Consider the following 538,133-nt stretch of genomic DNA (forward strand, 5'->3'; position numbering starts at 1 on the left):
GAGGGGGGAGATGTGGGATTAGAATGTGAGATACTGAGCTGATTATGCTGGGAGTTGTGTGTGAAGGACTGGCCTTGGGCTTGTTCTCATTGGCCAGCTAATTGTAAATAGGATACAGGTGTGTAGGATAATTACCCTATGGGTTACAGCTGCAGCTGTGTTGATTTGATTAATCAATTAGCCACCATCTTGTATATAAGAGCATGCTGGGAAATGAATAAAGAAGCATATGCATATACACACACGCTGTTTCTCTCTCTCTCTGCTTGGGCTCTGTTCCTGCTCGAGTGTGATGCAACAAATGGTGACCCCGATGTGATGCAACAAATGGTGACCCCGATGTGATGCAACAGGGCCGGGCCCAGGAGCGTCTTCGCTCCCGGTCTTCGCCGGTGGGGGGTCCTTCCGCTCCGGGGCTGAAGGACCCCCCCCCCCCCCCGCTGGCGAATTACCGCCGAAGACGGAGCGGGACCCGCCGCCGAAGTTCAGCTCGGTCTTCGGTGGTAATTTGGCGGTGGGGGGCCCTTCCCTTCCGGGACCCGCCGCCGAAGTGCCCTGAAGACCCGCGGCAGGGACCCCCCACCGCCGAATTACCGCCGAAGACCGGGCTGCACTTCGGCGGAGGGTCCCACTTCGGTGGTAATTTGGCGGCAGGGGATCCCCGCTGCGGGTCTTCGGGGCACTTCGGCAGCGGGTCCCGGAATGGAAGGGCCCCCCGCCACCGAAGACCCCGGGCCCCCGGAATCCTCTGGGCGGCCCTGCTTCTGTGGCCACCTTGTTGAAGCTCTTACCTGACTCTCTCAGCCCTGGGGAACATTCTGCACCATCCTGATAGATGGTACAAGGCAGGTGCATCTTTGCAATTGTTTGAATGCAGAACACAATTGAGGCCTACAGCCCTTTTGTCTATTTTTTTTAAAATGTCTATTCAAGGGAATTGAATCTTTTGAGCGATGGGTTTCCTCAGCTATTTGACAGGGTTGCTTCTTGCTGGGCCAGTGCCATTCTGCCTAGAATCATTTTATAACAAATAAGGGGTCTACTAACAGCTCTCCTATTATCAGCTCAGTGCCTGCCTTCCCAGGTCTGGTTCCTTTTCTATAGAAAAGTGACTCCTAATGGTGCCGCTGATTTCTCAAGTACTGCTACACTGCTCTGTAATAATGGCTTTTAGGCTCTTGGAAGAGTCCTTCCCATCTCATAGGCAGTAGGATTTATTTTCTATTAATGAGGTTTATACTAATTTGCTAGAGGATGATAATGATCTGGGGCAGTTAAATTGAAACATTGCAATTTTAACATTATCTATTTGCTACAGAACTGTTACATGTGGACAAAGGGATAAAAATAACTGGACAGCACAGGTGCCAAGTGTTGCAAGTTTAAGTGTAAGGTAAAAAGTGAAACGCAGGACTAGAAGCACAGGGGACCTGAGCTGGTATTAATAAGAATGCTACTGTGTGGCTACCAAATTATTTTTGTCTAGTAGCAGGTGTAAAGACAGAAGAGAGTTCTTCATTTGGACACTAAGGCTTGCATTCAAGTCCATGTCTTCTCAGCTATCCCTGCCCCATGTATATCCCATGCTTTTAAGAATAAGAAGACTGGATGCACAAGTGGTTTGAGACTTACAGATTGTCCACACATGTGAGTGTGTGTGAGACTGGATTGGTTTGATGTGCATTTATTAACTCACAGGACATAAGCTGCAGTATTCGTGTGCACATGGGATGCCATTCCTTCTTTCAATTTGCATCTTTGTGTACACATGAGTGGCAGCTTGCTGCATGCTACATGTGGGGCATTCTTGGAGGGTATCCCATGGTCCTTTGCTTTGCTGCTCTGCAGTGTGCATTCTGGGATTTTTCTCACTCTGCATTGTAGGATGCAGAGCAGAAGCCAGGCAGGTAAAAAAATTTAAAAGTCCCATTTTTCCACCGTCTCTGCCCCATGCTTCTTTTCTGGGTGAACTGGCGCCATTCTCAAACTGCTGTTGGCCAGCACGGACACAACAATGCTCTGTACCACTATGCTGCCAACCTCAAAAGCACAGAAGCTGCCTGGGCTACGTTTCAACACCGAGAGGCAGATTAATTCAACTTTGGACTCATCCACCACGTCCCTGGGCAGATTATGTGGTGGCAGCAGCAGCAGCTCCACCAGCAGATTCAGTGATGGTGGAAGTGGGAGGAGGACAAGGAAAAAGAGAAGCACACCTATCAACTAACACTAGAGGACCAGTTCCTGAAACAGCCTCACACCATGCAATACCATTTCTGGTCTCTGGGAACCAGTGTGGATTGGTGGGGAAGGATCATTCTGCTGCCCTGGGTTGACCAGTGGTGGCAAGGGAATGTCAGGATATGTGCTGAACTAGCCCCACAGCTGTAGTGGCAGCATAACAACATGTGGTGCCCCAGACATATGGAGAAATGGGTTGCCATTGGCATCTGGAAGCTGTCCGCCCCTGAATGCTACCAATCCATAGCCAATTGTTTTGGTGTGGGGAGATCAACTGTTGGGGCCATTGTCAGGTGGATGTGTAATGCCATGGAAAAGGTACAGTTATGCTGGGTTATAGAGCTTGCGTGTGCTCAGGAGATTACTGATGGCTTTGCAGGCTTGTGGTTCCCAAATTGTCTGGGAGCAACTAACGAGACCCGTGTGCTTATTATTTGCCCGTCCCCTCTCCCCACCAGGGCACATAATTTATAAACAGACAGGGGCATTTCTCCATGGTGCTACAAGAGCTGTGTGACCACTGTGGCAGGCTTACAGACATAAATGCTGGGTGGTCAGGGAGGATCCATGATGCTAGGGTATTTTGGAACTCAGCTCTGTTTACTTTAATGGCAGAAGGACTGTTCGCCCCTAGGATCACTATGGACATTGTTGGTATTGAGGTTGCTCCTGTTATCCTGGGAGATCCAGCTTATCCTCTGCTTCCCTGGTTAATGAAACCATTCACAGGCCACTCGAAAGAAGGAGGGAACTGTTTAACTACTGCCTCAGTAGTTGCAGAATGACTGTGGAATACGCATTTGGCCATTTGAAAGGTGGGTGGCGCTGTTTGTGGAATGGGTTGGAAGCACAGCACAAATGTGCCTAAAATTATAGCAATATGTTGTATTTTGCATAATATCTGTGAGCACAAGTAGGAAAGCCTTAGCCACGGGTGGGAGACTGAAGTACTCCCACTGCGGGAGCCTGAGAATAGCTCCTGGCTGGCTTATGGGACTAAGCAGGTAGTTAATGGCAGGGACTGGAGGAGCGAGGAAGGCGCTTCTGGCTGGCTGCCGGGACTCAATTAAGACAGGCTACGGAGAAGTGGCCCCGGGAAACATAGAGCAGCAATTAGTAAAGGGATGCAGCACAAGGCTGCTATACTTAAAGGGTCTCTGGGTTGGGACCCAAAGCAGTGGGTGGGACCAGATTCTCCACTAGCCACTGGGGAGAAAGTAGTTATGCCCTAAGGAAGGGAATTAGAACTGTGGTACCCCAGGGAAGGGGGCTGCAGTAGGGGATTGACTCAACAGGGAGACGTGGTCAGCGAACAAAAGGGGTGGCTCGGAAGGAAGGTTGGGAACATTGATGACTCAAGTAGTGGCTAGGAGTCCCCAGGGAAGAAGCCTTCGGGGCACTGCTCAATACCAGAGTAGGAACCTTGCAATTGAGCCGCACCAAGAGAGGGTACCACAACGGGCCCTGTTGGACTGGTTGAAGACTGAGCCCAGGGAGGGCTGCAGAGGAGGACACCCCAACCAAGGGTACTGCATTGGGCCCTCCTGGACTGTTTTAGAAGACTGAGCCTAGGGAGAACTGCAGGACATTGGGGACATTTTGGGTTGTGCACCCCGGAAGGGATTTGATTGTTTCTCACATGGACAGAGTGTGATTTGGCCGGAGGACTGAATAACCAAAGACTACCTGATGAGTGCAGCAGCCAATAGGGTGGAAGAGGAAATTGAGAAAAAACTGCAGGAACACACACACTGGCCTGGATGGAAAGGGTTAACTCCTCATTGTGGGCTGAGGAAGCCATGCCCCCACGTCCCTACTGGGAATGCACCAAGTGCTGTGCAAGTATAAAAAGGAGCAGTCCAGCTCAGTCTGGGCTGACTGCCAGAGAGGAAGAACATCCATTGCCGGCTCCCACCTTGGAGCAGCAGCAGCAGCCCCTGAAAGTGGAAGCCAGAGGCACCGAGACTCTGGCAGATGCCCCGATACCCGCAGACAATCCAGGGACTCCAGAGCCACTGGAACCAGCCCAGGCAAAGGACTTTCCCTTCCTGAGATGCTTCCCTATCTGGGGGAACCTCAGAAATTATAAGTGGCATGTGCGTGAGAAGGGCTGCACTGGGACTTTTGTCTGTGCAGTGTATGCTGTTCGGTTTTGCACACAACTTCTGCACATTTTATTTGTTAATAAATAAATGTGGAGGCTCCAGCATGGTAGTGGGGAGCACATGCCACTGGCTGCACGGAGATGGGAGATCAACCAGCAGCCCCCCCAGGAGGGAGGGGCTGGGGGGGTCCAGGTGCTGTGGGAGTGGGGCATGGTAGGGGGAGGGTCCAGGGGCAGCTGGTTGGGGCTCAGTGGGGTAGGGGTCTGAATGTGGGGCTGGGCTCATTAGGGTGGTCCAGGTGCAGGGGGGCTAGGTTAGACAGCCACTCAGCTGCATGCCCACCCCATGCTTTCTCTGGGGGGCAATGCCCCCCCAAAAAACTAAACCCAGGGGTATCCTTAGGCCCACTGTTCAGGTGCTGGAAACCACACAGGTGCATGAGCAGTCTTGCAGCTTCCGGTTGCTTCCCCAAAAGAAATCTGGGGAGGAACCTCAATTCTGCACCTACACACGTGAACAACAGACCAAACTAACTCAATTCACAGCAAACTTAATTCACTTTGAAAGAGTTCCCAATAAATACCAAGTTAATACGCTATAATGAATTGTTGTGTGTACGCAAGCATTTTCAAACTAGTTTAACTTGCCATAGTCTGGTTTAACAAGCCCTTAATTCCATTCAGAGCGGAGGACTCTTTTTTTTTTCTTTTTTGTTTTTTTTTCTTCTCTCTGTGTTTCTACTTCTCCTAGCAGAATAAGGTCCTGGTCCATTTGGGGCACCTGGGCACTATTGTTATATAAATAATAGTAGTGCTTTCTGCTGCTTACAGTTCAATGTGTCATAAAGGTGTCCATTTATCAGAACTGTGTTCTCAGCACCCTCCTTTATGACTGTGAAAGCTGGGTCATGTACTCCAAGCAGAAGCGGAGATTGAACAGCTTCCACCTTCATTGTCACTTGGGACCAATGGATCACCAGTAAAGAGATCCTTGAGAGAACTGGCCTACAGTCTATGCAAACTTCGCTGACTGGGATACGTGGAGCTCATGCCTGAAAATTGTCTGCCAAAGGCTGTGCTCTACCGACAAGTCAAGAACTGCCCGTGACACAGAAGAAGGCCAAAGCTTTGATACAGCAACAAGGTCAAGTAAGGGCTCAAGAAATTCAGCATTCCCACTGACAACTGGGAGAATCCTGCCCACAACCACTCAGTGTGGAGAAGCTGGGTCAAGGCTGATGCAGTCATCGCGGAGAGCCATCAGAGAGCCCAGACTGAGGCCTCAGGTGAGCCAGAAAGCAGTGTGTGCTCCAACCTCCATCTGGCAAGTGGACCTGTAGCCACTGTGGGAAGGTTTGCTGCTCACGCATTGAGCTCTTCTCCCACACTACTGACTGATTTTTTCATGTTTCCTTTCATCTCTCGAGATGTTGGATGGCCACATGTACTCTTCTCTCAGTCAGTCCTGATCATGGATCTCAGAATGGCATTAATGGATGCTGTGCTGCTGGAGATGCTGTCTTTTAGGAAAAAAGTATTTTTCCTTAGGTGTCTCTTGTTGTTCTATAGAATTATCTGAACACTCTAGACAAAATGTCAAATTGTGATCCTGACATCTGTGGTTATTAATCCCATACCACACCTTTATTCGCGTGAAGAGGAAAAAAAATAGAGTTTTAGGCTCCATGCTCTGAAATTGTTCCAGTTTGGATAATGACGTTCTGCTTACTGAAGCACCTCTGGCAGTTTCAGATAGACACAATGTTCTTCTTCACTTTGAGTCCTAAATTGGTCGTGACAATATCTATTATTAATCAGGGGCCAAATTTCACTGCAGGCCAGGGGAGGCATTTGCTATGGAGCAGAGGGAGTAGTTGCCCCCACCAGACCTTTTGTTTGCCCGCCCCAAAAAAACTTTTAGTAGGTCTGTATGTTTTCCACTTCTCCTCCCCCCTCCCCCGTCCTTTGCAGGATATAATATAATCACAGATAAAGTTTTAAGTGCTGACAACTTCCCCCACACCACCCCCTGAATTTTTCTGAAATGATGCCCCTGTGGCAGAGATTTTGCGTGTGTGTGTGTGTGTGTGTAGGGGGGGAGATGAAGGGATTTGTGTGTATGAGAGAGAGAGAGATTTACACTACATGGTGGTATTTTCTACCTATATGTTGTGATTACTTGAACTTTTTAAAATTTTTGTGAGAAGAAAGATTGTAAATGGCTAGAAATATTTTTGTAAAAAAAGTCAAATTATAGAATTTAGTGATTAAAGTTTCCAAACCTGTTTCAGGTCCCTTGCCCACAGATATATGGCAGCCTGCTCAAATGCAGGATATTTCAGATGTGCAGTTTTACTGCATACTGAAAAACTTGGGATACTTTTCCCCAAATGCTAGTGCATTACATATTGTTGGCTAGGGATGATCACAGGATTTGAAACATCATACGAACCACTGCTCTACCTGACTACTTTTCAGAATTCAAGATGAATTTTTAATGGGGAAAAATGAATGAGTGAATATGTATAATATCTCAGATTAGGTATCATAAAACAGCCGAGGGTCACTCAGGCCGTACCAAAACCAATTCAGTTACTCTTTATTCTGATTTTGAATGAGAACCAGTGTACAGATTATAAAACACCTCCGAATGCATATGCAGTTCTAGTGTAGAAAATTGGATCTGTTATACAGTGTCAATTTTTTTTATATGGCTCCCTTAGTATTCTGGTACTTACTAAACAAGAATAAAGAGCCACTCCCTACATTAAGAGGCTTACAGTCTAAGGCCTTAATCCAAAGCCAGCTGAAGTCAATGGAAGTCTTTCCATTGATTTCAGTGGGCTTTGGATCGGGCCATTAACAGCAGTTCCAAAACTGTGGTCTGTGGAGCACTTGCACGTGGTCCATGGAGAGCTGGCAGTTCACATGGCACTGGATCCTTCTCTTTGCTTCCAGAGGTTTCTGCAGGCATTAAGGATCTTCATTGCAAAAAAGGGCCTGCAGGAGTTTCTTTAAGCAGCTAGAAACAGGAAGAGGAGCCAACCTAGCTGTCTCTACTATATCTTGCTAGACAGAAGTAGAAGAAAAAGGAGCTGCCCTTAGAGCCTGGCTCCAGCAGTGAGAGAGGAATGTCTAGGAGAGACTGGAATAAGTCAGAAGAGCTGGGAAGGGGAAGGAGAGAGAGGTACAGACAGGGCCGCCCAGAGGGGGGGGCAAGAGGGGCAATTTACCCCAGGCCCCAAGCCCCACAGGGGCCCCCACGAGAATTTTTCGGGGCCCCTGGAGCAGGGTCCCTCACTCGCTCCGGGGGGGCCAGAAAACTCTTGCGGGGCCGGGCGCAGCAGCTTCTTTGCTCCCGGTCTTCGCCGGTGGGGGGTCCTTCCGCTCCGGGGCTGAAGGACCCCCCCCCCCCGCTGGCGAATTACCGCCGAAGACGGAGCAGGACCTGCTGCCGAAGTTCAGCTCGGTCTTCGGTGGTAATTTGGCGGCGGGGGGCCCTTCCGTTCCGGGACCCGCCGCCGAAGTGCCCCGAAGACCTGCGGCGGGGACCCCCCGCCGCTGAATTACCGCCGAAGACCGGGCTGCACTTCGGCGGAGGGTCCCGCTTCGGCGGTAATTCGGCGGCAGGGGGTCCCCGCCGCGGGTCTTCGGGGCACTTCGGCGGCGGGTCCTGGAACGGAAGGGCCCCCGCCACCGAAGACCCCGGGCCCCCGGAATCCTCTGGGCGGCCCTGGGTACAGAAGATATGGGAAGATTTGGGTAACGTCCTCTGCTCATATGCCATTACTATTATTTTTTTTATTATGTGTACTGCCATAGTGGAAATCATGGACCAGGACTCTGTTGTGCTAGGCACTGCACAAACACAGAACAAAGAGTCCCTTCCCCAAAGAGCTTACAGTCTAATTATAAGATTCAATGATAGATAGAGGGGGGAGTTCAAGGAAACAATGAAACAATATTGTACAGCATGATAGGTAGGGGCCTCAGTACATCAGCTTGCCATTGTAGATATCACCGCAGATGAGAGCTTTAAGGAGGGATTTGAAGAAGGATAATGAGGTGGCTCTGTGGATATTTACAAGGAGCTTCCCCCAAGCATGAGGGGCAGCATGGGAGAAAGCACAAAGATGCTTGTGTGCAAATGTAACAAGAGAGTGATGGAAGCTGGTGGTATGGACTGATCAGAGGCAGGAGTCAACATCTTGATAGTCAATGAGAGAGGATAGGGTGGGATAGACCTTCACTGGAAAGTGAAAACAAGTAGCTTATGCTTGGTGTGATAGAGAAGGAGGAGCTAATGGAGGGATGCAAAGAGGGAGATGAAGTGATCAAAGCAATGGGCTGGGAAAATGGTACTTGAAGCACCACTCTGAATGGATATGAGTGGGACAAGTTTGCATGTGTCAAAGCTAGAGAGAAGGACGTTTCAGTAATTGAGACATGAGACGATGAGAGCCTGGAGGAGAGTTTTAGCTATATGGATAGATGGGAAAGGTTGTATGTTAGAGATGTCTTAGAAACTGCAACATTTAGATACAGTCTGGATGTGAGGACCTAAAGAGAGGTCCAAGTTGAAAATGACATTCAGGTTCCAGGCCTGAGTGGCAGGCAGGATGGTGGTGTTGTCCATGGTGATAAAGAAAGGAGGTAATCTCTCTACTGATGACACAAATCTACCAGTCCACTCCTAACTTGCTTCCATCCATCTAATCAGATGTCTCATACTGTTCCCCAGACAGTTCCTCCTAGATAGCTCAACTTAAGCTCCACATGGCCAAAAGTGAAAAGATTTTCCTTACAATCTCTGTCAGTGGACAGCTTAATCACAGCCAAGTCACATCCAAATCCTGCTCCTTCTTGTACTGTGTGTCTAAGAGCTGGCCTTTACTTTGTATGCTTACAGTAAAATTCTTGCTCAGGTCCTCATCTTCTTTCAAATGGATGAGGGTAAATTCCTTCTCTCTGGCATCCCTAATGCCCACGTTGCACTTCTTCCTTCCACTTAGAAACAGCTGCTAAGAGCCTCTTTCTCAATGTAAGGAACACAGGAATTGCCAGACTGGATCAGACCCAAGGTCTATCTAGTCCAATCTCCTGTCTCTGACAGTGGCCAGCAATAGTTGCCTCACAGGAAGGTGTCAGAATCCCACAGTTGGCAGATGTGGGATAATCTGTCCCCAACAGTAGGTCTCTCCTGGTCTCTTAGGGTACATCTACACTGTAATTAAACACCTGCAGCTGGTCCAGGTCAGCTGACTCGGCTGGATAGAGCTTGGGCTCCAGCCTGATCCCAAATATCTACACAGCAATTTTACAGTCCCGCAGCCCAAACCCCTGAGCCTGAGTCAGCTGACTCAAGCCAATTTATTTCAGTGTAGACATACCCTTATAGTCAGAGACTGGATTTAACCCTGGTTTAAAATCACTTCCAAAATAGTACTCCTGTAACTCTGGATATTCTTGTTATCCATATATATTTCTAATCCCTTTTTGAATCTTGCTAACTTCCTGGCCTCAACAGTTTCCTGTGCAACGAGTTCCACAGTCTAATTATGTGTTGTGTGAAAAACTACTTCCTTGTATCAGTTTTGAATTTGCTGCCTCTTAATTGAATATCCCTGTTTCTCCCTCTTACAATTCATCTAGTTCAGGCCCCTTGCCCTTGCAATCAAGGCCATGGATCTTTCTCTCCAACCCTAATCACTGGTCCTTGTGTCTTTCTGTAGCTTCCCTGGCTACTGATCCCTTTGCTCAACCAATGATGCCATTCATCTGGTATTCCATTCATCTGACAATCATCTCTGTGCCTTCTTCCACACCAACTTCCATGCATGGATTGCCCGTCCTGAACTGGTCCTCTAGGCAACTGTCTTTGTCACATGCAAATCCCTCCTGAACACCAACATTTTACCCCCTGATGCCCATCAGAACCTACCTGACTAAGTGAGGCCAGGTTGAGGGTTAAACAGTCTGCATGTCTTTAAAAAAGGATTGTGTTATCAAACATTCTATTACTAACAGCATCCTGGCCACTTTATTTGTCTGCTGTGTCCCTTTCCCCCACCCATGATCTGTCTGTCTATTTGTTTTGTCCTCAGTGGTGTCAGTGATCTCATACAGACTGGGGGCAATGATAGTTGTTCACTGCCTTGACCCCTGTGTAGTCCTTTTCACCGGTGCTAAGTGGGTGGAGAGCACTACCATTCTGACTTGGTAGCATTCCACATCCGCCTTGTACTGTGTACAGTTCTGGTCACTCATGTTCAAGAAAGATTAATTCAAACTGGAACAGGTGCAATAAGGAGCTACTCGGGTGATCAGGGGAACGGAGAGCCTCTCTTTGGAGAGGAGACTGAAAGAGCTTGACTTGTTCAGCCTAGCCAAATGAAGGCTGAGAGGGAATATGATTTCTTTCTATAAATACATCGGGGTATTGGGGGCGGGGGGGCTAAACATCAGGGCGGGTGAAAAGCTATTTAAACTAAAGGACAATGTTGGCACAGAAACAAATGGGTATAAACCAAACACAAATAAATTTAGGCTGGAAATTAGGAGGTTTCTAACCATCAGAGGAATGAGGATTTGGAACAGTCTTCCACTAGGTATAGTGGGGGCAAACAGCCTAACTAGTTTTAAGATGCATCTTGATAAATGTATAACTAGAATGGGGTTGTCTGCATAGCAGGGACTGGACTCAATGACCCAGAAGTTCCCTTCCAGATCTATGTCCTATGTTCCTAGATCGAAATGACAGGACAAGGTGCAAGGCAGTGGAGAGGACAATCAGCCCCAAGTGGCTTCAAGAGGAGTTCTGTGTGGAGGACTTGCAGGATCAAGCCCATTGGGAATTTTGTCTGCGAGTGCAGGATCAGTCCAAGATACAGTGTTTCCAGAAGTCTGGATCCTACAAGCTCTCCATGCAGAACTCCCATCGATGTAATTGGGTTTGATTCTTCATGGCCTTGCAACTCCGGTAATGATTTTACCAGTGTTTAATCCCTCATGTTTCTCATGTTCATAAAAATTTGAATAGAAATCATTTAAAATAATTTCTTTTTCAACAAAGAGGGAAGTTTACAGGTTTAGCTTTGCTTAATGATTATTTATACAGATGGGAAAGATCTATCAGGAAGGCAAGAGTAAGATAAAAGCTTTCATGGTAAAACCCTTAATAGCATAGTAATACATGTTTTGTTTGAGGTTTGTTATTTCTGTCATGTGGAGTCTGTGAGATCTTTGAGATGCCCAAAGCATTGTGTGCTGCTTTACTCTGATATATTCCCTTTTGCAGTATCTATGTGTCTGAAAAATGAAGCAATTTTCCCAGAAAGAAGGCACCACTAATTCACATGCTTTGCCTTGTGCCATCCAGCATTACAAACTATGTAATTTAATGTTTTATTAAAACCAAACTGCATGGTTACATTTGGGATTATTTTAATGATTTATGGAACTACACTTTTAATAAAGGTGTGACACTCACAAATGCTTGTAGAAGTCTGATCTTTATAAGCCTGGGCCCAGGTAACTAATGAATACATTAGAGGGGATGTCTAAGATGGAGATCAGGAGAGATGGCCTGAACCTCCTGACAGATGAGAGGATTATTCTCCTTCTTCTTGGATGTCAGTGAATAACTGCTACCTCTCAACCTCAAAGGCTTTCTGACCACATGGCCCATCTAAATAAATGGCCTGATTTTCAGAAGTGCTGGCTTCTAACAACCCACACTGAAGTCAGTGGGAGCTAATGAGTACTTGGCACTTTTGAAAATCAGGCCACATATTTAAGTGCTTAAAACTGGATTTAGAGTCTAACTTTAGGTGTCTATTTTAAAAAATCTTGTCCCTTGTTCACAAAACACTTTCTTCTGCAATGGCCGGTTGGGCTGCTGTGGTAGATTGGCCACATCTAGCCTGTGTTTGCTGCTGTTGGTGTTTTTCATTGTCATTAACTGGATTGGGTGGGCATGCATTCCTTCTATTAGCACATTAGAGGTGCAGGGAACATACTGGATATCCTCAAGAAAGAGTTCCTCCTTCCTTGGTTTTGTTTACATGCAATCCGTGGGTCTGATTCTAAGATGTGACTATGGCATAGGGCGTTGGTGCAGATGGGATAGCTGCTAGCTTGGCTGATTGCCTACCCCTTTCTGTTTGCAGCCTAATGTTCTTTCTCATTTGCAATGTTTCAAAGTCTGGTCATAATATTTCTTCTGTTCTAGTTTCCTGGCATATTGCTCTTTTTATAACTACTTCAGGGTATATTGTCTTTGAGCCAGATTTCTAAATATATTTGATTTCAATGGGAGTTAGGTGCCTAAATACATTTAAAAATCTGGTCCTGTGACTCAAGAAGCTTGTTAGATTTTGTCCTTCTACCTATGAGTCTCTCTGGAGTGGTGGCTGTGCAAGGGATGCTGTCACCTCCTGAGCACGCTGTTGTGGCTGAGCGTGGCTCTGCTGTGGCCTGCCTAGGTTTCCCCTCCTTAATGAGGTAACAATGAGGGCACTTAGACCAATCAAGGAGAAGCCAAACACTGTACTTTACAGCAGTATGTCTCCGTTTAATAAAGCCTTCCAAAAGGAGCACTTGTACAAGGGTTTAAAGACTCTTACCTCAGAGCCCAGACAAAACATAAGTCCCAAAACAAAAGTCCCTAGGTTCCAGCTGCAGCTCCTTCTGCTGAAAGGCCTCAGACTTCTCCACTGCCTGGAGAGATCTGCACTCTTTCCTCTCTTTGCTCAACAGTTTGAAAGAGACATTCCTACCTGCTCAGACAGAGCAGCTAAGAGGCAAATCTGGGGAACTGAAACTCCTTGCCTGAGACCTGCTTGATGGTAGGGCTGGACCAGAGGAGAAGAGAGGAGGAGTTACTGGCCAGGAACTGGCAGGGCAACCATCTGCAGGCCCCAGGCAGCCTGCAAAGGGCTGGGACAACCCAGATATGTGAACTGAGCCTAGATCTACACCATGTTGAGGAGGAGGAATTACTGGGCCAGAACCTGATTAACATACCTGCACTGGCTGGACATATGAAAATTGAGCCCAAGTAGAGACAGTGTTTGTAGACAAAGGGAGTCAGGCTGCCACAGCAGGAGAGGTGTGAACTCCTGAGGTGGTCTTTGCAGCAGAGAACCAGAGACTGCATATTGTCTCTCTCGATCTGAGAGGTTACCTGCCAGCTGAGCCTACAAGTCCTCCCCTACATTGGGATCCAGGGGATGGTGAGGGGCTGAGACCAACCAAGAGTAACCAGGGGCTGAGGCCAAATGCTCCACAGAGGAGAGACTGAGCTCCAAGACTGGCCGAAAAGAACTGACAGTCACTAGCACTCAGGAGGCCTCCCAGTGGGGAGGGCCAGAGCTTCCCAGCAAAGAGCACCACAGTCTTTCTTCAGGCTCCAACTCCATCACCCAGCTAAGGGCTGTGGGGAGGATGTTTGGAGAGGGAGGGCATCCTCTTTGATTTTACACTGCTGAGGGCTTTTGAGGAAGGAATCGTTTTAATTATCACAGTGGGATTGGTCACTCCTTTATTTGTTATCTTTGATTCCCTTCCCTGTACTTTTTCCCTTCTTTTAATTTAGTTTTTCTCTGGAATAAAATGTTTATCATTTATAATCTGTTGGTCCTTGGTTCCCTGTCACTATAATTTGTAATGTCCTAGAGGTCAAAGATGCTGCTCTGTGAGTTTATGCAACCAGCCACCAGCTGACACTGAGGGCAGAGAATGTGTAGCCCATTGGCCTTAAAGTAGGTCACTGAGCCCCAGAGGAGGGCGAAATAAGGGCTTCACTACCATTAGGGAGTGATCCAGAGATAGGGCTACAAAGACTTTATCCTTGGAGATGCCTGGGCTTTTTTCATTGGCCATCCACCCAGAATTACTCACTCAAGTAGTTGTTTCTAGTGCCAGCATGCCAGATTTTGTTTTGGAAATGGGTGTTTCTTGAGTTATATTTACTTCAAACAACCCTTTCTCCAGCTCCTTGTTTTCACTATTTATGGCACTCTTGAAAGCATATTCCCTTATGAAAAACTTCTGACTTGGATCTGTAGTTCACATGTAATGAGTACTTTTGCAATATTGGGATCCTTTTCTCAAGTGCTAGCTGGTGCTCTGTACAATGGATTCTGTAAATGGCTTAATGGTTTTTGTTATCTGTTTCTACCTCAAACAGTTTATTCATATAGACATATTCATGAAACCACTCTCAACCCATAACTAACCCTAAAAGTCTTTCCTGTTGAATACTCTTCATTTGCTTATGACTTTTCATTTTTAATGTTCAAACCAAGCAAAGGTAGTAGTCCTCACTGAGGACTAGATCCATGCAAAGGTTTAATTTCCAGACATATTTGCTGCAGTTCTGTTCAAATGGAAATGTCATTACACTTAGCCTGGTTATGTTATTATATAACAAACCCATTTTCTTCCCTCCCCATAACTCAAAAACTGCTGATGATATTGCTCTTAAGCTTAACAAACATAATTATTGCTTATGGACCATGCATGGAAAATTTCTGCACACAGCATTACAGTGGAAACTGTTTTGCACCCTTAACAATAGTGGGCCCTGCTATACAATTGAATGCTAATAAGTGTGTGGGGACACACTTCCAAAGGATGTAACACTGTTTGTTCCCTTTTGACTTCTGACTGCGTAGAGATCTCTTTCTGTATATAAAAGATTTATTGGTGGTGGTGTGTAATAGCATTCACCAGGAATATTTTATCGTACGATGATTTCCCTGTGAATGTGTCAACCTGATAATATAGCTTTCAGCTTTCAAAGAAAGGTATGAAGCATTTAAGCATCAATGACCTAGTATTTCCATCTAGCCTTGCAACTTGGTCAAATATCTCCCAACATCTATGTTTCCATTGTCAGTCTGCTGCTTCAGATAACCCAGCACCCTGGACGGTTGACTGCTAGCCATTAAGAGATTAGGGGCTTTCTCTCAGACTACCACTGTGACAATTCCCTGCTACTGTTACCATTTTTAAATCAGTAGAGCAAGAAATGAAAAAGATTCCCCAGCAGCACTGGTTCTGGAATACCAATTGCAATAAAGGTACAGGATTCCATTTGAACACTCACATTGCTTTGCGTTGTAACTAAAATATGATTTCTGTAAATAAATCACTTGCTGTGAAGCAGCTCTAAACACAAGCAACATAAAATAGCTAAAGATTAAATCATTCTGTAAAACCTATTGATATTATATACTTTCATAAAGGAACATTCCTGAGCCCTTTAAATGACGGGTATAAAAATGATTGAAGTTTTTCCTTAATATTTTGTTGTTTTGATTTATGACATATAAACACAGTTGATCTCTCTCCTTATAACACAGATTGCAGCCTGGATATTTCCACTTCTCCTTTCCCAAGTTTTCTTAGAAGCTTGAATAACCTGCTGCAGTTTGCCAGTATAATACAGTGATTACATCTAAAAAAACAATAAGGAGAGAGATGGTGAGTGTTGATTGCCTTGATATTCATATTTATTATGGATTTTATAGCAGTAAAGTGTATAAAACATTAATAATGTGATTCAATTTTCTAGAGTTTTCCTCTAAATATTGAAGATAATTTTTATTCTGCAACTAAATGGGTTTGTTCACTCATCAATGCACGGGAGATTTATGTGCCCAATTCCCATTAGCATTAATGGCAGTTACATATGGAAGAATAAACCTCTAAATATGCATTATGGCCCAGACCATTCATCAGCAATGTCATACTCATGTGGGCCTGATCTTGTTCTGCATGCAGCGCTCCCATTGTCATCTGTGGGCCTGATCCAAAGCTTATAGAACTCAGTGGAAAATCTCCCATGGAGTCAGTGGGCTTTGCATCAGGTTCTATGAGAATTCTGTGCTCAAAGAATTGAAAGTATAGGTCCCTTGATGGGGCAGAGGAGTGATCTGAAATCAGCAGAAAGGTTTACATTTGTCTTGTGAATTGTTTGCCTAGATCAATTGATTCTGAGCCTTGAAATAAGATAGATGAAGAAAACAGTAAATGAAAATGTTCCATAATCACTTGAATGAAGCTACTGTTTTCTCTGGGAAAGATTTAATATAATATACAAAAACAGACACATTGTAAAGCTTATCAGTGTTTTACATGAATGGAGGAAGATGTCAGCTTTCTGTGTGTAGTTTTATTGCTGTTGGATGAGAACCTACTAAGGTAAAAATGTAGAGGGAAAATAAAATTGAAATGGTGTTATAATGGTAACACCCTAATTCACGCAGTTGGATTTAGGAATTACAGCATGTATGTTATGTGAGATGAAACAGTATTTTGAGACATCTGCAATACAGAGGCACAGGGGTTTCAGTTCCACACTGAACTCTGTGAAATGTTGCTAATGGACTCTGAAACAATCAGCCTAGTTGTGTTTCAAACACGAGATTCTGCCCAGGCTTCACAAAGGGTGAAGGAAGTTTGGAGAAGGTTCACAAAACCAGGGACAAATTTAGAGCAATCCTGGGCTGGGTTTCAGGCAAGCATGGTCGGAAACCATATGAACCAGAATGTCTGTAGCTACAGTATGATTCTAAATTGTGTACTGTGCCTTTAAATGTAAACAGCTGAACTCCTTGTTTTTGGAGGTGGGGAGAAGCTAGAGCATGAGACCTTTTAAGACTAAGAATTTCAAACAGACTGTGCTATACTTTGATTTCTGTCTCATGGAGATTTTCTATCTGTTGTGATCTCTTTAATACAAGTTAAATTACCCAAGACTGGAAGGATATGTTCTGTTCTTTGTGTAAGTAAAATGTGATCGTTTCAACCTGGCACTTTGACTAAGTTTTGCTTTGAGGTTTGGGGAATCACTCAGACCCCAATCTCAAAGTGAAACTCTCAGTCGCTAGTAACTTTGCAGACCAGTCACTAGAGAGTCAAGCTATGTTTACCCAAAAAATCTGGTAAAGACAGATAATAAACTTAAAGCGAGGAAGAGAGAAAAACTGCATCTACAGGAGAGAACTCTGGCCTCTTGTGCAAATACATAATTTGTCATTTTCTGAATATTCTTATCAGGAAGTTGTTGTAAAACCATAAAAATGGGTTTAAAAAATTCCTGGCTCACATGATCAACAAGTTTTGGAACATCATTTCAGTGAGGTGACTTCACTGAAAACATTGAGCAACAGGTCAGGGCACTCAGTGGAGTTTGTCTGTATCTCAGACAGGTTATTGAAAGCCCACTTCACTGTGTGTTTATCTGCTCTGCTCCCTCCTCTCCTTAGACCTGGCTACAATTTCATTCTGTTTGCCACCCAGAAAGATTGTTTCATTTGGCTTTGAAAAACACAACCAGATTTTCCATGCATCACCAGGTCCGTAGTTCCTCTATCTCTGAACTGAATATTGTGCTACAAAATGAAATTGATGCTCTGTTGATGTTGCTGGTGAAGTGTTGGACAGAACCTAGGTACATGTTTTTATGTAAGGAAGGGTCCTAAGCACTTGTGGGGAAAGAGCAAAAAACAACAACACAATAACAATGCCACAACATACAGAAATTGAAGATGAGATTTTTACCTGTATTGTCCTCTTCACTACATGTGTGGAGCAACCAGAAATTATTGTTGAGACACAGGAACTGAAAATCATCCATTTTGGTAAGAAGGGAGTTCTCATTAGAACCTTTTAGGGCTGATCTTGCTGTTTGTGAGATACCAAGAAAGTGTGCTGCCCTAAGAGGAGCAGGGAGGGGAAAGAGATCCCCTGAATGAGGGGATTTTGTCAGGGTTTTGGTTGTCACACTCAGGCTGTAGAATTTACTTGATCGTTCATAAAGAAATGAAAAGTCTGGTTTAGGAATCCTGCAGTAAACTCGATAGTGTTTGTATAAGTACAGCAATACAGAGCTTGGATGTGATATTCTGAGGCCAACAGGGATTAAAATAAGAACAGACCACAACATTCATAATTTCCCACTAATTACAAATAATTGTGTGAGTGGAACCTGGTGCAAGTGAGACTTATTTTGGCTGGGCTGGGTATGGCAAGTACATGTGGTGCAACCTATTGGACCAGATATGCCGTAATATTCCACTGTGTTCTCAACAGAACATCCAAAGAAAAGGTTAGTGGAGATGTTGGAGTAACGGACGAGAATCTTCTGTCTTCCACAACTGTTCTAGGTTCGGGAATTTAAATGCTTAGCTAGAAATCTAAAATTGCTAAAATGCTTGAATATAGTCATGGGAAGGGAGGAAAAATGTTTCATTTGCAAGTAGGAAAAGGAACTATTGTAGGTTTTTAGAAAAAAAAGAAAAATACTAATTATATTCCATGTTAAATTCTAAAATACTAAATACTAATAATATTTTCGGGGGGAATGGGTGGGGCAACATGATGAGCTCTGTTCTGCTCTTATACCATGCACATCACCATAGTGTGAGCCCCCATTTAATAAAGTTGCAGCCATGTTCATCTGAGGTTAGATATTGGCTCTATGACCTATCATCCCTAAACCCAATAAAGCAGAACTCGTGAAATGCAAATTCACCGGGCATTTACTCAGTCTCTTTTCATTTTGTAATACTCCTCTGTAAATACATATCATTGTTTTTAGATGGTACCAGTATATCAGTCAGGAAAACCCTGTGCAATAGCTTTCCTTCCAGGGGGGGAAAAGTATTTGCAAATATTCACAAGACCCTTGACTCCCAGCTAAATTGCTCCTGGTGTCACAACAAACATTGTAACGTGACACCGCTAACTTCATGAATAAGAAATGTTTGACTTATTTATTAGTCTGAAACTGAGACAATTCTAGGAGTTTGCTGTGCTGCACAAGGACTTTCAGGTGTGCTACCTGTTCCCCCATTATTATTAATGAAGCTGCAGAGATGCAGGAAATTCACAGCCAAGTTACAGGAAGTTCTTCGAAGCAATACAGTTCAGATATTTCCCATGCATTCTACAACTCACAAGCTGATGGAGTCCTCTGTATACCCTAAACGATGGCTTTGGGCCTAATTCACTCCAGGGTTTTGGCAGAAACTCAAGCTGCAGCTCTGCCTAAGAAGGGCCAGAGCAATGCAAGCCACCTGTCACCATGACTCCTCTGTGGGGCCTTGATCTTACCATCAGAGCTGTGAAAGGGGGTTAAATGTTTTTGATCGCTAACCTTGTTCTGCTTCCACATGCCTGTTCAGTGTGAAGAAACAGAGGAGCAGGAAGTGAAGCAAATTCATTCCCCTGTGCCCCCCTCCTGTAAAAAAGATGTTATGCAGTAATCATTTTGCCCATCAGGGATAATACCTCACAATAGACTGGAGCCGTTCATATGCCTAGTTTATCATGAATGCTCTGTAGACAAGACTTGCCCCAGGTCAGTACTTTGCTCGTTCCAAAATGCTGTATTTTTGTATAGTACCAGAAATGATAGACATGCTGATGGAGTTATTTCAGAGTCCCACGGGGACTGTTCAATAAATTAAAAGCGGGAAATCCAAGACATGTTAGTTCTTCTCTCTAACACCACCTGAATTAATTGGCAAATTGCTCTCTGTTGCATCGTAAGTGCAAAACACAACATATATTGCAGCCCTTAATTGTACTGAGGCAGATATATTAAGTGTTGTACAGTTTCCTTTGCAAGGATTTGCTGAATTAGACCTTAAAAACTAAGGTCCTGTGTGCTATGTGTGAGCATTAGAGATTCCCCACTACCTAAGGCAGCACAGATAGTGTGGTGTTGGGCACATTACAAATGCTTAAAGAGATGGATAGAGGGCAGCTTTGATTAAGATTGCCTTAGCTAAAATGGCCCGTTTGCAGTGTTATGTATCATTTGCCTGTCACCCTCCACCCCAGAGCTGGCTGCACATCAATTCTGTGTATATCAACTGTGGAGCATTTGGGGATCCTAAGAGAGAAAAGGCACTTTATATGTAAAATATTGTTACTGATTATTATCTTGTATATAAATGAGTGGTGAATTGCATTTGTCAAGCAAAATATCTTGGGTCTCCTGGTCTCTCAAACAGTGATTGTGAATCAGGGGCTGGATCATACTCCATTGAAGTTAATGAGAGTTTTGCCATTGCTTTCAGTGGGATCAGGATCAGGTCCTGGGAATGTAAACTAATAATATTGGAAGTAGCTAGTAATCCATGTCCACTACACAACCTGAAACAAGTGTCATATGGCCTCACTTAAACTAAATAATACAAATATGAGTATAATAATTAAAGCTCATTACTCTTGGCTGTAATGATTAGCAACAATGGGCCAGATTCTCCTCTTGCTTACAAAGGTTTTACACCCTTGATTTCAGAGGTGTTCACTCCCATATTGTACTGATCTTAGAATGAGGAGAATAAATCCATTATATTTTGTTCTGGAAATGCAGCAGACAGGGAGGGCTGCATTCCTCAAAAAGGGCAGGGACCAGTTTGAAGTGGGATCTGTCTTACGTGGAGGAGAGCAGATCAGACGCAGTCCTGCTGTTTTGAAAATATTTTCTTTGTATTTACTGCAGGCAGAAAATCGTAAACAATTTCTCTTACATGAAGCTTCCTCCTTTGAATTCAGGCTAAACTAAGCTGGAAATCAAAGATCAATTGTCTGATCTGCACAGCAGGGAGATGTGGGTGGCACTGCCTCTGTGTGTGTGTGTGTGTGTGTGTTTGCACTGCTAGCCTCCCCCTGCTGTTCTGATTTGTTTTTCTCTTCCTGTCCTGTGGTGTCTGCTAAGTCAGGCAGTTGCTGCAATCAGAGCTGGAACCTGAGGACACAAAACTGCCTACGGAAATAAAATGAACCTTTTTGTGGGAGAAATCCTGACTGGATGGTGGCAGTGCACATAGAACGGCAACACTGACTCCCTGGCTCACCTCAGGTGCTTTAATTGTATGTGATGACCAGGATTAACAGGTGTGTGATAGCAGGACGGGGGAAAATCTAAACTAAACTGTTTGTGGGGGGGAAGTTCTCCAAGTGGAAGACTGCAGATAGCAGGGGTCTCATAGACTCAAAGGTCAGAAGGGATCATCTAGTCTGACCTCCTGCACATCACAGGCCCCACAACCTCACCCATCCACTCCTGTAATAGACCCCTAATGTCTAGCTGAGTTACTGAAGTCCTCAAATTATGGTTTAAGGACTTCATGTTACAGAGAATTCACCATTTACACGAGTTTAAACCTGCAAGTGACCAGTGCCCCATGCTACAAACAAAGGCAAAAAACTCCCAGGGTCTCTGCCAATCTGATCCAGGGGAAAATTCCTTCCCAACCCCAAATACAGCGATCAGTTAGACCCTGAGCACAGGGGCAAGACCCACCCGATAGACACCTGGGAAAGAATTCTCTGTAGTAACTCAGAGCCCTCCCCATCCAGTGCCCCAATACTGGCTGTTGGAGATCTTTGCTGCTAGCAGGCACAGACTGGTTATGCTCTTGTAGGCAGTCTCATCATACCATCCCCTCCACAAAATTATCAGCTCGGTCTTGAAGCCAGTTAGGGTTTTGGCCCCCACTGCTTCCTTGGACGGCTGTTCTAGAACTTCATGCCTCTGATGAAAACCTTCACTTAATTTCAAACCTAAACTTAGGCCTGGTCTACACTAGGACTTTAATTCGAATTTAGCAGCGTTAATTCGAATTAACCGTGCACCCGTCCACACCAGGAAGCCATTTAATTCAACATAGAGGGCTCTTTAGTTCGAATTCTGTACTCCTCCCCGACGAGGGGAGTAGCGCTAAATTCAACATGGCTATGTCGAATTAGGCTAGGTGTGGATGCAAATCGAACTTAGTAGCTCCGGGAGCTATCCCACACTGCACCACTCTGTTGATGCTCTGGACAGCAGTCCGAGCTTCGATGTTCTGACCAGCCACACAGGAAAAGCCCCGGGAAAATTTGAATTCCTTTTCCTGTCTGGACAGTTTGAATCTCATTTCGTGGTTGGACATCAGGGCGAGCTCAGCAGCACCGGCAGCAATGCAGAGCTCTCCAGCAGAGGAGTTCATGTAATCTCTGAATAGAAAGAGGGACCCAGCATAGACTGACTGGGAAGTCTTGGATCTGATCGCTGTGTGGGGCGATGAGTCTGTGCTTTCGGAGCTGCGCTCCAAAAAACGGAATGCAAAGACCTACAAGAAGGTCTCCAAAGCCATGAGAGACAGAGGATACAGGCGGGATGCAACGCAGTGCCGCGTGAAAATCAAGGACCCCAGACAAGGCTACCAAAAAATCAAAGCGGCAAACGGACGCTATGGAGCCTGCCACCACTGCCCCACCAGTGACCATGGACTCTGACGATGGGACAGTGTCGACGGCCAGTTCCACATCTGAAGTATGTGAAAAGGAGGTCTCTATATATATGGGGATAAATCAGAAATCCTCCTGGGAGATCTCCACGAAGCTCTCCTGGAGGTAATCGAAAAGCCTCCACAGGAGGTTCCTGGGGAGAGCTGCCTTATTGGGTGCTCCGTGGTAGCACACTTTTCCGCGCCAGGCTTTCATGAGGTACTCAGGGAGCATTGCCTCCCCGAGCACGGCTGCATAGGCCCCTGGTTTGTGCTGGCTTTCACGCAGCATGCGCTCTCTATCTCCTTCAGTGACCCTCCTCAGGGCGATCTCGCTTGGCGACTCCTGCATCTAATTAGGAAAATTACCATAATGTTACGCCTGGTCCAAAGTATTTTAAGAAAATCTCCGGACAGACGGCGTAGCAGAGAGTCAGCACGCTGCTGTGTGACAAGCGTAACGGGAAGCCAAAGAATCAAATGGACGCTCATGGAGGGAAGGAGGGGGGGGGCTGAGGACGCAAGCTATCCCACAGTTCCCGCTGTGTCCGAAAATCATTTGCATTCTTGGCTGAGCTCCAAATGCTTCTAGGGTCAAACACAGGGTCCGCAGTGGTTCAGAGCATAGCTCGTCAATGTACAGCCACCCCCCACCCCCAGAAGGAAAAGAAAGAAATCGTCTCTTGACTCTTGTAAATGTCACCCTATGTGTACTGAATGCTGCTGGTAGATGCGATGCTGCGGCACGCTACGGTAGCATTCTCGCCCCCCTCCCCCGCCTCATGGCTGACTGATGGTGCAATACGACTGGTACCCGTCCTCATCATCAGCCTTGCGGTAGATGATGTAGTGCAATAGGACTGCTACCTGTCCTCATCATCAGCCCATAAGTAGATGGCCTGCTAACCGTCTTCATCATAGCAACAGGGGGCTGAGCTCCATCAGCCCCCGCCCTTCATGTGTAAAGAAAAGATTCTGTAATGCCTGGACTATCATAGCAGCTGGAGGCTGCCTTACCCTCATTTCATTTCCCTAACAAGTCACTGTTTCTTATTCCTGCATTCCTTATTACTTCAGCATACAAATGGGGGGACACTACAACGGTAGCCCAGGAAGGCTGGAGGAGGAGGGAAGCAACAGGTAGGGTTGTTGCAGGGGCACCCCCTGTGAATGGCACGCAGCTCGTCATTCCTGTGGGATCTGACACAGAGCGGCTGTGCTCTGTAGTTCTCTGATACACTAAAACCCTAGTACAGTTGCCCCATATTCTAGGCGGGACTGTTTCTATTTTTAGATACCATAAAGGAGGGATTGACTCGGGGAGTCATTCCCAGTTTTGTCTTTTGCGCCCCCGGCCGATCTCGGCCAGGGGCACCTATGACAGCAGCAGAAGGTGTAGTGCAATAGGACAGCTACCCGTCATCACCTTGCCAATTTACATTGGCGTGGTTGATGGTGCAATATGGCTGATAACCATCTCTGCTGTCATGCAAAAGCAAATGAATGCTGCTGTGTAGCGCTGCTGAATCGCCTCTGTCCGCGGCATCTAGTACACATACGGTGACAGTGACAAAAGGCAAAACAGGCTCCATGGTTGCCACGCTATGGCGTATGCCAGGGCAATCCAGGGAAAACGGGCTCAAAATGATTGTCTGGCATTGCTTTCCCGGAGGAAGGAATGACTGACTACATTTACCCAGAACCACCCGCGACAATGAAATTTGCACCATCACGCACTGGGATCTCAACCCAGAAGTGCAAGGGTCGGGGGACACTGCGATGGGGTAGAACAGGGGCAGAGTTTATGCTTTCCGGATTGCCTGCTGCAGGAGTGCGGACGAGATAGGTGCTGTGCATGGTCTTGTTCACAGACACAGACTAGACTGTGTTCATTGTTCACAGAAATGTATCTTTGCAAGGAATTCACTCCCTCTTTCCCATCACACAGCTTCGACTGTCTCCAGACCTGCCACAGCATCCCCCTCACAGAGGCTGGCAAAGATTAGGTGGCGAAAGAGAAAGACACGGGACGAGATGATCGCTGAAGTTATGAGGTGCTCCCGAGCTGAGGCGGACCAGCAGAGCCAGTGGAGGGAGACCCTCTCTCAGCAGCAGCGCTCACACAACAAACGGGAGGAGAGGTGGCGTGAGGAAGACAAGCAGGTGACTCAAACACTGCTTGGACTAATGAGGAAGCAAACGGACACACTCCGGCGCCTTGTGGATGTTCTGCAGGACCGCAGCCAGGAGGACAGAGGCCCCCCGCAGTGTATCTGCAACCGCCCTCCCCCGCCACAAAGTCCCATACCTCCCGTCACCCAAAGTAACCAGAAGGAGTGGCGCCAGGGACCGTGAAAACTGTCACTGCACCCCAGCAGAGTGCTCAAGTACCCAAAAGCTCTCATACCGTAATTTTTGAGAATTCCTTCCCTTCCTGACTCACCCTAGCCCCAATCCCAGTTTCATCCCCTGACTGTCTGGTTAATTATTAAAAATAATTTGCTGTTAATTACTGTTTCCGTCATGGTTTTTTACACAATGCTGCGTTTGAAGGGGTGGGTGGGGAAGGGGGTAGGGTATTGCATAGGACAGTCACCTTTAGCCGGGTACAGACATGGGGGCAGGATCAGCAGCAGGTCACACACACACTGCAGTCAGTAGGCACCCTGGTCAGTATGGGAGGTGGTTTGCAGGTTCTGTGTGGGTGGGCGGGTACGTGACTTTGTAGCGGGGGAGGGGGGTTACAGATCTCATGCAACGGTCCCTGTCCTGGACCACAGAGGAATCTGTATCCGTCCTCCCCCGCCACAAGGCCACATAGCCCCCGCACACAGAGTCCCAAAAAGGAGGGATGGCAGGCTCCGTTGAAACAACCAGTCCGGCACTGCAGACCGCTCTGGGAGCAGGAGCCTGTCATTCCTCAAGTTTAGAGGTGGTCTTTACATCACCGCACACCCTACCCAGCACAGTCTGCGTCCCAGTTTCAACCCTTTAATGCAAAGTCATCAATAAAGAAACCTTTGTAAAGTTACAGTGGAACATGTATTTTATTTTTAAACGTGTGTTGGAAGTGGGGGAAGCGGGGTGGACGGGGTATGTAACTGCAGATGCTGGTCAACAGTAACTTGGTAAAGAAACAGGGGCAGGTTCAGCTTCTCTGTAAAGAAACTGAACAGTCACAGGTCACGCAGCTCGCTGCTCGCTGGTACTTGAAGAGTTCCTTGTCGCTGTGCAAGGTGCCTGCATAGGGCTTCACGAGGCAGGGCATTAGCGGGTAGGCTGGGTCCCCGAGGATCACTATAGGCATCTGCACATCCCCAAGAGTTATTTTGTGGTCCGGGAAGAAACTACCTTCCTGCAGGCGTCTAAACAGAGCAGAGTTCCTGAAAACACGCGCGTTGTGAACTTTGCCTGGCCACCCGACGTTGATGTTGGTAAAACGTCCCCCATGGTCCACCAGTGCTCGCAGCACCATTGAAAAGTAGCCCGATTTCTCAGCAGCTGACTGTGGAAGAGGTGGACGATAAAGTGCGAGGAGTTGACAACGGCCATAACTGCCGCGGGCTCCGTGCTCGCAGTGCTGTGGTGCCCGTGCTGTCACTGAGCAGAAAAGTGCACGAACAGATTGCCCGCAGGCGCTTTCTGAGAGGGAGGGAGGGCGTGATTGACGGTTCAATGATGACAGTTACCCAAAACCACCCTCGACACATTTTTTACCCCAGCAGGCATTGGGGGGAAATCCCAGAATTCCAATGGGCAGCGGGGAGTGCGGGAACTGTGGGATAGCTTCCCACAATGCACCGCTTCCAAATTCGACGCTGGCCCCGTTACTGTGGACTCACACAGTCGAATTAGTATTTTTAGTGTGGATACACAAATTCGACTTCATAAGGTCGATTCCACAAATTCGACTTAAGTTGATTCGAAATAGTCTTGTAGTGTAGACATACCCTTACTGATAGCCAGTTTATATCCATTTGTTCTTGGGCTCACATTGGTGCTTAATTTAAATAATTCCTCTCCCTCCCTGGTATTTATCTCTCTGATGTATTTATAGAGAACAATCATATCTCCCCTCAACCTCTTTTGGTTAGGCTAAACAAGCCAAGCTCTTTGAATATCCTCTTATCAGGTAGGATTTCCATTCCTTCTATCATCCTACTAGCCTTTCTCTGCACCTGTTCCAGTCTGGTGTATGGAGATGTAGTAGAGAGATCTAAAATGAGTACCCTCTCCACACCATATGCTCACAGATTTGCTTCTTTGTGTTCTCTCTTCATAGAATTGAAGAGAGATACTTTGTGGCAGCTGGCTATTTATTTGATTATACTTTAAGAATGGACTTAATGGAAGGAAAAATCTAATTAATCAACCAGGTCCCATCCTGCAGTCACTATGCAGGCAAAGCTTCCAGACTTCCTTAGGAGTTTCACTTACATAGGACTGCAGGATTAGGCTGTGTGGCCCTGATCCTGTGACATGTTGCATATGGGTGAATGACAATAGGAGGCCACGTGGCTGCAATGGGAACATAGGAATTATCATATTGGATCAGGCCAAAAGTCCATCTTGCCCTGTATCCTGCAACCTATAGCGGCCAGTACCAGATGATTCATAGGAAGGTACAAGAAGCCCCCAGTAGATAGATGTGAGATAATCTGCCTCCCTTCGCTCCCAATTAAGGTCTCATCCTAATCTCTAATAGTTAGATTGGTTTAAACCCCTGAAGTAGGAGATTTTATATCCCCTGCAAAATATTTTTAGCAGTAACTATCACTGAAACGACATTCAAAGAACATTATTAAGGTTGCAAAGTCAAACACTCAAAAGTTAGGAAATACCAGAATTAGGGTTACCTTTGCAACCTTAATGTGGTCCCCTTGGGCATATGGACTATGATAGTCTTCAATTACATGATCACATACTGTCTTTCCACAGGCCACCTGCCTCATTTAATCCACAGGATGGACCTGCTCTTCAGATGGATCAGGGCTGTGTAATGAAATAGACTGTTGTCTAGAAAGTTCCTGCTTCATTTGTTTCAGAAGTTAGGTGTGTAGTGAATGAGACAGGGGCCTGCAGGAAGAGAAAGGATGGTCTCGGCAGTTGACAGCTGCCGTGAACCACTGGATTCTGTCCCTGCCTCTGCCACAGCATTGCTATGTGATTCTAGGTACATCACTTAAATCAGATTTTTCACAACTGGCCACTAATTGTGTGTTCTCAATCCCAGTCTCCCCCTTGGCTCCTCATCCGATCTCAGTATCCCTATTAATCTGTTGGCTCCTTGTTTCCTTCCCTGGTTCGCAGGCCCTCTCTTTGATCCAGCCAGCCCTGTCTCCACCCCTAATCCAACTCCTAATCCCAGTTTCCCTCTCCTCTTCTACCAGCCTCCAGTCCCAGTTTCCAACACCCACAGGTCCAGCTCTTGTCCCTCTGTATTCAAATCAGGCAGCTTCCCTCTCCACCCTGAGCCAAGCAGGAAGGCCCCTCAGAACACAGAAGAGACAGTCTTCTTCTCTCAGATCATGTGCCCAGGCCCAGACCTAGCATAGCCTGCAGCAGCCCAAAGCTGCAATTGCAGGAAAAGTCCTGCTCAGCGAGGACAGAATCTTTGAGGAACTTAGCTGATAAAATCTAAGTCTCTATTGAACGTATGGGAACTGTAATTTTTCAAAGGGTTACAACTTGGCCAAATGTGGGCAGGCTTTCACAAGCATGGCAAGAGTCCCATCCCTGCTGCAAATTTAAAGTCCCTGCTCCTAAGCATGCGGGCACTAGAGCTTTTCAAATAAAAGGCCACCACGATGGGCAAAACTATGTATTTTTCCCTTGTTCTTAGAAACAGCTAAAGCATTTGGCTGAAATTTTACACAGACACATTCTCTCTCTTTCTCTCTTCTCAGCCTGGGCCTGGTTAATGATTCATTTTGGACTAATTATAAGTAACTGAAAACAGAGGTTTATAGTGGGAAGTGTTGGGCATTACATATCATTATTATTACATTGTATTGTCAGCCCCACCTATACTATATTTGACATCTGCATTATCTTATTAAACCTTTTGAAGAGGTGGCCAGTCCTGCATCAGTGAAGGAAGGAAAGAAACAGTCGCAACAAGCTGTTGCTAGCCTCCCCGCTGCTGATGCTCATGTGTGTCCCAGGCTTCACCTTTCCACTTTAAAGCTAAGGCTCACCAAAGTCCGTACCCCCATGCATAGCCCAATTGCAGTGTACTCAGATGAGCAGCTTGATGTCCTTGTCCACAAGAAACCATTGACCGCAAGAAGAAGGATGATGGTTTCAGGGGGGCTGCTGCCACTGGCACTTAGACATCAAGGGCATCAGCTGGTTCCACTGCACATTTTGATGACTGAACCATCAAAGCAATCATAGGCCCCAAAAAACTCACCTCAGATCTCTGGGGATAAAGTAATGCCTATTTTTAAGGTCTCTGTATGATGCTGTGGCTCAGAATCCAGATTGAGAGGTGCTCGTTGGTCCTATCCAATCACTCCCATGCAAAAAGTTATAAAAACCAGTAAAACTCTGAGGCTGGGCATTACTAGTGCCACAGGGATTGGAGGTTTAAAAGAGGCAAGCTCTTTGCAGGAGAGAGGTCGGGTCAAGGTTATGTGGTGGGACAGATCCAGCAATCAGGACCCCATTGGTGATGGAAAAGCTAATCCTGGCAGGATGTAAGTATGATGACTGCAGAGCCGGTGCTAGACATAAGAAGACTGAGCAATTGCTTAGGGCCCTGAGCAGCTCCCGGGAGGCCCCTATGGTGGTGGTGTTGGTGGGGAATATTCCTGCTTAGGGCACTCAATGGGCTAGCACTGCCTCTGGATGAATGCCACCTACTAATGCCAGTACCTCAATGGGAACTGAGGCCAAACACTACTTTGCAGGATCTGGCCCTTGGAGGGGATTCAGTAGGCTAGTAGCGCCTACAAAGGAGTGTGGAGTAGTTGTGAATCATGGAGCTTCTTCCTCTCAGCCTCTGACCTAAAACAGCTTCAGAAAATCCATGTTCACACCTGGGATTGGAGACTCTCACCCATACAGCCTCTGGTATCATGGCTACAGTTAGCTCAGTCATGGCCATTTCAGTTTTGCTTTAGTAGCTTTTTCCTTCCTAAAGTTCTCCTGGCACTGAGCAGCAGCCTGACACAATACCTGCTGGGCCATTATGCTAATTGGCAGCTTAAATGTTTTAAGGAACTGCAGTATTAGTTTACCTCAGCCTTACAAAGGTACATTATTTAACAAACACACACATTGTAGCCTGCACTCCAAGCCACCTTCCATGCTTCTTAGACAAGGCAATGGGGAAATACTGATGATTTAAAACATGACTCTGTTTTTCAAATGCAGCTTCATGATTTAATTTTACATTTTGTTCATAACATTCTTGATTGTAGCATATTCAAATGATTATCTTTCCTCATGAAAATTCAAATTCCCAGAAGATCAGTCAGGTGGTGGTCTGCTTTACAGCATCTTGCATTGAACTACATTGTATGCTATCTGATACATAAGCATTTGTAAAATGAGCTACATCATATTCATTTTAAATGCCCAGGATTTGGGACCTCGTTCTCCAATCATAACCTAGACCTGGTGTAATGGAATTGAGATGTTGACCCACTGGTTTGAAAAGCAGGGTGATTTATCATGCGCTGTCTATTTGCTGTGTCTGTGCAAGACAGCACATAAGAGTAATTGTCAAACATGTTATTAAATGTGAGTCCCTGTTGGATGTTGGGCTCTAGGTGAGAGACAAGAACAAGGAACTCACAATTTGGCCCTATTCAGAGCTGAACCACTCTATTTGGAAGGGATCCCATGTGCATGGATTCTCCTCTTTCTGTGCAGAAGGCCAGGGAGTGTCAACTCTGCAGTGCTCTCCCCTCTCCCATGTAGTTGCCCACCCACTGGAACTGCACATGGACAGATCTGTGGGGAATTCAGGAGGTGGCGCAAAGGCAGAGGGGAATGGAGCAAGGGAGTTGCTTCTATTTTCAACACAATCCCTTACAGAACATGGACTTTCCTGTATGGAAATCTTGGCAGAAGGTAATACTGCTAGAAAGTATATTACCGCCCTCTGGTCTCCCTCCAGGGAAGCTACTGAGCAGTCACAGGGGACTGAGTCAATGGAAATGAATTTGGGGAGCATCAGCCATTCCTGTAAGACAGCTCCTGTTGCAGTGCAGAATCGTGTTACATTCTCAGATCTCCAAGATCTGAAGGGTTGGGAGTTCTAAAAACAAACACAATATACTAGCACAAACCAGATTTTTTGTAACAAATACTGGTTATTACTACAGACCTTCTTATGCATGAACAGAATTGTTTGCTAATTTCTAGTCAGTAACGCCTGTACAAATCCACTGAGGGCAACTGGGCTGTGCAGCACCTCTGGAAGAAACAGTCCTGATGATAATGTATAAAAAGGAAAGAATCCAGCTTGACTTTCAGATCCCAGGCTGAACTGGCAGGGCTGGTACTTAAAAAAAAAGTTAACTTTTAAATGGAGCATATTTGATTTGGGAATTACTGAGAGACAATAAACATGGACTCATGCAATGCAACTTTTGCAGAATTACTTTTCAGAGCAGAATCAGTTAGCTTCAGTCCAAAATTTTCAAAGGTGTCCAATGATTTTGGGTACCTCGATGTATGAGAGACCTTAAAGACACCCCAAAATTAAGGGACCCAAAATCACGCGGTCCATTTGAAAATGTTTTTGTGTCTCTGATGTTTGCTGTTATAGCAGATCATAGAGTTAAATACTGTAGTTTGATTTAAGAATGAGCCTAGATCATTTTTGACCAAGGATAATCATTTATGTTAATGTAAACTGATTGCCACACAGAGTAGGAAGCTTTAAATACAGGGAGCCAAACTGTGCCCCCTGCTGTGGTAATGCAGTCCAGAGGAAGTTTGAGGAGGACTTTGCCTTGCGGGAGCAGCCCACTGCGCAGACAGTTGTTCAGGCTACCCCATCTTTTAGGATTCTCCAGGGCTCAGCCCTGCAAAGTACTGAGTGCCCTTACCTCTCAGTGACTTCAGTGGGAGTTGAGGATGCTCAACACTTTTGAAGATAAATCACCCAGCTCAGTGACCAGCAAGGGCTGGATGGACAGGGTCATTACCCTGCCTGTTCCTCGTTCATTTAAACCAATGTGCATCCCAGAAGTGCATGGAGGAAGCAGTCCCAGCGTTCCTTCAAGCAAGGACCCTTGCAGTTACTACTGATTCATAGATTTTAAGGCCAGAAGGGACAATTAGATCATCTACGCTCACCTCCTGTATGACACAAGTCATAGAATTTCACCCAGTTACCCCTACATTGAGTCCAATAACTTGTCTGGCTAAAGCATATCTACGAGAAAGGTATTCAGTCTTGACTGGAAGACATCAAGAGATGGAGAATCTACCTATTTCCGTGGTAGTTTGTTCCAGTGTTTAATCACCCTTGCTCTCAAAACTTTGGGCCTTATTTCTATTGTGATTGCTACTCATAGTTTGGCCCATAGAAAACTGGGCTTGAAAGATCTGCCTCTGCAGGTAGGTCCTAGCAAGCATGTCTGAAGTGCTTTGGTGAACCAACAATGTGTTGATTGCTTCAAATAGATGCAGAACTTCCTGGTACTGAGGGGCCGAGCATCTCCTGTCATTCAGTGAGAGGAAATGCTACATCTAGTTAAACTGGTCCAACACATTGGGGAAAATAAGGTTTAAAAACTGCAGCAATAGCACTGCCTGGCCATTTTAAAATGCAATATATTTAAAATGTGTTGTCAATAGACTAGAAAGATGCAGAAGGAAGAGATCATGAAAAGCTTGCAGAGCAGGGAGCTGGAGCTGAAAAGATTTTCATTCCTTTCCCATAACTATCCTTTGAGGTCTGGGCCCCCCTGAAAGTGTAATCCTGTTTGTGCCACTGTTTGCTATGCTCCCTAATTGGATAAAAAAAGAAAGACAAATCCAAATCCTCTGATGGCTATCTTGGGAATATCCCCAGAGATTAATGAAAGACACAGGAAAAAAACTATTTATAAGAATTATTTTTGGATGTGGCTATGGATTTGGAGACTAAGGAATTCAGAAGTACCTGCAGGCTGGATGTTATGGACAGGAGAAGCCAATTACTTTAGAAAAATGGTTATACAGTTTGAGACAGACGGCCAGACCTCCCTTTGCCAAGTAAAGATATTGTCAGATTAAGGCACTGCTCATCATTTGGTATTAAAGAGATGGAAATAGCCTGCTTCTGTTTTATTTTGCCTTGAGGGAAAAATTCTTAGTCTTTGATATTTTATAGCAAATAATATGGGATTAATCTGATATTAGTAGATGCATTTGTGATGTGTGCAGTCAGGCAATGTGCCTGCTCCTACTGAAGGCAATGGCAAACCTATCTTTGACTTCAGAGGGAGCAGAATCCAGGCCAAGTGGTTCTCTGTGTTGGTAAGTATTTCAAAGGGAGGCCAGAATCAGAAGAACGGGAAGCATTTGAACAGGGAGATCTTCTGTGTACGTGAGCCAAAACATTTTGTGTATAATGTTAAAGGCCAAATTTGCAAGGGAACCATTTTGCCCACATGGTGATGTAGAGATTATAGTGCTGCCAACCCCAAGTGTGCAAAAATCATGAGTCAGGCCTCAAAGAATCACAAGATTGGCTTAGAAATCATGAGATTTTTAAAAAGCAATAGTTTGACTTCTGACTCCTTAGCCTTTAGGGCACACTCTGCTCATGCTTTCAAGATTTTCTCTGCAATCACGAGAACTAGAAACTTAATTTTTAAAGTAAAAACTGAGAATCTCTTCTGATCACATGAATCCAGGAGTGGGGGCTTTAATAAAAGCCCCCAGATTTCACATTGGCCTAACTAGGGCTGCAGGGTTCTCAGTGTCAGAAGATACACTTGAAGGAGAATTGCAATGGTGCAAGCAGCCATAACCCTCTTTTCCCTTGACCAGTGCAGGCCCTAGAATTTGTGTTTGGGCAGGGCAGGAGTAGCCAGGGTATCAACGTATGTAATGGATTTCATGTACAGCATTCTCCGGTGGAAGTATAGCATCCTGGCCACAGAGGCACAGGTTTGCCCTGATGAAACCCTCAGGCTGGTCACCAGTGAAAAACTGTCACCTGTTACCCTTGGACTGAATCCACCTTTGTGCCCAGTGGCCTATTCTGGAGCGGAGGGGGAGAGGAGGTAATTAACCAACGCTTGGGCCTTGCTTCATCATTCTAAATGGATTGGGCCTCTGTTTGCCCTCCTATTAAACATTCATATTGTGGTAGCACCCAGTAGGCAACCAGGCCATGACCCCATTGTGCTGGGTGCTACACAAATATCTAGTAAATAACAGTCCCTGCCCCAAAGAGCGCCTAGATTTTAGCTCTTGTTTTGTCTGCAGGAAGAGATCTATAAGTCTCTCAGAAAGGGCCCTTTTTAGCTCAGGATGTTTGCACTACTCCCTCAGAATAACTCAGATGAGAATTTGTTTTACATTTAAAACGTTTGTTCTGTAGCCAAACCAAACCATTAATATCAGGCTGTGCTTCATTAGTTAACAAAGTGATATTTAAGTAAGAGAGCCTATTTTACTTAATGAAGTTAATGGTTATTTTAAGAAGATATTTGTTTCCTGTGTTTTTTTTTTAATTTCAAACCACTCAGCTGCATAATTTTTTGACTAGCTGTGGAATAGTCTAGGTGCAGAAAAATGTGTATTTTTAATCATATTTTTTTCTTTTGTCTTTTAATTTAATCATTTTAAAATAATTTTAAATTAACATTTTCATGAAAAATACATATACTTGTAAAGGGATTTCAGCTGCCTTCACTCACTGAGGTACTAGAGGTGCTTGGGTGTGCAGGACACTGGGGCCCAGATCCACAAAGGTATTTCTATGCCTCCACTGCAATCCACAAAACTCCTGCTAATCCCTTTAGGCACCTAAACTTACTTGGTGTCTAAATTACCAAGGTAAAAATTCCTGCCTCTGGGCATGCACACTGCTGCCTTACCCTAGGCATATGGATGCCCATCTCCCACCTAACCCCCAGCGTGATCCATGAACTGAAGAAAGATAGGTTGGTGATCATGTATCTTGTGTGCGGGGCACAATCTGGTGGGCGTGCTCAGAGGCTGCCTATAGGATCAGGTCCCATTCAAAACTGAGGAGGAGAAAGGGGGTGGGGTGCCCACTCTATAACTTTTACCCACCTATACCTCCTTCTCTTCCATTTTGTGTGGAGTGAGACAGGTGTCTAACTCATTCTCACAAAAAATGACTTAGATACCTAAGCAACCTGACTCTAAGAAGGGGTTCCCAGCTGTTGATCACTAGCAGAGAGAGGTGCCTCCCAGAGCCTGGACTTTGGTATCTGTCTCCATGAGAGAGGCAGAGCTTAGGATATACCCCTCTCCTTGGCATATCCCACTGGCTATCTTAGGCAGCTCCCTGCCTAGCCTGCTAAGGATATGGAGCCCATTCTAACATGTCTGTCTTTCCCCATCCATTGTAAAGGATGCCTAGATGCTTAACTCAGGCTTTGTGGATCACAATGTTCCTGTGATTTTTCTAGGTGCCAAAAATCCAGGCTTGGTCTGTTTTTGGTGAAAATAGTCAGTGACTTCCAAAGTGGGGGTGGGTTACCAGCATCTCTTAAATAAACAATTGTTAGGCCCACACCCAAGATGTCCTAGTCTCTAAGGTGCCAAAAGGACTCCTCTTTGTTTTTGTTGATACAGACTAACACGGCTACCACTCTGTAACCTATCATGATATAGATAATCTCTTCAATGATCACCTTGTCTCTAACCTTTCCCTTGGTAGTTAGTGAGCAGATCTGGAAATTTTTGGAGTCCTCAGTTTTCCAAGACTCCTCTCCCTGACATTTATTATAGAATTTGTTATAAAAAAATGATCAAAATGGTCCTCAAAATTGGGATTTCAGTAAATGTAAAAAGGCAGTAATTGGCTTTGATTTTTAAAAAAGCACCAAAAAATTGAAAATAAAAAGGCTGTTTTGAACCCTGTAAATAGAAACAACTTTGAAATTGAAATAAAAATGTTGCACATTTTAAAAAATATTGTTTATCTGCTCTATTTGTGTTCAGTCCTTTTGAATCTCTCCAGAGCTATTTGTGCATTTGCCACTCCAGGTTGGATTATTACAATGCAGGGGCTAGACTTGATGACCATGCAGAAACATCAACTGGAGCAGAAAGTGACTGGGGTTTCTTTCAGGGAATCTGTACTCCATAATCTGCACAAGCTTCCAGTTCATTTCCCAGTGCAATTCAAGGTGTTGGGTTTGATATATAAATCCCATTATGGTTTGAATCCAAGATAATTTAGAGACCACCTCTGTCCTCTTAATCTCTCCTGACAGAGAGATCCTTTTAGGTGCTCAGTCTAATAGCCCCTTGATTTAATGCCATGGAGTTTATAAAAGGGGAATCTCAGTGAAGGGCTTTCAACTCTTTCACTCACTCCCCGGGCTTTCTGACAGAGCCCAAGTTTATTACTCTCTCAGGCACTCTTTAATGTTCACCTTATTTGCAATGGCTTGCATAGGTCAAGGAGATATTTTTTGGAGTGGAGATTTTTTTGATCCTTTTGATGATAGACCTGGTTGAATCTTTTAATGGTCATTGTGCACATTAATTATTTTGTTAATTACCAAATGTCTTTCAGTGTTGTCCAGGCAACTGGAGAAGTCTGATAAACACATTCTATACATTAAAATAATAAATGCAAATATTTCTCCACTAGGAACTGGACTGAGGCCACTAACTCAAATCACATATGATCCCAAATTGCTGTTAGATGGAAACAACTTTTCATCACTCCTGATCCAGGCTAGATGCAAAAGGCTCTGTATCCTATTAACAATTTCCTGACCCAACCAGCCCCTTAAATGTGATTACACAGATCAGACATCTAAGAGCTTCAAATGGGGTTAGGGAGCTCTTTTGAGTTACTAAAGAAAATATCTGGCAGAGCCTAAATGTTTCAAAAAATCTGTGCATTCAATGGGTAACTCTGGGACTGGGTTATGCTCCATTATTTATTATGGCAAATGTGATCAGAAGAACAATTGTCTATAGCATAGACAAGACAGCTGATAGTTTTCCTGAAGGATATTTGCTTAGGTATAGATAGATAAGTATTGTTTCCTGTAATAGACACCAAAGGGGGAAAGAATTTGTTGAGTTATGCTGAATGAGTGGATGGGAAAAAAAATTATCCAGAGAGATAAGCGTACCCTTTGTATTTAATTCTTAACACAATAGTCTATCTTCTGCTGCCTAGATGCAATTTCTTATTTGTTTATTTGCTTATTTATATATGGTACGCAGCAGTGTGGTATTTGAATGCCACACAAATAATTAATCATTCCTCACAAGCCCTCCCTTTAGGTAGGGCAGTATTCTCTCAATTTTACAGATGTGGAAAGTGCAGCACAGAGATAAAGGGTATGTCTACACTTGGAGCTGGGGGGTGTGATTCCCAGCTAGAGGAGACACACACTTGCTCTCATTGAGCTAGCTCCCTAAACCTGGAATGTAGCTGGGAAAGCAGGATGGGCTAGTTGCCCCAAGTACATGCCCATCAGTCATGTGGGCACAAACTCAGGGCAGCTGGCCCATCCGACAGCTCATGCTGCCATGGCTACATTCCATTTTTAGTGTGTTAGTTTTATCAGAGCTAGTGTAAAAATGTCTCCTTAGCTGGGAATCATACCCCCATCTTCTAGAGTAGGCTACCCTATATAACTTGTCCAAGGTCACACAAGACATCAGTGGCAGAGCTATGACTAGAGTTTGGGACAGGGACCCTTGTTCTCTCTGTGTGTGTAGTGCCCAGCACACTAGGATTCCAGTCCCTGACTGGGGCCTCAAGGTGCTTCCACAATATAAATAAATTGGTGATTTAATCACAAGAGCATCTGTTCCCTCTCTTCACCATTCTGGTGATGCTCATGTTAGAAGTGTCTAAGAAAGATTGGATAGTGTAAACCTAATACACCTCTACCCCGATATAACACTGTCCTCGGGAGCCAAAAAATCGTACTGTGTTATAGGTGAAACTACGTTATATCGAACTTGCTTTGATCCGCTGGAGTGTGCAGCCCCCTCCCTCCCCACAGGGAGCGCTGCTTTACTGCGTTACATCCAAATTCATGTTATATCAGGTCACGTTATACAGGGGTAGAGGTGTATTTCTTCTTCATTAAAAAGTCTGTTTTATGTATTTAACCTTGTTACTTTTGCTATGTCTGTATATAATAAATAATCCAGAAGCTATAAAATGGTGTCCTCTAATACAGAGCATGCTGTGTGCATGCTAACTGAGAGAATGTTACCCCGCTATCTGTCTTAGAAACTTCTAATGTACATAGATAATGATCAGAAGTTTTGAAGAAAGTACAGAGCATTTAAAATAAAGAAAAGCTGCCTAAACTATATTTCTATACTGATCCACAAACTGCACTGGGAGTCAGAGAAGGGTGATTTGGAAGAAAACCAACTGAGCATCCAAAGGAATGGTGCAGCACATATGATCTCACTGTGCCCCAAAGAGCTCAGGCAGGGCCTGAGGTACAGTTGTGCTGCCTGTACAATCTTAAATATGGCCTGACTTCTGAGTGCTTTATGTGGCCACCTAAATACATTTAACACAAATGTATGTTTTGCATGTTATATATTTATTTTCCTCTTCATCCTGGTTTTGTTGCTGTATTATTTATTGCAGGTTGTTGTCTCCCATTTTGTACATTGTATTTGCTATTCTTCTTTCTCTTGTAAAATATCAGTGTTATAAATGTATGCTATAAAATAATACAGCATGCATAATATTGCCAAATTAATATTGCTGTGGCAAGCTTCACTTTGGGAGCTTTCACAATTTTTTTGAATGCTTGATCTTACAACATTAACACTGCACTAGTGGTAGCATTTGTTTGCATTTATTACATTTTAATTTTAATGTATTTTAACTTTAGCTTATTTAGGATACAATCTGCCATGAAGCTCCTAAAAACACTGTTTTCATTGAACTGATCCCACATACAGCTTTAAGCAATACTGTACATTGTTGCAGAAATCATGTTTATTTAAACGTGTGTTACAGCAGCACCCAGAAGTCCCAACCAAATCAGGGCCCCATTGTGTTATGCACTGTGCAAACACATAGAAAGAGACAGTCCCTACCCTGAAGAGTTATAGTCTAAAGTTTAGACTATAACAGACAAGACAGCCAAAGGATGGGAGAGGAAACAGCAGCACAGAGAGACAAAGTGACACCCAAGGTCATGCAGCAGGTCAGTGATACATTTCCTTTCCCCTAAACTCATTTTAATTCCTTCCTGATGATTTTCTTCCTTCTGTTCTTCTTTCCCCATCCCAGCATGCTTTGCTATCTTTCCTCTTTGCTCCTCCAAAACACACACACACCTTCCTTCCTTCTCCATAAAACATTTAGGATAAGAGTTTCAAAGCTGCTCAGGGGATTTGGATGCTTGGGGTATCCGTGAAGCCAAAGTTTGGGAGGAGAGGGGAGTTGACTTTAGCCAATTTTCAGGAAGTGTCAATATGTCAAAGAAGTTAGTTTCACCTACTGCTGACTTAGGGTCAGAGTAGGGCTATTTAATGGACCCATTCTACCCCACAGTGGAAGTCAGAGAGAGATGACGTGGAAGAAAACCGATTGTGATCATCCAAAGGAATTGTGCAGCACATATGATCCCACTGTAGGCCCTGCCTGGTCTGTCTGGGACATATGTATTACATTTCACAATGGGTGCAGTGGTAATAGCCAAAAATTAGCCAGATCAGGTGCTAAGCCAGTTTTTGCAGCTTTTTCTGAGCAAGATGTGCTGCTTCCAGAATTTTTTTTTTTTTTTGGATGGCATAGCAAAAGTAATGCTTGTTCTGTGGGTTGGCGGTACAATTTTGGAGTATGTGCACAAAGTTTGTCTGGATCCGCATGTCAGCTCTGAGGTTCTGGGACACCTTTGCACTGGGGCGCATCAGGATCTGGATGTTTAAAGTGTAGTAGAGGCAATGAAGCTTGTTCTTTTTTTTATGGCAGTAAAATTTGGGAAGGTAATAATGACAAAAATGGCAGGATCCAGCAGAAATCAGGTGCCAGATCTGGGTATTTGTGGTGCTGCCGCACCAAGATGTGTCAGGGTGGGGTTTTTTGGCACAATGGAAGTATTTGCACTTCTCCTCTGTTTGGACATTAGAATTTGGGGGCCAGTGACTAAAACTGGCGGGAGCCCATTCCGGGTGCTGCAGCTGGGGCTTTGCTGTGTTGTTTCCAGGGGATGCAGCAAGCTGCGGGCGTTTGAGGTGCAATGGGAACACTTACCCTTGTTCTCTATTTTGACAGTACAGTCTGGGGGCTTGGATTGGGTACAGAGCTCAGCACGAGCCAGGTGGAGCCAGTTTGCACCCAGATCCATTTGCTGATAAAGCCAGCGCCTGCCGCTCACCCAGAGAGAAGAGCTGATCTGCTGCTGCTATTAGTGCAAAGCTCCTACCGTGGCAACCGGCCCTGCTGGCCTCACATGCACACAGCTCTGCGGCCAGCCAGAGCCCTCCTGTACCTAGGAGCTGCCCGGGGACTGCAGGGAGCAGCTATATAGGGCGCAAGCCCCTTGCCAAGCTGCTGAGCGACTCATTATCCCCAGGCGGCGGAGAGGGGGGAGCCGGGGAGCCCCCCGGCTTTGCTTGGGATTGCAGGAGATTAGTGGGGTAGTTTGCTCATCCCCCGGGCGGACCTGCTGCCGCGTGCTGGGGGCAGGGCGAGGGGGCCCACCCGGCGCAGGCTGGCGAAGCCCAGGAAGGGTCCCTGGGCTGGGGCAGCGCAGAGCCGCGCACAGCAAAGCTGCGCGCAGAGCAAAGCAACCTGGAAACCCGACACTAGTTTCACTCCTCTGGTAAGCCCAGGCCCCGGGCTCTTTGCATGGGGGCTGCTGCATGGGCAGGGGCTGCCAGAGCAAAAGAGCAGGTAGCAGGAGCCCGCCTGCTGCCCAAGTGCAGGTATCCAGTGGGTAGGTCAATGCATGCAGCTGCTGCCGAGTCTCCTGCCGCCTCCCTGCTCTCCCACAGGTGAGTGACCCTCGTTGTTTGCTTGCTAGGTAGCGAGTAGCAGCAAGGGGCTCAGTCGCTCCTTGCAAAACAAGCAAGCCCCAGCCTGCTGGGTATGGAGTGAGGCTGGTCATGGGGGGCTCCCTAGACGGGAAGGTGCTCGAGGAATGTAAACCGTCCCGAAGAATACAGGGAGCTCGGAGAGAGAGCAAAAGCTGCCTCCATACACCGAGTGGGCTGGAGCTCGCCCCCTGGTTTCATAAACGTCTGTTAAGAGGCTAAAGTAGTACAATGGCTCCTGCTGTTTTTGCATTTATAATCAACGTAAATGACGTTACATAAACTACCTAGCCAACAAACGCACCTTAGGTAATACCTCTGCTCACATTAAAAGGATAAATCTCCTTTGAAGTGAAGTTGCCTGTAAAATAGTTTTGGCTTCAATAAGCTGTATTGAAGCTTCAATAAGCTATGTTGCTGTATACACAGAATGCACCTTTGCACGATGCAGGGAGGAGTGAAAAAGCAGAGAGGAAAAAAGCCTTGTTAAATGACGTTTAAAAGCGTTTTACAACTGGTGCGAAAAGTTTTCCGGTCATCTGATAATAGCATTGGAATTGACCCTGCAAATAGTGCAGCAAGTGACTTGTTTACAGACCTTAATTTTGCCTTAAATCGTTAACTCGTCAGTCATTAGCTGCTGGTAATCAGCAATGTCAAAAGGATTGTTTCCTGAACTTTTTATCGTTCAGAACCCTGGATGATGTGTTCTGTTCCCTTTGTCACTGTGGTGTTATTGGAAATGAGCTTCTAAACGGGAAAAAAAGTAGAGAATATTTTGGGGGGAAAAATGTCCAAAGGGCTTGCAAATTATGTTAATCCAAAAGAGACTGAAACTCTTTTTTTCGCATGGCCACGTATGCAAATTCAGACAAGCAGTGCGTTAGGGGAACTATTAATTTAAAATGTAAATATAGAACTTTGAGGTGGTATTTTATTTTCCAGTTGCTTCCTCTACATATCATGTAGACGTTTACATCGTGATTTCTTTATATATTGATCGCTAGCACATTTTCTTGTAGCCTTTAATGTCTTCCCCATTTTGCTGTCTAATGATGTCAAGCTTTGCTAGAGGTGGCTGATAAAGCTAACCAACTCTTCCTGAGTCATTGGTGCTTGTCAAAAGTTTTGAGAAATAGACAAATGGGTGTGGTTATTCATACTATATTGATTTTTGACATTATAAACACTTATTGATTTAAAAATGTCAACCTGTGGAACTCTTTGCCAGAGGATGTTGTGAACGCCAAGACTACAATAGGGTTCAAAAATAACTAGATAAATTCATGAAGGGTAGGTCCATCAATGGCTACTAGCCAAGATGGGCAGGGATGGTGTCCCTAGTTCCTGTTTGCCAGAAACTGGGAATGGGCGACAAGGGATGGATCCCTTGATTACCTGTTCTGTTCATTCCTTCTGAAGCACCTGGCACTGGCATTTTCCACTGTTGGAAAACAGGATACTGGGCTAGATGGACCTTTGGTCTGACCCAGTGTGGCCATTTTAATGTAAAATTAAGCAATGCTTTAGCTCTGAAAGCCTTGAAAAATTATCACTTGCAATACTTTTCTGTTGGGAGCCACAAAATGAAAAGGATAGGATTCAGTTCATTGATTGTTTAATGCCACCTCGTTGCTTCTGGAGGCGCAAGATCCAAATAAAATTGGTAACATCACCATTCCAGCCTTCCATTATTATCTATAGTTTCATGTGTTTATGCCAGGGCATAAACATTCTCTGTAGCATGACCGTTGGCATGGAAGTCTTAAGATCCTTCTTTTTTTTTTTTTTTTTTTTTTTTTAACCCAAGTACAAAAAATGAATTAGGATTTTTTTGACTTTGGTTTTGTTTTTCCTGTACTCTTAATATGACTAAAAATGGGGATTATATATTAATTTAGGGCCTGCTGTAGCAGTAATTGACATCAGACTCTGCAGCCCCAGGCATGATGTTAGATTAGTGGATATGCATGCTTACAGACCTTACCACCTCCGACCCCCCATTACTTTGGAATCCCCCTCCATGACCCTATCATGGAGGAGCATGAATATGTGTAGGCTGCCTGCATGGCCTATATAGTCTGTCCCTCCGTGTGCAATACAACCATTCTAGTTGGAAAAAAAAATGGGGGACAAGATGGAACTCTTTATGACAGCGCCTTTAGGGACAAAGAGCAATTCCCCTCTGGGAATGCTCAGGAAATAAATGGAGCCACTCAAGAGCAGCCCTGACCACTTCTGCTACAGTCCACAGACAAGTCAACTTTTCATGAAGGTAGCAGAGACAATGTCAGGCAGGACACCCAGTCTGGATCCATCAGTAGGAGAAGATCAGTACCAATGTCACCAGTGTGGTTTCTGTACCATATGCAGGACCCTGACAAGGGTCATGGAGACCAGAAGCATCTAGTTTAGCATTTCTCAAATGCGGCCACATGCGGCCACTGGGAGCTTTTCTTGTGGCCACAGCCTCCTAGGTGGTGATGGGGGAGGGGGGACAAAGCAGCTGCCCTTCCCCAGAGCCGCCAGCAAGGCCTAGTCCTTGCTTCCTTCTGGAGCCACGAAGACTGTAGGAGCAGGCAACAAGTGGGAGTTTCCCTACCTTCCTGAGGGTGGTGTGGCTCGGGCTTCACCCCTGGGGTAGTGTGTGGCAGGCTCTGGCCTTGTGGCAGCGGGCTCTGTGACCCAGTCGCAGGGCTTCAGGCTCCAGCCCCAGACACCCCCCACCCCTAGCCCTCCCCCCGTCCCCATCTAGGGCTTAATTTGTCCCCTAGCTTGCCTGGGCTGAGTAAGTCTGCTGTGAAAAGTAGCAGATTTACTAGCCAGCACATCTTTAAAATAAATAAAGCAAAACATGCAAAGCACCCTGTGTTTCTATTTTGTTTAGGTCCAGTTAAAGAATAGAGACAACTGTACATTATTGAGTCTGGGGAAAAAAACCCTACATAAATAAATTACAATGATTTGAACATGTATATGTGCATATTTATTTGTTTTTTTCCTAAAATTAATTATTTTAGGAAAAATTGTCAGAGCTGCCACCAGCAAGAGTTTGTGGCCGCACTCTGAAGTCACCAAAAAATGTGTTGCGAGAACCCCCTCTAGTTACTCAGTGAATTGTCTTGCAACCACTTTCTCTATCGATTAACCAAAAATGGAAGGTTGCCCACTGGATGACAGCAAGATTGTCAGCATCAGACATTGGTTTCTTGAGTAAAGATCACACAACAGCTTCCATTAAAGAATCAAGCACTGTGCCTTCCATAAGAGAAGCCTGGGCAATCTCATCCAGCAATGGACCCAGTTCAGAACCCTAAAACAATTAATTTGGTTTGGTCTCTCAAACTTTTGAATTACTGCCATGGAATATGTTGCCTTTTAATGAGAGGAAATTAAATAGAAAAAATTACCTAACCACGTGCCACCTTCCTTTGGGTTTCATTGCCGTATTCCATTGGGTTGGGCTGCCCTTGTTGCTGGCCCCCGCAAGGTTGAACTGTTGGTATCATGGCAATCTCCGTGGAGGGTTCCTGGCTCTTCAAAGCATCATTGGTCAAAGCCCAAGCCTGGCAACTCATCTATCTAACTTGCTATCTTCTTGATTTTTGGAATGTTAATTGGGGTTATTTATTTTGGCTCATAGATAGTGGGTTTTTTTTCTGACATTAGTATTTTATTTTTATTCATGCAAGCAAATGGTAATCTAGTGGACTAAACACAGGACTGTGTTCTGGGAACTGTTAATTTTTGACTCCTGATTTGCTATGTGACTTTGGGCAAATCACTAATCTTCTCTGGACCTCAGTTTCCTCATCTGTACAGTGGAGATAAAGGGTGATGTTCTCACTACCAATCCCATGAGTTATTTCCTCCCCTGCAACCCAGTAGCTGATGTATTTAGATGTTGGTCTATTCAAAGGACATTAAATGATCTATATTCACTTTTTTTTTTAAAGGACCATTATGGCTAAATATTTTCTTCAAAGACAGAAAACTCTGGTAGGGCATCTGAAATTAAGTCTAATACTTTGGGCTCAGTTGTGCCCCCAGGGTACCTTGCTTGTGCCAGACAACAGCAGTAGCATCTCAGATAAGGAAACAAGAAATTCCTGTATCCTGTGAATGCCTTGAAGGTAGAATTTGGCCTTACATGTTTAATCATGGAAATAAATATCAGGATGAGGTCTTCTCAGTTCTCTGTAGACCTAGTACAATATATGGGCCACTTGCTTGGCCAAAATGATACAATGATGATGTCCTTTAAATGAACAGCAATCAAAGCTTTTATTTTTTCTATATCAACTTCTACATGATTTTTTAGAAAGTTGCTTGTCAACAACAAAGACATTGGGTTCAGCAAAACCCTGGGTAACAAAGTGGTTGGTACCTTTACTCTTTGCAAGGTGGTAGCAGGACATAAATCAATGGGGATATGGCCCATCCACTCAAGAGATAGTTGATGCAAACAGGCAAACAAAAGTGCTTTCACTCAAAGCTTCTACTCTATTTAGTTCCTAGTGCTTACATATGTCTGCAACAGGTTAGAAGAGCACCCCAAAGTAACTCAGGTTTCATGTTTATCCAAGGTCTTGAGGAGGTCTCGAGTGGATTTCTATAGATGTCCAGTGGCCAGCCTTCTGTTTGCTGGGGAGCTTGAGTGGTGGTCAAGTGTCCACCAGGCTCAGATGCCTTCCTCTTTTTATAACTGTTTTATTAGTATTACATAGCTTCTACTCAGCAGCTTGCACTTTTTTTTTTAATCAAGTTAAGTGAAGTGTGGCGTTTTCTAGCTTGTCCAGCAAGGAATTTTTCCATCAGTTAACCAACTATATTTCACAAAGCTCTAGTTAACTATTGCCATACTTTCCATCTTGTAAAACTGCATGCTTCGGCAAAAAGTTTAAATCAGGATGGCACAGGGTCATGTTTACTCCTCTCGCTCATTTCCCTCCTCCCCTCCTGGTCTATTAGTTGTGCTAAGGCTTCAGAAGCCGCCTTCCTTGCTGTTTTCAGCAATGGGCATAACAATTGTTATTTCACCTGTGGGCAGTGGTCTAGGCATGTTACTGGGCTTTGGCCTCTCAGAAACTTCCCCCCTCCTACATCATCTTAATTTCTATGGAAAAACTTGAAATCCAGATAGTGGAGGTCCTTTAAAACAATTTGCAGTCATGCTATAATGCTGATTCAGGGGTCAGTTCTACTCTTATTGATCTCAATGGAAATTCCTGTGAATTTGAAAGGGAGCAGGATTGGGAACACTCATTCAATAGGTGCTCGACCAGATGCTGTGCTGGTATAAATCAGTGTAGCTCCATCAAACCACACCTCTAGCCAGATAACACTGTCCTCGGGAGACAAAAAAATCTCACCGCGTTATAGGTGAGACCGTGTTATATCAAACTTGCTTTGCCCCCCGCCATTCCTTGTTCCCTGACCACCCCCTACCCAACCCCCCTGGCCCCTGACTGCTCCGACCCCTATCCACCCGGCCCCCTGACAGGCACTCACGTGCAGTGGGAAGTGGAGTGACGTGGCCCCAGCCCGCTCTACTCTGCCACCTCTCAGCTGCGGTGCTCCGCTTCCCGCTGCCGGTGAGTATGGGGAGGTTGGGGAAAGGATGCCCCCCCGCACTCACCAGTGGCGGGAAGCAGAGCGACATGGCCCCATCCTGCTCCACTCTGCCGCTTCCCAGTCACAGTGCTCCACTTCCCGCCGCAGGTGAGTGCGGGGAGGTTGGGGAAAGTTGCCCCCCGTACTCACCGGCAGCGGGAAGCAAAGCACCACGTCTGGGAGCTGACGGAGTGGAGCGGGCTGGGGCTGGGCTGTTGCGCTTCCGCCGCTGCTGGTGAGTGCAGGGGGGTATCCCTTCCCCCAAACCCCCTCCCCCGAGCGACACGGCTGGGGCCAGGGGGAGGGAAGCAGAGTGGGCTGCTCCCGGTCCCCCGCTAATCCCTGGGCCACTCTGGGACTGTGGGGCCCCCAAAAGTGCCCTCCCACAGCTCCTTCCCCCCAGACCCTGGGGGGGAGCCCCTGACTGCCCCTGAGGCCCTCTGCCCCTTATCGACCCCCTTGGCCCTGGCCTGGCCCAGAACCCTTAACACGCTGCTCAGAGCAGCATGTCAGAGCTTTACCGCGTTATATGCGAACCCGTCTTATATTGGGTTGCGTTATATCGGGGTAGAGGTGTATTGTCTTCTGATTTACACCAGCTATGGGTAGCAATCCATAATTATGGCTGAAACAATCCAATTTATATTTTATTGGAAAACTGAGTTATTTGGGCATTTGTCCCAGAGTGCTAGCTATTAGCTTGATGGATGTCTCACTGGAGCTCCGTATGCTCCTGACTTCTCTAAGCCCTGGTCTACACAACAGAGTTAAGTTGATGTCAGGCAGCTTACGTTGACCTAACTCTGTAAGCATATGTAGCTCTCACTGATGTAACTTGCCCACTGCACCAACTTAACCCCACCACTGGAAAGGGTGTAGCGATTAAGTTGATGTAGTTCAGTTGACACAGTGTCATTGTAGATGCTGCGTTGCTTGCATCGACTGTTGTTGCCTTTCAGAAGCTGTCCCACAATGCCTCACACTCACTATTAAATCAGAGCAAGCGCTCCTGACGAGGACACACATCATCAACACAAGGAACATAGTGTAAACATGCAAAAGCAATTTAAGTGCTGCAGTGATTGTATGTCGATGTAACTTAGGTCAACTTAATTTTGTAGGTAGACTTGTCCTAAGAAGCACTTACATTTACAGTAAATTTCCTTATAAATGCTTGCCAGAACAAGCATAAACCAGGGACAGTAAGAGGAGCTAAGGAGCTTATGCTGGTGGTTTTATTAGTTGTATTGTGGTAGTGCTTAGAGGCCCCAATCTGGCTTCCACTGCCCATTATGCTAGGCACGCTACACATATATCATCCCTTGCCCCCAAAGAGTTTACAAGCCAAACATTCAGCAAGAGGGAACAAGTAGAGAAAAGCTGCTGTGGAGAGGACAGTGACATGTTTGTTTGGTATGAGCAGCAGTCACAGCATAGCCACTGCCAAGTGTTTTGCAGGCATCACAACGGTGGTGTGTTTTAAGGAGGTATTCGCAGGGGTGACATGGGAGGAAAGGGCGAAGGTGCCTGAGGGAAAACTGGGTTAGTGGGTGTTGTAGGCTAGCACTGTTGTCAGAGTAGAAGTAGAGGGTCGGCAGCTGTTAGTGTATGAGAGTGGCAGCTAGGGTGATGCTAAGTTGTGGTGGTGCCTTAGTGGTAAAGACAAGTTACTTGTTTTTGCAGTGGGTGAAGAGCCAGGAAGATAATCTTAGTGGCAGCATTTTAAATTTAATTTGAAGGGAGCAACATTGCATTTGTCAAGGCCAGAAAGGAGAAGGTTATAGTAGTCAAGAGACAAGATGATGAGCCTGGATTGGAGTGTTTTATCTGCACGGACTGAATTTCCAGGGGTTATTTTGAGGGTGGGAAAGGAGCTGGTATCTGTTATGAACTCCCATGGTGTAAAGCGATTAAAAGTCACTGAATGCTTGAACAAGGGTTTTTATTTTTATATTAGATACTGGAAGTATCAGATGAAAATCTGTCCTTTATGTGCACTCAAGGGTGCTGGAACAATTTTTATAGTAGGGGTGCTGTGAACCATTGAACCAAACTGCAGACCCTCTATATATAATGGAAACCACTTCAAGTCAGGGGCTGAGGTAGCACCCAGCACCTATATGCGCAGTACACTGGAAAATCAGCAGAACAGTAAACGTGATCACAATTTAGAATCTCTGTCACACTTGCTAGCTAGGTAACTCACAGGCTGTCATTCATTCCAGCTTGACATACTTTATAGCTTTGCTGAGGGCTTTCTTGATTGTAACATTACTATCTCTGGACCTAAGTTTCTGTTAGAGATAAACGTATTTCATTGAGCTGTCATAATGTAACCCAGGGATCGGCAATCTTTGGCATGCAGCCCATCAGGGAAATCTGTTGGTGGGCCAGGACGGTTGTTTACCTGCAGCATCTGCAGGTTCGGCCAATCACAGCTCCCACGGGCTGCAATTCACCATTCCAGGCCAATGGGGGCTGCAGGAAGGGCGGCCAGCACATCCCTCAGCCTGCACCACTTTCCACAGCCCCCGTTGGCCTGGAATGGCAAACTGCCGCCCGTGGGAGCTGCGATTGGCCGAACCTGTGGACACTGCAGGTAAACAAACCATCACGGCTCGTCAGCGGATTTCCCTGATGGGCCACGTGCCAAAGGTTACCGGTCCCTGATGTAACCTGTGGCCTGTTCTCCATCCCTCACCACAGAGTATGATGGGTCTCTCTCACCTACCAGGTAATCCTATTTTATCACTTCTACCATAATGTGGTAGCCTTCTGCTAGTCTCAATCCCTAGAGGCAAATATGGATGAATCAGTTAATTCCAGCTGCATTTCATTAATGTTTAGGAAATTTTATTTAGCCATGTGGGATGGCACTTCCATACACATGCTCTTTTCTATAAGAATTCATTTGCCCCCTTGCCTTAGCAAAGAAGGATGGCCTTTTGGTTAACGTACTGGGCTGGGAGTCAGGAGATCTGGTGTGACAGGTTGGGTCACAGAAACCCCCTTGGGGCTTCCAACTGATGTGCCAAGACTACTTTTGCCCCTGCTTTCCCTGCCAGCTTGGGACTCCAGCGCCCTGTCTTGTTGAGCCAGACACGCCCATCTGCTCCAACACAGACCCAGGGTCTGAACCACATGCCCCACAGCTGCAGGCTTAACTGAAAGCAGCTTACAGAAGTGTTCCTGTTTATAACACTCAGATGCCCAACTCCCAATGGGGTCTAAACCCCAAATAAATCCATTTTACCCTGTATAAAGCTTATACAGGGTAAACTCAAACTGTTCGCCCTCTATAACACTGATAGAGAGAGATGCACAGCTGTTTGCCCCCCCCCAGGTATTAATACATACTCTGGGTTGATTAATAAGTAAAAAGTGATTTTATTAACTACAGAAAGTAGGATTTAAGTGGTTCCAAGTAGTAACAAACAGAACAAAGTGAATTACCAAGTAAAATAAAATAAAACACGCAAATTTAAGCCTAATACAGTAATAAGACTGATTACAGATAAAAGTCATCCTCAGAGATGTTTCAATAAGTTTCTTTCACAGACTGGATGCCTTCCTAGTCTGGGCACAATCCTTTCCCCTTGTACAGCCCTTGTTCCAGCTCAGGTGGTAGCTAGGGGGTTCCTCATGATGGCTGCTCCCTTTTCTCTGTTCCACCCACTTATATCTCTTTTGCATAAGGCGGGAATCCTTTGTCCCTCTGGGTTCCCACCCTCCTTCTCAATGGAAATGCACCAGGTTAAAGATGGATTCCAGTTCAGGTGACATGGTCACATATCACTGTAGGACTTCATTACCCACTTGCCAGCACACACGTATACAGGAAGACTTACAGGTGAAACAGAGCCATCTGCAGTCAATTGTCCTGGTTAATGGGATCCATCAAGATTCCAAACCACCATTAATGGCCCACACTTTGCATAATTACAATAGGCCCTCAGTTATATTTCATATTTCTAGTTTCAGATAGAAGTGATACATTTATACAAATAGGATGACCACACTCAGTAGATTATAAGCTTTGTAATGATACCTTACAAGAAACCTTCTTCATGAAGCATATTCCAATTACATTATATTCAAACTCATTAGCATATTTTCATAAAATCATATAGAGTGCACCGTCACATCTGGGTTCTAGGCTTGTCTCTGTCCCAGACTTCTAATGTGATGTTGGGCTTCACATCTCTGTGCCTCAGTTCTCCCTCTTTAAAGTGGAGATAATGACGCGCCCTTTCTCCCACCCTTTCTGTTCTGTCTAGTAAGCTCTGTGGGTCAGGGACTTTCTCTTGCTGTGTTTTGTACGGTGCTCAGAATGGGGCCCTGATCTGGGTTGGGGTCTCTATACACTACTATAATACTAACAATATTTTTGTGAGTGTAAGAGGGATACCTTCCCCTGTAAGGGTCAAAGGCCTTGTGCCTGTCAGCCCTGCCCTGCTACATCTGTGCAGGGTATGGGATTTAAGAGGAGGAAGGCCCAGCAGTTGAGTGCTGGCTAGGGAGGAGAGCAGACAGACTGTTCCGGTGAGAGGCAGGTAGCTGGGCTTGCACTAGGAACTGCCTGGGGCCCTTGGTAAGATGGTAGACCTGACATGGATGGCTGAGCTGACTGAAGTCCAGGAGCTGGTGAGACAAGCGGTTGCTGCTGGGATCCTGCCTGCGGGGAAGGGGACTGAAAGCTGAGCCCAGCAGGACAGAAAACTTTTCTTTTGATGTTGTATTGAACTTGCACTAAGGAGTTCTGTTACTCCAGAAGGGGTTGAACACTGTACAGTGGCTAGGTTGGAGAGCCAAGTCACCTCTATGGCAGGAGCAGGCCAAAGACCGTAGTGGGGAAACTGAGGCAGAAGTGCCACAGCACTGGGTCTTTTTGTGTGGGGCACTCTGGGATGGTGAGACTGGAATAGTGAGGTTCTGCATTAGTTGCACAATGCTGCACACATTTCATTATGTCTTGGGCATCTAAATTCTCATGTAGGCATCTAGATTACTTGCTCACCTGAAAGACATTTATTTTTACAGCAAGCCTGCAGTACATGTTCTAAATATCTAGCCAGATTTGGACAGCTGTATCCTTATACTGGTAACACTGTATAAAAATGATTAATATATTTAAGAAAGCAGTGCCAATATGTTGGAAATCTTAACATAAGATGGAAAATCATCAGTGAAACTGTTCTATTCACAATGGGGCCAGGATTTCACTCAAAAGTATGCAGTTCACCTTCTCCCCATTTCATACCATGTTGATCCTACCATCCATATTGAGCACAAATTCCTTTCTTTGTCCTTTTGAGTTCCATTGCTGTGATTATGTGCACACTGCATGCAAGAGCAGTTCCAGATTGCAGTTACATCTGAGATTACAACTGATATCTGAGTTTTATCACATTTATAAGCAATTAATAGCAACTGACTTCTTATATGAAATGAAAACTGAAATGAGGTTTTTTTTCTTTCCAGGAACTGATATCTGAGATGCTTCCATTAACTGGGAAAACAATAATATTTGATAGTTTTCCTGATCCTTCAGAAACATGGGAAATAATTGAGACTATTGGTAAAGGAACATATGGCAAAGTTTTTAAGGTGTTGAACAAAATAAATGGCAGCAAAGCAGCAGTCAAAATCTTGGACCCAGTTCACGTAAGCTACTTTAATATTAAATTGTTTTTTAGTAAGTTACAACTAAATATGTAACATCATATGTTGGTTTGTCAGTTGCATTAGAAAAATAAAGTGAAAAATAACCATTATTTGTAAACATTTAACCAAGATGTTTTCTAGCTACATATGTATTTTTAGGCCTGTCAAGAAATTAAAAATATTAATTGGGATTAAATGCACTGTTAAACAATAGAATACCAATTTAAATATTTTTGGATGTTTTCTACATTTTCAAATATATTGATTTCAATTACAACACAGAACTGTGTCCAGTGCTCACTTTATTTTTGATTACAAATATTTATGCTATAAAAAACAAAAGAAATTGTATTACTGTACTTATGAGGTGAATTGAAAAATACTATCTCTTTATCATGAAAGTTGAACTTAGAAATGTAGAATTATGTACAAAAAATAACTGCATTCAAAAATAAAACAATGTAAAACTTTAGAGCCTACAAGTCCACTCGGTCCTACTTCTTGTTCAGTCACTCACTCAGACAAACGCATTTTTTACATTTGCAGGAAATAATGCTACCCGCTTCTTGTTTACAATGTCACCTGAAAGTGAGAACAGGTGTTCACATGGCACTGTCATAGCCGGTGTTACAAGATATTTGTTTGCCAGATTCGTTAAAGATTCATATGTCCCTTCATGCTTCAACCACCATTCCAAAAGACATGTGTACATGCTAATGGGGGGGTTCTGCTAATTAACGATCCAAAGCAGTGCAGACCGATGCATGTTCACTTTCATCATCTGAATCAGATTTCACCAGGAGAAGGTTGATTTTCTTTTTTGGTGGTTTGGGATTTGTAGTTTCCACATTGGCGTGTTGCTCTTTTAAAACTTCTGAAAGCATGCTCCACACCTCATCCCTCTCAGATTTTGGAAGGCACTTCAGATTCTTAAACCTTGGGTTGAGTGCTATAGCTACCTCTAGAAATCTCACATTGGTATCTTCTTTGTGTTTTGTCAAATCTGCAGTGAAAGTGTTCTTAAAACGAACAACATGTGCTGGGTCATCATCCGAGATTGCTATAACATGAAATATATGGCAGAATGTGGGTAAAACAGAGTAGTGGACATACTATTCTCCCCTAAGGAGTTCAATCACAAATTTAATTAACACATTTTTTAACGAGCATCATCAGCATGGAAGCATGTCCTCTCTGGAATGATGGCCGAAGCACGTTAGGGGCATACGAATGTTTAGCATGTGTGGCACATAAAAACCTTGCAATGCCGGCTTCAGAAGTGCCATACAAATGCCTGTTCTCATTTTCCGGTGATATTGTAAATAAGAATTATCTCCTGTAAATATAAAAAAACTTTTTTGTCTTAGCAATTGGCTGAACAAGAAGTAGCACTGAATGGACTTGTAGGCTCTAAAGTTTTACATTTGTTTTCTTTTTGAGAGCAGTTATGTAACAAAAATCTACATTTGTAAGTTGCACTTTCATGATAAAGAGATTGCATTACGGTATTGCATGAGATTAATTGAAAAATATGATTTCTTTTGTTTATCGTTTCTTACAGTGCAAATATTTGTAATCAAAATAATATAAAGTGAGCACTGTAAACTTTGTATTCTGTGTTGTAATTGAAACCAATATAATTGAAAATGTAGAAAAACATCCAAAATATTTAATACATTTCAATTGATATTCTATTGTATACCAGTGTGATTAAAACTGCAATTAATCACAATTTTTTGAGTGAATTGTGTGAGTTAACTGCGATTAATCTTACGGTTTGTGTTCTTGGGAATGACACTCGCCTGTTTAATTGACCAGATGTAATCAATCAATCAATCAGATATGAACTTTGTTAATTCTAATTTAGAATTAGTTTCAGCATTGAATTCTTTTATTTTTCTTCTAGAAAAAGTTCTGGATTCTCTCATGAGTTGAACATACAGAATTCCATCTGTCTTATAATTATATAGTTTCACCATTAGTCCCTTTTACTTTTTTACATACTAGGTATGAGACAGTCTCTTAATGTCAAATAAATCAGCTATTCTCTTCCAAGACAATAGAATGCATGTTTGAGTGTGCTTATCTAGATTATATGCAATACATTACTCTTCTAAAATAGAATGATAAATATTTATTGGTTCAGCATTTTGAAATATGTTCTGTGCTTAACAAAACATAAGGACCAAGTCTTCCACTTTCTTGATGAATTTACCATCTAAAAAGACAAAGGCAACAATCCCCACACAGCACACAGCACCAGATGACCAGGAGGTAGATTCATTATACAGCATAACATATTTTTTATAAATAACTGAAATTCTTTGGATGACAGATTAGTAGTTAATAGGCCTTATGGAAGAGTGTTTTATGAAGAGGGATTTGAAAGAGGAGAAGAGAACTCAACAGGACCATTCTTGTTAGTAACCACAGGTCCTTCTGTTGCAAATAGATCCAAGCGGGCAGACCTTTGTGCTTTTATGGAACCCCATTGTCTACAGTTGAGCTACATAGGTGCCAAAGGCCTTTCTGTTTGGATATGCTTGTGGGCAGTAGACCACAAAATATAGACAATGAGACATTCCTACTCATCTCTTTCAAATGGCCTGTGCTATACAGAATGTCAGATTAGGTGATCATAATCATAGGCACCGATTTATTTTGGAAAAAAATTAGTGGGTGCTTAGCACCCACCCATAGTCAGCTCCCTCCCCCCTCACCTGCAGGGCTGCCCGGGGGGAGGGGGGGGCAAGTGAGGCAATTTGCCACAGGCCCCACAGGGGCCCCGGCAGTCCAGGTCTTTGGCGGCATTATGGCAGCGGGGGGCTCTTCAGTGCTGCCGAAGACCCGGACCGCTGCCAGGTGAGTACAAGCGCCGCAGCTCCCCTGCTTTGCCCCAGGCCCCCTGAATCCTCTGGGCGGCCCTGCTCACTTGTTAGCAGCTCTGCCAAACAACTCCTCCCCTTCCCTCCCAGTGCCTCTCGCCTGCCGTGATCAGCTGTTCCGCGGTGTGCAGGAGGCACTAGGAGAGAGGGGGAGGAGTGGGGACAAGGCATGCCCAGGGGAGGGGGTGGAATTGGGCAGGAAGAGGTGGGGCAGAGTGGAGGCAGGAAGAAACAGGGTGGGAGTGGGGCCTTAGGGAAGGGGTGGAGTGGGGGAGGCCTGGGGCAGAGTGGGGGTTTAGCATCCCCGGGCAAAGGAAAAAGCCGGCACCTGTGATCGTAATGGTTCTTTCTGGCCTTGAAACCTATGAAATGTATTAATGTTGTAAGCTTGCTATTAAATTTATCTTCACTCTGGTTCTTGTTAGTCTTTGTTTTTCATGTGTGTTTTCCACGCCAGAAATGGGGCCCATTCTTCATTCATCATCTTGTCGCATTTTAAAAGCAAAAATAATTCACAGCCAAGAGATTACAATCTTAATGAAATGAATTTAAATGCATCAAAATATCATACAGCATCTTACTGTTTTCTGTAAACAGAGTTCTTCAATTTTACTGCAGACTCTGAATAATCAGGGCTCTCTTGCGACCCATGGTCAGCTGAATGCCTAGATAGCAGAAAACATTTTTTTGCACCAATCTATTTCACAAGAATGCATGAATGTTTGGCATTAACTGGATTATTGAAGGAGGCAGGGAAGCAATATAGCAGTGATGTCAGAAAATCACACTCCACTTTGCAAAGGGGAAGGAAAGGAAGGAGGGTGGAGATGGAAGGGAGAGAAGAAATAAAGCTGATGGGGAGAGAAGAAAGGAGGAGGAATTGTAGCAGAGGAAGAGGGGAGAGTCTGAAGGAGCTGGAATGAGTGAGAGGCGACAAGGACAGAATTGGTCAGAAGATTACGCATTTTATTTTTTTACAGAACATTTAGGCAAAAATAATTACTTTACATTTTTTCTCTGAAAATAGATTTAAAAAAAGCAAACTTTTTATGGAAGAAAATTATTATTTTGTTTCTCTTTGTTTTCATCCTTAACTGCCTAAGACTAAAAAGTTTCAACTGGAACCTCAGAAATTTTCAGCCAAAAATGAAAATATTTGGTTTTCCAACAAACAATCGACAATTGTTAAGAAAAAGCAGATACTTTTTCCAAAAAAATCTTCATTTAATCAAAAACCAAATTTTCTGTCCAACCCCAGGAAACTTTCCACTGGCCCAGAAACAGACACTTCACTAAGTGGATAAACAAGTAATCCACTGGGTGATCAGCAGTAACTGGACAGCAAGAACAGTAGTAGAATAATAACTTTGAATCACCTAATTTCTGGATGGACTTGCACTACTTCTTGATCCTTACAGTGTTATGTCTACATTATGTTGGCATTATCCGCTATACCTGTGAGTCACTTCACCCTAATGTGACCATGAATATTGTAAGTAGGGTGTATGGAATGAACGAGACTTCTTTCTGCAGTTTAAACTGAAGGATTTATTAATGGCTGCAGAGGGAGCTGTTGCAATGAGGAAAAAAAAGCACCTTATGGGCTCCCTTCTTTTAATTTTCCCTTCTTTTAATTGTTCAATAATTTATAATAAATTACATTATCTTGGGAGATCTGAGACTAAGAACTTTAATCCTTAAGAGCTTTTGAATGCTCCTTGTTGAATAACAGTTAAAAATGTGTAAAAGTGGAACAGGAAGGAGAATATTTATATGTGCAATAATAATAATTTGAGAACCATTTTCATGTCCAAATGATACAAACTCCTCATTCTCTTGATTATCAAGTCCAGTAAACTTGATGGATAATTTGGCTAAAAATCTTAATGTCAATTATTATTAAAAGGTGCCTTTTTATTGCTTATGGGGAAATTTGACCTTTTATGAGCAGTTTGGGTTTTGTGCAATGTTTTATTAAGGTAAACATAACCAAATATATCCAGTTAATATATTTATCTTCCCCTATAAAATGAAGAGGAAGATTTCCTTTCTGTTATAGATGGAATGAATATTCTATTCATAGTCTCTGTCCCTCTCTCTCTCATATTTCTTGTTATAATGGAGCAAACCACATAATATCCGAGTGCCCCTCGGGAGACAATAACCACTATTAAATCACAGTAGGACAGTGGTCCAATTTTCCTCTCAGTTTCCCTGAGGCAGCCATGGCTATGGCGCATCTGTTGTGGCTTTTAACTTTTTTGTTTTTAATTTATTTATTTCTCCTAGCAGACACACTCAGTCTCTCTTCTCCTCCCTTTTTACCCTTATCTCTTCCTCCCTCCCCCCCCCCCCCGCTCCTTCTCTGCTGAGTTCCTGTTTGGAGGTGTCTGTGAGAACACTAATTTGAAGTGAGTTTCACTTTTTCATTTGGAAGGCAGGGAGATTTGTGGTGGTTCTTGCCTCTTCCAGTAATGGGATCCAAAGCCTGGGTCCTATGGCTAAGAGAACCTTTCTCCCATTCCATAAGCATCCTCCTTAAAATTAAAAACTTCATAGTTCCCTTGGAACATAAGATGTCATGGGAGGTTGTCATCACACAGAGAGAGCCTCTCTCTATGTTCAAGGCCCTACTGGGACTGGCCTAAGTTTAACAATGACTAAGGCTACGTTTTAGTCACGGGTATTTTTAGGAAAAGTCATGGACAAGTCATGGACAGTAAACAAAAATTCACGGCCCAGGACCTGTCCATGACTTTTACTAAAACTTGGGGGGGTGCCGTGGATGCAGGGGAAGGGCAGCGTGGGGGGGAGGGCAGGTGGCAGCCTGGGACCCCTGCTGGTACTGGAGAAGGCGTGGGCAGTGGCGCAGCCCAGGACCCCCACTGCTGCTTGGGGGGTGGCGGGGCTAGCAGGCACGCCTTCTCCCCCTGCCCCCAGCAGCTGCAGAGTTTGGGTGTAGGAGGAGGCAGGGGGTTAGGGCACGGGACGGGGTGAGGAGGGCTTTGGGCAGCGCTTACCTGGGGGGCTCCCCGGTAGCAGCGACATCCCCCTCACTCAGCTCCTAGGTGGAGGCTTGGCCAGGCAGCTGTGCACCCTGCCTCCACCCAGAGCACCAGCTTCACAGTTCCCATGGCCAGGAACTGCAGTAGTGAAGTAGTGCAGCTCCATTTCAAGTGTAGACAAGCCCGTAGTTAACCCTTTATACAGTTTGTCTTTGAAGTGTTTAAAGGTGATCAGCAGACAAAAGCTCGGGCTGAAGCTTCAAAGGCTGAATCCATAAGCCAGAGTTTGCAGTCCCATCCTCCTAAGTATTTCTTAGGAATTCTGCTTCACACGTATTGTCCCAAAAGATAACTGGTCTCTGCCCAATTGTTCAGCATAGTCTTTTGGCATTCACAATACTTCCCAGTGGTTGCATTCATCCTCCCTTCCTTTTAAAGAAGTTCCATACCTTCTCACAATCTAAAGATTTGCATTTTTAATGAACTCCTAAAATAGTTAAATATAATTCAGTGAGGTTTGTGCACGATCAGTCTGCATCAGCTGGAGATACTGGTCATCTGTCCAAGACGCAAGGGCATATCAATCAGCAGATGTCAGCAATGATCACAATCTTTGTATTGCCAAAATTAAATTAAAATGGGGAAAAATCAGCTTTAAATAAAAAGTGGCAAAGAAAGTCAACACTACAGAACTGAGAACAAAAGAGTACTGTGAGAAATTCCAGCTTGAGCTAAAACAGATCTAGTCACTGCCAGAGACAGAAGAAAGTGAGACTGGACCTAAAGAAAAATGGGCAATGCTCAGACACATGTTACAAGTTGCAGCAGTCACTGTTGGCTATCAACACAGATTTAGGCTTTGTTTACATTAGCACTTTTATTGGCAAAACTTTTTTGTTGGTCAGGGGTGTGAAAAAACCACACCCCTGACTGACATAAGTTTCACCAACAAAAGCATCAGTGCGGACAGCACTATGTCGGCAGGATTTGCTCTTCTGCTGACATAGCTGCTGCCGCTCATTCAGGGTGGTTTAATTATGCCAGTGGGAGAGCTCTCTCCCACCAGCATAGAGCAGCTAGATGGGAGACCTTACAGCTGCGCCACTATAAGGTCTGTGGTGTAGACGTAGCCTTAGACACAGCAAGAATTGGATAAGCCAAGAGATGTGGCATCAAATTGAGGAAGGAAAAGCACTGTCAAGAAAACTTCTGAATGCTAAGATCATTTGACTATTGGGTGAAAGAGCAAAGGAGGAGTACAAGAAAGCAGACAAAATTGTGAAAAGCATGAGAAGATAAAACAGATGTTGAAGACGCCGCAGCTGAAGCGGGTGTTATGATAGGAAGTTAGTCGTTTACCAAGTAATTGAAATTTCAGGAAATCAGCCAATGAAAAGTATAGATGGAAAATTGCTTACAGCTGAAGTAGAACAGAATAACAGATGGGCAGAACATTTCAAAAAAGTCCTCAACAGACCAGCCCTACCTCAGCACTAGTTTTCAATGAAACATGAACCAAATCAACTTGATACCAGCAGTGGCCTAATAGAGATGTCAGAAGTACACGCAGCAGTCAAGAAGCTGAAAAACACCCAAATGGTGGGAGATGATCAAATCACAGCAGAAATGCTAACAGCACTTGATGCTACCACCCTAATGAAACTGTCAGAACTGTTCAATGAAGTCTGGAAAAAAGAGTCCCCTGGACCATGGAAAATTGTCAGAATATCCAAAAAAGGGTGATCTTACTGACTTAACAATTGGACAGTAGTGTGACTTCTTGCCATTGTAGGGAAAGTCTTCTGTATTGTGATATTACAAAGAATGTTGAAAGAGCAGTGGATGCAAAGCTTGGAGAAAAACAGGCTGGATTCAGGCCCCGCCTAGATCAGATATTCACACTAAAGACCATCCTAGAAGAATGTATAGAACGCTTCAGCTTCCCCTTATCAACTTCATTTAATTGTTTTTCAAAAGGCATTTGACAGCATGCATCAACATACTATTCTTCAGTCTTATGGAATTCCAGCTAAAGTCATGGACATTATGTACAATGATGCAAACTGCGCTGTAAGGATGGACAGCCAGACAACAGAATAGTTCAACCTGGAAAATAGTGTGAAACCGGGCTATAGTCTAACTCTGTAGTTGTTGTTTGGCATGGGTAGCACGATACTAGCCACTAGAGACCTTGTGACATCAAGGATAGGAAAGGCATTCATTAAAACTCAACAAAGTATGGACATCAAAGATACACCGTAACATAGGCAAAATGGAGAATTTTCAATTCAAACATAATATCAGTGTTGTAGGGCTGTGAGAGCTATTAAAATGATAGAAAACCAGATGCCCAACCTGGGTTCCCTTTACACTGTGCTGCTGTGACAAGCTCTCAAGCTCCCTTCCAGCACACACACACAGGTGGGGACACACCCAGCTGCAATTTTACACAGATGGTGAGATCAGCTCTGTATGGGAAAGCTCAGCTAAGAAATTGCCCAGCACTCAAGTGCACAGCCCCGCTGGAGTGTAAATCCCAAATTGTATCATCTTGCGCTGCACAGAGAACTATACAGCATCAGCTCATTTGAAAGTCGCCCCCTCCCTCAACGTGGAGGAAGACACGCACAGCTTCTTACGTGCCCTTCCCCCTCAGTTATGAATTACACAAACAGTTTTTAGAGAAAACAAAACAAGTTTATTAACTACAAAAGAGAGATTTTAAGTGATCTTAGGGTTAGCAAACAGAACAACGTTGATTACTTAGCAAATAAAACAAACATGCCATCTAAGCTTAAGATACTAAAGAAACTGGTTACAAGTAGTAATTTCTCACTCTATTGTTGTTTTAGGCAGATTGCAGAGATTCTTAAAGGCCAGCTGCACTGACCTGCAGCTTAACATTTCTGATATTTCATTCACAGGCTCGACACCCCTCTAGCCTGGGCTCAGTCCTTCTCCCCCCACCCCTTGTCTTTGTTTCTTAGATGTTTACAGCAGTCTCCCTGGGCAGGGATTCAGTGAAGAATGTCACTCCACTGCCTTAAATAGGTTTTAAAGAATTCCTGCCATATTTGTCTTCCAGGGTGATTCCCACCCCGGTCAGGGGAAAAGTACTAAATTTAGTCATGGAGTCCAGTATCAGGTGCCCACAGCCAAACAGCCAGAACAGTCTTTTCACTGGTAGGCACTACGCCCTTTTCCCTCTTTGAATTGGGGTTGCCTCCAGCCAAAGAGTCCATATCATAACAATATCTCTATGAGGAATATGGGGCGTAGGGTCACATAATGCACCCCTTGTCTTTGACTTGCTGGGATCTTACCTGCTACCAGGGAGCTCATTCCTCTGGGAGGGCAGGAGCAGTACTCGGAGAGAACAGAGTGAGTGGAGAAGGACCCTTGGAGACTTTTTGATTGTTCCTGACTTCTTTAGTCAATGCCAACTTGATTTCCTTAGGCCGTGGGAGGATAGGGCTCTTAGGCAGGAAGAGGCAACCATGAACCATTTCCTGCAAATGGGGAGACAGCACAAGGTGTAGGAGCATGCCCAGAAGTAATGGGATCATGCAGGCCCTAGTACACCTGGTGGCAGAATGCTTCTGGGCTGTGCCTGCCACCATCGCTGCTGCACATCTCTGGGAACAAGCACCACCTTCTCCTCCTCCACCTCCTCCTCCTCCAGCTGCTGCCCAGGCTGTTGGTGAGGTGGTGGATCAAACACACATACACCTGTTATGGGAAGAAGCATGGTGGACAGCTAGCACATTATCTCCTACTGGTACTCAAAACTCCTTGCATTGGAACCCCCCAGCTCATGCTATGGGGGACAATAACTCCAAGCCAATCCCTATACCCCTCCCTGTGTTCAGCCTCCAAACCCCACACGGGAGATTCCCCTCACCTTACGAGTGTGGGGTTGGTACACCCCATCACAAATCCCTCCTAAAAAATGTTCCTAATTAAAAATACAAACAGGGATGACAACAGTGAACTAAGTTCTGAAGCAACTTATGTCTTTCAGAAGCATCATGGAAAACCCAATGAAGATTAGGTAAATGTCTGGCTTTGTAAATGATTTAATTAACAATACAAACAAAGGAAACCCAAACAAAGTTAAGAATAAAGATAGATAACACTGACCTCTCATCCCCACCCTCAACAAACAGTCACCACTTGCAAGCATAGGAGTATTCATGTATAACAGCTCTTACGTGCTGTTTGCACTGGTTTAGAGAACGTTGATAGGTTATGTGTGAAGCGCCTTCCAAAACCTCTCTTAGGGCAGGTCTACACTAAGGGCGGGGGTCGAACTAGGGTACGCAAGTTCAGCTACGTGAATAGCATAGCTGAACTCGAAGTACCCTAGTTCAAACTACTTACCCGTCCAGACGCCGCGGGATCGAAGTCCGCGACTCCAAGGTCGACTCCGCCACCGCCGTTTGCAGTGGTGGAGTACCAGAGTCGACCGGAGTGCGCAGGGAGTTCGAACTATTGCGTCCAGATTAGACGCGATAGTTCGAACTCCGAGAAGTCAAACTCACCGCGTCGACCCGGCAGGTAAGTGTAGACTAGCCCTTAGATGTTCCATGATGTGCAAGCAAATAGAATCACAAATTTCCCTTGCCTGCTGGGAACCAGGAGTAGTGTGAAAATAGGTGGCATCCAGCTGCCTGTCATGGCTTTGATAACCAGATCTTGGGCCCACTCTGAAGTATTCACATTTGGTTTCACATATACCAAGGACCATGTTTGCCATATTGGCATCCATGCAGGTCCACAAGCATCACCAACAGGCTTTTAGCTACCCAAACACATACTCAGCCACCACTCTACAGTCTATGGTTGAATTCCCCCTTTCTTGGGCCAGCAATGTCAGGATAAGGCTTCATGAGCCAAGTTGAATGGGTATGTGACGCCATGTAGATTGCCACGGACTCGCAGGAGCGAAAGAAAATGCAGGCCTGTTATTTACCAGGCTGCACGTGGCAACAGACTATATTGGTAAGGGATGCAAGGAGAGTGTGGGTCACGATGCAAACTGCAGACACACACACACACACTAAACTTAATCTATTTAAAAGTTTTATTGGGGATAATTACAAGGGGTAAGGGAGCAGCGTATGATTAGCTAATAGAGTTAATGAAACTTAAAACACACAATGACTAAAATATCTGCTAACAATATTTATAAACAAAGATGCAGCATTTAGTAATAACTGATACTTACAAATACAAACCAACGCATAACGACCGGCAAACGTAGAAGCTCTATTTGAAACACGTGAGCTGAGAGAGAGGCTTCGAGGTGATCAGGCTCGGTTACAGGTATACACAGGACACACGGGTATACACAGGATACACGGGTATACACAGAATACACGGGTATACACAGAATTCGTTTTCTTTCTCCTCTCCCTGCCTGCACATGGCAGGCAGGCCATAAAGTACCCACAATGACATCATAGAAGTGTCATAGGGGACGGGGCCCAAAACCTGTTTGTGTTCGTTTCTGATTGGCACAAGCAAAGTTTACACCATGTAGGGGAGCAGGTGCCTTAAAGTCTGGCTTCGCCCCCAAAAGGTGAGGAAATGCATATTGTCTTAGAATGCGTTCAACACTGAATGACAAAAGAAGAGGCCAGGGCAATACCGGTATGGGCAAGTTCTATAGGATGCAGACAGGAACTCATCTCAACAATACTCAGCCACCACTCTACAGTCTATGGTTGAATTCCCCCTTTCTTGGGCCAGCAATGTCAGGATAAGGCTTCATGAGCCAAGTTGAATGGGTATGTGGGGTCCCCCAAAATAACACTATACAGAACCACATTGTTTCTGAGGAATAAAGTCCTTCTTCCCCACCCTACAGTAAACGTCGATCTCCTGAGCACCCAGGTCTCATGGAGCTTTCCAATGTGTCCAGTGTTCATGTTCATTAACCAGCCCCTTTGGTCCCCTAAGCCTTGGAGAATGTGAAGCTTTTTCAGTTCACAAATTCACTCGCCCCTTTCAATGAGCAAAGTATTTGGCTGTGTATTCCATCGATGGCTCTCGCACAGTTGGAAAACCCCATCCTCTGAAATCTAGCTATAATTTCATGGACTTGGGTTATTGCAACCACCAGTGGATAGATGAGAGCAGGTATAGCTTGGCAAACCTGAACAGCCACCACCCCGACAGCAGACTTCTGACCCACAGCTGTCAGGTATTGCCAGCTCCAAAGGGAGATAGCCACCAGCTTCTGCACTGGTATTGGTTTCTGAAATTGAGTGCTCTGGAGCTGGAGGGTTGCTGCAAGCTGTTCAAACAACTCTGTGAAGATTTGCTTCCTCATTCTGAAGTTCTGCAGCCACTGGTCATCAGCCGAGGTTTCCATGCCATGCTGGTTCTCCAGGACCAGAAGCGGCAGTCCACCCATGGCCATACTATTGCAATCACAGTATTGAAGACACCTGTTCCATGGCACCCCAATGGATTTTCACTCATCTTCTTGGTCACCTGGCTTCAGAGACCCACGTATTTCTGGATGGATTCTGTCCAGTATCCAGTACTGCATCACTTGGACATTTGTCCTGTGAGTAGCAGAAGGAGTAGATCCACATCCTCATGGACTTTCTCCATGTCTTCCATGCAGTTGGGCAGGAAGGAGGCTGAGCAGGAGCTGCCATTGCCAAATGTGTGAAGGTAGCATATATTACCAGCATTATCCAGCAAGGTGGTTCCCAGAGTGTCTCCTGTGATACACAGGACTCTGGGATACTACCCCAGAAATGGTAGTGCTATTGTCACATACTGAAAAGGGATGGTGTGAACATGGGTACACACTTGTGCACAGTGTATACTCATGCCAAGCACAACATATGAGGACACAGTGCAGATATGGGGTACCCACAGTAGAAGTATATGCACAACTAACTGGAGAAGCGCACTAGTATCGATGTACCTTACATGTGACCAGAGTGGCTGTTGCTGAGATCCCCATGTCCCCAAGTGCAGATGAAATACCTTCACACCTTCACTGCAGCAGAGCCCAGTAGCACCCTTCTCTGGGTACTGGAAAACTCCCATGTGTCCTGGGGCGTCATCTGGTATGGAGATCGCTGGGTGCACTGTTGCAGAAACTCCAAACAATATGAAACTTTCTTCAAAAGTATAAAGAGGTTCAGTAAGACCCAAAAAAGAAGCGGTGGGGTCTTACCACATGCATTTGCAGAGATGGGGGACTCAACAGCAATGATATTTTTTTAGGGCTCCCTTCTCCCCATTTTTTACTCTGTCAAGGAAAGGGGTGTGAACTGAGTAACAGTAACAATTCTGACTCCACATTAAGGGAGCACTCAGGACCCACCATCAAGAGAGGTGAACTCTGCCGGTGCCTTTGGTGAATGCTAGCTAAATTATTTAGTACTCTTTGGAGTATAAGAGCTTGGGGAGAGCTGAATACTGAAACTGAAATTAAAACCAAGAAAGATCAACTTTAACCAGAAAGTGGCATATTTGTCATTTTCAGTCTCAGTGCCTGTCCCAATACCTGGATGTTGATATGGACAGTATTTGCAAAATTACCCCTAGCTGGGTGGTAAGGTTTCAAAAGGTATTAAATGTTTTTCAATGCATTTAATTAACTTATTGTTATTTATTATTATTTGTATTGCAGTAGCGCCCAGGAGCCCTGGTCATGGGCTAGAGTGGCATTTTGCTAGCCAGTGTAAAAGCAGAGAACAAAGACTCTGCTCCAAAGAGCAACAATCTAAAGATCTAAGTGTAAGGCAAGAGACAACAGGTAGACACCAACAGAGAGATGGAGGAGCACAAGGAAAGAATGAGACAATATTTGTCAGTGAGATTCAACAAATCTGTCCAGTAAATTATTTCATTCAACCTTGATGCTGTCATATTTTAGTAACTTTTCCTTCTAAGCAAATGCCTTGTTTAGCAAAGACTGCTAATATACTGGGGCTGGACTCACACCTGCTGGCACAGAGAGAGGGAGGTGAATCCAGATTGTACCTTCCAGAAGCTGGCTCTTAGCCCCAGAGAAGGGATTCACAACTGAAGGGAGGGCAGGTTGTAGGAATATTGTCTGTTCTCCCTCATGCTGGTATCAGACAAGAAAATCTGCAAGTTCTCCCAGGGACTCAATAGCAGTTTTTCTGGAAGTTACAATCAGTACTGCCCACCCTTGGATCTCTGCCAGCTTCATGCAGAATGTTGTGAGGATGTTGTGACCACCTGGAACTATGGCAGTTTCTTCCTCCCCCATACTCCTGTTAGAGTTAAATTGACAGAAGACCGTGTAAGCCAAAGATGACTTTAGTCTTAATCCTGTATAGTTAAATATATTGTATTTTGACGGAACAGAACTAAGTATATGTTTTATAGTGTTGTAAAGGATGCACTAATATTTCATTTGACTTTGTTTTATCTTTAGACAAAGTTTGAATAGACTGCCCACTATGTGTCAATTTTCATATGGCCTTGGGTTTGCTGACTGCTATTTATTTTTGTGATATGCGGCACTAGGATATTGATGAAGAAATTGAAGCCGAGTACAACATTTTGAAAGCTCTCTCTGATCATCCCAACGTAGTCAAGTTCTATGGAATGTACTACAAGAAAGATGTGAAGAATGGAGACCAACTTTGGCTGGTTCTTGAGGTAGATAATTTCTAATTATTTAATTTTATTATTTTTTAAAAGCAGTTTTCTTCCTGGCAGCATTCTTACTTCACTTGCAAACCCATCATATCAAACACAACACATTTGTTTGACATTTTTCTCCAGTATAGCTGCTCAGTCCATAAATGCTGTCACTAACCCCTCCTGTGTTCTCAAATCATTCTTTGATTTTTCTCTGGCTCCTGAATGCTCATCTAGTATATTTATCCTCTTAATGTTAATGTTATGTCTTTACAGTTAAGTTCTTATTAGCATTTGTACCCTATTAAATGCTCCTATCTTAATTAGTTTCTAATCTAAACACTTTTTTCCTTTGGTGAAGATTGGCATACAAATCTCTATCCAGAGTTATTTGTTTAAACAACAAGGAGTTAGGACTAAGCATGCCAGTAAACCATAGTTAATGTGATGTGCTTTTCACAATATAGTAGAAGTGAATTAAATTCACAGGGTTTGTGTATATAAAAAGCAAACAAAATAACAATAAAACAAAAAAACTATCCAATTTGCTGTTGATGTCAATAGGAGTTCTCTATGTTGAACAAAAGGAAAATAAGACTTGTAATTAGAATGGTTTCTTCTTTAATTATGATTAATAAAAACTCAGGCATAAAAAGTACATTTGAAAAAATGGCATTAAAATCCACTAGGGCCAGTCCTGCAAGTTCTTCACAGATGGAATTCGCATTAACTTTCCTGTGAAAGGATTTGCAGGATTGGACCTTAGATGCCAGGAATGCAAATGAACACTTATGGCTATGCAAAACATGCTCCATTTATCTTGTTAGGCTCTTGTTGTTCTATGGGTGTTCGGTAAGGACGGGTTGAAAAATATATTTCTTTTACCATTTGCTTGCAAAATTAGGGAATATAAAATTTCCTCAATGCAAAACCTAACAGGTATTATAGGCTTATCCTGTAAATGAAGATAAAGAAATTAGTTTGTGGTATTATAGTGTATTCATTGAGGGCCAGCGTTTCAAAAAAGCTCATAAGAACATAAGAACATAAGAAAGGCCGTACCGGGTCAGACCAAAGGTCCATCTAGCCCAGTATCTGTCTACCGACAGTGGCCAATGCCAGGTGCCCCTGAGGGAGTGAACCTAACAGGCAATGATCAAGTGATCTCTCTCCTGCCATCCATCTCCATCCTCTGACGAACAGAGGCTAGGGACACCATTCTTACCCATCCTGGCTAATAGCCATTTATGGACTTAGCCACCATGAATTTATCCAGTCCCCTTTTAAACATTGTTATAGTCCTAGCCTTCACAACCTCCTCAGGTAAGGAGTTCCACAAGTTGACTGCGCTGCGTGAAGAAGAACTTCCTTTTATTTGTTTTAAACCTGCTGCCTATTAATTTCATTTGATGACCCCTAGTTCTTGTATTATGGGAATAAGTAAATAACTTTTCCTTATCCACTTTCTCAACATCACTCATGATTTTATATACCTCTATCATGTCCCCCCTTAGTCTTCTCTTTTCCAAACTGAAGAGTCCTAGCCTCTTTAATCTTTCCTCATATGGGACCCTCTCTAAACCCCTAATCATTTTAGTTGCTCTTTTCTGAACCTTTTCTAGTGCTAGAATATCTTTTTTGAGGTGAGGAGACCACATCTGTACACAGTATTCGAGATGTGGGCGTACCATGGATTTATATAAGGGCAATAATATATTCTCAGTCTTATTCTCTATCCCCTTTTTAATGATTCCTAACATCCTGTTTGCTTTTTGACCGCCTCTGCACACTGCGTGGACATCTTCAGAGAACTATCCACGATAACTCCAAGATCTTTTTCCTGACTCGTTGTAGCTAAATTAGCCCCCATCATGTTGTATGTATAGTTGGGGTTATTTTTTCCAATGTGCATTACTTTACATTTATCCACATTAAATTTCATTTGCCATTTTGTTGCCCAATCACTTAGTTTTGTGAGATCTTTTTGAAGTTCTTCACAATCTGCTTTGGTCTTAACTATCTTGAGTAGTTTAGTATCATCTGCAAACTTTGCCACCTCACTGTTTACCCCTTTCTCCAGATCATTTATGAATAAATTGAATAGGATTGGTCCTAGGACTGACCCTTGGGGAACACCACTAGTTACCCCTCTCCATTCTGAGAATTTACCATTAATTCCTACCCTTTGTTCCCTGTCCATTAACCAGTTCTCAATCCATGAAAGGACCTTTCCTTTTATCCCATGACAGCTTAATTTACGTAAGAGCCTTTGGTGAGGGACCTTGTCAAAGGCTTTCTGGAAATCTAAGTACACTATGTCCACCGGATCCCCCTTGTCCACATGTTTGTTGACCCCTTCAAAGAACTCTAATAGATTAGTAAGACACGATTTCCCTTTACAGAAACCATGTTGACTATTGCTCAAGAGTTTATGTTTTTCTATGTGTCTGACAATTTTATTCTTTACTATTGTTTCAACTAATTTGCCCGGTACCGACGTTAGACTTACCGGTCTGTAATTGCCGGGATCACCCCTAGAGCCCTTTTTAAATATTGGCGTTACATTAGCTAACTTCCAGTCATTGGGTACCGAAGCCGATTTAAAGGACAGGTTACAAACCTTAGTTAATAGTTCCGCAACTTCACATTTGAGTTCTTTCAGAACTCTTGGGTGAATGCCATCTGGTCCCGGTGACTTGTTAATGTTGAGTTTATCAATTAATTCCAAAACCTCCTCTAGTGACACTTCAATCTGTGACAGTTCCTCAGATTTGTCACCTACAAAAGCCAGCTCAGGTTTGGGAATCTCCCTAACATCCTCAGCCGTGAAGACTGAAGCAAAGAATCCATTTAGTTTCTCCGCAATGACTTTATCATCTTTAAGCGCTCCTTTTGAATTTTGATCGTCAAGGGGCCCCACTGGTTGTTTAGCAGGCTTCCTGCTTCTGATGTACTTAAAAAACATTTTGTTATTACCTTTGGAGTTTTTGGCTAGCCGTTCTTCAAACTCCTCTTTGGCTTTTCTTATTACACTCTTGCACTTAAGTTGGCAGTGTTTGTGCTCCTTTCTATTTGCCTCACTAGGATTTGACTTCCACTTTTTAAAGGAAGTCTTTTTATCTCTCACTGCTTCTTTTACATGGTTGTTAAGCCACGGTGGCTCTTTTTTAGTTCTTTTACTGTTTTTCTTAATTTGGGGTATACATTGAAGTTGGGCCTCTATTATGGTGTCTTTAAAAAGGGCCCACGCAACTTGCAGGGATTTCACTTTAGTCACTGTACCTTTTAACTTTTGTCTAACTAACCCCCTCATTTTTGTATAGTTCCCCCTTTTGAAATTAAAGGCCACAGTGTTGGGCAGTTGAGATGTTCTTCCCATCACAGGGATGTTGAATGCTATTGTATTATGGTCACTATTTCCAAGCGGTCCTGCTATAGTTACCTCTTGGACCAGCTCCTGCGCTCCACTCAGGATTAAATCTAGAGTCGCCTCTCCCCTTGTGGGTTCCCGTACCAGCTGCTCCATGAAGCAGTCATTTAAAGTATCAAGAAATTTTATCTCTGCATTTCGTCCTGAAGTGAAATGTTGCCAGTCAATATGGGGATAATTGAAATCCCCCACTATTATTGGGTTCTTAATTTTGATAGCCTCTCTAATTTCCCTTAGCATTTCATCATCACTATTACTGTCCTGGTCAGGTGGTCGATAATAGATCCCTACTGTTATATTTTTACTAGAGCATGTCCATAACGAGAGCCAGATTTTCAGACATGCTCAGCTCCCATTTACTGGCCAAAAGGACTGGACAGTTGTTCAAAAGTAGTCAGCACATTGCATGTGGAGTATCACTGAAAATCTAGACCCAATTGTGGGTGCTGAGTCCTGAACTATTTTGAAAACTCTGGTCCCTATAGCATTGCTGTAGAACAGGGGTCGGCAGCCTTTCAGAAGCAATGTGCCGAGTCTTCCTTTAATCACTCAAATTTAAGGTTTTGCGTGCCGGTCATACATTTTAACATTTTAGATGGTCTCTTTCTATAAGTCTATAATATATAACTAAACTATTGTTGTATGTAAAGTAAATAAGGTTTTGAAAATGTTTAAGAAGCGTCATTTAAAATGAAATTAAAATGCAGAGCCCCCCGGACTGGTGGCCAGGACCCAGTTAGTGTGAGTGCCACTGAAAATCAGCTTGTGTGCCGCCTTTGGCACATGTGCCATAGGTTGCCTACCCCTGCTGTAGAACAATCAAAGTAGGACAGGGTCTATGTAAAGTATTTTAGGTCAAGTTAGTAATTTAGCTTTTTTTAATTTTCTGTGGAGTTGCTTCTAAATTTTGAAAACTAACTGATGCCTTGGCAGCATTTCATCTTTTTAAACACTTGACATGCATAGGTGTGCACTTTACTTTGCATATTATGGTATACTCTTCTTTTGGATGCATTACCCTCATTGTACATGTAAAAAGCAAGTCACTTGTCAATATACATAGACTAAAATAAATCAAGGAATCTAGTTAATTTGAATGTTTGTGTGTATATCTGTATGGATAGCTATGTATGTTTGGAAATGTAAACTTCAAAGAGCAGATAATTGTACCTGTTGGTTACTGAAACTTTCCTACTTTTAATACAAAATGTTTATGGTGAAAAAAATTGTAATATGAAAGAGATGCCTTTTGGTGAAATGTTATCTTACTTTTACTCTGTCCATAACTTTTTATGGCCATTTTACCTTGTTTTTGAGTTTGGCATAGTTACCTTACAAGTTATAAAAATGAAGATACCTTCTGTTTGTTTTAACTATTACTGAGAATATGTCCAGGAGGAAGAAATTTTATAGATTCTTATATGTGGTGTTTAGTCATTTTCCCTTGTCTCTCTAGCCTAATGAACTCTGTGTAGAGCACGGGTGGGCAAACTATGGCTCGCGGGCCACATCTGGCCTGTCAAACCATTTAATCTGGGCCTGAGCTTCCGCCAGGGAGTGAAGTCAGGGGTTTGCCCTGCTCCAGTGCTCCAGCCGGGGAGTGGGGTCGGGGGCTTGCCCCGCTCAGCGTGGCTCCCAGGAAGCAGCCGGCATGACCCCCCTCCGGCTCCTATGTAGTACACTGAGGCATGGCCAGGAGGTTCCGTGCACTGCCCCGTTCGCAGGCGCTGCCCCTGCAGCTCCCATTGGCTGTGGTTCCCGGCCAATGAGAGCTGCAGGGGTGGTTCCTGCGGATGGGACAGCATACAGAGCCGCCTGGCCGCGCCTCGGAGCCGGAGGTGGGACATGCTTCCGGGAGCTGCTTGCGGTAAGCACCGCCCGGAGCCTGCACCCCTGAGCTCCCCCCGCACTCCAACTCCCTGCCACAGCCCTGGTCCCCCTCCCACCCTCCAAACCCCTCAATCCAAGCCCAGCCCCTCAGCCCCACCCCCACCCCAGAGCCCGCACCCCAACAGCCTGCCACATCCCTGATCCCCCTCTCGCTCTCTAAAACCATTGGTCCCAGCCCGGAGCACTCTCCTGCACCCCAAACCCATCATCCCCAGCCCCACCCCAGAGCCCTCATCCCCCCGCACTCCAACCTGGAGCTCCCTCCCTCACCCTGAACGCCTCATTTCTGGCCCCACCCCAGAGCCTGCACCCCCAGACGGCGCCATCACCCCCTCCCCTCCCCTTAACTCTAATTTCGGAGCATTCATGGCCCACCATACAATTTCCATACCCCGATGTGGCCCTCAGGCCAAAAAGTTTGCCCACCCCTGATGTAGAGAACTCTGTTTATATTGGAATGTTCTTCAGGGAAAATTGAGTTGTTCTTTTAGGGTAGAATTTAGGCCTGCTGCTTCCCCCACCTAGTGCAAATTCTGTGTTTGTGCTTGCAGCATTTCCCTTTACCTCTGACTTCAGGGAGGGTGTGATGTTGCACTTGATATGTTTTATGGAAATATGCTAATGAGTGAATATAATGTAACTGGAATATGCTTTATGCAAAAGGTCTCTTGTAAGGTATCATTACAAACCTTATAATCTATTGAGTGTGTTCATCTTAATTGTATGAATGTATCATTCTTGTATCTAAACATATTTCTAAAACTAGAAATATGAAGTATTACTCTGAGGTCCTATTGTAATTATGCAAAGTGTGGGCCATTAATGGTGGTTTAGAATTTTGATGGCTCCCATTGACTAGGACAATTGGTTGTAAATGGCTCTGTTTACTTGTAAGCCTTCCTGTGTTCCTGTAAGTGAGGCCCGAAATAACGGAGGCTTGGGGTCTCACAGGACATGTGACCATGTCACCTGGTACTGGAATCCATTTTAAACCTGGTGCTTTTCCATTTAGAAGGGAGGGTGGGGACCCAGAGAGACAAAAGATTCCCGCCTTGTGCCAAAGCTATAAAAGGGGGTGTAACAGGACAAAGGGGCTGCCAGTCATGAGAAATCCCCTAGTTACTACCTGAGCTGGAACTAACAAGAACTGTACCAGGGGAAAGGTACAGACTAAGAAAATAACACGAGACTGAGAGGCTGTGAGAGAGCAAAGCCTTTCCCTGCAGGAGATGCTACTGCTATATTCCTCCGCACACCGAACTACAGTACAGTACTTTACGTTTCCGTACGCTATGCAATATTTTACTCAACTTTAACATTTTATTTATGCCTTATGGAACTTTTTCAGTAAGGGTAAATTTGCGTAAGTGGGATCTTGCATAACCCGGGGAGCATCTATACGTGAAATTAGAATTTTGTCTATATTGCACTACTGTCATTTTAGTTTTCCCTGGCACTAGGACAAGAAGGTGGTGTTCAGATCTGAATCAGTTTAATGTTGAGGAATGAAGTTAAGGTTCAAGGACAAAACCCAGCTAGTTTATAAATGTAGATTAGAAAGTGCTAGACTTGGCAGGTGTTTTCATGAGATTTCAGCCCCATAGAGTAGAAATATCACAAAATCATCTGATCTCACAATATTTCAACTATTTTGAATGGTGAAAATCTCATGATCTCAGCTGTCATCTTGGGCTGGAATATCAAAAAGAATGGCTGTTCTTGCATGACTTTGGCCATATCTGAACCTTAAGCAGAAAACAGGCCCCTAGTGAAACTGAGCTCCCTGACATTCAAAGGGATGAAGGTTGGAGGTTCCGTTTTGGGGCATCTCTAGTTTTAATGAGATCTGACACCTTCAGTTCATTATTTGTTTACTGTGAGCATTTAGCTGAAAGGGGATGCATGAAGTAACACCCAGGATGTTAACGATCTGTGCTGACGATATTGTTCTCTGAGTTGAAATCATTAAAGCAGATGAGCACTAAGAAATACTTGGCTACAACTATAATGGAGTTGGGGAGCCTGGTAACAACATATATATTCCCTGACTTGGCTACAGCACAGCTGGAAGTTGAGTTTAGATGACATCTATAATTAGGTTGACTCAGCCAGCACTGAGGCTGAGATTTTGATTTTTAAAACTGCCTAGAGATTTGGAGGCCCACGTCCCATTACAATTAATGGGATGTGGGCTTCCAGATCCTCTTGGTTGCTTTGAAAGTGTCAGCCTAAACTTTTAATTGTGTCATAACCAAATTTGCGCAACATAGGAACTGACCTACTGAATCCGACCAAAATTGCATCTCGTCCAGTTTTCTGTCTCAGCAGTGGCCAGAACCAGATGCTTCAGAGGAAGAGTCAAGAAACTGCAGAATGAACAACTTTGAAATAACCTGCCCAAAGGGGAAGTTTCTTCCTTTACCACCTTGGTTAGTGACTGGCGTATGCCCAGAAGCATGAGGGCATGTACCCTTCATCAATAACAGAAAAAAATAAAAGTGACATTTCTGATTTTCAGTCATGTTTGGTTTCCATTCATATTCATTGTACCTCCCTCCCTCCTTCCCAAGGATGGCATGCAGAATAGTTGGTTGATATTCATAAAGCACTTTGAAGATGTAGAGTGCTATATAAGTGTTTACATATCAGAAACAAGCCTCTGTGAGAATGGGGAATTGTGACATTATTGACATGAACTGTGACCGTATAGATCATTGTTGCAACCAGGGTCCTATGGTTGAACCAGGTCTTGTATAGAGGAGGTCAAGTGGGGTATCTATGGAAAAGTTGTAGTTTGCTGGTTATGATTATGCTGTCTGTATGTGTGTATCATTTTTGTATTTGAAGTTATGAATATTGGCTATGTACTTGTATCTCGATGTGTTTGATTCTAAGTAGCCTCAGTGAAGCATTTGGTCAGCTTCTTGAGAAAGGACTATTCTCAGTAAGTGCCCAATCAAGAAACACTTAACTGACAATGGACTTTGGGAGACGCTAATCCACATTTGAGCTTTCCTGGAAATGTTCAAACTAACATGTAAAGTAAACAATGGCATTGGCCTGCAAAAAGCTGAATCATTCATAGACATGTGACTTGCCTGGGTGGCTACAAACTCCATCTTGTTGCTGTGATTTTGCACAGAAGAACAAAGGGGTTTCCGCCCACAAGAGAGAGAACATAAAAGGCCCTGGAAGCCTCTCCATTTTGTCTTCAGCTGGCTCAAGAGATGGCCTTTCCACCCCCAAGAGATGGCCTCTACACCCCAAAGAGATGCTTGAAAAAAACTGGTGTAACCCTTGGGGTTTAGAGAGCATGGCCCCTTTAAATCTTTTTCCTAACGGGGGAGGGGGAGCAGTGAAAGAAAGGAGGGAAACTCCGGTGGGGCTCTGGAGTGGGAGAGAGAAGGGCTGCAGCAAGCAGGCCCTCCAAAAGTGAAGCAGCAGAGAACCTGCCTGAAGCCTGGGAAGGACAGGGTGGCTGAGCGGGGACACCCCAAGACAGGAGCCAGGAAGAGCACTGTGCCAGGGGAGAATTGCTCGAGAAGGACAGGCTGGAGCTGGACCCAGTATCGCTGCTGCACAGAGCTCCATGGGGCTGTGAGTACTGGGGCTTGTGACTCTGCATTGGGAATAAGGAGGGAGGCTGTTAGCTAGTTAAGTGGGGAGGTGGTTGCTCTGTGTGGCTTTGCAGAGAGCGGCAGAAGAGGGCACCGGAGGGGTTTGTTGGGAAAAGTTTACTGGCTCCGAAGACAACCAGGAGCACCCAAGACTCAGCCCTGGACTGGAACTTTGCTCTGGCCTCCTGAACTCTGTGTGCAGACACATTGCTCAGTGTCTGCCCTTCCAGACTGTGCTACCACTGGGCCTGTGGGGCCTTGACTTGGATGCAACCCTGTTCTACTGCTCCCCCTATATTTCTCCTTCTTGTTTTTCTCCTCTCATCCCTCTGTAAATAAATATTTCCCTTTCTTATATCCATTGAACTTTTCTGGTGTATGTGTATTCACTCTGGGGGGTTTGGAACAGGTGCCCCTGGGGTGGAAGGGACTTTCCCTGCTGCATTCTTGTGCGCACCTTCTCTTGGCCAGAGCTGCCTTCAGAGCAGGCTCCATCTTGGCCACGAGGGCGCTAAAGTTACACTGGAACAAAGGACAGTAACGACAGGGTGTGAGTGATTGCTGGACCCAGACTAGGAAGGAGTCCAGTCTGTGCAAGAAGCTTATTGGAATCTCTGGGGGTGAGATTTCGTCTGTAATCAGTTTCTTAATGTATTAGGCTTAGATTGCTTGTTTTTGTTTTCTTTTGCTTGGTAACTTACCTTGTTCTGTCTGTTATTACTTGGAACTACTTAAATCCTACTTTTTATACTTAATAAAATCACTTTTTGCTTATTAATTAACCCAGAGTTAATACCTGGGGGAGCAAACAGCTGGGCATAGCTTTCTATCAGTGTTATAGAAGGTGGACAGTTTATGAGTTTATCCTGTATAAACTTTATACAGAGTAAAACGGATTCATTTGGGGTTTGGATCCCATTGGGAGCTGGGTGTATGGGTGCTAGAGACAGGAGCACCTGCTAAGCCGTTTTCAGATAAGTCTGCAGCTTTGGGGGACGTGGTTCAGACCTGGGTCGGTGTTTGCAGCAGGCTTGCGTGTCTGGCTCAATGAGACAGGGTTCTGAAATCCAAAGCTGGCAGGGAAAATGGGTTCAGAGGTAGTCTCAGCACATCAGGTGGCAGTCCCAAGGCGGTTTCTGTGACCGAACCCGTCACAGGAATATTGTTCATTAAAATTAGTTTCCTCTTAAAAAACAAAACAGGGTCGTCTTGTTGATATAATGAAGCAGCAAAACACGTGCAATTAATCGTGCCCTCTTCAGTGCTGATGTAATTAATTAGAAGCTGTCTAGAAGGTATTGGTACAATATAAAAAAAATATTTGACCCAGAAAAATGTATCAAAGTGAACACATTTGTTGAAACAAAGTTCAGTGACCCTTTCTGTTTCCCTTTTCTTAGTGTGTTATGCTGTGTATATTTGTGGCATATCTGACAGTATTTGCAGGATACATATGAAATTATTGCCTAGCATTCCTCTCAAACTGCCAACACTCCAAATCTGAGCACACTGTAAGATAAAGATTAAAAAATATAAGAGCTAAAAGAAAACTAATAGGGCAGGAAGCTGTAAGCAATGTGTGATTCATTTATATAGTATAAATAATTTTTTTTTGTAACTTCAGTTTCCCAATTTGGCATTTCTGATGGAAATAGTCAATAACAGTGAACATGACATAACAGTAACTGGTCTGTGCAGAATAAAAGTAAACTAGAACCTAAACTCAGTAATATCCTTCTTTGGCCTAATCCTGAGAGGTGCTGAATACCTGCATTTGCACCAGTGGGAATTGTGCCTGCTCAGTATATCTAACAGTCAAACTCATGATGAGGGACAGTACTTGAGAGGATTCTGCCAAGCTTACTAAGCTTTGTCGTTTGTATTTGGAGATCACCGCAGAAGAAATCTGCCTGTTCATTTGTTAAAAATCTATTATAACTGTGATGAACAGGCTGAGCAGCCTCATGTCAGCAGAGGTCAGTGTGATGAATTTGCTAAGGGGAAATCTGCTGCAGCTCTTTCCCTCCTGTTTGAGAGGGTGATGGTTGCTAGGAGAGGAAGGTTATGAGGCAATTAGAAGGCAGTCAGTGAGGGATGGATCACAGAGGCAGGTTATCTGAGGAGCCAGAGGACGGGCATAGTGGTTGAAGACAGTCAGGGAGCACTGTTTGGGACACACCAGGTGCTAGAGCAGGAGTGGGCAAACTTTTTGGCCCGAGGGCCATATCTGGGTGGGGAAATTGTATGCAAGGCCATGTATGTAGGGCTGGGGTAGGGTATTGGGGTGTGAGAGGGGGTGCAGGATGCAGAAAGGGGCTCAGGGCGGGGGGTTAGGGTGCAGGGCCAATGGGAACTGCGAGGGGTGGTGCCTGCCTGGAGTCTTCTGAGCCCCCTCCCCCAGGGGCCGCAGGGATGTGATGCCGGCCACTTCTGGGAGCAGCGTGGGGCCAGAGCAGGCAGGGAGCCTGCCTTAGTCTCGCTGTGCCACGGGGCTGGCAATCCCGCGGGCCGGATTGAAAGCCCTGATGGGCTGGATCCGGCCCGTGGGCTGTAATTTGCCCTCCCCTGTGCTGGAGCCTTAGGGCCCAGCAGCTGAAGCATCCCCTGTGCTTGCCAACCTTGCCTGCCCCTAGAGACCCCTGGAGATTACAGAACTGTTTTAGCTACTGACCTGCTACAGCTACTTTATTAGATTAACAGATTGGATGGCACATATTTTAATAATTTGGGAATGTTGGTAAAAATTTTGAAAAACACCCACGTCCCATTTTCAAAACTGATGTGGGCACTTAGGAGCCTGAATCTCATTGGGAGTCAGTGTAATCTAGTGCCTACATCACTTTGGCAAATGATACTTAAGTTCCTAAATCATGTAAGGACTCCTGAAAATTTTACCCCATCATCAATATATTTTCAGTGTTTAGGAAATATGGGACTGACAGTTTTTAATGACAGATGTTTCGACTATGCAAATAAGTAGAGTTGGTTGAAAAGATCATAGCCAAACAGCTTTCCATCAGAAAATGCTGTTTTGTCAAAATCAAAATGTTTTGCAGAAACATGTCAATTTCGGCAACACGTTTGATGGAAAAGTGTTTACATGAATTGTTAAAATGACTTTATTATTTTGATAATGCTGAAATGTCACATTTGGACTTGATCAATTAATTTCATTTTGTTTTACTTTATTATAACAATAATTTTAACATTGTATGTATTCAACACTGTAAAATATTTAACATTGTTTCAATAATGTTGAAACATAATATATATTTTGCTGTTTCTGGATTAAAACAGGAATTTTAACTTTACTTTTCATTCTGATTCAGAATGAAAACAAATTTTGAAATGTTAGAATTTCCCATGGAACAGAAGTTCCATTTTCTGACCAACTCCAACTTGTGCAGACAGCATCTGAAATAGTAAAAGTAATGAATTGATAGCACTGACAAGCTAGCTAAGCATAGTCTGGATGAGTGGCAAAGTTACAATGAATAGCAATGCACCTTTGTTCTGATTTTCAAACCTTTTCTGTTCCAGTATTGTATTCTTGAGCAGAGACCATCAGTCATACAAGAGCATAGAGCAGTTTGTGATTTGAGCCTACCTCTCTGAAGAGTAACTTCATTGACTTTTGCACCACCTACCCCCTCTAATGTTGAAAAAATATATTTATATTTAAGACTTATCTTTATAGTTCTACAGTACTTCAGTCAAATTAGTGTGCTTTGAATTCTTCCTTCAGATTGTCTCTGGAAGTTAATTAAAAATGCTAACCTCACACTGATAATTCCAAAGAATTATGGAAGAATTATCATGAAGGATTATTGTGATCCACTTGGCAGCAAAGTTTGCTCATTTAAAACCTGCCTGGAGTGATGCTATGCTATATTATTTGACTTTGATCTTTAACAGTTAACATCAAGGGCATTCATTTAATTCATGCTGATCCCACAGAAGAAATTAAAATTGTACAAATATTTAAATTCATTTTACGTCCTTGGTGGGCCTGTCTTTATAATGCAAGCTTTTTTTTTAAGTGGGAAATAGAAGTTCCTAGGAGTTAAATATAGACTAAGGGCTTGTCTAAACACTAAACTTGTACTGCTTTAACTATACTGGTATAGTGTTTACTGGTATAGTACAAGCCCCCTATTCTGGATACAGTTATATCAGAGTGAAAATGCTTTGCACTGGTATAGCTGTTCTTGCATAAGAAGAGGAGTAAGCCATACCAATATAAGGCACCATTGTATCAGTATAATTGAATCCACACTAGGCATCACTAGAATGGTAAAAAAAAACCCATCAGACCCCTAATCAAAATACTTACAACAGTGCAAAAACTGTGTGCAGATCAGGTCTAACAAAGACTATTGAGTAATGGTTGATTAATGCAAAATGTAGCAAATTGCAAGAGCTTTTTGACTTCATATTCATTCATAGATTCCAAAGTTAGAAGCAACCATGATGATTATCCAGTCTGGTCTCTTGCATAGTACAGGCTAGATTTGAGTCCAATTTCTATTTAAAGTCTGCATTCTGGAGTAGAGCATATCTTTAAAAAAAATTCAATCTTGATTTTAAAAATTCCAGTGATGGAGAATTGCCCACAACTTTTGGTATTTGCCACCTTATTTCTAGTCTGAATTTGACTAGCTTCAACTTCCAGCCATTGGTTCTTGTTATACCTTTGTCTACTAGACTGAAGGGCCCTCTTTTACCAAATTTCTGTTCCCCATGTAGGTACTTATGGAGACTGTCTACACATGGACAAAAGCCCTGTGGCCCAGCTGTGGCTGACCCTGGTCAGCTGACTCAGGCTGTGGGGCTAAACATTGCTATGTAGGCTTTGGGGCTTGGGCTGAAGCCTGAGCTCTGGGACCCTCCACTCTTGCATGGTACCAGAGCTTGGGCTTCAGCCTGAGCCTGAATGTCTACACAGCAATTTTCCAGAGCCTGAGACCAAGTCAGCTGACCCAGGCCAGCCATGGTTTTTTTTATCCCTGTGTAGACACACCCATAGACTGTAATCAAGTTATCCCTTAACCTTCTCTTCGATAAGCTTAGTAAGTTGAGTTCCTTGAGCCTTTCATTATAAAGCATGTTTTCCCCTCTTTTTATCATTCTTGTGCCTCTCTTCATTATTTCAACATCTTTCTTAAATTGTAGAAACCAGAACCGGAAACAGTATTTCAGTAGTGGTCACACAAGTGCCCAATATAAAGATTATATAAGCTTCCTACTCCTGATAGTCCCCTTTTATATATCCAAGGATCTATATATTGCTAATATATTGGGAATTCATAAATGTTCCAGTATTCCATATGAACAGCTGGCTGCCTGTATACTTTAGAGCAGCGTTTCTCAAACTGGGGTCCACGAGGGTACTCCAGGGGGTCCGCAGGCCCTGCTGATCAACTGCTCCACCCCCCCGCCCCTCCCAATTCCTTACCCTCCCCTCCCAGCACCTCCTGCATGCCAGGGAACAGCTGCTCAGCAGTGTGCAGGAGGTGCTGGGGAGGAGCGGAGATGAGGCACGTTTGGGGGAGGGGGCAGAAAGAAGTGGGGAAGAGGAGGGGCAGGGGTGGAGCAGGGTCGGGAAGAGGTGGGGCCGGGGTGAGGCCTTAGGGGAAGGGGTAGAGTGTGGTCGGGTCTTAGGGCTGAGCAGGGGGTTTGGGGGTCTGTGAAAAATTTGAAATCAAAATGGGGGTCCTCGGGTTGCTAATGTTTGAGAACTGCTGATTTAGAGCATCAGTATTCTGAATCCTGACTTAGAAACTGCTCATCCATACCCTCCTTGTGGCTGCTGAGGGTGCCATACGCATAGAAGGCACAGCTACGCTCAAGATGGTCTTAGCTGTTTCTTAGAAATGGTAAATCTGCACCAATACAAGCAATGTTGTAAATACTAACGCTACATGATGGACGGCATTTTGCCCACCATATCATGAGAACCAACTTGGAGCTTAGAGGTTAAAAATCTCCTAAATTCTGTATACATCAAGGCATTCACTGTTGTTAGCAGCCACAAAGCTGCACCACTGCTAGAAAATGAGTACAATATTTTCTAGGCTAGACAAGGCCAGAGGGAATGACTGCTGAACAATGACACGCAGTAAAGTCACACTAAGGGCTTTCTAATTGTCTCACAGAATCGTTCACTCCCTGCCTATCCTCTGACTCCCACACTGCTGCGTGACAAAGGCACAGTATATATAGGACGAGGGACCTCAGTGCTGTTGGACAGAATGCACATATTCCATGATCAATATTCAGCAAATAATCCAGATCACTTCCAAATCTTTGGCAATCCTAATAAGCTTGAATATGATCAAAACAAAGTGGAGCCTTAGAATTCATCAAATATTTACAATCCCCCGCCCCCCAGTATTCAAACAACCCTTTAAATGAACCACAACATTATTTACATGTGCATCAGACAAAGAAAGGTACATGTCTGATTAAAATATGGCTTTTTGGTGGCTAATAGTTTAGAATCATTCACTGACCTACTTTACATAGAAAGGTTTTGGGTCACATTGCATTTTGAGTTTTCGTGCATAATTTCATTTAATGGTAAAAGTCACTGAACTGTATTTTTGTAAAACTCTACAGAACATTGTTTTATAATCTACTATTTAAGCATAATTACACATTTTAAAAGACCTCACTCTTGGGGATGGTGGAAATGCAGGTCTAATTGCTGGATTAGATTGGGTTTTTTGTTCACAGTTAGAGTCGAGACACTGATAGTACAATTCCAGCCTGGAATGTGGTTTGCTGTGAAGGGAGAGACTAACCATTTTCCACACTAAACACAGTGCAGTAATGACCCTTTTATAAGAGAGGTTGTAGAAGACACCAGTTTGACATGAAAATCTAGGAGCAGTATGGCTCTATGTTGCATCAAAGAGTGACCCCACAGCCTCCCCACAGGAAGGTGCGGCCATATCACCCATCCATTCCTGCTGGTGTTTCTCCAACTAAACAGCATAACTTTTTTCTTGTCAGGATTGAGCATCAGCCATTTTTCTGTCAGACAAAGTCCTATCTGTCAGACATTGAGAGAGGCAAGCATAGCATCTAAGTTTGACAAAAAGGAGACTTCAGCTTCTATGATCTCATCACACTCTGCCAGAAATGTGGGAGTGGTTTGGCTTCTAGCTCATTAACTTGGATTTTAAGACCTCTGCAGGAGGGGTGGTGGTTTCTCTGTGCCAGGTAAATAAATACATGTTTGTCTGGATAATGGCTTTTGACCACAGCAGTAAGATTCACAGTCCTTAGGACCTTGCTGCAGCCAATATGGGCAATGACTCCCAAAATGCTGATGCATGTGTGGACCTAGGGCATTATATGGCCCTTGCAATGAGACTGGGGGATCAGCCCCACGTGAGTCACACATGAAAGGACCCTTTGGCAACTCCGTCTCCCATTCTGCATTGAGGAGGTTGATGGCATGCTTCCCTCTCTCTAGCATTTGTGGGCAAGTTGGGTAGAGAGCAGAAGAGGTTGGAGCGAGGGATGTATGAGTCCCTGCAGCACTATCCCCTGCTATAGTTTTGATTTTCCATGCAGGAAAGTAGGTGGGTGGTAATATAGCTTAATGAGCTCTGTTAGCTTCATCTCTACCCCTGCCAAGGATGCCACTGAGCTGGCAGCCAGTGGCACTGCCACACCCACTGTGCTGCAGAGAGAGAGAGGAGCACCCGTCATCCTTGCAGATGGCTACAGGTTTTGCATGGCTTGGAAGGGAGTGCAATCCACAGCGCCTCCAGCCCCAACTCCTCTCAGAGGGATTAGTGTCAGCAAAGCTGTAAGAGTCTCCTTGTGGAGCTGTAAGAGTCTCCCTGCCTCCTGGCCCCTTCTTGTGGATCTTCCCCACACCTGTGAGGCGGGTGGGGTAATCTGGATCCATGTAACTAAAACTTTAGGATGAAACTCAGGCCCCATTGAAGTTGATAAGAGTTTTGCTATTGACTTCAACTAAGGATTTCACCCTTATCAGCATCAATTGAAAATACGGAAATTTGAAATAGGAGGAAGCATCGCCCAGTTGTTGTGGTGTGAAGGGATCACCCTTTAAAGCAGGTGATAAGACTATGGAGGCAAGATCTAATCCCTGCAACCCAAACCCCATCATTTAATATGATCAGCTGGAAAGCATGGCTGGAGGAAGGGCGAGCAGGATGAGTGCAGTGGTGCTGGAATTAGGGGTGCTGTCACAGTCCCTGGCTTGAAGTAGTAATAACAAACTCCAAATACATGGTTTCCATCAGCAGCATGCCTGCCAAAAAAATTGTTCCAGCACCCCTTTATGAGTGACATGGAGACTGCAATGAAGGACATTGCTGCTGGCATTGGAGTAGTGCACATGAAAAGAGGGAACCCTACAGGCTTTGAGGGCCATCTCAATTAGGTTTGCAAAAAAAATCAGGTGTGTGTCTCCTTGTTTAGTAAACCTGCTTAAGAACCACTCCCATCCTTGCTGTGTTTCTGCAGGGTAGGAGAGCATGGTGCAGGTATTCTTCCCCCCCTACACAAGCTGCCACAGCGCTTCTAAGTGCACCTTTCTCACCTGCCGCTAGGTTCTCTCCCATCTTCCACCTCTGTGCAGCCCATGTACCATGTTATTTTGCTTAAAAAATGTTGTCTTCCTTGTGTCCCTTTCAGCTTGTCTGCCATAGGGATAGCTAGCAAGCACAGGCAGGAGACTAGATGGGGGCAGGGCAGGAGGCTGTATCTATTGCTATGACAACCCAGGCTGGAAGGAAGTTGTGTCCTCAAAATACTGAACACTCTGAACTATACCTCCCTATCAGGCCAATCAATGTAAAGCTGGCAAAACAAAACCATACCCATTCCAAATCCCCAGCTCCCGGTATCTCTTTCACAGGCTCTCCTAGAGTCCTGAGAACAGCTAGAAACACTAGTTTATGGGCTCTTCTAGGCTTTGCAAAGGAAACTACTATAACTGCTTTGAAGAGACAAGCCTATTTCAGAGAAACTAAAGGGTTTAATGTTATATAAAGGGAAGTAATTTATGTAATAGATGTTCTATTTGTATGAGCTGCAATTTGTTATAATTTTTTGCATACATACAATATATTCTGTATACAGCATTTACTGTTCAAATTATTACGTTTCCATCTTTATGGAAATAAGACACAAATATGAGGAAGAAAACAAACCAAAAGATTTTAAGTGAAACCAGTCTATAAAATGTAATAAAGCACTGTAGAGTTTTTAAAGCAGATATGTGAATGGTCACAAGATTGGAGTCTGCTATAGAACAATTATTTTTCAGACGTTCAATGCTGAGGAAAATAAATAGTGACTCTCCTTTAGGTGTATGCTCTGATTAGGCTACATAGTATTCTGTCTTTCAAAATGCCATGTATGAAAGATAAATGGCCAAGTCCATAATTGACTTTATCCTACTCTTCAACACGGAGTATTTTTTCTTTAGCTATAATTGCTCCTTTCAAACCAACACTTCATACTTTGATCCATTACAGTTCTGAATCAGACTTGATTTATCCATTTTTAATAATGTGCCTTTTTTGCGTCCCAATTATAGTAATTTTCTCCTCTGAGTTGTTATACCTTATTTTTCTAAGATCAAAGATTTTTGTTTAGGCTAAAAGTAGCTTTCGGCATTTCAAAGTTTAGTAAATACTAGGGCTGTCAATTAATCACAGTTAACTTACGTGATTAACTCAAAAAAATTAATCACAAATAATCACACTGTTAAACAATAGAATATCAATTGAAATGTATTAAATATTTTGGATGCTTTTCTACATTTTCAAATGTATCAATTTCAGTTACAACACAGAATACAAAGTGTACATGTAATATACTTTATATTATGTTTGATTACAAATATTTGCACTATAAAAATGATAAAAGAAATAGTATTTTTCAATTCACCTCATACAAGTACTGTAGTGCAATCTCTTTATCATGAAAGTGCAAGTTACAAATAAAGGTTTTTTTGTTACATAACTGCACTCAAAAACAAAACAATATAAAACTTTAGAGCCTACAAGTCCACTCAGTCCTACTTCTTGTTCAGTCAATTGCTAAGAGAAACTAGTTTGTTTACATTGACAGGAAATACTGCTGCTCACTTCTTAATTACAATGTCACCTGAAAGTGAGAACAGGCGTTCATATGGCACTGTTGTAGCTGGCATTGCAAGATATTTAAAATGCCAGATGTGCTACGATGCATATGCCTCTTCATGCTTCAGCCATCATTCCAGAGGACATGCTTCCATGCTGATGATGCACATTAGAAAATAAGGCATTAATTAAATTTGTGATGAACTCCTTGGGGGAGAATTGTATGGCTCCTGCTCTATTTTACCCACATTCTGCCATATATTTCACGTTATAGCCGTCTCGGATGATGACCCAGCACATGTTGTTCGTTTTAAGAACATTTTCACTGCAAATTTGACAAAACGCAAAGAAGATACCCATGTGAAATTTCTAAAAATAGCTACAGCACTGAGCCCAAGATTTAAGAATCTGAAGTACCTTCCAAAATCTAAGAGGGATGAGGTGTGGAGCATGCTTTCAGAAGTCTTAAAAGAGCAGTACTCTGGTGCAGAAACTACAGAACCTAAACCACCAAAAACAAAAATCAACCTTCTGCTGGTGGCATCAGATTCAGATGATGAAAATGAACATGTGTCGGTCTGCACAGCTTTGGATCTTCATTGAGCAGAACCCATCATCAACATGGATGCACGTCCTCTGGAATGGTGGTTGAAGCATCAAGGGACATATGAATATTTAGTGCATCTGGCATGTAAATATTTTGCAAAGCCAGCTACAACAGTGCCATGCAAATGCCTGTCCTCTCTTTCAGGTGACATTGTACATAAGAAGCCGGCAACATTATCTTCTGCAAATATAAACAAATTTGTTTGTCTGAGCGATTGGCTGAACAAGAATTAGGACTGATTGGACTTGTAAGCTCTAAAGTTTTACATTGTTTTATTTTTGAATGCAGGTTTTTTGTACATAATTCTACATATGTAAGTTCAACTTTCATGATACAGAGATTGCAGTACAGTACTTGTATGAGGTGAATTGAAAAATACTATTTCTTTTGTTTATTACAGTGCAAATACTTGTAATAAAAATAAATATAAAGCGAGCACTGTACACTTTGTATTCTGTGTTGTAATTGAAATAAATATATTTGAAAATGTAGAAAACATCCAAAATATTGAAATAAATGATATTCTATCATTAACAGCGTGACTAATCACGATTAATTTTTTTTATCAGGACATTAATCACGAATAATGTTTTTAATCACTTGACAGCCCTAGTAAATACTCATCATTTTTTCTGCAACGTGATATTTGAAATTGCAGTGTGGCTTGCACAGTCCACATCTCTTAGGCAGCTATACAACATTATTGCCTACTTTACTTAGGCATTTCCTGTACATATAAGTTAGATTAAATAGACCTCTAACATTGTTCTTTTAATTAAGAAGTAAAGCAAACGGCAGGGGAATATTAAATATTAATGTTCAATATGTACAAGTTAAATCTGGGTAGTGTAGCCACAACATTCTCAGGGCTCGTATAGATGAACAGTTAGTGCACGGTAAATTGGGTTGTAAATCTACAGCACACTGCCTGTGGACCCTGCTACTGTGTTCCCTAGTCCTCACTGACCTACTCCCATTTCAAAGTGGAATAGAACAAAGTGCACTCGGGACCTTTTAGTGCATGGTAGCCCGGTCCACATGGATAGTTAGTGCACAGCACACTAGTGCACTGTAGATTTACACTCCAGCTTGCCAAGCACTAACTGTTCATCTAAAGAAGCCCTAAATTATAGCATCTTGATACTATTTTATATATTTTAACGTTGGGGTATCTGAATATGGTGAGATCCCCACTGTCTAAAAATCCATCCAACATTAGTGCAATCAGAGTCTTAGCACAACAAGAAAAGAAAGATAGTCGAGAAATTAGGGCACTAGCCTAGGACTTGGGAGACCTAGGTTTAGTTCCCTGCGCTGTTGCAGACTCCCCGTGTGACCTTGGGAAAGTCACCAAGCTGCTCTGTGCCTCAGTTCCCCATCTGTAAAATGGGGATAATAGCACTGCCCTAAGGATAAATACATTAAAGACAGTGAGGTGCTCAGATACTATAGCGATGGGGGCCATATAAATATCTACGATAGATAGCAGCACATTTCTCCCCTAGAGCTGGTGACACAAGGCACAACCCACCACAAGAACACTTTGTTTCAATTCCCATTTCCCCAGCCTCACTCTCAAACTGCACCCACATGCAAACCCAGCCTTTGGGGAAGAGAAGCCTATCGCAATACTTTAACTTACAATAAATTATAGTAAATTAGTCTTCATACTAGGGATGTGGACATATATTGCAACTGAGATATCCAAGACATTGACATATTAACTTTTTCCCTCCTAAGGATGTTGGAATGACACTGCCACAGAAAAAGAGCCCTTGAAAAGTTCTCAGTGGGTAGACAATAGATAGAGCTAATACTGTTATGGATAGGCAATAAAAACTAGAGGAGGGCGCAAAATTACTGTTGGCTGCCATGTTGGCTTACTAGAGAGACAAGGTGAGTGAAAGAGTATCTTTTATTGGTCCAACTTCAAATTGTGTCTCTCTAACATCCTGGGACTGACATGGTTACAACTGCACAAGTTTACTTACCGCATTTTGTGTGTATTCTAGCCAGCTGATCCAATGCCCAGGAAAGTCAAGTCACTGACTTCATTTAGCTTCAGATCATACTCTAACAAACAAATTTGTTAAATGTTGTAAAGGCAACCTTAATTCTGACATTGCCTAACTTTTCAGTACTTGACTTTGAAATGTTAAAGTTCCTTTGATGTTGCTTTTTGTATATAAAAAAGTGCAGAATTTCTCTAACTCTTGAATTTTTGTAAGTTTCGTTTCACATTTATGCATAAAGCTCTGGCCTAAATGCTGTTCCTGACCTTTTAATTATGCTAGCTCTGGTTCTATAAAATTACCCTTCAGTTTAGTTTGATTAAGGATAATTAAGGTAGTAGTATACTGCAGCTGTGTTGCAGAGCTATAGTTAAAGCTCTTTTAGACTTTCTACTATAAATACCTTTCCATGGGGGTGGGGGGTTAGATCTTGATGGTTTTTAATTGCACTAGTCCAAATCAGAGTATACAATTTGTTAATCTGGTAACCTGGACACACATTTATTTTCTTGTGGGGGAAGATGCAGTCACTTCTTAATTGTTGACTTTCCATGGTTTTAAATATTTTTATAAAAACAACGAGGAGTACTTGTGGCACCTTGGAGATGTCTGATTTGTGTCCGTTTATTCTTTTGCGTAGAGACTGTCCGGTTTGGCCAATGTACCTGGCAGAGGGATATTGCTGGCACATGATGGCATATATCACATTGGTAGATGTGCAGGTGAACGAGCACCATCATAGGACCTAACCACATCAGCCACACCATGAGGGGCTCGTTCACCTGCACATCTACCAATGTGATACATGCCATCATGTGCCAGCAATGCCCCTCTGCCATGTACATTGGGCAAACTGGACAGTCTCTACGCAAAAGAATAAATGGACACAAATCAGACGTCAAGAATTATAACATTCAAAAACCAGTCGGAGAACACTTCAAACTCCCTGAACACTCAATAACAGACTTAAAAGTGGCAATTCTTCAACAAAAAACCCTTCAAAAACAGACTCCAATGAGAAACTGCAGAAGTGGAATTAATTTGCAAACTAGACACCATCTAATTAGGCCTGAATAAAGACTGGGAGTGGATGGGTCACTACAAAAACTAAGTGTCAGAGGGGTAGCCGTGTTAGTCTGGATCTGTAAAAGCAGCAAAGAATCCTGTGGCACCTTATAGACTAACAGACGTTTTGCAGCATGAGCTTTTGTGGGTGAATACCCACTTCGTCGGATGCAAGTAGTTCACCAGTAACTGCACACCTCACCATAGTAACTCTAGCTCAGGAACCAATCCATGCAACAAACCTCGATGCCAACTCTGCCCACATATCTACACCAGCGACACCATCACAGGACCTAACCAGATCAGCCACACCATCACCGGTTCATTCACCTGCACGTCCACCAATGTAATATACGCCATCATATGCCAGCAATGCCCCTCTGCTATGTACATCGGCCAAACTGGACAGTCTCTACGGAAAAGGATAAATGGACACAAATCAGATATTAGGAATGGCAATATACAAAAACCTGTAGGAGAACACTTCAACTTCCCTGGCCACACAATAGCAGATCTTAAGGTGGCCATCCTGCAGCAAAAAAACTTCAGGACCAGACTTCAAAGAGAAACTGCTGAGCTTCAGTTCATCTGCAAATTTGACACCATCAGCTCAGGATTAAACAAAGACTGTGAATGGCTTGCCAACTACAGAACCAGTTTCTCCTCCCTTGGTTTTCACACCTCAACTGCTAGAACAGGGCCTCATCCTCCCTGATTGAACTAACCTCGTTATCTCTAGCTTGCTTCTTGCTTGCATATATATACCTGCCCCTGGAAATTTCCACTACTTGCATCCGACGAAGTGGGTATTCACCCACGATAGCTCATGCTGCAAAACGTCTGTTAGTCTATAAGGTGCCACAGGATTCTTTACAAAAACTAATTTCCTCATACTAATTTCCCCCTACTGTTACTTACACCTTCTTGTCAACTCTTTGAAATGGGCCACCCTGATTACATTGCCCTCATTACCACTACAAAAGTGATTTTTCCTCCCTTGGTATTCTACTGTTGAGAATAGCCCACTTCCACTTTAATTGAATTGTTTCGTTAGCACTGACCCCCCCACTTGGTAAGGCAACTCCCATCTTTTCATGTACTGTGTGTATATATACCTGTATACTGTAGTTTCCACTCTATGCATCTGATGAAGTGGGTTTTAGCGCACGAAAGCTTATGCCCAAATGCATTTGTTAGTCTCTAAGTGCCACAAGCATGCTTCATTGTTTTTGCTGATGAAGACTAACACAGCTACCACTCTGAGACATTTTTATGTAACTTTATCACCCTTGTGGTCAAGATGGAAACTGCAGGCAGTTCCAGCCAAGAGAAGGTGCGCGCAGGAACACAGCAGGGAAAGTCCCTTCCACCACAGGGGCACCTGTTCCAAACCCCCGGGAGTGAACACACACACACCGGAATAGTACAATGAATATAGGAAAGGGAAATACTTATTCACAGAGGGCTGAATGGAGAAAAACAAAAGGGGGGAAGATAGGTGGCGCGGTAAAACAGAGTTACATTTAACACAAAGGCCCCACCGACCCAGTGGTACCACAATGTGTTTGCACACAGAGTTCAGGAGTCCTGGGCAAAGTTCCAGTCCAGTGGTGAGTCTTGTGTGCTCCTGGTCGTCATCAATGCCAGTAATCTTTCCCCGACAAATCCTTCTGATGCCCTCTTCTTCTGCTCACTGCAAAGCCACACATAGTGACAACCTTCCTGCTTAACTAGCTAACGGCCTCCCTCTTTATTCCCAATGCAAAGTCACAAGCCTCAGTACTTATGGTCCCATATAGCTCTGGGCAGCAGTGATATTGGGTCCAGCTCTGGTTTGTCATAGAATCATAGAATCATAGAATCTCAGGGTTGGAAGGGACCTCAGGAGGTCATCTAGTCCAACCCCCTGCTCAAAGCAGGACCAAACCCAACTAAATCATCCCAGCCAGGGCTTTGTCAAGCCTGACCTTAAAAACCTCTAAGGAAGGAGATTCCACTACCTCCCTAGGTAACCCATTCCAGTTCTTCACCACCCTACTAGTGAAAAAGTTTTTCCTAATATCCAGCCTAAACCTCCCCCTCTGCAACTCTGCTGGCTTGTCCTTCTTGGGTGATTCCTCCCTGGCACAGTGCTCCTCCTGGCTCCTGTCCTGGTGTGTCCCCGGTTGGCCACTTGGTCTCTCCCAAGCTTTGGGCAGGTTCTCGGCTCCTGCACTTGCAGCCCTTCTGTCTGGACCCACACTCTGTCTCTCTCCCTCTCTCCACACTCTGCAACATTCCCATGTCCTAGAAAAAGCAGCACTTCCCTCAGGACAAATCTTCTATGAAAGATTTAAAGGAGCCATGCTCTGTAAACCGCAAAGGGGTTACATTTACTAACACATAAATAATACAGATTATGTGATAATGTTGTATAATTTTTTATCATAATGAGTTTTCCCTGGGCATATCCAAAATGAGTGTCAATACAGCTGTTATGCCACATCATCATTTGTTTTATTTACCCCACATACGTTAAAAGGAAAAATTTATTTATAAATGTAGAGAATTTTTAAAAATTGTATTGGGATTATTTTTCCTCCATGCCTGTAAAGGCAGGTGCCTTTGTTATTTTTAGTATAACTGTGCAAGATTCAGCAAGAAAGGAAAAAAAATAATACACTTCAAAACCCCCTAAACGTGACCTACAATAGCTTATTTCTACATCATAATGTCATGAGGCTAAGGTTGGATGTCTTGATCCCTTTCCATAGTGGAAATGAGTGCTGGGTCACATTGCAAAGCTGAGAAATTCCCCTTTCTGAGGATAAATATCCCATATTTAGTACTGCAGGGTCACAGGATCTCAGATTTTGAAGCTGTGACATCTTTATGCCTAGAAAAGCTGTTAATGGCCCAAAGCTGAACCTTGCCTGTGCTGGCCTTTTGATTTCTTGCCTGTGCTGGCCTCTTGATGTGCTTGCCTGTGCTGGGTTAATTTCAGAAAAAAATCCACATTTTGGACAGGTATGAGGGCCTTCAGCAGAATCAGTTTCCTAGCAACCCAACAAGCACAGCTGGCCTGCAAGAGGCTACCTGATTGACTAGGCCACTTGACTGGTCAGGGCAGCTGGCTGGCTTTTAAGCCCAGCAGCAGCAGTAGCTCTGTGGCTGTTCAGTATGTTCATACCTGTATCCTTCCTGTGTCTGCTATTCCTCACATTGTTCCAGTCCGGCTTCTAGTTCTGTTCCTGCCTTGTTCTCCTGGCTCTTGCTCCTCACCTTGCTCCTGGTTCTGGCTTCCTCATCCTGACCATGGTTCCTGATCCCAGCTATGACCCTTGGCTTTGCTATTAGTTCCTGGTTCTGGCTCTGACCCCTGACATCGGTTTGGATCTGCTTCCTGGCTCTTGCTCCATCCACTAGGCCTGACTGTCCATGGTCCAGTCTCTAACAGAGGAGAAGAAAGGCAGAAATAGCTCTATGGCAGGCTGATTTTTTTGAAAGGCAAATATTTGAAGTTACTTTCAAGGGGTGAATAAATTCCAGGGAATGGATTACTGGGCACAAAGCAGATAAGGCAGTCAAAAGTATGTTCTAAGAGTATTTATCTTATAGCTCTGCAATTTATTATATGGATATACTTCTGTGTATGTGGGAGATTATAGGTGTATCAATGCATCTAGTTTTTCTATTCTAAAGTCAGTTTTAGTTGCTTACAATTTCTTCAGTCACTTATCTTTCAGGGTGATAACTGGTTCTTTTGTTCTTAGTCTGGGAGATAATTTTTCCTGAGAATGTTTCAGCACATATAGCTCAGCTGTTTCTAAGAATGAAATGCATGGGGGGAAATCTTTTTTTTTCCAAAAAACAATTTTGCAACTTTTATTTTTGAACAGTACCAGCACTTTGGCAGTAGATTTTAGAAACTTCACTTTTGACAGGAACTTTGGTTCTTGGGAACAGATCCTCAGCTGTTGTAAATAGAAGCTTCTACATTGAAGATCTGATTGTTGATTGCTGATAAATATTGTGTTTGATATCTTTAAAGGTGAGAGCCCTGTTGGCAGAGGAGAAAAAATAAAGGTCCCTCACCTACTCAGTATTAGTACAGCACTTTGACTTTATGAATGATTTTATTTTAAAGGAAATTAAGATCCAAGCAGTGTTGGGAGAGTGTATGAATACCAGAAAGGTTCTACGTGTACATCTGTAGATTAGTTTTGGTTTGAAGCCAAATGTTGTATAGTTTATTAGCAAGTCTGTTGGATTGGAAATGTGCAATAAATTTAAAACATTTCTGCCATCTCTCTGAAATGGATTTATACATAGGCCTTGATGCTTTGAAAGAAAGCATCTATAAAAGGCTGTTTGTCTCCAAATTTATTTCTAGATATGGAATCTGCTAATGGTGAAGCTGTAGGTGGAGTAGGTGTCATTTGTAGACTTTTATGATCATCTGTCTGAACAATAATGTGATGTCATTTATGTTGTATCACTGTTTATAGAAAATGAATTATCTTTGTTTCTATCTAAATGTTTAAGTACCTTGAACTATCTGATGACCTCTGAAATAGGTTTTTGATGTACTTTGAAGGAAATCACTGTGGAGGGTTTAGATTTGTTGTGGTTCATTTTTAGACATTATAAAATCCCACTAATCTATCTGTCCAAGTTATGATGAAAGGTGTTCAAATTTCTAGGTGCATCAGTGTTAGTTTTCATTTATGCAAACTACATTATGGGATCAAGTATCAGAGGGGTAGCCGTGTTAGTCTGGTTCTGTAAAAGCAGCAAAGAATCCTGTGGCACCTTATAGACTAACAGACGTTTTGCAGCATGAGCTTTCGTGGGTGAATAAGTGGGTATTCACCCACGAAAGCTCATGCTGCAAAAAACGTCTGTTAGTCTATAAGGTGCCACAGGATTCTTTGCTGCTTTTACATTATGGGATATCATTCATATTTTATTATAATTTATCAGGGTGAATAAAAATCAATGATTTAAAAAAAACAAAAAAAAACCCGGATTTTTTTGATAGATTTTTTTTCCTCAAAAAGCATTTTATCTAAAGATACACCTTTACCCCAATATAACATGACCTGATATCACATGAATTCAGATATAAAATGGTAAAGCAGCGCTCCGGCAGGGCGGGGCTGTGCACTCGGGCTGATCAAAGCAAGTTCGATATAACGCAGTTTCACCTATAACACAGTAAGATTTTTTGGCGCCCGAGGACAACGTTATATCGGGGTAGAGGTGTAGTTTTAATTAAGACACATTATAGCTCAAAGATATCTCATCATGGAATAGGGATTAGAAATTCTAATTCTATAGTGTGAGACAATATATTCTTGTAATGTTTAAGAAAAGTTTTGTAAATGAGTCCCAATGGTTCATGGATTAGGGACCCAATTTTATGGGGTTCCAGGGCCTTCTGTATAGATTAGGTTAATCTTTCTATCTACCCAATTGGACTCAGTGCTCAGTCTAGAAGATACCATCAGAGATGCTTAGTTTTGCAGTTCTCAAACTGTGGATTTGTGTCTCCGGAAATAACATGCTTGTTAACAGCAAAAAATGTTTTTAAATAAATAATATATAGAGGTGAGAAATAACAGATCTCAACCCTATTGTCCCTCTGCAAATTTGTATACACAGAGTCAACCTCTCTCTAAAAGTGCAAAGTTTCAAAAAGTTCAGTGAATAGAAAATCGTTGGAAGCGAAATAGATCTGGACAAGGAGAAGAAGTCTGGAGATAAAAGTGAGAAGGGAGGGACAGGCAGTAGAATCAAGAGTGAAACTGTTTGAGCAGCATATTCCAGAAGTCTTGAGGTCTTTCTGAGTATAGCCTTCATTGATTTGAGATCTACCACACCATTCTCTCACTAGAAGGGAAAACCTAAAATGGCAGCAGGCCGTAAAAGAGACCCAGTGTGGGACTATTTTACTGAAGTTCCTCTACCTGTGGGTAAGACAGGCAGGCAGGCATGCAAAATGCAAACAGTGCAACAAAGAAATGCAAGGCCTGGTTGCCCGAATGAAACAACATCATGAGAAGTGTTCCTTCATGCAACATTGCCTCAGACCATCAGAACTAAATCAAATTTGAGGAAAGATGCTGTAATGTAGTGTTCACCCCACATGTACCCTAAGAAAGTGGCCAGTTAACCAGATGCAGCTGAGGGGAATCAGGTGGCTTAAGCAATCCCATGACTCAATAACGAGGGAGCCCAAGTGAGGACGAACGAGCTGGGCTGGGTTTATAGAAACAGGAAGCTGTAAACAGGAAGCTGTGAAGAGAAAGGGGGCTGCAGAGAAGTAGTCTGCAGTCACTCCCTGGGAGAAGGAAGGTGTTATTTGGGGGCTACAATTGGCACTATTGAATTCATCTGCACATTGAACTGCCATGGCAAATTGAAAGGGCTGACACAGCTCTGTCTGCAAAAGTTACTATCAGTCTTGGCAAGGTGTTAAACCATGGTGTAGCCTGATTTGGGGAGGGTTAGTAGGGACAGTGGAATTTATCCACTTAATTTAGTTTTATTTAATAATTAATTTTCTAATTAATAATATTAGTAATAATTAATAGATATTAATAATATGGATATGGCTCTCCAATATGTGTGATCAGAAGATAAAGTTCGTCTTGAATCAGGCTTCACAGAATTTACACAAGGAGATTGGGGTATCTGACAGGAAATTACACTGAGACAAAATTAGTCAATCAAGACCTTTTATTTAAAATCAATGAAACAATAAGTAAATCTAAAATGTTAAAAGCAGTTTGAGATTATAAAGTTACAAATATCACAGTTCTAAATGCACTCTGCAGCAGTAGCACTAGAGTGAATTTCACACCTCTGATAGAGGAAGTATAGTTATGAGTTTTAGCCCTCTATAAATTAAATGCTTAGAGGTGAAGCAGAAATAAGAATTTGTTCATACTTACAGCTATGAAAAGAATTAATACTATGACTTAGTATTGACAGCTTTCGTAGGAGAGAGAGACATCGAAGTAGGTTGAGACGATAAGAAAATAGATAGGTGTATCGCCTGTCTAATGGTGGATTGTCACCCTTTTTATAGGGAGAAATCCTTCCTCCTATGCCCAAATTTGTCTTTCCCCCATGGAAAGGTGAGGGTACCTGTTTTCATAGGCTGACCTTTTATGTGCGTATGGATGACAGATATGTACGCATCTGCGGTGTATATGTGTGAAATTTGTGGGCAGAAATTCCCCCCTTTTCACCCTATTTAGGAGAAAGGTTAGCAGACATTCAAAAGGTCCCTAGACAATTTGCGTAGGTTTGTATCCTATTATTACTTTTCTGAGTAAGGGTCTTAAAGGTTGCTTTCAGCGTCACAGAGGAAATTGGCCAGGATGTCTGGCCTAGAAGTTTCTAGGTATCTTGCATTACAGCTTATTGTAAATAATTCTATTAATCTATGCAGCCTACACACTTTTATCCAAAAAGACATTTTATACAGACCAACAGATTAATCCTCAGGGCTACAATGGTCAATATTTGCTACTATAACTGGGATTATATTAATCAATGAGACCATTAGAAGTAAGAAAATGGCACACTACCAATGGAACTAGAGTTCATTGTGAACCACAGTCAGTATATCCCAGGGACACAGCTTAAAACAAAGTAGCACCAACACAGGGTCCTTCATTTTTACCAAATTCAATGCTAGAAAGAAGGTAGGGCTAGTGAAGGGGCTGAAGATATTGATATGCTGCATATTGAGCACAATGAAAGAGAGAAACATAGCTTTGATTCTTGACCAACTATAAGGGCTAGGAAACCAGAGATTAGCAGCTGGGCTGGTTTCATCACCCCGGTGCATAATAATGTTGTGGTAAGTCAGGACAGTGTGTAGGCTACTTGCCCACAATCTGAGTCCTTGTAACACATATGTCTCCTGTAAATGAAGTGCCAAACCAATTTTTCAAGATCATATAAGCTGTATAGTTGATCAAGATAATAAATGTGTTTGCCCAAGTATTCAGCAACAAAGCCATTGAAATAGGATGATGGCATCTTGATGCGCTCAGGGATATTAGCTGATATTACCTGACAGTTCAGTTCCGGAGCACAAATCTCAAGCAGTTGGGCATATTAATGCAGGAATATTATCAGTTTAATCTATTAAACTTTCAGGTACTCTAAATTTTCAGAGACAAAGCTAATGTTAAATCCTTGGTTATCTGGCTTGAGAATAATATGTATGTCTTGCTAATAGTCAGGTGGATAGAAATGTCATCAGTGTCAGATGAATGATGAGTAAAGCATACAAGATAAGCTGGAAGACTTTGATGTGCTTGCAATTTAAATTGACATTTCACGTGTTGGAATCAAATGCTATTTTATAAATCTATTGCATAAGATTGCTCTGCACACCAGCAGCTCAGTTATGCTTCATTCTTCTGTATATTCCTTCCCTGTTCACCCAGTAGGTGATGGGGGGGGAGTGGAGAACTCCCCCAAGCCTCTTCCTTTCAGTCCAATTTGTACCTTATTCTGAGAGGCAGAAAACTCAGACAAATCAGCCATAGAGAGGACACCATCCACTGAGAACTGGACTGAAAACCATTTCTATCTACATTTTTCTCTTACATGAGTTGGGAAATTGAGACAGCAACAGCTACTGTTTCTTCCCTCTCACTTTCCCCCAGCTTGTTGAAACTAGTGTAGGAAAATCCATGCCCCCCTTGCCTTCCCCCCGGAACACAGGACTTTAATTGCTGTTTCCTTATTGGAGAGACCAGTTCCCACTTCACTTAGAGTTGCCGGGTGTCCGGTTTTCAACTGGAACACCCAGTCAAAAAGGGAACCTAGAGGCTCCTAGGAAGCAGCCAGCATATCCCTCCAGCTCCTAGGCTTAGGGGCAGCCACGGGGCTCCACGCACTGTCCCCGCCCTGAGCACTGGCTCCGTAGCTCCTATTGGCTGGGAACCACGGCCAATGAGAGCGGGGGTGGTGGTGGCACCTGTTGGCAGCGGCAGTGTGCAGAGTGGCCTGGCTGCACCTGCCCCTAGGAGCTGGAGGGACATGCCAGCCTCTCCTTGGGAGCCACCTGAGTTAAGCACTGCCTGGAGCCCACACCCCAAGCCCTCGCCCTGAGCCCCCTCCCACACCCAGACTCCCTCCCGGAATCCACACCCTGCAGCTCTTCTTACACACCAAACCTCTCATCACTGGCCCCACCCCAGAGTCTGCACCCCCACCAGAGCCCTCATCCCATCCCGCACCCCAACTCCTTGCCCCAGCCCAAAGCCCCCTCCCACACTCCGAACCTCTCGGCCCCAACCCACAGCCCCTTCCTGCACCCCAAACTCCTCATCCCCAGCCCCACTCCAGAGCCCACATCCTCAGCCAGAGCCCTCACCCCCTCCTGCACCCCAGCCCCCTGCCCCAGCCCAGAGCCTCCTTCTGCACCCTTCATTTCTACCCAGCCCAGAGCCTGTACCCTCTCCCACACCCCAACACCCGCCTCAATCTGGAGCCTCCTCCCACACTCCAAACCTCAGCCCCAGCACTGAGCTCCCTGCTGTACCCCAACCCCCTTCCCCAGCCTGGTGAAAATGAGCGAGTGAGTGAGGGTGGGGGAAATCAAGCAATGGAGGGAGGGGGTGGGGCCTCAGAAGGGGCTGGGCAGGGGCGGGTCCTTGGGGAAGGGGCAGGGCTTCAGGGAAGGGGGCGGGCCAAGGGTGTTTGGTTTTGTGCTATTAGAAAGTTGTCAACCCCAGCTCTAGCAGGCAAGTCTAATGCATAGGGGGCTAGATCCTATGAGATCAGTGGAGGGTGAGAGCACTCAGCACCATGAAGGATCATGCCTTTAGCTTCTACAGTATGTTTCTCTTCATATCTTCATATATTTCTTTTTTCCATTTAAACCATAATACCTTTCAACAAAAATTCCAATAAGCTTTTACAGAAGAACACTGTACAATAGTGACATGACCTAATTAACTGTCTGGCCATGAGACCTTACAATGCGCCACCTTGTAACAGACTGATCATTTGCATTGCCTCACTTCCATGGATACTTCACTATTATCAAAGATCTTCCCTTTTTTCATTTCGCTCTGTTGCCTTCATGATTTCTTTTCATGCAAACATTCCAATTAGCTCAACTGAAGCTAAAATTCCAAACAAATAATTCTGGTAAGAGGATGCCAAAACTGGGCTTTTGCCTGTGGAATAGCCCTAATCCGAAAGGGTGCAGTCCATATTTAGATTAGTGCAGGCTTCCTTTTCTACACACTTCCCTACTGGGAAGTTCTCCGTACTTGGAGTTATGCCCGGATCCCCCAGCTTTAAGAGGTGCCTCTCCTGTCATGAGGCCATCCCCATGAGCGACCGTCATTCACGGTGCATACTCTGTTTGGGTGAGTGGCACATATCACAAAAGTGCACCCACTGCCTCAAATTGAAGGCTTGGTTCATAAAGGACAGTGAATTGAGACTAAAACTTTTACTAATGGAGAGCTCACTGTGCTCAGCCTCAGAGCCTAATCCCTGATACCTCTCCTCCACGGTGTTCAACATCATCATGGTCATTGGCTGACTCCTACTTGCCATCCACTACTAAGAGAAAATCTACGCTCTCCTGCCCAGATTAGAAGAAACAGGCCCCGAGCTCATCCACCAAGGAGCTGCCTCAAAGAAAGGTATCTCCTGTGAGGTCGGTAGCTTCAACATCTTCAGGAGCAAGACCGAGCTCCTATAACCATCTGGGCACCTCCGGTACCAGTGCTATGGAGAGGTCCAAGGACCCTAAGTGGACAGGAGCACATAAGGGAACACTGTCACTCAGGACTGAGAAGGACACTTCAAGGATCTCGAAATCGGCACCGACTGCCTCAGTGGTATCAGTGGTTGTGCAGAGATTGTGGATATTGCCGGTGCCGAAGGTGGAGTGCATTCTGTTGAACAGCCAGTAGATGGCACCAAGGGCCATGTCAGTGCTGGAGGCTTGGTCGGTGCTGACACACTCAAAGTAGTTTGTTTAGTTTAGAACCCCAATCCTCCTATACCCACCTTGCCTCAGTAGCTACTGCCAGTCGTCATCTAGCCCCTTCTCTCAGGGGCAAACTGCAGGCTGAAATGGCCACTCATCACTGGCAAGGGGTTGGTCCTGCTACTTTTTCTTGGCCCCAGATGACTCCTTGTAGCCCTAGTACCTCCCCTGGCCTTTAGCAAGGCCTTAGCCTGGGGACTCACCAGGCCAGAGCTCCTCAGCTCTGCCTGTCCTTCCCTAGCCCTGCTCTGCCTCAGGTACCCTGCTTGTTCTCCCAGGCAGCCAGGTCCTTCTTGCTCCAATGCTGGAGCAAGACTCACTAACTTTTCCTCAGGTGCCCTTCTTATACTGGCCCTGATTGGCTGCCTCAAGCCTGCTAATGATTGGCTCCCTGGGGCAGCCCTTCCCAGGGCTGTTTTTAACACGTTCCTTGACCTCAAAGACACATACTTCTATATCACCATATACCCTTTCCACAGGCAATTTCTCAGATTTGTCCTGAGGTTCGAGGTACAAGGTACGACCCTTTGGCCTCTCTACAGCATCCAGAGTATTTTCCAAAGTCCATGCAGTGGTGGTGGCGTACCTCTGCAGACAAGATTATAATCCCATATCTAGACAACTGCCTCCTCAAGGCTCTGACCAGAGTCAACACGTTCAAAGCTGTAAGAACAACAATGGACCTTTTCTGGAAACTCAGCCTCCAGATAAACATGCAAAAATCGACACTGACAGCAGTCCAATGTCTGGAGTTTATTGGGGCCTGACGGAGCCTCCTCCCTGTCCACAGACTTTCTGCAATAATCAGTCTCATCTCCACCATGAGAACCAGCCCACAGATATCCACCAGAACGCGTCTATAGTTGCTTAGTCATATGGCAGCAGCCACATTCATCTGCCTCCAGGGATGGCTAGGAACATTGTATGTGCCCCACAGGCATGGCCTGAAAAAAACTTCTCTCATTACCACTCAAGGTCAAGGACTCATTAGACTGGTGTAAACAACCCCAAAATGTCTGCATGGGAGTTCCCTTCCTCCAACCACCGCTGTCCTTGATACTGACGACCAACGCCTCCCTACTTGGTTGAAGAGCTCATCTACAGAGCCACACGGTGCAGGGCAAGTGGTCCCCACTGGAGTCCGCATTGCACGCCAACCTCCTGGAATTACATGCAGTCTGCAATGCATACCTACACTTTCTACCAATAGTCAGACAAAAGTCCATAAGAGTAATGATGGACAATGTTGCCTGCATGTTTTATATAAGCAGACAAGGGGAAGCAAGGTCCCAATCCCTATGCACAGAAGCACTAAAATTCCATGTTAAAAAAAAACACCTGTTCAATAACTTCTCTCTTAGCCAAAGGGCACTTGCAGTTTTGTAGTTTGTGTTAGTGGACAAAGGTTGGCAGTGGCCTGCTTGGAACACTGGTCTAAAGGACAGCTGGAACACAATTACAGAAATCGGGATAATGGTGCCCAGCAGTCCAGTATTTGGCGGGTCACCTTAGGACTCCTGAGGGGACCTCTCCCCACTTTTTAGGAAGAGCCCTTTGAGAGCTGCTCACTATGTCAGGAGAGGTGGAAGCTAATTAAGCAAGAACAGTCTATAGATAGCAACAGCTCAAAGATAGGGGCCCTTATCTGATTCCTGCTTCTAGACTATGCTGCCTGAGTTGTATCATGATTGGATTACTCTTGTCTGCCAGATACTGACAGCATGCTTCCGACTGTGCAAGACAATTGACAACTCATTCTATGAAAATCTTAGTCTAGGAGGGGCATAGAAAGTAGATAGTGTGAGGCCCTGAGGAAGAGTTGCTTGGTTAACCTTCCTCAAACTTTCCATTCTGTTCATTTGTTTTGGGGGCTGATTCCTAACAAAAGTAGGTCTCTCGGAGGGATTTGAGGAAACGGTTGTTGCCCTGGTATCTGGGGAGTGGGAGGGAATTCAGTGCATAGAGGATATAGACATAGATAAAATGATGAGCAAGGAATAGAAGATCAGGGTGGAAAGAACATGGGGGTACGAGATCATAGTTGTGTTAAGCAGAAGGAAAAATATGCTTTAGAAAAGAACCTTTTGAAATATCATATTGCCTCTATATAAATCCATGGTATGCCCACATCTTGAATACTGTGTGCAGATGTGGTCACCCCACACCTCCAAAAAGATATATTAGAAAAGGTTCAGAAAAAATGAGGTGCTGCTAAGCCAGTAAAAGTAGGCAATAGAAATAGAAAATTAGATTGGAAGATGTTATTTTGCCCATGAGGTCTTCTGTGGGCTGTGTAAAAATAGAACAAGGTTAATACTAACCTCATTTCCCCCTCATGCTCCCTCCCCACCTCAGCTCAGAGAAGAGCATGTGGCTAAAATGTCTCCTCTAATCTCATTTTCTATTTCTAGCTTGTATTTTAATAATATTTTACCTTTTTAACAGCCTACATTGTAACACTTCTCCAGTTTTCTTTTTGCATTCCTGTCGTCCCAACTGTCAGAAGAAGAGGTCTAAATGTTATAGAGGAAAACAAAATGAATTTTGGCTTGCATGTCCGTATATTTAGTGGTTACGAAATTGAGGCATTTGGATCTTCAAGCCTTAAAATTAAACCTCCCTCAGTAGCTACTCTGCTTTAAGATTCATTATTGTGCTTCCACTGAACTTCAAGCGCACTCTGTATTTCAATTAAAAACTTGTTTAGAGGCCCCTTTTTACGTTCTCCCAGGCTGTGTCCTGATTCACCAAACAGTAAAATTATTGCAGTCTCACACTACTACATATTACCTGGTCCTCCTCTGAGTTTTTAACTTATAATGGGGATAGTGAAATGAAACAGAGTTAATGACAGGAGCAGCATAGCTGAGAAAGTATTTAAAAACCCCACTAATCTCCCAGCTAGTTGAATGTGAGTTTTATGTCACTACATAAAGACTGATCCAGCTGTATTGAGTATTCCTTTATTTTCCCCCCCTGTGGAACAGTGTATTTCTCACAAGATGACCAAATTAGAGAACATTTTCTTTGACCAGAAAGACTGGCAAATAACCAACTTTTTCAGTCAAGACCATGCTACAAAAAAAAAAAGACCTGTTTATCAGAAGCAGAAAATAAGATTTTTTTTTGCTTCCATGTCTAGTATTTGGTAAAGGAACAGCTTGTTTATTTAATTTATTTATCAAATGTTCTGCCACTCAGAGCCAAATACAGACGTAGTGTTAACAGTGCAACTCCATTGAATTAAACAAAGTTGCTCTCGTTTACATCAGGTCTGACTGTCCATCTATACAATTAGTGTTACAGAAGTGAAAGAAGAGGTTCCTGGAGCCCAGGAGAAATTAATGGTGCTTCCAAAAAAAGGAAAAGCTGGTGAAAAAGAGATGCCATAAAGGTTTAAGATTATGGGCTCAATCCTTCAAGGTGCTGGGGATTCTGAACCCAGTCCAGCAAAGCACTTAAGCACATGCTTAACTTTTAGTGTGTGACTAGTCTCATTCTATGGACTTCAGTGCAACAACACACACTCTTAAAGTTAAGGATGGAATTAAGTGTTTGCCATGACTGTTGCCATAGTGGTCAGCACCTGCAGGGTTGAGCCGTATATTAGATTAATATAGAAAGCTCTTACAGCAGGACTTTGATATTGGGTAGTGCCCATTTAGGTGTTTGGTTGCATTAACTATACACATAGGAATGATTACAGTAGGTAGAGAGGTTACTGTGTATATACAGCCATTTATACAAAAACCAAACAGTTTCTTCCTTAAAATGCAAATCTTTTATTAATGCATTTTTTGCCTAGAAAAAACACCGGGGTGTCACAGGGTTCTTAGGACAGATGAACATAGATAAAATAGATAGGTATCTGACATCTGCAATTCTGGAGTTGAAATATTTTATTGAAAACCAATGTATTTGATTTGAATAGGCTACAGGCTCTGTAGACAAATAGAATTACTACTGTATGTTATGCTCATGTAATCTTATAGTTTTACACTTTATTATGGGAAACTACTGAGTCTATACTACATAATGCCTACAACATAGTTCATTGTTTTATCAGAGTATTCTACTTTTTGGAAGAGATAATGTACATGCAAGTTTGACATCATTGTGAATGTTTTTAAAGTGCTTACAGTACTGTCTCAATCTTCCCATGTACATAATAGCTGCAGGCAGACTGGATTATGAAAATTACATCATGGATTTATCCTAATGAAGAGTTTTAAGTGACTAAAGTGAACATGTGAAATATTATAGCCTCAATCAATCAGCTCATATTGTGCATTACACTAAGTCACTAGAAGACCTACATTTTGAAAAGTAGTTCCAGGGTCTGAGAAATATAAAGACCGATTGTTGATGTCCAAATGGCACTTTAGATACAGTTTAGTAGAGAGGCTGTTGGGAGCTAGTTATGGTGCCCTAAACCAGAGCCACTTGGTCCTGGTGCAAGGTAACAGCTCCCCTGCATCTCTAAGGCATATGTTACTTGGTAATGTCCCTGAGGAATCTTATGTCAGTGGAAGAGCAGGCATTGAAGAGCTGCATTCCACCGTGCCCCAGTAATCCCCCCAGCATGCCCCGGACGTGCTGCTTCCCCTTCCTATATCGGTATCTGGGGAGACAGCTGATGAGGATGGCAGCTACAACAGCAGCAGATTTCTCTGTACAGGGGAAATTCTCCACTGGCTGTCTCCAGCTTTCTTAAGTCCATTTTGCACAGTGTATGTGGTGCCAAGTGTTCTGAAGGAGACGTGAGAATCCAAGCCATAATTATCTGTAGCATGGATACACTTGCATTTGATGAACATTAGGAGCTATCAAAATGTCTCCACAAAATATCTCTTTAAAAGCATGACAGTAATTTTAGCTTCAGAAGAAAGTTGACATCTAGATAAAAAATTAGAGAGATAAGATGTTGTACATGTATTTGTAGAAAGAGAGGAGACAGATGCAGAAAGAGGGAACAATGTTGGGTATAAAATGTAAAAACAATTGTTTGAGTAGATATTATGAGCACTAAATAAATTTCATTGCTAGGCTATCAGCTTAATAAGACCATGTGTAGGTATGAAAATGGAATCTACTGAAAACTAGAACCGATATGATTACTTCTCTCCTTTAATTTCCATTGTGTATCTTAATGCAATTTGATCTTTTATAGCTATGCAATGGAGGATCTGTGACTGATCTGGTGAAAGGATTTTTGAAGAGAGGTGAAAGGATGGACGAACTTGTAATTGCTTATATTTTACATGAAGCTCTTATGGTAAGATAAAAACAGTCAATGAATGGACAGTCCAATTGATAGTTTATTCAAAAAGTATCTCAGGCTACATAATTTGGATTCTGTAGGGGTGTAAATAGCAGTGTCCATCAAATTACAACTGTGCTGTAATTCCCCTATGTGGAAGCTGAGGGCACACACTTAAAGGTTCCTAGTTCACATTTCTGTAAATCCTGTTTGAAGAGTGCTATTTAACACAAACTAGAAACCTTTGAGTTTGTACCCTCAGCATGCACACGCAGGGTGTTACTGCACTGCACTGTAGTCCAAACTGTGGGGCAATGCAGACAAGCCCTAAATTTTTTTTCAACAAATGAATATATACTCCATTTTAAAAGCATGATGTTTCTTCCTATATTACACTAGTGTTTAATGAAATAAGGTTTAGTTGTAAACTTGTTTTTGAATACTACCAGGTAAAGTAGCAGTTCAGTTCATCAGTATCAAAAGGGCGAACATTTATTTCAGGAATTGATTACTTCTCCCTCGTTGCATTAAATAAATACAGCTTTGCATCTTAATTTTTTTTTTCTTTTGGAGACATAACTGCAATGTCCATCAGGTCAGGGATTATTTTAATGAAACATTTTTTTCACTGGAAAATGCTTATTTGTTGAAAATGAATTTCTTTATGGGAAAGGGTTGGCTTTCACAAATGTTTCAATTTAAAAAAAATCTTAGGAGAAAAATACTTTGAAATTGTCAAAATGTTTTGTTTCAACATTTTCTAAACAAAGAAGTTTGGATTTCCAGTTTGAAATGACTTATTTTGAAATTTAACTTAATTATAGTAAAAATATGTTTAAAAAAAAGCGGGGGTGGAGAAATGATTGAAATTGAAACAAAGCATTTCAAAATCATCAAAACTAAATGTTTCCTTTTTTCTTCAGGTCAGATTTTCAGATTGCCAAAATTTTCTAGATTGACTTTCCCCTCCAAATTGGGGGGAGAGAATTTTTTTTTTTTGGTATCTCAAAAATGTTCATGGGATGGGAAAATCATTTCTGACCTGATTCTAGTGCAACATACCAAAAATACTGTTCTGTGTCTCATGTTGTGGGACAGCATCTACCTTGTAATAAAATAATTTACAACAAATTGAAATCTCTCTCAAAAGAAAAATCACTGTAGCTAATCAAGACAAAGTATCTTTCTTTAACTTTGCTATTTAATTAGAATTTGAGTTTCTGCATTGGAACTATTACTACAGCTTAGAACTTTTCTTTGTCTTTCTGTTTTAATGGTTCAATATATAATCAAGTTTAATAATGCTTCTTTACTTCTGTCATCATGCAACTTGTCTACCTGAAAAAGAAGTCACTAAAAAGTCCATTTATCCCACATAGTTGATTGATAGTTGACTCAATGTTCTTTGAATAAGAATAGAATTTCTAGGGGGGGTTGTACCAAAAATGCTAAGAGAAGTAGAAATGAAAATCAAAATACACTGACTTTGTAAGTGCCCATCAATTGGCAGACAAATGGTAGTTCATTCTTGAACTTGGTGGCTATTCTCATTTTGAAACTAAGTTTAGAAAGATAGAAAAAGCATACCACAAAAATATCAGCAAAGTTAATACATAGAATAATTTCAATTTTCAACCTGCAAATAAAATACTCATAATGTTAATGGATTTATAACTTATTTTTCAGGGGCTTCAGCATTTGCATGAAAACAAAACCATCCACCGTGATGTAAAAGGAAATAATATCCTATTGACCACTGAAGGAGGAGTTAAACTTGTGGATTTTGGTATGTGATGTTTTTACAGACAAAGTTGTAATGTTAAAACATGAGGGGAGAGAGGTGTAAAAGTCAACAGTTAAGAACAGCTGACAATGTTTTGATTTAGATTTGGACTACTTTGTTTTAAAATAAAATCAACTTAACTGGTTTGAAATTAGAGGAAAACAAATTATTCACAAATAGAGAATATCCCTAACTATGGTCTTGGCAACTATTTTACTAACAGTGTTTAGATTATCTAAGCGTAGGAGTTAGTCTATTGCTCATGGACCCCAGATGCTTTCGTGGCAGGTGGGACAAAGCCAGTTAGTATGATTTAGAGTTTAGTTAGTATATGGGGTCTGGAATGACCTCATGCTAGTTCAAAGAAGTAAGGGATGCACAACTTTAATGCTGTAAGTCATAGGGACGTAAAACTAAAGGATATTGGAGAATAAGGGAGTTTCTCCCAGAGAATCCAGCCCAATGAGTTTAGCCATTGATTTCAGTCAGAGCTGGATCAAGCCCTGAATGATATTCTCCCATTCTTAATGAAAGCTTCATTTCATTTGAACAGAATGCAGAATTGGATTTATGGTTACGTAAACAGGCAGAGAAAACCAGTGATTGAGAGATGAGCCTGTGAAAGACATTATGGAACATAATTCCAGAGAAGAGCACATTATCATTCTGAATTACTTATATGATTATATAATAGCCTAAGTTACACTTTCTTTGAGTTAGAACATAGTTTTTTTCTTAAATAGCTCTCTGTGTTAGTAGGCGTCACAAACAATAACTGCTAAACATTAACAAGTTAATTGGTCTTTAATAGCAGCAGTGGCTTTTCTTTACTTTGTGCCTTTTGTACTCCTGAAATTGTAGTATATAATGCTGTACTGTCATCCAAAATTCATTCTTTTGAGCATTAGTGCTGCCTTTCGAGAAGCATCACTTATTCTGGTGTATACTGTACACAAATTGCATATGCATATTGTATTATGGCTACTTTTCTGGCACCCGTTACCCTAGCATGTGAGAACCTCACCGTCTATAATGTATGTACCCTAGCAATAACCCTGTCCAGTAGGGATGTACTATTAATCCAGTATTACAGATGGGAGACTCAAGCACAGACCATCAGATACGTGAAGTTCTGGAACAACCTTCCAAGGGGAGCAGTGGGGGGCAAAAAACCTAACTGGCTTCAAGACTGAGCTTGATAAGTTTATGGAGGGAATGGTATGATGGGACTGCTACAATGGCATGTGATCCATTGGCAACTGCCAGTAGCAAAAATCCCCAACTGCTGGAGATGGGACACTAGATGGGGAGGGCTCTGAGTTACTACAGAGAATTCTTTCCCAGGTATTTGCCTGGTGGGTCTTGCCCCCATGCTCAGTCTAACTGATGCCATCTTTGGGGTCGGGAAGGAGTTCCCCGCCCCGGTCAGAATGGCAGAGATGGCGGGGGGGGAGTTCGCCTTCCTCTGCAGCATGGGGCATGAGTCACTTGCAGGTTTAAACTAATGGTAAATGGTGGATTCTCTGTAACTTGAAGTCTTTAAATCAAGATTTGAGGTCTTCAGTAACTCAGCTAGAGTTAGGGGTCTATTACAGGAGTGGGTGGATGAGGTTCTGTCGCCTGCAATGTGCCAGAGGTTAGACTAGATGAACATGATAGTCCCTTCTGACCTTTGAGTCTGAGACAGACTAAATGAGTTGCATAGGAAGTAGGGCTGGCTCTACTGTTTTCGCCGCCCCAAGCAGCGCGCCGAATTGCTGCTGCGGACGGCGGGGGCAGTCCATGTGCCGTTAGGGCGGCACTCACGTTTCCGCAGCGGCAGCAATTTGGGGGCAGCTTCTGTCTGAACATAGAAGCTGAACATAGAAGCTGCCGCCGAATTGCCGCCGCCGCGGAAATGTGCATGCTGCCCTAACGGCACACAGACTGCCCCCGCCGTCCGCGGCAGCAATCGGCGTGCTGCTTGGGGGCAAAAACACACGGACTGCTGCCCCTTGCAGATTGCCGCCCCAAGCACCTGTTTGGAATGCTGGTGCAGGCCCTGATAGGAAGTCTGTGGAAGAGTAGAGGATTGAACCTGGCTCTCCTGAGATCCAGGATAGCACCCTATCCACTGGACCATCCTTCCTCTTTTTGCATAGCTATGAATAGATATATCATATGAGATGAGTATGTTTTCTAGTGAATATATTAGGGATATCCAACTAATCAGATTACTAGACTGTGAACTTTTCTAGAATCGGTTAAATATTTTGTTATTTTTTTCTTAACATATTGCTTATAACAAGGCAAGTTAATATGTACATAATCTTAGGGTACGTCCATACTACCCGCCTGGGTCGGCGGGTAGCAATCGACTTCTCGGAGTTTGATATATCGCGTCTCATCTAGACGCGATATATCGAACTCCGAACGCGCTCCCGTCGACTCCGGAACTCCACCACCACGAACGGCGGTGGCGGAGTTAACGGGGGAGCCGCGGACTTCGATCCCACGCCGTCAGGACTGGTAAGTAGTTCAAACTAAGGTAGTTCGAGTTCAGCTACGCTATTCGTGTAGCTGAACTTGCGTACCTTAGTTCGAACCCCCCCCAGTGTAGACCAGGCCTGAGAATATTATCACAGCGACATGCATAATGGGATTTTCTAAAGCGAGGAGATGCCAAACTCTCATTGAAATCTGTCAATTCCAGCAGGCACCTATCTTCATCTTTAGGTGCCTAAATACCTTTTAAAAAAACTGGCTCTTTGTCATCAAAATCTGTCTGGAACAACTGTCAATACATTGTTCCACCTCCATGTGCAATAAAAACCCACACATTCATCCATATAGTATAATTTTACTTACACCTGATTTTTGTTGAGCACTTACTGACATTGACAAGCACTTGTGAATAGTCCTACTGGATTCACTTTATTTTTTTGTGTGAAAATAAGGTTGTTTCACCAATATGCTAAAGATTGGACAATTGGGTTGTTAATCTGGATTTAACAGGGGCACAAGGGCCTACACTTCCCCAGGGTTGCCAAAACCTGCTGCTTATAGACTAGATATTTCGTAGTATGAGCTGCTGTTTCCAGAAAAACAAACTATGCACATCCATGAAAAAATATGTAGTATTCCATTGTCTAGGAAGGTGCATTAATCAACCTTGTTATAACACTGTTCCTTATTGAAGGTCATGCCCCCATGCCATGAGGTGGAGGCAAAATTTTACACAATGTGTAATTAACCATTAACTGTGAAGGTAAAACATCTGTCTTAATTTTGTACATGGCACTTTAAAAAAAATAGGTATTTTCCTGATAAATCTCCATTTGCCTTAGTGAGGATTTCAGGTTCAGGACTGAAGTCACTTTGGGAAAAGACAGTCTGATCATTGATATGTTGTTTCTGATTTACATGTCTCATTGACACTGAAAATCTAGCAAAAGTGACCTCCGGAAGTTTTCCAAACAGTAGTAGAAAACATATTATTCTGAAGCCATCTTAACCTATTGCATTCTCAAATTTTATTGTCCTACATTAGCTGTAAACTTTGTCTGAATCGTTTTACAAAATGCAATCATTAATTAAAATGATTTCATTTTAAAGTATTCAAAAATAAAAAGAATTATCCCTCTGCCCTCAGCTTATTCTCAGCAGTGAGTCATAGTAAGGCTTAGTATTTATGTTAGTCATTCTAGCATGCATTCATAATAAAGTTGTCTGCTTCATTGATTCAGATCAAGAACAGGGTATAATTGTGTTGTCATTTCTCCATTCCAGATAACATGACATTCATGTGTTACTTTTAAATGACATTTAATATAGAGGTTCTAATAGAAGCCAATAAAAGCAAAGAAGTTCAAAGTTAAAGCTTCCTCAGTAAAGAGCTTGTCAAGCTGCTTTGAATATACGCCCAATAAAAACATCTGAATTTTCCGAAGGGGAAAACCCTTTTTATAGACCGGGATCATAGTTACTGTCCTAGTCCAGTCACAATCATTGAACAACCTTTTCCTATTGATTCACATTTAGATGCCATGGGGTACCATGAATATTATATAATGCATAGTGCAGTAATCTAATGTCTTATACTGTAAAGTATGTTAGACAAAATAGGCTGGAAAGTAGCTGGATCTGGCCAGCAAAAGAATTCCCCAATATGGGGGAGCTCAGGTACCTGGCAAGGCACAGAGTGGGCATTGTTAGTTTCTGTGCCACTCATCCATTCAGCCCTGGAGCAGGGGACACGTGAGGGCAGAGACAGGGGCCGGCCGCCACATGCTGCACACTAGCTATGCTCACCGGCGTATGATAATGTAGGGATCATAGCCAGCTAGCATAAGTTAGAGCAGCCCCCATGGGTTAGATTGGTCCAGTTTAGATTCATGTCTGAATTTAGCCTAAAGGATTTTCAGTCTGAACTTTGAATAACTTTACTTCTCTGGGATTATGTAAAAACAATTTGTTGCCTATTCAAACAGAATTACAAAGAGTCATCTAAAATGTCTCTGTCACCTTCACTACTCTGAAGTAAATCAACACAAGAACTATGCAGCAAAAGCACCTGGGTGCCCCTTCATGAATGGTTTTAAAATGTGTAAGACTTGCTTAGCTTGTGGTTTTGGGTTTTAGGTGTTTTTTTTTTGAGGGGGGGAGTGGTCATTGTTTCTGCTCACCAGGGTTCTTCTTAAAGTTCTAGAATTATTTCTATGGTGGCAGATCTGCCTGTATCTTCATTCTGGCCTATACATTTTATGAAACATGCCTTGATCTTTTCCAGTGACATCTGTCCAAGCCCTGTAATTCCTATACTCATCCTTTTATATACTAACCTTTCATTTTTTGAGTGATATGGGTCATACAACCTGAGTAGGACCCTCCAGCTTTCTGTTTAGTATTTGTACCCTGGAAAGCATGTTCGTCCTGGAAGAGCTTTGTAACTCTGGTTTGCCTATGTCCCATCACTGTTTCTGCCTCTGACAGTCTGTTCCATACATTAATTAACTTTTGTGTAATGAGATTTTTTTTTAAACCCCTTTCAGGCCGGGTCCTTTCTTAGCTCTTGGTTTACAGCTGGTTACATTCATAATAGTTTTATGAAGCCCTCCTGTGTGTGTTCATTGTTCAGGACTAGCATTCTGGAACTCCTGGTTCTAATTCTGGCTCTTATGCTGGGTTTGGGAGGGGGCTTGCCTTCTGATGCACCATCAGACAGCTGAAACTTTGCAGCTCTATCATAGATTGTTTTAAAATAAGCATGTATGCCCTCCCTACATCTTTCTCCTCCTACTCCCACATTCCTCATGATCCATTTTCTCCAGCGTACCTAGATTTAGAATCCGAACCATAAAACTGTTTTAGTTTTTAAAAAATTAAAAAAAGAGTCAAAATGCTGCTGCAAAAATCATCTTCCTGGCTCACCATTTCAACTGCATTGTGCCTTCCCCCCTTCCCCTGGCTCCCCCTTCTCGACCACATCAAGCAGAAACTGCTTTTAAGACTCTTATGACTTAACCCCACCCTCTTGTCATCTTTTACATGGTATGGAGCCATCAACCCTGTCACAGTGATGATAGCCAGTTAGTAAAACTTCCCAAGAAGCACCTTCACTCTTTCATCCATGCCACCCCTTATGCATGGAGGAGCTCCATGCAAAGATCTGCAAAGCAACTATGTTGTTATTCTCCTTTAAATGTCTCCTTAATAGCCACCTATGCTGTGATGCTTACAAAACACTTGACAATGGTTATGCATCTGCTATGCTGACTGGTGCTTATTATGCTAATAGTAATCATCTCACTGTCACCTTGTGCTCCCTCCATCTGTTTGTTGTATTCCCTTGCTGTAGAGAGGTTAGCCAAGGCTCGTCTCTCTCCAGGGTGGCAGGGAACCACACCGCCTCACTAAACTTGGGAATAGTTCTTGCGCGGAATTAGTCCGGCTGCAGGAGTCTTCCTCTGAGGCCTTCGTGAAGGTAGAAATAAACACAGTAAGCCCAGGCCCTAGGTCAGGGCGGGGCAATGGTGAGTCAGGTGCTCAGGCCCTCAGGCAGAGGCTGAGCAGTAACAGTATACAAGAGTAGGCCCAGGCCCTAGGTTCCAAAGGGTCTGGGAGAGGGGGAGACGGCCACCTGCGAGTTGGTTGGCAGGGGGCACGCAGGCCCTCCCACTCCACTGCATCCCAGCCCGGGGCCCTAACAGCGGCAGAAGACCCGCTGCTATGTCAGTGGGGATCCTGGCCGCAATGCACTGACATAGGCTCTGGCAGTGCTGCAGCCAGACTAGGGTTGGATGTCCCCGGGCTACTTCCAGACTCCCCCTCTTGCGGTACCTGGGTCAGGGTGGTGTCCTCAGGGGGGTCCAGCACCATGGGTTCCTCGAGATAGCTGGCCAGGAGTAGGCTCGGCAACTCCTCCGGGTAGCTGGCCAGGGGTAGGCTCGGCAACTCCTCCGGGTAGCTGGCACAGGGGTAGGCCTGGCAACTCCTCCGGGTAGCTGGCACAGGGGTAGGCCTGGCAAATCCTCTGGGTAGCTGGCCGGGGTAGGCTCGGCAACTCCTCCGGGTAGCTGGCACAGGGGTAGGCCTGGCAACTCCTCCGGGTAGCTGGCACAGGGGTAGGCCTGGCAAATCCTCCGGGTAGCTGGCCGGGGTAGGCTCAGCAACTCCTCTGGGTAGCTGGCACAGGGCAGGTCGGGTCAGTCCTTGGGTTTTCTGCAGGCCGCTGGCGTTTCCCAATCGCTAGCTAGGCTGGAGGCATCTGGCCTCCCCGGCAGCTGCTCTCTTGGTGAGCTCTGAGGTCGGACCTTTATACTTCCAGGGCAATGCCTGACCCTCTGCGGGGTGGGCTCAGGCAGGGCTGGCGTTATCATGAGGTGAACTGAGGCAGCCACCTCAGGTACCAGACTGGGGGGGGGGGGGGCACCACTAGGACCCAGAGTGTAGAAAATTGTTTCTGCTGGTGGTGCATATGTATTCTCTCTGCTCTAGATGCACAGAGATGGTGGAGTGCTGTGCTGGAGGAAGGAGGGCACAAGAGATATAACAGACAGGCAGGAGAAAAGGTGAGAGGGAATAACAGAAAGCCTCTTATGTACCTCTCTAGCACCCCCCAGGAGCCTGGACTGATTAACACCAGCTTCTCAGGGAGCTTCCTGTTTCCTGCTGCTTCCCTGAACCCACTTGAGGAGAACAGTAGTGGGAGCCAGTTAGGCCCTTAAGACATTGATATCTTCCCTCACTCAGGCCCTGCTACCAGCCTGCTTATTTGTCCCCTTCAACTGAGTGTTGAGAGCCACTATATGTGGCACAGAACAGCAGTCATGAGTGAAAGAAGAAAACGCCCCTCTGGGGCAGCATTCAAAAAAAGAAAGAAAGCAAAGGAAGCTTTTCTATCTAAGCAGGAAGGGCTCTCCTGAGATACATAGACACAAATGTTCACGGTAAGCCTTCTGGCCCCAGTGAGGATGTGAGTGGTGAGGAGATGCCTGATTTTCCAGTTAGTCAGAGTGCAGGTGACCTGGCAGCTACTGCAGCATCCATATCTGCATCTCAGATGGATGTAATTATGCACATTCCTGAAGAAAAGTGTAGATCAGAGAAGAGTGTGGTGAAGGCGCAAGAAACAGCTGCTGCTGAATTTAGTTCCTTAAGTCTAGATGATCCAGGATTGTGGAACCACTTGAGCAGTAGCCTGAGGGACTTCCTTGTACTGCGTGGGCCACAGCAAGTGAAAAATGTCATTGTTCCCCAAAGACAATGAAAATAGAAGTTTCCATCCAACACATTTCTGGCATGAAATCCCCAGTGGTGACAAAGTGGAGAGGCCATGGCTTATGTACTCAAAAACCCAGAATGCTGCATACTGTTTTTGTTGCAGACTCTTCCAGTCTAATGTTCCAGCCACACTGGGTTCTACAGGAACAAAGGACTGGAAAAATCTGGCTAGAAATCTGGCATGCCATGAGAAGGCAGCAAATCACCAGAGAGCATTCCATAGGTGGAAAGAGCTTGAGATGAGACTAAGGTTAAAGACCACCATAGATGATCAGCATCAAGAGAAGGTTACATCAGAGTCTCTTTACTGGCAAAATGTTCTTAAAAAGCTCATTGCCATTGTGAGAATGCTTGCTACCCAAAACCTAGCACTGTGTGGCACTTCAGATCACCTGTATGTGCCAAACAATGGAAACTTCCTTAAAATTGTGGAGCTGATGGCTGAGTTTGATGCTGTACTCCTGGAGCATCTAAGAAGAGTCACCACCCAAGAAATATACACACACCACTACCTTGGAAAAACAATTCAAAATGAGATCATACAGTTACTAGCAACAAAAGTCAAACAGAAGATTGTGGCAGATCTGAAGTCAGCAAGATATTACTCTGTTTTTCTGGACTGCACACCTGACATCAGCCAGACTGAACAAATGACTCTAATGGTGCATTTTGTAACAACAACAGAACCTAGTGAAAATGTCCCGGCAATGGTGACTGTCAGAGAGCATTTTCTAGAATTTATTGACATTGATGATACTACAGGAGCTGGTATGACAAATGTGCTTCTTAAAAAGCTGGAAGATACGGGAATTGCGATAGCTGACATGAGAGGTCAGGGCTACGATAATGGTGCCAACATGAGAGGAAAGAACAGAGGAGTGCTTATTTTGTCCCATGCAGTTCTCATTCATTGAACTTGGTGGTCAGTGATGCAGCATCAGCTTCTAGTGAGGCTGCTGAATTTTTTAATGTAATTCAAAGCATCTATGTATTTTTCTCTGCATCAACTCATTGATGGCAAATTTTGAAGCAACATCTGGGAACATCCTCTCTGACACTGAAACCACTGAGTGCCACATGATGGGAAAGTTGAGTGGAGGCAATAAAGCCTATCAAACACTAAATTGGGAAGACAGATGATGCCATAGTTGCCATTATGGAGGATAATGCTATGACAGAAACTGTTTGTGGGAGAACAGTGGCAGAAGGAAATGGAATCACCAGAAACATACATAATTTCACATTTCTGTGTGGCTTAGTGTTGTGGCATGACATACTGTTTGACATAAATGTTGTAAGCAAGAGACTCCAAGGTGTTGACCTTGATATATCTGGAGCAATGGAACAACTGGACAAAGCAAAGTCATACCTACAGTCTTACCAGTCAGATGAGGGATTTCAGAACATTCTGAAGAGTGCATAGAAGCTGGCAGAGAAACATCACACTGAAGCTATTTTTGCATCCATTCAAGAATACAAGAGTCACCGAAGAAGAAGACGTTTTGATTACGAGGCACCGGATATCCCCATAAGAGACCCCAAACAACAATTCAAAGTTGAATTCTTTAACCAGGTGCTAGATTGTGCAATACAATCAGTTGAAGATTGTGCAATACAGTCAGCTCAAGGAGCACAGCAGTATATTTGGGATGTTGTATGATATTCCAAAACTCCTCAGTATACCTGAAGAAGATCTACACCAGCAATGCAGGGCACTAGAGACAGTGTTGACACATGATAACATGGGCAATATTGATGTGAGTGATTTAGGTGATGAACTGAAAGCCCTTTCAAGATACATTTCAGCAGGATCAAATCCAAAGGCTGTTCTGGAATATACGTGGACAAATAAGATGACCAGCCTCTTTCCAACTGCTTTTGTTGCTCTGCGCATACTTCTAACACTTCCTGTAACAGTTGCCAGTGGAGAACGCAGCTTCTCCAAGCTGAAGTTAATAAAAACACATCTATGCTCCACAGTGACACAGGAGAGGCTGGTCGGCTTTGCAACCATCTCAATAGAGCATGAGCTGGCCCAGACTGTGGACCTTCAGCAGGAAGCAGTTCAAGTCTTTCCAACCAAGAAGGCACAGAAAGCACCACTTTGATTATTCAAACTGATGATAATGTCAGTGTTTACTATGCAGACAAGAAAAGTTACATTTGCTGTTCAGGCGTTTGAAAGTTAAGTATTACTTAAAATTTTTGAACAAGGCATTTTAAGTTGTTAATTCTCCTTTATTGGGGTAGGTAGCAGAACAGTACCATGAGAGGAGTAGAACAGGAAGAAGGCATGGGGGCATCATTTGAGCTCCCCGCCTCACGTGCCAAAATGTTATGGGCCGGCCCTGGGCTCAGAGCTTCCTGGCTCCACCCACTCTGGTGTCCGGAGGGACTCGTCTCTCTCCGGGGCAGCGCGGAACCACACCACCTCACTATACTTGCCTATTGTCATATATTTAGATTGTAAGCTCTTTGGTGCAAGGACCACATTTTTGTTATGTGTATAGTGCCTATCATAATGTACCTCCAATCTCTGACTCAGGGCTGGGGAAGCTATCACAGTATATCAGTATTTAATAATGATAATTAATAAAGTACTCATTGTTGCACTACTATTTGCTTACTTAATTTAAGTCCAAGATCATAACTGAGTAGCTCTAGTTCTCAGGTACTTCTGCTCTGCTAATGCTTACAATGTGAAGCTTGTATGATACCTGCCATCTGAGGGTACTACGCAAAAATATCCACTTTTCATGAGTAAGCCAGTGCCTAGAGTTACCAGACATAATAGACAAGAAACATGCCTGATCTTTTTCTGAACACACCCATAATATCTATTTTTCTTATCACTAAGTGTAGTGCCTTCCTTTCTATATATGTGTATGAGAGAGAGTCCGTGTATTTGCATAACTCGTGCATTTATTTATCAAATTGTTCATCTTCATAAGATTTTTCACTTTTGCATTGTATGAAAAATGTGTTGGCAGTGGATTTTTAGATTTCCTTCGGAAGATGCTTGGTCCAGTTTTTTCATTACAGCAGTAGTAAAGAAAAAACCCTAAAATGTTATTGTTAGAAAATGTACAAGTTAAAAAGAGCTGGCTGGGTTTATGCTTGATTAGTTGCTGAAGTGCTGGAAGAAATGTTGCCAAGTGTGGCATGACATCATCTTTCCCCTACATGCAGAAAGAGCCCAAAGAAATATCATTTGTCGTAAGACTTACACTCTGTAATCTGAAATGCCAGGTTAGTGCCAAGAGCAAAAGGGTATAAAAAATCAGCCTAAAGAAAATAGTGATGAACAATTCAAATTAAATCAGCATTTTATGGAAGTTAAGAATAAATAACTAGGATTCACTTAATTATTACAGTTCAGTGAGAAGAAACTAGACTTAGACTGAGCAGGTTTTGCATATTTAACATTTCTTTTATGTTAGCTCCTTATCTATGCAGAAAGTTATGATTATTTATAAAATCTGACACTGGAATAATATCAAATCTCAGTTACTGCCTTTCTTTTGCCTTTAGGTCCAAATCCTGGTCCCTGTGTCAAGCCTGAGTAAAAGAACTTGGCATGGGGGGTTCCACGGTGGTTAGCAAAGGGACAGAAACCTCCTCCTCCTCCCTAACCGTAAGGCAGCACAGTCGCTGTATGGGCAATAAAACAACTTTAGGGCTGTAGTAGCATCTGTGGTTGCTGCACAACCTCTCTGCAGTGTGTTTTGCTGGAGGCTTCATTTAGCCATAGATCTATAGGCCAGAGCCTGGCCCCAAGACTCCCTTCGGTAGCAGCAGGGATGAAGCCACTGTGCAGCAGATCTCCATGGTGCACAAATGATGTGGAGGCCATGTTAAGGCTCCTCACATCCTGCTTACCACTAGGCAAATGAACCGTAATGGCTCTGCTGCTTATTGGGCCTCTACAGCTATGGAGAAAGGGCAGATTTCACTCGTTATCTCACATAGCAAAATGCAGAGAGAGGCAACTACAAATGTAATGATTTTGAATGTGTTTCTTTTTAAACAACAGGCTGATTTGCCAAACAGGAGCTTTAATGCAGCCTTATTTTTAGTAGCTATGCAGTGACTTTTAGATGATGGACAAGTATAGTTGTGCTGTGAATCAGAGCTGAGTACATGCATTTAAAGTAAAAACCAGATAATCTCCTCTCAAGTGTCTTTTCCTCCACCATAGCATCTTCAAAGTCTCAACCTGAGGATTTGCGCTGGGTAATGGACAGCCTCATTAATCCAGCCTATTTCCACTCAGTTGCTGATGTGAATTGCTCCCATTATGAGAAAACTGCATGTTTTCTTGTGGATAAAATGAAGTGGATTCAGAACAGGCAATATCTAGAAAGAACAAAAGCTACGTTATCTCTGCTTGCTTTGGCCAGTCTTATTCACTGAAGTTTTGGATGTTTCAGGAGAATTTAATATCATTACCTGGGCTTTGGATCCATTTTCCTTCATGGTCAGTTAAGGCCATTGGGAAATACTGAGTTCATTGCTGATGCAGATCGCTGATGCCTTCACTGGGCATGGTGGGTTGCTAATAGTTGAAAAGAAACATGTGCAGCCTCTGTTCAAAGAGCCATCCCCAGACACTGACAGTCTATCCATTATTGATTGACCAGTATCTGATATTCCAGTTTGGGTTAAGATTATGGAAACAATTGTGGTGAGAGAACTCTCACAATATCTTGATGCCTCCGACTTAATTTACCCTTGCCAGTTGGGGTTCTGTCCTTGGTACACACACAATGGCACTCTTGCTCCTGTGCCCCGAGAATGCTCTCAGGGGTTACTACCAAGGTTCTGTGCTGTCACCCTTTTTATTCAATGTATATCTGAGGCCTTTAGGAGAGTTGAGGATGCACTGAGGATACCTATCTTTATCGCTATGTCTTTTCCAGCCCAGAGCATGTGATTAAGTGTCTTTCTTGGTGTCTAGGCAAGATTGGGCCCTGGATGAAAATGAGTTTGGTTGCCATTCAATCTAGCTGAGCCTCAGGGGATTATGGCTGGTTGAAGGAAGTAACTAGAGGGTCTGTCCCCTTCCGACTGAGGATAAGCATTAATAATTTATTATTAAATTCACAATGTGGAAGTTCTGGTTAGGTTCCATAATACTATTAGACATTGATTATCAGTTACCTTGTCAGATTTTTCCAGCTCTGTCTGCCCAGGAATTTGCAGACTTTGCTCCTGAATGTGGACTTTACCATGCTTTGTCACCTGTAGTCTGGAGGATAGTGTCCTTTAAATATGTTCAGAAGCTGAAGCAAGTGTAAAATGTGGCAGCCCGCTTGTTAAGTGCACAATCACCAGACATGACCCCCAACACTTCAGGATCTGCACCTATTGGTTTCTGGGTGGAAATTAAGGTATTTGTTTTGACTTCTAAAGCCCTAAATGGCTTGGGATCTGCCTACCTTATAGACTACCTCTCCCTGCTAGGTGATATTGCTTCTGTTGTGATTAGTGGAGGCACTCAATCTAGAGTTCCTGTCTTTTGTAGGAGAGGAAGCTGCTCTTCCAACCCTAATCTTCTATGATTCTATGATCTATGACAGGACATTCTCCATGGTCCTGATGCAAAATCCATTGTAGTCCCAGGACGAGATGATGATGATGATGGCACAGTCCAGATGGAATTTAAACAAAAGTAACCACCACTCTGAATATAGCTTCCCTGTATTCCTTTAGGTGTGTCTGCTCAGCTGACCAGCACTCATCTCCGTCGGAACACGTCTGTGGGCACCCCTTTTTGGATGGCTCCAGAGGTTAGATTACATTTGAAAACATACATTTTTTTTTCCAGATTGCTTTTGCCTGTCTCTCTGCTTCTCTGTCTCTTCCCTTTTATTTTAGTAGCTTTAGCAAACTGAACGGAAATGTCAATTGTAAAAACTTTTTACCCTGTATAAAATGCTTGTATTTTCTTTTATCTGTTTTACTTTTATGCAATGTTAATTCAAATGTATTTAATTGAATAGTGTGTGATTAGAACAAGAGGAGCTGCATAGATCACTTGTTGAAATTCTTTGGAGGAGAAAGTATGTTTTGAAATCAGTTTCTTTCTAGGGGTAGAAAGAGCCCACAGTTATATTGTGACTTCAATCCTCTCTTTTAAATGACAGTCCAGCAAGACTATGTTTAAAGTCAGGACTGAGAACAGTGTGATCCTTTTTGAGTATTATAGATTTCACAGCAGAATGGAACTAAACAGGAGGTTACTTTCTTGATTTTATGTATTTTATTTGTGTATCTCACTGCTCAGGAGACTTTTAATACAGCACGTTCTTCATGAATAGACAACAACAAAACATTTGTGTGAATAAGTAAAAATGTATTATATATATTTGAAGCTTAGTCGTAACTTTGATTGCTTTTTATATCTAAAGTATAAAAATAGATATTATAAACTCCAATAGGACAAATTAAGTTTATTAAATAAGCATATGCAGCAATACATTGTTTGCAAGAAAATAAAAATGTTTTATAGTATATGCAATTGTACTATTTATAGGGGAAAAAAACTGTACTTTGTTTGTTCAGCCCAGTAGCTAATTAGCTGAAATTTCCCGACTCATCTGTCAATGTGAATTAACTGAAATGAATTTGAAAATAAAGTTTTTAATTAAAATTGGCATTTCTGAATGTGCTGCTAATGGCGGCCATCTTGTTGAGAAATTCTCTCTCTGTGAAACTGGCAGAATGGGTGCCCAGTGGGACAGACTGCAAACCAAATTTCTTTTTTGATGCTCGGTTCATAGCAGAGGAAGAACTGTACAGTGCCATTATCCCCCGCCACAGGAATAACCCACACAAGGGAGAGGAAACTTCACAAGTTTGACCTTACTGTGTTTCCTCCAAGTTCTTCTGTCTGGTGGAGGACATGGTTTACTTCCCCTCTAGAGAAGAAGACTGGGGTTCCACCCTCTTGTCCCTCAGATCACCTGACATCTGCATGGATTTTGGCATTTTCAGGAGGCAAGAGTCATCCACACAGACACCCCTTGCCACAGCTCTGCCATTTTAAGCATGCTTCCTGCAGCAAACATGGCTTCTAGGGATTCTCCTTATTGCAGCTGCCCATGATCCTCCCTAAAAAGAAGTTCCAGAGTGCAGAGGGAAAACGGTGTACTTTACTAAACCTTTGGCTTCCACTGCTTTCCCTCATGCGCTTCAGGCAGGAGAATCTGAAGGAACCCAACTGGCTTCTGCTCTGTTTCCTCCAACTCCACAGAGCAGGATTCTGTGGAGAGGCTTCCATGGGGTCGAGTGAAGGAGATGAACACTGCAAAAGGCAGAATTCTGCTCTTCTGCAGGTTCAGGCTCTTTGTGAAGATGTAGAGGGAAGCATGGAGCACTACATGTTTATTAATATTGAACAAGATGTTTATAGTGTTTATGCAGTGAAGTTCTTCTGTTGATAAACCAATATGCCCAAGACAGGAGTAGTGGGGGCTGTATTGTTACAAAATTCTGGGGTAGTCTTTAAGTTCTATTGAATGTGGGCAACATATTTTATATTCTTTTGTCAAATGTATTGTATATGCATCCATAGGTGTTATGAAAGTCACTTTTAAAAAAAATCCAATAAATAAATGCAAGAAAGAGGGAAGCTGCTTTAGACCCTCTCTCACTAGACTGCCATCTCACCAGAGACAGAAAGTATGTCTTTTTTCTGCAGTACTGAAATTGGAGGAAGTAAAGCCTGGACTAAGACATAGATGAGATATGCCCATTCTTAGCTCCTGGTGTCACTTCAGCTATCTTTTTTTTAAAGGAAATTTATGGCCCTCACAGTTATGAGTCTGCAGATAGTTTGAAACAAGAGTTGTGAGAGGTCTGACTTGCCACTGTCTTCTCAGTGGGATGTTAACTCCAAGATCCATTGCTTTGGGTGGCTCTGCCAACATCACCTGAGCAGAGGACTCTGTGCAGGACAAGGAGAGAATAGTACAGTGGACCCAGTCCACAAACCAACCCAGCCAAGCAGGTATCTCAGCAACCAGAGTATAGGTTCTGAGGGAATCCCACTGCCCTTGGCTCTGTGAGGGGAAGAGGGGACCCTGGCTGTCATCTCTGCTGCTCCAGAGGGGAATCCTGCAAAGAGGGCAGCAGAAAGGGCCGCATACTACTGCACCTATGTCTCTAGTGGGGAGAAGGTCCCTGTCACTGCCGTTCCATGTGGGGATGGTGGGGCCAGAAGGCAGAGCCACATTGGACTCTATGTTATGGTGTGCTGGTACACTCCTTTAATACTCAGGCACCAATGTGGTGTGGTGTATACGTAGGTAGGTATGAGCTCCCCGCCTCCCAACTCCTATAGCAGAATTGAGAAGCAGGGATAGGATGTAATCACCAGTTTGCTCTCTCTGATTTCAGCATTGCTTTTCTGCAATATGACTGGCACCAGCAGGAGACTTGAATATGCTCAATGTAATTTAAATGCTTACTTTTCAATAGATTTCTATTTTATCGCAGTGAGTTTCTCACCGTATGGCTGTTTAAATTGCTGTGCTTTTCAGTGTAGATACTCATGAACATTTTCATAAATGAACAATGTGAACCTAAAAACAGTATTCCTCTCACAGGTCATTGCATGTGAGCAGCAGCTGGACAGCTCCTATGATGCCAGATGCGATGCATGGTCACTGGGTATCACTGCCATAGAGCTAGGAGATGGAGATCCACCTCTTGCTGACTTGCATCCTATGAGAGCACTTTTCAAAATACCAAGGTAATGTCTTCATACCCTTATTTCTCACAGTATTAGTCTAATTCCCACCACTTTCTCGTACTCCCTCCTACCAAACTTGGGCACCTTTATATCTAACAACTGAATATTAAGGACTAATTCTGCTCAGGGAGCAGTGCAGAAGCACGCTGTCCCACAATCAGCCCTGCACTCTGCCTCAAGCATATACAAGTCTCCAGGAGTGCAGGGCTGATTGTGGGTACTGCATCCACGTTGGACAGACTTCAGCGTGCATTTTATCTGCAGGGATAGTTCTGCTGCCCTATGCTGAAGGGGTGCAGAATTCAGTCAAATCCTTTGTGTGCTGCTACAAACAGTGATCTGAGCTTGGAATGTCCAGTCTGATTCCTACAAACAGGTCAGGACAACATGTAGTTAACTTCTCTAATCAAATGTCTTGCAAGGTTCCATCATACACCCTGCAGTGGAATAATGTTCCCCTAGTCGCAAATGTACATTTTCCCACCCTCCCCCAAGCACAACTACTGCCTGTTTCAACACTTCTGTCCACACAAGCTGCATGCAGCCAGCACTCCTTCTGAAAGTGTTTTCTTTGAGCTTTAAAACTGAAGAACCCACAATGCTTTGTCCTCACACGGTATTCTGAGGAACTTCCATCTCAAAGAACAAAAGATACTGGGCAACCTCCCTCCTCCTCTTGAGTTATTGTAAAATCCAAGCCCACTTCAAACTCTATTTTTGTTATACTGACATGGAGAAACAGTGAGATGGGAGCCTGAGGAAAAGAGGGTGGTACATCCTCTTAGTGACATGCTAGCTGGCACTTGTTTCTTTGACATAGCCATTAAAGATGCACTGATTTAGAATTTTGCGACTGAGAGAAGAGAGCCATTGTTAGGGTTAGCAAAGTTTACCAGATTTGCCCTTTGATTTGTGAAGCCTACAAGCTCCTCCTACCAAAAGAGAGGCAGTATTGCCTAGTGGATATAGCACTGTTTTGAAAAACAGCCTCATTTTTAAGTGATTTCTTTTTGCATTACTGGGTATGTCAAGTGGAAAATGTCCACTTTACAGTATTTCAAAGGAAAAAGACGAATTCAAAATATTTTGAGCCAAATTCAAAGCTACAGTAAGCAGATGCAATTCCATGGAAGGCAAAGCAATCGTACCCATGTATACCAGGCCTGAATGTAATCCTTTTACTGTCATTTGGTGCCTTAGTGAATCACAAATAGATAATAAGAGTGTTCATTAATTTTGATACTTTGTTAATGGGCCAGTTAATGCAATGAGGCTATGACCCTTCTTTGAGATTTAAGATAGAATTCCTTAAAGAACTCCTGATTTTAAAAGAAAAAATCAATTGCCTCATGCTTTGAAAGAAAGAAGGGTCCTGTCACGATATACAAATAGTGAATTAGGTTCATTTGCTTTTATTGATATGCTTGAAAAATGACAGCAATTCTTGATTATATTTGGTAGATTTTCCTCATGCTTTGTTAGTTATGTAAAGTAGGAGGTTAATGAAGTATTATATTGGCTACACAATGCTCCTTTAACCAGTGGAAATCAATATTTTTTTCAATAGCCCTCCTAAAACTCATTACTCAGCCTGCCTTCTTACGTTGTTTTTGTCAAGCGTGTACATATTAACTTATCGTAATACTGACCTTCACAGAAATCCACCTCCAACATTACGCCAACCGGAGCTGTGGTCATCGCAGTTCAATGACTTTATTAACAAGTGAGTAAGAATTGAGACCATTTATTGAGACCCTTTCGACCAAATAGGATGTGTACATAAGATGTATGCATAAATGTAGTTGAAATATTACATCTTTGTATTCTGTCTGGAAATCTGTTACTACAAATATATTTCTCCCTTGTTCCTCCACATTATTTATTATAGTAAACTTGCTTTGTATAAATTCCTCTTTTTATTTGTAAATATATAAGCAATATGGTTTTATCTTAGGCTTCCTGCAAACTCAGGCTTCAGGTGACAATTCCAATATCAGTCTGACTACTGTTTCTAAAATACATTATTAACATGAATCAGGGTGAATTTGGTATCAATGTGACTTACATCCGTTCTATAGGATTTCCAGTGTATATTGTTTGCTGTTTCAGACCATATGCTGTTCCCATGACCTGTGGAAAGCTTACTGGCTATTGTTGGTTCCTCAGTTACACCCCTGAAAACATGTTCAGTGGAACTGTAGCAGTTTAACTGTACAAGTGTAACTGAGAACAGACAGAATTTGGCCCTGGTATTATGAAATGGCTTGGTTGAATGGTTTAATCTGATGGATGGAGAGTAGAGCTAATTGGGAATTTTTCAACAGTTTTTGGTTGGAAAATGCTGATTCCACAAACTTTTCAGAGAAGAAACTTTTAACTGGGGTCTCTCATGCCCCGGGTGTGTTCCCTAACCACCCAGCTATTGACTATTCTGGTGTTGTGTGTTCTCTCATGCTCTTCCTCTCTTTCCCTCCCCCCTACCTTGGTTTTTCATGAAACATTTTTAAAGGTCTTAGATTTGTCATGATGCAGAGTGGAAAAAATTTTAAATCTCAAAAATTTTCATAGGATGGGAAAACCATTTCCTGCCCAGCTCTGATGGAGCAGGAGCTGAACTTATGTAACTATCTAGCAGGGAATGCCTATCCTGGTCTTATATAGCTTCTTAATTAGCCAGATCGCTATGCCATATTAACACACTTTTTATTAAGCAAATTTCTGTAAAAAAAAAAACAACAACAAATAATTAAAAAATAAAAGGATTATGAAGAGCAGATTGGCACAGTTCAGATCAGGGCCGGCTCTAACTTTTTTGCCGCCCCAAGCAAAAAAGAAGAGCGCCGCCCCGCCGTACCCCCCCTGCGAGTGCCGTACCACCAACTCCCCCCCCCAGCACCACGCCACCGAAACACCCGCCCCCCTGAGCACCACGCCGCCCGAAGCCCCACTCCCCGAGTGCTGCGCAAGCCCGCGCCCCCCCCAGGGCCGAGCTGCCCGGAGCCCTGCCCCCCCCGAGCGCCGCGCAAGCCCCCACCTTCCCAGCGCCGTGCTGCCCAAAACCCCACCTTCCTGAGTGCCGCGCCACCAAAACAAAAAAAATAACCCTCCAGCACTGCCCCGACGAATAAAAAAAACAAAAAACAAAAAACACCCGAGCGCCGCCCTGCCCAAGGTGCCGCCCCAAGCACGTGCTTGGTAGGCTGGTGCCTGGAGCCGGCCCTGGTTCAGATGATGTCAACAGAGCTTCGCTAGTTTTCGCCATCTGAGGATCTACCCCATAAATGTAAATCTTTCTTATGACTTTGTAGTTGATGTATACCAACTAATTATTTGTAAATTTCTTTTAAGCTTCCTCTCCTCTCACCCTCTCCCCAATACAGGTGCAAATTGACATGGTGGTTTGGGGTATATCCTGAAGTAACTGGACTCAGACCACAAACTTATTTCACATAGGCCACCAAAGAGTGATGCAGTAATAAATTATCATCTACAAAACGCCTGGGGTGAAATCCTGGCCCCACTGAAATCAGTGGGAGACTTGAAGGCAATAGGGTCAGGATTTTGAACCAGTGATTTAGGTGTGAAAGGTCCTGTGACCCTTATCTATAATAATTGTTTTAAATATGGTTTCAAGATTTCAGGGTTTGTCCCATAAATGGACAAATATTTCTCAAAGTTCTAGTGACCCTGAAAAGGAATCCATTAAGGGCTAAACCCTTTGACCTATGACAGTCTCCTATTGGGGCATGGCCGTGTAGCTCTGTTGAGCTGGGAGTAGCCCCTCTAGCTCTGTGGCCCTTCTTTGCAGGGACAGTAGCTGGTGGCTCTGCATAGCAGCAGATCCAGTGACACCATTCCCATTTCTCTTCCGGCTGGCCCTACCTCCTAGCCTTGCTACATAAGGATGTGCAGGGAGCATATCTAGAACGGGACTGTGAAGCTTCACAGATGGTTCCCACCTCTCTCTAGGGGAACCACACTGGTTCTGTTGCATCTGAAGTCACTTTTGAAGGCTTTGTAAAGAGAGTGGTGAACAGTACAGTATATTCTTTCCCTTAGAATCTGCTATTTAGAACATAAATTCTATTTATAATGTATGGGGAATCCAGTTTTCAAGGATAGACCCCTAAACATTACAGCTTTAACCTGTATTTGGGCATTCAAGTCAGCACTAGGGATGGGCCCAAGCTCACAGTCGGGATCTAAACGTTCCTAAAAATCACATGCCTTTTTTTTTTAAACCCCGAGGTAACCAACATATACGTTCTCAGTTTACATACCTAGTGTCAATTTGACTGTCCTATTGAGAAGCCACAATGAAATTAGAACTAACGACTTTCTGTTTTTCCAGCGGTTTCTTTAAGCTGCCTGATATTTCTGATTTAAAATACAGAGATTTAACATCTTTTGATCCCAAATTCTATCAAAACTTCTGTCTGTTTATAGCTGGAGTGATTAAGATGTGCATACTTTAATGAGACAGTCCTGTAGGTATGTGACTTAGGCATGAATGAATCCAAAATTACACTTTACTGCTTAACAATGTACAGCTCTGTGTATGATCACCTGCTTTTTCTGCCAATGCAGGTGCTTGACTAAAGATTATGAGAAACGCCCGACAATATCTGATCTTTTGCAGCATAACTTCATTAAGCAAATCGAGGGCAAGGAGAAAGCATTACAGAAGCAGCTTATGGAATTTATTGATGTTCATCAACAAATGGGAGTCATTGAAAAGGCAAGGTACCTGAATTATTTTCTTTTCTGCATGGAATAAAAGAGTAATTTGGAGGCCGTAGAAACTTTTACCATTTAAAATCAGTTAACACTGAGGGTTCAATTCTGCAACATTCAGGGAATGTCTGCACTGCAGTTGGGGAGAGGGGGTCAGTTACAGCACAGATAGTCATATTTGAGGTAGCTTTAATCTAGCTACCTTGTGTACTGATAGCAGTGAAGCTTTAGCGTGGGCTAGCTGCCTGAGTAATTACGCAGAGTCCCAGGCAGGCTTGCGCAGTCTGCACTAAAGCCCATGCTGCCATCCAAGCTAGTTAGAGTAAAGCTAGCTTGGGTATGTCTACACGTGCTGCAAACACTCTCTCCCCTATTACAATGTAGACATATCCTCTTTCACACTGGCACTTACATGGTAATTAATATGGTTACTTGTGGAGTAAGGTACTACTCAACATGAGTAAGGATGGCAGAATCATGCCTTTAACTTGCAAATAAAGAAAATATTTTATTGCTAAAAAGACTCTTTTCTGTCTTACTGAGCAGGGAGGGTATTTTCTTTCTTCTAATGGCATTTAGTAATATAAATTCTGCACTATCAAACACCAAGCTCTTACTGCCTTGATATAAAATTCTGAAGATGGTTTGGCTCAGTGTTGCAATTTTTTTAAACAACAACTTCACCAAACTAATGTACTGGATGTAAAATGCACCATGTGATTAGTATTGATGTATTTCTCTTGCTTTTCTCCTGTGCTTCAAGGTAAGGGATAATAGATTTTTTTTAATGGAACATGAAATCTAAAAGACTTATTTTGACATTATCAATTCACAGTGTCACGTTTTCCCCATATGAGCTTCACAGAGAAATCTTATTAAAATCTGCCATGTTTCCTCCTATTTATATTTACACAAACTTAATATATATTGCAGTCTTCAGTTCAGATCTTGGGAAATTTTTTGCTTTGCCATTTACCTTTCGAAGATGATGATGATAAATATATTTCTAAAGCATTTGCAATCTTTTAAGTGTTCTTAGACTAATGCTGTCTAAAAATGATCTGAAAAATGTGTGTGGATGATTAGTTGTTTCTCTCTTCTGGCTTTTCAGTAAAAAAACAAAAAAAAAACAATTGCAGTTGGTCCACATTTCAATTATATGCCGTATTGATACAATCTGAATGCCACAGATCTGCCATCTATTCTGAGAACCAGGAGAGATTTGGAATTGAAATAAATTAACTTGTGTCAGTACTTACCATTAAAATTGAAGGAAAATGGCCCAGCTGAGAGAGCTAATTTTAAAGAATGTATTAATTTACAAAATCCAGTGTAAAATAAGTAATGATGGCACAGGCACACATACTGTTCATTGAATGAAACTCTATTACCTTGATCTTGCAATCTGATCCACGTGGTGAACCTCGCACTCATGTGGAATTCCATTGATACCATTTAGGATCCTCAGGTCAAAAGTCAGTAAACATGTATCTGATTACAGGATGGGGACCTATGTGCTAAGGCATTGAAGATGTTAACTAAGAGGCATAAATTATAGAATTAAAAAGAGGCCTGCACAATCTTGTTACAGGGCAATGAGAATATAATAAACGCTGACCTACATTAACTTTATTTACAGTCTTGGAATTCTAATTTATTCTAGTGACATACTTGAAATTATGAGTATCTTTTGTTACAGTTCAAATTATTGGAAAGTAATCACTACTTTTATTGCTTGTACAGCGATAATAGCAGATGTTAAAACAAGGGATTTTCAGTAAATTTAATAGAAGGCAAATCTTATGGTATGTGTACTCCTACAGGAAGGCAATCCTCCAGCAAATGTTAAATATGAAAGGACAAAATGGTAAACCAGAGCTGAAGTAATAATAAGTACAGTAAGTGCTGAATTAGACTCATGCTTGTAGACATATGTCTTGTTCATGCACTGGACTTGCACCAGTGCAATTGTGTTAATGGAGCAGGAAAGTATTTAGTTGGCTGAGATTGGAACAACTAATCTGTTTGATTGTATTGTGTTGGGCTTATATAGGTGTATTCTGAATGCAGACTTGGCAAGCTTCTATTTTTAGCAATATTAACTATATTGTGTAGCATCTACTATATGGTTTCAGAGTAGCAGCCGTGTTAGTCTGTATCCGCAAAAAGAACAGGAGTACTTGTGGCACTTTAGAGACTAACAAATTTATTTGAGCATAAGCTTTTGTGGGCTACAGCCTACTTGTATTTTGATGGGTGCAAGCATCATAGGATATGTTAGCGTTTGAGGGCTCAGTTCAAAGCCCACTGCAGTCTCTAGGAGTCTTTCCATTGATTTTGTTAAGCTTTGGATCAGGTCTGTAGCATATTGCAGTATACAGGTTTTATCAGGATAAAACTGGGTTGTCCCCATTACTTGCAAGTTGTGAAGCCATGAGTATGTTTTGCAGATTATCCCAACGAAGTGCCAGTTACACCTTTATAGCACACCTCCCCATCATGGAAAGCCCTGTGATGCTGCAAGATACCTTGCCTTAAAGCCATGACATTTTTATATTTAGAAAATCTGTCACTGATCTATGACTGAATCTGGCCCATCTTGGATCTCAGGCTTGGGGCCATTTGAGTGTAAAATTCTACATTTGACGACTGAGTGAGGAAACATTTCTCTAGCAGATTGATATTTTAAAATGGCCGCTTGTTTGAAGCTGCTTGACAGTCAAGGGTTTGGAGTGTTAGTGTGAGTTATAGGGACACTGATTAGAAGGCAGAGGGCAGGTTAGTCAGTCAAAGTTGCATGCTAACAGTCTTCATCATATGACTGTTATTTATCATTTGGCTCTACAATTTATGAATTTATCAAGGGGGTGCACAGGAATACCTGCATACACATACACACATTTTCATGTAAATTTCCTCATTGTAGTCACAAAAATGGGAACATCTTACTTTTGATGTTTGTCAGTCACCCCTTTAGTACAATGCCATCCTTTTCACTTGCAGCCCATATAAATCTCAAAAGAGGTGAAAAATGTCAAATTAGTAAATGAACTATGTAAGCTATAGTACTAAAAGCAAAAAGAGGTTTTCTTATTTTAGACCTTTTTCCCTTATTTTAAATGGACAATAATACACATTTGGGCCCCAATCCTGCAAAGGAGCTCCATGCAGGTGCACCCTGCACCCATACAGAGTCCAGTCAAAAGTCACTGGGGGGGTGCTCCATATGGGTGGACTAGCTTGCAGGATCAAGGCCTTGGTCTTCAGCAGGTTCAAAGGCATTGTCTTTATCGTGAGCATGACCTGTCAGGTACAGTAAACATTATTAAAATTCTTTGCTGGTGCTGCATGCTCCAATACAATACAAGGAAGCAAGACAGTGTGTTGTAATGTGGATTATTTTGATTTGCTGCAGCGGATTAAGATATAATCATAAGGAATTTTACAATGATTTTAATGAATAAACTCATATTTTAAATTGTATAGCTACATTCCTGCAGTCACGTTATAGGAGTAAAAAATGAAATCACTACCCAACTTAATATATTAGAAATCAACACTGTAAGGTGTACACAATGGCTATTCTGAAAGAATACTTCTGAAAGGCTAAATGAGAAAAAATTGTTTTTTACAGAAAATGTGTGTTTTAAGGGCTGTAGCTTTTATGTCGGACTGTCATGCTTGTAATGCTTTTATCTTTGGTTGTTCAGCTGTCTTAATCTTGACTGCTTTCACATTTACTGTTACTATCTCTGCAGAAATGTGCAACAACTAGTACAACAAGCAATTCTTGGAAATAGTGACTCACTTCAGAGTTAGTTATATACATGGTGTCCAATCAGTGGTTCCCTTCGCACCCAGAACTTGCAGTGAAGCTAATGTCATCATTTATTCTTTGACTAGATCCTTTCTTGATCTTCACAATGACTTCCCTGAGCATTTTGGATGTGCAAGGAAAGCAGGCTTGGGCCCATCATTGTTGCTCATATTTTTTCTGTCAAAATCAAAATTCACACTGAACACAAAAGGATTGCACTGAAATCTAATGATAAGCTGTTAAAGGGCAGCCCTTTGTGCCATTTAGAAGCTTCAGCTAGTACAGAATGTGGCTGCCCATTTATTCAGCAATGGCAGCTACAGAGAGTACATTATAGCTGTCATGGCAGTTGGGATCAGCTGTGGTACCACTGCTAACAATCCCTAGATTTGACCTTTGGCAGCCTAGAGTGTGGTTGCCTTCAGGGGAGGGTCCTCAACTCTGGCATTCACTCCCCTTGTTGGCTGAACAAATCCCATGTTTGTTGAGCTTCTGGGTATGGGAGGGGGGATGACCAAGCGGGTCAGGAACTAGCCTGGCATTTGAGAGACCCAGGCTCAGTTCCTTGCTATGCTACAGACTATCTGTGTGTCCTTCGGAAGTCACTTAGCCTCTCTGAGCCTCAGTTCCCCATGGGGAAAATGGTACTTCTCTACCCAGGGCCATCCCTAGGGTACAGCAAATTGGGGAGACCACCCCAGGCCCTGTGCTTTGGGGGGGCCCTGCAGTGAGATGGGCGAGCCGGGTGAGGAGGCGAATGGGGAGGTGAGCGGCAGGCGGGTGGAGGGGGCGAGGAGGAGTCCCCCCCCCAGCACCCTCCTCTCCCCTCCCCTCCAGCACCTCCTGCCTGCTGCAGAGCAGATCAGTTTCACAGTTTCAGGAGGTGCTGGGGGGGAGGGGAGAGGAGCAAGGGTGCAGTGTGCTCGGGAGCGCACACACCCACCCCCGGCATATAGGCGCTGAGTTTCTAATGTCCTGGGCACCACACCGCATCCCCCAGGGATGATCCTGTCTCTACCTCATGGAAATGTTTTCAGGATAAATGCACTAAAGATTGCGCTGAGATAATGTGGTAATGGGAGCCTTTGATAGAAAGTGTACCTGTATACTCGATCCTTTCCCAAAGGTGGAGTGAACAGGTGCTGAAGAGGCTGGATTTAGTTGACATTGGATAGTGTGTTTATTTCCTTGCTATATATTTGTTGATATCCCAAGAAACTTTCTGCAGGGCATGCTTTATGAAATAAATAAAAGGGACTGCTCTGGTAAGCGTTATTAACAACACAGTATTATGGCTCCCAGTAACTGCAGCAATATGGTATCTCCTCTGTCCCCTTTGAAGTTTAGGAAAATACCAAAGTTTATCACAGGTCACTTGGCTAGTGGGTATGGAGTTTTGTAATGGATAGGTGGGTTTTCAGCGCTCTCTTCCTGTATAATATCAGGGCTGCCCAGAGGATACAGGGGGCCTGGGGCAAAGCAATTTCGGGGGCCCCTTCCATAAAAAAAAAAGTTGCAATATTATAGAATACTGTATTCTCGTGGGGGCCCCTGCAGGGCCCGGGGCCTGGGGCAAATTCTCCCCTCCCACTTCCCCCCTCCCCCCGGGCGGCCCTGTATAATATTGCCTTTCAATATGAAGACAGTCATGCTGCTGTTGCAGGAATCTGTATGTCCAAACCGCACATGGCCAGATTCTCAACCCTTTGTGCTACTCAGGATGGCTTTACAGTCTCACTGTGCTACCAAACTGGCTACCTCAGGGTTCTTGCAGGTTGTGACTGACCTTTGTGTGGGTTTCAGGAAAGCTCCAAGAGTCTCTCAACCTCCCCACCCCCACTGCATGGCTTTCATTAGGTTCCTTCCATGCACTCCTAGGACACACATTTCTCCATAGGAGGCAGGACTGTGATCCCTGTCTCCTTCCACCCCTGCCTGTGGAACAGGCCCAGAGCACTGTGAGAGAGAATAGTGCATCCCTTGGAGGCAAGCAGAAGCAGGATGTTTCTCCTGCATGTCAAGGAGCTCTGGGAGGAATCTACTCCAACCACTCCTCACCAGTAGCATCACCCCTATGCCCACCACTCCTTCCACTTGGGTCCCACTCTCTCCTTTTACCACAAGCTCCTGGAGCTTTCCACCACCACTCCTAATGTGGGGCTGTGCATACAAAGCATGACCAAGTCCTGAGAACAATAAAGAGAAGAACCCACTGTGCCATTTGTAGTGCTGTGCTGCAGAGCAGGACTGGAAATTAAGAGGAATGTGCATTAATATTGCCCGTATGGTTGTCTTTTTTCCATTTGCATTATGTGGCCCCCTGTGTTAACAGTCAGAAAAATAGAAGCCCCAGTGGTTTCAATGTTTATGCTGCCGGTTAGTACATTTTGCTTTTAGTTATCATTTGTTAGTTGCTCAGAGGCCTACAAGTGTTAATACCTTTGGAAAAATGTATTTTTACTATTTTAATGTCTTCTTCATACCTTATGTTAATGCCAGGATTTTTTTAGTCTTTTAAAATTCTTTGCTTGGGTTTGAATTTTCCACACTAGCTAAGGTATTTTATTTTGTTTACGTTTCACTACCTCACAAATGGTGGAGAAGTTCAATAGGGCATAATGAATCACACTATTTTTACACTATTTTTGAAACCATCAGAAATCACTTAAATACATTCAGACAGGTTTTTTTAAAAAAAGCTTCCAGTGGCCTCATTTTATTTTCATTCAATCTTGTAGACAGGGTGGGGGAATGAAGAGCAGCAATGCTGCCTTGACTCCTTTTCTTCTCCATATTCGGTTGATGTTTCTGGCCTTTAGTTTCTTCAGTTGCTTGTTAAACATGGCTATGGGATTTATGCCTACAACAAAGAATTCGGAACTGAACATTGTGAACCAAAATAACTAGGTTCCTGTGTCCATGTGCATGATAACAAAAATTCAGTGCTGATGTGGCTGGGAGGCGGTTGGAGTTTGAGGAAGTGAAACTGTATAACTGCCCTCGAGGGATGTCTGTGCCCTTTGGCAGCAAAGCAGGAAAATATTTTGTGTTCTGCAAATCTGTCTCTCAGGTATATATGGGAAATGAATAGTATAATGTGGCTTAACAAGCTATACAATTCTCAGGATGTCAGCCAAACAGGATCACATGGGAATCTGTGGATTTCCCTCTTCCCTTTTTATATAAATTAACCACCATTACAGTGGCAATGATAAAGACCAATTTTCCAAAAGGAAAATCAGATAAAAATGTTGAGGGGGAGGGACATAAAATTCTCTGTGAGTGGGGGGATTTTTCTCTCTCCTACAGCAATTCACCTGCTAACCTCATAGGGTGAATGAAATACAGTGCTGGAAACAAATCCAGAGGCACATCACGCTTTCCAATATTCAGTACGATTTTTTTAAAACCCTAGCAACATGCAGTGAGTAATAGTTACACCAGAAATGGAAAACGTGAATTGACATAAGGTTTTGCCTTGGGTGCTCCTTGGGCAATGGAAAAAATAGAACTTTATGTAGTTTAATAAAACATTGTCAGTTGCCGCATATTTTCTTCATGTGTGCATTTGCAGTCTTCATCAAAACCGCAGTGATGTCAGATATGTATTCTAAAGAACAAAATGACCTTCATGTAGTTGCACAAAGTATGCGGCTTCAAGTGTACCAATTTAATAGGACAAATTATGTTTTGCTGAAAATAAAGCACTTTCTGTATGAATCTGTAAAGAATGTTGGAGGTATTTAAACACAAGTGTAGTGTATTACAGGGTACTTACATGAAACCTTTTTTATTTTATTTTTATTATTGTGGTTATTATTAATTACAGATTTTGCCCCTGGATGCAATAACATCGTGTAGATAGTCAAGAAAACGAAGTCAAGCATCAGCAGACATTGGAAGGACGAGCATTATAATTAAGTTTTAATATTTTCACATCATATTCAGTATAACATGACACACAAAACCAAAACTGTCTTCATAATATTATAATAGCAGAGCAGGTATGACTAGGGCAATTATTACTACACAAGAGTCTCCATGCAGAAGGGGAATGTATTGCAGAAAATATCCGTTCCATGAGAAGTGTAGTTACATCTTCAGATCGATCATCTGGGTGCTGCATGCCATTATTCTTACATGTTTTCAGCTTCAGAGTGTTTTAAATGCAGCTAAAAAATCATGGGCCATTTTGTGCCCTGCTGTGGTGAAACCTTCAAGACAGTTACAAAGGACTTGGGAAACTCATATCTTTCCCATGCAGCTGATTGACGGTTTGATGATGGCCTACAGGGTTCTGAATATCAGTAGGAAAAACAGATTGGACTTTTATTATATCCCAGCCTCCAAAGGAGTAGCATAAATCTTGTGCTCCCCAGGATGTTACCCTCTAGAGCACTGATTTCAATACAGGGCTGTGCTTTTACTGGTGCAGTCTGGCTTGAAGCATGGAGTACTCTGTATGTTTCAGTTAAGTATATGGTGATTTTCACTGATGGCACAGTTTGTGTCCATTATCTCAGAATTAATAGACTTAATTTCACAAGCCACTAAACTAGCTGGTGAAGAAACAGTCAGAATTTCTCAGCTGTGGAGGGCGTTCACCTCCTGCCCTTGTGCTGGAGAGCGTGCAAATGCTGTAGTTGTGGCTGGCTCCTGCACAAGGTGGAAAAGCTGCTTGCCTCTCCACTAGCCCTTGTGCCAGCACCAGGGCTGCTCGTGCGCTCGCCCTCAGAAAATAGTCATTATGCTCAATTGAACTTCAGTGTAATGCTAAATGAAATGTATACACGCATGCAGAGTGAGTTTGTGACTTGAATGCTGAATAGCCTGGAGAGACTGTATAAAGCGCCCTCTCCAGGGATTTACAAGCAGCTGTGTACAAGCACCAATGCACTCTTGCTAGACACTACGCTAGACCAGTTCCTGGATATAACCAGTTCCTTCTGCCTTAGGCATGTTAAGAGTTTGGGTTGAAGCCTGTGCATGTTAGGAGTTCAGGTTGCCCAAATGCTTCTAATTAAGCTGTGTGAAAAGTTTTGTCAGAACCTGAGCCCAGATCTATGAAGTTGCACAGACCCGGCATAGTACAATTTGCTTACCTCCATCCCAGAATCTCCTCCAAGCTTTCCCCAGGTATTGGGACTCCCCTTTAACATTATCATTGCTAAGTGGGTGCCTGACTTCCCACACCTCTGTCATGGGGCCAGGCAACCCCCTATACTTCATTGCACTGGCTGGCTACGCCCCACTCTTCCATCTTTGGGTGAGCTGCCCAGTAGATTCCTGTCTTCTGGCGTGCACCTCAGCATCAGAGTGAATGAAAGGGCCTCCTCTGGCTTCTCTGGAATGGAGATGATTACCAACGCGAGCTCACAGAGGACAGTCTCCGTTTTATCTCTGCTTTGCAGCCGACGCACCCAAGAATCAATTTTTGTTCTACCTTTATCCATGGTGTATGAAAAAGTGAGATGAGATCTGATCAGTTCATGGACCTTTGCTGCTGCTGCCCTCTTAGACATTTAAACTCAGTTCCATCCGTAATCCTCCGCTGTTACGCTCCTGAATTCCCATTCATTGATCTTCCCTGCTCTCTTTTGGCACGTATGCCCAATCTGAATCCTGCTCCTTGCATCCTCTGTTGACTCCCTCATTAATGTGTTGATGGGTCCCATTTCCTCAGTGTGCCATTTCTCCCATGTATGAGATCCATTCATTTGTGGCTTTTCTTCATTATTTCTGCAATGGTGTGTAGATTTCCATTTGTTTGTTCAATTTAAAAATAAAAAATAACCTCCTAGGATTACTAAATTAACAGTTTAGTCATGCTCATAAGAAAGGGAAGTTTTGAAATATTCTGTCCCTTGTACAATCTTTTCCCATATAGTCCAAAAAAATCTGTTTAGACTGTACACGTTTTGGGAAAAGGACCGTGTCTAGTACTTTCGTGTTTATACAGCACTTCACTCAATGTGGGCTCTCTCCCGATCAGTCCCTCTGGGCACTACCATAAACTGAACATTAAGTAATTACAAGTCACCAATTTTAAAAAAAATATATTTCCTTCTGGAGTCTGTCTGTGGTCATTCTTCCCATACTATTGAATCATATGATCCCAGATTTGTACCATCCATAATAATGATTTGAGTAATTTTTCTTTTTTTCCAGGCTGCTGCCAGGACACAGCTACTATAGGTATTATAAGTTTATTACCTTTTCTATACAGCATGGCTCCAGTCCTGCCACTGATGACTCACAAACGGACTATTATGCTTATGTTGAGCTCTATGAAGCGCTACACAGGTCCAGCAGTCTTTCCACATGCTATCAATTGCACGATCAAACTCTTTATTTTTAAGTAGTGAACCTCGGGGGTACTGAGGTAGAAAGTTATATTCTGTCCTGCTATTTTGGTTATTCATCTGTTTGAATTCAATTCATCAGAATGTTTGAATATCTTTAGGGAGTTGCTCTCAACGTGTCTACAGCTTGAAGATGCAAAGAACATTTTCTTACATCAGAAAAGTGTACATCTGTTCTTTTGTAGATTTGAGCGAGTTCATACTAAGAAAGGGGACTACAGTAAGTCTCTAGCCTCAGACCAGGAGAACGTAGATGATTTAGCAACCTTGGAGGTACTGGATGAGGTAAGATATTTAATTTATTTAAATCTTCTTGGAAACTGGTGTTCAGATAAGAGCCAAAAAATACTGCTGTATTTGTAGATTAACCTACCTTATTTTTTAGATGAGCTTACATTCTCACACTTTAATTACATAGTAGTCCATGGTACTTGACAGACTTCTGCTAGATTGTTGAATGAGAGATGAGATTAGTTGTGTCTGGAGTTGTGCCCTCTTAATGCCGAAACATCCTCACGGGCAAAATTGTGAGCTGGTGTAAATTGGCATAGCACCACTGACTTCAATGGAGCCATGCCAGTTTACTCTGGCCAAGGATCTGGTCCATGATGATGATTTAACTTTAAGATGGGGCAACTCTAGATACAACATATCCATTTCCACCTTCATCTGGAGTTGTCCCAGCTTAATATTAACACTTCATCATGGGCCAGATTCTCAGCTGGCATAAACCGCTGTAGCGTCATTGAAGTCAATGGTGCTATGCCAGTTTACACCAGCTCAGGATCTGGCCACATAAGACCAACTTTTGCAGCATTTTAGATACTTAAAATAGTGCTGTTTGCCCAAGTTTGAAAAGTGGATCCCTTTTGTGACAAGCAACATGGAAGGAAAAGAACACTGTGACCAAAAATTCTGCTTTTAAAGCTTTCCTTCCTGGGGTGCTACTTAGCAATATTCTTAGTGCAAACAGTTATTTCCCCATGTTCCATTTACCTCCTTTTTGCTAGGGAATGCAATCATAGGGCTTAAATCTCCTCTTTCTCTAGCTTGACAATAGTGCAACTCCATTTTCATCAGTGGAGTTACCTCAGATTTATACTAGTGTGTATGGGAAAGAGAATAATCAGGCCACAATGTTTTACCTGCAGTTCAGAGGCAGTGGGTGGATGTGGATGAAATGCCAGTGTTGCTCTGCTGAATGGTTCAGGGACTGCTACACAAGAGAATAAAATTCATAATCTCCATCTGAAAATTAAACTTCACTGACACATCAACCATTAGTGAGCCCTGAACTTGGCTCTTCGGTAGACATACTGTGAGCACTGCATAGTGATAACAGCCCTTATAGAGTGCTGTACATCGTCAAAGCACTGTACAAACATTAGCTGAGCAACTGTCCCATTAATTAGCTAATCAAGGCTATTCATCCAATGGGTAGAGCTCACATCCAAACATTTCTTTACATTCAGAATAGCCATATGCTGACAGTAAGATTTCTACTGTTTGCCAAGGAGTCCATTCAGCGAAAGCCATGCCATGCTCATAAAAGGAGATGATATTCAGTATATTGAAAGGTTTGGTTCAAAACAAGAAAAAGGATAGATTTCCAAGCCCGTGAAATGCTTTCATCCTGTTTTTCCTGTGGGAGTAAATGTTACCATCCCTGTTGCAGCTTCTTGAGTTTCCCCCTATTTTTCCTTCTTTCAAATACAGTTGAGAATTGAACTGTCTGTATCAAATTTACACTCAGCGCAGTTTAGGGGGATGGTGACTCTAAGAAACCTTTTCACTCCTGATGCTGGTCCAGCAGGTAATTGAAACATCATCCCGTGTAACTTAGAGTACTTCAAGGACTGCTCTAAGTTACCCCAAGCTACAGCCAACTGGTGCCTTAGCTAAGGATTTGACATAGCACCCTTTTCTGCCTCTTTTTGGCTTCCTCTCTGGAAAATAGGGGTGAGATAAGTGGCAAAGAGTTGGCTTACCAGCATTGTGCCACCCTAGGATTTTCCTGTGCCGGGGGAAATCAGCTTCCAACTTATGGCAGCTTTCTGTTTGCTTTTCACTGCTGAGGCAGTAAAAAAACTGACATCAGACCAGATCAAGAGCTGATCCCAGAGTGTGTTAATATATGAATATGTTCAAACTAGTATCTATTTATTTATATTGGTAGATGCTTAGCCTATTCCAAGGAGTGCACATTTAAACGTGCAGTGTAAAAAGTTTCAGAAAGATCCAAACAGATGGACTTCTATGTTTGTATGATCAGAACTGAAGAAACAATCTGAGAACTTGGAATGGCAGGTCTGAATTCAGTCTAGTGATCTTTGCATAGAACAATGATGTGAATCCTTGGGGTAGAGAGTTTAAAAAGAGAGATTAGGGAGTCATAAATGAATAAAATTGATTGAGTTACTGTGTTATTAATTAGTTAGTATTCATACAATGATCTGAAGATATGTATTTATGTGATTCAGTGGGGATGGGGATACAAAAATATTGTGGCCTCTAAATGCCACTATGTTTGAAGGTACCAATGTGTTTCTAAGCATTAACTTGAATGTGCCTTGACTTTCCTATTCTTTTTTACAACAGAATACAGTAACGGAGCAGTTGCAGAAGAGCTATGCGAGGGATCAGATCTACACATATGTAGGAGACATTCTCATCGCTGTCAATCCATTTAGGAACTTAGACCTTTATTCTGCACAGGTGTGAAGAAAGAGTTTCAGTTGTGTTTTCTTGTAGTGATTTCCAGTGAAATTTGAAAATTTATATTAAATACTGAGCAATACCACTCATGATGTTTAATACATCTAAGTATCAGTATTATCAATAAATCATCACCTAGCATGCACATGTGCATATATATTGATATAAATGGTTTCAATCCTATATGCTGAATTCCTGAGCATAAATGAGACAGTTTGTCTTTCATGCCCTCTCTCTCTCTCTTTTTTATACGCACACACACGTGCATGCACACACACGCAGAGTGAAGCCCTGTGTACAATAAGTTCCCCAAATTCCACTTATCTTGTTTTCTGATAGAGGCTTATACCACCCAATGTTACTCCTCATTGTGCTTCACACTAAGATCCTGGTTCTCCCATTTACTTCAGTTGTACACGAGTGTAATTGATGTTACTTGTGCAATGGGTGACTGATATGACAATCTGGATCAAATAAAAGTTTGTTATTGTTTGTTATCGGTTATGGCAAGTAAAGAAAAGAACATCTGCTAAGGGTTGCCACCTTAAAACATACCAAAATACTAAATGGGTATATGAAAAGAAAATGGTATGAAATAGTAATTCAGTGCTTTGTGCCTGAAAACATGAAATTTTGATCTAATTATTTTGATTTCATATTTTACATAATCAAGGTATGATGAGATTTCAAAGTATACCAGTTCCTTTTTAATAGTATTTAAAATATAATACAAAGGATCCATTGGTCCACAGTATAATAATAATAATTAATAATCTTTATGAAGAAATATAATGAAAACATGATAAAATAATACAAAAATAGATATTAAAGGAACTCAGAAAACATTTGCAGTGTTCTGACCCTCAGCATTCCAAACTGTATATTGGAGCAAAGCGGACTGCCAATCCTCCCCACATCTTTGCTGTGGCTGACATTGTATACCAATCCATGGTAACATACAACTCGCATCAGGTAAAGGTATTTATTTACACAATCAGATTTATGTGTCATACCCTTTGCTGAGAGGGATGCAATGAGAACAAATGGACTTCTGCTCTTGTCTTCTTCTTCAGTGTATTGTCATTTCTGGGGAAAGTGGAGCTGGCAAGACGCAGAGTGCCCACCTCCTGGTTCAGCAGCTCACAGTCTTGGGAAAGGTATGTTTTTAAAGTGGGTGCTCCCACAAGTCTCTCTAAAGCCTGAAACCTGAACAGATTGGAACATAATCTCAAACCTGCAGTATTTCTTACAGACTACAAATACCCTAAGTCTGCATTGGAATCTGCTAGCGGAGGGTTGAGGGTAAGATGTGGAAACAGTGATGTGGCCCAGGACAATATTACCTTCTCCGGACAACCTTTCCAGTGTCAGAGAGGGGATGATGTGCCTTCCCCAGCTCAAGCCTGCCTTAGTCCACTTGGAAACAATATTGGAATGCTGTAAAATATTACACAGCACAGTGAAAGTTTTACCCTTCTTGGGCAATTGTCTGCCTTAGGGACTAAATTTTCCCAAAATGTACCATGTAGGATTCTGTTTCACCTTTTGACATGCTCACCTCACTTAAGCAGTGGATTGTTGTCAGTGTCACTGTCTTTCCATATGATTCAGACCAGAAAGGGTGACTTGATGGTTTGGCTCCTTAAAGCAAATCACAAGTATGCCTGAATTTGGGTCACATCTTGAGAGTTTTGCATATTAAAGGATGGGTGCAGTGAGCAGTGGCACATTAAGCAAGTAAAGGTCACTGCAATAGGATGTCTTCTTAAGCCTGCAGGAGTATCCTCCTTAGAATAACAGTAGGAAGATGGGTATCTAATGGGGAAAATAATTGGCCCAATATTAAGAGAAGAGTGAAAACACGAAGACTGTGCTGAAAATGAGTGCATGGGTGAATTCTTGGCCCCACTGAAGTAATTGGGAATTATGCCATTGACTCCCACTGAGATCAGTGAATCCAGGATTTCACTCTACGTCTTAAGCCCTTGTTTCAAGCATACAGTAAAACAGTCTGAGGTGTTCCTTTACCATGGTGATTGGTGAGGTATAAAAACCCGGGATGGATAGTTGGATGGATAAAAGTTAAGGTAAGTACAGTACAGTAAGGTACTTAGGCAATCCCTAGCTTTAAGCACGTCGCAGTCCCATTACCTAAGTACTGTATTGATATGCTTAAAGCTGGGTATGTGTTTAAGAACCTTGCTGAATTGGGGCCTGTGTGGGCAAGGAAAAAGGCTTTGTCCATAGGTGCAGGAGAAAAAAAGAAGGAAGGGAATTCTTTCTCAATACAGAGATCTGATGTTTATTGTGATACCTAAATAAAGATTCCAGAAGTACACAGAATAAACAAACAATAACTCTCAATACCAGATGTAAATGGAAAGACCCATTTGAAAAGTTATTTTGGTATTATTCTTGAGAATGTTTTAAGCAATAACTTTTCTGTATGTTGGTATTTATATCTAGGCTAATAATAGGACTCTCCAGGAGAAGATACTCCAAGTGAACAATCTTGTAGAGGCATTTGGAAATGCAGGCACTATTATCAATGATAACTCCAGCAGATTTGGAAAGTACTTAGAAATGAAATTCACTTGTGGAGGAACTGTAGTAGGAGCTCAAATTTCAGAATACCTCCTTGAAAAATCCAGAGTTGTCCATCAGGCTGTGTAAGTAAAAAGGAACAATCGACCCATTTTAAAGTAAACAAAGCAGGTGTGAAATGTGGGAAATCTTTTATCATATTCAAGTATAAGATTATCAAGGTTTTTTTCTTTCAAATAAACAAGAGGTTGCTAGGTTCTAAGGTATAACTTAAATTAAAATAGCTTACAGTATATTTTATTACAGTCTGGTTTATTTAAACAGGTCTGTTTTTAAAAAGATTCTTGCATATATTGTATAGCAAAAAGGATAAACGTATGTGGGCAGGACTAAAGATATTCTAATACTTTTAACTCTGCATTTCCTTATTTGGGTTTAATTTAGGGTTGTTGATTAATCACAGTTAATTCATGCGATTAACTCAAAAAATTAATCATGATTAAAAAAAATTATCACGATTAATCCAGGTTTTAATCGCACTGTTAAACAATAGAATACCAATTTGAAATTCATTAAATACTTCAGATGTTTTTCTACATTTTCATATATACTGTATTCTGTGTTGTAATTGAAATCAGTGTATTTTTTTATTACAAATATTTGCACTGTAAAAATGATAAAAGAAATAGTAGTTTTCAATTCACCTCATACAAGTACTGTAGTGCACTCTCTTTGTCGTGAAAGTTCAACTTACTCAAAAACAAAACCATGTAAAACTTCAGAGCCTACAGGTCCACTCAGTCCTACTTCTTCTTCAGCCCATAGCTAAGACAAACAAGTTTGTTTACATTTACAGGAGATAATGCTGCCCACTTCTTATTTACAATGTCACCAGAAAGTGAGAACAAGTGTTTGCGTGGCACTTTTGTAGGCAGCATTGCAAGGTATTTACATGTCAGATATGCTAAACATTCATATTCCCCTTTATGCTTTGGCCACCATTCCAGAAGACATGCTTCCATGCTGATAACACTCGTTTAAAAAAAGTGTTAATTAAATTTGTGACTGAATTCCTTGGGGGAGAAATGTATGTCCCCTGCTCTGTTTAACTTGCAGTCTGCCATATATTTCATGTTATAGCCGTTTCAGTGATGACTCAGCACATGTTGTGCATTTTAAGAACACCTTCACAGCTGATTTGACAAAACGCAAAGAAGGTACCAATGTGAGATTTCTAAAGATAGCTACAGCACTCGACCCAAGGTTTAAGAATTTGAAGTGCCTTCCAAAATCTGAGCTGAACGAGGTGTGGAGCATGTTTTCAGAAGTCTTAAAAGAGCCACATTCCAATGTGGAAAGTACAAAACCCAAAGCACCAAAAAAGAAAATCAACCTTCTTCTGATGGCTTCTGACTCAGATAATTAATATGAATACACAGCAGTCCACACTGCTTTGGATTGTTATCGAGCAGAACCCGTTATCAGCATGGACACATGCCCCCTGGAATAGTGAGTGAAGCATGAAGAGACATATGAATCTTTAGCGCATCTGGCACGTAAATATCTTGCAACACTGTCCACAACAGTGCCATGAGAACATCTGTTCTCACTTTCAAATGACATTATAAACAAGAAGTGAGCAGCATCATCTCCTGCAAATGTAAACAAACTTGTTTGTCTGAGCGATTGGCTGCACAAGAAGTAGGACTGAGTGAACTTTCTAAAATTTTACATTTTTTATCTTTGAATGCAGGTTTTTTGTACATAATTTTACATTTGTAAGTTCAACTTTCATGATAAAGAGATTGCACTACAGTTCTTGTATTATGTGAATTGAAAAATAGTTTTATTTTTTACAATGCAGATATAATGTGAGCACTGTACACTTTGTATTCTGTGTTGTAATTGAACTCAATATATTTGAAAATGTAGAAAACATCAAAAAAAATTAAATAAATAGTATTGTATTATTAACAGTCAGATTAATTGCACGATTAATCACAATTAATTTTTTTAATCATTTGACAGCCCTAGTTTAAATTAAGCCCTTAATATGTTAAGTATATTGTTTGGATTACTTTTCCTTTAATTTCCCCTTAGTAACGTAACTTGTATGCATAATATTTGGTTAAATCCTGGAGAGTCTAATATAATTTTGCTTATACAGGAGTATGAACCAAGTACACATATATATTTGTTAAGTGTGTGTGTGTGTGTGTGTGTGTGTGTGTTTGTGTGTGTGTGTGTAATAAAATAACAAATGATAGAGAAATTAAACAACACTTCATAGAATAAATTCATATGAAAGTAAATTCCTGTACAATATCAGCTGTTTGTTTTCACATATAGTACATTAAAGTACAAAAAAATATTTTAGTAGATTTTTTTTGTCATTAATAATAATTAATGGCAAAAGGTTAGAACTTGGCACAGGGAAATCTTGCCCCCGACTCTAATTTTAATATTTCCCTCACTGACTAAAACTAAAAGTGTTTCGATTCTGTAGGAGCTTGTTACCTGAAGTACCTATGTAACACAAATGGCTACCTGTGTTTCTTCTGAGCTGATTTAGCAAATACACAGTTTAAAGTTTGGTCCAGTTTTAGGAAACAATTTTTCCCCAATCGAACTTCAGTTATAGAATCTTGGATTTTTCAGAATAAAATCAGCTTTTCCCCCTAAAATAATGGCTTGTTTTGAACTTTTTCCCTGGGCTTGCTGATTTGTGATGAGGTCAGTGGGATCACTTAAACAGGATATGTCAGTAGAATGTGCTTAAATTTACACATGTGCTTAAATCCTTTTCTGAATCGGTCAGATCTCAGAGAACCTTGCAGGATCAAACCCATAGTGAGAATGCCGCTCTGCCTGGGAGGGAAGATTTGAACAGAGTTCCTCTGGGCACAGTTAGTTTACTAAGGTTGTGGGCAATTTCCAAGATCTGACCCAGTATTTACTTATTGTATCAAACACCACAGTGCACAATGCCGCATTTAGCTGCTTCTACATCATCTGCATTGGTAGATATGACACAAGAAAAGCTTGCACAGAAAAAGATGGAGCTACTTAAAATCACTGCACCAAGTACTCAGCAGGTATAAACTGATGGAACTCCATTGACTTCAATAGAGCCATGTCAATTTACAGCAGCTGAAGATCTAGTATGTTTAACAATAGCAATAATGCCATCAATAAATCTAGCAGTACAACTTTGATACTCAAACAAATAATTGCTTTTGTTGTTTCAGGGGAGAGAGAAATTTCCATATTTTTTATTACATTTATGCTGGTTTAGCAGAAAAGAAAAAACTGGCACATTATAAACTGCCAGAGTATAAGCCACCCAGGTAACACAGTTTCTTTTTACATAAATTGATTTCTAAGGAATACGTTGTCGTTGGCTCAACCGCATTCGGATTATAACCCTTCGTTCCTCAACCCTTTCAGGTATCTGCAAAATGAACATCTCCGAACAGCTCAAGATTTTATGAACAACAATTTCTATAAGTCTCAGTTTGAATTAATTGAGCAGTGCTTCAAAGTCATAGGTTTTACAATGGAGGTGAGTGCTGATAACATTTCAATCTTTTTCATTTTTTTATAACATTTCTATGCTTCTTTCTGTGACAAGAGGTAATAAAGGGAAAATGCATAGAAAGAATATAACTAATTTCCTTCACTATTTTTCTCATTTTGGCTAAAAATACAACCAGTTTCCTTCATTATATTGCTCACTTTGGCTATGATTCTTAGACATTTTTGGATATTCCGTTGTCAGTTTGTCATTATATTGTTACATATTTTAATTATTTTAAAAGTTTTTAAGGCTCTATATACTAAGAAAGTATTATTAGTGAACAGTACTATAAAATCAGTGGCCATAACACAGCCACTGTTTGAAAAAACAATTTGAAAAAAGTTATTTACAAAATAAGTGCATAGAAAATAATGTTTGTAACTATTAATAAGCCTATAATTTTAGCCTGGTTAGTGTAAGCTTTATTCACTTTTTTAATTAGAGTTTGAAATAAGGAGCCTTTGGCAAGGATAGTTGAAATGCATTGAGCGGATCAAACCTGTCATGTCAGGGTGAGTCTTATAAATGACCGGGGGCAGCTCTATGTTTTTGCCGCCCCAAGCATGGCAGTCAGGGTGCCTTCGGCGGCATTTCTGTGGGAGGTCCGCTGGCCACGCAGATTCGGCAGCGGTTCTGCGGGTGATCTACTGATCCCGTGCGTTCGGCGTACCCGCCGCCAAATTTCCGCCGAAGCCGCAGATACGCTCCCGAAGGCTCCCTGACTGCTGCCCTCGTGACGACCGGCACGCCGCCCCCCCAGGCACATGTGTGCTGCACTGGTGCCTGGAGCCACCCCTGTCAATGACCACTAATTTAATCCATTCTTCTTTCTCATTGTCTCTTTTCACGGATGTGCAGGCCACTGGTTCTCTCTTGTAAGCCTGTACCAGGTATAATTACAATAAATATCAGCCTGTTTCTTTTTAAAGTCTCCCTTCATCAGCTGCTTTGAAACAAGGAATTTCATGTACCATGAGAGAAACTGCATTATAATGTTGCTATTCATGGTTATTAATATTTCTCAGCATACTGTGCATAACACTGTCGGTGCCTAGTCCTGGAAGCCAAGTCCAACAGGAAGGAGGTACTAAAAAGAGTCAAGTCTATAAAAATAGAATACTAGTTTACAAAAGAAAATCTGAGAGTTTTCTACAATTCCAAGTGTGAGATTTTTCACAGATCTAGTTTGGACAGGAAAGATATATATGGCTGATGACGTGTTAACATTCACTATGCCATCATTAAGGGTGATATTTTAGCTATGAAGAAATGTGTATAAACCTTTTCCCCTATGTTTTAATAATACGTTCCTTGCTGTTTTGCCATTAATGATGTATTTCTTTATTACTGCAGCTTTTTTTCCATGGAAATTTTTGAATTGTTTGCAAAAAATATTAAAATCAGAAACAGCATTGACTGCTGTTTTATGACACTGGAGTTGTCAATAAGTATCAAAAGTATCTCCCATCATGCACTGTAGTTTCCCCTCTTGAGGGAGGTGATACATTATGGCAGTTATATGGAATCATGGGAGATGAAGTCTGACTGAAGAGCCTGTCACGTAAAGGAGAATGGGAGCATGAGATACCTTAACTACAACTCCCATGAGGCACTGAAGTGGCATTTCAGAATCCAAATATTTCATTTTTAGACATCGATTTTTTGACAAAAAAAATCAATTTTTTCAATGGGAAGTGGACACTTTTGCCAAAAAAATCATTTACTCAAAAATGCATTTTCTGCTGGAAATTTTTTTTGACAGAAAACTTTCAATCAGGCCCATTACCTACCTTGCTGCAAACCTATATAGCCAAAGCAGATGAAACCTTTTAGCAGTGAACCTGAATTTTCATCTTTTTTTCTCAAGTCCGTTCTCTTCTTTTTCCTTTTGACACTTATTCACAACTCCAGCACTGTATAACAGATGGTAAGGCCCCAAAATTTCCTGTCAGCAGGACTTCCATATCTTCAGAACTGACCTACATGAATGTGAACGTTGCAGAACTGTCATCAGCAGAGCCACCCTCATGACAGGACCTTGTGGGGCATGAAGTGTACTATGCAGTTACACCAGCCTGTTCCTGTTCCCCGTGCTTAAACATTCATTTTGATTGATAAGAGCATCACCTGCATATAGCAATGACCCGATATGGCCCAAAAGAGGAGGTGTCACTTCTGATATTTTGGAAGTCTACTGAGAAATGTGATTGGCGACACTATGCACAGTGCCAGCATGCATCTTCTGGTCACTTTGCAGAAGGTTGTGGGACAGGGTGTGCTTAGTTTCTGAGTGGATGGGGAAGGAGAGGCATAAAGAGTCTTCCTTGCTTGTTGAGCCTCCTATGAAGGACTCCATGGGGCTATTCCTCGTGAAAGTGGTAGCCTCTCAAAAGAGGGTGGGGCTCTTGTCTGACCCACTTCCACCCCAGCTAGCAGAGAAGGCTGGGTACAGAGGGGAGTGGATACTGCACTCTCTTGAAGTGTGACACAGCAGTGGTGGTTCCCAGCGCTCCCATGAGCTCCTGGAATCATTGTACCTTTTCCAGGCATAATATCTCCCTGCACTGCCACTGGGGCTGTGTGTCTCCACGCCATACCCTTTGCAGAACTGTGGCTATATGCCAGGAATCAAGCTCTGTATGCACAGAGACTGCTACTTTTTGTCTAGAAAAAGATGCTGCATCAGAAAGAGGCTCCTCCATGGAAAGGTGCAATAATGTACCCCTAACCTTTGACATTTCATCATGGTGCACAGAGGAGTTTCTCTATATAGCCACAATTCTTGTTCTATTAACCGGAGTCCTGAACATAGTCTTGTGCATTCTGATTAAAATGGAGCCAACATGTTTTTATGAAATCTCTCTTTTAAACTGGCTAGCATGCTGTAATGGTAACTACATACTCTATACTTTGCTCTCTGTCCTAAACCCACACTCTTTTACTTAAGACTGCATGACAAAAATAAGAGGCAAGGACTGCCTGGGGTGCACAATAATCATTCTGTACTAGACAGATCAACCAGATTTAACACCTACTTGAAAAGGGCACAGAAATGTCCGTTGCTATACCCATTATACAACATAATGGCAAAAGTCAAGATATCCATTTCTTTGAATTTCCTCCACATTCTTAGGCTTGAAATGAGAATAATCACTTTACAAACATACATACTGTGTGCCAATCATCCTAAGAATAATTTTTAGAATGAGATTTTTAGTTGGCTTTGGAGTAACTGAAATAATTCATTTTCATTAAGTATTGGATTTGTGCTAGATTCAGTTCTGAAAGTGTTGAAAATAAGATCAAATATTTTTGAGCAATTAAAGATAATTAAGGATTTTATCTGAATAATTGATGCCAGCATGTTACAAAATATTATGATATAAAATGCTGTGGAGTGATGAGTAGCCCATCTGATAAAATGCTTGTCCAATACTCTGCATCCTTAAGAAAAATAATAGCCCCAAATTCTGCTTTAACCCTAGTCTACATTACAGAAACTAAAACTGGCTGACTCTGCTTAGAAAATGATAAGAAATCACCAAATATGGAGATGGGTATTCAAGTTTACAGCTAGATCAAAGCCAAAACCACAAGGAAAGCATTACTTTATCTATTACTATTACAGTTTTACTTATAATTCATTATTATTTAAGGTCACGTACTATGTATGTCACCTAAAATTTACATTGTGATTACAAACATTGGCCCCAGATCAGGAAAAAATCCCTATTCAGGACAGCACTTAAGCACATGCTTAACTTGAAAACAATGGGATTTAGGCACATGCTTAAAATGAAGTGTGTGTTTAAAGTGTTATCCTGAATATGGATGAGCTTAAGGACCTGCATAAGTGCTTCCCTGAATCAGGGCTATATAGTGTCTGATTCTTCTCCTAGTGAAGCACTGTTTCCATTGACTTCAGTGGGCACAGGATTCAACCTGTTGTAAAACTCATTCTTTGTTCCAAGAAGCTTCCAGCCTTAGGACTAGATCATGCCTTCAGGCACAGCAAGGGGTGGTATGGAGTTGCTCCTGAACTCTCTGGTGCACAGAGGGAGAAACACAACCACTATGACATCCCTTTATGGGATGCAGCCTGCTCCTCCCTGCATGCTAATCCAGTTCTAAGCTATTGCAGAAGTGGGGTTAGGCCACGTTCCCACCTCGTCCTTGCCCCCTATTTGGTGCCAGGCATCCCCTGGGGACTAGCACTAGAGTATGGTATGAGAAGAATGGGATAGATGTATTCTGGATGAGAGTGTATGGTGGACAAGAAGAATGAGACTGCTCCAAGCTTGGGAGGCAGAGTGCTAGAAGGCATGGAGTGAGAAAAGGGAATCGTAAAGCAAGAGGACTGAACACAGAGTGAGGAGAGTAAGAGGCAATGAGAGCAAAAATAGAGATGGAGATAAAGATTGTGAAGGACCTTGAAAGTGAGAACAAAGAGCTTGAATTAGATGTCAGAGAGGAAGCCTCTGAAGTGGTTCAAGGATAGGGGTGCTTTGGTCGTACTGATAGAGAGAGGAGAGTGTGATGAAAATACTATGGCTAATTTAACTGTACTTGTCCTGAGCAGGAGTTCTCAACCTTGTCAGGCAATTGCATCAATTTACTAAAATGAGATCTCATGTGTATCGGCTGACAATCATCAATCTGGTCACCCAGTGACTCCTGTTCAGCTGTGTGTGCTCCAGGGCAGTCCAGGCTCCACTATAAATGAGGAGGCAGTCAATAGCAACATGTTAAGGCCCAGTACAGATGCTTATCTTCAAGATATGGAAAAGAGGTATAGAATACCTGTTATTGCAGCCTAAGGTACCAAATGTAAGACTATAAATAGCTACATTTTTAATCTCCTTTTCAGGAACTTGGCAGTGTGTACAGTATTCTTGCTGCAATTTTAAATGTGGGTAACATTGAGTTTTCTTCAGTGGTATCCGAGCACACGATTGACAAGAGCAATATTTCCAATCCAGTCGCACTTGAGAATTGTGAGTTCTCTTTTCTTTGATTTAAGATTAAAATTCTGTAATGTTTTAGCAGGCAGGAGATTTTATCACATTAGATTTATCTATAAAAACTGTATTCAGATGGAAATTTTGCAAGACTAATTAAAATACAACAATTCAATTCATGCCAAATCCATATTAATAAAAATGTAAAAAGAAGGGTTTTTTTCATATTTATGTGTGTACAAATTATTTACTTTTTGTGTCCATCCACATAGTTTATTCAGATAGCGTGACTGTTACTGGGGATGTCTGCAAAGCAAAATGGAATTTTCATGATTTTTGTCAACATTTAAACTTTTTGTGAAAAATGTCATAAAAATTTTGAATTTTATTTTTTTACCAGCTCTACCTCCTACAGTAGAGCTGGGCTACCTGCCTTGTGGGTCACAATGGGTTTACAGTGGAAAAGCATCCACAGGGAAGCTGCTACTCCCCCTCCTGTATGAATGAGGGGGAGTAAGGGGTTGGACTAGATGACCTCCTGAGGTCTCTTCCAACCCAAATCATCTATGATTCTAATGGTTGGAGAGAGGGTGGAGCCTTGATGCTGTCCCCAGCACATTGGCCAGCATGGCTGAGCTGTCACTTAAGGGAAAGTAATCTGCACCTGGGAAAGGGGTGGTGCACATGACTTCCCCACCCTGGAGCAAGAGGGGAATTAGCTACAGATTATGACTGAGTCCTTCATCTGCTCTTAGGGCAGCACAATTCCACTCAGCCCCATATTCAGGACACATTGTACTTTACAATCTAACCCTTAGAAATTAAGAAATATCTCCTTCCTCCAAAAATATACCTGTGGATTATGTGTGTCTTAATAGTAAATCTGTTCACTTTCTAGGTGCTTCCTTGCTGTGCATTCAGTCAGATGAACTGCAAGAAGCTCTCACCTCCTACTGCGTGGTGACTCGAGGGGAAACCATTATCCTTCCCAACACCGTGGAAAAAGCTATTGATGTCAGAGATGCCATGGCCAAAGCATTATATGGGCGTCTCTTTAGTTGGATAGTCAATCGCATCAATACTTTACTCAAGCCAGACAAACTTTTAAGGTAAAGGGACATTTTTCCAGTAGAAAAATTCTGTCTTTGCAATGTATGATTTATGTAACTACATGTTCTATATACTTCATAGAACATCTGGACACAGAATAGTCATGATATATATTTCATTAGCTTGTTCAGATCTGTAACATTTAGCTCTTATAAATCCTTCCTTCATCTGATAACTTTTATACCTATGCTAATAATTTCTGATCGTATACATTTTTTTCATTAGTAGTATGCAATAGACATACAGTAAATAGCTGTAATACTGGCATCTTGGCATTTCTCTAAAGATTAACTGGGTGAAATTCTGATCTCAGTTATTCCCATGTAAATTAGGAGTAAACCTACTGGAGTTATGTAACAGATATTTTTGCTTTAGATGATTTACTCATAACACTTAGGGCCAACACTGCCATTCATCTGTAGATTAATTAGGCCACATTCTGATCTCATTTGCATCCATCCTTCTGGTGTTCTTCTTATTATTATTAAGTATTTATATATATTATGATAGTGTAAGGTCAAATTTTCATACTTAAGTGCCTAAAGCTAGGCTTCTAAATACCTGTTGCATGCACCTCATTTCAAATTTAAACTATTTTAATCTTAATATTTAAAACAGGTATATAGGTGCATAAAAATGAATGTAGGGGCCTCTCTGCAGACAATCTATTTTGAAAAGTCAGCCCTAAGCATTGTGAGCAAATAATCTGAGGGAAGAAATACCTAGTATCTAATTACAAGCCTATTTTATTACCATAGGAACAAAGAGCAACTGTGTGTCACTTGTGAACCATAGTCTGTTTTTTTTTTCGTGATAGGCTTAAATGTATTTAATATTAGTTTAAACCTAAAATTGGAAATCCTGCTTGTCTTTGCCAGCTGAGTTTATCCACACTTACAGTAAATAAATCATGTTTGACACATACAGTCATCCTTAGATTTACATGTACTATTGTATTGCATATTAGAATTGATCATTCTATTAAGATTTATCTGATTGGACAAAATTCATCCTTATGTAACTCCCAGGGTCAGTGATAAATTTGGCCCATTATTTATTTTCTTGAAACAATAATGAAGTTAGGTATTATGTAAAATAATGGAGATAATAATATGAAGAGCTTTTTAAATTCTTTTTTCAGCGAAAATGATGATGGATTGAACATTGGGATTCTTGATATCTTTGGCTTCGAAAATTTCAAAAAAAATTCTTTCGAACAACTGTGTATCAACATTGCCAATGAACAGATTCAGTTCTACTTCAATCAACATGTATTTGCCTGGGAACAGGTAGGTTTGGGGATATTTTATCAAGCTTAGTAGCGCTGAACATAAAATATTTGACCCAAAAAAGCTAAACTCTTCTTTCTTCTTAAGAAGCACAGAATAGTAGTCTGTAACAGACTGCTTTCTGTCTATACATTATGTGAAGAACTGTTGGATTGCTATTTGTAATTTAAATGTCCATCTAAAATGCATTAAACTTCAAATTTACAGTTTCTAGGCAACAGAGCACAGAAATAATTGGTTTGATTCAAATGCATTGTTGTTTTGTTGAGGAATAATATGCACTATGTAATTTATGGTTCAACAGCAAAAAGCAGAAATGCCAAATAGTACATATTTTTTGAAGAATGACTTTCCTAATAGCATGCTAATAAGCTTTCTAACATTGAATTCCAATAATAAAAATCAGAATAATTGCAATTATTTGGATCTCATTTAGGAATTTGTTCTCCTAAACCAACTGATGGAAGATTTACTTTGATTACACTATATAATTTGATTTAAAAGATGGAGGAAAAATTAGGTGTTGTAATTACGAAAGCTAATGAACTTGAAAGGTCAGTAGAAAAACTGTAAAAAGACCATAAGGAGTTTATACAAGGATTAAATGAAAATTAAGTTAAACAGTTTTAAATTGCTAGCCAATTAATTCTCTTATTTGAGCAAACATGTTTCAACAAAAAACAGAAGTACTGCCCAATACTGCATGTCCTGGGTAATCAACCCTCGCATTTTAGGTTTAGAGAGTGAAAAGATACTTTCTCTGCATTATTGGATGAAATTTCAGATGTATATTTTTGAAAAGCATTTTGTCACCCACCCTCATAATTTTTAATTACTAATACTAATGCAGGGTTTTGCCCAAACTGTTAATCATTGTTGGTTTTGTAGATAATAGAGATGTAAGTTTGGGAAAATCTCTCTCTCTCTCTCTCTCTCTCTCATATGTTTGTGTATAAATAAAAGGAAAATAGTACTTTATGGCAAACATATTTGATAGTTTCCAATTATTTCAAAGGCAACACAATCATGTGGAGTTAGATGTAGCCTTTTGGGAGTGATTGTATATCTTCATGAAAAAGATTTTCCAGTTACACCAGAAGGATCATCTTTTGTCTTGGACTCCTCTAAGCCAAAGATGGTTTGACTTTGTCTGTGGCAACCACTTCAACAGTTTTGGTGCCAAAGCCTCCAGATGCACCCAAGATGTAGATCACAGAAGTCTGAGTAGTTGGCTACTGCTGCCTCTGGGGTCTTAACGGGTTTAATGGCCACCGTGTGAAGAGAGAACAGCAGCAGATTGGAACAGTATACAAAGAACAGCTGCTTCTTTGTATATTGACTCAAAGGGTTTTTTTTAAGATCTTGGTTAATAAACTTCTAGAAGTATAACTAGAAAATGTATGCTAGAAAGCAATGTGAAAATTAACTATTAAAGAAGTCTTAAAGCCATTGTCTGCCCTGCAGATTAAAACATGCAGAATGTGCAACTACTAGTACATTCCACCATATGTAAGGGCTTGTCTACCATATGGAAGGGCTTGTCCTTGATTAACTGTTCCTAATTAATGCCATGTGTAGACACTCTTATTCTAAGCAGTTTAAAAATCATGTGAAAGGAGGCTCTATCACCCACCCTGGAATAACTCCATGCATCAGTCACAATAGTAATACTCTCAGGCAACAAAGCTCAGTCCACCAAAGAAGCCAACCATTATCTGCCACTTCCCTGTATTAAAAAGCCAACATCTGGGGAAATGATAACGAGGCTACACTTCTTTCTGGAATAAGAGTGTCCACACATGGAGTTATTCAGAAAAACCACTGCACTTTAAATTCATATCCTACCTTAATCTGTGTTAACTATCAAGTGTAGAAAAGCCATAAAAGAAGAGAAATTTTGTAGCCAAACACGGAATTTCCACAGCAGATGCTCCTCAGCTATTTAACACAGACGCTTCTGTAATTAGCATTGAACCATCATTCTGTTCACTGCAGGACAAAGGGCTTTGCAGTTGACAGACATCCATGTCCTAGGGTGTGCTCAGACACAAAGGTTCTCAGTCTCTCTCTCCATCTTCTTTACTACCCACCTTTAATGTGCTTACCTTGCCTTGGGCTCCACTGAATTTGGAGTAGCGCGGACACAAATCAATGGTATTGGCTTCTGGGAGCTATCCCAGAGTGCTCCATTGTGACCGCTCTGGACAGCACACTTGAGCTCCGATGCACTAGGCAGGTACACAGGAAAAGCCCCAGGAACTTTTGAATTTCATTTCCTGTTTGGTCAGCGTGGCAAACTCAGCAGCACAGGTGACCATACAGTCCCCCCCAGAATCGTAGAGTATCGAATGTTTCTACACTTCCCCTATCATCTCCATCCCTGAGGTTATCGCAGATTAGAAGGCGAAAAAAACGCACTCACGATGACATGTTTTCTGAGCTCATGCAGTCCTCCTGCACTGATAGGGCACAGCTTAATGCATGGAGGCATTCAGTGGCAGAGGCCCGGAAAGAATTAAGTGAGTGTGAAGAGCGGAGGCAGGACGTGATGGTGAGGCTAATGGGGGAGCAAACAGATGACGAAGTGTCTGTTGGGGGAGCAAACGGACATGATGAAGCATCTCTTGGAGCTGCAGGAAAGCCAACAAGAGCACAGACTCCCGCTGCATCCACTGTATAACCGCCTACCCTCCTCCCCATGTTTCATAGCCTCCTCACCCAGATGCCCAAGAACGCGGGGGGAAGGCTCCGGGCACCCAGCCACTCCACTCCAGAGGATTGCCAAGCAACAGAAGGCTGTCATTCAAGCAGTTTGATTTTTAGTGTGGCTACAATAAGCAATGTGGCCTTGTCCTTCCCTCCACCCCACTCCACCCAGGCTACCTTGTCTGTTATCTCTTTTTTTTTAATTAATAAAGAAAGAATGCATGGTTTCAAAACAATAGTTACTATATTTCAAAGGGGAGAGGGTGGTTTGCTTACAGGGAATTAAAATCAACAAAGAGGGAGGGTTTGCATCAAGGAGAAACACACACAATTGTCACACCGAAGCCTGGCCAATCATGAAACTGGTTTTCAAAGGCTCTCTGATGCGCAGCATGCCTTGCTGTGCTCTTCTAATCGCCCTGGTGTCTGGCTGCTCAAAATTGGACACCAGGCAATTTGCCTCAACCTCCCACCCCACCATAAACATCTCCCCCTTACTCTCACAGATATTATGGAGCACACAGCAAGCAGCAATAACAGTGGGAATGTTAGTTGCACTGAGGTCTGACCAATAGCACCAGCAAGCTTTTAAACATCTAAAGGCACATTCTACCACCATTCTGTACTTGCTTAGCCTATAGTTGAACTGCTCCTTACTACTGTCCAGGCTTCATGAGCCATGGGAGTAAGGGGTAGGCTGGGGTAGGTGCGACTGCGCAGTGCTACCAGCTGAGAGAGCAGCCTGAGGCAGAAGCCTCCAGCTCGCAACAGCAGCGGTGACGGTGAGCTGAGCGGGCTCCATGCTTGCCGTGCTACGGCGTCTGCATGGGTAACCCAGGAAAAAAGGCGTGAAACGATTATCCGCCATTGCTTTCATGGAGGGGAAGGCGATTGATGACATGTACCCGAAACCACCCACGACAATGTTTTGCCCCATCAGGCATTGGGCGCTTAATCCAGAATTCCAATGGGTAGCGGAGACTGCGGGAACTGTGGGATAGTCGATGCTAGCCACAGTAGTGAGGACGCACTCCACCGACTTAATGCACTTAGTGTGGACGTACGCAATCAATTGTATAAAATCAATTTCTAAAAATCGACTTCTATAAAATCAACCTAACTTCATAGTGTAGACTTACCCTTAGTTTAATAAGCTTGTGTGTGTGAGTTTCCTTCTGGTTTTGTGTGTGCCACATTTAAAAGGGGATCAGAACAGGCCTGATCCTATAGCAAGCTTCATTACATTATCTTGCAGGGTATTCAAAGTAGTCTCTGGGGCTACTGCTGAAGTGATGCATAACTAACTCTACAGCTAAAAATTAGTGCAAAGTTGGGTATCAAACCCTATCATTTTAAACCCAGGAAGTGACTAGTGTGATCTTAGTATAAGGTTGTCACTGATTGCAAGGCTGTTGCTCAAGGACAGTTCACAATATAATTAATGGCCATTATAACACATCCCCTTCTCCCCTGCTTGGGACATGCACATTGCTTCAGTTCCATGTCACAAGAACAATCATGTAGAAAGTAGGTGGTTCAGCATCTTAAATGTTAATTGTATGGGATCTGCTAAGTTTAGCACTGATATGATATGCTCTGATTGTTAACTGACGTTTACGATATCCCTTTCTTCAGGAGTCAGCATACTGTAAATCTTTATAAATGTCTGTGATTTCCTTTGTGTGTATAGTGTTGCTTTGTTTTGCACATTGAACTCCCATAATTTCTGTAACATTTCCTAAACACATTTAAGCTATGATAGGCACATCTGCTCTACAACTTTCATTTGTCATTTAAGATATTCAGAGGGGGAGAAATAAATAATGTAATCATGGACCATTTAGAATCCTCCAACTCTTTGAGTTCCGAACCTCCAGAATGCTTACAGCCAACTGAATTTTGGCATAAAGCAATGTGCCAGCATAGCTTTTGTAAAATGTGAATAGCATTGTTTTTTGACTGTGAATCCTTAGTGGTTTTGTGTGCATGTGTGTGGTTTCCTTTTAAATTATAATCCTAGATAATTAATGGAATACATTTATCAATTTGCAAATGAAAAATATGACGGGACTGAATGGTGGTTGGGTCTATAAACATCTGTGGGAGTATTTCCCTTCTATCTTAGGCTTTTATATCGCACTTATTACTATGTTGTACAAAATTAAACAATACAGTTTTTCTCTCTTCATTCTTCTAAAGAAAGGAGTGCAGCCTTGTCAATATGAGTCCTTCTCTCTTCCCCAGATTATTTGAACAACTTCATACCAGGTCAAAGTGGTTGAAATGGAACATATCTCTGTGTGGTTGGTGGCCTAGGTCAAGTGGGTTGGTCTTAGTCTAGTTCCCACTGAACAGGCGTCTTCATAACAAAAACCAACACCACGATTGACTTAAGTGGCTTGCTTTTTGGCAATCTGAGAAATGAAGCCAATAAATGAATGAACATGGAAGGCTAAATTATTCCTACGCTGATGGAGGTGGCACATTTCTGGGGTAGTCTGTGCTGCCTTTGCCTATGCTGTACCAGTTCCAGGGATAATAACTAGGGCTGATGATCATAATGATAACGTAGCTCTTATATAGTGCTTTTCATCATTAGACATCAAAGGAAGGAAGAAGTATCATTATCTCCATTTTTCAGCTAGGGAAACACATGCACAGAAAGATTAAATGACTTGGGCTTTGGTTTTTAGCATTTTTAGCAGTGTCCCGCTGGCATATTTAATGAGCTCTGAAATAAATTTCAAAACTGAAAAATGTTATTACATATGAACATACATCCATCTGAAAAACAGCTCCTCCTCCATGTGCATTGTAAGCTCTTCATAACAGGGAAGTATCCACCTATATTTTTGTACATATTATTGCACATCTGTGGCACTGTATGTAAATAAGGTACAAATCTAATTCTTCCTTTAAGTGGCTTGTTTCATTCCTGTTTATATGAGACCGCAATTCTCTTTCCATGAGCTGCCATGGAAATTGAGGTCAGTCAGGCACTTGGGCTAACAGTCCCTAGATGTAACCATGTGGGGCTGATAGCAAGGCATTCTGAGAGGAAGGTCTTCAATTCTGAGCTTCACTTTTCCCACCAGTCTAGCAGACTCCATTTGTTAACCTTACAGGCACAGTGTAAGGCTTGTCTCTTCCCCAGGCTTTCTGAGTGGAAGAAATGAAGACTGGGATAAGTGCTGCCTCTTTATTTTGAGGAACATTTTTTTTAATTCTCTGCAAATAGTGGGCCAAATTCACTCCTGGATTCTGCCGATGGATCACCAGATGCACATCATCTTATTGGCAGCAAGTCTAGCCAGGGGTGAGAGGATCACAGCAGTGCAAGATGTCCACAAAACTACTCTGCTGGGGAGCATGGACCCAATTAGTAAAGCCCCAAAAGCTGAAGTCACTGGCCAGAGAGGGGATGTGGCCAAGGATCCAGGGAATGTGTTAGTTCAGCACATCCACAGACTGAGGACGTACTCAGTCTTACAGTAGCTGTTCACGCCATCTCTACACATGACTAATTGTATGGCAACTGCGAGAGGGGAATTTTTCTAATCTAAAGGTAAGAAATAGGAAATCTGGATTGAAATCCATCCCTTTGACATAAATGGGGTAACAACGAAGAATGAATTTGTCCCACTATGTCAGGATATAGATTTGGGTCTGGGGTAAATAGAGGCTGGGGGGAAAAGTAGGGGAAAACCTTGTGCGGGTCTAATCATAGAATTGTCTTGAATCAAGGGGAACAAACTCTGCAAGATGTGCAATGAACTGCCCCTCAACTCTGCAGGCTCTGGGGATTGACAGGAGGCAGGGCCATCCACACAGAAACACCATGTCTCTGGCCCAACATCTTGGTCTCTAACTCCATGATTCTGAAGGCACCGTGCTGCCAGAGCTTCCCCCCAGCCTGTGTGTGGAGTAGCTTGTTTTGTTGTGTAAGGGTAGTAAGTGAGGCTGAAGGGTCACTCTTCATCTAGCAGCATTCGGCTCAGAATGCCTGTTAGAGCAGAAAGTTGCCTGCTGCAGCTAGTTTGTGTACTTCTGGGTAGACGTAAAGTTGAGAACAAAAGAACTTTCTGTTTAACACAAACCATTGTGCTTTACAAAGTGAAATACAGCCTCAGCAGCCTAGAGAAGTGCCCTAAAGAGGGCATTTCTCCTGCCTGGAGATGGGCCCAAGCTGCCAGCATTTCCATGGACCTTGGGACTGGCGGGGGACAAAGCATGTTTTCACTTGATCCTGCAGAAAGGGGTCTGTGTGGTCCAGGGAAGTAACACTACAGTGGAGGGAGCTGACTTTCCTTTCCATGCAGGACTGATAGGAATCTTCATAGAGGGGATCTAGGTGGTATTGGCCAGATGGACAGCTTTTCCGTTTCTCCATAAATTCTGGTTATTTCAGCACTGGTTTTATTATCTTAGCAAAGATATGAATTGTGATGTTTGGCACAGTATATTTCAGAAGATTGACCTTCTCGTTATGACCCATTATGTGAGCATGCTAGTGGAATTTGATGCATGCTAATACAGATGATAAATGCATTGGTCAGAAGGACCCTAACCTAATGTGCTTTTGGATAAGGCATGTGCAACATTCATTTTTGTTTGCGGTGGTGTTGTAGCTGTGTTAGTCCCAGGATATTGGAGAGACAAGGTGGATGAGGTAGTATTTTTTTTTATTGGACCAGCTTCTCTTGGCAAAAGAGCCAAGCTTTCAAGCTACATAAAGTTCTTCTTCAGGTCTGCAGAGCTCTGTGTAGCTTGAAAGCTTGACTCTTTCACCAACAGAAGTTGGTCCAGTAAAAGATACTGCCTCACCCACCTTGTCTCTCACATTTATTTTTAATTTTACAATTGCATCTTTTGCTTTAGTAAGATGGTAAAAGGCAGGTTATGAAGAAGTTCCTAAAGTTAATCTTTAAACCAAATGGGACTTCATATCATCACATCAACAAAGTGGCATTACTTCATGACTCAGTTGTTTTCTATTAGTACAAAACAAAATTACGAACTTCATTTAATAATATTGTCCCTATTGATTTAAGTGCAGCAAATCTGCACAGAGTAATATTACCTAGTTTGATCACAATAGACACAGCATAAAAGAAGAGCCAACATACTCCAGTGTAGTGCAGTCATTCCTTGTGACATCCTATCTATGTGAATACTGTCTCGTGGATTGTGTGATATCCTCTCAATGAGTAGAAACTATTTTAGGGAATTCAGATGCTGTGAAACATCACTAGGGCTTGCAGCCTCCTGCAGCTGACTCAGTGCCTGGTTTATGGCATGTTAGAAATTAATACAAATAAAATCTCTTTCGTTTTAGCTTTATAATATGTCATATTAGTTTTTCCCCCTGTCTCATATTTCATCACAATATGGTGAAGGGAGCAGTATTGCATGAGGGACTGATAATACAGAGTCTTTCACTGTTAGGTCACTGATTTAAATCTAACCCAGCTCCATAGTGACTGGAAGTTTTTTGCTTACTGACATCATTCACTGACCTATGTGAAATGATTTAATGGATTTGTTCCATATCCTGGTAGACATCACGAAAACCATTGGCACTTATTGACACTCCATTTGGCAGTCTTAATAGAGAAGCAGAAAACTGAATGATCATGAAGGCTTAAACTGTCCATGTGGTCCTTCCAGGTCAGGACTGAGGCATATGAAGGCAGTACAGGGAAGCTTGTGCTGCTGTTCTCATACTGTGTAACTATGGTGTGTAGCTATGGAAGTACCATTTACTCTTAAATCAGAGTTCAGTTTCCAGTGTTGTTAAACTGTCTCCTTTAATGAGCATTAGAGTTTTAGAAAAACTAATAATTGGAGATGTTGCCCAGGAATGCTTGTCTAAGGATACATCAGTGTCATGGAAATATTTACTCCTTTTTCTGACTGTCATAATCAACAGAAGCTGATTATCATAACTATTATTTATTTACATGTAGACTGTTGACAGTAAAAGCGTCTTTAGTGATAACACCTTGTGCTTGAACCTAACATCTCAGTCTTGGGACAACTACAGCCCTGATCAAGGATTACACAACCTTGGTGGAATGATGGTAATCAGCGGGATACAGTAATACCAAAATACAAAAGATACAGGAATGATGGACTAGGTCCTGCTGGTCAGGGAGTGGCACTATGTGTAAAAGAAAGCATGGAGTCAACTGTAATAGAAATTGTAAATTAATCAAACTATGCCATAGAATCCCTATGGATAGAAATTCCATGCTTGAACAACAACAGCATAACAGTAGGAATGTACTACAGACCACCTGGTGAGAGTGATTGTTAAATTCCATGGGAGAGTAGAGAGGCTGCAAAACCAGAAAACCCAATAACAATGAGGAATTTTAACTATCCCCTCAGGATGGGACACAGAGATAAAATTTCTAGACACCATTAATGACTGCTTCTTGGAGCAGCTACTTCTGCAAGCCACAAGGGGAGAGGTAATTCTTGATTTAGTCCTAAGTGGCGTAGTGGATCTGGTCCAAGAGGTGAGTATAGCTGAACCACTCATTAATGATGACCATAATGTAATTAAATTTAGCCACCTTTTGGGGGGCGGGAATACCAAAGAAACCCACCACACTAGAATTTAACATTAAAAAGGGGAACTACATAAAATGAGGAAGTTAGTTACATGGAAATTAAAAGGAACAGTCACAAGAGTGAAATGCCTGCAAGCTGCATGGAAACTATTTAAAAACACCATCATAGAGGCTCAACTAAATGTAAACCTCAAATTAAAACAAAACAGTAAGAGGGCCCAAAAATGCCATAAACAACAGAGCAAAAAAGGTGGTTAGAGACAAAAAGACGTCCTTTAAAAATCCTAGTGAGGAAAACAGAAAAGAGCATAAGCTCTGGCAAGTCAAGTGTAAAAGTATAATTAGGCAGGTCAAAAAAGAACGTGAAGAGCAACTAGCGTGACAAAGTCAGATGTGACAGCTGTAAGTGTGGTGGAAGGCAAGTGTATCAGCCCTAGAATGGTGAACTGAAAAGAGGTTACCTCACATTAATTAGAGATACCTGTGGCCAATTAAAGGCTGCCTGTGATCTTTAAAAACCTCTCTTCTGGAGAGAGAGAGAGAGAGTGAGAGGAAGGAGGGAAGGATGAGAAACAAGCTGCAGCAGGGAGAAAAGGCTTCTCCTAGGTGGAAGGCTGCTTTCCCTCCTTGAGAGGAAACAGTCAAGTTAACTTCTGTTTGGGGAAGGACTGGCAACCAGAAGCCAGCATAATGAGGCAACGCCCCAGAGAGGGGACAGGGAAATATATTTCTTTTGTGTTGTGAGTTTGGCTTTTTGCTTAATTGAAGTAGTTGGGCCTACTCTGAGGCCCACCTTGTAAATACTGAAAAAATAAACCAGAGCAAATCATTAAAAACCTTCAGAGTTGGACTGATTTACTCCAGGTCCCCACCGCCAAAGAGAGGAACGCTGATGCTGACAAAGTAAAGGGGGTGCCTTGCCACACTAGCAAAAGACACAAAACTAACAGCAAACATTTTCCTTAGTACATCAGAAGCAGGAAGCCTGACAAACAGTTGGTGGGGCCACTGGACAACTGAGGTGCTACAGGAGCAAACTTAAGGAAGATGGGACCATTGCAGAAAAGCTAAATTAATTCTTTGCATCAGTCTTCACTGCAGAGGATGGGAGGGCGATTCCCACACCTGAGCCATTCTTTTTAAGTGACAAATCTGGGGAACTGTCCCAGATTGAGGTTTCAGCAGAGGAGGTTTTGGAACAGATTGATATATTAAACAATCATAAGTCACCAAGACCAGATGGTATTTACTCAGCAGTTCTGAAGGAACTCAAATATGAAATTGCAGAACTACTAACTGTGGTATGTAACTATTGTTTAAATCATACTCTCTACCAGATGACTGGAGGATAGCTAATGTAATGCTGATTTTTAAAAGACTCCAGATGTGATCCTGGCCAGTATACCTAACTTCACTGTCAGGCAAATTTGTTGAAACTATAGCAAAGAATGGCATTATCAGACATATTCATGTACACAATATGGTGGGGAAGAGTCAGCATGACTTGTCTAAATGGAAATCACGCTTCACCAATCTACTAGAATTCTTGGAGTGTTTCAACAAATGTGTGGACAAGGGTGATCCAGTGGATATAGTGTACTTTCACTCTCAGAAAGCCCTTGACAAGGTCCCTCATCAAAGGTACTTCAGCAAAGTAAGGAGTCATGGGATAAGAGGGAAGGTCCTCTCATGGATCAGTAGTTGGTTAAAAGATAGGAAACAAAGGGTAGGAATAAATAGTTTTCACAGTTCAGAATGGTAAATAGCAAGGTCTCCCAAGGATTTGTACTGGGGCCAGTGCTGTTCAACATATTCATAAATGAGCTGGAAAAAGAGGTAAACAGTGAAGTGGCAAAGTTGGCCGACAATACAAAATTACTCAAAATAGATAAGTCCAAGGCTGACTGGGAAGAGTTGCAAAGGGATCTCACAAAACCGGGTGTGGCCAACAAAATGGCAAATGAAATTCAAATGTGATAAGTGCAAAGTAATGCACATTGGAAAATATAATCCCAACTATCCATGCAAAATGATGGCGTCTAAATTAGCTGTTGCCATTCAAGGAAGACATCTTGTAGTCGTAGATAGTTCTCTGAAAACATCTACTCAATATGCAGTGGCAGTCAGAAAAGCTAACAGAATGTTGGGTACCATTAGGAAAGGGATAGATAATAAGACAGAAAATAGCATAATGCCACTATTTAAATCCATGGTACACCCACACCTTGAACACAGCGTGCAGTTCTGGTCACAAAAGATACGTTAGATTTGGGGAAAGTACAGAGAAGGGCAACAAAAATTATTAGGAGTATGGAACAGCTTCTATATGAGGAGACATTAAAAAGACTGGAATTGTTCATCTTAGAAAAGAGACAACTGAGGGATGTAATAGACATCTATAAAATCATGAATGATGTAGAGAAAGTGAATAAGGAGGTGTTATTTACCCCTTCACATAATGCAAGATCCAGGGGTCACCCAATGAAATTAATAGGCAACAGGTTTAAACCAAACATAAGAAAGTAATTCTTCGCACAACACACAGTCAACCCATGGAACTCATTGCCAGGGGATGTTATGAAGGTCACAAGTATAACTGGGTCCAAAAAAGAATTAGATAAGTTCATGGAGGATAGATCCATCAATGGCTATTAGCCAAGATGGTCAGGGATGCAACCCCATGGTCTGGGTATCCCTAAACCTCTCACTGCCAGAAGCTGGGACTGGACATCATCACTCGATAACTGCCCTGTGCTGTTCATGCCCTCTGAAGCTTTTGATATTGGCCACTGGCAGAAGATAGGGTACTGGGTAGATGGACCATTGGTCTGACCCAGTATGACCTTTCTTATATTTTTATTGGTGTGTAAATTGCACCATGCCAGGATTATCCTTGGGAGACACTGTGACTCATAAACATACCTCTGAGTCACAATTCCTCCTCTGCAGCCTCCTTGCTCCTGAAGGTATACTAATTTACTGCTAGCCTGCACCACTGGTATCTGATTATGCTCCTCTCCTGTGCTGGCCTCATGACTCAGACCAATGAGTGATGAGATGAAGCCAAGACTCCATATATTCACACTGCTCCCCATCCACCTGTCCCTGGGCAGGAGTAAAAAGGGCTTAATCTTATATGGTGGGCACCAAGAGATGACTATCCCACATAGAGCTGTATTAGGGGATTCACATCTTATTTCCTTGTGCGGGCACAATCAAGCCCAAAAGTCTAGGAAGCCAGAAGAAAATAAGTAAATCTGGCCAAAAGTATGATTGTAGCAGTCATTCTGTAGTCTCTTTCAGATGGATTTGAAGATCATATTTGTCTGGGTCTTATTTGTCACATCAGCATTTCTGATTTTGTTGATTATACTTTTGGTTCCATCTGACTGAGAGGTGAAGTCATCAGAGGTCTCAGGACATGCTTTTCTTGATATAAAGCAATACGTGGAGATGAAATGGTTTCCAAAATATGCTCCGTGTTACCTTCTCCATTTCCCAACTCTTTCAGACTAAGGTGAATTATATACAGAGGGAGATCTTCATTGGTCTGGAAGACCTTCCTGCTTAGTTATAGGGGACTTCAATTGTTGAATGTTATCCATCTGTCAAGAATCAGTGTAGTCCCTAGGATAATGTATTTGCAATGAAAACAGGCAACACTGGATTGGTGACATCACTTAATAAGACAAAACTGTCATGGTAAAACTAAAGGTAACTGAAAAGGATTTTGTTCTTTAGATTAAAAAAATAATTTGTGAAGAGAATCAAAAGGCTTAATTAACTGTTTTGTGGATTTAGGGAACAGATTGCAAGAGAATTAAAGAAAAATCTGGCTACTTCTTCGAGTGCTTGCTCATATCGATTCCAATTAGGTGTGCGCGCGCCGCGTGCACGTTCGTCGGAAGATTTTTACCCTAGCAACACTCGGTGGGTCGGCTGGGCGCCCCCTGGAGTGGCACCGGATATATACCCCTGCCGACCCATCCGCCCCTCAGTTCCTTCTTACCGCCCGTGTCGGTCGGTGGAAAAGTGGAGCGCGGCTTAGCTGACCTCCACTTCCCTAGCTACTCGTAGTTCTCTCGTTAATTCTTGTGTATATAGTTCAGATTTATATAGTTGTAGTTAACTCTATTCGTTTGTAGTATAGTTAGTGTATATAGTTCAGAGGGGTTCGGGGATTATCCCCTTCCCCACACCCGGTGCCGGGGCCTATGCCCGGTTCACCGAGTTTCAAACCGTGCTCGGCCTGCCACAAGCCGATGCCAACAAGAGATCCCCACGACTCCTGTCTTAAGTGCCTCGGGGAATCTCACCTAACAGATGAGTGCCACATTTGTAAGGCCTTTAAGCCGAGAACAAAACGGGGAGCGGGACTTTCATCTCAAGCATCTCCTGAGAGAGGCAGCTCTTACTCCTCCGCCCTCAGCACCGAGCGCTGGACAGTCTTCAAGAAGCGCTCCCTTGGCACCAGATTGCCGGTACTGCCAAGGCCTCTCGGCACCGGCCGGCACCGGCACCGACGTCCGCTCAGCACCGATCCCTCTCCCCGAGGGTGAAGAGGCACAAGACTCCTGCTGCGTCAGAGCCACCTGCTCCACAGCCCGAGCGCTATACTAAGTCGGACCGCCCGGCACAGATACCTGCCGCGGCACTGATAATATCGGCACCGTTGATTCCAGCCATGCAAGAGCTGTCGAGTCCGGTGCCCGAAAGCTCCCCGATGCGAGCCGTGGTTGAGCTCACTATTAAGCTGCGTCAGAGCCGCCTGCTCGAGCGCTATACTAAGTCGGACCGCCCGGCTCCGATACCTGCCGTGGCACCGACAATATCGGCAGCGTCGATTCCGGCCACGCAAGAGCCGTCTAGTCCGGTGCCTGAAAGCTCCCCGGTGTGAGCCGTGGTTGAGCTCACTATTCCCTCCACGCCGGAGACATTTTCCACAGCGAGGGAATTGATTGCAATGACAGCGCCTGTGCTGCCTCAACCCCCAACACCGCCGGTGCGGGTTATATAGTCGATCGGCAAGCCTGCCTTGATCAGACCACCCTCCGTCGGCACCGCAGAGCGGTACCATTCACGTTCGCGGTACCGCAGACGTTCTCAGTCCCATCGCCAATCCAGGTCCCGACGCCGCTCGCAGTCCCGGCACCGTTCTCCACTTCGGTACCGGTCGTACTCGCGGCACCAGTCAGCGTCCCGTTTGCCGGCCCGGTACACTCGGCACCGATTCAGCTCCCGGCACCGCTCCAGGCACCGGGACTCCCGTAGCCACTCCCGACATCAAGCCTCGAGATCTCGGTCGACCTCCCAGCACCGCTCCGGTGGCAGGTCCCGTTCTCGCTCCTGCCTGGTACCGGTCCCCGGTGCCGCGTCGAGCGACGTCAGCTAGAGGGGGAAACTCTACCAAGGGCTTTTCATCTCCTCCATGGCCATCCCCACATGCATCAGTGTCGTCTCGCATGGACACTTCATATGCACAGTACTGTGTTTCGGATGTGCCCACCAGAGTCTTCCAGGAGCCCTATCAGTGGTCATTCTGGACACCTTGGGCGTACCACCAGGCCAAAGGCGTACCTGTGATACCATCTCGCTCTGTTCCGTCAGACCACTGGGTGCCACAGGCGACAGTTAGCACCAGAACAGGAGGTCGTCCAGGAGCACGAGCCCATACAGGACCCACTTGTCCCCGACCTTTCTTTTTCCTCCTCCCCAGATGAGGCGGTGCCAGGCGGGTCCTCCTCAGGCCCTCCTCCAATCGACTTGAGGGCCCATCAGGACCTCCTGAGACGGGTGGCACTCAATATGAACCTCCAAGTGGAGGAAAGCTCGGACATAGAGGATCCGGTCTTAGCCATTCTGTCGGCTGACGCCCCCACTAGAGTGGCCCTACCATTCATTCGGACGATCCAGGCCAATGCGGATACCACCTGGCAGTCTCCAGCCACTATCCCGCCCGCAGGCAGGGAAGTCGAACGCAAGTACATCGTACCCTCCAGGGGGCATGAGTACCTATATGTACATCCTCCCCCCTGCTCCCTTGTCGTCCAGTCCGTCAATGAGATGGAACGCCATGGCCAGCAGGCACCAGCCCCTAAATCGAAGGAGGCTAGGCGAATGGTCTTACTGGGCCGTAAGGTGTACTCGGCAGGGGCCCTCCAATTCCGCGTAGCAAACCGGCAAGCCCTGCTTAGCCGCTACAATTACAACACCTGGACGGCGGGGGGGGGAGGCAAATTTACAGAGTCGGTTCCTCAGCACTCCCGTCAAGAGTTTGCTGCCCTCCTCGAAGAAGGGAAGAAAGTGGCGAGCACTTCCCTCCAGGCCTCGTTGGATGCAGCTGACTCCGCTGCCAGGACTCTGGCCTCGTGTGTTGCCATGAGGTGCATTTCATGGCTCCAGATGTCAAGCCTTCCCCCGGAGCTGCTCCATGCTATACAGGACTTGCCCTTCGATAGCAAAGGCCTGTTCTCAAAAAAAAACAAAAAACAACTGACCCTAGGCTGCAAAGCCTAAAGGACAGCAGGGTCACTATGCGCTCTCTCGGCATGCACACGCCGGTGACTCAGCGCTGACCGTTCCGTCCCCAGCCTCACCGCCCTTACCCTGCGTCTACACAATGACAGGACTTTGCCAGCAGGCATGGCCGAGGCGGTCGTAGGCATCAATCAGGACCCCAAGGGGGCCAAAATCAGGGTCCCTCTAAACCACCAATGGGGCAAAACCATGACTTTTGAAGGCACGCCCGAGGATGGCGTACCAGTTATTACCCAGGATCCGTTCCCTCCCTTGTCCGACCGCCTCCAGTTTATTTCATCCCCCACCTCCCACGAGCAATTCCTCTTCCAAGAGGTGTGGACGCTCCTCACCATCAGAGCTATAGAGGAGGGACGAAAGGACGAAAGGGGCAAGGGGTTCTACTCCCACTATTTCCTAATCCCCAAGGCGAAGGGAGGTCTCAGACCTATCCTAGACCTGCGGGAACTCGACAACTTCATGATAAAGCTGAAGTTCCACATGGTATCCATGGGGACTGTCATCCCATCCTTGGATCCTGGAGACTGGTATGCCGCCCTTGATATGAAGGGCGCATATTTTCACGTCGCCATTTATCCTCCACACAGAAGGTACCTCCGGTTTCTGGCCAACCGTCATCATTTCCAGTTTACGGTCCTTCCGTTTGGCCTCTCTACAGCCCCAAGAGTATTCAAAGTGCATGGCTGTACTCGCCACCTCCCTCCGCCGCCGTCGGATACACGTTTTCCGTATCTAGACGATTGGCTCATTCGAGGAACCTCCGAGGCCCAAGTTACCAGTCATGTGGGCATCGTCAAAGACCTATTCCTGTGTCTAGGCCTGATGATCAATATAGAGAAATCCACTCTGATTCCCACACAGAGAATAGAATTCATTGGGGCCATCCTGGACTCCAATCTTGCCAGAGCCTCGGTTTCAGGCGATGGTAATAATTATACAAGGTCTACGGAACTTCCCGACAACTTCGGCTCGTACGTGCCTAGGTCTCCTGGGTCACATGGCTGCCTGCACGTTCATAACCAAACATGCCAGGCTTCGCCTCCGTCCACTCCAATCGTGGCTCACCTCGCTGTACCACCCGGGCAGAGACAGCATAGACATGATCGTCTCGATCCCCCCGAGCATCCTAGGCTCCCTCAACTGGTGGTCAACGCCCTCCCTGGTGTGTGCAGGGATGCCGTTACATCCACCTCACCCCTCGGTGTCCCTCACGACGGATGCCTCATCTCTCAGCTGGGGTGCCCTCCTTCGTCAGTTTCACACTCAGAGCCTTTGGTCACCTCAAGAGCTGCCCTTGCACAGCAATGTCCGAGAGCTGAGAGCAGTCCGCCTTGCGTGCCAGGCGTTTCAGCAGCACCTACAAGGCCGTTGTGTCTCAGTGTTCACAGACAACACAGCGGCCATGTATTACATAAACAAGCAGAGAGGAGCACGGTCCTCCCCTCTTTGCAGGAAGCTATCCAGCTCTCGGACTTCTGCATAGCCAAATCGATAGGCCTGGTAGAGTCCTTTCTCCCAGGGGTCCGGAACACTCTGGCGGATCGCCTCAGCAGATCCTTCTTGTCTCACAAGTGGTCGATTCATCCGGACGTTTTCCATTCTGTTTTCCAAAAGTGGGGCTTTCCCCGCATAGACCTCTCCGCTTCTCGTGAGAACAGGAAGTGCCAGACGTTCTGTTCATTCCAAGGCCTCTCCCCGGGCTCGATCTTGGATGCTTTTCTGATACCGTGGACGAGCCATCTGCTGTATGCTTTTCCACCGTTCCCGCTGGTTCACAGGGTCCTGCTAAAACTCCACAAAGACAGAGTGCACCTGATCATGATCGCTCCAGCGTGACCCAGGCAGCACTGGTACACCATGTTGCTAGACTTGTCGATAGCCAACCCGATTCCCCTGCCTCTTTGCCCAGACCTCATAACACAGGATCACGGTAGACTTCACCACCCAGACCTGCAGTCCCTGCACCTCACAGCATGACTGCTGCGTGGCTAAACCGATCCGAGTTACGGTTCAACAGGTTCTCCTGAGTGGTAGGAAACCTTCCACTTGGTTAACGTATCTGGCCAAGTGGAAGCGTTTCCCCTGCTGGTGCGAAACGCACAATGTTACTCCCACGGAGGTCCCGATCCATTCCATCTTGGACTACCTCTGGTCTCTCAAACGGCAGGGCCTGCCGGTGTCATCATTGAGGGTACACTTGGCAGCCATCTCTACCTTTCACCCATGGGAGAGTGGCCGCTCCGTATTCTCGCACCCTATGGTTTCTAGGTTCCTCAAAGGCTTGGAGCGCTTATACCCCCAAGTTTGCCGCCCCGCCCAAACCTGGGTCCTCAACCTGGTTCTAACCAGACTTATGATTGCCCCATTCGAGCCACTGGCAACCTGCTCACTGCTATACCTGTCCTGGAAGACAGTTTTCCTTGTAGCCATTGCATCAGCCAGACGAGTCTCCGAGCTTCAGGCTCTCACGGTGGACCCACCGTATATGGTGTTTCACAAGGACAAGGTGCAGTTGTCACCACATCTGGCCTCCCTAAGGTGGGTCGGCCTTTCATATCAACCAGGATATTTTCCTTCTGGTCTTCTTTCCGAAGCCATACTCATCGTGAAGGGAGCAACAATTGCACTCCCTACATGTCCATAGGCCGCTTGCATTTTATATCGAGCGGACAAAGCCCTTTCGTAAAAGGCCCCAACTCTTCGTCGTATGGCAGACCGAATAAGGGCCTACCTGTCTCCTCCCAGAGGATTTCATCTTGGGTGACATCATGCATCCACACTTGCTGTGACTTGGCCCATGTTCCATCGAGCCACCTCACTGCACATTCCACCAGGGCTCGGGCTTCTTCTGCTGCCTTCCCGGCTCACGTGCCCTTCCAGGAGATAGGTTGCGCAGCTACCTGGTCCTCGGTCCACACCTTTGCCTCACATTATGCACTGGTCCAACTGTCCAGAGATGATGCAGCCTTTGGCTCAGCAGTTTTGCATTCTGCAACATCTCACTCTGACCCCACCGCCTACTTAAGGCTTGGGAATCACCTAATTGGAATCGATATGAGCAAGCACTCAAAGAAGAAAAGACGGTTACTCACCTTTGTAACTGTTGTTCTTCGAGATGTGTTGCTCATATCCATTCCAAACCCGCCCTCCTTCCCCACTGTCGGAGTAGCCGGCAAGAAGGAACTGAGGGGCGGATGGGTCGGCAGAGGTATATATCCGGCGCCATAGCGGCGCCACTCCAGGGGGCGCCCAGCCGACCCACCGAGTGTTGCTAGGGTAAAAATCTTCCGACGAACGTGCACATGGCGTGCGCACACCTAATTGGAATGGATATGAGCAACACATCTTGAAGAACAACAGTTACAAAGGTGAGTAACCGTCTTTTTTCCCTGATTTATAAAAAAGACTTTAAAAACAAAAGAAAAGGCACTAAAAATGCTGAGGGCATGATACGTTTGCAGAGTTTGTGTAGTAGATTTTCTCATCCCCTTGAGAAGTCTGAGATCTCTGTATTCCAGAGCATAGAAACTAGATTTGTTTTCTACCATATTGAATACACTGACCTAGATTTTCAAAAGTGATTAGGGGGCCCAATTTGAGACATCTTATAAGGCTTTGATTTTCAGAAAGTGCTCAGCTCCAGCCTTCCCAAAATCTGGTCCTTTTAAGATGTCTCAAGATGACTAGTCATTTTTACAAATCTTGGCCATTGTACTGGCAATAGGTCTGAATAATGAAGCAATGTAGAAATATAAACGAAGCCCCCAAATGACTTCGAACAATTTTATTACAATACAGACTAGAGGAGTAAACAGTGGAAGGACATTAAAGTCTCTATCTTGCCCTCAAACATAGTAGCTTGAGCTCTTTGACTTTATTTATGTTTATTTGGTCTTGTGTGTACATGGTAAGCATATGATTTTACAAAACACACAGCATGAGGCAAGCAAGATTAAAACTTATAGCATTGCCGTGTGTTGCAACATTCAAAGTGACATTCTTTCTTACAAAACACTGATGCATTCGCCCCTTGGGTATTGTTTATTCTATGTAATTATGATTCCGCTCAGCTGTCAGTTTGTGAATCATATTCTGAAACTTCTCTGTGTTTGTGGGTGAAACATGCATATTATCACCTGTTACAGAATGAATACCTATATGAAGGTGTTGATGCAAGAGTTATAGAGTATGAGGACAACCGGCCTCTCTTAGATATGTTCCTCCAGAAACCAATGGGTTTATTGTCTCTCCTTGATGAGGAAAGTCGATTCCCACGAGCAACTGATCAGACGCTTGTAGGTAGGTATGTTATACTTCAGAGGGTCTTAGGAGGCATAAGTTTTAAAGTTCAGTTTAAAGTATATTTTTATGGCTGTTAGCTATGTTTTCTGTGTGAACATGGTCCAGCTTCCCACGTACATTTGAGGGAGAGGGTAACTGAATCCAGCTCTGAAATTAATATTTTTTCTTATGAAAAGCAGCAAGATGGGCCTGAGCCACAAGAGATGGGTCTAGATTTCAAACACTCCACCATTCAGGAATGTTTGGATCCAAAGTTTTGGAGATAATGACCAATATGGGTCCAGATCTAGGATCAGATTGCAAATACCCCGTTGTTATGGTTAAAGAGGTGTTTGGATCTGGGACTTTGGTCTGACCCATCTCTAGTCAAGAAGTTCTAGCTCTATAAGGTATGAATCTGGCACAAAGGCACAGAAACTGTCTCATGTTAAAACAAGCAAATACTGTGTCAGGGCTTGTCTACCTACAAACTGGAACCAAAATCCCTAAACTGTTGTAATTTACACCTTTAATGTTTCAGTGCAACTCAGTGTGTGGACACTATTATTTTGGAAGAAGAATGTCTACACACAAACTTGCACAGAATTAACTCAAGAAGTGAGTTACAACTTATTTAGTGAGTTTTGTTCTAGTTTCAGTGTAGGCAAAGCCTTACTTCAGTCATTACCCACAAATATAAAGAGCGGGATCAGGGTTATGGCTGATCTCAGATCATCACACAACAAAACAGCCAAAAATACTGCCATGTGTTTTTTATAGCCAAACGATAGCTGTAATATGAGCTCTTTGTCTATCCTGATACTTATATAATCCCCATCACTGAGTGCCTCCAAAACCAACAATGAATTTATCCTCGCAACATCCCTGTAAAATAGAAAGGATTATTATCCTCATTTTACAAATGGGGAAGTAAAGCAAAGAGGGATTAAGTGATTTGTCTAAGGTCACACAGAAAGTCTGTAGCAGAGCCAATAATTGAAGCAAGAACTGCTGAGTCCTTGTCCAGTGCCTTAGCCATACAGCCATCCTGATGGTTCTTTCTCCTTCTCTTTAAAAAATGTGAGTCTGTTTCTGCGTCTGCCTGAAAAGCTAGTTTAGTTTCCTTACTTGAGTCCTGATCCAAACTGCTCTGGACTCATCACTTTTTTTTGTACAATTACTCCAGTAAGACAAACTGTGTATCTGCTTACAGAAAAATTTGAAGATAACTTGAAGTCAAAATACTTTTGGAGACCCAAAAGAGTAGACCTAACCTTTGGGATTTACCATTATGCAGGAAAGGTAAGAGAATGTAAATGTATTTGTTGTTGTTTTATCAATGTTGGGGGAGATTTTCAGAGACAACTCTGAGTTAGATGTGTAGCTCTCATTGATTTTTTTAATGATAACTGGGCATTTAACTGACCCTGGTGCCTTTGAAAATCTCCCGTTAACAGATTTTTAGGAAGAGATGTTAAGTGCACTGCAAATACCTGTACACTGTGCAGAACAAATGTCTCATGACTCCTGCAGGGATTAGTCACCATCTTCACATTTTTCTTTCATGGTTATCATCTTAATGTCTCTACATATTAAACGTTAAAACTAGCAGTGGCCAAAAGAGAAGGCTGAATTACTGCCCCTTATGACTGAAAAACTATTATGTCTGTTGACATATTATAGGACACATTTTAGAGTACTTACAACTAGGCTTCCATTACGAAAGTCGTGAAGCTACAGTAGGAAGCAGCATCTGATGCATAAAGAAAAGCTGCATAACTATAAATGCACTTTTTAAACAGGTTCTTTATAATGCAAGTGGATTCTTAGCCAAAAACAGAAATACCTTGCCAGCTGACATTGTGCTGCTGTTGCGGTCATCAGAAAACAATCTGACTAGACAGCTGGTAACCCATCCTCTTACCAAAACAGGTAATGTACCAGTAATTGTGGCAGATCTTTCTAATCCAGATAACTAACCCCCTCAGTACTGACTACTCCTGGTTTTTGTCTGGCTCTCAAATGATATTACGCAGCTTTGGTGGGTTTCATCCAATGCTAGAAACTAAACAGAATACGTAAGTTTCTCCAAAATTACAGTTTAGAAACCCAATATCATCTCGTGTCATCTCTTTATACTGTGCCATGGAACTAATTATCAGAGTATGTTCTGTCATTTTTAAACAGGATATAGTTTTACATTGTGTTGTATATGCTCCAATGCACCTGTGCCAGAAAATATGCATGTTTTCTCCTGCAGTTACCCGTACAATCATGTGGGAGCTGTATTTATAATTGAACGGGAACGCTAGACTGAATAGTAGAGAAGATCTTACAGATAATGCTCTACATTTTATTGTATCTTACAGTAATCTGAAGTCTTTTCTTAGGCAAAACTCCTATTGATTACAGAAGGAATTTTGCCTGAATAAGAACAGCAAGTCAGTTCTATTTGAAGTCAATAGAAGCAGGACAGTTCAGAGTTCACTGTGACACGACATCCTTCACATGCAATTTTATCCTGGCATTAGAACCCACTGAGGTGCAAAGGTGCACCTCCTCTGAGTCAACTCCTGTTGCCTCTCTGTATCTGGGAGCAGAACTGGGCCCATTGACCTTAAGATTACACTCTGTTCAGATACTGACGGTGTCATAAGCACAACTTTGCAGTATCAGGATGTGGCAGATGTATCTCTGAATTTTTTTGTGACCTTGGCTTTTGTCAGGATATAAGAGTTATTAATATATGGATTGTGGGTCCATTTTTTAAAGTGAGAGAGCTTTTTAAAAAAGTTTTTTAAAAAGAATAAAAAGATCTATTGACATTCTGTTAGGTCAAGGTGTCTTTGGTACTTGATATGGTCACATAATCCATGAACCATTGACACACTAGCCCAGGGATGGGCAAACTATGGCCCGCAGGCCGGATCCGGCCCTTCAGGGCTTTGGATCCGGCCCGCGGGATTACCCCTGGTGGTGCTGCGGGCCCGGCGCTGCTCTCAGAAGCAGCCCCCGGGCCGGGAGGCAAAGGGCTCCATGTGCGCACTCAGAGCCCTCTGCCCCCCCCCCCCCAGGGGCCGCAGCACTTCCTGGAGTGGCGTGGGGACAGGGCAGGCATGCAGGGAGCCTGCCCTGGCCCTGGTGTGCGCCACTGCCACCCCGGAGCCACTTTAGGTAAGCGGCACCGGGCTGGAGCTCAAACCCCTCCTGCCCCCCACCCCCCAACTTCCTGCCCTAAGCCCTCTGCCTGTACCTCGCACCCCTCCTGCACCCAACTCCCTGCCCTGAGCCCCTTTCTGCACTCCTGTGCTTTCCAACCACCTGCCCTGAGCTCCCTGCTGCACCCTGCACCCCGTGCACCCCAACTCCCTGCCCTGAGCCCCATCCTGCACTCCGTACCCCTCCTGTACCCCAACCCCATTTGTGCCCCACTGACACCCTGCATCGCCCAGCCGCACCCCAGTGACACGCCGGGGCCCCGCGGAAGGATATGAGCAGGCGGGGCAGGACACAGGGCAGCTCCCGGCGGCAGAGCGCCCCGTCCCAGCCGCCCAGCTCCCGCAGCAGCAGCTCAGGGTCCGCCGGGGACATGGCCGGCCCGGCTCCGTCCCGCCAGCGGCAGCCTCGGCACGGCTCGCACTCTCCCAGCAGCCCCCGCGGCAGACGCCGCGCCGTGTGGGGAGGGGCCGAGCCGAGCGCGCAGCGCAGTGAGGCGGCCGGGCCCGGCACAGGGCGGGAAGGGCCGGTAGGGGCTGTATGTAGCCGTGCGCACTAGGGCCGCGGGGACCCCGGGGCAGCGTGAGTGACCCCCCCCCAGCCAGCCAGGGACAAAGGGGGGCCCCGGGGCAGGGTGAGTGACCCCCTCCCCCCAACCAGCCAGGGACAAAGGGGGCCCGGGTCAGGGTGAGTGACCCCCTCCCCCCAGCCAGCCAGGGACAAGGGAGGGGGACAGGGACAGATTTGTTCTGGGGAAGCAGCAGCTAGAGCAGGGGAGTGGGCACCAGGAGACATGGCATCTGTTCCCAGCTGTGCTATTGGTCTGTTGAGTGTCTGGGCAAGTCACACCCCTGCTCTCTCTGCCTCTTTTTCCCCTCTCATCCTGTGTCTGGTCTCTTTAGAGATTGCAAATTCTTCAGGACAAACGGTCTCTTGCTCTACATGTACAGTGCCCAGCACAATGGGGCCATGATCTTAGACCAGGGATGGGCAAACCACGGCCCACGGGCCGGATCCGGCCCCTCAGGGCTTTGGATCCGGCCCGTGGGATTGTCCCCCGTGGTGCTGCAGGCCCCACACCGGTCTCAGAAGCGGCCGGCACCACTTCTCTGCAGCCCCCCAGGAGCGGGGGGGGGCAGAGGGCTCCATGTGTTGCCCTTGTCGCCAGGCACTGCCTCCCGCAGCTCCCATTGGTTGGGAACGGGGAACCATGGCCAATGGGAGCTCTGGAGGAGGTACCTGGAGGCACGGCAAGGGCAGCGCATGCGGAGCCCTCCACCCCCCCTTCCCCCAGGGGCCACAGCGCTTTCCGGAACAGCGCAGCGTGGGGCCAGGGCAGGCGTGCAGGGAGCCTGCCCTGGCCCCGGTTCACACCGCTGCCACCCCAGAGCTGCTTTAGGTAAGTGGCACGGGCCGGAGCCCGAACCCCTCCTGCACCCTGCCCCCCAACTCCCTGTCCTAAGCCCTGTGCCTGCACCTCCCACCCCTCCTGCACCCCTACCCCCTGCCCTGAGCCCCCTCTCGCACTTGGCACCCCTCCTGCACGCCAACCCCCTTCCGAGCTCCCTCATATGCCCTGAACCCCTCCTCTGCCCCAATCCCTTGCCCTGAGCCCCTTCCTGCACACCACACCCCCTCCCACATCCCATATTCCCTCTTGCACCCCAACCCCCGCCCCGGCCCTGCATACAATTTCCCCACCCAGATGTGGCCCTCAGCCCAAAAAGTTTGCCCACCCCTGGGCTAGCCAGTAGTGAATTATGTTTGTATCTGCCTACCCAGGTTTTGTCCTCACATCACTGTAGTACCTGAGCACAATTTGTACATTGCAGACTCCAGAAAGAGCATTTTGGAAACTAAAACAATGTCAGGTTGCCAGAATGGTTGATTCTGTCAACCCAAAAGTGCAATTGCTAAGAGTTCATAAGGCATTTCCATATTCCTTTAGAAGATCCGTATCTGCTTAAACTGTTGTAATGCAGCCAGTTCTGGAAGTCATAATGGGAATTTTGCTTGATCCAGAGGGACTGGTTTCCATTCACAATAAGACCCCTTTGCATTATTCTGGCAGTGGAAAAGTGCCTTAAAAGGGATGTAAATTACATTTGCACCTACTCTAAGGCAACTTTATCTGCTACGGCAGTCTGAAGGGGGGTTGTAGTGCGTGGCTTCCTGGTTGGGGCGGATGTGTTTTGTTTTGTGTTTGCTTTAGCAGGTCATGTAAGTGCAGCGTAAGAAATGTAGAGCCCTTGTTTCATCTCCTCAGAATGGTTGTGGCTTTCTCAAAGTTCATTACCAAAAGCTAGAAGGGAAATAAAGAGACATGAATGCAAGGGTTTATATAGACGTATCACCAGGTACTTGGATAATGTGTTTTTTTAGTGTAACTGAAATATAAATTTTTTAGCAGGTTTTCTCCTCTCATCTTTCCTTAGGTAACCTAGCACATACCAAAAGCAAAAGTGCAATAAACTACCAGATGTGGACCCCCCAAAAATCAATCAGTCGTACTAAGGTAAGAAACCTAATTTCACGGCAGTGTTTTGAACCCTCATTTAAAGTAGACAAAGGCAATGTTCTTATTGCTACTGAAAGTAAGCAAGTAACCCCTTCCTTGGTTTTTCTCCCTCTCCTGTTTTCTTTTCTGTTTAGCTGGATATCTTTGTGTTGTGCAATTCGTATTCCTTCCGTGAGGTAAAAACCTACAATTTCCCTTCTTTCTGACTATAGTTTTATAACTACTTCAGAAAAAAATATTTCCTTAACTGTACTATCATAGTTAAAAGGAGAAATTAAAAATATTTTCTCTAATTTGTGTGGCGTATGGTCATGTTCTGTAGAGAATAACCAAAATAACAGTGATGCTGAAATTATGTTTAGGACATCAGCAATCCTTGATATAAAAAAAATTGTCTCCTCTTATCACATTATTTGTGACAGTTATCTGGATGTTCAGTTATCAAACTGTGTCCTCAGTGTGTGTGTGTGTGTCTGTGTGTGTGTGTGTGTGTACCATGTGACAAAGTAGTGTAATGTGCTTGTGCAACAATTCAGATTTTGCTAGTGATTATTCAATAGCCTTTGCAGTTTAGAATACATATTTCTTTTTATTAGTCGTGTTCTTTTAAAGGGCTCTTTGTTGGGATGTTGCCAAATAAACTCAGGCTCTGTAAAGATAAGTGTCATTTTCTTTCTTGATCTGTATAGAATGAAACTGAAGATACTACACCTCATCCAAGAGAGACGACCAGTATGAAAACACAGACAGTCGCTTCTTATTTTAGAGTAAGACACCAGCTCTTTTCTTATGTTATGCTGGAGTAGAATTAATATTTATTGTTCTTCTTCAAGTGCTTGCTCATGTAAATTCCAAGTAGGTGTGTGCGCTCCGCGTGCACAATCGTCGGAAGGTTTTTTCCTAGCGGTACCCTTTGGGCTGGCTGTGGGGCCTCCTGGAGTGGCATCTTCATGGCTGTGTATATAGGCCCCTGCCAACCCACTGCATCTTCAGTTTCTTCTTACCACCAGTGATGGTCGTTGGAGCAGCTCCTCTCTTGCTTTAGCAAGTGACTCCGTAGTGGACTCGCCTTTTCTCCCTGTAAATAGTTTGAAAGTTTTAGTTAGTGATAAGTGTAGTAGTTAGCTAAGTTTTAGTTGAGGGTTATCCCACAAACACACACGACTTTGTTCTCATCCCGGGGACTGGAGCATGCCTCGGTCTCAGGGCTTCAAGCTGTGCGGGTCCTGTCTGAAGCTCATGCCAAAGGGAGACCAACACGATTCCTGTCTAAAGTGTCTCGGGGAGGGACAACAGTCCGACAGGTGCAAAATCTGCAGGGGTTTTAAGGCCAGTACTAAGACAGAGCAGGACTTTCACTTAAAGCTCCTTCTAATGGAGTCAGCTCTTCAACCTCACCCGCCCCACGCGGTGTCCGACCGGGTGCTTCAGTCCACAACGTCCCGGTCTCGGTACGGGAAGCCTCAGCACCAAGGAAGGACTCATGCAAAGGGCCATGGCACTGCCATTCCCCAGCACTGAGGACCATCTCTAGTGTGAGGCAACGCTTGCAGTCGCCGGTGCCACACAAGAAAAAGAGAGCGGACAGGGGGCGCTACTCTGCTAGGAAAGCGGAGCAGGCAGGCACCAATGCCGTGTGTCCCATGTCGGAACACCCAGCGTCGGGTCTGCCTAGACTGGCGCCATTGACTCCGGCCTCTCGGGGAAGTCCGTTGTGTCTGGCCACAGTGAACTCCCCGGTACGGGAAGATTTGGAGGAGAACTTGGATGCTCCTTCCACACCGGACACATTTGAGATGGGCAGGGAGTTGATCGCCATGACGGCACAGTTTCCCATTCCCCCGGCAGGTGCACAGGTGCCGGCTCAGGCTCCGGCTCCAGAACTGACAACATCGTTGGCACTGACGCCAATCCGGCATAAGGGCAAGCCCACTATGATGTGGTGCCAATCGCCTTCACCACAGCACTGATCCCCGGCACCATCTCAATCTGCAGCACCCTGGTCAGGTTCAGACTTCTCCTCAGAGTCAGAGGCGGACTCTTATGCTTCCAGGCAGAGCCGGCCCCACTCCCGGCACCGGTTCCAGCACAGCCCTAGGCAAGACAAAGGGCAGCCGGGGCCTGTAATGTCCTGGCCTCTGCAGTGACAGGGACCGATGCAGTGGCCCTTCTGGACACCATGTGGGCCTACCGCCAAGTCCAGGGCCCAGATTTCAGGGCCCTGTTGGTGACATCGGAGTTGTGAATCCCACCATCGGCCACATCTGTAGCACAGGAGCCTCCCCGGGTTAGGGATGCACAAGCCCAGACTGATGAGGACGTCAGCACCAGAACAGGCACTGGCACCAAAGCAGCTGCTGCCATTTCCTGCACCTCTCAAGCAGCGCAAGGAGATCCCCACGAGCCAGAGGGGCAAGAGGACCCCGTGTCTCCAAGGGCATCGTCCTCATCCTCCCTGGATGAGGCAGTAGCAGGCACCTCCACCACTATGGACACTGGGGCCCATCAAGACCTGTTCAGGAGGGTGGCCCAGAACCTGAACTTGCAGGCAGAGGTGGTCTCTGAGGATATGGATCACATGGTGGATATTCTGGCCCTGACGAGCCCTCAAGGGTGGCTCTGCCCCTCATCAAAACCATACAGAATACCACCAAGGTGCTGTGGCATACACCCGCCTCTATCCCACCAATAGCCAAGAGCATAGAGCGCAAACACTTTGTGCCTTCCAAGGGGTACAAGCACCTCTTCACCCACCCGCAGCCCAGGACACTGGTGGTGGAGGTGGCGAACCACAAAGAGTGCCAGGGGCAACTGGGACCTACTCCCAAATCTAAGGATGCTAAGTAGCTGGACCTCTTTGAGTGGAAAGTCTACTCCACTAGGGGGCTCCAGCTTCGCATAGCGAATCAGCAAGTGGTCCTGAGCCGCTATGCTTATAATTCCTGGGGCTCTGCGGCCAAATTCCAGGAATTGCTGCTAGCTGACTTCCGATCAGAGTTTGGGGCGGTTCTGGAGGAGGTCACCAGGAGCTCTCTTCAGGCCACTTTGGACTCAGCTGACTCAGCCACCCGCACTCTGGGCACGGCCATAGCTATGAAACGCAGCTCTTGGCTACAGGTCTCAGGCTGCTGCATGAGGTCCAGAACACAATTCAGGACCTGTTCTTCAACTGCTCCAGCCTCTTTGTGGAGCAGACAAACTCAAGGCTGCATAGCCTTAAGGACTCATGGGTGACTCTCAAGTCTTTGGGGCTGCATACACCAGCCCCACAAAGAAAGGCATTTAAGCGCCAGGCTGCCCAACGATTCTACCCTGCCCGTCCTAGACAGGACTACAGTAGGAAGTGGGGCAGAAGTAATAGGAGGCGCTCATCTCAGGCCTCCTCCAGCCAAGGGCAGGGCTCAGCTAAGCAGCCCTTGGGCTCAAAGCCAAACTTTTGAAGATGCGCCCAAGATGGAGCACCAGTTCAATACCTGGATCCTTCCCCTTCCTTTGTGAACTGTCCAGCCCATTTCTACCGTGCCTGGGCTCAAATAACCTCAGACCGCTGGGTCCTGAGCATGGTAGAATTGGGATATTCTCTCCAATTCTGCTCCCTCCTGCCCTCCCACCCACTCTCTGCGTCCCTCTTCAGGGACCCTTCTCACAAGCAACTTCTAGTGCAGGAGATGCAAACGTTCCTACAGCTGGGGTGGGGAGGTAGAGTATGTTCCCCTGGAGTTTGGGGCAGGGGATTCTACTCCCATTACTTCTTAATCCCCAAGGCCAAAGGTGGGCTCAGGCCCATTTTAGACCTGCGAAACCTCAACAGATTCATGAAGAAATTGAAGTTCCACACTGTCTCCCTGGCCTCCATCATTCCCTCTCTGGATCTGGGGGACCGGTACGCCACCCTCAGCTTGAAGGATGGGTACTTCCACATCTCCATAATCCCTTTCCAGAGATGGTTTCTGCAATTTGTGGTCAGCGGCACATATTATCAGTTCATGGTCCTCCCCTTTGGCCTATCGGCGGCACCTTGGGTGTTCACCAAGTGTATGGCGGCCGTGGCAGCCTTCCTTCAAAAGCATCAGGTGCAAGTCTTCCTGCCGATTGGCTTATCAAGGGCCAGTCCCAAGCTGAGGTGGAGGAACACATGAACCTGGTACGTACAACGTTCCCCAATCTCAGTCTCATCCTCAACATGACAAAGTCAACTCTGGCTCCCACTCAAAGAATAGAATTTATTGGGGCCCTCCTGGACTTCACCCGGGCCAAGACGTTCCTGCCTGAGTCTTGTTTTCTAGCCATGAGTGCCATCATACAAAGTCTCTACCGGTTCCCAACCACAACAGCCAGAAACTGCCTAAATTACTCGGGCATATGGCAGCATGCACTTACGTGGTGCAGCACACAAGACTGCGCCTCCATCCCCTCCAGGTGTGACTGGCCCAAGTGTATAGACCAAACCAGGACCATCTGGACAGTCTGGTCATGCTTTCTCCCCGGGCTCTTGAGTCCCTCCAGTAGTGGCTTGATCCACTGACAGTCTGTGCAGGAGTATTTTTCCAAACCTCAGCTGTTGCTGTCACTAGTCATGGATGCATCAGCACTGGGGTGGGGAATGTACCTGGGCAACCTCAGAACTCAAGGCCTATGGGCCCAAGCGGAGGTATCACTACACATCAACGTCAGGGAGCACGGGTGGTACGTCTGGCTTGCCAGACATTTCAGGCCCATCTTCAGGGCAAATGTGTATCAGTGTTGACAGACAATAATGATGTTCTATATAAACAAACAGGATGGTGCTCGCTCCTCTCCCCTGTGCCAGGAAGCCCTCAGGTTGTGGGACTTTTGCATCGCCCACTCGATACAGTTGGAGGCGTCATATCTGCCAGGGGCACAAAATGAACTGGCTGATCTCCTCAGCAGATCTTTCCACGGCCATGAATGGTCCCTCTGTCCGGATGTCGTCAGCAATATCTTCCTGAAGTGGGGATCTCCCCAGGTAGACCTGTTCTTGACACAAGGCAACAGGAAGTGCCAGCAGTTCTGCTCCTTCCTGAATCACAGCACCGGCTCAATCGTGGACGCCTTTCTCCTCTCGCGGATGGGGCACCTGCTGTATGCATTCCCACCATTCCCTCTCATCCACAAGGTCCTCCGCAAGGCCCAACAGGACAAGGCTACATTGATTTTCATAGCACTGATGTGGCCCCGCCAACACTAGTTCTCCACACTGTTAAACCTCTTGGTGGACACGCCCATGACCTTGCCCATGAGTCCAGACCTCATCATGTAGTTCCATGGCCGCCTTCAGCACTCCCACCTGGAGTCTCTCCACCTCACTGCATGGAAAATCCATGGCTAAACCTGTTAGAGCTCCAGTGCTCCAATTTGGTTAGGGAAGTTTTCCTTGGCAGTAGAAAGCCCTCCACTCATGCCACTTATCTAGCCAAGTAGAAAAGTTTCTCTATTTGGTCTGCACAGAAAGGCACCCCTCCGCTGCAGTCCTCAATCCCCTTTATACTGGACTATTTACACTGCTTAAAGCAGCAAGGGCTGGCAGTCTCGTCAATCAAGGTGCACCTGGCAGATATTTCCGCTTTCCACCCGGGCGCAGCGGGGCAGTTGGTATTTGCTAACCCCATGGTTGGATGCTTCCTTAAAGGGCTAGACAGACTGTACCCCCGGGTGTGGCAACGGGTCCCCCCATGAGACCTTAACTAGGTCCTCTCAAGGCTCATGGGGGGCCCTCTTTCGAATCTCTAGCAACTTGTTCTCTGGTTTATCCTATCTTGGAAAGTGGTGTTTCTCATGGCTATAACGTTTGCCAGAAGAGTGTCTGAGCTCAAAGCTTTAACATCTGAGCCCCTTTATACAGTGTTTTATAAGGACAAGGTACAATTGCGGCTGCATCTGGCTTTTCTCCCTAAGGGTCTGAGCACAGAACGGCAGATTTCATTTCCATGCGGTGCTCCACAGGAACTTCAGTGATGAGGCTGCAGAGGAGACGCACTGAATCAACCTCCCTGGCTTCTCCTCTGTCCGTGCCATTCCCTTGCTGTATACGTGGCCATGCTCTCCAGCCCCTCCACAGAACATCGCTATGATGAGTCTTCCCTTCCTTTGCAGATTATAATGACACGGAGTCAAAAAATCACAATAATTTTTGCAAACAAATGAAATCCTGTGAATAATCACAAGTTCACTGCTCTGCCACAGACTTCCTGGAGGACCTCACTTAATCTCTGTGCCTGAGTTCCCCATGTGTAAAATGGAGATAATGGCACTTCCCTATTTCACAGGGGAGTTGGGAGGATAATGCATTAAAAAATGTGAGATGCTCAGATACTACAGTAATGGAGGCTATATAAATACCTAACATTGACTAACAAGCTGGGCATTCACAGCCGGTGATGCATATACCCTGCAGAGCATTGCTATTGTAAAGCATGTTCCAGAGCTGAAGACGAGTGTATGCAGAATCGAACATAAAAGAAAATAATCAATCACATAGTCCTTAAGCATCACTACAATGAAATGCTGTTAGTGCAGTCCAAGTTGTGTTGCTCTTAAATGCTATATTCCAAATGCTGATAAAGAACCTACCTTTGAAAACAGCTTCTGCCAAAGTCCACAGGTACATTTATATTTCCTTTATGCTAATTTCTCCAGCATGGCACTTGGAGCTGGCTAATTTGGGGCCTGTTCCTTCTTTCCCACCTCCCATTGATTCGCGTCTTCCAGCAAAAACATAAAGGTGCCTCAGATTATGCTACTGCCTCTTATGAAAATATTTTATTTACTTTCAGGGTAAAGAATAGCAAAGAATAACAGACACTTTGTTTAGGAGACAGAATAAAGCACCTTCCTTTACTAACAGGGAGATAAACTAGATAATGTGCTAGTGCCATATCAGGATCATTTTTTAGGGTGATATTTTTTAACATTCTGGACAGAGAGTAATAGAGAACCTAGTTTTTCCACTCTAATTTCTATGATTCTGTGAACTAACAGCAAATCTAGCAAGACAAGGTGGGTGAGATAATATCTTTCATTGCACCAACGTCTGTTGGTGAGAGACACAAGCTTTCAAGTTACATAGAGCTCTCTCTCAGGTCTGGGAAAAGTACTGAGGTCTGGGTCTACACTACAGACCTATATCGGTATAACTACTCACTCGGGATGTGAGAAACCCACACACCTGAGCCACATAAGTTACACTGACATAAGCACTTGTGTGGACAGCCCGATGTTAGTGGGAGAGCTTCTCCTGTCGACATAGCTACCGCCTCTCAAATAGGTGGATTAACTACACCACTGAGAGAGCTCTCTCCCATCAGCTTAGAGCATCTTCATTAAAGCGCTACAGCGATGCAGCTGCACTGATGCAGCATTTTAAGTGTAGATGTGCCCTCAGAGCATCACAACTAAATACAAGGTCAAAGAGATAGTTTAGTAAGAAGTTAGAACATATTCTAAGGGACCATTCAAGGTGAAATGGCCCATTGACACCCCTATAGTCATAGGACAAAAAAGAGGGGATTAGTGGGCTACAGATTGTTGTAATAAGCCATAATTCCAATATCTTTATTAAGTCCATGATTTTTAGTTTCTAGCAAAGTGATGCATTTAAGCTCCCAGGTTTGTCTTTTGAAAGTGTTGGGCAGATTTCCTTTGAGGATGATGACTGAGAGATCAGATACAGAGTGATTGCTTTGTGACGTGTTCGCCCACAGGTGATACGGTGGTTTTTGTCTTTTATCATTTTCCTGTGTGAGAGCAGTGACTGTTTGGTTTCACTCACATAGTTGTTATTGGGGCATATTGTGCACTGGATGAGGTACACCACATGGTGTGATAGGCACGTGTAAGACCATGGAACTTGAAAGGTGTATTGTGGGGGGTGTTGATCATTGTAGCAGTGGAGATGTGTCTGCAGGTTTGGCATCTGTTGTTCTGGCAGCATCTGGTGCCACTTTGAGTTGGGTGTCCTAGTCTGTGAAGAGCTTCCTTCTGGTGATGAGCTTTTAGAGGTTGGGAGGTTGTTTGAAGGCCAGACAAGGGAATTCAGGAAAGATTTCTTTCAGGATGGGGTCCCCATTGAGTATGGGTTATTGTTTGATGATACCCTACATACAGCAAATCTAGCAACAGATACAAGGATTGGAATTAACTACATCTTGACAGCAGTGGTGCAGTGGAAACTGCTATCCAAAGCGTGATTGCCATTGCAGGCAGAAGAGGATTCAGACTGAATCCTGCTATCTCACTCACATGCAGAAATCTACAAATGAATCAGAAATGCGTCTGCAAATCTCTTTAATTCATTATCTTGTCCTAGCTGATTGAGCTTTCTCACCAAGCTATTGATAGTTAATTTAGCACTGTGCAGCATGTCCACAATGGAAATACAGATTTTAATGCAAAATATATGCTGCTTGAAGTCCTACACTGGTGGTGTGTGTCTAGCCCAGTATCGCATAGTTGTCTTTCTACTCCTGGCTACTACTTTCCTTTGAGTCACTTTGAATTAGGAATTAGCCTCTTCATTTGTGTGTTAATAGGATCCTGCAATGGAGCAATTCTGTAGAAACCTTTCAGGATCACGAGGGCCAGATTCAGCCGTGCTGGCATGGAAAGCTACAAACCTCCCTGTGCCGGGCTGGGGTACAGACTGGGTGGTGGCAGTGCAAAGAATCAATGTGAATTGTGAACTGGTGTTTCCACTACTTCTCTCCCCACAGGTTCCTCTTGGGGAAAGCAGATATAGTTACTTACACCCAGTGGTTCCATGACAGAACCAGAAGAACATGCTGAATCAGATGGGCCTAGCCAGATGTGCTTTGGGGCTGTTTAATTATCTTCATTCCCTCCCCAGCAAAGGAAAGGTTACATTTATTATCTTGCCACACTTCAACCTCCCATCCTTAGCCTGACCTCTTACTCCCTGGTGTCCCCCATCAGCTCCTGTCTCAGAGATGAATGCGGACTTTATATGATATTAAATACAGGAGCATAGAAAAAATGTTTTTTAATTTCCTAATAATGAGATTCAGTTCCCCGATACATGGCCCAGTCCTGCAGTATTTGCTCATCCCAAAACAACCATTCGTTTCATATTGTAAAGGCATTTCTTATTTAATACCTTTCTGTTTTGACAACTGTGGTCAGAATTAATATTCCCTAAGTGAACTTGGCTTGCCCAGGTCTCAACGATATGGACCATGCCATGGCTCATGCAGTTCAGCAGCATCAATAGCAACGCAATGGGCCATCAAAGAAACTTGCAAAAAATATACACATTTTTTTTTAGTATTTTTAACTGTGATCAAAAACACTGCTGCTTCCAAAAACAAAACTGGTGCTTAATTAGCTGTTAGAACTGTAGATTACTACAATTTATGGGAACATACTGATTGGGAATTTGTTATTCGTGCTTGCCTGAAGGTAATGTTTGGCTCAAGTATAGTCGGTCAGAAAGGCTAGAATTTCAGCTTGATTTGTCTACAGTTAAGTCACTAGCAGAATTTAAATGGATTTGGAGTTATACCTACAGTACCACTCATGGGAAATGAAATTTCAAATGCACAGATGCTCTTGTACAATAGGAGGCTTTTATGTATCACAACAGAAAATGTTTCTCCGTTTTCTTGAAGTATTCTCTGATGGATTTATTATCCAAGATGGTGGTTGGCCAGCCTCATTTTGTCCGTTGCATCAAGCCAAACAATGATCGGCAGGCACACAAGTATGACAAAGAGAAGGTACTGGTACAGCTACGCTATACGGGAATTCTGGAGACGGCAAGAATTCGGAGACAGGGTTATTCCCATCGCATACTGTTTGCTAACTTCATAAAACGGTAACTACATGTACATATGAGCATATTTCGATGATTGTTGTCTGATGTTTGCTGAATGTCATCAGCATTCTTGGAGATGTATAAAACAAAGATAAAGACAAGGTCCTTGTCAAAGATCACAAGCTAGACTGGACAGACAGAATATTTCAGACATGAGGGTAACACATCATTTTGATTTGTAGGGAAAGATCACACATCTCTGACCATTGTTTCGTGCTCATTGCAGACTGAGGCCTGGTCTACACTAAGAAGGGGGGTCGAACTAGGGTACGCAAATTCAGGTACGTGAATAGCGTAGCTTTATTCGAAGTACCCTAGTTCAATCTACTCACCCGTCCAGACGCGGCGGGGTCGAACTCCGCGGCTCCCCCGTCGACTCCGCCACCGCCGTTTGCAGTGGTGGAGTACCGGAGTCGACCGGAGCGCGCGGGGAGTTCGAACTATCGCGTCTAGATCAGACGCGATAGTTCGAACTCCGAGAAGTCGAACTCACCGCGTCGACCGGGAAGGTAAGTGTAAACCTACCCTCAGGCAGACACCACTCTGCTCAGTCTGAAAGTTTTCTCCAGAACTATAAGGGCTAGAAACTTAATATTTTAAATTAAATCTTAGAATTTGGAACAAATAATGACATCCTCCAAAAACACATCACTGTATCTCTAGCCACTGAGAACCAGCTTAATTCAGCCTCTAGCTTTGCAGAGAGGCACATAATGATCACATTATTGCACATTAAAGATTAAGGTAGAAGTGCATAAATGCATGGTTTTGTTTTTTAAAGTGTAGTTGATAAGTAATATTCATTTGTTAAGAGACTAGTCTCACCCTTGTTATATCTGGGAGAACGTTAAATAAAAAAGTCTCCACGGTAAGAGATTAAGCAGTTATTTTGCATTTCTCTTTTACAAATGTAGAAGCCAGACATTTTCCTGGATAAGAACTTAGATTTACAGGGGGAAAATAGAAGAAATTGTGCAGATAACACCCACTCTGACAGAAGCTTTTAAAACTAATAGAAGTAGAAGTAGACAACCGATGACAGAGACACAGAAGAAGAACAAGCTGATGGTTTGATAAGTTTGTTTCAGGATCGCACACTGAGGGGGCCATGACTGTGTCAGAAAAGCACAGCTTGATGAAGGCTGTTGAAGTAGTTTCAAGTGAACAAGGTGTGTCTGGGGCTTTGGTTATTGCTTTTAAAGATTTTACTGCTAGTGTAAAGGAGGGAAGCAGAGAGCATAGTGAGCCAGATCCTCCACAGGTGTAAATCACTCTCACTCCACTGATTTCAACAAGGCTGGTCGATTTACACCCATGGAGGATCTGGCCCAAAGCACAAGGAGTTTTGTTAAATAGCTGGCAGTTTTTTATTGAGACTTACAGTCACAGACCTGGGAAAATGGGAAAGGAAGTCAAGTGGACTGAAAATTAGCCAAGCCAATAAGCAGTAAAAAGAAGCTGCAGAAACTAGTAGTGATAATATATTGTCTCTCCTTTTTTTATTATACTGTGGGCAAAATATTGCCTTTCTTTACAACTGAACAATCGAGGCTTTGTGTGTACAGAGGAGCTGAATGACAAGAAAAGAAGACATCCAAGCTTGAAGGAGGCACACATAGTGTCCACATAATTGTTCGCGAACTAAGAAAACTAGAAAAAGAGTTTATTGCATTTAAAGCTTTTGCGTGTAAAGGATAATAAATATATGGAGTAAGTTAATAAAAAGACTAGCAAAGCTAAATCTAAAGCAATATCTAGATGACTACTCAAACAAACAAAAGATGGGGTGCGATGAGGGGTAAAGAAAAGACAGTGCTAGTTACCCAGATTTCTTGAGGGACATGGAATTTATTCACTGATTTTAGAGAGAGCCTTCAATTCTGCACACTACTTTCTACCTCCTCAGAAAAAGCCTGGGTAAATAGTCTTTGCAATGTGCCACACTGAGACTCTGTCAAAGCAAAGGAGGAGCAAATTCTAAGGTTACACACACTCATAAGAATGCTCTGTCTTCAGCTGAATGCATCCAAGAACTGTCATCTTAGAGCATTTCTGCTGATCTCAAATGCTGATTAAAACAGGAGAGAGAGGCATTCTCTAAGGCACAGGTTCTCAAACTGGGGGTCGGGACTCCTCAGGGGGTCGTGAGATTATTATATGGGGGGGTCGCAAGCTGTCAGCCTCCACCCCAAACCCTACTTTGCATCCAGCATTTATAATGGTGTTAAATATATAAAACGTGTTTTTAATTGATAAGGGGGGTCACACTCAGAGGTTTGCTATTTGAAAGGGGTCACCAGTACAAAAGTTTGAGAACCACGGCTCTAAGTATGCAGGACCCAAACTGTGAAGGGCTTCATAGATCAGACTAACACCTTAAATTGCATTCAGCAAAGAACTGTGAGCCAGTACAGTCTCTGCAACACACATGCAATATGCTCCCAGCAAGGAGTTAGTAGGCAGCCACCTTCTGCACCAGCTGAAGTTTTGTGGCCCCAGGCTAGGGGTGGCAGAGGCATGGGTATGAGATATTAAAATTCAGTACTCGAAAGAATACATTTAAACAGAAAACAACTGTAAACAATGATTGACATGTTTTTTGTTACTGATGCAAGGGTGTGACGGGATCCCTGGGGTGTAGCCTGGGACTGTGGGGCTGCTGTGCCCCTTTAACTGTCTCCAGCCTGGGTTGTCTTGCACAGTGCCTTGCTGGTGACCAGCCGCAAACTCCTCCAGGCACTGTTATCACTCAGATCAACCGTATGTGGAGCCCCACACCAGCTAGATGGCATGAATGCTCCCAGAGCCACTCAAGAATCACAAAGAGATGCACCAGCCGAATCCCCCCAGCTCCCAGCCCTGTGCCTCAGGAAGATACCGTCTTGCACTGCTCAAGATGAGCCATGCAGATTTATTCACTGGTTCACCACTTCATCAATGGAAAGTGGATATACACTATCCTTTGAAAACCTGAGCAGATTTATCACACACTTCAGGCAAACTCACTGGTAAAGATAAACAGTAAAACGAATTTACTGACTACAGAAGATATATTTTAAGTGATTATAAGTTCTAGGCAAAAAGTCAGAGTTAGTTACCAAAATAAAATAAAATATAAGCACTCAGTCTAAACTCTCAACCCTATTAGACTTGGCAACATCTAGATTAAGCAGTTTTTCTCACCCCACTGTATATTGCAGTTCATAGTACACAGATTTCACCCTTGAAACCTGAGGCAGTCTCCTTTGTTGGAGTCTTAAGTCTTCTCAGTGTCCGTGTTGCTTGCAGCATAGGTGGGGGAGGAGAAAAGGCCAAGCATGTGGCCACTATGTTCTGTTTTATACCCTTAGTCCATGTGCCTGTAGAACACAAGTCCATACATGTTTGGTGAGCATTGCTGAGTCTCTAGGCAAGGTTGAGCAATTCCCCTGGTGTAGCCTCATGCAATTGAGTCATTGCATTGTAGCTCCCTTGCTGAAAAATAGCTGGTGATGTCTGTTCAACAGCAACCACCCAAGTGTTGGTTACCTCCCTTGTCATTGTCTCTGTAGAGCTAGTATCTGGGCACCTTCAAAACCCACAGCATATTTTAATGAAAACCATACAACACAATTCTTATAATTTAATGACTTCAGCAGATCATAACCTTTCCCCTGATACCTCACAAGGCCTGCTTTATATGCAAGATCACAATTATATATAAATGAGGAATATGGGGGTTACTGGGTGCTCCCCCAAGGTACAGAATGTCACAAAAGGGTTATCCACAACATGCAAAGAAGTAGTAAAGGCAACGATTTGGCAAAGACTCTCACTAGACAGCATGTTTTCTGAGAGTCCTGTAGTGATGTTAATAGAACTAAAAAACCCTCCAGGGTGTACAAGATTTCTCTTATGCACCTTTAACTGTGTTTCTAATTGCTGTATATAAATACACGGTGATTTTTGGCATGTTCTTTTTAGTACATTATGTATTGCTTCATACAAAAACATTTTAAACTAGGTTTCATTTAGATAAATGGTGTGAATCTGCATATTTCAGTCATTCCATATTACTGTAATAATCATATTGTTGTCTTTTAGGTATTACCTCATCTGCTACAAAACAAATGATGATCCTCCAGTCAGCCCTGAAACCTGTGCTGCTATCTTAGAAAAAGCCCGCCTTGACAACTGGGTTCTCGGAAAAACGAAAGTAATATTTCACATACTTTGCATACATTTCACTATGTGTTTGTAAAGATATTAAGCAAACTCTGCTCTCAGTTACTCCACTGGAATTACTTTTGATTCACATGGGTAAAAAAATTATTTCATTGGACACCCCTCGTTGACAATTAGGCTGAAATCCTGGTCCCTCAGTGCCGGGAGAGGAGTTGGCAGCAGATGATCTCAGATGTAGAGAGTGAGGGAAGATTTGGTTATGGACAGAGGCCACCCTAGCTATAATCAAACTAGGCCAGTGGCACTGGAACATATTTAGTAGTGGGGGTGCCGGCAGCCAGGACCCAAGCCCCAGGTGAGATGAGAGGTTGGGGAGCAGAGTGTGGGCAGAGGGCCGGGAGCAGGTCATAGGCACGGGAAACACCCCCAGGTTTTATGCATAGAGCCAGCGGCTGGGGAGCAGGGTGCAGAGCCAGCAGTCCTGCATAAAACGTGGGGGTGCTGCAGCATCCCCACGCATCTACTTGGCGCACCTATGAACTAGGCAGCTGCCTAGGGTGGCAGATTTGGCCAGTCACCTTTCCATCATGATGGAGGGGTGTCTGGAGCAAATTTGAGTGGTTTTGCAACTCTTTACACTGGATTACCTGCCACTCATTCAAATTTGGCTTGACTGCCCCTCTATCATGACAGAGAGGCAGCCAGGCCAAATCTGCTGCCCTAGGCCTATGAGGAGGAGGGCAGCACACTGAAGATTTGTGTAGGGTGGCAGATTGTCTTGAGTAGCCTCTGATTAGGGTGGAGATAAATATCTGCTCCCTCATTATTGCCTCGTGGCACCAGCAGAATTTATCAGACTCCCTCCCACCTCAGCCTTTCTAGCCTGATTTGTCAGAAAGGGCCTTCCTGCTGGCAAACTACAGGAGGTTTGCTAGACAGAGAAGGTGCCATAGGAGAAAAACTGGTGTCTCCACACCTCAAATAACTTCAGCCTCAAGTCTCCCCTTCTTTGAAGGTAACACGGGGTGGGGGGAGAAGTTTCAAAGAGAGGGGGAGACATAGAACTGAACTGTCTGAGGTGCAGATACCTGTCTGAGGCACCTTTCTCCATAGCCACACCTCTTCTTGTTCACGCCTGTCTAATGAACCAGATATGGATTCATAATGGGACTACCAGAGAGGAGAAGAAAGATCTTCTTCAAAGGCAGAGGGGTATTGCTGGGGCAGGTTTTTCTAAAGAAGGCTGGGACAAGGATCCATGGATGCACCTCCCCACCCAACCTCTCTCATGTTGTGAGGTGGGACAAAAGGAGAAAATGGGGATGGGAAAAAGAGAATAACTAGAGGTATGGAAATTTATATCCCACTATGTACTTAAATGGAGTTACTCCAGATGTACACAAACGTAACTGAAACAGGAGCTGACAGACAAAGACTATGACAAAAGGAGTAGAGAGGAGAGGACAGAAAAGTCCTGAAAAAATAGATACAATGGGACTGATTCTCCTCCTACCTACAGCAACTGGTTTCACATCAGTACAACTCCATTAACTTCAATGGAGTTACTCCTGATTTACTCCAATGTGAGACAGAATCAGGACTGATGTTTGTATCACTTGCGCCAGTCTTGCTTTTGGGGTTGTTTTTCTATGGCGTAGGCTTCCCTGAAAGCAAATTTAAAAATAAATAAATGGCATGGGTTTAAGGTACTAGACAAAAGTATTAACAGACTGGAGTTAGTTTTGTGAAATATGCATCAGAGGAAAACACTGAGGAGGTTAAAGTATTTTCCAATGAAAATACAAATAATAAAAGTGTTTTGGCCACTTGTGTTATGAACTCAAATTACAGAATTATTTCAGCTTTGTCACCTTCAAAAATGATCATTTAAACAATGGAACTAAAGGCTTTGTTCTTCCTCTGATGGTCACACAGAATTCCTGTTGATGCTAAATAAACTAATGTACATGTATGAATCACTGCGAGAGGACTGTCTAGGCCATATTAATTAATGCTGTGTATCATTGTTTGTTTACTCTCTTTAAGGTGTTCCTTAAATACTATCATGTGGAGCAGTTGAATTTAATGAGAAAGGAGACGGTTGACAGGATTGTTTTGATTCAGGCCTATGTCAGAGGGTGGCTAGGTTCAAAGAGATACAAAAAATTGAAGGAGAAAAGGGAAGAAAGTGCTATTAAAATACAGTCAGGTAATAGCTCAACAGCATTTTAGAATAAATGTGCATATGGATGAAATATGGCTTCTTACATTTTGTTCTTTTAAACCTGTTGCATTTGATAAAGCATTCTATGTTTCATCTTTTATGTATTTTTATGAAAAGAAATCGGTTAATCAGGTTACGACAATAATCTCTTCACTACAGTTGTCTATCAGTGTTACTTTTAAAAGGCAATTTTTAACAACAAAGGAATGTGAATACATAAGTAATATTTTTATTCCTAAAATTCCAGCATACTCTGACAATGTCATAATATACGAGTGAAAAAATAATGTATTAACCACCTTGGATAATAAAACTAATTAAGCTATTGATTGAGAAATCGCTAATTGAACAGTCTCCTTTAGCATAACTTTGAGCATCATCCTCTTGGAAGTTCTAACATCTACATTTTTTATATACTAATTGATTCCATAATTACAATATGACCTGGAGGACCCAGATTTTACATATTTTATACAGTTTGTGCTTCCTTGTCATAAATTTGGAAACCTGACTGACAATTCAAAAGTGTGTTTCTTTGTAGAAACATCCTGGAAAGATATGATGTTTGAATACTTTAATTCTGATGCCATAATTCCTTGAAGAATTCTTTATTTTCATATACCAGAGGGGTAGCTGTGTTAGTCTGGATGTATAAAAGCAGCAAAGAGTCCTGTGGCACCTTATAGACTAACAGATGTTTTGGAGCATGAGCTTTCGTGGGTGAATACCCACTTCGTCAGATGCAAGTGGGTATTCACCCATGAAAGCTCATGCTCCAAAACGTCTGTTAGTCTATAAGGTGCCACAGGACTCTTTGCTGCTTTATTTTCATAATCTTCTATATCACCTAATGGATGAGCTTAAATTTTCCCACCTCTTTTTAGTTTACAGGGGCTTTGTTGCTCGTAAAGAATATGAAAAAGGAAAAAATAAATACAAAATGGAAACATTTATTACCAGACTTCAAGCAGGTAAGGACTGTTAGCTTTCTAGACTTCTAATACACTGATTTTATGTATCTGCTTATACACAATGTAGTGGGCCAGATCCTCAGCTGCTATAAAGCTACATTGACTGCAGTGGAGCTACATCAGATTGCACCGACGATCTGATGCACATATCTCTGCTTGTAAATACTGTATATATGTGTGCACACTCAGAGGTGAAAGTAATAGAAAAGACTTACCAGGACGGGGTCCCAGCTCCAGGCCCCTAGAAGGGCCGGGGCCTCAGGCAGAAGGGGCCGGGCTGGAGGGTCAGCCTCCCCCAGCCAGCCCTTCCGCACTGCCCAGCCTGCACCTCCCAGGGTTCCGGCAGTGATGTAAAAGTCCTGGGACTCTGGTCTGCGGTAGCAACGGCCGGGAGCCCCGGGCCCTTTTAAATTGCCAGACCCTGGGGCGGCTGCGTACGGGCCCATACTGGCAGCCACTTCTTACCCGTATGCTATACCGGCCCACTTTCACCTCTGTGCACACTATATCTCTGCTTGCATTTAATGTATATATACAATATTTGTCTGTATGCTCTTGTATACCGTATATTGTTTACATTTTTCTATATGTTTGCTACATATTAGATAACATTTACTTTAGAGAAGAGTCTTTATCTATAGCTATGCATATGCCTCTGGTTGTCTTCTGTCATGGCTCTGTTCCTACCTATCAAAATGTTCCTTCTCTTCCTCTGTGCCAAGACATCTCTACTGTGACATCTCCCAAGATTCAGTTCTTGATCCTTTGCTTTTTTCCATCTACCCTGTCCCTCCTAGTCATTTTGATAACCATCACGTGTATGTATACAACCTGACACTGATCTCATGTGGTGTATATTCAGGAGTAACTCAATTGCAGTCAGTGGAATTTTACCAGTGTAAAACTGGTCTGAGAGTAGAATCAAATCCAAAGAGGTCACCATTGAAAGTCAATATTTACCAACATGATGATAACTGAGATGCCCCGATTAACTCCTCAGCAGAGGGAATCTCAAACGCCACAGTGTGGCAACAGCTTGTTCATGTTGATTAACCACTGCACTGTATCTTATGATATCTTTAATTCTCCTTTGCGTCCACTCTCTCTTCCTGACATGTGGCTTTAGCTCAACTTCCTTCAGCATAAAAGAAGCAAAATTATATGATGCCCATTGTCTCACACTTTTAGTGACTCTGCTCCCCATTTGTTTCAAAATCCAGTTCAAAATTGCCATCCTTGTTTTGAAAACCATCCTTGGACATGCTCCATCCTACCTCAACAATCTGGGCTAACTTCACAGGTGAAGCTAAGTAACTTGAAACAGATCAGATGCTGTCCACACTTACATTTACAATGGTATAACTCCTCTGACTACAGTGGAGTTACTCCTGATTTGCACCTATGTAAGCAAGAGGAGAATCAAGCCCAGAAAGTCTAAGGCTGTGTCTTCACTACAGACCTTACAGCAGCACAGTTGTATCCCTGCAGATGCACTGCTGTAAGGTCTCCTGTGTAGCCGCTCTGTGCCGACGGGAGAGAGCTCTCCCACTGGCATATTTAAACCACCCCCAACAAGCGGCGGTAGCTATGTCTGTGATAGAGTGTCTCCCGCTGATATAGCACTCTCCACACTGGCGCTTTTGTTGGTGAAACTTCTCTTGGTCGGGGGGAGGGGGGGGGTTTGCACCCAGACCAACAAAAGTTTTACCGACAAAAGTGCTAGTGTGGACAAAGCCTAAGAAATTCTAGAAAGAATCTAAGTTCATGTAATTTCCACTGTCTTTGGGGCCCCCTAAAAGTGCATGTTAAATCCCTTTATATTCCTTTCTAGACTACATTGTACCCCCTTAGACTCACATCCACTTTTCAACCTATAATTTGTCTCCGTTACACAGCACTTCTGAGTCTGGCCCCCAGTGCATCTACTGGAGTGCAACTTGATGTAGTTCACAGAGAGAGGAATGCAGCAAGAAAGTCAGCTAACGGGGGGTAGCAGACAGGCCACCCCTACCTGAAATTTGGTTCCTTGCTATGTAATTCACACCATCTTAGAACCCATTACACTCACTTATACATCAGTAAATGTGTGCTGGGGAGTCTAATTTACACCACTTTACATATCAATTCTGAATTTGGCTTCTTCCATTCCCTATCCCACTCCCTAGTTCTTCAACCATTGCCTCCTTCTATGATCCTTCACACAATGTCACCACTGCAGGTGTGAGACCATTCTCCTCTGTAGCTTCTGTCATCTCAATAAACTTCCTGTATCCCTCCACTTCACTGACTTGCCATCACATTTAAAATCTCACTTGAAAACACAGCTTTCCCCCACCTTGCCTCTACTACCAGGTTCCTGTCTTCTGCAGCTTTTTTAAATTTAACTCTGTATTGTTATTATTTAACTCTGTTAAAAGTTTGAAATACAGCTTGGGTGTTATCTGAAATGGTATTGTACTGTAATTTGTATCAGTTGCAAGAGGATACTTAATCAGAAAGAAAAGGAAAGAAATAACAGATGCATCGAACAAAGCAGCGACAACAATTCAATCTCACTACAGGGGATATAGGGAGAGGAAAAGCTTCAAAAAGAAAAGGTAGTGATCTTTTCCTTCTGTTGTATCACTTAAATGTCTCCTGCTTCAGTAAACACATTGTCAGAATCAGCAATATTCTCTGGAAATGAAGCAGAATTGGATGCTTCTGTGTAGCACAAATAGTTTTACTCCTGGAGGAATTCTGCACCAAAAAATTAAAAAATTCTGTACACAATATTTTAAAATTCTCCAAATTTTATTTGTCAAAATAACACTACGTAATCCATGCCAGCTTCAACTATTTTGGTAATTTATTTCAAAATACCTGTCAGCAAGTATGTCTGTAACAATACAGACACACACAAAAATTCCCCCAGGAGTAGAGAGTGAAAGAAACCTCTATTACAGCCCAGTTCCTGTTTCTCTGCCCTGACCCCAGAGCCCAGCTGGGAGACCAGACAACCCCTCCCCAACAGAGCCCAGCCATGCCCCCCAAGCCAATACACCCGAACCCCCTCCCCACCAGAGCCCAACTGCAGCCCCTCCCCCAGCCCAGATACCCGCACTCTCTCTCCCCCAGAGCCCAAGGATCCAGAGGGAGAAACAGCCTGATGCTCAGTACCAGGCTTGCATGGAGTTTCCTGAGTGCTGTTCTCTCTTTCCCTCAGGGCATGCTGGGAACTGCAGCTGCCAAGATCCCTCTAGCTCCCTCTCCCTCCCCCCAGCAGTGTCTTCTATGTGTGGCTCCTAGTGGCAGCTAGTAGTACTGCAGCCCATTTCTGTGGGGGAAAAGAAATTCTGCACACACGTTAATTTCTGCAAAATTCTGCACTGCACAGTGGCACAGAATTCCCCCAAGAGTATACATTATGCTCTGCTTGAGGAGATAGAGCCTGTCCCACTCCTACCTCCTCAGAAACACCCTGAAGCCTTGGCCCACCACGCAGAGTGTGCCATAACAGCGAGCAAGCAGGACAGAGTGTCTCTATCTCTCTTACACGCATGACTGCACATCCGGCTGCTCCAGGCACCCAAACCAACCTGCCTGAGATGCAAGGGAGGAGCACATCACTGCTTTTGCAGCTTCCCTTTGCTTCCCCATCAGAAATCATTTTTCTGTGGGGAAGCAAAGAAATCTGCAGGGGATATGAATTCTGTGCATGCACAGTGACACAGAATTCCCTCAGGAGTATAGTTTGTTTGTTTATTTTAAAAGATGGCAGTAAACATTTTTCTTAAGTTTTGTGACCTCAGGGAAGAAGAGGCAAATATGGGGTAAAAAAAAGAATTAATTGGCAATATTTTGCCCACCTGTGATTTTAATATAAACTGATACTACTGATAGGTCCTGGTCTGTGTTTGGAATAGCTCTTCTTGAGACATTTCTATACATTGCATACACCTCGTCTGAATCAAATAAAAGTAAAAATGGAAAGAAATTGACAATCTGAAACATTGAAACTTCCTCTTATCCATCTGTTGAGATGGGTACCCAACAATAAAACAGACTCTGTTCATGAAAGTAGTTTAGGACTCTTTCCAGGTGCGCTATGTTGAATGGCCAATATTTTCACAAGCTGTTCTGGGCCTGCTCAGTGTAACTCAGCCAACTAGGCATTCATCCTCTGAAATGCATTTTTAGTCTTTGCTTTCGAGGTGTGATTATGAGTGAGCCTAGTGGGAGGTAGCACTAGAAAGGTTTGGTAGTCTTACCCATACGAGAAGGAAACCATTTGGGAGACCACTCACAGCCAGTAAAGACAGTGCTGGGTAAAGAAGTAGAAGGATGTGGTTAGTGTGCTGTCTTGGGACTTAGAAGACCGGAGTTCAATTCCCTGCTCCATCACAGATTTTTTCTGTAACCTTTATCACCTGCTCTTTTATCATCTAGATTGCCACCCTCATTGCCCTTGGGCCATTTGACAGGGATATTCTTCCAGACTTAGAATATCATTCATATTCACAAATATGTATATTCATTCCCCATTCCTAATCTGTGCTAGATGCTCTTGTTGTTTTATTTTCATTTTTGATTGATCAAATTGTCGTTTAGTACACAAACATTGCTGCAGGAAATTGTAAGGTGGTAATCTGTCTGCTATAATATTTCCCAAATACAATACGTCTCATACAGGGAATCACTTCTGAAGAAGGAACAAACTAAAAATGCAGTCTCCATTATTGAAAAAGATGAGCAACCTCAAGACAACAAAGAAAACCCAGCTGTGATGACAAACTCTCCTTCTCCAGCTGAAGAGGAAGCAGCTGTTATTGTTCAGAGTAACTACAGAGGCTACAGAGAGCGTAAAAAAATAAAGGAGCAACACAGAAAACTAGCAGATCAAGTGTCTTCTCCAGTGGAAAACTTGAAACCAGAAGTAAAGTCAGGTCAAAATGTAGCACAGGAAGCTGAGGCTGAAACAGACAGAAAAGGTAAGGCAGCTATTTTCAGTCAGAGCAGCTACCCAGGACACCCAGACAGACAGAACCTAGAGGAAAAAAGGAAAATGTCTCCAAGAAGAGAGAGTGCTTCTATGAAACAAAACCCTCCAGGGCAGCATCCAAAGGAAGGCAAAAAACAGGCCTCTTTGAAGCAGTCATCTAAAAAAATGACAGAACGAGGCCTCCGAGATCTGACTCATCAGGAAACAATCAGCACAGATGAGCAAAACCAACTGTCTGTTGTTGTTCAGAAGAAGTATGACAGTCACTTGGAGAGAAAACATCTGACACAGGAAGGGATAATACCTGGTGAAAATAAAGGAAATATAAGGAAAGACTCAGTAAGAGGCTCACAGAAGCAAGCTGAGCCAGAAAAACAAGGTTCAGAAGACAAAGACAAGGCAGCAGTGGTAATTCAGAGTAATTATCGAGGTTACAGAAGAAGGGGGCAACTCAGAAAAGAAGGGAAATTACCTTCTAAAAGTCAAGAGAAAGCTAGTGGAGAGCCAACTGAAGTAGCACATATTCAAAATAATGATCCCAAGGCAACAAAAGATAGAGAAAGGTCTAATACTCGGGCCGAGAGCCATAAGAATCTAAAGGATGGCTCAGCAAAAGAGGCTTGTGATTTGGCAGCCTTTTCAAGACAGGTAAGAAGCTTATTAAGCTAAATATTTCTTGGTAACTGTAGGAAATGTGCTAAGAGCAATGCATTAGCTGATAGCTCATTGAAAATGGATGCTGTGACTCATACTACTTCATAACATACAAAACACCAAAATTAACTGTAATAAGGGGCATTCTGTTCAGGCCAGTCAGTAAGTAACATTTTAAATCACTTTATTCTGTGCATTTAAATCACTGGTCAGGAATTGAAGAGTTAGGTTTATACAGATTTTGATATTAATTTATTCTGAAGCGTGGCAGGGTTTTTAGGCAAATCAAATTCTCACTTAGTAGTTGAATTTGTGTGTGTGTATGGGGGGGAGTAAATCTGTTTAAAATTTGTTTTCCTTAAATTATATTAAAAATGTTCCCCTTTCCAAGCCTTGTTCTTGCATAGATGAGCTCCCACAGAATGCAAGGGATTCTTAGGGTTCACCAGTTCCTTCTACAAATACTTTCCAATGGTGTACATAGAGCTGGCCAGAGCATGACAATTCCGTTTCGTGACAACTTCCAAGATTTTGGAATTTGGTTTTGTTCTGCATTGGGGAAAAAACAAACCCTTTTGGACATTTTCATGAAACGAACTGTATCAAAACATCCAGTTTTGGATCAAAAGGGATAGGGGTTTTTTTTATTCAGGTCACTCTCTCTGGTCAAAAGTGACCAGAGCCCACCCTGAACCTCAGAAAGCTTCCTGTTGAAAACATCATTGAAATCACTAGATTGCCACAAAATGGTTCAGCTTCAGCAAAGCAGCATAATTTGATACGAATACATTTCACTGAAAATGTTGTGGATGAACTCCTGGCCCCGTGGAATTTAATGGCAAAGCTCCTGTTGATTTCAGTGAGACCAGGATTTCACTCAGTAAAATTCAGGTATTTTAATGGATATTTTATAAAAATCTACAATTCGTGCTACAAGTGGAGAGACTGTCAGGGTTGGGGGTGGGCATTGTCCATTTTAACCTAAAACCAGAAGCCCCAGTCAAGATAAGCGTTTTTTTGAAATGCTGACATTTGCTAACTAAGGCCCTGACTCAGCAGAGTACTGAAGTCCTTACTCGCCTGTTTAAAGTTATGCACATGCTTAACCACCTTGCTGAATAAGGTTATCATAACCCGTTCCTAGTGCATGCTCTGCCCTGCTCTCATTGAATTCAAAGGGGCTCTGCATGGACACAGACGTGAACCTCTACGGAGCAGTTTGCAGGATCAGTTATTATTACATGTGCAGTGTTTGTTACAGTGCTGTGATGGAATTATTTCATGCTTTCAAAAAAGCAGTGTATTGCATAAAAGCAGTTTGTCCAATCTCTGTTTATCTTATTGTCCCATCTGCAGTTTCTTACCCTTGATTTATCTGGAAACATAGAGATCTCTATCTTGTATTATTTTTTTTTAGATATCAAAATTGTCCGAAGACTATTTGGCACTGCAGCAAAAGTTGAATGAAATGATTTTGTCACATCAGCTGAGGACTGTGATGCTGTCCAAAGATAAACAAACAAATGGCCGACTTTCTCCTCATGTGTGTCAATCAGGTAATATTCAACCTTCATGTTTATCAATAACATTAATGTCCCTCAGGGGCAAGTCTTGCAGCCACAGGGGGTTCCATGACAAGGATTCATAGTCATAGATTTTAAGGTTAGAAGGGACCACTAGATCATCTATTTGGACCTCCTGTATAACACAGGCCATAAAACTTTGCCCCATTTCCCCAGCATTGAGCCCAGTAACCTGTATTTGACCAAAGCATCTTCCAAGAAGGTATCCAGTTTTGATGTGATGTCATCAAGAGATGGAGAATCCATCACTTCCCTTGGTAGTTTGTTCCAATGGTTGTTCACGTTCACTGTTAAAAATAAGTGTCTTGTTTCTAATGAGAATTTGAGAATTTGTCTGGCTTCTGACTTCAGCTTCAGCTTCCAGCCATTGGCTCTTGACATGCCTTTCTCTGTTAGATTACAAAGCCCTTTAGTACCCAGTATTTTCTCCCCATTTAAGGTACTTATACAGCATGATCAAGTCAACTCCTGACCTTCATCACTGTAGGGCATTTTCTCCAGCTCTCAACTCATTTTTGTGGCTCTTCTCTGTTCCCTCTCCAATTTTTCAACATCCTTTTAAAAATGTGGACACCAGAACTGGGTGCTTTATTCCAGTATCAGGCTCCCCAATACCATATCCAGAGGTAAAATCACTTCCTACTCCCCTATTTATACATCCAAGGATCACATTAGCCCAGTGGTTCTCAAACTTTTGTACTGGTGACCCCTTTCACATAGCAAGCCTCTGAGTGTGACCCCCCCCTTATAAATTAAAAACACTTGAAAATATATTTAACACCATTATAAATGCTGGAGGCAAAGAGGGGTTTGGGGTGGAGGCTGGCAGCTTGCGACCCCCCATGTAATAACCTCACAACCCCCGAGGAGTCCCGACCCCCAGTTTGAGAGCCCCTGCATTAGCCCTTTTTGCCACAGCTTCACACTGGGAGCTCATGTTGTCCACTATGACCTTTAGCTCCTTTACAAGAGTCACAGCTTTCCAGGAGACAGTCCCCCATTCTGTAAGTATGACCTCCCTTCCTTGTTCCTAGGTGTACAACCTACATTTGATTATGTTAACGTATATTGGTGGAATGAGCTCAGCTACGAGGTGATCTAGCTCACTCAGCGTGAATTCCCATGCCTCATCATTATGTACCACTCCACCGTCTTTGTTTTATCTGTAGATTTTATCAGCAGTTAGTTTATATTTACTTCCAGAATCATTGATAAAAATGTTGAATATCGTCAGGCCTAGAATCGATCCCTGTGGACTCTCCCATTCAATGATGATTCTTCATTGAGATTTGTGAGCAGTCAGCTAGCCAGTTCCTAATGCATTGATCAGGTGCTCTGTTGAGATTGTATAGTACTAATTTGTAATCATAATGTCATGTGGTACTAAGTCAAAAGCCTCAGCAAAGTCTATTACATCTACAAAGTTACCTCTACCAAACTTGTTGCCTCATCAAAGAATAAAATCAGATTTGTTTGACAAGCCCTATTTTCCATAAAACCATGTGGACTGGCATTAATTATATTCCTCCCCTTTAATTATTTATTAATTGAATCCTGTATCAGTTACAGTTGCATGATAACTGGTGCAGTTCTGCTGTGCAACAGGAGGCAGCCTTTGGGGGAGGCACAGTGGTCACATACTCTCAGCACACCATGAATCTCTGGTCCTCAGAGGGCTCCCTGAATACTAGCTCATGTGGGACAGATGGGGGTAGACAATGGAAGGGCCAGGGTGAAGGTCAAGGGTGTGATTGCTATGCAGATCTCCAAGACCTGCCCAACATGGAGAGGTGCCTATGAAGCTGTAGAGACTACTCTTGACTTTTGGGTTAGGGTTGGCTTTGCTCAGTAGTTCCCCAGCCTGGTGGGAAGGTTTCCTCTAACCCGGGTGTATCAAGTGGCCAGACCATAGCCCAGGCTTAGAATTTGCCCTTCAGTGGTCAAAACATACTACATTATTGTCACTATAATATTGTGAAGGTGAGTCTCATGTACACCTAGGCCCCTTTACATACCTCTGGCAATGTGAATGGGGCCTTAAAGTACATGTGCATGTACTTTACCCCCGTTTTAAGGGCCTTTCACACTGCCAGAGTGCAATAAAGGGACCTCAGTGTGTATTAGAATTGGGCCTTGTAAGTGTAAAGTGTAAGGGCTACTCCTTGTTAAATCCCCAGTTCTTCATGGCAGCATGCTTCTGCAGCTGACTTCTGCAAGAGAGAGCAAACATCAGATAGAAAACTCCATTCCAGGATTTTGGCAGGACTTTCATTTTAGACATGTTAATCATTAGCAGGTTTATGCTGAATTCTTTATTACATTTTACTGATTTTTTGACAGTATGAGGCTAATTCCTTAGATAATATAGTATTAAAGGCTCATTCTTTGGAAACTAGCAAATGCTTCTTAAACATTTCCCTACTGAACATAGATAAGAGAGACAGGGAGAGGGAAATACAAGACCTGTTTTGCCAATTAGAAAAAGATCTTCTTATTTAAAAGTGATAAAAACGCAAGTGAACCCAGGTGGAAATATATGCCAGTCTCTTTCTGCTAATTACAAAATGGGCCAAATTTTATCCAATTACACTGGTGTAAATCTGGAGTAGCTCCACTGAATCCAATAAAATTACAATACTTAACACCTGATACAGGTCCAGAAGGAGACTTTCAAGGGGGAGTTAGGCACCCAATTCCCATTGAAAGTCAATAGGAGTTTGGCACTTAACTCCCCTGTGTTCCTTTGAAAAACTTCCCGTGCCCGGCCTGTGTTTCTGTCCATACAACCTCATAATGCAGCCCTTATCTGTGCCTCTACTTTCCCTTTAAATGCCATGTTTTTTCTATGGCATAATGGGTAAAAAGTATTACATCACCTCCTTCTGAACATGGAGCAAAGAATGTCACACATTTTTTTGAGTCAGATCCTGGTGCTATTGAAGTCAAAGGCAAAAGTCCCATTTAATTTTATCAGGACCATGATTTTGCCCTTTACCAAATAAAATTAAATCTGTTTCTCACAAAAAAATTTACCATGGTTTTTAACAAAACGAGGATTTATTTCCTCTGTCTACTTTCCAGACAAATGTGGGCACCTCTAACATGCCAGCATTTTATGCTTTTTTGCACTAAATGTGGTAGTTTGAGGAATAATACATCTGAGAGCTCTGATCCATAAACAAAACATAATTTTATTTTATTTTTACTTAAAGTATAAAAGCTTTTTTTGTTTATTTGCTTGTGTGTTTGACTAAGGCACAATTAACTGCCTTTGGAAAGGTGCCAGACATACCTTTCAAACATTCAAGACACAGCAAAAATGGTATAAACGCCCTGTAAGCTCATGGTCATAAGCATACAGAAGCTCATACTTTATAGTCAAGCTGTGCCCTTTCCAAGAGGGCTCATGCAAATTCTCCAGAAGAACAGTCAGATTCTAAAAGAAGTTTGATTTCCAGTGCTTGGATTTTGATTAAATTGCTAAGGTCAGCAAATAGGCAAGGTGAGTGCAGTGTGTGGAGAGGAGTTACTATTTAAAGTGGATGCAGTTCAAGGGCAAAATTGGGAAAATGGGCACAAGCTTACTAAGAACAGAACAAGAATGTGTATAAGCGTATTAACCTGTAAAGCAAAGGGCAGCCACAGTTGCTCTCCTGACAGCCCCTTAAGCCTAATCAAACATGAAACCGTATTTTCTACCATGTCAGACCAAATGATCATTCTAGCCTATAAACTCCTAGTCAGATGACTAACATGTCAGTTAATGTTCTACTCCTTTAAAGAGAAACCCCAGGAAACCAATCTCCTGCCACTTTCTCCTAGAGGTTTTCTAAACAAACTATACCCCCCGCCCTTTCCCCAATCTCCCAGTCAACAGGATTGGAAGACAGTGATTACTTCCCAGTAAAAGAAGTTTGAAAATTGCTTTACAAGTTATCCACCTATAAGTGCTAACCACCCACAACCACACAACACTTTGATCAAAGCTATGAATTTAGGGCTCAGTTCTCTACGCCATTAAGGCAGCTTTGTTATGGGTCACAAAACTGTCTTAAAGCTGGTGACTCCAGCCAGTGTAGGATTCTCCCTACCTATGAGAATCCTGGTATGATATAGAGCTGCTCAACTGCTGCTACTCAACCCTCTCCCATTGTTGGTGCATTCCTGGTCCATTTCACACCAGGTCCCGCCCATCATTATGAACTTGTAGCCATGGGTGGCAGGTGAAACCCTCCTTCAGGGAGCCTAGCCCACTGACCCTGCTACTTCTCCCCGCCATGGCCAGAGGAGCCCCAAGGCTCCCACACACACTACCGGAGGAGCCCCAGCCCAGCCGGCCCGAGCACCAGGCCACCAGTCAGCCCCAGCCACTAGCCCAACCCCTGGGCCGAGCCACTGGTAGGCCTGAGTTCCAAGCCACCGGCTGGAACTGTGGCCCTGCCGGCTTCAGGGGAGAGGGGGAGGAAAGTGAGGCCTCAGGTGGAACCTGGGCAGGCCCTGGCCTGGGTTAGGGGAGGCTTAGCCTGCCCTGGCCTTTGATACCCGCCACCCATGCTTGTAGCCTTGGAATCCTTGCCACTTGGGTGTGGGGTTTTTTAACAAAAATTATTTTTTTTAATTTATTTTACAAAAGATTAACCTAATATGGTGTGGAGATCACTGAGTGGAGAGAGCAAACTCCTGGGAACTAAAAAGTATATCTGCGGATTGTAAAACAAGTACCTCCTTTGATTGAGGACAGTAATGCAGCATATTGGGAAGTGTTTCTCTGAGAGGAGGCTCTTTGTCTCAGAGATGCCATAAACACGTTGTGATGCATGTCAGCTGACTCCCCAGGATTTTATTGATTACCAGAACAATATATTGCACAAAACATGTTTTGCATTGTAGATACCTATGTTACTGCTTTCCCTAATGCTACAGTAATTGAAATTACCTTTATGTGCAATTTTGTTTATTTTATATAATGTCACTAAGCACACATCCTGGGTGAAATTAATACCTGGAGCAAGAGGGTAACTTGACTGGCATTGCAACCACTTGCACTAAGTCCGAGTTTGGCAGTATTTGTTTGTACTGTACAACCTCAGATTTACAAACACCTTAGGAATGGAGAAAAAGCAACAAGGCACCTTAGAGACTAACAAATTTATTTGGGCATAAGCTTTTGTGGGCTAAAACCCACTTCATCAGATGTATGGAGTGAAAAATACAGTGAGCAGTATAAGTATTACAGCACATGAAACGATGGGAGTTGCCTTACCAAGTGGGGGGGTCAGTGCTAATAAGGCCAATTCAGTTAAGGTGGAAGTGGCCTATTCTCAACAGTTGACAAGAAGGGGTGAATACCAAAGGAGGAAAAGTACTTTTGTAGTCATAACTCTGAACAAAACGCTATGATCGTTCTTTCAAAAGTTTACAACTAAAGATTGACTTAATACAGCTTTGAAATTTTACTATGCAGAAGAAAAATGCTGCTTTTAACCATCTCAATTTAAATGAAACAAGCACTGAAACAGTTTCCTTACCTTGTCAAATCTTTTTTTTAAACTTTCCCTTTATTTTTAGTAGTTTACATTTAACACAGTATTGCATTTGCTTTTTCTTTCTTTCTGCTGCTGTCTGACTGCATATTTCTGGTTTGAAATGCGGTGTGTGGTTGACTGGTCAGTTCGTAACTGTAGTGTTCGTAACTCAGAGGTTCAATTGTATATGCTAAACTTGCATGTTCTGTGTAGTTGACACTAGCAGTTTCTACTAACTGGCAGTTCCTACTTAAGTGATGCTACTTACCACAATAAAGCTAACAAAGATAGCTTCTGCCAGACAATGAACTGTCAAAGAGTGGTTTTATAAGCGTAAAGGAAGCTTGACTTGGCTAAAGCTGGGACCAGGGAGTCAGGAGTTCTATTCACCCATTATGTATGAAATTCTATTAATTCTCTTGACCCTGATGTGGTTTTGGTGTGAAGCCCATCTGGGCTCCACCCCGTGCAATACTGCTCCAATCATGAAGGAGAATTAACCCTCATCAGTTCTTAGAACGTTTGTTAAAGGATGATTAATGCTACATTTGAATAGTGATGAAGAGAAGAGCAGGGAGGGGGGAGGAGGAGGGGTTCAGATTTGCTTGGGGAATGTTTTTATGCAGACTGGGAATCCTGTCCTGTACACCAAGCAAAGCTCCTGTATCAGATGGGCATAAACAGGAGCGTGCAATATATTAAAAAAAGAGAAAATACTGGAGTAATTACAAAGCTTGAAAGTCAAATAGTTTGAATCTAGGCATAGCAGAACTAGCTTCAGTAAGATATGTATCTTAACAATAGCCCTGTACATCCCAATAAGTGTTCATTTTACTATAGCTGCATATTATCTGAAATGGGCATGCAGAATACATATGGGAAATATGGGCTTCCATTTAATACTTACTGTATACAAAACATTACCAATTGGTTTGCACTTTTTCTTTCTGAATGTACTGTATGTAAAAATGCACTGTAGATTAGTAAGAAATGTACTCCTATTTCACCTGCTGCTTTTGTTGAATTATTGTGTACCATTCTGGTGTGTAGTGACCTTCATGTCCACAGAACAAAGATACTACACACAAGCATCAGTTATCTAGAAACAATCCCTAAAACTGAATTCAGAATTTTTCTTCATAAAAATCATGGGCAGCTCTAGAAAAAAAAATCTGAGCCAATAAACTAAGCTATCCATAGTATGGCTAACTAGGCCAGACTTATATGGTCTATCACTAAGTGATATATTGTTTATAATACGGAAAGAAGCCTTGCCATCTTCTTTCCTACTCATTTTGAAGCAATGATTTTATTTAGTGCAGTTTTCACACTGAGTGGCTCCCTTGCTGTTCTGTCCCCAATAGAGGCATTAATCAGTGAATGGCAATGATTGCCGACCCTTTGCTTGTCTTTAAATCGGATGACATTTAGATTTATATAATTACTATGATGATTTAAATGATAATTGTACACATTTTCTTCAACATCACTTGTTTAATGTGTCATTTTACAGCTGTACGCATGAATCTAGAATTGCATTTTGTATGCCAAACAGGAACGCGTCTGCCTTTATCTACAAATAGACTGGCATTGTTCATTTTGACAGCTTAGCAGCTCCAAAGATAACATTTTTATACTTTGCAGAAAATTATTTCTACTAATCACAGAAGGTAAGGTGCTGCAGGAGAACTGGCTGATGTGGTTGTGCCAATGTAAAAGGTTTTAAAATATGTTCAATTTAATTTTTAAAATGCAAAATATGCAGTTTTTTAAAAAATACATCTGTGTCGAGAAGGCCAAAGTAATCTTATTTCAGCAGGTTTTTTAAATAGGCTGTAAAAGAACCTTGGTCCAGTTTTACAAAAAGGCATGAGGCAATCCGTGCAAAGTTCCTGGAATGAACCAGTCTCCATAGGCTGTTCACTAGCAGGATTTACAGAATATACCTCTTTCCAGGAAAATGATGATGCCCATCACTACAAGTACTAAAGCTCCACTAAAGAATTTTCTACTTTTAGGGTGAAATTCAAATGGGTGCAAAAGATCCACTCCAGATTACCCCCTCTTGGTCCTGGCAAAGCATGAGGAGCTCTGATACATCTGAGGACCTAGCCCAGTATGCAAGGGAGTGGAGATGCAGGTGTTTTAGCCCTGATTTGGGCTTATGTTCCTTCTGCTTTAAGCTGTCAGAATGCAGGTATAACTATCTTCTCGGGAGTGACCCAGATGTAGGGGGAATCTCTAGATGGCATAGGGCCAGCAGAACAGCCCTGCTTGGTCCCCTTCCAAACAACCTCCCAGCAGAGGGGCATGGCTAGGGAAAGTGACGCAACCAACTCCTTTTGCTGTCCAGTCATTTTTTGGCTGCTGTAATGGTCCTGTGATGGGCTGTGCCTGGCCTCTGCGGCTCCCTACCGGGGCCTGCAGTCCTACTACCCCGGACCCCAGAAAGCAGCAAGGTGGGAGGAAAAGAGCAATAAAGGTGGATCCTCCAACCTTGCCTAGAGAGGCTTCACTGAAGCAGCCATCTTGGAAGCTAGAGAGACCTGATCCTCCAAGGGTCAGAAGGGCTAGTGACAGCCAATCAGAGCCCAGCAGGCCTAGATAAAAGAAGTTGAGTGGCCTAGAAGGTCAGGTCCTAGTTGGGACTAGAGGTGTGAGGCAGCATCCTCTGCTCTGGACAGAAGCTCAAGGGACAGCCAGAGTTTGTATCTGGCTGTATTTTGCATAGCTGGGTTTGCAGAAAGAGGACCCAAGACCCTTAACCCTGAGATAAGGGTAAAGCCAAAAGGGGCAAGGTGGGAAGAGGCCCAGGGAAGAAGCAGCAACTAATTGAATCGAGCCATTCAGCCATTGAATCGGCTGCTGTTTAGAGGGTCCATGGGGTGGAACCTGGAGTTGGGTGGGCCTGAATTCCTCTACCAGCTGCAGGTAAATTGGCAGAAACCCTAAGATGGGATAGGACTTATTTGGGAGCTGGAAGAAAGGGCAGAATTCAGTGGGCCCAGAGCCAGGGCTGAAGGACTGTAGTGAGGGCAAAATAGACTATTCATTGGACTCCTTACCACCCCAGAAGGACTTTGTGATTCAGCCAGAGGGCCAACCAACTGAAGACCCAACCAAAACCTAGTAAGTAAAAGTTCTCTGGTAGTATTGACAACTAATGAAAAGCAGATTTCATTACTCTATGCATAATGAGTTGTCCCATATTACAGATACCAACTACAGTATTTGTATTTCATAAAAAAAGAACACACAAAACTAAGAGCAGAAAGAAATTTATTAACCATTAGTTGACTCTCTGGGTAAGTGAACTAAATTCTGGGTAGGGCTAAATTCGCCTCTGGTGTAACTCCATGTGAATAGTGGAGTTACATCTTGGATAATTCAAAAAATAAATCCAGATACATCTGTGGCCTTCTTTGGAACTTCACAAAGAAGGGAAATTCAGAGTTTTAGGGTTTATAATCTTGAAGGGCCTGCTGTTCTCCAGAATAATAATTCAGTCCCCCTAACTTCTTTTTCATAGTTTCTGGTGTCAGTACTGCAGCATGTAAAGCCCCTGAAACCAACTTCATCATTGCTATGGCCCCTAATCTCAATTACTACTACTCAAGTTTTCCTCTCAGTTACACTGGTGTTCCTCAAATCTGGAGTTACTCCATTGACTTGAGATTTACACCAATGTAACTGAAAGTAGAATTTGGCCTATCAGTTTGTATCACCAAGATATTGTAGTAATTTCACAGTTAGCCTCTGTGGTATGTAACAGGAAGTGATGTATTGAAAGAGAAAATGTCTATAGCAGCTGGTAGTGGAGCTAGTAGAGGCTGCTTGGAACTTGCAAGAATTGATCTTAATCCCATCGGGGCTGAACATATAGAAGGAGAGCTCCATTTGATGAAAAGGAGGGAAATAAAGATTTCCAGACACAGGAGATTTATAGGAGTTGGAAAAAATGGAGGAAGGCAGAAGTAACCTGAACCAACTGAACCCTCATCTCATCCATGAAGCAGGGGCATGCAAGTCAAATTTAGATATGTATATGGAAAGTGTAATATAGACACTTATGTTGGCAGATTTTTCCAAATGATTTAGGTCTAGGTAAAAAGATGCTCTTGTCAGCAATATAATTTTCAGTAATCAAAGCAAGTTGTCTTACTGAGACCTTATGATCGTTAAAATAATTTTTCTGAGTGTAGGAAGAGTAATTTTCAGAGCAGCTATGCAGAGGAGTGACTCTCTCAGGAATTTCAACTGGAATAGTTTTCATCTGAAAGAAAAGTGTACTTTAGGTCTTTGACAGTGATGATGTGTCAGATAAGATAGTGAATAATGTGATAGCATATAGGGTAATGATCTCTTGTGTGACTATAAAAACTACAGATCTACTTTCTTGGGATTTTCCTAGTGCTCCACATTTTTGTTCATTTTTTCCAGATTTTCATGTGATCATAGCAATCACTCAGATACAATTTTTGCAAACATATAACAGAGTTTTTATTATAGTTAATTAAACTACTTTTATCATTTTAGGTTATCATTTCTGATTTAGACTCTTGATGTCTTTGCAAATAAAATACAATGGGCTTGACTCTACTTATCTTCAGTGTAAGTCAACCATTGAATTAAAGCCAATTGAATTGCCCCAGTGTAAAACCAGCATCATAACGAGGGTAGAATCAGTAGAGTAGAATGTATCTGTGTTAGTCCCAGTATATCTGTTTAATTGAAACTATGATTCATATTTAATCTCAATTTAGTAAAATGAATTAGTTGTATGTAAATTTCATTGTCTAAAGTGAATTATCTATACCCCGACTTTGAAAAATACCATTGTTCTCTTAAAGGTAAAATGTTGAGATAATAGTCCATTCATTACATTAGGAGCAGTTTGCATTTCAGATAAGAAGCTGAAACAATAAATGGAATCATTACCCTATTACAGTTTAAATTAACATTATTCCTTCTGGCTCCTCAATATACCAGTGACCTTTACAAGCCTTATTTATCACACATAACAAAAACCGTATACAGCTAATTTTCCAGGCGCCAACACTGATGATCATTTCTCATTATAACTACTTGTGCCACATTCTTAATTAAAAAGGTGTTATGATGTAGGTAGAATAGATTTTACTTCCCCAGAGTAAAATAAACAAAAGTTTCTGGGAGATATTAGGATATATCTACACTGCAATTAGACACCCATACCTGGTCCATGCCAGCTGACTGGAGCTTTTGGGAGTCAGACTAAAGGGCTGTTTAATTACGGTGTAGATATTTGAGCTTCGGCTGGAGCCCAGGCTCTAGGACCCTGCAAGGAGGGTCCCAGAGTTAGGGCTGCAGCCCGAGAGCGGATGTCCCCGCAGCCCGAGCCCTGTGAGTCCAAGTCAGCTGGCATGAGCCATCCCCAGGTTTTTAATTTCAGTGCAGACATACCCTTAGAGAACAAAATGTATCCTTTCCTTCCTTACCCACTTGAGTGTTGTTAGCACTCTGGTTCATGGGCACAACTCACTTCAGGTAGAACAGCAGTATTTCAATGCGTTACCACTGCAGTGAAATATACTTTCAGTAGTTAGCAATGTGAATAAGCCATTGTGGGGCAGATTCTGTCCCCAAGTACAATATCCATGTATGGGCCAGGAAACTCAGAGGTTTCCCTCATGGAGTTTCCTCTGAATTATTGTGTTGTGGGGCAGGGAAGACCAGGGACCCAGCCTAAAACCCGGCCAGTCTTGAAGAGGTACTGGGACACAATGCCATCAGTGCAAAGATCCTGTGCTCTCACGTTATCCCTTGGCTTTGCCCAGCTCCCTGTGAACAGGGCACCAACACAGCTTCACTGCTACAGGCTCCTCAGCGGTGCCTACCCTGGGGCCATCCCAGTGTGAAGGAAGCTCCACAGCTGTCACTGTCTTTATTAACTTTCCTCTGGTGTTGATGCTGAGCACAGGGGGGACAATGCTCATCTCCTGCCTCAGCCACTCCCTGTATACTCCTGGTTCCCCACAACCACAGAGTCCTCCATGGATTTAAAGGAAAGGGAACACTGATGTAGAGGTGCCTGGCTCTTCCTTTCCACATGAAGAGACTATGATCCACAGAGGGTTCTTCTTTGCACAGAACCAAGGAAATGATCTGGCCTTGACATAGCTTTTGGACTAATCTTCCAGTGATGCACATTGTGCATGTGAGTGTTTAGCTTGAGTGTGCAGGACCTCGACGGGTATTAATACTTACTACCCTTCAGTGCAGAAGAGTCAATATAAAAGCTGTGTGCTTTTCATGAAGCAATTTCAGGATGTCCAGAGAGCTTTTATTTTCTATTTTATTTCATATTTACCAACCAGTGTTGCTCAGATGCCAATATCTAACTCTGAAATCAGAGCGGGCCGGGGGGATGACAATTCTGTTTTATGACAACTTTCAATGTTTACAAATTTGGTTTCATTCTGCATCAGAATGAAAACAAAATCTTTTGAATGTTTTTGTGAAAAATGTCCATTTTTGGAACAAAAAGGGCCAGTTTTTGATTTTAGGTGTCACTCCCATGCCCTGGAACTCAGAAATCTTCCCATCAAAATCTTTGTCAAAACCGATCCCTCTCGGCAAAGTTTTGGTTTTCACAAAACAGCATCTTTTGACGAAAATACATTTTGTTAAAAAATATTCTGACCAGCTCTATCTGTAATATTTTCCATTAAATATGGTGCATGTTGCTCTGGTCATATTCACATTGGTGGAAAGACTGGAGAATGAGATAAGATAAATAAATGATATTTCTTACGCTTTTACAGTTCTGGATTTAACATTTTTTTCATGCAGGGTTGCTCACTACTTACATTTAAAATCATTAACAAGTATAAATTCTGTTCTTTTCTTGTCTCCAAGAATCAACCTTTTAATAGATAAAAAATGGGACTCCTGGCATTAGCAATATCTCATTCAGTGGACATGTTTATATGTTACTGTAGCATACGTGAATAAGTCTTTAGAGGTGTTTGGTTTCATATAAAAGAGGAATGTGCATAACAAAAATAAAGACATCGGGCCAGATTCTCATTCTCATGATTTCTGCTTGCCAGCCAATGTTAAATTTCTTGTGAATGCCTGTAAGGTACAGACTACAACTACAGGGAGCTGTGACTTTAGTATGTGATAAAGGAATGGAAAGCCATTGTTCAGTGAGGTGAAATAAACCAGATCCCTGTTAGCTATATTTTCAATTATACTAGATTAAGTGACAGATAATTAAGCAAGATGAGATTGCAGTTGAATCTACAGATAAATGCGCCCAACTAGGGCACTAAAAACTCTGAGCACTTAAACAGTGGCTACAAGTGACGCTATGTTTTAGTCATGTGTATTTTTGGTAAATGTCATGGATGGGTCATAGGCAGTAAACAAAAATTCACAGCCTGTAACCTGTCCGTGACTTGTACTATATCCCTCACTAAATCTGGCGGGGAGGGGTGCCTGTGGGGCAGGGGGTGCTCGCAGGGAGATGGCCCGGGGGCTGCTGCAGTTGCTAGGAGGGTGGCAGCCTGGGCTGCAAGTGTGCTAGGGGGTGGCCCAGGGGATGCCGCAGGTGTGTGTGGCGGGGTGCAGGTGCTTGGGGGAGATGGTCCCAGGAGCGGCTCCAGGCACCAGCACACCAAGCGCGTGCTTGGGGTGGCAAGCCGCTGGGGGCGCTCTGTCGGTCTCCGGGAGGGCGGCAGGCAGGTTGCCTTCAGTGGCATGCCTGCGGAGGGGTCCGCTGGTCCTGCGGCTTTGGCGGACCTCCTGCAGGCGTGCCGCCGAATCTGCGGGACTGGGGACCTCCGGCAGGCAAGCCGCTGAAGGCAGCCTGCCTGCCGTGCTTGGGGTGGCAAAATACCTAGAGCCGTCCCTGGATGGTACAGGAGGGCACCAGTGCTCGGGCGGGGCGGTCCAGGGGGCACCACGGGTGCTTGGGTGGGAGAAGCCTGGGGCCCCCCGTTGGTGCTGGGGGGTGGGAGTTGGTGGGATTGGCAGGCTCCCTACCCAGCTTCTTGGGAGCAGCGACATGTCCCTCCCTAAGCTCCTAGCTCCACGCACTGCCAGCTCCGCAGCTCCCATTGACTGGGAACCGCGGCCAACGGGAGCTGCGGGGATGGTACCTGTGGGCAGAAGCAGCATGCGGAGCTAGGAGCTGAAAGGGAGGGACATGTTGCCGCTTCTGGGGAGTCCCCCCAAGGTAAGCACCACCCAGAGCCCTCACGCCCTCCTATACCCAACCCTCAACCCTGCGCTCCCCACCCAAACTCCTCCTGCTGCTGCTGCTGGGGGGTGGGGGAGGCGGTGGACTGAGACTGCCCCAGTGGCAGCCAGTACATTTGGCCCAGGGGCTGCCTAAGCTGCTCAAGCAGCCCTGGAGCCAGCCACACCGGCCGCTGCAGAAGTCAGTCACGGAATCCATGACCTCAGTGACAAACTCACAGCCTTAGCTATAAGGAATTAAATAGACAAGTTTCCATACATGACAGGGAAAAGGACAAAGGGCACAGAGAAATACCTCATCATTGGCTCCCAGCACCTTTCCTTGAAACATCCAGCATTAGCCTGTGTCAGAGAGAGCGTTCCACACTTGTTCCAACACGCCGATTTCTATGTGATCTGTGTTCACGGGCATTGTTGAAGGCGGGTTTAACAGATCTACATTTCTTCCAAGCATGGTCCTGGAAATGTCCAAAACACTTACTTTTTTTTAAGTGTTCAAAGTAGCTGAAAGTGTTTTTTCATTGTCAGATAAATGTCTCTCTTGTTATGTTTTTATGACGCACACTCATCCTGTGAACAAATGAACATGGGTGGCTCTTGCTCTTTTTTACAGTTGCCACCAAATCAGAGGACTTTCATCCCCTACAGCGACCCCCAAGGAGACAGCGGAAACCCAAAACTTTAAATAATCCTGAAGACTCCACATACTATACTCTAATACATGTAAGCTTGACTAACTTTTGTGGGCAAAACCTGCCAGACATATCTTGTCCAGCCAATCCTTTACAATGGGCAGAAGACACTCCCTTCCAGTAAAAACTGATGGGCCACAAAATTCAAATCCATAGCCACATTTCAGACAACCCAAGATTCACACTTACTCTTTTTGTCTATTGTTGTATGCAGTGTTGTAGCCATGTTGGTCCCAGGATGTTAGAGAGACAGGATGGGTGAGGTAATAAGATGTTACCTAGACAGACAGACAGACAAGGTGGATGAAGTATTTATGTGATCTGTCTATCTAGGTATTTATAATGACCGCCATCTCTGTAATATATTTAGAGTCTGATCTTTCCTAGAGAGCAAGTATTAAAATATGCAGTGTTGGTATACAGCTCCCTTTACCAAATGTCAGATCACTGTTTTGAAGGAACTGGAGAAGACAAGCTGCTCAGTAAACTAATGGATTTAACTGTCTCCATGTAAAGCCTTTGGTCCAAATTCAGATATCTGTTTCTGCTTTCCACTCTTGACTGTAATGCCATTCAACACAGAAAAAGGCAAGCAGGTGAGCAGAAAGAGGGACATTTAAAAAGCAGTTCAGAAGGTTCCTATAAAGAGAGCAATTAAATACATTTGCTAGCGGCATATGTATCTCACTGGCCTATTTTAACATCAGGTAAAAGTATAGTTGATTAAACTGGCTGTCACAATTGGCCTTCTCTCAGTGGAAATTATTACAAAGGAGCAGGATAAAAGAAGTTAACACTGAAACATGCATATTTTGAAATAGAGATGGGCATATGTTGAATAGGACCTATTTCCTGGAAAACAAGTCTTGTGAGGTTTAGGACTTTTAAATGTAAAGCGTAACACAGAATTCTGTATTTGGAATTTTATGTGAAGAAATTAACATCTTAAAGTAAATGTATTATTGGTGCAAAGTGTATCCACAAAGCAAAGATCAAACAGGTGAAGAATCTTGGTACTTTATGAAAACTCATTTGTTATTTGTCTGACTTGGTATCAGCAAAAACTGGGCATCTTTGAACCTAGTTTTCAGTAGTAGTTTTCAAAATATGAATTAACATTATTGTCAGTCAATTGTGTTTATTTTTCAAGAGTGAGTGAGCCTCTCTTGCCAACACAGGATACAGTGGCAAAGTTTAAGGCCCAGCAGTCTAGATCTTTGGGCCTGGAATGGAGCCCAGGCTCTAGGATCCTGCAAGGTGGGAAGGTCCCAGAGCTCAGGCTGCAGTTTGAGCCCGAACATCTACACCACAATTAAACAGCCCAAGTCAACTGGCATGGGCCAGCCACAGGTGTCTAACTGCAGTGTAGACCCACTCTAGGTGTCTCAAACTGGGCATCCAAAAATTAGAGCTGGTTGAAAAATTTCATCAAAAGAGGTTTATCAAGGAAAATGTCATTTTGATTAAACCAAATTTTTTCACATTATCATTTTGATGACATTTCATTTTAAATAATTGGGGGGGGAAACATTTAGAAAATGCCCCATTTAGACATGTTTGGAATAAAAGTTTTAATTGTTTTGAAACAACTTTTCATTTCAAAATATACTTACTTGTTTTCTATATAAAATAAAAAGGATTGAAATCTAAATGAAACATTTTGAATATATGAGAATGAAATCTTTCAATGCAAGCAAACATTTTTTCTTCCATAATTTTGTTCTGCAAAAATTTTGAAATTTTGGCTTTTCCTCTCAACTTGGGACAAAAATAATTGAAATACTGAAAATGATTTCCAACCAGCTCTACCTACAATATTGGTGGATGTCCTTGAAAATTTTGCTCTGACTCACTCTACCTCACAGTCCCCAGCTGTAAAAATGGGAACACCACCACGAACTGGTACATATCTCACCCAGTGTTCTCAATATTAATTAATTAACAAGCCACATTCTGCCTTCACTTATCTCCATGCAACCCCACTGAAGTGCAGGGTGTTGCACAGGTGTAAATGAGGGCAGAATATGGCCCATTGATTTTTACAATGCTAGTAAGGGGACAATAGCTATATTTCTTTATAGTCGCCCTATCACATTAAAAGGAAAGCTGTCTTTCTGCACTTGGTTATGAACTCAAGAATCTATGCCAGTGGTGGGCAACCTGAGGCATGTGGGCCACACACAGCCCGTCAAGGTAATCCGCTTCCCACAGCTCCCATTGGCCAGGAACGGCAAACCGCAGCCACTAGGAGCTGCGGGCAGCCGTGCCTGTGGACGGTCAAAGTAAACAAACTGTCTCACGGTCTGCCAGCGGATTACCCTGATGGGCCGCAGGTTGCCAACCACTGATCTGTGCTATATCAGTTGCAATACCCTAAATATGGTGGTTCTAAGAAAGGATCCTGATTTTCTTTTCACACAGGTTTTAAACCAGTGTAATTCGCTAGCTTTCATGGAATTACTATTGATTTATATCAGTATAAGAAAGATCAAAACTAGGTCCATTCTAAACTTTAAAATATATTACTTTTGAAGAGTCATGCTGTTCTAAATGCTGTGGCATAGCATTGCTTTCTCTGAAAAGAGAGAAATCTATTATAGATTAGAAATTATTCACATTCTCAAATAACTCTCACTCCTCTGCATCTTTGGAGGGTATGTATCCCAATGGTAACATATTTCAGCAGAGTATCCTGTTTATAATATATGGACCCAGTCCAGTTTTTTCTGTAAAGCCAGTGACAAAACTCCCATTGAATTTAAACTCGGACTTCAAGGCCTGACGGGACAACCGTGATCACCTAGTCTGACCTCCTGCACATTGCAGGCCACAGAACCTCACCTACCCACTCCTTTAGTAGACCCATAACCTCTGTGAGTTACTGAAGTTCTCAAATCATGATATAAAGACTTCAGGTTACAAAGAATCCACCATTTACTCTAGTTAAAACCTCGAAGTGACCCATCTCCAAGGTGCAGAGGAAGGCGAAAAAACCTGAGGGTCTCTGCCAATCTGAACTGGGGCAAAATTCCTTCCTGACCCCAAAAATGGTGGTCAGTTGGTCTCTGAGCATCTGGGCAAGACCCACCAGACACCTGGGAAAGAATTCTCTGTAGTAACTCAAAGCCCTCCCCATCTAGTGTCCCATCTCGGGCCGTTGGGGATATTTGCTAGTAGCAGTCACATGGGCCACATGCCATTATAAGCAGTTTCATCATACGATTCCCTCCATAAACTTATCAAGCTCTGTCTAGAAGTCATTTTGGACTTTTGTCCCCACTGCTTCCCTTGGAAAGCTGTTCCAGAACTTCACTCCTCAGATTGTTAGAAACCTTTATCTAATTTCAAACCCAAACTTCTTGATGGCCAGTTTATATCCCTTTGTTCTTGTGTCCACTTCAGCGCTTAGCTTAAATAACACCTCTCCCTCCCTGGTATTTATCCCTCTGATGTATTTATAGAGAGCAATCATATCTCCCCTCAGCCTTCGTTTGGTTAGGCTAAACAAGCCAAACTCCTTGACAAAGGTTTTCCTCCTAGTAGCCCTTCTCTGCATCTGTTCCACTTTAAATTCATGAGCTGCCTTTTGTAAAACCATTTGTTGAGAATGAGTTTGGGCCTCCTCACAGTGAATAGTTAATATCCAAATAACTGGCATAGCATATATAAAAGTCTGCCTAAATTGGACAGTGTTTGTCACTTTTATTAAAGCAGATATAGGATTTGGAAGTTTGATATTCCCCTCCTTCTTTTGATTAGTTTCTTTTATTTGTGTACAGTATAGTTACCAGTACTAGCTGCATTCTCTTATACAGATAAACAAGCACAAAGATTATTAAAAATTGCTACAGCACGTACTTTTTTTTTTTGCTCAACAAATTAGGTTCTACATATTTTTCTTAGTAAGAATAATAGGAAATTCTCATACTTAACATGCCTATGTATTGGACCTTTGCGTAAAAATGCTCCAGTGTTTAAAAAACTGATGCAATTTTTTAAAAATTGCTTGATGTTTTCTTAGAAATCAATCCAAGAAGAAAAACGGAAACCAAGAAAAAACAGGTAATTTTTTCTTCTCTATTTACTTATCCCACAGTAATTGTTATAATGCTCCAGAAACAGTGTTAAGCTGCACTGTCAACAAAGTAAAACCAAGAGTTAAGAAAAGGATATAGTTATTTGATGGTACACAGAGAGGTACCATTTTCAAGGTCAAATTATACCATTGTAAAGAACAAAATACATTATAGAATTTGGTCAAATGTTTTTCCTTGTACATGAGTCTTTTGCAATGACAATACAAGCATAATAATTAACCAAGACACAGTCCAGCACAAAGACCATTCTAAATCAAAGAAATAATTGAGGGCGCTTAAAATTCCAGTTCAAAACAGGTGAGCAACCAGTCACTTCATTAGCAAAAATCCAAGGAAGGATGGAGCTCCCCTTCTGAGAAACAACCACTTGGAAATATAAAAACCACAAACAGAAACAGTTTATATATTCAGAAGAAGTAAGAAAACCAAAATGCCCACTGCCAATTCAATAGTAAAGCTTTTCTCACTGTGTAATTGAAATGTTTTGGTGGATATCCACGTGCATATATTTTCTTGGAGCTATATATATGCAGATCTCTCGATGGGTCTGGCAAATATTCAGCACATAGCTTCTGGCAAAGATTAAACCCACAGTTTTGCCCCACATATGGACCTGTACTTATGCTTTTTGTGCTGCTTCCCTGTGACCATCCACTCCTGAATATGCTTCTTAGGCTACATCTATACTAGGAGCACTTCACCAGTATCAGAATACTGGTAGACTATACTGGCAAAGGAGTCCTACGGTGGACACAGCTATACCAGCAAAGCTGTGCTTTGTACTGGTAGAGTAAAACCACTCACCGTAAGGCAAACATGCTATACCAGAAAATTAGAATAAGGTTTTCTGCTGGTCAGACTCAGGGATCATATCTTTTCTCACCCTAGACCGAAGTACCTATGTCAGCAGAAGTCTACAGTGCAAACCTGGCCTTAGCTGTTCCTTTATTTGATATATAGTAGCATGGTAGCAGTGGCCTATTCATAAGGCCCAGTCCTGTGTGATGCTGAATGCCCTCAGCTCTCATTGAAGGCAGTGGGAAATGGGGACACAACACCTTGCATGAGACACTCAATACCCCACATGACTGGAAACATCAATCTGAAGCTGCAGGATGCAAACTTCATATAGAATACATCTAAACCAGCAAATATATATTTGAGAGAATGTCTGGTAAAAAAGGGTACTCCCCTTTAAGAGTTGGGCTGGAGGCTACAGCTTGCAGCCTGGAGATAATCAAGGAGGCCCTGTCCCCCTGGGGGCTGACCCATAAACAGGAATAGGAAGTGGAGCAGGGGAGAGAGAGGGAATAGAAGCCAGACAGGCTACAATGGGGTGGTAGTTACTCTCTGAGGCACTATGAGACAAGCCTAAACTGGCTCACAGACTTGGGCATGGACTGTCGTCTTGGGAGCCTCGATCTACGGTCCTGATGAACTGTTTGTTACAATGGTTCCTGTCCTGAAGTCTGATTAAAAAGGGGACATGGTATTGTGTTAATATATGTTGGTTTCTTCTTGGCTGGGCAGTTAAAGTGAATCTATTGCTGCTCCACTTGGGGAAACTAAGGCACTGCACAGCTGCAGTGCCACACTGAGCCACAAGGTAGCATGCAGGAACTGCATACACCTTTACAATCTATAAAATGCAACCACATGCTTAAGCTCAGTCTTGCATTCAGCTGTATTTCAGCCACTGGTTACGTTGCATATTGGATGAGCCATTTGGTGTAGCAGTAAGTTTAGTTTTTGTATTTTAAGGCTGAGCTCTTCACTCAATGACCCCATTATGCATTTCTGGTTTAATTTATGTCTGTGTCCCCACATGACACTGTCAACTCTAAATCACAGATCTGCTTGTGGTGCTAGTTGGATCTTGGGGAATTTCCAAATATAGGGTTTCTCCCAGTCAGCTCCTCTTCTGGTGAGTTATTTGACCAGTTCATGTCTGGACAAGAAATTCACTCATTGGACCTGAATTTCTTCTCACTTATACCAGTTTATACCACTATTGCTACTGGATTCAAGGGACTTACTTCTGATTTATACTAGGTGTGAGAGAAGAATACTGCCCAGTGTCTTTCAAGTCACCCTCAGGACTTTTTTTTCCTAGTCATTTTAAACATTGTGGTTTTCAAATAGTGTTTTTCCTTAGGCATCCTGAAGCAATGCGTGCGAAGAATGCTTGTGCTCTCTCTCATCTATACGATCTCCAACAATACACGGATATACTATTTGTTATTATTATTTATATTACAGTAGTATCTGAAGCCCCTTTCAGTAACAACATCCCATTCTGCTAGATGCTATAAGTTTCGGCCTGCTTCAAAATATTGTAGTCCCGCCTCATATTCTCTACACGAAATTTCCATTTCTTAAATATTAACTTATTTAAAGAGAATCCTTGGGCTTGCTAGAGGATGGCCTGACAGCTCTAGACACTAAAGGCCTCTGTACACAGCATAGGAATAGCCTGGGAAGAAGCCATGCATTTTTTTCCATATCATCCCAATAACATGACACACTTTTGACCTGCAGAAATTACTGTCTAGGTCAATTCAATCCTTTGTCTACCTGCTGAGACTGGCAAGAAGAGTGCTGAATAATACCATCCTGGCCACTAGGATGTGTACTGAGGTTGGCAACTTGTTTCATATGCTGTATGTTACGAAACCTTTCCAGTGGGTAACAACTCTCAGATAAATAAACAGCTTGAGCAAGATATATAAATAGGTGACGTTGAAAGAAAGTCTCTGTGTCACTTTGCAAATTGCCTGAAAAATCCAATTCCCTAGCAGTTTTCTGCTTTCTCACCCATGATCTGAAAATGTTAAATACACAGATGATTATCTTCTTGTTACTTATGGATCAATGTAATCCATTCATTTATAAGCCCAAAGTACTCCAGAGAGTGTCACAAATCTACTGATATCCCTAAATTCTAGAGCTTGAATTTGAATCTCTTGAACTAGCTGAACACAGTTTATTAAATCGTGTCCTAGAGTACATTTTTGTGGTCAAAGAATAAATCCCTGAAAACAGGTGATTATAATGGAAGGACTAACAGAGTCTTAATTATATCATTAAGATTGGCATTGCTGAAAACTGTCCAGTAACATTAGATCTCTAAATCTCAGAACTGCCCTGAGATATTCAGGTGCACATTGCTACATCTTAACAAAATCAGCCACAACTCAAGCATGCACATATATAAAAGCTGATTCTACAAAGTATTTGGCATGTGATTATATATTTGCTGGTAGATTCAACCCTAAATTATTAGTTCAAAATTATAAACACCTGCATTTTCATTAGTTACATTTCCAGGACCAGATTTTTGTGCTTATATAATTTTCTACCACAGTCAACATATCAAAAGTCCTCAGATAAGGAAAATGAAGGTTGTGATTCATTACTTTATTTTCGCTGGGAAAATGTTGCAAAACAGAATTGGTGATTTAGAACCTTTATGTATTTACAGTCTGGGCAAAGTGCTGGATTTAGAAGATTTCTATTACCAAGAAATTTCATCAAGTGATTCCATCTCAAATGATAGTAATTCTAGCACAAGAGAAAAGAAGCCACCAGTGGAGCTCAGCGATTCATCTTTAACTATTACTGAAGGGTAAGTAATACCAAATAATAGTAGGGACAAAAGAAATGCTGTGTAACCTACTTTAAAAAGTTATGGATGCAAACTTATTTTTGTACATTTCATACTGAAGACAAAAGTACAGTATATATGCATTCAAATTAGCTATAAATCAATTAACTATTTTTTACATAATCTTGTAAAATAATAATTCTAGGAATTAAAAAAATGTATCTATGCTTAGCTGAAAAATTCCTTTCTTCAAAATAAGGTCCAAAGACAGTACAAACAGCCTTCAGCTTGCTTGCAGAACTCTGGCGAGGCAATCTCAACCATACAGCCATTTTGCTGAAGAACCTGCCAGTTTTGTTCTGCCTCCACAGCTCCAGATAAGGTGGACAGACCTCCTTGCTGTACATCTTTGGATCTCAAACTTTTTGTCAAACTAAAGCAAAATCTAAAAGTTACATTTCTGTTTCAGTTAGGATTGTGTGGCTCTCTGCCAGACTTTTAGCCTGATTTTGTCAGCTGAGACACCTGGTTCTTGATGGCTTCTTTTTTTTCCCTATTGCACTGAACCACAACACATGTCCCTACAGCCTCTGCTTGATACAGACAAGCAAGGGAAAATCCTGAAGGGAAAACCTGGTTCATCAGCCTTCTTCCTACATAGATTTTTCAGGTCATTAATTGCATGTGACCTTTTGCCTCTTCACTCAAAATGCTTTTGAGATATGCACCAGTAGGCTAGGGGCCTGATTGTGCTCTCACTTAAATCAATGAGATTTTTGCCACTGAATGCAAGGCATAAAAATGCATGCTTTATTATTATGCTCTGATCTGATGTTAATCTGCAGTAACTGGAGTAACTCCCGATCTACTGTGTGTAACTGAGAGCAGGATTTACCCCCTGTTCATGGTTTATTACTTAAGTATCGACTACAGTTCAACATTCAGTGGCCACTTCAGTTGGGCTTCTTGTGTGAGTAAGGCGAGTACGATTTAGTCCTAAAGAAAGTGAACGCTTATACTAGTTTGTTGCCATTTGGGACTCTACACTGCACCCCTAAGTGTAGCTCACCAGACATTTCAGTTGTTATTTCAAAATAATATATACTTTCCAAACAATGGTTTTATGTTTAATCATAGGAATGACCTCAGTTCAGTTAGCCAGGTCTGCTGTCTAAATGGAAGACCAGCTTTCAAAAATGCAATTTGCCACCTGAAAACCATGAGCGGGGTTCTATACTGTGACTTTTGCAGTGTCCAGTCTGAAACAGTGGGACAGACCCTCAGCAGGTATAAAACAGGAGTAGCTCCATTTATGTCAATGGAGCTACCTGATTTACACCGGCTGACAATCTGATCCAACGTCTAATAGGCAAGAATTACCCCCAAAGCCTGGCCTGTTATCCTGACATTTTTACTATGTCCTTAATAATTCCTCCCTTTTTTGAAAAAACATGTTTTCTTTGAGCATTCCTCTGTTCTGCAAAAATGTATTTGCTCTGGGATGCCGGCTCTATTCTGCAGAGTGGGGAGAGGCCTGGAAAAGGCAGCTGTTTTTGCTGAGGGTGAAGGTTAAGCAGTCGTTTAGCAGTATTTGCTGAAGTAAATGTTTTGACTTTAATTTCTAAAGCACTTCTGCATTTAATCCCCAGGTCAAGGGTTGCAGAGAGCCCCCTGGACGAGAGGAAAACTGAAGATAATCCCTATGACTACAGAAAACTGCTACGGAAAACCTCTCAGCGCCGGCGCCTTATCCAGCAGTTTTAGCTGCTGCTGCCATTTGGCTTTTATTAGCATAATCTTTTTTTATGATTTTGTACCATATGCTTTTTTTTGGTATTGTTATCTCTAATATTTCAGGTTTACAGTGAATATGAATTATTGTAGTTTACAGCCCAACACTGTTTTAAAGGGACACTGTCAGGTTAAGAATTGTAAATTTAAAAAGAATCTTGCTGATGTTACTTATTAATATACTTTAGATTACTAAAATTGAAATCATTTTTAAAAACAAATGTACTTACTGTATATTGTTTTCCTTTTTACATTTCTCTCATTTTATACAAAATAGACTAGTCGGTTTCTCTTTTGTTTATAGTCATTTCCTAGTCAAGTGAGTTTTCAGGTTCCCATGCATTAGCACAATGCTAGCACACCAGCACAAAATGATTTTTTTAAAATAAATTACTTCACTGGATTTTTTTAAGAATTCCAAAGAAGAATTTCTTTTGGTTTTAAATCTACAATGCCTAAATTTTGGGCCAAATCTGCATGTGATAAGTGTCCCTTTAATACAAACGAATATAAATTTTTGTTTGGTAGTATATTATATATCAATTTATTTTCTTATTGACTTTAACTACAGTAAAGCTACTGAGGGAAGGTGTTTAAAGGACAGTATAGGATGTATATTCTTTACCTTGGAAATGTTTATATACAGGGAAATAAATCTTGTTTGCTTTGTTCTCCTTTTTAAATTTGCATTGGACTTTTAGGACTCTTAATCTCAGAGAAACTGAGAAGTGGCTAGGAAAATGTGGATTGGTCTATTGCTGCCTAAAATACAAAAACCATTCTTAATTCCACCAGAAGTGTATTGGGTACAAAGTAGCCGCCACTTTATTCAAAATTTCATCCAAATTCCTATTTTTAAAGAAATTATTTTAGAGAAAGGATGTAGATAACTGGAACATTCACATTTGTGATTGACAGTGATTAACAGCTGCATGTTCCGAGCTGCCAGGCAAGAATGGCAGATTTTACCAGGCCAATATTCTGAGCAGTGTAAGAGATGAATCCTGCTCCCTTACTCAGGCCAGGTGTCCTATTGCAGTGATTACTGGTGGGAGTAAAACCAGCGGGGTAGAGCTCTGCACAAACTATCTTTAGACACTTCTGGCACTCTAATTTTGCTCTCTTTCCATAGACATGTAATTGGTGCTTCGTATTTTTACAGTAGTTAAAAGATTAAAAGCCATGTTTAAATTGCTGCAGTGTACAATGTGCTAGAAAACATCGGGTTTGATTTTTAAAGTCCTCTTAAAATTGCTCTCCCCATTATTACAATGGCAAAATAAATAAACAACAATACAAAAGTCAGGGTCAGGCTTGGCTGCATTTGAATTACTCCTAGCAGAGGTGCACTGAGACAGGAGGAGAGGAGAGAAGAGCAGTCACTTTACATTGAAACTCAGTTTGGTATTTCCTCCACATTGCCTTACATGGGGGCATCAGCTGGAAATTGGGAGGGATCAAAGTAGATCTGTTATTTCACAGAAAGAAACCACAGGGCTGATAGTCTTTCTTTTCCCGTCAGGCTATTCTCTAAACTGATGAAGGCATTTCAGTGAGACCAATGCCTAGAATGTTATTAGTTAGCACCGCTGCATGGATTAATACCTGGGTCTACCAAAAGGGGAGTGGGTGCAAGTCAAGATGCAGTAAGACCCTCCATTGAACTGAGCATTAGGTGAGTGAGGCCTATCAACAAAGGGGTAGCCTTAGCTTCTAGCCCTGGCACCGTCTCCATCCTGCTCGCCCTCCAGTTCTCTCTAAGATTTGCTCTGTGGATGGAAAAATCATGATGTTGGGCAGAGCAGACTAAACACAATTTCACCCTACCTCTCCCCTGTCCAGAGTCTCCTACATACGGGGGGGTTGCTTAAACTAGCTACCATGCTGGCAGGATTAAAAGGCCGGGCCTGAGATGTATCTGCAGAACAGAGCGCGGGTCGGCCTCTTCCCAAGAAGATTCTAGAGAACACTTCAGGAAATAACTAGGGTGCATGTCTGTGTTGATTGCCCACACAGAGAACAGCTGGTGGCTGTCAATTTCACGCCTGCAATGCCATGCGAGGTGCTAGTGTGACAAGAGGGGCAGGGAAAAGAAGGCCTGTGACAGAGACTTTCCATAGGACGCTCCTAAAGATGGACTTTTACTGCCCAAGTGCCTGTACCTAGAAAGAGATGAGGAAAGAAGGAGATGCCCGAAAAGCTGCCATAGGGCGGATCATCTGTAGGCTGTGAGCTCTGCGCTGTCTCAGAGGTAGCTGTTTGCCACAGTCCTTATCCTGGGCAGTCAACACTAAGGCGCAAAGTTATGATAACCGCGTAGAGTTACAGAAGTGTTGGGTTGTGCGGGACAGAGGTTTTATTGTGCTGGGTCCTTGGCATGGTCTGTTAGAGCCCATCTCTAACCACTCAGTGCAGGCACAGGCTGGCTCCCTGCGTAAGGTTGCCAACTTTCTATGCACATAAAACCGAACACCCTTGCTCTGCCCCCCACTCTGCCCCTCCTCTGAGGCCCTGCCCCTTCTCTGAGGCCCCACCCCCACTCACTACATCTCCCCTCCCTGTCACTCGTTTTCACTGAGCTGGCTCAGGGGGTTGGTGTTGGGAGGGGGTGAGGGCTCCAGCTGGGGGTGCAGCCTTGGGGGGGGGCAGAAATTAGGAGTTCAGGGTGCGAGAGGGGGCTCTGGCCTGAGGCGGGGGTTGGGGTGTGGAAGGGAGAATGGGCTCTGGACTGAGTATGTGGGTTCTGGGGTGAGGCCAGAAAAGAGGAGATCAGGATGTGGGAGAGGGCTCCAGGCTGAGGCAGTGGGTTGGGATACGGGAGGGGGTAATGAGGGTTTGGAGGGCAGGAGGGGGATAAGGGCTGGGGCAGGGAGTTGGGGCATGGGGGGGTCAGGGGTGCAGGCTCCAGGTGATGCTTACCTCAGGCAGCTTCTGTAAGCAGTGTCATTTCCCCCCTCTGACTCTTAAGCAGAGGCACAGCCAGGCGACTCTGCGCACTGCCCCATCTGCAGGCACCATCCCCACAGTTCCTGGCCAATGGGTGCTGTGGAGCTGGCACTTGGAGCCCCCTGGCTGCCCTTAGGTGTAGGAGCCGGAGGGAGGACATGATGCTGCTTCCGTGAACCCCATGGGGCAGGGGCGAGGGAGGAGCTAAGTGGCCACCTCTGGAGATTGGGCCGCACGCTGCGCTGCACAGGGCCGAGAGCCGCTCGAGCCCTGTCTCCCAGCACAGCGAGATGACCAGGGCAGCCCTGCCCTGCCAGGATGGTTGCAGCGATTTCAGCAGCACCCGCAATTGCTCCTTCCGGGGCTGCTCCAGCACTTCCCCAGGGAGCCTGCCTTCAGCAGCAGCTCTAGCCATTTCGCCACCCCAAACATGGCGGCACGCCGCAGGGGGCGCTCTGCCAGTTGCTGATCCTGCGGCACCCGTGGACCTCCAGCAGACGTGCCTGTGGATGCTCCACCGAAGCCGCGGGACCAGCGGACCCTCCGCAGGCACGCCTGCAGGAGGCCCACCAGAGCCGCCTGCCGCCCTCCCGGCGACCAGCAGAGCACCCCCCACAGCATGTTGCCCCAAGCATGCGCTTGGCGTGCTGGGGCCGCCCCTGCCTGCCTTAGCACCCCCAACCGGACTTCGAACTGCCCAGTCAGCACCTTCACCAGGGCCCCTTTTCAACTGCCGTTCTGGTGGAAAACCAGACATCTGGCAAGCCCAGGTCACCAGTGGCGCACAGGAGACCACTCAGCGTCCGGGCTGGTTGGAGCGATTTCAGCAGCACCCGCGATTGCTCCTTGCGGGGCCGCTCCAGCACTTCCCCGGCGGGGCTGAGGGACGGTGATCCCCAGCACGGCCTGAGGGTTGCTCTGCTCCACCCCAGCCGAGGCGGGTGAAGGCAACGCGCCCTGGCTTGCGCTCCCTCTTACCCCGCGGGTGCGGGACGAGCCGCGGGACGCCGGGGCGGGCTGGTTCGCGTGTGGCTTTTAGCCAGGCGGAGCCTGAGCCAAAGGCCCTTGCAGCCAAGTCCCACAGTGAACGTCTGGCTTCACTCCCGCCGTGCTGAGCCGCAGGGCAGGGACGTGTGGGGCCCCCTCCTCCCGCCCCACGCCTCGCGGGGAGCTGCCAGGCCCCACTCCTGGGACTCGGGCGGCTCCAGTCTCGGCGTCCCCTGCAGGCCTGCGAGGGCCGGAGGGCGTGGGGGATGCAGGCCTGGAGCTCGGCTCCCGCTACGTGCTGCTGCCCTTTGCTCTGGCCGGCTCCGCCGGCGGGCCCAGAGAATGGGGTGTGCGCCGAGTCTGAACCGATTTACCCTGGCGGCGGCCTCTGCGTGGAGCCGAGCAGACAGACGGGGTGTGATGAACTGGAGCGAGACCGATCCACCTTCCAGATCATTGGCTTGGCTGGCGGCTACCCAGCTGATCTGGGGGTTGTCACCAAAGGGAGATAAATAGACACATCGGTCTGCAACCCGATGGCGTTTCTGGGCTAACAGAGCCGCTGATTAACAATCCCGCAGCCCGTGTCTCCGGCTATCGCCTCGCTGTGTGGCAGGCGCAGAAAAGGCTCACGTTGTAGCCGCTCTCCGGAGCCACACACAAAGGGCCGTGCATGTCCAGCTGCGTTTCCGTGACACTGGGGGCACGGGGCTGGGCCCCGCGTAAAGGAATGAACTGAATCAGGGAGGCCTAGAAATAGCCCGAGGTTGGGTCTCTGTGTTTTGGGGCACATCCCCTCGGTGGCGGTGGAGGCCAGGCTGCGAGATCAGACCCGTGCCACGGACGCCAAAACATCAGCTCGCTCAGTCCCCTGCCCTCCGGCCTGGAATGAAATGTGATCCCCGTCAGGCCAGGGCCCCCCGAGAGCCGGACATGCGTGGGATCGCCAGCCCGGGGACTCCCCCAATCCGTTCCTCTGTGCTGCTCAGCTTGCCCCTGTGCCAGTCTCTAGCCTTCAAGTGCCTCCCTCGAGCTGCCGGGTCTTCCTCCCCAGTCCCCCCTGAAGCTACCTGGGCACAGCTCGCGTGGGGCGCGCCCGGCTCCCGGAGCCAGCGGGGCTGTGCTAAGGACCTGGCAGGCGTCCCAGCAAGCCCAGCCTCCCCCGTCCCCGGGCCGGCCCCGCAGCTGAGCTCTGCACAGAGCCAGCGCGTGGCCAAGAGCAGCTCCCAGGCAGCAGCGGCAGCAGCAGCAGCCCACAGCTCCAGGGGAGTCGTGACTCCGCGCACCGCCCTTCCCCCGCCCCAGGGCACCCGGGCGGGCCGAGGGCTCCAGCCGGATAAAAGCGGAGCCACGGTGACCCCCGTTTGGCCGAGAGACGCGCGGGGCTGGAGAGGGAGCGGATCGGCACCATGGAGAGCGCCTAGCGTCCCCGCCCCACTCCCTGTCCCACTCCCCGCGGCCAGCCCCGTCTCCCCGGCCCGCAGCCCGGCTGCTTCCAGCCTCCCTCTCCCCGGAGCCCCCAGGGAGCGGCAGGGCGCCGCTGCCTCTCTTGGCGCCGGCGCACGCTGCCTGGCGCTTGCACACGGGGACACTCCGGCGCTGGGACTCTCCCTCCCACACAGCTTCTCGCAGCTCGCCGGCTCCTAGGCACTGCTGGCAGCTCCGCAGATGGCAACGCCAGGCTCCGGCTTTTGGTCCTTCGGCTCCGAGGAGGGCTCGGGGGACGCGGAGAACCCCGGCACAGGTAGGAGCGCGGAGCAGCGCTGGCTCCTCCACCAGCCGCAGGAAAGTTCCCAGCCCCGGTCCGGGATGGGCTCCCAGCGCTACCTGCGCCCCGCATCCCATTCCCTGCCTGCAGCCAAGCGGGCTGGAGACCGGCTGGCCGGTTCATCGCGGTCCGTTCTGACCAGCAACCGAGCGCACACTTGGATGCGGATGAGGCAACGAATAATCACCTAGAGATACTCCAGACACCACCCAGGGCAGCGCTGGCAAAGAGAAACGCAGCCGTCCCAGCTCGCCTCGGACTTCGCAAGGGACCTGGGACCCAGAGCTGGGTTGCAGGGCAGCTTCATTGTAAAGCCTTGGCTCCAGCTAGAGCTGGACCGAGGTGCCGCAGGATTCTCCAGGGCAGGAAGGAGCGACGCCAACATAAACCTGAGTCTACTCCAGGGGGCTTTTACCTGGCTGGGGGGGTCTCTTTGGGGCGGGAGAGGAAGGCGAGAGGGAGGGGAAGGGTTGTGCTGCCTTGGGGGATGTTAAGGAAGTTGTGTTCTGTGTTACCCGGAATGTGTTTGCTCTTCGAGTTCTGAAAGTTAGACAGGAGGGACAGTCCCCCCCAGGCATCCAGCCTGGAGCAAGACCAGGACACCTGAGCCACGCCGTTTCCGAGGTGACGCTACAGAAGGTATGGTACAGCCCGGATCATTTACACAGCCCTTTTTCTCTTCCAGCAAAAGCGTGGTGCCAGGCTGCCCAAAAGTTTACGGGAGGAATTGGAACCAAACTCTGCGGTAAGCGAGGGAAACCAGTGGTAGCAAATTGCATGAAAATGGGCAATAAACAAAAAGAATTCGCAGCCACCTGAGGGACCTTGGAGGGATTCAAAGTCCTTTTGTGCTGGCAGAGAGGGGTAGCGGATCGCGGCGGGGACTGCAGTCCAGTCCTTGTGTTTTTAAGAGCTGATGTATTTAGGTTGCGTCTTTTTTGCCATTGTTAGCTTTGCTGTATGGGGATGGAGAAAAGCCCATGGAAACTGGGGCGAAGGAGGACCTGGGCTCAGCGGAGAAGACAGCGGCCTGTACCTGCAACAACAAGCCCTGTAGCTGCCAGAAAGCGGATATTAATTATGCATTTTTACACTCAACAGGTAACGGTACCGCGTGTGTGCTTAAAAGTAGGCATGGAAAGCCATTCCTCCGACTTCTCAGCTGCTGGGCTTTCTCAGCCCACCCTAACCCTAGGGGCAGATCTCTCATACACACAAGGGGGGAGACCCACAGACGAGCTAAATGATAGAAATTGTCAGGACTATTCTAGCACAGCATGACTGCACGAAGGAAGGTTTGGGACGGGGCTATATGGACAGCACAGAAATTGGGATTATCTATATAGATATGTGTCCGTGTAAACGCAATATTGCTCAATATTGCTCCGCAATCGGGCCTGTCTGGGCTTGCTGTGCAATGGCTCTGCCGTTAAAGCCGAGGGGGTGTACACTCAGAAGAAGGGTTTCCCTGTGGGATAGGCTAGATGACAAACTTTTCTAAAACACCAGTAAAATATTCGGACTGGCTTGGCCTCTAAGCTGCGCTGCCCGAGGAAGACTGACGGCAGCTTTTGCTGAGAAACACGAAGCCAGCCGGGCTCACGATTTTTAATTCCAGACATTCCTGCCATATTAATGAACGAACAGCTCAGTCTTTCTGCTCCAGTAGATACCCCAGACCCCAAGGGGGATGTGCTGGTGAGAAATGGTCCCATTCGAACCACCAGCTCCGCAGGGTTCCCTTCTCCTGGCCCGTGGGGTCAATGGACAGCAAGCAGCCTTGATAATCTCCTACATATTTAACCGCTAAAGGGCTACAAAGATACAGTCACAAGAAATAGGGGTTTCCTGCACAATTCGGTTTAAATAAAGATACAAATATAAATAAATAAACATGAATAAATCAGAGCATAACGTATTGTTTCACGGAAAGGCATTCAAGCATCACTAAGGTATTGCAACCCTCCCATTTAACCAAACACAAAGAAGCTATTTTATTGTGATGCTCTTCTGGGTCTTCCACTTGTGTCATTTACAGTACAGGTATTTACCTATTTTTCCCTGAAACTCTTTTCGTTCTTTCTTTTTTCCAATGTTTTTAAAATCGGGCATAAAATGCATTTTCCCACACACATTTCTAGTTAACAATGAATTTAGAGCTTGACCTATCTCCTAGAAAAACATATTTTTGAAATAAGGTCTCCTCGGGTTGCTTAACATATTAAAAACCCGCTCCTCCGTTCATTGAAGCCAATAGAAAAGCCCCAAAGTCAGTGAGGGCGAGATTGTGTCAAAAATCTGTACATTAAACAATAAACTGGAGCTGACATTTCATGTAATTCCCTCCTCAGATCTTCTGCCGGCGTGCAATGGGGAAATAACAACTCTGTCTTTCCTTCAAGATGTTATGGATATTTTGCTTCAGTATGTGGTGAAAAGTTTTGATAGATCAACAAAGGTTATTGATTTCCATTACCCAAATGAGCTTCTTCAGGAATATAATTGGGAACTGGCAGATCAACCACAGACCTTGGAAGAAATTTTGTTGAACTGCAGAACAACTCTAAAATATGCAATCAAAACAGGTAACAGGCATGCTGAGATTCTAGTATGTGTGATTTTTTTTACTATGTTTTAACATGTCACTAGCTATGTTTTAACATGTCACTTGCTGAAAGTCCGGTGAAGCGGGGATAGAATATTACCCTGGGTGGCTTCAAGCAGTTATTGTAATTTGTAAATACATAACAGTAGATGAAAGAAAGAAAACTATTTCTTGGCGCTTTTAATATTTTCCTACGTGAAATGTATAGTGTTACAGTGTAAATACAACAATATACATTCTTCCTGATTGAAATGAATTGTCCCTGTCAATGGTGGAACCTGTATATATCAATCGCTACGAAAATAGCATTCTCCCACCCCTGTGGCTCTTTTCGCACTTAATTTTTACATCGAGCACATTTTGGGCCCCCATCTTCCATTCTTTACGCTCTTCCATCCTAACCCGCTAATGGGGACCAAATTCCGCGCTCGGTTACAGCGGTATGAATTCGGAGCTAAACAAATGTAAACCCGAATTTACACCGACGTAGCAGAATCCACTCCCTGCAGTCCCCCCAATGAGTGCTCAGTTCACAAGGAATGCAGGATAGGGCCCCTGAAGCAGAGCTCTTCTAAGAAGAAAGTGTTACCGTTGACTGGTGGGGTGGGGAGAAAAGAAGCAATTAATTAATTTGTCAACTAAAATTGCCATAAGAACCACACTAATGGAAGTTCTGAGCAGACAGCTGTGTGTTGAAGCGATGTTATTTATACAAAAGGCCACCAACTCTCCTGTGTGCCAAGCGGATCGAGAGCTGGTGCTTCGGCTTTGCGTCACATAGCCCTGGCTTTGACTTCCACATCTCCACACAGTCTAAAAAGGCTGGGTGTAGAGAATGAACAATCCCGTTTTCCCGGAGAACGCGATCTGGCTGCCCACTCCTGGGCTCCGTGTAAAAATAGGAGAATCTGGCGCAATGGAACGCAGAAAACATGTTTTTTCCCACTGGATTCTAAGCATGAAAAATAGGAGCTTGTTTAATGGCTATTTTTATTATTGTCATGACAAAAAAATATTCCAGTTAGTTCTGATCTGTCCAGAGACAGCACCATTTGTCCCTGCTCATGTCGTTATCTCCACGTAGGCAACCTGACACATGAAAATGATATTCTCAGTGATGCTAAACAGAATTCAGCAAATTCTAGTGTGGACCCAGCTAATTAAATTCCCACGGAATAAACAGAAAACAGAGGCTGCCTTTAGCCTTTCTTATACTGTTATTTAAAAGAACCATTTGTAGAGAAAACAAGGGTTCGAGAAGCTCCCACTAGCATTTGAATTGCTGGGGAAATATTTTTTAAATAATATAAATCCTTTCAAAATGTGGGTCCAAAAAGCTGAAGGAGACGATAATGTGATGTGCCTATCGGCTGTGCAGACTGCGGGAAACACGGCTGGTAGCCTTTTAACAAATCGGATGGAGTGGAATAGACCCGATCCTGATCCACTGGAGTCTTTGGCAAAACTCCCAGTGACTTCAAAGGGACAGGGTCGGTCCGGTGTTTTTACTGTTTGATTCTGATGTTACCAAAGCTTCCCAAAAATATCCGGGCAACATACATAGGAAATCATTGATGGAACTCCTGGTCTGGAGTCGCAATATGGCATATAGGAAACCACTATTTAACTGGTTTAGATCAAACACTTGAACACGATTCAGATAGGATTTGTTAGGCTCGCTCTACTAGTATACAGGTGCAATTTGCATTACGCTTCAGTGCATATCGACGCAATAAAATTACTGTGAAGTGTACATATACAATTCCTTCAAAATAATGTTACTCTTTCCGTTGTGCCATAGAAATGCGGGGAAATTTCCCCATTTGTAGTTAAAATATACAGAAGAATTATACTTAAAATTACATTTTTAAAAGTTCAAATGACTGCAATGACCATTTAAAAAATTTATATTATTTGTTTATTTATTTTAAATAAAGCTGTTTGCTAGGGCTTCTTTTAGTTTCACCCAGCAAGTGGTCAAGCTAGTGCCCTGGTTGTAGAAGAAAACGGGACCAAGAGAATGCAACTCCAGACACCCTTTGAGTGTGATTGTATTCCCCTGATATGATTCATTGGCTCAGGGCTATCCATGTCAGTATCGCTAATCGGGAGTGTAGTACTCTCTGGGTTCTTCCAAAATGTCAGGCATGGCAAAGCAGCGGCAAGAAACTGGCAGTCGGATTTCGTTTGCACGTTTCACGTATTATTACCTGGATTATTACCTGTCTCGTTTGAATAGTAATGCTATTTAGCCTCGTAAAACAATTGTCATTTCGCTGCTATTAGGCGGCTTCTTGTTACCTCAAGGAGCCATTTCATACGAATCTCAGGCTGGCACTCCGTTTACACCAAAGCCCTTTCCCCCGTGTGATGGACGGAAATCGTTGCAGTTGCAGGTGAAAGGGTCGCTGTGCCATAACTACAGGATGTAAGTAACGAGTCTGACCGCAATATGCGGTGTTAGGCAAATACACAAGGCACGGCAGGGTTGGAAACACTGTAACTTTCTGGAGCTTTTTGTCACGACTATTGTGGCAACGGTCCAGCACTACAGCTAAACATCGCCCGTATGCAGCGCCACACGCAATAGACAAAGGCACCGGGCATCCGCCCAGAATTGCGAGAAAACGCCTGTGTCAAACAGACGGGGGGAGTCCGACCAAAGAACGTGATTTGCTCCGTTCAGGTTTTCGGGGGAGTGTCTAGATGAGGGCAAGTCAGTTAGCCTGAGGCTCCGTTCACCCTCCGAACGGGATCCCGAGACGTCTGCCCAGCAGCCCCTTGCTGAGCCTCGGAGCTCATCTGCTCAGCTAGAGAGACCATTTTCTGCAGCAGGAACGCCTGCCTGCCTCCCTCCAGCCCCGCACTTCCCGTGTGCTAGCTCAATAGAGGGGTTAAGGCTGTTTCTCTAACCAGAGGAGCCGGGTATTTTAGCAGCAGCCGCCGCCGCTTAGTAGAGTGGGTTCTGAGCTGCTGGGTGAATTTAGAATCTGATCCTCGAGAAATCACCCTGAAGCAGCCTTGGGATCTTTAGCTAAGCAGAGTAGATGTGCTTGTGCATGTGCTTGCTAAGCGCTCAGAGGAAACAATTGGTAATAACAGCAGAGTCCTGTGGCACCTTATAGACTAACAGACCTATTGGAGCATGAGCTTTCCTGGGGGAAAGCTTGGTAATAAACAATTTAATTGATTAATTGAGCCTCCTATTCTGCAGCCAGATCCGGTTTCCCAGGCTTTATTCCTGAAGACTATCGTCTCAAGCTGTTTACTCTATCGGTTGATTATCAATATTAAAAATTCACTGTGTAGTGCTTAATTGCGATTGGTTAGACATGTCACATGGTATTTTCCCCTGCTTCTTGACTGGATAAGTGCGTCGGTACAGGTGCGTCTGATCCAAATTCTTATGTTTGTTCAATTAAAATTCAGCTTCTGGGAATACTGGTGTATGTAGCGTTGCAATTCAATTTCCAGAGTTTGCTGGAGTTTTAAAAGTAATGGAGATTCCAGACAGTGAGCAGACTAAGAACTAGTGTTTGTCCGGCATTGCTTTTGGTCGGTGCTATTTGCTAGTTAGCAGGTAGTAAATACAAAAGGTTCATGAAGGTAGCCAGAGCAGGTTGATTTACAAAGCGGAATGACTACCAATGGCTCTGTGTGTGTGTCTGTATTAGAGGGCAACAGAAGACTGTAAATAAATAACAGAGAATGCAAAGGGTGAAAGTGCTGCCAGCTGGGGCTATCAGTGCTCTGGGGTTATATTGCTTGCTCTGACTCTGGCTCATGTGTTACCATGGGCACATCACTTACATCAGTTTGTCCATCTGTAAGATGAGGATAGTACTGGGGCTTCCCGATTTCACAGGTCTGCTTTGCAGCTTGATTAGTGTCTTTATCGTGCATTGAGCTCCTTGGGTGACAGAGAAATATGTCCAAATTATCTATTTTTAAGTTAATAAATCCAGCAGACAGTGGTATTCCCCTGTTTCCCCTTGAACCCACCCCAGATTCGGATTACTTACAGTCCCCTCTTTCAGTTAGTTGCAAAACAATATTGATAGCCATGCATTGAGGTAGGAGAGCACTATTCTACTGCTTTTTACTAATGCCTCCAGCAAGATCTGCTTATATGGTCAAGGTTTAAATGACACTAGAATTTATTTCGGCCATCCAATAGGGTGAAAGAACTGTACAGTCTCTCTAGGATCTTAAGCAGTCCCAATAATGGAGAAATACAAGCATCTATGATTAGAGTCAGATTATCTCCTCTCCTGTTATAAGTGGAGAGCAGGGCCCAAATTTTGCTGAAGCGATGGCAAGTGAAAGCATCATTCTCCCTGCTTCCTTTGCTCCGAGGATATCCCTGTGAGAAGGCTGTATATATGTAGGACTCTGTGGTTTCGAAGGCAGTGTGGGTGAGCCAGCACCAGGTAGAGCTGGGGAAGAACCTGTCTCTGCAGTATCACCCCCCTGGAAACGTGTGGGAATTTCCCCAGGTCCCCCAATAAGGCTAGCCCTGTCAGTACAGCTTACAGAACATCCTGTTCCACACTATCCAACATTGACAAAGGCAGGGGTTGTTTGGCCCAGCTGTGGATGAGGAAAATGTTGAGCACATGGTTCCTCAGGGAGCTGTGCTGTTATGGTAGACTGGAGGTAGGGATTTGCAGGAGACACTGGGCTCTAAAGAAATGCACCAGAACTCTGTTTTCCCCCAGGATTTTGCCATAGACTCCCAGCGGGACCTCCAGGAGTTTTCCCAGACTTTCTGTCAGTTTTCCTGAGGGAGGAGATGATTTGACCCTTAATTGTTGAAAGCTACCAGAGAATATCACATCTTTGGTGAGGCTGGAATTCCCTTGCTGGCGGAGAGCTTGAGCAAGGTCCTCCCACATGGCTGAATATCTGTGGAATCTTTGTGTGGCTGGAGCAGTATAGCCATGCAAGCCATAGTGGGAAGTTCCGAAGCCCCCTAAGCATTAGTGGAATAAGCTCTGTGCCAGCTTCAAAGATAGAGGGAAGCATTGGTGATTGACCAGAGAAAGGGGTCAAGGATCTGTGCTTATGTTGTACCAGTGGTCAGCAATCCTTGCATAGAAGGTGTGGGCTGCTATGTCCCTGGATTATGGGACGGGGGGAATTGGATTTTGTTTCCAACTCTCAACCCAGGCTTACTTCCAGCCCCAAAGCCCAATTACTCAGCTTTTGTGTACTGCGAGCTGGGGGGCAGGTGAATAATTCTCGGCACAATTCTTTTAGCCATGTGTATGTGCCTGATAATAGACCACGAGAGACTAGGAGACGCGTTTTCTCTTGGTTTTTGTTTGCATTTCCTCAATCACCCTGCTGTATTTTATCTTTCCCATGCGGTCAGTACCAGTCTGCAGTCCTTGAGTTAGGACAGGTATTTTCTACGCAGGAACACTTTCCTTTGAATGAGATGATATTTACGTAATTGTTAATCTTTCAAAATTCTTGCTGGTAACAAAGCCATGTAACTCTAAACAGGGGGGCAAGACATGACTAGTCAAGTGAGCTCTAATGAGTTATTTGTATTCCCAGTTTTAATAGCTCTGGGCATATTTTTGAAATATAATATCTGACAGGAGGTTAGAAAAATCCAGAAGTCAGCAAGAGAAACCTTGTAAATGGACTACCCAGCCCACGGAATATATTTTCACACATCATTCTGACATAGCTGCAATGTTCCCTTTCGTCAGGTTTATTTAAAATCACAATTATTTATAATTGTATTCTGACAGTGGAGAAATGACAAATATTACCACAGTCCATGCCATATTTGCACAATCATCAGCCTCTGAGTCATGTTCAAAGCAGTCAGCAAAGTGTTCCATTTTCTCATTTTGCCCTGTCTTTTATAATCATTAGCCATTCATCACTGATGTTGTTATGAGCAGTGGCAAGCACCTCAGATGGTGTGTTGTGCCTTTCAAATGGAGCCCAAGCAAAAGCACAGTCAGTGACAACATGCGACACACATGCAGCGGCGAATAGCTATTTTAGTGCAGCAACATCATGCTAATTTTCAATACAAATGGCAAGAGCTTGTAATTCCAGTACAATATAATTTCAGTACAAATGATAGATCTTATAATTCCTACCTCTACTTCATTGTTCCTGTTTTACTTATTTTGAAATAAGGAAGGGGAAAATAATCTCCCCATTACAAAATATCTGTTGTTGTTTGTTTCACACATTGATGATGCTTTTCCATTGTGTAAAAATCCTGAGATAAATACACCAATCAGTACTAAGCAATTTCATTCTGCTTCATCAGACTTCTGATACATTTTTTCCATTTTATGCAGGGCATCCTAGATATTTCAATCAACTTTCAACTGGACTGGACATGGTTGGATTAGCTGCAGACTGGCTGACATCAACAGCAAATACTAATATGTAAGTAGCCAAATTTGCAACTATCATTATCTAGGTTAATTTTAAAATTAGATTCTGCAGTATTTGCTATAGCTGTAGGTAAAAGAAAGCCTTTTATGTGAAACTAGCAGGAAAAACATTTGTCTGCCTTTTAAATTTTAATACAGCCATCATGTTATTTTAAAACTGCTTTGTATGTTGTCTCCCATTAAAAAAAAAGGAACGCATAAATAAAATGACAGCTCTGATAAAATTCCTGCAAGTGAAGGGGAAAATATTTTTGTGTTTTGCATACATAGATACGTAAAATGTGAAATGGAGACACAAACAGATGCTGTTAGATAAATAGACTTGCTGACAAAAGAACCTGACCTTGCAATCCTTACTCATGTGGGTTAGTGCCATTGGTTTCAGTGGGACTATCCAGGTGGCGAAGGCTGCAGGATCAGACCCAAAGTTTATTTGTAAGGCTCCTGGCCTACGAAGTGTTGTATGCACATCTTGCTTTATGCACCGTGTCTCATTGACTTCCATGAGACTACATTTGCATGTGAAGTGAACGGCCTTGTTCTGGTCAATCGCTCTTGAATACATTGTAATAATGTGAGCCCCTGTCCTGCAGGAAGCTGAGCAAGCTCCACTCCTGCTAAAGTCAGTGGGAATGGAGTCCTCGGCACCTCACCGGAGTGGGGTTGAAAACATTTAAACTTCAAGGCAGAAAGAAAGTAATCAAATATACTGCAAAATATAGTTCTCTGCACTGTACACTATACCGTATCTATACATAATAGAGATTCAGGGTTTGACAATGGAAACAATTGTGTAGATATTTTAAGTTGTAAATTAATGTTTTAAATAAAAAGAATAAAATATGGCCATTACTACATTTCAGGTTCACCTATGAAATTGCTCCCGTGTTTGTACTTTTGGAATATGTCACGCTAAGGAAAATGAGAGAAATGATTGGCTGGCCAGGGGGCTGTGGCGATGGGATATTTTCACCTGGTATATGATATTTCAAGCTTTCTTTGTGTTTCAGACTATACTATGACAGACCTCATAACTAATCTAGCTAAAGAGTCAATACAATGAAATCCACAGTTTCAAGAGGTCATTCACTAATAACAACCGCTGTCCTCTGTTGGATAAAAGTACTGCATATTTATGAAATTCAGGGATGTGATTATTAGGGATTTTAATGTCTGTCACTGTTGAATACTCCCTTCAAGCGAATTGTGCTGCATTATGAACAGCAATAGTAGTGCATGGAAAACATAATCAGAAGAGACATTTGCCCTGCAGTTCTGCTATGGTCCTACTTTCTTATGGATTACATAAAATAAAAGACTATAGTGTTAATAATGAGACAGAGAAACACTCCAATGCCCTCCATCATTACAGTAGAAATTTAAGTGAGCAGGAAAATGTATCATCCCTATCAGTAAATACAAAGCCTGGCCAAGATCCTGCAAAGCCTTATGTATGTGAATAATTTTACACGGGTGAGTTGTCCTATTGAGTTCCATGGGACTTCTCATGTGAGTAGTTATTCAAGTGTGCAAGTGCTTGCAGGATCAGAGCCCTAGCTTCTTCAAGGCAAATCAATAAGTCAAGAAATGAGTATGATTAACTATAGAGGAATCATTGTCAGTGCCAAGCACTGTTTCCATGAGACATCTGATTTTTTAGCATGCCATTTAATCTTTTGCATTACACTCTTCTTCACTTCCCATTTTACTCTGAAACTTTATTAGTTAAAATTACTTATGTATTTATCTCCCAAAGCCACAGAAACTATCCAGAAAAGGGACAAAGACTTAGCACTGTATGGATTACCTTTGTCAATTTCACAGCAACAGAATGACCTCTGTGGGAGGAATCTGTTCTGGAAGGAAAGGTTCAGTGGTCTCACAGGGGGAAAAAAGGATGTTTTGACTATCACCTGATGAGTAGACTGCACAGCTAATCATCACAGGTACTTCTGAGCCCTCCACGTACACTGAGTGTGAAGTTCATTCCTGTGCAGAGGACCAGTGCGAAGTCCACATCACATGCCACTCAAGGGGGCTTAAGCAGGCTCATGGGCCTTGTTCTGGCCCTTTGCACAGGGTTGAATTTTAAACATAGTGAGAGCAGGAAATTTATATTACTTATTATTAATGAGCATTTAAATAGCACAATATGAACCTGACCTCATTCCTACTGAAGCAGGAGGAGTTTTGTTCCATAATGCACAGGAACCTGCTGCTGTTCATGGGCATTACTGTGCCTGCTCACAGCCAAAGCACTTCACATTCAGAATGTGAAAACCAGAAAGGGGTTAAGTAGGCAAACTGCAGTGCGATCAGCAATCGTGTACAGATCCTTCATTACACTAGCATCACTTTCCTTCTCCTGACATAAGGAGGGAGGACTGGATTGTGCCTTGCTGAAAGTCAATATTATACGCGGCTCGATAGCTGTTTGTAGACCATGGGTCAAATTCAGCCTGGACTATGTTGGTTCAATTCCCATGGAAATCTCTGGACCAAATCAACTGTAGTGTAAATTACATGTTGGATGTTAAGGTGGTCAGAGAATGAGTGTAAGTGTTAAAGTTGTGTAGCTTGCACTGATTTGACATTCAGTGGGTTAGCAAAGCAAGTGTAACATTCAGCAATGGCAACTGAGGTGGATTAGCAATCAACAAGAGGGCATTATTGTTCTTATTCATTGTTTGTATCATGGTAGTGCCTGGAGGCTCCAATCAAGCTCGTAGCCTTGTTGTATGAGGCACTGTGCAAACACACAGTGAGAGAAAAGTCCCTGCCCCAAAGATCTAACAATCTAAATAGCAAAGACAGACAAAGAATGAGAGGGGAAACAGAGGCACGGAGCAGTGAAGTGACTTGCCCAAAATCATATAGCAGGTCTTTAGCAAAGTTGAGAACAGAAGGCCATTAGACAATTCTGCTTCCTCTAAGACAAGCAAAGATAAGATGAAGGAAAGGGAATCTACAGCCAGGTACCACTTAAACCCCTCACATCTATTTTCTGACCAACTTTATACTCAATGTGCAACTTACACCATTGTTTATATCACATCTGAATGTGTCTCACTGGCTCTAAAAGCTTCCTCTAGATTAGAGGATTTCACCATATCATGGTGCCATACTAGTTAACAGTATGTCCTACTAACTAGTTGTATTCTGCTACTCTAGGTTTTGTTTGTGGGGTGCTCATTGTTTCTGTTTTGCATACAATCCCTTCTTATACACCTGAGACATACTGTATAGTTGTGTTTGTCTTTTAGCGAATTGCTCTCCGCACAGCACTACTAATCAGGAGGTGGCACTCAGAAAAATGCTGTCTCTTAGGCAGTTATTGAGGCTGCGTGTACAGTGTTTGCATTCACAATTAGAGCTGGCCAGGAATTTTTTGATGAAATATTTCTGCATTAGTCAACATTGAGTAGTCAAAACCAAAACTGTGGGAAAGGATCAGTATTGATGAATTTCCTGTTTTGAGAAATAATTGGAATAAAGTTTTGTAATTGTCAAAACAGGACATTTCAACATTTTCAAAACAAAAAGTTTCATTTTTCAATGCGAAACAATGTTTTGTTTTAAAATTTTAGTTAATTTACATTAAAAAAATTAAAATGTAAAAGGTCAAAACTGAAAAGAAAAATTTCAGTTGATCCGATCTAATTTTTTTTCAGATGATCTGATCTCAAAATGTTTTAAGATTTCACCTTTTTTTTTTCTTTTTTTCCTGATTCTGGATGGAAAAATTTTTGAAATCTCAGAAATTCTTGTGGGGTGGGAAAACCATTTCCCACCAAGCTTTTAATCACAACTAATAAAACAACTTTATAGAGTCTAAAGACTTTAATTGTTCAAACTACATGATGGAGCAGCCCTGTTGGAGTGCAAAGAAACCTAGTACAGAAAAGAGGATTAATAGCAACACTGCTTGGACAGTACAAGCCAGTGGACAGGGCAGTACTGATGTGGATGGTAATTAGGCATATCCTTATTGCTAGATTAAAAGAGTGGCACATTTAGGTAGAGGGCCTGTTTCAGTTATGAAGTCTGGTAGGTGGTTATATGAGGTGGAGTGACCCACAAAACATACACCCAATGGGAGAAAACCTGGCCCTATTGAAGTCAGTGGAAGTGTTGTCATTGATTTCAGTGGGGCCAGGATTTCACCAGATGGGTCAAATTTGGTAAATATGCCATTGAGCCACAGAAATGAGGCAGCATCCCTATGTATAGCTCTCCTATGTTCAGAATAGGAATCTTCCTTCCCTGTGCAGAAGAGAAGCTAGCTTCAGGGGAAACGGAGGAGTTGTGTGTAGGGGCTCCACAATCACTGGTTTTATGGAGTGCACATATACACACTGGTCATCTGGAATGTAGTCCTGTATCATTCATATATGATTTCTGATCAGAGCAGATTACTTGTTTATACTGTAATTCACACTTCTTAAGAAGCAGTAGCTACTGTGCCAGATCTGCTTGTTTCGGCAATAGTCAAAACCATCTTTGTCTTTTTCTCTATGTCAGGGTACTGTACCATTCCCTTTTAGTTCTAATCCCTGCATCTCCAAATGAAAGAATAGTCTTTATATAAAGCTCTCAGTGCTGTGAAGAAAAATCTCTAACTCTATCCATTCTCTGCAATTGACCGTATACAGACCTGATTTTGACCTATACTTTTGCAGGTGTCTTTGGCACCCACAATTAATTATGGGCATAAAAATGTGTCTGTAAAAATGAGAGCCTAGGTTGAGGCCCATTAATAAATGTAATTCTAAATGGCTAAACAATGAATGGAGTGATAGAAACAGTCCATTGATGTAGGAACTCCTACATTCTAAACTTGGTGTTGACACTAATTCCATTTGTTGCCTTACACAAGTCATTTAGACAAAATTTCAAAAACTCAGATGCCTTAATTTAGGCATCTAATTCTACAGTTAGGCAGCTGAATACTTTAGGGATGTAAATTTGGCCTTAACCTCACTGCTTCAATTTCTTCATTTGTAGCAATAAGCATTAAAATACCTACACACCTCACAAGGAGTTGTGAAGAATAAATCACTTACAAGACTGCTTCTGCTCTCACACCAGTTTTACACTGGTGCAACTCCATTGACTTCAGTGGAGCTAATCTTAATTTACATCAGTGCAAGAGAGATCAGAATGAAATTCACTGCTTATAAAGACTGAAGATTAGTCTTAATTTAAAGAAAAACCCTGAACCAGAGTACCAGTTAGAAAGGGAGATACAAGCACCATTCTTGGCATACAGTGGAATAGTATACATAACTCCATGTTCACTGTAACAAAAAGAAAAAGCCAAAACAATGCGAAATTTACCAGACCAGAGCCTCAGCTGGTGTAATGTGATGTAACTCCACTGACGTCAATGGAATAACACTGATTTATACTTGCTTACAATCTGGTCCACCATTTTTAAACCTAACACACAACAATTAAGCAGATACAGAACTATTGTAAAACCTGCACCCGGGGTGCTTTATATCCCATAGAAACAATGGGTTGCTAAGCTATATCCAGATCTTACTGATCTTATTGATTGCTGAACCTCAGGTCCATTTTACTGAGCTTTTAAAAAGGAAAGAAACTGCAGAGCACCCTTTTACTGTGTTTTTTGTGTCTAAATTGTTTAATTTAAGTATTAGCAGCTGAATTATATAGATCAAAACATAGTACAGCTCTAGACTAGGTGAATCAATCTGACACTTGAAACTGATATTTTTAATCAATGTATGAAAGTGATTTTGATACACTATTGTTAGAGAAATTTAATCCCTCCCCATCTCCCAACCCCACTGCGGGGAAAAAACTCCTTTCAGAGGGCAGGGTTGATAATAGATTTTAAAATAAAAGGAACAATTGTTGGACTGATGTCCTTTTTTTTTTTTTTCTGGTTGCCCTAATGCTTTGACCTGGTGGTATATCCAGGACACCAGATTTGGGACAGATGTTGGAGTCTTTGAGGGCAGAGAGTATGTCACTCATGTGCCACATGGCAATTTTCCCTGTGGTGGTTTACATGTTGAAAGAGGCCCTTTGCCTTCTCACACATGGGGTCAGAGCATCACATAAGAATACAAATTAGGAGCATGTGCGATTGTTCTTAGGAAAGAGAAGGATATGTTTGGGGAATGTGGGGAAGTGGCATCCAGGAATGGGGAGAGGGCAGAAACCCCATGAACCCCATTCTGGCCACCTTAACTTTTCACATGCGTCCTTGCCTTGGGGCATGGGAGGGGTGTTAATAGATCCATTTGGTCTATCCTCTCCTGCCCCCCCCAACCCCTGATTAGAGGAACAATGAGCAAGAACCATTCACGTACCCTTGCCTATGAACTTGAGTTGGAAAAACTGTAACAAGAGTGTAGTTTGTACTAAAATGATGTTAATAATGCATAGAAAAAATAACAGTGTATTACTGTGGACTCCAGGTGGTGCCATATCTAACATGTATGCTATGTTGATTGCACGTTTCAAGATGTTCCCAGAAGTCAAAGAGAAAGGAATGGCAGCTATTCCCAGGCTGGTTGCCTTCACCTCAGAGCATGTATGTGTTTCTATTTTATCCAGTTTATTAAACTTGCTTTTGTTAATTAAACCAGGACAGAAAGAATACCCGAGCAAGGGATTTGTAGCTACCTGGCTTCATTTCTGTTATACTCTCACTGGGAATAAAAAGGGGTGGTTTCTTGTTACATGAAGGGATATACTGGATGCTTGATGCTGAAATGCATGATATTCTAAAGCAAGGTCTATAAATCACTGTGTCTTTCTGGCTTTCACTTATATCTGTGTAAATCTTAATGTGAAATCCAGTGTGAGAGAGCTCTGAATCAGGCTCTGTAACACTCTGGCAGTGATTTCTCTGTTTATATAGCTCTAATGGAAATAGCAAATCTCTGTAAATCCAAACATCAGTAGCTGACACTGTTCCTACTGTAATTTAATAACAATGTGATAACATACATGAAGACAGTAATATTTAAATGCTATACAAGCAGTAGAATAAATATCAGATCTATGCTTGCTGCTGAATATGGGGGGTAGGTTGACTTTATCATTGATTTATCACCATGAACCAAACCCTGAGTCCAGCTTCTTTGGCAATAAGGGTTTCATATGCCCTAGACACTTGAATAAACTGGCTGTGCACTGAGCTGACCACTGCTAGGATGAGGGGAAGTGGCTTCACGCATAGGATAGTGTGTGTGTGGGGGCGGGGAACACAACTGCCCAATGTGTGGGAGATGTAGTGAGTCTCCCACTCCAGTCTCTTCCCATGGTGGAATTTGCTTGGCTTTAGGGCTTCATTAACCTCCCCATGTAGGGGAAGGGGGTGGAAAGAGAAAACAGGGCCAGGCTTCATGCTCCCCCTCTAAATTTCCCTCCAGCTGACTGCTTTCAGCCAAGGAGGAACCTTTGCCTGCTAGAGCATCAGCAGAGGCACTGCACATGCTCAGTGCCTCCCCAGGCAGCATCCTCAAAGACCTCACTGCCATATGTGGCAATGTGAACGGTCAAAGTTGGGGTGTCCACGGCTGGGAAGGACGAAGGTTAAGTGGCCTCAAAGCTACTATATGAGTGTCTGCAGGGAAGGTCCCTTTCAGGATCTGTGTTCACTCCCATGTCTGCAGAGACTAGACAGTCCTGCAGGTTCCACACTTCAAAGCAGCTGGGCTAAGAATTTGGCCCCACAGCAATCAGAGAGAAAAATAATCCATAAAATAATAATGACTATCCAAAAAGGTCATGCGGTAACGGATACATAATCAATAGAAGACCAGAAACCCTGCAAATTCTTACAAACAAGGTTGTTTAAAATAATATTTCCCTCTGGTCACTATGTAATCTAACAATAGTTCATAGAACTGAAACAGTGCACAACGAATCAAATCTTACTATCATTCTGAAAATAATGAAATGAGTCTTAACATCATTGAGAGTTCATGCTGAGGGGCAGGAATATTGCTACTTAAAGTGACTAAAATGTATTTCAAAGTCAAGTGTGTTGTCAAGGCCACAGTATGTAATATAATCCCTGAGACCTGATACTTATATTCATTAAATGGTATTAAATGACAGTTATTGCCCCTTCCACAAAACAGCTGCAAAAACCTGATAACAATGCAGAATCCCAGTTTCCAGGGATCAAACTACCCTGTGAACTATAGTTTCCCACAGAATATCCAATAGTATGTAGGCCCTTTAGGATATTGCTTGACGAAACTGAGTTATTTGTGTTCTCTTAGTTCGTTACACAAAGCTTGCAGGTTTGGGTGCTTTATTTATTTATTTTAAAGTATAATAGAAACTGTTCCAGAAATGTCATAGTCCCAGCAGCATAATCCTATTTAGAATAGAAGTGTTGTTCAGAATCAGAACTGACAGGGGGATTTGGGGATGTCAGTTAGCACACCCAACTGGCCTTCTTGTCCATGTAATACGATTCAACCTGACGTTAGCTTCTCTCTGATTCAGCAACATGCCATTACCAAGCAGTGTTACTACAAGGTGAGCATTCCATACACTTTGCATTATCAGCCTCTCTTTGTGTTTATGATGGAACAGTGAACCCAGGTGTAAAATTGCTGCATATCTTTAGGTGAATAAAGATGGTGCGTCAGGGGAAAAGTAAAAATCCAACAGGAGCAAATCCAAGACAATAATATCAGCACAATATCAGAATCCGTTCTCATTTTCAGCTATGTAAATTTGGAATCCCTCCATTGCTACATTCTTGGAGTTACTCCACGTTTACACTGAAATCACAGTCTGGCCCCTTGAGCCAATGAATGTTCAGCCATCTAGTGTATGCTTCAGTTACAAGAGCCTTTGTATTCTGTACAATATTATGACATGCCTCTGACTCTGCATCACTTCTATTCCAGCCCACCATTTAGGACACTGCTATAGCTAACCTACAACTCTATGGGTCAAATTCAGCCCTGGTATAGCTCCATTAAGATGCACTTGCTTACACTAGGGCTAAATGTAATGTTATATGTGTACTGGCCCAGCTTTCTAGAGCCAAATGCTGATCTCATTTGCGCTAGATGTGGAGTAACTCCCTTCAAGTCAATGATGCTGGTTTGAGTCTGGTGTCAGAGAGAGCAGACTTTGTAAACGGATCCTTCATAGGTAAAACTCATGGCTGTCACCCATTATATTCCATTTTTATATAACTTTGAAAACCCAATGAAAGTCCAAGACTTGGAGCCACTTCCTTGGTCCCATTATGTCTGCTTTGGGCTGTTCTGGCAATGAAGAGCAGACTGAACACTGCTTTAAGTGTTAGTTAAGGTGTTTCCTTATATAGTATAGGGAGCATTGCATAGGCTAAGGGAAGGGGGGATGCCCAGAACATCTTTGTACTGCATCAATTCCCATGTGCCAGAACAATCCTCTGGGGTCCTTGCCATTTGGCACAACGTAGAGTAGCTCTGTGGTTTCTAGAAATTGCTCCTTGGGACTGGACTGTCACCTCAGGATCAGGTTCTTCCCATCCCCCAACCTGCTCTAAGCTGAACTGGACATCAAATGCCTGGTCCTGTAGATCTGGTCCCAGGTGTATATTTGGTGCACACTCCAAAGCAAATTGTTACTGTTCTCATGTTGCACATGGGTCCATATTGCCTTGCAGTTGCACCTTATATTGTAACTTTGGGCCAAATTCATTTTTCAGTTACACACATTTAAATGCAAAACTTTTGATCTGAAATCACTGGGCTCTGAATACAAAAAATAAAAAGTTACAGCGAAAAAAAAACAAGTTAATAGTATTTCCCATTATTCAACCAAATAGTAGAAGGATAAAGAAATCAGATGCTAAAGATAAACACCTATGGCATGGGGGCAGAGCTCACCTCGTGCTCCAAATAGTCAAATTTGTAGGTTTGTAGGAGTCATGGAATTTTCTGTCACATACTTGGGAGCAACCCATGTGGTTATAGCCCTAATTACATCCATTAATTGTAATGAGGACCAAAGTTCGCACTGTAATGAAAACCCTAGGGATGGAGCTGTTCAAAACATTTTCTACTAAATGCTTTTTTTTTTGTGCTGAAAAATGATGCCTTATCAAAGCTGAAACACTTGGCAGCATTCTAGCAATTTTGACAAAGCTTTTGCCAGAGGTGCAAAATGGTCACTTCCACCTTTTTGATCCAAAAATGGACATTTTGATACAATTTTGTTTCACAAAAACATTCTAAAAGCTTTGGTTTCATTCCAGTGTAATGAAAACAAATTTCCAAATCTCAAATATTGTCATGAAATGGAATTGTTGTTCTTCACCCAGCTCTGCCTAGGAGATAGTTTTCCAGGCCCTGCCCCCCAGATGAGGCTCCCAGAGGTAACACATACATGATGGTGTTTTTAGGGAGAGATTTGAGGATACTGGAGACTAGGGTTTTCATTTGGTGCTCTACAGTATGAAGTTATTCCTAACAGGGATAGTTTCTCCACTAAATCCGTGGCAGAGTAGTGACTCCTCTAATCATGGAGAGGAAGCGGGCAGAGGTTCTATTTTCCACCAGCTAAAGAAAAGTAGCTTTGTTCCCAACATAGAATTTGAGATCAATTTTAACTCTCTGATTGGCATTTCTTTTTTGATTACCTCATACACAAGGATTCGAAAAGTTGGTGGGCTTGACTGAGGAATAACTCCATTTAAATCAATGGATTTACATCGTATACCAGCACAGAGTCCAACTGAAGTAAACAGGGCTCCATATGGACATAGGAATCCACTCATACTCAGATCAGACTGCAGGATTGGGGCCTTCCTGCCAACAGCTTCAGCTTTGATTGCTTGGTTTCATTTTAAGACCTGTACAATTTTTCTCTTGGGGCATTCCACAAGTAAACCAAAGCCTTGGACTTTGTTGCATGAGGAAGGCTGTGTGCAAATAAATTGTTTGAAATGTAAAGGGTAGAAACATTTGCATGTCAGGCAGAGACACAGAATTATGATAACTTATTCTCCCCTAACATTAACAAAATACCTGCTAACCTTCTAGCAGCAGCAAATATAACACCACACAAAGACACATATCTGACTTCAGCGTGTTTAGAACATTTACGTGACTATAGCCAGCATGCACATACACCGGGAGGATTCCATTTCGATAGATAATTGCAATAAATACTACGGGTTGCTATTAGACATTTACAGTGAGTCACCCTGGTGCAGAGGGCCCACGTAAGGCCCTCCACACCATTTAAACCCTGGGTGGAACTGCAGAGGGAAGCATCTTCATACCCTTTGTGCCATGTAGGGTGTCTCCAGCAAATAGGCTAAGGTGGAGAAATTGTAGGGGATGAGGCCCCACACTTACACAGGAGCCACGTCCCAGAGTCTCTACGTAGAGATCACAGAGGGACAATGACACTCTTCTATCTGATAGGCTGTCCAGCCTGTCCAGAGTCTGGCAGTTAATTATTCCCTTCACAAAGCTTATTTATGAATTTCCCCCTAACTAGAATAGACATGAGCACTGGGGATCACAACATTATAAGTTTTTTTTTCTTCTGTTTCAGACATCCCTAATTAGGAGATAATGATTTATTAAGCCATAAAATATGCCAGAAGATTTAATGTCATAATCATCTATATATTAAAGCAGAGATCATGTAAGATAAGAATAGGTCACCATATATTTAAGTGTCACCGAAATTGTTAACGAACCTTTAAATCTAATTAGCAGAATGATTTCAATTCTTCATTTTTTGGAAAGGCCTGATTCTCTCATTAACGGCCCTGTAATAAATTTGTATCGTGCTTCCCACACTACAAAGTTCAATATAAAAAAAAAAGGGGCACAAAAGATGATGGAGACAAACAAAGTTATTCCAAACAGCCTAAGAAATGTTAGAAAGAGAAAAGAATCTCCTAGCTGAACAAGCCCATTTTATGTTGGGTAATAATCTACCCTAATAATTTAGCATTAATAGTACTTTACCCTTCCTGCTTTTCACCATTACATTTAAAATGCTTCCCTTTCAAGAAACAAATCTAGGTTTCTCTTGAACCCTTCTTCGCTCAGCTTTAATCCCTTGCTGGCATAAAACATAAGTATCTCATACATCTGGAATCCCTGGTGAAGCTATCTCAAAGTCGGTCACCTGGGAGAAATAACTTCAGCTTCTTCAGTTTTTCCTTGTAACCTCAGTTCTTCAGGCCTGGGGTTATCTTTGTTTCCCTGCATAACACTTTCTGGAAGGCAGGGCTTTTCTTCCTGTTAATGGGGTGTCACGCCAAAGTGAGCAGTGTGCTCTGTCAGCCCATTCCCGGATACAGCACACTTCCTCACCTCATGTCCAGCCAACTCCACTGCCCAGGGGTATCGGGAGGGTGGAAGCACTCTCTCTTCACCACCTTCCTAACCCATATTTTCTCAGAGGGGCGAATCAGGCCTTCAGCCCCTGCTCTCCCCAGCCCATGACAGAACCCAAGATCTGGATAGCTTCTCCATTACCACATGGATAGGGGTGGGGCTCACTCCCTCTTCCCTTCATGGCCACACAGAACCCAGCAACACTCTAACTCAATGCTAACATAATGAGACTTAATTTCTCACCAACCGGGTTCTGCCCCTGCCAACTAAATATGTTTAACCTTTTGGTTATCTTGTTCACCCCTCTGTCAAAGCAGGACTGTTCCCCCAAACTGATCTGTCCACTATATTCTTGAGTGCTTTGAGCAGTTTAGTTTTAATTTACCCAAGTGACCAAGCTTCCACCCCTTCCCTGGGGAGATTAGTCTGTAGATCAGTAGTCTTCATTGTTAGGAAAGTTTTCCTAATACTCTGACTAGCTTTCTCTTTGCTCATTTTCATCCCATCACTTCTAATTAGAGCATCCAAAACAGTTCCTTCAAACACTAGTAGACCAACAAGAATAAAACAGCAATTGTGCACTTATATTTGTATATACAAATTGAGCAACTGCATATACAAATGAGGATTTGGAAGTTTAATTGCAGTTGCATTTTTGTGTATAAGCCTCTAGCCTGATTTCCCCCCCCCACACACACACACACTGTTTATCCCTAAAGCACTTTTGTTCCTTATCTCTGAAGTCCCTTCAATTCGTAAGCAACTTTCAGACAAGTGAGATGCCCAGAGCTGCATGCACTTTTCTAGGTTCAGTTTCACTTGCGCTGTCAGCCTTGAAAAAGGGACAGCTAGGCTTGGCTATATTCCAGCGGTTGCTTTTGAGCATATGGGCTTAATTTTCTTCCTAGTGGTAATCCACACAAGTCAATGTTCCCTCTTTTATGGCATTCCGAAAGATTTTATTTTCTACTAGATAGAAGAGTTACGGGAGCAATTCCATTTTACCCAGTGTAGAACAAGGAGCCAAATTCATCCTTTCTGTAATGCCATTGACTTTAAAGCCAATGAATTACATTTAATGCCACTTCTTCAGTTCTTTAGCCCTTTCCTATATAACCGATATATTATACTATATAACATATAGGCGTCTTTTCACATAACACACATGTAATGTATATGTAGGTATATAACTGGATGGATGAAATCAAAGATTTTCTTAAATTGGTAATGTAATTGCTGGCTTTAGGAACTGTTAAGAAACTACCAGTATTTTGACACCCTTACAGTTCCCTTCTAATCTGTGTAAAGATCAACAGAATCTTCCTGTGCTCAGGATTTTGTGCTAAGGTTCATTGTGTCAATAGCATCTTAGTGGATTCCCAGCTGCATTATCACAGGGCTCTATGGCTGGAGTGCACATGACCGCATTGCCTCAAGAGAGGTGCTGGGGAGACTGCTTCAGTGAAAACAACCCTTCCCGGTGCTGCTCCTGCCACATGGGCAGAAGGAGGAAACTGCTTCCTCTGGTCAGCCAGGGCACAACCTCCTCCCTGCTTCCAAGGGGCTGCTGCGAACCTGCAATGGGTGCACTTGTGCAATTGCACAAGGGATGAAAAGCAGCTTGTTGTTCCACTCTTCTGAGGCTGTGCCTGAAGCACCCACAATCCAGCCCTAAATCAAAAGTGGATCCATGAATCTGCAGGAATAAAGCTCACCCTTTACTGACCTAACGAAGAACATTCGGGTGTGTTTCTTAACATGCACATTAAGGATTGCATAAAAAAGAGTACAGAATTGTGACAGAGAGGGGTCCAATGCTGAGCAGAACCGTGGTATGTTTACTGGATCGAACACCATTTACCCTTTCACGAAAGAGACGACAGAACTGTGGGAAAGAACATGCATGACTTGCGTAACTCAGTTCAGCTGTGGTTGTGACAAGCCAGACCATGGCAGTGTATAGCGTTGCATTACATGCAAACATCTATTCTTAGAACATTTAAGGCCTGATCCTGGAAGATGCTGAGTGCCTTTGGGAGGTACTGAGCACCTTCAACTCCCACTGAAGTCAGCATTTACACACTTGGTTCCTGGGTCCTAATTCAGCCAAACTATTCATCAGACCACTTAAGCATGTGCTAAACTTCAAGCATGTACTTCAGTCCCATTAAAGTCAATAGGAGTTATACAGATGTTTAACTTTAAGAACATACTTAAGTGGTTTGCTGAATAGGGATGGTTTGCTGAACTGGGGACCTAGAGCACAGATTACAGGACTGGAAAATGTAATACATGATTTTGGCATAGCTGACCAGTGTGCAGTGATGGTATATTGTAGTCACATACCACAGGGGAAGTTTCATCAATTAGTTTAACCAAGAAATATTATTACATCATTAGGAATATAGGCCTGCCATGAGCTGTATAGACCCCAGGTGGACTGGCAACCCAGGAATTAATGCAGGAACTGCCAGCTAGTTATGTTTGGCAGCCTCAACGCAGCTCGGAGAATAAAAGAGCTGAGAAGCAGAGGAGTGGGGCAGCTGCCAGAGGAGCCAGGCAGCTGCCAGAGGAGCCAGCAGTCCAGAGAAAGGAGGTTCTGCCAGCAAGCTGGTGAGACGCTGCCCCAGAGTGACAACAACCCAAAGAAGGGATGACCCGAGCCACAGGCTGCAGAAGCCTACAGAACCGAGGGAGGTAGGAAGGAGCTCAGGGTACAGCAGGAGAATTGATAAGAACTGATCCTACCTACCTACCTCTGAACAGAGATGTAAGAGCCAAAGGGGGTTCCAGGTTCCTGGAGGACCAGCTAATCCCTGCCAAACATAGGGGGAGTCTGTACATTCCAGTGGGACAGAAATTAACATCCCTGCCCCCGGAATAGGACTATAGAGATTGAGGCAAGAAGGGCAGGATGACTGTCCTGCCCTTCTGAGCAGAATCTGTGCAATGCTAAGTCTGACCAAAGAGTGGCGCTGATGTGTTGAGGTGCCTGGCCACAAGGCATCCTAGAGAACTGCTTTCATACTCCATCTATAACTTCAGTACTTGTTGGTTCAAAAGTGATTTTGTTATGCCTAACTATGACAGTTTGCAGAATTGCATTTTGAGTGCAATTCATAGTATTATCAACATCTTTTTCATTAAATCCTTCACAAATATTTGCAATAAACACATCTCTGTTCTGCTTAGAATTGTCTTCAGAAAATGCAAGCCCACTTTCTACCCAGTTGTATAATCCAATGAGTCAATTCCTTACATTTGACAGAGGAGAGAGAACAAACGAATTAATAAAAGACTGTTGATTCCAGGAGTCTTATAAGTGAAGGAAAACAAATTATTTATCCTATAAGAGAAAATCCATGTTGTAATCCTGCCAGTTGTATGACTCTGATAAGACACTACTGATATAATTATTCATGTAACTTTGAGAAAAAAATTAAGGGTTTCAAAAAATCAATTATTTCATAAAATCAGCACTTTTTCATTAGTTTACTAGGTCACCTAATGTAACATACACATACATTATTCAAGAAATAGCTATGTTAAAAGAATGTTTAGGATGCACAGGTCAGCCCTAAGATTAAGAAAATAATTTATTTTTCCAAATGGAAAATGTTATGCCCTGAGCACACGTTTTCTTTATTTTTTTCTTTACCCACCTGTTAGTCCCACATACATGCAGAGGGTGAATCCCCAATTTCCACCTCACAAGCTTAGCAAGATAAAAGCCCTGCCACATATATTGCACATGCCCAACATGTAATCTTCAAAGATTCATAACTTGGACAAATCAAAACTTCTTTTCTCCAGAAAAGGCATTTCTCCTAAATGAGAGCAGATTTCAAGTCTCTATCCCCAGCTGTTTGTTACTGAAGATGTTAAAAGTCTCAAGATTTTTTTAACTTGCTCTCAGAAAGGGCACAACACTTGTGCTCAAACCTTCTTGTTGCTCAAAATCTTTTTTTTACAAAAAATTACCTTTGGTCAGAAACTAAGCACGAAAAACTTCAGCTGAAATGGTAAAGTTCTAAGTGGCTGAAAAACAAGACTTTAAAATGGAAACCCTTGTGCAACCTTATGTATAGTCACTTCTGCTCCTGCTGTAATTAGAGAAATGACATTAGATAATTTTACATAGTGGCAGAGTTATTTCTTCCCTCAATTATGTTCTAACACCCCACTTCTTGCTGCAGCCAGGCACTGCAGTCCTGCTTTCATGGCACTGCTCACTATTACCTCTGGGTTCCTTTCTGCCTCTGTCTCCTCTAAATTAAGTCAATTTAGACCTCAGTTTGTCAAAACACTTAAGCATGTATGTGTGCTTAAGTGCTTTGAATGGGGCATCATAGTAAACAATTTTCTCCTCACCTCCCTGTTTTCCCAATGTATTCAAATCCTCCTGTATGGCACACTACTGTACACATTACAACTGAGGTCAAACAATTGCTTTGTGCAGTGCTAGTGATTAATTCTCTTCTGTAGTCTGTCCCTGGACTCATGCAATCCTGTGAGGGCAGGAGGAATGGACTACATGCCCTAGTGTCTTTTCCTTCTCTAGCATCTATGACTTCATGATAAAGTCCAGTGTATCTTATTTACCTTGTTTCTATGCTTTGCCCTACACTAATGCTGCTGTTCACTATACAAATATGTTCCCTCTGCTTGATTAGGCAGGGTTAGGGACTTATGAGTACATGATGTTATATATGCACATCACTTCCATCAATATTCAAGTGTTAATGTAGACCAAGTGGCAAACAGATTCATAACTAATTCTTCTAATCATGAATTCAATGGAGGATTTCCACTAGGAAAGTTGTATTTACTCCTTTTTGAAAAGTTTACTGATCTGTAGTTAAAACTGTAAGGCTTCAGACAGACTCATTAATCAGTTTTAGGTTAATCAAAACCAGTTTCTCGGATGTACAGTTTGATATAATATCACACTATGATTATAGTAAATGTGATTGAATTCCTTAAATTGTAATCCCAAATTACAAACAAACATTTATTCAGGAGTCAAGTCCTGACTCCTGAGGAAAATTAGATTGAACTACTTTCCTAACTTCCACTTTTTTCCTATGCAGTGAGAATAACATTCCTGATTTTGATCTTATACTACTGTAACTCAATTTACTCCAGTGCAGTTACAACTAATTTACACTGGCATGAAATCAGAATCAGGCCCCATATCTTTGCCTATCCTCAGTTATAGGTCTTTCTTTGGGCTTATGATATTATCTGTCCAGTGGTCATGTAACAGAAGCACTTTATTTGGGATGCCACATATTAAATGAACTGACCTTCCATTTAGCCAAGGGACTAAATACAGTAAGTCAAATTCAGTGAGGAATGCACAGAGGCAACTGTCATTGATTTCAGTGCAAGTTGTGAGCTTGAACCCAGGGCAGAATTTGTCTCTGAAATTAGCTACAATATTGTTCTTAATATTTTGAGTAAAATCAGTTTAGAATTATTAATTTTGCTCCAAATAGTGAGGGAGTACTGATGTGAAATTTCAAGTTACAGAGATCCATTTCTTAAAAACTACATGAATAAAATGATTGCTCCTATGGGGTTAGTTTTTCAAGGACACTTCAAGAGTGCAGGGTTTTTTTTGCATTGAATTGGATAAAAAAAATAGAAATAATACAAAACAACAAATATGCTTTTTCAGAGTCACTTTTCTGTGAAGAAGGGAGCTGCAGCCTTGGGGATTGGCACAGATAGTGTGATTCTGATTAGATGTGACGAAAGGTAAGTATAGATTCCATATACACCTCCTTACAATGCCACACTAAGAGAGGGGACAAGCAATGGCTGAACACAGAGAAAGCATGTAGGGCCAGATCATCTGCTGGTGTAAATCAGCATAGCTCTAACTTCAGTAGATTTAAACCAATTATACCAACTGAGGAACTGGCAGTAGTATAAGGGGCCTACCATCAATCAAATCAATCATCAATCATGACTGGAGCTGGTCATGTGTCCATCTTGCTCTCGGAAGTAATACCCCAGGGGGGTGGGTCTTAGGGTGACAAGTGGGCAGCGCCTGGCAGGTCAGGGGCTGGGGCCAATGTTTGATTATAGTAGGCCCCTTATACTTCTACTGGCCCTTTGATCACAGCTTCTGCAACAACTGATAGCTAGAACTGGTTGAAAACTAGAATTTTCATTCCATGGGAAATATTTTAACATTTGTTTTTCATGGACTGGAAAGTCTCTTAAAATTCTGATTCAGAAATAGTGAAATACCTTGGTTTGTTCAAAATTAAATATTTCTATATCCTCAAATAGAAATATTTCATTTTGGTTTGTCCAACTGAGCTGAAATGTCTTATTTCAACTCAATTCAACATGGAACTATATCCATCAGTAACTCGTAGGAGTTGTAATTCGGTGGCTCTCATGCCCCCATTTTTATTTATGAGGTACGTTCCCTGGCTGGACCACATTTCTCATAAAGCACCATGGCAGAAAAGCCATAGGACACAACTGTGGTGTATCATGGGAGCTGTTGTCCTGCCAGGGCACCCAGACCAAGGAGGAGAATGAGGACATGAGGCTCTCAAACTGCATCTCCTATGAGACAATACACCACCTCAGGTGGACACAGATTAATATCAAGTGGGCCCAAACACAACATTTTGATTCAGTTCAACAAACCAAATTCCTGACAGACAATTGAAATTCTGACAAAAATCAAAATTTTATCATGGAAATTTCTGTTCTTGTGGAACTTGCATTTTCTAGTTGGAAAGAAAAAACTTCAATGGAAAATTTCTCACCAGTTCTACAGAGAGTCTTTCAATAAAAAATGCCTTTCATTAAGAGATATTGAATATCATTGTTATAATCTGCTGATTAGTTTACAGATCCAGATTAAATGGAAGGCCAGAGTAAATCAAAATGTTCTGCTCCTCTTATCAAAAGAAAACCATTTAAGCAATTTAGAATAGTAATCACCGGCTATTGATTCATAATCTCATCTCCCTAACCTTAAAATTGAGAACTCTTTGGAGAAGAATTAAAGACTGTGTGAACAATGAGCAAAAAACACCTGATGCACCAGCACTTCATAATGACACCTTTGCTTTTTCTAGACACTAAGGAGCAGATTCATGTAACTGGGTTCAGAATCTGGCCCTTCTTGTATGAATTCTGTGCAGATTCAATGTAATTGAATGTAATTGTAATTCAGTGAGAACAATGCTTTAAACTGTTCTTCCTAAAGAAAATGGCAGAGTTACTGCATGTTTCTCATCCATTCCCAGAAGATGCCAAAGGAACATAGCAGGCCACCAGGCCTTCTCCCAAAATACACTAGGCAGGAATTATGGGATGATCCTGTGGCTCTTATGAAGGAAGGGTTTGGATTGTATGGGCTGTGGGTCCCTCTGAGCTTTTGGATGCTTATTTAGCCTGAGCCCACCAGACCCCATCCTGAGCAACACCCAGTAGAATTTGCCTGTATTCTTGTTGTATTGGAACTGGTTTACACTGTTTTTAATCTATAAGATCACGCAGGCAATCAGCCCACCCAAACAAAGCAAAAATGCATTTTTGCTAATGCTGGGCCCTGGTCTTCCACATGCTCCTACTGCCCATTTATGTGGATTGGTAGTGATAGCATCTGGTTTCCTCCATGCTCTTATATGTAGGTTGGCAATGCTATAGGTTGTCTTGCTGGGCGCCTGCTGTATTTTGCCTCGCTGGGGACTTTTTTGCATGCTCCACCCTATATTTTGGCTATATTGGGGGCTGATTTACTGCCTGTTCCTATGTGAATTTTGACAATGCTTGCAGATGATTTTATTGGACAGTCCTGTGTGTGTTTGGGTCTCCTGGGGGCTAGCTAATCACTAGCTTATATGAATTTTGACAGTACTGAGGTCTCCTTAACTGTGCACCTCAACGTGTATTTGGCAGTGCTGAAGGCTGGTAAACAGCATGCTATTATACTGTATTTAGAGCAGGAATTCCAAGTCTGGGTTTTAGTTTCTTCTTATTTTATTCCCCTTATAGTCCTAATAGCAGTTTTAAGAGGAAGATGAAAATATTATTTTTGTCTGACACCATAACAAATAAGCAGGGGAATTTTGGCATGGGTAGAACAGCGGCCCTCAAACTGTGGGGCAGGACCCCAAAGTGGGTTGCGACCCCGTTTTAATGAGGTCACCAGGGATGGCTTAGACTTGCTGGGGTCAGGGGCCGAAGCCGAAGCCAAAGCTCAAGGGTTTCATCCTTGGGCAGTGGGGCTGAGATTACAGGCTTCAGCTTTGTCCTCCTCCCTTGAGGCAGTGGGGCTTTGGCTTTGCACCCCGTTTCCCCCCCCAGGGTGGCAGGGATCAGGCAGGCTCAGGCTTCGGTCCCGCCTCCTGCGGTCATGTCATAATTTTTGTTGTCAGAATGGGGGGGGGGTGCAATGAAGTTTGAGAACCCCGGGGGTAGAATATTCCATACTGGTATCGCAGAACAAAACCAGGGTTGAGTCCAGCATTTTTCATTTGGAAAGCAAAATATCATGATCTTTTGCCAAAGCAAAGCCCATCTTTACCAAAAGCCTCTTTCTGGGTCAAACTCTTGACTTTGTTCTGCGTAATTAAGCACTAGAAGTGATCAAAAATACCCAACTTAAATTTTTTTGCTGAAAATTAAGACATTTTCATTTTTTTATTCCTCTGAATTTTTCTGGTGTAAATGAAATGAAACCCCAGCAAATGTTTGGTTTTCTAAAATTATTTTTGGTAAAACATTCTGGTTTTTTGTTAGAAACCAAAAGTTAATTTTTATTTTTAGACAAAAAAAATAGAACAATTTCATTACATTTTTTCCATGAAAATATTTATTTTTGACAAACCATTTCTTTCAATGAAATTTTTTTACCACCTCTGTTAGAGACTGAAAAGGTTCTTGAAGTGGATCTGTTTTTGTAAGTTCCCAGTGATTAATCAAAGTTAATGAAGAACTTACCAAATTTTTAAAAAGGACTAGCATAATGCTGATGATTTTATGGATTCTTTCTCTCCATGGATAGTCCGAATCTCAGCTAAAACAACCAAACCCCCAGATTTTAATATGTAAACATGAATAGTGTTTTCATCATGAGCCTAATGAATTTACAAGACTTTCCAGATTGGCCTGAGGGGCTTATGCCACTGAGCCTGAATCTCAGGTGAATGGCTTCTACTAAATCTACTGCAAATACCATGTACACTAAATTTGAAGGATTTGAAGATGTATTTTCTTTTAGCCCAGACCAGCTGCTTCTTTTCAGGCCCCTCTTAAGGCTGGTAGGAAGGTAACCAGATCAAGCTATGGAGCAGTCACTCGGAGGCAAATTCATCCGTAGTGTCACTCCACTAGAGTTACACCAAGGATGAATTTGGCCTGCTTTGTTTTGTTCTCCATTGCAAATAAAAGTCCATGTTCTCCTGTGGGTGTGGAGAAGTAATGGGAAGGGACCCAGCTGCTCTTAGCAGGCAGAAGACTTTCTTCTCCCTTCCCAACAGTTTAATTTTGGAGCAGTCGGCTGATTTCATGGTTTGGGGTCATGCAGTTGATTCAAGGATTCTCTATGCAAGTGCAGAGCCCCCTGGAAATAGGGTGACCAGATGTCCTGATTTTATAGGGACAGTCCCGATTTTTGGGTCTTTTTCTTATATAGGCTCCTCTTACCCCCCAGCCCCTGTCCCGATTTTTCACATTTACTATCTGGTCACCCTACCTGGAAATGATCCTCAAAGCCCTGGGGAGATGGAGTCACAGACGCCATTGCTTGAACAGAGGGCCTGGTTGGGTTGCCACACAGCAACCAATAGCAGCCACAGAGTTGGGAATCCCCGCAGGACATCCAGGATCTTCTCAGTGGGGCTACAGATGCACATTGGAACCTGAAGAGCTATGGGACAGGATTTGCCTTTTAATATAGCACTAAGTGGGGCTTCAGCATGGTCCTGAACCACCACCGGCATGGAGGTGACTTTTCCCCACTATTATTACCACACTTGTGCCAGCTGACTAGCTAACAGTGAAATTCAGCGTTGTGCTGAAGGCCAGGTCAAGGACGAGGCACCATTTAAGTGCCTACTTTGAGAGTGTAAATGGTGCAGAGGGGTCGATTTCATCCCTATCTGAGATTATTTAAGTGGAAAAGTGAATAGAAAGGGGCTGATTTCAAAACTGGAACCTTAATATGACATTATCCTTTCTGCAGAGGGAAAATGATCCCATCCGACCTTGAAAGAAGAATTATGGAAGCCAAACAAAAAGTAAGTCTATTTCCAGAAGCCTTCGGAAATGGTAGAGGATTTTCCACTTCCATGCATAGGAGACAAGTGGCATTTTGGTCAATTTGATTGGTGTTTTTTAAGAGGAGATTTGAGCTATTCTGTATTATGTTCCCTTGCAGGACAACATGGAATGATACCATGATTTACTTATCTGAAACACAACAGTATAATGAGGAAGGTTAGAAGTGTTGAATAAAAGATGTGTTTAAAGATGTTTCATGGCCTTTCCAAGGCATTTGTCTTCCTTCTATGCTATATAGTATAATCTTCTCCTGATTGAGACCTCCTCAGTCTGTGATACAATCACTAGCTGAATGTTAGCTCTAAATGAAAAGACTTTGGGGATTGATTTTTTTTTAATAAAGTGAAAATAATCGTATCGAAGTCACAAAAGCAAGAAGAGTTAATTCAAAAAACTAAATATATTCTCCAAGGTACAGTTTATATGTGTGCCCTTTTAAAAGGCCCTTTTTAAAGCTTAAATATGATATTATAATATATAACTTATTTTAATATGGTGGCTATAGCAACAGTTGCTGTACAATAATAATTTAAAAACACAGAGTTCATAATTCACAAGAAAAACTGGTCTTTTTAAAAACTTGCTTTGCCTAAGATAAACCAAGGGGGAAGGGGAAACTAAACCAAAAAACAAAACATTCAACCAAAAACCTACTAAGCATATATCCTATTTTGAAGGGGGGAAGTTCAGGCCTTTTAAGAAATATCAGTTGCTCATTACATGTTAAGAAACCTGTATTTTTTATATAATTTTCATGTATAAATTTTAGACCCCAATCTTGCAAAGTCTTAGGCACCTGCTTAACTTTACACATTTTGAGTAGTTCCAATGGTTTTGGGGGAACTGCTCGTGTGCTAAAAGTGGAGAGTAAGCATAAACCTTTGCAGGATCAGGACCTTACAACATAGACTCTTGGGGTAGGGAATGTGCTTTCCTACATGATGCACAAAATCTAGCATGTGCTGAATGCAACAGTAATATAAAGCATAATATAGGCTACTTCAAATTTGCCAAAAAGATGTATTGTTCAATGATGCATAAAGATAGTTTGATTTGTCCTACATGTCATAACAGTGTATCCATGTTTTACTTCAAACAAACAGATAAGTGTGGAAATGTTCATTCTGAAGTTTTTACATCTAATGTATCTTTATTTACATAAATGGCACAGTGTTGGCCTTGGAAGTTTGCTGCCACCTAAAGGCAGAAACTGTAATATTATGAACATCTAAAATGAGAAAAGCAACCAAAAAAAAAAAAAGCAAAAGTATCATGAAGAAGCTCTTGATTTCCAAATGGCAGCTTCCTTTGCCTGGCAACATAAAGCAGGTTTGTCACCTGGAGACACTTGTGTATTCATTCCGGATTAGCACAGTGGCTATTGCAATTAAAGTTTTACTTACACTATGGCCTGACTATTTGGAAGAAAATAGAGCTACTGCAGATTCAGGTGGGTTCTCTGTTTGACAAATAATCACTGAGGAATATTTCTCTTCTTTGTGCAGGGATTTGTTCCTTTCCTAGTTAGTGCCACTGCAGGAACTACAGTGTATGGTGCATTTGATCCACTCCTAGCTATTGCGGACATCTGCAAGAAATACAAAATCTGGATGCATGTGGATGTAAGTACTGTATTGCTCTAGGGACTAGATTATAAAGTGTGCCAACTTGAATTCATCCATCCGTGTACAGTGTCATTTTCCACAGATGATAACTTACTAGGTCCTCTAATGAAAGCTAATGAGCTAGGGCCTAATTCTCCCCTCCTTTGATCTGAAAAAAAGGCTGGGCACCTGGAACGCCTGGTGAGGTTGCTGAGAGCTGTTGATGCTCTGCGCCTTTGGAAATCAGGCCATTTTTAGCTGTCTAAACATGCATTTCAATGACTCACTGTAGGAATCCTAGTTTTAAAATCTTGGCGTCAGCCTCTGTATCTCTAGACATCATCATTGTGAGAAAATAACATACCCCATATACTGCCATCTTCTGTGGCAGATGTAAAATAAATCAAACTGGTTGAAAAATCTTTGACATTTTTCTTCTGTCCAAAAATGTCATAGGATTGTAGCTGAAATGTTTCACAGAAACGTACTGGTTTCAATGAAAATATTGTTCGGAGGAATTTGGGAGAGGGGTCTGGAAAGAGACTGAGAAACCTCCCCCCAGGATAGCCCGCTGGTTAGTGTACTCACCCAGGATGGGAGAGACATGGCTCCAAGTCCCTACTCCATCTATTTCAGCTATTCCGGGGTAGGGGGCCTCCTGTGGGTTCTTTGCAAAAAATGTCTGAAAATCTCATTTTTGTTTTGCTTTGGAATGAATAAAAATCTTGAAATTTTTCATGAAACAGAATTGCTGTTTTCCAGCCAGCCCTAAAAATAAACAAGTGAGAAAAAGGCTGTTAGTTGTTTCTAAACTTGCAGTCAGTTAATGCTGTAACTCCTCCAGACTACTAAAACTCGGAGGTCCCTAAGGCATCTGCTAGATCAGGACTAGGCAAACTTTTTGGCCAGAGGGCCACATCTGGGTGGGGAAATTGCATGCAGGGCCATGAATGTAGGGCTGGGGCAGGGGATTGGGGTGTGGGAGGGAGTGCGGTATGTGGGAGGGGGTGCGGTGTGTAGGAATGGGATCAGGGCAAGGGGTTGGGGCAAAGGAGGGGTGCAGGGTGTACGAGAGGGCTCAGGGAAGGGGGTTGGGGTGCAGGAGGAGTGTGGCAGGGGGTTCAGGGAAGGGGGTTGGGATGCAGGAGGGGGGTGCGGAGTGCGGGAGGGGGCTCAGGACAGGGGTTCAGGGAGGAGTGTGGCAGGGGGCTCAGGACAGGGGTTTGGGGTGCAGGAGGGGTGTGGCAGGGGGCTTAGGGCAGGGAGTTGTGGTGTGGGGTGCAGGAAGGGTTCAGGATGCGGGTTCCAGCCTGGCACCACTTACCTTGAGTGGCTCCGGGGTGGCAGCGGCGCGCAGCGGAGCTAAGACAGGTTGCCTGCCTGCCCTGGCACCACGCTGCTCCACTCCCATAACCCACCAGCACCACGTCCCTGCGGCCCCTGGGGGAAGAGTGGCAGAGGGCTCTGCACGCTGCCCTGGCCTGTGGATACCTCCCCCAAAACTCCCATTGGCCGCAGTTCCCCCTTCCAGGCCAATGGGAGCTGCGGGGGGTGGTGCCTGCAGGGACGTGGTGCCGGCCGCTTCCAGGAGCAGTGCGGGGCCCACAGCGCCACGGGTCATGGCAATCCCATGGGCTGGCTCCAAAGCTCCAAGGGGCCGGATCCAGCCTGGGGGCTGTAGTATGCACATCCCTGTGCTAGACTATGTTGCCAAACTGATTCACTAACATTAACTTACTTTATTGAGATCCTCACTGTGCCTCATACTTCTGCACATGCTGGCAGATGATCTCTCCAATCCCAGAGCTCTGCAGGAAAAAAGAGGGCGAGAAGAAGGTTTGAGGAAACATTAGTGGTTTGAACTCAGATGCAAAACCCATCTCTCCAGCTTCGCTGCCATCCCACCCTATCAACACCACTGTCACAAAAAGGGAAAAGGCCAACTTATCCTTCTGTGTGTCTCTAGTCACCTATTGTCTCCCCAGCACAGATTGAGGCTGGCCTAGCATACTGCTGTTGTATATGGCCATGGTGAAGGAGGAATTAGGTGGGCTGGACAGTGATGCAGGTTGACACAACTCCAGTCACAGCCTCCTGAAAGAAACCACAGGAGAGAGAGATGAAACCATTAGTACAGTTTATTATCCAGGCCCTAAACTGTAGCTCCATCTGAGGTGTTTAGAGATCTATGGGTTCAGCAAGCAAAGGATCAGACATAACCTTGCTTGAACACATGGATGCAAGCACCAGAAAAATACAAAACTATCTGCTTTGTAAGATTATGTATCTTGTCTTTCAGGCAGCATGGGGTGGCGGGCTGCTGATGTCTAGGAAACATAAATGGAAATTAAATGGTGTTGAAAGGTATGATTTATTAACAAATTAAGTGCTCCAGTACACTTGTGATTACCACAGAAATGTCCATAAATAAAAATCAACCAGTCCTATTCATTATTATAATTTAATGTCCAATGTATAGCATGAAGCAATCTTTCAAGCTATCCTCCCTCTACTGAAATAACATTGCTAAGTTCCTTTATTCGATAAGCTTTGTGACTAAAAACTTGTGATGTCACTTTGTTTTCTTGTTCATATAATGCATAGCTCCGATTTGTGATTCACCCCTTTCAAATTATTCTGAGCTCCAGAATGGTCATTGAGTGATTCTCTGTATGAACCTGTCCAAAAAGAACTGGCAACTGCATTTCCAAAAGAACTGAACCTTGGAGACCTTGCAACGGGGTTCCCAGACTGCCTGAGATCGTTCCAATTTTATTGGGGAGATCATTTATAAATCCTCAAATCACTATGAAATATCAGCATGTCACAATGCCATGACAACATGACTCTAAGTTTTTATGCAATGTCCTAGTACACTGGATTGTATTGCAATGGGTTCTAGCTAGAATTTTATCATCAGAAGAGTTGTTATGCATACTCTTCCTAGGAATATTTAATTTACACATCCAAATTCATAGCTTCTTCTGTTCTCCACATCTCTGTAGTTGCAAAACTCCGCTCATATGTGCAGCAGCTCAGATTTCCGCACTGTTTGAATATGCCTCATGGAAGTAAATCCTTATGCTGGATCTTGAAAATGCTTAGGTTTAGGTGTACAAGGTTTTGAATTCCACCCACGGTGAATGCATCTATAATACACACAGAAATGATGAACCAGTTCAGTAGCAATAAAGAATAATCTGAATGAACTCCTGAGCAAGTACTTTGTCCAGAAACCCTTTTAAAGCTTCTATTGGTTAAGATTAGGATATTATTCCCATCCTACTTCTTTCTAACTTCTGGCAAAACCACAACTCCCTGCTAGTTAAATTGCACTAGTCCCAACTTCCTTCTTCCCTGTCTTCGTGCCTTTGGTTTCACTTAATTCCCATGATTCTCTTACTGGTTCCACAATATTTTCCTTCCATTCTTCTCCTGCAGACTCTGTATTCATGTCTCTCTATGAGGGCCCAATCCCCTTCTCTCAGATGCATGAGCATATAACACTTCTAAAAATTGTTTTTTATCTTGAATTCAGAAAGCAGCCAGTGATGTCCTCTCCAGCCTTTAGAACTCAAAAAGGACTTTAAAAAGCTAGACACATTTTTGTTAAAGAAAACTGACTTATCACTTAATACATGCACACTGTGCTTAAGCAGGATATACTTCAAAACATTCAAGATGTTGAAATCCCCTGCTGCTTATCAGGATATAGCATTAACGAGGAACCTGAATCACAAAATGTGGATCCAAGATAGGAGCCAAATCTGAACTTCTTCCAAATTCAGAGGTGTTTGGATTAGAAGTTCTGGTTTAATTTATGATAAAGAGATGCCTAAATCATGAATTCAGACCTACAACTCAATTGGAACTTCCCCGACATTCAAGGGGTTTAGATCTAGTGTTCTGATAAGGGTCATCTCCCGGTATGGGGCAGTGAATTACATGGGAATCTTGCCATTTCCGCTTCCTTCTTCACATGGTGAATGATGGGGGCGGGGGACGGGGTAACTACTCAGATTTCCACAGGGTATGTACACTTTGTGCACACGTGGATGCTAATATTGGTGCTTAGGTACAGTAAATGGGAAAAATTCCAGTCTGAGCACCCACGTGTGGGATTTAGATATCCTACTAAGGTGTTCCCATTTGGATGTTGCAAAGTGAGTTTCAACCTCCAATTTCTAATAATCACAACACACCAAATAAAGCCAATTCTTGATCCAGCAAAACTCCAGAATGATCCGTTAGGAAATTTCCTAAAGAAAATAATGTGTCTCATGTTTTGTCTATGTAACTTTCTTCTTTAAATGTGACTGTCAGACATCATTTTCTTTAAGCATATATCAATAGCTGACGTCAGTGCCCTTTGTGACAGAGCCAATTTAATTAGATAAAATACTTTGTGCACAACCGTGAATTTTCTGATGAATTTTAGAAAAATGGATGACCTGAAGGTCAATGCAATGATTTAGGCAGAAAATTGATATTTGGGCATTGTTGCTGGTAAACAACCCTTTAACTATAAAAAACCCAAACCACCTCCTGCATCTTAAAAAATGTATTTAGGGTTCTCTGTAAAGACAGAGAAAAGTTATTAGCTGTAATAGGAAAAGAGATTAATAGGCTTGAATGCAAGTTCAGAATCATTAACTCCAGGACACTAAACAAGTGAGTGGCGCTGAGTTGATTAAAAGCTGCCAAATGCTCAAAGAGCTGGGCCAAAGTAGCCAGATGCTGCCTGTGAAAGAGTATTCCCTACAGGCTTTGCTTCAGAGGCTGCATAAACCCGTTTAAATAGCAGGAAAGGCAACACAGAAGTATTCCACCAGCTACAGGATTTTGCAACTGCACATAGTTGCATTGATCATAATGGTCTCTTCTGGCCTTGGAATCTATGTTTTGGGGGAGTAGGGAACAATTTGAGAGAAAATGACAATGCTCATGTACTAATATGCAGGGCACCTTACTGCCAGCGGGATCCCAAAACACTTCTTCACACACCTTAATAGCGACTGGTTTCCAAACAGAAAAAGAAAACTACCTCCCAAGCCAGATTCTCAAAACACTCACCTCCATTCTTGCAGGTACAGTTTTGGTCCCCTAGATATTTGCACCCCCCAATTTACTGACTTGTTCAGATCTACTCAGTTAAACAGGCCCCTCCCACAGCAAGAAAGAGCACAATCCTGTGTCATAGGCATCTTCAACAGCCCTCCAAAGTATAAATCCTGCAATTAGGAAATAACAAGTCAAGCATAACACAAAAATAAAACAATGAACAATTGAACAGTTCACCGCTCCACCCTTCCCACATGTTCTTTAATGTTCACCCACCTGCTTTGTGCTTCCTCTACACCAGTGGTTCCCAAACTTGTTCCGCCGCTTGTGCAGGGAAAGCCCCTGGCAGGCCGGGCTGGTTTGTTTACCTGCCATGTCCACAGGTTCGGCCGATCGTGGCTCCCAGTGGCTGTGGTTCACTGCTCCAGGCCAATGGGAGCTGCTGGAAGTGGCTCCCAGTACGTCCCTCGGCCCACGCTGCTTCCAGCAGCTCCCATTGGCCTGGAGCAGTGAACCGCGGCCACTGGGAGCCACAATCGGCCAAACCTGCGGATGTGGCATGTAAACAAACCGGCCTGGGTTTTCCCTGCACAAGCGGCAGAACAAGTTTGGGAACGACTGCTCTACACCCATGCAAACAGCCTGCCCTTGAGTCAGCAGAGTCTGTCTCTTTTGTACCTGGCAGAGCAGGAGGACTTCCAGTCAAGGGCCACTTACAGAGAGAGCCCTGCCAGCAACTTCCTTTCCTTTAAACCCTGGGGGCTCCAGATTCAGCTTTGCAGATGCAATCCAGGATGTAAAGATCAAAGTGACCTGAATAGTGGTCACAACTAACTGGGGATGCAAAAATGTACTTGCAGTTATCTGTGTCTTCAAAAACTGACACCTGTTTAAGGCTGTGCTGAATAAGAGCCAAATTCTGGTCCAGACTGTGGCTTATATAATGCTCCTGCAGAGTGGAATAAGAGGAGCGCAAGGCATCCTCTTCCTGTCCTAGGCACCTCTCTCTCTCGCTCTCTCACACACACTCTCTTTCTCTCTCTCTGTGGGGAAACCAGGAAGCAGATTATAGCACAATACAAAGAACTATACAGCAAGGAATGAACATAGCTCTAAGCTCATTTAGCCCATTTGGCAGATTGTTATGCGTACCCTTAATAAATGTATGTACATTATAGTTCAGGCAATCATAGCCAGAGAGCAATCTTGGAACCCAGGCTAATCGTCAGGGCCGGTTCCAGGCACCAGCCGAGCAAGCTCATGCTTGGGGCGGCACATTCTAAGGGTCGGCATTCTGTCCAATCCTAGGGTGGCATGGCCACCTTTTTTTTTTTTTTTGGTTCGCCGCTCCGGCCGCCCTGCACCCTGGTTTTTTTTTGTTTGTTTGTTTTTCTTTTGTTTTGCTGATGACTTTCAGTGCGCCACTGTAGGGGGTGGTGGGGCGGAGGAGGGGAGCGCCCTACTGGGAGCGGGCTGCGCGCTCCGTCTACCCCAGCCGGTGCCAGATCTGCAGCAAGCCCGGCAGCCTGTGTTCTTCCCTCCCCGCCAACAGACAACTTTCAATTCACCTGCAGGCGGGAGCGGCGCAGAGCCCTCCCAGCAGGTGGCACGGCGGGAGGGGCCGAGTGGCGAGCGCCCCAGCTGGAGGAAGCCCCGGCTGCCCCACTTCTCTCCCTCCCCCTCACTTCCTCTCCTCCTTCCCCCTCCCCCCCGGCTAGCCAGAGTGCGCACTCTGCTGCCCGGGGCATGTCTGCAGCGCAGGGAGTCCTGCTAGCCAGAGTGCAGCTGCCGGCCGCCCAGAGGTGCCCCAGCGTGGCAGGGGGAGGCAGTCGCAAGCCTCCAAGTAAGTGGCACCAGAAGTTTGCACCCTGGTTTGTTTGTTTTTTTTGGTTCGCCGCTCCGGCCTCCCTGCACCCTGGTTGTTTTTTTATTTTTTTTTGCTTGGGGTGGCAAAAAAGCCAGAGCCGGCCCTGCTAGTCGTTCATTCTAGTTTTTACTAGGCTTGTATCCACTTTTGGAGCTGTGTTTCTAGTCTCCTGTTGACCCAATTCTCAAACTTGCCCAGTTCTGAAGATAGGAGGCACAAATCAACCCTTATGTATGTTAAACAGGTATTTGATTGGTTTTATTTAGCCATTTTTGAAACTTGGGATTTCTATACATTCTTCTTCATCTTCACTGTGGTCTAAAAAATACTTTTCCAAATGTTCTCACATATATAACAAGACATGATCTTTTGGATACAATCTCAACCTTCTGCAAGCCATGCCAGGCCACTATTTGCTTCTTTTTAAAAAATCTCTGATGATTTGTTAGCCTTTTAAAAAAAAGAAAATCTTACTTTTAAGTGATTTATTAAAAAAACCTGCAAAACCCTAAATAAAGGGAACTAAATTCCCCCAAACATTTTTGAATCCACACTACCAGCTCCTATTACCCTTTCCAAGCCATTTGCAGTGATGTGATTTTTTCCTGAGTGTCTGGCTGGAGAGTCTTGCCCGCATGCTTGGGGTTCAGCTGATCGCCATATTTGGGGTCGGGAAGGAATTTTCCTCCAGGGTAGATTGGCAGTGGCCCTGGAGGTTTTTTGCCTTCCTCCGCAGCATGGGCAGGGGTCGCTTGCTGGAGGATTATCTGCTACTTGAAGTCTTTAAATCAGGATTTGGGGACTTCAACAGCTGAGTCAAGGGAGAGAATTATTTCAGGAGTGGGTGGGTCAGCTTTTGTGGCCTGCATCTTGCGGGAGGTCAGACTAGATGATCATAATGGTCCCTTCTGATCTTAAGTTCTATGATTCTATGATTAGTTAGCAGCATAGCTTTTGCTGTGCCAATGAATCTCTCTTCCTATGTCACAGCATTTTAAGGAGCATATTATATCAATCCAACAGGCATAGGACCTGGTGTTGTTTTCCTGCTTGAGTCAATGCATGCCCATAAGTATTTCCGCATGCTCTCTGACTAACTTTCTAAGGCAGCTTCTGGCATCTTGGTAACCAAGCTAAATGGCCAAGAGCATGAAAGAGCATTGTGATAATGCCATATTCACTACCGTGATCATTTTGCATCAGCAAGTTGATGGGATCAATGGGAGTTAATAGGAATAAGTGGGAATTAGACACCAAACCTGTTTAGGCGCTTTTGAAAATCCCACTAGGCACTTATCTGCATCTCAGCTGCCTAAACACCTTTGCAGACTGGTTCTAAATCACATATGTGTTTTTGACACATTCACTCTTTGCCTTTAAAGTGTAGCTGGATCACAAGAAATTCTGGTGCTCACAAAATCTAATGTATAGCACTATGGCTCTGTGTTAACGCTCCAGAGCCGTAGTCCAGAACTCTACAAAAGTCCTGACTTTGATGAGTGATCTGCCTGTGTCAATTGATATCAGTGCCCCACTGTGTGATTAAAGGTTCTACAATTGGGTCCTGCAAAGCCAGTGCTAGGCATACGCAGATTAAACAACTGGCTAAGGCCCCGAGCAGTTCAAGAAGGCCCCTATTCACTTTTTATTATGTGCTGTATGTGGGGAGAGCACCAAACTATTCCTGCTCAGGGCCCCCCAATGGGCTAGCACTGCCTCTGGGGTCCTGTATGAACGTTAATAATCACTCTTCTGAAAACCGCTGTGTGTATTTTCAGCCTTGCATCTTTGAGGCCCATAGGAGCCTTATTATTTTTGTTTATTACTGAATTTTTACTGATTTCAGATCTGTGGTATAACATCTCAGTTTAATGTTGTTTGTTGTTGTAGGGCCAATTCTGTGACTTGGAACCCTCACAAGATGATGGGAGTCCCATTGCAGTGCTCTGCCCTTCTCGTTAGGGAAGAGGTATGTCTTCATCCATTTGCACCGCTAGTCATTTCCGGCATTTCCCCCCGGAAAGTTCTGGATGCCTTCTTTATAACTGTGTCATAGCTAATGTATGTTAATGGGATGAAGATTACAAATGAAACTGAGAAACAAACTTCTAGGCACTTGTTCAGTCTACAAACACAGAAAGGATTTAAAGCAGCTGTCCAGGGAAAATGAATGACTATATCTTTATAGAGTTTTGGCGACTTTGTATTTGAAATACACTGAAATAAGTTGTGCACTTAGCTGAAGCCATGCAACACCGCAGCTTTCAATGCCATGTATAGGTGTGACTGAAGGCAGAATCTGGCCCACTTACAAATATCACTTGGACTAGCAATACAGTGCACAGTGTCCATGAGTTATTGCCCTTTCAGATATTTGTGGTCAACCCAGGGATGAAAGTAAGTGAAAGGACTTACCGGTATGCCGGAGTCCTGAGCAGGGGCATGGCCTCAACGGGAAGAGGTGGGGCCTTTAAATCAAGATTTAAGGGCCCTGGGGCTCCGGCTGCAATGGAGCTCCAAGCCCTTTAAATCACCGACGGAGCCCGGCCACCGCTACCCCAGGGCTCCAGGAGCTGGGCTCGGCCGGCGATTTAAAGGGCCCGGGGCTCCAGCAGTGGGGAGCCCCAGGCCCTTTAAATCGACACCCAAGCCCCACTGCCTGAACCCCAGGGTAGCAGCGGCAGGGCTTGGGCAGTGCTTTAAAGGGCCAGGGCTCCCCGCAGTGGCAGGTGCTCCAAGCCCTTTAAATCGCTGTCCGAGCCCAGCTGCCAGAGCCCCAGGGGTAGCGGCGGCAGAGCTCAGGTGGTGCTTTAAAGGGCCAGGGGCTCCGGCTGCTGCTGGGAGCCCTGGGCCCTTTAAATCGCCAGCTGAGCCCAGCTCCCGGAGCCCTGGGGTAGCGGTGGCAGGGCTCTGTCGGTGGGAAAGTTGGTCTGGGGAAGCCAGTCTGGTCCAGCACGGCGTGCTGGCTCTTGCCGGTATGCCATACTGGACCGTACCAGCTTACTTTCACCTCTGGATCAACCAAATGGCTAAACATTACAACCCAACACTGATATATAAGCCCAATTTGTGCAGCGTGGAATGAGAAAAGAAAGCCCAAGTTCATGTGATAAAATCTACCCATTTTATTTAGTACTTGGACAGCTACAACAGGAAGAATTATCCTTCAAGCTTGAAATGTTCATCTAGCAGCCCGTTATTGGGACAGCTGCTATACAACCACCACCACTTAGACCAGCTATTGAAAAGCTGGTTACTGCTCTGCTAACAGCTGCACAGCAGATTGTACACAAAGTGCACTTAAACAGAAAGGGAGGAGCTAGGTTTTATTTGCCCTGTGGTTCAGTTCTGTGAAACAAGTCCTGGCCTCATTGAAGCCAGTGCCATCCCTCACCTAGAGTGAGAACAGGGGTCTCACCAAAAATGCACAGCCAACTGTTTTCTCTCATTTTTCCATCTCATTTTTATGAGTTTCATAGATAAGTAAATCTTGAAGACAAAGACCCCTCGTGGACTGCAAAATACAGTTTGGGGAAAGAGGCCTATGGCATGCACAAAACTGCACAAAGACTTCAACAGAGTGAGGATTTGGCTCTCTCTCTCTCTATAATGCACACAAATAAAAAGGAAAACTGAGAAAAATTATTAGCTCCATGCTTTTTGTGAAACGGCCACCCTCACCTTAGCTCAGAGATAGCCAGCTGGGGGCCCGCAGCCAAATTTTGTGCACATTGCAAGACTGCCTCCCTAAACTACATTTTGCAGGCTAGAAGGGGGGTCAAAATGTGACCATTTACCTTCAAAAACAGCACTTGCAGTGTGCTTAAAGGCATATTCACCCCCGTCTGCCCAAAGCCTTTCTTACTATTTAAGACCCCCATAAGCACCTGGTGTGTAGTGTAGGTGACATGGAGGGCCTTCCGTGTGCTTTCAGCATTGGAATGAACTGCACCCTGAAAGAATAAAAATGGGGAATAGTAGTTTAGAAACAAAACCAATTCAGCAAAGAGTGTCATGATTTAGAAGAGCCACAGGGCTGCTGGGTCAGCTTGCTTTATCCAGAGTAATGCTTTGAAAAGTCATTTGGAAAGGTTACATAATAGAAACAAAGGAAGCAAAGCAGTAAAACCATGCAAATGCCAGTTTTCCTTAACTGTGTCTCTGTTTCTTTAAGGGCTTGATGCAGAGCTGCAATCAGATGCATGCTTCCTACCTCTTTCAACAAGATAAACACTATGACTTGTCATATGACACTGGAGACAAGGCGTTACAATGCGGGCGTCATGTTGATGTCTTCAAGCTCTGGCTGATGTGGAGAGCAAAGGTAAGCAAGTACGTGATGTATTTGTTTGCATAAAACACTGAACAGCTCTGCTTTATATAATCAGAATTTTAGAAAATGTCTAACCTGACCTTTTCACATGAGATGGAAGAAAGAACAATGATGGAAATTAAATAATACATTTCCGCTTTCTTTACCTTTTAACTGATTTAGCTACAAAGCATCACATGACTTTGATATTCAGACTCCATGTCATTGTACACCAATTGCGGCATCTAACTCTAACAATCTGACAGCTTAAATATGTTTAGGTATAAGTGTAATCAGTCCAGAAAGTTTTTGGAATCACAATTTTTTTTTATTTTAATGAAATTCTACAACTAAATGTGACAAATTAGTGACTAACACTCCTGGTTCCATTTTATACTGTGATTACACCACAGTCACATTATTATTATGGGCAAACTAATTAAAATATGAAAGTACTGCCTCTTTTTGAGTCATTCATCCTGTTGTATAATATTGCTAAACAAATACTTTTATGTATAAATTCAAATGATTATGCCCAACTATTTCAGGCTTGTTCACTGCAGTTGACTGCATCATTTCTATAAAAAAAAAAGGCCTTAAAGACCCTTAGATGCTTTATTCAAATTCTGAAAACACATTCTGGGACAGTTCTTTGGGACTGTCACCAGGAGTCTTCAAAATGGGATGCAAGCCATCTTTGCGTCTCCCTAATCCTCAGGCCACTAGGCACTGGCCCAGTTGCAAGGAGCAACTTTAAGAAGCCTCAAGGCTGTTTTCAAGTTGTCCTAGTTGAAATAGCCTCCCAGGAGCTTCTGTAATAGTGGGAACCTTCCAAGTGCAAGGGAACTTTGGCCACATCCCTTTTTCTTTGGCCACACCCCCCATGCTTGGCACTATGCTGGCTCTGCACCACTGTAGGATGTCCCTACCCAAAGGTCCAGTTAAACTAGCTTTAGGTCTGCTTTGCAGTGCCAGAGCAGCACAAATCAGATTTAGCTGGGCTGAGTGGACTTTTGTTTATAAAGATTTTTTCTTAAAGGCCAGATCATTTCCATATTTCTTTGACTATTTTTCTCCCCATTTCCCACCTCTGTTTAACTTGGAATATTTACATTAACATAGGATCAGTGTTTCTTAAACAGCTTGTCTGTTCCTGCAGCTTGTTCTCCTGACTTGAAGCCATAATAATGCTTTATTAGTGGCATCACGGCTGGTGGTCACAGAAATGATTATGATATCACAAACGGACTTGAGCTGGAAAGGAAGCAGCAGGAGAAACTGAAGCTCTTAAAAACAAAGATTCCAATTTCATACTAATGTCCTTTATCAAGTAGCAATGAGGAGAGAGAAGAATGGCCATGCTGAAGAGTCATTGCTGTTTCTAATTAGAATGTTTGTTTTTCACCAGACATCAAGCTGCTCTTTAAAAGCTCCTTTTATCATTTAATTTTCTACGGGCTTTGGGCTAGGAATAGGTGCCAGATTGCCTCCCCTGCAGGCTAAAATCCTCTCTCCATAGATCAGTGCAAACTTCCCCGACTTGCTCACAATGTGACTCAATCCTGACCAAGAAGGAACAACTGTAGAGTTCATGCTCCACAGCTTTCCAATCCATGACCTCACTGCAGAGGCTGCCAACAAGTGTTCCCATCGGTGATTCATAAATTCACTGGCCCATTAGGAACTGGACTGATATCACCAACCTATTTCATACAAGTCAGATGGATACAGCCAGAGCTGGGTGAACTATTCATAGCAAACAAGAAGGTGTACAGCATCTCCAAGATAGACTTTAGAGAAGTAACCTGCATATTTGCTTTAGCAAGTGCCACATATCCTGACACGATAGCAATTCAGAATACCGAGAGATACAAAATATTGTGTTCTTTTTTTATGAAGGGAACTACAGGATTTGAAGCACAAATTGACAAGTGCTTGGAACTTGCAGAATATCTCTATAATAAAATAAAGAACAGAGAAGGCTATGAAATGGTGTTTGATGGAAAGGTATGTATTCTGACTTACTGTAGCTTTAAAATTTGGTGCATTTCGTCAGGAGTAGTGTTGCTACCGATAGGACAATCTGGTTTTGGAGGACCCAAAAACATGCTCCTTACAAAGGAAACTGCTATTGATTCCCATCATTGTGGGACAAGTGAAATGAGGCAACAGTGTGGAGTATTGTAGCTTGCATCACCCAGATGAGAGTCAATAGCCGACTTTTACCGGTGACTCAGATGAAAACAGGCTCTGCATGGCATGCTAGTGCACTGTAGATTCACACCCCAACTTGGCATGCACTAAGTCTCTGTGTAGACAAGACATGAAAACAGGCCACACCCTACTTTTCATCTGTCTTCTTCTGGCTCCTAAATGTGCAAATTAAACTAGTTTAGACTCCATTATTCTCTCACATTAGTAAGGGAGCTTAATGGAATGTAGGGAAGTGTAACTGAGCACCAGGGAACTTCAAGGAGTAGAAGAGAATCTAATTTATACCATCTCACACTCACCTCTGACTCTAGCCTATATGTCCAGAGTTATACATCCTACAGTCACACAACAAAATCAAAGTACCCAGGATGCTCTATTAAGTAGGTCATCTACTATAGATGCCTGCTTCTGAAGAGACATTAACTCTATACTCCATGCAGCCTCTTGAAAGGATGGCACATATAGAATCCAGATGTCTCTCTGTAGGGGACAAATGCATAGGCACAGTGGGGGATGTATATCTGGGTCTGTCTTCTTTGGGATAAATTGCCTAAAATTATCCCTAATAATGATCCTAATGACTCTCTGGTGTGCAGTAATGAAAGCCAATGATTGCTGTCATAACATGATGTATGAGAGGAGGGAAAGGCATGGAATTAATTGCAATTGAGATATTATGAACATTTTTTGCCTTGTAAGCTATTATTATTCTGTGTTTAGCCTCAGCACACAAATGTCTGCTTCTGGTACGTACCTCCCAGTTTGCGCAGCATGGAGGACAACGAAGAAAGAATGAACCGCCTTCTAAAGGTAAATAAGATATGTTGGTTCATTGTATGCAAGGCATGCCCATGTCATCAACATAAAGGCCATAGGTATCTTTAGCTGAAAATGTTTCAAAATATTAGAGATGGGCTTGCACAAGAATCTTGAATAACAACCCTTCAGTCCCCAACTTTGGGGAAGTTCAAACCAAATTTGGATTCTATCTTTGTGTATCAGGCTCATCTCTAACATAATGGTTTTCTCAAACTGTGGCCTGCAGAGCACTTGTTGGTGGTCTACAGAGGCCTGGAAGGTCACATGATGCTAGCTGCTCCTCCTTACTTCTAGCTTCCAAAGAGACTGGAGGCCTGTAAAAAGATCTGGAAGTAAGGAAGAGAAGCCAGCCCAGCTGCCTCCTTTAGGGACCACTGCTATATAAGTGGAGGAGGCGAGGAAACAGGAGCTGTATTTAGGGACTAGAAATGCCAGAAGGTGTTGCAGAGAGGGTGAGAGGTGAGAACCAGACTGCCTGTCCAAGGGAGTAGGAGGAGGAGAATCGGGCAGCCTGTGCCAGGGCCGCCCAGAGGATTCAGGGGGCCTGAGGTCTTCGGCGGCGGGGGGCCCCCACCGCCGAATTGCCGCCGAAGACCCGGCACTTTGGCAGCGGGTCCCAGGGCAGAAGGATCCCCTGCCACGGGTCTTTGGAGCACTTTGGCGGTGAGTCCCGGAGCAGAAGGACCCCCCCGCCGCCGAAGACCCGGAGCAGAAGAAGCTCCGGGGGCCCGGGCCCTGCAAGAGTTTTCCAGGGCCCCTGGAGCGAGTGAAGGACCCCGCTACAGAGGCCCCAGAAAATTCTCGTGGGGGCCTCTGCGGGGCCCGGGGCCTGGGGCAAATTGCCCCACTTGCCCCCCGCCACCCCCGAGCGGCCCTGGCCTGTGCAGGGGGATGAGAGGAACAGAACGGATGGAAGGGGAGTTGAAGTGAAGAGCAAGAGCAGACAATGTGATTAATAAAAAACCAAAATATTTGGTGCTTAAAAGAGGGCTGAAAATACACAAAGACTTTCCTAGTGTTATTTCTCCAAATGAGCTGCCACGGGGATGTTGTGTGATCAAGAATGGGGCTGTGATGAGGAGGTGGTCCACTAGAGAGTCGCTTTGTCAGGACACCCAGAGCACTGGAGCGGGGGCGGGAGGGGAGGTATCTAGTTATGTTTTTATAAATTGGAAAAACTAGTGACATAAAGGTGATCGTTTGAACACTTCCAGTGTTATTTTAATTGTTTCTTTCTGCAAGGTAAGTGGGTTTACAAAATGTACCTGTAATTCAGTTCACCCAAATGCTGGTCTGTGTGTTTTGTATTCCATGTGTTTGCCCTTTCTCAGTATTTTTCTCTATGGTGCTTATTTGAACCTTGGTCTTCCTTGATGTTAGCAATTTAAATTGCAATTGGTGATCCTAACAAATGTAACAATTTATAATTTGGTTGTGCGGTAGAGGTCTAGCATACGAAAACAAAGGGAAAGTGATTATAACAATATGCTTGAGGATTATGCAGAAAATGACGTGTTAATTGCATTTGTCAGCAATACTGAGTGTTAGTTAGCACACTGGTTAGAATAGCTCTGAGCCATTTATTGCCAATATAAAGAACGGCTTTGTCCCTTTGCAAGGTGTCATGACTGCCTTTGCAATGTCATGCAACGTCTGCTGATACATGTAAAGTTAAATCCTTGTAAATACTGCTGCTTTTATCTAAAATAGGAAGGTGACAAATCAGATGACGAAATAATCTTGGGAACCTACCTGCACTTCCCTCTGGCATGCCTACCTAAAGGCAGTGGGACTACTCACATGCTTGAAAGTAGGCACATGCATACCTATTAGAGATGGTCAGAAAATAAGTCTTTTTCCCATCAATTTTTTTTATAACAATGAAAAATTGAAGCTTTCCATAGAAAAATTTAGACTTTTCAATTGAAATATTTTGATTCAGAAGTGCTGCCACAGTGCCTCGTGGGAGTTGTAGTTCAGGTTCACCAAGCTCCTCTATAGGCTGGTCTCCCTGATTCAACTACATCTCCCATGATTAAAGCTATGAGTCTGTTTCCATGACTTCTGCAGTGGCTGGTGCTGGCTCAGGGGCTACCCAAGACAGGCAGCCCCTGGGCCAGTAGCAGCAGTTTGGCTGTGTGGGAGGGGACCCAAGCCTGGGGCATGGGGTTGGGGTGCAGGGCGGCGCTTACCTGGGGCGGGGGCTTCCCCGGCTCCTATCAGCACGTCCCTACAGCTTCTAGGTGGAGGGGTCAAGGGGCTCCGCGCACTGCCCGCGCCTGCAGGCACTGCCCCCACAGGCGCCACCCCTGCAGCTCCCATTGGCTGTGGTTCATGGCCAATGGGAGCTGCAGAGCTGGCACTTGTGGCAGGAGCAGCGCATGGAGCCCCCCTGGCCGCCCGTCCCCCTAGGAACTGCAGGTACACTCGGAGCCAGGTAGGTAGCCTGCCAGCAATGCCACCACCCCCCCAGCACCAGCAGGGATCCCAGGCCACACACTGCCACCACCGCTCCAGTACCAGCAGTGGACTCTGGCCGAGCGCCGCCACCAGCACTCCCCCTCCCCCCCAGTACCAGCAGTGGTCCCAGGGCGAGCACTGCCACCCGCCCCCCACAGCACCAGCGGTGGTCCTGAGCTGAGCGCTGCCAACCCCCTCCCCCAGCACCAGCGGGGGTTCCTGGTTGAGTGCCGTTGCCCGACCCCTCTCCCCCAGCACCAGAGGGGGTCCCGGGACACCTCAACCCCACCTGCAGCGCCCCCAGACCGGCCCCCCCCAGAGCACCCCTGCCCCCTTCTGCCCAAGTTTTAGTCATGGCAAGTATTTTTAGTAAAAGTAATGGACAGGTCACAGGCCCATGAATCAGCAAAGAATCCTGTGGCACCTTATAGACTAACAGACGTTTTGCAGCATGAGCTTTCGTGGGTGAATACCCACTTCTTCAGATGCAAGTCATGAATGTTGTTTACGGCTCGTGACCTGTCCATGACTTTTACTAAAAATACCTGTGACTAAAATGTAGCCTTACCCATGATGCATCTTGTCTCTTCTTTGATTATGGGAGGCAGCACATCATGGGATTTCCATGGTCGCTGTGCATCATGGGAGATAACATCCAGTGGGGGAGCATGGTTCACAGAGAAGAATGGAGACATGAGGTAACCAAACTGCAGCTCCCATGAGGCACTGCAGTGACATATCTAAATAAGAATATTCTGCGGCTTGGACAAAATATTTCAGTTTTCAGCTAAAAACCACAAACATTTCAGGTTTCAGACATTTGTTTTTTCAATGAAAAAAATCAATTTTTTCCTTGAAAAGCAGACATTTTCACGTTTGTTTAGTTGAAAATCCAATTTTCTGAAGGAAAAAAATACAAATAGTGTTGATGGAAAATTTTCAACCAGCCCTAATGAATACCTTGGTGAATTGGAGCCAAAGTCAGTAGAAATCTCCCACTGACTGTAATAAGAGCATGACAATGCCACCAATGCCTTTCTGATGCAGTACTTTCATAGAGTCATAGGGCTAGTCTACACTATCACACTACGTTGGCACAGCTTCACCAATGCAACTGCGCCTCTGTAGCGCGTCTGGTAAAGACATGCTATGCTGATAGGAGAGCACTCTCTCTTCAGCATAATATCTCCACGTCAACGAGAGGTGGAAGCTCTGTCAGCGGGAGAGTGTCTCCCGCCGACATAGAACAGTGTGGACACTGCTTTAAGGCGATATAACTTGCATCGCTTAAGTTACATTTACTTAAGCGGTAGTGTAGACTAGTCATAGATTTCAAGACCAGAAAGGACCATCCATTCTGACCTCCTGCATAACACAGGCCATAAAAATTCCCCAAAATAATTCCTAGAGCTTATAGTTTAGAAAAACATCCAAACTGGATTGAAAATTATCAGTGACAGAGAATCCACCATTAACCCTTGTAAATTGTTCCCATAGTTAGTTACTTTCATCATTAAAAATTTACCCCTTCTTTCCAGTCTGAATTTGTCTAGCTTCAGCATCCAGCCATTGGGTCATAGTAAACCTTTCTCTGCTAGACTGAAGAGCCCATTACTGAATATTTGTAGCCCATGTAGATAGGTATAGACCAGGGGTCGGCAACCGGTGGCTCCCGGCTCGCCAGGGTAAGCACTCCGGCGGGCCGGCCCAGTTTGTTTATCTGCCACGTCGGCAAGTTCGGCCGATCGCGGCTCCCACTGGCCGCGGTTCGCGGTCCCAGGCCAATGCGGGAGGCAGGAAGCCGCGGCCAGAACATCCCTCGGCTCGCGCCGCTTCCTGCCTCCCGCATTGGCCTGGGACCGCGAACCGCGGCCAGTGGGAGCCGCGATCGGCCGAACTTGCCGACGCGGCAGATAAACAAACCGGGCCGGCCCGCCAGGGTGCTTATCCTGGCGAGCCGGGAGCCACCAGTTGCCGACCCCTGGTATAGACTGTAATCAAATCACTCTCTTAACCTTCTCTTTGTTAAACTAAATAGATTGAGCTCTTTGAGCCTATCATTATCAGGCATGTTTTCTAATCCTTTAATCATTCACATGGATCTTCTCTGTACCCTCTCCAATTTATAAATTGATCAGTTTATTCTGTGCTGTATTTGGTTTTGGCAAAAAATTAACTTTTTTCTTATTTTGTTTTAGCTTCCTGCTCTTATTTAAAAAAGCAAACAAATTCTAGAATTAGAAATAATTATTTGATATTTGTATCATGCCTTTGCAGGTGGCCCCAGTGATAAAAGCCAGAATGATGGAATATGGAACTACTATGGTCAGCTATCAACCACTGGGAGACAAAGTGAACTTCTTCCGTATGGTCATCTCAAACCCAGCAGCTTCTCATCAAGATATTGATTTCCTGATTGAGGAAATAGAACGTCTGGGACAAGATTTATAATAATCTGGTCTGCGAGTATGGTCCAGAACCTCTAGGTAGACAATTAAGTTGTCACAAACTGTGCGAATGTATTTGTAGTTTGTTCCAAAGTAAATCTATTTCTATATTGTGGCGTCAAAGTAGAGTACAGTTTAAAATCAAGAAACATGCTCCTTTTAAAATCCTCTCTTGAGTTTTAGAATACCTCTTTAATAATTAGATACACAAAAGGCTGCATTCAAACAGATAAGAAATAACAGAAGATACTTGCAATTTCCCCCCAAATTTTAATACAGTTAGTAAATACATGTTTTAGGTTAAAAGTAGTCAGATTGAGTGGTGCCAAATTTGCCCCAAATGGTGACAAAATCAAATGGGGGGGAAGTAAGATACATAAAGTAAAGAAATTGTATGTTTAAAAGTGAAAATATTTTGCCTTTTTCTTAGATTTAGAACAGAATTTCTAATTTATCTATAGCAACATTTCAAATGTATTTAAATACATATAATTTTAAAAAAGGAATATATATATATTAAAATATCCTATTTTGTAAACTATAGATTTTTATTTTATATGGGTTATAAAAAATGCAGGGGCAGAAACTGAAAACTAAACAAGATTTTTTTTTCTTTTAATAGAGGTGCATCAAATATCTGCAAAGATTATTTTGAACCATAAGCCCACATAAATTCTTTAAAAGGTTCAATGCCTCATTTCTATATGTCACATGGATTGTACATCTCTAGAGTTAAATATTGCAAAACCTCACAAGTACTGCAGCTCTTAAAAACGCTTAATAAGAACTACTACAATACAACAATAGGATGCTATTATTCCTAAATATATTTCTTATGTGGCCTAACCTAAGCAAATGGACAATCAATATACAGTCCTAACCAAGACTGAACTAAGGTTATATTTGTATCATTTCTTTGTTCTAATTTTAAACAGCCTATCAAAAAGGGCCACACTTTACACTAAATACTTGTGTCATAAGCATCTTTGCAAACAGTAATTTATTCATTAGAGATAAAAATAAATTGAAAACTACGATTGACTAGAATTCACTAAGACCCAGATCCTACTAAATCTCACAGGAGCAATGCTACTTGGATGAATAAGGACTTTTGTATATGTAAAGGTCTCAGGAAAGGGTCCTAAGTCAGACGCTCATGTCATGGTGGAACCTGAGTTTTCCATATGACAACAGTTTTTCTAAACATCCCCATTCCCAGCACTGCAATAGAGCTGGTGGAAACTCAGAATTTCAGTTTCATGGGAACGTTCAAAAATGTTTGTTCTAATTCAGAATAACAACAACAATGTTTGCAATTTCCCACAAAATGGAAATTCTGAAAATTTTCATTTTGAACTTTTTTTTCATTTGCCTGAAATTTTGTAGAACTCAATACAACTTTGTGAAAAATTTCAGTTTAGTCAAAACACCTTTTTCAGACGAAAAAAAGTGTTTTGATTAAATCTACTAACCAGCTCTACATTGAGTTTATCTGATTGAAATTGCTATTAGAATGCTTTGAGATATGCCTAGATACTCATAGCACAGTCATTGTAGAGTCATCCAGACCCATTTAGAAATCATGGGTGCAAAATCCTGCATAACTGATATATTGAGTCATTCTTCAACACTAGGGGAGGCACGGAAGTGAAAACTGAGCTTCAACCTCCTCTTCCTCAAAATCTGGAAGAGCTTGGATCAGGACTTCATGGCTCAGACCTGTTTCTATTTATAACCCTAGTTAAGTTTCGGTTGTAACTTTGACTGGAATCTACATGGCCACTTTCATTTGTAAAGCAAGATTGTTTTACTCGCTCTAAAATACTTGAAGAAAACTAGTGCCGAGTGGTTTAATTTGACCTAAAATACATAAATGGGGTATTGATTAGGTGTAATGTCATGAGGATGTGACGTGAGAAGAGGAAATAAATTGTGTCTGTAACTGTGTTGCCTTTATTATATTGATAGTACTGTTTGTCACCTCAGATTGAGGCCGTGCATTTTAGATTTAAACTGTACAGTGTTGCAAATCAACATGTGTTACTGAATAAGCTTGTACAATATATTATTGATATGTCTTTCTTTGTGTGGTAGTACTACTGACTCTTGGTATTGTAAGAGCTGCATTCACACACAAGTCCCTATACTATATCTTTGCTCAGTACTATCCTCTCCTGATCACCTTGAGAGAAGAATATTCCCCTTACCCCAGCAGTGACAAACTGCGACTTACAATGCATAGTGTTTCAATTAAAGCTTTAGAGCAGATACCAGTTCTGCCAATGAGGACTAAAGCAACCTTATCCAAACAGGTCACAAAATTACCAACTGTGTCACTGAAACACTGAGCAGCCGAGCAAATTCTCTTCTTGTTTGTAGCAGAGAAAATGGGGACAAAGAACTAAGTGTAAAAAATAGTACAGGGACAATGGTGAAGGTGAGCAGTAGCCTGGTTACATCTTGCATGTGCAATTCTGTTTTCAAATGCTAAGTACAAACACTGTATTTATTAGTTCTATGTGCCAATCCAAGATATACATTCAGTGTTTCATGAGGACACCAGCATTTTTCCATGTTACTGTGTTTATTGCAGCCAGAAAGAACTACATGGCAACCTCTTCTTCTTGTGTTTGACCAAAGTATTTTCTCTGTGTTGTTGATCTAAACCCAAATAAAAGTGTAAAATGTGGCTATGCTGTATCTGTGTGGGGTTTTTTTATTATTATTATTGGCCTCAAAGTTCCATGTGAACAGAAAGAAGCACATCTGTCATGTCATCTCTGAGCCAGGCTCATGATGAGGATGGTGATATTTCCTGCTAGCTCTCTTCTGGTTGCTCTTTCTGAATTTTCATTGATAAGACACCTTCTTTTAAATGTAGAAGATGTATGCTACATAGCAAAATAATTGAAATCTAGTATCAGACCCACTTGACATAAGCAGAGTCATATATTAGCCAACGTTAGTATCTACATGGAAACATGCTTGCCGCCATTCCTTTATCTGATCGTTACCAAGGTGGATCCAGCTGTCACTAATCCTACACATGCATTTTTTTCTCTCCCCTATAAAAACATCAGAATTTGTTGCCCTTTTTTTTTTATATGTGCCCTTATCCCCCAAATAATGGAGATATTTAATTATATGTGCCCTTAATCCCCCAAATAATGGAGATATGGCATAATAAGTGCATGCAGTTGGACATAAATCTTTGCTTTTCAGTGGCTCATGCCTCTCCAAAAAAACCCACTAGTACACTGAGTGACTTGTTGGCTACTAAGCAGACATTCCAGGCATCCTGAATACTTTTCATTATGGAGAGGGAAAGGGAAGGGTGGAAGGAGGCTACTAAAGACAAACAATGCTTCTGAAGTAGTGCTGCCAAAGTGAGATTGTGACGTCTCCTCTATATGCGCCAGTAGCTATTTTCTATTTGCCAGATCATGGGCCAAATCCTGACCTCTTCCATGTATTTTTACTGTTTTTACTCAGACAACCTTATTATGTCAGTGAGCTAATTCAGGATGTCTTTGGGCCAGTGTAGAATTAATGCAAAATGGATGTAAAATGCAATCAAATTGGACTAGCAGCCTTTTACACCCAGTTTTCCGATACTTTCATCATGTGTAAATGACTATACAATGAGCATTGCAATGCAGAATCGGGATCATTAGCCTGTTCTTACTCAAGTAAATCTCATTTGAAATATTGGCAATTTTTGTTGGAGTAAGAGTTTCAGGATTTGGCCACAGATCAGAACTGAGCCAAAAACCTGAAGAGTGCAGCATGATATCTAAACACTCATTACACTCACCAGGAGTTAGATTTTTTTTCCACGCTCTGCTCAGGTTTATTGCGCCAACTTTGAAGAATTTGACATTTCTCAGCATTTAGCTACCAAAGTGATAGGCAATTTAGACACACCAGAGCGAGATTAGATACAGGCATTTCATTCAACTTGCTTTCATTGAAATCTTCCATATTTTGTTACCTGACTTGGAGATGAGTTGAAGGAATCATATAGGACGCTTCATAATGCATTTCAGTACTCTCAGGAGTTGAGACCTATGCAGAGAAGACAGTGGTTTTATAGTGCTCCACGCTACAAAACTGAGCACTGTGAACCTGATTCTCTTCCATGCAACAGCCCCTTTACAACTCACTGGCAATGTGAAGGTGTCTTAAGGCGAGTGAAGGTGTAGTTGATTGTCAGCGCAGTGTACAAGCAGAGCATAAGAATCAGACCATATCAGAGCAGTGAAGGAAAGGGTGTGATCATCTTTCGAGACAAATGTGGAAGGAATTGTGACACCACTTTAAAAAGGCCACAAAAAGAAAAATAATGAGATCATAAAATAAATATGTGAGATTACATATAGGTACTGGTGGTTTAATTTTGTAGCAGAAAGGCTGGTTATTAGGGAGGGTCTAGTCAAAACGCTGTAGTGAAGTAGAGCGAGACAAAGTAGTTTTAGGGCTAATAATGTATCCTGAAGCTATTAAAACTCTTCATTCAGAATTGGATCTGAGCAACTTGTTTTGTGACTTTTTAGCATTGTCACATGCAGGGGCGGCTCCAGGCCCCAGCATGCCAAGTGCGTGCTTGGGGTGGCATGCCACGGGGGGCTGGGGTAGGGGATGGCACTCTGCCGGTCGCCGGGAGGGCATCAGGCAGGCAGCCTTCGGCGGTGTGCCTGCGGCGGGTCCGCTGGTCCCGTGGCTTTGGGGGGTCCATCGAAGCTGTGGGACCAGCAGACCCTTTGCAGGCATGACTGTGGGAGGTCCACCGGAGCTGCGGGACCGGCGACTGGCAGAGCGCCCCCCGTGGCATGCCGCCGTGCTTGGGGCGGTGAAATGTCTAGAGCCGCCCCTGGTCACATGCCAGATGAAGGGTGATCTTCCTTCTCTGACATTTTATTATGTTTTCTGAAAAACTGTCCTAATTTCAGTTGCACTTAAAGCTGCTTGGACCAATTTCCTTCTCAGGAAATTGAGTGTTTGGAATACACTCACCTGGCAATAAGGATGGGTCCCACTCAGTGTTCCAGAGGAAGGCAAAACAAAATGGCTCCCATATCATCAGTTTTTTTCTGATCCCAGATTTACCAAACAGTTCATCCATGGGTTGGTGAGCAGGAACTGCCATGTGAGATCACCAACTGACAGCTTGTAATTTCTTCATCACCAAGATGAGGTCATTTTCATTTCTGTTACAAAAGTGAATTTCTGTATGCTCAAGTATTTTCTGCCCTTACTCTTTTCTTTATCACAAAACCGACAAGGGGACTATATACACACTGAGACTCAAATACTGACAAAAGTCAACTGTTTGCAGCATGAGATCATACCTCCCCCAGTAAGAGCAGCTATTTAACATGGCTATCGGCACTTATTTTTATGGAATTCTGTAAGGCTCTCCGAAAAAAAAATCAGTTTATTTAGAAGCTCTGGCCTGAATTGAATCCTGCCCTACACTCCCTTGTTTAGAGAGATTACAGAACAGCTTTATTAGCCTCTGGTTCTTCCTCAGGTTTCAGACTATTCTGCCTTTTCGTACTTTTTCCCCCTCTTATTTATATTGTTCTTGCCCCTTATGTTCCTTCGTCACTTTAATTAGGAATTTAGCTACTAAGTGCCTTAGAAATACAATGCTGTAGGTTAGATTAGCACTTCAGCACAATAAACTGGCACCTGTATCAGAGAGGCATGGTGCTCACTTCTCCAGGTTCTTCAGGGGAGAGGTTTTGTGTAAGCAAAGAATTATCACAAAGACCCTCCCCAAAAATCCCAAAGCCAAACTGTGGAAAGTGATCCCCTTAAACATGTCATAAAAGAGGAAGAGTTCCGTAAAGCTGAAAGTTGAGGCATTTGTTTTAAAGCTGAGCTGACCTGAACTATCTTGATTTGACTTTCCTCGGCCAATAAGTGCCTCACTGGATTAATCTAACACCTTTGATAAAGTGTTTAATAGTGCATTTCTTCAGCAACCCTTTACATTTCAGACTGATGATAAAATATGCCATAGTCATATATAATCTCACTATATTATAGCTATGTATGGGCTCTACATATGGTGAGCTGATTCATCTGACTGGAATGTTAAAATCAATGGTTATAACCTATTTAGGAAGGGTCAAGCGGGTAAAAGGGGTGGGGGGAGTGGCACTCTACATCAAAAATGGCATTATCTGTTTCCCAGTCACTGATAACTCAGAAGAAAATTATTTTGTATGCTTATAGCTCAATGGCCTAACAGATAAAGCACAATCTGGTGTCTGCTACCAAATCATACCAGGGAACCTCCTTACGCACCTATCTATAACGTGCAGGAATAAAAAAACTGTGTGAGTATGGATATCTTTAGTTTGACTGATATATGCTGCCAGAACTAAAACAGCCTTGTAATTTCTAACCACTATAGCTGACACTATCCCAGTTCAAAAAGTATTGCAGCCAACATGGGGGAATTCTATATTAGATCTTGCCCTAATAGATAAAGAGGAACTGATACAGAACTAAAAGTTAATGATAGCTTAAGTGCAAGTGATCATGACTTGGTCACATTTATAATGTGCAAACAGAATAAAGTCCAGACCCGTAATATATACACTTGGTGCTTTTATAGGGCCAATTTCACAAAGCTGAAAACAATTATGAGCCAAATCAGCTGGGAGGAAGAATTTAATCAGATAACTGTGAATGCTAATTGTAAATCTTTTAAGAACTCCTGGATGCCAAAAAAAAAGGCATAATCCCAGAAGTGCACAATTAAGGATGAAGGCTGTGATAGTTAAAAAAACAACAACAACTTGGTTTAGCGGGAAAGTAAAGGCAGCTGTAAAAAAAAGTATATACAAACACACACACACACACACACACACACACAGAGCAAGAGACAAAATGAAAGAAAGAGGAAGTTGATAGTAATCAATATAAATCAGAAGTTAGAAATTGTAGAAAATTGATAACGGAAGCCAAGAGACACAAGGAGAACTCTATGGCCAGCAGAGATTAGGAAAATAAGGCTGTGATGCTGTGGTCTATATGGTTTTTATTAAAATATGCTAATGAGTGAATATAATATAACTGGAATATGATGCATGTAAAAGGTCTCTTGTAAGGTATCATTACAAAGCTTATAATCTACTGAGCATGATCATCCTATTTGTATAAATGTACCACTCTTGTATCTGAAACTAGAAATATGAAATATAACTCTGAGGGCCTATTGTAATTATGCAAAATGTGGGCCATTAATGGTGATTTGGAATCTTGATGACTCCCATTAACCAGGACAACTGTCTGTAGATGGGTGTGTTTTACCTGTAAATCTTCCTGTATACATGTGTGCTGGCAAGTGGGCAATGAAGTCTTGCAATGACGTGATCATGTCACCTGAACTGGAATCCATCTTTAACCTGGTGTCTTTCCATTGAGAAGGAGGGGGTGAAAACCCAGAGAGGGACAAAGGATTCCCGCCTTATGCAAAAGATATATAAAGGGGTGGAAGAGAACAAAGGAGGAGAGGAGCCATCATGAAGAATCCCCTGGCTACCACCTGAGCTGGAACAAGAGCTGTACCAGGGGAAAGGATTGTGCCCAGGCCTAGAAGGTGTCCAGTCTGAGGAAAAAACTTACTGAAGCATCTCTAAGGGTGAGATTATCTATATTCAGTTTGATTAGACATAGATTTGCGCATTTTATTTTATTTTGCTTGGTGACTTACCTTGTTCTGTCTGTTACTTCTTGGAACCACTTAAATCCTACTTTCTGTATTTAATAAAATCACTTTTTACTTATTAACTCAGAGTCTGTATTAATACCTGGGGGAGCAAACAACTGTGCATCTCTCTCTATCAGTGTTACAGAGGGCGAACAATTTATGAGTTTACCCTGCATAAGTTTTATGCAGGGTAAAACAGATTTATTTGGGTTTAGACCCCATTGGGAGTTGGGCATCTGAGTGCTAAAGACAAGCACACTTCTGTTAGCTGCTTTCAGATAAACGTGCAGCTTTGGGGCAAGTAATTCAAACCCTGGGTCTGTGTTGGAGCAGACTGGCGTGTCTGGCTCAACGAGACAGGGTACTGGGGTCCCGAGCTGGCAGGGAAAGCAGAGGCAGAAGTAGTCTTGGCACATCAGGTGGCAGCTCCCAAGGGGGTTTCTGTGATTCAACTCATCACAAAGGCTATGCCTATACTGCAGTGCAAGCACAGGGTTAGTGGGACTTCAGTCAGCTGACTCATGTTAAAGAACCCGGGGCTTGAGCATAAACACTGATTCTTAACTTTATGTTAAGAATTTTCTAACCCAGGCTTGAACATGGGGCTCTGGTGGCCACATTGCAGCACTAAACCAACCATATCTCAGAATTTTTGCTATAAGCTGGGGCCTTATCAGTTGGATGAGAGAGAGGAGGGGAAAGATCTGGATATATTGATTGATCATAGGATGAATATGAGCTGTCAATGAGATATAGCTGTGAAAAAGGCTAATACAGTCAGTCATATGATGCACCAGGTGAGGTATTTCCAGTAGAGACAGGGAAATATCAGTACCATTATACAAGGCACTGGTGATCTGAGGAATGGAAAACCTACCTTATGAGAAGAAACTCAAAGAACTTGGCTTTTTTAGCCTAATCAAAGAAGGCTGAGGGGATCTATGATTGCTTTCTATAAATACATCAGAGGGATAAATACCAGGGAGGGAGAGGAGTTATTTAAGTTAAGCACTAATGTGGACACAAGACCAAATAGATATAAACTGGCCATCAACAAGTTTAGGCTCGAAATTAGGCAATGGTTTCTAACCATCAGAGGAGTGAAGTTCTGGAACAGCTTTCCAAGGGAGCAGTTAGAGGCAAAAAACCTAACGGACTTCAAGACTGAGCTTGATAAGTTTATGAAGGGGATGGTATGATGAGATTGCCTACAATGGTATGTGGCCCATCAGCGACTGTCAGTAGCAAAAGTCCCCAGTGACCGGAGACAGGACACTAGATGGGGAGGGCTCTGAGTTACTACAGAGAATTCTTTCCCAGGTATCTGCCTGGTGGGTCTTGCCTACATGCTCAGGGTACGGCTACACTACGATTTTATACAGTCAATTGCACATGTCCACACTAAGCGCATTAAGGCGGCAGAGTGCATCCTCACTACCATGGCTAGCATTGACGTACGGCGCGGTGCACTGTGGGTAGCTATCCCACAGTTCCCGCAGTCTCTGCCGCCCATTGGAATTCTGGATTAAGCTCCCAATGCCTGATGTCATCAGTCGCTCCTCCCTCTGTGAAAGCAATGGCAGATAATGGTTTCATGCCTTTTTTTCGTGCAGACATCATACCACGGCAAACGTGCAGCCTGCTCAGCTCAGCTCCCCAACACTGCTGCTGTTGTGTTTTGGGTGCTGCTGTCAGCAGACGGTGCAGTAGGACTGCTAACCATCATCATACACCACTTCCGCTGCAACTCTGCTCTGCTGCTATTGTCTCAATAGCGAATTTCTCCATGTTGTCTGTCATGTGCTCCAGGGTATGTGTGTTCTTCCTCGGGAAATGTGCGCAGTGCTAACCATCGTTCTCCACTGCTTCCGCTGCAACTCTGCTCTCCTGCTCTCTGGTGCCATGAATCCACGTTGCAGGTCCTCTCGTCGTTCTGTATAAATATCTATACTCGTGGCATCTGTCATCATCCACCGATTCCACTGCAACTCTGTTTTCCTGCTCTCCTGCAGACACCATACCACAGCAAGCATGGAGCCCACTCAGCTCATCACTGCTGTTGTGAGCATTGTAAACACCTCGCACATGATCCTGCAGTATGTGCAATACCTGCAAAAGCAGGTGAGGAGGGGATGACAGCACAATCACGATAGTGATGAGGAACATGGACACAGACTTCTCTCAAAGCACAGGCCCTGTCAATTTGGACATCATGGTGGTAATGGGGCAGGTTCATGCCATGGAACACAGATTCTGGGCCAAGGAAACAAACGCCGACTGGTGGGACCACATAGTGTTGCAGGTCTGGGATGATTCCCAGTGGCTGCGAAACTTTCGCATGCGTAAGGGCACTTTCATGGAATTTTGTGACTTGCTTTCCCCTGCCCTGAAGCGCCAGAATACAAAGATGAGAGCAGCCCTCACAGTTGAGAAGCGAGTGGCGATAGCCCTCTGGAAGCTTGTGACGCCAGACAGCTACCGGTCAGTAGTGAATCAATTTGGAGTGGGCAAATCTACTGTGGGGGCTGCTGTGATCCAAGTACCCAATGCAATCACTGAGCTGCTGCTATCAAGGGTAGTGACTCTGGGAAATATGCAGGTCATAGTGGATGGCTTTACTGCAATGGGGTTCCCTAACTGTGGTGGGGCGATAGACGGATCCCTATCTTGGGACTGGACCATCTTGGCAGCCAGTACGTAAACTGCAAGGGGTACTTTTCAATGGTGCTGCAATCACTGGTGGATCACAAGGGACGTTTCACCAACATCAACGTGGGATGGCTGGAAAGCTGCATGCTGCTCGCATCTTCAGGAACTCTGGTCTGTTTGAACAGCTGCAGGAAGGAACTTACTTCCCAGACCAGAAAATTAATGTTGGGGATGTTGAAATGCCTATAGCAGGGGTCGGCAACCTTTCAGAAGTGGTGTGCCAAGTCTTCATGCATTCGCTCTTGTTTAAGGTTTTGCGTGCCAGTAATACATTTTAATGTTTTTAGAAGGTTTCTTTCTATAAGTCGATAATATATAACTAAACTATTGTTGTATGTAAAGTAAATAAGGTTTTTTAAAATCTTTAAGAAGCTTCATTTAAAATTAAATAAAATGCAGAGGCCCCCCAGACCAGTGGCCAGGACCCAGGCAGTGTGAGTGCCACTGAAAATCAGCTCGTGTGCTGCCTTCGGCACCCATGCCATAGGTTGCCTACCTCTGGCCTACAGTTATCCTTGGGGACCCAGCCTACCCCTTAATGCCATGGCTCATGAAGCCATACACAGGCACCCTGGACGGTAGTAAGGAGAAGTTCACCTATAGGCTGAGCAAGTGCAGAATGGTGGTAGAATGTGTATTTGGACATTTAAAAGCTTGCTATTATCAGCAGGAGAAAAAAAACTTTTGTAGTGATAATCAGGGATGGCCCATTTCCAACAGTTGACAAGAAGGTGTGAGTAACAGTAGGGGGGAAAATAGCATGGGGAAACAGTTTTTACTTTGTATAATGACCCATCCACTCCCAGTCTTTATTCAAGCCTAATTTAATTAGCTCAGGAACCAATCCATGCAACAAACCTCAATGCCAACTCTGCCCACATATCTACACCAGCAACACCATCACAGGACCAAACCAGATCAGCCACAACATCACCGGTTCATTCACCTGCACTTCCACCAATGTAATATATGCCATCATATGCCAGCAATGCCCCTCTGCTATGTACATCGGCCAAACTGGACAGTCTCTAAGGAAAAGGATAAATGGACACAAATCAGACATTAGGAATGGCAATATACAAAAACCTGTAGGAGAACACTTCAACCTCCCTGGCCACACAATAGCAGATCTTAAGGTGGCCATCCTACAGCAAAAAAACTTTAGGACCAGACTTCAAAGAGAAACTGCTGAGCTCCAGTTCATCTGCAAATTTGACACCATCAGCTCAGGACTAAACAAAGACTGTGAATGGCTTGCCAATTACAGAACCAGTTTCTCCTCCCTTGGTTTTCACACCTCAACTGCTAGAACAGGGCCTCATCCACCCTGATTGATCTAACCTCGTTATCTCTAGCTTGCTTCTTGCTTGCTTATGTATACCTGCCCCAGGAAATTTCCACCACTTGCATCTGAAGAAGTGGGTTTTCACCCACGAAAGCTCATGCTGCAAAACGTCTGTTAGTCTATAAGGTGCCACAGGATTCTTTGCTGCTTCTACAGAACCAGACTAACACGGCTACCCCTCTGATACCTAATTTAATGGTGTCTAGTTTGCAAATTAATTCCAATTCTGCAGTTTCTCATTGGAGTCTGTTTTGATAATAACAAATAATGCTGTCATCATTATAGCTCACCTAATAGCCCACCTTAATTAATTACTCTCGTTACAGTTGGTGTGACAACATCCATTTTTTCATGTTCTCTGTGTATATATATCTTCCTACTGTATTTTCCACTACATGCATCCGATGAAGTGGGTTTTAGCCCATGAAAGCTTATGCTCAAATAAATTTGTTAGTCTCTAAGGTACCACAAGGACTCCTCATTCTTTTTTCTGATACAGACTAATACGGCTACCACTCGGAAACCAGTTTTCTTAAAGTGGCTCTGGAGGGAATCATTTTTTGCAGAGTAACTCTTCCCATTGCTGTTTGATACAGGACTTCTCTGAGTGACCATTGGGTGCCAATTTGATGACATTGCTTGTGCCTTGGCACAAAGCAGGGCAGACCACAAGGAAGTTGTCATCACCTGCCTCATTTACATGTTATAGACATTTAAACATGTTATTAGTGATGTCTAAAGTAATAGTGAGGTGATGAACATGGTGCATTAGGTCCAAACTCAATATTCACTGGGATTCATGAAACTTCAGACTAGATACTTATAGAAAACATTATTAGAGAGAAAGCCCAAGATTGATTTTTCCCCACAATCATTTTGAATGGAAATGCCATCATTTCCTGAGCCCAGCCTATAGGACAGATAAACAGCCTCAGAAATTAGTGTGTAATAGGCAGATGATAAATTATGTCACTATGAAACACGGCAAATGTCTCCATGTCTCACTTTGTCCTTGTACCTGAAGCACAAATGAATTATGAAGCTGTTCATAATGTGGGTACTTTCTGTGCACCACCAGGCAAAGGTCTTTCTATTTATACCTTACATTTCCTGAAGTTTTCTGTCAGAAATACACTGAAATTCTCACGTTAAAATGAAATACAAAATGCCAAGGATTAATGGTACTTCTCAATTTATGAAAAGGTTTTATTTAATATCTTGTTTATGCATAATATGGTCCAATTTATGTTGCTTCTTTTCTGCCTTTACTGCTTCTCTTAATTTATGATGGCATGCTTTTATGAGGCAGCACTGCAGGAAATCTGAAAACAAGCACTTCTTGTTGGTTTGACTACTGTAAGCCAAAAGGTATGAGCAGATTTTTCTGCCACTGCTTCTAAATGAATTGGTCTTGTATTACCATTGTGCGCAACTTTATCTTTTAAACTGACAACTAGCAGTCACTTTTTCTCTCCCTCTTCAGACACTTTCATAATGAAGAAGAATTAAAAAAAAAAATTCCAGTGATTGTATCTGATTGCAGCTGCTAGAGTTGAAAGTATTGATTATATTAACTATCAAGTTTTAAATCATTTCCTTGTAGTATCTTTAGGCCTAGTAGGATTAGGTTTTTATTGGTAAAGGTCAATTTTACCATACACACACAAACTGAAGAAAAAAACATTTTCATAAATAATAATAAAAATTTACAGCTAGATAAAATAAGAAAAAAGCTGCTTGAAAACTTATTAGAGATTGATTTAAGGTTGTTTTGTTTATTTTGACATGTGATGTTGACAATTTGTGTTTTAACAACTATATAGCTTTAACTTTTTGAATCTCAATGTCTACTGTTATTAAATAATTATTTTCTGACCCTCTATTGTCTGCCCGCTCATAATTTCCCATAGCTGTGAAAAATTAAATAGATAAAAATAGAAATAAAAAGCTTTAAACCTATAACTTTGCACAACTATGAAAATTTAAATTGATAAAAATAGAAAAAACACTTAAAAATAAACCTCAATATTATCTATAGAAATTATATTTTTTTTAAAAATTATATTCTGCTAAGTATCTTTAATGAAATCTTGACTCTTGAATGACCTATATTTAGTGAACAGCAGCATTAAGTTCTCAAGACAGAATCTCTAACTAAGCAAAAGAATTACATCATATTCATAAAATGATACTTTTATAATGATGTTTTTGCTGAACCCAAAATATACATTTATCCTAGCTACAAAATACCAGACAAAAACCCTTTATCTTCTGTACTGAAGCCAACTAAGAAAATTAATATCAGACAAAAAACCCTAGACAGCTATGCAGTCTTCCTGCCAGTTCCAATGAGTTGGCCAGGCATTAAACTTCAGGTTACATTGCAAGGGACACGAGGAACTCTGAGAACCCCAGACTTGGGCTGCCCTAAGCCCGGTCACTATAGCACACACATAGACACTACTGCGGCAGGCACATTCATAATCTAACCCACAGGAGGGGGCCAGAGGGTCAGGAAAACTCCAGGATGGTCCCATTCAGGAACATATGGTCAAACAGTGAGCAGGGTTAAGGGTCAAACAGTGACAAACAGGGTGAGGCCTGTCACCCTCAGCAACCCTCACCCTCTACTGACTCTTCCAGTTACCCTCAGCAACGTGGGGGAGGTCTTATCTGAGTAGATGGCTCCGGCCTCTGTGCTGCTCTACCTGTGACCCTCCCAAGAGGCAGCACAGCTCCTAAGGGATCACTGGCTGCTCAGAAGCTGCCCTAAGAGGCACTCATGGATAGTTTATACAACTCCATGTCTATACAGTTGTGCCATAACTGGTTCCCCTGACATGGCCCTAAATCAAGGTGCTTAATCCCCATGGAAACTCTGCAGCTTATATGGGGGTATCTGTGGGATGAGGTGGGTTTCAGAGGATGGTGCTTTAGCGCACCACCACCAGCAGTTCCCTTCTCTTCACCCTCCCACTCCCAGCCCTATCAGGGCGCTCCCCCAGTGTTCTGCTGCATGCAACACCTCTTCCTCAAGCTCTGTTGATAAGGAGGGAAGATCCAGCCGCACAGGGCCCCTCTGTACATGCACCCCAGCATGGAGGCTCTGGGCTGTGCCCTGGGCCTAGTGTGCGCAACACCACAGAATTGAAGTTGAGCAGCATCCTAGAACTTGCTGCTTTAAAATGAATCCAGCGCATCATTTTCATTTCTGTGGCCAAACATGTGACACTCCATGTTCTTTCTGACGCCGGGCTGGATTGACACAACTTTGGGAAAAATCAGCATTAAAAAAGGGTCAGAAAGAGATATCACCATACCAAAACCTTGGGTGCGGTTTTGCCACACTACCCATTATAACCCAGTCAGGGGACAATGCGCCATAATGGTTTCACCTGCCCTGGCCCTAAATCAAGGTCTTTCCAGCCCACGGTAACTCCCCAAGTAGAAGTTAATCTCACAAAGAGTAGGGGGAGCTCTGGTATCTTGGCCAGGCCTTCCTCCCTCAGTAAGCTACGTTCCAATGTGCAAGGCTGTGTGAGAACTATTGCTGAGTCCGGGATGCAGCTCCTTTGCCTACACAGTCACTGCCCTGCCATTATCTAACTCGTGGCTTTGTAAGGTACTTTGGGGACCTTGAATAGGAAAGGTGCTATATAACAACAACAACAAAGTCTGTTCTATTCAAACCGCAGTTACGCTCCAGACAAAGTAAGTAGATGGGATACAGCCACAGTGAAGAATTATTATTGATTGTTGCTAGAATGAGAGCTACTTTGTCAGTAATTAAACCAGAGCTAAAGAAAGGGGCCATTTGTCAATAACTTTCCCAAGGAGGGAACATTCTTGTTGTCTGTGGACACCCATTATAAAAAAAGAGGTGGGGAAAAAAGCACTAGACGGTGAAGGTCTATAGATTGTAGCGCTCTCAGCTGTGCCCCTTCGGTTTGAATACTTGGAGAGTAGTAGGAGAGAGGAGTGAAAAGACCTTGCAAAGGTGGCCCAGTGAGTGGTTGCCCAGGGCCCTGCACTGTTAGGAGTTCTTTAGCTCAATTTACACTCCTTCCATAATCTTATGACCTCTGCACCCCCCCGTGGCCCTTTGAAACCCCACTTTAAAAGCTGAACTTGGGAGTCCAGCACCGGCAGGGGCAAGCACTCCAGTGCAACTCCCCTGTCAAGGCCCTGTCCACAGGGTTGACAAGCACCCTGATTTCCTTCCAGGTTGACAAAACCACCCTATGGTTTCCTCTAATTGGAAGCAGCCCCAACCTGCCTAGCTGCTCTCACCTTCACTCTGAAATGCTGCTGTACACTGTATTGTTCCCTTCAGTATAAATGTAGCCTATCTTCTCTTTTTGCAAAAAGAGTTGATTCTCTATAAAACAGGATAAAATGCTAGAGCTCCATATTTCCATGCCCATCTCTTTACACCTGGATCTGTGCTCCCAAGTCAGCACACCTCTGGAGGTCAGGAAGTGCTCTGAGTCCCCAGTAACTTTCCCATAGCAAACTTCTTCTTCTTTAAATTTCCATATACTATTATCTTTTCTATTCTGGTAATTTATAAAACTTTATAAAGGTAGGGTGACCAGATGTCCCTATTTTATAGGGACAGTCCTGATATTTGGGGCATTTTCTTCTATAGGCGCCTGTTACCCCCCCACACTCTCTGTCCCGATTTTTCATACTTGCTGTCTAGTCACCCTGTATAAAGGTTAAGTATTAATCTTAAAAGCAATAACTGCAAACAGTGGCTCTGTTAACACCATGTGTGTTTGCTAGTCTCAGGAAAAAGCTACTGCACACAGTTTTTAGGTAAAGTGTTTGTGACTGAAAAGAAGTTTAGAGGGTCAGGTTAGTATCCTGAGAAGTGTTATTGCACAAAGCAAATACTAAAGCAATGTAAAGAGTAATATTTTATTTACAAGTGAAGTCTGGTAGCAGTTTACATTTTATGGAAGCGTATTTTTAACAGGGTAAATGCACTCATCGCCGCTGGTACAAATACAGTAGTAATTTGGATAATGCTGAAAATTTTGAAAAAAAAAAAGAACAGTATTAAGATTTCAAAGTCAAGCCCTCAAAAGTTAGGAATTGCCAGAAATAAGGCTGCCTGTGCAACCTAAATTCTGTCCCCTTGCATTGTGGTACAGTCCTTAATTACTGACCACAGGCTAATTTTTCCACAGGCCCCCTGCCTCACTCAGTGCACTCCCAGGAAACATTTTTATGAGATACCTTCATGTCATGACCTCGTGGTTAATAATTACTGAGCTAGAACAGGTTAATGGAGTGAACCACTCTCTGCAATGTTCCTTCACCCCGAAAATTCTTGTAAGGAGGGAGAATTCCTGGAGGACTATTTATTCTGCAGTGCATCTGGGAAATTCAGCTTTTGGACATGGTTCTGATACTATAGGCTATCAGCTGTTCTTCAGGGCCTTGCAGTTTGTGTGGAGTCCCTGGGGCTTGTGTGGAACTCCTCCTGTTCTGCTGGATATTGGGCAAAGAGAGCAGGTGGCTAATCACAGGAATGCCTCTCACGCTGTTTGATACATATGGTGACGCTCAACAAATGGACTTGGGATCCTGATCCATCCTTCCAAACACCAGCAAGGGAGTGGGAAGGACAGAGAGACAAGAGAGCCATCCCTTAAATGTACAAACACAGCCTGGAAACCTGGTGAAGGGAGGAGATAAAGTCAAATGGAGTTGCATAGAGCCACAAAATAATCAGAGTGACTTCCTGGCATTTTGTTGTAGTATTGGCCTTCACTTATTACATCAATGGGTGATGATATTTGGTCACAATAATGCAACCCCATCTCAAGACAACAATCCTTGATTATTGTGGTTTCCAGAGACTCCATTCAAGGACACTTTTCAAGGTTAGTACTTAACTTCCAGATAAAAATAGTGCGTTAATTGCAAGTAAATCTGTGTTGCAAGAGATCTGTAGGGATTTTTTACAAAATTCTGAGACATAATAATGAGTAGGCTCTCTATCTGTGCATACTCCCATTGCCCCAGGTTAACCATGCAATTCCTTGGTGGCTTCTAAATCATTAGCCAGTTAAAGCAGCATAGCCCTGTTTTCCTGGGGTTTTCAATTAAATCTGAGCACTCAGAGAATCTAACACTAAAACTCATTTATCACAGAGGCTGAAGGTCAAAAAAGAAAAAGAGAACTGAGTGAATTAAACCTCTACTTAAACTAGTGAGCACTGAGAAAAAATGTGATTCTTCATCCTATATAGATCTTAACTATTTGATTAGTAAAATAAACTCAGTATTTTATTATTTGTATATATATTTTGCTTACACATGTTCACTAGACCATATGCATGTGCAGTGATCTACTTACACTGATACGAAGGGACTCTTAGGGCCTGGCTACACTTGCAGTTGTAGAGTGCTGGGAGTTAAACCCGCCACAGTAGGGAAAACACTGCTGAGTGTTTACACTCTCAGCTGGAAGTGCACTAGAGTGGCCACGTTAGCAGCTCTTGCAATGCCACAAAGAGCAGTGCATTGTGGTAGCTATCCCAGCATGCAAGTGGCTGCAACGTGCTTTCAAATGCGGGGGGTGGGGTGGAGTGTGACAGGGAGTGTGTATGTATGTATGTATGTGGAGGGAGAGAGAGTGGGGTTTTGGGGGGCAGAGTGTCAGACAGCAGCACCCCCCGCCTCTCTCACTCACTCAAAGCAAGCAGCATTCCTCAGTAATAGTTCCTTTGTCCCGGAGCAGATAAGCAGTTAGCTGTCAGAAACGGAGCTTTGAAAGGGCATATCCACATTCCTACAGCGAGTTCAAAAGAATGACAAGAGTGGCCACTTAAGGGGATTCTGGGACATTTCCGGAGGCTGATCACAGCGCAGTAACCCAACACCTCATTCACACTGGCACCGCAGCGCTCCAGCAGGGGCGCAGCAAAGGGTATTCCTCTCGCCGACGTGGAGTACCAGCAGCGCTGTAGCCGCGGAGTCAGAGCGTTCTACATGCCTTGCCAGTGTGGACGGTAGTGAGCTAGTGCACTCGGGGCTGCTTTATTGCGCTGTAACTTGCAAGTGTAGCCAAGCCCTTATTAAACAAAATAACGTATCATCCCTTCTGTGCATCTGGATAGGATGTGGCTTCTGAAGAACTGCTCAAGCAAAGGGGCCAGGTGCAGAAGTTAGTTCTGGTCCACTGGGCACTCCTGTTAAGGGACACAAATGTGCTAAATATGCCCTTCCCTGATGTGCATCTCTCCCTCTGACTGATATGGGACAAGCTCTCACCCTATGCTCACTGAAAATTAAAAGTTGAAAGTTAACCTAGTGCAGTGCTGAGCTGGTATTAAAACATCCCCTTAACCTTACCACATAAACTCAGGGCTAGGGTGACCAGATGAGAGACATGAAATATCAGGATGTGGGGGGGCGGTGCTAGCGGAGCAAAAAAAAAAACCCAAGAGCCGACGGAGGAGGAAAAAACAAAAACAAAAGCACAAAAAACCAACAGCCACCAGAGCATAGGAAAAATTGGTGGGAGCTGAGCACCCACTGGCAGCTCCACGCCCCACTCACCTGCAGCTGCTCGCCTCCTGCCACGTCCTGCTTCTCCCCCCTCCCTCCAGCACTTGTGCCGCCATACAGCTGATTAGCGCAAGCCTGGGAGGGAGGGGGGAGGAATGCGGCATGCTTGGGGAAGAGGCGGGGCCAGGGCAGAGATTCAGGGAGGGATCCAATGGGGCAGTGAGGGGGTGGGGCAAGGGTGGGAATTTGGGAAGGGATCCAATGGGGAGGGAGGGGACAGAGTCAGGGCAGGGCTGGGGCGGAGTTGGGGGGGGTCAAGCCCCCTCCACCTGTGTGCCAGAGGGCAAAATATCGGGACAATTCAGTCAGGACACGGGACAAACAAGTAAATATCGGGACAGTCCTGATAAAATCGGGACGTCTGGTCACCCTATTCAGGGCTGGCAGGTAAACTTTGGATAAAGATGGCTACAAATCCTGCTCTGTCTGCAGCCATATGATCTGGGTTTGATCTAGTTCCTATCCAAGTCGATGGCAAAACTCCCATTGACTGCAATGGAGTTAAATTGACTTTATACGCTACATAATTTAGAGGCTGTCTTGGCTGCCTAAACTAATGCCCATCTGTTTGGATGCCATGTTTGCTTACTTACAAATTGTTTGAACCCCTGGGCTAGGCAGGGCATATGTGCCAAATGCCAACAGGAAACTTGCATGGTACTGCCATTGTCACAGCAGCTGCAAAATATCCCTCATCCACAGTAATTTCTCCATTAGCACAGCAGGCTTCTTTACAGTTGATCACATCTGTTGTAATTTATGGGCTAATAGTAAGATTACTTGAATTGAGGAGGAAGGAGTTTAAGGTGAGCTAGGATAGTACGAGGATCATGTGTTAGGAGGCAGCTGATCATCTGCCTCCAACACACCCTCCCTATGTACTGATACGAACTTTTCCTCTGCTCATGTATATTATCAAAGGGGAGGCCTGGCTTTTGGCTGCTTTATAGCGGGAAGGCTGTTGCCAAATTAAGACAGAGCTCCAAAGAAGAGTGTAGGAAAAGTTGGGCTCCTGACCCATAGTTGGCTCTGTGTGCAAATATTAGACTATTGTCTGCACAGCACACAGAGTGATCAAATAAGAATGGACACAACAAACCCCATACCAGATGTAGATCAGGGGTTCTCAACCTGTGGTCTGTAGACCCCTGGGGATCCGCAGACTATGTCTACTATTTCCAAAGGGGTCCGCACCTATATTCAAAAATGTTTAGGGGTCCACAAATGAAAAAAGGTTGAGAATCACTGATCTAGATAACAGTTACTATATTCTGGAAGCTGACTTTCCAGCATGGAAAGTATATTTGCACTAAAGAATGGCAAGAAAAGAATCAAGACTTCTGACTGAAGGGAAGTAATTAAAAGCTCATTACAGCTGGCAGTGTTGTGTCTTTTCAGAAAGCATTTAAAGTTTGTGGCGGCTTTGTTAAATCTACTGAAAATTCAATTATCTAGACTAGTTAAGAGTGAGGCTAAGAAAATGATTGAAGGCTGTATATGTATATTTAATTAAAATTAAACGGGTCAGCTCCTTTTTACAATATTACCATGCTTCATTATCTTCATGACTGTGAAAGGAAGAGAGGGAGAAAAACAGGTAAAAACCAAGATACTTGCCCCATTGTTTCTTTCATATTCGGTTCACAAACGTTCTGTGTTTGTACAGGAGATTTGAGCGCATGGATTTAAGTTTATTTTACGGACTTAATTTCTTACAAGTAGCTGTGCTTTTGGGGAGGATTTGATCCAGCTGTGTATGGTGAAGGGCAAACCCTGAAATCTTTGGCATTAAGATTAGAGAAGCACCCAAAGCTTCTCTGAACCTGTGGAGCCATAATACACCCGTATCATGTAGGGCAGGCTTTAGCCCATCACTGAATCTACATACTAAAGCGTGGGGGGCTGGAAGGGGGCATCTTTACAGGTGTAGCTCCAGTGAAGCCAATAGGATTTACGCCGGTAAAGAATTTTGCCCAGTGAATGAGGATAGAAAAAATATAGCTTGAGTGAAACAGCTGCACTATCATATTTATGCTGGGAACACTCATTCACAAAAGCTGATAAACTCGTCTAGTCATGTCCTTAGAGAGTAAAGTGTTTATTGAATTGTGCTCCAAGAAAAATAAGAGCAATTGCCAAGATTTCTGCTTGCAGTGTGTTTGCAGGCTTTTGGCTGATTCACAGTGAAGTGAAAAATGTCACATGTTGACTCTTCAGCTATTGCATGCCACCTAGCTTTAGAGCTGGCATATGGCGATGCTTTCCACTTCATACACTGCCTTGTGCCATTCCCTTCACTTCGCAAGGAGTTGAAACAGTGAAGGAAGGTCTCTGCCACGGATTTTAAAAACAGTGGATTTTAAAAACAGAAGAATCACATGCACTGATACAGGCTGGAGACCAACGGGCTAAGTTGCAGCTCTGCAGAAAAGGACCTGAGGATCACAGTAGATGAGAAGCTGGATATGAATCAACAGTGTGCCCTTGTTGCAAGAAGGCTAACAGTATATTGGGCCGCGTTAGCAGGAGCTTTGCCAGCAGATCAAGGGAAGTGATTATTCACCCCTATATGGCACTGGTGAGGCCACATCTGGAGTATTGCATCCAGTTTTGGGTCCCCCACTACAGAAAGGAGGTGGACAAATTGGAGCAAGTCCAGTGGAGGGCAATGAAAATTATTAGGAGGCTGAGGCACATGATTTATGAGGAGAGGCTGAGGGAACTGGGCTTATTTAGTCTGCAGAAAAGAAGAGTGAGGGGGGATTTGATAGCAGCCTTCATCTATCTGAAGGGGGGTTCCAAAGAAGATGGAGCTCGGCTGTTCTCAGTGATGGCAGATAACAGAACAAGGAGCAATGATCTCAAGTTGCAGTTGGGGAGGTCTAGATTGGATATAGGAAAAACTATTTCACTAGGAGAGTGGTGAAGCACTGGAATGGGTTACCTAGGGAGGTAGTGGAATCTCCCTCCTTAGAGGTTTTTAAGGCCTGGCTTGACAAAGCCCTGGCTGGAATGATTTAGTTGGGGTTGGTCCTGCTTTGTAGTCCTTCTCTGCACCTATTCCAGTTTGAATTCATCCTTCTTAAACATGGGAGACCAGAATTGCACACCGTATTCCAAATGAGGTGTCAGCAATGCATTGTACGGTAGTAACACTTCCCTGTGTCTACTGGTAATACCTCATCTGATGCTTCCTAGGAGTGCATTAGCTTTTTTCATGGCCACATCACATCGATGGCTCATAGTCATCCTGTGATTAACCAATACACTTCAGTCTTTCTCTTCCTCTGTCGCGTCCAACTGATAAGTCCACAGCTTATAGCAAATATTCTTGTTGTTAGTCCCTAAATACATGACCTTGCACTTTGCACCATTAAATTTCATCCCATTTCTATTACTTCAATTTACAAGGTCATCCAGATCTTCTTGTATGATATTCCAGTCCTCTTCTGTATTGGCAATATCTCTCAACTTAGCAGTAGCACACTCCTACTTTTTTTGCCTACGTCAGTAATAAAAATGTTAAATAAGACAGGTCCCAAGACCAATCCCTGAGGAACTCCACTAACAACCTCCCTCCAGCCTGACAGTTCAATCTTTCAGTATAACTCATTGTAGTCTTCCCTTTAATCAGTTCCTTATCCACCTTTCAATTCTCATATTAATCCCCATCTTCTCCAATTTAACTAATAATTTTCCATGTGGAACTGTATCAAATGCCTGACTGAAATCCAGGTAGATTAGATCTACTGCATTTCCTTTGTCTAAAAAAAAAATCAGTTACCTTCTCAAAGAAGGAGATCAGATTGGACTGGCACAATCTGCCTTTTGCAAAACCATGTTTTATTTTATCCCAATTACCATTCACCTGTTTGTCCTTAACTACTTTCTTTTTCAAAATTTGTTCCAAGACCTTGCATGCAATACAGGTCAATGTAACAGACTTTTAGTTTCCTAGATCATTTTTTCCCCTTTCTTAAAAATAGGAACTATTAGGGCTGTCAAGCGATTAAAAAAAATTAATTGTACGATTTAAAAAAATTAATCACGATTAATTGCACTGTTAATAATAGAATACCATTTATTTAAATATCTTTTTTATGTTTTCTATATTTTCAAATACATTGATTTCAATTACAACACAGAATATTTTGTATTATTATTTTTAATAATTCAAAATTTATTCAAATATTTGCACTGTGAAAAACAAAAGAAATAGTATTTTTCAATTCACCTAACACAAGTACTGTAGTGCAATCTCTTTATCATGAAAGTTGAACTTAAAAATGCAGAATTATGTTTTATTTTTTAATTCAGTTATTTTTTGTACAATGTAAAATTTTAGAGTCTACGAGTCCACTCAGTCCTACTTCAGCCAATCACTCAGACAAAACAAGTTTGGTTACAATTTGCAGGAGATAATGCTGCCAGCTTCTTGTCTACGATGTCACCTGAAAATGAGAACAGGCATTCTCATGGCACTGTTGTAGCTGGTGTCGCAAGATATTTACATGCCAGATGCGCTAAAGATTCATATGTCCCTTCATGCTTCAATCACCATGCCAGAGAACATGCTTCCATGCTGACGATGGGTTCTGCTCGATAATGATCCAACGCAGAGCGGACCGACACATGTTCATTTTCATCATCTGAGTCAGATGCCACCAGCAGAAGGTTGATTTTCTATTTTGGTAGTTCGGGTTCTGTAGTTTCCACACTGGAGTGTTGCTCTTTTCAGACTTCTGAAAGCATTCTCCACACCTCGTCCCTCTCAGATTTTGGATGGCACTTCAGATTCTTAAACCTTGGGTCGAGTGCTGTAGCTATCTTTAGAAATCTCACTTTGGTACCTTCTTTGTGTTTTGTCAAATCTGCTGTGAAAGTGTTCTTAAAATGAACAACATTTGCTGGTTCATCATCTGAACCTGTTATAACATGAAATTCATGGCATTATGTGGGTAAAACAAAGCAGGGGACATACAATTCTCTCCAAGGAGTTCAGTCACAAATTTAATGAATTCATTATTTTTTTAACGAGCATCATGGAAGCATGTCCTCTGGAATGGTGGCCGAAGCATGAAGGGGCACCATTCCAATGTTTAGCATATCTTGCAAGTAAGTACTTTGCAACGCTGACTACAATAGTGCCACGCGAATGCCTGTTCTCGCTTTCTGGTGACATTATAAATAAGAAGCAGGCAGCAGTATCTTCCGTAAACATAAACAAACTTGTTTGTTTTAGCAATTGTCTGAACAAGAAGTAAGACCAAGTGGACTTGTAGTCTCTAAAGTTTTACATTGTTTCATTTCTGAGTGCAATGTAACAAAAAAAATCTACATTTGTAAGTTACACTTTCACAATAAAGATATTTTACTACAGTATTTGTATGAGGTGAATTGAAAAATACTATTTCTTTTGTTTATCATTTGTTACAGCGCAAATATTTGTAATAAAAATAATATGAAGTGGGCACTTTCCACTTTGCACTCTGTGTTGTAATAGAAATCAATATATTTGAAAATGTAGAAAAAATCCAAAAATATTTAATAAATTTCAATTGGTATTCTATTGTTGAACAGTGCAATTAATCACAATAAATGTTTTTAATCACAATTAATTTTTTGAGTTAATCATGTGAGTTAACTGTGATTAAACAACAGCCCTAGGAATTATATTAGCAATTCTCCAGTCACAGAGTATGACCCCTGAGTTTACAGATTCATTAAATTCCTAAAGTTTCATTCATCTTGTTGCATACATAGCTGAGCAGGCTTTGGAGAATAAGGCCCAGATTCTCAAAGGTATTCAGGCACCTAAAGATGTACATAGGCACCTAGTATGATTTTCAAAAGCTCCTAGATACCTAATTCTCTGATTTCAATGGGAGTTAGGCACCTAGGTGATTTTGAAAATCCCACTAGGTGCTTATCTGCATTTTTAGGCACCTAAATGTATCTTCAAAAATCTGGCCCCAAATTCTTTCCCAAATCAAATACTTCCTTTTACAAAAACTCACCATTTTTTGCCAAAACCACATCCAAATTTGGAGATGTGACATCTCACATTTTTAATTTCTCAATAAAACACTAAAAATCTTCATCAGAAAAGGCAATTTAAGGGAGGGGGATAGAGAAGAATCAGAGCTGAATTCCTTCCCACTAACCCCACTGCACACTCGTGAGTTTCTAAAATCTTTCTACCTGAACACAATACGTAAATCTTGTCCACACAGGTGCATAGTTTCTGAATGGCAGTGGAACTAGTGCGGTTTGATGGGCTATTGGACAAGCTACAGAGAGCCATGCACAGAAGTTTCAGCAGAGAATTGTGCTCTGTCAATTGTAGCCAAAAGAGTTTGGGGGGGGGTGCCAAGCAGATCCACAACTACATGGCCTCCCTCCCCACTCACCATCCCCATGTAACGGCTCAGAGGGTATTGCAGCCCATGTGAAATCAGACACAGCTCCACTGACATTCCATGTCCCGAGGGTGATTATTTCCTTCTCCATCCCCTGTGGAAGCACCCTGGCATGCAGCCAGTTTGCCCAGATTTTCTACAGGAAGGGAGGATTTTCCCTCAATTTAATGAAGAGACTAATCTTGCAGTCCTAACTCAAGGCAGCAATGGGAATTTTGCCAGAATAGAGGCTTTGGGAGCAGACCCAGAGTCTGAAGGTGAAATCCTGGCCCCGCTGAAATCAAAGGCAGGATTTCACCCTGAATGAATTCTTCAGAGAAAAGACAGCTTCCTTCACAGTGTATTTTAGGAGCCTTCTAGACAGGCCAGGATTCAGACTGCTCCGTCTCCCTGTTTCACAGATGCCTCTCACATTTTACAGAGGTGCCATAAGCTGCATGAAAGCAGTCAAAGACCTAAAGGTCCTTGAACAAACATAGCTCAGCTCCATGTTTTGTTTAAAGAATACTGAAGTGCTGTCTTAGGCCTGGTCTACACTACGAGTTTAGGTAGAATTTAGCAGCACTAAATCGAATTAACCCTGCACCCGTACATACAACGAAGCCATTTACTTCGACATAAAGGGCTCCTAAAATCGATCTCTGTACTCCTCCCCGACGAGGGGAGTAGCGCTGAAATAGACATTGCCGGTTCAAATTAGGGTTAGTGTGGACGCAATTCGATGTTATTGGCCTCTGGGAGCTATCCCACAGTGCACCATTGTGATCGCTCTGGACAGCAATCTGAACTTGGATGCACTGGCCAGGTAGACAGGAAAAGCCCCGGGAACTTTTGAATTTCATTTCCTGTTTGCCCAGCCTGGAGAGCAGATCAGCACAAGTGACCATGCAGAGCTCATCAGCACAGGTAACCATGCAGTCCGAGAATAGAAAAAGAATTCCAGCATGGACCATACGGGACGTATTGGATCTGATTGCTGAATGGGGAGAGGATTCCGTGCTAGCAGAACTACGTTCCAAAAAACGGAGTGCCAAAACATTTGAAAAAGTCTCCAAGGGCATGACGGAGAGAGGACACAATGGGGACTCACTACAGTGCCGCGTGAAAGTTAAGGAGCTCAGACAAGCTTACCAGAAAACCAAAGAAGCAAACGGACGGTCCGCTGCAGAGCCGCAGACATGCCGCTTCTACGCTGAGCTGCATGCAATTCTAGGGGGCGCTGCCACCACTACCCCACCCTTGACCGTGGATTCCGAGGAAGGGGTACTCTCAGCCATGCCTGAGGATTTTGTGGACGGAGAAGATGATGAGGAGGACGAGCTTGCAGAGAGCACACAGCACACCGTTCTCCCCAACAGCCAGGATCTTTTTCTCGGCCTGATTGAAGTAGCCTCCCAACCCTTCCAAGGCGGCATCCCAGAACATGAAACCATAGAAGGGACCTCTGGTGAATGCACCTTTGTAAATATAAAAAATGGTTTAAAAGCAAACGTTTTTTAATAATTAATTTGCCCTGAGGACTTGGAATGTATTCACGGCCAGTATAGCTACTAGAAAAGTCTGTTAATGTGTCTGGGGATGGAGCGGAAATCTTCCAGGGACATCTCCATGAAGCTCTCCTGGAGGTACTCCAAAAGCCTTTGAAGAAGGTTTCTGGACAGGGCAACCTTATTCCGTCCTCCATGGTAGGACACTTTACCACGCCATGCTAGTAGCAAGTAATCTGGTATCGTTGCATGACAAAGCATGGCAGCGTATGGTCCCCAGTATTTGCTGGCATTCAAGCAACATCCGTTCTTTATCTTGCTGTGTTATCCTCAGGAGAGTGATATTGTTCATGGTAACCTGGTTGAAATATGGGAATTTAATTAAGGGAACAGAGGTGGCCGTTCCTACGGGGCTGTTTGCCTGTGGCTGAAAAGAAATCCTTCCCTGCAGTTAGCCAAGCGGTGGGGGGGTGAGGATTGGCGCTGAGCTGTTTGCATTTGGCTAGCAGGGATCTTCCCATTGTTGTGGAAAATTGACCACATGGTTGATTTTAGTTCAGACAGCCTGAGGCTCCTTTATTTCATACAGGCATATATGCAGGGAGAGACAGCATGGCCCCACGCAAGAGGCAGGCTGCTCTCCCCTTCACAAATTTACCAAGCTTATAAAGGCTAAAACCGCAAAACATAGCACGCTTGTTACACACTATTATTGCCTTATTTGGGATACATTGTTAATCACAAGCAAGCAGATCAATTTCTTTACCATTTAGGGGTTTTTCCTGTTATTGTCAAGTTTGTGATTTGACCATTCCAACACCCTTTTTTCTTGCGGTCTGGCTATGTAAGGACAGCTGTCACAATTTGGCATGACTGGGCCTCTTGTTCCATTCCCTGGTTCCCCTTTTCCGTACTTTAGTTCCTTCTTTTGGGGCCCTAGCCATATCTTTTCTGCCCCCGCATGCCCTTTGTGCAGACAAGCAAGCTTTAGCTATAGCTATAAGATATCACAGCTTTGCCTAAGTCCAAGGCCTAGGCCTGGGGGCGGGGGGTCTCTTTTCCCTGACACCTGATACCAGCCACACGGTGGGGGGAGTGGTAAAGTGGTCATCCCAGAGAATTGGATGGGGGTGGGGGTTAGTTTGGTTTCTGCTGCTGCATATTAACACGGAAACCACAGCACTCAACGGGCTTTGCTTGGTATGGGAAAGGAGGGCGCTGCTTTTATGAAGGTTGCAGAAGTCAAAAGACAATGACTTACCATGGCCGCATGCAAGCTGAATTCTGTTGCCCAGCCCTGCCTCTGTGATCTCTAACACCAAAGCCGCAGGCACTCAATATTAAGATGCAAAATGCAACCTTCTACCAAAATCACATGTGCTATGTAATGTGAATAGTGTTGTTCACCATGAAAGAGTACACATATTGTTCTGTAAAATGTATCTTTTTAAATACTTCTCTCCCTTTTTTCCCTCCTACAGCTGCAAATTTTTCAAGCATCCCTCCTCCGTCCCGAAGGCTATCTCAGATAAGGCAGCGAAAAAAATGCACGTGAGATGAAATGTTCTCTAAGATCATGCAGTCAACCCGGAGTGAAAGAGCTCATTTGAATGAGTGGAAGGACACAGTATCACAGTACAGGAAAGCGGCCAATGAACTTGAGGACAGGAGGGATGCTCCAGATGAGAGGAGGCGGCAGGAAGATCAGAGGAGGCAGGATGCAACGGTGCAGCTACTGCGGGATCAAACGGACATGCTCCGGCATCTGGTGGAGCTTCAGGAATGGCAGCAGGATCACAGAGTGCCACTGCAGCCCCAGTATAACTGCCCTCCCCCCACCATGTTCCATAGCCTCCTCACCCAGATGCCCAAGAACATGGAGGGGGAGGCTCCGTGCACCCTGCCATTCCACCCCAGTGGACAGCCCAAGCAAAAGGCTGTCATTCAACAAGTTTTGAAGTGGCCTTTTCCTTCCTTCCCTCTCCTCCTCCGACACCCCACCCGGGCTACCTTGTCAGTTCTCTCCCTATTTTTATAATCAATTAATAAAGAATACATGGTTTTTAAATGATAGTGACTTTATTTCCTTTGAAAGCAAGCTGTGATCGAAGGGGGGAGGGTGGGTGGCTTACAGGAAATAAGTCAATCAAGGGAGCAGGTTTTCATCAAGGAGAAACAAACAGAACTTTCACACCATAGCCTGGACAGTCATGAAACTGGTTTTCAAAGCATCTCTGATGCACAGCGCTTCCTGGTGTGCTCTTCTAATCACCCTGGTGTCTGGCTGCGTGTAATCAGTGGCCAGGCGATTTGTCTCGACCTCCCACCCCGCCATAAATGTCTCCCCCTTACTCTCACACAGATTGTGGAGCACACAGCAAGCAGCAATAACAATGGGAATATTGGTTTGGCTGAGGTCTGAGAGAGTCAGTAAAGTGCGCCAGCGTCCCTTTAAACGTCCAAATGCACATTCTACCACCATTCTGCACTTGTTCAGCCTACAGTTGAACAGCTCCTGACTACTGTCCAGGCTGCCTGTGTATGGCTTCATGAGCCGTGGCATTAAGGGGTAGGCTGGGTCCCCAAGGATAACTATAGGCATTTCAACATCCCCAATGGTTATTTTCTGGTCTGGGAAGTAAATCCCTTGCTGCAGCCGTTTAAACAGAGTAGTGTTCCTGAAGATGCGAGTGTCATGAACCCTTCCCGGCCATCTCATGTTGATGTTGGTGAAACGTCCCTTGTGATCCACCAGTGCTTGCAGCAGCATTGAAAAGTACCCCTTGCGGTTTGTGTACTGGCTACCCTGGTGGTCCAATGCCAAGATAGGGATATGGGTTCCATCTATCACCCCACCACAGTTAGGGAATCCCATTGCAGCAAAGCCATCCACTATGACCTGTACATCTCCCAGAGTCACTACCTTTGGTAGCAGCAGCTCAGTGATTGCTTTGGCTACTTGCATCACAGCAGCCCCCACAGTAGATTTGCCCACTCCAAATTGATTCCCCACTGACTGGTAGCTGTCTGGCGTTGCAAACTTCCAGAGGGCTATTGCCACTCGCTTCTCAACTGTGAGGGCTGCTCTCATCTTGGTATTCTGGTGCTTCAGGGCAGGGGAAAGCAAATCAGAAAGTTCCATGAAAGTGGCCCTACGAATCATCCCACACATACAACACTATGCGGTCTCACCAGCCTGTGCTTGTTTCCCAGGCCCAGAATCAGCGTTCCACGGCATGAACCTGCCCCATTAACACCATGATCTCCAAAGCACCAGGGCCCGCAGTTTGAGAGAATTCTGTGTCCATGTCCTCATCACTCTCGTTGCCGCACTGCCGCCTCCTCCTCACCTGGTTTTGCAGGTTCTGGTTCAGCATAAACTGCACGATAATGAGCGAAGTGTTTACAATGTTCATGACTGCTACGTTGAGCTGAGCGGGCTCCATGCTTGCCGTGGTATGGCGTCTGCACAGGTAACTCAAGAAAAAAGGCGCAAAACGGTTGTCTGCTTTCACGGAGGGAGGGAGGGAGAGGGGGGACTGATGACATGTGCCCAGAACCACCCACAACAATGTTTTTTGCCCCATCAGGCATTGGGATCTCAACCCAGAATTCCAATGGGCGGGGGAGACTGCGGGAACTATGGGATAGCTACCCACAGTGCAATGCTCTGGAAGTCGACGCTAGCCTCGGTACTATGGACACACACCGCCGAATTAATGTGCTTAATGTGGCCGCATGCACTCGACTTTATATAATCTGTTTCCAAAAATCGAATTCTGTAAAAAATCAGAGTAATCCCGTAGTATAGACATACCGTTAGTTCAGTAGAATAAGATCTTTATCTGAATACACACAGGCAAAAGCTTACTTGGCACAAATTTAAAAGATATTTTAGATTATCCTGCAGCCAATTCCAAAGGAAATTTAAATTTATGTTTAAAAAGAGTGAATTACAGCTCTTGTAATGTTCTGTATATTGTAAATCAAAACATCATACAATAGTTATACAGCATGAAACAAACCAGTTATTTCATTAATTTCAACATGTTTTACCCCTTAAGTAATTTCAAATTAGAAAAAAAGCCCAAAATTACAATGTATACAGAACCAAGTTAAATTTTTGCTTCCTTATCACCAAAAACTAGAATTGTATTTTTGTTTGTTTGTTTGTTTTAGTTCAAACCTCTCCCTGCAACATGACTTGGCTCAAATCCCTTTGCTGAAGTGACAGGACTACATTATTAGTGATGACCAATTACCATGGCGATTAGGTACTTTATACACACCACGGATAATTATTGATATAGCTTTGTGGAGTAGAACAGTGGTACTCGGTGAACATAAATCCTGCCCCAAAGGATTAACAAGATGAGGTGCAAGTCATTAGAATATATAGCAAATACAGTCCAGAATGCAGTGGCTGGTGTTTAGGATAACAGAACTGTACAGGCAGGTTTTAAGGAGCTGAAGGAATGTGGCTGGTGCTCAAGGAAAGGTTGTTATGGAAGAACAAGTATTTGATGCAGTAAAGGCAGTCGAGGGTTTGTAGGAAAAGAAGAGGAAGGAAAAGAGATGCTCTAGTTCAGCCACAAGTTAGTGGGCTCAATATTGTTCATATGCACCGCAGGGGAGAATGAGTTCCTACACTGGAGGAATTTCTAGGTGAAATGTTCGTGTCTGTGTTGTGCAGAAAGTCAGACTGAATGATCATTGTGGTTCTTTCAGGCCTTGAAATCTACATGGGAGCATATGTAAATTGTGTTGAAGAAGAAGAGAAGAAACCTGAACTTAATGCAAAAGACGAGGAAAGCTACTATAAATATCCAAAAAGTTTGAGGAATATAGGGCCTGAGCCTGTATTCCTTATGCAAAACATCCACTGACCTCAAGGAGGGGAGGAGTTCAGGACAGCACCCACACTGAAAGATAATTACAAAAATATAGTGAAAGTTCCTGCAATCATCAGCCCTTAAAGGATAGGAATTAATTTTTATTTACGTATTTAGTTTGCAATAGTACTGTGTGTCTGTTGCATTCATAGGACTGAGTGAGCTTTTTCCGATGGTTGGTTTAGCAACCTGAAAATTCTTATTTCAGCTTTAACTAAAGACTTTATCATTCTTAAAAATACACTAGGTGCTGAAGCATTTTGCAATGAAACCTTCAGACTTCTAAACAGACTAATACCAAGTCTGAACTTCCTCCTCCTTAGTTGCCAAAGAAAGCTATTGATACAGCTGAATGATACTGAAAATAATGTTAAAATGATTTCTGATTTTTTTGCTTAGTAATGCCACATACATTTGTATCTAATTAACACCCAGCTGTATCATTAGCTGGAATTTACTGACTTACTAGATAAGCCATGCACAAATGTTTTTCTTATTTGCTTATAGTATTTTGAAATACAAGAAACTAAATCTCTCTGTAGTATCTCACTTTTTAATTTATTTTTCCTCTTTCATTTTTCTGTGTTTGTGATGGTTTTGCTTAATCTGATTTTTAGTGCCATGTGGCTAACAAGATAATATTTCATCAATGGGAAAGGAGCACACACCACAGAAAAAAAGAAATTTGCAATCATAAGTAGCGAGTTGTGAATAAAAGATACCTTGGCTATGCTTTGTAATTAACCTTGTGCCTAGAAATATTTATTCTTCTGTAGGAGAAATATATTTTAATTAAAATAGCTTAAAAACCGGAAGGCCTAAGAATACATGTTTAAACCCTGGCAGTGGGACTGCTTGCAGTGCATGAAGTTAAGCAAACATTGAGTGTCCTGTATTAGCTCAATGCCTAACACAATGGGGTCCTGACCTAAGGCTACATCCCCGAGTCACTATGGTAATACAAACAATAAAGAATTAGAAGAAGATTTGCAGGATCGGAAACTAAACTTGTTACAAAGAAGCAAAGGTTTCTTTCTATTTGCTGAGCACTAATGCATAGTAGACAGCTGATTATTATGCAGTAATGTCTTTTAATATTGCATCCCAGAGTGATCTGTGCATAAAAAATGCCAAGAGAGATTTTGTTTATAAAAAAGAACTATGGAAGCAGATGTGAAAGCACTATATTAAGAAAGAGAGACCTTGCCTGCCTGCAATTTTACCAGCTAAAGCTGTGATTTCTTCAGATTTCACCAACTAAGTTTGGCAGAGTCAAAGTGGGCCATAGTACTTAGGTAAGAGACCTCTGAAGAAAACCAAGAAGCTAGAGTTTTGATAATTCAGTAGGTAAATACTCTTCTCTCCAAGTCAACAGTAAACCAGTGCATCAGGAGAGGGTTAGGGAGGATATTGCACATTGTAGGTGCTAGCTTTTTAATGAATTGTAAAATGGAGGCCCTCGCTATTTGAGGTCCAATTTGGGTCATTGCATTTGGGCTGTCTAAATTGCCTCTGTAGTTCAATTGGATGTGGTGGGTGAAATCCTGGCTCTACTGAAGTCAATGGCAATATATCCATGGAGTTCAATGGGACCTGGATTTCACTTGGTTTCCTTGCTGTCTGTTCCAAACTAGTGCTTCTGTGCAGTGTTCAATAGTTACTGCACTTCAGTGGTGGGCAGAATGATTTTATATAATACATAATCTCCTGATCCTGCTGTCCTTACAAAGGACAAACTCCCGTTGCGTTCAATGGGAGTTTTGTCTGCTTAGGACTCAAATAGAAGCCCACGATTGTGCCTGTACAGGGGAGCTAAGGGGCATAGGGAGCAGAGGAGCTGAATGGGGAGAAATTAGCTGGTCCAGGCTGCTACTCCCCAGCTCATGCAGCTTGGCAGGGATTTGCAGGGAGGAGCAGGAAATCAGCAGACCTTGACTCCACCCACTGCTTCGTGGGCACCGAGGGGGATGTAGGCTGCACTAGGGAAAAGGTTAGTGCAAATTACTTCCCACATAGAACAAAGGGAAAGTAGCAACTGAACTTGACTTCGTCCCTGCCCTGCCCCTGTGGCAGGGAAGCTACACGTTTCCCCTTCCTTGGGCTGGATTGCAAGGTGCCCATCCAGCCCTTGGTTAACAATTAGTAAACCAATCTGGGATCTATTTGCGTATGCGCAGTACGTACATGAAGACAGTATTATGCTTCCAGTAATTTTTTTTAAATCAACATGTCCTTTATGGAAAAGTCCTATAGAAATTGCTCTAAAAATAAAGCGTGTGTGTTTTTTGCCCCACCACATAGAATTCTGTGGCAGGAATTACAGTCTCTATTAAACATTAAAGGCTAGTTCAACTAGGCTTTCCTTTTCCATCAAATTCTGAAGCAGGTACAAAATAAGTGCTTTGTGAGTGCACACTGAACAGCTATCAGCACTGTTCATGGTCTCAAGAAAATGAAAATTAAGCATTTGTTAAAAAATGAAACTGAAGTACATCTATAGGCCAAGTGAGACAACATCTTTCATTCACTATTCTAAACTGATGTTTTCCATTAGAAGAACTCTAAATGGAATGTGCCCTGGACCTTTCAAATAAAAGAATAAGGATCGAGACAAGATTATGTAGGATGATAACAAGCAGGAAGAACACATTACTCCGTGTTGTGTAATTCATGCCCATCTGTGCACCAAAAAAGTAGATTAATTGCCTATTAACCAGAGTTTTAAAAACATTAAATATTATTCTATTCACACTAAACCCTATTAAGCTAGGTACGTTTCATGACTCAAAATAATTCTTCTACAGTACTTTTAGATTTTGACATAGAATTAGCTTTTTATATTAACGTGTAAATATACATTTGGCCAGAAGCACGCTATTGATTTTGCCATCTTTGTAGAGAGCTAACCCTACAAAACACATTTTACCTAAGGTTGAGCAAGTATTATTTGCCTAATGAAAGAGTTCCAAATGCTGCTAATCTAACTGGTATCATGTGAATTATGGTAAAAGGAAACAGTTCTGTTTAGCTATAATAATTCTGAGTAAGGAAAAAACAGCTGAAGACCTCCTGTTTAATGCATGACAATGAAAAGCGAAGAAAGGAAACGCAGTTTTAACATGTTCCGGATTTCAAAAACATGTGGTTCAATTTTAAGTGGTGGTTTGAATCTTTGACAAGCTACAGTAAACCTAGTGAAGAAGAGGGTATTCCTCTGGTGGTCATAAATCGTTTCTCAGAATTGTTGTAAGAAAATTATAAGGATTTGGTTGCATGTGTGATCGTAAATGGAAGTATTGTGTTAGTCTATATATGAAAGGGAGTTAGGATTTCTCAGACATATGTTTTTTATTGCCTGCAACGTGGTTTGTAGACTTGGGTTTGTTTACTCTGCTCTGTAAACTAAACAATTAAGAAATGATAAGATATATTTATTTTCCAAACTGTTCCTAATTATACAATGAAAATCCAATGACTATTTTTCCTCTCCTCTTTATTTGGATGGAAATCCAGAAGCAAAAGTTTTATGCAAAACTCACACTTGCATGACTTAAATAAATGGACACTTAGTCACAAAATTTGCTTGTGAAATTAGATTTTTTGTGCATGGAATAGGTGTTCATAGACATTTTGTAGGCTTAGTAGAGGTAGCAGCTCTGCAAATATGGCCCAAAATATTTCATTGTACTAGAAATTCAAAATAACTCACCAATTAAATTTTCATATGCTATCTCTTCTCTCAGAGAATTTAATGTACTGCTACAAATAGAAACCAAATAATCTCTACTTTTTTAAATGCAGCAATGACTATTTAAATTAAATACATAATATTCCCTGATTGACAGCAAAAGTCCACTGAAGCCTTCCTACTGCTTTCTTTTGTCAAACCCCAAAATGGCAGCACTCCAAAGGTTAAACTAAGTGAGAGATTTTCCTATTCAACAGGAATGCATTCAACATTAATTCAAGCCATTTGCTGTTGCTGAGTCTCCTGAAGGTTCTTGTGGGTGATGTTGCAATTTGGAAACAATATATGGCAGGTGAATTTACCTTTGGGGATAATAGGTTTGATCATGTCCCACTTTTCTACAGATATAACTCAGAATATTTTTTCCATGGAGTGGATTATCCAGGGCAGTCTCTTCTTTGTTTATTCCAAGGACCTGGTTATAGATCATTACAAGTCTTTACCCAAGAAGATTATCTCTATCCCATACGATTAGACTCTCCCAAGCTTTATCTGAATCTTCTCACAGTGCCATGTGAGATTCTCCCTCAAGTCTTCCATTGCAGACACTTGTGACAAAATCAGTGTAACAAAGTAACAAATTGCTGTGAGCTGTTAGTAGACATCCCATGTATAATACACCGCTACCTCAATATAATGCCATCCGATATAACATGAATTTGGATATAACGTGGTAAAGCAGTGCTCCGGGGGGGTGGGGCTGCGCACTCCAGTGGATCAAAGCAAGTTCAATATAACACGGTTTCACCTATAACACAGTAGGATTTTTTGTCTCCCAAGGACAGCGTTATATCGAGGTAGAGGTGTATTATAGCTATTCTTGGGATCATCCATTTACCCCAAAGCTGTACTGAGCAGCTGGAAGTGTTAGTTCCCCATGCAAGCATCCATGGAAGTGCTGTCCCCCAAACACACTTGGAACCCTACAAAATACTTCTCACCAAGGACAGTAGCGTTTGCGCAATAGTAATAATTGAGCTGGTCAAAACTTTTTGTTCAAAAAAGGTTTTGATGAAAAATTGTTTGTTTTTTTCCATTTTATCATCTAGAAAAAGAGTAGAAATAATGGAGGCACAGGAAAATCAAAATCCTCCAAATTTTTGGTCTATGAAAAACAAAAAATGTTCAGTGGAAGACTTTTTTGTTTTGTTTTGTTTTGTTTCAATTTTTTAAAAATTTTCCACAAAAAACAATGACCATTTTCCAGCTAGCTCTAAATAACAGTAACTCTCTCACTGTAACACAACTTCTTTTGTGAGTCCCTCCTTAACTTTTCTTTCACAGCATGGGACTCCAAGACTCTTTATTTTGGCTAGGTGGTGTCATCTGTTCTGCATTTGGGATCTGCCTACCGTCAGCTTCACTGCTTGTAATAGCCAAAATGTGGGAAACCTGCAGTGCATTTTTATCTCCCTTTTGGAGGAAAACAAGAAGTCAAACAGCCATTGGATGGCCACATGCTGCCACACTTTAGAAAATAATCTTGCCATGTCTGACATTTCCTGTGTGGGGATCTGTGAGGTTACCCCATTAATCAGTCATTTGTGGCATCAACCATCTCAATTTTCTTAAATTAATCTAAAACGTTCTTGCTAGCTTTTGTCCCACAAGAAGCAAAATATTTTAATAAACAGAGCTTTACATAGAACTATGTAAATCTCAGCATTTTTACTTTTCACAGGGGCTCATGGAAACATTTGTTTCAATCTGCTTCACAAGTCACAAGTCAGGAGTTTCAGATTCAAACCTTTTCCAAAGCCTTGGCAAAATCTGCCTTCAAAAAGTTTCATTTAAGAACCATGGAAAACCTCTGATTTCACACAATTTCATTGCCATCCACAAACCAGGCAAAAATTATTTGAAAGGGAGTCCAGATTCACCTGGAAGATTTGCAATCATCAGCAAAACCCTCAGTTAACCAGATCTGAGTTTTTGAGTTTGCATTGAAACCCCGAACCAGCTGGATTTCATGTGGCCTCAGGTTCTGTTGCCAACAGTTTGCAGAGTGCTACTTTTAAACAAGAGTTGAACTTCTTTCTAACAGGCTTTCTTTATTCAAACTGTTTAGTTGTGTAGCGTTTTGTACATTCACTTCCTATTTGTTCCTAATACATGAGGAAAGACATCCTGGGGCCTGCTTTCCCTAGTAGCAGCTCCTCTCTTTTCAATGTCACATTGGAGAGGTATGGTTACAATTACACAAAAGAGTTATTTTGCAGAACTCAGCAAGTTCTGGATATTCTTCACTGCTAATTGTGCAAGTTGACCTCTGAAGCTAGGTTTACTGCCTTATGGGCCATTTTAGTGTTCAGAAAAGAGATACTTACATGTGATAATTGTTGCCACTTCCACTGAGTCAACTGTGTCAAATCTACAGCCTTCAATAAAGTCACTGTACCAATAAATTTAATTAGAATGAACTAAATAACTTTCCAATGCTATAAAATACCTAAGTTTCCAGCACTAGCAAGGGAGGGCACTGGACCACCCTATTGGCAAGCATCCTCTTGCACCCTTTAAGTGTTCCTTGCATGTCATTTTCCCTCTCTGTACTCTGACTTGATAATCATTATGGCTAAATTATAAGCATGAATCACATGGACAGCTATGGAAAGAAGTCATATCTCATTATTATTATTATGATGTCATCAAACAGCCATATAGCCGGGCTTTGACATAATATGACTTTTTGGAAGTGTGGAGAAAAACTTTTAGAGAGTTAAACAAGAGACAATGATACGATTGACTGAGTTACACTGGATATCATTATTCTCTTCACAACCCAGTAATGTCCATTTGCTGGATTTGAAAGAAGGCCGAGACAGTTTTAACTCAGGCTCTTTAACCAAAAGCCCTTTCTTTGTCTGTTGGTCCCTGGAGAATGCAGTCTGCACCAGTATATGCTGTATATATCTCCAGCTGGTGGTAGCTCTCTGGAGCTGTTACAAGCTGAGTGAATCTGCCTAACTACCCACCACTGTTCTGAGTTCCTGGAGGGCTGTGGTCCCTCTCCCCCAGGGAATTACACACAATCCTTCAATAGCACATAAACATTTGCATTTTTAATACAATGGACTCCTAAACTACTTACTCTTAATTCAGTAAGGTTTGTCCAGGATATTGCAACATATTGTCATATCTGTCACTCATAGGTTATCATGATTTAAAATTTAATTTTAAATAGGTTTGTTTCTGGGTTTTTTTAAAAAACATCCCTGTATTTAATTTTTAAAAAAAACCCACAATTTTTTAAAAAAATCTATTTTTAGCCATGCTGGATTTAAGCATGCAACTGTCATTAGTATTCCTAATTACTGCTTCAAAATATCCCCAAGCTCATAAAAACTAATCTAATCAGAGAAGGATGTTCTTGTTCCCCCAGTCACCTCTCTGTTTTGTTCTTACCTCTAGAGCAGTGTTTCCCAAACATGGGACGCTGCTTGTTTAGGGAAAGACCCTGGCGGACCGGGTCGGTTTGTTTACCTGCTGCGTCCGCAGGTTCGGCCGATCGTGGCTCCCAGTGGCCGTGGTTCGCTGCTCCAGGCCAATGGGAGCCGCTGGAAGCAGCGCGGGCCAAGGGACTGTTTGGGGCTGGCACTATCACTTACTGTGTGTTTGTACAGTGCCTAGAACAGTGGGGCCCTGATCTCAGTCAGGGCTTCCAGTCACCATTGTAATACAAATAATAATGTAGCCAGACTAAGGCCTTGCCCACCCTAGGGACACTGGCCATTGTTAGCCAGCCACTGGTGTGGTTTCACAAGAGCAAACCTCTAGTATATACAAGCAAGGCCACTATAAGTCATGATATTAATTGTACTGGTGCAGACTAACCTGGTTTCAAATAAGGGGAAACCGCAGCATTGCAAATAGCAGTTTATGGTGACTTTTCTTGTTTACCCTGGTGCAACACTGGTGGCTGTAACCAGGCCAAGTCCTCAGTGCAGGCAAGACCATAATATTCATCCATTTCCCTCCATGTTTCTCACCAAAACATGTGGGGAGGGTTTGTTTGGTTTTTTTGTTTGTTTGTTTTTGCTATAACTCATTTTCTTGTGGAGGCAAGAAGAAAAAACAGGAGAGAATTTTTTGCTGTTACTTCTAAGAATTGCCTCTTATTAACAAATCTCCCAGGAACAAACTTTACAAGTTCTGTTTTCCTCTGGCTCACAGAGAGCTACTGAAATATTAGTAACAGGAAGAAGCGCCTGTTTCATTTCTATTACTCATTATTCAGATTCCATTTACATGGGCTGCCCTGTGCTCCTTTCCAAGAGTCTCAGTGAGTGTCGGCCTATGTCATCTTGAATGGCACAAAATTATTATACCCTATTTGTAAGCTTCTCATAGAAGAAATAGCATAATGAGGCCCACTGATGCATTTTGACGTATATGACCAATTCGCCCTCTTTAAAATGAGAAAGCACTGGAGCGCAGCACTAGCACACCACTGTGTCAGTTTTCCTGTCAAAATTCAACTTGCCTTCCAGCAAACCAAACCCACTCACATGTTGAAAAACAACTGTGTATGGTTCATGTTTTGAGCCTGTCACAAACCACAGGAGTTCTGAACCCTAATAAACTGAATGACCTCAGTTAAAGACACAACTAAACTTTTATAGCATTGTATAAAAATCTCAGAAAGAGCTAGCGATTGGAGGTGTAATGTGATATTTTGGAAACTGCCCCCAATCTCTGGTTACTGACCCTTATCTCACTTGCTACTCCTACAGAAAGCTCAAGTAGCTGTGGAAAGGCAACTATGAACTGATCTAAGCTTTGGCATAGACAGTAATGGTATGGTTCCACCAATGAAAGAACCGCTTCACTTGTTTTAGTTCAGTATGACCTTGCAAGAGATTGCTTCCTAAGGTCTGTTAAAAGTCTATGAAACCCAAGGAGAAGACTAGGAAACTGGTGTTTTCTGTTATTCCCATCTAAATTATGCCATTATAAAAAGGTGATCTTAGATTAAAAAGAACATGAAACTATCAGCGCAGAGCTACTGATTTTTTTGTCTGAGGAAGGTGTCTCTGTTTAGATTTGTAGAATTCTTCAACCAGATGGAGTCAGCAGGGAGGGGCTATGAGGAAAAGAGCAGCACTAGGAGAAGAAATCTTAAAAATTGTACCATCTTGTCATAGGCTAACTCCTGCCATCCCTCCTCAGGTGAAACCTGCAGAGGCTTTGTGTCTCTATTATAGAGGCACAAAGCTTTCAGCTGTCATAAATAAACAGATCAGGGTTAAGGTCTCTTTTCCCTGGAAAGGGTTAACATGTAGTACCTGGTGACCACCTGACCAAAGGACCAGTCAGAGATGAGATAATTTCAAATCTCTGTGGAGGGAAGCCTTTGTCTGTGTTCCCTGTTTTGCTCAGAAAGCTCTTTTTGGATCTAAGAGAGGACAGTCATGTCTCCAAGTTCTCCTGGAGTAGTTTCTACTAATTAATAGTGAGTATTAATTAGAAAGGCGAATTAGTCTTATGATTTGATTTCTATATTTGCAATTGTGTGTTTGCTAAAGGAAATTCTTTATTCCTGTTTGCTGTTACTTTGCTTTCACTGAGAGAGAAAAGGGGGGAGGGGGAATTCTCTCCAGAGATTGATAAGTTTAGACCCTGTATGGTTCTATCTTGGATTACAGAGACAAATTACTTTCTTTTTATTCTTAATAAATTCTTTTCTATTAAGGACTTGTTTGGTCTTTCCTTGGGTGGATTCTCAGGGAAAGAGAAGGGGGAGGTATCCCTCTGTAGTTAGATCCCGGTATCTCTCCTAGGAAAAAGGAGGGGGGAGGAAGCAGGGGGAATGGTTTGTTTCTCCTAGGTGTAAGAACTCCATGGATTTGGGGCTCTTGGAATCCCCTAGGATTTTGGGGAAGGACTGTGTCTCAATCCACATTTCCTGATTGAGTGGTGGCAGCTTACTAGATCTAAACTAGGATTTTAGTTTAGAGGGAAACCAAGTGCGGGTCCCCACATTGGAACCCAACAGCTCCAAGTGGGGGTGAGACCAATGACATGGTGGCAGCGACAAGGAGACCTACCCTAGGATTTTAGGGTGGGGGAATACATGCTGGTCCTCAACTTGAAACCCCCCAGTTTCAAGTGAGGGTGCAGACCATGACATCAGCGATGGCCACTCGAGCTGTGCTCTCCCTCTTCCCAACCACCATAGCTCAGTTTCCTAGAAGTCATAATTATATCCTTAATTTATGAAATGAAATCCCCTGGATATCTGGATATTTAGTCCATGATGTGAATGCTAAATTACAGACTTCGTGGGAGAAAAAGATGTAAAAGACCTGTTGACAAAGTATGTGAATTTAACAGTAACAATCACACTCAGCACTTATCATCCAAATATCTAAAAACATCAGTATCATCCCTGCTTGATGGATGGGAAAATTGAAGCATAGAGCAGTTAAGTAACTTGACCAAAGCCACACAACAAGCCAGTGGCAGAGTCAGGACTATAACCCAGATCTCGACTCCTAGTCTTGTGCTCTCACTTACCAGACCAGGCTGCCTTCCATCTGAAAATTAACTGGAGGCAGAATGTCATACCCTCATTCACGTTTGGGAATACCTTATTTTGCAAATAGTCCCTTTGACTTCAGTGGGATGTCATAATGGAGTAAAGCATTACTCAGTGTGAGATGGAGCATCATGGTCTGGCCCCCTAAGTGAGGATCTTACTACCACTGAAGTTTTGCTACTGACTTCAGTTGGAGCAGGATCACACCTCTGGCCAGATTGTCAGTTGGTATGAATCAGCATAGCTCCATTAATCAGTACTTCTGGATCCATTTACACTAGCTGAGAATCTAGCTAGTTATTGACAGTAGCAACATTCCTGCTTCTGTTTTTTTACTAGCAAGATTCTTATGCAAGTTATTTCAAGATATTAGTTAGCATGTATTTATAAACCTGCCTTACATTTTCAGATATATTGTTTTACATTATGTTGGACTGATATTTACACACATTGGTAGCCTACAAATGAATTTCTTCACAAAACATTTTATCTAATGTAAATTCTTCTTTGATTTGCATAGAGCCAAACGGAAACATTGGTATTTGCTAAACAGAACATATTGTAGAAGACCAATACGTAACAATACATGGACCATTGCATGACACGCTGTAGAAAGATTACTGTATTGTAGGCATGAAAAGATTATGCGAGAAGTAAGAGACAAGGTGGGTGAGGTAATATTTTTTTATTGAGTACCTTTCCCAGACCTGAGGAAAAGCTCTGCGTAGCTGGAAAGCTTGTTGCTCTCTCTAAAAGAAGTTGGTCCAGCAAAAAAATATTACTTCACTCACCATGTCTCTCTAATATTCTGGGACCGAGATGGCTACATCACTGCCTACAACAATGTGATGCCTGGTCTACACTAGGCGTTTAAACCGGTTTTAGGAGCGTAAAACCGATTTAACGCCACAACCGTCCACACTAGGAGGCACCATATATCGATTTTAATGGCTCTTTAAACCGGTTTCTGTACTCCTCCCTAACGAGAGGAGTAACGCTAGTATCGGTATTAACATATCGGATTAGGGTTAGTGTGGACGCTGATCGATGGTATTGGCCTCCGGGAGCTATCCCACAGTGCAGCAGTGACCGCTCTGGACCGCAATCTGAACTCGGATGCAGTGCTCAGGTAGACAGGAAAAGCCCCGCGAACTTTTGAATATTTCCTGTTTGCCCAGCGTGGAGCTCCGATCAGCACGGGTGACGATGCAGTCCGAAATCAAAATAAAAAAAGAGCTCCAGCACGGACCATGCGGATGTGATCGCTGTAAGGGCAGGCAAATCCGTTCTATCAGCGCTCCGTTACAGAAGATGAAATTCAGAATCCTTTTTTAAAAATCTCCAGACAGACGCCATAGCAGGGACTCAGCGCACTGCAGCGTGACAAGCGTAACGGAAAGCCAAAGAATCAAATGGACGCTCATGGACTGGAGGACTGAAGCTATCCCACAGTTCCTGCAGCCTCCGAAAAGTATTTGCATTCTTGGCTGAGCTCCAAATGCTTCTAGGGTCAAACACAGTGTCCGCGGTGGGTCAGGGCATAGCTTGGCAATCTACTCACCCCCCCCCCACCCACCCCCAGAAGCGAAAGGGAAAACAATCCTCTGACTCTTTTACATGTCACCCTATCTTTACTGAATGCTGCAGATAGACACGATGCTGCAGCCGTCAACACCAACATCCTCACTCCCCCCCTGCCATGGGTGGCTGATGGTACAAAAGGACTGGTAACCGTCCTCGTCATCAGCCTATTGGCACATGGGGCAGTAACCATGCTGACTAGCATCCGTCAGGTCGATCAAGGGCTCCTGGCCCTAATTTTTTATGGTGGATGGTGCAGTATGGCTGGTAACCATCGTCATCATAGCAACAGGGGGCTGAGCTCCATCAGCCCCCACCCTTCATGTGTAAAGAACAGATTAAGTTGCCCCTGGACTAGCAGCTTCTCTCCTACACACTGCTTAATGTCCTGTCTGGACTATCATAGCAGCTGGAGGCTGCCTTCCACTCATTTCTCACTAACAAGTCACCATGTCTTTTTATTCCTTCATTCTTTATTACTTCATCACACAAGTGGGGGGACAATGCTACGGTAGCCCAGAAAGGCTGGGGGAAGAACGGAATCAACAGGTGGGGTTGTTACAGGAGCACCCCCTGTGAATAGCATACAGATCATAGTTTCTGCAGGATCTGACACAGAGCAGCTGTGCTCTCTGGTTCTATGATACAGTGGTTATCTAGTACACTTGCCTATATTCTAGGCAGGACTGATTCTATTTTTAGATACCAAAAAGGAGGGATTGACTCAGGGAGTCATTCCCAATTTTGGCTTTTGCGCCCCTGGCTAAGAGCAGCCAGGGGCACTTATGACAGCAGCAAATGGTACAAAAGGACTGGTAGCCATAATCATCCTCACCAGTTCCAATTTATGGAAGGGTTTGGATGGTGCAGTATGACTGGTAACCATCTCTGCTGTCATGCAAAAGCAAAAGCATGCTTCTGTGTAGCGCTGCCGAATCGCCTCTGTGAGCGGCATCTAGTACACATATGGTGAGAGTCACAACAAAAGGCAAAACAAGCTCCATGATTGCCATGCTATGGCATCTGCCAGGGCAATCCAGGGGAAAAAGGCGCGAAATGCTTGTCTGCCGTTGCTTTCCCAGAGGAAGGAGTGACTAACGACATTTACCCATAAGAGTGGCTGCTGACTTTGTGCTCCATGTACTCTCTATTCAGTACTCTTGTTGAATTCAGCAAGTGGCCCGCATGTGGAGTGCTGGCAGGAGGAGGCCCTAAGGTTATTTTAAATATATATTTTTAATATGGAAAACTACTAAAACGACAACATTTAAACCACAATTTCAAGGCAACTTTATGTAGATGGAATCATAGTTAGTCATGTTTAGCTATGGGTAAATACACAAAGTATTTTCTGTAAACATTCATAGGACAAAAAGGATTGGATTTGCCTCACCTGAGTTCTTCTCTTTTCCTTGTGTTCACTTTCTGCAAATGTTCCAGCAACCCTTCCTGCTCCCATTAAACCCAATTGCTTAATACACTTGATCAGGGGCACACTGTTAAAGCTCGTTTCTGCCCCACTGAAGTCAATGGAAGCTTTGCCATTCTTTTAACTGACAGCAGGATCAGACCTTAGGCCTTGTGTCCCTTCTGTCTGTGGATTACCAGTCGAATTAGACAGCAATATCATTCTTCTATGTTACTGCCTGGTCCAAAGTCCACTGAAGCCAATGGGAATCTTTTTCAGGAAATAAAAAAAGAATACCCACATCCGATGAAGTGGGTATTCACCCACGAAAGCTCATGCTCCAAAACGTCTGTTAGTCTATAAGGTGCCACATGATTCTTTGCTGCTTTTACAGGAAATAAACTGATCACCACAAATTGTTTGAACAGCTGTCATAGTTCTCCTTATCCCTAATTTTACAGGGAGAGAGACTAAGAAGCGCAGACAGATTATTTGTCCAATTTACACAGTAAGTGGCAAACCCACCTTAATTGCCAGTTTGCTGCTAACCAGTAGGTGATGTTGCCTCAATCTGAAGACAAAGAAAATTATATATCAGGGTTTAGAATCTCACCTATAAAAATAAGCAATTGTGTGAGCAATGGTAATCCTCTATGAAAAAGACATGGGTTGAAATCCTATGCTGTTCTGTATAGGCTCTTATACCATCCTCATCACCATAGGATCTGAGCCACTTCCAGCAGTGCATTAAGCAACATGACTGACATCTGTCACCTGGAATTCATTTTCTCTCACGCTCTTTCCAGGGGGAGAATTGTACATGCAATGGAGATTTTTGTTTTGGTAGGGCTTTGTGTTTGTTTTTTGTTTACACTCTGCTGTGTGTCCACGTTAGAGAGGGGAGGGTGGAGAAGTGTACCTTACACTGGGAGAGGAGAGTGGTGAGGTTTGTGATGGTTCTAATTTCCTGGGAGGTTCATTCCACAGTCTCAGACTGGCTTCCCAGAAAGCTCTGTCTCTGGAAAAACAAGCATTACCCTTATGGTAAGGTTGGGAAGTTTGCTATTGACTTCAACAGAGCCAAGATTTCACCCAGGATCTTTATAGGATCCTCCTGCAGTTTATAGAATCCATCTGCAGCAAAGTCTCTGTTATAAACATAGAGCTACAGGTAGCATAAAATCCCTCTTTACCCTGGAAAGGGTTAATTTTTCTTTTACCTGCAAAAGGTTAAGAAGCTTAAATAACCTGGGTGGCACCTGACCAAAAGGACCAATAAGGGGAGAAGATACTTTCAAATTTATGGGAAAAGGTTTTTTGTCTGTGTTTCCCGGAGTCAACAAGGAACCAGGGCAGGAAAAATACATTTTCCTAAGCCATATCTAAACTAAGCATCTAATATTGCAAAAATAGTAATAGCAAAGAAATGCATTAGGTTATCTTTTGTTTTAGCTTGTGAATTTTTCCCTGTGCAAGAGGGAGGTTTATCCCTGTTTTTGTAACTTTAAAGTTTTGCCTAGAGGGAAAATCCTCTGTGTTTTTAAATCTTTTGTTATTTTGTAAAGTACTTACTATCCTGATTTTACAAAGGTGATTCTTTTACCTTTTTTTTAATTAAAATTCTTCTTTTAAGAATCTGATTGATTTTTCATTGTTGTTAAGATCCAAGGATTTGGGTCTGTGTTCACCTGTACCAATTGGTGAGGATATTATTCTCAAGCCTTCCCCAGGAAAGGGAGTGCAGGGCTTGGGGGAATATCTGGGGGGAATAGTACTCCAAGTGGTCCTTTCCCTGATTCTTGGTCTAAATCACTTGGTGGGGGCAGCATACTGTTCAAGGCAAGGTGCCTTGGGAATTTGTGCCTTGGGAAAGTTTTTAACCTAAGCTGGTAAAAATAAGCTTAGGGGGTCTTTCATGCGGGTCCTCACATCTGTACCCCAAAGTTCAGAGTGGGGAAGGAACCCTGACAGCCTCCAAACAATGAGTGATGTTACATTATATATAAAGGGTGCTTTTGCTTTTGATAAAGTGTATGATAGCATTTGTGTGTTGCCTCTGCAACCACCTCACCCCAAAGAAACCTCCTATAAGATGGGACACATTTCTCTCTTTCCTGTCTAACAGAATCCATAATTCCTCTCCCTCTGTTACCTGTTGATCACAGACCTAGAAAGAACAATGCCTGTTATTAATTTCTGTATGTCAGAAAAGCACTGCCCTGGTTTTACAGAAAGCAGATGGGAGACACTGGGATTCAAAGCAATGACCCACACATGCTGATCCAGGAATAGAACTCATGATGTAAAACTCTTTGAGCCTGCTGAAATGGATGGGCCCTCTTTGAGAATGGACTCAAAGGAACAATGTTTTTCTAACTGATGGATTATAATGCCCGACAGACACACAACAGAAAGAAATAGGCATTTAAGGCACACATAATTCCTCAAAGAATACAGCTAGGCACACAATTAACTGGATTTACAGTTCGGTTCAATGGCTCTTAGCACCCCCACTATACAAATTGTACCAGCACCCCTGCAGATACAGTGTTGTTCTAAATGGACCATATCTGGCCATCATGCTACCCAGGGGATTGTCTTTGGAGTCATTAGGGATTTTACATACAGAATGCTGGCAGAAAACATTAGGTTAGGTATCACGTTACCAGCATTGGACTGACTATACTAGTGCTGGTGGTAATGCAAAGCCCCTGGGCATGACCAGTATGAATGAGGGGAGATTTTCTGTGTCATGCCTCCAGGAGGGTGAAGGGGGCAACGGTAGCTTTAATCCATCCTTGCATTCTCATTCTGGACTGTCACATAGGCTAGGGTATGGCCCCGGTGTAAACTAGAGGAGCCAGAGACTCCTGTAATTTACAGCAGCTCCCCAAGGGCTGCCTATAAGCACAGAATTACCATAGCACTCAAAACATACACTTCTGCCCCCAGTACAATGCCAGGGCTTGCAGGGAGATAGCATGGAGCCACTTATGGTGCCTATACACAGTGCCTGCACTGAGGAAATCCTCCACGTGAGAACTGTGGGGCTTGCACAGTCTGTGTACACCAGCTGAACAGCGTACAGGAGCTGCAGTGGAGGTGAGAAGCCCTGACAGCATGTTTCCAAAAGCCTGAGCAGACTTGGGCCGAGCTGAAGGCATGGCTTCTTGATTGGTTTACAACACGTTACAGTGACTCTTCTACAACAAAGAGTAAGAACTGGGGTAATCCCACTTGGCAGCAAGGCATTGTAATAAAGGGTGTGTCTACATGGACACATTTTTTCTGTAGCTGTTTTTCCACTATAACTGTACAGACGCTCCCTGAGTTACGTAAACCCGGCATACGCAAATCCGAGTTTACGGAAAAAGTTCCATAAGCTAGAAATAGGAGATGGAGGGTTTTTTTTGCGTAATGGTCAAAACGCTTGCGTAAGTCAGGGAGCATCTGTACTGAAAGGGTGTGCACACACTGCTTTGTTTATGCTGCCTTAAGCTACTTCCCTTGGGAATCGTTACACTTACACAGCTCTGTGCTTTTTCAGAATAACCACACAGCAGAGGGCAATGTTCCACTGCTAGGCTCTATGCCTATTTTTCTTACAGTGCATTGTGGGATATGGATCAGAACTTAAAGGACTTCTTGGAATTGGGGTTAAACTCACAAGCTCCCATGATTCCTTTCTTGATATCCCACAATTCATCTGGTTTAGTGATCCAGTGCCATTTTAAAATGGCTGTCAGGCAGCATGGAGGAAACCCTGCTGAGCAGCATGAGGATTGTGCAAGAGGAGAAGGAAATGAAGCCATTAGTCCTGCATGACATTGTCTTGGAGTGGCATCACTTGGTGGAGCACCACATCAGAGCGCAGTCAACTGGGACTGTTTGGTGGGGCATGATAATGCTGCAGAACTAGATAACCAGCAATAGTGGCAAAACTTTGGAAGGCTACTTTCTGCGAGATTTGTGCAGAGCTCAGCCTGGAGCAAGCGCAGTGGAACACCAACATGGGAGTGCTCCTCAGTGGGGAGAAGCATGTGGCCACTGCCATCTGGAAGCTCACTACCACTCAGGTGTTGGTAAATCAACTTTTGAGGCTGCTGTCATACAGATTTGAGCTGCTATAACAGGGGTGGAATATTGGGGAAAAGAAATTTTACGGAGGGCCATGAATGCTCACAAAATTGGGGTTGGGGTGTGGGAGAGTGTGTGGGCTCTGGGGTGGGGTTGGGGATGAGGAGTTTGTGGTGCAGGAGGGTGCTCTGGGCTGGGACCAAGGGATTCAGAGGGCGGGAGGGGGATCAGGGCTGGGGCAGGGGTGCGGGAAGGGGTTCGGGTTCTGGCTGGGAGTGCGGGCTCTGGGGTGGGACTGGGGATGAGAGGTTTGGGGTGCAGGAGGGTGCTCTGGGCTGGAATCAAGGGGTTTAAGAGAGCAGGAGGGGGATCAGGGCTGGGGCAGGGGCATGAGGAGAGGCTCAGAAGTGTAGCCCCCAACCCAGCGCCCCCCGGAGTGGGGCCGAGCAGTGTGGTGCAGCCCCAGACCCAGCACCCTGGCCGGAGCGGGGCCACTCCACGCGGCTCGGCTCCCGATCCAGCCCCCTGGCCGGAGTGAGTGGGGCCAAGCCTCGTGGTGCAGCCCCGACCCTGCGCCCTGGCCGGAGTGGGGCCAAGCCGCTTGGTGCAGCTCAGGGGCCAGCTTAAAATGGCTTGTGGGTTGGATCCAGCCCGCGGGCTGTAGTTTGCCCACCACTGTGCTATAAAGAGGTGGATGCTACCACAGGTCATAAAGCTGAGTGGTGCACAGGAGATTATTGGTGAATTTGCATGGTTGGGGTTCCCAAAATGTAGAGGGCCATCAATGAGACCCACATGCTCTATTATTTGCCCCTTCCCCACAAGACCTCAGAATTCCTCAACAGAAAGTGATATTTCTCCATTGTGCTACAAGGGTGGGCTGAGCACCATGGTAGGTTCACCAGGTCTGAAAAGATCCATTATCTTTAGAAACTCATTGTTTTATGCAACTGAAAATGGAACCTTTGTTCCCAAGACCACTATGAACATTAATGGTGCTGTGACTTCTACTTTCATTCTCAGAGACCACGCTTACCCTCTACTTCTCTGGCTTATGAAACCTTCTACTGGACACTTGGCTAGGAGAAAGGAGGTGTTTAGCTGTACCCTTAATAGCTTCCGAATGACAGTGGAATGTGCATTTGGAAGACTGAAGAGAAGGTGGAAATGTCTCATGACAAGGCCAGAGGCTTCTGAAAAATATCTGTCTTGTACGATAGCTACTGGCTGTGTTTTGCACAACATCTGTGAAAGCAAAGGAGAGAATCTAATCCATGGGCAGGGACAGCTCCAGGCCCCAACACGCCAAGCACGTGCTTGGGGCGGCATGCTGCGGGGGGCACTCTGCCGGTCGCCGGGAGGGCGGCAGGCAGGCAGCCTTCGGCGGTGTGCCTGCGGAGGGTCGCTGGTCCCGCAGCTTCAGGAAGTCCACCGAAGCCGCGGAACCAGCAGACCCTCCGCAGGCACACCTGCGGGAGGTCCACCGGAGCCGCGGGACCAGCGGCTGGCAGAGCGCCCCCTGCAGCATGCCGCCGTGCTTGGGACGGCGAAATGTCTAGAGCCGCCCCTGTCCTTGAGGGAGGAGGCAGTGGAGGTGAAACTTTAGGAATAGCCAGAGAGAATGACTCTGCAAAATACCGAGGGCCCTTCATTTTCAGTTTTTATTTTATTTAATTTTTCCTGGGAATTTTTCTGTGTTTATTACTACAACAAAAAAAAGCTGAAAATCACTGCAAAAAACTATTATTAATTTTACTGGGTAAATATCAGGGTTTATTTTGGTGGACGGAAGGACTGGGGAAAAAGTATTCAGTAGATTAGTGCTTTGATTAACAGAATTCAATGTGGTTTGCTGTAGAACTAAAACAGAACTCAAAACAACATGTCACCTCTGAGTTTAAGAAAACAATACATCTCTAATCCCTAAATAAAACTTTTCATTTGAATAAACAGTTTACTGTTGTAGACTTAGAACTATTAGCCTATACATATTTACATTTAAAAATTGGGCCCAATATTTAAAAATATTTATAAACATTCACTGTCTTATGTGAAGACCTTCAGTGTAATTTCCAAAAGTCCTGCATAGTATAGGCTCTCAGTAATCCTTTTAAGGAGTCTTTTCCAAAGCCTGGTCTCCTATAGTCCTGCATTCAGCTAAGTTTCAAAAATACTCAACTTCATCCTTTTCTCCTGTTTTTTTTTCTTTTTAACTTTCGAATGCTTCCTTGTGTTCTGAAACATATTCTGATACAGATTTTCATTTTCTTCCAATTTTAGTGGGTCAAATCTTTAAACTGTTATACGCTAACAGCTTGAAACGTGTACGAAGTGGACATGAGATTCAGCAATACGTTCAGATGCACACACATGTCAGTTTGCATGCGTGCTTGTTTATTGTGTGCATCTTCTAGACTAATACATAGCCTTACTTCAACAGGAAGGTTTACATATACATACAGACTAATGGATTATTTTAACATCTCATGCAAGGTACTGTATTTTCCTAATAAAATATGTTGGGTTTTTTTTATATATATATATATATGAACGATACAAAAGTAGGGTGAAAATTGGAAAAAAAATGAATACTTTTTCTAAAACCCGGGATTTTTTCAGTAAAAATCAATTTAAACTGAAAACAATGGGGCTTAAAAATACCTCAACAGGTGAAGGAAGCACTGCGGGGCATGTTGTGCTCCTACTTTGAAACCAGGGTGTGTGGTAGAAAATGAATATAATATAACCGATTAAATTAATACATTCTCTGTTATGCTAGGAATGGATATTATTAGGGCCAGCTGATCTTCAATAACATTTTTCAGACAAGTTGTAAATAAAATCCTTTATTGATGTAACAAAATCACACAGTGCAAAATTAAAACTAATGGAAATGGGGCAGATATGCCCAAAGTGCAAGTGTGCTGAGTGCATACCTCTTTGTGTAGGTGGGGTCACAAAAATGTGTAGGGAGCTCCTACCTCTGCTCTTTGTCTGGGGCATGGAATGCCATGGAAAGGGCCTGTCACTTGTCTCGGGGGAGTGAAAGGAGGTTCCCATGTCCTGTGTTCTCAAGAGGCTGCAGGGCGTGGCTAAGTTGGGGGGCTATGCATGGGCAAACTGTACCAAAGTTGGTCTGCTACTGCATTGTGTCCAGCACCCTTCCCTGAATGTACCTTTCTCTATCCATGTGCTCCTTTGAGGGCTCCTGGTCCTTCTCTCCATTTCCATTCTTCTTTTTGGCATTTTGCTCATCTTGTTGTCATGAGGTCAGCAAACATGTCCTCCTTCATCCATTCGCTCCTCCCTTGGAGGCTTGCCAGCTGCTTAGTAACTGATAACACCCCGCTCCATGAGGCCACGGCATGGAAGGTGCTAGGGGAACAAAAGAGTATGAGTAGTTATTGTCCCAATACTAGTCTCTGTGCCAACAATAATACAATGTTTCTGTTTCCCAGTTCTGAAATCCCTTTCCCCTCTGCTCTTCCCAGTCTGGGGGGTGCTTGGATATGCCAAGACATTTTCCATCTTATTTCCACCTTATACAGTAACTCCCTACTTAATGTCCTCTCTCTTAACGTTGTTTCAATCTTACATGCCTGCTCAATTACAGAACATGCTCCATTTAAAGTTGTGCAATGCTTCGCTATAATGTCATTTAGCTGCCTGCTTTGTCCACAGCTGGCAGCCCCCCTATCAGCTCCCCTAGCCCTGCCCACAGCACCTCCCACCTGCTGGCAGACCCCGCGGATCAGTGCCTTCCTCCACTTCCCCCCACCTCCTGCCTGTGGCAATCAGCTGGCTTGCAGCGTTCAGGAGGAAGTGGGGAGGAGTGAGGACTCGGCGTGCAGGCTGCTCCTCCCTCCCCTGCAGACCAGCTGATTGCCATGGGCAGAAGGCAGGGGAGGGAGGGGGGAGGCTGCATGACGAGTCCTTAATCCTCCCCCATCCCTCCTGCCCCGAATGCTGCAAGCCAGCTGATTGCCGCGGGCAGGATGGAGTGGGGAGGAGCGAGGATGCGGTGTGCGGAGTAAAGTGGGAGGGGGGAAAGAGAGATGGGTTAAGGGTGGGGGCTTGGAGGAAGGGGTGGTGTGGGCGGGCCGAGGGTTGAGCTCCCTGCCCCTGGTGCTTGCAGAGCAGGGGAAGCTGCCGCTGCTGCTGGGCAATGTGCTTCTCCGAGCCTACAGCACCTTCAGCCTCCTTGCCTGTCTTGTTGTCTCCAGTGCCACTGGGCTGTGCCTGTGTGGGGTAAGGCGAGGGCACCTCCCAACTACAGTACAGTACTGTACAGTATGGCAAAAAAATTTCCCTGGAACCTATTTACATTAATTCTTATGGGGAAAATGGATTTGCTTAACATCATTTCACTTAAAGTCGCATTTTTCAGGAACATAACTACAAAGTTAAGTGAGGAGTTACCAGGGGCGGCTCTAGCGATTTCACCGCCCCAAGCATGGCGGCATGCCGCAGGGGGCAGCATGCCAGTCGCCGGTCCCGCGGCTCCGGTGGACCTCCCGCAGACGTGTCTGCGGAGGGTCCGGTGGTCCCGCGGCTCCGGTGGACCTCCCGCAGGCGTGCCTGCGGATGCTCCACTGAAGCCGCGGGACCAGCGGACCCTCCGCAGGCACGCCTGCGGGAGGTCCACTGGAGCCACCTGCCGCCCTCCCAGCGACCGGCAGAGTGCCCCCCCGTGGCATGCCGCCCCAAGCACGCACTTGGCGTGCTGGGGCCTGGAGCCGGCCCTGGGAGTTACTGTACGCTATCCCCGTACCAATGATGTGTGGGTGTGGGGAGGGGGATCCCCAAGGAGCAGGTTAGTAATGCATAGGCACCTCTGCAGGCTGTCCTTACACTGGAGGATGTTACTCTGAGGCATGTTCCCAAGTGGCAGAGAAGGGTCCTGTTGAAAAGAGCAATAGGCAAACTGGGAAGAGCTGCAGTTCTGCTGTTTACCAGGATGGTGTCCCTCCCAGCTGGTGCAGGCGTGGAAGGGAAACACCACTAATAAGAGCAGACTTGATATGAGCCCATTGTCTTGCAATGCGCATGACAAAATAGAACACTAGCTTTGCCTTCAATTCTTGTTTATTGTACCAGCTGATCAGCACAAAGTGCAGTCTGAAATAAATAGATCTTTGCAGTTATTGATCTGAGCCTTTTTTGTTGTGAAGGGGTTAATAATAATGCCGGGCACTGCAACAAAAAAAGGGTCTGATGGAAAATAACCACGGCCTTCTGTAACCTGTGTAGCCTTATAATTTGGCTTGGAAGGATTAGATTTTTATCGGTAAACGTAAATTTCACAAGATACACACAAACGACAAAAAAACTTTCCATTGTGAATCACTGAAATTTACAGATGTGACACTCTCTGGGGGACCCATGGTTGCAAGGGACCTCACCGCCACCTGCCCTTAACGTGAAGCAATCTTGTCTGTGCTTGCTGCGGATCAACTCCCAGAAACCAACAGCCTCTGGCAGCACAAGCTCTGCCTTCCAGGCCTCTGCAGGCCTCACACTGTCTGTACAGGTAGCAATAGGCACACACCAAGCCCAAGTCCTCAGAGCATTCCCTGCCCCTAATCCACTGAACACTTACAGAATTACTGGGTCTGCTATTCCCAAAGGAACAGCACACACCAGTCTGTAAGACGCAACTCGGGACCAGCACTTTCCTTAACTCACAGCACTTGAAAACAAGAATAAGCTTATTAGCAAAATTCAAGTGACAGTGAAGAAAAATATTGGAAACAAATGGTTACATATAAAACAAAATCATAACGTTTTCTAGAGACTAAACTTCACAGGTTAACTTCCTGTCTAAAGAAGGTTATCTCATCCGAAGTTCTCTGCAACATTTTCAACCAAGGCTGGCTGAAACCCTGCTTTCATTAACGCAAATGCATTGTCTGTTTAGTTCCTAGGTGCAGGATGCCAGGGTTTCTTCTTTGCCTTCTAGAAATGTCCTCAAAGTTCACTGTCTTTACTTATAGACAGGTATAACCTGTCATGACTTGTTTTTCCCATGTGCTCCTTTTCTGTTGACGTCACGTCTCTTTGTTAACATTTGACTTTGTATGTAAATGGGCATCCATGGTGTTAGCTTACAATACTTCATGTACATCCCAACAGAGAGAGACATCTTTCTTACCTCCTGTCTGGGGGAGCCGGTCAAAGGCGTGTCAGCTTTTGGTGACCGGTTTTTAACTTACATGCTTAAGAACATTATTTTCTGGTACACATACATCAGTCCCTGCACAGTACATTTCACAATTATATTGATGGTCAGTGTGACACCGGTTTTCCTTTGAGCCCTCACATGACATTCTTTGGTGAACCAGAACGTGTAACAGAATCAGGAGATTTCTGTAACCCCTCTGTCCCTCCTTGTCAGCTGGCCTTAAGAGGTTCTTGGGTCACATACCAGAGAGTCAAATAAGAAAAAATGCTGCTTGAGAACTCAGAGTTTAATTGAAGGGTATTTGCTTTGTATATTTTACCGAGATGTTCACAATTTGTATTTCAATGGTTATAAAGCTTTAACTTTTTGAATCTCAATGTCTGTCATTAAATAATTTGTCTGATTCCCACCATTCTCTGACATCCCCCATAACTTCCCACAACTATGAAAATGTAAATTGATTAAAAATTAAAGTGCTTGTAATAAACATTGACATTATCTGTCAAAATTATTTAAAAATAATCAAATTCTGCCAAGCCTACTCATAATTGCTATGCACCATGAAATACCTCTGTAGCCACCTCTGGCCAATTTACCTCATCTTCAAGTGTATGTTCGAAAATGTCAGAGTAGCTAAAAGCTTGGGGCAGTGACCAAATTCAGATGCAAAGTATGTTTTCTATTCCTATTTCTTTTTCTGTGTCTCTTGGTACAGTGAAGAAGTCTGCCATACAATGTGATTGCGCAGTCTCCCTGGTGCTGCTCTTAACGCCGCCTTCTCCGTGTGGGGCAGCTGCTCCACCACAGTGCCTCATAGCATGCACATGTACTGGGAGCGTTACCGCAGGTTTGGGTTTTGTCCCTTATATTCTTATAATTTGGCAGGAGCTCCCTGGCTTTGGCACGACACTGGGCCATATCCTGGAAGTTCTTCTTTTCCCACATTTGCTTTGCTAGCCACTTGTAGACCTTGGCATTCCAGTGACTCCTGTGAAGCTGGGACTGGACATGCACCTCTCTCCAGAAGCCAAGAAAATGCAGGATCTCTGGATAGAAACATGCTGAAGCATTGGCATGGCAACTGCAATGGATTCCAGCTATGTACGGCTGGGTATGTTCCTGCATTTAAGGGAGGTCAGTGCCATCTGGTCAAGATGACCCCAGAGCAATGGAGGAGGTACACACAGGTACACAGACAGGCCAATCCAGGTGTCAAGCAATGCAGTGTGGGATAGCAGCAGGAGGACCGCCTGAAGTAGTATAGTTAATTTGAAGTATGGATGTTCCTACACAAACCTTATAGTGGCATATCTCATTCCAGAACAGTGCGATGCTGCTTGCAAAATGCATTCTTTAGAGTGAGACAAAATGTCAGATAAATTGAAAAAAGAACCTTCGTTTGTTGAAAAAAAATCTAAACTTATACCAAAAAGCCTTTCCCTTGTAAACAACTCCTGTGAAAAACTTGCCAAGAATTCAGAATGCTAAGCATGCTTAATTAATACTGATGGAGACATTAGAAGTGAGAAAGTATAAGAGGAAACATAGTAATGGTAGGTCATATCCAATAGTCTCATGATTCTCAACCTTACACTGTAGTGGGACCAGCCCCCCACCCTTCTCCATTTACCAATATGGGAAGGGCAGGGTGATGGGTAGCCTCTGATGCCTGCTTGTGACTGCTGAACCCTGCTATATTCCTTACTCAGTCATTGCAGGTAAGGATGGCAGGATTTCGCTCAATAAGGTTAAAGCTAGTCCAGGAGAAGCCTTGTGTCTGTCATCACTGCCTTGGTGAATGGGATACACCATAGATAGAGAATGTTCAATTTGTCCTTCGTGGGACTGAATCCAAAATGGTGACCATGAGTTTGTGGGTTCTACTGGACACCAGTTAAAGCCATATTCAGACTTGGAGTCAGTCAGGTGCCAGCCAGGAAAGTTAGAACTTCACTGTGCTGCTGTATTGCCAAAGATATTAACAGTCTGCAGTCACTGGTCAAGCCTCCCCTCTGTGATAATACACTTCACTGTTTACACAAGGCTCTTGGGAAAGGGGAGGAGTTTCAAGAGGTGCAAACGAGGAGGCTCTAAGTCAACTTGTAACTTCCCCAGTACTGGGCCAGCCAGGGTCAAAAATGTCCCCCATGGTAGTTTTGCCTGGATAGAAACTGCAGGATTCTGGAGTTTCTGTGCTGTCCTAAAGGCCATCCTCACCCCTGGCAGCACAGCTCCTAAAGAAACAATGTGGCTATTGGCAGCATGAATCTGTAAGAACAGCCATGGAGTTGCAAACTTTTAAGAAATAATCTTGTTTCCCGTAGCATTAACTCCAGGTCAGGTAATAATAATCAGCAGATCTCAAAGTGCTTGATGAAGGAGTCAGTATTATTATCATCCCCATTTTATCAATGGGGAAACTGAGTCATGGAGCACTGAAGAGACTTATCCAAGGTAACCCAATAGGCCAGTGGCAGGGCTGGGACTAGAACCCAGGTGGCCTGAATCCCAGTCTCATGTTCTAGGCACTATGTCACACTGCCTCCCTATACCTGCAGAGAGATCTACAGGACTTGGAGTAAGAGCAGTGCAGAGTGCAGCTATTCCTCAACTCCACCTCTGAATCCACATGGAGTCATGACACCATAGACTTCCTGCAAAGGGCCTTCTCGTGGGATCCAGGAGTGGTATGAGCATGTGGTGGAGTCCAGGTTTCCCTGCCCCACACACACATATTTTGGAGCCCAACCCCTATGGGACCTTGCTTGACTCCTCTCTGGTCAAATAAACACAGGGCAAGGCAATGGACAAGTGAGATATAAACTCTGAGAAGACCAAGATTGGTCTCTTACACGGTCTATATATAAAGTGTTGATTGAGTATTACTGCCCTTTGAACAGGAAGGACAGGGGATTTTACTGTCACTTGGAGAATCCTGTGCTTGTTGCTGACTGAAGCTATTGTAAGAGTGGATCAGTGTAGTAAATACATTGATATAATATGCTGACATATCTAGAGCCAATTGTAAGGTGTAAGGCAGTGTGGCACACTAATGTGAACCTCTGTATCTTAGCATTTTGCGCTGGTAAGATAGAATGAGATAATTGTTTCGTATCAGAAATGTGTGTGTCATTATCATGTTTGCTTCATGAAGTAGCTACTCAACTCCAGAGCAGAAACAGCTGCTGATGCTTGGTGCTTATTATCACTGGGGTACTTGTCACAGATGGGAGGGCTCTTTGAGGCTTTCTTGCTAACATGACATATATTCAGAACATCTGTAAAGAAGAGTTTTGTTTAAAATCTCCATATACAGTCCTGCTCATGTAGATTCCTGAGGGTATTGCTGTATATTGTACTGCCATTTCCTGCTCTTCACTAATGGAAATTTTATAAAGTCACCACACTATCTTAGTGTAAATTAGAAACAGCATTCCTGGTACCCTATCGTCAAGTGCATGAAACACTCTAGTTTTCTTGTTGCATTCCCTACCAAGCAGATCTACTGGAATCCTTAACTTAGATATTTGAAGTTACGGAACCTAACAGAAATTCAGGTAAGTACTATAGGCATGTAGGCAGGTGTGGCCCTCCCTCACAGTCTCCAAGGGAGATCACGCCCCTTTGCTGTCACACAAACAAAAGTTTAAAACACAGGGAAGTTAGCAGTCAATAGGGCTCAAACCCTGCAGCGGGGTAGAGCAGTGAATAGTCCAGAGGCCGGGCCCTCAGGCAGGACAGGGCACCAAGCACTCTAAGGTTCCAACCCTAAAACAAACCTCCACCGTGTCCAAGCCCAGGGCCCTTATAAGTGGCAGAATGGTCCATCACTGGGTCAGCGGGGATCCAGACACAACATGCTGACCTAGAGTAAGCAAGCAACGTAGCTGGAGAGCAGTCAGTTGCCTCTGGGCTTCTTCCTCCCCGCAGGGTGTACCTAAAACTCAGGGTCATCTTCTGTCTCCCAGGGGTACACTGCCAGTGGCAATCCCAGTAGCTCCTCAGCATCAGGCATGTCTGGCAGTTCTGGTAGCTTGGGTGCATCCTCAGGATAGCAGAAGTCTTCTGCAGGCTCAGGCTTCAGCAGCAGATTGGAAGCATCTGTCTCCCTCAGTGGCTCCAGCCCAACTCAGCTACAGGGCCCCTCTCTTATACTTCCTGTTCCTGTCCCGCCCTCCCTCACTGTCAGTCTCTGAGGGAGGCCATGCCCCTTTGTTACAGGCACCAAAATACAGTATCTCCTGATTTTCAGAGCTGCTGAGCTCCTTTATCTCCACAGAAGTAAATTGGTGGCCCATCCCCTCTGTAAATCAAGACACTTATTTTATAAATAAGGATTTGGATCCCCATTCTTCAGCTGACAATGAGTGGGCAGAGTGGTATATCCTTGACATCAGTGGGACTGCACAGAGGTTAGCAGTCAGCCCATTTATCATCAGTTGCAAAATCAGGCCCTTAGGCATCCAAGTTTGAAGATGTTGCTCACCCTTTCTAGCATACTTTATAGGAGTTCAGGATTTAGCCTGACTGTTAGCTAAGCTGGGTGAAGAGTTTTAAAAAATACTGGCAAACATATTGATAGTTTAGAAACTGAATTTCAATTTGCCATTTTCAGGCTGCTCTTCTCCACTACATTTAACATTTATTTTCAATAATGCCTGGAGGCATCAGACAGGTTAGGGACCTAACAAACTATGCAGCCAACAAGCACCTAATACCAACATAGTTGTTTGTCTTATTTTTCTCTATACTTGGCATTTAAAGTGTCTTTTAAAAAGAAGTTCTATCACCTATATCCCCATCTTAAGGGATCTGACTTTATCTAAACAAATATGGTGAGATGCCTCCCAAACTTTTAAAAAAATATATCCTGGCTGCTTCTTTTTTGCATGACATATTATGAGTAACCAGTAAGGTAATAAAGAAGTTGTTTTATGCTGGCTTGGTGAATCTAAGTATTGGAATATTCACCAGCTTTATGGGGACTGTCTGCTCCATTCTCTGCAGTTCACCCTAATTGAGTGACCACAGCTGGCTCCCCACTAGGACCTCGGTCACCAGGGGTGGCTCTAGCTTTTTTGCTGCCTCAAGCATGGCAGGCAGGCTGCCTTTGGCGGCATGCCTGCAGGAGGTCTGCCGGTCCCGCGGCTTCAGCGTACCCGCCGCCGAATTGCCACCACATCTGCGGGACCGGCAGACCTCCCGCAGGCAAGCCGCCAAAGGCTGCCTGACTGCCGCCCTCACAGGGACCAGCAGGGCACCCCCCCGCGGCTTGCCACCCCAGGCATGCGCTTGGTGCGCTGGTTCCTGGAGCCGCCACTGCCAGTCACACTCCCATTGATTGGTTAGGTATCTAAGTACCTTTTGAGAATCTGGCCCTTTGTTGCTTTCTGACAGCTTCACATGTTTTTCCTTCTTTCTCTAGAAAATAACCCCCCTGACATACACTAATCTTCATCCTCTCTTTCAAAAGGAAAAATGCAAGATAATGTTTTAGTACCCTGGCTATTTCCCCTCCTTTGTTCCCAATTCCCACCTCTCATTTTTAGGACAAATCTTTTCTTTCACCATTTCTCTATTGTATAAATATGATCAGACCACTCAATTTACTTGCACAAATCGGAGTGTGGAAGTGAACACATTAAAATAAAGGAAAATGGTGTTCTGTGCTGTATTGCCAGTGTTTTAATTTGGAACTGATTGATACTAGCATCAAAGCATTCACATTGTAAGTAGCAGCCCATTTTAAAAATGGAAAATGGTCTCCAGCCTTGGAGCATTGTGGACCTACTCCCCAGGGTTAGTGTTTGCAGTGGACAAAATATTGGTCTGAGAAATAGCACTGTATCCCAGGCAAGCATGAAGTGACCAGCAAAAGGAAACTTTTAGAGTTAAAAGCGCAAGATTCTGCACTGTAAAATGTTGCTGGTAGGACAAGACTTCCTTGAGTTTACAGAGACAAAAGCACATGTCCAGTCTACAGTGCTTGGCAAAGACTAGCAAAAATCCGTCTCTTCTGGAGCTAGATGTTCAGACACTAATCTGTAGCTAATAGAAAGCAGTATCATTGGCATCCAGGGCATAACAGCTATATATTACACTCATATAGATATTGTAATGAAAGAATGCATTTACAACAGCCTTCTCAGCTCATGTTCCACATGTTTCATCTAAGCTTAGAATAACCCTATTTCTTAAACTGAAATGGATTTTGTTGTTTGGCTTTTGCAACACTTCAACACTCCTGCTCCACATTTCTCAACAGGATATGAACGGATGCAAATGTCAAGGGATATAGGGTGTATTCACAAATGAAGAGTGAATAGAATGGGAAGTATAAAACAACCCTGCAGAATTAGATGGCACAGTCGGTTGATGTATTAGTCTTTCATCTCTAGGCACCTGAATCCAAATCCTGTATTTATTCACCAATGGAAAATGGGTTTGGTGGCCTCACAATTCCTAGCAACTATTTTTTCCTTTTACAGAAACTCAACACAGTTGACTCAGCTCAACAGATTTTAAATATAAGAATCACAGGGACCACGCAGATCAGGTGCATTGTCAGCACCATGTGAGGAAGCTTTGAAAAGCAGCTCTCAATGCATTATGGGTCACTTCATTTTCAGGAACACTAGAATCACACAAAAATAGTACACAACAATCTAGAATCTTGGAAACTGTAGTAGTTACCTGCTTCAAAGAAATATTTGCATCACTTAATATTTGGGCCAAATCCTCAGCTGACGTAAGTCACTGTATCTCCTTTGAAGTCAGAGATGCACAAACTGACATCAGCTAAGGCTATAGGCCCTAGGTTGCATTATTAGGGCTAACTTGTACAACCCTTTCTCACCTGAGTAGTTCAATTGCCCTCCATGAACCATAAATGCTCACCCATGTGAGTAATGGTGAGAGAATCTGGCTCAGAGAATTGTGCAAAAGATTCCTTCACAGTGTACTTTGCTATTGCTGTTGATTTGACATGGAAGGTGCTCAGACACTATGCTGATAGGTGGCTGTGTAAAACACATTATAAATAGATAGCTCAGTGGTTTGAGCATTGGCCTGCTAAACCCAGAGTTATGAGTTCAATACTTAAGGGGGGCCACTTAGGGAGCTGGGGCAAAATCAGTACTTGGTCCTGCTAGTGAAGGCAGAGGGCTGGACTCAATGACCTTTCAGGGTCCCTTCCAGCTCTATGAGATAGGCATAGATAGATCTCTATGTTACTAAAAGAAAAATGCTTTTTTGCAGTTAAGTGAATGAAATAAATACAACACATTCCCAAGGAAAAAAGTGCACATGGTTATCACATACATCTGCTAGCAGTAACAGATGGTAGCACTAATTGTTGTTTAGGAAGTTTGCACTGTTTTAGTTTTCCCAAGGGCAAAGTATGGAGATGGATGTGAGGTTTTCTGTAATGCTACATGTTGACATCAGGAAAAAAATTGCAGTTTTCCTGCCTGTAACAAGGTGTGATTCTCAAGACTTGGCTATAGGTGACCCTATGCTAGAAAAGGAGAAATATACTTTTTTTTTTTAGGCAAGACAAAATCTGATCAAACCTCAGTAACCTACAATCAGGTGACATTTGTATGGTACAAACAGAGGGCTTGTCAAGGGAGTGGAGGTGGGTTTTGCCTTAAATGTTCAGTGTAGCATACACTCTGTCTAGGTATTCATATGGTCCTTATTACAATAGTATCTGAGTACCTCACAATATTTAATCATGGATTTTATCCTTGCAATAACCCTGTAAGGCAAGGAAATAGAGAGGGAATCTGGGAACAGAATATAGATTAAATGACTGGCCTAAAGTCACACAATATAGATGAGTTAAGTATTGAATCCATATCGCCTGAATCCCAGGCCAAAACCATATCCCACTAGATGATAACCCAGTATTGATCTAGTGCAGCCCTCCATCTAGTTATCCGAGCATGAAGTAGGGTTGGATATATGCCATATCACACAGAGACAAGGGCTGGGTGGGATATTGAATGCTGCTGGCCAAGCTAGCAGTCCTTTCAACTTGCACTCACGGAAAAACCAGGGGCAGCCACATTACATCTGGGTGCTTGCATGCAAGTGCTAGGATAGAGGAGCTCCTTGTGCCCTTGAGAGAGATCTTGTAGGTGTTTATCTCTGTCTGAGGGATTGGAGCAAATACAGCTGTATCTTAGAACTTTCAAGATTATCAAGCATTCTTAAAACTACAATACCCACCTGCTGAAGTGAAAAAACAGATTGACAGAGCCAGAAGAGTACCCAGAAGCCACCTACTATAGGACAGGCCCAACAAAGAAAATAACAAAACGCCACTAGCCATCACCTACAGCCCCCAACTAAAACCTCTCCAGCACATCAAAGATCTACAACCTATCCTTAAAGATGATCCCTCACTCTCAGATCTTGGGAAACAGGCCAGTCCTCGCTTACAGATAGCCTCCCAACCTGAAGCAAATACTCACCAGCAACCGCACACCATACAACAGAAACACTAACCCAGGAACCTATCCTTGCAACAAAGCCCGATGCCAGCTCCGTCCACATATCTATTCAAGTGACATCATAGGACCTAATCACATCAGCCATGCCATCAGGGGCTCATTCACCTACACATCTACCAACGTGATATATGCCATCATGTGCCAGCAATGCCCCTCTGCCATATACATTGGCCAAACCGGACAGTCTCTACGCAAAAGAATAAATGGACACAAATCTGACATCAGGAATCATAACATTCAAAAACCAGTGGGAGAACACTTCAACCTCTCTAACCACTCAGTGACAGACTTGAAGGTGGCAATTTTGCAACAAAAAAACTTGAAAAACAGACTCCAAAGAGAGTCTGCATATTAATTCGAGTTCAGCAAATTAGATACAGTTAACTTAGGTTTAAACAGAGACTGGGAATGGTTGGGTCATTACACTAATTGAATCTATTTCCCTATGTTAAGTTCTCCTCACACCTTCTATGGGTCATCTCAATTATCACTTCAAAAGTTTGTTGTTTTTTATTCCTGCTGATGATAGCTCATCTCAATTGATTAGACTCTCCCTGTTGGTATGCATACTTCCACCTTTTCATGTTCTCTGTATGTATAAATATCTCCTGTCTGTGTGTTCCATTCTATGCATCTGAAGAAGTGAGCTGTAGCTCACGAAAGCTTATGCTGAAATAAATTTGTTAGTCTCTAAGGTGCCACAAGTACTCCTGTTCTTTTTGCGGATACAGACTAACACAGCTGCTACTCTGAAACCTGTTTCTAATGAGGTAGTAGTATTCCAGGGACCATCTGAGTATTAATTTCACATAAGACACTGAAGAAAAGCTTTGAGTACATGCAGTTTAGGATGTATTTAAACTGTTCATACAGAAGGGAAAAGCTCTGCCCCTGATCACCAGTCCCCAAGATATCTTGTCACCCATCCTGTTCTCTTCTTCCAGGAACTTCACCTGTCTCTGAGAAATATTTTTCTCAATGTAAGATATGTTCATGTCATAAGAACCTTCTACAACAGGGGTAGGCAACCTAAGGCAGCACGCGAGCTGATTTTCAATGGCACTCACACTGCCTGGGTCCTGGCCGCCGGTCCAGGGGGCTCTGCATTTTAATTTAATTTTAAATGAAGCTTCTTAAACATTTTAAAAACCTTATTTACTTTACATACAACAATAGTTTAGTTATATATTATAGACTTATAAAAATGCTAAAATGTATGACTGGCACGCAAAACCTTAAATTAGAGTGAATAAATGAAGACTTGGCACACTACTCCAGAAAGGTTGCCGACCCCTGTTCTACAATGTACAGAATCCCCTCTAACTTACCTTTTGAAACACTAAAATATTTATGAGTCTGTCTTGAAGCTTTAAGCTCTGAAGGCCTTTGATGCAGAAATTCATGGAGGTCCTTTTTTGCTTTCTATAGAACAGACAAACACACTACTATAATGAAGTGAAGTTAGGGATCTGATTTAGAACCCATCTCCTTCTTCGAGTGCTTGCTCATGTCGCTTCAATTTGAGGTGTGTCCATGCCCACATGCACAATTGCCGGAGATTTCTGCCTTAGCGGTATCCGTATGGCTGGCTGTGGCACCCCCTGTAGTGGCGCTCCCATGCGGTGGTATATCAGGCATCACTGGCCCTGTGCCCCCTCAGTTCCTTCTTACCGTCCGTGGTGGTTAATCAGAGCCTTCCTTGCGAAGCAAGGACTAGCAGTTTTCTTCTTGTCCAACAATGGACTTCATGCCTTAGGGCTTTTTGTAAATAGCTTGTTGATAGTGTTAGTTGAGTACCTGTTAAATATAGTCGTTAGTTAGCAGTTAGAGTCCCAGTGGGGTCTCCTCTACTCCACCCCTAGACCTAAAACCTCAATAAGCCTAGTAAAGCCTTATTTATATTACAAATGCTTTGCAGGTATAGCTATACTGGCAGAGACCTCTAGTGTAGATGTAGCTTAATGCCTGCTTCCCCAAATGACATTAATTATGCTGACAGACGCATTCTTAGGTTGGCATAGCTGCAAGGTTGGCTGGGATTGTGGTTTTTTTCCCCCCACACCTTTGACCAATATAACTATGGCAACAAAACTTTGTAGCATAGACCTGGCGTAACTCTGCAAGGTCACTGGCTCCCTCCCCTGGTTCTCCCTGGGATGCGATGGACTCACCTGCCAGGGTGGTTCCATTGGCAGTGGCCATGAGACGCAGCTCTTGGCTGCAGGCTTCTGGGCTGTCCCAGGAGACGCAGACCACAATACAGAACCTGCCATTCAATGGTTTGGGGCTCTTTTCTGAGATAACTGACTCTAGGCTCCATGGGCTCAAGGACTCCTGAGCCACCCTCCGTTCCCTCGGTTTGCACACCCCTCAGCAGTCCAGGAAGCTGTTCCTCCGATGCAGTCTCAGTCCTGGGGAGCTCCCAGATCTGGCTCCTACAGGAGGAAAGACAAGGACAAAGGGCCTAAGAGGCGCTACCCGTCTGCCTCCTGCTCATCTGCATAGCCTGACCCTTTCAAGAGTCAGGGAGGCCAGAAACAATCATTTTGAGGGTGCGCTCAAGGATGGCGCACCCAGCCAATACACCAGATCCACCCTTCCTTTTCCTCAACCACCTCCACCCTTTCTGGTTGGCCTGGTCCCAGGTCATCTCAGACCATTGGGTGCTAGACACGGTCTCTTCAGGCTACACCCTACAGTTTGCAGCCAACCATCCCTCCCACATCCCTTCCCCATCCCTCTTCAGGGACCCCTCTCACGATCAACTCCTCATCTAGAAAATTGAAAACCTCCTACACCTGGGGGCAGTGGAAACAGTCCCGCGGAACATGGCAGGTAGAGGATTTTACTCCCGCTACTTCCTCATTCTGAAAGCAAAAGGGGGCCTCAGAACCATCCTAGACCTGCATTGCCTCGATGAGTCTCTCAAGAAGTTGAAGTTTTGCATGGTTTCCCTAGCCTCTATCATTCCCTCCCTGGATCTGGGAGACTGGTACACCACCCTCGATTTGAAGGACACATACTTCCATATCTCCATCTTCCTGGGGCAATGGCACTTCCTCCGTTTTACATTGGGCAGGCACCATTTCCAGTTTATGGCTATGCCCTTCAATCTCTTGTCGGCCCCCGAGAGTATTCACAAAATGCATAGCGCCAGTGGCTGCTTACCCGAGATGTCAAGGGGTCCAGATATACCCATTCCTTGACAACTGGTTGGTAAAGGGATGGTCGTCAGATCAGATGCGGAGGCCTCTCGACTTCGTATGTTCCATTTGTCATGACATCGGGTTGATTATAAACAAGAAAACATTTACCTTAAACCCGGTACAATGCATAGAATTCATCGGGGTGGTCCTGGACTACACACAGGCCAGGGCTTTCCCCCCCCCAAGGCTCAGTTCCGGGCCATGGTGGACCTCATCGTGAGCCTGTGGGCCCACCTGCTCACCACCGCCTACACATGCCTGAGACTGCTGGGCCACATGGTGGCATGAACTTACGTGGTCTGGCACGTGCGTCTCCGCCTCGCTAGCCATGCTTGAAGGGGTCTGTCGGCCTATGTACCCAATCGCCACAGCATGGACAAGGTAGTCAGGATCCCGGACGAAGTACTCTTAACCCTCGCCTGGTGGCAGGATACCGCATTGGTGCTGAAGGGAGTTCCCTTCATGACTCGCAACCTTGGCCTCATTGGTGACCCTGGTCTCCGATGCCTTGGACCCGGGATGGGGAGCACACCTGGGCACTCAGCACTCAAGATCACTGGTCCAGTCATGATCATGCTCTACATATCAATGCCAGAGAACTTAGGGTGGTTCGACTGGCCTGCCAAACCTTTCTACCTCAGATTCAAGACAGGGTGGTTCAGGTCCTGACGGACAATACGGCTACGATCTTCTACATCAACAGGTAGGGCAGAGTCGTTTGTCTGCCCTGTGCCAGGAAGCCCTCTGGCTTTGGGACCTTTGCCTGCAGCACAATGGCCATCTCAGAGCGTCTCACCTTCCAGGGACCAGGAATGCTCTGGCAGATCACCTCAGCAGGACGTTCTCATCTTGCCACGAGTGGTCCCTCCATTTGGAGGTGGTCTGTTCCCTCTTCCGGGATGCGAACAGGTCCACCTGGGGAGTTCCCCACCTGCGGAAGAACAGGAAATGCCACATCTTCTGCTCAATTGGGGGCATGGACAGAGGATCCCTGTCGATGCCTTTCTTCTCCCATGGTCAGGGGTCCTGATGTATGCCTTCCCTCCTCTGCCATTGTTACCCAGGGCCCTCGCAAAGATCAAACAGGACAAGGCGAGGATCATCCTCATAGCACCAGCATGGCCATGCCAGCACTGGTTCAGCATTTTGCTGGACTTCTCGGTGGTGACACCATTCTGGCTACCGCTCAGATCAGACCTATTGTCCCAAAACCACAGCTGTCTGCTGCACCCCAACCTAGCAGGGCTACATCTGATGGCCTGGCTGCTGCATGGCTGAATGCGCAGGAACAGCAGTGCTCAGCTGAGGTCCAGTGTGTCCTGCTGGGAAGTAGGAAGCCCTCCACCAGGACAACCTACCTGGCAAAGTGGAAGGGTGTACTTCCTGAACAGGCTTCTCTGCAGCTTATTCTCGACTACCTCCAGCATCTCAATCTCAAGGGCTTGTCCCTTTCATCAATCTCAGTCTTCCACCTGCTGTTGGAGGGCAGGTCGGTTTTCGCTCAGGATATCATGGCCAGATTCCTTACAGGACTAGAGCATCTCTACCTGCAAGTCAGGGATCCAGTTCCGCCATGGGACTTGAATCTGGTTCTTATGTTATTATGTTCTTGGAAGGTCGCATTCCTGGTTGCAGTGACATCAGCCCGCTGAGTATCTGAGATTTAGGCGCTCACCTCGGACCCACCGTACATGGTCTTCTACAAGGAAGAGGTCCAACTCAGACGACACCTGGCATTTCTCCCCAAGGTGGTCTTCAAATTAAACTGAGAGACATTTACCTACCGGACTTCCCAAAGCTGCAAAAATTGGAGGAGGAGCGTAGGCTACATGCCTTGGATGTCCAGCAGGCTCTGGCCTTCTACATTGACAGAAGCAGGTTGTGCCATATGTCAATGCGATTATTCGTTGCAGTGGCCAACAGGATGAAAGGTTGCCTCGTATCCACTCAAAGAATTTCTTCTTGGATCACAGCCTGCATTCGCTTCTGCTATGACCAAGCGAAAGTGCCATCTCCGCGATCATCATCGCCCACTCTACCAAGGCGCAGGCCTACTCGGCAGCTTTTCTGGCCCATGTGCCTATTAAGGACATCTGCAGAGCAGCCACCTGGTCGTCTGTGCATACCTTTATGTCCCACTATCCACTGACCCAGCAGGCCTGGGAGAATGCTGACTTTGGCAGGGCAGTACTGCAAGCCGCTAAACTGTGAACTCCGAGCCCACTCCGTGGATACTGCTTGTGAGTCACCTAAAATGTAATCAACATGAGCAAGCACTCGAAGAAGAAAAACAGTTACCTACCTTTCATAACTGTTGTTCTTCAAGATGTGTTGCTCATGTCCATTTAATTTCCTGCCCTCCTACCCCACTGTCAGAGTTGACGGCAAGAAGGAACTGAGGAGGTGCAGGGCCAGCAGCACCTGATATACCACCGCCTGGGAGCGCTACTACAGGAGGCGCCACAGCCAGCCCTAGGGATACCTCTAAGGCAGAAATCTCTGGCAACTGTGCACATGGGTGCACGCACACCTACAGTGGAATAAATATGAGCAACACATCTCGAAGAACAAAAAGTAGGTAACCGTTTTATCTTTAATTCTGATGCTTGTGCCAAAATATTACAAGCATATAGGGTAGGTCATATAATTCACTCTTTGAAGACTCCACTGCTAACCTCAACTCCAGTTGAATATGGAGCTTTAGCCTCCCTCACAAACTTGAGTTCATTTTTGAATGTTACATATATGTAGCATTTGTAAAATGTGGTTTAATTTTGTCATTTAGGGGCCTGAGGGAAGAAAAACAAATCCCTTATTTCAAGCTTCTACTCATTGAGTTTCCTAGTCCCTACACAGTAAACCCCACCTAAGAATAGCATCTATGTTCCATTCCTTTTAAAAAGGAGGCTGTATCCTAATTTAAACTACCATTTAATTCTATACTGAGATACCTTCAAAGAGGGACACAGTTAATACCAGATGATTTGTGTTTCCTAAAACATATCAGAATACAAATGACAAAAGACTGGGTAGAAACAAGGAATAAAATGAAAAAACTATCATAAACTAATTGCAAATCAAATGCAGGAGTCTATAGACTTGTACCACAACAATCTAGGACAAAGAATCATCAAAAAACCAGCTGTCTAATGTACGATACAAAAATCAAAAGGCATGACATTCACTGTGCTTGAATAGCTCTCTCTCTCTCTGGGTAGTCTGGGGGCTTCTTTAAAAGAAAAGTGAATGAACTACCAAGGCAAAAGATGCCACCAACAGATGAGTTTTCTTCAGGCGAAAAGATAATGCAACTCACCCCTAGAGTAACTTCTCTAATTTACCTGTAGCATTACCTACATCCTACTGATGAGCCCATCTGTCTCAAAGCCAGCAACATATCCAATTTCCTGAACAGCTGTTTGCCAAAACCTACCCCAGTGAACACTGAGACCTGCCTTTTTATTGCCCTTATTGGCTAACTATTATTGCAACTTTTATAACTGCGAAGCTCAGTTAGTGATAAATGAGCCCTTCCCTCTGCTCTAAGCTTGTCTCTAGAAAGAATGAATCCCCTGCAGTAGACCAATCTGTGAAGAGCTAATGTCAGCAGCATTGGGTACAAAAACATTTCAGAGGCAGTAAAAGTGCAATATTCATGGAAGTTCCTAAAATCTGAGAAGCTGTTTTCTCACTGTCTCTCTCATGTTTCCCTAGAGGAGCCATAGGGTTGTTTATCTTAATTATTGGGGGTTTTGCCCCCCCCAAACTCTTTGCAAATGTTTCCCTTTTGTGAAGCTACTGCACCTTGCTGTTCTTGGCAGAAGCAATAATTGCCTCCAATGTAATGAGATTTCACTGTTAGTGTGAGCATGTTACCAGTTTCTGTGATCAGTCTGGGTTGTTTGGTTTGTGTTTTGTTTTTGCTGTTAGTTTTGGGTGAACTGGTTTATATTACCTGTTGAAACACAGCTCAACGATCTTATTGCTTTCGGTTTGTTGAATGGTAATAACAGTATTGTTGATATGCACAGTATAAATTTACCATATTTACTGCAATGCAAAATATCTACTTCTAAGTGACTGTTTATTAAAATTAGACAGATGATCTACCTAATGATTGATCCTGTAGGTGGTCAGCAAGGATAGCACCTCAAACACTAGTAAATTTATCTTCACAGCACCCCTATGTAGCCAGGAAACCTCATCTCCATGGGACAGATGGGGGAAGTCAGGCACATAGACATTAAATGCCAAATTCACAAAGATACATAGGCCTAACTACCTCATTAGGTGCCTCTGCCCAATATTTAGATGACACTGACTTTTTTTAAACCAATGCTCAGCTGCTACTTAACCCAGTAGGCACCTACATTTCCTCAGCTGGTAATTCAGAAAGCTGCTGAAGTCCTGACGCTGCCCCGGGGCTAATGAGCTGATTGGCGCCCTAACGCAAGCCAAAGCGCCAGTAACCCCAAACCAGGATCTCATATTAGGCATTTCTCCTGCTACCTCGCCAGCAGGGCCTGATCCCATAAGCATGCTCTGAACATACCTGCAAGATTGGCCTCTACTGGTGAGCACACCTAAGACCAGATCAGTCCACACAGGTGGAGAGCCAAATGCAGCCAGTGTTTACCAAACGTACATGAGTCTGTTTGCTTGAATGGGGGTGGTGACAAACTGTACACAAGAAACTCCTTTTTCTGAGTCCTGAAGTTCCTTGTTCCCTAAAGCAGCAGCGTCCCTTGATCCAGTCTCTCTGGTCTTACACAAACCTAAAAGCTTACCAAGACAGTTATGGCTGCCCCAGTCACTGAGTTTTACACCTCTGACTCAAAGCTCCTCCTCCGGGACTCTGTGGCCTTCACAAAAGTGAGCCTGAGCATCAACCCTCCCTTCCTGCTGTTGCTTTGCAATACAAAGAATACTCAGAGATTTAACTGACAAAGGAGGGTCCTTTAACCCACACAATCTCCTTATCATCAATGACCCCAACAGACAAGCCATTAGCACCTTTATTCCAAGCACTAGAAAATACACTGCAGGGATCAGCCCTTCACTGGCAGGGGGCTGTACTAGATGACCCAACAGCTCTTTTCCATCTCTAATGTCTATGAAAGGCTCCATCCTCTGAATCAAGACCAGCCAAAAATAAGGGACCTTTGACATGTGTGATGGGTTGGCATCACTACTAGCAAAGGTGGATTAGAAATGTATGTAAAGCTATTCTTCCGAGATTGTATAAACCCTGCAACCAGGCAGTCTACCTGTTCCTGTCTGCTCTTATTAAATCATTCCTGCACTTGCTGCTATCACTCTCCTTTGAGGCTGGTTTGAGGCTTCCATGCTGCTTTGGAGAAGTCTTGATTTATTTTCACAGCTTCATCATACCCTAGAAACTAAACAAAGGAAGGCAGAGGGCACTAAGTAGTAGGGGAGAAAACAAAACAGAAAACTGGCACTGACAGCTTAGCACTTAAACTTCCTTCCCTCTTCCCAAAGCAGTGCTTCCCAACGGCAGGGCAAGAACGTACATTATGATGAAATCATCAGATGTGCACTAGGCATTTTACAGATAAATGTGAGAAGTCCCATCGCCAAGAGATTTATAATACAAGGACTCAATCCTGCACTCGTAAGTTTTAATGGGTGCTTTGCCATTGACTTCAATATTAAACATTTGGGGAGTGGGGGATCCTACTCCTGTTGAAGTCAATGGGAGTTTTGCACATTAATTCTGATGCAGCATCCACTGAAGTCAACAAAATGACTCCCTTTAAAGTCCATGGGTAGGGTTGCCAGGTGTCCAGTTTTCAATGGGACAGTCCAGTTGAAATGGGATATGTAGAGTGTCCGGTCACATGTACTGACCAGACACCAAAAGTCCAGTTACTACTGTGGGGGAGGGGTGCAAGGGAGGAGGCGCTGGTCATCAACTCACACCAGCCCCTGCTTAGCTGGGGCTGCCTCGTACCTGCATCTCATGGGCAGGCAGGCTCCAATCCTAGCCCCGGAGCTGAGGGAGCCCAGCTGGTGGGGGAAGGGAGGTGGACATGAGTGATCAAGGAGGAGGGGTGAGAGCAGCGAGTGATGGGGCAGGACCTTGGAATAAGACGCGGAGTAGGGGCGGGGCCTTGGGGGAAGAGGTGGGAAGGGGGGGGGGATGTTCCGGCTCTCCTGCTGAAGTGTCTGGTTTTCAGAAATTAGAAAGTTGGCAACCCTATCAATGGGCCCACTGAGGGCTGGCAATATGGGGTTCTAAAGTTGTTTGGTCACAAAGCTCTGAATGTTTGTGGTATGCAGCATAGTAATCACAGTGAATTTACACAGGAACGAAAAGGGAGGTGGCATACTAAGATCCACAAGAGAACTCTGTGGTCTGAAGCCTTTTTGCAGTAAGGAGCAGCAGCAGCCATTAGCTAAAAGTGGGGAGTCATGTCCCATCAAAACTGTACAAAACAATAGACTATCTGATGTTAAGAAAGCATTCCAGCCCTAAGGAATTATAGCACTAACAGTGACCAAATCAACAGACATTAAGATGTTTAAAGAAAAGTGTTGCAAGATAACACTCTGTCTGGCAGCAACTGTGAAATCCACAATTTCCTTTTAAGGTTCACTTGTTTCTGTCAGGTCTTTAATTGTTTCTGTCTGTTGCATAACATTCACAACATTTGAATTTACTTTAGTACATACAGGGTAATGTGCCAGAATTGGTTAAAGTATTGTTTCATAATACGTTAGTAAAAATGATTGGTTAAGGTACAAAGAAACAAGACTTAAGTTTAACTATATAACTTGGGTTCCAAAAGGAAGTTCTTTGGAACCCAACTCCAGAACATGGCCCAAGATCAAAACTGCCAGAACTCAATACCCTGCACAACCATACCATGCAGAAGCTGGAGCCCTGGATGATCCAATCCTGACTGGCCATCAGGAGAAGCTTGTATGCCTTATGGGGAGTGATGGGCATGGTATGTTTAGCGAGTGTATTCTGTTGATTAAATGCTAATAAATGCACGTTTTAAGGATATTACTGTGTAAAGGCTCTTTCACTGGGAAAAGGTCCCACCAACTCCTAGAGGGACATTGAACCCCAGGCTCAGGAAGGGTAGGGGGTGGGAATCCTAAATTGTGCAGGTATAAACTAAGACATCTAAACTGTCATTTTAGGTGCCTATGTCCAACATATAGTTGCCACTAAGTTCTTCAAATCCCCTGATCAGGTGCTGCCTAAACCTACATTTCTGCTAGTAAGCACGTGACAGCCACTTCAGTCTAGGCACCTACTTCATGCTTAAGCAGGATTCTCAAACTAGGCATGCCCCTGCCTATCTTGCCAATGGGGCCTGATCCAGCAGGCATGTTCAGAACATTCCTAAACCCACACAAAGCAGCCACGGAAAGGGAGGATGTCTCCCTTGTACATTTTAGCCCAGCAGTTAGGGCACTCACCAGGGATGTGGCAGACCTGGCTTCAATTCCCTGCTCTGCCAGGGATTTCCCAATGTTCAGCTGAGTGCCTTAGCCACTGGACCATTGGGATGTTTTCAACAGGAGAGACTGAGAGACCCACCCCAGAATATCCCATAGTAGTGTCTCCCCCAGCAACATACACTCACATGCTTCTTGCAAAAAACAGCTTATGCACCTATCCCAAGTGGAGATAGGTGTCTTCTTTAGACTGAGGTTTAGGAACCTAAGCCCCTTTGAGGGACAGGGCTGATGTCACTCCCCTCTCCTCAGCACTTCCTATTGGCTAACTTAGGCGGCTCCCTCAGTGGGTGGACTTTTGTGGATCCCATTCTTAGGCACCTAACTCTTCCCATTCAGTGTATAGGGAGTATATGCATGTAATGCAGGGCTCTGAATTCCACTGGGTGCCAAGGTGGATCTAGCCTTACGTGCTCATTGTGATTCATATGCACATATTAAAGAGAGAAGCTTACAACCTAAAACTCTGACAAACACAATTACTAGGAGAAAACGTTGAAGGCAGAAATGGGAGCAAGCAGTATTGTAGATGGGATCAGCGTTCATAGATTCATATTTAAGGATTCCAAGGCCAGAAGGGACCATTGTGATCACCTAGCCTGAGCACAAGCTATAGAACTTCCCCAAAACGATTCCTAGAGAATATCTTTTAGAAAAATATCCAAGCTTGATTGAAAAATGGTAGTGATGGAGAATCCACCACAATCCTTGATAAATTGTTCCAATGGTTAATTACTCTCATGGTTAGAAATTTACATGTTATTTCCAGTCTTAATTTTGCTTCAACTTCCAGCCATTGGATCATGTTACACCTCTGCTAGAGTGAAAAGCCCATTATTAATATATGTTCCTTATGTAGATGATTACAGTCTGTAATCAAGTTATCCCTTCACCTTCTCTTTAAGCTAAACAGATTGAGCTGTTTAAGTCTATCACTCTAAGGCATGTTTTTAATCCTTTAATCATTCTCATGGCTATTCTCTGAACACACTCCAATTTATCAACATCCTCCTTGAATTGTGGCAACAGAACTGGACAGTATTCCAGCAGTGGTCACACCAGTGCCAAATGAACCTCTCTACTCCGACTCGAGATTCTCCTGTTTATGCATCCCAGGATTACATTAGCTGTTTTGGCCACAGCATCACCATGGGAGCTCATGTTCAGCTGACCATGACCCCAAAATCTTTTTCAGAGTCACTGCTTCCCAGGATAGAGTCCCTCATCTTGTAAGTAGGGCCTACATTCTTTGTTCATAGATGTACACAATTACAGATTAAAACACATAGTGTTTGCTTGTGCCCAGTTTACAATGCAATCAAGATCCCTCTGACTCATTGACCTGTTCTTTTCATCATTTACCACTTCCCCAATTTTTGGGTTATCTGCAAACTTTATCAGTGATGATTTTATGTTTTCTTTTAGGTCATTGATAAAAATGTTAAATAGCATAGGGCCAAGAACTGATCCCTATGGACCCCACTGGAAACAGCCCTGCTTGATGATGATTTCCCATTTACAGTTACATTGAGACCTATCAGTTAGCCAGTTTTTAATCCATTTAATGTATGCCATCTTAATTTTATATCATTCTAATTTTTTAATCATGTCATACAGTACCAAGTTAAATGCCTTATAAAAGTCTATTACATCAAGACTATTATCTTTAATCAACCAAACTTGTAATCTCTACAAATGTGTACATATCAAGTTAGCTTGACAGGATCTATTTTCCATAAACCCATGTTTATGTGCATTAATTACATTACCCCCCTTTAATTCTATATTAATTGAGTCCCTTATTAGCCACTCTGTTATCTTGCCCGGGATCAACGTCAGGCTGACAAGCCTATAATTACCTGGGTCATGTTGTTTACTCTTCTTAAAAATTGGCACATTAGCTTTTTTCCAGTCTTTTGGAACTTCCCCAGTACTCCAAGACTTATTGAAAATCAATATTAAAGCTCCTCAGCCAGCTCTTTAAAAACTCCGGGAAGCAAGTTATCTGGACCTGCTGATTTAAAATATTAAATTTAGTAGCTTTTGTTTAACATTCTCCCGAGATACTAGTGGAGTAGAACAAGTATTATCACATATGATTAGACCATATCATCTCTTTGTTCCCAAATACAGACCAGAAATATTTATTGAACACTTCTGCCTTTTCTATGTTATTATTGATAATTCTACCATTTCCATCTATTAATGGACAAATACCATTGTCAGAATTCTCTTTGTTCCTAATACAATTAAAAAACTCATTACTGTCCTTAACCCATACCCTGGCTTCCCTCATCAGTTGTTTACAATTCCTAAATTCTGATTTATATCCATTACTATCAACTTCCCCTTTCTTCCATTTGTTGAAAGGCTCAGTAGAAGTGGGGTTTGAAGGGCAAGTTAGTGGTGCTGCACACAAAGAAGAGGGAGGTTGTTCCAAGCACAGGATATGGAGTGAAAAAAAATGGAATCTGTGAATGGAGATAGACAAAGGAAGCAGTTAGATTGTTCCTCTGATATTCTCATGGTGGAAGAGACATGACTCAGCACTGACGCTAGCTACACCCCCATCCAAAAACAAAAAAGAAAAAAAGGCCCCAAACTAACAAGATCAACCAAACAAAATTACCCTAGCAGAATTTCTAGACCCCCAAAAGGGAGATGAGCCAGAGACACATGAATACCAACAGGGACCTTGTAGTTGACAACCTGTCCTATAAGGAAGGAGCTTAAATATTACACGATGGGCAGCAACAGAAAACTAAAATATTTAGAAATGACTGCATGGAATGAGGGACAGAGATAACAGGAAGAGAGATAAGAGGAAATAAGTAGAGAATTGTGGGCAGATGAAGTTGTGATGAGCCTTTTAAACCAACCAGATGACTGCCTCTCTCTGTAAGCCACATCTTCAGCTACTTTTCTATACGATATAGGATGCAGAACCTTCACTGAAATACAGTTGAGGCCAGTGAAGATGACAAATACCTGTCTTAAGTCAGTTTCAGGAGCTAAAAGCTTCAGATATCCCATTAAGTAGCATCGTCTCACCCACTCTCAACCCCCATTAAGGTGGCTGGCCGGTCCAAGAACAAGTCATGCAGAAGCAGAAGCTCACTTTTTATTACGTTCAGCATAGACACCAACTTTCACATATACCTCAGGCTACTTTGTAAGGCTTTCAGCAGCATTGGGCCAGGTTTGCCATGGAATAAATCTAGGCACTTCTTCTGTGTAGTACAGGATCGGGAACCACCACATAGCATTATCATAACCTTAGAAGAGAAGACTTTACTTGAAAAGCCAAAAAATAAAGTGTTTGGAAAAAGTCTATGGAAATGTAGCAGTTTACAAATAACTTTGCAGAAGTACAGTACATTACAAAGCAATAAACATTGTATCTTAAGTTTAGAGTCTCTACTGGGTTCCTACAAAATGTCCATGCAATGTATGACAATTACTTAATTATTTTTCCAGCTAAGTACAAGTATGTATAAAATCATTGATATGCCAGTAGTTTGAAGTAATGGTTTCAGTAAATCTAGATGTGTGTATGAGAAGCTGTCCTTGAAGTACAGAGCTCTTTCAAGCATGGCAATGAGAGACATTGCTTAAGGTACCTTTATTAACTTGGCATGAGGCAAACTTCCTTTATTCCCCTTTACTAATAACACCAAAAATATTACTTCACCCTGACCAAACAAAATACTTTACAGTGCACATAATAAATCTCTCTACTTTTTTGGTCTTCCAAATAGAATATGAGGGCTTTTATTTGGGATTGATACAAAGCATCTGCAGCACTCTGAGACCACCTGCTTTGAATCTATTAATATTCTCAGAAGTCTCTTTTATTCTTTACCACTGTTGGAAAGCTTGAAGAACTCAATAGAACAACGGATGTGTATTCACCTATGTCAGCTATTTTGCTTATCTTGTTTGGCTCCGGGGGCCAAGTATATGTTGGCTCCCCAAGTATATACAGCTGTGTTCCCATGTATATCTTCAAGATATTTAGTCAATATCTTAGGGTCAATAGGTGTATCTTGTTTCCCCCTTAGCATGATAAATGTATCCTCAACAGCTGTACCCTTCAAAATGACGAATGTACCCTCAACAGCTGTATGTATCTTATGTCTCCCTCAAACTGATATATGTATCCTGCGTACCCAATTATCCCCTACCAGATACATGTACAGGTTCTGCAGGTCAGCCAACTGACGTAGACGAACGTAGGCTAAGTTGTTTGTTACTGATTATAAAAGGGGCCCGTCCGGGCTTGTGAAGTGTGTCTCTTTCTCTGGCACTAGCCGAGAGGAGCACCCGCTCAGCTGACCGATCAATAAAGGCTGTGGTACTCGTCTTCCTGTTCTCCGTGCCTCCTTGGTGTAATTAGGTAAGCTCCAGGGGGAAACGAGCCCGGTAAGCTCCGGGGGGCTAACAAATGGCGACTCCACCGGGACTTCTCTCCCTGTAGGGGGCGCTGACCGGCGGTCGAGGACGACTCTGAGGAGTGGCCACCTCGGGCTGTTGGTTTGCTCGAGCTGTGGGTCGCCGCAATCGACCGGGATGGCTGCGCCCCCTCTATAGAGAACTCCAAACGACACAGAGGCAAGACAGTACCAGAAGAGGGGAGTCCACCTGCCGGACGCGGCCACTCCGGGCGTGGTAAGTGCGTTTACCTCCTGGGTTTGAGGGATAACGCCCCCGAAGTGTGGGTTGGACCTTGGTTCCCCCTAGGTGATGCATGCAAGGGAAGGTAAAAGGTAAATGTTTTATGGTTATGGTAACTAAAGCCAGCCACGGCTAATGAATAATTCCACTAACTCCTCGAGTCCGTGGGCCGTGCCAAAAGAATTACTGGGAGCAGCCCCAGGGCTTGCTTTTCTTTTTGGTAGGGGTACTTTTGTTTTTCGTCATATTGGTATGCTGGAAGCCGAAACTGTAATAACCGGGTCTAGGAGTGTGTGAATCCATCTTCCCTCCCCTTCCTTTCCGTGTGGGCTACTGACAGTCTGATCATCTCACTGGACGCAATCAGAGTAAGCGGCGCCGTCTCCCAGAGATTAGCCGACGCTCTTTGCTGAAGGGAGGTGTAGGAGAGTCGTGGTCATCCTCGTTAGTCTCTCCTGTGTGAGTGCCCTTTAGGGAGAGATCCTTAGTTTATGAGCCGCTAGCGCGGACAGGGCACCCTCTCTGCGTGTGTAAGTGGAAAATGGGTAAGGGACAGTTTAAACATTCCACCTCACCCCCTAAGAGTACCCCAGCATATTACATGTACATACATTATGGTCCTAAAACCTGCAGGTATTTAGAGAATTGGAATCTTCATACACGTGAAGATCCATCTAAACAATGCCCATTAGAAGGTACCTTCAATCTAAATAAGATAATACATCTCAGAGGAGCTTTTAATCACCAAAGAAAAGCCTCTGACACAGTATGAGTAATTTGTCTAGGAACGGGTTAATTTGAAATTCAGCTTGTCCCAGAGATAAAGGGAAAGCTGCTCTATGTACAAGGTCAAAATCAATGCGGACTATGCTAAGTGCAAAGAAAAACTGCTTTCAGCCCCAGCAGGTTGTGGAAAAATAGAGACAGAGGCAAACCAAAGGCAATACAAGTTACAGAACTGAAATTACATTTGCAAAGCTTAACTGTTCAGTGAGATCCAACAGTCTTTGCAACCCCGAAGCCGGACAGGCAGCTGACCTGGACTGGAATCTCTGAAAGAGACACCGCAGGAGATTCCAGGGTGTAAAAGAACAGCCGGCCCAAGAGCGGAAGCATGTTGGAAATTCTGAACAAGCTGTATACAAAATAATCTCCCGTCCACCTATTCCCCTTCTTTGAATGTTATATACAGACGTGGCCAGTCTGGATATGTGTAAGTATGGGGCATTCATATTTTTCATGAGTGATGTGGAAGCGTTCCCAACACTCTCCATTGTTGTTTTATTATTTTTAATGAAGCTTTAAAATTTGGTTATATGGTGTGTTTTCTCTATCCTCCCGCAACGTCCTGCAGTGTCAGCCTGATCACCTGACATGAGGGATAAATTGGTAACAGAAATTTTGTCACAGTTTGGTGAGCAATTAAGAATGGGGGAGCCCTGCAGAATTTATACCATCTATTTGTTTTACCCTTGTTATTTTATGTTTGTTTTGTTTGGTACTGTTGGTGTTATATGTTAAGGATTGCATAATTAAAGGTGTGCCCACTCTCAGCTGCAGTAAGTCTGAGAACTGGAGAAGGGTTTAGTTTTCCTCTCTCCACCCTGGTTGACCGGGAAGGGTGGCAGCTGGATCTACCCCCAGTTGTAGCAGGACTGGGCCATAGAGTAGTTGCAGAAAAGGAAAAATGTGTACTTGATAACTAGAATTGAGCAAATAGGAGCATAGACCGTGAACCAGGCAGCAACTCAAACCTGCGCCAGGGCAAGTTGCAGGCCTTGAGACAGGACTTCCAGTTAGAAAAGGAAGCCCTGGCTAAGCAAGTACCAGTCCTTCAGGGACTTGTTAAAATTTAACCATTCGTGCTCAGCATATGCCGTAACAGCAGTGTGTTTGCTACAAGAGGAAATTAAATAGTTAAACGCCAGTGGGCCATGCGTTTTGCCCAGGTGGCAAGCCTCATGAGGGAGGATTCGAATAGCCTTGTGAGTAAGAATGTTTAAGAGAAGAGACCAGGAAGGGTGGGGGCTAGTTGAGAAGCCCACCCTCCTAGCTAAACTGGTAGTGGAACAAGTTGGTGCCCATGGAAGGAACGGTTCAGTGAAAAAAAAAAAAAGGATCGGGCCCAGGCGGGCAGGCAACAGACAGAGAGCTTGGAGAACAGGTTGGAAACTTTTGAGGGTGTAGTGGAAGGAAGGAGTAATTAAGTATAAGCATGGGGATTTCAAATACTCAGGAGGATATTTGGAATGGTGATTTGAATTGGTAAGTGGCTGTTGGGAGACAAGCAAGTGATTTAAGGAAAGAGCAAGTGATTTAAAGGAGAGTGAAAAGTTAACTCTGTAGTTGCTGGAGGGAACAGCAGTTGAACTTTGTAAAAATGCTAAAAAGAAAAGTTTTTGGTATCTTTAAAATGTTTGTAAATAAATTCAGGCAAAGAAATTATTAGATTGCAATCATTTGGCTATGAACAATTTTGTTGAATTAGGTAAGGATGTATACAGTGCTATGTAATTGAAATTGTATTAGGCTCTAAGGGCACTGTAAGTGGTGATGTTTTCTTTCAATGTTTAAAAGCAGGAGTTAAAAGTAAAAAGCAAGCCAGAAAGCATTTGTATTAATGCAAATTATCTAACTGATAAGGTAGAAGCCACTGAAACCTGGGCTGCCTATAAAAGATATATAAGACAATATGGGGTAATTCCCCTGTTTTGCCTGAAATCAACAAGGGTATTTGTATATTTTAAACAATGATTGACTGCCCAGAAGGGGTAGACCTCTGTTTTTGTCTTTCAGATAATCAAAGAAAACTAATGCCAGCTGAACAGCATTTAATGTACCATGCACTGGCACAACAGGAATTATGTTTTGTGTTCTATGTCCTTTCTTGTGGTGTTTGTCTCGTGGCCAGAATTGTTGTGTTTAATATTTTCATGGGATGGTCTGATTTGAAATCAAGCGGAAGTGTTGGATTGAAATGCAGATACTTGTTTTGTTTAACTTAGAATACAAAGTGTTTGAATACATCAGAAAAATGTGATATAGCAAGGACATGAAAAGTTAACCCACTCCCCATATTGTACATGGAATCCTTCTGGCTACCTCAGATTTCTAGCCAGAGGGCTGGGGATGGTGGAAAGCTATTGGACTAGAGGTTGTATTGAATGAACTCATCAAAGTGGGTGTGCTTGTCCTGGTTTGTTGTTCCAAAGATCTGTAATAAGGTTATTTTAGTAGAAGGATATATGTGGCATACATTAAATAAGACTAATGTACTGTATAACAGCAATGTGTATGTGTTCTTTGTTAACAAAAGTTGTATAAGTAAAAAGTAAAAGTTTCCCTTGTAGGTTAAAGAAAAAATAAAAAGCCAAGAAGGGAAAAGGAAAAAGAACGAGTTAACTGAGTCTTGCATCCGAAGAAGTGGGTATTCACCCACGAAAGCTCATGCTGCAAAACGTCTGTTAGTCTATAAGGTGCCACAGGATTCTTTGCTGCTTCTACAGAACCAGACTAACACGGCTACCCCTCTGATACCTGAGTTAACTGAGAAAAACTTTAATTAGCAAGCTCAGTCCAAAAATGAGACACTGACTTCGTTCAAGGACACTGCTCAGTTAAAACTTGGCTGATAACCCAGAAAAGGGGGGGCTTGAATATGCCCAACCAGCTGTAAAATCTGCAAAGACACTAATGCAATGTGTTAGGTTTCCTTTTTATACAGGTAAAGAAGCACTACCCGAAGACCCTAGCAGCCCTGCCACTCCTTGGAACCTGGAGACCGGATCAATGTACAGGTCCACCAACGAAAGACTGCTTTAGCTCCATGCTGGAAAGGCCCTCATTGAGTCCTGCTAATTACCAACACCGCTGTGAAGTGCCAAAGACTGACTGCTTGGACCCATGATTCTCACTGCAAAAAGACCCGTCCACCTCAGGAGAATTCTCCTACTGATGATTAGCCTATTCTTTCTTCTAGTTCAACTGTGCTTCTGGACAGCAGGGTTAAAAAGGACAAGGTGACGTACTAGTTACCCTCTCCCTTGTCCACTGACAAACCAACTGTGCCTTCGAATTTTTCTAAAAGAAGCAAAACCATTACAGGGTGATGTACTGGTGACCTCTCCCCTGTAGGATGCTAAACCACAACTGTTTCGGGAAAGAAGAAGAAACACTCACTCCACTGACATTGCCAGAGTCCAGGAATTCCTGACTAAAAAGGACATTGAGAACTGATCCTGGTGAAGAAACAAAGAATTATACACTGGCAGGAAGAAACTTGTGGGATCCATGCTTGGAAATGTAGTATTAATTGGACTTTGGGGTTTATTCTACAGGCTGCGCCCTGTGTTTTGGATAAATCCTTCAGTATCTATTGCCCTCCCTAATTGGATTTTAAATGACATTGCCTTTATCCAGTTTTCAGATCACTTTTACATACCCAGATTGCTCACAAGGGACTGCCATTAGATTAGCACAACAAAGAGCCTGGGTTATTTCCTCTGGAAAAAGAGGGAATTGACCAGATCCCTGTGGGCTGGGGCCAATAGTGCAGCAGTCATTTGAAATATTTTTCAAAGCTGAGAATATGATAAGAAATTGGGCCAACTAGAAAAGGCCACTAGCCTCATTTCTGAAGCCCAGCTATCTTAAGTACAGGCTGGAGTTGGTGAGTTACATATCATTTCCACCCTTAGTTCTATGACCCAGAAGTTACCGACAGAGATGGTATTGAATATCACTGAGACTGGGAAGGCATTGCAGTGGGATCTAGTATGTTTAGAAAGCCAGGATTTCCTGAATGACCAGTTGATGGCCATTTGGAGTGATCTTGAGCACCAGACTTGGCCCACTGCCCTTACAGACACATCAGGAACCATCTGATCTGTGGTCATGAAGACATACTTGGACACTTTCTGAGTGGAAGTGTGTACATTTACAGTGCTCCTTCCAAGCACATGGACCGGTTAGGGTGGGTGTGGCTCCCACATATCGAATCCTGCCGGATCCATGGGAAGGATGAATGTGGAACTAAATACCCCCTCATTAATAACCCCAGCTCCCTAGAGCTTAATTGCTTTTTGTCCTCAAAGTATGAGAAAACTCAGACAAAAGTTTGTTGAGGATTCTCAAAGGGGGGAGAACTGTTGGAAAGCCTGAAGAACTCAATAGAACAACGGATGTGTATTCACCTATGTCAGCTATTTTGCTTATCTTGTTTGGCTCCGGGGGCCAAGTATATGTTGGCTCCCCAAGTATATACAGCTGTGTTCCCATGTATATCTTCAAGATATTTAGTACAAAGGGTCAATAGGTGTATCTTGTTTCCCCCTTAGCATGATAAATGTATCCTCAACAGCTGTACCCTTCAAAATGACGAATGTACCCTCAACAGCTGTATGTATCTTCTGTCCCCCTCAAATTGATATATGTATCCTGCGTACCCAATTATCCCCTACCAGATACATGTACAGGTTCTGCAGGTCAGCCAACTGACGTAGACGAACGTAGGCTAAGTTGTTTGTTACTGATTATAAAAGGGGCCCGTCCGGGCTTGTGAAGTGTGTCTCTTTCTCTGGCACTAGCCGAGAGGAGCACCCGCTCAGCTGACCGATCAATAAAGGGTGTGGTACTCGTCTTCCTGTACTCCGTGCCTCCTTGGTGTAATTAGGTAAGCTCCGGGGGGAAACGAGCCCTATTTGGCTAACACCACCAAGGGTGCAATCATGTGATTCAGTTGTGATTACCAGGTTAACTCATTTAATAGGTCACATTTGTTTTGAAGTAATTAAAGTTCCTATATATTTAAGGGAATCCTTAAGTTTTGATTGCTGGTTTAAAACAATGAAGTGAGCAAGTGAAAACAAATCACAACAAACCGCTGTAAACACACTCTCTCTCACGCTCCTGGGCAAAGGTTTTTTGACAAACTTTTTTTTTTCCCACTGAAAAAGGCAGATTTGGCAACACCGAAACATTTAGCAAATTCATGTAAATTTCAACCAGGCTGTTTGGGTCAGACAAAAAACAAAACAAACAAACAAAAAAATAAATAAAATGTTTTGTGTTTGAAATGTTTAGATTCAAAAATCACTTCTTGTTTTGAAATTTCCTTTAATTTTACCTTAAATAATTAAAAAATTTTAAAATGCTTGAAATCAAAACATTTTATTTCAGGCTGAATGAAGTGTTTTATTGAGCTAAAACCTTTTTTTTTTTTTTTTAAACACACACACAACTTTTCAGAATGGCCAGCAAACTAAAAAACCCACCATTCACTGAGCTCTAGTTAGGAAGACACTTGAAAAATTAGTGATGGCATGCCAACACCCACAAATACAATCAAAAGTTTCGTTGTCCAAGTTGTCTATTAACTTACTCATTTATCAAACTTAATGCTCCAATTCATCAAAGAACTTATCCATGTGCTTAACTTTAAGCATGTGAGTAGTACTATTAAAGTCTACAGAATTTAAACAGATGCTTAAATTTAAGTATCTGCTAAATACTTTGTTGAATCAGGGCATAGAGGGCTTAAAGTTTGAGAAGACGGTTCCAATTGGACAAAGTTTGAAGTAGAACTGGTTCATTAACAATTTGTGAAAATTTTCAGAAATTTGTTTCCAAGACTTCCAAGAGAACGGGGAGGGGTGTTTATGAGTCTGGGTATGGAAGCATGAGTGTGTGGGTGTGAGAGAAATTAACCAAATATTTGAGCTTTGCTTTTTCTTCCTCCTCCTTCTGCCCCCCCACTCCCCCTTCTGCCCCCATCTTCTCCCCCACTTTCCTATTTTGCCAGTAAAAACAGGAAACTGTGACAGTCTGTATCCCTATGTTCACTTCTTTTACGGGACTATGAGAAAACTTGTACAAACAATGCCTTGTGAGTTATCATTTGAAACTTCAATTTACTGATCATTATTGTTCTGCTAAAATGTGTGGTAACATTGCATGTAAAGTTATCCGAGTCCTCTGTACGGTATTACTAAAACATGTTCCATGTCTGTGGAGCAGGCACAAACCAGTTCCCCTGAGACAAGAGGCTAGCCAACGTCTCAGCCAAGCGTCAACAAAGTCAGATGGGCTTTCACTTTATTAAGTGGCCATTCTTTGGTAGGAAAAAGGAGGTGGGCAAAAAAAAAATCTATATCTTGACAAAGAAAGAAGCTGGGAAGTCCCATCCACACAGATGGTGTCTCCTGAACCTCAGCTGGAAATGATTCTCAGAGAAAAAACATAAGAAGGAAGGGCAAATGCTCCAAATAATCTCTCTCGCCATCTCTACCGGGGGGGGGGGGGGAGGGAGGGCGGAAAGAGATCCTGACTGAAAAAAATTCAGCCAGTAAGACTGGTGAAGCATGGTGAGAGACACCGCTGCTTTGAATTCACTTCACTTGTTAAGTTAGGCATTAGTTGTATTTTACTTTTATTTTCTTGTAACCAATTCTGACTTATGCCTCATTACTTGTCACTTAAAAATCTATCTTCTGGAGTTACTAAATTTGTTTTGTGGTGTAGACGGGCCGACTCACCCCTGCGGCGCCTCCTGCTGGTGACTCCTGGGAATTAGCTCCGTTCCAGCTCTGGAGCGCCCTCTGCAGGCCGGTGATCCGCCTGTCCTCTGGCCTCCGTGTCCCTCCCTGGACCCGGTGCCCTTTTACGTGGGGTGCTGCCCCCTGGCAGTAACCCCTTTCCCTCTGGGTCTCCCCTCCCCAGGGAACCCCAATCCTCTATCCCCACCTTGCCTCAGTATATGGCTACTGCCAGTCATTGTCTAGCCCCACATCCTGGGGCAGACTGCAGTATCAGCCTACTCATCACTGGCAAGGAGGGTTTGGACCTGCTGCCTTGGTCTACCCCTGGGCTGCCCTCTGCAACCCCTAGTACCTGTTAGCCCAATGCTAGGCCGCAGCCTGGGGCTTTCCAGGCTGGAGCTCCCCAGCCTGTCCCCAGCCCTGCTCCCCTCAGGTATTTTGTCTGTAGCTCCCTGCAGCCAGGCCCTTCTCCCTCTTCAGGCAGAGGAAGACTGTTTGGGCTCCTGGCTCACAGCCCCTTATAGGGGCCAGCTGGGCCTGATTGGAGCATGGCCACAGCTGAGCCTACTTTCCCCAATCAGCCCAGGCTTCTTGCCCCAGCCTAAAGGCTGCTTTCTCCAGCCACAGCCCCTTCCCAGGGCTGTTTTTAACCCCTTCAGGGCAGGAGCAGAGGTCCACCCTGCTACAGTGGTTTTATCTAAACCATTGTGTTTGGATTGCAGTGTTTGGGAAACTCCATTTAGGATAACAGGATTTGTGCATATCGTTTTCTATTAATGACTATCTTTATATGAACTTGTATTGTCCAGGAGAGAGCTGGGTAGTACAAGATGTACATTTCTGTGGAAAATCTGGGACTGGAACTTTGCTGGTGTTGCTCCACAGTCTAATTCAAGAGTGGCTCAACCATGTACTTACCTTTCAACACGCAAGTAGTCCTAGGGTGCAATCCACAAAGCAACGTAGGCATGTGAGTCCCCATGCACAGCACCACTACAATCCATGAAACTCTCACCTGGCTGCTAAGCCTATATATGCCTAAACTCCCTCAGCACCCAAACTTTCCATTTTTAACAGTTTCCTAGCTGCCTGGGTTTTAGGCTCTGAGAGAAGGGAGACCCCTGTTCAAATCCTACCTCCCAGGGGAGTGCTCTAACCAGTGAGCTATGGGAGATTCTGGTATGGGGTCTCCCTCAGTCTCTCCTGTTGAAGCTGTTCCAATGACTTTGTATTTATCCAAACTGGAACAGCTTCAAACAGGAGAGACCCCATACCAGAATCTCCCATAGCTCACTGGTTAGAGCAGTGGTTCTCAATCAAGGGTACATGTACCCTTGGGAGTACATAGAGGTCTTTCAGGGGGTACATCACCTCATCTAAATATTTGCCTAGTTTTACAACAAGCTATATGAAAACCACTAGCAAAGTCAGTACAAACTAAAATTTCATACAACTTGTTCATACTGCTCTGTATACTATAAACTGAAATGTAAGTACAATATTTATATTCCAATTGATTTATTTTATAATGATATGGTAAAAAAAAAGTAAGCAATTTTCAGTAATAGTGTGCTGTGACATTTTAGTATTTTTATGTGTGATTTTGTAAGCAAGTAGTTTTTAAGTGAGGTGAAAGTTGGGATACGCAAGACAAATCAGACTCCTGAAAGGGGTACAGTATTCTTGAAAGTTGAGTCTCTAGGTTAGAGCACTCACCTGGGAGTGGAAGACTCCTGTTCAAATCCTTTTTCTCAGTCTAGCAGATAGAGGGGAATTGAACCCCACATCCCAGGTGAGTACTCTAACCACTAGGCTAACGGTTAGAAGATGGGCACCAACTCCTCCCTTCCCTTTTGATGTTAAGTGAGGCAGGTACCTAATTCATTCCCTCAAGAACTGATTTACCAGCCTATTGCAGGTACAGTGGGTTCCTACTCACAAATGGCTAAGCAGAGCTAGGCACCTAAGTCCAGGTAATAAGATGGTGCCTATCAGAGAGGGGCAGGGCTTAGCACACACTCTTGCCTCTGCATCTCCTATTGGCTTACTTACGAGGCTCCCTGCCCAGCATGCTGGCTTTTGTGGGTTGCATTCTTAGGTGCCTCTCTCTCCCCATTCATTGTACAGTGAGCCTAGGCATCTAACAAGTTTTGTGAATCACAGTGTTGTTCCTGTCATTTTCTGGCATACTAGAAATCAGGCACTGCAATGCTCAGGTTTGCAATGCTGAAGTCCCTTTGGAGATCCCACACCTGTCACTTCATTGGTACTGGTCACTAGCTTAAAGTTGAGCACATTCATAGGTGCCTTGCTGTATCTGTGCCAGAGTATTCTGCACCTTGCAGGATCAAGCCCCTAACTATTCTTATAAATACTCCGGTTTCTTCTCTGAATTAATATTGTGGTAACAATGATTAAAATAAATTAATTTATTAAGAGCATTTATCAGCTTGATAACATCGGTTACAAGTTTTTAATTATTCAGATAGCTAAATTTGAAAGAGTGCAAACCCCCCAAAACTCTGATGTCCCCCTGAAATACAGGCCCAATACAATTTAAAATCACAGGCAAGCAAGGATGAGACAACGGTCAAACACCAATTGACTTCAGTGGGGCTAGGATTTCACCCCATCATGGTAATAGGACATTAAGCAACATTCAAGTCAGTCTGTTTTATTTGTGTTAATTTTTCTTAATACATATTGTAATACAAACAATATTTTTAAATCAAGGTAATATTTGGAAACATGATACCTGATTTAAAAAAACCCATAAACGAATGTAGTTTTCATAATGTACTGTATTCTGCATAAACACCAACAGAAAGCACAAAACCACAGTATTAAATTAAAATATACTTAAGATATCCCTCCAGGTTTGACACTATAGAAATATAAAAACTTTGTAAAAGTAATAAAATATATTCAGATAAAATTTTTACAGTTGCAAAATGTTTAGAACACACATTGAAGCAGAATGTCATTACACAGGAATGGCAGTCTGCTATAAACCAAATTATCTTTCCTATATATAAGCAGCATTAGAAAGTCTAAAGTATTTCCCTTCTGTAATGGACAAGTTTATTACAATGAACTACTGCATGTTACATACATTCTGTAATGTAGTAACCTACAGGACTGCATATATGCATTAGAATAGGTTCTGTTTATCCATCTTTATCTGTATGGGCCAGATTCTGCCACGCTTATTCATACTGCGCAGTACCTTACTTTGCAATTACCTGCACTGGAAATACTCAGAGAAAAGTACCACTCTATGTGAGCAAGGACTCCACGGCATTGGAACAAAATGTTGTTTATAAATGGATTTTGTTCTTGAAGTGTCCAATGTACAGAATTCTGATATTAGGAGTTAACATTACACTGATTTGAAGGCAGCCTCACCAGCAGCAGTGCAGAAGCAAGAGTGACAATACCATACCATGCCACCCTTACTTCTGTGCTGCTGGCAGCGGCGCTGCCTTTAGAGCTGGGATCCCAGCCAGGAGCCGCCACTCTCCAGGTGCCCAGCTCTGAAGGCAAAGCTGCCGCCGCCGCCAGCGGCAGTGCAGAAATAAGGGTAGCTGTAGCGCAACCTCCCCCGTTCCAATAACCTTGTGACCTCCGCCCACAACTCCCTCATATTTTTGTAGGTCCTGCAAAATCTGAGTTCAAGAGAATGCTTTGTAAGAAGTAGAGCCTGAGCTGGACTCCTGACACTACAATCCAAGATGTTAACAGAGAAATCCCTTTGGAAAAGCAGAAACATTACTTTTGTTTAGATGATAATCCAACCAAAGATTATTTTTAAAATGTTCTTAATGGTAAGAATATTTTAATGCAATGTTCTGTACATGTTCACACAATCTATGGTTCTGAACATATGTAGTATGACAAAATTCAAAACCCATTGCAAACTGTCCATTCGGGCTTACTTCACTCGAAAGTAACTAAGATGAAATCCATAAAATAGATATGCTGGTGCTATGTTCATGAGCGATCTGATTGATTCTTCCACGCACACAGTCAAGAGAAATGGATATCAATGTACCATTATGCACTTCGAAAGAAGAACGGAGGGACACACTGGTCCATATACTTCCCTCAGGCATCTGACCTCCAATTTGCTGGCCAGTTGCTGTAGGTTGCATCTGATCACTGATCAAATGATTTAGAGTCACTTTAAGTACATTACATGAGTGGATCAGCTTTAAATTAAAAGCAATGCTAGCAACTCCCCTTTCAGTAAATCTGAAGTACTTCTGAGCAAGTTCTCCAGAAGAAACAAGCTGTATTTGTTTCTCACTGGCTGAGACCTGGGTGAAATCCAGTAATTTGTTTCTGACAGCTCCTGTAGGCAGTCGTGTAACAGAGACTGTGGCTGAGATGGCAGTGGAAACTGTAGATGGGATCCAGATGAGGCTAAGCATACTAATTCCAGAGCTGTCTCCAAAATATCGAACATTACATTGAGCTGGAGAAAGGATCTCAAAGCTAAGCAGATCCCCACTGTTGACTTTTGTGGCCCCAGAAGCAGATATTGATGTGTCTCTGTAATTTACACCAGATTTATACATGTTCATTAATTCTTGGTTAGTACCATTCCTATTGATATAAGAGACCAAGGAAAAGCCTTCACGAACACATGTATGGCCCATGGAATAGAGTGCTTGGTGAAAAACAAATTTTATGACACCTGTTTCAGTGAACTTTATAGCTCTGCCATCGTGAGATAAACTTAGCATGTAAGGGTCAGAAATGGAAGTAACTTTAAAAGTAGGTCGATAGTTAGTTTGATAGTGCATTGCAGTTGACATCTGTGCACTCATAGCCACCGCACCTGTATCATGGGACAACCAAAACAAACTGAGTGGAGTATTAAGGTCATAAATATTTAAGTCTTTACTTTGGTTGCAGAATTGATTTGGACTCTTCAGAAACAGGGAAAGAGTTTGGCTTGGTTCCACCTCTGCCGCGCTGCTTAAACTGGTGCTCTGAAAGTATTTTCCTTCTGGTTGTTCGATACGAACACCACTCAGTTCACAGCCTTCCTCAGTGTCATTTAATTTCAAGGACAGCTGGAGGAAGTTTCTGCAGTTGTGCTTTACAGCAAAATTGAGGTCAGTCCACATCAAACCATGTTGCCTGAATACCAGGCTGTTATCTTCAACAGATACAACTTCACAGTGAAGCTTTCCCTTTATCTTCAAGTTTAAACCAGGGTAGACCTGAGAAGTGCCAGACTTTGCTGAGGGTAAAATAATATTTGCAGCCCACGATTCAGAAAGCTTGTTCTCGCTGGCTCCTGAACAAACAGTGTCAGCGACTGGGGAGCAAGGGAAAGCTACTATTCCATCTTCACACTCTGAACAAGCCTGGCATTCCTGCATTTCTTTATTAAAGAAATATTCCTCTCCACACAGCCCCAAGGCTGCATCTTTTTCAGCAATTCCAAGGCATCGGAAGCCACCTGTTTGTAGGAAGTAGGCAGTTTTAGTCACAGGCAACCTTCTGAGCCATTTGACACTAACAAAGCAAAAGTAGGTTATTCAATATTGTCAGAGCACCCTTGATTCCAAGCATGGGTTAAGCACTACAGCCTCGATACCTCACTGCATTCACGCTGCACCCAAACAGAGTGGGAAAGGGGAGCCGCAGGGATCCCAGCCCCCAGTGCACATTAGGGAACTTAGGGGAGTGGGGAGCTGATGGGCGGCTGCCGGTCCACCCTGGTTCCAGGCCCCCACCAGCTCGCTCCAACGGGCTGCTCTTTCTGCAAGCAGTGGACAAAGCAGGAAGCTGCCAAACAACGTTATAAGGGAGCATTGCGCAACTTTAATCAAGCATGTTCTCTAATAGATCAGCAATGTAACAATGAAACAATGTTAACCGGAATGACTTCAAGAGAGGAGTTATTGTACATTCATCCCTTCTAAAAGTGGTTTATATTGTAGAAAAGGATTTTTTCTTAAATGTAGTTTGCTTCTTAAAATTTTTTTAATATATATTTAAGCAAGTTTTTAGACTTTAGCTTTATACAGTTTTGTGTGGGCGGGGTAAGGAGGGACATCTACTGTTCTTCTCAGTTCACTGACGAGTCTTCAAATCTGCACACTGCATGACTAACCCTTAGATCAAGGCTGGATCATCTAAGAAGAAAGATAATCTACCTCTGATTCTTCTTTGAGCTTCTCCTCCTCCCCAAAATCAAACACACACACACACACTCCTCTTTTGAGGTATTTCCTGAATTACAGAATAAGAATTAATTCCAGGGAGCCCTGTAGAAAATCTCTGCAGCACTAGGCCATGCAAGCCCTCTAGGAGCACAGATGCATAGCACAGACTGATCTATTGAGAGATCAGGACTGCTCGCTGCAGAAAGCGCACTCCCACTAAACAACAACAGCCATTTTACAATCCAGATTCTAGCAGAGCTCCTCAGAGGGTGGGTCAGAGCAATGGAGAATAGAAGGCTCCTCATTTCATACAACTGTATCCTGACTTGCTCTCTTTTTCCCTTCACACTAGAGCTGTGCAGATCACAGGAGTTGGTGAAGCTGGAACCACCTTTGCATGTAGTTCCACAGAGGCTTCACATCCAACTCTTGATCTCACGTGTCAGAGCTAATTCCCATCCATCTTCCCTTCTCAAAGCAGAATCTGATTTCAGTATCACCATGAACAAGTACATTGTGCTTATGTAAGCTAAGGGACTGTCTTGAACAAACAGGCAACAGGTCCTGGAAATAGCAATCTTCCTTAACAATTAAGTTATTGGGGGAAGGGAACTCTCCCTCCCCCATGGAGATTGTTGACCCAAATTGCTGCCAGTGATGCAGGGTAACCCCCTTCACCTTTGTATGGGCCATCATTACATTGAGTGTTCCCTTCCTTTTGCCCTCACTGCTATGGAGTTTGGGTGGGAAGGCAATGGGAGTGCCAGAGAAAGGACATTCTTTAACCTGAAGGACCCTTCTCATCTCCTTGACTGACAGTCCAATAGCAGAGCTCAGAACCAGTGAAACACTGTATTCTGGCCATGTAGTTCCTTTCAGTTCTTGCCTGGCTGACAGGCAAAAAAGAACCCTCCTTGCTGATTTAGCATGCTCATTGTGTCTGTTAACTTCATACTTGTGGGCCCAACTGTCACATTGATTGGGAAGGGGCCACCTAAGGTAGGTGTGTCAGGCCAAAGCTGGGGTGGAGAAGTGTAATAGAACTTGTGGTTCTGAGTCACTTTGGTGCTTTTGAACATGCCATCCTAAGAAACTGGAGGTGAAAACTGGGGCTTCACAGCTCAATACTAGACCATACTATTGTTACAAGGTGCTACAGATATTGCAGACGGGGGAGCTATATAAGTACATAAATTACCGTATATTCTCGATCATAAGCCAGTTCGTTTATAAGCCGACCCCTCCCCCAAGATGGAAAATTTGTATTACCCATTCATAAGCCAACCCTATAATTCAGGGGTCAGCAAACTTTGGCTCCCAGGCCATCAGGATAAGCCACTGGTGGGCCGAGATGGTTTGTTTACCTCGAGCGTCTGCAGGCACGGAGGTAAACCTAAGCAAACAAAGTGTCCCGGCGCGCCAGCTGCTTACCCTGACGGGCTGGGACAGCAATTGGTAGGGAAATGTTTTGGGGGGGAGAACCTGGGGGTCAGGGGAGTAACCTCTGTGACCACTCCCCACATGACCCCACCCGTAGCCCAGGACCCCCACACTCTCCCCATCCCATCCCTTCCCACCTTATCTGGGGAGGGCCAGGGGAGGATGTCTCTGGCCTGGTTGGAGCTGCTCCGGTAGGACTGTGCAGCGCGGCTGCAGCCTGCTCCAGTGGGCCAGACTGGGGAGCACGGCTGCAGTGTGCTCCGGTGGGCCAGGCGGTGCGACCTCAGCCTGCTCTGGGGGGCGGGGCCGAGCGGCACGGCTGCAGCTGGACAGCCCCAGAGCTGCAGCTGCTTTGGAGGCTTGGGGGGGAGGAAGCAGCGTGGCCAGAAGCGGAGAAACTCTGGCCCCGCCTCTTCCCTTCTGGCTCTGCTGGCTGTGCTGCCTCTCCTTGCTCCCGCTGTTGGGGGGAGGGGTTGTGTCCCACCTCTCCCTCTCTACACCCGTTCATAAGCCGACCCCCTTCTCTGGTGCTTCCCTTTTTTACTAAAAAAAATCTGGCTTATGAATGAGTATATAAGGTAGTTTAAAAAAAAAAAAAAAGATAAGCAACTGCAAGAGATAAATGACTCGATTATCCTTCCATGCCAGTTGGCCAGCAGGGGTAATGCCATTGATTTCAATGGTGTTACTCCTAATTTACACCTGTGCGAGAAGACCGTCAGGCCCATAGGCAGCATGGGAATTAAAAAGCCAAACAGAAGGAAAGCACCAGAGGCTGTGAAGAATGTTTTGCCTGAAGCAGCCTATTGGTCTCCTAAGATTAGTTTTCATTCTTACAGCCTACTTCTCTGTGCCGGGTGCCTTTGACTTTCATTGATTCCAGCATCCTAAGCACTTCAGGACCCAGCACCTAGCAGGACAGTGCTCTTAATTGCCTTCCTGTTCTGTCACTGAAGATGTACTTAGTCACAGAAAGGTAGGAACTTACCTGGAGTATTCAGGCATTTTATTCTCTCACCACAAATGTTGGGAGATTCAATGCATTCGTCTCTGTCCTACAAATCACAAGAATCACATTCATTTCACTTTTAATGAAATGGCTAATATGGAAGCTTTAAAACAGGAAAACACTTACCTGGAACACCAAATGAAAAACATTTTAGTTCAATTATATAAAGCATCCAGTTAAACCAAGTCAGGTTTGTAAACTGACAGCCACTTAACTGTACTGGTTTTGTAAAATAAACTTCTGAGGATTCAAATTCTCTCTCTCCCTGACCATATCCTCCTCTCCCACAATTCCCTGCTCTGTCTCACACTCCTTCTGTGTTCTCTGAGCCATCAGCCTCCAATTTCTGACACACTCTGCTCCATCCTCCTCCACTAGCTTCCCTTTCCTTCCACACTATTCCCTAATCTCAGTCTGAATTTCCATCATCTTCCCGTCCCTCAGGTCCTCAAACAGTGTCATTTTCCCATCTTCTTTTTCTCTTCTTTCCTCATATTGATGGTCTCACTGAATCATGCCATTTCTCCAGAACTCAACCATCCCTCTCTCGTCCCCCAATCCCCACCAAAACTGTTGTCTGAGCTCTGATTATTTCTTGCCTTGATTATGGAAACCTTCTTCTCTCTGGCCATCCATCACACCATCCTTTCCACATATCCAGAATGCTGCCACTACAGTCATTTACTGTGTACCTTGCACTGAGTGTGTCCAGCCTCTTCTCAGTTTTCTCCATTCCTTTCCTGTACCAGCTACATTATCTTTAAACTCTCTCCATGCCTTCAAAGCCCTTTGTAACCTGACTCCTACTTACCTCTCTGCCCTGGTCTCCTTTCACAGACCTCCTCAACCAATTAAGCTCTGCGGAAGCTGCATGTCGAACAATCCAACCCATGTCCCTCTTCAGTTCTCAACTCTGGGACTTTTCATGCCTGCTTATATGGCTGGAACCACCTCTGTGACCTGCTGTTCCACCCTCTTCTCCAAGTCCCTCCTTAAAATACGTTGCCCTAAGGCCCATAAACCACAACCCAATACTGTAAGTTAGTGGAAAAGAGATGCATAGAGAGGGATAGCTCAGTGGTTTGAGCATTAGCCTGCTAAACCTAGGTTTGTGAGTTCAGTCCTTGAGAGGGCCATTTAGGGATCTGGGGCAAAAATCTGTCTGGGGATTGGTCCTGCTTTGAGCACGGGATTGGCTAGATGACCTCCTGAGGTCCCTTCCAACCCTGATATTCTATGATATATTGATTCAAGTATATTTATCACTGTTCTCATGTCACCTCCTATGTTCATACAACAGCTATTCAAATTTTAAGCTCTCTGGGACAAGGGCCTTGTTTTCATATCTGTCTCTAAAACACCTAGTATGCTGTTGGCGTTAGAGTCAATGAACTGCTGCTAAATACATTTCTTAAAGCAAATACCTCACTGTTAACACAGTGAACCTAAGAATCCTAAACTTGGCATGGCATAGAAAACTTACACTCATAGTAGGAGCTCTCTCCTTACTCTCTCTGAATAGCCTCAGTCTCAGCACAGTATTCTCTGTTGGCCTGACAAAATGCTTGATCTACTTATTAAAATACACAGAATAATATTTCACCTGGCAAATCCGATCGGCGTTTGCAGAACATTCAGACATTTGGAAAAAACCAGCAGGGCACAAGGTGCATTTTTCACACTGTGATGGTGTCTTTTGGAAATTGCAAAATTCATCACTTTTACAAAGGCTGCAGTCCAGCAAAGACTCCCTAACATCAATCACTTTTGCATCAACTTCTACTTTCTGTACAGAGTATGACTTCTGGAGATGATTTCTGACCTGGTTCTGAAGTCCTTGAAGCTGAGCTTCAAAATAATGCTGAATATCCTCATGCAAACTCTGGAATGACATTTGTTTCACTGTGTCGAAAAGCATGCCATACTGGACTTTTATCAGATGCATTTGCTCATACATTTTTCTTTGTTGTTCAAGAATTTCTCGTTGCTGGCTAACTAACATGCTCTGTTGTTCAGCAAGTTTTTGTTGCAAATCCACAATTATCTTCTGTTGGCTTTTTAACATTTCAACAAATGTATCTTGGCCTTTTGCAAGCTGCAGTTGTAATATTAGTGCATCTTCAGATGGAACTTCATTTTCTCCTGAAATACAAACAGTCTATTACTTTTCCTGACAAAAAAAATAATTTTCCAGATTGTATTATCTCCTCAACGACATTCAAAATTCCATCAGATCTTCTTTTAATTATTGAAGATTTAAATGTAAGAAATAACTTTCTCACATACAATGGAGTTGCATCATAGGCACATTTAACTTACGCGATTTTAACTATATGCGCTCGGCAAAAACAAAAAAGAGAAAAGTAACAGTTTAAATACTGTACCTGTAGTGCGCGCGATTCCGCCCGCCATTCCACTCAATGAGCGTTTGACTACACGTGATTTTCGCTTTATACGCTGACTACAGAACCTAACCCCCACGTACAATGCGATTCCCCTGTATCTTTCCTATAAATAGTCCTTAGGGATGGTGTCCCTAGCATCTATTTGCCAGAACTTAGGAATGGGTAACAGAGGATGGATCACTTTATGATTACCTGTTCTGTTCATTCCCTCTGGGGCACCTGGCATTGGCCACTGTCGGAAGACAGGATACTGTGCTATATGGATCTTTGGTCTCTATGTTTTTATGTCCTTAAACATATGACTCTTGACACTTGTGTGCACAAGCAAAAATTAAAACCTCTTTAGATTTATCTTCATAATCAAATGATAATTGACTTTTTTAAAAACATTTATATTAGGGCTGTCAAGCTATTCAAAAATTAATCGCACTGTTAAACAATAGAATACCATTTATTTAAATATTTTGGATGTTTTCTACATTTTCAAATATATTGATTTCAATTACCACACAGACTACAAAGTGTACAGTGCTCACTATATATTTATTTTTTATTACAAATATTTGCATAGTAAAAAAAATAGAAATATTATTTTTCAATTCACCTAATGCAAATAATGTAGTGCAATCTCTTTATCATGAAACTTACAAATGTAGAATTATGGACAAAAACTAACTGTACTCAAAAATAAAATAATGTAAAACTTTAGAGCCTACACTCTAAATCCACTCAGTCCTACTTCTTGTTCAGCCAATTGCTCAGAAAAAACAAGTTTGTTTACATTTACAGGAGATAATGCTGCCAGCTTCTTGTTTACAATGTCACCTGAAAGTGAGAACAGGTGTTTGCATGGCACTGTTATAGTAACTGGCGTCACAAGATATTTACGCACCAGATGCCCTAAAGATTCATATGTCCCTTCATGCTTCAACTACGATTCCAGAGGACATGCATCCATGCTGATGACAGGTTTTGCTTGATAATGATCCAAAGCAGTGTGGACCAATACATATTCATTTTCATCATCTGAGTCAGATGCCATCAACAGAAGGTTGATTTTCTTTTTTGGTGGTTCAGTTCTGTAGTTTCCGCATCATAGTGTTGCTCTTTTAAGACTTCTGAAAGCATGCTCCACGCCTCGTCCCTCTCAGATTTTGGAAGGCACTTCAGATTCTTAAACCTTGGGTCGAGTGCTGTAGCTATCTTCAGAAATCTCACATTGGTACCTTCTTAGCATTTGGCAAATCTGCAGTGAAAGCGTTCTTAATACGAACAACATGTGCTGGATCATCATCCGAGATGGCTATAACATGAAATATATGGCAGAATGCAGGTAAAACAGAGCAGGAGGCATACAATTCTCCCCCAAAGAGTTCGGTCACAAATTTAATTAAACACATTTTTTTTAATGAACGTCATCAGCATGGAAGCATGTCCTTTGGAATGGTGGCCAAAGCATGAAGGGGCATACAAATGTTTACCATATCTGGCATGTAAATGCAATACCAGCTACAAAAGTGTCGTGTGAACGCCTGTTCTCACTTTCAGGTGACATTGTAAATAAGAAGCAGGCAGCATTATGTCCCATAAATGTAAACAAATTTGTCTTAGCAATTGGCTGAACAAGAAGTAGGACTGAGTGGACTTTTAGGCTCTTAAGTTTTACATTGTTTTGTTTTTTGAGTGCAGTTATGTAACAAAAAAAACCCTAAATTTGTAAGTTGTGCTTTCATGATAAAGAGATTGCTCTACAGTACTTGTATGAGGTGAATTGAAAAATACTATTTATTTTATCATTTTTAAAGTGCAAATATTTGTAATAAAAAATAACAAAATAAAGTGAGCACCATACACTTTGTATTCTATGATGTAACTGAAATATTTGAAAATGTAGAAAAACATCAAAAAATATTTAATACATTTCAATTGGTACTCTATTGTTTAACAGTGCAATTAAAAGTACAATTATTCACGATTAATTTTTTTTAATCGTGATAACATTTTTGGAGTTAATCGCATGAGTTTACTGCAATGGACAGCCCTAATTTATATTACAATAGAAAAAATAAGTACGATTTTCTAATGCAATAATCCTCTCTTGCTAGCCCTTCATGTCTAATAGTAGAATTTTACTAATCTACTATGCTTTATGTATTTATTAAAAATACAAAACTTCTCTTATCAATATCTTGTTTCAATACTCTCATACTCAAAAACTATGGGCCTGATCCCAAATACACTCACACACAAGTAACTTTATGCAAGTAGTCCCACTGAATGCAAAGCATGAGTGCAGGACCAATTCCTATATTGATAAATATGTGCATTGCTTTAATTCAATATAACGAGGCTGGTCAGTTTTATGAACAACATTCATAGCCATGCATGCTAAAGTAGGGGGAAAATCAAGCCTCAGGCTTCAGGACATAAGTTCACCACCACTGAGGGGCAGGAAGGACTTTAACAACACCATGCAGAGCGTACAGTATGGAATTGTGTTAACATTACCTGGAAACATCAAGTGTTGAACACTGCAAGAGGCAGCGGCTGGACTTTATTTACGGTTACTAGATTTTCTTATATTTAATTATTTTATTGCCTCATCACCAGGCATATATCAATCATTTTATTTTCATTTTTTCAGCACTCTTCCAAGTCTCAAGGTGCTTTACATGCACACAAAACTCTTAAGAAGAATTACACAGCTAGCATGCTGAGACCACAGCCTATCTTGCTGACCAATACCGTCTCATTGTTTCTTTGTATTCCCCAATCTGTCTGTATCTGTTGTCTCAACTTATACTTAGATTGTAAGCTCTATGCGGTAGAGACTATCTTTTTGTTCTCTCTTTGTACAACACATATAAAATCTACCATTAACTATAATCCTCACATTAAACCTATCCTATCCCTTCATTCCTCAGCCTACTGTCTTCACCAATGTCCAGGGAAGGAGGCCTGGTTTTTCCAATATGCTCAAGAGGTTAACAAAATTCTAGAGGACCGAAGGGTATTAAAAACATCTTAAACTGCCCACGTTAGACCAAAGAATCTTCTCACACACTCCCTGTAACACTCCAATCGACCAAGCCTCGCCAGAGATAATTCATAGTCCAAACAAATGCTTCACCAAAAATGTGCCCTAAAACTGCGGTTCTCAACCGGGGTCCAGGGACCCCTGAGGGGCCACAAGCAGGTTTCAGGGGGTCCGCCAACATAAACCAGAGAACAGAGTCAGCGTTAGACTCACTGCAGCCCAGGGCAGAAGGCCGAATTCCAATCCCTGCTGCCTGGGGCTGAAGCCGAAGCCCATAGCAACTTAGCTTTGCGAGGGCCCCTGTGGCATGGAGTCCTGAGCAATTGCTCTGCTTGTTACCCCCTAACACCAGCCCTGGCTTATAATCTACTTTAGAACAGTTGTTGTGGCACAGGTGGGCCACAGAATTTTTATAGCATGTTGGGGGAGGGGGGTGTCTCAGAAAGAAAAAGGTTGATAACCCCCCTCCCCTAAAAAATCCAGATTGGCAGTTCATCAGGATCTGATTGAGGGAGTGAATTCTATAGCCCAGGAACCATTATCAAAAACATTTTGCCTATGTGGCTGGAGCCGCTAAGGACTAAAGGGACTGAAGTGCTACAATGGTCAGCATTGTCATACTTAACTTTTAGGCATCATGCTTCCTAGTGGGATCCACAGCCCTGAGTTAGGTGCCAAGACTCCCTGTACAATGCATGGGGAGAGATAGGTGCCGAAGACTGGAATTCACAGAAGCCAGCAAGCTAATCAGGGAGCCGCTGAAACTATAAGGTAGAAAATGCTTAGGAGAGAGGTGGGGCTTAAGCCCTGCTCCACTCAGAATTAACAGCCACAAACCTTGTCCTGGCATTAGGCACCGGGACTTGAATCTGGGTTCAAGTTCCAGATTACTCATCCAGATCAGGGATTTGGGTCTGTGAAATCCCTAACAACCAAGTTACTGGCTATTCTGGGGTGGAGTTCTCTCAGTCTCTCCTGTTGGAGATGTTCCACTGTGCATAAATAATTACATATTCATTGGGCCAGAGCAAGACGGACTGTAGCCTCAGGGTTAGGACACCCACCTAGGAATTGGGAGACCACATTCAAGTCCCATTCTCTGAATCAGAAAGAGCAGAAACTTGAACCTAGATATCCCAGAGGAGTACCCTGATCACCTTATTATTCTGAGGTAAGAGGGTGTCTCCCTGGGTGTGACCAGAAATGCTATCCTGGACCTGACAATATTTCATTGAAATTGATACTGGCAGGAATGTTTCAATGAACTGGAATATTTTGCTGAAAAATCCACAACAAACGATACTGTTTATGCACTTAGCTGGTATAAATGAGTCCTGAGAAACCCTCCAGGCCACATTTTCTTCTCACTTACTATGGTTTTACATGAGAATGAGTCAAATTACTTGAGTGGAGTTGCTCTTGATTTTACACCAGTGTGAGTGGAGAAGAATCTGGCCCTTTGCCTTTATCCTGGGAAACACTATTTTGACCCTTTGTGCCCTCCCTTCTCATGACAGTGACAGTTGCTATAATCCAGTCAAAACCAGTGCTATCGCAGGATGCATGTCTGTAATGAGTGATCATACCCTTTCTTCCCACCAGATGTAGTTGCAATAGACCTAAACTCTGCCCCATCACTACACTTTATGCTTGGTACTGCTAGTGAACAATGTTAGGACAACAGAAAGTATAATTAAGCTCTTCAATGGATGAGAAGTTTGTATTTAAAATAAACAAAAAAATAAAGTAAATTAAAACAAAGTGATCTTGTTTGTCAACAGGATTCTCAAACTGTTGCATCTTTACATAGGTCAAAGAGGTTTGCTGAAATATCCTTTTTTCCAATCAAATTAAGACTCCCCATTGAACAGTTGGTGTCAAGATATGATTTCAGTATGTGACTACGAATAAGGGGGTTCCACAACTCAAGACTGCTATTAATCATAATATGTCCAATAAGAATGCCCAGAAATTGTTCAGATGCATCTCCAAAAATGTACTATCCTAATCTCAGCCCTTTGCTTTTCCACAGGAGCTTGACACACAAAATTCCTAATTTCCATTAATCTTGACAAAAAAATGTAATAAAAATAAATCAGTCTACCCTATTGCTAGATCCCTCAGGTGAGACATTAACCAAGGTCCTTATTATTTTGTGGCCATTAAAGACCCCGTGATGCTTTTTTACCGCAGGAGAGATATAAGCCCAGAGATCCTGGACTGATTCTAAATTGCATTCTGCTGGCCCAAATTTGCCCTGCAGTTTCAATTGGATATAGCATACTTCACCTTCATACTAAGATGCTGTCCACCATTAAAAAAATTGAGAAATTCCACCCTAGAAGTGGTTGACTTTCCATGATGGTGTTTTAAATAATATAGTTGTAAAGTGCTCCTGGAATCCTTCCACTCTCTAAATGAGTTATTAATTATTATTAGTTTGTCAATGTCCATAGGATTCTGGTGGGCAACAGTAACCGTGCCCGATTACCAAGTCATTCCTTCGGGATGTAGATGTATTTCCATCCTATTCAAACCCTGTTTGGCCTTGCTGGAAATTAAAGACATCAGAAATACCAGATTGTGAAGCTAAATAGAAAACGTTTACACTTGGTAAAAAAACATTTGATCTCCTATTTTGTCATGCTTCCTTGTCTGCTCCTTTTTTGCTTCCCTTATTTGAGTGTGGGGAAAGGGGAAAAGAGACATAGTTCCTGCCCCGCGTTTAAAAACTAGGGCCACAAATTTGGGCCCAAATTTTCAAGTGGCCATGAATGTGGGGCAGCCAGCCCCACACTTTGGGCCTGAATTCCAGAGGTGCTGAGGACCTTCAGCTCCCTACTGACTCCAAGTGGAGCTGTGGGCACCCAGCATCTCTGAAATTCAGGCCCTAGGTGTCTCATTTCTGGCACCTCCAGTCCTAAGGGGCACTGAAGAAAAGGCGAAGCTTGGACCTTGGCTAGATGAGCGGTGGGGTGCCAAATGCTGGGTGTTAACTTGGAGACAGGCACTTGGGCTCCCAGCCCTACCCTATGCAGGCCCCAGGCTTCCCCAGGCCAAGTCACTGTCCTGGTGGCACTGCCGGGCTCCTCAGCACGGGGGCCGCCGGGGCCAGCGCACAGCACACCCCCTTGGGGCTGGCTCTCCCAGCTCAACCCTGCCCGCCTCGCCCGGAAGCCAGCACCCACCTGGGCTGAGGTCGCAGGTGAGCCGCACGCCCAGCTCCGAGGCCGGGTAGGCGAAGTCTTCCGCGAGGAACTGGGCGGCTCGCTCCGCCTCTCTGAGCAGGGCGGGCTCCGGGCAGGCCTCTCCCTGCGGGGCGCACCGAGCCCCGCTGCCCGGCCGGGACCCGGGGCGGAGCCGCAGGGGCAGTTTGCACTCAACGCCCTTGCAGTCCCGGCTGGTGCCGTTGGGGGCCCGGGCGGCGCAGTCCGCTCCCAGGCAGCTCTCCCCGGCGCCCCTAGCGGCCGGGGCGGGGAGCTCCGGGCTGAGCTCGGCCGTGCTCCGGGAGGGGAAGGCGGGGAGAGGGGCGGCGTGCGCGGCGCTCGGCGCCTGCTTGCCGCGGGCGGTGTGAGGGAAGGAGCGGGACGGGCGGCTGGCTCTGCCCGAGCAGCGGGGCCCCAGGCACGGCTGTCTGGCCGGATCTCTATCGCCGCCGCCACACAGGGCGCCCCGGCAGCCGGCAGCGCCGCTGCCTCCTCCCCCGTCCCCCAGCAGCGAGAGGCAAACACCCAGCCAGCAGCAGCAGCGAGCCCAGCGCAGCATCTCCAGCCGCATCTGCAAGAGAAAGAGTGAGACAGCGAGGGGTCGGGGGCGCAGCCCCGCGCACCGCACAGGGGCTCCCAGTGCCTGTACCCCGCTCTCCCCTCAGCGCCCAGGCGGCATGGCCGGCACTGTTCTGCCTTGCCCAGGCGCCCCCCACTTGCAGAGTGCACGTTCCCCCCCCCGGGCCCCCTCGCCACTAGCTAGGTAGGGTCACGTTTGCACCCTGAAGGGCTCTTCCAGAGCCCGGCTGTCTGCACGCTCCACCCCTGGCTGCAGAGAGCTACAGCTTCCCGCCCCACTCATTCTGTACGTCCGCCCGCCTGTGCCAAAGCCCGGGCACACTCTCTCCAACGTGGGGCTTGGCTGGTTAGATGGGCCCGTGAGTAGTCAGCTGCTTTACCTACGAGACGGCGCGGAGCTGCACTTGAGAAGGCCACGCTCCTTGGAGCTGGGCGGCTTGCAAGGGCCAGGCAGGGAGCAGAGGAGTTTCCTTCCCCAGTAGTGGGGACTGACCTCCTCTGCAAGCCTGGAAGAATGTTAATGTAGAACATTCCTTAGACTTCATTAGCATCCAATTCCCCAAGCACCTCCCTTTAACTCTTGCCACTCCAGCGCCCTGGGCTCGGGGGGAAGGTTCCTCATAAAAAAAAGATTACACCGAGTAAAGCTTTTATTCCGTGAGGACTTGCATACGCCGCTATCATGAAGACAACAGACTAAACACCCGCACTTCACCTAAGACAAAGCAAAAGGCAGGGCTCGCGGAGCGGATAAATGCTGGAAGACTGCGACTCTGACCTCAGGGGGTAGCCAACGAGGGACGTTTATTCAAGATTAAAGGCGACCTTTAGCTAACCTAGAAGCTGGGGGGCAGGAGGGGAGAGGGAAGAGAATGGGTTTCACTTTAAACCAGTGGTAGTGCGAGAGCTGAAGCCTGGCGCTCTCTAGTTGAAACTCTACCCCCCTGATAACTGACTACAGTAGGCTCCAAACTCACACATCTCATCTCTTCCAGATGTTTATAGGAGGAAAAACAGCACATTTTCTTTCAAAGGGTGTGTCCACTTTGTCCATTTTGTTATTGGATTTGGCCATCATAAAGGTACACTGAGCTATAGTGGGTATAATCATACCTGTAAGCAGGAAAAAAAACCCAAATATATATATTAACTCATTGTCTCCAGCCTTCTCCCCCACCACGCAATACTTTTCTATTAACAGAGGTGTAGTCTCTTCAAAATTAAATAGAAGAGAAGAAAGGGCTGGCTAGGGTCATGCATTTTTCTCCATTTTTTGTGACGTTTGAAAGTTTATGTTCCAAATTTCAGTTCTGTGCAGTCACTCTGGCTGATCTGTTGTTGTGCCGTCTGAAGGAAAACCATAGAACAATGCCATACACACAATGGGCCTAATTCAACTCCAGTGACTTCAGTGGCATAGGGTCAAGCTTAATATTAACACAGGGAAGGCTAGCAGCCTGTTAAAAGGGCTGTTCTAGAACAAAAGGCTGTAATCATAACAAGCAATGTTATTCTAGAAAACCAAATACTGCACACAATCAATCATGGTCGATAAGTACCTACAGTAGAGGACTCCTAGCCGTGGGCTCTTGTTATGCCTTTGTCTGCTAAAAGCTGAAGCCAGAAAAATTCAAACTAGGTGCAAATTTTTAAATGAGGGTAATTAGCCATTGAAACAATTTATCAAAGCAGCGGATTCTCCCCTCACTTAAAGTCTTCAAATCAAAATTGGATGGCTTTCTGGAAGATATGCTCAAGTTTAAGCAGACATTAGAAGTTTGATGCAAGAGGTCAGATTAGGTCATTAGAAGTTTGATGCAAGAGGTCATTTTGTCCTGCAACATACATGTTGTTTCTAATATGCTCTTTCCTTTGTTAATGCTCTTTTCCAGTCCGCTTTTTTTAAAAAACCTTGGACACTAGTATTCCATGTAATTCAATATACATTTCCATCAACAGCTTTTTCTAGGTTTTATTTAGTCTGGATTTTAAAAAATCCAACACAGTAAGGTATCATCCAATTGCTATGTATCTGGTAACATAGGGATTGTGATCCTCCAAAGTATAGGGCTGATCTTGCAGCCTTTAATGACCCCTATCTCCCATAGGCAGTTTGCATAGGAAAACTGCAAGACAGAATTCGAAGTGCTCAGACTCACCTGTGTACATCTCCAGTGACCTCTGATGATGGCTTGCAGTGAATTGCAGAGAATTTGCAAGTTCTCAAAATAATTCCACCTGCATGCAGTAGTGCACACACATGACCAGGGCAAATTCTGCTCTTGGGTCACACCAATGTAAATCTAGAGCAGCTCCACTGAAGTTAATGGAGTTATTCAAGATTTATGCTGGTATAAATGAGTGCAAAATTTGGCCCCAAATTTTTATCTGTGCAATGTAGTTTTATAGGTTGTACTGTGATCTTTGGAAGGATAAGTATCATGTTCCTAGGAGATACTGTGCAAATGAGATTGTGTGATTTTAATTAAAGGAGTATTGGGGCTTGCATTAAGCCTCTGAGAATGGCAGAGGAGACATGGCTATTCTTTTCAGGAGTCTGAGCAGGCTCAGATTGAGCTGAGTGGTCTAATCAACATGTCGTGTGTTCAAATGTGACAAAAATGATTCCTGATGTACCTACTTAGCAGTATCGTGTGCCCAAAGCTGTATCACTTCTTCCAAGTCCAGTGAAATTCAATGGAATATTTACAGAAAAATGGGGTTAATAAACAGGCCAGAACAGATGCTCTGCAGTTAAGAAATGCTTGCTTCATTTAAAACAGTAGTAAAAGCTTTCATTGCATTGCTGTGTATCCTGTATATGCAGTGTCATTGTAGCCATGTCTACCATATTACCACCTCACCTACTTTGTCTCTCTAATATCCTGTTGACCCAGATACATAAGATACTGTGTATATCCAAGACTTAAATTCAGCCGGAGCTTCTGTAGCAAAGCTCTGGTAAATATTTTCAAACACGTGGGGTGAGCCCTGATACACCCCAGGAAGCTGAAGTCCAGAGCCCCGAATGGGAGGGTGCATGCTTCGGGAAATAGTATATGAGAATTTAAGCCCTATGTATATCCCTGCACCTGAGGAGCAGCAGTATTGCATTGGAGAGTAGAGAAGCTCCAGCAAACCTGTCCAAAACCCCAGACTGGTGGTGGTGACCTAACTGACAAAGAACATGATTCAGGAGTTGTAGTCAAGGTGGGGGAGCCAGGGCCCCTTTTCCCCAGCCTGATAAAGAAAAAGCTGGGATCTGTGGCATCAGTCATCTATTTTCCCAAGAGCAGCAGTCAAGAGTTGTCTTGGGGGAGGGGATCCTGCCACTGCAACAGGAGCAGGAAGATGCCATTTCTGGGACCCCTTGCCTCCCAGGAGCTGAAAGTTGTGGTAGGTGGGACCCCCTTCTCTGTCCCAGACAAGAATTATAGCAGCAGCAGGCTCCCTCCCCTCAGCTCAGCAAAGAAACAAGAGCTGCAGCAGATAGGCCTCCCCTTTTTCCACCCTCAAGAAGAGTGGGATCTATGGCAGTCAGGGCCGCTATTCGTCCTGCCCAAAGAGCAGGAGCAGTGGCAATGGCTGTCTTCCTCCAACCCACCAGGAGAGCAGGAGCCAACAGCTGCAACTTCAAAAGTTCCTCTTCTCTTGGCCTGCCCGAAGAGCAGGATTGGCATTGGCATCCCTGTCTCCTGCAGAGAGGGAGCTTGGAGCCCAGTGGCAGCCAGGAAAACTTCCCCACAACCCACCCAAAGAGTGGGAGCCAAAAAGAAATTTCAAATTAATTTTTTTAATGGGTTACAAAAAAAAAACCAATATAAAACCCCAGTCTTTCCACGGCATTTTTCTTTTTAACTCAAATTACTAAAAAGATTGAACGACATAATACACCAGTGTAATAATAAAACTCATCCATTCTAGATGAGCATGTCACATACCTAGGGAACCAAATTAGAATGCTGGTCCTTCCTCTTCAAACTCCACTACTTTGTCTAAAAAAGCTCTTTCTCAGATGGCAATGGGTCTGATCCTACTCCCATTAAAGTTAATGGAAAAACTCCCATTAGTTTCCATAGAAATTGGATCGGTTCCAGTAGTAGGTTCATTAACTTCTCTGTAGATTAGCCACTAGAGGGCAACATGATCACATGCGTGCACACACATTCCCCCTCCCCCAACCCAGTACACTAAAGTCCTATCCAAGATCAAAGCTTTTTTGAACTAGCTGCCACCAGAACCCATTGCCAGTTCCTGGTGCCCACAAATAAAATATAGTTCTCTTGTCATCCTTCCCTCTCCCTCATTGCCCCATAGCATTTTCTTTCTTCTCTTGCTTCCATATGGGTATGTATAATGGACTTTCATATACATAAAAAGATCAATTTTTGAAGTCAGTTCCAGAAATTTGGGGTGTATTAACTCCATATGAACAACAGAGTCTGGGCCTGAATCCCAATAACCCCCACACTTCAGGATATAACACGAGTCAAATCCTATACTCCATTGTCAGGCAAAGGGAGTTTTTCCTGAGTCAAAATCAGGTTCAATATTCTGTGGATGAGTCTGAATTGCATTAAAAACACGGCAACATTTTTATTGAACACAGACCCCTTTAAATCATAATTTTCATAGTATCCCATCACTATTGTTTTTTCAGAATAAGTTGCTCCCTTTTCTTGTTCCCAGTCAATTTAGTTAGTTGGATTTTATAAAATGCACATTTCTAGAGCTCTACATTTGACTGGATGGATTATAATTGCATAAATTACATTTTGCAAGAAAGAGGTCATGTAACTCTTTAAGACAATGTTTAATATTTATAGAAAGACACTCCCTACCAGAGTATAAGTAGGAGAAAGCTAACTAATGTAGTCAGACATATGTCATCAAATTTAATTCATCTTCATTAAAATCCATAATTTAACACTGGAACAATTCCATAACCATTCTAAACCAGATTTAAGCTTTGATTTCTTCTCCTGAAGAGAATGATCTTTTTAAAACCATCTCTTTTAGAAACTATTGCTCTGATCGTGCAAAGATTTGCAGACTTGCTTAACTTTGTGCACTGACTTGCCTGACTTCAACGGGACTATTCACCATACACACAGTTAAATTTGTGCATAAATCTTTGCAGGATTGGGGCTTAACCCGGAATTAAAAAATATTTTTTCCTTATCAAATCATTGAAGTAAAAATGTATCCTTAAAACAAGTCTTAATTTTGCAGGCTTAAAAAAAAAGAAGTACAAGTTATTCATCAATTGTAGTACATTTATGTTTCTCGATTTTAGTTTTTAATCCCTGAATTTTGTAAATTAAATAAGGAAATAATCTGATTCAAATCGAAAACTTGGTGGCCATTTGCTGAATTAAGACGTTGGGAAGTGGTGTTGGTTTGGGGAATTTTTCCACCACCATACCCATGATCAATCAATAACGGGGGCGGGGAGAGGAATGGAGAAAAGAAAAATCACTAACATATACCTCACCAAAAGCCAGAGTTTACATTATATAATTATGCAGAAAATACAATACTCTTCATTGGTTTTCAAAAAGGGTCAAATTTAAATTCCAAGATCATTTCCAATATATTCATAATTCCTCATGCTGGTTCTGAAATTCCTTTTAATACCAAATAGTCTTCACTTTATTTCTTGTCTGGTTTGCTAAAAGTCAGTTGTACAATACAATAAAATATGATGCCTAATTAGAGCAGAGAAAACACCTTCTATAGTTGCTGAATATATGGTGGGTAGATTTCTAGAGGTTTTTTTTAAATTGTTCATTCCTTTATTTATGAAATTGCATTGCATTCAAAATGGTATGTAATGATATCTGTGATGATTAAACTGGAGGACTGACGAGTTATATACATAGGGACTGAGCATCACCAGTAAAGTAGTTCTTCTCCTTCCCCATGGTATGTCCTACCTGTAGAAATAGCAGCAGATCTCAGGTATATGGCCAGTGGTATCTGGTCTCCCCTAGATGTCTGGACTGTTGTGGTTGTCTCTCCTCTATAGGCACATTTACATCTCAATGGCACATGTAAAGAAATATAAATTCACAAATGTCCAGAATGGAGGAGACTCAGAAATTGCTCAACTAGTAACAATCAACTAGCTCTTATATATCACCTTTTCATCAGCAGACCAATAATAATAATAATTAATAAATAATAAATAGCCACAAACAGTATCATTCAGTGTAACCACCAACATTCTTCCAGATTTAGCGGATAAACTCCTTCTAACAAAGAGAAGGGGAAATAACTTATTTGAAAGGAAGACTCCCCTTTTGCTATTGCTCCATACACAAAAAAATTCAAGTTATCACAGCACGTTAATGATTTTGAATCTGAATGGCAAAGAACAAATCATTCTTTGCTATAAAAGATTATCACAAAACCACATTGCCAATTTCTGCATAGAAAGAAGCAATTCTTCAGTGTAACCAAGGTACATGCAAACAATGGAGGAGTCTTTTTTTTTTTTAATTCTCAGTTCATGAAGGACATTAAATATCAAAGTATTTTTAAAGTAGTCCCCTATAATGGTAGCAGAGCAGGAATAGGATTAGAGCAGTCAGTTAGGACTCAGTGACAAGTGGAGTCAGAATAAAGTTAAAGCTAGTCTCCGTTACAACATGGTTAAAACAGTAGTGCATACCCAAGAAATAAAAAGACCTTCTACCCAGTTATTGCTGGGAGAAAGCTAGGTCCTGTCAACATTACAAATTTTAACTGTGTTGTAATCAGATCAAAGGTCAGTGTGATAACTATTTCCCCTGAGTCAGTTATATTTGTACTGTGAATAAGCCAGAGTCTCTCAGGCCCTGTCTGTTCTAGGATTTTTCAGACCTATAATTCCCAACAGGTGCAGCTCCACCAGCAGTAACATCATTGAATGTTTAAAGACTTCATGGTTAGATGGCATGGTAGTAAAGACACCTGAGCCTTGTCTACATTGTGGTTCTGCACCCACTGGGAATTACAGGTCCAAAAAATCCCAGAAATAACCACGTTTGTATCACCTTTCTTCCCCACAGTTTGACTGCACTCTTTTCAACAATGCCATGGTTTATGTCAAGTATCACAATACAGAGTCCTTGTTAATATATTCAAAGCACTCTGACTTGATAGAGGATTTATGCTTCTTACTTTGAAGAAGTATCATTCAATTAAACTGATAGGAAGCCTCACTATAAGACCACTTTGCCACTTCCAGACTGACTCATCAGGATAGATTCTGTCCCCTGCCTCGGCCTCTGTATGTTGTGGTAGTAGCATACAGGAGCTTGCAAGCCCCACTACAGTGAATGTATCAGGAATTGCACAAAGAGTCTTTTTGGTCCATGCTACAATGGAGAGGTTGGGCTACTCTGGACTATGGAGCCTCTTCTAAATAAACATCATCCTGTCCAAAATATCCATTCAGCCATTGTAAGTTACAATAAAAGATGCTAGATTCCAGATCATTTTTATATGCTCATCTCACAACAACATCACTTAAACACACACGAGTTATGTTCTGGACTAGTTTACCTGTTCTCATACCTTTGTAGATCACGGGGGAAAAGGTAAACAGCTGAACTTATAGAAATTGCTACTGCACATAAATGTAATCTTCTCTTTCCTTTCGTAAGAAATGAGAATTTCTAGTTTGCCATTGAGAGTCTCAGGCCTGGTCTACACTAGGCGTTTAAATCGGTTTTAGGAGACTAAAACCGATTTAACGCCACAACCGTCCACACTAGGAGGCACCTTATATCGATTTTAATGGCTCTTTAAATCGGTTTCTGTACTCCTGCCCGACGAGAGGAGTAGCGCTAATATCGGTATTAACATATCGGAATAGGGTTAGTGTGGCCGCAATCGACGGTATTGGCCTCCGGGAGCTATCCCACAGTGCACCACTGACCGCTCTGGACAGCATTCTCAACTCGGATGCACTGGCCAGGTAGACAGGAAAAGCCCCGCGAACTTTTGAAATTCATTTCCTGCTTCCCCAGCGTGGAGATCTCATCTCATCAGCACAGGTGACCACGCACAGCTCATCAGCACAGTTAACAATGCAGTCTCCTGAGAATCGAAAAAGAGCCCCAGCATGGACCGCTCGGGAGGTACTGGATCTGATCGCTATATGGGGAGAGGATTCAGTGCTAACAGAACTGCGTTCCAAAAGACGAAATGAAAAAGTATTTGAAAGAATTTCTAAGGCTATGACGGATAAAGGCCACAGCAGGGACTCCGTGCAGTGCAGAGTGAAAGTTAAGGAGCTCAGACAAGCCTACCAGAAAACCAAAGAAGCAAACGGAAGGTCCGGGGCAGGTCGAAAAACATGCCGCTTCTATGATGAGCTGCATGCAATTTTAGGGGGCTGCGCCACAAGTACCCCACCCCTGACCGTGGATTCCGAGGTGGGGGTTGTAATCTCTGCCATGTCTGAGGATTATGCAGACGGGGAAGATGAAGAGGAAGAAGAAGAGGAAGACCTCGCAGAGAGCACACAGCACTCCGTGAACCCCAGCAGCCAGGAGCTTTTTATCACCCTGACGGAATTACCCTGCTCCCAGCCCTCACAAGCAACTATTCCAGAGAATGACGCCCTGGAAGGGAGCTCTGGTGAGTGTACCTTTGCAAATAGCAAACAGTGTTTTTTAAGCAAGCCTTTTTTAATGATTGATTTGCCCAGAGGACTTGGGATGCATTCGCAGACAGTATAGTTACTTAGAAAAGTTTGTTAACATGTCCGGGGATTGAGAGGAAATCCTCCAGGGACATCTCGATGAAGCGCTCCTGTAGGTACTCCAGAAGCCTTTGCAGAAGGTTTCTGGGCAAGGCATCCTTGTTCCGCCCACCATGGTAGGACACTTTACCATGCCATGCATGTAGCGAGTAATCAGGTATCATTGCGTGGCAAAGCATCGCAGCGTATGGTCCCGGTGACTGCTGGCATTCAAGAAGCATCCGCTCTTTATCTTGTTCTGTTATCCTCAGCAAAGTGATATCGTTCAGGATAACCTGGTTAAAAATCAGGAATTTAAGTAAGGGGGGTGGCCATTTTTCTACTGGGTTCGTGGAATGCAGCAGCTTAAAAAAAACACTTTCCTGCACGTAGCGAAGCGGGGGGAGGGGAGGAGTGAAATGCCGATGATCTTTTCTGTTTGGTCACCGGCGAGGCGATCTTCCCCAAGCTACCGGACAAGCAGTGGGTGGGGGGGAGGGGGAAGGTTGTTGATTAGCAGGGAGCTAGCGTGGTATTAGCCATGCGTTGGGGGGGAGGGGTAAATCACTGAGACAGTGGCTTACCATGGCCGCATGCAAGCTGAATCCTGATGCCTGGACCTGTGTCTGAGATCTGTAACCCCAGAGATGCAAGCAGTCACTATTAAGATGAAAAATGCGACCTTGTAGGGAAATCACATGTGCTATGTAAGGTGAATAGTGCTTTTCACTGTGAAAGAGTATAACCATTGTTCTGTAAAATGTATCTTTCTAAATATTTATCTCCCTCATGCAGCTGCAAATTTTTCAAGCGTCCCTCCTCCATCCCAAAGGCTAGCACAGATAAGGCGGAGGAAAAAGAAGACGCGAGATGAGATGTTCTCGGATATTATGGAAGTTACACGCAATGAAAGAGCTCATCTGAATGAGTGGAAGGACGTGGTTTCAAATTACAGGAAAGAGGCCAGTGAACGTGAGGACAGGAGGGATGAACGTGAGGACAGGAGGGACAACCGAGATGAGAGGTGGCGGCAGGAAGACCGGCAGGAAAATCAGCGGTGGCAGCAGGAAGATCAGCGGTGGCGGGATGCAACTCTGGGGCTGCTGCGTGATCAAACTGACATGCTCCGGCGTCTTGTGGAGCTTCAGGAACGGCAGCAGGATCACAGAGTGCCGCTGCAGCCCCTGTATAACCACCCTCCCCCCTCACCATGTTCCTTAGCCTCCTCACCCAGACGTGTAAGAACGCGTGGGGGGAGGCTCCGTGCACCCGCCCACTCCACCCCCGTGGACAGCCCAACCAGAAGGATGCCGTTACTCTGAATTATTTTTTAATGGCCTTCTCCATCCCTCCTTTCCTCCTCCCAAAGCACACCCTTACTTCTCTCCCTCTTTTTATAATGAATCAATAAAGAATTCATGCTTTTTAAATGAGAGTGACTTTATTTGCATAAGTAAGCTGTACTCGAAGGGGGAGGGGGAGTTGCTTACAGGGACTGAGTCAATCAAGGGGGTTGGGTGTTCATCAACAAACACAGCAGTCACACTGTACCCTGGCCATTGATGAAGCTCGTTTTCAAAGCTTCTCTGATGCGCACCGCTTCCTGGTGTGCTCTTCTAATCTCCAGGTTGTCTGGCTGCGCGTAATCAGCGGCCAGGTGATTTGCCTCAGCCTCCCACCCCGCCATAAAGGTCTCCCCCTTACTCTCACAGAGATTGTGGAGAATACAGCAAGCAGCAATAACGTAGGGGACATTGGTTTGGCTGAGGTCTGAGCGAGTCAGTAATGTGCGCCAGCGCGCCTTTAAACGGCCAAATGCACATTCCACCACCATTCTGCACTTGCTCAGCCTGTAATTGAACAGATCCTGACCACTGTCCAGGCTGCCTGTGTATGGCTTCATGAGCCATGGCATCAAGGGGTAGGCTGGGTCCCCCAGGATAACGACAGGCATTTCAACATCCCCAACTGTTATTTTCTGGTCTGGGAAGTAAGTCCCTTGCTGCAGCCGTTTAAACAGAGTAGTGCTTCTGAATACGCGAGCGTCATGAACCCTCCCTGGCCATCCCGCGTGGATGTTTGTGAAACGTCCCTTGTGATCCACCAGTGCTTGCAGCACCATTGAAAAGTACCCCTTCCGGTTTACGTACTGGGTGCCCTGGTGCTGCGGTGCCAAGATAGGGATATGGGTTCCATCTATCGCCCCCCCACAGTTAGGGAATCCCATTGCAGCAAAGCCATCCACTATGGCCTGCACGTTTCCCAGAGTCACAACCTTTCGTAGCAGCAGCTTAGTGATTGCTTTGGCTACTTGCATCACAGCAGCCCCCACAGTAGATTTTCCAACTCCAAATTGATTCCCGACTGACCGGTAGCTGTCTGGCGTTGCAAGCTTCCACAGGGCTATCGCCACTCGCTTCTCTACTGTGAGGGCTGCTCTCATCTTGGTATTATGGCGTTTCAGGGCAGGGGCAAGCAAGTCACAAAGTTCCATGAAAGTGCCCTTACGCATGCGAAAGTTTCGCAGCCACTGGGAATCGTCCCACACCTGCAACACAATGCGGTCCCACCAGTCAGTGCTTGTTTCCCGGGCCCAAAATCGGCGTTCAATGGATAGAATCTGCCCCATTACCATCAGGATCTCCAAAGCGCCGGGGCCCGCGGTTTGAGATAATTCTGTGTCCACGTCCTCATCACTGTCATCGCCGCGCTGCCGTATCCGCCTCTTACTCGCCTCGGTTCGAAGGTCCTGGTTCAGCATATACTGCACGAGAGTGCGCGAGGTGTTTAAAACATCCATGATTGCGATATGGAGCTGAGCAGGGTCCATGCTTGCTGTGCTATGGCGTCTGCACGGTTCACCAAGCAAAAAAGGCGCGAAACGGTTGTCTGCCGCTGTCAGGGAGGGAGGGAGGGGTGAGGCTGTACCCAGAACCACCCGCGAAAATGATTTTTGCCCCATCAGGCACTGGGATCTCAACCCGGAAATGCCAAGGGGCGGGGGAGGCTGCGGGAACTATGGGATAGCTACGGGATAGCTACCCACAGTGCAACGCTCCAGAAATCGACGCTAGCCTCGGACCATGGACGCACACCACCGATTTAATGTGTTTAGTGTGGCCGCGCGCACTCGATTTTATAAAATCTGTTTTACAAAACCGGTTTATGCAAATTCGGAATAGTCCCGTAGTGTAGACGTACCCTCAATCACAGCTCAGCTGCTGGCTAGCCCCCAAAGTGCCTAAATTGCCATAGGTGGTTTTGCACATACCCTAAGTTCTGACATTATCCCACAGCTAACAACAGCTCAGAGCCCTAGCGCAAGCCAGAATTGGGGCAGCCGCAATGCAGGATACCCAAGGGAATGCCTAGTTTGAGAATCTTGCCCAAGGGCCCGAGCTGGTAGGCATGTGTGCCCATCTGTCACAGGATACCCAATAGCCCAGTGGTTAGGGCACTCATCTGGGACATGGGAGACCAGAATTAAATCCCCTCTGTCGGATTTGGGACAGGGACTCGAACCTGGGTCTCCCACATGAATGTCCTAATCACTGGATTACTGTGGGGATGGGGAGGTTAGTCAGGAAAAGGAGAATAAACGAACAAATGTTTAAGCCATTAAATTCTATAAGGGCTTAGTGTAAATGTGGATCAAGCCCTTTGCATCTCTCTCAAACTGTTATCCTCTTGTGATCAATACATTCCATATTAAAGGCACTGAGAGAATTGCAGTCAAAAAACCCAAACCCTATGAATAAAGGTTTTTCTTTTCTAAAAAGAACACTTTTGCTCTGCAAGAGGAAAACAAAAATTAACTTCTCCTGTTACTAGTGAGGAATTCTGCACAATAATTCAAATGTTTCTGTTGAACAATACTCCAGCATCTGATGGTCTCTCGAGTGCCCTCTGTAAACAATTTATATTGATCTTTGCTCCAAGCTGTGAAATGTTTATGGCTGGTTCTTTTAAGCATGGCTCTTTGTTCAGTGTCAAGACCCCAGGCCTCATTTTGGTAATCCTCAATATTGGACAGGATCAGTTACAAAGACTTATTCTTTACCACAGTTTAAAACTCAATTAAAAAAATACTATCACATTAGAAATGTTTCAAATGTTGATCAAGATCCAGTTGGGTTTATTCTGCTCAAGAAAGATTTTTCTCAGTTAGTCTAAGACTATTGTTTGGTTTGGCCTTTCTTAGTAGAAATAATATTAACCTGCAATAATACTGTTTCTGTAAAGAAAAAAGCCTTTGAATAGGTTCTCTCTTTCCACCCCCCACCAACCACTATACCAGTTTCACTTACATCCTGTGTTTGTTAAATACTTTCAGAAGCTGTAGTACAATTTCTTTGCCGTGGTTACCACAGTTATCTAAGATACATACTTATACAGCCCTCATTACCATCGTCTCTGAACACCTCACAATCTTTTACTTCTTTATCCTCACAATAGCACTCTGAGGTAGGGAAGTGCTATTATCCCCATTTTTTTAAATGGATGAGCCACAGACAGATTAGGGGCCAGATTTTGAGAGGTATATATTGGGCCTAAAGCTATCAAGTGGGGTTGTCTGCCTCTTTTGGCACCTAAATTCATCTCCAAATCTGTCTCTGCATGACTTGCCCAAGGTCACACAAGAAGCCTGTGGGAGAAAAGGGACTTGAATGACAACTACCGTAACGACTGAGCCACCCATCCTCTCCAACTACAGTACTATCACTCTATTGCCTAGTTTTCTGTACATGGGAAGGAAAAGTAGGACTTCCCTCCTTCACAAGGGGGTTGTGATGACACATACATTAGAGATTATGGGGTGCACAGATACTACAGTAATAGGAGCCATATAAATATCTAAGACTGAGACAGAAACCTTGTGGAAAAAACTTCCATTTTTTCAGGAAAATGTGCAAACACACATAATATTGGTCCTGCTAAGCAAGAAAGCATTTCCTTTATGCATTGAATGTGAAAATTTGGGACCCTATTCTGCTGTTCTTGGTATCCTCATATAAATGAGATGTTCAGGGGTGTATTTGTAAATTAAGGGTAGGATAATTCATTTGCCTTATGGCCTTTATTTTCTTTTGTGTGGGGTGGGGAGGAGGAGGAGGAGGACTAGATAACTGAATATGAAGAAAATGATGGATGAGGACATTGAGTTCTGCTCTGGAAATCCTGTTGTCTTTGCAAACTTTTTATTTCAGTAACACGTCAGGAGAAAATATACGTTTGGATTTCTACTGATTGTCTCCACAGAGATCAAATCAAGTAAATGTCTGTACCATAAAAATGAGAAAAGCCACTGTCCACTTCAAAAAAAAATCTCCCCATGCCAGCTGCTGATATTACTAAGAATGCAACTTTCAAAGTTTCAGCTTTACTTGAAATGCATACGTCTCACCCTGACCCTCTGATATCTCGTCATGGATGTCCAACCGTCAGCTCAGCTTCAAGATGGTTAAAACAGTACTTAATCTCTCCCCTTCCCCCTCCCCCACCTGCTTTCTCAATCACCCTGGATAACACAACCATCCTGCTGATCCCTCAATCCCATAACCTGGGTGTCATCTTTTACTCAGACTTCTCTCCAGGTTCTCACATCCCAACTTCGTCGAAATATTGCCAGTTCTTGCTGTGTTACATCTCCAAGATGCAGCCTCTCTTATCCATCCACACTGCTAAAACTCATCTCATCTCAATTACGGCAATATCCTTTTCTCTGGCTTTGACAAATGCATTCTTGTCCCACTCATCTCCATTCAGAATGCCGCTGTACACATCATTCTCTTAGCTAGTTGCAATGACAATGTCAGTCCTCTTTGAATCCCTCCGCTGGGTTCTCCTTCTCTATCATATCAAACATAAGTTGCTTGTTTTCACTTTCAAGGCCCTTCATGACACATCCTCATCCTACCTATCATCTCTCATTCTCTATCAAAATGTCAATTCCAACCCCGAACAGTCCATGTTGGCAGCCTCCATCACCCATTTGTTATATTTGCAAACAAGCACCTTCTTGCTTTCTCCCATGTTGATTATCATGCTCGGGAGGCACACCCCATAAATGTCTACAAAGCTACCTCATTATCCTCCAAATCCGTCTTCAAAACCCTCCTTTGCGATGATGTCTACAAAAAACTTAACAGTTAGACCACTGGTGTGCTGAGATCCCTTGCTGTCATGCTGACTAGTAGTGTTCATGGTTTCCTTGTACTCTCCTGCCTGTCTGTACCCCTCTATCATCTCTTGTCTTATACTTAGACTGTAAACTCTTTGAGGGCAGAGATTAGTTTTTTGTTCTGTTTTTAATAGCACAACGGGGTCCTGATCCATAACTGGGGCTCTTATGCACTAAATCAACTGCTTTCTCATTATTTATTTGTATTATCTCTGACATTTGGGCATAATTTGGACACCAGTGCAGAGAGGTATCAGGTGAAATTGAGCACAAAAAAATAAATAGATGCAATGTGAAGAAGGCAGATACCACCTGAGCTGTGGTAGTAGATAAAGTGAACACTGAAAGGAATATAAGCTACATGAAAACAAAGCAGAATGGAAACCATGGATAATAAATGAAACATCAGCATGAACGAAAAAAGCACAGAACACAGACAGATTTTGACACAGTAGTAGGTGTGCTTTCCATGAGTGCATCCTAATGGCAGGGTGTAGTACTGCAGTCCTTTTTCTCACCCTGGGTGCCCATAATAGAGACAGAGCAAGCCTGGAGCATGGGGTGTGGTGCAAGACCTGAAGCCTGAACCACAGTCAGCAGAGCCAGGCCATGCTATGAGCAAAAATCAGGCCCTGTCATAAAGCAGACACTTGCTTACAAGTTCACTGTCTGGTACATGAACTTGGCAAAGGTGTGGCATTGCTAAAATACAGGCACTCCTAAGAAGTACTAGATACTCATGTAAGCACATTTCAGGAGGCTAGAACAGGTACACCCCAACATAAAGTTCTCAAGTAACAGCACAATCCTGGGAGAAGGTACAGGAACACACCGACCCACGTAAGATAAGGACAGGAGGACAGAATAATGAGTGGGGATGTTTTGTTCAAATCAGCAGGTACAAAGTGTAGAGTGGATAACTAATCATATCAGGAGTGTAATACATAACTTATTTTACTTCTCTTTTAATACATTGATACATAGGAGGAGCACCTTCGTCCGGGGGCAGCAGAAACTCCTGTTGCTAACTAAGCTGGTCCATTATCGCAGGCATACATGTGTTAGCATACTGAGCACCAAATTAAATTAATGGGCAGCAGGTTTAAAACAAATAAAAGGAAGTTGTTCTTCACACAGTGCAGAGTCAACCTGTGGAACTCCTTGCCTGAGGAGGTTGTGAAGGCTAGGACTATATCAGGGTTTAAAAGAGAACTAGATAAATTCATGGAGGTTAAGTCCATTAATGGCTATTAGCCAGGATGGGTAATGAATGGTGTATCTAGCCTCTGTTTGTCAGAGGGTGAAGATGGATGGCAGGATTACCTGTTACGTTCACTCCCTCTGGGGCACCTGGCATTGGCCACTGTCGGCAGACAGGATACTGGGCTGGATGGACCTTTGGTCTGACCCAGTACGGACAGTCTTATATTCTTATGTTATGTTCTTAGCATACCGAGAACCTTCACCACTGAACTGAGTCTTTCTGGGGAGTAGTGCAGAGGTCTGCTGAACCAGCTATCTGCACAGGGCTGACACAGCATAAGGAGAGAACACACATGCATGTCAACTGACAACAGTGCTTACTGCAGACTGCCGGCTGATATTGGTGGGTCTTCCATGGCTTGGCACTTGGGCCAAGTCACAGAGTCTGAATGAACCCCTGCTAGGTTAGTAAGGAGTCCAGTAAATGAACAGTGCCATTGCCTAGTTAGGGTCTTCAGTCCCAGCTCTGGGCTTTTTAAGTTCAGCCCTTTCTTCAGGCTCCCAAATAAGAACCATCCCTTTCTTGGTGTTTACACCACTTTACCTGTGGCCTATAGGGGAACCTGGAGCCCATTAATAATCTAGGCCTATCAGACATTTCAGCAAAGCACTACCCCCACAAAATCCTACCTCCCTACCTCAGCGTTGGTGTGGAGGGGGGGCGGTGATGTTGCAGTCCATATGTTTTATGGAAATATGCCTATGAGTGTAAATATAATGTAACTGGAATATGCTTTATGCAAAATGTCTCTTGTAAGGTATTATAAAGCTTATAATCTACTGTGTTCAACCTATTTGTATGAATGTATCATTCTTGTATCTGAAGCTAGAAATATTAAGTATTACTCTGAAGTCCTATTATAATTATGCAAAGTGTGGGCCATTAATAATGGCTTGGAATCTTGATGGCTCCCATTGCCTAGGACAATTGGTTGTAAATGGCTCTGTTTACTTGTAAACCTCCCTGTGTTTGTGAGAGTCAGGCTGGGAAGAATGGTGCCTTGGGGTCTCACAGGACATGTGACCATGTCACCTAGTACTGGAATCCATCTTAAACCTGGTGCTTTTCCATTTAGAAGGAGGGTGGAGACCCAGAGATACAAAAGATTCCCGCCTTGTGCCAAAGCTATAAGCAGTCAGTCATGAGAAAACCCCTAGTTACCACCTGAGCTGGAACAAACAAGAACTGTACCGGGGAAAGGATTGGGCCCAGACTAGGAAGGAGTCTAGTCTGTGAAAGAAGCTTATTGGAACTCTCTGAGGGCAAGATTGACCTGTACTCAGTTTCTTAAATATATTAAGGTTAGACTTGCGTGTTTTGTTTTGTTCTATTTTGCTTGGTAACTTACTTTGTTCTGCCTGTTATATACCTCTCTGGTCACTCAGTAACAGACTTAAAGGTGGCAATTTTGCAACAGAAAAACTTCAAAACAGATTCCAATGAGAAACTGCTGAACTTGAATTAATATGCAAACTAGATACCATCAATTTAGGGTTGAATAGAGACTGGGAATGGCTAAGCCATTACACACATTGAATCTATTTCCCCATGTTAAGTATCCTCACATCTTCTTGTCAAACTGTCTGTAATGGGTTATCTTGATTATCACTACAAAAGTTTTTTCTCTTAATTAATTAGTCTCAGAGTTGGTAGGGCAAATCCCACCTTTTCATGTTCTCTGTATGTGTATATATATCTCCTTACTATATGTTCCATTCTATGCATCCGATGAAGTGGGCTGTAGCCCATGAAAGCTTATGCTCAAATAAATTTGTTAGTCTCTAACTGTACTCCCATTATTTTGACATTGGGTTATTTTAGAAAATGTTAAGAGCAAATAAACTGGTTAGATTTTTAAAAAAAGTTTCTAATGTACAACAGTGTGTTGATTTTAAACATGCCTCTCAGTGTCCAGGAGCAGATGAACATTTAACAATCTTTAAATCAAACAATTTCTCATGTAAAAAAAGAAAAGCTGAATTATAAAGAATTGTTTTTGCCATATAACGATGGGGTAGCTCTAAAATAGCCATGCTAGAAAGGCTTAACATCTCCCTCTGACATAGCGCTGTCCAGACCGGCACTTTGCTGATGTAACTTATGTCGCTCAGAGGGATGGTGTTTTCACAGCCCTGAGTAACATAAGTTATGCCAATAAAAGTGCCAGTGTAGACATAGCCAACTTAGTAGTAGCATTTTGTCCAGTGAAGATCTCTTGTATTGTTTATCAGTTGGCCAGTGACTGAAGGAAACCCAGAAGTGATGCAGGTAGGAAGAACAGGAGGGGAACTGGGGAGTGACTCAGGAGGCTGTAATACTCTTCCAAGCTTCACCCAACAAGCTACAACCACACAGAACACCAGGATAAAATACCCTTCTCAGTAGGTTGCAAAGATGAACATATGCACATGCATGCTGTCTTAGCTCAGCTTCCCCTCAGTGAGGTTTAAATATAGCCATGGATTTTTTTTGGACATGACTTCCCCTCAGTAATATTCCGATAACCTGCTGAGCTGCATGGGCTTAGTTCCTCCTTGCCAGGGAAGGGGGGTGGGAAACCCATCACATAACCCAAGCAGTGCTCAATTTGTGCCAGGGCTGAGCCCCAGTACCTGTAGGCTTGGGGGTTCATAGCCCTAGCCCCTCTGGGTTTGCTGTGTCAGTTATGAAAGTAAAAAAAATTGCTTGAGCCTTGGCACCTCTCTCATTACAAATTAGACACTGCTCCCAGGCCCACCCACTTGTGGCTCCAAAATGAACTGTCACCCCAGAGTAGATTGTGTAGGTCTTCATAATGATACTTCCTCTTTCGTTCTGTCATGCTCTGATGAGCAGCAAAAACACTAATATTGACATTTTAAGTGCAATCGTTGGTATATGTGTTAGAACCCATTGAGGGGAATGAGGCAGCTGAGTCCATTCAGAGCTAATGTTTCATGCTCTCTACAAACTCAAGGATGATATCACTTCAACTGTGGCATACCTTCCACACACACACAAGCCTGTGAGAGTGCTGGGCACCAGCTCCTCTTGGAAGCCAGGGATGGGCAGGCACAAGTCCCTCCCCCCACCTAATGGGAGGTGCTACTAGACCTAGATCCCAAGGAATTTCAGGAGACAACTAATGAAAAATGTGAGGGTCATGGGATCAAAAGCAGGGAGACAGAGGGGGACACTGAGCAGAGAACCCCAGACAGCACCCACTGCTCCTCAAAAGGCATTGTGGGAGCCAGTGGATGCCCCCTAGAGGAACTCTGCCCAGACACATGATCTGAGAGAGGAGGGGAAATGCTCCCCATCCATTATCGTCCTCCTGGTACACTGGCTGGCCACGTTGGCCTGGGCCAGGAGGGGGTTGATAAGGAGGTCTCACGATTTCATGGAGTCACAGAGAGGGTGTGCAAATATCAGTAGGTGCAGGGAGAAGTGCAGCCAGAACCTAAGGAGAAGGTTCTGGAGGAGCCAGAAAATAGGCTGCAACCAACTGCACTCAATGTAAATATGTGCCAGGGTCTCCGTCACACCACAAAAGGGAGACATGTCAGGGAAGGGGGGTGAACCGTCCCACGTACGTGCCTGTCCTCACGGCTCCATGAAGCAGCTGCCAACTGATATCTCTGGTGGGCCGTGGGACCAGGGTGAAATACAAACTGGCCCCACAGGGCTGCTCACCCTCCATAGGCAGTAGAAGGTTCTGCCACTTGGTGTCAGGGTGGGACACAAGGGTGAAGAATTGAAAGGTATGGAGCACAAGCGGGTACAGCTATTTCCTAGGTACGGCTCAGAAATGAACTGGCTGCAGGTCATGCAGCCAGCTTGGGTTGTGTCGAGGGGGCAGCCAGTGAGCACCCTCCTGCAGGACCTGCTCAAGGAAAGCCTGAGAGGTGGGTGGTAAGGCTTCCCTCACCTCCTGGAGTACCCACCAGGACCCACCCTGTCCCCCGCAGTTGTAGTCCAGGAGGTCTGTGGTGTTAGAGAGCTTATTCCTTCACTCTACCACTTCCCTGGTCCTTCTCGCATGAACAGAGAGCAACAATACCCAAAGTCTGAAGGTGCAAACAATTTGATGTTTATTGGGGTGAACTTTCAGCAAGCTTAAATCCAAGTTCCTTTCTCCTTATTTTTGAATCCCAACTTACTTCCTGTTTGCCCCCAATTTATATAGTAATATTTTTAGCTATACCTTAACCAATCATTCTACTAAAATTTACCTAACCAATCCTAACATATTGTAACATGATTAGCTAACCAATTATATCCCACCACCTTAATTAGTTTACACCCAGCAAAATTAATTATACAGCAGACAGAAGCAATTACAGAACCAGACAGAGACCATGCAAATAAACATCCAAAACAATACAGAAGTGAGGATTTTACAACTACATCTATATAGACATAAGGGTTCTCCAGCTGTGTCTATTGATAAGTGAGTTCTTACCAGACAGAAAACTGTCAAACTAAATTTCCTTTTACATGTTCTAGGCTCTTCCCTTTCTCTGGATGTGATAGATCGGATCATCTTCCTAACAGCCCCAGATTGCCTTATTTCAATGCGACTAAACAGGGCCTCAGTCTGTCACAGTGAGAGAAGGCCCTTACACAGATAGAATCAAAATCATTGTCTTTCTTTTATACCTCTATAACTAGCTAAGTGATAAGAATACACAGGCCAGACAGGCTTGAATATCTATATCCTAACACTCCACCCCTTTTTTTTTCTTTTTTCTTTTTGGATCCTTCTGCCCAGGTATTCCAGGAAAAGCATAGGACATATGGCAACACATTTCCTGATAGGGCCAGGCATCAAGGTGGAAGGTGTCGATGCTCCATCTGTCCCACTGCCCCTTGTGTAGTACCGTGCCCTGCACCTTCTCTCGTACAGACATACCACACCTATTCCAATTAGTGTTCCAGACTTCCCATCATAGTGGGCCCAAAAAGGTTGGGTCCAGGTTGTCCAGTGCACTGAGGGGAAGGGCTTACTACATTACATATAGCTTATAATTAGTGGCTGTTTGCTAGGGGGTGGTGCCCCCCTTAATCGTTTCCATATACAACGTAACACAAATACAGTTAACAATACACCAGCTGCTATGATAATCCACAGCAACACTGAAAGCAGGGCCGCCCAGAGGATTCCGGGGGCCTGGGGTCTTCAGCGGTGGGGGGCCCCTGATTCAGCAGTAATTCAGCGGCGGGGGGTCCTTCCGCTCCGGGACCCGCCACTGAAGTGCCACGAAGACCCGCGGCGGGGGCTCCCCGTCGCCAAATTACCACCGAAGCGGGACCCGCCGCCAAAGTGCATCCGGGTCTTTGGTGGTAATTCGGCAGCGGGTCCCGGAACGGAAGGGCCCCCCGACGCCGAATTACTGCCGAAGACCCGGCTGCACTTCGGCGGCGGGTCCCGCTTCAGCAGTAATTCAACGGCGGGGGGTCCGTCCGCCCCGGAGCGGAAGGACCCCCCGCTGGCGAAGACCAGGAGCAGAAGAAGCTCTGGGGGCCTGGACCCCGTGAGAGTTTTCCGGGGCCCCCAGAGCAAGTGAAGGACCCCACTCCAGGGGCCCCAAAAAACTCTCGTGGGGGCCCCTGCGGGGCCCGGGGCAAATTGCCCCACTTGCCCCGCCCTCTGGGCGGCCCTGACTGAGAGTCCTGACCACTGCAGTATGTTCCAACATTCTGGCCACCACCAAAAACACTGCTTCTCCTTCTTTGATAGGGTTAAAATTTTGTCACCGCCATCCTGTAGCGTGTATTGTAAGTGTGTCCAACTGTTGTTTCAAGTGCTTGGGGCAGGGTCTATGTTCCATTGTGGAATCTTTTGGCAGCATAAAGGGACCATTTAGCTAAAACGAGCCATTGGGGAATATTGCCAATATAAGAGGTTTTCTGGGTGGGAAAATATTTGTAAAGACTATTTTTGCACCTGTCCACCTGCCCTAGTATCTACTGCTTGAGCTTTGGAGAAATAAGTGATTAGGCAATATCTCCACTTCTCACTTCCGCAGGTTGGACCAAAAAAAAAAAAAAAAAAAAAAAAGAGCTCATACCCTCACTTCCTTCTAACACAAGGCAGGACTGCATTGTGCAATATTTAGCAAAGATGTGAATATAAACAAACTGAATCCTACTCAGTGGTATGCAGCCACATCATACTATATTTAGACTGTATTAGCATGCTGCAGTTTTAGCCAGTACATTATAGTACAAAAATATATAGTATTTGGACCCTAACATAATGGGCCAGATTCTCCAGCCACTGGAGGATTCCCCTTGGGTAGGGTGGCTCTTCACTGTGTACCCACCCAACACTCTCAGTTGCTGGCATAAAAGGAATAGCTATATCCAGGGAAAAGGGGATGGTGCACCATGGTGATCTTTGACTGCCATATTGGTTCTTTGGGGCCATTTGCAACTGACGCTCTTTTAAGCAATCTTTGGGCTGTTTTGGTTTATGCCTGCAATGGAGCCCAGATGACCCAGGCTCAGAGAAGCATAAAGGTGGCTTATGATCCCTTTGCAGATCCTGTTCTCAGCTGCGTTAAAATGATCCTGGGCTGCAGCTGAGGATCTGGGTCAATGGACTAATACACACATGGAAGAAGATAGTTAAATGTATGCTGCATGCAAGTGAAACAGTTAGACTATCACTCTAAATACCTCTGTAAGTACGATCTGATAAAAAAAAAAGAAAAAAAAAGAGTGAACATTACAAAAACAGCTAAGTCCAAAAAAGAAAATTGCAGCTGTATGAAGAGGAGACAAGACACCAATCCTGCTAGAGCTCCCATTGGTGGGTTTTGCATCCTAAATGAGGGGACAGGTTAGCCACCAAACTGAGCCCTTGTAGACTAACATATTGATATGGATTTCATTTGTCACTAACTTCATTGTCAAATATACCCTGTGGTAGCACGGGGAAGTATGCATTTGCCTGTGGTACCTATACTAATTATATCGGGGGGGGGGGGGGGGCTGGGCATATTTGGTCCACATGTTCAGTTAATTTCATGGTAATTCCCATTGAACACTGAAGAAAAAGAGGTATCCTATGGGAGATGGTCACTAGTGAAAGGCATGATCACTAGAAGAAGGCAGATAGAGACTATACTGCAGGGAACAGTCACATGCTAAATGACCTGGCTGGTCTTCTCCATCTTTAATTTCTTTTATTCTATGAGCTAATTCTCAGGCTGTACCCAGAGATGGAAAGGAACTTAAAGATAAATTCAAATGTTTTGGGATGTTTAGTATCTAGTACTGTGATAAACTTCCCTTCCACAACATAAACCGCAGAACCAAGACTGAGGAGTTTGTAGGGTTTCTGCAGAACTATCCATGTTCTATTCTTCCCTATTTGCCCTGCACTAGAGCTGGTTAAGAGAGAGGGGGAGGGAGCAGTAAAATGGCCTTTTTAAAAGTGAAAAACCATTGACAAAGTTACACCCAAAAAAAAGGAAGTTTTTCTGCAAATTTTTAGCAAAATTTATCAAATCGTGCACCAGCTCTGCACTGATGGCTAAATTCACCCCTATGGAGAGGGCAAAGGCAAGGTCTAACTACTATTTGAACCTCAAATTAGGATTTAGATGGAAATTAAATGGTGTATGGGCCTTGGGTTGACTCTCAGATAGGTTTAGAACCTGCTCTTCTATGCTCTAGTTCTTTTTTTTAGAAATTTTTTTAAGAGATTTATATTTTGAATATAACGTTAGGGACCCAGAGGCCTCTGCATATGGGCTCTCTTATAAAGAGCTAATTATTTGTTATTACCTGTAAAGAAAGAATTAAGTTCCAAAATCTGTCAACATTAGCTACCACAAGACTTCTTTTTAGACCTTTCAAGAAAGTGTACCATAGAAAATACTTCCTCCTCAATGCAGCGCTTCATTCTTCTGTGCTTCTTTTGCACAGGATCATGTCCTACAATAAGGCAAGGATTTGATTGTTCTGCTTTAAGGCAAGAAAACTTTAGAAGCCAGAGTTATCCAGTGGATCAAACCTTGATCTCCAAAAACAGGATTTGCAGTTTTAAGAGCCCTAAATTGTCTGTAAGACAGGAATAGCGTTTTTCAGTACCCTTGGTTTTCAGCCTCTTCATACTTTTGACATATGAAGATCTTTGATGCATTAGTTATTAGCCTCTGAACTGCATGCGTGTTTTATTTTGTATTGATATCTTGTCTTAGAAGAGAAAAAAATCTATAGCAAACCAAGAGAAGGAAAATTTATTCCTATCTCTGCTGTCACTTTCTAATAAATGCTGGGCCTGAGCAAAACTGCCAAATGAATTTATCATTATCTTAGTTTTATATTTTTTCCATGGCACAATAAGATTACAAAGAAACTAAAGAGTTTTGCTAAAGTAATTCCTTTTTTGCAGATATCAGATTGCCTGCAAATTGTCACCTGGAAATCTCTACACTCTTTTCAACCCTGTCACCTAGCATGATGCCAACAGTGATACAAAGTCTTCTAGAGTATTTGATTAATTAAAAGCACAGCGTCAAAGTGCAATGTCAGTCACTTTGGTACTATGAATGCTATAAACACACTTTCAAGGTCTTCGTCAGCAACAGAACAACATCCATTTCAGGATGTCCTGATAAAAATATCAGTGAAAGTGAAATGCTATACTACAGTTGAGGAAAAATCCATACCCCTAACCAGCATAGGTAAACCAACCTAATCCCAGCATGGACAGTGCGAGGCGGATGGAAAAATTCTATACTGTGCAGCTGTGCCACTGTAGCAGTTCAAGTGTAGACAAGCCCTACCACACCTTTCAAGAAAAGCCATGAGAAATTAAGTCAGATTTAGTGAGGGACCAGGAATTGTTGCTATCAGTAGATAGAATGTATCACTATGATAAGGCAATGTGCCTTTTCATACTCCTCCTTACTCCACACCTCTTACAAAGCCTTTTATTTTGCAAGGTGAAAAACTAAAAGAACAATTGTGTGTTTTACAGCATGTGTGTGACTAAAGATTTAATTTATGTTTAGGTAATATTAAAACAGTGAATGCTGTCAATTCACACACACAGCCTCTCCATTGACTTCTGTGGGCTTTGGATCAGGTCCTACAAGCTGATCCTTCCTGGGGGAAGCTAAATTCCCACTCAGTGTAATGGGAGTTCTACCTGTGTCAGAGTTTAGCATGTGACCAGACTAAGGATTGGTCTCAGTGTCACATTATTAAGGGATGAAGAGATGGAAATGCAGAATGATGGAGCAAACAGATGGTAAAATTCATTATATATAAATAGGAAAGTTATGTTTATATTAAATCCCCCCCCCCATGTTTTGCTGATAAAAGGGTTTCCTCTCAGCTGCAAATGTTATTGTTTAAATCAAAATCTTCTGTTTTAGTGAAATATGCATTACAAAGAAATGCAACCAGTAGAGACTGTAGAGTTTTGATAAGGCTACCAGAGCTGAATAATGACAGCATTACAGCAGTGAATAGCTATCCATTGATCCACTCTCCAATGAGAAGAAAAGGAAAAGAACAATTTGTAACTGCATAAATAAAAATCTTGAGTCACACAAATGCCAGACAATTTGTATTTTTTCCCTTACAAAATTAATGGCTTTCAGAGAACAGCAGATACACGGAGGGCTGGGGGTTCAGGAGTGGGATGGATCCTCTGAACGTTCATTTTAGAGGAGAAAGGAGAAAACCAATTAAGGAAGGTTATACATCTCCACCTGCTCTTGTCAGTAACTTCTCCTCTTGCATTCATTAGGACACACATCATCCATCATTTACATATCTTCCCTTTCACTTCCCTAATTATTGGAGGGGTAGCTGTGTTAGTCTGTATCCACAAAAACAACGAGGAGTCCAGTGGCACCTTAAAGACTAACAGATTTATTTGGGCATAAGCTTTCTGAAGAAGTGGGTTTTTAAAGGTGCCACTTCCCTAATTCCATTTCTTCTTTCCTTAGTCCCACCCATCCCACTAGAATATAACACTTGCATCACAAGTGACCAAAAAAGACCCATCTAACTCTAGATCATTTGCAATTTCTAAGAAATCACATTTTCTTCTAAGGATGAGCCCCACTAATCTATTCTCACATGCCCACAAAGAGCGATGCCTACTCTTCCACCCTCAGGTTACAATGCACAGAGAAAGTTCATTAATGTGATCTACTTGTTTCCTTGGTTGTGTTTTATCTTAACTGAATAGAGCAGGAATAGACACACAATAAATACTTAAGAATATTAGAGAGGCATCTACACTAGCAAAAAAGGTTCTCTATCCTAGCAAAATTAGTATTTTTATTTCAGCAACTGCCAGCAGCAGTGTAGATGCCCCAAGTGATAAGCCATTAGCATGAATACAGCAGGTGTTTTAACCACAGTCCCATTTAAACAGTTTTTTTTAAAATGAAAAACGTAACACCCCTTCCTGATTAAATATGGGTTTTCCAGAAAATTGAAGTGTTTCAAAAGTAATTGTTGATTTCAATTAAGTTTTCAAAATTTTCAATGGAAATTTTTGAAACAAAATGGTTAATTTTGAATCAGTATTTGGAAATGCTTTCTGTCCCTGCACCACAATCATTCCAGCTCTGGGAGGAACAATTGCAGAGAAAGTCTTGCTCAGCCTCTGTAGTCATGGGATGGAGCATGCTCAGTACAGATGTAAGCTTTGGTGACTTAAACAGCTAAACTCAAAGAAATTCCCCCTGAGCATGTGCAAACAGATTTTTCAAAGTATTATAACTTGGCCAAATTTGGATGGATTTTCAGAGAGATGGCAAAAGACATTTCTGACACTATGGCAACCCCTACCAAATTTTAAGCCTTTGTTCTAAAGCATGAAGGTGCTAGAGTTTCCGTTAAGCAGTTGTAAGAATTTTTTTTTTTAACATGAAGGAATAATATTATTCCTTCATCTCATTCTCAGAAATGGCTGAATTTTTTTAAGCTTAAGTGAGTGTGTGCACATGTGCACACACGCATGCATACACACAAATAAATTTTGGGCAGATATCTAGCATGGAAAATTTGTGAGTTTGGCAAAGTTATAAGCAACTGAAAACTTGGTTCTCTAAGGAAGTGTGTCAAGCAGTCTTAATTTTCAGCATTGCTACCTGCAACATCATTCATTGTCACCGGGTCCACTCACTACTGAGGGCACCTCCTCCTGGCTACTCAGGGGATTGGCTCCCTTCAGGGGATGCATCCTCTTCTGGCAATTTCTCCACCTGCCTCTGCACCTCCAGGAGAGCCTTCACAATCTGGTCTTCCAACCAGGTCACTATGTATGTTTCCCCCTTCCAGGGGTATCACAGTCATCAAGCACAAACTGTACCTGGAAGTCCACTCTCCACAGACCGATATATACCACTCCTTCCCCCTGGAGGCTGATAGGGGAATCTAGACCCACTCTCTGCTCCAGATTCCAGCTCAGGGGCCCTCTCATAAGTCTGCCCTATCTCATACTTTGCTACTTTTCCCCTGAGCCTTTCTGGCTCTCCCTGAGTTTGCCAGCTCAAACTCCCAGGAAGGAACTTTACTTGCTTTTGTAACCCCAAACACATCTCCCATTTCCTAGGAAGGGCATAACTGTAAACTACTTCCCTTTCTCTCTCTCTCTCAGCTTCTGGGCTTTATAGGGGCTCCACCTCTTCCCACCCAGTTAAGTCTCATCTAATTAATCCCTGCTCCCTTTCTTCTCTTCCAGGTGCAGCCTGGGGACCCAGCTAGCACTTTAATCCCTCCAGGGCATGTGAGGGGTGGACACCCCCATCACATTCATTATAATTAAATGTTTTAGCACTTCAGCTATTATTGAAATTACAATAAAACTGTAAACCACAAGCACTTTGGGACTCTAGCTAGCTTTCAGTCTAATAGTTATAATATCTTGTCAATGCAACAGGTACTCTCTTTCAACCACTTATGGTCTATTAAAACTAAAAAGGTCAAAACATCAAGTCAGAAACAGCCATGCTGAATTTTCTAATTTATATTCCCTTTTCTGACAGATGATAACCCTAAAGATGGGTTGGCATTTTGTTTTCTCAAACACTTCTTTTTATGAAGTTTAAACACACTGCAACATTGTTTCCATTCAGTGAACAAATTAAGGTACTTTTTAGGATAGCAATTTGCAATGCACCAAATCCACCAAAAATGATTGACGTGGCTGTAACTAGATGTTTCTTTCTAAAGAAGATGTTTTTTAAATGGGCACCTCCAACTTGGGGGAAAAAAATCACATTTCTCTCTGAAAATTGTAGATCTACTATAGTTACATGTAACACTTCGGATTATTGTAACAAAAAGAAAAGAAAGAAAGAGAATTTTCTCTATTCCCCCAGTTTATTATGTGCATTTGACAGCACTTTGTACCCTCAGTTTATGGTTTTAGGCCCTGGTCCTGCAAATGCTTAGGTGTGTGAGTAATTTGACTCATGTAACCAGGCCCATTGACTTCAATGGGACATGGTTTTTTGATTAAAATTAGGTATAAATGTTTGCAGGATTGAGGAAGTGAAACAGAAAAAGCTACAGTACAGGGGAGGAGGCATTCTAGGGGGCTACATGTGAAACCAGAGAGGATCAAACAGTAGAGGCAAAGGAGGGGAAGAAAGATGGGTCACAGGGTGAAGTATTCAGTTTAGGGGAGAGAAAATGGGGAAGAAACCAGTGCAGTGAAGGCTTTCCCCCACATGGTGGTTAGTGTGGCAGTGTTGTGTATGGGAGTGCAACTCCCCTCCCAGCCTGGTCCCTATCCACCCCCAGCCTAGGAAGAGCTTGCAGCTGATGCTTTGTTTGCTGGCATTTCCATCCCGTGCACATTCACTTGAGAGAGCGAGGGTGCCCAGCCCCAGCATGCCGGAGCGGGAGGCTCTCGAGCTCTCACTCTCTTGGGTACTTTACAATTGCGGTCAGTGGCAGATGTGTGTGACCAGCAGGAAATCTCAGTAAGCAAAGAGCCAACAAGGGGAACATCTCTGCATGGGTGCCTCACACACAGCAAGCAGAGATGGGGCAGCAAGGGTGCAACAAGCCCCTGCAAGAATGAAAGTGCCCCTACCTCCCACCCCAAGGGCCACAGGCAGCAGACAGGCCCCTACCACTGGGGCAGTGGGAGGGTGAGGAGGGAGTGGCCTCTCTCTGGGGGCTATAGGTGCAGATTGCAGGCTCTGTAGGGGGTCCCTCTCCCCCAGGATCTGCATTGCTTGCAGAGAGGCTCCTGAAAGGTCTCTGTTTCCAGTATTTGGGGTGTGGGGTAGGGGGCCTCTCTTCACCCAGAATTGGGTGGGGTGGCTTGGTAAGGAGTGGAAGGAGGATCTGGAGCAGTGAGTAGGGCAGTCCCCAGGACTTAATTTGTGCTAGGGCTTGCCAGGGTTGAGCCCCGGCACCTCTAGGCTTGGCAATTCATAGCCCCTGCTCCTCTGGCTTGCCACATCAGTTATGAAAGTAAAAAAAATTGCTTGAGCCCTAGCACCTAACTGCTTCAGCCCCAGCACCTCTTTCATTACAAATTAATCACTGGTAGTCGGGGGCCTGGGAGTTCCTTGCAGTGCCTAGGTATTTCCCCTCCACAGGATTTGGGGAGTCCGGGAATGGGTGGAGCAGATTTTGGGGGAATCTTTGCAGGGAGCCTAGGAATGGGGGAATCTGGCTTTCCTCAAGAGGAGGGTGTGGGGCAGTGGCAGGAAACTCTTCTCCCAGCATCTGGGGAGCTTGTGTGAAATGGCTGGGAAGGGGCCCGTGCCCCAGGGTGCGGGGCCTGGCTGTGCCTGGGCTGGGTCCCTCTCCCCAGGATACCTGGGTGGGGGGGTGCTGAACGTGACACGAGTCACCCACTGAGCGCAGCTGATAGGCCAACAGCACTTCCTCACAGCGAGGAGAGCAGCGTGCCTGGGGTGGGGGCCGGCGAGAGGTGAATGAACGCAGCTGGGGGCCGGTTGCGCGATCCCAGCCCGCTCGCTGCTCCTCGCACCCGCTGCCAGACGCGCCTGCTCCAGCCCGGCCGGACCGGCCAGCCGGGGAAACTCCAGCAAGGTAGGAGCGGAGCGGGCCGCCCCCCTTGCGGGCGGGAAGGGTGACTCTGACCTGAGGCTCCCTGGGGAGAGGGGCGCAGAGCCACCCGGCGCAGGAGAAGGGCTCTGGGCTCTGCCCCCTGCAGGTGGCCCAGCGGGCGGGGAGGGAGCGCGCAGCCAGGGACAGCCCGCGCCCCGCCACCTGCCCGCCGCTCGGGGGGAAGGTCTAGGGCGCGCTCCTCTCCGCGGGCTCTTTCGCCATCTCTGCCAAGCTTCCTGCCGCGGAAGTTGCAGCAAGAGCATCAGTTCCAGCAGCTCCGTTTCGACAGGCGGGCGCCAGGGGAGGAGAGTCATGCCCGGGCCCAGGGGAGAAACAGACCAAGCCTTGGCACTAGCTGGCCAAGTGTTTAGCCAGGGAGGAACGAGGAGAGCCCCATGCCCCTGCCCTCATTCTCTGCCATGGGAATGACCCCTGTGGGATGGAGGAGAATAATGCTGCTTGCCCCCCCTCCCCTTTTATACAGAGTTTTTGAGATCCCCTGATCAAAAGGTGCTATCAGCATAAAGCTTCATGTATGGGCCCAGGCCCCATTGTGGTTTCCGGGCACTGTTGCAATATAAACGTTAAACAACAAGTGGGACCAGCCCTGTACCCGTTACCTACCAAAGTAGGCCTTACTTGACAAGTGATCTCAATAAAGTCAAGGGGGCTACTGTGTGAATAAAGGCTTCTTTGGTGAATAAGGGTTGGGGTGGGATCATTACTGCAAATGGTTCTGTGGTTTCCTGTGGAAATTCCTCATTGTGGGGAACTTATTTTAAATTTTCCTCCTGTTATAAATGGGAATCAGACAGATGACTATGATCCTAAAATTGCATATTAGGTGATTAAAACTGAGATACATAATATGGTATACCTGGTGTTATAAAAGAAATGCATAGTGGTTAGGGTGAACACTTTGCACTGAACACATCAACTGGACAGAACTGAGTATAGTGCACCAAAGAAGAAAAACAATCTTATTTTAAATACAAGCTGAGGAAAAGACTCTTAAAAATCATTGTTAGTATTAGCTGGATTTGAGAATAAACTCTTCTTTTTTTCTGGAATGAGTTAATTACTTGTGGCATTCAGTACCCAGTAAGGGCCTTTATTAATTCAAGATTGTATTGTGTTCAGGATATCTAAAAAGTTTGGTATCTCTATCTTCAGGGCAGGGAGTAGGTCTTTATCTGTGCTTGCAAAACATGAGGCAATCTAAGTAAATGGTAATGAATATGGGTTAAGAGAATTCACAGAACTACAATAATGATTCTTCTTTTACTTCTCTGGAAAAACATTTAGGGCCAAGTTCTCCTCACCTTACTCATGCAATGTAGTTATACTTAAGACCATATAATAGAGTAAGGCAAGCAGATTTGACCTGGATAAAAGTAATTTATTAGCGTAATAGTAATATCAGTTTTCATTTGATTATAGGAACTCTGTTTTTGTAGTTAAAGGTGCTGTTCTTCTCTGCAAATTAATTTCCATTAGTGTTTGTTAAGCATGCTTCAAGGAGAGTTCTCTCTCTGTGGGCTAGATTCTGTAGATCCTATTGAGGAAATAGTAGCATTAAATGTAGTCAAGCATTTAACTCGGGACATTACTTTTAGAAAGAAGGCTGAACCATGAAAGTGCATTTTCATGGTTTGTTTAATTCTGAACCCAAAAATGAACTTGGATGTGTAATCCCAAATGACTTCATTTTTAGATCAGGTATTTATCTCTTGGTTTTGGTTCCTTCTGCATTTCCCCCAAATCCTTGGTTTTGGTTAAGATGTTCACTTTTAACAAATACCAGTTTCATGTATAAATCCATTAATGTCAGAGTTAATGATGTTTCACACCTCATTGTTTCAGTATTATAGCATCTTTACAATAAGGTTCTGTTTTAGTAGAATGATATTGATGCTTTCACTATTTGATGATATTGATGCAGTCACTATTTGTTTCAATCTAATTTTTGTCCCCAGTGTTATAGCTGTAAAATATATGCCATCATCTTAATGAAGTGCTAAATTAAGAATGTCTTTTTTGATTAAGTATTGTATTTATTTTTTATTTATTGGCTATGCAAAGTTGTGTCCTGTTACAGCAAAAATTGTAGTTTAATCTTTGGGACAGGGACCATATTTTTGTTCTGGTTTGTACAGCACCTAGCACCATGGGGTCCTGATCCATGAATAGGCTTCTAGGCACAAATAATAAGCCAAACCTAACATGGCCTAAATAGGTGCAAGTGCTATTGTTTACTGTGGGGATCGGATTCGACCCTGGCATAAGTGGGCACAATTAATTGAAGTCAATGGGAATTGAACCCTTTTATCCCAGGGCTGAACATGCTCTGTAGAATTTTATATATGAATATCATTGCATTACAGTTATGTAAAATGTAAGGCAGCACATAATTTCCATTAAGCCACTGTAATTGTCATGTACCCTGATTAACAACACCTTTCTGTTGTGAAGAAAAGATACTTCCTTTGTTTTTAGCAGCAAGCTCATGACTTCACATTTCTGCTTTTTGTTTCATTTCTTTTAATTGAAATGGCTCTTGATATCCTGTAAGGTGCATTTTAGAATTTAGTAGAATTCTCTTAAATTCACACCAGTGGCTGGAAGACCTGGCGTGAAGGACTGAATTTTGTTAGCTGAGAAGAAAAACTAAGAACATCACATCACAACATATACTTTTAAAGTGATTTGTCAATTGTTGTTTAGTTTTTGAATTAGTGATAATGCTGCATGGTATTCTTGTAGAATATTACTACACCATATACTGGTCAATGTAACCAAGGGTTATTCCACCCTCACATCAGTTTTGTGCTGGTTCAGTTCCACTGAATTCAGGGGAGATATTCCTGGTTCATGCCATTTAGGCACAGATGTTTGTTTTCAGTGTAATGAAAGCTTGGTAATATGAGACTCCACTGTGGAGACTTCACACAGAGATCTGCACAAAGATCAAGGATAAAATATAACCCTCAGCCTGCAAAAATATTGTTATAATCTGAAAGCCCGGAAGAAACACTACTCTTTAAAAATTCTCAGATTTTTCCATGAACATTCACTCTTTTTCCCCTACACGTTTAATTAAAAACACTATTTCCCCCAATGGGGGTGTTCAATACATTAGAACACACATTTTGTGTAAGTGTCACATCAATATGTATTTTTCCATCTGCAATATCTAGATAGGTCAAATGGAGATAATCAGTTATGCATCTTACTTTGTTGATTACCTGAAACCTCCCACAGACAGTCATAGTCCATACTGCAGAGTTAAACAACCCAGTTTGTTTTAGATTTTGAGAAGATTTCTATCTAGAGCAGGGGTAGGCAACCTATGGCACAGGTGCCGAAGGTGGCACACAAGCTGATTTTCAGTGGCACTCACACCGCCTGGGTCCTGGCCACCGGTCCGGGGGGCTCTGCATTTTAATTTAATTTTAAATGAAGCTTCTAAACATTTTAAAAGCCTTATTTACTTTACATACAACAATAGTTTAGTTATATATTATAGACTTCTAGAAAGACCTTCTAAAAACATTAAAATGTATTACTGGCACACGAAACCTTAAATCAGAATGATTAATTGAAGATTCGGCACACCACCTCTGAAAGGTTGCTGATCCCTGATCTAGACTAAGTTTGTATGGCTGGAAAATGTGTAGTGGGGGTATTGTTTCTTTTCTTTAAACACTCCCTGTGAATGCTGCAATAGTATCAAGCTGTTCTGGTGGCTGGAATCAAACAACTGGCAGGAACCTTAAAGACTGAATTGAGTAGTTTGTGTTTTAAGTCTTGCTGCAAATTGTTGATAGGAATCCTGATCACTTAGTGCACAGCATCCTCAAGCAAGTGCTGATGCCTTTTGAAGTCAAGGCTACCTCTGTTCATTATGTAAACAAATTTTGTTTGCATTTCATTTTTAACACTTTACTGCGCTACCTGCAATTTAACTATGTGTCAGGCCTTGAGCAGCGTCTACAAACTGTCTTCCTGATGTGTCAGCTACATGCATTCTTCCATGTCCCAATGGAACATTTAAAACGGGAAAAGGCTAAATTCTGCTCTAAGAATATGATTTAGCCAGAACATCTCTCTGGGAATTAGTTGCTTTAGTTTTACCAACATTTTCCAAAGACTTAGGTTTGGGGTGTTCATTTTTAAGTTTGTAAGGGTAACCTCAGCTGACAGAGTGGAGAATGTAGAGCTTTTGTCTAAACTTTGTTTTCTTTAATACTACGTTTCTTTAGCTCTTTATTTTTTCTGTGGTAAAACCTATTCAAGGGGGCAAAAGATGGCAACTCAGTGCCTTCTTAGAAGCAGGCAAAGAACCTGCAGTTGTTATGAGCAGAGCAGTTCAGAGTCACCCTGATTCTTCCTCCAGTGGCAAACAATAGACACACTGTGAGGAGCAGGCTATTGCTTAACTAATTCAAAACTTGGTGGTGTTTATTTGCACAGACACACTAAAAGTAAACTTTTCTACACAACCTAGCTGTTCAGCCTGGTGGCTAGATAAGACACTAGTGACTCTCCCTTGTCTATTGTCATGTGCAGTCACCTGGTGCCAGGACCATATCTTTGTATGTAAATGAGGCACGGAAGAATTCTGCATTGTGGCCTCTGGCCGCTTCTTTATCCAGAAGTATAGTTTGTGGAGGCTACCTGTCCTAACATTCAGTACTACATCTTAAGGCAAGGTAATACTACAGGTATACTATAGATGTGGGTGTGTGGCAGGGTGACAACTCACTTGCATATGCCTCCTGGGTATTAGCTCTTCCAGCCCCGAGCACCCTCCGCAGGCCAGTGTCTCGCCTGCCGCTGGCCACAGTGTTCCTCCTGGACCCCCATGCCCTTTTATGTTGGGGTTCTGCCCCCAGCAGTAACCCACAATCTGGATCTCCCCACCCAAGGGAACCACCAATCCTCTACCCCCACCTTGCCTCAGTGGCTACTGCCAATCATGCTTACTGGGCCAGACTGCAGTCTGTAAACCACTCATCAGCAGGAGGGTTAGGACCTGCTGCCTTTGCCTATCTCTGGGCTGCCCCACTGCAGCCCCAGTACCCTTTTTAGCAAGGCCTGCAGCCTGGGGTTTTTCTTGGCTGGAGCTCCCCAGCTCCCTCTGCCCTTCCTCCACCTCAGGTACCCTTCTCAGCTCCCAGGCAGCCAGGTCCTTCTTTCCCAAGAAACTAGAAAGTGGGTGTGTTGTCTCTGGCCCACAGCCCTTTTATAAGGGCCAGTTAGGCTCTGATTGAGCTGGCCACAGCTGTGGTCAGCTACTCACTCAGCTTCCCCAGCTGTTCTTTTACTGCTTTTAACCCCTTCAGGGTGGCTGAAATCCACTCCATTTAATGCAGGTTACCTGCAGCCATCAAACTCCTGTTAGGTTGTAACTCACTCCCTCCCAATGGCCCATAGTTTGGCCTCCCAGTGCTAAGAGCCCTTCTAAGTACAGGTTTCAGAGTGGTAGCTGTGTTAGTTTGTATCAGCAAAAAGAACAGGAGTACTTGTGGCACCTTAGAGACTAACAAATTTATCTGAGCCATAAGCTTTCGTGGGCTAAAACCCACTTCATCAGATGCATGCAGTGGAAAATACAGGAGGAAGATATATATACACAGAAGACATGAAAAAATGGGTGTTGCCATACTAACTATGAGAGTAATCAGTTAAGGTGGGCTATTATCAGCAGGAGGAAAAAAACCTAAGTACAATTACTGCTTCAGTCTTCTATAAAAAATGTGATTCCTCATCCCATTCAGAAGAAAAGTCTGCATTTCAGGCTAGACACTTTGTTTGCCAGATTGATTCTCAATGAAGAGAAACCATGTTATTTGTGCAATTGAGGCGGCTTCCTGCAGGGAAAGTGATGAGAGCAATAATTAACTGCTGATCTAAAATACCACTAATTTGGGGGGAGATCCATCTACCAATGTGAGGAAAAAAGTTTAATTTTGTAATAGTTGCTATCAAACTACGCTGAAAATTCCAACTTTAAAGTTGCAACTGGAAATAAAATCACTTGTTGCCTTTTAATTCACAAATTGGGAGCAAACATTGTAAATGAAAAAGGGGTTATGTGAGCCCTCATGTTTAAGCAGAGTCTCAGAATGGAGTTAGCTGGTGCGGGGGATGGGGAGAAGGAAGGATATCTGAGAATCATCCACTTTTCCATCTTCTGGAAGCTTGAGGAGAAACTAAACTATCCCAGTTTTACCTCTTTTACAGCAATTGTGAACCATTTCCCTTGCATGCAGACACACCAACATTACTGTCTAGGGAAGCAATGGATCAACAGGTTGGATGAGATGAATAGTTGGCCTAGAATACAGAGGCATCCCTTGCTCCTTTGGGAGTGATTTCATTGTATAGGGAATTGCTCCTTAATTATTAGAACATCTGATGTTTGTAAAGTGCTTTGAGAGGCTTGGATAAGTGAAAAGTAGTATTATGGGAAAGCTTCAAAAGACACAGGGGCCAATGTTAAAGCTTTCATACTATTGCAGAGAAAGAGTAGTAGTATTGGGAGGCACATCTCAGTCAATTTATTTCTCTTTCGCCCCACGTCAGCAGGCAACAAAGCGAATTCTTTAGTACAATGCCAAATCAGGTAGTGCTATTTTTAAATAGGTCAAGATATGTTGAAAGAAAAGGTAAAAAGAGTTTTTTGGAAAGGGATATGAAGCATATAGGTGGTTTGTAGGGAGGGGAGTAGAGTGTAATATTAAAGTACGTGGGCCCTGATGTTTGAACAACATTTGGCAATCGAAATCCAATTGTACTCTATGTCCCCAACACCCTCTCAAGATTTCCTGCCCTCTCCCCATCTTTTCCCTAACACTCCAGGATCACTTTGCTACCTACAGGAGCCCTGAAGGTAAGGCTGCCTATCCTCTCAGCCAGCAGTTCTCAAACTGTGGGTCAGGACCACATTTTAATGGAGTCACCAGGTTTGGCATTTGATTTGTTGTGCCTAGGGCTGAAGCCAAAGCCCAAGGGCTTAAGCCCTGGGCGGTGGGGCTCGGGCTTCAGCTTCAGCCCTGGGGGGTGGGGCTCAGGTTACAACCCCCCTGCCCAGGAGTGAAGCCCTTGAGCTTCAGCCCCAGCCCCAGGGTGGTGGGGCTCAGGCTTTGACTTTGGCCCCTCCACCCTGGGTGGTCCCTCTTCCCAGGGCCATGTGGTAATTTTTATTGTCAGAAGGGGGTCTCAATGCCATGAAGTTTTGAGAAATGCTACTAGTGTCTCAGTTTTTCAGGGGATGTCAGATGGCTAGTTTCCTTAGACATTTTGGGGGACCATACAGATGTCTCTGCTGCTGCCTCAGTCTACATGAAGGTAATCTAGAGGCTATGTATTGCAGCAGCAAGAGAAGGAAATGCTTCTGGACATTGTTGTGCTGACTGCTTGGAGCTGAGAGATCTCGGTTCTATTCCTTGCAGCCCAAAGGCTAGAACTGCAGCACTAAGGAAGTCCCAAGGTAGTGTATTTTGGCATTAGCCTGGCGATCACTCTGACATTTCAGAACCTGGAGCATGTCTTATTCCATGCAGTGGTGGGTGGGATTCTTTGATATGTGGAGGAGGATATCCTTCAGGCAGCAGCCAGATTCTCTGTTGCCCTGAATCTTGTGTGGTCATTTGCACTCCGGTAAAATGGACTCTGAAGCGCTACGATATCAGAATGGTAATGATTCAAACTCACTTTGCACTGGTGTAAATGACTATACCAGGTGCAGGGCAATGGGATCTGATATGTAGGTCCTCAAAGGATAACTTATTGATCATTTGATCAAGGGAGACCATAGGCAAACCTGGAAGTCCTCCAGAGATGGCTGCTTCAGGGGAGTGAGCACTCAGTAGCCACTGAAGAGTGAGGTTGAAGGAACAGCCATTTGGTATGGAGGAGAGACAGAAAAGGGATTTGAAGGCCACTGGGCAAACTTTTCAGAGCACATCAAAAGTAGTGTGCAGAAGGGACTTATAGACAGAGGAGTGATGGCCCTGGGAAGGGAGAGGGCAGTCAAAATATTTGCAGCTAAAATGTTTTTCCAGTTACTGTTCAGAAGTGTTAGAGTCCCCACCCCTCAAAAGGCAGGACACTTCTTACGGGGGCTTCTCCTCTGAAGTGATTTTTCACTCACACTATGAATGTGGTTACATTCTCATGACTGTTACTATTAAAGTGATGGACGCTGCATGGAAAATATGAATAAGTATTAATACATGCCATGCGTCTGTTGCCACTGTCCCTCATGTCCCCGACAACAGAAAGTTCTCCGTTGTCCTCAGATAATCCCAGTGATAAACTAGCACGTCAGTGGACACTTTATCATCCTGTGCCTGGCAGGGAGAGGCTACAGAAGGCGGGGTAAATCTGACTTTAGCCACATTGCTAGTCCATGGTGGTGAGAGAGCAGCTAAAGCAGAAGGCCCGGTGAAAGCGTTGCCTGACTTCCACTCAGGAGCATTATCAAGGTAACTTAGGGAATGGAAGATGTGACTTCTAGCCCTTTGCCCCATCCCCCAACAGGTACCATATTCATAGACTCCAGGAAACAAACAGTCTCCTCAGTCCAGAATTTTAAAATTAGATAACTAGTGAATCCATGTGATGGAAGGGGACAGAAGACTGGTAATGGGGCACCGAGCCTTCCACCTCTGGATTGCTTGTAAGAGCCCAGCCCACATCAGTAGCAACTGAAAGTTTACCAACTTCATGGCAGTTCAGTGAAGTTATTTTGGTGGACTTTGCAATGTGGGGCCCCACATTGCAAAAAGCCTTCATGAAAATTAGTACCCTTTTTTGCCACCCTCAAAAACAAGGTTGATGGCTGACTACATATGGACTAAGCTACTCTCTGCCCCTAGAGTTGTGCACCCACCGTGCCCTGGAGGGAACATTAGCAGACCAGCATGGAGCTCCTCTGGGTGCTTGTCCTGTATCTGACCTGTGAATAATGGCCTCCAGCGCTGATAAACAAGCAGCTATCACAAATACAAAATTCTTATGCAACTTTTTAATTTTATTTTTTACAGTTATATTAGAGGAGACAAAGATACAAAGTTATTTTTGAACCTGGGAGAGTCTTGCGCTTCAATCAGATGAATTGCCAGTAGCTAGAGGCTTATCATATCCCCAGAGGTGCACATACTTATCTGATTTTCCTGGCCATCCCCAGCCAGCACAGCCCCTACAAGTCCCTCTGGTGGAGAAGAGGTTGCAGACACTGCAGGGTTCTGGTGTGAGCAGACTTTCTGCTGCTACCCTGCACCTGTTTTATGCTGTGCATAGAGCAGGGTTGAATGCAACCCCATCTATTTAAAGTAGTGTTTTTGACCCCTAGTACTTTCTGACTCAAAGTGATTATTAGTTAACAGCTGAATATAGCACATGGGTTTGCAGGCTGCTTCTCACGGTGAGTAAAAATACAATTCCTCCCTTGCATAGCTTCCAGTAGAAACTGATCATGACTAATAGCTTCCAGATCATGACGAGAGGACTCTGGGCAAGATAAAAAGACTAGTGGGATGGAGGCAGGGCAAACATAAGAAGCTTGCGCACTTTCTTGGGCGGTACAGATCATATTAGCACCTATTTTTCCCATAAAAATGTTAATACTTAGAGAGAATTAACTGAAGGATCATAGTGTGAAGGACTGTGGGAAAAGGGTGGGTAAGGAGGGGAGATTTCAAGGAAGAGAGGCAGAGCATGTGGCATATAGAAGCCTGAGAGATGCTCTTTGGAATAAAGGGGGTATGGAGTGAAGTAGACTTGCTGGAGATCAGGATACGAACAAGAGTGGTGAGTGTTAGAACAGTGTTCATAAAATTTTCTAATTACAGAAGGATGAGACTGTTGTTTCCTTAGCAGCTAGGCAGTGCCAGAGCAGATTTAAAAATTTTATTAACGTGAATGTTAAAAAATTATATAATACATAGGTTGAGAAAAGAGTGTTTGTATATCTGGGTATAGTGCCTAGATTATCCAAAAATACAAAGTAAGCACTATATGCATTTTATGACTTTAAAAACAAAATCAGCAATAACCCAAATTTAGGTGAATAAATTTAAGAATACAGTTTAGATATTAGCATCCAAGTATTTGGGTACATCATGCATGAAAAGTTACACAGAGTTGGTTGTGGAAAGCAGATATATCAGGGAGTGAAGATTGTCTGTGAGTAATTGAGAATTTAGGGTAGGTTGTCCATTTGGAAAATACAATCCATGAGGAAAGTATTTGTTACTTTCCGCACTGTTCTTGTGTGTACCTGGAAAGCAGAATAGATGTTTTTTAAATTATTAGCTTCTCCCCGCATTCCCCCCTTCACTGTTGTTAGAATTCTATCACAACACAGAAACAATAAGGATGCATCAGCAGCATTGGCCAGAAGACTCTTTCTGAATGCTGATGTAGTTACTGTCAGTTTGACTGTAAGGTAAAACAAACAGGTTTTTCACTTGAGGTAAGAGTTAGGTCTGTTTCTGAAAGCTATGTAGTCTATCAGAACAGAGGGTTTTTCTCCCCTTCAGCTGTGTTTTTTGACCAAGTTTGGTATCTGGGAGGCCAGGGCTCAGGGGGGAAAATGCTTGTGGAGATAAGCCGTCATTGTAAACAAGTAAGGGTGTGCACTACAAATGGGCATGGAAGTAGAACACACCCATAACTGTAGCAACTGCAGTTTGGTTTTGTAGTTTTCTGCCAGAAGCGAGGCCAGTAATCCTGATAACCTAGCACTAGTACAGCACGGGCAGAAGAGTCAGTGGGTTTAGGATAGGTCAGTTGTAAGGATGGACTCAGCACCAAAGCTAAAGGCATTTTTAATCCCACTTTCAGTGGTGTGGATTGTGTCTTTATATAAGCTTGAGCAGAGCCCTTCTGTTGTGTCTCTAATAGCCTCCCTTCCACCACCATATAATCGTTGGTTCCAGAACAATCATTCCATTCCTCTCTGTCTAGAAGGAGGACGGGAGAGGCATGACGGGAAAAATTCTGTAGGAAAAGCCATGTGGTCCTCCTCAAAATTTCCTCTACATTCTCCTCAGAGCAGTTTGCAGCTCTGCAGAGGGTGTATAGCCTGCAACCCAAGCACAACTATGCAGATATTCCTTCAGATGGGATGTCCCTTTGTAATGACTCCATGTTTCCCCATAGCAGCACAGCTCCCTTAGTTGCCATTGCCTGAGTCCCCCCCACATAGCCGTTCAGTACCTCATTTTCCTGATAGTGAGGATAGTCTATCCAAGCTGATATAATACAAGACATAAACATTTACCCAGTCCCTGCTAGCCAGAACTACTAAGCCTGCTAGTGAGGGTTCAGAATACTTGCCCCACTAATGCCCCCTGCTCACTGTGAACTTATGCACTTTGCTAGGGAAAGTATCTGCACAGTATTTGGTGCACATAAACAAAATTGAAACAAATAATGCTCCATTAACATTGGCATTGGATTCTGTATACACTTACACTTACTACATTTTCTTTGGATTTGGTCTCTCCCTTTTCCTTGCACTCCTATTTTAATACTTTCTGCATTATATCTTGGGTCTTTTCCTCCATCTTTCCTGAGTTTGTCTCTCTTGTTAGAGAACATCCAGTTACATACGATAAATTAGTGCTTTGTGGCATAAACCAGTTACCAACAGTCTGGGATTACGAAGATATTTTCTTTATAGGCAGATTGTTCCATAATTATCCATTACAGGGTTTTTTTGTGCTTACCTCTAATAGCATCTGGTACCAGTCATGATTGGAGACAGGACACCAGATTAGATCAACCATTTGTCAGACCAGCATGGGAATTCCTATATATAATTCTTTTGTACAGTAATTTTTTTCCCTCCCTTCTCTCGTCTTTACTTTATATTATCCTTCCCCCCCGACCCTCAGTATTTTGTTTACAATCTGTGTCCTTCTGTTCTCTTTTTAGTTTTTCACCATCCTCTTTATCTCTTGCTGGTCCCCAGATTCCTCCCCTCATTCTGTCTCTCTCCCTCCCCAATCTCTCTCCTCTCTTTCCCTACTATTTGGGTAATCCACTAATATTTGTCAACAAATCAGAACTGTGATAACTCTTCAGATCTTTGCGGCAGGCATACAACATGGTCTCTACACCAGAAGATCCTGAGGGTGCTCAGTAAGAGATGGGAACTTAGAGGGGAAACAAGTAACACAACAAGTTTTAGTCAACACTAAACTGTGAAGTACCTAAAAACACTGAGGAAAAATGTGTGAAGAAATTCTATATCGCAGGTTGTTTACTGACTGCTATCAATCCTTCACTGTTTTGAGTTTTGGGGCAGGGGCAAGGACCCTAATAATTCTGAGTTTAATTCTACACTGTCTTGCGCCTTCTGTAGTCATTTCCACTTGGTGTAAAATAATACCAAAACACAGTTCTCCACTCACTCACACCCTATGCTCGTGGGCATATAATCAGTTTGAGAGAGAATTCAATTACAAGGTAGAAATAAGATGATCTAGGCTGTTAGCGACATGCAAGAAAAATTCTGTGCTTTTCTGAGACTGAAATCCACACTAAAATTGATCCTAGGTAGAGATATTACTGTGTAAAAGGGGTTCTGTAAACAAGTCGTCTTCCACAGACACTCCTCAGGTGCCCCGTACCTTACTTTCCCCTCTTTCACTGAGTGATGTTGTGCTTTGATGTGGCACAACACTTCAGAAATTCTCCCTTTCTGAACATCAGCAAGAGAATCCAAAGCAAAGTTTTAAACAACACAAGTTAGTCCTTTCGCCTTCACCAGGTTCAGACAGTGTCACAGCTTTGTGATCTCCCCTTGTCTCAGAGGCTTTCTGCTCGCCAGCTCCAGGTAGACAGCAGACCCTTGTCACTCTCTGACTCCTGGACTCCAGATTACACCAAGGAGAGGCCATCCACTGCAGCTGAAATATTCCGCTCTTCACCACCCAAACCTACTCCCTATGCTGCCTGGCAGTGGTTAGGATTTCTTCCAACCTTTCCCATCTTCTGGCTATAGCCACTTTGCTGGCTCCAGCTTCTGTGGGAAACCATTTAAATAGTCCTTTGTCCTCCTCAGTCTCTCTGGGCCTCCAAATACAGAAGCAAAATTGCATACCCAGTTTCTATGCTATAGGGGTAGAATCCATGGGCATTTCTGATGCTCTTCTCTTGATCCTCTGTGTTTGTTTCTGGGTGTGTAATTATGGGGTAAACAGCAGGGTACAAGCTGTGGACTTGATTGTGAAGCATTCTCCCATGCTGGGGTCACCCCCTGAGAATTGGGATGACACCGGCCTACAGGATGTTAGTCAAAATCTTCCCTGCAATGTTCATGAAGAATTGTGATCCAAATGGTCTCTGAAGCAATATACAGCAAGCTTATTCATAGCTAAGGCTGCGATTCTGTCATGGAGGTCACGGAATCCGTGACTTTCTGCGACCTACGTGACTTTCGCAGCTGCAATGGCTGGTGTGGCTGATCCCAGGGCTGCCAGAGACCAGCTGCTTGGGGGCCCTGCGGCCAGCAGCACTGGGCATTGCTGAAGCAGCCCCAGGGCCAGCCGCACCGGCTGCAGCTCATGTGGCACCGGGGTGGCTGGCCCTGTGGTGTGCCTGAGCAGCGGTCCCGGGGGCAGCACTTCAGAGCGCCCGAGAAGTGGTCGCGGGGACTGTCCTGGGGCCAGCTGCACCGGCCACTGCTCAGACAGCTGGCCCCGGGAAGCACCCAAGCAGCAGTCCCGGGGTGGCTGGCCCTGGAGAGCGCCTGAGCAGCGGTCCCTGGTGCCTCAAAGCAGGGGTGGCTAAGGGCAGTCAGCCCCCGTGGCCAGTGCAGGGGCTAGCCATCGGCCTGCCCGTCCCCACAGCAGCGGTGTCCTGGGGCTCCCCAGAGCAGCAGCGCTGGGGCCCCAGGAGCTGCTAAGTTTTAGTCAGGGGTATTTATATAGTAAGTCATGGACAGGTCACGGGGCATGAATTCTTAAATACCCATGACTAAATCTTAGCCTTATTCATAGCAGATGTTGACCTAAACTAGTGATCTTCAGACCTCAGTGGTTCAGGAGCCAAATTAGTGATCATTACCCAAAAGAGTCACAGTAGTGTGTATTTGTTTTATTTACTATAATACTATGTATTTATATTTGAACAGTATGACAGGGGAAATGTTTTTTTTTTCCTCAGAGCAAAATGACTGAGACACAATGTAGCTCAAAATAGCACCCTGCAAACCCCATATTCATCATTCATTGTGATATTTCATACAAAGCACGCCATATAAAATATATGAAAAGTCATGATCTGCTGAAACCCATTTGTTCTGTCCAAATATGTCTATCATTAGTGTGTCTGAAATTATGAGACTTTGCTGTATGGTTGCTACTGAAATACGTTGTATGTTTGAGAGTCCGTACTGCTAACCATTCCCAGGAGAGTGTTAATCGACCATCAGTCCGCAGGGGAATTGTAATCAAGGAATTTACAATTCAAATAGAGTTCTGCAAGCCCCACACAATGGGGACTGCTCAGCTCTATGACTCAGTTGCACAAGACCACCAGGAGGATTTCTCAACCCTGTGATTCACCAAAGCCCACCAAGACATGTCTGGGCAAGTGTCTTCTAGGCACATGGACTATAAAATAGGGGATGGTGGCATCATGCTTTGGCCTCCCCCCCTCCCCACCTATGTGGGAAGCACCAAGGATGCTGAGAAGACAAAGAACTTCAGCTGAGGAGACTGGTCCGAGGTTTAAGAGAGAAACCTGTGTATTATAAACTGTAACTTCCAGTGGGGTAAGAAAATTGCTTGATCTAAATACTGCCTAGTGTAATAAGTGCACAATCTAAATCTTAAACCTTATCTTTTATTTGGTAACTATCTCTGACCTTTTATGCTTATCTCCTATAATCACTTAAAATCTATCTTTTTATAGTTAATAAACTTGTTTTATATTTTACCTAAGACGGTGTGTTCTGCTTGAAGTGCTTGGAAAATCTCAGCTCAGTTACAAAGGCTAGTGCATGTCCTCTCCACATTGAGGGAGGGGCAGACTGGGTAATAAACTTACACTGGGCAGGTTTCCCACCAGGGCAAGATGATAGAGCTCTGTTGTGTAAGGCTAGGGAGCTGTGGGGAATTGACTGGTGCTTTCTCCACGTGATTCGTGAGTGGCTCTGGGAGCATTCATGCAATCTAGCTGGGTGTTGGGTTGCCTGTGCTGTTGTGCTGAATGATGACAGCGCCTGGAGGGATTTGCTGCATGTCACTAGCAACGCATTGTGAGAGACAGCCCAGGCTGGAAAGCTAAGGGGGCCCAGCAGTACCCCAGTTCCAGGTTGCACCCTGGGGATTCCATCACATTGAACAAGTATTATTTTATCAGCTACAATTGGTTAATAACATAGTAAAAGCATCCTGATTGGTTAATCACTTAGACTGATTAATACTTAAATCACACAGTGTTTTAATATCATGTGCTGCAAAGAGCCACAGTAGACACACTGAAGAGCCACTCAGTCTGAGTATCACTGACCTAAACAATGCTAAATGGAAACATTGTCAAATTGTCTACTCAGAGGTAGTCAGTTGAGGAAGCTGTAGTGCCACAAATCTGCTTAAGAAAAGGACTCTTCCACATCACTGTTTTGATATGTCATTTTGATTTTTTTTAAGTCCAGTAACTGGAAGCATTTTTAAACTTGCTCTTAAACTACCCTAGCTAGAGTCTACTTTGCAACTTGTACCACAAACTTAATGCAACTGCTCTAATATGTTGGCGTCCCATCTCTCATGAACAGTGTTATGAAATGTCCCCCACCTCCCCAAGAAAAAGATGCAGTTCCGTTTTTTGTTTTGTTTTCCAGGCTGTGGCTAATGCAAGAGTCACTGGTACTCCATACTTCCTAGAAGAATAGGCTAGGTGACTGTTTTCAGCATTAATTGTGTGTGCAGCCATTTTCTTGGAGAATGCTGTGCTATGAATGCTAAGGAAATAGCAATGCTGGAAGCTAGTCATCTTGGCAATCTACAACTATGGTTTTCAATCTCTTCCATACCATGACCCCATGTTACAAAAGAAAAGAGTTCCAGGGTCCCTCATCCTGTTAGACATAAAGAAAGAGACAGGGGATTATGACACCCAATCCCCAGACCTGGTTGTGACCCTCTGGATCTTGAAAGACTGGTACAGTGGAGGCAGCTGCCATCAACACTATCACTATAAAACTTTAGCTTCTTTAGCTGGGATCTAACTGAGTTGCTACCATCCTCCTCTATGGTGAATTCTGCAAAACTACAGTCCTTCTGAATGCTCCCCTCCATAGAGAATGACATTCTAGGACTGAAGCTCTGTGCAGTTGATAGATCATGGTTCAAAAGACAGTTGGCTAGGATCTTCAAACTTGGTGCACATAGACCTGTAGATGAAATCAGAGTTTTACCCATCAAACTTTCCTAAACACTTCTCATCTATTGTATCACTGTTAGGAACGTAGGCATGGCCACAATGGAAGAGACCTGTTGTCTAACTAGACCAGTATCCTGTCTCTGAATCATCCGGTTAGGGCCACTGTTCGAGATCATCTGCCCCTTTGAAGATCTCACATTAATTTCTAATAGTTAGTTTGGATCAACACCTGAACCATCAAGTTTCATATCTGTTTCAATGTTTGATTGCATTAACTATTAACTCTTGCTGTCCATGTAAATGTCCAACCCCTCTTTGAATCTGGCTAAGTTCTTGGAGTGAATGGCCTCCTGTGGCCATGAGATCCACAGTGTAATTAGATGTTGTGTGAAAATGTATTTCCTTTTATCAGTTTTGAATTTTTCACCTTTTAAGCTGTATTGGCTGTTCCCTTGCTTTTGTCTTATGACTAGGGCCCTACCAAATTCACAGTCCATTTTGGTCAATTTCATGGTCATAGGGTTTTAAAAATAATAAACTTCATGATTTCAGCTATTTAAATCTGAAATTTCATGTAGTTGTAGGGATCCTGACCCAAAAGGGAGTTGCGGGGGAGTCTCAAGGTTATTGTAGGGGGGGGTTGCAGTACTGCTGCTCTTACTTCTGCGCTACTGCTGGCGGCGGTGCTGCCGTCAGAGCTGGACAGCTGGAGAGCACCGGCTGCTGGCTGGGAGCCCAGCTCTGAAGGCAGTACAGAAGTAAGGGTGACAATACTATGATCCCCCCTCTAAAATAACCTTGTGCCCCCCCCCAACTCCCTTTTGGGTGAAGACCCTCAATTTGAGAAATGCCGGTCTCCCCTCTGAAATCTGTATAGTATAGGGTAAAAGCACACAAAACACCAGATTTCACGGGGGAGACCAGATTTCAAGGTCCCTGATGTATTTTTCATGGCTATGAATTTGGTAGGGTCCTACTTATGACATAGATAACCCCAATCTACCTTCTCTAGCCCATTCATATTAGATGCATTTTTATCATGTTCTTTCTTAGGCTATCTCTACACTGCAGTCATAGGGTGTGGTTTGCAGTTCATGTAGACATACCCAAACTAGCTTTAGTCTAGCTACCTTGAGCACCACAGCAGTGAAACTGGGGTGGTGCACACTTCAGCATGGGCTGTATGAACCCACCCAGAACTCCAAGTAATCACTCATGTGGCTAGCCCACACTGACGCCTATGCTGCTGCGGCTTCATGACTACCGGTAACCGAGCTAGCTAGATGAAAGCTAGCTTGGGGATATCTACACAAACTGCAGTCACACTCTGTGATTGCAATGTCGACATACCCTCATTTATCTCCTGTCTATGGAAAACAGTCCCAATCTTTTCAAGCTGACTTCACATGAATGTGTTTCCACATCCCTAATCATTCTTGTCACCCTTCTCTGAATCACCTCTAGTTCTGCAATGTGCTCTTTGAGATGGGGTGAACAGCACAGTGCACAGTATCCTAGAAGAGGGCGAACCATTGATTTCTAGAATAGGATTGTAATTGTTAACCCATGCATTTTCTTTCCTCGCTTGTTTTGTTTTATTTGCCAGAGTTTATTTTTCTATTGCACCCATCTCATATATGGCTAGAGATGTTTGAGCAGCCAATGTCCCTCCCCCCCCGACCCACCCACATGCTCCTGTGCTGCCTGTTTGCTTCTGCTGTTTTCTTCCAACTCCCTTGACTAAACGGTATTTTATTTATTTGTTACTTAATAAGAGAATCCCAGATATTAGATATGGAAAAGACTTGATAGGTCATTTTGTCCATCCCCATTGCAATGCATAGCCTTCTCAAGGGCTGTGTACTGTCTAGCAAGACACCCTAAAGATGTGCAGATATGTGAATGGACCACCAACACAAATTCAAAGTGAGTCCCTTCCCCCATCACAACACAGTTGAGAAGCACTTCCCCTTTCCCCTCCTCCAGACTGTAGCTTGCCTAAGGAAGTCTCCTTGAGGGTTAGTTTTTGCCACAGATTGGGTTCTGCATAATACAGATAATGCTGAATCTATTCCAGATAAGCTCCATGAGGCTAGAGGTGAGACAACATCCATCCCCCCTAACACCACTGCTGCCCAACATGGAGCCACTCTGCCTCTATTTCTAGCCTACCCAGTGCCTTTCTGCCCATGGATCCCACCTGCACAAAAGGCCCTCCATGATGTCCTAAGAATGGGGAGAAAACTGCATAGGGTTGGCTGATTCCGCCATGGGAGGGGTGAAATCTGTGTCCAAAGGGTCCCCTGAGGGGGAGGGATAGCTCAGTGGTTTGAGCATTGGCCTTCTAAACCCAGGGTTGTGAGTTAAATCCTTGAGGGGGGCCATTTAGGAAACTGGGATAAAAATCTGTCTGGGGATTGGTCCTGCTTTGACCAGGGGGTTGGACTAGATGACCTCATGAGGTCCCTTCCAACCCTAATATTCTATGAGCTAGCCCTATGTTTGGAAAATATATTGATGATCATCTAAACTTTCCATTGCTCAGTGTCATCCCATTTCTCCTGTCATCATTATGCACCCTTGGGTTACTCACACAATCTCTCTTTCATTTTGATGCCCTTTGAATACTTGCAGACAATTATAATCCCCTTAGTTGTCATCTGGATTGTCTACGTGTACTTTTCATGGACCCATTCCTGTAGCCTCTCTCTCACACACCCCACCACACAAAGAAGGAGCTGTGTGTGCACGATGACTGGAGGATATGGTATATTTATTTTGATTTTTTTTTAAATAAATTATTCCTTATTTTTAGAGTTTTATTTTGTAATGATCTGCCCAGTATTCCCAGTGTCATCTACAGAGAGACTCCCCGCTCCCAGCACTAAGACACTCACTCTCCACAGTTGAAATCTGCATTGGCATTTTTGCAACTACATCATGTATTCAGTTCACTCCTGTTGCTTCTCTGTATTTTTTTGGCATTAATGTTCTCTAAATATAGTATATCCTTCCACTCAGTCTGTTCCAGATGATTTATCCCAAGATATATCTGTTTGTATTTTTCAGGCTTAAATTTACATTGTTATTATTCTGGTCAGTCTATAACTTTTCATTTGCACACTTTGCAGCTTAGTAATAATAATAATTTGCATTTAATTAATGGTCTGGTTTTGGATCTTTTCTTCCAGATCATTAGGAAAACTTAAATATAACTGGTCCTAATACTTATCCCTGCAGCAGCCCACTAGACATCTTCCCCAAACATGATACCTTGCCATTTATCATTCCTCTTTGTATACAGTCCTTCATCTAGTTTTCAGTCTATTTTAAATGCCATCAACTCAGCTGAGACAAGACTGGAGATGCAGAGATGGTAATCTTGCTTAAGAACATGTTAGTGCTTCCTGTTAGATGTTTTCTAATTACAAACAGGAATGTTTAGGTCATGTGATGTGCTTGGTAGACCACGTCTTCCTGTTAAACACTTTAAAGAAAAAAGACTTGCTTCTGGTGGCACTGAGAAAGTATTGTATATGAACAGCTGCAATGCTGTTTAGTGTGGCACCCGTACCTGTGTTTCCAAGACATATTGCACTGTAATCATTTTAGATTGCACATTAGTTATTTAATCACATTTTCTGAAAAAGTAGAGTGAATTTTGTTTAAAATTTTACTGGTCATTCTACATCCGTATATACTTGATCATAAGCCGGTTCATTTATAAGCCAACCCCCTCCCTCCCCCCAAGATGGATAAATAAAAATGGAAATTTTCTATAACCCATTCATAAGCCGACCCTATAATTCAGGGGTCAGCAAACTTTGGCTCCCGGGCCATCAGGATAAGCCACTGGTGGGCCGAGATGGTTTGTTTACCTCGAGCGTCCGCAGGCACTGAGGTAAACCCAAGTAAACAAAGTGTCCCAGCACGTCAGCTGCTTACCCTGATGGGCAGGGACAGCAACTGGTGGGGAAATGTTTTTGGGGGGAGAAGATGGGGGTCAGAGGAGTAACCCCTGTGACCACCCCCCACATGGCCCCACCCCTAGCCCGGGACACCCACACTTTCCCCATCCCATCCCTTCCCACCTTATCTGGGGAGGGCCAGCGGAGGATGTCTCTGGCCTGGCTGGAGCTGCTCCGGCAGGCTGGGCAGTGCGGCTGCAGCCTGCTCCGGTGGGCCAGACCAGGCGGCATGGCTGCAGCATGCTCTGGCACCCGGGTGGCGCAGCCACAGCCTGCTCTGGGGAGCGGGGCCAAGTGGCACGGCTGCAGCCAGCCAGCCCCAGAGCTGCAGCTGCTTTGGAGGCTGGGGGGAGGGAGGGGAGAAAGCATGGCGAGAAGCGGAGAGACTCTGGCCTCGCCTCTTCCCTTCTGGCTCTGCTGGCTGTGCTGCCTCTCCTTGCTCCCTCTATAGGGCTCCCTCTGCTGGCTGTGTTCCACCTCTCCCTCTCTATACCCATTCATAAGCCAACCCCCTTCTCTGGTGCTTTTCTTTTTTACTACCAAAAATCGGCTTATGGACGTGTATATACAGTACTACTTTTTGTAAAATGAATCCACTTACTTCACTTCATTTATGGAAGCTGCACTGTTACTTATTGATGTAGATAAAAACAAGCAAACCATGAAACTTACTCCCTTATTTCTTGCAGATATGAAGCTTTGAGTGTTTTCATTTTTCACACTTTCTTAATAAATTAATTGGATTGGAATTATACAGAATATGTTTTAATCACTCTTAGAATACACAATATTGACAAAAGATTTAATTTTGAGTTTCAAGATAAAATTCCCATTACAGATCCACATGGCAGATCCCTGCTCCAATATTCCACATTCACTACATTCAGGGAACTCTTATTGAGAGAAACACAATACCATGGGTCAGATTCTGGCTTGCGCCAGGGCACGTGTGAAAGCTGAGGGAGGGTGCAAGGCGTTTTCTCCTGTTCTTGCACCCTGGGCAAGGAGAGACCAGAATCCTGGCAGGAAGTGTAGTCCCTGCTTGTTACCAGGAAACTCATGGGAGCAATTCTTCAGTTGGTGTGAATTGTCATAGCTCCATTGACGTCAGTGGAGCTATGATTTACACCAGCCAAGGATCTGCCCCATGGTTGCTAGGTGCCTGAAAAGGGGAGAGGGAGAGGAAGTGATGGCTGCACCCTCTCCCTCTACACAAGCCAGCATGCTAGTACTGTAGTTGGCCATACATCAGGGGGGAATATGTTCCACCTTTTTCAAGAGTCGTGTAGGAAGCATGTGCTACCTGGGAGCTTCTAGGAAGACCCCTGGCTGAGTCAGACTCCTTGAGACCCTGCCCACTTTGCACCCCTCTTATCTGCCTTGTGCCAACAAATTCAAAACTATAAGCACATGGGTGTCACAGACTAGCTCTGTACTACTTTCTTTGGGGATCTTGCCTCTTCTCTTCACTTTTCAGTCTTTTAATCCTACTGACAGATATTCTGCCTTCCTTTAGTCTCTGCCAGATTTTTAACCTCCCATCCCCCTTTGTTTTGTTTTTTGGTGGCTCATTCCTTAAGACCTACTTTCAGTCAGAGTTCTTCTTTTCTATATCTCATTCTAAGGATGTGTCCATCTTGCAAATTTCAGGCCTCAGATTCATTCAGTACAAGCCTTACTCAGAAAAGAACCTTTTTTAAAAGGGTGGTTTGGGTTGTAAAACTCCCCTTAAAATGTAAAATATTTGAATTATTTCTCCCACATCTGTAAGTCAACATAGTGGTGACACAGATACACGGATAGTGCACATTTTTCCTATTCTTGCAGCCTGATAAAAATCGTATCACTAACTTTGCAGGCATGTTCAGTGAGCAATGTAATATGTAGACAATTTAAATGACATGAGGAAGACTTTACAGAGAAACTGAAAAGTTAACTTCAAATAGTTTTATTTGGCAAGAGAAATAAGTGCTTTTATTGCCTGAACAGTATGTATTTATTCAAACCCCTTTAGATGAAAAAAATTAAATATTTTTTCTTTTCTGGCTAGCATCTTGTGAACACATTGGAGAGCACCATAAAATATTAACCAGCCTCTTAATTAGTAGATAGCGGAATGCTCTGTTCTGCAGGGACACAAATTCAGCAGTGAGCTTAGTACCACTGTCCTAGGTTGATGAAGTCCAAATTCATGGTGCTGTGGTACACACTGCAAGTGACCAAGTACCAGAAATGAAGAGCAACAACAAAAAGAGTGAGGATAATGGACCAGATGGACCACTAGTCTGATCTGAGATAGTAATTCCAGTCCTCCTAACTTCTACCCCCATCTTGCTCTACGAAGCAACGGGAAGAAGCAATTGAAAGGGATCAACTGTGTAGGATAATTTGCAAGCTCATATCTTGAGATATTATTTGTATTGCAGTAGCAGTTAGAGGCCAGGGACCCATTGGGCTAGGCACTGTACAAGCAAGAGTCAAAAAAGTCAGTCCCTGTGTTTGAAGAGTTTACAATCTAGTATTCTTGCTGACTGTACTCATTCATTAGCCGGTTCGTTTATAAGATGATCCCCCAAGATGATTAGGTAAAAATAGCAAAAACTGCATGACCCTTTCATAAGCTGACCCTATATTTCAGGGGTTGGAAAACTTTGGCTCCTGGCCCGTCAGGGTAAGCTGCTGGCGGGTTGAGATGTTCTGTTTACTTGGAGTATCTGCAGGCATGGAGCCCCTCAGCTCTCTGTGGCCGTGGTTCGCCATTCCCAGCCAATGGGAGCTGCGGGAAGTGGCACACCATGCCTGAAGACACTCCAGGTAAACAAAACAACAATGTATTAGATATTCAATTAAATGATTCCATAAAGTTTAAAATCATCAAATTTTGGTGTAGATGTGTTCATAAGCCGACCCCCACTCTTTGATGCATCACATTTTTACCAAAAATATTTGGCTTATGAGCGAGTTTATATGGTAGGTTTTTCAAAGTATCCTGTGATGTGGAGTGTTCCATGGTTAATACGTTCCACAGCCCAGACACTCTGCTCCCACTTTCCAATGCAGCGCTATCCAGGCATTTACAAATTTGACAATACTCCAATAAGTCTTTTTAAAAATGAAACCCAAATGTTTTAAAACTTCAAAAACACTTCTTGCAGTTTCTGAATTCAGTAGGGCAGCTACAACTTGGTGGCCACTAGGACACTGCAAAATTGTGGGTTTCTTTCCCAGGTTCACCACATTCAAAGTAGCAGCATTTTTTCCTGCATCCCAATAAATTTTTGTGTGTTGCAGAAAAATATGATCTTTTTTTCTTGAGCCTGAGTCTACTCCTGCTGCCTCATCTGAAATCACAGTCTTGTTGGGACTCCACAGATGGTGGTTGTGGAGATAATTATGAAATCACAAAGAGATGACCAAGCCAAAAAATAAGCATCAGATTGTCTTTTAAGAAACCAAGATTGTCTTCTCTTGCAAATGTGTTCAGGAGTTAAAGCAAGAGAGCATGCTTGAGTGTAAAGGAGAGAACTCCCTGAAACCATGTAATATGTAGGAGAGTTTTTGTCTGCACTATGGGCCAGATCCTGAGGGGAAGCAGAACAGCACTCAGCACACCTTGCTGGAGAAGGGGAGCACAAAGGTGGCTTTTTGCCACCTTTCCACACCCCTCAATTCTTGAGGCTGGCACAACTTAGACCAGTTTCAGGGCCACTCTAAGTTGCACTGACTTTGGCTAGAGGCTGATACATCAGCAGGGTCACTTGTGCACAGAATAGTTCAGCCACAATTGCTCCAACCTCAGCATGCCCCCTGAAATGCCCCCATATCTGTCATAGCACTTATGTTACATTGGGGTTTCCCCCAAGCCAGAAAAAATTCCAGCTGTCCACTTGGGGCACTTTAATTCTCCTTTGTGCTGTCAGAGTGATACAAAAGAGATTTGGCAGGCCTGAGATCTGGCCCCGTGTTTTTTTTTATAGGTTTCTGTGAACCATACAGCCTTTTGTTTAGTTCAGTAACGATTGTCAAATTGCAGGTAGGCAAACTATTAATTTTTTCTGCACCTCAAAAGGCTAGATGGTGCCTTGGAATACCTGCCTACTTGGCACATCAGTAGATTTTGCTATGTTGTCAGGTGCATCAGAGGGGGTTCTGAGGGACCACACAGTCCGTGAGGTCTCCAACTAGAGTCTCCAAGAGTCTGACCCTACCAGAATTGCTCCTGGGAGCAGTGCAGGCTTTCCTGCTCACTGCATGATCCTTGAAGATGGTGCAACATATTCCTCACTCTGCATGTGGCCAGCTACCAGGATGCTGGTCTCTACAATGGAGTAAGACAGAGTAAACTCTCTGAAGCAGGTGGGAGCAGGGAATGGACGGAGCTTTAATTCTGTCTTTCCCACTTGCTTGAGGCTGCTTCACTGCTGATGAGCACAACTAAGGCAGGGCAGAGGGCCTCCTAATTTGTTATAGCAGCAAATAACCACCATCTTGGAGCAAGGAGGGAGCATGGGAGGAATTGTGTCTCAGGGGTGTGTCTGAGACCCTGTCTACACTGGCAAATTTCTTCGCAGTAAAGAAGCTTTCTGCACTGTAACTCTAGAGGTGTACACACTGCCAAGCCACTTAGTGCACAGAACCTGCGCAGTTGCAGCGCTTTAAAAAAAACACCCTAGTGAGAGGCGTACACCTTTCTGCGCTGGGCCTACAGCACCGCAGTGCCAGTGTAGACACTTGTCAATTAAAACGCTGCGATTGGCCTCCAGGAGGTGTCCAACAATGCCTGTTCTCACCTCTCTGGTCATCGGTTTGAACTCTGTTGCCCTGCCCTCAGGTGACCAACAGTTATCCCCACTCCATAAATTCCTTTGGAATTTTGGACGTCCCCTTCCTGTTTGCTCGGTGATGCGTGGAGTGATCTCAGCGCATCTTTCCAGATGACTCTGCCTGCTCCATGTGCCAGGAGATCCCCTGCTTGGAGCAATGCCGAGCTACTGGACCTCATCAGCATTTGGGGAGAGGAGGCTGTGCAGTCCCAGCTGTGCTCCAGCCATAGGAATTATGATACCTATGGACAGATTTCACAATGCCTGACGGAAAGGGGCCATGACCAGGACACACTGCAGTGCAGAGTCAAAGTGTAGGAGCTGTGGAACGCTTACCACCAGGCATGGGAGGCAAACAGCAGCTCCAGTGCTGTGTCCTGCCGGTTCTACAAAGAGCTAGATGCAATACTTGGCGGCGACCCCACATCCACTGTGGATACTTCATTGGCTTGCATGCCAGTCAAGAGTGGACCGAGCCAGGAGGAGGAAATCTTGGATGAGGATGTGGAGGGGGAAGGGGACCCAGAGGCAGAGGATGACTCGGAGGTCAGAGATGCATGCAGCCAGGAGCTCTTTTCTATCCCAGAGGAGGCTAGCCAGTCACAGCTGTCGGATGTTGGTGAAGCGCAAGCAGGAGTGGAGGCCTCTGGTAAGTGGATTTGATTTTGGAAATTGCTGAAGCCAATTGTTGGGGGGAGGAGGGTTGCAGAAAGCAGGCTTGTCTCCCACTGCATGCGTAGTCTGAGCGGCGGAACAGGTTGTTGATTGACTCCCTCACTTCACAGGAATCTCTCTCAGAGATCTCCAGGAAACTCTCGTGTTGATACTGGGCAATCTGCTGCCGCAGGTTCTTCAGCAGAGCTGCTTTGTTTCTTGCCCCATTAACAGTAACTTTCCTGCGCCATTGTGCTGTCATGGGGGTGGGGGGGAGGGGGGATTGGACCATTGCTGCACACAGGAGCCAGATGGGGGCCAGGGCAGAAGGCGCAGGCTTGGAGAAGACCCTCCTTTGAGTCCCTGCTCACCGTCAGCAGCGAGATATCTTCCATAATGATCAGACCCCGTCGAACGTGTGGGGACAGGAATGATAATCAGCCCCCCCTACAGTGCTGACTCTCCCCAAGAGCCATGTGCCCAGTGTACAGCAGGGTCCGGGAAGAGTGATTTGCCCTGCCCCTGCGCCTACTCACTATTTTGGGGATCTTGTGGCTCATGTATGCTTGCCTGGGGTTCGCCAGTTAGTGACAGATGTGTGAGTAATGGCTGTGTTTTGAATCACTGAATCAGTGTTCTCTGTGTTGCAAACAATAACTGCTGCTGTAAAATGGTGTGTTTAAACTTCACAGAGATGACCTTGGGAACCCAGCCCCCCTCTTTGTTGTTGGCATCTGAACATCTGTGCAGAATTAGAAAGCGGCCAAGAAGAACTAAGGAGGACTTTCTGTGTGATGTTATGATGCACTCCGCCACCAAGAAACAGGAATTGAAGGAGTGACGGGACAGCAAGAAGAGGGACATGCCCCAAGTCACAGTGCCTCATGGGGTTGTTGCTGTGGTGGTGCAGTTTACGTACCTTTTGCTCAGGGCTGCACCTAAAATCACAATCCAGTTTGAGCAAGGGATGCGACTGATTGTAAAATAAATCTTTACACAAAGGGTATATATCTGCTGATTCTCCCATGCATATTAGCATGTTTGTTTGTACAGCTGGATTATTCATTTTGGGGAGTTTTCCCCATAGCCATCTTTCTTTCACATAACTAGGAAGAAATGTCATTGTCTCACAAAGTTTTCTGTGGCAGTGGATTTAAGCGTCTCGCCTGTCTCAAGCAGCCCATGTAAGCTGAATGGAGAAATTCAATGGGATTTGGGCACCTATCAATAGACATTGTACCTCACACTCCTTGGGTTTCTTTGTAAATCTCAGCCTTGCTTAGTACATTAGTTTGAATGTGCAGGGGAAAATAAGCCACCTCTTTTTCTTTATAATGCTATGCTGAGAGATACTGGTGATTGCTTGGATCACTAACCTCTTTGACACTCAGTGTGTATGTGTCCTTCACTTAAGATAATTGTAAGAAACATTAAGGGTGACACTTAAAACAAGGCCTAATAGAATCTGCCCAGAAGTTAGCACCATGTGGGTGGATGGCCCTACTGGGTGTTGTGACCAGGCTGGTGTGTGAGTGAGAGAGAGAAAGCAAAGCACACTGTGACCCTGCAAAAAGTTAGAAAGCTTTGGGGTCCAGTGTTGCCTAAAGCAACTTGGGGCTGTAAGCTAATAAACTGCTCTTTTGGTTCATGCAGGGCCGGCTCCAGGCACCAGCGTAGCAAGCAGGTGCTTGGGGCGGCCACTCAGGAGGGGGGCGGCAGGTCCAGCTATTCGGCGGCAATTTGGCAGAGGGTCCCTCACTCCCGGTCGGAGCGAAGGACCTTCCGCTGAAATGCCGCAGATCGCGATCGCGGCTTTTTTTTTTTTTTTTTTTGGCTGCTTGGGGCGGCAAAACCCCTGGAGCTGGCCCTGGGTTCATGGTTCCTCCTGCACTCAGTTAACCAAGATTTTGTGTTCCTTGTAAATAAACAAGATTGCACCAAAGACAATACCAGACTGTCAATTTCTACTTCCGGCTGAAACATCCTCAGGGCCCCAAACTTTGACTAGCCACTTGGGTAAAAAAGGGGCAGCAATATGTTCATTTGACTATGGCTAAAGAAGATATTTAGAAGGGGAATGTGCTGGCAGCGAGGTGGGTTGAATGGTCTCATCCTAGCCCACTCCAGAGTGTGTTTATGTTAAATTGTGACATTATTGAGAACCACATTTCTTTTATGGATTTCCACAAATAATAATTGCATTGATATTTGTCAGATAAGCAATGTTTCACCATCCCTCGGTGAACAGATGGACTTTATCAGCAATTGTAATTTCTGAAGTTAATATAATCCAGAACCTGTTAGTGTGAAGTCAAACATAAACATGCCCTCCAGGCATTTAAAGGAGGATAGATATGTAGATCTTTCTGTGTTAAATAGGAACACATGAGTTCCAAAATTTATTTGTAAGAGTTTTGTAATGTGGCAAGCAAAGTGTCAGTTTTTGATGATCTTGTTTATCAATGGCATGTAAAATGTCTTCAGGCAGAATCTGATGTCATTTTATATGAACGTTCCAGAGCTTATGGTATTATGCTTATAAGAAGCACACGAGATCTTTTTCAGGGGAAAAGGCAATAAGCTGCATTTATTGAAGATGCAACAATTAACATATGCATTCAGTCACCCCCCCCACCCACCCACACACACACGCCAGTCAATGTTATAGTTACCAGTCTAGAGTCCGGCTCAATCTAGTGGCCAGCTAGATTGATCACGGGTAGGTAAGAGCCGGGTTCTGTCGGTCGCGACACAATGCTCTGGAGAAGTCTTGGCAGGACAAACCCAAAGTTTCATGGCAAGGCACTCTGTTTATATAGTGATTTTCCTTCATTGGGACCAATGAGTTTTGCACCATCATGCTGTAATCAATGGTGGTTTGACGAGTGCTTGTTTTCTTAAATTGTCCTTCTCATCCTTTATCTTGTTCTTTCAAGTTTCTCAGGGGAGTTATCCCATGCTGGGTTTGATCACAGCTATCTTGTCCCCATTGATAGGTGCATGTCTCATCTTTAGAGTCATCAATCTGCCCTCCTCTGACACTTCAATAGGGGCATGTTGCAGTCTCCTGGCGCCCTTGCATCTGTCTCCGGTTCCTCCCTAGAACATCTGGTTCAGCAGTGGCCTTCACACTTATTCCTCATTCACACACAAAACAGAATTAATTTACATAGAACATTTTGAACAGGAACATCAAATTACAATGCAGAAGAAAAACAAGCATGGCATTCTTTTACTTATTTTAAAATGCTAAGCCTACAGCAAAGTGGTGACTCAAAGGTCTGTTACTGCCTTGAAATCAGTCCAGACACAAAGAAATTCTGGCTGATGCATCTCTACCAATGGCTGTTAGGCCATTCCTTTTTGCTATTCAAAAAGGGTGGCTGGCAGGATATGGTCAAATCATACATCAATACATTTAATACAAGCTACATTATTATATCCTTCATTCTAAATTATACAAAATACAAACATAAAATCCTACTACTACAGTGGCAGTTCCAGAAATGGAATTAAAAGGATTCTGGGAGTTGGAGTTGTGTAAAAGTGGGATTAAGAAAGCAAAGAAGATAGATACTTTGTTTTTAAACCTGCCTGATGAAAGAGACTGAGACAAAGTGACCATAGATACCTCCACTTCCACCAATAGAGCAGAATCCTGCTCACACACATTTAGGGTAAAATCCTGCCATGTGCTGCACTAATGGAGGAAATCTCTGTTATCCCCTCTACCGCCACATAAGCAGTGTGGTTAGATGTTTGGCTGCATGTGTGTGTTCTCCTCAGGTGCTGCCCCAGCTCTGCGAAGACAGTTAGCACAGCAGTCCTTGAGCGAACCGCCCAATAACTACAAGATCCATTAAGGTACGAAGGTGCCAGGCCAGGTTTATTGTTGACAAAACATGATAATAGCACCTGTCAGACTCTACGAGGATACTAAGACATGTATGCCCATGTCAATGGACGCATGTCAGTGAATGGTGGGACTTTCCATTTCCCCCTCAGCTGGACAAAGATACTCCCTCTGAGATACATTTTTATACTCCGATACAAACAAGTTAGTACTGCCCTCTGACATAATTAGTTACTTCCCCCAGATGTGGCTAGTTATTATCCATCACTTTGTACATGTTGATTCAATCAAAACAACTCTATTACGTACTAGTACTGACCTTATTTTTTAGGAGGGGTCAGTGTGTACCTGTTATCCTTGGGGAATGTTCTTGTACCATCCTTGATATCGGGATGTTCTGGTACCACTTGATATCAGGTTGTGTTTGCGTGAGTACTCTGTGCTTAGAACTTCTTAGTAATGTGTATTTCTGCAATATCAGCCCTGTCCTTGCCAGATTCTGTGAGCAGGTCCTGCTTCATACCAGGCTTCTGACACAAGGGCTTATGTCTCAGGCTCTCTTCCTACTACAAGTAGCAGGTCAGATTCTTTCCCTAGTGCTTCAGAAAATGTAAGGGAGTGTGTGCACTACTACTTTGTTATCCATTGTTAGCAATGCCCACTGTCTTCGGAGGATGGGCTGTTCCTTAATGCAATGGCAGCAAGTTGCATCAGACAGTGTTTCCCTCCCCAGGTTCCCTTGGGCCATCTTGCCCTGAAACTGCTGAATTGCCATGGTACTGAAGCATCTTGGCTTCCTTGCCCATAGCTTCAGATAAATTCTGATGCAAACTCCTGCCTTAACACAAGAAATTCCAAAAGTGCTTGTAAGATCTGGAAAACGTTGCACGGTGTGTCTGATAACCTTCAGAAATCCAGCATCCAGGGAGTTTGATGTGACAAGGGACAAGGGACTGCAGAAGTGGTACGAGTCAATTAGGAACAGCTGGAGACATCTTTGTACAGACACCACCCAAAATGGATGTGTACAGGACTTTGGAAATGGCAGCATAATTAGTGACAATGAGCAGCAAAAGCCCAGTTGGTCAGGAAGAAAAGGTCCTTTGGTCTAACACAGGGGTCGGTAACCTTTCAGAAGTGCTGTGCCGAGTCTTCATTTAATCACTCTAATTTAAGGTTTCGCGTGCCAGTAATACATTTTAACGTTTTTAGAAGGTCTCTTTCTGTAAGTCTATAATATATAACTAAACTATTGTTGTATGTAAAGAAAATAAGATTTTTAAAATGTTTAAGAAGCTTCATTTAAAATTAAATTAAAATGCAGAGCCCCCTGGACTGGTGGCCAGGACCCCCCGGGCAGTGTGAGTGCCACTGAAAATCAGCTCACGTGCCGCCTTCAGCATGCGTGCCATAGGTTGCCTACCCCTGGTCTAACACTACCAGAAGAGAAATCAAGATGCAGAAATCTGATTTGATTGGACAAACTGATGCAAAATACAAATAGCAACATAAAATGACTTGAGATTGTTCAGTGTGACAAAGCTGTAAATATCTAATGTAAGAGAAGTAGCAGCAAAGAGTCTGGGAAATCAGAAGAGAGAGATTTAAAAATAAAAGGCCAAGCAGGAAACTAGTGCAGTAGGATTCAATGGTGGATATGGAATGAAAAACTGGATCTATGAGTCTAAGTGGGTGAACTGGTGAGTTGGCCAAGACATTTCTAAATGACAGGAACCTTTAAAATAGGTCTTAATCTGCAGAAACTGAATAATGAAGGTTGATTGTTAAAACATCAAACTGGAGGAAAACTAAGTTCCAATTAGTCTCATACAGTGTGAGAACTATGGGAATGTTTAAGGCCAGAGTTGCTCATAAAATGAGTTTTTTCTGGAGATATAGAGAATAAATGATATGAGAAATCAAAACAAACACATTTTCCTGTGTTTTGCTCTTATTCAAAAGAGTAACTCAAGGGGATACTGTCAACTTGAACTTCAGTCATTTTAAGAATAGGTTAAAAGTCATTTCACAAACTGCACTTCCCCTGGCATCTCCCTGACAACTTTTATTATTTTACAACCACAATTTCTGCTTTTTTGTTTTTAATTTTGATTTTTCCCCTCTGCTCCATCTTGTTTGTCTCAGACAAATAACAAGGGAAACAGACTATAAAGGGCTGTTATATTTGCATTTTTTCTTTAATTGCTTTCATTTATAGCACTCTCAGAAGTTACTTTTAATTATAATATATACAGAAAATTCTGACATGGGTAATTGTTAAATGGTTATACATGAGGACTATTCTTGAAACTCAGTTTAACTTTAAAGACGCTTGTGCAAACCTTTTCCTGTTTTTAATTTTTTAGTTGCAACAGGCTGAGATACTGCCAAACTTTGCTTTGCGTTTCTGGTAAAAATAATCCCAAAGAACTAGCAGTAAAGACCCCTGGCCACTGGGCAGGTGGTCCAGTACACAGCAGCATGTCTTTTGAATGGGATAGATTCCAGCCACCCACCACACCCCAGTTCTCTATCCATTCTTACTGCAGCAATCAGCAGAAGGAGGAATGGAACTAAGGGCTCAGGAGACGAGAGAACCAAATGATGGGGAAAGGGGAAGGAAGTGAAGGGGACACTTCTGTGCGAGATTATGAATGCTCTCTCTGGATATCTTTATCAGGCCACCATCTCCATTTTGAGTGCACAGGCTAGTTGCTTTCTCTGTTGTGCTTTTGCCTCCATGTTGGACTGAAATTCCAAAGCATAGTGATACAAGGCTGACAATAGAGCAGGGGTGGGCAAACTTTTTGGCCCAAGGGCCACATCTGGGTGTGGAAATTGCATGCAGGGCTGTGAATGTAGGACTCGGGCAGGGGGTTGGAGTGTGGGGTGTGGGAGGGGGTCCGTGTGCAGGAAGAGGCTCAGGGCAGGGGGTTGGAGCAGAGAAGGGGTGCAGGGTTTACAAGGGGCTCAGGGAAGGGGGTTGGGGTGCAGGAGGAGTGTGGGGTACGGCAGGGGGCTCAAGGCAGGGGGTTGGGGTGAAGGAGGGGATTGGGGTATGGGTTCCGACCCAGCGCCGCTTACCTGGAGCAGCTTCGGGGTGGCATCGGCGTGCAGCAAGGCTAAGGCAGGCTCCCTGTCTGCCTGCCTGCCTGCCTTTGCCCCGCGCCACTCCCGGAAGCGGTCAGCACCACGTCGCTGCGGCCCCTGGGGGAGGAGGTGCAGAGGGCTCCGCAAGCTGCCCTCTCCTGTGGGTACTTCACCCGAAGCTCCCATTGGCCGCGGTTCCCTGTTCCCGGCCAATGGGAGCTGCGTGGGGCGGTTCCTGCAGGTGAGGGTAGCACACGGAGCCCTCTGCTCCCGCCCTCCCACCCCCAGGGGCTGCAGGGACATGGTGCTGGCTGCAGCGTGGGGCCTGCGGTGCCACGGGGTGGCAATCCCATGGGCTGGATCCTGACGGGCCGGATCCAGCCCACGGGCTGTAGTTTGCACACCCCTGCAATAGAGGGTCATTAACTTGGAATGGTTCTCTCTTCTAATACAAACAGCATAGATGATAGAGTGGCTCTCAACCAGGAAAACTTGATTGTTAGGGGAAGGTTTGCCTGGCAACAGAGTTACCTGGTAGTTTGGGGATGCTGATCTAGTAGTCCTCTGACAGAGGGACTGGAAGGTTATAAAGGACAGGAGCTGATTAGGGGGTCCTTGGCCATTTTCACCAGCTCAAGCTGAAGGAAGCTGCTTCAGGAGCCTGATAAGGCACAGGGGGATCCTGTCTACCTGAACCAGCTGGTCCCCCAAGAAGGACTCCCAAAGGACGGCTGAGCTTGAGTGAAGGATGTTTTGTTCAGGTTGGTGGTTGTTTTCTATATGACCTGTGCTCTGTGTGTGCTTAAATAAAGAACAATAATGTGTTTTGTTATACGCTTACATGCTTCACCTACCACGTGGCCCCTTGATGTCAGCGCTGGGTCATGGGTAGTTAGCCAAGTGGCACGAGACAGGACCAAACATCAGGAAACAGTCATTTGTCAATACAGGACTAGAAACCAGAAGTCAGATGCAGAAGACAAGGCCGAGTCAGAAACTAGGTAGCAGAAGCACCACAAAAGCAGAGTCTTCAGCCACAGCTAGCTGGGATTCTGTCTAGCTGCAGAGATGAACTTCCTGTGTCCTCCCAGATTTAAGTAGTATGTCTGGACCAATCAGGAATCGGGAATGTCCTGTCAATCAGGCCCTCCACAGGCAGCACATCCTGTGGTGTGTGTGGGCCTCTGAGGCTCATGACTTGGTGAGTGTGTCTGCTGCCAGAACTGTTAGGTGGCAGCATGGATGTAAGGGGTTGGGTTGTAGGCTGTCTGGCCTAGCAGTCAGAGCTGGGCTGAGGTGAGAGATGGTAGTTGGTGAGCTGGGTTCAATAAGCAAGAGTCAGGGTCAAAAGCAGGCTGGGATCAGAGACTGGAGATCATAGGTAGTACTGGGCTAGAATCAGGAGGCAGAAATTAGGATCAGAAGATCAAGAGACAAGGTGAGGTCTGGAGTCGCAGCAGACCCAGTGTCTGTGTGGATGCCCAGACAACTTCCTGGAGCACCCTCCAGGGTTAAATAGGGTGGTTGGCCAATCAGAGGGCCACAAGGTATTGTCACTCTGGCTCCCTTGGGTGGTACTTCCTGCAGTGCCTACTCTCCACTATGATCCATGACAGTGGCTCTGCATGGCCTCCCAGTGGCACTGTGGGAACATCAGCTATCCTAGGCTCTGCCGACCAGACTTTTAGTCCCTTACTCTGGGGGTGGTTGCCACCCACAGAATCTGCAAACGCAGGTTCTGGACCTGCTTCTCCTTATACTGTACCACTCTCTCACTCTTAGGGGCAACCTTTCTGCATCGCCTGGGTAGCTTTTGTAGAAAGCCTCTATGAAGTAGGGAATGGGGAGGCCCAGTTTCCAGCATGGATCCTCAGGACCATACCCCTCCCAGTCCACAAGTTACCATAATTTCCCTTTTTTGAGCTTGGAGTCCAATATGCCCTGGACAAGGTATTCTTCATGGCTCTGGAACTCGATGGGGGCAGAGGTGCTTGCGTTAGGTCCAGAAATGGGGTTTCTGTGAATGGAAGACTCGGTGCATTTTGAGTGATCTCGGCAGGCAGAGTTTAACAGTGACAGGGTAGTTAGCTGGAAATCTGAAATGGTCTCAAACATCAGTGATCTAGTTCAGTGTTTCTCAAAGACTGGTCCGTGGACTGCTGCCAGTACCTGAGATCTCCCTGATGCAACAAGCCAGTCCCTGGTATCAAAAAGATTGAGATACACTCATCTAGTTTATGGAGGTCCTCCGAAGCCGCAGGACCAGCCGACCCTCCGCAGGCAAGCCGCCGAAAGCAGCCTGCCTGCTGCCCTTGCGGTGACCGGCAGAGCGCCCCCCGCGGCTTGCCGCCCCAGGCACGCGCTTGGTGTGCTGGTGCCTGGAGCCGCCCCTGCTCAGGCCTCCAGGTTTTGGGAGGCAATTGGGAGCATGGAATGAAAACCATAATTGGCAAAAAAGGGACTTTTGACTGTGGAGACATGATCAGTGTTGTTATATGCAAACGTGGCGTATGGGTGGAGAGAGGACCGATAATCCTAATGGCAGTTTGTAAAACACCACATGTATCATTCTAATACTTGGTTTACTCTGTTTTGGGCATCTGTTTGGGGATGGTGCGCAGATGATAAGCAGGTATGGATGTTTAATAGTCAGACAACTTCATGCCAAAAATTGGGAGATGAACTGGGACCCTCTGTCAGATCTGATACATTCAGGGAGCCCATGCAGACAAAAGACGCATGTGAACAGAAGTTGAGCAGTTGCTGTGGCCAGTTACGCACAAGGAATGAAGTGAGCCATGTTAGTCAGCTGATCTACCATTGTGAGTATGGTGGTGCATTTATTCGATTCAGGGAGTTCTGGTATCAAGTCCATGGCAATCACTGTCCAGGATCAAGTGGGAGTTTCTAGGGGCATAAAGGTGCTGAGACGTTTTGTGAGTGGAACTTTTGCACAAACACATATGTTACAGGAGGTGACATAAGTCTGAATCACTGTCCATATCTGGGAGGTCAGACATAAGGTTTTGGAGTGGCCAAAATGGCTCTTTAAGGGGGCATTGTGGCATATCCGGAGTACTTTCAAGAGAGGGCACCCTGGCGGGACATATGTTGTTCCACCTGTCGCAGTACACCACTGCCTAGTATCACCACTGGGTTGCTCTGGGGAAACTGCAGTTGTCTTGGCCAGCAGGTCGTCTTGAACAGTCAACCAGATTAAAGTAAGGAGATCATGTTGCACTCTGGTGTTGAGGAAGTTGTGAGGTTTGAGAAGGAAGGGTCTTTCCCAATTATGTTCTCTTCCTCCTTGTAATATCCCCTCTTGCACAACAGAGTGTTGGCTTTGTTGTTCTTGGTTTCAGGTTGATGAATCATAGTGAAATCAAAATGGAAAAAGAATAGCACCCATCGGAGCTGTTGTTGCTTCAGGGCTCTGGCTTTACATAAATATTCTAGGTTCTTATGGTTGGTGTATACTGTACCAGGCCCACTGAAGATCCAGTCTGGTGAACACCCAAGCAGATTGGATATGGTTCAGCAGCTCTGGGATCAGTGGAAGGAGTATTGGATCCAAAATGCCTCTTGGTTTAGCATCCAGTAGTCTACACAGAGACATAGGGACCCATCTTTCGTCTATACAAAGAGGATTGGAGCCCTGGCAGGACCAGGAGACATTACACAATGGATGAGCCCTTTAGCTGTGTTCTCCTGGATATACTCACGGAGGTCCAGGAGTTCCAGCTCCAACGTTGCATAGATCTGGCCATGCAGCATATTGACCCTGGGTTGCAGATCTATTAGACAGTCACAGTCCCGGTGTGGGGGCAGTGTGACTGCATTTTTCTTTTAGAAGATGTTGATGAAGTCCTGGTATTTTCTGGGGACATGGAGGGTCTCTGTTTTGCTCTCATTAGTGGATGTGCAGGTCATTACATGCCAGCCAGTTTGTGCTAAGGATCAGAGGGAAATATGGAGAACTGATTACAGTGAACTGCAATGCTTCCAGGTGTCCCTGTATTGCAGCCTCTAGCTGTGTGGTCCCTTGCATCACTGGTCTGGGGGACAGGTCCCATCTGTTGTTTCCACAAAATCAGGCATAGGTTTCTGTTGAATGTGGATTCATAGAGCCCAGACTATCACTGCATCTATGAAGTTGTCAGCAGCACCAGAATCAGAGGGCCCATTGTAGAGGAATTTTTCCAGGCCTTCCCTGGGACGTACAGCTGAACCTGCACCTGGACGTGTGGTGAGAGTCTTGAGAGCTCAGGAAGGATTCTGAACAGGGCTCGGGGAAGGGAGGAGGGAAGAGGGAAGGGCTAAGTGGACAGGGGCATAGGTGGAATGGCAGCATGGTTCCCCTCTTCTCTCTTCACTCGCACAGCCAATTACCAATATGGATAGACAAGTCTATGAATATGGCTAAATCCATGGGAGCCTCCAGATCAGATCTGTGATACCATTGCTGGTACCATTGCTGTTGGTGAGCCTTTTCACACAGCTCTAGTCTAAAGTCAGTGGCTGTTTAGCCCTTACCAAGGTCGTTGTTGAACTTGTGTTAGTTTAAGGGATAACTCAATATGCTTAAGTCTAAAAATAGTATCTCTGCTCACAAGATTTGGTGATGGGAACATTAACTTTGTTCTCCTGAGAATGATTTATAAAAATACAAGAGAAAAATATGGACACTAGTAAATGAGATGGCTCAATGACTATCTCGGTGTACTCAGTCTAGTGTTTATGATGAATATCTATTCACTGAAAGTGGCGCCTGAGCTAGACATGGTTATGCTTCCTAATCGTCATTTAAAGATAAGATGGAACTTGTAGGGCTGCCTACTTGCTTAAGGTCTGAATGATCTGATATTATAATGCCCTTTATTTGACCGATCAAGTAACAATCAGCAGTGACCAGCCAGCTCCATTCTTCAGTGGAAATTCTTTGAGATTTCTTTGAACATTGCTTTTCTAAATGGAAATATTATTTTTCCCAGTGAATTGATTGGATCTGAAGATTCAGTCATGTAAAGTCAAGAGAGAGGCTTTAAATATATTAGAGTTGATAATAATCTGATAAATTGGGTGAACTGTTGGAGAATTCAACATCCAGCTCTCTTGCATCAGTTTTTTTCACCAATCTATTTTTCAACTCTCAACAAGATTAGCTCCTTCTGAGTTTAAACCATCTCACCTCCTAATCCTTTCATCCACTGTAAAAAAGCAGTCTCCTCTTTTGACAAGACCTCAATGGTAGCAACATGAAAGTACTTGTTGCCCTCTTTACATTCCTGTTGTGGATTTAAAAAAAAAGCAAAGTATAATTTTGATTTAGCAAAGGCTTGTCCTTAAACATAGGTAGGTCATTTTAAAAAAATCAAATCAAAAGGCTCATGGAGTTAATGGTATTCCTATAGCTGATATTTTTCCTTCCCTGCTAAATTGCAGAAAACAGGAAAATTAAGAAGAATTTATTATTTATTAAGCACCAACAATATATTTGGTGATATACTGCAACTCTATTTTCATCACATGACAAGTATGAATTTGCTGTGTCTGATCAAATACAAACACATCTCTCTCTTCTAATGGAAACTCTAAATTCCCCTAATCCTAAGTATAATGGGAAATGCTTAAATTGCAGTCTGGCTATTGCTGTAAGGCTAATGATTCCAATAAGTGAATTAGGATTTAATAATCAGTTACCCCTACCCAGTAAATTACAGAACCTCTATATACCTTTGGTTATTGCTCCTGAATCTGTGATAATGTTAAATTAAACTCTTTATATATGTATTAGTCATTTTTGTTTGTACAGTGGTATTATAGGCAATTATCTCCTTGATATCCCTTCCCTAACTCCATAGAATAAAAATTGCTTCTAGCAAAGGAAAACAAACCAAACTGAAAGTTTGTAATGTAATAAAAACATCCACTTTGAACTGATGTGTGTGTTTACATGTCTAATACTACCTCTCAGTCTTGTAGATCATTGCCAAGCCTCTGTATCTAGCCATAAGTATTATAAAGCGCCTAGAACCATGGTGCCTAAGCATTGTTTCTTGTATAAGAAGTCATTTGGTATTTAAATCATACAAAATATTTTATCTAGTCAGAGTAACTGTGTATACAGTATACGAAAGGACAATCAAGTTACAGATCTTTCAATTGACTATTAAACTATACCTGGTATATTTGATGGCTGCGTAGTGAAGTTTTGCACTGACGTGCAGCAGTTCTGAATCCAGTTCCAAACCTTGAGTTCCCCTGGGTTGGTAAGATCTCAGAACACTGTGCATGCACCTGGACAGATTTTCTGTTGCCCTGCTTAGCTATTTACACTAGTGCAAAGAGCCCAAAGTGGGTATAAAATACTACTATATGACTATAGCATTTTACACCCACTGTATACCAGATTACAGAATGTGCAAATGATGACATAAGTGAAAGGACAATCATATTTATCCCCATGCCAAAGGGCCCAAGGGAGGTAGGCAGAGTGGCTTGTGTTGTTCTACTAGAGACCTTTCTGGCTGAGTATTGAGTGCCTGTGGGGCAGGGCACTCAGGTTAAAAGGAAGTCTCATCGGATGAGTTGATACACAGGAAACTTTAGTGAGGGTGGTTAAAGGGAGCTAGAGGAGGGAGACCATGGCATCCTTGGGTTCCATCACAGTTTTGAAGAAGTGCCAGTAGTCCCCCTCATATTACAACATTTACTTTGAACCTCATGTTGCTTTATTTTATGCAGAGCAATTAAGCAGGTAAGAATTGTTCAATTACTGACCACTCTAACTATTTACCCTGTGTGTACATAGTCCGTGCCATGCACTCTCAGGATAGTGACATTAATTTTTGCCTTCCAAAAAAAATAATACACAAGCACCAGAAAATAAAAAATTTTCAAGATTCTCAGTGATCTCTTATATATATTTTCCCTTAGGAAAGCTGAGCTCAGATACAGCATCTGATTTGTAGTAAGGATCTGTTGTTTGCTGTGCTGTTTCCAGCTGGATTGAATGAGATGTAAGCAGATCACTGGTTTACCCAAGCTCGCACAACAGTGAATCAGGAACTCAGGCCAGATTAGAAACCAGAATATTTTAGGTTCATATTCCTTTGCTTTCAGCTGGGATTTTTAGAGATGCCTAAGAGAGTTAGGGATTTAATGGGACCTACAGGGGTTTAGCTCCCTTAGGCTCTTTTTAAAATCCCAGCCTCCGTTAGTTTTAGTACAGTTCAGTAATCAAGTAAAATTACCAAGCAATTCTCAGGAAAAGAGTATTTATCATGTAGTTCAGTGGCTATTTATCCTATAATTTTGGAATAGTTATGTGCCATGTAAAATTAAGTGCCTAAAGACTGGTGCAATCTCTGATCCCCCTTTTCTTGCCACTCCTTGCAATCACCAGGCTTTCTCCATGTCCCCTGCTGACTACATCTAGAGTGCTCATTGGTCTTGGAAGTACTGAGAATTTTGCCCCATCCTGAAAGACATTAAAGCAGTCCTACTGAAGTCAATGGGACTAATCACATGCTTACAGCTCAGCATGTGTTTAAATATTTTGTGGGATCAGTGCCAGAGTATTCAGCACTTGCAGGGTCAAACCTCTAAGTGAGAGAGTGCACTTTGCCAGGCTCCCAGGTCAAGTACCTTTTAGCATGCTCCTGTATCTCAGAAGTGACTATATATTTGCTCTGTCTTTGATGGTCTGCGACAGACACCCAACAGCGTAAGACCAGAAGTATCTCAAATAAAGAAGTGTTTGGTTTAACATAGGGAGAAATATCAAGCCAAAAAATTAAGTGGATCAAACCATATCCAGTCCTTGTACTAGAAAACAGCCCAACTAAAATCTTGTAGTTACAGTGGTTTAAGCCAAGGACTGAAATCCTCACATTGTCAGCCTCAAATTTTCAGTTTCTCTCTCCCTCTCTCTCTCTCAACTCAGTTTTAGTTGTTTAAGGTGCAGATTTATTACCTGGTGACTCTTAATAAAATATAGATTATACATTGAGCACTGAGGTTGATGGAACTACTCAAGAGCATAAAATTAAGTATATGCTTAAGAATATGCAGGATCAGAGTCCTAATTTATCAAAAGCAGCAAAGAGTCTTGTAGCACCTTATAGACTAACAGACGTTTTGGAGCATGAGCTTTCGTGGGTGAATACCCACTTCGTCGGATGTATTCACCCACGAAAGCTCATGCTGCAAAACGTCTGTTAGTCTATAAGGTGCCACAGGATTCTTTGCTCCTCTAATACTAATTTATCAATTATTTCTAAATTATGCAAAGATTTATCTGCTAAATTGCCATGAATAAGAAACTGTTTCTTTCAATATAAATTGGAAAGGCTTTGTAAGAAATGAACTGGTTGAAGTTGTTTTTTTCCTGTGTTTATAGAATTGCTTCCAAAGTTTTAAAAAGACTAATGCTGATGTTCTTATCTGTGGGTTTATTTCTTTTCAGATGGAGCAGACATGTGATGATATAGACGAAATGTTCAGCAATTTATTGGGGGAAATGGACCTGCTGACGCAGGTAAGTAATCTGGTTGACCACAAAGGATAAGAGAAATTACTATAAGGGAGGGAAACTAGGAGAACACTTTACCTTCCTTATTCCTTTACAACTACACATTGCACCTTCCTACTGAATAAATACAGGTAGTCTTTTGAAAGTGACTTAAAACTGATTTTCTCTAAATCGTGTTGCCTGCACAACAACAAAAGTGACATTATAGTTGGCTAGAACATGAAACAGCTCTAACATGATATCAGAAGCCTTTTTCAAAAAGTTAATCCAGATTCCTAGTAGACGTAGCCTCAGAATGTCCAATCATTTTGCTATGGAAACAAGAAGAGTTTGCATCTGAATCACCATGGATGAACACTTTGCGTTCATGTTTAAATGAACTGTAACCTGTTGAAGCACAGAATCCTAGAAATGTGGGCTGGAAGGGACCTCGAGAAGTCATCAAGGACTGCCCGCTGTGCTGTGGCAGGACCAAGTAAACCTAGACCGTCCCTGTTTGTCCAACCTGTTTTTGCAAACCTCCAATGATGAGGATTCCACAACTATAAACTGTAAACTGAGTCAACTATAAACTATGGAAATGAAGACAAAAATGTGTTTTACTAATTTGTTGACTATCTGAAAGACATCTAGCATAGTGACTCCTCACCACATGTGCCAAAATATGAATGGCACAACACTGATGGCATTAGGGAATATGTGTATACAAAATATTGTTCTGGAAGGAACTATAAAACAGCATGAGTCTCCTTCTAAACCCAAGACCTTGGAAGATTTCCTACACCAAAACTGATGAGACTGATGAAGAATTCATAGCCAAAAACTTGTTATACTCATTACATTTGTTTTAAATAAACTTATGCTTAATTGAAACCCTTAAACTGTTATCTGGAATTTTGTACGAGGTGCCCTACTTAAAGCCTCTAGTTCAGAAGTCTTTCCTGTTTGTTGAATCCCAGTCTGCCAAATTCAAGACCAAACATTTTGTGACACAGAATAGGAATTCTGCTTGAAGTATCTTGAAAGCCTAGAGGAAAACATGATTTAATATGACAGTCTTGGCTATCGAAACCACAACACGTGGTTCCCTGTTAGCTTTCTGACTTTTTAACAGCTGTAGTTATAATTGAGAATAGGGTCTTTTAGAGTACTTAGTTTCATAGTAAAATATTGAAATGCAAAGCAAAAGTAGTTTTTCTTTTATATTAATTTTTACTTTAGATCTTCCTCATATTCCCCCTCTTTTTCTTAGAACTTTTTCTAAGAACTGGTTCTTCTAGCTTCCTATTTTCCTAAACTATTCGGTGAATTGTATTTTTTCTTCCCTTTTATTACTGCCTTTGGGCCTTATTCTCATTTATCCTGAGGTCTCTATATACCACTCTGGCAGTGAAAACAAGCCAGAAAGTAGATGTAGATATGGCACATTCACAGTGTAAACAGGCCTTAGACAGAAAGGGCCTGATTTTCATTTATACTACCTCTTCATGTTTAATTTTTGACTACTTTTCTGCACTTCCATTGTTTTCTTTTTCAATTTGCCTGTACTTTCTCTGTTTTCAGTTTTCATTTCTGGCCATTATGAAATACCGTTTCCTTTCTTTAAAAAAAAAAAATTAAAACATTTCCTTTATGCATTTGAGCGCTGATCCCGCAAAACACTTAAGAAAATGCTTAAGGTAAAGCAGGCCAGTAGTAAGTGCTTCGCTGGATTAGGGGCCATGATTGCCATTTTTGTCTTCTCTGTTTTGTATATAAACTCCTTTCTTAATTTCACAAGCCCAGATAAAAGGAATTAATCTCATGTGGTTATTTCCTTCCTTTCCTCTATTCACACCCTCTCTATTTTTGCAAGCGTGAATAGTCATCATGCAGAAGAGGCATTTTGACTTCACATTTTCAATTTTTCAGCTTTGCACAAGTTCATAAGAAACTAACATTGTGCGGCTGGGAAATCATAAGAAATAAACTGGTAAAAAAAAGTTTTTATTACTTTTTTTTATGGAAAATTTTCACCAGTTCCAGCCAACCTAGTAAATATAAACACTTCTGGAATCATTCAGCTGCTAGAGCCAGTTATTTTGTCAGTGGGAATTTCAGAGAGGAATCCTTTCTTTGTCTTAATTTTGTATGCTTCTCCTCGTTTTCTAAAGCACCAGTCCCCAACCTGCATTCTTAGGAACAAACTGCAGGCTAGAAATTCTCCCTTTAAAGAAGCCATTCACCCATATAAAACATCATGGAGTAAACAAGACCAACACACTAGTATGTGGGTTTCTGTTTCTTAAGGGAAGAACTGAGTTTGTTAGAATAATTCAGTGTAACATGATCAGTAAACGATGTTCCCTCTAATTTTTTACATCCATGTGCAGAATAAATTTTGTTATGTGCATCAATATGGAGTTGATGTATGGCGGGGGTGAGGCCGAGGGGTTTGGAGTGTGAGAGGGGGCTCAGGACTGGGGCAAAGGGTTGAGGTGCACGGGTGTGAGGGCTCTGGCTGGGGGGTGGGCTCTGGGTTGGGGCTGAGCATGAGGGGTCTGGGATGCGGGAGGGGACTCAGGGCTAGGCAGAGGGTTCAGATGCAGGGGGCAGGTGAGGGCTCTGGCTGGGGATGTGTGCTCTGGGGTGGGGCTGGGGATGAAGGGTTTGGGGTGCAGGCTCCCCCGGGGCTGCGGCGGGGAAAGCGGACCCCCCTCAGCCCTCTCTCACCGCAGCAGCCCAGGGCTGGGAGAGAGTGCTTCTCCCTGCCGTGGCAGCTCCAGGGCCGGGGGAGAGGCACTTCTCCCTGGTGCGTGCCTGCACGGCCCTTGATAGCTGGCCATGCAGCTTTGCAGTTTAGAGGGAACTTAGTCAATAAATATTAGTATCTTAATAATTACATCATCAACTCCTTTCTTTTTGTTCCATCTCCACAGAGTTTAGGAGTGGAAACTGTTCAGCCTCCATCCCCCAAAGAATCTAATAAAGAATATAACTTTACAGTTGGCTTTAAAGATTTAAATGGTAAGTGATTTGGAAGGATTATTTAGTGTTGCTGTGATGTGTTTATCAGTCTTCTGCCAGGTGGAATCAGCATCTTAACAATACAAAACAGAACCAGCTCAAGCGCCTACCCAGTAATCTGAGAAAATTTACCACCAGTCCTTGGCACTTAAGAGACAATACTTCCCCTCTCCCAAGCACTGAGTCTGGGTAACAAAAGAGAACCAAGCAGTAGTTTGCGAAAACCCCACAACCATGTTCAAAAGCATGCCACCATAAGCAGAATCCCAGCCCCACAGTGCATGGGGCAGTGCCCTTTGCCTCAGTTTCCCACTTTGTGGTGGAAAAGTCTGACGAAAAGATGTCCCTTTAACACATCACTCCCCCACCCTCTGTGCATGTGGCTGTCCTTGGTTAGCAAAGACCCAGAGTTCAGAGGTGTGGTCATAGGGGTTCACCTTCTACCCCACAAAGGGTGTGGGGGGGGGCATCAAGCAATGTCTCTGTGGTCGCTGTGTGCCCTTGCTTCTGGTGGTCATGTGCTGCCATGTTGGACACTCACTGCCACTTCTGCAATGCCATGTTCTGAGGTTCCACTGCTTAACCCAGGTCTTCAGTGATTTCAGCTCTTAGTGATTTCACTGGGTAACAGGAAACCTCACTGCCAGTACAGCCGCTGTATTGTCTTTCCTTTCACCACTATCCTGACACCAGGTCTAAGACCCCCCAGACTTGCTTATCAGTGATTCGGCATTGGTAATTACTGTACAGAAACAATGCCTCTGAACAGAGTGATTAGCTCTATCTCTAAACACTAGAGGGGGGACGGTCAAAGGGAGTCTAGGACAATTTGAGCAAAGTCCATACCACCAGGTAGCATAGCAATATAATACAAATCCAAGTCCCCATCACCTGTCTTTCACTGGGATTTGGCATCCCTACTCACTACTTAGAGAGTAAGGTTCAGTTTAGGGCGACCTCCTCAATCAGGGCTGTCTAAGTACCGTTCTGCTGCCCTTTACTCACACGATAAGGATAACCACATGTCATTACTCTTGGACTAACGTGATTTGTAACCCAGCATTTGCCAAATTTTGGCAAAGCAGCTCCACCATGCTGCATATATGCAGAGTAGGCGTGTCTATGCAAACATGGTTCCTGAAGTCTCTTCCCCCAGCTCATCACTAATGTCAGGGGAGAGCTCATTCAGACACTGGTTACATCTAAAATAAACCACAACAATGGAAGAGTAAAAAGCTAAATGTCCATGATGGTCAAAAGCAACCAATGATTTTGGGTATCTCAATTTGAGATGCCTTAAAGAGGCCTGATTTTTCAGAGCGTGGGTATTCAACACTTTCTGAAAGTCGGGCTTGTGAAGGTGTCTCAAGTTGGACACCAAAAAGAGAAATCACTAGTCAGTTTGGGAAATCATGGCTTTCGGGAAATCATGGCCCTTTCATATTTAAATGTTTAATGAAACTGAAAACTAAATCTGGTAATGTTAGTCTGACAGATGGAATCCATGAAAGGAAAACAAGACAGTGTAATGCCATTTGCACTTGGCCCTGGTAGGGAATCTGTATTTTTGGGTATCTGTCCTTTTTTCAGTAGAGATTACTAATAAATACGACTACAGCGTTGAGAGTGTTGGAAACTACATAGGTTAGAATATTGTTTTAATGTGTATGTCACAAAAAATGTCCTAATTATTACAGTACAGAAAGATAGGACTTGTTTAGAAGTAATTTAGGCCCCATTTTAGGAAAGCGCTTAAATACATGCTTAAATTCATCCCAGTTCAGAGGCATGCTTAAGTGCTTCCCTTCAATTGGGGCCCTACAGTGAGCCAGCCTGGGAGAAACACTCAGCCACACCCAGTTCCATTTGTAGCCATTTCTTCAGGGCCCTGCCTATTCTTCAATCTACAGACAAAAGGAAATATGGAATAATAACAAAAGCAGCAGTTCTGCTCTAGACTGGGATTGTGGGGCTCTCTGACCTCCAGTAACTAAAGGGTCGGGATCTCACCGGGCTGTGGGAGAGGCAGGTCCGCAGGGTGTTTGCCCTCTTGCAACCTTCCGCTGCCTCCATAGGAAAGTGTACTCTCACTAGCAGGGCTTTGGAGCGGAGCCAGGAGCTGGAGCGCAGAGCAGTGGAGCTGCAGGTTTTTGCCTGGAGCTGGAGCAGAGCCGGAGCATAGCTCCAAAGCCCTGCTCAGTAGAGCCCTGCACGAATACACATTTATATCTGTGGCTGCGGATATCCGCAGAAGGAAATCGCTATGCGCTGAACTGCAGGGCTCTCCCAAGAACTGCAGTGGCGAAACGAGCAGAACATGAGGCTGCCACTCCCAGGAGCCAGCGCCCCGCACTGGCAGCACCTCCCGTGCGGCTGTACCACCCCCAGCCCCACCCCCGTCTCTTTGAAACAGCTGCCTGCATGACTGCGTCTCCTGTCTGGGGTCTGCAGAGCCGCACCGGACGACGGAGCTGGGGGCGGGGCTGGGGTGGTACAGCCGCACGGGAGGAGCTGCCGGCGCAGGGTGCTGGCTCCTGGGACCGGCGGCCCCCGTTCTCCTCCTTTCACCACTGCGGTTCCCGGGAGAGCCCTGCGGTTCAGGTGATACTGATTTCTATTTGCAGATATCCACATCTGTGCATATAGATTTGTATCCGTGCAGGATTCTAACTCTCAGCTCTCTCTTAGTCCCAGCCAGCCTCATGGGGCTGGAGCCCTCACGGGAATCACATCCAGTCATTAGCTGACTGCTGGGCTTTCCTCCAGAACAGGGCCAGCTGCTCCCTGCCCCCAGCCCTTAAAAGGGACAGACAACCCTGTTACAAAACCACTGTACATAGACACAGCCCTCTAGTTCTTCCAGACTCGCTAGCTCCTGGACTGGGTAAAACCAGATCTTTCTGTCTAATGTCTCCCCACAGGATCTCTTAACTCTGGCCTACATTAAGCAATCATAGGAGGGAGCTGCTGACTCAGCTAAAAACTCCAGTTAAGAGAATTATCTCTCTTAAGTGTCAGAGTTGAAAACACAAAACAAATGTGGACTGTTTAGATCTGTTTTGGTAAAATATCTTAAAATAGAAATTGCATAATTTGAACTCTAACTGAACGGGTCCTCGGAGCCCTGTATATCATTATATGTGGTAAGTTACTGATGCATATCGCACAATGACTGATATAGTATGTAGGAATGTGATTTTCAGATATTATTTTCTTATAGCTTAAAGCCTCGCAGCTTGATTTCCCCTCACTAACACTGGTTTGACACCTGTGTAACTGCATGGACTTAGTGAAGTTACTCCTGTATAAGCCCCTTGGGATTTAGGGAGCACAGTCCCTTTAAAACCTGGTCCTGAGGCAGAGGGTGTTTGGTCCAGAGGGAGCCCTGTGGAGAGAGGGATAATGATGGGGGGTGGAGTGTACTGCATGTCCGCATACAGGCCATCAAGTGTAATTCTAGCACCCTGGTGGCCAAGGTGGAGTCTGCTCTGCTGGTAGCTCTGGCCAACAAAAGGTGTGCGCTGGAACGCAGCAGGGAACTGCCCTTTCACCCCCAAGGCACCTGTTCCAAACCTACCCCAAATAAACACCCCCTACCCCAGAATAGTACAGCTAATACGGAGAGGGAAATTTTTATTTGCAGAGGGATGAATGGAGAAAAACAACTGGGGGAGAAGATAGGGGGAGTGGTAAAATAGGGATACGTTCAACACGAGAACCCATGGGTCCAATGGTACCACAATATAAAAGGATAGACACTGAGCAAGATGCCTAGACTCAGAGTTCAGGAGTCCTGGGCAGAGTTCCAGTCCAACAGGGAGTCCTGGGCACTCCTGGTCAACTTTGGCTCCAGTAAAACGTTCCCCAAGAAATGCCTCTGTTGCCTTCGTCTGCCTCTCTCTGCAAACCCACACAGAGCGACAACCTCCCCACTTAACTAGGTATAGCCTCCCTCCTTATCCTAGTGCAAAGTGACTAGCTGCACTACTCATGGCCCTGTGCAGCTCTGGGTGACAGGGATGCTAGGTCTGGCTCCGCTTTGTCTTTCTCAGGTGATTCCTTCCTGGCACAGTGCTTCTCCTAACTTCCGTCCTGGGACGTCCCCAGTCAGCGCTCTGTCCCTCCCAGGCTCTGGGCTGGTTCTCGGCTGCTTCGTTACATGAGGGCCTGCTGTCTGTAGGCCCTCTTGTCTGGAGCTCCAGACACGCACATACCCCTGTCGCTTTCTACACTATGGAGCTTACAGCAGCACAGCTGTGCCGCTGTCCAGTCTCATGTGTAGCCATTCTATGCCAGCATGAGAGAGCTCTCCCGTCAGCATAATTAAACCACCCCCACGAGCGGCGGTAGCCATATCAGTGGGAGAGCATCTCCTGCCGACATAGTGCTGTCCACACTGGCGCTTTTGTTGGTGAAATTTACATTGATCAAGGGGGTGTTTTTTTTCACACCCCGATCAACAAAAGTTTTACTGACAAAAGCACTAGTGTAGACAGCCTAAAATACTAATACAGTTCTTTTAGAAAGGAAAGTTCCCTTCTAGTCTATCCTTGAGCCTGATCAGCTTAATAATTATCCCCCAAAAACACCTTTTCCGTAGAACCCAAATTAAAATCTCCCTCTTTAAAATTGTCCCCTTTCCCTTAACCTCTACAATTACCATCCTCCTCTACAATTTAGTTTTCACTGAACTGAGTGCAAACTGTTTTTCATGTCATCCACTCTCTAAAGTATTGGGGGGGCGTTTCTTAACAGAATCATTAAGTGCACTGGAGGACAATGACTTGGATGCTTTAATGGCTGATCTGGTAGCAGACCTAAGTGAAGTTGAACAGAAGACAATACAAGCACAGAAAACTTCTTCTCACTGCCCACAAAGTGAAGTCACTCAGCCTTCAACAGGTGTTTGTGCTGCTGCTTCTTATGATTATAAATCAAATGTCTCTGTTATCACCACTGGACATTTTGAGGATGACTTGCCCCCTCCACCTCCAGATCCTGCTTTCGACCTCCCACTACCACCACCTCCTCCTGAACCACTCACTCAGGTAAGCACTGAAGGAACCTTGTACCAAACATCTCCATACCTTGTGCTGTAATTGTGTAGAGGCTGTTTGAGTAGGAACAAGGGAGAATAACCATGAATGAACTTAAATGTTAGCTGTAAAACAACCATAAACTGTTGAATGTTAGATGCCCATTATAGAGCAGGCAATAACAATAGCTATAGTCCATTCCAACTTGGCATGAAATAGCCTACAGTGACACTGTTCCTAGTTGAATACACGTTAGTAGAGTTTAGGAAAGTTTTGATAGCTGCTATATAGAGGCAAATGTTGTCTTTGGGACCTGCAAAGCCTGTGGCCATGATCACATTCTGGCTCGTAAAGGAGAATCTCAGTGTTTCTGGCCTTTATGGTGAGAGATTTGAACAGCCATTGATAAATGCAAACTGATTACTAGGACAGGAAGCTTGTCACTGATTTTTTGGTTTGTTTGTTAGTAGAGAGTAAGGTATTCATGCTGCTCCTCCCACCTTATAGACACCTGCGACTGACCTTTAGGGTCTGTGAAAATCTTGAGTGTAGGTCCCTAGATTTTTGGGAAGGCCCCAGGTTAATTAATTATAGTCCAGGCTGCTGCTACTAATGGTACAATACTAGGGTTGTTGTCAGCTCTGGCCAGCTTCTTGCAACTGACTTGGCTCCTGTGCTCAGCAGCTAGTGTGACCTCTGGCCCTAAGGAGGGCCTGCTCAACTGTGTAAAACTGCACCATTGTCCCGTAGAACACGGGGTTGAGATCGAGAAAGGACAGCATCCTAATCCCAGCTCTGCCACGTCTCTGCTCTTCTAGGTCAGTGGGACTGGGAAGGAGGATATGGAGGTAGATATTACCACATCCGAGGTAAAAGCCAAACTCGAACAGCTTAATGGGACTAACTCGGGGGGCCCAGATAATCTTCATCCAAGAATATTAAAGGAACTGGCACATGAAATTGCAAGCCCAGTAGCAAGAATTTTTAATGAATCTGTAAACTCAGGGGTTGTACCGTATGACTGGAGAATTGCTAACAGAGTTCCTATTTTTAAGAAAGGAAACAAAAGTGATCCGGGTAACTACAGGCCTGTTAGTTTGACATCTGTAGTATGCAAGGTCTTGGAAAAATTTTTGAAGGAGAAAGTAGTTAAGGACATTGAGGCCAATGGTAATTGGGACAAAATACAACATGGTTTTACAAAAGATAGATTGTGCCAAACCAACCTGAGCTCCTTCTTTGAGAAGGTAACAGATTTTTTAGACAAAGGAAACACAGTGGATCTAATTTACCTCGATTTCAGTAAGGCATTTGATACAGTTCCACATGGGGAATTATTAGCTAAATTGGAAAAGATGGGGATCAATATGAAAATTGAAAGGTGGATAAGGACCTGGTTAAAGGGGAGACTACAATGGGTCATACTGAAAGGTGAACTGTCAGGCTGGAAGGAGGTTACTAGTGGAGTTCCTCAGGGATCGGCTTTGGGACCAATCTTATTTAATCTTTTTATTACTGACCTTGGCACAAAAAGTGGGAATGTGTTAATTAAGTTTGCAGATGACACAAAGCTGGGAGGTATTGCCAATATAAAGAGGGGCCAGGATATCCTACAGGAAGATCTGGATGACCCTGTAAATTGGACTCAGAGTAATAGTAATAGGATGAAATTTAATAGTGAAAAGTGCAAGGTCATGCATTTAGAGATTAATAACAAGAATTTTTGTTATAAACTGGGGACGCATCACTTGGAAGTAACAGAGGAGGAGAAGGACCTCGGAGTATTGGTTGATCACAAGATGACTATGAGTCGCCAATGTGATATGGCTGTGAAAAAGCTAATGCGGTCTTGGGATGCATCCGGCAAGATATTTCCAGTAGAGATAAGGAGGTGTTAGTACCGTTATACAAGGCACTGGTGAGACCTCATCTAGAATATTGTGTGCAGTTCTGGTCTCCCATGTTTAAGAAGGATGAATTCAAACTGGAACAGGTACAGAGAAGGGCTACTAGGATGATCTGAGGAATGGAAACCCTGTCTTATGAAAGGAGACTCAGAGCTTGGCTTGTTTAGCATAACCAAAAGAAGGCTGAGGGGAGATACAGGGAGCAATCATAAATATATCAGAGGGATAAATACCAGGGAAGGAGAGGAATTATTTAAGCTTAGTACCAATGTGGACACATGAACAAATGGATATAAACAGGCCATCAGGAAGTTTAGACTTGAAATTAGATGAAGGTTTCTAACCATCAGAGGAGTGAAGTTCTGGAATAGCCTTCCAAGGGGAGCAGTGGAGGCAAAAGACATATCTGGCTTCAAGACTAAGCTTGATACGTTTATGGAAGGGATGGTATGATGGGATAGCCTAATTTTGGCAATTAATTGATCTTTGACTATTAGTGGTAAATATGCCCAATGGCCTGTGATGGGACACTAGATAGGGTGAGATCTGAGTTGCTACAGAGAATTCTTTCCTGGGTGTCTGGCTGGTGAGTCTTTCCCACATGCTCAGGGTTTAGCTGATCGCCATATTTGGGGTTGGGAAGGAATTTTTCTGCAGGGCAGATTGGCTGAGCAATATTTTTATACTCCTCCCTGGTCATTTGAAAATATCACCAGTAACTACAAACTAGAGACTCTTCCCTGAGGGCAAGGAGAATGGGAAAAACTGAGGAGAGGCAGCCCTGAATTTGGGGAATTGGCAGAGGATCTTGAGGGAAACGGAGGTCTCAGCGTTACATTAGTAGCCCATCATGATCTCAGAAGTCAGAGGTGGTCACCAACCTAAGTGTAGCCCCTTATAAAGATATATTAGAATAGTCTACTCGCAAGGTGACAAGGGCATGGAGAACTGTTGGAAGGTCCATGTCGGAGAGAAACAGTCATAATCTTTATATCACCCACAAAGGAAAACAGGCACTTCTAGCTGTTACAGTGACTTGGGATTCAAATTGTGCATGATGTGGTTGCAAACCAGGTGGTCAATATGATCCTGGAAATGCTTGTTCTCTGAGCCCTAAAAGGCAGAAATTGAGAGGAAATAAGTTTGCTATTCCGTGCTACTGTCCACAATGCTGTGTCATTCAGCAGCCAGACTGCCCCCCGAGGTGCAATCACTTTTTTCCCTTTACAAGTTCAGTTCAGACTTTACTGCCACATCTATTGTATGTTAGTTATATCCATGTGAGCATAGGAGAGACCTGTCTCCATGTTCTACAGCAATCTGTGAGGCATTGTCCAAATCATCTCACTATCCTGTGAGAGATCCATGGCTGGGCGACAGAGAGCCTTTGTCTTGTGAATGAGAATTACATTTTGGGCAAACGGGGGCTAAGCCATCAGTGTCCATTGATTTAGTGTAGCTGGCATCTGTGCCAATAAAGTTTCCCTTGATAGGCCTTGTGATGTTGATCTAAATAACTATGAACAGCTATTTATAGACTCATAGACTTTAAGGTCAGAAAGGACCATTATGATCATCTAGTCTGACCTCCTGCACAATGCAGGCCACAGAATCTCACCCATCCACTTCAATAACAAACTCCTAACCTATGTCTGAGTTATTGAAGTCCTCAAATTGTGGTTTGAAAACCTCAGGCTGCAGAGAATCCCCCAGCAACTGACCCGGGCCCCACGCTGCAGAGGAAGGCGAAAAACCTCCAGGGCCTCTGCCAATCTGCCCTGGAGGAAAATTCCTTCCTGACCCCAAATATGGCGATCAGTTAAACTCTGAGCATGTGGGCAAGACTCACCAGCCAGCACCCAGGAAAGAATTCTCTGTAGTGACTCAGATTCCATCCCATCACAGACCACTGGGCATACTTACCTGCTGATAATCAAAGATCAATTGCCAAATTAATTGCCAAAATTAGGCTATGGCACTTTGCTCATTTATTTAACAGAGAGCCTTTGAATATCTTGCTGTTATTTCAGGAAGAACTAGAGACACAAGCAAAAGCCGACAAGATTAAACTTGCATTGGAAAAACTGAAGGAAGCGAAGGTTAAAAAGGTAGGACTTAAAATATTGAAATTCTAACTTAATATACAGTTGAATGTGTATATGTGTGTGTGTATATATATATATATATGTATGTATGTCAGAGTTCATTGTAATACATTATAAATAATGTTAGTCTTCATATCCTTCCTTTATTTTTTGTACATTTTAAAATGTACATTTAACATTATATTGTACTCGTAGTTGACATCAGGTACTGGAGGAACAATATTCTATCATTCTACCTCTGACAGAACTGAGAAAGTTTATAATTCTTAGTTCCAAAATCTGGACAAAGCCCAGTATCCTTATAACCTGTTTTAAGGAATTGGAGTCTATGATCAAATATTATTCAGTTACCCTAATCTGATACCAAAAATTTGAACCTGTACTTTTCCAAAGCAGTGTGTATGGATTTAGCCAGATTGCTCCAATGGAGTTGCATTGCTAAATCCAGGGGCGGCTCCAGGCCCCAGCACGCCATGTGCGTGCTTGGGGTGGCAAACCGCGGGGGGCGCTCTGCCGGCGTCGCGAGGGAGGCAGGCGGGCTGCCTCCGGCGGCATGCCTGCAGAGGGTCCGCTGGTCCCGCGGCTTCGGAGGACCTCCCGCAGGCACGCCTGCGGCAGGTCCGCCGAAGCCGCGGGACCAGCGGACCCTCCGCAGGCACGCCTGCGGCAGGTCCGCCGAAGCCGCGGGACCAGCGGACCCTCCGCAGGCAAACCGCCGGAGGCCGCCTGCCTGCTGTGCTTGGGGCGGCAAAATCCCTAGAGCCGCCTCTAGCTAAATCCCCTCAAGGCACTTTGAGATATAAGCAGTACAGTAAAGAGCCGAGCCTCAGGACACCTAGAATTCCAGTTGAACTCAACAGGAGCTGCAGTGTTCAGCTTTGAACTCTCACAATCCAGTCTGAGTAAGGCATGAGGGGAAGAGGCTGCCAGAGACCAGAGCCAAAGGGCCTCTGGACACACAGTGCAGGTCTCCTATGAATTTTGGGGTGTCTATGTTGAAACAATTCCCACAGAGAGAGAGAGAGAGACACTCTCCCCAGAGGACACGTTAAGGGAAATTTCTCCAAGGAAATCTTCTCCGAGATTTCCTCATTAAAAGGTTCATCCTAGCCCATCTTATCTCTTTTACCTGCATAATAAGTGATGTCCGTTTGGGCAAACAATTTATTTTGCATCTTTTCAGTTTTTGCAAGATATTGAATATTTAAAGTCAGAGTATTTTAGAAGTTAGACTGTGATGATCTTCCTATTGCTAAATACCATCTGTGCTGTAATTAGTGTCATACTATGAAGTTTAAGGGAAATTAAAACAAAATTCTAGAGAGAGAGAGAACCTTCTTTCATTTCTAAAAAGAGGCTGTTAAACACCCTGTGGCTTAGAGCTGTGAAACTGGTGTAAAACGCTGCAGGCTGTGAACAGTCAAAGAACTGGAACCAGACATTACTTCCCCTTGTTTCCTAAACACGTTTTAGATTTTGCATGTCCAACATACTTTCTTCATATTCTCCACCGCAGCTGGGCTCCTTATTTTAGAAAAAAACATGTTGGGGTTTGAAATCAGAGCAAACATACAGTTTAGCTTTTTGATGTGCTTTTCTTTTCCAAGGCCAGGTAGGTGAGGTAATATCTTTTATTGGACCAAGTTGTGTCAGTGAAAGAGGCAAGCTTTCAAGCTTACACAGAGCTCTTTTCCAGGTCCTTCTTTTCAAAAGTCTGTATGGACATTTCCTTGTTGCTCTTAGTTCTGTGGTATTACCTCTGCTTTAGTAGAGATTTGCTCTGCTGCAGAGTCTCTTATGCAAACATTTTAAAATTAGTATTTACTAAAGCTACAGCGTTGGGAGAAGTTCTCCCAATTTTCCAACGTATGGTTCCCGGCAGGGAATTGCTCTGCTGTTTCCAGTGCAAGTGGATGACTTGACTATTCTTCTTACTGTGTATTTGCAGTTCTCTGTTTTTTATATTTTAGCAATTTTTTAAAATCTTTTCCCCCTCACAATAAACATGCACATTGTTTCTGTCATTTAAAAAGTGCTTCAAGAGGATGCTGAACTTTTTTGGTTTCTGCAGTCAATCACTGTAAGTGATGATCTGTCTATTGCAGAGTCATGTACTGGTAGCCATCATTGCAGCACATGAACCCAGGTTAGCTGACCCAGATTCTTCCATTCTTTTCCTAATTTAAGATTAAAACATCCAATTCAATATTCTTCTTCGAGTAGATGGAGCTGTGTATTCCAGTTTGGTGTGTGTCACCCCAGCACACCAGAACCAGAGAATTTTGCCCACAGAGGGCTGATGCATGCATCTCATGGTCATAGCCCCTCCTCTGGCTATATGAGGTGATGCTGCTCCAATTCTCCTCAGTTCCTCTAAACATGGTCTGTCATGTGGGGGGGGCATCCCCAACAACGATCACCACAGGTGATATTTGCTGTGTCTAGGCGAAGCCCACATCAAGGAGCAGTGTTGGCTTTTCAGATTGTTCACCAAACAGGCGCAGGTGCTGAGGGATCTTCGTCTGAAGCGGCACCTGCTCAAACAGGGATGGAACAGATCCCAGTCAACTACTCCCTGGTACCACATAAGGAGGTCAGAGACCCTGTACTATTGATTCTGGTTCCGACCCTGGGGCATCCATTGAGTTTGGTGCCGATGAGGGCAAGGCCTGCACTGGTGGTATTTGAGGCGCCAACAGACCTTTTCTGCCTTTCTGTCCTGGCCTTGCCCTGGGTCCAGGACTTTTCCAAGGCTTTGTGTTTTATAGCCCCGGTGGCTGGACAGGCTCCTGAACCTGTGAGTGTTGGCACTCTAACCGGATGTTTCCCTTCCACAGTGAGTGGACGTGGGGCTGGTGTCAGTGCACTGGAAAAGTCTTCAGCATCCCTGCAACTAGCACCGCCAATGTTACCGTGGCACCATCAATTACTTCAGTACCACTGCTGACTTGGTGTACGGATCTGGGGACTAGACCCTGGGTCCGCAAAGTCTGGATCAGCTGATATTCCCACTGGGAGGCCATGCAGAGGCACAGGCAGGGAGCACTGTGGAGAGTAGGTCCTGCAGGAAATGCTGCCCAAGAGGCCCAGAGTGACAGTACCCTGCAGCCCTCTGATTGGCCAAACATGCTCTTTAACCCCAATGGTTGCCCCAGGAAGTTGTCTGGGCAATCACACAGACTGCAACTTGCTGCAACACCAGACTTTGTTTGATCTCCGGTCTTCAACTCCAGCCTGACTCTGTCTCATGCGATTCCTCGAACTCCTGCTCGGCAACTACTGTTGTTGGTGGGCAGACCTCAGCCCAGTTGTGACCAGTAGGCAAGACTGCCTACACCCCAGTCTCTTACACTTTGGATCAACACTGGTGCTGATACCAGAAACAACTAAGGTGTACTTGGTGCCACCAGTACCATTTCCACTGTCGGCACCAGCTCCCTCATCATTCTGGGCTATGGACAAGTCAGAACAGTTGGTCGCAACCTCAGGGCTAGCTCCACCTTTATCCCTGAAGCCTGGGACTCTTCGATCCCAACCTGGATGCCGTTCTCCTCTCATTCTCCATCACCTGACCTGCATCAGGGGCCATTCATGGAGTGCTATGGGTTCCAGGATTGGCGCTCGTCTCCCGGTCAGAGTGGGAGCCCTTGACTTGGCACCTAGTGGTCACCAATGCCCTATCCATACCAGTGGCCTCCATGGAATCCATGGGATGCTCCTCGTCTCACTCTCTAAGCAGAGATCTCCGGACATGTCTGTGGTGGCAACCATTGATCTGGTACGGGCCCAGGCACTGGGGAGCCTTCCCCTTGCGGCACCTCCAGAGTCATCCTGTCCAGGTCAGTCAGTCCAGGAGCAGAATCTGGCTCTGGCACAATTAACTGCTTCATCTTCATCCCCAGATGATTCTGCGCTGCCTGGCTCTTCCTCCCCTTTAGTTCCAGAGGATTTCAAGGCATACCAGGACTTTTTGTGGCACATGGCTGTTTCTCTAGGTATCCAAGCAGAGATCCTGCAGAAGAACATCCACAAATTACTGGATATCCTGCAGCCATCTGCCACTGGGAGTGTCGCACTCCCTATTAATGGGTCTTGAACTCAGGCCTGGGAGTCTCTAGACAGCTGTCACATCCTGGCCTTCACCCGATGGCTACTGAAACCTGGTGGGCTGAGAAGCTGATAGGGCTGTAGCCCCAGCCAAGGCACCACCCATGGCAGTTCTGATTGGAGGATCGCCTGGCTCAACTGATTGGTCCAACTATGCTATTTAAGCCAGGAGGAGGAACAGGTGCTTTCTTGTTGTGGCTGCATTGGACCCTGCTTCTGCCTGCCTCTTGCACCCAACCCTGTTCCTGGTTCCTGCTGTGCTCCTGGCTCCCTCATTACCCCCACCTTCACTCCTGTTTCCACCATGCTCCATTCTGTGCTTGATCCTTGCCTCTCCTCCTGCCCTTATGCCTCACCTCTGATTTTCAGCTACCAGTCCTGGCTCTGACTCTGGCTTCTGACCGTGACTCTGGCTTGACCCCGGTGGCTCTGGTAACTGGCAGTTGACTCTGGTGCTGACCCTTGTCTTCGTTCCCTAACCTGGATGCCTGCTCTGCCCACTAGACCTGACTCCTGCTCTGACTACTAGGCCAGACTGCCTACATCTCGGTCTCTGATGGCTGTGCTCCTTGAGCCTGCTGGAGCACACTGGCTTTGGTACCACTTGCAGCAAAGTGCATGGAGAAGTGCTCCTTCATTCTAGTGCAGGGATTTGAGAGCTTTTACTTCCATCCATCCATCCATCCCCAGATTCTCTAGTTGTAACCTCAGTGAACAATAGAGCCCAGCAGGGCAGGTTTAAGTCCACTACCAAGGGTAAGGAAACTGAATGAATGGATCTGAAGGGTAGGAAGATTTCTAGCCTTCTATCTGGACAGGACTAAACTGTTTTGTGTTTCGCCTCATATGCAGATCGTATGACCATGTCAAGTGCTCTCTTCACAGATGATCTTTAAATAGATGAAATCCTGTATCAAGACTGCATATGAGACAGCTTTGGCTACACCCCCCTCAGCAGGTGCGAGCTCATTCTATGAGAGCACAAGCAACAGCAATAGCGTTCCTCAGTGACATCTCAATACTGGACATTGGCAGGGCGGCTACATGGTTGTCCATACATACATTTATGAACCAGTATGTCATTACCGCATCTTCCAGGATGGATGCAAGTTTTGGTAGGGCAGTCTTGCAATCCTTGTTTGGGTAGACTCTGAGCCCTGTCTCCTGGGGTGGGTACTGCTTGTGAGTCACCTAAGTGGAATACATGGCTGCATCTTCTTAAAGGAAAAAGCAATGGTTACTTACTGAACCTGGTTCTTCAAGATGTGGTGCAGATGTGTATTCCACAGTCCATTCTCCATCCTCTGTGTGTGTTTAGTGCGAAGGAACTGACAGGAGTCAAGGCAGTACAACCTTTCATAGCCAGGGAATGGACTATGGCAATGTAGCATGAACACTGTTCCTCTCTCTATAGGTACTGCTAGGCAAATCCACTGGCTCCAGCATGCTGGGCATGCACACACCCAAGTGGAATACACATCTTCATCTCATCTTGAAGAATCACAGTTACATAAGTAACCATTTCTTTCTAGCCTTCATTAAGAGCACTTTGTACTTGGCTACTCTGCCTAGCATTTTCCTTCATTGTACATCTACTAGACTTCAGAGAGGCAGAGTTGAAATTCTGCGCTCTCTCTGTGAACTATTTCACCTTTCCTTGAGTTACGCCCAGTACAACGTTTAATTTTCTTTTTTTACAACTGATCTTTTTCTTTGGCGCCAACAGAATGTAAAAGCTCCCAAGATGTATTATTCTCCCAGTTCAGTGTAGTATGTGGTGCCTTTGAATCAGTAATAACCGTCAGCCTTAATCTTTATCTGTTTTAGCAGATTCTTGACCAGCCTAGCTTTTTATTCTCTGCTGAAATTAACTGACTCTATATGACTCTGTACTCAGCTTGTTGTCAAGGTGCACATGAATGATAACAGTACTAAGTCCCTGATGGTGGATGAACGGCAGGTGGCACGAGATGTTTTAGACAACCTCTTTGAGAAAACCCACTGTGACTGCAATGTGGATTGGTGTCTGTATGAAATATACCCAGAACTACAAATTGGTAAGTTTCATAGGACAGAGAGCCTATCTGGGCTTATAGTATGTTTGTTCTACGGTACTGATCATTATTAAAAGTGAGACTATACTTCTAAGTTTTTCCTGCCCCAGGATCCATTTATGGGCTCTCTCTGTGTGTTGGAGGCATCACTGTTGAAGCAGTCTGTCTGAATTGTAGGAATGTGAGCACTGCCTGCTGTCAAAGTGATGCGGAAAGTACCAGTCCACCCAGTAGGTGGAACTTTGTGGTGTGGTGATGTACTGAGTCTCTGTCATTCTGGGAGAATGTGTCTCCCACACCTCAGTGCAGCAGACCATGGAGACTCCCTGTTAATGGCCGTTTTCATTATTCAAATTTTACACACGCAAAAAAATTAACCAGTTGAATGATAATACAAAAAAAACCAGCTAAAGTCTTAGAAGAGAGAGTACAGTGGTGGAGTGCTATTGGCCAAAGCGATCTCACTTGGGCCAACTAGTGCTGTAATTAAGCTAACATTTCTGAGCAGCATGTTGGTCATTTCTGATGTGCTTCGCCTGTGGCCGTTTTTTTAAGTACAGGTCATGTACGCTATAGTGCTCCTTTTCTTCAGTAGGGCTGCCACTCAGCTGGTGGTGCCTCATGACCCAAAGAGTAACATGCCTTCTACGGCTGGCTTCTGAGCCCCTAGGGAACAGCTGGATAAGAATACACATGCTGTTTGGTACAATTTGATCAATGTGGTTTCAAAGAGGCCTCAAGGCCTGAATGAGATGGAAGGTTCTTTCCCTGTGGACTATCACAAATGTCTGTCTCTGGGCCATGTTCGAAATGTATTAATGAAGAAAGAAATACTGCCATGACCTTCTCCCTGTGCGGCACTGGCCTGGAGAAATTGCAAACTGAAAATGGCCCTTAGAGCGGTAAATGTATAAACTCACTTGGCCATAATATCCCAATGCAGATTTGAAAATGTATTAAGAAAGTTAACATCAACCTCATGTACTAAAAAAGTCCTAGGAACAATTATCCTCCTACACTATAAATCAGATGAATGGTGAATGGTTAGAAAAGAGTCTGGGTGCCTCTGAACATGGAGATATTCATCTACTGGTGGGAGTGGCAGATACAGTAATTGCCTAGCCACTCTTTCTACCCCATTAAGATGATACATGAAGCAATATTGCTACCTTCTCCTGTACCTGCTTATCTTAACTAAAGAGAGACTGGAAATGGCACAAGAAATGTCACAGACATCACTCTGAATAATTTTAGAGTGTTTCCTTGCTTTGGGAAGTTGCTCTCTCTGGTCTGGTCTAACCTGGATAGAAATCCCTGAACACTGGATAGGGCCAAATAGGGCCAAATTCTTTCCTGAACCACTGGAACCATTGGACCGTGGCGTTTACCTGTGTGTTTATATGATCTGAAATACCATTTTGAATCCCCTGTCTTGCAGCCAGAGGCAGAGGATATAGGGGAAAACACAGGGGAAGAAATTGGGGTTGGTGTTCAGATGTTTTAAAGAAATAGAAATTATTTGTTGTACAGTAGCAATCAGAAGTCCCAGCTGTATTTAGAGCACCATCATTTCTGGCATTGTACTAATGTAAAAAGAGACTGTCCTGGCCCCTGCACTTAAGATCTTACAGTCTAAGTAGAAGGACAGAAACTGGCAGGGGAAATGACTTGCCCAAGGTCAGTGGCAGAGGCAAGAATAGTACTGAAGTCTCCTGAATCTCACTGCACTGCCCTACCTTCTGGACCAAGTGAGCTGGATATAAAGTTTATTCATTTGTAGAAAGGTATTTTGGGTTGGGTGGAGCAGTATGTGTCAGGGGGTCTTCTGTTTCCGCTGCTGTGAAAAATACTCTAGCAGAAAGAGAGTTCATTAATTCTCTTCAAATGTTTTAAAATGCAGTCTGCTGTTTATTCCTCCTTGTACATTTGTTCACAGGATTAAAATAGCACCATTAACATTCTTATTAAGCAGACTTACTGGACTACAACAGACTTCCATCAGAAAATGACACTTTATTGAACCCAAAATGCTTCACAGAAACATCTTGAGTTCGGTAAACTCTCAGTGAACCAGGCAGGTTCCCATAACCTGCCAGCTTGCACAGCTTCCAATGAGCCCAGTCTTCCAGGGTCCACAGCTCTGGGGCAGCCCTGCCATGCCAGGCTAGGATCCCTGTCGTGGAGCCAGAAACCAGCCCTGGGATGAACCCCAGTTCCAACTGAGGCTCAGCTTACAGCTCCACAGATAGCCTGGGGACAGGTTCCCAGGGTCTGCAGCTCTGGGGCATCTCTGCCCTGTGGACTGCCTGGGATCAGGCACTCCAGGGCTCAAGACTCCTGACCCAGCTGGCTGCTCAGGAAGCCAACAAGACTGCGAGTCTGGGAAGCTGGGGGGTACCCAACCCAGAGCAGTCTGCATGGTATGGCAGCCCTGGAGCCACAGCCCTGGGAGACCTGGCAGCTGCTGAGTGACAATGACATTCTGGTAAGTTTCACACTCCTATTTTCATTCAGCAGCTGTCAGATTCTCAGAGAACAAAGCAGTTTTTTTCAGGATTTCTGTTCCACGGGAAATTAAAAATAAAATAAAATAATTTATTTATTTATTTTTGCCCTGAAATTTCCCGCGAACTGGAATTCCCATGTTTTGGCCAGTTCTAATCTTAACGTTTGTACAAAGAAACTATACTCTTCTACATCATTTCCCTGCATGAGAGTTCTAGTATATCCTTTTTTAATATTACTTTGAGTAGCAAGCCCAAGAAGCCAATGTTTCAGATTAGTGAATAGATATTCCAAAAAAAGTCCAAGCTATTTCTGTATCAGAACATCTTTGGTAGAGAACTGTACATATGTTTTTATCATACAAGTTATGTGGTTATGTAAATCAGATGATCTATTCTTTCAGATAAATTGCATATTGAAAAATTTCATGAAGGTTTTCTATGGCTTTAGTGTGGTACAACATTGGGCTGTATTTTGCAACAGAGCAATTTAGCCACATAACGAACTTGTACCCCGGTTTAGAGTCAATTGTATTCTTCCGTACTGTCATTGTGGCTGGGATTACTGCTACGGCCACTGTTTTGAAAGTTATTTCCAAGTTACATTAATATATTTTAGGGCATGATTTACCCTTCAGTTCCTTACCTGTAATTATACAGTGGTTTACATTGTCAGCGGCTTTATTAAAAGTATTACAATGCTTTGTGTTGCTGAGGAACAACTGAGTACATTGAGACAGGCTCCCCAGCTGAGCCTCAGTAACATTTGAAAGCACACAGTTGTTAAATCGTCAGAACTGAGTGTTGATGGACTATATCGTACCCTTCCATTTGAGGGAGTCTCAGAAAGGTATGAAACACTAGAAAAGGCCATCAGACCATGCTTCCTCATCTCCTCCCACATCAGTGCAGTGCAAGTTGTCTGAAGAGTGTGGTCACCAATGGCTATTGAAAGTAGAGCAAGAGTGCTCTTGGGAAACCTGCAGAGGTGTGCTGCACAGGGCCGCCCAGAGGGGGGGGCAAGAGGGGCAATTTGCCCCGCATCCCGCAGGGGCCCCCACGAGTGTTTTCCGGGGCCCCTGGAGTGTTTCCCCTCTTCCCGCGGCTCCGGTTGAGCTCCCTCAGGCATGCCTGCGGCAGGTCCACCGGAGCCCGGGACAAGCGGACCTGCCGCAGGCATGACTGCGGAGGGGGCGCTCGTCCCGCGGCTCGGCTGGACCTCCCGCAGGCATGACTGCGGCAGGTCAACCAGAGCCGCGGGACCACGGCACCCGCCGCAGTCATGCCTGCGGCAGGTCCGCTTGTCCCGGGCTCCAGTCGACCTGCCGCAGGCATGCCTGCGGGAGCTCAACCGGAGCCGCGGGAAGAGGGGACCCGCCGCAGTCATGCCTGCGGCAGGTCCACCGGAGCCAAATGCCGCCCCCCAGGGAAAGGGCCGCCCCACGCGCCTGCTTGGCGCGCTGGGGTCTAGAGCCGCCCCTGAGCGGGGGCCCCCCGCCGCCGAAGACCCCGGGCCCCCGGAATTCTCTGGGCGGCCCTGGTGCTGCACCCTTACTTAGCTGCTCAGGGACAAGGGTGTCCGTGCGCTTCCAGAGGCAAAGCATTTGCACCACGGCTTGCAGTGTCCATTCAGAGATGTAGAAAGACAATATCAGCAATCAGAGCTTTGGAAACAAGGATAAAAGGCTTGTGCAAGGCATGACAAGTTAATGCTGGCTCTGCAGCCATTAATCTATGTTCAGTTTCACAGCCAACTTCATTATAAAACACACTACACAGAGTAGCTGTACTGACTACAGCCACAACCTGGCTAGCCGTGCCCCCTAACACATGTGCTGTATCCTACACATGGAGCTAGCACCAATGGGATGCCACAGCTACATAGTACAGAGTTGCCTTGCCCTTTCATACCCCACCATTTTCATGAGGCTCGGCCCCCTTCTTTGCACTAGAAGGGACTGCAGGGCTCGGACTTTTTGAAGGAACATCAGATAATGGTTATATTCCGAAACAGGACTTTCTGTCTGCTGCCTCTTGTTTATCTTACGCTGACCTTTCTTGTCCCCGTAGAAAGGTTTTTTGAAGACCATGAAAATGTTATCGAAATCTTATCAGACTGGACCCGGGACACTGAAAATAAGGTTCTGTTTTTGGAAAAAAATGAAAAATATGCTGTGTTCAAAAATCCCCAGGTAAGGTAATGTGATGTTGGCAAAATACTTTTAAATGATATGGATTAGTTTATGCTATGCCTGCTAGAGGTTTTATTGGCTTTAGTTCTGCCAGTTCTAAATGAGAAAAAACAAATCTGTGGTTTCAGTAACAAGGAAAAAACACACGAGAGCTTTTCCTCTGTAGTATATTTGTAGGCCTTGTCTACACTGCTAAAAATGAGACCTTCAGTTCCCCACTTGTATAGTTCCACTGGGGGGAGCAATGGTGAAAGCTATTGTGTAAACACAGGGCTCAGATGTAAAGATGATTGCAGATGAGAAACAGTGTTTGAACACAAGACCATCAGCACTGCAGCGTGGACCTCTGCAACTTGAGCTAAAGGAGAAGGTCCATTAGCGGGTACTAGTAGTAGGCACTTATCCTCTGTGGATCAGCCACTAGAGAGGAACATGACACACTTCACATGCAGGTTATGTAAGCACTTACAATAGCTTATTAAACATGCTTCTAAACTATTAAACATGCCTTCATCTAAAGATTAATTGGGTTATTATATTTTTGGGGGGAAGGATGTTATCCCTTACACTTTTGCCACCTACATGCTATCCAGCTAATGCTAGCAGCCATTGACAAAAGTTAGTGAGTCATACATTATAAGTCCTTTCCAGCATTTATCCGTAGCTTTATTTCTATAATATACTTTTTAAAACACTATAATATACTTTTTAAAATAGGGCTTTCCACTCAGATTTCCACTCTTTCATGAGGATGTGCACATCATCACGTTCACCCATTTGTGATATAATTTATTGTGCAATGGAAATCGCATTAAGAGACTGCTCCATGAAACTGCAGCAGTGACTCAGTTATTGAGATGGAAGGTCAGAAGCCCATGACTAAAGGCTGGAACATTAACACATATTGGGTTGCATGCACACAAAGAAGACCTTAACATCTGAAAGACTGAAATCACTCTGTAATGCAGCTGCAGTGATGCTAGGCTGACCTTTTGGGGGAAAATAGCTTTTTTTTTTTTTTTTTTTTTTTTAACTATCTGGCATTGACACTAAAATTCAAAGAGCCTAGAGAATAATAATTGCCTGAGGAAGACTCTAATATGGGAGGGAAAAAAAACCCTCCTGGACATGCTTTTGTTTTATACATTTGGGTTAGATCATTCCCCCAGGGCCGCTGATGTTAAACTCACAAACTCAAATGTTAATCTCTTGTTTTTGAAACAGTCTCTGGTCTTGATTCTTCTCTTCTACCTGTTTTGATCTCCTGATTTGCACTGCTGTAAATGAGAGAGACTCAGGCCCTGTGGATCACATTATGCACATTCCCTTTTGGTTTTGTAAAACTAAATGAAAGTATTTACACAATGGGCTTCAAATAGTAGTTGCTCTATGCTTCTGTTCTACTACCACTGATCAACTAGCGGAGACAGCTATACCTATGAGAGCCCTATGAGTTGGTGCCTGTATCCTGAATGTATGGACTCCTGTTTCTGTCCAAGGGATGATATATTAGGGGTTAAACTCGAACAGCGATGCTAAAACTAAAGGTTAAATTAAGAGGTGGGATAAGAATTCCAAATAACTTAATAAGCATGAAGAATTCCATGCATGAATATCTATGTCCAGAGAAGGTGGTGTGACTGTAACAGGCAAAAGTCCACTTAAGAGACACTGAACTTCAAATTTCGTTCATTAAAGTTTAATAGTTTCAGGCAGGTACTACACCTGTCCCTCTGCTAATGCCTGTGGCTTTACAATCTGATTCCTACTTTTTAAATTTGTTTTTCTCTCCTTCGCTGCCATGTGAAAGACCCACACAAACAAGAGTGAAATTGACTATACACTGAGTGCAGTCAAATGCACAAACAAACAGAAAATAGAGAAGTATTTTTGCCCGGTACCTGCTGTTAGTTGTTATATGTCCCAATAGCAGGTAAGAATGTTTTAGACGGGAGCATGATTTTTAAATTGACAGTGTCCCTCAAACAAATGGTCTTATTTTCCTGGGATCATAACACAAGAACAGACTTCTTACAATTTAATTGTTTCATTTACATACTATTTTAGGCACTTGCATTCCTATTGCTGCTTTTTTCTTAGAGTAATTTCATATTTATGAATCTTTCTCACTTATCACCTGTTCTTCCATTCACTAACAGAAGTGGAGGAGAGTCTATCCTAGAATATAGAAGATGGGCCGCAGTAACTTTATTAAACAATATGATGGAAGCCAAGTTTGAAGATTAGTTTCCTGGCCCCTACTTAGCTTTGATTTTAGCTGCTGACGGCTCCTCAGATTCATGTTTGTGATCTTTGAAGTGATAGGGCTGTGCAGGTACAGTCTGATATAGACATCTGCACTACAGCACATCATTGCTTTAGCATACAGTCAATATGACTTGAACATACCGACCAGATACAGTGGCAGGGAGTTGCTGAACATAGATTTATTTTAATTCATTTTGTGCCTATAGTTTAAATTGCCTTTATGTTCTATAAGTAGCTCATTCTAAAAGGGACGTTGGTCATTTCTTGGTCTGGCCTTGCATTTTGGAAAGTCTGACCAAAACAGTCCAGCCATTTTCAAGTGAGTAAGATTTTGTGCTGTCAAAGACAAAAAGCAAAAGCCACTTTTGTTAATATTAAAAATAATGTTAGTCTTTTTTTTGAACAGCTTGAATGTCTCTGATTTTGGTACAGACTTCCGTTTGGTATAGAACTAATCCCTACATTAGCCATACACCATTTTGTGGACTGAGGAAAGTCCATTTAGATTTGGTTGATTTTGTAATGGTTTAAAGGCTATCTTGTGCTCTCCCTTGCATTTTTTTTAAAGCCAACAAAGATTGCTTAACTTTCTGTTGGCACTGCACATAGGTAATTTCTGATTTCTCATCACTATCTTGGCTATGCGTTTGCATGGCTATGTGAGTGGAGGGCAATTTGTCAGTTCATATGCCAGTGTATGTAGAAGAACTTCCGGGAGCACAGACCTTTTGGAACCTTGCCTCATTCCCTTCCATGTTCAGTGATGTATAGACTGATGTGGCCTTGCTTCACTGAGTGGGCATCTTGTGCAGGATACAGCCCCCCCCCCCCCCGAACTGGCATGTTCTGCACAGCTCCTGTGACTTCGAACACCATAAATACAAAGCACATGGTGAACCTAAGCTGGCCAGAGAATCCCTTTGAGAATTCCTCATGTGTAGGAGGAGTTTCCTGCTGGTATGAAGAAGGCGGAGCTAGTGTAGCCGCTACCTCTGCTAACTCTGTCACTGCACTGACCAGCATGGGGAAGGAGGGAGGGGACATGGTACAGTGAAGCTCTGGACACACCCCATTTTCCACTGGCACAATGTCCCTTAGGGAAGTTACACTAGTGGCACATGTTAATGCTCCCCCCCCACCCCACAGCATCAGATAGCTCCGAAGCCAGGCACAGCAGAATCAGGGAGCCCCACTTGGCTCCTGGCAGCCTCTGTTCTTGAGCTCTCTGTGGACACAGCAGAGAATTCATCCCAGAAAGTTAGGCCCAAGAATCTGATAATCCCCATCTTCAGAAGCAAAGATCCTTAAACAAACAAGCAGCCATTCAAATGCAAGTGCAAATACGTGATTCATTTGCTTCTAATACTACTTTCAAAGTTGTTGTTCTTGTGTTGTATACCTAGAGAAACACTCCATCTGTTAAGGAGCCTCAGTTCCCTACCACAGACAGACATATCTTCCTTTGCAAACAAGAGAAATATTCATGCTTGGGAGGTTTGAGAGAGCTCTCCAGCAAATCCAAGCAGCATTCACATTAATGGCCTGACTCTCCCAACCCTGACATGCTTCTCCCCAGGGTCTTTGCAGAAGGGAAACAGTTTGTCTTTTAACGTGACCTTTGACTATTGGACTTGGAATGACCTCTTGTGGACACATGTGGTCCCCTAGTACATGATGAATGACATTCTGGTCAATGGTAGACCACACAGTGATACATATATAGCAAGTGCAGTATGCAGTCTCCTCCCGTGGGCCTAATCCAGTGAAGGATAATAAAGGTCAGATACAGTCAGATTTCAGGAATAGAGGGGACATACAAGAGGTGAGCCATAATAAATGAAATGCATGTTGGCAAGGGAAAGATGAAATGATACATCTGTATAGCATAGGATTGGGTGGCAAAACACTCCTGCACTGACAAAAGGCAGCCTTATTCGTGATGCCACCTGGTTGTCATTACTGAAATTCTCTCTCTACCACTGACTGTAGGCACAGGGTGGTCTTTTTTTCCTAAATAAATGCCAGATGCTCTAATGTAAATCACGCATAGTCAGAGGACCTTTGTGGTCTCATTAAGGCCATCAGCAGTCATTCCGAATCTCTGCATTGGTGGCGATACCAGGGCCAGGTTGTGACAGTTCAGGGCCCTAAGCACACATCAGGGTTTCCCTGCTGAGCTGATAGTGGCAAAGGCCCCCACACTAGAGCCTTTTCCTGGGTTAGTGGGGTCCTCCTACAGCTCCGTGTTGGTCCAGAGAAGGAGGAGGCTTCAGTTTACGCAACAATCAAACTTTGTGTGGACTACAGTCCATCCTACCTGAAGGGGAACCCCACCCAGCCAAGCAAAGTCGTAATGGGACTTGTTCTGCTATATTCCCTGCCTGCTTTCCAAAGTTTCCCCATTTGTGTGCAGGGGTTCCTGCCAACACCAGTGCAGCAGAGCCATGATTGCATGGCACCACAGAGTTCTCTGCTCAGAGCAGGAGGTGTTTGATTAGCAACTGCACTGAGATGAATATGGTTCTTCACCTCATCAGAACTGTTGTTTCAGGCTATCTGCAGACTGAGGCAGGCATCACTCCACGAGCTATGCTCAGGACACCTTTTCAAGGCTTTTTTTTACAACCAAGAGGGCTAGAAATACATTTATTTCCAAATGAAAGCAGAGAGTCCAATGTAATCATGGGATTCCAGGAGCTCTGGCCCTAGACCAGTGGTTGGCAACCTGCAGCCCACAGGCTGCACGCGGCTCAGCAGGGTAATCCACTGGCGGGCCACCAGACCGTTTGTTTACATTTGTATGGCCGGCCACACCTCCCAGTAGCCACGGTTTGCTGTTCCCAGCCAATGGGAGCCGCAGGAAGCAGCAGCCAGCACGTCCCTGTGACTATGCTGCTTCCCACAGTTTCCATTAGCCAGAAACAGCAAACCGCAGCCACTGGGAGCTGTGGGCGGCCATGCAAATGTAAATAAACTGTCTGGCAGCCCACCAACGGATTACCCTGATGGGCCGGGTGTAGCCTGCGAGCTGCAGGTTACCCACCACTGCCCTACACCCATGTATTTACCTTAATCTAGCCCTGGACTATGAACTACAGATTAGCCATGTGCTCAGGCAGCTAGTAGCCAGTTTAGTCTTTCCTACTTCTGGGAATCCTGAGTCTGAATTCCATTTTGTTTCTAGCAGAAAATAGCTCAGTTTTGAATGTTCATTTTTTTATCATTGCTGTGGCCATGGCAGGAGCATAGGGCGAAGTGTGGCTGATGGTGCTTTTAGGCTTGCCTGTTTGACACTGTGCATTTAAAGGTCACTTTTTTAAATAAGTGTTGCTCCAGGGGTCTCCCTGAAAAAATAAACCATCTTGAACAAGTCCTGCTCTCCCACAAAGCTGCTGTGCAAAACGCGGCTTGAGGAGGAAGATGTGGTTACATGGTCAAGCTGGGTTCTTCAATTGCTCTCTATGCTGCCTGGTGGCAGTAGCTGCTTGCACATAAAGGTGGAGTTTTGGTTACATTTTCTGGTATAACCATAACATGTTCTTCCTTTAACTGGGAAATGTCACCAAAAGAGAAACAAGACATTGCAGATCCATGACACATTTTGGCCTTTGTTGACTTCTAAGACAAATCTGCATGTAAATATGTCATCTGACTTTCAGAACTCTTGCGGAAACACAAGTCTCACTGAAGTCAATGGGAACTGCCGGTGGGTTTTGGGGGGAGAAGAGAAAAGAAAAAAATCACACTCTTTACGCTGGATTTAGGAGAGTAATTTTAGGTAGCCAGCTTTCAAAAAATGTGGCAGAATTCTTCTTGGATGAAACAGGTTTTGTTTGCAGGATAGGGGCCATAAAGCAAACAATTAACCTTATTCGTAATTCAACCAAGGCCAAAGGGACTATCTACAAACATCAAGCTATTTCCCTACTTTGGTCCCAAGCCAGCAGGCCTTTAGGGTTAGAAGCTGCCAACAGATTTGGGCCTTGGTTTTTACTGGAGCATGATCCTGACCTTCACAACTGCAGATACAGTTTTGAGTCTACAGTTAAATATGGGTGCATCTGTACCCTTTCAGACAGCACAGCTACATTGTCTGGAGGTGCAGATAGGCATATAGGCTTCTGAATGGGTGTAATTCCAGGTGAGGATACTTGCACTCACAGCGCTGGAGGCATTTTTGTTTCAAAGTTTAGGCCCAAGTCTCAAACAATGAGTTTGATGCTAGATGTGGTGGTCTACAGTGTTTGTCAACAAGTATGCAAAATTACCCCTTGGCTTTCAAATGACTCCTTGGACAAAAAGTACTTTCCTGCATGGTGCAATAATGTAACATACAAATGCAGACATAAGGAACTCTGTAAAATCTACTGTGTCCAAACACTTGTTATTAAATAATAAAGAACTGTAGCACATGCACAGCTCAATTTCTGAAGCAATGCACACCATAAAAAATAATTGCTAGAAAATTATGCATTCAGTTCTTGGCACTACATTTTTCTTCATCATGTACTAATCTGCTGCATAATCCTCAATTATGTTCTGTAACATCCATCTCTAGGAATCTAGGACATTGTTCAAACTGAAAAAATAAAATCAAACCCACTGACCCAGAAAAGCAGCCAAACAAAATCAAGAATTGAGCCATGTTTTTTTGAAGTACGGGGTTGGGGCGGGGTGTATGTATATGGGCAAAATGAATTTTAGATTGAGAAACTGATGTATAAACTCCAATAGGCAGCTTTAGTGAAGGTTTCCTGTAATGAGATTTGAAGCGCAATACTTGGATACCTGCCTCTCATACCATCTAGCTCAGTGCACAATACAGAAAGGCTGAATAACAATGTCATCTGTTCATTTATAATCTTTGTCTTTTCTGTTCAACATCAACCTCTTGTATTTTAATCAGAATTTCTACCTGGCAAACAAAGGAAAAAATGAAGGCAAGGAAATGAATGAGAAAAACAAAGAGTTTCTACTGGAGGTAAGCCAGCTTGGTTAAGTGGTGATGCAAGTGCTGATGCAGCAGAGTGCCACAGCCTACATCTGCTCTTAACAGCAGTGCTTAGTTCTTTGCTTGCTAATGTGTAACAGGAAGTTCTGTGTTTGTTATTATCAGCTTTGTGTTTAAGGCTGTGTAGAAAGCTATTCAACTTCATCTGCAGCTCACCACTGAAAGCATAGACCAGGGATGGCCAACTTGTGTCTCTGGAGCCACATGCGGCTCTTCAGAAGTTAATATGTGACTCCTTGTATAGGCACCAACTTTGGGGCTGGAGCTACAGGCGCCAACTTTCTAATGTGCCAGGGAGGGAGGGGGGTGCTCACTGCTTAACTCCTGGCTCTGCCACAGGCCCTGCCTCCACTCCACCCCTTCCCGCCTCCTGCCCTGAGCCTGCCATGCCCTCGCTCCTCCCACCCAGAGCCTCCTGCACACAAAACAGCTGATCAGGAGGTGTGGGAAAGGAGGGGGAGGCGCTGATTGGTGGAGCTTATTGGTGGGTGGGAGGGAGCTGATGGGGGGATGCTGATGTATAACTGTGGCTCTTTGGCAATGTACATTGGTAAATTCTGGCTCCTTCTCAGGCTTAGGTTGGCCACCCCTGGCATAGACTCTACTTCGTGTTATATTTTTATTATAAAACATAGTGCAGATAATTCCTTTCTTCTGTTAGGTGCCAGTCCTACAAACATTAACACGTGTGCTTAGCTTTTTTCTACAGTGAATAGTCCCACTGATTTCAGTTAAGTGAAGCACCTGCTTCAGTGTTTACAGGACTGGGGCCTGAACAAGGACAGCAGATTAGGAGCATTACACTTTCACAGTCCTCTGAAGAGGCACCTGCAATCAAGGTTCATCTTAGCGCTGACATTGTTGCAGAAATGCTTTGCTTGCAAGATCCCCAACAGAGCATTACCAATAGTCTAAAACACTCCTGGGCTAGAATCAGATTGGCTTTTTATTTTTTAAATCATTAAGACTGAGCAATAATGATAATAATTAAATAGTTACTTTTCTTTCTAGTTAAAGAAGGTAAATTTCCACCCCAGTTTTTGTTTCATGTACTTTTCATGCTGGGTTGTACCATGAAAGGACTCCAGGCTTGTAAAACTAAACTGTCTCTTTATAAAGAGAACTATTCACAGAGATGCTGCCTCAAGCACTCAAGCCACATGCATTCAGACTAACTTCCTGATTCCTCTTCCAAACTCTTCCATCCTGCAACCTGAGTTCCTCCTCCCAAGTTCCATACAGGTTGCTACAGTTACTAGTGTTAGCTCTGCAGCCAGCTTATACAAGCAGCCTTTGGATTTGATTCCAGTTTAAACCTGCTTATCTTCTGACCCTTCTTCTTGAAAGTTCAGTACACCAGTCTACTGTGATGAGAAAGAGAAATCTAGACTTATAACAAATAAACAATGATCACAGAACTAAGGGAATGAAAAAAGCCTTTTGTTTTGTGTGAGCATTTTGGCTTTGATGCAAGTGCTGGAAGAGGATAATCTACACTCAGATGCCTGGGGATTCCCACTTTAGAATTAGTGCATGATAACAAAGCCACCAAATATCAGCAAGCAGAGAGCTGTCCATAGTAACTTCTAAATGAGAAAATTAAGTATGTTGACATTAGAGATTACCCTGAGTGTTCTACACCTCCTAACAGGAGCTCTTTCATGGCCAACAATAACATGTATTTGTTCACATGGGTTGTGAATGCTGGTATGTGCTTAAAAATAAATATAATAGAAATCTCTCATCTTTGATTTTATTTTAAAGTTCTTGGTGCCTTTAGGAGCAGTTTCTAGGGTATTAAGTATTTCCCTACACAACCTAGAGATGTTGCAATAGTCAAAAACCCGAGCATGTGAGAATAATGGTGCCAAACATTTTATTCTATCTTCCTCAGCAGAAAATGCTTTTCTGGTTAAAGTCTTTAGTAGGTTATTGCAAATCCTTCACTAGGTAATATATGTTTCTGGTCCAGGACTAGGGGTGGCCAGAAATAAAAATCCACCACTGTGCAAAGAGCCTAATGATAGAAGTCTCTATCCACTACTTAACTCTTAAATGTTTAGTCTGGGGCTTAAGAGAAGGGAATGAGCTAGCTGTGTGTGGGCCCTCTGCTGTGAGGACAGTTTCCCAGAGCAAGTGTCTAAAAAGGAATGCCCAAGTCCCACATGAACACTTTAACATGGAAAACTCACATTTACATGTTTGACTCTCTGTTCCATAACTGGGCTCCCCATCTTTATACATTCACTGTTGCAGAAAATGTCTGTTTTTAAGTGAACAATTTGCTGTTGTTTATTAATATAGGTGCTCAAGTCCATTTATTTTGTGTAATTCAATTCTTGCTGCACAGGAAAGCTTCTGTGGGACGTCTGTCATTGTGCCAGAACTTGAAGGGGCTCTTTATTTGAAGGAAGATGGGAAAAAGTCCTGGAAGAGGCGCTATTTTCTTCTGCGAGCATCTGGAATTTATTACGTCCCCAAGGGAAAGACCAAGGTCAGGAAATCAAAGGAATCATTTTAGCAGTAAAGTAATTCATGTCGGTGAAAGTGAAGAGCTCCTGAAGTCACATTTTGAGAGCAATGGCTGGTGCATCTGAGACAGATTTTTCCTTTGACTGCGACACTTGTGCAAATATTAGAAAGTAGTCACAGAAATCCTGTACAATTCCCCCCATTTTTGTTTCCGCAGTTAGGTAAAAACATTGGGTGAAATCTTGCCCCTCTTGAAGTCAATGAGGGGAAACCCCAATGCCCTTCATCTAGCACTTTGCTGCAAATAATGCCTTTACTTCAGATCTGGTTCCTTGTGGAAGGGAATTTAAGAAGTTTGCAAACAGTCTCACTCTATATAGCAAAATGGAAGTACAGAAAACCTGACGTTGTTTATAACAAGACTCAGTTGAAAGCTCTACTCCGGCTTTTATAGTCTGTGTTTGTAACCAACTTGCCATGCCAACAGCTATTGCAGGGAAGTGCATTGATTGTGCTATTATATGCCAGATGTTTTTCCTGAAGTGATCTTTGCCTAGAGAATGTGTTGTGCCTTTCCAGCTTTTTAAGGCTGTCTTCTGTAGAACAAGAGGTGAGACAGAGGCGTTCAGGTTCACAGAATCTAATACAGTGACATTTACCATTACCGGGTATTGAAAGAGTCTGAGTTGCCAGCCTGCAGTGAATAAGCAAAGGAGCCTGAAGTGCACTGCAGAAGGAGGCTCATTGCTGCTCATTTCTAGAGTAACATCCTTGATACTGACTTTTGGGTACTGGGAGCTGTTGGCAGTTTTATATTCTGACAAGTGCTGCCGCTTATGACTCTTAATGCTTCAGATTTGCTTTGGATGAAAATGTTTGTGCCAGTGACTGAGCATCCTCATACCCAGAGCTAATGATATACACCAAGTCAATGGGACTTAATTATTTTTGTCATTCCCTGAATAAATCACAATGAAAGAAATAGTGATCAACTTAAAAAATAAGAGACAAGTCCACCAGTGGGTGGCAGAGGCATGTAGTGCCACTACTCAGGTGACCCAGGGACAGAAACAGACTAGGACCCAAGTCCGGGCAAAATGCAGCGTCAATTAGATGACTGCCCTGCTTGTACTGCACTTTATAGAATGGCTGTGTTTGACTTCTAAGGCAGTGGTCATCTGGGCTTTCCACTCCTCAATGAATCTCCCACCCATACAGCACTCTTACCAAACAGACTAGAACTCTGATTGGAAGGATTTTCTCCAATCACAATGCAGATAGTGAAATACTCTCATTCCAAGACTGGCGGACTATGAATTGGTCTAACTCTTAGTAGCAAAATGGAACTAAAGAAAATCTGGCATACCTTGAGCTATGTTTAAAAAAATAAAATGAGCACTTTATATTGACAGTTCACAATATATCTAGGCCCAACAAACATGTAGTTAATTTTGTATACCCTAATATTTAGGCCTATGCTTGTTTTGTGGGTGCAAGTCAGGTCCTAAAACTTTGAGAAAGTGTCCTTGACTGTAATCGTGTCACTATTTCCACACTAGCATTGCTTCAAACCGTTAGTCCACCTAAGTATCATTCTCCTTCCCACAAACTGACATTAATGGAAAGTCCAAGAAGTTAGCAGCACCAAACACACAAGTTACTTGTTTAAATTTTTTTCATTAAATTATGTAGTTAAAGTCTTCTTTTGTCTGGATATGCAATAGGAATAACATTATGGCTTTGCAATAAATGACTTATCTCCTACATAAGTTGTTACTTCCCCTACATATCTGTGATGAATGTTTCCCTTTAAATAATTCTATCCGGATTGGACTCAACCATGAATTGGTTCCTAGGAAAAGCAAGAACTCCTTTGTCATTCCCATTGAAGGCTTGGTGTTGAGGCTGCCCGTAAGTTTCACTGATTTGAATGCACTCAGTGTGAAATCCTAGCCCCATTGCAGTCAATGGCAAAACTCACAAAGACTTCAGTAGGAACTTCAGGTTGGGTACTGAACAGGGAGATGCTTATAATTAATACCATCGCGTTCCAGAGAGCAGAATTCATGCTACTGTCCCCTCTTGTCAGGTGTTTAGATTGAGCTACCACTTAATGGCAGTGTTCATAAATGCACTACCAGTGTGAATAAAATGACCCCAAGGAAGTATCTTAATGAGAGTATAACAAGCAAGCAAGCAAGCATGTGACACTAAAATATGACCTCCACCCACAAGGAGAGAAGCTCTTTGAGGTGTCCAGTGTACATCAATTTACTAAGTATAAGGGCATATTCAGAAATATATGGAGATAGAACCGTTTTGCATTAACATGTATAAAGAGTATGGAGGTTATATATTGTACCCAGAAATCCTTAACATAGCAAAGTGTGCCAACAAACATCTTGTTGCCACAGCAACACAGTACAAACAAATAATAGGTAACCTACCGTGGTAGACAGAAAGATACCAGTGTGTGGAGATGAGGTGGGAGGGGGGCTGGAATTGTCTTCTTAAGGCAGTTTTGAAGCAGGAACAGATTAAATGTGGCTCATTTACTCGCATGTAAACGTACACACATTGACTGTACGTTCCAAGGGAAAGGCAGTTGCTTAGAATAAAAACTATTTAGACCCTAACACCATTTTCCCCCTAGAACTGCAGGAGCATCATTGCAGGACCTATATCTATTTTAATCAAAGTTTTTTCCTACTAGGCACCACTCTGTTCAGTAAGGATAACAGGTCACTGACTTGGAGACAAAACAAAGGATTACAACAGCAAAACTCAGATTTATGTGAAATGTAGTAAAATGTTTCACTGTGATTCTAAAGGTGTATTGATCTTTCTCTGTTTGTCTTGACGGTCACTACAGTTTAAGAACAACCAAACACTTGTCATTCTCTCCGCTTTGATAAAATCCACAACAGTTAAAACATCAAAGCGGTTTGAAAAAAGGCCCTTTAATGTGTCTGGCATCATAGCTTAATTCACTGTAACAACAGAATGCTTGGTTTCCATTTTTTTAGACATCCCGGGATTTGGCTTGCTTCATACAGTTCGAGAATTTGAATATTTATTATGGTACTCAGTACAAACTGAAATACAAGGCACCTACGGATTACTGCTTTGTCTTAAAGGTATGTACAAGAGAAGTCTATTATGCTAATGTGTGCTCTAACTGCTGCCATATACAGATATGGTAAGGGCCTGATCCTGTAAGGTGCACAGTGCCTCCTGCAATGTTACTGCATACCCTCAACTGCTAGTCACTTTGGCCCTATTCAGCAATGTACCTTTAAGAATTACTTAACTTTAAGCACATGAGTAGTCGCACTGAGTACCTTGATGAATTGGGGCCCTTAAGATGATGCTCAATGTCTTGCAGGATGAGGCCCAACAGATGTCATGCTTTAAAGCACAACTCTGTGTGGCAGAAGGAGAAGAGCCTGGTGGGTCTGGCTCACCCACATAGCTACAGTACAGCTGCTGGAGAAAGTACTGGGGCTCCTTTTACTGCTACTCCAGCTGGGGAGACAAGGGACCCCAGGCTACTGCCTGTTCCTCTCAGGGAGGGAAGGGGATGCTGCATTGCCACTGTACTCCAAGTGGAGGGGTGAGCCCAGGGTGTAGGGTCAGAACTGTGAGGTGCCTTGTGGCATCATGCGTCTAGGGCACTAGATTGCCTTAATTGGGTCTAGATTACTAGCTAAAATAATAGAGATTCAGAAATCAGAACATATCTGACAACACTGACATGGCAGAAGATATGGATTCCTCTTCTACAGCTCTTATGGGCCTGTGGTGCTAACAGGAGCTGCTACCAAACAATGTTTAGCCAACTTGAAAGACAACAAGAGGCAGATACACAGCAAAGTGCCATTTTTAATTTTTCTTTTCTGGTTATAACTGCATTTTAATGGACTGGTTATCCAAAAAAGAAGTGTCTGTCCAGTTTCAAGTGTTTGCCAGTTTAGTTTACACATGGCCCAAATACAAATAATTTGTATGAATCAGACTGATTTTCTGTTCGCAGATTTAAATGATTAATACAGTTCAGCAGTATAGATAATGCAGTTCTCCACAAACCACTTTGGCAAAGTCACTTCCTCTCTGTCCCTCACTTTCCCCATCTGTAAAATGGGTATAATTATATTTGCCTCCTTTGGAAAACACTTTGAGATTAACTAATGCAGTGGTTCTCAACTGATTACACATTGTGGACTGCATATGTGGTCCACAGTGTGTTACCTGGGCCGCAGTGGCCGCGTAGCAGAGCAGTGGCAGCCCCTAACCTGACCCTCACTGCGCCAGATGGCCAGCTGCCCACCCCAAACCCCACAGGGCCAGCAGGCCAACCCCGGTCCCTGCCACACAGCTGCACTGGACCACTCGAGGCCAGGCGGCTGCCCTAGATCACTACCATGCAAGGCGGGCCAGCTGCTCACCCTGGATGCCCGCCATGTGGCTGTCCCAGACCCCAGAGCTCGCGTGGCCGGTCGGCCACACAGGGCAGGCCAACAGCTCTGGACCCCGGAGCTTGCAGGGCCAGCCAGGAGCCACAACCCCAGACTCCCACCACACGGGGTGGGCCAGCCGCCCAGACCCTGCCATGCTGGGTGGCAGGGCAGCCTAGCTGGACCCCACCACGCCGGGCAGCAAAGCAGCTGGGAATCCTGTGGACTCTGCCATGCGGGGCTGGGTGGTTGCCTCAGAGCTCTCTGGGCCGGGTGGCTGCTCCAGACCCCGGAGCTCATGGGACCAGGTGGCTACCCCAGACCCAGAAGCTCACGGGGCAGGCTAGCTGCCTCAGACCCCCGACCCCATGGGGCTACCAGCAGCCCTGACCCCAGACTCCCGCCACTTGGGGCAGGCCAGCAGCCCCAACCCGGACCCCAACCCTGCCATGCTGGGCAGCAGGACAGCCCAACCAGAGCCCTCTGTGCTGGCAGTGGTGCAGCTCAGACACCCCCATGCTGGGCAGCTGAGAACCTGCGACCCCAGGCACACAGGGCTAAGCTGTGTGCTAATTGGGCCGTGTGTTGAGAACCGCTGAACTAATGAAAAGCGCTATATAAGAGCGAGGTATTCTTATTATTCAGAAAATACATGCACAGTTAATGGAGAAAAGAGAAATAGTTCAATCAGTTTTAGAAATAAGTTGAAGTTGGTTCTCTGTAAAAGACTTCAAAGCTGTTGTGAGCATATTTAACTGCCACAGTGCATCTGTATAACATTCAAAATGGGTGAAAGTGGTCAAAATTAGTATTTGGCTAATGTAAGTGCTTTCTAGACATTTTATTTGCTTTGCAAGTAGATGAAAATGAAGTACATCAGGAAACTGATTTTTAGAGTGCTCAGCAATGTTTTTAATTATTCACATCACTGTGGGAACTTTATGACCCAATGCGCTACCATTTGTACAAAAAACAATTTATGCTACAAATTATCACTGTTGCACTAAAGTATTTATTAAACTAAAATACCTTGGATGTATGAAGTTAACATGTTGTGCCTTTGTATCACTTACTGCGGTGGTGGAGGTGAAAAACCAACACTGAAAGCCTGAGAGGAAGGGGTTTATGCATCATAAATTTGAGTTTGAAATATCTTTTATTTAAAAATGTTCGCTATAGTGCCTTTAAAGTGTACTAGCAATGTAACAGAATAAGCATCATATCCAGACAGCACTATTATGGGTAAGGAGAAATGTGATCTGTTACTGTTGTTGGTCTTCATTTTTATTCTAATATGTTTTCAGAGGCTGGGACATGTGGTAGGTTCCTGATTGGAACTGTTTTGCACTTTATTGTGGCATTCTTGAAACTGGCGATTACAGTGGTTGAAAGAGCCTTAAACATAGATGGTCTGCAAATTTTAAACTGTTGTTGTATGGGGGAAAATAGTGGCCAGTAGAGCCAAGTTCTGCCACATCCTTCCTCTTTTACTTTCAGCCATTGCCAGTATGATGGGGCTGAGGATAGTGGTAGTTTGAGTGCGAGGGATTGTGGGAAGGAAAGGAACAACACTGTGGTGTGTTCTGGATAACTTCAGTCAGTTGCCCTATGTGGCAAGCACCGCACTGCTGTCACACTCCCACCACAGCTGCAAGCCAGCTCAAGTACCAATTCCTCTCAATGCATTTAAGATGTAGTTGCAAAACCAGAGATCTCATTAACTCTGGTCCTGTTGCATGTAGCTCTTTCTTATCTCTCACTGTCTGTAAAACCTAGGACCGGCCTAAACAAGTGTGTTCTCTCTACTCCGAGCCTCCATATACTCCCGCTGTGAGCAGAAGTGTAACATTTCTAACAGTGTCTAGAATTGTGGTTGACCATTGGGCTGTTTTTAGGTTGAGTGGATGCTGGTGACATATCAAAGTGTGAAAATGGGAGCAAAGCTATCACAAAGTTTATACTGGTGAATTGCTCATCTCCTAGTTTGGTTTAGTATTCATGTGCAAGTGTTCTAGGTGAGATTATCCTGCAGGGGGCAACTTGTCCTGAGTTGCCAAAGGAGAACAAACCATCTTAGTGTCATCACTGACTAATCACGACATGAGATGTCTTTCATTCTGTGATAGTGTCCAAGATGAATTAATGGAAAGGAATAGTCTTGTGCGTACATTCAGGTGCAATGATGACAGACAGTGGCATTAACCTATATGTGAAAGGAGACTATTTTTTGGATAGTTGATTTCTCCAGACCTCATTTTAGTAAGACTAAAATATGGGCTACGATATTGGTTTCACATCCACACCTTTTAAGCTTATGCTCACACATACTTCAAAGATATTGAAAGGGCCCATCATTCATACTAAGGGGATGAATGGCTAACAGAACAGCCTGTGATAAAGCTACATAAAACAACATGAATGTTAGTTTTGAAGAAATCACATGCATACACCCTACCCACTCCCACCCCCAAAATAAACCCAAAACATCACTGAGCCATCTTACCAGATGACTAGATCCAAGCAACAGAACTAGTACCTGACTCCAGAGATTCTCCCCCGCAATATCAGTGTGATGAAGTATACCCTGAAAGAAATATTGCTTTCTTTTATTTTATGATCTCGTGTGTCTTTAGGGATGGAAGGGATCTCAAGAGATGATTAAGGCAAGGAGCAGAGTTTCTTACCATCTTCCTGTGTGTATGTGTAGGACTGTCAAGTGTTTCTGGAAAGGGAAGGTGGGAATTCTATCAAAGGAGGATGTGCCCCTTTAGTTATAACCTCTTATGTTCGGAGAATCTTTTCTGATAGAACTGTGATGAGTTGTGAATGCAGCTTCCCGACTTTTTCCAGTCACTGCAGAGCTGCATTAAACATGCTTTAGCCCTGAGCACAGAGGAAGCTATTCCTTTCAGTGATTTTTTTCCCATTTGAACCATCAAGACACCTCAGGAGATAATGAAGGTAAAAGCTAGTTGACCAGTATCTTAGAGGTTTCTCAAGAGCACTTCTGAGTGTCTTCTAGTGAAAGAGAGAACATTTTGTTTAGCTTATTCAGAAGTTTCCTGTCAGGATGATTCAGAAAGAGTCTGAGGTGATGGAACAAATAGCTACTTCCTAATGCCCACTACTATTAGACAGAGACAAGCCCAGCTGGGCTTGTCTAACTGAAAGGAGCCCAGGTGGCTAATCAGCATCTACGAGAAAGCTGAAGTCACATTTAGCTGCCTCTATCAATTCCTGAGCAGTAAAGTGGAACTAATGTATTTTGGAACCCTGGGAAGATAGTATAGGGTAGGGAAAGGGCTCTGCCTAGGCTTATGGATAGAGTCAGCATGTATCCTCAGGCATTTGAGGAACCATAAAGCTTGAAAGATATTTTTCTCCTCTTACCCACTTGGCCTATGCTGGGACATAACTCTCAATAAAATGAGACTAATCACTGGAACAGGCCTTTTACATGTGAACCAGGAATCCCATCAGGCCTCCGTTCCTTAAAGGAAAAGTTACACATAAGAAAAACAACACAACCTATTAAAAAATAAAACCTCAGAAGGAATGAACCCTTGTAGGAGCTGCACGTCTAAGCATGCAGATAATTCCATCTTGCTCAATTAACCATTACTTAACACCGGCCAAAATTTAAAGGGCACCACCCTTTATCTTAACATCAGACCTTTTCCCTTTCGCGGTCAAATGGGGGTATTGCACATGTTAGTTCTAATCCTTGGCTCTCTTTTTATATCAATGGCGGGGTGCTGGTGTTAGAAGTTCCTCTCCAAACAATCTAACAATAATAAAACAGCCTCTGGCCACCCATGCATATAACAGGACACTAATGGTATGGTCCAAGGAAGCTCTCCTGATCTCCAATACAGACGAGAAAAGGGATGCACAGCCAGCTGGAAAGAAACATTTCATTCAAACCTGTATCCAAACAAGGATACCTCTCCTATTGCCATGCAGAGCATGGCAGAAAGAACAAACCCCATAGTAACACAGCTGTCCAAATCACCCGCTTTTGCTGACAGCTCTGGCTACTCAGAAATGAAAGGGAAGCAAAAACTTCTGCTCATACTTCTCCAGGAAGTCCATTTTTAGCAACCACTGAAAGAAGTTACCTCTCACGTCTGTAGTGAGTGCACAAGCCGAGAGTGTCCAGCACTATGTGGGATAGCACCTATACAATATAAATCTAAAGCAGCTGTCCCTGAAATATGGCTCTCCTACTACATTATCTGGGGATTGCATTGGGAACAGCATGTACATCATCATCAACAGTCATTTCGTACTGTTAGGTTGAAACTAAGGCTGTCAAGCGATTTAAAAAATTAATCACGATTAATCACTCTGTTAATAATAGAATACCAATTATTTTTTGTTTTCTACATTTTCAAATATAATTATTTAAATTACAACACAGAATACAAAGTGTACAGTGCTCACTTTATCTTTATTTTTTATTACAAATATTTGCATTGTAAAAAACAAAAGAAATAGTATTTTTCAACTCACCTCATACAAGTACTGTAATACAATCTCTTTATCATGAAAGTTGAACTTACAAATGTAGAATTATGTACAAAAAATAACTGCATTCAGATCAAAACAATGTAAAACTTCAGAGCCTACAAGTCCACTCAGTCCTATTTCAGCCAATCGTTCAGACAAACAAGTTTGGTTACAATTTGCAGGAGATAAAGCTGCCCGCTTCTTGTTTACAATGTCATCTGCAAGTGAGAACAGGCATTCGCATGGCACTGTTGTAACTGTCATAGCAAGATATTTATGTGTCAGATGCGCTAAAGATTCATATGTCCCTTCATACTTCAACAACCATTCCAGAGGACATGCGTCTATGCAGATGATGGGTTCTGCATAACGATCCAAAGTAAATCGGAATGAAGTGTGTTCATTTTCATCATCTGAGTCAGATGCCACCAGCAGAAGGTTGCTTTTCTGTTTTGGTGGTTCAAGTTCTGTAGTTTCTGCATCCAAGTGTAGCTCTATTAAAACTTCTGAAAGCATGCTCCACACCTGACTCGTCCCTCTTAGATTTTGGAAGGCACTTCAGATTCTTAAACCGTGGGTCGAGTGCTGTAGCTATTTTTAGAAATCTTACATTAGTACCTTCTTTGCATTTTGTCAAATCTGCTGTAAAAGTGTTCTTAAACCGAACATGTGCTGGGTCATCATCCAAGACTGCTATAACATGAAATATATGGGAGTAAAACAGAACAGGAGACACAAAATTCTCCCCCAAGAAGTTCAGTCACAAATTTAATTAATGAATTATTTTTTTAATGAGCATTATCAGCATGGAAGCATGTTCTCTGGAATAGTGGCAGAAGCATGAAGGCATATGAATGTTTAGCATATCTGGCACATAAATACCTTGCAACGCCAGTTACAAAAGTGCCATGCTAACACCTGTTCTCACTTTCAGGTGACATTGTAAATAAGAAGCAGGCAGCAGTATCTTACATAAATGTAACCAAACTTGTTTGTCTGAGCGATTGGCTGAACAAGAAGTAAGACTGAGTGGACTTGTAGGCTCTAAAGCAGGGGTAGGCAACCTATGGCACGGGTGCCGAAGGCAGAACGCGAGCTGATTTTCAGTGGCACTCACACTGCCCGGGTCCTGGCCACCAGTTCGGGGGGGCTCTGCATTTTAATTTAATTTTAAATGAAGCTTCTTAAACATTTTAAAAGCCTTATTTACTTTACATACGATAATAGTTTAGTTATATATTATAGACTTATAGAAGGAGACCTTCTAAAAATGTTAACATGTATTACTGGCACGCAAAACCTTAAATTAGAGTGAATAAATGAAGATTCGGCACACCACTTCTGAAAGGTTGCCGACCCCTGCTCTAAAGTTTTACATTGTTTTGTTTTTGAGTGCAGTTATGTAACAAAAAAACCCCTATATTTGTAAGTTACACTTTCACAATAAAGAGATTGTACTACAGTGCTTGTATGAAATGAATTGAAAAATACTATTTCTTTTGTTTATCATTTTACAGTGCCAAATATTTGTAATAAAAATAATATAAAGTGAGCGGTGTACACTTTTTATTCTGTGCTGTAATAGAAATCAATATATTTGAAAATGTAGAAAAACATCCAAAATACTGTATTTAATAAATTTCAATTGGTATTCTATTGTTTAACAGTGTGATTAATCGTGATTCCTTTTTTTAATCACAATTAATTTTTTGAGTTAATCGTGTGAGTTAATTGTGATTAATCGATAGCCCTAGTTGAAACCGTTCCAAAGCCAGAGGGACCCACCTTGGCAAGAAGGGTCAGTTCATCACCTTGGTGAAATTTTTCCATTGTATTTAACAGAAACCTTGAACATTATAGTGTTTATTTTGTGTCTGTGTGAGGGTATTCACCAGTCCTGAAGCCGGTTATCTCATGCCATGATGAAAAATCCTTCAAAACAGACAAATAGCAAGGTAATCTATATGCAAATTGACTGGTTTAGTCAGCCTGATGTGTCTGAGACTGAGTGAATTTAATTATGGTTTATTGGTGCTGGTTTTGCTTGAGTAATCTGAAGGTAATGGTGCATAATGCTGAATTAATCTAGGATGAAACAAAATGGTTTCCTGGGGATAAACTGAGACAAGGGCATCATCATACTCCATTTCTGCAGCTGTGTACATTTTCCCTTGTAGCCCATTGTAGCTTTCTTGGTATCCTCTGGATCTGCCACATCTCTCTCAGATCTCTAATGTTCACAAGAATTTTAGAGCCAAATTCTCTGCTCAAGTAACTTTTTTTTTCCCTATAATGGAGTTACTCCATCAGATAATTTGGTCCTTAGTTTGGTCCACTGCTGGTTCTCTCCTCTTCCACACCTAACATATCCCCTCACAGATGCCTATAAAGTATACACTCTGTAGGACACCCTTTTAAAAATGTAAAAGTGAGAAGTAAGTGCATTTGAGAGATAAGATGATGTGAGAGAGTCATAGAAAGGAAACGAAAAGGATACAGAACAAGAGAGCATTTTTGCCTCTTCATCTGAAACAATTTAATCCTTTAACATCAACATTTCAGGTGAGTATTTAAATTAAAATCAGTCCTCCATTAATAACCTGAAAAAAGCAAATGTAAAAAGATAATTTATTTATTAATAAGCTGTTTCAGAGATTGTAGGGAAACAGGGCCCTGCACGGAAGAGCTCACAGTCTAAGTAAGTGTGTAAGTTTTTGCAGGATTGGTGCCTAAACAATATAGAGGCAGTGTGAGGGAAGGGATATAATAAATGCTTTTTTCTTTTCTCTGAAAAGTTATTCTCTTTAGTTACCAGTAACTATCATTTTAAAAAAAAAAAGTTAAACCAAAAGTATTGCTTCAGTCACTAGGGAAGTGTAAGTCAGAAGCAGAATTACCGTACGGCAATGGAGTCGTTTTAGATAAGCAGATTCTTTGCACATTTTAGGTAAATCAGGCAAGCCTCCAGGCTGGTATTCTGGTTGCAGGGAATATGTGGAGTCAGGATGTAACTGGATTTAGAAGCAATTAGCCACACTTTTATCTGGGTGTCCAACTTGATACTTTGGGGTTAATTTTCCAAAGTGTTGAGCACACACCATTCCCATTGATTTCAGTTGTAGCAGATGCTCAGCATTTCTGAAAACCACTCCTCAAGGGATCTCAAAATGGGCACCTAAAAAACAAGAAGGTACCCAAAAGCAATTGGCCAAAAATGCCAGAAGTGGCTAACTCCAAAGCCATCAGTTTGTGGATCAGTGCTCAGTTTCATAGACAGTAACACCTCTCAGAAGCTTTAGGTAAGTAACTAGCTTTACACATTTTTGGGCAAGGAATTCCATGAGATACCTGCCTATCTATAGCTTACTTTTCATTTTCATGGTTGAAAGAAGGTGAAGAAAGATAACATGTTATTGAGATATTCTCTCTCTCTCTCTCTTGTTTTAGTCAGTCAACACAAGGCATAGAAACCACATCTTTCGGTTCCTATTTCACTGTAGGTTTTCAGTGTGTTCTATTTTGTTTTCTTTAGGCATAAGGTTTACTTTATACTTTAAATTCATCTGTGTAGAACCTTTTTGGTTTTGTTCAGCTTCTTGAAAAATAAGGTCTTTATATTCAAGTGTTTCCTTATTCTTTATCTATACAAATAATGCTTGGGAGGGACACAGCATGTTACATGACACTTGGAAAGAAACCAGAGCGTTGGAGTGGAGAGGGCCTAGGTTCTATTCCTGACCCTTTTACTGGTTTTCTGGGTGATCTTTGGCAAGTCCCTCAAAGGCCTAATTTTCAGAGGGGCTGAGAACCTGCAGCTCTTTCTGATTTCATGTGGAATTTCAACACTTCTGAAAATCAGGCCCTTAGCCAATATGTGCTTCAGTTTCCCTATCTATAAAATGGTGATAATACTACCTCCCCACCTTTATTAATCACTGAGAGATCTATGCTATAGAAATATAGTGCACTGAAATGTAATAAAATCTGTTCTAGATTATTTGTCAGGCCCTATAGGATTTTTTTGAGGCTTTTAACATAATGCCTGATCTCCCTTTCTGCTTCTTTGGAGTTTGCTTGGATGTTCTCACTTTTCACTGGAGCCATGGCATCTGAGGAGGTGCTTTTTGAATTGTCGTCCTTTATAATTCACTTGATGGATGTTTCCAAGGAAAAGGGAAATAAACCTCTTCAGAGAAGAAAGATGTTTTTGCTTTGCCATCTGATCGTTGCAGGGAGCTTTCCTGAACACAGTGTGCACTGAGCCTGGAGGTGTGCTTGCTGTGTGCTGGGTAACGCTGTGAGGCATTCTTGAGGCTGAGTCCATCTCAGTTCTCTTGAACATTATGGCTCTTCATCACCCCTAAACTACGGCAATGCTTAGCTGGCACAGTCATGCTACTTCCTTTTCAGCATTGTTGATTCCAGTGAGCAAGCTTCTCCCAATGTTTGTCCAAGTTATTTGGGTTAATTACAAATTTCCTTTCAGGAAGTCCTTATAAGTGATATTAAATGTGGTATTTGAAAAACTGAGGGAGACTCACAGGATCATCGAACTGCTGTTCATTTTGGTGGGAAGAGAGGACCCTCTCTCTCAGCGTATGTGCCTGGCCATTTGGTAGCATCATCATCCGCCAGTGCTGTATAACCATTGAAAAGTATTTGATGCCATCTGCTGGACTGAATAGAATATTACAAGTCAGACCAAAAATTCCCTGGTATTTTGTGAAAGAAGCATCAAGAGTTGAAATTATCCATATGTCCATTCTAGACCCCTGTATGAGAGGGGCTCTGGTTTGGAGATGTTCTTCACACCAGAAAACTGAATTGGACCGTGGATGTTCTGAGTTGGAGTTTTGCAGGATAAACCACCAACAGTGCACTTGGATAGAAGCAGTGAAATAGGCCAGTGATAATGTCCTTGAGACCTTCTGTCAGCAGTTGTCAGCAGCAAAAATGGCCAGGTTCAAATATCTAGGGGTTTCTCCTAGAATTAACCACAAGCTTGAACCCCTACCCAGAAACCTCTGTGCACCCTTAACTGGCAATGCTTCCCATCTGACATGCACCAACTTTGTGTATAAGACAAAGAAAACGTTATTAGGGGAAAGGAATACCGCATTAATTTTGGGAAACACAGCAACATACAGTAAGTCATTCATACATTTATATGAGTAGTAGGTAAAACACTCACCCACACAGTCTCTTTGGCAGTAATCCCTTGCCTCAGTTTCCCCACCTGATGATGTGAACAGCCAATGGACATACACCTCTACCCAGATATAACGCGACCCGATATAACACAAATTCAGATATAATGCGGTAAAGCAGCGCTCTGGGGGGGGCGGGACTGCGCACTCCAGCGGATCAAAGCAAGTTCGATATAACGTGGTTTCACCTATAACGTGGTAAGATTTGTTGGCTCCCGAGGACAGCGTTATATCGAGGTAGAGGTGCATGTCCCTTTAACACCTCGCTTTCTCACTGGTGCACCCCATGTACCCCACCCACTCATGGGTTTGGGGGGTTTTTTGGTCAGGGGTTAGTTCTGGAGTGTGGGAGTACAGTCAGGCAGGCTCATATTTGGCCCCAAGGAGGAAGTACTGCCTTAGTACTACCTCTGCATCATATCTTACCAGGATGCAGGTCCTCGGACTCCGAACCCAGCGACAGTGAGTGCTGTTCTAGAGGTGCTATGTAGGTGACAGACATAGGTCCTTACCAGAGTTAACTCAGTTCTATCATTGCACTATGGAAGAGGTTCAGTGACAAAGGACCCTTGAGCACAGTCCTGGCCACAAGAGATTTACTTCTCACAAAGGTAGGAACCCCGTGTGACTAGCTGTACTGCCCAGCTGTGCAATAGTTTGGGTTATGGCAACTCCTCTCAGGGCATATTAAGTACAGTTTTATGCCCTTTTGTCACACAGTAGGATAACATTTAATTCCCCCCCTACATCCAGCACTTTAATTTTAACCAGAACAACCAACGTTCACACTGGAAGGGCGGATAACAAACATGCAAATAAGGTCTGCTCATCCTGTCTCATCTTCTTGTTCACCAATAGATGGTAGCAGAAATCTCCTGCCCTAGAGTTTCAGAGCTGCCCGGGGCTTACATCCTACTGTACTGTAGCATTGGAGGCTAGTTCCTTCAAAATCTAAAATCAGTAGGTGCAATTTTCAGGCAAGCAATCTGACTGAAATTTGTAGCAGACTCTGAACTGTAGGGATATGTCAGTGTTGAGCAGTAGCAGTAAGGGTTCCAGAACCACTTCAAAGAATCAAAGGATTTACGTGCCCTGGAAAAAGTGGTTACGTTTGGTGGTGTTGCATTATGTATAATCCTATAGCTACAATAGGATGGAATTTTGCAGCAGTGTTGGTGAGAGGTACAAAGGATAAAGGGGCATAGAACAAAAACTTGGAATAGCGCTAGAGCTAGACTCACAGGTAGACAATGAGTCTGAAGACAAAAATCTGTTTCAGCTGATTGGTCTGTGCTTATCCAAATTAAATATGCTCTTTAGAAATGATAATCACGTTGCACTTTCAGGCTGCATGTGTTACAGATTGCAACAGACTTCCTCTGTTTACACATTGAGCGCTAGGCACTGAACCATGACATTTCTAGACTTTATTGACCTGTAGGTCACATTTTAGCTTTCTAAAACTCAGGTATTTACATTGCAGACCTCTCTTACAACCTGTTACATTTGTTATAAGCAGATGCTAGAAATGTTAATCCCTGTGTGCCAAAGTTTGTGATTTCATTTTTTACACACGGATAATTGTCATCTTCATGTTAACATGCTCTAGAAAGTCAGTGTTCCCATTGCAATCACCATACGAGGCTTTGACTTTTTTACATTTTGCCTGATATATGTAGGTTTCTAACTGCAAGAATTATTCATTCCAGCATCCCCAGATTCAAAAGGAGTCACAATATATCAAGTATTTATGCTGTGATGACCAGTGGACTCTACAGCAGTGGGTAACGGGAATCAGAATTGCCAAGGTGAGAATGAAGACAACTCCCCCGCATCTCCCTCAACTAACTGGCTGTCATTGAGACTCACTGCATCCAGTCAGTGTACAATAAGTGGCTTGATCCTAGCTTCCGTATCTGCCACTGTTTCTTGCTGTGGGATGACACCCAATAGACACCCCCCAGGCTTCTCCCCATCTCCTTTACAAAGTGCTTTGAAGCATACTGTGCTATAGTATTATTTTAAGCAGTTATCTTGCATTGAGTGGATCCTAGGGCAGAATTCCATTGAAATCAATAGGGTGCAGGGGTCAATAGACTCTGTACAGGTGTAGGGATTCTCTCTGGCATGTCCCAGTACAGATTCAGGCTCAGGCTCAGTTTTTGTAGAAATAGCTGCTTTCTAACAAAATTTGGGAAAGGGTTCAAAAAAATGCAGCTCACAGCAAATGTGTGTTTGGACATGCAGACAGTTGCGTTGACTCTGCTCCAGGATTAAAGGTGCGCTTTATTTCCCCAGTATGGCAAGACACTGTATGATAACTACAAACGTGCAGTACAGAGGGCCAGTTTGGCCTCTGGATGGGCAAACCTGGCGACTGTGAAACCAGCTGTCACTGCAGGATCATCCTTGACAGGTATCTACACTGTTTGACATGATTAAACCTTAGGCAAGAGTGCTGAGGATTTTCTGTCCCATAAGTTTAGTAATAAGACTTTTTGTTCTGGCCCACAATTGTAACCCATAGCTATGGTATACTGCTACAGGAAATAAGTTCACATCTTTGAACATGTGTCACCCAGAGCAGAATAGAGTTAACATGCATTCCTGGCACATTTAATAGAATGCTTTTTTGGTGGCTTCCATGTACGGGTTCCCCTTCGCTATGCCTCCTCTTGACTAAATGTTCAAGATCCTGTAGTCTCTCATTCAGAGAAAGACGTGTTCTTCATCTCTACACTGTCACTCTTGGAAAGGTTGCTCCAGTGGACTTTTCTGAGGATAATGCTGTTGCCACTCCAAGAAGTGATCAGGACAGCAATGAGCCACTCTATCTAACAATGAGAATGAGATAAGGAAGAGAACACTATTTCCATCGCAACATGGAACAAGGGGCCCCAGAGTCTTTAGCAAACTCATCTTCACTACAGCACAGTCACAAGGGGGCAGTGTGGGGGTAATTTCTAACTTTACATACAGTAGATCTGTTGCTTTTCTGTTGCCCATTTATCACTGTAGAGCAGCGTTTCCCAAACTGTGGGGGGCGTAGAGGATCATGAAAGGGTACAAAGGGTCTTGACGTTAAAAGTGGGGGGGAGAGAAAATGCAAGAAAGCCAGAATATGTTCCAGTTGCAGTAGCTCCTTTCCTGGGGGGCTGGCTGGGCTCAGCTTCCCATGCTGGGCATCTTGATCCCATTCACCAAGGATGAGGTCACACTGCCACTCAGATTTGGCCTGGCAGCCCTGCTGGCAGAGTGGCAGGGCCTCCAGGTCGCAATGCCTCAAGTGGGGAAAATTGAACCAGCTGTCTCCATGGGCCAGGAGCTACTGCTGCAGGGTGTGTGTGTGTGTGTGTGGAGTGGGGGGGGGTCTCACTCTGCAACTCACACACACACACACACACAGACCTGCCACCCCTTAGTGGCAGCACCCAACCTCCCTCCCTCCTGGGCTTCCCACTCCCCACCCCCATCTTTGTGCTTTTAATTTTCCCAAAAATACCAAACCAAAGCAAAAAACCAACCAACCAAGTCACACCTCTGCCTCCTGGGGATCTCCTTGACAGAGGTGAGCCCAAAGCTGGGGGGGCGCAGCCTGAAGAAGGTTGCTGAAGAGGCATAACAGGGTATGACAATAATAGTAACCGGCACTACTGTTTTTACTTCACACATTTGAAATATATTTTATTTGTTACAAAAAGTGTTCTGGGCCCCCTTTTAAAAAAATAAGATACATAATGTCTTTAAAACCAGTTAAAATCAAATCAAATTAAACAAACTGTCCCCAGCCCACCAGTATTGTCACCTTCCACATTCCCCCATCACAACACTAAATAAATCAATAAAATCATCCCACTCCAGAATTCTCCAGATACCTTCCCCAGGCCTTACCTCCCTTTGCCCCAAATGCTTGGGGGCAGCAGCATGCCTGGAAAAGTTCAGGTTCCTGGGGACCAGTGAAGGGACTGAGTTCCAAAGTCAAGGGGAACTCCCTGCCAGCTGCTCCATTTGAGAGGCATGGGACAGCTGCTGGAGGGATGGTGTAGGGGTGGCGGGTTGAGTCGGATTTGATGTTGTGATGGGGAGTACACTGAAGGCAACAGAACAATGACTGATTTCAGTGGGTTTCCACACAAGTGCAGGAATCCATGCTAGCAAATCCCAAAACAGGAGCAGGGCTTACTTGAGCATATGCACCTCTATGGTTTTGACCATTGACAAGAATCCAGGCATAGGTCATAATCGATGATCACACAAAACACTGCGTGTCTCTCACAGCAGAAGGATAGCTGTCTTCTAGAGCAGTGGTTTTCAAACTGCCGGTCACGAGCCAATACTGGGTTGCGGAATGTAAGGCACAGGGTCGCAGCAGCTCTGGTCAGCTCCACCGCCTGGGCCGTTAAAAGTCCCATCGGCAGTGCTGACCAGCTAAGGCAGGCTAGTTCTTACTTGTTCTGACACCCTGCTGTGCCACGGAAGCAGCCAGCAGCAGGTCTGGCTCCTAGGTGGGAGGGCCACAAGGGTCCACGCGCTGTCCCCACCCCGAGCACCGGTTCTGCACTCCTATTGGCAAGGAACCAGCCAATGGGAGCTGGGGTGGGGGGAGGTGCCTGCAGACAAGAGCCTCACAGAGCCACTTGTGTGCCTCTGCCTAGGAGCCAGACCTGCTGCTGGCCACTTCCAAGGCACAGTGCAGTTTGCGGTGCCAGGGCAGGCAGGAAGTCTGCCTTAGCACTCCCGCTGCCCAAGGTAAGCCCACACCCCAACCCCGTGCCCCACTCCCCTGCTCCAGCCCTGAGCCTCCCCCACAACCCAGAGCCCCTTATATGGATGTGTGTGTGCAAATTATATACACAAACAGACACACACAATGGAACACAATCAAAATATAAATGACCTACAGTGGTGATACAGATTAATTTCATACATGATAACATGTTCAAATATAGACTAGAAGCAGTACAAGCCGACACTTCCACTGCCTATTCATCTGAAAGAATGGCTCATAGTAAATGGTTTATATACCTGTTGAAAGATCTTATTAACTGATATCACTGTAGACTTACCTATTGAAGGTTATTAGCATTCTAGTGCAAGCAGGTTATTGGGACTATACATACACTCTGCTAGCATCTATCACACTAGCCCATCATAAAATACAGCAAATTAGATGTGGCCAGAACTTAGTTGTCTAACAATGAGCAGCTGTTGGCTGACATTCTAAAATGGGGCTGAATATTTTTTTCAAACTGCCATTCACAGTATTAGTTGGAATTAATAGCAATCTACACTCCTGCACTAACATGGGAGGGAGTTTTATTTAATCAGCCTCAATAACAGCTGAAGCATTGCTCAGATGGCAGGTGGAACTTCCTGTTTTCACATTTCATTTGTAGCATGTATGGTGATTGGAACATTGTGGCAAACATTTGTGGTATCTGTAAACACCCAAACTGTAGAGTCTGTGGTTTTTTTAAGGGTCCTTTGTGCCAAAGTCATCTCATGCAATATGTTGTTTTCATCTCTGTCTTGCTACATTAATCTTCATATGGTTGAACACACTGTGTATAATTTCGCCAGCACATGAGGGTGTTCAAGAGACCAAGGCTGCTGCTGTTCCCTAGATGTAATTGTGCAAGAGGCCTGTTGCTATACAGGGCATTTTGTAGTCTGCTTTGGACAAAAATATGCCAATTTAAAAAAACTGTTGATAATTTTGTTTGAACATTGGAAAGACTAGAAAACCAAATTAGAGCGAGAAGGCAGCATGGAATTACTCTGGATTTTCACTGATGTAACAGAGCATGCTTTGGGTGGCTGTCCTTGTGTATAGTGGGTTGGGGAATCAAGTGCCAAATGGTGCCCTTAAGACTTATGCCATTTGGAAAATAGAGACAAAGCCATTACTGCCAGGAGGCACTGGCAGCAGGATTCCATTTAGCTATTCCCTGACTTCCTGATTATATCATTTTGTCAGATAGGTCCACTGCGTGGCGAGGGCCAGGATACGGTGCCCCACATCTATCCACCCTCTCCCATTCTAGGTTCAGCAGGACTGGAGATTAGAACATTTTTGACCAGACTGACCCAAAAGCTCCCACTGTTTGTGAATTGTTCTTCAGGCCCATTCACAGAAAGACTTCACACACCAAGTAGGAAAAATGTGTCCCCCAGCTAAGCAGCTGGATTATGGATCCCAGCTGGTCCACCAATCTCTCTGCAGAGTGCTTGCACCCACTGACTTGTGCCTAGTGGCCCACATGATTGATTGTATCAGCTTATGGAAGCTCCTTGTTGAATTTCTAACAAATATTCAATATAGTGCCCATAATCAGCATGGCACTTGGAATTAAGTAGATTTATTTCAATGAATACATAACAAGCACATAAAAAGCATACATAAAAATACCACCGGCCAAGTTCTACTCTGACTTGCATCATGTGTAGCCTTAGTGAACTCAATGGCACAGCAGAGTTTGGTCTTGCTTCTCTGTTTGTTAAAGTTGTGTGATCTGTAAATCTTCTAATCAAGTCATTTACTGTTAATACTTGGAACTTTGCACATCATATTCATAGCACCTATTTGCTAAATGGACAAGTGCAGCAATTTTATGTCCAAATGCCAGGACTAAAAACATCTATGCTCAGACATGTATTGCGGGATACTCAATACTCATTAAAACTCTGATCCAAGAAGCACTTGAGCACAGTTAGTCTCAATGACTAGTCCTGTGGCTAAAGTGACACACATTTAACTGTTTTGGTGGACTGGGTCTTAAACTGGCTGTTAGATAAATTATGGCCGGCTAGTTACAGGGTTTCAGTTAGGAAGGAAATCACAGTTCAGTGCTTTCTGATGCAGAAATAACTATCATAGAACAGGGGTTCTCAACCTTTTTCTTTCTGAGGCCCCCCCACCAACATGCTATAAAAAGTTCACGGCCCACCTTTGCCACAACTGTTTTTCTACATATAAAAGCCAGGGGCAGTGTTAGAGGGTAGCAAGCAGGGCAGATGCATGGGGCCCCACACCACAGGGGTCCCTGTGAAGCTAAGTTGCTCGGTTCAGCTTCAGCCCCAGGTGGCAGGGCTCGGGCCCTGGGCTTCAGCCCTGCATAGCAGGACTTCGGCTTTCTTCCCTGGGCCCTAGCTAGACTAATACTGGCCCTGCTTGGCGGACCCCCTGAAACCTGCTTGTGGCCCCACACTGTCATAGAATATCATGTAGACCAGGGGTAGGCAACCTATGGCATGCGTGCCAAAGGCGGCACACGAGCTGATTTTCAGCGGCACTCACACTGCCTGGGTCCTGGCCAACGGTCCGGGGGGCTCTGCATTTTAATTTAATTTTAAAAGAAGCTTCTTAAACATTTCAAAAACCGTATTTACTTTACATACAACAATAGTTTAGTTATATATTATAGACTTCTAGAAAGAGACCTTCTAAAAATGTTAAAATGTATTACCGGCACGTGAAACCTTAAATTAGAATGAATATATGAAGACTCGGCACAACACTTCTGAAAGGTTGCCGATGCCTGATGTAGACTTTCTAGAAGTTTTAGGGCCTGCGAATCCACAACTACATTTAACTTCAATGGGAGCACCTCTGAGAATCACGTCCTTATTTTCCAGTCCGTTTTCTGTGCCTTACATTGTTAGAGAATCTGCTGTAGTATTTTAATGTAAATGTGGCCTCAGCAACATATTCTATTTCTTTTCCAAACCTATCAAGTGGATATAAACTGGCTATCAACAAGTTTAGGCTTGAAATTAGACAAAGGTTTCTAACCATCAGAGGAGTGAAGTTCTGGAACAGCCTTTCAAGGGAAGCAGTGGTGGGTAAAAAAAATCTAACTGGCTTCAAGACTAAGCTTGATAAATTTATGGAGGGGATAATATGATGAGATTGCCTACAGTGGCAAATAGCCAGTCTGTGACTGCTAGCAGCAAATATCTCCAGCTGCTGGTGATGGGACACTAGATGGGGAGGGCTCTGAGTTACTACAGAGAATTCTTTCCCAGGTGTCTGGCTGGTGAGTATTGCCTACATGCTCAGGGTGTAACTAATTCCCAAATTTGGGGGTGGGAAGGAATTTTCCCCTGGGTCAGACTGACAGACCCTGGGATTTTTTTGTCTGCCTCTGCAGCGTGGGGCATGGGTCACTTGCAGGTTTAAACTAGTGTAAATGGTGAAGTCTCTGTAACTTGAAGGCTTTAAATCATGATTTGAGGACTTCAGTAACTCAGTCAGAGGTTAAGGGTCTATTACAGGAGTGAGTGGCTGAGGTTCTGTGGTCTGCAATATGCAGGAGATCAGACTAGATGATCATGTTAGTCCCTTCTGGCCTCAGAGTGTATCACCTTGGATAGGAGTACCTGTGACACTCAAGCTATCATACTTTGTTTTGTAACCATGCAATAGCAGTGACTGAGGTTTCTCGTGATGTAAGCACAGGATATGGAAATTGTAGATCACATCTTATTTCTTCAACTGAAAATGTAATCCATAAAGATGCTATAACTCTGAAAGGCCATTCTTCCATCTTCATTGGTTCTCAGCATAGTAAATTACACTAAGAAAACTAGACCATCTATTGAGGTTCAGAAATTTATGCATAAGATATCAAGGAGGTATGTCTACTTCTTTCACATGTTGAAGTTTCCAAAGGCCCCAGACTTAACTGGAGAGTTCGTTTAATCCATACTAGACTATATAGTTTGTTTTTTCTAATAACCACAAGCTCTATTTTGTCATTATTCGGTTTGGCAACACTGACATTTATACACAGTCCCTTACACAACACTGACAGCATGCAAAACTCTTCCAGGGTTTTAGTTTAGCCAGCTAGCAAACATTTACTACTACTCTGCAGTGTATTCGGTTTCTCAAGCCTCCCATAACTCCCTCCTAGAGAAAATACAAAGATTCAGAGCTGTGAACTGAGTTAATAATGAAAAGTAGGGCTGTCAAGCGATTAAAAAAATAAATTGTGTGATTTATTGCAGTGTTAACAATAGAATACCAATTATTTTACTATTTCTTTTGTAATTTTTACAGTGCATATATTTGTAATAAAAATAATACTATAAAGTGAACACTGTTCACTTTGTATTCTGTGTTGTAATCGAAATCAATATTGAAAATGTAGAAAAATATCCAAAAGTATTTAATAAATTTTAATTGGTATTCTATGGTTATAAGTCCGATTAATCACAATTAAAAAAATTAAGTGTGATTACATTTTTTGAGTTAACTGTGATCAATTAACAGCTAATGACAACTAATGAAAAGGGATGACCCCATCCATAATATCCTAAGACCTCAAATCTGACAGCCTTATCCATATAGAATGATTATACTTTTGTCTCTAAACTTAAGCAGGCTCCATTAAAAGAAATCCAGGAAAAAAAAGTATTGTTGTACAGTTAAATTCTCAAACTAAACACTATTAAAAGCATTAGCAAAATGTTACACTGTAATTAAGAATTTAACCAATGAAAGGTCAGAAAATACCATCCTTAACTCTACCCACTTGCCACCCTGGCTTAACCTGAAGCCCAAAGACAAAACTTCTTGCCTAGTTTTATGCCATCCTAACTCCCCCTACCACTTCGACCAGTCAAATCCAGAGACCCTCATGCCTCCATCACCTTTTGAGACACTGATAATTCCACTCTGGTAATCTTTGCAATACTGTTTCCTTTAGGATTGCCAGTTGCACTTAAAGTAAAATTTGTATGGTCATTGATTTGACTATATGGTTTCACTTGTTTGTTTTTCATAGCAAGTCAATCAGAACTGAATAAAAAAGTGGAAAACAAGCAAGAGGCAATGTTGTAACTCTGCATGGTCCTTTTTTGATGCAGTAAAATCCATGACAGGTCAATTACTGTCTGAGAATTCTAACTTTTTGTACCCTGCTGGAAAATGAACAGATTTGTTAATTCTTATTCTTCATTGCTTGAGTTCTGGTTAATTCTGCACATTCAATATACCTGTGTTCTCCTTCCTCTTTTTGAGACGTAACAGGTACTGTTCAAGCAAATGGACAGATTCTCCAGAGCATACCTCCTGCCAGCTTGGAGGCCCAGAAACACACTGAGATGACAAAGGTACAAATCAGAGGTTTCTGTTGGGGCACTACAGCTCAATTTCGCCTCACCCACTCTCTGTCCCTTCAAAGCACTAGAGCATTAAGGGGTAGTGTGTTGGTTTTGCCATTTGGGGAGGTGGATGGCTGATTCCTTCTCCTGTTTCAGTTAACTCTTTCAGAGCCACAGGCCATTACAAATACTAAGCTCTGAGAAAGCATTTTAAATCATCGGATCTCAAAAGTGCTTTATGAAGGAGGTCAGTATCACTATCCCCATTTTAAAAAAACATTCTTTAACTGACCACAGGGGTTCTTAGGCATTCCTACTAAGTGGGCTGAACGTGCTCTGCTCACAGTTTCTACCAGCCTGGGACCGAAGAACCAAACTCAAGTCTTGAACTTCACACCACGGTAGCCTATTGCTCTACAACAGAGCACAGAGCTGACTACAATCTATCTCCCAATTAATATATTTCATTTGTGTTTATTTCTGCCGACCATCTCTGTACAGCTGGGACTGAGAATGTGTACTGGGCTTGTGTGTTCATCCTAGGAAACGATTCCACAGATTTACAAGAATAGACGTAAAAGCACTTTCTGCTTAGGTAGGGCACTTGTAAATGTTAACAGCTAGCAGCTGTCACCTACAAATATGGAGAGAGTATGTTCAGATTTTGCCCAGGGGGCTTTACTGATCCTTAGCATGTGACCTAGCAATCACATTTTGAATGAAAGTTCACCTAATATTCTGCCAAAGCAAACACAGCCCTAATGAACTGCTAACCTATATTTTATTTTTTGTAACATGGGTGATGTATGCTTTGCCTTTTTCCCTTAAAAAAGAGTGATCAAAGCCCTTGTATGACCGGTACATTTGTGGCTGAGTGTGACTAGAGCTTAATGGGTTGTGGGTATTTTTTTGCCACCTTTTTGTTCAGAGAGCAAGTGGAGGAAAGATATATGTTACTGGCACAAATGCAGAAGAATGTACAGGGGCAGACTGTCCCTAGCTCTAGCTTTGATGCAGGAGGGGCAAAATTAGACTTCCACTTTTTGCACCCCATATAGACCATGGAGTGCTACCCCTGTGTGCTTCCAAGGGCACATATTGCCCCACCACCCTCCCACACTTCACATCTTCTTGCAAAGCTGGCCAACCACACCAAAGGCAGCACAATGCAGCATTCCAAGGGGTGTACTCCCTGGACTCCAAGAGGGATTGTGACTCCAGAGTTACAGTACACCCCTGGTACCACGCTCCACCTGTTGAGGGCTGTCGTGGCTAAATGTCACTATCCATTGGCGACATGTAGCTTCCTCATTATTTTAACATTAGCCAAAAATATAGTAGCAACGACTCAGAAAGGTAAAATAAAATATAATGTAAAGGAAGAAAGCAAAAAAAAATCCACAGTTGCGTTTTATTCCATAAAATCATGGCAAATTTGAATGGATGAGTCTGCCACAAGCTTTAATACAACTAATTTAATTAATTTGTAGCTACTAGTATTGACTTTGTGCTTAATTTTCATTCAGACTTCAGCTGGACTTTTCTTTTAGTGTAATGACCTTCTGCCACAGAGAACTTAAGTGCAAGCTTCTCCTAGCATTACAGAACATCTGTAGCACAGTGAAAGTTGTATTATATGGGAAAGTCCACCCTGCAGACAAATATAAAATTTTGCTGAACAACAGATGACTTCTGGGTCAAGTTTCCATTGTGCAAATTTAGTTTGTTGTTATTTTAACTTCTGGGGATAAACACACACTAGTGATATAAAAAAAATCTGATATTTTCAGGGAAGGGCAGCTGGTTGGAACATCATGGAAGCTCCTTTACAGGCTTTACTAATTGCAACCACTGTGACATTGTAACACCAGTCATTGTGCTAGAAAGTGCAAAAAGGGGATATATTAATATTCTAAACAGGTATTTTGCAGTGAGAATGCAGCTTTCAAAGCTCATGGGCAGCTGTGGGAAAGGAAACCAAAATATCCTTTGTGCTGACCATTTGGTCCAAAGGACACCAACCCACTTTGATTTCTAGGATGGGGAGTCCTGGTTAGACCATCTGAGTTCTGTGTTCTGTTGAAACAAGGAGTTAATTCTGTGACAATGAGAAATACTGAAATCAGCTTGTGCGTTTCCATGCCAATTTAAATGATATCACTTCGCAACATTAGTTCATAAATGTTCTTACTGTAACACCAATCACCATGACTGTTTTATTTATTAAAGGATAAGAAACCAAATGATGTTAATAGCTGCCGTTCAGTGCAGCCAACCAGCCAGCCGGAGACGTACCAGAATAAACGTGCCTCAATAAAGCCACCACCGCCTCAAAGGCGATCTTCAGCTGTGAGCTCTACACCTCTTCAACCTGCCCAACCCAAACGCGGAAGCGCAGTTTTCACATCAGATCCAGTCACTTTTCCACCACCGCCATCTGAAATGGCAGAGGATTTGCCACCCCCGCCACCTGACTTCTGTGAAGATCCTCCAGATTTTGTGCCTCCTCCACCACCCACCTGTAGCAGCAACAGTGAAGACCTGCTACCACCCCCTCCTCCACCTCCACCAGCCTCTGTCTCGAATAAGCCACTACCTCTGACAAAGAAAGTTGGGCCACCTCCTCCAAAAAGGCAAGTGAACACTGAATGGACAGAAGAACGAAAGTCAATGGGGCTGCCTCCATCTGGAGGTGGAAGTGGACAGCCAGATCTCATGTCTGATCTGATGAAAGCCCTACAGAAGAAAAGGGGCAACACATCTTGAAGTTTATGGGACAGACTGACTTTAAACCACAGCTCTCATTGTGGGGGTGTCCTGTAAGGGTTGTGCTGGAACAGGAGTCCCTGGAGGAATTCTGCCTGACCCAGAATTCCCCCTGGGAGGTCCACAGAAGTGCATGCTGGTGGTGATAGCTCTACCACAACTTGAGATGGGGTAGTATGCACTCCCTCTTCACTGAGCCAGCACCCCTAGCTGAGGTGAGAGGTTGGGCCCAACCCCTTGTGCCTCACTCCACTCTGGATGGCTAGGGTTGGTGGCAGAAGTACTAGCCTAGATTAGTGCCTTCACTTGGTGAGTGAAGATACAGCCTCTGTGGTGGGATTAGAGCTGGTTGGAAAAGGCCAATTATTTTTCATGGAAATTTTTTTCAAATTTTTCTATATTGACCATTTTTTGTTTTCAATTTCTGGATTTTAATCAAAAATATGGAAAATTTCAACAACAATTTTTTTCACCTAAAGTTTTCAGTTTGGTCAAAAAAATTTCAATTTTATAATTTGGACAAAAGTTTTTTTAATTAAAAATTTTCAACCAGCTGTCTAGGATGCAATGTGAATAAGGCTTTTGGCAGCCCCTCATTCGTACCCTTGCACACCTGTGCCTTGCCATCAACAATCTGCCACTTTGACATTTACTGAAATGGTTTAAATTCAAATGTCCCCATATAAAACTAAAATTACTTTGCTCAGCAATCACAGCAGTTGTCTATAAACTTCATTTATCTGTTTAATTTTAGACTAAATCCTTTTAAGATAACAATTTTTTTTCCTTTGGTTAACAATTTTTGTCTTAAACTATATCTAAAAATATTCATGTATATGAATTTGTCTCCTTCTACACGTCCTCATTTATGCTTCATCGTAATTCTCTCTTGGTCATTTACGATACATTCATTATTAGTTCCCAAATAAAAATCTCTTCTATTTTACGTCTGCACAAACAGTCTCAAAGTTAATGAACATGGATCTTCACTGGCATCTGGTATCTGATTCAACTTAAAATATTTTAAGACATCATCTTTGGTATCTTGTGGGCTCTTCCTGTTTTCTTCTTCCCTCTCTTATGAAGCTTATCTTGTAAGACTCTATAATTAATACGCTTTTGCATTTTCAGTGTTTGAAAAACAGGAAAACAAATTGAAGCCAATTCATTCTTAGTATAGAATCAATAACTGGAATTACACTAGGAAAGATTTCGGTGCATCAAAGATCTGAACTAATGAGGGCTACAATGATATGAATATATAACAATTGATCTCCTCCTGCCCATATAGAAAGGGGTATTTGGCTACCTCCATCTCATGGTGCCAGACTCCCTGCGATCACATGGAGTGCTCTCCAGGTTTCGTGCTTGGGTGGTTGGCCAAGGAGAAGTCCACCAATCCCACAAGGAGTCTGCAAGATAGCCTGCTGTATTAACTTTATTGCAGAACCAGCTTCTAAAGGGGGATTCCCCAGCCTGTGCCTGCCTCTGAAGTACCTGACAGAGTGTCATTTTATGGAGAGTAATTAGGGAAGGATGGAGAATTAGCTGTGTGCACTCCTTTGGCATAAAAACCCCTCTCAAAAAACACCACGCCTGTCTGATTTTTATATCAAATGTTTTTTATTCTTTTAAAAACTATTCCACTATTATCAAAATAATGCATAATACAGCAGGTCCCTGAAGTAGTTAATATTTTACAGTAAGTTGGTGCTTCTCTGAACACATGAGGAAGACAAACTATTACACAGCTTTTCTGGTGTCCACCGTTCTCAGAGCAATGCTCAGACTATTGTCCCATTTCCTCATCTCCTCGCTCAATCTATTATAGCACAAGGAATTTTTAAATGCAACACACTTTACATTTGTAATTGTGCTTGCAAACATTCAACAACTGATGTTCTAAAAGTGAAAGGTGAACTTTCTTCAAAATACAAAGGCAAACTTAAAGGAAAACTCCAGGGATTAGTTATAATGCCGTGGGTGTTTAGCCATTTGTTTACTATATGCAGGTATGTTTATATCTTTACTGAGTTTAAGAACTTTAACTGTTTCAAAATCTCTATTTCATGACCAGAGTTGATGTTTTAGTGATGTACCTAATGAGGTACCAGATTGATGATGTAAAGTAAGAATGAAAGCATCTGATCTTCCAAGAATAAACATTAGAAATGAGAATTTTTTAAAATGAGAACATTTTTAAAAGATTTTTTTTTAAATTTCTAATTCTTCTTTATAAAGCTAATCTGCATTTCTAATACATCTCTCACCATTTTATCTAGGTGCCATAAACATTAAGGATCACAATATTTTGGTCTGAAAAGAAAACTAAAATTCCTCCCCATTATAATTCACCAACTCAAATGGTATCAGGTCTTGGCTGTTGTTTTCCAAGAGTACCGTTGCTGGGCTGTTTTGCTCCTCCATCATTGGAAGACAGCCTGCTTAGAAAAATCAATCTTCCATTGGGCCTTAGAAGCAGAAAGATGTAATGGAGAATTCCACACCTTAGGGTCTCCCATTAAAAACACCGAACTTGTCCTCCATATCACCCTGACAACTATCATTCACAGTATTTCTACCTCCCCAACTCACCCTTAAATCACATCTATGATGGTGGAAACTGGAGGAAGAGAGAACTTCTGAAATAACAGGCTGGGACCAAGCTAAGAGCTTTAATGAGTACAACACCAGGCACAATGTTGGTGCTTCAATTGCAATAATTTATGGCAATGAAACACATCTGGCATCAGATAAGGAGATCAGGGTGTAGAGCACTATGTAATGCTCTCTCATTAGTACACCTTACCTACAAAGCACGCCTGAAGCAGAGTGTCAAGAAGCTTGTAGCTTCCATGTGGCTTTCAGGCACTTGAACACTGCAGTGATGCAAGATATATAGCTCATATGACAGAGATATAACCCAGAAATTAAGGTATTAGTCATCACAGACAGCCTCATATCTTGTCATAGGTAGGTAAAAAAAAGTATTTTTGACCACTGCTGCTATGTGGGTATTCATAAGAAGCAATGAGAGTAACAGGGCCTGAAAACAGTACAACACCTTAACAACTGGGAGTCTGATTATAGAATGAGATTTTAACTCTTGCCAATACCTCAAAATGCTTCCTCTTCCTACCAGCATGACTTCTGCCTTACTAGGGTTGAGCTTCAGCCAGGAACACTTCATGCAGATTCCAGTTTTTCTCAAACACTGGGACAGTTTGAAAACAACAGTGTCTGTGTTCAGTAAGAGAGAGAGAGTGCAGTATCCCCAACAGAAGGAAGGCATTGCTACTCATAGCTTCTCATGATCTCACTGAGTGCGCTAATGTAAAGTGGTTGCCATTAAAAAGTCAACATTTGCCAAAAGCTATCACAAAGTTGTATCTAAGATTGCCAGTCTGGAGTATATGTGGAATGAGAGAGGTGATAAGGTTGGGTCTGCTGGAACCAATGAGTGAACTCCTAGGGAAGAGATGTAGCTGTGACACCCTCTGGGATTGATCCAAGAAGAATAAGTGAAGCCAGCTTTGAGGGTTCTGTTCATCCCTGCAAGATGGGCCAGTAGCACCTCATGATTAACCATCAAAAACTGATACTAAATGTAAGTATTAGGATAGATGCTTGGCTTCTGTCAGAATCAACTGTTTTATCAGTGAAAGTCAGAGTACGTTGGAGCAACAGGCCACCATCTTGATGGAAAAACTGATTCTTTTGGTCCTGCTTTCACCATCAAATTGTGAAGGTAAACAGTCCATGTATGAGTATTAACAAAAGATATATTTATGACATACATCATGTTTGGTGATCACTCCTGTGTAGTTATGCATAGGTCCTGAGCCAAAGCCCATTGACATCATAGGGAGACAGTCCCTTAGGTATTACATTAAAGTTTTCCTTTGCATAAACCATGTATGATGTAGAATTTGTCTTTGCTTTTACTAACAAGAGTTAAAGTTTGTACAGTGCTTTGAAGATGAACGCAGTGCATTGTATTTTTACTATGCCACGTGGTAGAGATGTTTTTGAGGACAGCATTGTCTGGCCTACACATAAGAGACAGTAATTAGATATTTTTGGCCCATACCAAACCAGAATTTTCCCTTTCAACTAATTCAAAGAGCAAGGCCCAAAGTTACATAGTTGTCCTATATATCCTTGACACACAAAGTTTATTCTTAACCATTCTGCTTTGGCTGACAGAACTGGGTTTTTCAAATTCCAATGCACTATGTGTTTTGTTGCTGTAATTATTTGGAGCGTATGTCCTTGTCCGTGATTCAACAAGAGATGGTTCTCTTTGAGGACCCATTGCTAAAGGGTCCTTAAAGAGAACACCCTTAGTAGCCTCCTCCCATTTATACTGAAGGCGCTCCAGCTTGAACACCTCTACTAATCCCAACAGTGCAATAATGCACTTATAAATATATCTTAATATTAATAGGCAACAGGTTTAATTAATAGGCAGCAGGTTTAAAACAAATAAAAGGAAGTTCTTCATGCAGCGCACAGTCAACTTGTGGAACTCCTTACCTGAGGAGGTTGTGAAGGCTAGGACTATAACAACATTTAAAAGAGAACTGGATAAATTCATGGTGGTTAAGTCCATAAATGGCTATTAGCCAGGATGGGTAAGGAATGGTGTTCCTAGCCTCTGTTTGTCAGGGGATGGAGATGGATGGCAGGAGAGAGATCACTTGATCATTGCCTGTTAGGTTCACTCCCTCTGGGGCACCTGGCATTGGCTACTGTCGGTAGACAGATACTGGGCTAGATGGATCTTTGGTCTGACCCGGTACGGCCGTTCTTATGTTCTTATCTAAGCAACTTTATACTCCTTTGAAATGAAGCTCTCCTTAGTGAGCAGTTTGTCACATTCTGTGCTACCTGCTGCTTCTGAATGGAGCTCAGGTGTCATACCATGCAGAGTACATTACAGAATGTAGTGACAAATGCTTGAATAATTGTAGCAAGATTTGCATCCAAAACATACACATTAGTCTTGCAAGACATGTGGAAAAAAGGGCTCTTATAGGCACCCATTTCTGTACCTGCAGCAGCACGCTGGCACAAGACTGGCAGTTGGAAACCCACATTGCAAATGGCAGCAGCACTCGATCAGTCAGAGATGCCAACAAAATTCTCATCAATTCTTCCAGAGTGCTACTTTTGTCAGCCTTGATGCCTGTGAGTTTCGTTCCCCACTCCCACAACCAACATTTTCTGCCTTTTTCCATATCAACCTTTGAGTGGAATGATCTTCCCATCCCAGTTTGCAAAGCCACCAATCTCTTGTCATTCAAATCCCCCACAAAAACTACTTCCACAATGCACACAAATCAGTTCATACTACTATTAAAGAAAATTAAAACTACCTAGATTTCTGAATTTTGCAATGTGTCCTCGCTTTTGCATGTTTCTATTTTAGACTATGCTCATTAAGGCAGGAACTGTCTTCGTTTTAGTGTTTTGTACAGTGCTTAGAACATTGTTGGCACTATAACAACTTTCTGGTTAACCAAAGATCTTGCTTTCTATTCCATGTGCTCTTGCGGATGTTCTTTTTCTTGTATGCAAACAAACAGGAATATTATAGATACTGTTTTCAAATGCTCAGATCATACCCAAGACTTAAAGGACTTTAAGAGGTGAATATAGCTGAACCACTCAATAATAGTGACCATAATGTAATTACATTTAATATCTATATAGGGGGGAAAATATCAAAGAAACCCACCACAGCAGCAATGAAGTTTAAAAAAAGAGGAACAATACAAAAATGAGGAAGCTAGTTAAATGGAAATTAAAAGGAACAGTGATAAGAGGGAAATAGCTGCAAGTTGCATGGAAATTATTTTAAAACACCATAATAGAGACTAAAACTAGATGTATACCCCAAATAAAAAACAGCAAGCAGAGTTAAAAAATGCTACCATGGCTATGCAACAGAGTAAAAGAGGCAATTTGAAGCAAAAAGACATCCTTTAAAAGTCAAAAGTGAAATCCTAACGAGGAAACTAGAAAGGAGCATAAACTCTGGCAAGTGAAGTGTAAAAGTATAATGAGGCAGGCCAGAAAAGATTTTGAAAAGCAAAAGAGACACAAACTAACAGCAAATTTTTTTTTAAAGTACACCAGGAGCAGGAGCCTGCCAAAAAAATCAGTGGGGCCACAAGACGATCAAGATACTAAAGGAGCACTCAAGGAAGACAAGGCTGTTTCAGAGAAACTAAATGAATTTTTTGCATCAGTCTTCATTGCAGAAGATGTGAGGGCAATTCCCACATCTGAGCCATTCTTTTTAGGTGACAAATCTGAGGAACTGTCCCGGATTGAGGTTTCAGTAGAGGAGGTTTTGGAACAAATTGATAAGTTAAATAGTAATACGTCACCAGGACGAGATTGTATTCACCCAAAGATTCTGAAGGAACTCAAATATGAAATTGCAGAACTACTAACTGTGGTATGCAACCTATTGCTTAAATCAGCCTCTGAACCAGATGACTGGAAGAAAGCTAATGTAACACTGACTTTTAAAAAAGGCTCCAGAAGTGATCCTGGCAATTACAGGCCAGTAAGCCTAATGTAAGTACCAAGCAAATTGGCTGAAACTACAGTAAAGAAAAGAATTATCAGGCACATAGATGAACATGATATTTTGGGAAAGAATCAATTTGGCTTTTGTAAAGGGAAACCATGCTTCGCCAAGCTATTACAATTTTTTGAGGATGTCAAGAGGCATATGGAGAAGAGTGATCGGGTTGATATAGTGTACTTGGAGTTTTAGAAAGAAAGGTCCTACACCAAAGGCTCTTCAGCAATGTAAGCAGTTATGGGATCGGGAGAAGGTCATCTGATGGATCAGTAACTGGTTAAAGATGGGAACCAAATGATAAATTTTCAAAATGGAGAGCGGTAAATACCAGCATCCCCCAAGAATCTGTGCTGTCCAACATATTCATAAATGATCTGAAAAGGTGGTAAATAGTTGATACAAGAGGTTTCGCTTTTAGCTGTTCTGATCCTGTGTAAAAATCAGGACAGAGACATGCTGAAAAACAGCTAGAGAGGGGTTTAAAACATTGTAAAAATCACCTCTCCAAATTAGCATAACAGTGATGGTGGCAATATCATAATGCTTTAGCTTGCATAAAACAGTAGTTAGTTTTAGGATAAGTAGTGATTAATAATAGTTTAGAACTAAAAATCCAAAATGGCAGCCACAATGATTCTCTATTAGAAAGTATCAAAAATGAAGGACACAGACTGAATTGACCAATAGCAGATAAGAGATGTGAAGTAAAGTTCAGCAAGTATGACTCGGCTCACTCTCCAAAATACCTGAAGGGTGGTGCTAGCAGGAGGACATATACTAATAGCTAGGAGGAGGAGGATCAATTAGTTTCAGTGACAGATGAAGCTGACTGGCATGGATGATCTCATTAGGTAGGGAATATCTATGCTAATTTCTGAACTTGAAAAAGCAACCAATTAGAGAAGGTCAGAGACTGAATATAAGGTGAACAACCTGCGGGGCTAAAAAGCTGGAAGCTGATTGGCTGAGCCCGAGAGAGCAACCAGTATATAAGGCCAACAGCAGCAGGCTGAACTTGTAGTAGGTTTGATGGAGAACAGATGGTGCAAGACACCTGCAAAGAAAAGAAGCTATCTACTTGAGGAGGAGAAGCAGCAGCAGCAATAGAACCCTGAGGTTGCCCTGGCAACAGCTACCATAGCAACCCAGCCAATGAAAGCAACAGCCTTTACGACAGCACAGGCTTCCATATCTGTCACCCGAGGGCAGCTTTCACCTCAGCAGCAGCAATTGCTCTCTAGCAACAGCAGACAATGTCAAACATCAGCAGACAGCGCTTCCCTTTTGACAGATCAGAAGGACTCTATTGATTCAGAGGGATCTAAGAATAGTAGAAGTAAGTGTAGTCTTCTATTCACCAGGGTCAGCTCCAGCTTTTTTGCCGCTCCAAGCGGTGAAGCACGGGGGGAAAGCCGCGATTGGTGGCACTTCGGCGGTAGCTCTACCGCACCGCTTCATTCCTTAGCGGCAATTCAGCGGCGGGTCCTTCGCTCTGAGAGGGACTGAGGGACCTGCCGCTGAAGACCCGGATGTGCCTCCCCTTTCCATTGGCTGCCCCAAGCACCTGCTTCCTTTGCTGGTGCCTGGAGCCGACCCTGCTATTCACAATCAAAGAATATATGGGTTTTGCTTGTAAATAAAGTCAGATGCCTGTGGTCTGAGTGAGACCTTCCCCTACCCATCCAGTAGTTGCTTGGCCAGTGCTTATTGGATGTTAAATGTTAGAGGTCAAATGTTAAATGCTAGTGTAAATGAACGATTACATTGTTATGTGTTATATAGTCTTTTTTATTTGCTGTGCCACTTTAATTCTTTCAATTGTAAATGTATTGCATTTTGTTCTGTTCTGTATATTCTTTCTTGCTTTTCTAAACTACATTGTAATCACTTATTTCTTTAAATAAATAATACTTCTGTTTTTGACGAATTACTGCTTGTGTGTTTGTTCATGAGTGGAAGGCTCTATCCGTGTCCTTTCAAGGGTTAGGAAGACTAGCTTGCTCTGGCGAGCCCTCTGTGGGCCAGAGACAAGTCCCTTGGTAACTCTCTAGCCAGGCCTGCCGATGAAGGGGGGAGAGGAAATGCCTAGGAGGGCTGCAGGGCTCCTCGGTGTGCACGAGGTAGTATCAGTGGCAGCGAAGGCAGCCAGGCGGGCATGTGGAAGCCCTGGCTGTGCCAGAAGAGCGCACCCAGCAGCGCAGTCGGCAGCAGCTCACTGGGCACCAGCCAGCGCAGGCGCAGCACCACCCAAATGTCAGGCGGATTGCATCTGCGCGGGCACACTTGTGCATGCACCAGTGCAGCACGTGGTCCAGCTCTGTGCCCATGTGGCGACAGCACGCCGTGCCAGCAGCAGTGTGGGGCCCGGCTCCAGGCCGCCTTGCACAATGTGCAGCAGCAGTGGCTCCTCGCCCCAGCGACCCACCCCCTGCTGTGGACATATCCACCACACACATCTCCCCCTGCTGCATTTCGTGCCAAGCCATAGTGCCCTCTGGTGGGTGAAAGGCAGAAGTGGCGCACTTCTCAGGCAGACAATATATTTTGGAGTGAGGACTAGCAAAATAGCCGAATCTCAGGATAGCACAATTCGCATCACAACTGCTAAAAATATTTCTAAACTGTTGGTTAAAAATAGCCCATTTGGACAGTAACAGTTTGCCAGAGTGCTGATGCACTCTGCTGGTGTGACTGGCTGTCTGGCAGAGCGTCATTCTGGAGTACAAACAAGTCCAGAGCTCAAAAGCAGAGAGAAAAACAGAAAAAGAAGCTTGACTTGAAAAAAGTAGGAAGAGTAGTTGTACTTTGTTTGATGGTGGGGTTAGGCCTAAAGAAGATCAGGTAGAACTGCTAGTCACTACAGTTAGTAGTGGGCCTAATAGTTCAGAGCAAGCCTGTGATGAAAAAGCCTGTGATGATTCTGTTAAAACGTGTGATTTAAGTACAAAACCAGTCCAAACTAGTGCTCTTGCATGGGAGGAAACACTCTACAAATGAGACCGAAAAAACAAGCACTGCTGAAAGTAATATTGCATTCCAAGAGAACAAAGGATGTAGATTTGCTATTGGGCTGTTATCAAATAGTGCGCTATCTGCAACTCTGATCAAAACTGTTGTTTGACAAGGGCCACCTAGGCATCCAAACACATTTCCTGGTGATTGGAAAAAGAAAGTTTCCAAATTCTATATTAAAATCAACCGAAAAAAACCCAGAGACGTTTCTGACAGGGATTGGCTTGTGTGGACTGAAAGTGCAGAATCGCTCTTTTGTTTCCCTTGTAGATTATTCAGTTCAGATGCTGTTTCTTGCAAATCGGTATGGCAAGTGACAATGGCTGGAAAAAGGAATTGTTATGGAGCAAACTGTAGGAATAAATTGTCTGCATCACAAGCAATGTTATCTGAAATGGCGAGATTTAGAGAGAAGATTTGCCCAAGGAACTGATATAAATTCATGGATAGACAAAGAAATAGAAGCTAAAGCGAAGTACTGGAGGGATTTGCTTAACCGAATTTTGTCAATTAGTTTGTTCCTGGGTGAGAGAAGACTTTCACGGGAATGTCAAACACAGTTGGAGACTGCCATAACAGTAATTTTCTTGAAATTGTTGAATTGTGTGCCAAATATGATCCAGCTCTTTAGGATCGTGTAAATAAAGTGAGGCAATCTCAAGACAATGGAACATGACTTCAAGCTCATTATCTTTCTGCAGACAGTCAGAATGAGTTTATCCAGGCATGCAGCGCAAAAGTAGTTCAAGTAATATTATCCAGGCATGCCACTGGGAGCTGCGACCAACCGTACCTATGGACGCTCAGGTAAACAAAGTGTCTCACAGCCCGCCGGGGGCTTACCCTGAACAAGCCACAAACCAAATTTGGGAACCCCTAGACTAGATGGTTAGATCACATGGAAAGTGTTAAACCAACTGCAAAATGTTTGCCACTAATAACACATGCACTTATCAAGTACAAGGAACTAAATCTCTCTTCTGAGTGCAAACAGAGTTAAAGGGAATTCAGTGCTACATACAGTCATTTAAATGTACTTTGATGGCAACAACATGGCCCAAAATATTGGTGGTCATAGATCAATGTAATAAGGTTCTTCAATCAAGAGATTGAACTCTTGATGTGGAAGGACAAAACATTGACAACTTGATTGAGGAGCTTAAAGAATTACGTGATAAGTGGAAAACTCTTCTAACAGAAGCCAAGCGTGCAGCCAAAGCCATGTCAACAGACCTGCCAACCGAAACTACAATCCCTGAGAAACGCACACAAAAGAGAGAGCTGTTTCACGATGAAACATCAGAAGTCCAACTGGGAGAAGAGACTGAAGAGAGAGATTTTAAAGTGAATGTTTGTTTTGTACAAGCTTGTTGACAGTGTAATCGAGGGGTCGACACAGTGGTTTGTCATGGCCAGAGATATCAATAATTATTTCAGCTTTCTGTGGTTATATTTGGAATTCACTGATACTCAGATTGAAAACTTTTGTTTTGCTTTTTGCAGAGAATATGACAATGATGTATCCAATTGATGAGCTGAAACACATGAAAGCAATTTATAAGGCAAACTTTGGAAGTGTACCTCTCAAACCACTAGAGCTGTTAAATAAAATTCATGAGCTTACGTTGGAATGTCTTTTTCCTAATGTCACCATAGCTCTGGATATTCTGCACCATACCAGTCACTGTTTCTGAAGCCGACAGATCTTTTAGCAAAATGAAACAAATCAAAAGTGTACAAAGATTTACAATCGGAAAAGAAAGACTTAATGGTCTTGCTCTTCTTGAGCAAGATCTTGTCAGGTTATTGAACTCTGAAGATATAACTGATGATTTTGCTGCAAAAAAAAAAATCCCGAAGAGTTGCATTTTAGGACCCCTTCCACATTCAGATATTATGTTTTTTTTAAATCTTTTAAAATACTTGTTTTATTAGTGTATATTTTAACTTTTTTGTTCATATTCAGTTACATCTTGTACATCAGTTTTTTTCCTTTTCTTTAGATTAAACACCTAATCGTGATTCATGTGTAATTAGCCTACTTGATACTTTATGTGCTTTCTTACTTTGTGCTTCTTTAAATGTTTTATATATTTTTTAATTTAATAGAATCATAGAAGATTAGGGTTGGAAGAGACCTCAGGAAGTAGTCCAATCCCCTGTTCAAAGCAGAACCAACACCAACCAAATCATCCAAGCCAGGGCTTTGTCAAACCAGGCTTTAAAAACCTCTAAGGATGGAGATTCCACCACCTCCCTAGGTAACCCATTCCAGTGCTTCACCACCCTCCTAGTGAAATAGTTTTTCCTAATATCCAACCTAGACCTCCCCCACTGCAACTTGAGACCATTGGTCCTTGTTCTGTCCTCTGCCACCACTGAGAACAGCCTAGCTCTATCCTCTTTGTAACCCCCCTTCAGGTAGTTGAAGGCTGCTATCAAATCCCCCCTCACTCTTCTCTTCTGCAGATTAAATAAACCCAGTTCCCACAGCCTCTCCTCATAAGTCATGTACCCCAGCCCCCTAGTCATTTTCATTGCCCTCCACTGGACTCTCTCCAATTTCATTCCATAATGTATTTATTTAATTTAAATATATAATTCAAAATAACAAATTCTACATCTTATAATTAGGCTCACAATTTGTTTAATACTGGTGCTGTAACTGGGGGGAAAAAGTTAACGACATCAAGCAACACCACAACTTATGTATAATGGGTTCTAATGTGTTATCAATAGGTTAAACAGTAGTGTTCTAAACCTTAGCCATCCCTTTCTAAGGGGCCCATTGACTGTTCTGCACTAGGGACTGGAAGTGCTGTTGGTGGGCCTGACTCTGGCAATTCCCTTTGGGCGGGCCATAACCTGGTTACTCTTTTGTTAAATTATTGATAGGCTAAGTGTTATTTATTAGAGCCCAACGCCAAACTTGTAGGTAACATAATTGGCATCTAAAGTCTTAGGGTAACAACAGCAGCAAGCAAGCAACAACAGCAGCCTGATTGCCACTATTATTAGACAGAGCAGAAGGATTTTAGACAAGTCAGAGTGATTTTCTGTTAAAGGAATGACTGGGTATGCCTGTAAGTAAAGCTAGATGCTTGTGTCTGAGTGCGATCCACCCCCACCCATTCTGTGATCATTTGGCCAGTGCTCACAGGATGTTAGTGTTAAATATTAAATGTTTTCTTAATATGTAATGTTAAGTATTACATTGTAACCACATATAGTCTGTGTATTCTGTGCATTTTATTCTCTTGCACTGCTTCATGATTTCTAAATGAAAAATAATTGTATTCTATTATGTCTTATGGATTATAGTTTTTTTCTTTCTTGCTTCATTGAATGTATTGTAAATGATTATTTCTTTTAAATAAATGATACTTTGTTTTTGAAGAATTATTGCTTGAATGTCAATCCTTTGACTGGAGGGCTGTAGCCGTATCTTCCCATGAGTTAGCAGAATTAGTCTGCTCTGGGAAGTCCTCTTTGGGTTAGGGACAAACCCCCTGGTAAAACCCTGGCAATTCCTCTAGGGTGAGCCACTCCTTATTACCCATTTGGGTGGAGTAAATTGACAATCAATCAATGGTTATAGGCAAGCCAGTATCGAGGGTGCCATGGGTACAAATAGTGGGATAATGCAGTCAGGTGGCAAAATTTGCGGGTGATACAAAATTACTCTGGACAGTTGACCTAAGCTAGGTGTGAAGAATTACAAAGGGATCTCACAAAACTGGGTGACTGGGCAACAAAATGGCAGATGAAAGTCATATTGATAAATGCAAAGTAATGCACATTAAATGAAGGGGTCTAAATTAGTTACCACCAATCAAGAAAGAGATCCTAGAGTCATCATCAATAGCTCTCTGAAAACATCTGCTTGATGTGCAGTGGCAGTCAAAAAAGCTAACACTGTTGGGAACCATTAGGAAAGGGATAGATCATAAGAGAATATCAAGATGCGGCTATATAAATCCATGGTATGGCGACACCTTGAATACTGCATACAGTTCTGGTTGCTTGATCTCAGAAAAGACATATTAGAACTGGAAAAAAAAAGACAGAAGGGCAACAATAATGATGAGGGGTATGGAATAGCTTCCATATGAGGTGAGATTAAAAGGAATGGGACTATTCATCTTAGAAAAGAGATGATTAAGGGGGGATATGACAGAGGTCTATAAAATCAGGAATGGTGTGGAGAAAGTGAATAGGGAAGTATTATTTACCACTTCACATAACAAAAGAACTAGCTGTCCTCTAATGACATTAATAGACAGCAGGTTTAAAGCTAACATAAGGAAGTACTTTTTCACACAATGCACAGTCAACCTGTGGAACTCACTGCCAGGGGATGTTGTGAAAGCCAAAAATATAACTGTGTTAAAAACAAATAAGATACGTTTGTGGAGGATGGCTATTAGTCAAGATGGTCAGAACACAACCCTATGCTCTGGGTGTCCCTAGCCCCTGTTTCCCAGAAGCTGGGAGTGGATGACAGGGGATGGATCATTTAATAATTGCCCTGTTCTGTTCCTTCCCTCTGAAGCATCTGGTACTGGCCACTGTTGGAAGACGGGATACTGGGCTAGATGGACCACTGGTCTGATCCAGGTTGGCCATTTTTATATTCTTATGACATATTAAGGTAATATGTGGAGATATGCCAATCTCCTAGAACTGGAAGGGACCTTGAAAGGTCACTGAGTCCAGCCCCCTGCCTTCACTAGCAGGACCAATTTTTGCCCCAGATCCCTAAGTGGCCCCCTCAAGGATTGAACTCACAACCCTGGGTTTAGCAGGCCAATGCTCAAACCACTGAGCTATC

At 43.5% G+C, this 538,133-nt stretch overlaps 4 protein-coding genes across 5 annotated transcripts; 3 read left to right on the top strand and 1 right to left on the bottom strand.

Annotated features, from left to right (window-relative positions):
* Nucleotides 1–40,724: 40,724 nt before the first annotated feature.
* On the top strand, nucleotides 40,725–230,560 carry MYO3A (myosin IIIA). The gene is made up of 36 exons (XM_045007383.1): nucleotides 40,725–40,788; nucleotides 51,922–52,104; nucleotides 66,518–66,652; nucleotides 105,573–105,677; nucleotides 107,349–107,448; nucleotides 120,919–120,995; nucleotides 123,816–123,961; nucleotides 125,619–125,684; nucleotides 128,549–128,704; nucleotides 139,060–139,159; nucleotides 141,473–141,589; nucleotides 142,457–142,561; nucleotides 142,663–142,746; nucleotides 144,056–144,258; nucleotides 147,382–147,480; nucleotides 147,581–147,695; nucleotides 152,578–152,704; nucleotides 153,567–153,777; nucleotides 154,920–155,067; nucleotides 175,031–175,184; nucleotides 176,380–176,468; nucleotides 176,969–177,098; nucleotides 180,818–180,897; nucleotides 181,035–181,076; nucleotides 181,590–181,667; nucleotides 190,542–190,747; nucleotides 194,831–194,942; nucleotides 196,958–197,120; nucleotides 198,020–198,106; nucleotides 200,580–200,703; nucleotides 202,778–203,735; nucleotides 205,159–205,297; nucleotides 219,707–219,816; nucleotides 223,807–223,847; nucleotides 227,364–227,507; nucleotides 229,136–230,560. Exons 2-36 carry the CDS (start codon nucleotides 51,937–51,939, stop codon nucleotides 229,248–229,250), a joined length of 5,034 nt encoding a protein of 1,677 aa, XP_044863318.1. The 5' UTR covers nucleotides 40,725–40,788; nucleotides 51,922–51,936; the 3' UTR covers nucleotides 229,251–230,560.
* Nucleotides 230,561–234,379: 3,819 nt separating this feature from the next.
* GAD2 (glutamate decarboxylase 2) lies at nucleotides 234,380–290,126 on the top strand. Its single transcript, XM_045008226.1, has 16 exons — nucleotides 234,380–234,954; nucleotides 235,664–235,723; nucleotides 235,930–236,079; nucleotides 237,330–237,563; nucleotides 243,913–244,003; nucleotides 244,875–244,987; nucleotides 250,461–250,576; nucleotides 262,045–262,124; nucleotides 266,584–266,638; nucleotides 268,187–268,303; nucleotides 270,585–270,649; nucleotides 277,104–277,182; nucleotides 279,388–279,537; nucleotides 281,425–281,532; nucleotides 282,460–282,549; nucleotides 287,296–290,126. The coding sequence occupies exons 1-16, from the start codon at nucleotides 234,879–234,881 to the stop codon at nucleotides 287,467–287,469; spliced, it is 1,758 nt and encodes a 585-aa protein (XP_044864161.1). The 5' UTR covers nucleotides 234,380–234,878; the 3' UTR covers nucleotides 287,470–290,126.
* An 86,867-nt stretch (nucleotides 290,127–376,993) lies between these two features.
* Nucleotides 376,994–392,932, bottom strand: LOC123362801. The gene is made up of 5 exons (XM_045003285.1): nucleotides 392,815–392,932; nucleotides 391,838–392,426; nucleotides 384,811–385,349; nucleotides 383,187–383,253; nucleotides 376,994–380,049 (listed from the first exon to the last, which is right to left on the bottom strand). The coding sequence occupies exons 2-5, from the start codon at nucleotides 392,424–392,426 to the stop codon at nucleotides 378,530–378,532; spliced, it is 2,715 nt and encodes a 904-aa protein (XP_044859220.1). The 5' UTR covers nucleotides 392,815–392,932; the 3' UTR covers nucleotides 376,994–378,529.
* A 29,564-nt stretch (nucleotides 392,933–422,496) lies between these two features.
* On the top strand, nucleotides 422,497–525,904 carry LOC123364801 (amyloid beta precursor protein binding family B member 1 interacting protein). Of its 2 annotated transcripts, none has more exons than XM_045007211.1 (14): nucleotides 422,497–422,641; nucleotides 463,922–463,993; nucleotides 466,906–466,993; nucleotides 471,749–472,041; nucleotides 475,967–476,044; nucleotides 482,046–482,205; nucleotides 486,777–486,898; nucleotides 494,073–494,147; nucleotides 496,528–496,671; nucleotides 499,676–499,786; nucleotides 512,529–512,627; nucleotides 513,118–513,235; nucleotides 520,844–520,935; nucleotides 523,156–525,904. In XM_045007211.1, the coding sequence occupies exons 2-14, from the start codon at nucleotides 463,922–463,924 to the stop codon at nucleotides 523,690–523,692; spliced, it is 1,989 nt and encodes a 662-aa protein (XP_044863146.1). In that variant the 5' UTR covers nucleotides 422,497–422,641; the 3' UTR covers nucleotides 523,693–525,904. The 2 variants fall into 2 exon arrangements, with proteins under 2 accessions (XP_044863146.1, XP_044863147.1); XM_045007212.1 differs by lacking the exon at nucleotides 422,497–422,641 and adding an exon at nucleotides 456,129–456,215.
* The last annotated feature ends 12,229 nt before the right edge of the window (nucleotides 525,905–538,133 follow it).

The sequence above is a fragment of the Mauremys mutica genome, chromosome 2, assembly GCF_020497125.1.
Source record: "Mauremys mutica isolate MM-2020 ecotype Southern chromosome 2, ASM2049712v1, whole genome shotgun sequence".
NCBI classification, from domain to species: Eukaryota; Metazoa; Chordata; order Testudines; family Geoemydidae; genus Mauremys; species Mauremys mutica.

Excerpts from the sequence above, each read along its gene's own strand:
- LOC123364801 (XM_045007211.1), top strand. The coding sequence starts at position 463,922 with ATGGAGCAGACATGTGATGATATAGACGAAATGTTCAGCAATTTATTG. Across the intron at positions 513,236-520,843 it reads TGCAGGATCATCCTTGACAG|ACGTAACAGGTACTGTTCAA; the intron begins GTATCTACACTG and ends CCTCTTTTTGAG. Across the intron at positions 520,936-523,155 it reads AACACACTGAGATGACAAAG|GATAAGAAACCAAATGATGT; the intron begins GTACAAATCAGA and ends TATTTATTAAAG.
- LOC123362801 (XM_045003285.1), bottom strand. The coding sequence starts at position 392,426 with ATGCGGCTGGAGATGCTGCGCTGGGCTCGCTGCTGCTGCTGGCTGGGT. Across the intron at positions 385,350-391,837 it reads CACCTGCGACCTCAGCCCAG|GAGAAAATGAAGTTCCATCT; the intron begins GTGGGTGCTGGC and ends TTTGTATTTCAG. Across the intron at positions 380,050-383,186 it reads AAAATGCCTGAATACTCCAG|GTGGCTTCCGATGCCTTGGA; the intron begins GTAAGTTCCTAC and ends TCCTACAAACAG.
- MYO3A (XM_045007383.1), top strand. The coding sequence starts at position 51,937 with ATGCTTCCATTAACTGGGAAAACAATAATATTTGATAGTTTTCCTGAT. Across the intron at positions 107,449-120,918 it reads AGTTAAACTTGTGGATTTTG|GTGTGTCTGCTCAGCTGACC; the intron begins GTATGTGATGTT and ends GTATTCCTTTAG. Across the intron at positions 153,778-154,919 it reads AAGCCAGACAAACTTTTAAG|CGAAAATGATGATGGATTGA; the intron begins GTAAAGGGACAT and ends TTCTTTTTTCAG.
- GAD2 (XM_045008226.1), top strand. The coding sequence starts at position 234,879 with ATGGCAACGCCAGGCTCCGGCTTTTGGTCCTTCGGCTCCGAGGAGGGC. Across the intron at positions 250,577-262,044 it reads TTGCCTTCACCTCAGAGCAT|AGTCACTTTTCTGTGAAGAA; the intron begins GTATGTGTTTCT and ends ATGCTTTTTCAG. Across the intron at positions 266,639-268,186 it reads TTATGGAAGCCAAACAAAAA|GGATTTGTTCCTTTCCTAGT; the intron begins GTAAGTCTATTT and ends TTCTTTGTGCAG.